This window comes from Hyla sarda, chromosome 2 (assembly GCF_029499605.1).
Source record: "Hyla sarda isolate aHylSar1 chromosome 2, aHylSar1.hap1, whole genome shotgun sequence".
Taxonomy (NCBI): domain Eukaryota; kingdom Metazoa; phylum Chordata; class Amphibia; order Anura; family Hylidae; genus Hyla; species Hyla sarda.
This window is the reverse complement of record NC_079190.1, coordinates 164,045,633-164,617,434: the sequence shown is the minus strand read 5'-3', so window position 1 is coordinate 164,617,434 and position 571,802 is coordinate 164,045,633. Positions and strand designations below refer to the sequence as shown.

General features: G+C 41.8%; 2 protein-coding genes and 2 long non-coding RNA genes across 4 annotated transcripts in view; 2 read left to right on the top strand and 2 right to left on the bottom strand.

The window, feature by feature from the left end:
* Positions 1-28,180, top strand: part of TM9SF2 (transmembrane 9 superfamily member 2) — a 70,327-nt gene extending 42,147 nt beyond the window's left edge. Inside the window, exons 8-17 of the mRNA XM_056555693.1 lie at positions 291-370; positions 7,909-8,017; positions 8,703-8,835; positions 14,385-14,504; positions 16,157-16,214; positions 16,462-16,621; positions 18,746-18,897; positions 22,099-22,210; positions 23,871-24,042; positions 27,563-28,180. Coding sequence (XP_056411668.1) covers positions 291-370; positions 7,909-8,017; positions 8,703-8,835; positions 14,385-14,504; positions 16,157-16,214; positions 16,462-16,621; positions 18,746-18,897; positions 22,099-22,210; positions 23,871-24,042; positions 27,563-27,630 — 1,164 coding nt within the window. The 3' untranslated portion in view covers positions 27,631-28,180. The remainder of the gene's footprint in view (positions 1-290; positions 371-7,908; positions 8,018-8,702; positions 8,836-14,384; positions 14,505-16,156; positions 16,215-16,461; positions 16,622-18,745; positions 18,898-22,098; positions 22,211-23,870; positions 24,043-27,562) is intronic.
* LOC130355498 (uncharacterized) overlaps positions 1-72,139 on the bottom strand; it is an 89,892-nt gene extending 17,753 nt beyond the window's left edge. Inside the window, exon 1 of the long non-coding RNA XR_008888555.1 lies at positions 72,013-72,139. This is a non-coding gene — a long non-coding RNA (uncharacterized LOC130355498). The remainder of the gene's footprint in view (positions 1-72,012) is intronic.
* Positions 72,140-117,824: 45,685 nt separating this feature from the next.
* Positions 117,825-195,424, bottom strand: LOC130355499 (uncharacterized). Its single transcript, XR_008888556.1, has 3 exons — positions 194,997-195,424; positions 190,702-190,843; positions 117,825-117,930 (listed from the first exon to the last, which is right to left on the bottom strand). It is a non-coding gene; the product is annotated as an uncharacterized LOC130355499 (long non-coding RNA).
* On the top strand, positions 185,238-563,913 carry CLYBL (citramalyl-CoA lyase). Its single transcript, XM_056555694.1, is given in 9 exon segments — positions 185,238-185,370; positions 319,174-319,378; positions 452,541-452,729; positions 465,193-465,294; positions 507,254-507,347; positions 513,463-513,630; positions 534,873-534,997; positions 563,510-563,599; positions 563,601-563,913. Coding segments are annotated over 9 exon segments (1,131 nt in total). The 5' UTR covers positions 185,238-185,299; the 3' UTR covers positions 563,688-563,913.
* Positions 563,914-571,802: the final 7,889 nt, after the last annotated feature.

The following is a 571,802-nucleotide window of genomic DNA, read 5'->3' as shown; positions in this document are numbered from 1 at the left end:
AATGGCCATTAAAGCACATGATTGATTTAGACCGCTGCTGCTACAGTCTGAGATTGGCAGAGCATTAATTTCCTGCAGAGGGTTCGACAAATAGTGGGGATTGAACAAGAAGGTTTGGTTTTGGTGTGTGTGTGTGTGTTGTTTTTAAATAGCACCACAACTCAATTATATAAATGTTACTTACTGGAATACCTGTTTAGGTTGTCTTGAAAATAATTTGCAGAAATATAATCCAAGACAATTGTCTTGGATTGTCCATTTTAAATAGAATTTTGTTTGTTACTTTTCAGGAACAAAAAGACATCCGATGGGCCTCCAGGTGGGATTACATCTTAGAATCTATGCCGCATACACACATCCAGTGGTTTAGGTAAGTACGTTTGTGCATGGTAAAGGGGTTCTCCAGTGGAAAACTTTTTTATTTTTATTTTTTTTTCCAAAATCCACTGATGCCAGAAAGTTAAACAGATTTATATAAAAAAATAAAAATAAATTGAATCCTTCCAGTACTTATCAGCTGTTCTATACTACAAAGGAAGTTCTTTTCTTTTTGGATTTCTTTTCTGTCACAACCACAGTGCTCTCTGCTGACACCTCTGTCTATGTCAGGAACTGTCTAGAGCAGGAGAAAATCCCCATAGCAAACATATGCTGCTCTGGACAGTTCTTGACATGGACAGAGGTGTCAGCAGAGAGCACTGTGGTTGGTACAGAAAATAAATCACAAAAGAAAAGAATTTCCTCTGTAGCATACAGCCGCTAATAAGTACTGGAAGGATTAAGAATTTTTAATACAAGTAATTTATTAATCTGTTTAACTTTCTGGCACCAGTTGAATAAACATTTAAAGGGGTACTCCAGTGGAAATTTTTATTTTTTTAAAGTTCATTATCAGGACAGTTGGAGAGACCTCTGCCCACATACAGCTGTCCTGATCGTGTTTCTTGGCTCATTGATCTGTGATAAAACTAAGTTAATTTTATAATGGTCTACATAAAAAAAAATTAACATCTTATCACTGCCTGGAGTTACAACTCAGAAGGCTGCAATTCGTCATATTTATGATAGCTGACATCTTTTACAGACTGATAGTTATTGGTACTATCAGTTTTGGAAATGTATAAGTGAAGAAGATCTGATTTGAATCTTTAACCCCTTAAGGACTGAGGGCGTACAGGTACGCCCGTGGGAAATCATTCAGCATGCATCCAGGCACATCGCCGAAGAGAGTCCTGAGACCATCCCCCCCCATGTCGGCAATCGCCGCAAATCGCCAGTCAATTCAGACCGGCGATCTGCGGCAATTCCGGGTCATACGGGTCTCCGGTGACCCAGAAAATAAGGGGGATCGTGGCTGTCCAACACACCTACAATCCCCCTGAAGGGATAGGAGGGAGGTGGAAGGGGTGCCACCCCTCTTATCCCTGCTATTGGTCGGTCAGAAGCGACCGACCAATAGCAGATTGGGGCGGGGAGGGGGGTGTTAAAGTTCGGTTCCCCTGTTCTGCACAGACACAGTAGTCCGGGCAGAACGGGGGAACTGTTTTGTGACCGGTGGTCACTTACCACCGGCGGCGATTGTCAGCAGCGGGCGGCGATGATGTGCGGCTGGCTCCCTGGTACAGACTACGGAAGCTGGTGAGTTGCCTAGCAACATCTGGAGGGCTACAGTTTGGAGAACACTATACAGCGGTCTCTAAACTGTAGCCCTCCAGATGTTGCAAAACTAAAACTCCCAGCATGACCAGGCAGCTGTTTACTCTTTTGAAATGCTGGGATTTGTAGTTTTACAACATCTGGAGGGCCACAGTTTGGAGATCACTGTGTGGTGGTTTCTAAACCGTGGCCCTCTAACAATTGCAAAACTACAACTCCCAGCATGCACGAACAGCAAAAGGCTGTCTCGCCATGCTGGGAGTTGTAGTTGTGTACCTCCAGCTGTTCTATAACTACATCTTCCAGCATGCCCTTCGGCGATCAGTACATGCTGGGAGTTGTAGTTTTGCAACAGCTGGAGGCACACTGGTTGGAAAATACTTAGGTAACATAACCTAACTGAGGGTTTTCCAACCAATGTGCCTCCAGCTGTTGCAAAAGTACAACACCCTGCATGCACGGTCTGTAGGTTTTGGAGGTTTGCAACAGCTGGAGGTTTGCCATCCCCCCCCATGTGAATGTACAGGGTACATTCACACGGCCGGGGTTTATAGTGAGTTTCCTGCTTCAAGTTTGAGCTATGGCATATTTTCTGCCGCAGCTCAAGCTCCTAGTGGAAAACTCACCGTAAACACCCACCCGTGTGAATGTACCCTAAAAACACTGCACTAACACATAACGAAGGGTGAAGCACTACATATACACCCCCTTACATGCCCCCCCCCCCCCCCACCAATAAAAATCGTATCGTACAGCATTGTTTCCAAAACGGAGCCTCCAGCTGTTGCAAAACAAATCCCAGCATTTCCGGACAGCCACTGACTGTCCAGGAATGCTGGAAGTTTAGCAACAGCTGGAGGCACCCTGTTTGGGAATCACTGGCGTAGAAAACCCCGATGTACACCCATATGCAATCCCTAATTTAGGCCTCAAATGCGCATGGTGCTCTCTCACTTCGAAGCCCTGACGTATTTCGAGGAAATAGTTTAGGGCCACATATGGGGTATTTCCGTATTCTGGAGAAATTGCCTAACAAATTTTGGGGGGCTTTTTCTCCTTTTACTACTTATGAAAAGGAAACGTTTGTGTCTACACCAGCTTTGTAGTGTAAAAAAATAAAATATTTTACACTAACATGCTGGTGTTGCCCCATACTCTTTATTTTCACAAGAGGTAAAAGGAAAAAAGATCCCTCAAAATTTGTAATGCAATTTCTCCTGAGTACGGAAATACCCCATATGTGGGCGTAAAATGCTCTTCGGACGCACAACAAGGCTCAGGAAGGAGAGTGCACCATGCACATTTGAGGCTTAAATTGGTGATATTTACAGGGGTGGCTGATTTTACAGTGGTTCTGACATAAACGCAAAAAAATACCCACGTGTGGCCTCATTTTGGAAGCTACACCTCTAACGTTACGTAACAAGGGGTATAGTGAGCCTTAACACGCCACAGGTGCTTGACAAATTTTCTTAAAGTTGGATGGGAAAATTAAGAAAACTTTTTTTTTTTTAACAAGGGAAAATAGGGGAAAAAGCCCCACAAAATTTGTAACCCCATTTCTTTTGAGTAAGAACATACCCATATGTGGATGTTAAGTGTTCTGCGGGCGCACTGCAATGTTCAGAAGAGAAGGAGGGCTTTTGGAAAGAAAATTTGTCCGGATTTGTAGCCCATATAGTGCCAGAACAATGGACCCCCCTCCCTACCCCCACATGTGACCCCATTTTGGAAACTACACCCCTCACAGAATGTAATTGGAGGTGCAATGAGCATTTATGCCCCACAGGTGTCTGACAGATTTTTGATTTGCACAGCCCATTGTTCCAAAGATCTGTCAAACGCCAGTGGGGTGTAAATGCTCACTGCACCCCTTATTTAATTCTGTGAGGGGTGTAGTTTCCAAAATGGGGTCACAGGGATTTTGTAAATGCTCATGGCCCCTGACTTCCATTCCAAACAAATTCTCTCTCCAAAAGCCCAATGGTGCTCTTTCTCTTCTGATCATTGTTGTGCGGCAGCAGAGCACTTGACATCCACACATGGTATATTTCCATACTCATAAGAAATGGGGTTACAAATTTTGGGGGGACATTTTCTCCTATTACCCCTTGTAAAAATTTGGAGGAAAAACAGCATTTTAGTGAAATTTTTTTTTTCATCTACACATCTGACTTTAACAAAAAGTCGTCAAACACCTGTGGGGTGTTGAGGCTCACTGTACCTCTTTTTACGTTCCTTGAGGGGTGTAGTTTCCAAAATAGTATGCATGTGTTTTTTGTTTTTTTTTGTTGTTTTTTTTTTTCTGTTCTGGCACCATAGGGGCTTCCTAAACGCAACATGCCCCCCAAAAACCATTGTCTCTCCTTCCCTTCTGAGCCCTCTAGTGCAACCACGGAACACTTTACATCCACATATGAGGTATACAAATTTTGGGGGGATTTCTCTCCATTTAACTCTCTTTTAAAAATGTAATTAAAATTAAAAAAAGATTTTGAATTTTCTTCTTCACTTTGCTGCTAGTCCTGTGATACACCCAAAGGGTTAACAAACTTTCTGAATATCATTTTGAATACTTTGAGGGGTGCAGTTTTTAAAATGGGGTAATTTATGGGGTATGTCTGACATGAAAGCCCCTCAAATCCCCTGAACTGGTCTGGGAAAAATTCCAATTTTTGAAATTTAAAGCGTACCTGTCATAGTGCAAAAAAAAGCAATGTTACTCAGGACCCAATCCTGATCATGTGCATATACTTTTTATGCGTCTCGGACCTATATATCCAGAGATATAAGCATTTATCTCCTGGTGAGTTACTTTTTCATTGTGCAGGCTGGAGGGGGCGTGTCAGTCTGTCTCCCTCACAGGAGCAAGCCTGTGCAGTCAGCCAATCAGTACTCTCTACTCTGTAACCCTTTCCTCTCTGGTTTTATGCTGTGTCAGTGAAAGATACTTGGATCTTGCCTGCAGTAATCAGAAGACATTATGGTGAATTCATAACAGAATAAAATTTATAAGAATAGATCTTTATAAAATTAGTGCAAGGATTTTTTAGATAAAAGTACAGCATTTTTATGAATACATGTTCTATCTGTTTTATCTTCTAGTAAATCTGGATGCTAATCAACATAGCTGTCACTATGTGTGTCATTCATCTTTCACAGACTTCTGAATGTCTGATCAACTTCTTTGTCATTCAGGAGTCCGAGAAAGCTTTGACTATTTCAGCATGCTGGGAGTTGTAGTTTAGTAACAACTGAAGCTGCAATGTTTGTAAATAACTGTGTTAGGCTGGGTTCACACTACGTTTTGTCCCATACGGGAGCGCATACGGCAGGGGGGAGCTAAAAGCTTGCGCTCCCGTATGTGACCGTATGCGCTCCCGTATGTCATTCACTTCAATGAGCCGACCGGAGTGAAACGTTCGGTCCGGTCGGCTCATTTTTGCGCCGTATGCGCTTTTACAACCGGACCTAAAACCGTGATTGACCACGGTTTTAGGTCCGGTTGTAAAAGCGCATACGGCGCAAAAATGAGCCGACCGGACCGAACGTTTCACTCCGGTCGGCTCATTGAAGTGAATGACATACGGGAGCACATACGGGAGCGCGAGCTTTTAGCTCCCCCCTGCCGTATGCGCTCCCGTATGGGACAAAACGTAGTGTGAACCCAGCCTTAGAGCAGTGTTGCCTCCAGCTGTTGTAAAACTACAGCTCCCAGCATGTCCACACATCCTTTATCTGTAGTTTTGCATACACAATAGAAATCTCCTATACTGGATATATGCTTTACGGTATGCTGTAAAATCTAGACTAGTCTGTCTGGCTAAAAGACAGACGACCCCTATTTTTGAGCTTGAATTTCAGGTGAAAATGTAAAAAAATTTTAACAGGTGTATATTGTGAAATGATTGAGTCCTGCAATATATGAAAAGTTTGTAACAATGACAGTGCCTCTTTGAGGGATAAATTGGAAAATTGCTGCTATACTCTGAAGCCCTCTAATGTCTTCCAAAAGTAAAAACATGTCAACTTTATGATGCCAACATAAAGTAGACCTATTGTATATGTGAATCAATATATAATTTATTTGTAATATCCATTTTCCTTATAAACAGAGAGTTTCAAAGTTAGAAAAATGCTACATTTTCATGACATTTGGGGATTTTTCACTAAGAAAGGATGCAAGTAAAACAATCTCAGAATCAGAATAAACGGTAAAAGCATCCCAGAGTTATTAATGCATAAAGTGACAGTGGTCAGAATTGCAAAAAAGGGCTCAGTCCTTAACCAATTGACAGGAAATGACCATTTCAGTAGACACCTAAAATAATAATAATCCTTATTTAGTGGCAACATATTCTGCAGCACTTAACATTATAGAGGGAACAAGTACAGACAAAAAATGGACAAAATATACACTGCTCAAAAAAAATAAAGGGAACACTTAAACACAATGTTACTCCAAGTCACACACTTCTTTGAAATCACACTGTCCACTCAGGAAGCAACACTGATTGACAATCAATGTCACATGCTGTTGCAATGGAACAGACAACAGGTGGAAATTATAGGCATTTAGCAAGACACCTCGAATTAAGGAGTGGTTCTGCAGGTGGTGACCACAGACTTCTTCTCATTTGCAATGCTTCCTGGCTGATGTTTTGGTCACTTTTGAATGCTGGCGGTGCTTTTACTCTAGTGGTAGCATGAGACGGAGTCTACAACCCACAAAAGTGGCTCGGGTAGTACAGCTCATCCAGGATGGCACATTAATGTGAGCCGTGGCAAGAAGGTTTACTGTGTCTGTCAGCGTAGTGTCCAGAGCATGGAGGCGCTACCAGAAGACAGGCCAGTACATCAGGAGACGTGGAGGAGGCCGTAGGAGGGCAACAACCCAGCAGTAGGATCGCTACCTCCGCCTTTGTGCAAGGAGGAGCAGGAGGAGCACTGCCAGAGCCCTGCAAAAAATACCTCCAGCAGGCCACAAATGTCCACTGTGTCCACTCAAACTGTCAGAAACAGACTCCATGAGGGTGGTATGAGGGCCCGACATCGACAGGTGGGGGTTGTGCTTACAGCCAAACACTGTGCAGGACGTTTGGCATTTGCCAGAAAACACAAAGATTGGCAAATTCACCACTGGCACCCTGTGCTCTTCGCAGATGAAAGCAGGTTCACACTGAGCACATGTGACAGATGTGACAGAGTCTGGAGACGCCGTGGAGATCGTTCTGCTGCCTGCAACATCCTCCAGCACGACTGGTTTGGCGGTGGGTCAGTAATGGTGTGGGGTAGCATATCTTTGGGGGGAGCGCACAGCCCTGCATGTGCTTGCCAGAGGTAGCCTGACTGCCATTAAGTACCGAGATGAGATCCTCAGACCCCTTGTGAGACCATATGCTTGTGCATTTGGCCCTGGGTTCCTCCTAATGCAAGACAATGCTAGACCTCATGTGGCTGGGGTGTGTCAGCAGTTCCTGCAAGAGGAAGGCATTGATGCTATGGACTGATGCTATGGACAGATCTGGGACATCATGTCTCGCTCCATCCACCAACACCACGTTGCACCACAGACTGTCCAGGAGTTGGCAGATGCTTTAGTCCTGGTCTGGGAGGACATCCCTCAGGAGACCATCCGCCACCTCATCAGGAGCATGCCCAGGCATTGTAGGGAGGTCATACGGTCACGTGGAGGCCACACACGCTACTGAGCCTAATTGTGACTTGTTTTAAGGAAATTACATCACAGTTGGATCAGCCTGTAGTGTGGTTTTCCACTTTGATTTTGAGTGTGATTCCATATCCAGACCTCCATGGGTTGATAAATTTGATTTCCATTGATAATTTTTGTGTGATTTTGTTGTCGGCACATTCAACTATGTAAAGACGAAAATATTTCATACGATTAGTTCATTCATTCAGATCTAGGATGTGTTAACTTGGTGTTCCCTTTATTTTTTATTTTTTTAACAGTGTAGTAATAAACTAATGAATTATTCAAACTAGAGGCTGATGTTTCTGCTGACAAGAGCTTACTAAATATGGAAATAGCAATGATTCAAGTGGTGTGAGACACCTGACCACAAGTGTTTACAATCTGATAGGGTTGATAGAGGAGAGCCCTGTGCTTACAATCTGAGAAAATTGAGATGCAGGTATAAAATGCAGTTCACTTGATGAATTGTTCCTTGTGCCAAATAGAGAATGCATAATATGATGTGCTGATCAATGTTTTTTTTTTTTTTTTAATAGCATAATGAATTCGTTAGTGATTGTTCTATTTTTGTCTGGCATGGTTGCCATGATTATGCTGCGAACACTACACAAAGATATTGCAAGATACAACCAGATTGATTCTACAGTAAGTATCTGCAAAGCCAAATAATTACAGGTAATGACTGTAGTAAAAATGTCTTTTTCCAAATGTTTAAAAAATCTGCAAAGATTCTTCTATAATAATGTAGTTGCACTTCTCTACACGGGCCCACTACTCACCCATCCTCGGTGCGCTTTGGCCCCCACCCTCAAAGACTAGATTCAATGATGGCCTGGTTAGCCCGCTGAGTGGGACCGTCTTTGAAGCTCTTTCCAGGGTGGGGGCCAGAGCAGGACCCCCTACAGGAGTTCATGGGGGGCCCCAGTACTGTGGATAGCGAATACGTTATATTTCCCAGGAGTACCCCTTTAACTTCTTGGTGCAGGGCTGCTTTTAGCTTCACTCAGTCAATACAAAGCTGGGAACACTGCTCAGTTACAGTGCCTACAGGTAGTCTGGATTTAACCGCCTGTCTTATGATTGATTCAGGCTCCTGCTTTTTCCCTCCCCCTGCAGCTCAGTTTGGCTGCTGGGTATAAACACTAGTGAAAAAGGAACAGGTATTTGTCACAAACAAACATTGAGCGATCTCAGAAAAGAACCTAAAAAATAGCTTCAACTGTTTTTTTTTTTTTGTGCTATTTGCCATCGTATGCACTGTTTTACAGAAGACATTGCATATCGTAGAACAAGGTAATTCTGTTTCACAAATTGTCTGTTTGTCATACAGGAAGATGCTCAGGAGGAGTTTGGTTGGAAGTTGGTGCACGGTGATATTTTCAGGCCTCCCAGAAAGGGCATGCTGCTATCTGTTTTCCTTGGCTCTGGGACTCAGATCTTAATAATGACATTCATCACTTTATGTAAGTATATTCTATTCAAAGTAAGGAATAGCAGCATAGTGTTTGAGAAGTTTTTGTACATTTCTTCCAGAAGTACACTCTTTATTGACTTTTACCTCTTCATAATGTTATCCTTAAAGGGGTACTCTGGTGGAAAACTTTTTTTTTTTTTTTTTTTTTATTGAACTGGTGCCAGAAAGTTTAACAGATTTGTTAATTTATTTCTATTAAAAAATCTTAATCCTTTCAGTACTTTTTAGCAGCTGTTTGCTACAGAGGAAGATCTTTATATTTTGAATATCTTTTTTTGTCTTGTCCACAGTGCTCTCTGCTGACACCTGATGCCCGTATCAGGAACTGTCCAGAGCAGGAGAAAATCCCCATAGCAAACCTGTGCTGCTCTGGACAGTTCCTGACACTGGTAGGTGTTAACGGAGAGCAATGTGGACAACACAAAAAATAAATTAAAAAAGTAAAGAATTTCCCCTATATCATACAGCTGCTAAAAAGTACTAAAAGGATAAAGATTTTTTAATAGAAGTTATTTACACATCTGTTTAACTTTCTGGCACCAGTTCATTTTAGCAAAAAAGTTTTCCACCAGAGTACCCCTTTAAGGACACATGGTGTAAATATACACTCTGCACTTGATAACTGTGTGCAAAGCATGTTCAGGAGCGAAGCGTGCTTAAAGGAGAACTCCCATTTACAAAAAACGTATCCCCTTTCATAAGGATAGGGGATAAGTATCAGATCGTGGGGGGCCCGACTGCTGGGACCTCCGAGATCTCCCGCACTGCACAAAAAACCTGAGTCGACCACAGCTCTATGGCCGAGCTCGAGAATGCAAAGTGCAGCGTTTCGGCTCTCCCATAGATCTTCTTGGAGAGGGTGTCTCATTCCCACCGGTCAGATTCCCTGCGTTCTGGCACGTATCCCCACTTATTTAAAAAAATAAAAAATAAATTGGGTTCTCCTTTAATACCCAGAGGGCCCCGGCTGCTGTCAGTTCCCTATAGAGAAAAAAAATTGTAAATCATAATATCCCAAAAATTAATGAATGTGTAGCCCTCCCCTAATAAAAGTTTCTAGTGACCGCATGTAATGGTCCCCTATGGGGACTAAAAAATAGTGTAAAAAATTGTTACTAAATGTGATTTAACCCCTGCGTAATAAATGTTTGAATCGCCTCACTTTTCCCATTAAAAATATATGTAAATAAAAATAAACATAAACATGTGGTATCGCAGAGTGCGTAAATGTCCAAACCAGTGGTTCTTAACCCGGTTTCGATCGAACCCCAGGGGTTCGGTGAGTCAGTCTCGGGGGTTCGGCGGGGAGGCCTGCCGGGTGTTTTTGCCTCGGCACATCCCTGTGTTCCGTAAGATGCTTTCGGAACACAGGGACGCCTCTGTTAAGTCCCTGCGGCCCCACGTTTACTTTAAAAACGCGGGGACCGCCAGGAGCTAGTGCACGCAGCGACGTCACTGACGTCCCATACGTGCGCCCATGGCAACGGAGCGTGGAGGAGTGGAGAAGCAAGGACGCCCGCTGGCAGTTAAGAGTTTACCTGCTATGGCTGGACCGGAGGAGCGGTGGTCAGAACACTGAAGTGGGGCATACTGTATGGCTGGAGGCTGTATATCTGTGGGGGAACATGATGCACCTAATGTGGGGGGAACTATACTGCCAACGTAATGTGGGGGACTATACTGCAAGCCTAATGTGGTGGACTATATTGCACCTAATGGGGGGGGAACATACTGCCGGCCTAATGTGGGGGACTATATATTGCATCTAATGTGGGGGAACATACTGCCAGCTTAATGTGGGGGACTATATTGCACCTAATGTGGGGGAACATGCTGCCAGCCTAATGTGGGGGACTATATTGCATCTAATGTGGGGGGACTATACTGCACTTAATGTGGGGGATCATACTGCCGGCCTAATGTGGGGGACTATATTGCACCTAATGTGGGGGAACATACTGCTAGCCTAATGTGGGGGACTATATTGCACCTAATGTGGGGGAACATACTGCCAGCCTAATGTGGGGGAACTACAACCTAATGTGGGGGGAACTATACTGCCAACCTAATGTGGGGGGAACTATACTGCCAACCTAATGTGGGGGGAACTATACTGCCAACCTAATGTGGGGGGAACTATACTGCCAACCTAATGTGGGGGAACTATACTGCCAACCTAATGTGGGGGAACTATACTGCCAACCTAATGTGGGGGAACTATACTGCCAACCTAATGTGGGGGAACTATACTGCCAACCTAATGTGGGGGAACTATACTGCCAACCTAATGTGGGGGAACTATACTGCCAACCTAATGTGGGGGAACTATACTGCCAACCTAATGTGGGGGAACTATACTGCCAACCTAATGTGGGGGAACTATACTGCCAACCTAATGTGGGGGGGAACTATACTGCCAACCTAATGTGGGGGGAACTATACTGCCAACCTAATGTGGGGGACTATATTGCACCTAATGTGGGGGAACATACTGCCAGCTTAATGTGGGGGACTACATTGCACCTAATGTGGGGGAACATACTGCCAGCCTAATGTAGGGACTATATTGCACCTAATGTGGGGGGACTATACTGCCGGCCTAATGTGGGGGACTATATTGCACCTAATGTGGGGGAACATACTGCCAGCCTAATGTGGGGGAACTACAACCTAATGGGGGGAGAACTATACTGCCAACCTAATGTGGGGGGGAACTATACTGCCAACCTAATGTGGGGGGAACTATACTGCCAACCTAATGTGGGGGGAACTATACTGCCAACCTAATGTGGGGGGAACTATACTGCCAACCTAATGTGGGGGGAACTATACTGCCAACTTAATGTGGGGGGAACTATACTGCCAACCTAATGTGGGGGACTATATTGCACCTAATGTGGGGGAACATACTGCCAGCCTAATGTGGGGGACTATATATTGCACCTAATGTGGGGGAACATACTGCCAGCCTAATGTGGGGGAACATATTGCACCTAATGTGGGGGAACATATTGCACCTAATGTGGGGGGACTATACTGCCGGCCTAATGTGGGGGACTATATTGCACCTAATGTGGGGGAACATACTGCCAGCCTAATGTGGGGGACTATATTGCACCTAATGTGGGGGAACATACTGCCAGCCTAATGGGGGGAACTATACTGCCAAACTAATGTGGGGGGAACTATACTGCCAACCTAATGTGGGGGGGGAACTATACTGCCAACCTAATGTGGGGGGGGAACTATACTGCCAACCTAATGTGGGGGGGGAACTATACTGCCAACCTAATGTGGGGGGGGGAACTATACTGCCAACCTAATGTGGGGGAACTACAACCTAATGTGGGGGATCTATACTGCCAACCTAATGTGGGGGAACTGTGCTGCTTTTTTTTTTTTTTTTCAAACTACAGTCCGGCCCTCCAATGGTCTGAGGGACCGTGAACTGGCCCCCTGTTTAAAAAGTTTGAGGACCCCTGCATTAGGGCCTGATGTGTGGGGGCACACTGCCTGTAAATATTCATTATGTTTTTGTGTGAAAATCATGTTTTCATGGTTTTGTTCTTAATGGTTTTGTTCATTTTGTGCACCTATGTATAAATATATACTTAAATATATACCTCCTATGTTTTGAATTTGAAAAAAATCATATTTTATTTTTCCAATTAAGAGGGGTTCGGTGAATGCGCATGTGAAACTGGTGGGTTTCAGTACCTCCAACAAGGTTAAGAACCATTGGTCCAAACTATAAAAATATAATAATTCCACTGCATGGTCAATGGCTTATGTGTTAAAAAATACTTAAGTCCAGAATTGCCAAACCTATATAAGTAGGGTATCGTTTTAACCGTATGGACCTACAGAATAACGATAAGGTTTCATTTTTACCGAAAAATGTACTGCGTAGAAACGGATGCCCTTAAGTTACAAAATGGCGTTTTTTCTTCAATTTTGTCGCACAATTATTTTTTTTTCCATTTCGTCGTAGATTTTTGAGTAAAATGACTGATGTCACTGCAAAGTAGAATTGGTGGCACAAAAAAAGCCATCATATGGATTTTTAGGTGCAAAATGTAAACGGTTATGATTTTTAAAATGTAAGGAGGAAAACGAACGAAAGTGCTAAAACTGAAAAACGCTTCAAGCGTTAAGATTTTTAGGTGTGGTGGAAAAACCTTGTGTCCTTAAGGGGTTAAAGGCTTTGTGGATGTAGCAGTATTCATCGTAATTTGTTTTTAAAGGTTCTGTTCGCACTGGCTTCCGCTTTTTACTTTAAAGGTGTACTCCACTGGAAAACATAATTTTTTATTTTTTTAATCAACTGGTGCCAGAAAGTTACAGATTTGTAAATTGCTTCTATTTAAAAATCTTAATCCTTCCAGTACTTATCAGCTGCTATATAGGAGCAAATGCCCCTAGCAAACCTATCCTGCTCTGGACAGTTCCTAAAATGGACAGAGGTGTCAGCAGAGAGCACTGTGGTCAGACAGAAAAGAACTTCCTGTGGAGCATACAGCAGTTAAGTACTGGAAGGGTTAAGATTTTTAAATAGAAGTAATTTACAAATCTATTTAACTTTCCTGCACCAGTTGATTTAAATAAATGTTTTCCAGTGGAGTACCCCTTTTAATAGGGTACATAGGCAGTGTGGTACTATTGACAGAATAGCACTTCATACTTTCTAATAAAATACCTTAAAGGAAATCTGTCATCAGAATCACCTGCACTAAACCTGTTACACAGGCTTGTAGTGCGGGGGATCCTGATTAAAACGCTTCTTACCTGGTTAAAAATGGTTCAGCGGTTCTTCAGATATCTTTATTTTTAGTTTTCTGTTATTCCCTGGCTTGGGACTCAGTGGGAGGTGTTATCATCTCGGACTCGGCTACACGTCATTCTAGTTGGGCGGAGCGGCCGCCCGGCTCATGAATATTCATGAACTTATCCTCGTAATCTAACTCCTTTTACTAGGTCTGGTGGGGAGGACCGCACATGCGCCGTGTTCCGTACACCCGGACGCGGCGTTCTTCCCCCGGCTTTTCACTCATGCAGCCCATCTTCTTACTTGTATTGGGCCGCAGCTCGAGTGAAGCCGGGGGGAGAACGCCGCTTCCGGGTGTACGGAACACGGCGCATGTGCGGTCCTCCCCACCAGACCTAGAAAAAGGAGTTTGACCATGAGGATAAGTTCATGAATATTCATGAGCCGGGCGGCCGCTCTGCCCAGCTAGAATGACGTGTGGCAGAGTCCCAGATGATAACTCAAGCCAGGGAATAACAGAAAACTAAAAATATAGATATCTGAAGAACCACTGAACCATTTTTAACCAGGTAAGAAGCGTTTTAATCAGGATCACCCGCACTACAAGCCTGTGTAACAGGTTTAGTGCGGGTGATTCTGATGACAGATTTCCTTTTAATGGCGAAATAAACCAATTCTCATGGAGACTCATAAGTGTGAACTTGGTAAATTTGTTTCATGCGAATGTTGCAAACCTGCTTGGATATAAGTAAGAATACATTTATTTCTTTCAGTTTTTGCGTGCCTGGGATTTTTGTCTCCAGCTAACAGAGGTGCATTGATGACATGTGCTGTTGTCCTATGGGTGTTGCTTGGTACTCCGGCCGGTTATGTAGCTTCCCGATTCTATAAATGTAAGTGTACAAATAAAAATAAAATAACTATTAGCTGTGTCCACCTCCTACATAGGGTGAATCCAAGGTTGAAATCTTAGGGGGTAGAGAAATAGCAGTATGCTACACTGTGAATTTTGCTTTATTCGGTCATTCCTCTTGCCACTTCCTTAAATGTATAACCCACACTATTTATAGATTAGATTCAGACCCCAGCCCAGACTCTTTTATATACATTCTTTGCTCCAACTGCCGCCACATTGGTACTGGAAGGGTCGGGCATTTGTGTGCTGGCCCTCAGCTGCCACCTTAACCTCTTGGCACTGACTGACTTTAGTAAGTGTATGGAGGGGCGCCATCCAGTTTCTAACCACCTATATTCCACAGCATTTAAGAAATGAAGTGGCTGGCATTGGAGTCCTCTCTGATCCCAGCTTCTGCTGGCGAGTGTCAGCTTTTAAAACACTGGCAGCTGGCAGGTATAGAGCAGGCTCACGAGCAACCTTCATGTAATCTTTCCAGGGGTATTACATACATGTAGGTCAAATGTTGGGAAGGTGCTAAGAATTCTTTTCACGTGTTTCTTATAACTGGTTTCTTTTTGTGGGAGGGGGGTGGAAAATAGCATTACAGTGCAACAATTTATTTATTTTAAAGGGGTACTCCCGTGGAAACCTTTTTTTTTTTTTTTTTAAATCATCTGGTGCAAGAAAGTTAAACAGATTTGTAAGTCACTTCTATTAAAAAATCTTAATCCTTCCAGTACTTTATAGGGGCTGTATACTAAAGAGAAATGCATTTCCTCTGATGTCATGACCACAGTGCTCTCTGCTGACCTCTGCTGTCCATTTTAGGAGCTGTCCAGGGCAGCATGTTTGCTATGGGGATTTCCTCCTGCTCTGGACAATTCCTGAAATGGACAGCAGAGGTCAGCAGAGAGCACTGTGGTCATGACGGCAGAGGAAATGCATTTCTTTTTTGGATTTCTCTTTAGTATACAGCCCCTAAAAAAGACTGGAATGATTACGATTTTTTAATAGAAGTGATTTACAAATCTGTAACTTTAAAAAATTTGTTACTAAGGTTCTGTTCACACCTGTGTTGCTTCTTTTTGCTTCAGAACAACAAAAAATGGTGGCCAAACAGTGCCCAAAGGAACCCACTTTATTGTGGTCTATCAGGTTTTCTTAATGGGGTCCTGTATATTTCTGGCCGAAATACTGCTGCATGTTCAGTATTGTCCTTTTTTATTTGAATGTATTTTTATAGAATCTATAACAGAGGGTCCCAATAGGATCTCTGATGCAGATGTGGACTTTGCTAAACTTTGTTTTTGCCTTCCATTGCTAAATCTAAAACGTGCAGAGCAGAAGTCTAGCCATGAAATTTGGCAGCATCTTATGTATAGGATGCTAGTTGGATATGTCACCCATAGGGTTAATGGGGAAATGTTTACTTGTACGATGCAGATCCTAGTGTCAATAGATTGCAAATAAGTCATTTATACAGGTTTATTTACTTGTCTTTGCATTCCTAAGTTCCTGAAGTAAGAACTTTGTAAAGAAATGTTTGATTCTAGAATCCTTTTGTACTCTGTATTCGGCATTTATAGTAAGTGGACTTATTATACATTGTGCTTCTCTAACAAGTCTGTCTCTGTCTTGTCAATTTAGCATTTGGTGGTGAAAAATGGAAAACAAACGTCTTGCTGACCTCCTTTCTCTGTCCTGGGTAAAGTATTGTTTGTAAAACTGTTGTAATCCAAATGATATAAAGTGATTTAGATGTCTTTAGCACATAAGTGCTGAGAATCACTCAGAACCATTTCTCCTCTGGCTAAAAAATGTCATTCCTTGCTGTTGTACTGTGTCATTTGGTGCCAACAAGCTGTTAAAGTTATCTAAATGTTTAGATGACAAAATGTCTACTTCAAAACTATGTATGATCTGAAGGAATTTATTTCCATTTACTTTTTTAGGATTGTATTTGCGGATTTCTTCCTGATGAACTTAATTCTCTGGGGAGAAGGATCTTCTGCAGCAATTCCGTTTGGCACCCTTGTAGCCATCCTGGCATTGTGGTTTTGCATTTCTGTTCCTCTTACTTTCATTGGGGCTTATTTCGGATTTAAAAAGAATGTAAGTATTCTGCCCTACCATTCATGTGACATAACTATCCAGCTACATAATTTTAAAAACTAGAAACCTTCCTAATAATAACCATATCTGCCACCCGGATTCCACACCACTGCCATTTTTAAGGCACCCGGTCTCTTCTTCTTGCTGATTTCTGTTGCATTTCCTTTGTGAAAGAATTGTCTGTTCAGCTAATTAGTTATGAAGTGTCACCTAAAGTCCCCAACTGCCAGCATCAGACTTCAGTCCAATCCCAGCAGTTTAACACCTCTACGTGCTGAGATCACTATTGATCATGGCATGCTATTGGGTCAATGTGGCAACCCTGCGATTGTCAGTTACCATGGCAGTTTTCAGAAGGCCTCCGTGACTTCCATGGCAGATCATCTTTTGCAGTGTGCTTCAGGCAGGCTGTACTAGATCACTGGTTTAACAGTTTACTACCATTGAGTAGTAGGATGATGTGTATGCCTAGTGACGTTGCCTTGACGACGACACACAGGGAAGTTCATGCGCGTCCCTGTGTTTTGTCGTCAAGGCAACGTCACTAGTCCGGGGCAGGCCCGGAGAAGAGGCCCCGCCCCCCCCCCCTGGTGAAAATGGACAGCCCGGAACGACTAACCCTCCCCACCGTACGGTCCCTGCAGCATAGATGGCCCGGACCAGCTCACCCTTCCTTCCCACCGAGGGGAGGTGAATAGAAAACTAAAGGGGGGGGTCTGGATGATGACGAAGACCGCAGTGGTCTTCAACCTGCGGACCTCCAGAGGTTTCAAAACTACAACTCCCAGCATGCCCGGACAGCCGATGGCTGTCCGGGCATGCTGGGAGTTGTAGTTTTGCAACATCTGGAGGTCCGCAGGTTGAAGACCACTGAGAAGGGATTGACAAGCGGAGAATTTACTCGAGTATAAGCCCAGGGGGCGTTTTCAGCACGAAAAATCGTGCTGAAAAACTCTGCTTATACTCATGTATATACGGTGTGTGTGTATATATATATATGTATATATATATATGTGTATATATATATATATATATATATATATATATATATATATATATATATATATATGTGTGTATATATATATATATATATATATATATATATATATATATATATTATTTTTTATTTTTTTATAGAAATGTTTGTTAAAATATAGAAATAAACCCAAAATAATAAAATTTAAATAGCATCCATTTTTTTTTTTTTATATATAATTTACATTCATGCAAACCAGAAACAATCAACTTGGTATTTTGTAAATTGTTGCATATTAGTGAAGTAAAATTGCCTATAGACCTGTGTTTGATGATCATATGTAACGCACATGGTAATTTTACAGATGCATATAATTTAATCTTTAGAAAATAAAACGACAAAGGCCTCGAGTAGGACAAGGCTTTAGCGATCTTCAGTTACCGCTCCAGATCCAAAGGCAGGGAATCTGTTTTCCATAATCAGGAAGGATGAGATATTGTGCCCTTGCTGACAGCAGGACGCCTCTGATTGTTGCTCCATCATGTAGAGCGCACAAATTACTGCATAATCGTCCCTGTTTCACTATCTGGACCAACAGATTGTATCACATGTAATCACAAACTGAAGCGCGTGTTCGTTTACAGTTGTTTTTCTAGATAAGTGTTGGAATTATCTTTGTAGTGTCCAAAGGAAGCAATGGCTAGCAACAATCAAATGTATTTATGGCTGTAAATGTGTATTACTAACCATTTCTTCCTCTTATAAACTCACTCTTAATGCTGCTAAAGGATGATTTTAATTTTTTTGGGGGGATTTTTTTTATTTTATTCTGTCACCTGCATATTCAGATGTAACACTTATTTAGCACATTGCAGCGATGGTTAATTTAATGCAGTCGATTGTAACCAGCATGTGAGTAAGGTCTGCCACCTTAGCACAGATAGATTTTTAACTACAGGCTTTGATGGATTCGGTTGTTCCTGGCCCTTTTCATTTTGGGATTGCTATTTGATGTCTACAGTAGTTATTTGCCACCATTAGAGTCAGCATGAACACCAGAGGAAAAAGCTTGCAAATAGGATGGCAGTGAAAAACTGAGATTTAAATGGCCTTGTAATAATGCATTTGCTTTCTCTTCTTTCTTTTAGGCCATTGAACACCCGGTCCGCACCAATCAGATCCCTCGTCAGATTCCTGAGCAGTCATTTTACACAAAGCCATTACCTGGTATCATTATGGGAGGAATTTTGCCCTTTGGGTGCATCTTCATACAACTTTTCTTCATTCTTAATAGTATTTGGTGAGCTGATTTTCTTTGTTTCACTGCTCTAGCAGTCTTCACAACCATCACAGGGCCTCTCTGCTCTCACATTGTGCACACTTCCATTTTACTCTGATATCGCAGAGAAGAGAACACTTGAGTGATTGAGCTTAGGCTATGAACTAGTTAAGATGGGGTAGGCTTGTCTTCCACAGAGAGCAAGTGAGAGACATTACTTTGGAACAATGAATTAAGCATTGCAAGGTCATTTAACTCCCAGCCCCCTGCAGTGAAATTGGTTTATGCTGTAATTTTCTTTTCAGGGTGATGGCAGATACTGGAGTTCCAATTTTTCTAAAAAGCCGGTAGCTTCTTTACTAATCTCGACTGCTCATACGTTTAGCAGCCAAGACATGATATAGCTGCAAATGTAGTATTCTTCCTATTAGTATGAGTGTGATGTGTACAATAATAGTGCTTCTTATGGTGCCCATACACATTAGGTAGATACTTTCTGAACCTGGTGATTATAGACTGGACTAGCCAGCTATCTAATGTGTATGGTGTCCTGACTGTTCTTGGCAAAGGATGGTCAGATATTGCCCGATATTTTTGTTCTCTGGGAGGATAAGCTGCCACTAGGGTTGTTTAGCAGAGGTTTATTCCCTTCAACATGTTGAGTACACATGCATGCTCTTCTAAGGCCCCTTTCACACTATAAAGTTGTTCTGTTAAAAGATCCGTTCTAAACAGCCGTTAGAAAAGCCTTAAAAATGGATGTTAAACGTCTGTTACAAAATCCCATTCAAGTCTGACATATAGCCTATATATCTAGCCCACCAGCGCATTTATAATATGCACCCTGCAGCCATTAATAAAGATATGACCCTTGCAGTGCATTTATAAATATATACCCCCTGCCGGCACATTTATAATATGCACCCCCCCCCCCCCCTGCATCGCATTAATAAAGATATGACACCCCCACCCCCCCCCCCCCCCGAGCGCATTTATAACGTGTCCCACGCAGTGCATTTGTCATATTATGTCACCGCAGCACTATATGTGAAAAGTATCTTATCAGCAGCCGGCCGACCCGATGATGCTTATACAATACTTTTCATACATAGCGCTGCAGGGGCATATGTATATAGAAGTGCTGGGGGGGCCAGACATATAGTGTTATATTCTCCCCCCCCCCCCCCCCCCCCCACAGCACTTATATATACATATGCGCCTCCAGGGGTATATATTAATGCGCTGCTGGGGGGCTAGATATATAGGCTATAGCCCCTGCAGCGCTATATATCTTGCCCCCCTGCCACTCACAATGTTCATTTTAAAACCCCTGTGGAGAGCCCTGAATGGCTCCTCAGTATCGGCCATTCAGGGCTCCCCGCAGGGGATTTAAAAATTAAAGTAAAAACACACCATACGTGGCAGGGTTGCGGAGCATGCCGCCTGCTCCCCTGCTTTAATAACTTCTGATCGGGTCTCAGTAGTGAGAGCCGATGCGATCCATCCCTCAGCCCCTGTACTGTGAGGGGGTAGTAGTACAAACACTAATGTAGCCTCCCCAGCTGTCTGCAGAGCCCGCAGCTGGGGAATTACTACTTCCATCATGGAAACAAATCCGGTCAATGATGGGAGTAGTAGTCCCGTCTGTGGGAGTCTGTAGGCAGAGGTGTTAAAACGGCTGTACATGAGGGATGTTATAACGGGCCTTAACGGATGGATATGCCCGTTTATTTTGATGAACATTATTCAGCCGTTAGCACCCGTTATTTCATCCGTTATTATACATCAGTTTTTACACAGAAAACGGATGTTTAATAACTGATGAATTCTCATAGTGTGAAAGGAGCATTAGGTGTATAAGCCAACTTCTGCCCAGTGGACAGGAAAACTACCTACCAAGAAACCTCAGATACCAAATAATAAATCAAGGATGTTTTTGCAATCAACATGTATAAAAACAAATGAAGTAGCTGGAATCCAGAAAAAATATACACTTGTAGGTATCAAGAGGCACAAAAATACCTTAGTCTAGTAAACCCTATATGGATAAATGGATTTCAGATAGGTCTCAAACAATTTTTAAAATTTTTTTTTTTAAATCAGAAATTTTAATTGAACATTTTACATTATACAAACAAACATACAAAACCATGGACCCCTATAGCCCCCCCCCCCCCCCCCCCAGGTCTCAAACTATTACAGTATCAGAGTTGTTGGCTGTAATAAATTGTATGCATAAACATGTAATATCTAAAGGACCCTATGAGTCTGAGAACTAATAAAAAAAATCCAGAGATGGACAAGAGAAGTGTAAATAAAAGCAAACAAACCCGTTTCTCTCCATAATTCAGACATAAAAGGACAATGATCAGACTTGGAGCAAACAAAAAATGCCCAACTATGATTATTTAAAAGGAATGAAAAGCATTAATAGCCAATCCAATAAAAGAGCACATTTCAATCGCTACCTATACCCACCAATGGCATGTAAACCCCCCACATTGTTTCGCTTCCTGATTTGTTAAAAACTCTGATGAAGCAGGCAGTGGATCGGTTTAAGGGTTTACACGCTGTTGGGGAGTATAGGTGGAGACCGAAATGTGCTCTATTATTGGATTGGGTATTAATGCTTTTCATTCCTTCTGATTCCTCATAGTTGGGCGTGTTTTTGTGGCCCTTGTTAACTCAAAATCTGATCTTTGTCTGTACTGTGGTGAGAGACATGGTTCTTTGCTCTTATTTACATTTCTCTTGTTCATCCCTGGATTTCTTATTAGTTCTCAGACTCTCATGGTCCTTTATAAATTACATTGTTATGGTGTATTTATACATGCACTTTTTGGAAGCTTACAGTTGTGATACTGTAATAGTTTGAGACCTGTCTGAGATCCATTTATCCATATAGGATTCATCAGACATTAGGGTACTTTTTCCTACTTTCTTCCAGTATCTATACCACACCTATCCTTAAATTGTGTGATGTTACAGCTGTACTACATTTACTTGGCTTGAGCTGCAATACCACTTCCAAACTGATAAGTGCTTCCTTCCAGAAATAGAAAGTAGAAAAGTGTAAAAAAAAAACTTAGAGCTGTTGTATTATATTGCCGTTTTAGTTTAAATGACGTGTATGTTACACATTGTTGTTGGGTTTTGTTTCATGACTTTGTCATATTTATCATTACGTCTCTTAAAAAAAAAAATGTTTTTATTTTTTTTTAGGTCCCATCAGATGTATTACATGTTCGGGTTCCTGTTTCTTGTATTTATTATTTTGGTTATTACATGCTCCGAAGCAACTATATTACTCTGCTATTTTCATCTGTGCGCAGAGGTAGGGTTTTACAGTTCACATCAGCATTAACTTTTATGCATGTTGTGGGGTTTTGTTACGTCATGAAATTACCTTCTAGGTTAGTACGGTCCAGTGATCAGCATGGGTTAATCTCCAGAACCTCCCGATGCTCAGATGTTACCATTGGATGCAAAATGTAGTAGCCAGTCATTTCCATGAAATGGGGAAGTAATAATAATAAATATTCATGGCTGGTCACTCTGTTAGTAACTCTCTACTCAGGCTTATGTATGGGGGAGGGGGCCTGATTAGTGTTCCTCCATCCCTATATCAAGTCCAAATGCTCTAATAAGACAGAGTGAAACAATCCTCTTAAACTAATGTCTGCAAGACCTTGTACTTGTCAACAGTACTATTGGATCTTAAAGGTTATTCTTCTATTCATAAATATAAGTGGGTTATACTAGTACACATTTAAATTATGTAAGATGAACAATAATAGAAATTACCATATATACTAGAGTATAAGCCGAGTTTTTCAGCACGATTTTTTGTGCTGAAAACGCCTCCCCCCCCCCCCCCCCCTCGGCTTATACTGGAGTGAACTCTCCACCTGTCAATCCCTTCTCAGTGGTCTTCAACCTGCGGACCTCCAGATGTTGCAAAACTACAACTCCCAGCATGCCCGGACAGCCATCGGCTGTCCGGGCATGCTGGGAGTTGTAGTTTTGAAACATCTGGAGGTCCGCAGGTTGAAGACCACTGCGGCCTTCATAATCATCCAGACCCCCCTTTTGTTATCTACTCCCCTCCCCTCAGTGGGAAGGAAGGGTGAGCTGTTCCGGGCCATCTATGCTGCAGGGACCGTCCGGTGGGGAGGGTTAGTCGTTCCGGGCTGTCCATTTTCACCTGGAGGCCCTCTTCTCCGCTCCGGCCTAGTGACGTTGCCTTGACGATGATGCACAGGGACGTCCTTGCGCAGCAGACATAACTGCGCCTGAACGTCCCTGTGCGGCGTCGGCGTCAAGGCAACGTCACTAGTCCGGGGCCAGCCCGGAGTGTAGAAGAGGGCCTCCCGGTGAAAATGGACAGCCCGGAACGACTAACCCTCCCCACCGGACGGTCCCTGCAGCATAGATGGCCCGGACCAGCTCACCCTTTCTTCCCACCGAGGGGAGGTGAGTAGAAAACTAATGGGGGTCTGGATGATGATGAAGGCCGCAGTGGTCTTCAACCTGCGGACCTCCAGATTTTTCAAAACTACAACTCCCAGCATGCCCGGACAGCTGATGGCTGTCCGGGCATGCTGGGACTTGTAGTTTTGAAACACTGATGAAGGGATTGACAGGCGGTGGGGATGATGACGAGGGTCTGTATGATGACGGGGGGATGATGTATTTCCCACCCTAGGCTTATAGTCGAGTCAATAACTTTTCCTGGGTTTTTGGGGTGAAATTGGGAGCCTCTGCTTATATTCGGGTCGGCTTATACTCGAGTATATACGGTAGTTATGTATTCAGGCATATTTTACCTGCTTTACAGTAGAAACAATCTTTATAAGCACAAACAGTAACTCTAGGGTAATTGTATAAGAGTTGGGCTCCTAGAAATCTATCCCCAGATAATAGGTGCTAGAGGATTTTTGATGGTTTTTGGCCATGAATGATATATTTACTGACGTGTTACCTCTTTTTCTTAGGACTACCATTGGCAGTGGCGATCATTCCTCACAAGTGGCTTTACAGCAGTTTATTTTCTCATATATGCAATTCATTACTTTTACTCCAAATTACAAATTACGGGGACAGCTAGTACCTTCTTGTATTTTGGCTACACTATGATTATGGTTTTGATCTTCTTCCTTTTTACTGGTAAGTTTTTTTGTTTTGTATGATTAGGTATACTGAGCTATTGTTTTCTCGCTTCAGCAAGGCTAGGTTCACATGACTGAATCTCCATGCGGATATTCTGCAAACTGTGGGTGCCAACATAAACATGACGGCGCTAGGACCGCACACAAATGCGCCATCTCCTTGATGGCTAAGCATTCAGTACAGACTCCTCACAAAGAATCCAATTGTTTACAATTGGATTCTACTGCACTTTTCACACGGCCGAATTTCCGTGCCAGATATTTCTGCAACGCAAATTCTGATTTTGGCGTCTGCATGAAAGGGCACATTTCTGAGCGGTTCTAGCGCACGCCAGATCGGGCAAATTTGTGGAATGTCTGAACATGTTTTCTGTGAGGACAGTCCGCACATTTTCCCAACATGGACTGGGCCTAACTTTATATATATCACCTTTGTTTAGTCTTGTTAGTCTCACGTTTAATGCAGTGATATATAAAATAAAGTGGTTTATTTGTAGTTGAGATAGAATTATCCAGTTAATTGTGGAAAGAGAACAGATGCAAAGAAGTCATTTTCTGTTGTTGCCAATGATTTTCCTTTTATAAAATTAAACTATCTTTATATATGGTATTGAGACCACTATATCTATATAATGCCAAGTCCTGTGTCTTCCGAAAGGGAATTGGTACAGTCATGTATAAGGTCTCTGTGCTGTATGGAAAGATTGTATTTAATTATAATATTTTAAATATATGGTTGCAAATATTGTAAAATGAAAGAAAAATAGTGATGCGGTGTCTTAATCCCTTAAGGACCAAGCCCATTTTGACCTTAAGGACCAGGTCAATTTTATTTTTGCGTTTTTCGTTTTTTCCTCCTCGCCTTCTAAAATCCATAACTTTTATATTTCCATCTACAGACCCATGTAAGGGCTTGTTTTTTGCGTGACCAATTTTACTTTGTAATGAATCCTTTCATTTTACCATAAAATGTACAGCGAACCCCAAAAAATACTTTTTTAGGGAGGAAATTTAAATAAAAACCACAATTTTGCACATTATGGAAGGTTTAGTTTTCACACTATACACTTTACGGTAGAAATGATGTGTTCTTTATTCTGTGGGTCTATAGGATTAAAATGATACCCATGGCTAGATACTTTTATATTTTTGTACCGCTTAAAAAAAAATCAAAAACTTTTTGTATAAAATCAGTAATCTAAAATCGCCCTATTTTGACCACCTATAACTTTTTTCATTTTTCCGTATGTAGGGCGGTATGGGGGCTCATTTATTGTGCCGTCATCTGTACTTTATATCGATATCACATTTGCATATATAAAACTTTTAGATCATTTTTTATTCATTTTTTTTTGGAATAAATTGTGACAAAAAAAGCTGCATTTTTGGACTTTTTTTTTATATTTACGCCGTTCACCTACGGGATCATTAACATTATTTTTGATAGTTCGGACATTTAGGAACGCAGTGATACCAAATATGTTTACAAAAAAAAAAATTAGGCTTTTTTGGGGTTAAATGGGAAAAACGGACAATTTTTATTGGGGAGGGTATTTTTTACTTATTTTTTTTTAATTTATTTTTTTATAACTTTTTATTTTTACAATCTAACATCTTAATGCGATCTAACATCTTATCCCCAATCCTTTAGATAGGGGATAAGATGTGTGCAGCAGAGTACACCTTTAAGGACATGCCTAGTTTAATTTTTAACGCAGTAATTTTGAGTATATTTTTTGGGGGGGCACTTCTCTGAGGGCTTGCTTTTTTAACCCCTTAACGAGGCAGAACGTATATTTATGTCCTCCGTCGGCTCCTGGGACCCGCGGATAATACAGGACATCACCGATCACAGTGATGCCCTGTATTAACCCTTCAGACGCGGCGATCAAAGTTGACCGCCGCTTCTGAAGTGAAAGTAACCCGGCTGCTCAGTTGGGCTGTTCGGGACCGCCACGGTGAAATCGCGGCGTCCTGAACAGCTTATAGGACACCGGGAGGGCCCTTACCTGCCTCCTCGGTGTCCGATCGTCGAATGACTGCTCCGTGCCTGAGATCCAGGCAGGAGCAGTCAAGCGCCAATAACACTGATCACAGGCGTGTTAATACACGCCAGTGATCAGCATAAGAGATCAGTGTGTGCAGTGTTATAGGTCCCTATGGGACCTATAACACTGCAAAAAAAAGTAAAAAAAAAAAAAAAGTTTTAATAAAGGTCATTTAACCCCTTCCCTAATAAAAGTTTGAATCACCCCCTTTTCCCATAAAAAAAAATAAGTGTAAATAAAAATAAACATATAGTATCGCCACGTGCGTAAATGTCCGAACTATAAAAATATATCGTTAAATAAACCGCACGGTCAATAGCGTACACGTAAAAAAAATTCCAAAGTCCAAAAAAGCTTATTTTTGGTCACTTTTTATACCATTAAAAAATGAATAAAAAGTGATCAAAAAGTCTGATCAAAACAAAAATGGTACCGATAAAAACTTCAGAGCCCTCATACCACCCTGTACGTGGAAAAATAAAAAAGTTATAGGGGTCAGAAGATGACATTTTTAAACGTATACATTTTCCTGCATGTAGTTATGATTTTTCCAGAAGTACGACAAAATCAAACGTATACAAGTAGGGGATCATTTTAATCGTATGGACCTACAGAATAATGATAAGGTGTCATTTTTACCGAAATATGCACTGCGTAAAAACGGAAGCCCCCAAAAGTTACAAAATGGTGTTTTTTTCTTCGATTTTGTCGCACAATGATTTATTTTTTTCCGTTTCACCGTGAATTTTTGGGTAAAATGACTAATGTCACTGCAAAGTAGAATTGGTGACGCAAAAAATAAGCCATAATATGGATTTTTAGGTGCAAAATTGAAAGGGTTATGATTTTTAAAAGATAAGGAGGAAAAAACGAAAGTGCAAAAACTGAAAAACCCTGAGTCCTTAAGGAGTTAAGGCAAATTGTATTTCCCAAAAAGCAAACTCATTACCTATCTGCAATATCCCCACTGATCACTGGCGTTGCAGTCAGACATGCATGCTGCTGCTATGGTCAGCTCTAGGGGAAGGAGTACATGTATAGTATCACTGACAACCACTTCATTTAACCAGAGGAACAAGGGACTCCTGCCACAGATCTACCGATCAGTGGGGATTCACGTGGTTGGACCACCATCAGTCACACTCATTTCTGTGATAGATGAGGCCTTTTTGGGAAAAACCTCTTAGCATGGCAATATTTTTTTAGTATGTGAATTATAAAAAAAAAAAAAAAAAGATTTCTTAAAATCTTTATTGAACTCCCAAGCTACCACAGGGGCAAATTGGCAACCCATAATGTCTATGCATGGTCACCAGAGAGGTAAAAGAGGGAGCCCATCCCTCTTCCTAATGACTTTGATGCATCATTCAGTGTTGACAGCAGTATCATAGGGGTTAAAATGTAGATGTATGGCTTTACATATTGCATTACTTGTTTGGTTCTCTTAGCATAAATGATTATTTCTTTTAGGAACAATCGGCTTCTTTGCCTGCTTCTGGTTTGTGACGAAGATATACAGCGTTGTTAAAGTGGACTGAAAGCCTTAGTAAAGAATTTACTGAAAATGTGATTTTTAGAGTGAAATGAAGACTTCTTTACTTTACAGTATTGTCACCTACTTGTAGGAAGGCAGAATACAAAATCCAGTCCAGTGAAGCATTATTTTCCAACTGAATCTTGTTTTTATTTTACTGAAACTTTACATTGCAATGTTCCAACTGAAGAACCAACTTATGTATGCTTATGTAAATATTAGTATGCTGTAACTGAGAATGACACTACTAGGAGCTGTATGTAATACACAAATACATAATAAAATATGTCTGTAAATACCATTATGCTTTTAGACTCCAGGTGAGATGAGATTTTCTTGAAAACAAACAGTGACAAGAAAATGTGAGATTTGTTTTCTATAATGTATTCCTTTTAATTCTGGTTGAATATTATTTTTTATACTGGGTGAATTGTCCTTACATTGGTTTCTTTCGATGTTTATTTTCCCTTTAGTGATTTGAAGACTTATAAACTATGTGCCTCCAAGTCTATGGATTTTTAAATTTATAATCTTAATAAACTTCAAAAACGGAAGTGTTTTTCCTTGTGGTAAATCTGTTGAGATGGCCGTGCAAGTATTTGATCCAAGCAACAAAGGCAAGAAATTTGCCCTCGGTTAATTATACCAATTTGTACCATAGTTGGTGCGTATTATACGGTGAATACACACCTATCGGGTCGGTCCCTGTGGCTAATGCAGGATATCACTGATCGCGGTGATGCCCTCTATTAACCATTCAGACGCGGCGATCAAAGCTGACCGCCGTGTCTAAAGCGAAAGTCGGGCTGTTCGGGACCGCCGTGGTGAAATCGCAGTGTCCCGAACAGCTTACAGGACACCGGGAGGGACCTTACCTGCCTCCTCTGTGTCTGCTCCAAGCCGGGATCCCCCCTCCTTTGACGTCTTCACGTCGTCGCGCACGCCGTCCTGTCATCCAATAGGAGCGGCGTGCGTAGCGATGTGATGACAGCGCTGGAGAGCGCGGATCCCGGGGAAGAAGACGTCCGGAGCGTCGGGGACGTGGCGACAGCGATGGAGCGACATCCAGGGCAGCGGTGACTGGTCCGGAGCGGCGGGGACACGTGAGTACTACCTCCTATCCAGTGGTCTTCAACCTGCGGACCTCCAGATGTTGCACAACTACAACTCCCAGCATGGCTGTCCGGGCATGCTGGGAGGGAGTTGTAGTTTTGCAACATCTGGAGGTCCGCAGGTTGAAGATCACTGTTGGGTGCGTCTTATATGCCCGTGCGTCCTATAGGGCGAAAAATACGGTAAGTCATGTGCACTCACCCATAATGTTAAGGCGTCTGTACGCCACCAACCCCTACGCCACCTGTACGCCACCAACTGGCCGTGCAAGTATTTGATCCAAGCAACAAAGGCAAGAAATTTGCCCTCGGTTAATTATACCAATTTGTACCATTGTAGTGACTATACTTTATCTTCAGTGCTAAAGTATTTTAACATATGCAGTATTACGGGGTTATTTTCCCCTAGAAATCATACAGAGAAGAATCTGGTGACTGGGAAAGTGCTATATGGCGGGGCATAGTGCCTATGGCTTTCTTATACGAAGATGTAAAGACTGTGCACTGCCTTTCAGGGACTTAAGGTAACAAAAAAAAGGTAAACTACCCGCCGGGAGTGAATCCCAGCACTCCAGATGTTACTCCATGAATTAAAACATAACCGCTTTATTAAAAGATGCATAAAAAAAAGGATTGGCTAAAACTTCATTCTGTAAACCAACTTGTATTGGACTAGATTCTTCTATGTTCCGGTTTCTTTAAATGTGGCTCTGCTATGTGCATGGACTCCTCGTGCCTCTGAAACATTGCATCAGCAGAAGCTCAGATCGGCTCAGTCCCCTTTTACATCAATGACCCAAACGTCACTTAGTAACTATATTTGGGGCATTTTCCAAGCATATTAGAAGCAAATCAAGAAAGTGGCAGCTTTTAAGATCTGCAAATAACCACATTTTTCAAACACATAGTTCTGATCTGTGATTCATGGGAGCGGCTTCAATGATACATACACCAGACCCAAACATGAAACCTCAGAAATCAGATCGTCAGTGCAGTATGATTGTGTAATGCCATCGATGTTCATCCATGGGCCAGTTTTCACCACTTGTTACAAACCCAAAGCAACAGAATTTTTAAACTAAGACATTGGTTTACCCCTCTTGCAGATTGCTGTGTGTGGAGGAAGAGGTCAGCACTTTTTAACACTGCATATGCCAGTGGTTAGCAGATCAATGAACTGGAATAATAGCAAGAGTTGCACAGAGGCAAATGGTCAGATCATTAGGTTGAAAGAATCCATTCTGTACTGAGAGTAAAATTGGACACTACTTGGGTAGTCAAACGGTATCTATCAACCAATAAGAAGGTGCTGGTACGACATTGGGCTATAAGCCATATGTCCAGCTACAGTTCCATTGACTTTGCATAAAGTATATCATGGTACAGAGCAAGATTACAATGGGGATCTCTGATCTTAAGCCAGAAGTCCTGCTTTTATTTCGGGCGCAATGATAGTCTTATGTTGGTCAGGAGACCATGTGAGTAATGTCGGTAGTCAGACCACTCTAGTCTTCCTTCCATGTATAACAGCTTGGCATTACATTAATTTGGTCATGGATTTTGTGGTATGGATATTTTACTGAAGTGTCCCAGGAGACTTTTTACCACATAAGTTAAAGGGGTACAAATTTTTTTTTTTCATTTCAACTGGCTTCAGAAAGTTAAACAGATTTGTAAATGACGTCTATAAAAAAAAAAAAATCTTAACCCTTCCAGTACTTATCAGCTGCTGTATGCTCCACAGGAAGTTGAGTTGTTCTTTTCTGTCTGACCATAAGTGCTCTCTGTATGTGTTAGGAACTGTCCAGAGTAGGAGCAAATCCCCATAGCAAACCTCTCGTGCTCCGGACAGTTCCAGAGGAACTTCCTGTGGAGCATAAAGCAGCTAAGTACTGGAAGAATTTTGTAATTTACAAATATGATTAACTTACACCAGTTGATGATAAAAATAAATAAATAAATAAAATTTCCATTGGAGTATCCCTTTAATAACATGCTACATTGTTGTACTGTGAGCAGTCTGCCTTGCCTAAACCTACTACCATGGCCTGCAGCATCTCGGCCTTGTCTCCCATCAAGCACATCTAGGACATGATTGATCAGCAATCACAAAGGGAGCTGATAGAGGTGGATCTGGATGACCCAAGTGCATTCAGTGTGGCAGAACATTCTTGGTGTCTTGCCTATACTTGATGCTGAATAAATCTAGATGTTTTGAAAATTGTGTGCCCACTTTATCTGCATATCATAAACATTTTGAGAAATAAACAATGAATGCGTTTAGAAATTTTTGGACCCTTTCACTTTTTTCACATTTTGTTATGTTGCAGCTTTGAACTAAAATAAGTGAAGCCATTTTCAGGTCCCTTCAGACAGGGTCAGACAGGGCGTGCTCTGGTGAGGCCTCTAAAGGACATTCAAAGAGTTGTCCCTAAGCCCCTTCTGTGTTCTCCTGCTGTGTGCTTGGGTGATTTAAGGATATTTATCCTGTACAAAGGGAAAAGTTGATCAGTTGCCCACTGCAACCAATCAGATTGCTTCTTTCGCTTTTAAAAAGTCCTCTGAAAACTAAACTGGTTGCTATGGGCAACTGCTTCACTTTTCCTTTGCACAGGTTTTGATCTCCTCCATTGTCACCATCATGCTACATTGTAGGGGATGAGCGGGCCTGGTTTCTTTCAGACATAATAGTGGAGATTTATTAAAACCTCTGTAGAGGAAAAGTTGTCCATAGCAACCAATCGGATCGCTTTTTTTAATTTTTATTATTTTTTTTCCCCCCAGAGGCCTTTTTCAAAATAAGTGATCTGATTAGTTGCTATGGGCAACTTTTCTCCTGCACGGGTTTTCATAAATCTCCCCCAATGTGTAGAAAGGCTAGAAAGTTCAATTTTGGTTTCTTTGGACTAGAGAATCCTGTTTTCTTAGTCTTTAACCCCTTCCCAACCCATGACATACATGTACGTCATGGGTCGGCTCCCATTCTATAAAGGGGGGGTCACTGTGTGACCCCACGTCATAGCGGGTCAGGCCCAGCCCCTAGCAACGACCGAAACCCGTGGCTAATAGCGTGCGGCACTGAGCGCTGTGCTGCACGCTACTGACCCCTTTTAGACGTGGCATTCAAAGTTGATCACCGCATCTAAAGTGAAAGTTAATAAATGCCGGTTAGCTCAGGGTGCATCGCGGCATCCCAAACAGCTGTAGGACAGGAGGAGGGTCACCTTACCTGCCTCCTGGTGTCCGATCGCCGAATGACTGCTCAGTGCCTGAGATCCAGGCATAAGCAGTCAAGCGGCAGAATCATTGAGCAATGTTATCCTATGGGATAACAATGCTCAATGTATAAGATCAATGGGGGACATGTATCATTATTTGCATATGGTAGAAGCATTTTACCCCTTTTCCCAAATTCTAAATTATGTGCAGAAGCGCTAAATTTATCAATCAAGTGCAATGAGCTTCATAAATTGCGGGTAAATATAGTAATCTCCTAAATCCACTCTTTGGAAAATAGAATCAATGATTTAGAGCATCTTGCTACGTTAAGTCCAAGATGGCTTATATTTGCGCAAAAAAAACAGCTCTTGCGGCAACATTTTTGGTGTAAAAAAAAAGTACGCAGTTAATAAATCCATGTGTATTATAGATGTCACTCCAAGGTACCCTGATTCAGCCACATCTGGAGGACATGCTCTACCAAAACGTGCGCAAAAAAAGGGCTTGTGCAAAATTTTGCGCAAAAAATTACACACAAAACAGGGGTAAAATCTTTCATACATGTCCCCCAATGTGTGCAGTGTTATAGGTCCCTATGGGAGCTATAACATTGCAGAAAAAAAGTGAAAAAAAAAGTTAATAAAGATCATTTAACCCCTTCCCTAATAAAAGTAAGAATCACCCCCCCCCTTTTCCCATAAAAAAAAAAAGTGTAAATAAAAATAAACATGTGATATCGCCGCATGCGGAAATGTCCGAATTATAAAAATATATCAATGAAACCGCACGGTTAATGGCGTACGTGCAAAAAAATTCCAAGTCCAAAATAGCATATTTTTGGTCAATTTTTATATCATGAAAAAATTAATAAAAAGCGATAAAGTCCAATACAAAAATGTTACTGCTAAAAACTTCAGCTTACGGTGCAAAAAATGAGTCTTCATACCGCCCATATGCGGAAAAATAAAGTTATAGGGGTCAGAAGATGACAATTTCAAACATATGCATTTTCCTGCATGTAGTTATGATTGTTTCCAGAAGTACAACAAAATCAAACCTATATAAGTAGGGTATCATTTTAATCGTATATTTACATTTACAGCACGTGTCCTTAAGGGGGTACTCCACTGGCCAGTGTTCCGGCAGTATTCGGAACATGTAGTTCCGAACGCTGTGCGTGCACTGCGGTGGTCAGCCTCGCCCCCTCGTGATGTCAGGACACACCCCTCAATGCAAGGCTATGGGGGTCGTGACGGCCGACATGCCCCCCTCCCCTAGACTTGCATCGAGGGGGCGTGGCTGATCCCCGCAGTGCGCGCACAGCGTTTGGACCTAAATATTCTGGACGCAGCCGGAACTCTGGCCAGTGGAGTACACCTTTAAGGGGTTTATTGGAGGAGTGCTGCACATATGGTTGACCTTCTGGAAGTTTCTCCCATCTGCACATAATCTTTAAAGGGGTAATCTGGCCCTAATGCATCTTAATGCATGATCGCGAGGGTCCCTATGCTGGAGACCCCTGCAATCTGTCATTCCGCACCCACCTTTGTGAACTCTCCGCAGCGCTGGAGGCTCTGAGTGTGAAGCCTGACAACCACAGGGCCGGAGTATCATGATGTCACGACTCTGCCCCCGTGTGAAGTCACGCCCTGCCCTCCTCAATGCAAGTCTATGGGAGGGGGGCCATCACGCCCCCTCCCATAGACTTGCATTGTGGGGGCGGGGGACGTCACACGGGGACGGAGTTGTGATGTCACAATACTCTGGCCCAGTGGTCGTCACGCTTCACACTTGGAGCCTCCAGCGCAGTGGAAATCTCACAAACGTCCCCCGCAATCATACATCTTATCCCCTATCTTTTGGAGCGGATTGGTTGCTATGGGCAACTTTTCCTCTAGAAAGGTTTTGATAAATCTCCCCCATTGAATGCAGGTTTATGGGGGGAAACTTATATATATATTTTTTTATTTAAGCACAAGGCAGCAACATAAATTGTGAAAAAAGTGAAGGGGTGTACAACTCCCTGAATGCATTGTATATAAAATGAACAGCTGGGTGTCACCTGGTTTACTTGAATACATTTAATAATTTTTCACAGAATAAAAACCTGATTAGTTTGCATTTTTCAAGGAAAGTATAACCTCTTAAGGTCCCAGGGCGTACCTGTACGTCCTTAGTCTCCTCCATAGCGGGTCGGGCCCGGCCGGGACCCATGGCTAATAGCGCGTGGCACTGATCACGGTGCCGTGCTATTAACCCTTTAGACGCAGCCTTCAAAGTTGAACGCCGAGTCTAAAGTGAAAGTAAACTACCCCGGCTAGCTCAGTGGGTTCAGGATGCCGCAAATTCACCGCTGCGATCCCTAACAGCTATAGGACAGCCGGAGGGTCCCTTACCTTGTCTCCTGGTGTCCGATCGCCGAATGACTGCTCAGTGCCTGAGATCCAGGCATGAACAGTCAAGCAGCATAATCATTGATCAATGGTTTCCTATGAGAAACCATTGATTTATGTAAAAGATCAGTGTGTGCAGTGTTATAGCCTCCTATGGGAGCTATAACATTGCAAAAAAAATAAAAAAAAAGTTAATAAAGATCATTTAACCCCTTCCCTAATAAAAGTTGAAATCATCCCCCTTTTCCCATTTAAAAAAACAAAAGTGTAAATAAAAATAAACATGTGGTATTGCCGCGTGCGAAAGTGTCCGAATGATAAAAATATATAGTTAATTAAACCGCACGGTCAATGGCGTATGCGGCCAAAAATTCCAAAATAGCATATTTTTGGTCACTTTTTATATTATGAAAAAATCGCCGCTAAAAACTTCAGATCACAGCGCAAAAAATGAGCCCTCATACTGCCCCATACGCAGAAAAATAAAAAAAAGCTATAGGGGTCAGAAGATGACAATTTTAAACGTATAAATTTTCCTGCATGTAGTTATGATTTTTTCCAGAAGTCCGACAAAATCAAACCTATATAAGTAGAGTATCATTTTAATTGTATGGACCTAGAGAATAAAGAGAAGGTGTCATTTTTACCAAAAAATGTACTGCGTAGAAACAGAAGCCCCAAAATTTACAAAATGTTTTTTTTTTTCCAATTTTGTCTCACAATGGGGTTTTTTTCCGTTTCACCGTACATTTTTGGGTAAAATGACTGATGTCATTACAAAGTAGAATTGGTGGTGCAAAAAATAAGCCATCATATAGATTTTTAGGTGCAAAATTGAAAGGGTTATGATTTTTTTAAAGTAAGGAGGAAAAACGAAAGTGCATAAACAGAAAAACCCTGCGTCCTTAAAGGGGTACTCCTCCCCTAGAGGAGTGCAGCGGAATCCCATTACCAGCATTAGAACTTTGCTATACTGGAATTAAAAACAGAATTCCGCTCGGAAATTCCAAAGTGTGAAGCAGGCTTTATCCCCTTAAAGGGGTACTCCGCCCCTAGCCATCTTATCCCCTATCCAAAGGATAGGGGATAAGATGTCAGATCGCCGCGGTCCCGCTGCTGGGGAGCCCTGGGATCCCCGCTGTGGAACCGCGCTCTCATTACAGCACAGATTTCGCTCTGCACGTAATGACGGGCAGTACAGGGGCTGGAGCATCGCTACGTCACGGCTCCGCCCCTTTCAATACAAGTCTATGGGAGGGGGCGTGGCGGTCACCACGCCCCCTGCCATAGACTTGCATTAGGGGGACGGGCTGTGATGTCACGAGGGGCGGAGCCATGACATCACGCTGCTCCATCCCCCGTATCGCCCGTCATTACGCACAGAGCGAACTCGCTCTGTGCTGTAATGAGAGCGCGGTGCCGCAGCGGGGATCCCAGGGCTCCCCAGCAGCGGGACCGCGGCGATCTGACATTTTATCCCCTATCCTTTGGATAGGGGATAAGATGGCTAGGGGCGGAGTACCCCTTTAAGGGGATAAAGCCTGCTTCACACTTTGGAATTTCCGAGCGGAATTCTGTTTTTAATTCCAGTATAGCAAAGTTCTAATGCTGGTAATGGGATTCCGCTGCACAGTGCACACTGTTTCAATTTCAAGGTGGACTTTCTGCCTAAAAATTCCCCTCAAAAAATTCCGCTAGAACATTGAACTTGTTCAATGTTCTGGCGGATCTCCGCTCCACAGGCATTGCCATCTATGGGGACAGTAATGTGTGTGCAGTCCTAATGCTTATTGATTCAGTGCTGCCCGCACTCGGAATTTCTTGCTTGATTTCTTCCAACCGAAGATTCCATAGTGTGAAGTCAACCTAATGCCTAGATCATCTCCCATGGTTGCTACCATCGGAGAAAAAAATTGCACTGAACTGCAAAACAAACACTGTCTGGTTTTGCTCATCGCAACCAGTCACAGCTCAGCTTTCATTTTACCAGAGGTTGATAAGATATGAAAGCTGACCAGTGCAAGCAGACAGTCTTTGTCTTTAGTTTTTATATTTATATTTGCTGATATATATTTATTAATCTTTTCCAGCTAATGTATGGGTACATCCTGGGAAGGGGTGATCTGCTTTGGAGCAGGACTGTAACGTCATCCCGTCCGGACCATTTGGCCCCTGGCTGGAATAGTTAGCCAGGGGCCACAGTAAATAGCCCTGCAATCAAAGTCATTTGCTGGACCTAAAGTAAGTTATTGTCTATGGGCGGTTGGCTTTGTAATCTGATCGAGACAAACGCAAGGTAATTGCAGGGTACTGATCAGCTTACATTATGGCTGGAGGGTCCCTACCTGCCTCCGTGCCATCTGATCTCACTTCTGCTGCTCCAGCCTGCTTTGGCAAATAAATAAATGTGAATAAATCCCCCGAATAAAAGTGTGGTGTATGAAGGGGTGTGTAATTAACCCAATCGTGACACAAGGGCGTGGTTGACCTATACACCACTAGAGGTAGGCCAGCTTCACCTGTGAAAGGCATGGGGCAAATACTCACTCCGACGCAAGGTTACGGTTAACTGGCTTGCTTTACTGAGGTTGGAAAGATGGTACAATCTGTTACAGCTCAGATCAGTGTGAAGGAGTTGCAGGGTGAAATTAGGGAAGCATATCGGCTTACTGGGACTTATAGTTGTTTGTGCTGTATATGTCTGATTAAGCCCATGCTATACTTAAGAGACTTGGACTTGACTAACTTGCTGACTTGACTTGTATAATATCCCCAAGACTGTAGGCTTACCGCAAGGCTTTGACTTTCACCTCGGTAGTGGGGCTGACTCGTAGTAGATGCGTGGTTGCTGGGCTTAGGCCTCAGGCCTCAGGCCTCCTTTCAAATCCAACTCACAGACTTCACTGTATCTCAGCAAAGACTGAACTCTAGTTACAGTATATAAGGGGACAATTTAGAGAGATCCCATTGGGTAGATAAGTCACCTGTTCACCACTGCATACTTTCCTTAACAACAAGGTCCTTAGCACCAATAGATTTCTTAAGGTTACAGTGCATAGAAAATACATTACATTAACCATTGCATAGCTGTGCATAATACTGTGAATGATAGAGAAATCTGAGGAGAGGGGACCCATGACGGACATTGAGCAGCATCTGCCACACAGGATAGGCAGAAGTACAGAAGAACACGTGATTCTGTACTGGGTCACCACAAAAGTTTAACACATTAACCCCTTCATGACCTGGGGTTTTCCGTTTTTGCACTTTCGTTTTTTCCTCCTTACCTTTAACCCCTTAAGGACCGGGGGGTTTTCCATTTTTGTTTTTTGCTCCTTGCCTTTAAAAAATCCTAAACTCTTTCAATTTTGCACCTAAAAATCCATATTATTGCTTTTTTTTGCACCACCAATTCTACTTTGTAATGACGTCAGTCATTTTGCCCAAAAATCTACTGTGAAACGGGAAAAAAAAATCATTGTGAGACAAAATTGAAAAAAAAATACGCAGTTTTGTAAATTTTGGGGGCTTCCGTTTCTACGTAGTAAACTTTTCGGTAAAAATTACACCTTATCTTTATTCTGTAGGTCCATACGATTAAAATGATACCCTACTTATATAGGTTTGATTTTGTCGTACTTCTGGAAAAAATCATAACTTCATGCAGGAAAATTAATACGTTTAAAATTGTCATTTCCGACCCCTATAACTTTTTTTTTTCTGCGTATGGGGCGGTATGAGGGCTCATTTTTTGCGCCATGATCTGAAGTTTTAACGGTACCATTTTTGTATTGATAGGACTTATTGATTGTCAAGATATAAAAAGTGACCAAAAATGCACTATTTTGGACTTTGGACTTTTTTTGCGCGTACGCCATTGACCGTGCGGTTTAATTAACGATTTATTTTTTTTATTCGGACATTTCTGCATGTGGCGATACCATATATGTTTATTTTTATTTACACTGTGTTTTTTTTAATGGGAAAAGGGGGGTGATTCAAACTTTTAATAGGGGAGGGGTTAAATGATCTTTATTCACTTTTTTTTCACTTTTTTTGCAGTGTTATAGCTCCCATAGGGACCTATAACACTGCACACACTGATCTTTATCATTGATCACTGGTTTCTCATAGGAAACCAGTGATCGATGATTCTGCCGCTTGACTGCTCATGCCTGGATCGGACAGGTAGGAGGCAGGTAGGGACCCTCCGGCTGTCCTGTAAGCTGTTCGGGATGCCGCGATTTCACCGCGGCTATCCCGAACAGCCCACTGAGCTAACCGGCATACTTTCACTTTCACTTTAGACTTCTGGAAAAAATCATAACTACATGCAGGAAAATGTATACGTTTAAAATTGTCATCTTCTGACCCCTATAACTTTTTTATTTTTCTGCGTACGGGGCGGTATGAGGGCTCATTTTTTGCGCCGTGATCTGAAGTTTTTAGTGGCGACATTTTTGTATTCATCGGACTTATTTTTTTAATTTTATTCATGATGGGACTTTTTGATCCCTTTTTATTCATTTTTTCATGATATAAAAAGTGACCAAAAATACGAGGTTGCTAGGTGCCGGGCCCGCCCTGCGTTATAGAATGGGAGCCGACCCATGACGTGCATGTATGTCATGGGTTGGGAAAAGGTTAGGGACCACAGGTTTTTTCATTTTTGTACTTTCCTTTTTTCCTCCTCACCTTCTAAAAATCATAACTCCTTCAATTTTTCACCTACAAACCCATATGATGGCTTGTTTTTTGCACCACCAATTTTACTTTGTACTGCCATTAATAATTTCACCACAAAACCTATAGCAAAACCAGAAAAAAAAGATTTCTGGGGAAACATTGGAAAAAAAACAACAACATTTTGTAACTTTTGGGGACTTCCGATTCACCCCACTTGACCACCAGGGACTGTTTAAAGGACATCTGCTGCCTAAATACACTTATCCCCTATCCACAGGATAGGGGTTAAGTGTTTGATCGCAGGGGGTCCAAACGCTGGGACCGCCCACGATCTCCTGCATGGGGCCACGGCTCTGCCACGTCTCTCCCGTGCAGGAGGCATGCTAGCCACAGCATGACGCCACGGCCGACACGCCTCCTCCATGTAGTTCTATGGGAGAAGCGGGGATGCAGCGTTCGTACCCCCTGCCTTTCCCATTGAGCTGTATGGTGAGGGGGCGTACCGTCGACCTCAGTGAGGTCGACGCTACGTGCCTTAGCCACAGGACATTGCGGCAATGCCAGGGTCCCATTCGGGAGATCGCGGGGAGTCCCAGTGTATTTAGGCTGCAAATGTCCTTTAAAGGTCCCTTTCGATGCAGCTGTCAGCTTTGGCAGTGGCGATCTAAAGGATTAATAGCCAGCCGCAGTGATCGCCACATGTCGGCTATTAAAGTCCATAGAAAGCAACCAGTTAAACCACTGACATTTTCCAATTTTTTTAAATAAAATAATGTAAAGAGGAATAAACACTAGTGGTATTTTAGTTTTTTGGATCTCTATACAGTACTATATAAGTGATTATATACAGGACCATATAGTGGTAGATACCAGCTGTACAGAGATCTGTATACAATATAAGTGATTATATACAGGACCATATAGCGGTAGATACCAGCTGTACACAGGATGTGTATACCATATAAGTGATTACCGTTACATCTAAGGGCTCACAATTACATCTTTTCTGATCGGCAGCGTCCTCTTTACTTTTCTTCTCCGTCCGGAACAGACCGCCATGTCGATCTCTTAACATCTGCAGGACAAACATGTTAGACAAACATTTTTCCAGTGCCACCCCTCCTCTACACAATCTTCCCATCTATAGGCCCACAAATTGTAATAATGCCCTCCTTGGAGTCCTGCACAGTAAAAGGGTAGGTAGGTAGCCAAGTAAATAGATAACTAGGTAGTTAGGCAGCCATGTATGAAGGCCAGGTATGTACATAGTTAGGTAGCAAGCTATATCGATAGGTAGTTAGGCAGCCAGGTATGTAGGTAGTTAGATAGCCAGGTATGTAGGTAAGTAGTTGGGCATCCAGGTATAAAATTAGGTTGCCAGGTAGTTAGTCAAGTAGGTAGCCAGCACCCCCCTCCACCCAGTGGCCGGTCCAGAGTCTAGTCTTGGAGGGGACAGAAAATAACGTGTTGCTTATGGAAGTTACAGGTAGGTAATGCCCCCTGGTAGGTAGTGGCCCCTAATAGATCATGTCCCCAGGTAATTTATGTCCCCCAGGTAGGTAGTCATGCCTCCTGTAGGTAAATCCCCCACATAGCTTCCCCCTGTATGAAAACCAGCAATATAGGTAGTAGGTAGCCCTCCTATTAGTTTGGTAGTTTGTCCCCATAATAGGTAGGTAGTACCACAGCAGGTGTAGTCAGCAGAGTTCCCCCACATTAGGTATAGGCAGCAGAGTCCCCCCACAATAGGTGAAGGCAGCAGAGTCCCCCCCAAATTAGGTATAGGCAGCAGAGTCCCCCCCAAATTAGGTATAGGCAGCAAAGTTTGCCCACATTAGGTATAGACAGCAAAGGTCGCCCACTTTAGGTATAGGCAGCAGAGTTCCCCCACATTAGGTATAGGCAGCAAAGTTCACCCACATTAGGTATAGGCAGAAGAGTTCACCCACATTAGGTAAAGGCAGCAGAGCCCTCACATTAGATATAGGCCGCAGAGTTTGCAGACTTTTAGTATAGGCAGCAGAGTCCCCATACATTAGGTATAGGCAGCAAAGTGCGCGAGTCCCCTCCTCCCGAGGATGAAAAAAAATGATGGTCACCTGATTATGTCCCACGCAGCGATCTCACCGAAGCCCAGCAGGGGACCGCTGTTTCCATCCTCCACAGTGCAGGTGCCGATGAGTGACGTCATGGGTGCCTGCACTGCGTGGGGACCGAGGTCACGTCTCCTCTCTGTGTAGGCCGCCAATGCTGCTCACACATAGAAGAGGCTTTCTGCTGTATGTGCCTGACCCGCACATACAGCAGAAATCAGCGCGATCTGCTTGGGGATCCGGGACCAGTGTCCTGGATCCCCAGTAGCAGCAGCAGGCTCTTTACCCGTCCAGGCCCTCGAATCACATCCGAATGGACCGACCGGTCAGTCAGCCCCTGATGGGGCTAGTACATTAACGTAGAAACAGGAGACATTAAAATGGGCTGTGTCCTTAACCTGTAAAGGACGAAGAGCGTATATGTGCGCCCCTGTCCCGCTCCCCTTCTATGACGCATGGATCATAGCAGGATGGTCCCGGCGGCTATCAGCCAATGGGACCTGTAGCTAATTCGGGACATCACCGGCATCTAAAATTTAAAAAACAAAAAAAACAATCCCGGCTGCTCAGTTGGGCTGATCGGGATAGCGAGAGAGCCCTTACCTGCCTGCTCCAGTCAGCCTTGGCAGGCCAGAGCAATTGAGCACCAATAACGCTGATCAATCCTGTGCTATGGCATAGCATTGTTCAGTATATGCTTGCATGATTGCATGTTTTAGTCCCCTATGGGGACTAAAAATTTGTGTAAAAAGTAAAAAAAAAAAAAAAAAACACCTTAAAAATGTTAATTAACCTTCCCTAATAAAAGTTTGGATCACCCGCCATATCACCCTAGCACTCAGCCGTGAGGGCGTGAAATATAAATGGGGGTTCCCCTTCTCCCTCATGTACCAGATTAAAGGCCGCTCTTACCAGGTTCGCACCCTACCGGAGGCCCAGGAGGCCCTGACTAAAGAGGGGATCAGCTGGGTAGCCCCCACATCTCTGCCATTGGACACTCTCCCCCAGAGGGGCCCCAGACCGACAGCGCAGATCCCGACGCCGTCTTGGCACTCCGGCTGACCCTTGATATATACGGGACCTGTCGGACCTAAGTACTCTTTGTTTGGACTCACCTTTCTTTTTTCTAGAGGCAGGTGAGACTGGACTGTTGAAGATGGTAGATACGTGCTGCTGTTGGGTGTCCTGTATGGTAAGCAAGTCTGCTTGCTCAATTCTTACGCTCCTACCCCTGCTCCTCTCCCCTTCTTTTTCTCACTCTGCTCCCTGCTACTGTCTAATTCCTACGATATTCTCCTGTGGGCCGGGGACTTTAACTTTGTGTATAATGGGGTGCTAGATAGATCTTCCCCTGCCCTGCTCACTAGGTCTCGAGCTCTGCAACGGCGTCTATCTGTTGCATTTCTTTCACTGCAGCTTGTGGATGCTTGGCGAGAACACAATGGACAGGCTCGGGGTTACACATATTACTCCCCCTCCCAGCGGCATTACTCCCATATTGATTGGCTGCTTTTGAATGCCCCCTCTTTACCCCATATGCTTTATACCAGACATGTGCCCTCGTCATGGTCCGACCATGACACTGTGTACTCTGTGATGGACTTTGTGGGCGGACCCATTTCTCCATTTAAGTGGCAACTCAATGAGTCTATGCTGACCAATCCCGTAGTCAAACAATCTGTGACGGAGGATTTGACAACATACTTCTCCATTAACACCTCCCCTAGCTCTGACCCGATCTGGGTGTGGTCCGCCCACAAGGCATTCATCAGGGGTCGTCTCATCTCCCTCGCCTCAAATATGAAGAGGGACCGCACTAGACACCAGACCACTTTACAAGATAAACTGGCACGTCTCACTTTGGCCCACCAACGTAATCTGTCCCTCTACCTTTATCAGGCCATTAAGGAGACCAGGTTGCGGCTGGACGTGGTGTTGTCACACGAGGTTGAGAAAGCCCTGCGATGGACTAAAGCCTCCTACTACCGGTATGCTAATAAGCCTGACAAGCTACTAGCTAGCATGCTACGGCAACGTCAGCGGCTTAATTATGTTCACGCGGTCCAGACGCATCCTGGTTCCAAGACATCGCACCCTGACCGCATTTATGAAGCATTTCACTCTTTTTACTCCAAACTCTATTCTGCTCCTACCCAGTCGCCTACTGTCTCCTCTCACCTGCTTTCCTATCTTCACTCGCTTCACCTCCCTTCCCTCACCGACACGGACAGAGACTCCCTGAATGCCCCAATCACCTACGAGGAAGGCAAAGCCCCTGGCCCCGATGGTCTATCGGCCATCTACTACAAAAAAATTTCTTTACTACTTATTCCCCATTTAGTTTCCCTGTTTAATAGATTGTTTCAGGCGTCTCACCTGCCCTCCGAATACCTTGACGCCCTGATCACGGTGATACCCAAGCCCCTCAAAGATCCCTTTGTTGTCTCGAATTACCACCCCATCTCCCTTATTAACCTCGACACTAAAATTCTAACCTCTATACTTGCCCACAGGGTTAATAGGTTCTTACCCCGCTTAATTCACGCCGACCAAGTCGGCTTCATCCCTGGTAGACAGGCGGCCAACAACATTCGTAAAGTGTTGGGCGTGCTCCACTGGGCTTCTTCTAACTCCTCCCCCTTAATGTTACTGGCATTGGACATTGAAAAAGCCTTCGATAGAACGTCTTCGGACCCTCCAGGTATTCTCATTCCTACTCCTATTCTACATTCCCCAACTGCACTGTCCCTATTCTCACCAGGTTTGAACGCCTTCTACTTTACACCCCGACCCGGAGGTTTGCTTTCCATTATCTATGGCATGTTGAACGCTCCCCCGCCTGACTCTAAATTGCCTTTCATGTTGAAGTGGGAGGCTGATTTCCGGATGGAGCTCTCTATAGCTGCCTGGCAAGCTTGCTGTGACACTTTGAGCAGGGGAAGCTGGCAGGTTTCCCTTACGGAGGTCTCATTGAAAATCCTTCACAGGGCCTACTATGTTCCGGCACGTCTACACGCCATATACCCCTCATCCTCACCTAACTGTTTTCGGGGATGTGACTCCCTGGGCGACATGCTACACACCTGGTGGACATGCAGGGTGGTTAAATCCTTTAGGTCTTCTGTCCTAGCTATCCTTCATTCTGTCCTTACCTTTCGCTGTCCTCTCCACCCCACCTTTTGTCTTCTAAGCAGGCGGCCAGTTCCGTTTGGCACAATTCATCTTACTAGCAGCTCGTGTCCACATAGCCTCGAGTTGGAAGACCCCGATGCTGTCTATAGATAGGGTTGTAGAGAGGGTCAACTCCATGATGGTTCTAGAGAAAATTAACGCTATGAGATCAGATACCGTCGACAGCTATAATCATGTGTGGTCCCCCTGGCAGTCCTCCTCATATTGCCCTGATGTGCGATACTCGTTGTCCTTTTCATAGCCGTGCTACCGTACTGTGCCTTTGACTTACTTGTCCTTATTGCTCTGCAGCTGGGAACTTAGACATTGCTTAATGACCCATGACTGTTCTAGTTTGTATGTATTTTACTTTTGATGTTCTTATTTGACCTTTACCTGCTTCGGGTTGCATCCCGAAAAGTTTTTTATGCTTTAAGCTCATGTGCTTCTTGCTTCCTTAATAAACTTGATATGTTTGACACTAAAAGTTTGAATCACCCCTTTTCCCATTTAACCCCTTAGGGACTCAGCCCATTTTCACCTTAAGGACTCAGCCCTTTTTTTTGCAATTCTGACCACTCTCACTTGTGCATTATTATGCATTAATAACTCGGAGATGCTTTTACCTTTTATTCTGATTCCGAGAATGTTTTTTTGTGACATATTCTACTTTAACATAGGGTAAATTTTCGTCGTTGTTTGCAACCTTTCTGGGTGAAAAATACCCAAATGTCATGAAAATTTAGAAAATTTAGCATTTTTCTAACTTTGAAACTTTCTGCTTGTAAGGAAAATGGACATTCCAAATAAATTATAGATTGATTCACAAATACAATATGTCTACTTTATGTTGGCATCATAAAGTTGACATGTTTTTACTTTTTGAAGACATTAGAGGGCTTCAGTCAGAATTTTTCAGGGACCAGTTAAGTTTGAAGTGGATTTGAGGGTCCTTTCTGTGAGAAATACCCCATTATAGAAACAACACGCCTCAAAGTGTTTAAAATGACATTCAGAAAGTTTGTTAAACCTTAAGGTGTTTCACAGGAATAGCAGCAAAGTGAAGGAGAAAATTCAAAATCTTTGTTTTTTACTCTTGCATGTTCTTGTTGAGCCATTTTTGGAATTTCAACAAGGGGTAAAATGAGACAAATCCCCCCAAAACTTGTAACCCAATTTCTCTTGAGTAAGGAAATACTTCACATGTGGATGTAAAGTGTTCTGTGGGCGCAGTAGAAGGCTCAGAAGGGAAGAAGCAACAATGGGATTTTGGAGAGTGAATTTTGATGAAATGGTTTTTGGGGAGCATGTTGCGTTTAGAAAGCCCCTATGGTGCCAGAACAGCAAAAAAATAAAAATAAACATGGCATACTATTTTGGAAACTACACCCCTCAAGGAACGTAACAAGGGTTACAGTGAGCCTTAACACCCCACTGGTGTTTGACGACTTTTCATTAAAATCGGATATGTAAATGAAAAAATTTTTTTCACTATAATGCAGTTTTCCCCCAAATTTTACATTTTTACAAGGAGTAATAGGAGAAAATGCCCCCCCCCCAAAAAAAAAATTTGTAACCCCATTTCTTCTGAGTATGGAAATACCCCATGTGTGGACGTCAAGTGCTCTGCTGGAGCACTACAATGCTCAGAAGAGAAGGAGTCACATTCGGCATTTGGAAAGCAAATTTTGCTGAAAGCCCCTATGGTGTCAGAAAAGAAAAAAAACCCACATGGCATACAATTTTGGAAACTACACCCCTCAAGGAACGTAACAAGGGGTACAGTGAGCCTTAACACCCCACAGGTGTTTGAAGACTTTTCGTTAAAGTCGGATGTGTAAATGAAAAAAATCTTTTTTTTTCACTAAAATGCTGGTTTACCCCAAATTTTACATTTTTACAAGGGGTAATAGGAGAAAATGCCCCCAAAATTTGTAACGCCATTTCTTCTGAGTATGGAAATACCCCATATGTGAATGTAAAGTGCTCTGGGGGCGAACTGCAATGCTCAGAAAAGAAGGAGCGCCATTGAGCTTTTGGAGAATTTGTTTGGAACGGAAGTAGGTGGCAATGTGCGTTTACAAACCCTGTGGTGCCAGAACAGTGGACCCCCGCCTCACAGAATTTAATAAGGGGTGCAATGAGTATTTACACCTCACTGGCGTTTGACATATCTTTGCAACAGTGGACTGTGCAAATAAAAATGTTATTTTCATTTTCACGGGCCACTGTTCCAAAAATCTGTCAGACACCCGTGGGGTGTAAATGCTCACTGTACCCATTATTACATTCCATGAGGGGTGTAGTTTTCAAAACGGGGTCATGTGGTGGTGGGGGGTCCATTGTTCTGCCACCATGGGGGCTTTGTAAACACAGGTGACCTTCAATTCCGGAAAAAAGCCCAATGGCGCTCCTTCTCTTCTGAGCAAAAAATGGGGTTACAAATTTTGGGGGGCTTTTTTTTCCTATTTTCCCTTGTTAAAATGAAAAATTTAGGGTAACACCAGCATTTTTGTGCAAATAATTTTTTTTTTCATTTTCCCATCCAACTTTAATAAAAATTTGTCAAACACCTGTGGGGTGTTAAGGCTCACTATACCCCTTGTTACATTCCGTGAGGGGTGTAGTTTCCATAATGGGGGTCACACGCGGGTATTTATTTTTTGCGTTCATGTCAGAACCACTGTAAAATCAGCCACCCCTGTGCAAATCACCAATTTAGGCCTCAAATGTACATATTGCGCTCTCACTCATGAGCTTTGTTGTGCATCCACAGAGCATGCGCATTTGAGGTCTAAATTAGGGATTTACATAGGGGTGGACTTGGATGCAACCGTTACAATTGCCTCTGCTACCAAAAAATTATACGCCAGTGATCCCCAAACAGTGTGCCTCCAGCTGTTGCTAAACTCCCAGAATGCCTGGACAGTCAGTGGCTGTCCGGAAATGCTGGGATTTGTTTTGCAACAGCTGGAGGCTCCGTTTTGGAAACACTGCCATACGAGACCTTTTTTAATTTTTATTGGGGGGGGGGGGGAGGGCAGTGTACATGTGTGTATATGTAGTGTTTTACCCTTTATTTTGTGTAGTGTAGTGTTTTTAGGGTACACGGGCTGGAGTTTACGGTGAGTTACCCTTTAGGAATTTGAGCTGAGGCGGAAAATTTGCCGCAGCTCAAACTTGAAGCAGGAAACTCACTGTAAACTCAACCGAGTGATTGTACACTGTACATTCACATTGGGGGGGAGGGGGAAACCTCCAGCTATTGTAAAACTGAGAGACTGTGCATGCTGGGAGTTGTAGTTTTGCAACAGCTGGAGGCACACTGGTTGGAAAACCTTGAGTTAGGCTCTGTTACCTAACTCAGTATTTTCTAACCAGGGTGCCTCCAGCTGTTGCAAAACTACAACTCACAGCATGTACTGATCGCCAAAGGGAATACTGGGAGATGTAGTTATGCAACAGCTGGAGGCACGCAACTACAACTCCCAGTACAGCCATTTGCTGTACATGCATGCTGGGAGTTGTAGTTTTGCATGATTTAAAGGGCCCGGTTTAGAGACCACCACACAGTGATCTCCAAACTGTGGCCCTCCAGATGTTGCAAAGCTATAAATCAAAGCATGCCCAGACAGCAAACTGCTGTGTGGGCATGCTGGGAGTTGTAGTTTTGCAAGATCTAGAGGGCCAAAGCTTAAAGGCCACTGTACAGTGATCTCCAAACTGTAGCCCTCCAAATCTTGCAAAACTACAAATCCCAGCATAACCAAACAGCTGTCTGGGCATGCTGGGAGTTGTAGTTTTGCAACATCTGGAGGGCTACAGTGTAGAGACCTCCGTATAGTGGTCTCCAAACTGGCCCTCCAGATGTTGCTAGGCAACATCGCTGCAGCTGCACCAGGAATCTCCCGCCGCTGATGGTAAGGGACCTCCACCGGTTTCAGGACAGTTCCTCCGCTCTGCGCGGACTACCATGGGTGGGCAGAACGGTGGAACCGAACTTTATCCCTCTGCCCCGATCTATTGGCCGGTCGCTTCTGACCGACCAATAGCAGGGATAGGAGGGGTGACCCGTACGATCCGGAAACACTGCAGATCGCCGGTCTGAATTGACTGGCGATTTGTGGCAATTGCCGATATGGGGGGTCTCAGGACCCCCCCAGGCGTTGTCACGAGATGCCTGCTGAATGATTTCAGCAGGCATCCCGGTCCGGTCCCCAGCGGTACACCCTAGGTCCTTAACCTCTTTGGGACGCAGGGCGTATGCATAGGCCCTGCATCCCCGATCCTCAAGGACTCAGGGCATACCTGTACACCCTGGTCCCGTTTACCGGGTTTAAACCTTTCTCACCAGCAGAGAACGGGTTAAACCCTGTGGGTCCCGGTTGCTACGGGCAGCCAGGACCCACGGCTAATGTCGGGCACGGCCGATCGGGCCGATGCCCGGCATTAACCCCTTAGACGACACAATCAAAGTTGATTGTGGCGTCTAAAACGAAAGTAAAATAATCCCAGCAGCTTAGCGGAGCTGATCGGGACTATCGCAACAAAATCGCGATGTCCCCATCAGTTTACCGGACGACGGGAGGGTCCTCACCTGCCTCTTCGTTGTTCGATCGGCGATCCACTGCTCCATGCCTCCATAGAGCAGCAGATCACCGGTTAAACTGATCAGTGCTTTGCAATGGCAATGCACTGATCAGTATATGCAATCAGATGATTGCATGTTTTAGCACCCTATGGGGGCTTTAAAAAAAAAAAAAAAAAAAAGTGTTACATTTTTTTTTTATAAAAGTTTATTAAACCCTTCCCTATTAAAAGTTTAAATCACCCCCGTTTTTTAAATAAATTAATGTAATAAAGAATAAAAATAATCATATGTGGTACCACCGCATGCGTAAATGTCCGAACTATTAAAATATTAGGTTAGCTAAACCACACGGTCGATGGCATACACGCAAAAAAATACCAAAGTCCAAAATTGAGCATTTTTGGTCACTTCATATACCATAAAAATATTAATAAAAAGCGACCAAAAAGTCCCATCAAAACAAAAATGGTACCTATAAAAACTACAGATGACAGCGCAAAAAATCAGCCCTCATAGTGCCCCGTACATGAAAAAATTAAAAAGTTATAGGGGTCAGAAGATGCCAATTTTAAACATACTAATTTTGGTGCATGTAGTTTATAATTTTTTTAGGTATTAAAATAAAATAAAACCTACATAAATTGGGTATCCTTATAACCGTATGGACCTACAGAATAAAGATGCCATTTTTACCAAATATTGTACTGAGTAGAAACGTGAGCTCCCAAAAGTTACAAAATTGTTTTTTTTTAATTTAACCCCACAAATATATTTTTTTGGTTTCGCCACAGGTTATAAGATAAGTGATGTTATTGCAAAGTACAATTGGTGACGCAAAAAAACCAAGCCCTTATATGGGTCTGTAGGTGCAAAATTGAAAGCGTTATGATTTTTAGAAAGGAAGGAGGAAAAAGCGAAAATGCAAAAACGAATATTTGCTGAGTCCTTAGGTGAAAACAGGCTGAGTCCCTAAGGGGTTAAGGATCGGGGATGCAGGGCATACCTGTACGCCCTGCATCCCCAAGTGGTTAAAAAAAATATGTATGTAAACAAAAATAAACATATGTATACATGTGTACATGAGTATACGTAAACAAATTGCATATTTTTGGTGACTTTGTATACCCTATAAAATTTATAAAAAGTTATAAAAAAAAAAAAGTCCCATCAAAACAAAAATGGTACCGGTTAAAACTACAGATCATGGTGCAAAAAATAAGCCCTCACATATCCCCATATACGGAAAAATTTAAAAGTTATAGGGGTCAGAAGATGACATTTTTAAACTTGCAAATTTTTGTACAAAAAGTTATCATTTTTATAAAAGAAGTAAAGTAAGAAGTAAAATAAAACAAAACCTTTATAAGTAGGGTATCATTTTACTCATATGGACCTACAGAATAAAGATAAGGTGTCATTTTACAGAAAAGTGAACTGTGTAGAAATAGAAGCCACCAAAAGTTACAATATGGCATTTTTTATTTTGCCCCTCAAATAATTTTTTTTGTTTGTTTCGCCATAAATTTGATGGTGAAATGATTGATGTCATTACAAAGTACAATTGGTGGTGCAAAAAACAAGTCCCCATATGGAAAAAAAAAAAGGAAAGTGCAAACATGAAAAATGGCTTAGTCCTCAAGGGGTTAAGGGGACCTTCACCCTCCAGATGTTTACAGTGTATAATGGATGATACTACAACTCCCAGGATACTTTGCTTCAGTTTAACAACAGATACGCGGGGCAGGCAGGGTGTTCCGCCACCTGTGACTCTAGTACAGGTCAGATACCGCGGAGAGGAGGCGGCCACCTCACACAGCTCACAGAAGATGGCGTTACCGCACAGACTGGCGCTGGTCGGCAAGGTGACTCTGTAAGTTCCATGGCGGGCAGCGGAAGTGACACAATGAAGTGACTGCTCGGCGGCTCTCCGCCCTGTCTATTGGTGTGTACAGTGTCATAGACGTGGCGGAAGCGCCTACAGTCCGGGGTTGCCATGTCTTCTATGTATATACTTACTCTGAGTGTCTTCATTTCTTATACCCGTGAAATATGCCGATACTAAGCACAGATATCTTATGCAGTTCATGTATTTGTGCGCTATTGTTCACCGCTGTCAGCCATAGGATTGTTCAGACTACAGTCACGTGACTTCCTTATATCTTGTGCTGCCTTAGTTAGAAGCTACACCAGTGTTTACAACCAGTGAGCGTCCAGCCGTTGCAAAACTACAACTCCCAGCATGCACAGACAGCCATTGGCTGGCCGGGCATGCTGGGAGTTGTAGTTTTACTAAGTTACAAGCTACACCCATGTTTCCCAACCAGTGTGCCTCCAGCTGTTGCAAAATTACAATTCCCAGCACGCCGGAACAAGGAGTTGTAGTTTTGTAACAGCTGGAGGCTCACTGGTTGGGAAACGCTAGTCTACACTGTGTAGACCAGTGTTCTTCAACCTGCGGACCTCCAGATGTTGCAAAACTACAACTCCCAGCACGCCGGGACAAGGAGTTGTAGTTTTGTAACAGCTGGAGGCTCACTGGTTGGGAAACGCTAGTCTACACTGTATAGACCAGTGTTCTTCAACCTGTGGACCTCCAGATGTTGCAAAACTACAACTCCCAGCATGCCCGGACAGCCAACGGCTGTCCGGGCATGCTGGGTGTTGTAGTTTTGCAACATCTGGAGGTCCACAGGTTGAAGAACACTGCTATAGACATACCTCTTGTGTCATTCAGGTGTAAAGAATCCAGCCCCTACCAATGTAGTTGCCTTTACCAACACAGAGAATGGGTCACTCTTCAGAGCTCACAGATTTTCAGGGTAGCACTGGTAAGGCTATGTTCACGGCGAAATTTATGAAAATTCCCAGGAATATTCTACTCAGAAGTTCTGCTGCAGCAGAGTCCTATTGATTTCAATGAGATTCTGCTGCACTGTGAACACGGTGGAATTCAGGAGTCCAAAGAAACATTGAATCGGTTCAATGTCTCTGTGGATTCCCCTCTATGAAGACTGCGCATGTCCGAGCGGTTCTAATGCTGCCAAAACAAGCAAAAGTGTGAAAGTTCTCACGTCTTTTCTGGGCGGATATTCTGCACATTTTCCACCGTGTGAGCAAAGCCTAAGGGTATATTCACACTGCAAAATGTCCACACATCCTCACCAATTCCACCTCCGCATTCATTTGGGTGGTTTCTAGCTTGTGCAGAATCTGCATGCGGAAATTCAGAAGTGTGAATGGGAGTGCGGAATCCCATAGAAGTCTATTGGGCTTTAACCTGTTAAGGACCCAGGGCGTACCTGTACGCCCTGAGTCCGCTTCCATTCTATAACGCGGGGTCATAGCAGGTCGGGCCCGTGGCTAATAGAGCTCGGCACTGATCTCTGTGCCGCGCGCTGTTAACCCTGTTCGCGGCATCCCGAACAGCTGTGGGACACGAGGAGGGCCTCCTACCTTGCCTCCTCGCTGTCCGATCGCCGAATGACTGCTCAGTGCCTGAGATCCAGGCATGAGCAGTCAAGCGGCAGAATCATCGATCAGTGGTTTCTTAAGAGAAACCACTGATCAATGTAATAGATCAGTGTGTGCAGTGTTATAGGTCCCTATGGGAGCTATAACACTGCAAAAAAAGTGAAAAAAAAAGTGAATAAAGATCATTTAACCCCTTCCCTATTAAAAGTTTGAATCACCCTCCTTTCCCCATAAAAAACAAAACAGTATAAATAAAAATAAACATATGTGGTATTGCCGCGTGCGGAAATGTCCGAATTATAAAAATATATAGTTAAACCGCACAGTCAATGGCATACGCGCTAAAAACTTCAGATCACAGCACAAAAAATGAGCCCTCATACCGCCCCATACACGGAAAAATAAAAGTTATAGGGGTCAGAAGATGACAATTTTAAACGTATTAATTTTCCTGCATGTAGTTATGATTTTTTCCAGAAGTACGACAAAATCAAACCTACAAAAGTAGGATATCATTTTTACCGTATGGATCTACAGAATAAAGATAAGGTGTCATTTTTTCCAAAAAATGTACTACGTAGAAACGGAAGCCCCCAAAATTTACAAAATGGCGTTTTTTTTTCAATTTTGTCTCACAATCAGTTTTTTTTCTGTTTTGCCGTAGATTTTTGAGTAAAATGACTGATGTCACTGCAAAGTAGAATTGGTGTCGCAAAAAATAAGCCATCATATGGATTTTTAGGTGCAAAATTGAAAGAGTTATGATTTTTTAAAGGTAAGGAGGAAAAAACAAAAAAGCAAAAACGGAAAAACCCGGGTCCTTAAGAGGTTAAAGGATAACTCCAGGATGTAACAACTTATCCCCTATCCTAAGGACAGGGGATACATGTTAGATCGCGGGGGGTCCGACCATTGGGGCCCTCCGCGATCTCCCGAACGGCGCCCCGGTTCTCAGCATGAATGGGGCGTATCGACCACCGCACGAAGCGGACGCCGTCACGCACCCTCCATGCAGCTCTATGGGAGAGCCGGAGCACTGCTTTCTGCAATCTCCGGCTCTGCTATAGAACTGCATGGAGGGGGCGTGTTAGCCACAGCTTCGTGCTGTGGTCGAAAATGCTCGTTTCATACAGGGTGCCCGAGCCCCGTTCGGGAAATCACGGGGGTCCCCAGCAGTCGGACCCCCCGCGATCTAAGACTTATCCACTTTCCTTAGGATAGGGGACAAGTTGTTACATTCCGGAGTTATCCTTTAATTAGAGATGGAATCCGCATGCAAAATCTATGCGGAATTCGGCATGCGAAAATTCGGCAGTGTGAATAGACCTTTAGACCCAATAGACTTCAATGGGATTCCGCACTCCCATTCACACTTCAGAATTTCAGCGGATTCCACGTGAAATCTGCCCTGATTCCGCACAAGCCAGTACCACCCAAATGAATGCCGTTCAATGCGTTGAATTGGTGCGGTGGAAATTCTGCCATGTAAATAGACCCTTAGGGCCCATTCACATGTGCATATTTTCTGCTGCAGATCTGCTGTAGATGATTTTTCTACCCATTGAATTCAGTGGGCAGCTAATTCTGCAGCAACAATATACACTTGTGAACGGACCATCAGGGTGCATTCACATGAGCAGTTTTTGCTGCAGATTTGATGCTGCAGGTTTTGCTGTCCATTGACTTCAATGGGCAGCAAAATCTGCTGATGCAGATATGCAGCAGTAAATATGCATGTGTGAACTCACCCTTAGGCCGCTTTCACACAACAGAATTTCTGCGCTGAATTCTGCATGAATTTTTAGCCAATACACTTCAGTGGAATTCAGCTGTCCCATACACACAGCAGAATTTCTGCTGTAGAAATTCCATTGAAGTGAATTGTCTAAATTCAATGCAGAAATTCTGCCGTGTGAAACCGGTCTTGGGGTATGTTCACATGAGCGGATCCCCAGCGCGTATTACGCTGCGGATCTGCCGCTGAAGGACCGCTGTATGCGGCCTTTACAGGTGCCTGCTTGGAGCGGCAATACGCTGCTACAAGCAGACACACTGAAGTGATGTGCGAGTCGCTGCGCATGCGCAGTATACTCGCACATCTCGGCAGTTCTCGGCCTAGCTCATAGAGCAGGGGGAGCATCCACGATGTGCGCGAGTAAACTGCGCATGCGCAGCGACTCGCACATCGCTTCAGTGTGTCTGCTTGTAGCAGCGTATTGCCGCTCCGAGCAGGCACCTGTAAAGGCAGCATACAGAGGGAGGTCCTTCAGCGGCGGATCCGCAGTGTAATACGCGCTGGGGATCCGCTCGTGTGAACATACCCTTAGGGTGCTATGCTGTGCTAGTGACCATGACTGGCGCTTAAAATTCACTAATTGCAGGCTGTCCCTGGTCATGCAGGTCAAGGTCCCGTCTTCAGCTCCCAACCTCGAGTGCTAGCAGCAGCCACTAGTGCCTTAATAGGAGCTACCATAGCTACGAGTCAGTAATATTTCTTCACTCTTTCATATGCCATTGTCAGTTGTGAGCCGTATTACTGAAGAGTGGAAGCATTTAAAACCGCAGCAACTCCCCCACAAAGTGGAGATCACATAAAGATACATAGTGGAAGCGCTAAGTGCTGGGGCATATAGGGTTTCCATTGCTCTCCTGACTGTTGGGATGTCTATGCATTTACAGTATAGGTTGCTCTAAGTTATAGGCATGGATTGTTTCTAACATGTTCACCGTATGTAAAGTGAGCAACGATGCATACAGTACGCATTGCTGGCCACCTAAATAGGGGTCTACTGTATAGTATATCACACCCACCCAGTGTAAGCCTATTGTGGTAACATGATATAGTGTCCGCCGAGTGCTAAAGAACACAGTTCACAAAAGTCGCCAAGGCTCTGCTGACTTAAAAGGCAGTCTGGCAAAAAAAACAACTTATCCCCTATCCACGGGGGTACGATCGCTGGGACCCCCCCCCCCATCTCCTGCACAGCACCCCAGCTCTCTGTGGGAGTCCTGAAGAGACCTGAGTGCTGTACTCGGACATCTCCATCTCTCCCATAGAAATGAATGGAGCGTGTGCTGTCTGTAGCATGACTCCTCTTAGAGAAATGCAGCTTACATCACTGCGCACAATATAAAGCATCAGTGGTGTAAAGCACATTACTACTGAACTCTGGAGCAGTGAAAACATCTCCTGCTGTGAATTGCTCATGTCTTACTGGCAGCCTGATGGACCAGTCTGGGTTTGGTGTATGGCAGAAAAATGTTACCTGCCTTATTGCATTGTGCGAGCTGTAAAGATTGATGCAGGATAATGCTATGTGCTTGTTTTTTGGGCCTCCTTGTTCCAGTAAAGGTAATTCTCAAAGGTATATACAGCCATGGCCGTAAATGTTGGCACCCCTGAAATTTTTCTAGAAAATGAAGTATTTCTCACAGAAAAGGATTGCAGTAACACGTGTTATCAAAACCTGTCAGGAGGAAAAGTCGACCAGTTGCCCATAGCAACCAGTTAGATTGCTTCTTTCATTTTTGAAAAGGCCTGTGAAAAATGAAAGAAGTAATCTGATTGGTTGCTATGGGCAACTCAGCAACTTTTCCTAAGGACAGGTTTTGATAAATCTCCCCCTTTGTGTGTATTGTAACTAAACCAAAAAGGGAGGAAAAAAAGCAACATAATGTCACACCAAACTCCAAAAATGGTCTGGATAAAATTATTGGCACCCTTTCAAAATTGTGGATAAATAAGATTGTTTCAAGCATTGATGCTCCTTTAAACTCACCTGCGGCAAGTAACAGAGAACTCTCTGAGGACTTGAGAATCTAAATTGTGGAATAATATCAACAATCTCAAGGTTACAAGTCCATCTCCAGAGATCTAGATTTGCCTTTGTCTACAGTACTCAACATTATCAAGAAGTTTGCAACCCATGGCACTGTAGCTAATCTCCCTGGGCATGGACGGAAGAGAAAAATTGACGAAAGGTGTCACTGCAGGATAGTCCGGATGGTGGATAAGCAGCCCCAAACAAGTTCCAAAGATATTCAAGCTGTCCTGCAGGCTCAGGGAGCATCAGTGTCAGTGCAAACTATCCGTCAACATTTAAATGAAATGAAACACTGTGGCAGGAGACCCAGGAGGACCCCACTGCTGACACAGAGACATAAAAAAGCAAGGCTACATTTTGACAAAATGAATTTGAGTAAGCCAAAATCCTTCTGGGAAAATGTCTTGTGAATAGATGAGACCAAGATAGAGCTTTTTGGAAAAGCACATCATTCTACTGTTTACCAAAAATGGAATGAGGCCTACAAAGAAAAGAACACAGTACCTACAGTGAAATATGGTGGAGGTTCAATGATATTTTGGGGTTGTTTTGCTGCCTCTAGCACTGGGTGCCTTGAATGTGTGCAAGGCATCATGAAATCTGAGGATTACCAATGGATTTTGGGTAGCACTGTACAGCCCAGTGTCAGAAAGCTGGGTTTGCGTCCAGGATCTTGGGTCAATGACCCCAAACATATGTCAAAAAGCACCCAGAAATGGATGGCAACAAAGCCCTGGAGAGTTCTGAAGTGGCCAGCAATGAGTCTAGATTAAAATCCCATTGAACCCCTGTGGAGAGATCTTAAAATTGCTGTTGGGAAAAGGCGCCATTCCAATAAGAGAGACCTGGAGCAGTTTGCAAAGGAAGAGTGGTACAACATTCTGGCTGAGAGGTATAAGAAGCTTATTGATGGTTATAGGAAGTGACTGATTTCAGTTATTTTTTCCAAAGGGTGTGCAACCAAATATTTAAAATAAAAGTTAAGGGTGCCAATAATTTTGTCCAGCCCATTTTTGGAGTTTGGTGTGACATTATTTGCAATTTGCTTTTTTTCCTCCCTTTTCTGGTTTAGTTCCAATACACACAAAGGGAATAAACACGTGTATAGCAAAACATGTGTTACTGCAATCCTTTTCTGTGAGAAAGACTTTTTCTTGAAAAATTTCAGGGGTGCCAAGATTTACGGCCATGACTGTATATAGAAACGTATAGAAAAGAAGGCAAACACCCACCGTTCCTGAAGACTTCTTTTATTCTTGTATCTTGTAACATCAAACGTGCATAACAGAGGTATGTGATGGGGGGTACAAACTTGATTTCAAGGGTATTCCAGGACAGCTGTTTTGTGCTGATGCACTTCCTTTAGCATAGTGTTTCCCAACCAGGATGCCTCCAGCTGTTGCAAAACTACAACTCCCAGTATGCCCGGACAGCCAAAGGCTGTCCGGGCATGCTGGGAGTTGTAGTTTTGCAACAGCTGGAGGCACACTGGGAAACACTGCTCTAGCCGATATACCTATCAGCTGTTTTCCAGTTGTGGCAGATGGCTCCATACATTTTGTACTGCAGCTCAGCACCCATTTACTTCCAAGGGATTTGAGGTGCGGTAACAGCATTTTTGCTGAAAAACTGCAAATAAAAAGGGTGGGGCATATGTACCAAGCTGTCTTATAGTAAGATTTTCTTTGTTGCCCATAGCAACCAATCTCGGCTCAACTTTCATTTTAGAGAATTGAAAACTGATATGTGATTGGTTGCTATGGGCAACAAAGAGATTCTTACTGTAAGGCTGGGTCCACACTACGTTTTGTCCCATACGGGAGCGCATACGGCAGGGGGGAGCTAAAAGCTCGCGCTCCCGTATGTGACCGTATGCGCTCCCGTATGTCATTCATTTCAATGAGCCGGCCGGAGTGAAACGTTCTGTCCGGTCGGCTCATTTTTGCGCCGTATGCGCTTTTACAACCGGACCTAAAACTGTGGTCAACCACGGTTTTAGGTCCGGTTGTAAAAGCGCATACGGCGCAAAAATGAGCCGACCGGACCGAACGTTTCACTCCGGTCGGCTCATTGAAATGAATGGCATACGGTCACATACGGGAGCGCGAGCTTTTAGCTCCCCCCTGCCGTATGCGCTCCCGTATGGGACAAAACGTAGTGTGGACCCAGCCTAAGACAGCTTTATTCTTTTCCCCAATATCGAGGGACATTTATCAATGTTTGCTTATGTAGTCTTTTTTGTTAGTAATTTTTTCCTTACTTTTGTTTTGCTTATGTGTGACTTATTTATCAACTGGTTTCAGCCTGTTGATAATTTTCTTTCACGTAAGCAATTTTTCCTTTTTTACTTTGATAGTAGCTTTTTCTGCTCCATGTTTGAGCTCGAGTAAATTTAGTCAATTTTTAACCCTGTTGCGACTTTTTTTGCGCAGTTGCGACTGTCGCAGTTAATAGATACCTGACTACCCGTAGTCCATTTTAAAATTATTACTACGTAGTTAATTTTTGGAAAACTTGCTTTTCTCGCTTTCCAGTCAAAATGTCGCACGGAAAATCGCGTAGTCGCAGTTGCGACAATTTTGCGACAATTATAGTAAAGAAAACCTGACTAAACCAGTTGATAAATGTTCATAATTGTGCCTACTAATTTGGGCTTTATTATCTAGTCACAGACAGACAGTTGCTTGACATACTGTTCCTTTAAGGCCTGTTTGATGGATTTTTGTGGTTTTTATACAATGGTTTAATAGGAATTCAGGGGAAAAGTATGATTTTGCTGAAAAATTGAAGTAGGATTGTTAAATAAGATAGCCATAACTAATTTTGAGTACAGTAGAATGTCTATTCCCAATTACATCAGAATGTTAGAAAAGGGCTTAAATAACTCCTTAAAGGGGTATTCCAGGAAAAAATTTTTTTATATATCAACTGGCTCCAGAAAATTAAACAGATTTGTAAATTATATCCACATAGAGAAAGGAACAGTTTCGGAGCACTCACCTCGGACACCAATTTAGCATGCAGAAGATTCTTTATTCGTGATTACAATAGCAGGTACATAGCAGGGAGGTGGTGAGATGGAACAGGAGCGGGTGGATTCAGCCAGTGGGCGACGGTCCGTTATCGCTTCGTAGAGGGGCCTGACGAAGCGCAAGAGCGCAATAACGGACCATCGCCCACCAGCTGAATCCACCCGCTCCTGTTCCATCTCACCACCTCCCTGCTATGTACCTGCTATTGTAATCACGAATAAAGAATCTTCTGCACGTTTAATCGGTGTCCAAGGTGAGTGCTCCGAAATTGTTCCTTTCTCTATGTGGATATGGTTTTGAAGGCTCTGCTGTATTCGAGAAGCACCATACTGAGGCACATATATAGATAAAGCTGCTAGCCACCTGTTTGCCAACAGGAGAGCACTCTGTAATTGAACATTATCGTGACAGTGCCAGGTCAAATACCTTGTATGAGACACATTTGTAAATTACTTCTATTAAAAAATCTTAATCCTTTCAGTACTTATGAGCTGCTGAAGTTGAGTTGTTCTTTTCTGTCTAAGTGCTCTCTGATGACATGTGTCTCGGGAGCTGTCCAGAGTAAAAGCAAATTCCCATAGCAAACCTCTTCTTCTCTGTGCAGTTCCTGAGACAAGCAGAGATGTCAGCAGAGAGCACTGTTGTCAGCCAGGGACCCGCCAGTAATGGCGGACATCAGCGATCGCACTGATGTCTGCCATTAATCCCTCAGGTGGCGTGATCACTACAGATCACAGCTTCTGTGGCAATGCAGCGTTCTGATGGATGATTGGATCACCTGCAGCACGTAAAAAAAATAGTTATAAAAAAATTTGAAAAATGCCGTCCCCCTATAAAAAATGTAAATCACCCCTTTTTCACATTTTACCCCCCCCCCAAAAAAATAAACATATTATCCAAACTCAGAATATAATGTAAATGATCACGTACTGTGAACAGCGTAAATGTAAAAAAAGAGTCAAAAATTGCTGTGTTTTGGTCACGTCACATAAAAAAAAAAAATTCATTATAAAATGTGATCAAATAGTTAGATATAAGCAAACAAGGTACCAACAAAAACTACAAATCATGGCGCAAAAAATAGCTCTCACGCATCCCTGTATACAGAAAAATGAGAAAGTTGTAGGTGGTCAAACTAGGGCAATTTTAAACACTGATTTTGTGAAAGTTTTTTCAAAAGCAGAACAATAATAGAAAAGCAGATAAAATGGGTATCATTTTAATCGTATTGACCCACAGAATAAAGAAAATATATACCGTATTTTTTGTCCTATAGGACGCACTGGCAATTTATAGGTGCAAAATCTAAAAAAAGAAAGATTTTTAACCCAATAGTGGTCTTCAATCTGCGGACCTCCAGATGTTGCAAAACTACAACTCCCAGCATGCCCGGACAGCCGTTGGCTGTCCGGGCATGCTGGGAGTTGTAGTTTTGCAACATCTGGAGGTCCGCAGATTGAAGATCACTGCATAGGAGGTAATACTCGCGTGTCCCCGCCGCTCCGGACCCGTCACCTCTGCCCTGGATGTCGCTCCATTGCTGTCGCCGTATCCCCGTCGCTCCGGAACGTCTCTGCTGCCGGCCGGGTATCCTCGCTCTCCGTCGCCGCCATCACGTCGTTACGCACGCCGACGCACGTACGCGACGACTGGATGACTAGGAAGGAGAGCGCCGGCCATACAGGGGATCCCTGAACGGAGAAGACACCGAGGAGGCAGGTAAGGTCCCTCCCGGTGTCCTGTAAGCACTAACCCGGCTATTCAGTCGGGCTGTTTGGGACCGCCGCGGTGAAATCGCGGCGGTCCCGAACAGCCCGACTGAACAGCCGGGTTAGTGTCACTTTCCCTTCAGACGCGGCGGTCAGCTTTGATCGCCGCGTCTGAAGGGTTAATACAGGGCATCACCGCGATCGGTGATGTCCTGTATTAGCCGCGGGTCCCGGCCATTGATGGCCACAGGGATCGCCGCGATAGGGGTGTATTCGCCGTATAAGACGCACCGACTTTTCCCCCCCAGTTTTGGGAAGGAAAAGTGCATCTTATACGGCAAAAAATACGGTAATTTTTACAGCATATAAACGAAACCCTCCAAAATTTGCAAAATTTCAAGTTATTTTTCAATTTCCTTTACACAAATAATATTTTTGGGGCGTTTGCCGTACATTTTATATTAAAATAAGTGATGTCATTACAAAGTACAATAGGTGACACAAAAAACAAGCCCTCATATGGGTCTGTGGGTGGAAATATAAGCGAGTTATGATTTTTAGAATGTGAGGAGGAAAAAAATGAAAACGGAAAAATAAAATTGCCATGGTTCTTATTATCTTAAGGGGTTTAAGATAAACCTGCATTGTTTATCCTGCAAACTTAATGCCAGACATTGGCGCGAATGTCGATGTCTGGCATTAGTCGTGGACACCTACTGCTGATAGCAGCTGGGACCCACCAGGTATGAAGCTTCATACAGTGTGAGCAGGACTAGGGCGTATATGTATGCTCAACTCAAGGGGTTAATCCTACAGTGCATTCAAAAAGTTTTCAGACCCTTTAACTTTTTTCACATTTTGTTATGTTGCGGACTTGTGTTTAAGATAAATAAAATAAAAAAATCAAGTTTTCTGTACTCAATACCCCATAATGAGTTTACCCCATTCATGGAAAAAGCAAAACTAAAAGTTTGCATGGCATATTCACACCCTTTACTCAGTACTTAGTTAAAGGGGTATTCCAGGCAAAAAACTTTTTTTTTTTTTATATATATATCAACTGGCTCCGGAAAATTAAACAGATTTGTAAATTACTTCTATTAAAAAATCTAAATCCTTCCAATAGTTATTAGCTTCTGAAGTTTTCTGTCTAACTGCTCAATGATGATGTCACGTCACGGGAGCTGTGCATGATGGGAAAATATCCCAATAGGAACTGCACAGCTCCCGGGACGTGAGTCATCAGAAAGCAGTTAGACAGAAAAAACAACTCAACTTCAGAAGCTAATAACTATTGCAAGGATTAAGATTTTTTAATTGAAGTAATTAACAAATCTGTTTAACTTTCCGGAGCCAGTTGATATATAAAAAAAAAAGTTTTGGCCTGGAATACCCCTTTAAAGCTTTTTAGACTGTGATTACAGCTTCGACTCTTCTTTGGTATCATGTTCACCTGTATTTGGGGATTTTTGCTCTTCTCTACAGACCCTCCTTAGCTCTGTCCGATATGATGGGGATTGTGGGTGGCCAGCCATGTATAGGTCTCTCCAAAGATGTTTGATTGGGTTGGAGTCAGGGCTCTGGCTGTTCACACTCATGCTTACACAATGGAATTTCCATGCAGAATTCCGCAGAAGAATTCTGTACAAACATTCCACTGCAGCAGAGTCCCATTGATTTCAGTGGGATTCTACTGCTCTGTTCACTTGTCTGGCATGGAAATTCAGATTCCGGCATCCGCAGAATCTATTCTTGTCTATTTCCACAAGGAAATGCATTGGTCTCCGAACACAGAATTCTGACGAAATTCAAGTCCCATTGATTTGAATGGGATTCCGCCATGGAATTCCGCAAAATATAAGACTGGTCTTATATTTTTGTGAAATGCGAAAGCAGAATTTCCTGCGGTGGAATCCCTCAGTGGAAGCTCTGCTGTCTGAATGGGACTGTGGAATCCTGGAATTCTGCATGGAAATGCCGCTGTGTGAACTTACACTAAGAGGGAGATTTATCATTTCTTTTTTTTGGTCTATGTTTAGGTGCAGTTCAGGCACACGCAGCATATTTACAGACTTATGCGCCTTTTGATATAGACAATTTCACTCTTTTTGCCTACCCGTAGAACTTTTTCTTTTTGCCCATGCAGTGGTCACGTATTTATCATTTGCGACTTTTGTCAAAAGTCGCTATTTTGTGCGCAAAGGTACTTTTTTAGGTGCAAAGCTACACCACCTACCAGTAGGTGTGAGAATAATTTCTACCTAACGCAATTCAACCTTTAACCTCTTGTGGACGACAGAGTCCCACTCCCCTTCTATGACGCGCTCAGGAGCTGAGCACGGGTTATAGCTGGGTGGTCCTGGCAGCTATCTACCACCAGGACCCATCTCTAATGCCAGACATCACCGATCACTGTGATGCCCGGCTTTAACCCCTTAGACACCGCAATCAAATTTGATTGTAGCGTCTAAAATGCAAGTAAAAATGTTCCGGCAGCTTTGTGAAAGTAAGTAAAAAGACCTAACCTGCCAAATTCAGGACCTGGGAAATTGTCTACTTCCCTCCCTCACAAGTGTCTAGAAAAAGTGTATGTGGCAGAGCTTTTCCCGCCACAGCAGAGCTGCGCAAAATTCATCATCCTGCTGCGCCTTCTTGATAAATAAGATGCGCGCTAGTCAAACCCACCACTCAAATAAACGTGGGAAAATAGCTCTACCGTAGACATTCTTTGAGAAATCTGGGCCTAAGAGTCTGTTTTGCAGACTCCAGGCCGGCTTTCTTGAGTCTTTTACTGAGAAGAGTTTATCTGGCTACTATTCCATAAAGCCCATATTGGTGGGGTGCTGCAGTGATGGTTGACCTTTTGGATGCTTCCCCCATCTGCACACAGGATTTTTCGAGCTCAGGCAGAAGTGACCATTGGGTTCTTGGTCGTGTCTCTTACCAAGGCCCTTCTCCAATTACTTAATATTGTGGTGTAGAGGGTATGCTCAAGGAAGATTATTATGAAGGCCTTGTGGCTCAACAAAATCATGTCTCTAAGCTCTACAGGCAGTTCTTTCCTTCTTCATGACTTGGATTTTGCTCTGATATCCATTGTCAGATGTGAGACCTTATATAGACAGGGCTGTGTCTTTCAAAATTATGTCCAATTAACTAAATTTACCACAGGTGACTAATTCACGGTGTAGATATATCCCAAAATGATATAGAGGGAAAGGGTCTGAATGGATATGTCTATGCAAAATTTCAGGTTTTACTTTCCCATGACGAAATGTGAAAAAAGTGAGAGAGTGTGAATGCTTTCCAAATGTATTACAGATATTCATTTATATATTGCAGAGCTCTCTAGACACTCTCTATTATAGTGCAAAAGAGACTGCAGTAGATAATGTCGGAAAACCTAGAAAATAACCAGGAGATGAAATACTTAATTTTGCAGCTCCGTCAATGTGCAGACATATAGCTTTACTATTTGTCGAGCCTCCCAGCGTGATGCGGATCAGCACTAAGCTGCCTAAATGCATCTACATGCCAGTAAGGTATCCAGTTGGAAGTCATAGGAGTTCCAGTAAATGGAAGATCTACCGTTGGGAATAAGGTAATAGTCCAAGATTATAGCTTATAATGGAGACTTAGAATTGTTCTGTACTGCCTTCCATTTGTTGTCATAATTGTGTGACCCTAAAGGTGAGGACAATTCACTACAAAGAGAAAATATTAGGCCAAGGGGAAACATATCAAGCTGTGAGGTAGTAGTCCATTCAATATCTTTTTTTACTTTTATCTATTATTTGTGTTATCTATATTTCCCCCCCCCTAGAAAATTGTTAAAATTGATTCTGCCAAAAACATTTATTTTACAACAAATGCTGCAAAGCATTTACATATGTAATGTACTTTTTGTCTGCAAGTATTCTTGCATGTATGTTTTAATAAATAGTTGTATTTTACAAGAAACATGATTGCTCAGGTATCTTCTACATATAACTGTTCATTTCAACTAAAATGTTATGAATAAATTGTCAACTGGGTGTTAACACAGTGTGAAAGGGCACAACCCTTTGATATGAGGAAAAGTAACACCCATTTGTCAATTTACTTATACATTTTCAGGAGCAATAACATAGAAGGAGATTTATCATTCTTTTCAAACGTATGGCTTTTATATGACAATTTTTTTACTTTTGTTTACGTGCGACCTATTTATCAAATAGGAGTAGAGAGATAGGTAGATCAGCTCACCGGCTGTGCGTCCTATCCACGACACAGCAGGTGCACGGCAACACCAAATCACAAGGAGAAAAAGAAGAAATATGCCAGCGTGGAGTATGCAGAAAGTCCCATTTATTTGATAAAATTAGAAACACAGGTCAGGGAAAGGACATGACGCGTTTCAGGTATAAACCGCCCTTAGTCATATATAGTCAAATAGTCACACAACCTTGATAAATAAATCACACAATCACACGTATGCAAAACCCGGGAAACCCGCTTACAAAATCATTTTTTAAAGCAGAAAAGTTTTTCCTTATGTTAATAGCTGAAGTTCTTTATCTACCCTTTATTACCAGTAGCGTTGCTAGAGAGTGACGTGGGGGGGGGGGGGGGGGGTTGTTGTTGTACCGGATCGGGTGACACCCTGACTGACCTGCCTGGCACTAAATAGCTGAACTCCAACTATCCCGCAACAACCCATCCACCCTCCTCAGAAGTTAAAAAATATTAAAAACATACTATGTCACACCATGAGTATCCGTACTCTGGAGGCTTTTTTGTTTAATTTTGAGCCTGCATTTTGTGACGTTGGTGGGCGGAGTCTTTTGTCGCTGCACTGAGGCCGGAGTTTACGTCAGAAAGGAAGACAGCGCAGCACCAACAGGCACATAAACAGTAGTGAGGCCACAAAAAAAAAAAAAAAAATGTGCATGAAGCTGTTTTGTGCCTTATTCTATTTTAACACAACATTAATTTAAAAAATGTTGTGGGTACACCAGCATGTACGTGTCCTAAAATTTACAAGGTGTGCAGTGTGTATTTTCAACCTTAAATTTAATAGTTATTAGTTATATATTAGTTATATAATAAATTAGTAAATTAGTTAATGTAGTAGCTTTGTTTCATGATGCAGAACAAGAACAGTTATTAAAGTGGGTGTTCATGTCCTTTTCTGCGGACATATGCACTTTCTGTAAGCCAGGTTGGACCTCGAATACATATGCCACTTTCAAATGGAGATGCAACTTTTTTTTCTTCTTCATAAATAGCGACTATCGCATTTGATAAATACATGACCACTGTAAAGTAAAAAAAAAATTCAAAAATTACTACGTGAGCAAATTTCAGAAATGTGCTTTGGAATAAGCAAAAATCAAAAAGTTGCAGCATGTATAGAAAAGCCGTACATGCAACTTTTTTATGCAAAAAAGTCTACTAAAGAGCTTGAGGTTTTAAGAAAAGATCCTCCAGAAGTATTCATAAACAATAAGAATTTACTAAAACAGATATGTCAGAAATCTGTATGCCCCTCTTGTTTTAAGGACATACTGCTGTCAGGCCCCATATATACGGTACTTTTACTGTGTTAGACATCAATTTTGCTAGGAAATCTCTCTCAGAAAGAAGTGTAAAGCTGGGGTTACACAAGTTATTTTGGCTATTTTATTTTATTTTTTTATCTAAAACTAGGAGTGGAACTGACACAAAAATCTATAATGGAATAATTTGCAACTGCATAGGTGTTTTGGACCCACTGCTAGTTTTTGCTAAAATTACTGAACAAAATATTAATGCATGATACCAACCTAAGTATAATTGACCTAACAGAGGGACTGTAATCAGGCTTTAGCTGTGCTGTATCTATAAGGGGATATTCACATCACAATTTGGCCCTCCAGATATGCCGACATATACCTGCACAGCGAGTCACGAGCCCCATTTACTTCGAAAATAGTTAGCTATTGACTACATTTTCCCACATGTACCCAACGTTTTACTTTTTATAAACTTATGTATGTGTGGGGACTAACCTAAACGTAGTCACTATGGGGGAGATTTATTAAAATCTGTGTAGAGAAAAAGTTGACCAGTTGCCCATAGCAACCAATCAGATAGCTTTTTTCCATTTTTAAAAGGACCTCTCAAAAATGACAGAAGCAAGTTGATTGGTTGCTATGGGCAAAGTAAGGAAATACCTCATATGTGGTCGTTAAGTGCTCTGCTGGCGCACTACAGGTCTCAGAAGAGAAGGAGCCCTATTGGGCTTTTGGAGAGAGACTTTGGCTGGAATTAAAGTCGGGCCATGTGTGTTTACAAAGCCCCCATTGTGCCAGAACAGCGGAACTCCCCCCCCCCCCCCCCACACACACACACATGTGACACCATTTTGGAAACTACACCTCCAAGGAACATAACAATGGTTAGAGTGATTTGATTCGTCACAAACTTCTCGGCTCGGCAGTTGATGACTTATCCTGCATACATTAGTTCAGCTTTCAGGTGCTCCCGTGGGCTGGAAAAGGTGGATACAGTCCTAGAAGACTCTTTCCTAGGACTGTATCCACCTTTTCCAGCCCACCGGAGCACCTGAAAGCTGAGCTAATTTATGCAGGCTAAAGTCAGCAACTGCCGAGCCGAGAAGTTTGTGACGCATCGAATCATTGTAACTTCGCTCATCTCTAGTGAGTACTTACACCTCACAGGTTTTATGAACAGTGGGCCGTAAAAATGAAAAATTAGATTTTTAACTCCAAAATGTTGGTATTACCCCAAATTTTTTATTTTCACATAGGGTAATAGGAGAAAAAGGCCCCCTAAATTTAAAGCCCAATTTCTCCCAAGTAAGGAAATACCCCATATGTGGTCGTTGAGTGCTCTGCTGGCGCACTACAGGTCTCAGAGGTGAAGGAGTGCCATTGAGCTTTTGGAGAGAGAATTTGGTTGGAATGGAAGTCAGGGGCCATGTGCATTTAGAAAGCCCCCATGGTGCCAGAACTGTGGACCTCCCCACATGGGACCCCATTTTGGAAACTACAACCCTCACGGGTAATAAGGGGTTCAGTGAGCATTTACACCCTACTGGCATTTGACAGATCTTTGGAACAGTGGGCTGTGCGAATGAAAAATTACATTTTTCATTTTTACGGACAACTGTTCAAAAAATCTGTTGGACACCTGTGGGGTGTAAATGCTCACTGCACCCCTTATTACATTCCGTGAGGGGTGTAGTTTCCAAAATGGGGTCACGTGTGTGTGTGTGGGGGGGGTCCACTGTTCTGGCAGCATGGGGGATGCACATGGCCTTCAATTCCAGCCAAATTCTCTCTCCAAAAAACAAATTTTGCTCCTCTCTGAGCAGTGTAGTTTGCCCGCAGAGCACTTAACATCCACCTATGAGGTATTTTCTTACTCAGAAGATATGTTGTGTCAAATTTTGAGGGACTTTTTCATCTTTTACCCCTCGTGAAAATGAAAAATTTGGTAACACCAGCATTTCAGTGAAAAAAATTACCGTACACTTTTCATTTTCCCTTCCAACTTTAACGAAAATTTGTGGGGTGTTAAGGCACTCTTTACGTTCCATGAGGGGTGTAGTTTCCAAAATGGGGTCATATGTGGGTGGTTTTCCTTTTTGCGTTTGTCAGAACCATCCCTGTGCAAATCAACAATTTAGGCCTCGAATGTACATGGTGCGCTCTCACTCCTGAGCCTTGTTGTGCGCCCGCAGAGCACTTTACGTCCACATATGGGGTATTTCCTTACTCAGGAGAAATTGCTTTACAAATTTTGGGGGTCTTTTTTTCCTTTTACCTCTAATGAAAAGTATGGGGCCGAAGGGCATGCTGGGAGTTTTAGTTATGCAACAACTGGAGGAGAACAGTTTGGAGACCACTGTGTAGTGGCCTCCAAACTGTGGACCTCCAGATGTTGCAAAGCTACAACTCCCAGCATGCCATTCGGCTGTCAGTGCATGCTGGAAGTTGAGAAACACTGAGTTAGAGTGTCATGCTGGGAGCTGTAGTTTTGCCACAGCTGGAGGCACACTGGTGGGAAGGCACTGAGTTAGTCAAAGTGCTGGGCGGTATACTGGCTCATACCGAATACCGATGTGTTTATCCTTCAGGATGATAGGTGCTGCCCCGATCACACTTATTTTCCAGGCAATCGGGCCACCAAGGACTCGATCAGCCCGGAAAAGCTGTTATTGAACGGTCAGAATTGACTGTCCAATCACAGCGATCTCCGTTATGGGGAGGTCTCAGGACCCCCCTTGGTGATGTCACGGGATGCCTGCTTAATGATTTAAGCAGGCATCCCGTTCCGATCACCGCCCAGCGAGCGGCGGTGACCGGAATTATTGAGTTCGTACAGGTACGCCCTCCGTCCATAAATACCGGGACGTGAGGGCGTACCTGTATGCCCTCCATCCTCAACAGGTTAAAGGTCAGTGACACAAGTGAATGAGCTTTAACGACGCAGGATGTATATTTTACGTCCTGCGCCGGTTCCCGCGATGTAACACAGGGTCACGTGGTGACCCCGCGTCAAATTGGGTCGGTCCCGGCGGCCATCAATGGCCGGGACCCGCGGGTAATACCGATCGCAGTGATGCCCGGTATGAACCCTTCAGACGCGGTGATCAAAGTTTACCGCCGCGTCTGGAGTGAAACTGAAAGCATCCCGGCAGCTTAGTCGGGCTGTTTGGGACCGAACAGCTTGCAGGACACCAGGAGGATCGCAACCTGCCTCCTGCATGTCCAATCGCCGAATGACTGCTCTGTGCCTTAGAACAAGGCAGGAGTAGTCAGGCGCCGATAACACTGATCAATGCCATGCTATTGCATGGCAGTGAACAGTATAAGAGATCAGTGTATGCAATGTTAAAGTCCCCTATGGGATAACAAAGATCAATGTAAAAGAACAGTGTGTGCAGTGTTATAGCTCCCTTTGGGGGCTATAACATTGCAAAATAAAAGTGGAAAAGGTGTTAATAAATGTGAATTAACCCCTTCCCTAATAAAAGTCAGAATCCCCCTCTTTTCCCATAAAAAAAACAATGTAAATAAAAATAAACATATGTGGTATCGCTGCATGCATAAATGTCTGAACTATAAAAATATATTGTGAATTCGGTTAGAAGAAAACAGACATGGTGCACATCTACAATCTTGTATAATGATCTGATTGCTTCTCAGCATAATATCAAAAACAGGTTATTAGTATACATTTTTGATCAAAAAGTACAAGCCCACTCTCCACGTCAAGGCCACCTATTTAGAGTGGGTCCCTAACGTCCCTAGCATAAAATGGCGTAGCACCGGGCGGCGACCACCACCGCCGCGACACCAGTGCCCACGGGGGGAACGACCCACTGGCAGAGCAGCCCCAATGCCACTCAAACCAGTCTATGGGTCGCACCTCCCCACAGACACGGCGCCACGGCAGCAACGGATGCCGCACAGCACCACACCAGTGTGAACAAGGTGTAATAGCTCACTTACCATGCTCTCTCAGTCAGACTGGGAGGCTGCTAGGAAAGAAATGGCCCATGTGTAGCTAAGTACTACTTATATAGGGTTGGGCTGAGGGGGTGGGGAAGAGTGCAGCACATGTTCAAAAAAATAAAAAGAGGGGATAGAAAACATAGTGTGAATTCGGTAAGAATATAAAAATATATTGTTCATTAAATTGCACGGTCAATGACGTACACGTAAACAAATTCCGAAATAGCGTATTTTTGGTCACTTTTCATACCATTAAAAAATTTATAAAAAGTGATCGAAAAGTCTGATCAAAACAAAAAGGGTACCGATTAAAACTTCAGATCAAGGCGCAAAAAATTTTAAACGTAAAAATTTTCCTGTATGTAGTTATGATTTTATCCAGAAGTACGACAAAATCAAACCTATATAAGTAGGGTATCATTTAAACCGTATGGACCTACAGAATAATGATAAGGTTTCATTTTTACTGAAAAATGTACTACGTAGAAACGGAAGCCCCCAAAAGTTATGAAATGGATTTTTTCTTCAATTTTGTCGCACAATTATTATTTTTTTTTCCGTTTCGCTGTGAATTTTTGGGTAAAATGACTGTCATTACTAAGTAGAATTGGTGGCGCAAAAATAAGTCATAATATGGATTTTTAGGTGGAAAATTGAAAGGGTTATGATTTTTAAAAGGTAAAGAGGAAAAAACAAAAATGCAAAAACTGAAAAACGCTGAGTCCTTAAGGGGTTAAAGGGCTCCAGCAGTGATTTTTATTTTTATTTATGTGGTGGTACTCTTTAAACTATAGGTAAATTTTTACATTGTGAAAGTGGTGAGGATGTCATCAGTTTGTGATTTATAACTCTACACATTTTTTAAATTTTTTATTGGAGGTTATATATATGTAGTCTTTGTAATATCTTTTTTCTAGAATTGGGCAATAGGGTTGATGTCTTACTATTTTTTCATCTGGTAGAAAAATGCAGAGAGCTGCCTTGTTTACTCAGTTTCTTTTGGGAATAAATGGTCTCAGCTCTTTGGTTTTATTAGATAAAATTTCCTTTTTTTCCTGAAAGTGATCTCTTAGGGAGGCTCCGGAGGGAAATGAAGCATAAAAAGGTAGCAGAATATAGACTTAGTTTTCTAGACATTGCATTTTTAACAGTTCCTGCATCTAATATTAGATAGCATTTAGATTAAGGCTTTTTTGCGACCTAATTTACCTTATACTGTACTTTGAGCTTGACACATCTGCACCTCATTTGTTTAAAGGACTTAATGGGAAACTTCAAACAGTTTACATGTCAATTACAAAGAAAGTAAGGTTTTTACAGTTCCAGTAATCTGCCCGCATTGCTGATCACAACATGATCCCAGGTGGGCATAACTCAAGACAGATGACATTCCAGGGGCACAATTACAAAGAGCTCATATATTTTTAACATTAACATGCATTCATGTTATTCTGTGCATTAATTTTGTATATATTATTCGTATAGGCACTTATTTGTGCCCTTTTGTATATTTCTTCTCTCTCACTCTTATGAGAATATACTATTGTGAAAGCAAATTTACTTTTAACTTTTAAATAATTACCATATGCCTTTTTACGCCACTCTGCAGCCATTGAATATAGGGCCGGCTCAGGAGCTTAGTCCGCTATATATATACACACTCTGGATGCTGGCCGTATCTTACAACTGACATCTAACTGCAACTGCCAGTATCTAACGTCATCCCAGTGTCGGCAGTTAAACCCTCTACATGCCATGGTCAATAGCAATCCCAGCATATAGAGGGTGATCTGACAAGTTCCGCACCGAATCAGAACCACCATTACACAATTGCAGGGTGCTAATAAAGGCCTTCAAGCCTGCCATGTACTTTATTAGCCAAGTCTGCCATTCGTTTTGCATTGATCAGTGAAGGGGGGGGGGGGGGGGGGAAGGAAACCTATTTGGTATCCCTGCATGCAGAAATGTTCAAACTAATAAAATATAATGTCATTTAAACTGCAAGGTTAAAGGGGTTATCCACCATAAGGTGATTTTAGTACATACCTTCCAGACAGTAATGGACATGCCTAGGAAGGATTGTGCTTGTCTTGGCTATGTTGTGAGATTACCATAACACTGTGGCTAGCTTTTTGTGAACTGGTATTTCCTGTTTGACTTTTCTTTTTTTGACTACAAATCCCACAATTCCATTTTCCTCCCTCCCACACATCAGCCACCCCACCCATTGAAACATAAATGAGCTGCATCCATTCAAAAGACCTGTGGTTTTTATGTAGTTAGCAGAAGTTCTAAGGTGTTCTGGAACTATGGAATCATAAGATCGGAGCATTGTTCCCTCCAAAAAGCCTCCTATAGGGAAAGAAGGAGGTTCTGAGACACCCAGAAAGGAAGCACTCAGAAGACCCTGGGGGAAACGGGGGTTACCCAGGATTGGTGTCTGGGGACCATCAGGGGCATAAAGGCTGGTTTTTGAGAGGTAACATTTAAAGAAGACCAACAGTTCACTAGTGACCCAAGGCAGTGGAAAGGTCCTATCTACAGGCAGCGTACTTACTGGTATTCACAGGGCAGTTACAATTTGCACACCTGACCCCTCTGTCTCGACAGCCACCCAACGTTTGGAGGTATGACCGTGGAGGAAATCCAAGAATCTGGTGAGCGTGGCTGCAATATAATAAGCTCTACAGTTGGGGACTGCCAGACCACCCGATTGTTTCCTCCTGGTGAGTGTCTTCTTGGAAATCCTCAATGGCCGCCCCACCCATATAAATAAATGAACTATGCCCTGCAACTTTTTAAAGAAAATCAGGGGGAGAGCAAGGGGAACTGTTTGGAAGAGGCAAAAGAGTCGGGGAAGAACATTCATTTTCAGTATGTTGGCCCTGCCCAACCATGAGAACGCGCCTTTACTCCATTTCGAGAGGTTCCTGGCAATCGTGGTGAGCATGGGCTGGAAGTTAAGGGAGTAGCTGTCCTGGGGATTCGAAGGGACCTGAATCCCTAAGTACTTGATGGATCCAGTGGACCATCTAAATGGATGAGCTCTTCTCACGGTAGCGACCAAATCTGCAGAGAGGGTTATGTTCATAGCTACACTCTTTGACATGTTGACCTTGTGGTTACTAAAATGAGAGTATAATTGTATCGTATTAGTGACCGCGGGCAGGGAAGGGACAGGGGACGAGAGAAATAAAAGGAGATCGTGGGCAAAGGCAGAACAGAGGTGATCACTCTCCCCCACCCGATCAGAACAGAGGTGATCACTCTCCCCCACAGAGGGATTATTGCGAAGAGCGATTAAATGGTGCTTCATACACAAGATGTAAAGGATGGGAGAGAGCGGGCACCCCTGCCTCGTACCGTTACGTATCGGGAAAGAGGAAGAAAGGGAACCATTGACTCTCACTTGCGCTCTCTGGTTCTGGTTAAGGGCTGAAATCCTTCCCAACATGTGTGGACCTAAACCAATTTATGACAAGGAGGCCGCCATGAATCCCCAACCCACCCGATCAAACGCTTTCTCAGTGAAAAGACCTGTGGTTTTCGATCAGGGTGCTTACAGCTGTTGCATTAGTTGCACACCAAGTGATCACTCCACCCATTGAAGCAGACAGGCTCCCTGTCATCAGCTGACTAGGGAGTCAGGTCTCGGCCACATTGCAAGCCGCTCCTAACTGGAGGGAGGGGGGAGGAATATTCATAAGCGGTGCTGACATCAGTGCAGAAGCCCCGCCGGTGCCCGTTACAGCAAGATATACACATAGAATAAAACTTCAATTGCGGGAGAACGGCCGGGCAGATCCGGGTAAGGTAGGGCTTGTTTTAATCAGCGTCTTAAATATCTGACAGTTTTCCTTTAATCATTTCCAGCGCTACGGCCGCATCTTATTCATTTAAATGCATGCGATCTGCATCTTAACCATTTATAGCGCATGCGGACGGCATTTTAACCATTTATAGCGCATGCGGCCGGCATCTTAACCATTTATAGCGCATGTGGCCGGCATATTAACCATTTATAGCGCATGTGGCTGGCATCTTAACCATTTATAGCGCATGCGGCCGGCATCTTAACCATTTATAGCGCATGCGGCTGGCATCTCAGAGCAGCACCAGAGTCACGCATGATTTGTTCCCCAGGGAGGAGGGGGGGTGGCGAAATACCGTTTAATAACGTGGAACCATCATAACTTACAAAAATACCGTGATATGCATTTTTTGGTCATACCGCCCAGCACTAGGGACTGCCATCTTGCCTGAGCTGTTTTTAACAGCATTTAGACATATGATTTACAGCATCGACATCGTGAACATCTCCAGACCCTATTCTTTGTATGAGGGAGGTTTGTACGCATGCTCTGTAACCGACCTGTGCTGCTATTGTCTTATCTATATACTGGCGTTACCTTTCACTTGTATTCATTATAGAACACTTACCAGCATCCTCTGCCTTATGAACACAGACAGAACAGAAAGTCTCAGCTTATAGTTTTAGAAACTTAAAGTTGAAGAGGTGCTTATTGGGCACTTGACAGACATGGCACCTGTCATTGGAACTCGAAAATGCTCTGATGGCTATTGATCATGGCATTTATGGGGCTAAATGACCAACATCAACGTGATTGCTAATGTTGGTCACTTACTGTGTGTCTGCTGCTGCAGCAAAGCACTGTACTGGAAATATGTGAATTCCACTTGATATATATACAGTATTTTTTTTAACTACAGATCTGCCCATGATCATCACCACCACAGGTTCCTCAGCCACATTGTATTCTATCCTGCACTGCTGAGCTCTTCCCCAATATCACAGGTCCGACACCTCCAGCACTTAGAAGATACAAAGCAGGTCCTAGTTGGGCAGTCACTGCTGTTGTGTTGTGTGTAAAAGATCTCTGCTCCTCAGGGACCGCCTGACCAGAAGCTGTTCAGATGCAGTAGATGTAGGAGTGGAGCTCAGCAGTGTAAGATAGAAGATAATTGGGGGTGGGGGTGGGGGATTTATCAAAGGATTTAGACTGTTTTCTCCCATCTAAAATTGTCGTACAGAAACAGAAAGTCGCAGTCTAAATACGTGTAACTTTTGCGTGACTTTTTCTTTAGAGGATTTTTAGTAAAAGATGCATTCGAGGCTATTTTAGATGGAAAAATACATTGGTGCTGAACGTATCGATTGCGACTTTTCGGCAAAAATTGGCATCAGGTGAAAATGCACTGAAATGTCAGACCATGCTGAAGCAGGCTTAAATACAGTCCCGAAGTCCATGCGCAGAAGAGCCGTGCTTTCAAGAGACTTGCAACTTTTGATAAATTAGGTGCACAATAGACCGGCCTAACCCTCTGTAGTTTGGTCTATATTGATGCAGGAAATGGACAGCTTTGATAAATCTCCCCCAATGTGGCTGAAGGACCTGTGCTCATGTGACGGGTGGGCGTAGCATGTCTATAGTTACATGTTCTCTGGAGCTCAGGTCCATGAATATTTATGAAGGGGATGTTGTAAGGGCCAATCCAGTCGGGCCGAGGAGTCTATTAACTCGCCCCTGGTGCACATAGCAGATTTGGATTTTTGGGTATATCCCGGGAATGGAGCCAAATAGAAAATAGTAAATACAGGTAAACAGCATTAGAATCAGGTTAATATCAAATATCCTTCCAATTTGACTAATCATAAATGATAAATCTGTTCTTCCAGCATCATTAATGTTTGTTGTATGTAAATATGCCAATCATAAGTCATGTCCTAAGAATCTTCTTTGAGCTTTGCCAAGAAAAAACTGCTCAGATAAGACTAGTTTCAACATAACAGTACTTTTACTGCAATGTACCATGACCGGTATTTTAACATTCAAATGCAGTTTAAAAGAAATGTTGAATTTACAGCATGTTCTTTATACCAAGATGAATACAAAGTGTAACAGCAATGAAAATCTATATTCACATCAGTGGTAAAGGAAACATTCACACATTAAACTGTAAATACACATATTCTTTATTGGGGGAACAACTTAACTGTTTTTATTGAGTATCATTCCTCAGTAGATGATAAAGTAGTGGATAATGTCTTTGTTCTAGTGTGGTAGAGGGTGTGATGCAGGGCAGATGGAATTACCCTAGGGCAAGATGGCATTAACACCTTGTATTCGTGACGCCAAAGCGTGGTTTATTCTCAATACCACCCAAAGGTACACCGCTGGATCCTGGGCTAGGCACGGGGGCAATAATGACTCCGACGCCAAGTTACGATCAATGGTAGCTTTACTGAGTGACAGATGGAACAGTCTATACAGTTCAGCCAGGCCCATGGAGGTGACCAGTGACTTCAGAGACCTTAAGGGCTTGCTGGGACTTGCAGTAGATTTGGATAATTTTGGTGCAGGCCACTCTGACTTGACAATAGATGACTGTGACTGACGACTTGAGACTAACGAAGCTGTGACTGTAACTTACTTGTAGACTTGAAGGCTTGTGGCTGCAGGACAGACTTGAGGTCTCCTATGGACTCCAGATACACTCTAGGACTTGATTGCACTGGACCTCAGCAAAGACTTAAAGGGGTACTCCGGCCCCAATACATCTTATCCCCTATCTATATTCTGTCATTCCGCAGCCATCTTTTGTGAGTTCTCCGCAGCGCTGGAGGCTCCGAGTGTGAAGCGTGACGACCACGGGGCCAGAGTATCGCGAAGTCACGACTCCACCCCAGTGTAACATCACGCCCCCGCCCCCTCAATGCAAGTCTATGGGAGGGGGTGTGAAAAAAAAAAATTTATGTTGTGTTAAAATAGAATAATGCACAAAATAATTGTGTAAGAATTTTTGCATACTACGTAAATAACCCATATATGGCACTAAAATCTTTCCTTAACCCCTTAACGACGCAGGACGTATATTTACGTCCTGCGCCGGCTCCCGCGATATGAAGCGGGATCGCGCTGCGATCCCGCATCATATCGCGTCGGTCCCGGCGCTCATCAACGGCCGGGACCCGCGGCTAATACCACACATTGCCGATCTAAAGCGAAAGTGAAAGTGACCCGGCTGCTCAGTCGGGCTGTTCGGGACCGCCGCGGAGAAATCGCGGCGTCCCGAATAGCTGACCGGACACCGGGAGGGCCCTTACCTGCCTCCTCGGTGTCCGATCGGCGAATGACTGCTCCATGCCTGAGATCCAAGCAGGAGCAGTCAAGCGCCGATAACACTGATCACAGGCGTGTTAATATACGCCTGTGATCTGTGTAAAAGATCAGTGTGTGCAGTGTTATAGGTCCCTATGGGACCTATAACACTGCAAAAAAAAATGTTAAAAAAAGTGTTAATAAAGGTCATTTAACCCCTTCCCTAATAAAAGTTTGAATCACCCCCCTTTTCCCATAAAAAAAATAAAAGTGTAAAAAAAAAATAAAAATAAACATGTGGTATCGCCGCGTGCGTAAATGTCCGAACTATAAAAATATATCATTAATTAAACCGCACGGTCAATGGCGTACGTGCAAAAGAATTCCAAAGTCCAAAAAAGCGTATTTTGGTCACTTTTTATACCATTAAAAAGTGATCAAAAAGTCCGATCAAAACAAAAATCATACCGATAAAAACTTCAGATCACGCCGCAAAAAATGAGCCCTCATACCGCCCTGTACATGGAAAAATAAAAAAGTTATAGGGGTCAAAAGATGACATTTTTAAACGTATACATTTTCCTGCATGTAGTTATGATTTTTTCCAGAAGTACGACAAAATCAAACCTATATAAGTAGGGTATCATTTTAACCGTATGGACCTACAGAATAATGATAAGGTGTCATTTTTACCGAAATATGCACTGCGTAGAAACGGAAGCCCCCAAAAGTTACATAATTGTGTTTTTTCTTCGATTTTGTCGCACAATGATTTTTTTTTCCGTTTCGTCGTGAATTTTTGGGTAAAATGACTGATGTCACTGCAAAGTAGAATTGGTGATGCAAAAAATAAGCCATAATATGGATTTTTAGGTGGAAAATTGAAAGGGTTATGATTTTTAAAAGGTAAGGAGGAAAAAACGAAAGTGCAAAAACGGAAAAACCCTGAGTCCTTAAGGGGTTAAAAAAAGAAACATCCATAGTAATACAGCTTCATGCACATTTTGGGGTGGGTTACGTACTGAGACGTGTTTTTTTTTTGGTGGCTTCACTATTGTTTATGTGCCTGTTGGTGCTACGCTGCCTTCTTTCCTGACGTAATTCATGGTGCGGCATAGTATGTTTTTAATATTTTTTTATTTCTTAGGAGGGTGGATGGGTTGTTGCGATATAGTTGGAGTTCAGCTATTTAGTGCCAGGCTGGCCAGTCAGGGTGTCACCCGATGCGGTACGCAATCCCCCCCCCGGTCACTCTTTAGCAACGCTGCTGGTAATAAAGGGTAGATAAAAAACTTTGGCTGTTAACATAAGGGAAAACGTTTCTGCTTTCGTGCAACTATATGATAAATAGGTCACTTGTAAGCAAAAGTAAGTTAAAAAAAAAATGTCATATAAAAGCCATAGGTTTGAAAAGAATAAGTCTCCTATATGTTTTGAGGAATTTCCCATGTTATAATAATCTGAAAACAAGTGTTGTAGCCTCTCTCTTTAGAATACTGCTTTTAGGCTAGGTTCACACTATGGGATTGTAATTCTGCTTGTACGGAGTATAATTCTGCTCAGAAATTACACTTGGAAATTCAGCTGCAGCATAATCCCATTGCTGTCAATAGGATTTTGCTGCACAGTGTACATTGCATAATTTCCACACCATTTGATCATTCTTCCAGTGAAATCCACCAGAAATACATTGCTGTCTATCCTTTCTATGGATATTATCTTGTATGATAAAAATGGAATGTCCTATGAGGGTCTTTGAGATGTTATTTCCCACATTATATGTCACTGCCTCCCAACAAGGCAGAAGTATCTAAAATGCTATAAGCTTTCTCCCTATTACTGGGGAAAACCATTTCACCAAGTTATTGGTAACATTTTCTGCTTTGATGTTTCATAAAGCCTGCATTACTATTCCCAGCTCATTTTTATTTCTAGCATCCTTTACTTTCCCAGCCTTAACATTTGAGACAATGGATCATTCTGGGTGTTTGAAAGGATGTGGATGTGCTTGTGTTCCAGTCTTACAGCTAAAGAAATTAGGAGGGCAGAACTGTCTAGTATGGCCTGACATGTAGCACATGGCTTAGTAAAGTTAAACATGACCTATAAAAGTCAATCCAATATACCCTGCTGCTCTGTGGTGATATTATTACTATTCTTTACAAAACCAGCCAGACAGTTCCTGCCATGAGACAATGATTAATTCACTTTATAAACCGCTGCTCATTAAAGTGCATGTAATTAAGTGACATGTTTATTAAATCTACAATAATGCAGCTAACCATATGCAGTTATTTTATTACTTTTAAAACCTATATGGGGTCTGCTGTATATATACACTTTACAGAATTGTAGTTAAGACTTCAATGCCCCTCGTATATAAAAGTACTAGGGCAGACAAAAACCAATCGGCTCCTAGCTTTCATTTTTCTCATGTGGACTAAAAAATATAAGAACAAAGCTAATTGGTTATTATAAGATACATCACCTCTTGTATCTGCAATCATTTTGTTCTTCGTTCCCGTTTATCAACTGTATGACATTGGTTTATACTTCTAAACTGATGATTCAGATTTTCACTGAAGATTAAATGGGCACTGTCAGATACAAAAACTTTTGATATGTTGTAAAGCATGTATAACCAATAGGTTTTGCAAATGCTTTCATTAGAACATTTTCAGTATTTCATACTGAAAAAGCCAGTCAAGCAACCGACCCCCCCCTGCCTGCTTGGACACATACTAGTCCTGCTGTGTCCATGCATCATGGACACACTTCCTTGATTGACAGCTGTGAGTGTAGGGAAAAATCCTCCCACTGTCAGCTTGTGTCCCACTACTGTCAGTGAGGACAAGCTGGGAGTTGTAGTTTTGCTAATGCTAGGGGAGATGTGAGCAGACAGCATGAGGGAGGGGGCGGATACCTGCACAGTGAGGCCACGCCCCCTCCCTTTGAGTGGAATTCAGACTAGTGAGCTAAATTAAAAGTGTAATAAAAAAAATTAATAAAGGTACTAGACACATAAAAAATAGATGTACATGGTCAGGATTAGGTACGGGGTGATCTATTATTTAAAAAAAAATATTTTGTTGGCTCTGACGGGATTTTCTTTAAAGGGAACCTGACACCAAGAAAATGCTATCTGTGGCTGGTTTCACACTGTTTTGAGACTACAGGACACGGCCCATGTCTCATTCATTTCAATGAGCCGACCGGAGTCATATAGTGACTAATTTTTGCCCCTTATCCAGTTTTCTGACCAGACCTAAAACCGTAGTATACCGTGGTTTTAGGTCTGGTCAAAAACCGGATACGGGGCAAAAAGGAGCCGACCTGAGTCACTATATTACTCCGGTCGGCTCATTCACATGAATGAGATCAGGGCCAGATCCCGTAGTCTCAAAACATGTTGTGAATGCACTCTAATTATGTTTTAGAGCAGGAGGAGCTGGACATATTAATATATATCTTTGTGATTAAGAATTCAGTATAACTTGTCATATAGCAAATGATCATGTTTGAAGCCCTATACTAAATGAAACTATAGACAAAAATAGGGTGGTAGACCGACACCAGTGGCCATAAAGAGATGTAGCAGTCTGCTTTTATTAAAGCTATGTTCCCACCCTACTTTGTTTCACCCTAAACCCGCAGCATGTTGGCAACCTGGCAAAAAAGGTTGGGGGGCATATACTGCATCACACTTCCTAGGGGCCTATAGACTTTAAATGATCACTCACATTAAAACAAATTTTTGCTATTGCACTCCTTATGGTAAATAAAATATATTTCTACTGTACTTTGTTTAAAAAAAGTTTTCTATGTTTTATTTGTGCTTAAAAAAAAATAAAAAAATAAAAAAAAAGTTCAAAAGCACATTTTCCCCCATCTCATACACAGACTTTGGACCGAAGCCCAAACACAGGAAGTGCAGCCTGGAGTGCTGAGGGGTGTGTGTACAACCAACAGCATATGGCAGTTCAGTGTGAGAGGAGTTATGATTGGATGAGGCTGGACACACCCCCCTCAACACTCCAAGCTGCACTTCCTGTGTTATGGCTTCGGTCCAAAGTCTGTGTATGAGATGGGGGAAAATGTGCTCCTAAGCTTTTTTAAATAATAAATAAAACATAGAAAACTTACATTTTTTTTTTTAAACAAAGTATATTAGAAATATTTTTTATTTACCATAAGGAGTGCAATAGCAAAAATTAGTTTTAATGAGCGTTACCATTTAAAGGAGAACTGTAGTGCAAAATAACTTATCCTTTGGCTAGGGGATAAGTTATAGATCGCAGGGGGTCCGACCGCTGGCATAGAGATATATACAGGGGGCGAGTCTACCGCGGCTTCCTGCTGGGGACGACGCAGCGCTTCCTGCAGACTGCCGCTGCCCCGTACAGGAAATTGCTGGGAGCCCCAGTGGTTGAATCCCCCGCAATCTATAGCTTATCTCCTATCCTTTAGATAGAGGATAAGTTATATTGCACTACAGTTCTCCTTTAACCCCTTAAGGATGCCGGGCGTATCCATGCGCTGGTGGGAATTCCAGTCCCCGCTGCTCGCCGGGCGGGGACCGGACTGGGGTGACGGCTCATATCTATCAGCAGGCACCCCGTGCAAACTCCTGGGGGGGTCCTGACTGGCGATTTGCGGCTATTCCGGGTCAATTGGGTCTTTGGTGACCCGGAAAAAAGGGTGATTGGGGCTGTCCGAGACAGCCCCATTCACCCTTATCCAGCAGGAGTGAGGTGGCACGGGTGCCGCCTCACGATCACATGATTGATTGGTCGGAACGACCGACCAATCACGACCCTGCTGGCGGGGGTCCCCACAGGATCAGTGGCGGCGACAGGAGCAGCAGGATCGATGGCGGGAGCGGCGGCGGTCCCGGCGGCAGGATACAGCAGGAGGGGAGGCCTGTTCACCTCCTGCTTTTGCTTAGCAACAACTCGCAGCATGCACAGCCAAAGGGCATGCTGGGAGCTGTAGATTTGCAACAGCTGGAGTTCCAACTACAACTCCCAGCATGCCCTTTGGTATGGTTTGTAGTTATGCAACGTACATTTCACGCTGCTGCGCTTCGTCAGGGTGCTTCCCTGACGAAGCACAGCAGCGCGAAACGTACGTTGGGGTAAGTGCAGGTGGCAGATGGCTCTACTCTGGTTTACTATGTCCTCTCTCTTGTGCATGTCTTCAGTCTCTATTATTGTTTACAGGGCTTGTATGTACCTATAACTATATACTTTTATATCTGAAGATACCATTTATTTGCACTTTATCTTTTTTCTCCAGTGTTTTTGCTTAACCTCCTGTATTTTATCAGTCCTGTGCACTGTGCTATTGTATTTTTATTGTTCATATCATATGTATATTCTCAATAAAGTTTTTGCATTTTTGTATATGCATGGTCCATTGCTGATATTTTCTAATTGGGTGTTCAAGCCCCCATAGTGCCAGAACAGTGGACCCCCCCCACATGTAACCCCATTTCGGAAACTACACCCCTCACGTATTGTAATAAGGGTTACAGTGAGAATTTACACCCCACAGGTGTCTTCCAGATTTTAGGAACAGTGGTCCATGAAAAATTAAATTTTTCATTTGCACAGCCTACTGTTCCAAAGATCTGTCAAACGCCAGTGGGGTGTAAATACTCACTGCACCCTTTATTAAATTCTGTGAGGGGTGTAGTTTCCAAAATGGGGACACGTTGGGGGGGGGGTCCACTGTTCTGGCACCACGGGGGGCTTTGTAAACGCACATGGCCTCCCACTTCTATTCCAACCAAATTCTCTCACCAAAAGCTCAATTGTGCTCCTTATCTTCTGAGCATTGTAGTTCGCAGAGCACTTTACATCCACATATGGGGTATTTCCATACTCAGAAGAAATGGGGTTACAAATTTTGGGAAGCTTTTCTCCAATTACCCCTTGTGAAAATGTAAAATTTGGGGGAAAACCAGCATTTTTGTGAAAAAAAAAAATTCATTTACACATCCAACTTTAATGAAAAGTCGTCAAACACCTGTGGGGTGTTAAGGCTCAGCGGACCCCCTGTTACGTTCCTTGAAGGGTGTAGTTTCCAAAATAGTATGCCATGTTGTTTTTTTTGCTGTTCTGGCACCATAGGGGCTTCCTAAATGGGACATGCCCCCCAAAAAGCAATTTCAGAAAAACTCACTCTCCAAAATCCCATTGTCGCTCCTTCCCTTCTGAGGCCTCTAGTGCACGCGCCGAACACTTCACATACACATATGAGGTATTTCCTTACTCGAGAGAAATTGGGTTACAAATTTTGGTGGGCTTTTTCTCCTTTTAAAATTTCAAAAACTGTGTCTACAAGAACATGCGAGTGTAAAAAAAATTAAGATTTAAAATTTTCTCCTTTATCTTGCTGCTATTCCTGTGAAACACCTAAAGAGTTAACACACTTTCTGAATGTAATTTTGAATACTTTGAGGGGGCAGTTTTTATAATTGGGTAATTTATGGGGTATTTCTAATATGAAGACCCCTCAAATCCACTTCTGCTGCTGAACTTTGAAGCCCTCTGATGTCTTCCAAAAGTAAAAACATGTCAACTTCTATTATGCAAATATAAAGTAGACAAATTGTATATGTGAATCAATCTATAATTTATTTGGAATATCCATTTTCCTTACAAGCAGAGAGTTTCAAAGTTCGAAAAATGCTAGAAAGGATGCAAGTAACAACGCAAATTTACAACTGTGTTAAAGTAGAATATGTCACGAAAAAACATTCTCTGAATCAGAATAATCTGTAAAAGCATCCCAGAGTTATTAATGCATAAAGTGACAGTGGTCAGAATTGCAAAAAAAGGGCTCAGTCTTTAAAGCGGTACTCCGGTCTGCTCCGCCCCTCAATGCAAGCCTACGGGAGGGGGCGTGATAGCTGTCTCCCGCGGACTCCCGTGGTCAGGCATCTTATCCCCTATCCTTTGGATAGGGGATAAGATGTCTAAGCACCGGAGTACCCCTTTAAGGTGAAAAGGGCTCAGTCCTTAAGGGTTTTTTGGACCGACAGTCACGTACGTTTGGTTCATTTTCTGAATGTGTTTGTTTTGTCGGACTTAATAGTGTGGTCTACTACGCTAATGAGTTTTACACAATTTATGTAAAATGGACCAAATGACTACGTTGGTGTATTAAAGTCTATGACTATAACAGCATTTTGCATTTTTGTTTATATCTAACCTATGTTTAGCCTGTGCATTTATAGCCCCTGCCATTGGTCCCCTGGTGAACCTTGCATAAGGATAAAACATTTTTGTTTTTGCTGGAAACATGTCCTTTTAAGGTTGGATGTTCAGTGTCATCTGTTATTGTGCTGTTTGACTTGAAGAACAAGCAGACTGCAACATCCCTTTATGGATATTGGCACCTCGCATCCCCAACATTTTTTTGGAGAGTGTGCTTATTTGCTTTCTGTTTTAACACAAATTGAATAAAAGTTATTTGAATTAAGTGATACAGTTTAAAGATACTGTTAACAGTTTTGATGTGGTTATCATGTGTACAGTGGGGATCAAAAGTTTCGGCACCCCAGGTAAAAATTTGTATTAATGTGGATAAAGAAGTAAAGGAAAGATGGAAAAATCTCCAAAAGGCATCAAATTACAGATTAGACATTCTTATAATATGTCAACAAAAGTTAGATTTTATTTCCATCATTTACACTTTCAAAATAACAGAAAACAAAAAATGGCGTCTGGAAAAGTTTGGGCACCCTTCTGAATTTATAGCATGCACTGCCCCCTTTGCAAAGCTGAGACCTGCCAGTGTCATGGATTGTTCTCAATCATCCTCTGGGAAGACCAGGTGATGTCAATCGCTTTTTGTAGCCAGCCAAGAGTCTTTCAATTCATGTTTGAGGTATCTTTGCCCATTCTTCCTTACAAAAGTCTTCCAGTTCTTTGAGATTTCTGGGCTGTCTGTCACGCACTGCTCTTTTAAGGTCTATCCATAGATTTTCAATTATGTTGAGGTCAGGAGATTGTGAAGGCCTTGGCAAAACCTTCAGTTTACGCCTCTTGATGTAATCCCCCGTGGATTTCGAGGTGTGTTTAGGATCATTATCCATTTGTAGAAGCCATCCTCTCTTTAACTTCAGCTTTTTCACAGATGGCATCAAGTTAGCATCCAAAATTTGCAGAAATTTTATTGAATCAATTTTTCCTTCTGCTCGTGAGATGTTCCCTGTGCCACTGGCTGCAATCCAACCCCAAAGCATGATTGATCCACCCCCATGCTTAAAGGGGTATTCCAGGATTTTTTTTTATTTGACTATGCTACAGGGGCTGTAAAGTTAGAAGTTAGTGTAGTTCATAATATAGTGTCTTTACCTGTGTGTGACTGTTTTCTCACAATTCTTATGTGATTTTCACCCCACTATTTATTTTTAACAGCATACAAAATGACTGCTGTCTCGGATTTTCCCCAGCTTGCAATGTGGTCTAGACCTGACTCACTAGTCAGCTGATGACAGGGAGCCTGTCTGTATCAATGGGTGGAGGGATCAATCTGCAACTAATGCAACAACTGTAGGCACCCTGATTGAAAACCACAGGTCTGCAGCTCATTTATGTTTCAATGGGGGGCGTAGCTGATGTGTGGGAAGGAGGAAAATGGTATCATGGGATTTGTAGGCAAACAAGAAAACTGAAAACAGGAAATACAAGTTCACAGAAAGCTAGCCACAGTGTTATGGTAATCTCACAGCATAGCCATTTAGCCCAAGACAAGCGCAGATCCTTCCTAACCATGTCCATTACTGTCTGCCAGGTATGTACTAAAATCACCTTATGCTGGATAACCCCTTTAACAGTTAGACAGAGGTTCTTTTCATTAAATTCTGTTCCCCCTTCTTCTCCATACGTACCTTTGCTCATTCCGGCCAAAAAGTTAAATTTTAACCTCATCGGTCCACAGAACTTGTTTCCAAAATGCATCAGGCTTGTCAATACGTTCATTTGCAAAGTTCAAACGCTGATTTTTGTGGTGAGGACGTAGAAGAGGTTTTCTTCTGATGACTCTTCCATGAAGACCATATTTGTACAAGTATCTCTTTATAGTGGAATAGTGTGCCACAACTCCATTGTCTGCCAGATCTTTCTGAAGGGATTGTGCAGTCATTGTGGCAATAATGTTCTTTATTAAAGCCAAATCACAACCCGTTTCGAGGCTTGTACAAGCCTCTTCCTCAGATACAAAAGGCTTACATACATACAAAGTAATGTAATGGGGGAGGTAGGGTTACTTAAAGTGTTCAGTGGGCATTGTATATTAAAATCTCCCTTAGCAGACACTTCCCAATAGGGGACACCTCCCAATAGTTTTTATCCCCCGGCAGAGTCCCATAAGACTTAATGTATTTGCACCCACTGAATAGGGGACACTCGCAATAGCGGATGCGGATACACCCAATAGTGGAAAAAAAACACTCCCAATAGGGGACAAAACACACCCAGTAAGGGACAAAACACTTCCAATAGGGGACAACCAGGCTTATGTGCCTGTCTTACCTTGTACACAGGGGGGTACCCCAGTAATGGGCCCCGACCCCCACTGCACCCACCTGCAGCTGTTTAAACTGTGGTCTCCTGCTTCTGTACATTTGCCCCCACCCTCTGACCCCCCCCCCGTGCCCCTTTATTCCCCCTTTGCCAAATCATCCTCACCCCCCCCTTATTACCCCCTGTGCCACATCATTTACCCTTGATTACCCCCCCGCCCGTGCTGTTTTATTCCCCCTTTAGTATCCTCTGTGCAAATTGATGTGTCACAAGAGGTGAGTAGGGATGATCTGGCACAGGGGGAAAAAGGGGAAATTAAATAACATGGTTGGGGGGGGGGTGACACAGGGGCTATAGAAGGGAATTGTAAAGAGGGGGTGATGAATTTGCATACAGGGTAATAAAGGGGGAATAAGATCGCACTGGGGGCTAATTTGGATCAGGGCACAGGTGGAATAAAGTGGCACAGACGGATAAAGGGGGAATGAAATGGCACAGGGGGTTTAAAGGGGAGGAATGAAGTGGCATTGGAGAGATCTAGAGGGGGAATAAAATGGCACACGGGGAGATGAAATGGTACAGGGGGGGGGGGATTAAACAGCACTGGGAAATTCTACTTTTATAGGTAATTACACTCTGGAGTGAGTTCAGTACAGTATTTGGTCAGTATTTAAGCCTTTTTTCCCAATAAGGGACATCTCTCGTTAGTGGGCAGTTTTTCCCCCATGAGTGTCCACTATTAGAAGAGTCTACTGTAGTTTAAAGGGATACTCCGGCGCTAAAACATCTTATCCCCTATCCAAAGGATAGGGGATAAGATGCCTGATTGCGGGGGTCCCACCGCTGGGGACCCCGTGATCTTCCACTCCGCACCCCTTTAGAATCAGCCCCCGGAGCATGCTTGCTCCGGGTCTGATTACTGGCGATCACGGGGACAGAGCATAGTGACGTCACGGATCCGTCCCGTGTGATGTCACGCTCCGCCCCCTCAATGCAAGCCTATGGGAGGGGGCGTGACAGCTGACAGGGGATAAGATGTCTTAGCGCCAGAGTACCCCTTTAAGGAGATCTTAGAAAGATCCAGTTTCTTAATTCTTTGGAAGGGTAACACTATTAACACATTCAGTACCATTTTTATCACTGCTCCTATTTCAGAAATAATGAATGGTCACTCATTTAAACATTTTTTTTAACTTTAGTAATTTAAGCTGTTAACGACCAAGGACGTGTATACACGTCCTTGTGCCATTAACAGTGTATGGCGCGGGCTCCCGACTCGAGCCCGCACCATACCAGCCAGCTCCCAGCTTATTCTTGTAGCTGGCGGCTGCCGTTAATAGCTGACATGCGGCAATAGCCATGGGTGGCTATTAACCCTTTAGATCGCCACTGTCAAAGCTGACGGACCTTTGAACACTCCCTGATGGTCAAGTGGGGTGGATTCACTAGCTTGAGGGCTTACCTCTCATCCTCTGCTGGTCCTGGCTCTGAGATTGATAAAGCCTGGCTGAACCAGGCTTTATCAATCGAGCGCAGAGCACACAGATCAATGTAGTTCTATGGAACTACATCGATCTGTATAAGGAATCTAAAGATTCCTCCTTAAAGCCCCCTAAGGGGACTTATAAAGTATAAAATTAAGTTTAATAAAAGTTTATTATAAAAACATATACTATAAAGTGTAGTATAAAAACACCCTTTAACCCCTTCCATATTAAAAGTTAAAATCACCCTACATTTCCCAAATTCCATATAAAAAATATAGAAACATAATAAAAATAAACAAATTTGGTATCGCCGCATGCGTGATTGTCCGAACTATAAAATTTTTATGTTTATTAAACCGCACGGTCAATTGCGTATACGTAAAAAATTCAAAAGTCTAAAATTGCTTATTTTTGGTCACTTTGTATACCCTTAAAAAATGTATAAAATGCGATCAAAAAGCCCCATCAAAACAAAAATGGTACCAATAAAAACTTCAGATTACGGCACAAAAATTAGCCCTCATGCCGTCCTGTATATGGAAAAATTTAAAAGTTATAGGGGTCAGAAGATGACAATTTTAAACATACAAATTTTGGTGCATGCGGTTATAATTTTTTTTATAAAGTAGTAAAATAAAACCTATATAAATAAGGTATCCTTGTATCCGTATGGACCTACTGAATAAAGATATGGTGTTATTTTTACCAAAAAGTGCAGTGCTCAGAATCGGAAGCCCCAAAAATTACAAATTGGTGTATTTTTTTTTCAATCTTGCCCCACAAATATTTTTATCTGGTTTCACTGTAAATTTTATGGTGAAATGATTGATGCCATTAGAAAGTATAAATAGTGGTGCAAAAAATAAGCCCTCATATGAGTCTGTAGGTTAAAAATTGAAAGCGTTCTGATTTTTAGAAGGTGAGGAGAAAAATACAAAAGTGCAAAAATGAAAAAACCTGTGGTCCATAAGGGGTTAAATGTACTTTACTTTTATAAAGAGATAATTTTTTTTTTTGTATTATGTGCATTGCTCGTATTGTTAATCATATCTTGGCATGGGAACTAAACATCTTGCATGATGTAAGTTATTGCCCCCTTCATGTAGCAAACCTTTTATATGAACCTGACGCTTGGGTAGGGAAATCATGTTGACACGTTTTATATTCTCTTCTAAGCCAAACTCAGTATGTTTCTTGTAATATAAAACAGATCAGAAAGAAGTGGGTCTTTATAGAAGGCTATGTCGATTTAGTAGGCTTGCAGTTAGATTTCTTTGAATGGAGCAAAACTGAACTCTATAAAGGACTTGCCTGTATTGCCTTCATGATTTCCTTGATTTCCTTCTGATGGAACAGGCGGAGTTGTATCTTGCCTTTACCCATTCCCAGCAAAGGGGTCTCTTAAGATATTCGGGGTCTGCATGTGCACATTAATGCTAGGTTCACACTATATGGTATTTCCATCTGGAATTCCACAGTATCCCATTGCAGGTAATGGGATTCTGCTGCACAGTGCACACTATGGAATTTTAACCGATATTCCGCCACCAAAAGAATTTGCTCACTCATTCTTTAAGCGGAATTTGCTTAGAAGACCTAGTGCCAACTGTTTCAGTTGTCAAGTGGCGCTGAAGCTTCCTCACTGTGAACCTTGCTGAATTTTTTTTCCCCACAAAACAAATCTGTTTAAAAAAAAAACAATGCCCAAAATGTTTTTTCTTTTTAGTTTTTTCACACTCATTGTAAAAGTATGTGCGAGGGTCTCCTTTAAGCCATTTGCATGCCTACATATGGCATAGTTTTGAGACATATTTTGGGCTGTAAAAAGCCAAATATATGTCCCAACTGAAAATAGGTTTTTAGCCTCCACTTTCGCTAGTGCCCAAAAAAGTTTTAAAATACTTCCCAAAAATGGCATTGTTGTACAGCTCCCAAAAAGTCCAAGAAACATGAAAGTTCCAGATATTATCTTCTGCTTGGAAAAAGAAATGGATATGTTTTGGGCTGTAGAATACAGCCCAAAACAGAAAGGTTTTTTTTCTGCCAAAAAAGCTAGTTGATTTATGGAGTGCTGTCACCTAGTACCCCCGCTGATCACCTGATCTGCGCAGCCATGGCACCAGAAAAACACAGTGTACGGGAGCTAGTGACTACATTTGGTCATCTTTACAGAATGTATTGGGGTTTTAAAGAAGTATACAGTCAGGAAATCAACTAAATGTAGTTACTAGTAGACAACGGGCCTCATTTTATCAAAACTATCTGAAAATCACTGCATAGCTTTAATTTCTTAAAATGTTCTTGTAAAAATAAAGCTGTGCTGTAATAGGCTGCTATTGGCAACAAAGACAGTCTTTAGTTTTTATAAAAGTGTTGATAAACTGTGATCTAGTTCCTCCAAACAGCATTGTATTATCCTGTTTATCAAAACCTGTCCTGAGGAAAAGTTTCCCATAGCAACCAATCAGATCGCTTCTTTCATTTTTAGCAAGGCCTCTGAAAAATGAAAGAAGCGATCTGATTGGTTGCTATGGGCAACTCAGCAACTTTTCCTTTGCACAGGTTTTGATAAATCTCCCCCATTGCTTTTATAGGAGGATATGTTGGAAATTGATCTTTTTTTTTTTTTATGGAACATGCCAAAAAAAAAAAAATCCCACTAAACCAAAAAGAGGCAGGGCATAAACTAATAGGTGGTGCAGACTCAGAGTAGACAGTGTGGGGGAGATTTCTGAAAGCATTTAGTATTTTTTTTATTTTTTACTTAAAATCAATTTTTTGTGCAACTTTTGCCCTAATCGGGAAAAAAAAAAAACTTGCTTACCAAAGCAAAAAGTGATTTTTGTCTTGCAGTGGTCAGAGATTTATCAAGTGCAAAAGTCATAAAGTCGCATTGCATGAAAAAACCTACTAAATTTATTGGAGTTACAGCTTTGTGCATGAGGCTAGCGTTCAAATATGTGTGGTGTATAGCACATCCTGGGGTGAACCTTGGCTAAGGTAGAAGCAAGTAAAGCGCCAACTGAGGTTTTACCAAATGCTTTGGCCGCAATTTTGGCATCAGGCAATTGAATAATGTATATTACAAGTATTAATGATGGTGATAATAATATATTAATAATACTGTGCTCATTGTTTCAGTCCTTAAAATAAATCCATTCATTGCAGTTATAAATCGCCATGTAGGACATATAAATCTAGGCACTCACTCTCGCTGTTTGTAAGCAGTTATTTATGTAACAAGTCTGGATAAAAACAGTTTTCAGATCCGTTTTTTATTTTTTTATGTTCAGGAAATTAGAGAAAGACATTTGCTCAGAAACAATCCATTTCATTCCATAATCTCTTAATTATATAGCGCGGGCTTCAATGCCCCCTTTAATGGAGAAACCAGCCGAGTTGATTTTCATAAAAGGTGTGGCTGGTTATATGGGTTTCTGAGATTGTATTTATATGGTTTTCATTGTTGTCACTGCTATCATAGTCTGTATGTGGGGGCAATAGATAAAAGGATCAATAGATGAAAGCGAAAAATGTCTCCAGTGGAAGGAAATAGAACACTTGAAGGATTTCTTTACTGAATCCAGAAGTGACACAGCCAAAGGACTTGTAATCTGTAACCTGTCATTGTTGGTCACATTTTAAACCTTATTGTTTCTACTTTATTACAAATAGATGTAGTTTGTGGACAGTGCTTTAGCCATACAAGTAGAACTCTCTGCGATAGAGATTTTACATTGTACACAAGTAAACGATATTTAATATTTAACGTAAGCCCAAAGGGAACCTGTCATGACTTTCATGCTGCCTGAGGCACAAGACCCCTGTCACATTCTCCCCCCCACTTGTCACATTCTCCCCCCTTGTCACATTCTCCCCCCCCCCTTGTCACATTCTCCCCCCCCCCCCTTGTCACATTCCCCCCCCCTTGTCACATTCTCCCCCCCCTGTCACATTCTCCCCCCCCCCCGTCACATTCTCCCCCCCCCTTGTCACATTCTTCCCCCCCCCTGTCACATTCTTCCCCCATATCACATCTCATCCTCCTGTCACATTTCCCCCCCATATCACATTCCCCACCCCATGTCACATTCCCCACCCCCGTCACATTCTCCCCCCTTGTCACATTCCGTGAGCAGAAGTTTATTTTTTATTTTTCTCCCTGCGCCCTTTTACTTAGCTCAGTGTTTTTCTTCTAGAGTGCCTTAAGCTGTTGTGAAACTACAACTACCAGCATGCCCGAACACCCTGGTTGGGAAACACTGACTTTTAGTATTTAAAATTTGTTTTTACCTGCTCTGTCCGGCCCCCGCCTGCAGCAGCACACTGGAGCCGGCCCGAGCAGATAATCGCAAGTTTTCCCGGCGGGCCATATCGCAAAAAAGCAAAAATTGCGATTCGATTGCTTTTGCGATATATCACGCAGCCCTAATATATATATTATATATGGGTGTATAAAAATCCGCAGTTGAAGGTTTTGCTGTGGATCTGCAGTAAAATCTTTAACACTACATATTTATTGCATATTTTGAAGTCAATGGGGAAAATGCTCAATTAATCCACAGCATCAGTACCATAGATTAATATGAGATACACAGGATATGCCATAAATGTCTGAAATGGGGGTCCCACACCTATCTCCAGAATAAGGGCTCCCTTTGGCGGTCTGGGCATGCTGGATACACACTGTTTGGAAAGCACTACCATAGACTTAGGCCCCTTTCACACTACAGTTATGCCACATCAAAAACTGCTGTTAAACTCTCTCTTTTTTTTGTTTGACAGCCATCATTTTGACAGGTCATAACTGGTCCCGATGGACCCCATTATAGTCAATGGGGTCCGTCAGGCGCCGCTATTTTCAGAGATAATAGCGAGAGAAAAAGACTGTGCAAGCACTATTTTTTCTCCCGCTATTCGCGATCCTAAAATAACAGGCTTCACACTGCCGGAGACAAACGGCAGTGTGAATGTAGCATTACATTGTAAGTTTGTATCACTTAGTGCACTCTTCTTCCAGTTAGTTCTAGCTATTGGTCACATGTCTCTACAACGTCAAAAGTTTTTAAAGGAAAAGGTGTCTGGCATGAAGGATGAAGGATTCAGTGAAAAAAAAAAGGAATACTTTATGGCATCAAAACCAACATATGAAGCATCAACACTGACGTGTTTCAGACCCAGCTGGATCCTTAGTCAAGCCATGCCATGACTAAGGATCCAGCCATATCCGACACACGTCGTGTTGATGCTCCATGTGTTGATTTTGTACAATATAGTATTTCCTGCATCCTTCGTGCCAAACATCTTCTTTACCTGTATTTTATTGTTGTGGCTGGAGAAGCTCATGGTCAAGTCTGTGCACGGCTGCAGTAAGTGGACATGGGAACTGTTCAGCTTGTTGTTAGAAAAGTGACAGTGCCCAAGTGTTTTTGCACAAATCGTCACTTGCGCAATTTTTTTTAAAGAAACTTCACCATAATAGCCATTTAAAAGCAATCAAACACTCACTTTAAAGGGGTCCTCCACTGGAAAACATTTTTTTAATCAACTGGTGCTAGAAACTTAAACAGATTTGTAAATTAGATCTATTGAAAAATCTTAATCCTTCCAGTACTTATCAGCTGCTGTATGCTCCACAGGAAGTTCTTTTCTTTTTTAATTTCCTTTCTGTCTGACCACAGCTCTCTGCTGACACCTCCGTCCATTTTAGGAACTGTCCAGAGTAGGAGCAAATCCCCATATCAAACTACCCAATCTGGACAGTTCCTGACACGGACAGAGGTGTCAGCAGAGAGCACTGTGATCAGACAGATAGGAAATTCAAAAAGAAAATAACTTCCTGTGGCGCATACAGCAACTGATAAGTACTGGAAGGATTAAGATTTTTTAATGTAAGTAATTTACAAATCTGATTAACTTTCTGGCACCAGTTGATTAAAATTATTTTTTTCCATGGGAGAACCCCTTTAAAGGTCTATTCACAGTATCCTATGTATGGTATCCTGAGCATATTTGATGTGCAGGATTTTAAGCTGTGTTCAGTCATTTAGTTTACATTAAAATCTGCACCATAAAATCCTGTGCATCAAATGTGTGTAGGATACTGTACATGCGAATAGATCCTAAAGGGAGCTGTGTGAACAGCATAAAACCACAAACTAAGCTGTCAACGTAACTCCTGGAGTAATGGAAACAGCATAGCTAAAGCTGTGAACAGTAAAACATTATGCAACTTTGGCTTTGTACAGTTTGCAGTATCCATGAAGAAATCTCCCAATGCATTTGGCAAACTGATCCATTGATCCCCTTAGACAATTTGGCAGTATATTGCACTTACACATCTGTCAAAATGAGATGCCGATGCATACATGCACGTACAGACCCAGCACCACTGACTTCAATGGCCTACCACAGTCAAATGGTAATGAAGTTTGGGTCGTTTCCTGTATGAAGGTTATATGGGACTCAAATGTGTACCACACCACGGTTTTAAGTGCCACAAAGTAAGGCCATGTACACACGACTTAGAATATTTGCAGAATGTCACCCCAGAAAACATGGGCTGACATTCCGGAAACAGCAGGCGCTAAACCCACTCAAAAATGCACCGTCTTCATAGATGGCAATGCATTTCTGAGCGGTTTCCTCTTAAAGAATAGACATATCAATTCTCTCAGCGGAGGCAGATTTTTGTGGCAAAAACGGAAATTCCACTGTGTGTATGGTACAGCAGAATCCCATTGAAAACAATGGGACTCAGCTGCAACTGAATTTCCAATCTGAATTTGTATGCCGTATTCCGCTTGAAAATTCTGTTGTGTGAACATGGCCTAAACCAGTGTTTCCCAACCAGGATGCCTCCAGCTGTTGCAAAACTACAACTCCCAGCATGCCAAAGTACAGGAGAAAGCCGCTGCATTTGGATGCACTATATAATGTACAGGCAGAGGAATAGACAAGAAATGCATGCGGCAGGTGCTGCAGCCTGACTAGTCTGCTGTAAAAATAGATGTTCTTTAAAGCCTTTGGGTGGAGAACTGACAGGAGTGTTGTGAGTGAGGACTATGCATGGTCATGGACTGTGATGAAGAACTGAGGAAAATCAATACATTTTAAGAATTGTAGTGCTGAGCAACTGCTCAAGCAGGAAGTACAGTACTAAAACCCCCAAACCAAATGGATATTTTTACCTGAAGTCTGAGTACCCCTTAAATGACACACACACATAGTACTCCACAAAGTAATGACACTTTCTTAGTCCTCCAAAAACTGTAAACATGTTGTTGGCAGCTTCTTTTATGTCACTACATTGTGCCACCCTGTGCCTGGGTTGCAGAAATTCATAGGCTGAAGGCGGCTGTAATAGTAGGTGTCAGGGCTCCCTTCTTTGGCATAGTATTCATCTTCTGAGCATGTAGATACATTTGAATGATGCAAGCGATGTCATTGCTCTGCTGCTGAGTAGAGGATATGGAGGCCCTTTCTGCCAAAACACTAGCAGCCACATCCTATACACAGGCTGCCCGGCCTGTCCTAATGCTGCTGTGCTGGTAGAAAGCCCTTCCTAACAGTAGTAATGGTTGGCAAGGGAGTACTTTCCTTGTACTAGGACAGACAGGGCAAAATAGTAGTGGAAAGGTTGCAAGGGGAGGTTTTAACCTTGCCCCCCCCCCTTCCCCTTCTTCGATTCCTGAGTCGAAGTGGAATGTGTTGATGGTTCACACGTCTGAAAACGCGGACTGTTTCATGCTCCCAACGCGATTGACTAATGAGCCAATTACAGCGCACACTTCTTTTCTGCATCCTGCATTTGTCTTCCTAGCTTGTTCAGCACTTTGAAGTAGAACTGTGATGAAGCAGGCAAACTGTTTCTAAGGCGGCTCTCCATTGTGCAGAGAATAATTGGTGAATTATGTTGATTATTCTCTTCAATGTGTGCATGCCTGGAAAAGTGTCAGAGCACAGACATTTACTATGACGTGGCTGTTTGCATTCTTTTTATTTGTGAAGATTGTCTAAAACCCCTCCATCTTCTTTCACAGTCTCAGCCAACATTTAGCAGCAGGGTGCAGTAACAGTAGTTGGCCATTTTGTGACATGGTAATATTTATCTGTAGTTTGAAGTGTACCTTTCAATCTGCCAGTAATGTAGATTAGCTTTGGCACTACTAACTCTTTAAATTCAAATATGGACATGAAGCGAAGGCGCAGGCAGTGGGACAGCTGCTTTAATTAAACAGGAAGTAGTTGAATAAATTACCATCTGTTCAGTTTTAGTTGGAAGGCCACTGTACTGCTTTATAGAGAAAAAAGACCCATAACACTAGATGACGGTAATCTGTGGCCAATTGTAAATGACCCAATTTGCAAAACTACACCTGCTCTTGTTTGATGCTTGCCATTGACTTGGGGCGTTGAATGCCTAATGCCAATTTTCTGATCTTATTTTCCAATAAGGCTAAATTGAAGGTGACTTACATATTTTCCTTGAAAATTGGATTTTGCCTTCATTCTGCTAACTAGGCGCTGTCTTGCAATTGACCACTAGATGGCACTCATACCTTAACTCATTTCGGGTCCTGATGAATACGAAAAGCAAAGTCCTTGAAAATGTTCTTGGCCCTTTCTCGCAAGCTTTGATGCTGTTTTATCTCTAATGATAATAGTGCACTGATTTTATTTTTAATAGCTCCAGGGCAGACTTACTCACAAAATAATGAAAGAATGAAACTGTATCTCTCGTTCCCCATGGGTTTTCACATATTTTACCCGTAGCCAGGGTAAACAGAGAAAATGTTTATTTTAGCAAATTCTGCATTTATCAAATAGTTGGCAGACTTGCATGAAAAACTAACATCAGATATCACACAGCAGACACATTTCTTATTGCTTAAGCAAACAACATTACAGAAAATACTCTGTGTGTATATGGTATGGGTGTAAACACTGTTTTAATTACCTTGGGTGTTTGTATCATGGCTATGTTCTTGGGGCATACAGCTTGTATATGAAAAGGGTGGTAATGCAGGTGCATACCAGCCTAAATGAACAATATCTAAAAGCTTCAGCAAGAATAGCAGTCAGCCAGCACAATGACAAATGTATTATTAATCCATTAAAGGTCCAGAATTCCATGTAAAAGGCAGCAGGAAAACAAAACAGACAGTGTATGTCAAAAAGGGTATGGAAAAGACCCCCCAAAGAAACAGCCTAAAAGCTATATACAAAATACCTAAAAGCTATATACAAAATGCAGCGCTTCGTAAGCCTGCTAAGTGCAAATGCTTTCAACTGAATATCATCCAGGGTTGGACCTGTTCTCGCTGGCACTTGACATTGGGCTCTTGGGTCAGGATTGTATTACAGGCAGTACATTTAGACATTTGGCTAATAGAATATGATTTTATACAAGCACACTACCACAGTTACTTCACTTGTCTTGTGTGGTTTATATTTTATATTCAGTAATTGGTTGTAATTAGATTTTTTGGGATCAAACTAACTTATTCACTTTGATAAAGCAAGGTGTTACTGGCAGATCGTGTGCCGATGTGTAAAGAAATGGCTGAAGTGAAGATTACACACGTCATAAAGTGACTGTGTATTCTAGTGATGTGTCATTATTTCTTATAGTTTGATTACCCTTAAAGGGATACTCCGCTGGCCAGCATTTGGAAGTACATTTTCCAAATGCTGTTTTCGCGCTGCGGGGATCGGCCACGCCCCTTGTGACATGGTCACGCCCCCTCAATGCAAGTCAATGGGAGGGGGCGTGACTGCTGCCACGCCCCCTCCCATTGAGTTATATTGAGGGGGTGTGACCATGATGTCACGAGGGGCATGGCCACCCCCGCAGAGCGAAAACAGCCAGCGGAGTATCCCTTTAAGGCTTTGTTCACTTAGTGTTTTGGCCTTCATTTCAGTCATTTTTTTTGTCAAAACATGGGCTGGGACAACACAGAAAAAAACTATTATGGAAAGGTCTGTACCTGTTTCTGTGTATTTGACCCACTCCTGGTTTTGGCTAAAAAATGCTGACCACATAAACTGGAGGAGAGAAATAAAACTGTCTGTGACAAAAATCTGGTGCTTTTGTTTGCACTTAAAGCCGGTCTTACGTGACTTACACCACATTTGCATGCATTGTAGACACTTTTTCACATAGAGAGGTGGAATTTATAATGGCTAAGTTGAAAGAAGTCGCCACTTAGATGCACCAGAAATGTGCCAAATAGTGCATGTTTTGCCATAAAACAAATTAATTAATGTGCAAAATTTGCCTAGTCTAATGCTGTAGGAGATTTAATAAAAATGGCCACTGTTATAAATCTGGCACATTTGTAGAATGTCTAGTCTAAGTTTATACTGAGGAAGCTGATGACAATGGCATGCACCAATTTTCCACAACATTTGTTGCAAAATTCACTCAAAAAATGAAATGTCTTTTCATTTCATTTTAAAATGGATTACTCTTACATTTTGCACAACCTTTTTTATTTACAAAGATGGTGCTTTTTATTCCACAGTACAAGTGGTGTAAACTGTGCTTACAACAGAGGCCCTGTGGCATGTACATTTTCTTTGTTAAAAACTTTCGTGGTTAATGATTTATTTAAGTATTTAATATAAAGTATTAATACTTAACTTAATTTTTTATTCTTTTTTTCTCCCCTCTCTACATTGGGAGTGGTTGCACTTATAGAAGGCTGACTAATATCAGGCACAGCCCCACTGCTCCCTTGCATGCTCGGACTCCTAAGGTGTTGCATAAAAAAGTTTTCAACCATCCCAGCCATGTGGGTTTGAGCGGATAGGTTAATTTCGGTCACTTTCCTCAATTAATCCATGTTGCTGCACGTCCAGGCTCTGTGACCTGCTTGGCACCAAACAAATGAAATGGCTAATTTTACAAATAATTTGGGAGCTGCTTGGTAATTGCACCTGATTTTTAAAGCAATATGCACCCCATATAAAAATGGTGTGCACTTTACTATCTTTAGCTTACACACTAAAAACAATTAAAATTCGACAGTTTCTACTTATCTCCCGGAGTTTGTAGTTATATCCATCTATGTGTTAGCATAGCCTAATATTTAAAATATTTTATCTCAAACATCTATGGCTTATCCACAGGATATGATATAAATGTCAGATAGATGTGGATGCCACCAAACTTGACAAGGACCACCTGGCCCCTTCTGGCCAGAAATGGCTGAGATTCTGAAAACTAATATACAGACTGTTTTGCACAGTTTACCTAACTAAGTCATTAATCCCTTAAAGGACATGTCCGGTGCTCACTTTTCTTATTGTATCCATTCCGGGCTGCAAAAAAAAAAAAAAAAATAAGCTTTCTCTTGCCTGCCTAGGCTCCCCCGGTGCTCCGGTACAGGCGTTCGGTCCCCGGGCTGTATTCTTCATACTTCCTGTTAGCCCGACACGTCACACGGAGCTTCAGCCTATCACTGGCCGAGGCGGGACATCGCTGCGGCCGGTGATAGGTTGAAGCTCCGTGTGACGTGCCGGGCTAACAGGAAGTAAGAAGAATACAGCCCGGGGACCGAACACCTGTACCGAAGCACCGGGGGAGCCTAGGCAGGTAAGAGAAAATTTGTTTTCTTTTCTTTTTCAGCCCGGAACGGATAAAACAAGAAAAGTGAGCACCGGACATCTCCTTTAAGCACACTGCCCATTTTGGCCTTGAGGACCCAGCTCATTTTCTTTATGTTTTAGTTTTTTCTTCTTTTCCTCTTCGCCTGTAATGAGACATAGCTCTTTTATTTCTCATTCTAAGGACCCATCTTGTTTTTTGCAGGGCCAATTGTCATTTGTAATGACGTTTTTAATTTTACCACAAATTGTATGTCAACAATTTTTTTTTGGGGGGGGGGGGGGGGGGGGCGGGTCGGTTGAAAATGAGAGCCTAAATTGAAAAAATGTATATAGTTTTTCTGGTTTAGGTTTATATATAATTTTTTTTTAACTAAATTTGTTTGCTTAACACTGCCCTATTTTTACTTTTTTTTTTTCCATGTACGGGGCTGTATGAGGGCAAATGTTTGCTCCTTGATCTGTAGTTTTTATCAGTACCATTTTAGTTTTAATGGGACTTTTTGATATCTGATGTGATCAAAAATTAGCATTAGCATTATTGGTATTTACTATTTTTTTTTTTTTACTTTTATGCTTTTCATTGTGTGGGATCATGAACATTATATTGTAATAGTATGGACAATTCCACACATGGCAATACCAAATAGGTTTTTTATATTCTTTTTTTTACAAAATAAGAAAAAGAGGGGGAGCGGCTTTTATGTAGTTTTAAAAACATTTTAAATTTTTTTTTATTTTACACTTTTTAAGTTTCCATAGCCTGGCTCTTTCAGCCTGCATCATTGGAGTGTCTATCCGGAAACCCTTCCCTAATAAAAATTTGAATCGCCCTCCTTTTCCCATTTTTTTTAATATAAAATAATGTAAACAAAAATATATTTAAACATGAGGTGTTGCCCCTTGCGTAAATGTCCGATCTATTAAAATATATTGTTAATTAAACCGCGCTGTCAATGGCGTACACCTTAAAATGTACTCCTGATAATAGTCCAGAATTGCATATTTTTGGTCACTTCATATATCATAAAAAATTTATAAAGGTCAAAAAAATAAGCCCTCAGGCTAGGATTTCTCTTGGTTTTTTGTGCAATTTCCTGAGTCTGGCGTTTTTTTTTCTGGCGTTTTTTTCATTTGTGTGGAAATTGCACCTTGGCGTTTTTTGTTTTTTTTTGGTTACCAAAATATGTTGGGTACCAAAAAAAAAAGGATGCAGCAGTGATGGAAAATTTGTATTAAACGAAATGTTTATATTTTATTAAGTGTATGTTTCACTTTTTTTCTCTATTTTTTAGGTAGTACTACTACTCCCAGCATGGAGCAGACTGTTCCATGATGGGAGTAGTAGTACCTGTACTATAGACATATCGCCCCGGGTGTCAGTCCTCACACCCGATGCAAATGTCTATAATATAGCAGAGATGCAGAGCGGCTCTATACAGCGCTCCCATCTCTGCTCTGTACTCCTCCGGCCAGTAATATGAATAGAAGATCACTCGTATTTTCCGTCCAGAGCTGTGATTGGCTGTATGGTTGCAGCCAATCACAGCTCTGAGGGAAATACGAATGAGTGAGTGGCCGGCCCGGAGTATAGCTCTACATCTCTGCTATAGACAGGATGATTGCAGCGGGTGTCAGTAGTGATACCCGCTGTGATCTTTCTTTAACTGCAAGTACTACTACTCCCAACATGGAGTACACTCTGCTCCATGCTGGGAGCTGTAGTACCTGCATTAATAGACAGATCGCAGCGAGTGTAACTTCTGACACCCACTGCGATCTGTCTATTAATGCAGATACTACAGCTCCCAGCATGGAGCAGAGTGTGCTCCATGTTAGGAGTAGTAGTACTTGTAGTTAACAGATCACAGCGGGTATCACTACTGACATCCGCTGTGATCCTCCTGTATAATGTATAGATGTGGCCGCTCTTCTATTGTCCCCTGCACGGCCGTATATATACACATATTCACATATCCCACAGAGAGCTGTGATTGGCTGGAATCATCTGGCCAATCACAGCTCTGCGGGAAATATGAATAGGTGTGTATATATATATATATATATATATATATATATATATATATATATACACGGCACTGCAGACTACCATGGAAGACCAGGTGATGCATCTATACGTTTTACAGGAGGATCGCAATCGGCGATCTGTCAATTAGTACAGGTACTACTACTCCCAGCATGGAACAGTATGTTCCATGCTGGGAGTAGTAGTACTACCTAAAAAATGTACAAAATAAAGAAAAAAAGTGAAAAACACACACACACACAGTACATTTTTATTATTGTTGGCTACATTTTTAGGTCCCCGCCCGCCACATAAATTGATCCCTGTTTTAAAAAGTAATAAAAATACATTTTTTTTTTTTATGGTACCCTATGAAATTTTATTAAAAAGGTATCTCCATCACTTTTTTTGGATCACTAAAGTCCAAAAAAGAATAAAAACCGCCTGCAAAAACGCCAAAGTTAAAACCCACATATCGTTTTTCTTGGTGTTTTTTCATTCCTATAGACTTCCCACGATTTTGACAAAAAAAAAAAATCGCCAGTGGCTCAACATGCTGCAATTACCAACAATCTGAAAAATGCTAAAAAAGAGTGAAAAAAATGCCAAAAGGATAAAAAAAATGCCAAAGTGAAAAACACCAATTGGAATAAGAATTTTGCGATTTCTCATTGATTTACAGCTAACCTCTGTCCGCAGCATTTTTTGGCTGAAAAAAACGCCATGCGGCAGAATTGGCTTTTTTTTCTTGGTGTTTTTCCCCCCAAAAAACAAGTGGAATTCCAGCCTCATACTTCCACATATACAATATACTATAAAATAAAGTTATAGGTGTCAGAAGAAGACAGTTATAATTTTTTTAAAAGTAGTAAAACAAAATAAAACTTATAAAAAATCAGGTATCTGAGTAATTGTATAGAGCTAAATAATAAAGATAATGGCCCTGATTTATTAAGAGTGGAGTGGAGTTTTCTTGTGTAGTTTTTTTCTATGGCATTTAGTAATTTTTCCCGACGTTTTGCACACCTTTTGCTGTTTTTACAACTGCGGTAAGCTGCCAGGTTTTCCACAGCTCAAATCCACCACATTTTATTTGGGAACATTGGTAAATATGTTGGGATTTTTTTAAATGTCGGGGCATGCCCCTTTTGGAGGCCACACTCCCTTTTTGGGTTTTCTGAGTAAAATGTAGAGTTGACTAGGTTGGTTTGGTCGCAAATTGGGGAACACAAAGCTTGCAACACAATTTGGCCGCTAAACCGGAGAGAAAACAGTCAGTACTACCCGCACTACAAGCCTGTATGACAGATTTCCTTCAAAGCGGGAGGCAGAAAAAACTAAAGTGCAAAACAGTCCTCAAGGGGTTATAGGGTTATGGCGGACCACTACCAGTCCTGATTGCTCTGAGCATGCATGTTATATAATGGAGACTAACAAACACTGCAAGTCTTTTATGAGACGGATTGGACAGTAAGTACTGTGCATCCTATTGGACACTTATGTGACTTGCCCCATAGATAGAGGTTCTTTGATAAAACTCTATTTTGCTGTATGGTTAGATAAGCCGTGATGACTGCTGAATGTTCTTTGATATTGATATACAGTTTGTGTCCCCTCTCCTTGTTACAAGATGACAATGCATAATGGTAGAGGAGTTTTCTGTGCTTCATTTCAATAACTGATGTGAATAAAAATGTGATAAACGTATCAAAGTATTCATTTGTAAGTCACTGTACCTAGTGGTCATGTCATCTGGCTACAAGTGTGTTGTATATTTATAAGATGGTGTATGAAAATGGGCAGCGGGAAATAAGTTGGACACAAGATGTCACAGTAGAAAAAATGTGATATCTGTAACTATGGTTACATGTGAGCAAGCTCCTGGGGTGTAATACCTTCAGTAATGTTATCAGGTTCTTTTTAACATTCAAGCAGTGAGCATATGTGTTAATTTTACAGATATGAAGAAAGATGCTTCCTTTACTATACAGAAAACACACATTTCTTGATCAAATCAAGAATGAATAGCTCACCTCCACCACGTATTCCAAAACATTAAGGCTAGTCCTCAAAATAGAGAGGGTAAAAATATATATTTTTTGCACCTTTTAAGTGGCATCTGTGCACCGGAACCAATAGTGTTTAGCACAGATGTTGGGGGGAATTTATCAAGGGTGGTGTAGAACAATTTTTATACACCTTTATTAAATGGTGCAGGGCATGTGATAAATATAGTGCTGATACTCAAGTACACCACTTTGTACGGTGCCTCCTTTGTGACTTTGTATTTCCCTCTAATTTTGAATCCACCTAATCCACTAATAACTCTAAGGCTAAGTTTCCACTTTTTGGATATCTACCACTGCAGTTTTTGAGCCAAAGGCAGAAGTGTACTCAAAAGGAATAGGACATATAAAGGAAGGACTTACACTTCTCCTCCCTTATGGATCCACTTCTGACTTTGGCTCAAATTCTGCAGTGGCAGTTTTCCAAAAACTGCCAGAAAAAAAACCAAGTGGAAACTTAGCCTCATGGCCTATAACAGATATATCGGGCGTGCACTAAAGCTGGTGTTATGAAGTACTGGTTCCTGGTTGACTGAGCATACCTGTGACGTCTTGTTTGCCGCATAGCAGGGATCGGAGCTCTGTAACACCAGCGGCAGGGACAACGGTACCCCTAAGGATCATCTGATTAACCCCTTAAGGACGCAGGGTTTTTCCGTTTTTGCATTTTAATTTTTTCCTCATAACCTTCTAAAAATCATAACGCTTTAAATTTTGCACCTAAAATTCCATATTATGGCTTATTTTTTGCACCACCAATTCTACTTTGCAGTGACATTAGTCATTTTACCAAAATATCCTCGGCGAAGCGGAAAACAATTACGGTAATTGTGCGAAGCAGAAAACAATTGTGCGACAAAATTGAAGAAAAAATTAATTTTGTAGCTTTTTGGGGCTTCCATTTCTACGCAGTGCATTTTTGGTAAAAATTACATCTTATCTTTACTCTGTAGATCAATACGGTTAAAATGAAACCCTACTTATATAGGTTTGATTTTGTGTTATTTAAAAAAAAAAAAATCATAACTACATGCAGGAAAATGTATACGTTTAAAATTGTCATCTTCTGACCCCCTATAACTTTTTTATTTTTCAACGTACGGGCTGGTATGAGGGCTCATTTTTTTCATTTTTAATCGGTACCATTTTTATTTTGATCTGACTTTTTGTTCGTTTTTTTATTCATTTTTTCATGATACAAAAAGTGAACAAAAATACGCTATTTTGGATTTTGGAATTCTTTTGCGCATACGCCATTGACCGTGCGGTTTAATGAACGATATATTTTAATAGTTCGGACATTTCTGCACGTGGCGATACTACATATGTTTATTTTCATGTTCAGTTTGTTTTTTTAAATGGGAAAAGGGGGTTGATTCTTACTTTTATCATGGAAGGGGTTAAATGATCTTTATTAACTTTTTTTTCACACTTTTTTTTTTGCAGTGTTATAGCCCCCCAGTGGCTATTACGCTGAACATAGCGATCTCATACACAGATCATTGCCGTACATTGACAGGGCAAAGATCAGTGTTATCGGCGGTCGATTGCTCAAGCCTGGATTTCAGGCTTGGGGCAATCAATCACCGATCGGACGCGTCGGAGGCAGGTAAGGGTACCCCCGCTCGCGTTCTAGCTGATCGGGACATCCTGATTTTACCGCAATGGTCCCGATCAGCCCGACTGAGCTGCCGGAAAGCTTTCACTTTCATTTTAGACGCGGTGATCAACTTTGAGCGCTAAAGGGTTAACAACGTGCGGCACAATGATCAGTGCCGCACGCTATTAGCTCAGGTTCCCGGCTGTCATTAGCCGCTGGGACCGAGCCGGCTGTAGCACATTTTGTATGAGTGTTGCAATTTAATCAAACTTACTTGAATGAGACAGAGCTGCAGATAGCTATAGTACCAGACACAGTCAATATACAATGTACAAAAGTCTTCCTGCTAAACAATGAAGAACTGATAGTTGGGTTGTCAAGGTAGGCTATCAGTATTAAAGACCTGGAATATTCCTTTTTAGGGTACGTTCCCACACGGCGTATTTTGCTGCGTATTTGCTGCGTATTTGCTGCGTATTTGGTGCTGCGTATTTTCCTACCCATTGACTTCAACAGAGAAAATAAAATACGCAGCAGCAAATACGCAGCAAATACGCCGTGTGGGAATGTACCCTAAAAGTGATATTTCAAGACAGTGATATTGATGGTATATCCTATAACATATGACCACATAACACCATAAGCCGACTGAAGTAGTAGCACCACATCCCCTACATAAATCACTAGGCACACTGTAATACGTTTGGTAGTTTCTGAATCTGCTAATCCAGCTGTCTGCACTTCGATCTTATTCAGGTGAATGGGACTGAGCTGCAATACCAAGTGCAACTGGTACCAAATGTACTGTTCTGTTCCTAGTAAACAATGAAGGGGACGCAACAATCATCAGATTGCTTCAACCACTTCCGTCAGCCTTTTAATGGGGAGGCAGGAATTAGCCCCCCCCCCCCCCCCCCATTGACACTGATAGCTTATGCTACAGTCCTTTAGCAGTTGTGTTGCAGAAACCATTACAGTATTTACAGGTTTGTTACTTTTAAGAACACAGGTTTTCTGAAACTATTCCTTTATGGAGGGGTGACTAAAGTAAACCAAATTCATCTTTTGTTCTTTGTCTCTAGTGTTGATAACCCTAGGTACTAGTACATAAGGGCAGCAGATGGAAGGCTGGTTTTTAGTGACTACAAAAATGTAACTTCCACAGGCAAAGAGTATGTTGTATTCCTGAATCTGATGCTTTGATCTGCAGTCACATCTGAAGGAAGGCTGCATCTTTTGGAGAAGACACATGGCTTTGCATCTGTGAAAACACAGCTGTATATAGAAAAACAAAAGTACAATGGGTTTGCTGTGTCAGTGTTGCGACCAGTCTTCACAAAATATTGTCTTTTGATAGATTTTCAGACTCTGTTTATACTTGTGTTTACTGAAGTTTTTTCTTATTTTTTGAACTTAACACAGGGAGAATGAAATCCATATGTGGCATGTTGCCCTGCTAACGTGTACTTTTTCTAATTCTTATCAAGACTTTTTCCTTTTAGAATATTGACTGGAAGAGATTTTATCATAAAACGATAATTGGTTTCTGGCGCTATAAATGGTTTACAGGCCTGTCACATAGATTGATATTACATCACAGTTCCTTGACCAAAACTGTAAGAGGAATAGTAAGAGGATTATCAGACATAGCACTTCTTTAGTTGAATTGGTTCTCTATATCGCCAGGTATGTTTTGTTTAATGTTGTTTTTGGCCTTCACAACTTGGAAGTTTTAGTTGCATCCTTTCACTTGTAGCAAAATGTTGTAAACAGAGCTTAAGGGTATGTTCACACTGCGGAATTGTGGCGGAATTCCGCACTGTGAACTTTCGCATTAGTGTGAATGGGTCTTCCGCGAGACCCGTTCACACTGCGGAATTTCAGTGGCGGACAATTCTGCCACTGAATTTGTTCCGCACAAAGAAAGAACTTGTTCATTCTTTGCACGGAAGTCTGCGAGCATTGCATAGCCGTCAATGGTGACGGCGCAGTGCCGTGCAGTCCTGCCGCCAGCTGCCAGTCTGAATCTCCGCTCGCTAAATTCCACGGGCGGAGATTCAGCTACATATCCATAGTGTGAAAATACCCTAAAGATGGAACTTTTTGAATTGCTGGTCTCTACTTCATATATAGTGGCTCTGATTTACTAAGAGTGGAGTGTAGTTTTCTTTGGGGGTTTTGATTCCCGACAAGTAATTTTCTGCTGCATTTATTAATGTTTCCCTATGTTTCCCACTTTTCCCTACATTTTTGCTTTTTTTTTTTTACACCTGCTCTGAGCTTTGGGGTTTTCCAGAGCTCAAATCCACCACATTTTCTATGGAAACCTTAGTAAATATGTTGGGATTTTTTTTAAATGTCAGGGACACCCCCCCTTTTCGTCAGCCATGCTCCCTTTCCCTGGCGGACATGCCCCTTTTTTTGTTTTTTAAGTAAAATGGAGAGTTGGCCGGGTTATGTGAATGTTTGGCACAAATTCTGGCGCAGACACAATTTGTGGCGCAATGCGACACATTTTGGCACACAATCTGACAAAACAGGTCGGGTTTACAATAGTAAATCAGGACCAGTGTGTTTTATTACTTGTATATGCCGAGTATTTTTTTCCATCTAACTCAAGCACTTGGATTTGAGCCAATCATTATTTAATAAATATTTACAACTAGCTTGGTACCCGGCATTGCCAGGTTTTTCCTTCCTAATCCTTGTTGGGGAGAAAAATCAACAAAGCTTTTGACTTTATATCCTATCCTCATATATTGTTTTCATATGCCGTCCCCATATCCCGTCCCCATATCCCATCCTCATATCTCGACCTCCTATCCCTGGTCTACACAGCTTAGCAGTTCCTACTCTCCTCTCAACGCATAGGAAATGACTGACCTGCCCCAACCAGTGATCGACTGAGCAGAAATTTTCTTTATATTAAGACAATAGCAGAAATCACTGAGCAGCAGGGACCTATGCTATAAGATAGGCACTTGCAGGCAGGGCTCAAGTCCTGCAGGAACGGATGGGAACTAAGTTCCTGCACTTTTTCCACAGCAGGTACATATTTCCCATTAGCAGGACCAGCCCATGAGTGAAAATCTTGGATGAGTTCCCACATTTTTTTTCCCCTACACTTGACCCCTGCTTGCAGGGTTCATCTCCTGTGAGTGAGCACTCTCTGGACAGTCCTTTTAAATAAATCAGTTGTTTTCGTTTAATTCCTTATTGCATTCCAGATTACATCATACATATACTTAGAAGAAATGTTAAAGAATCACTAACTGTATGGTTCTGATCACATATCACTGAGTCTTGCAAAGGATGTAAATATTGGGAGTATTCACCGTAATATAAATATGTGCCTAAATGTTAATGTAAAAAAAAAAAATTACCACATCCTGTACGATTTTTTTTTGCAATGGCCAGCTAAACAGAAAGAAAGAAATGGTGACATTAGCCGTCCCTATGGGAACCAAATGTGACACCATTTTGCTTCTGTCAGCTAAATAGAGCCCATACGTTTCATGTATACCCCAGAAGTTATACCAGTGCATACTAATGTGAACAACACCTAATGTAATAGAAATGTACAGAAGTTCTCAGCTCTTTTTTTTTGCACTTTATAATATGTGAAGACTGCTTAGTTATAAAAGTAGTAGTTTAACACTAGAAAATAGGCTGACCACATTTTTCTTTAATTGTAGCATTTAGCAAAACTCATTGGCCCAGATTTACCTGAATTCTTATTGTACCCAGAGTTCTGGTACATTTTGCTCCAAAAAAAAAGTGTGTTGGCTTATTTCACATTTATTAGGATTTATAGACACTTCCACTGACCAAAGAGGTGTGACCTTGGTAAAAAGAGGTGTAGTTATGGCTAAAAGGGTGCATATTCTAACGCTGAAAATTTGCCACAGTTTTGGCACACAATTCTGGTTTGAAGTAAGCCAATTAATACTTGGTCTAAATATAAACTAAACTGTCTTCAGATATGCCAAATTTTTCAAACGGCCTGATACCCTCAGATAAATCTGACACATTTGAAGTTTAAGTTTGCACTGCCTAAGAATTAGACAGTTTAGGAAATTCTCCATTGTATGTTAGAATGTGTTTATTTTAACACATACTCTGTAGCATTTTAGTGGGTATTATCCACAACATCTTTGAATTTTGGTGATTTTGATGCCTTTTTGGGGTCAGTGGCATCTCCCCCCCCCCCCCTATTTTCTCCATGAAATGTGTGCCATTCTTTTTGTAAATTCTTAAGAGAAGTGTGTAATCTGGAGTTCTAAAACTCTTAATATTTGGCAACCACCTTTTAGATTAGTCTATTTAAGTGGAATCAAAGAAAGAAAAACTTTGCCTTGTTTGAGCTCCACTAAGAAGTTCTATGCCTAGATAGTCATCTGATTTACATTTTATGGTAACATTCCAAATAAAAATGTTTTATAATCTTGTAAATGTAGTTTGCAGAGCGGTGGGCCATAAAAACAGCATTTTAAGAGAAAACTAAATGTATCAAGTTTTTTTTTTTTTTTTTTACTCTGTGGTGAATAGTCCATGTGAATATTTAAACATAAAGGGGTGCCGGGCTGGTGTAGCACAATGTCTCATTTCCTGTTTTTTTTCTGGTATGGCAAGGCTGCTGTTACATGCCTGTGAAGGGGATTGCAGCGCTAATTCAAGTGAATGGGACTGTTTGCAGTTTCCTTCATAGCCGAGTGGGCCAGAAACACTGTTTTTCAGGGAAAGGGAATACAGTGCCCCACTAGCACTGTGTCACCTTCATTGTCACCATTGGTGAGGATTCTAGCTGTTGGACCCCCATTGATCATAAAGTGACAGCATATTCTAGTGATATGCAGTCACTGTATGAGATGAGAAGACTACTTTAAAAGAGATGTAGAACCAAAATGTTTAATATTCTACCTAGTTTAAGTTTATTATTTTCCTATATAAATTGTGTACTTATAGGCACATCTTCCAGCTGTTTTTCTACCATTTCAGATTTAACACAACAGTCAAAGCGTGTATAAAAGTTTGTTCATAATATTATTACTAGTTATTATTATGACTATTATTGTTATTAATGATGATAATTATTCATTATAATAATAATTATTAGAATTATTATAAGATTTTTTATTGTATTTGGTTGTAAAACCGAACTCATTTTGTTGAATTTGCCATGCAGTTTACTGACTGGGCAGAGGGGGTCACTCTAATATTTATGTATGTGAATGTATTTTTGTATTTTTTTTTTTTTTTAAATACTTGTTGCAATATTTAAACAGGAAGATATTCAAAATTCAGCAACACTGATTTATACAATATACCATTTCTTAAACCAAATTTTTACTAATGTATTTCGTGTGATAAAAATGAATGTTATGTTCACAATATACTATGTTCACAATATACAACATACTATGTTGTTTAAAGATTCTTCATGATTCACATTGTATAATGTTTACCATTTTTAAAATGTTAACTTTTTCATAATTATAAAAATAATTTTAAACTTTAAATCAGCTATGGTAAAAAAACAAGTACCTTGTAAGAATTGTATTTTTGAGCTAAATATCTATTGACTTGTATATGTTTAATATAATATTTTATTTTATTAATCATGACCTTCATTTAGTTTTATTCGTGTTAATAATTTTTTTTTTTGCATAGACGTGAATCTTGAAACAAAAAATTGCTAATTTAAAATTAAAATGGATTGTGCCCAAGTTTATGGATGGAATTAGCTGCTTTATGGACAAAAACTGTTAGTTTGGCAGCACAACAGTATGCAAAACTGCATGTTTAGTGGAAAAAAAATCTCCTATCGAATTTTCAAGACCGTAAAAGCATCCACTATGTTTATTGATTATGTTTATACTGCATCTTTTCTATGCCAAAGTTTAAACTTAGAAAACAAATTTAAATATTTTAAACAATTTCTTTTAAAATGAATAATAGATTAAAGAAAACCTAATAATTGTGCACACATACAAATGCCAAATAAAGTAATTTCATCATGGTGCAATAGTTTGTTAAATATATAGAATACAGAATTCTGTGGATATTTTTTTTTTTTTTTTCAGCTAAATACTATATTATCAGTTAGACAGTTTATATTAGAACTAGTTTCCAGAGCAGTTAGTAAATTTGTTTGTGCTGACTACCTACACATTTTCACCTCTTCTCAGTGTGGTCGAATATCTACAGGGGTCCACAATCTGTATCACATACAATCCTGTATGAATGCTGGCCTGTCGCTTATATTACTGGCAGACCACGAAGTATAATTTAGTTCTGAAAATATTATTCATAGTCTTAACCTATTAGTCTACTTATTATTGCTATACCTGTAATACAGTGTCAAGCAATAAACTATAGTTTATATAATATATGACATTTCTGTTTCCCACATTGAACATTTACTTACTATGTTTTCCTATTGAACGCTAGAATTTGGGATTGGCATGTCATTCATATAGTTATTGGCAGGGAAGACTTGCATTTCATAGTTTACTTCTAATGTATACTTCAGTTTTTTCCTACTGTGGCACAGACTGAATTTTTTTTTTCTTTTATGTATCAGACATAAAAAAAAAAAAAACTATAAATATACATTTTGCAAATAGATTTTAAGTTTACGCAATGTGATATTTTATCTTTTTATAATTTTTAGAATTAGCAATTTAAACTTGTCAAAGCCTTGTTTGATTTATTTACAGATTATACATATAAAATTGTATACATTACTATGCTTTTTCTTATAAAATAATACAAACCAAGTTAAATTACAATACCTATAATAGTGTTCACATTTTTTTTATTTTATAGATTTTTCTCCTTTTTGCTTATCTTAACGTATAATTATGTTTGAAAAGTCTTTTTGGAAACAACCTTTAAGAACTGGCTTGACCAGGGAAGGTTTTGTGCTTGTATGCACTTGATTTACACTCCCTACTTAATCATCACTGGTGTTAACATTGTGTCATTGCACTTTCAAATGAAACTCACCCTTTTGAAAACCTCTCCTCGCAGCTTTGATGTCCATTGTGTTCAAGAATGTGTTCAAGTGTTTACCAAGGAAAGTTTAAAACATAATTATTTAAATTTTGAATGTATAAACAATTTCATATGCTTCAGATTGTTTAACAGTTATTTATAAAAACAATTCTAACCCTAGTCACAAAATGTATGTAATTGAACATGCCTAATGGTGGACTCCTTTAGATTTTACTATGCGTCAAATAAAATCTAGTTTCGTAAAATTACATAAATTGACAACCACTACTTTCACGTATATTTTTATATGACTTCAATAAAAATGTAGTAACCAATCACTTTAGTATCATACATATATCCGTAAGGGTTAACTAGTTTCTTTAATGGTTAAACCTTTAAAAAAATGATTAGTTCAGTATACATTTTATAAACATTTAAAATATTCTTGTAATGTTAATATAGAAACTTTCATTCTGTAATGCAGTAGCATTACTTATTTATTTTTAAGATATTATGGATTTATCCGTGTATCATAAAATGCTAAGATCAACTGTATTAAATGTTTGTCACAGAGCAGAAAATAATAGTTTTATCCACATAACTGTAACAACCTTTACAATATGCCAACTAAACGCATTAGAGGGTTATTTCTGTTTAAGCAAATACAGCCTGTTCATTGTATAATGAAAGATTATACTTTTTTTCTAAAATATGTTGTGTCAATTCTTCACAATTAAGAAGCATTCAGATTTTACATAATACATGATAACTTTAATTGTTTACTTTTAGAGGATGAAAATCTGCCCTGGTTGTATGATGGACACACAGAAGCACAGTACTGTTGTAACAGTGCTGATCATCACATGACAAGGACAGATTTTCATCATTTAAAAAAAATAAAAATAAATTTGAAATCTAGTGGGTGTCTTCAAGACCACATGAATTTGATTCACAAACAATAGTAGACAATTACCAAATAGAATATCAATTATTTTTAAATGATCATAGACACGCAGTTTAAGTGTTTATATTGTAGTTTCAGCAGGCAAGAAAGGCTTCTCACATTTGTGGTTTGTTGGTTAAAGGCTACATTGTGTTAAGATTTCTAGCAAACATTGAGCATAAACTTAACTACTAATCCTTTGATTAGAAAACTATCCTCGGCTCCCCTTATACAGGTACCTGTAAATGCGCAGACATGAATAAAGGTAAACTACTAGATACAGCCCATAGACAGGATTGGTGCTTGTTTGCATGGGAAAAAAGACCCAGTTTAATTCCCATATTACTCCTTTCATTTCCTTTATAACTGATTAATAGACAAAAAAAATAGACAAACCTTTGACAGGAGACATTAAATGCTAAACAACACACATGAACTATATTTATGTCAGGAGCGGAGCTCACTTTATTACCGATAAGTGTTGGATGCTATTAGAAGCTGGCACTTATAGTGATGACAGACATTAGCGATAACAGTGATTTAAAGGGGTACTCTGGTGGAAAACTTTTTTTTTTTTAATCAACTGGTGCCAGAAAGTTAAACAGATTTGTAAATTACTTATTAAAAAATCTTAATCCTTCCAGTACTTATTAGCTGCTGATTACTACAGAGGAAATTATTTTGTTTTTGGAACACAGAGCTCTCTGCTGACATCTTTGTCTATTTTAGGAACTGTCCAGAGCACCATATGTTTGCTATAGGGGTTTTCTCTTACTCTGGACAGTTCTTAAAATGGACAGAGATGTCAGCAGAGAGTACTGTGCTTGTGATGTCAACAGAGAGCACGGTGTTCAGAAAAGAATTTCCTCTGTAGTATTCAGCAGCTAATAAGTACTGGAAGGATTAAGATTTTTTAATAGATGTAATTTACAAATCTGTTTAACTTTCTGGTACCAGTTGATTAAAAAAAAAAAAAGTTTTCCACCGGAGTATCCCTTTAAATCTTTAGATGCCATTATCCATGCCGATGGCAAAATAATAGGTGGCAGTGGGTTTGGGCCTCCAATTGGGACCTTTGCAGTGGAATCACCTCATGGTGGTCACGATTAATAAACAGCGGCCAGGGGCTTTCTGATAACCTCTGACCATATTATTTCTGCTAATACAGTCTGCCTCAGGCAGACTGTGCTAACAGAGCACCAATTTCACTATGCTATGTAATTTGCATTGAACAGTGAAAGTAATCGGATAATTGCTTATAACCATCCGCTATGGGGACTTAAAAAGTGTAAAATAAAAATTTTTTTAAAACAAAACATACTGTATATGTGCCTCTTGCCTAATAAAAATTCAAATCAACTCCCATTTCCCATTAAAAAAAAATGTGTAAAGAAAAAACCTATAAACATACTTATATCGTATGTATAAATTTCCAAAATATTTAAATATTTTGTACCATACCATATTTATATTCTTAAAGTTTAGTACAGTAAACTATATGTTGTAATTGTATTGACCTACAGAATAAAGATAACATGTCATTTTTACTGTAAATTGTGTAAAATCCAAAAACCCAACGTTTGTAATATAGCATTTTTTTTCTATTTCATCCTACATATTATTTTGCTCTTGTTTGACCATATATTTTGTGGTCCCGCATAAAATGAGCCCTCTTATGGCTCTGTAAAAGGAAATTTGAAAGAGTTATGGCTTGTAGAATCAGAGGAGGAAAACTTGAAAATTCAAAAATAAAAATTGGCCTTGTCCTAAAGGGGTTAAATTAATATTTTTTTTTATCAATTAGATACAGATACTGAGACCTTCTATTCTCATAATTTGTTTCTATTTTCTGAATAAACACCAGGGCCATGCAAACATTGCCAGGAGCAGAGAAACTTCCATTCCTGGCAGATTAACCCATTACATGCTGTGGTCAAAACATGACAGCATAGCATGTAACAGAACTGTGAATGTCACTTACTTGATCGTTAGCCTGGAGACACAATTGCTGGGTGCTGAGATATTTCCATGGCAGCCAGGGTCCTTCCTTAAGATGGCCTAGGACTGCTATGGATGTGTAATCTATATAGCTGCAGGTCTAAAAAAAAAAATAGACCACCCAAAGCACCAAGTGCTTTATATCAGACGAAACCAGGATAAATACAGGTTCATATGAGCTCCCTGGAGTATAAATGAACATGCATATTACCCTCACAGAAGTAAATAAATACGCATTTTACCCTCACAGATGTTGGGTACTAAGGTAAAAACTATGGAGTGCTTCTTGGCCGAGGCAGATATTGGGCAGTCCCGATCCTCAATGAAGCATGTACAAGAAAGTATGTTAAAACCCTCTATAGGCTGTGTGTCTCCCACAGATTCACAAGGACATTAATATCAATAGTTAATATCTTTTAGAATCACCAATGGCGCTTTTTTTTTGGTTTACACCAAACATACAAACATTGGGTACATATACATAAATAAAGGCAATAATTGCGCCAAAACAACAAACAATGGGGGAGTGGTCAGAGTAAGTTTACCAAATATACCTAGTACTTCTGCACATATCGGAAAAGAACCATATAACATAAATAAATAATGGCTAGTCAAGCTGTAGAAAAAAATGTAACGTTCATAAAATTAACGACTTTTCCGGTAGGAAAATTACAAAACTGGCCACTGTCGCATCCCCGGCGGACCCGCACTGCATCTCATTCCTTTAACCCCTTAAGGACCAAGTTTTATTCTGTTTTTGCACTTTCATTTTTTCCTCCTTACCTTTTAAAAATCATAACCCTTTCAATTTTGCACCTAAAAAACCATATGAGGGCTTTTTTTGCACCACCAATTCTACTTTGTAACAACATCAGTCATTTTACCCAAAAATCTACAGCGAAACGGGAAAAAAATCATTGTACAACAAAATTTAAGAAAAAACGCCTTTTTGTAAATTTAGGGGGCTTCCATTTCTACGCAGTACTATTTTCGGTAAAAATTACACTTTATTCTGTAGCTCCATACGATTAAATTTATACCCTACTTATATAGGTTTGATTTTGTCATACTTCTGGAAAAAATCATAACTACATGCACGAAAATTTATACATTTAAAATTGTCCTCTTCTGACCCCTATAACTAACTTTTTAATTTTTTTGCTTACTTGATTGTTTTGATCGGACTCTTTTTGCGCATACGCCATTGACCATGCGGTTTAATTAACAATATATTTTTATAGTTCGGACATTTATGCACGCGGCGATACCACATATGTTTATTTTTATTATGTTTATTTTTATATATATTTTTATATGGAATTTGAGAAAAGGGGGGTGATTTAAACTTTTAATAAGGAAGGGGTTAATGTGTGTGTTTTTAAACTTTTAAAAAACTTTTAATAAATTTTTTTTTTTTTTTTACACTTTTAGTTCCCTTAGGGGACTTTTAGGAGGAATCATTTGATTCCTCATACAGATCAATGTGGTTCCATAAAACCACATTGATCTGTGTGCTCTGTGCTCGATTGATAAAGCCTGGTCCTTCCAGGGTTTATCATTCTCAGTGCAGGTGCCTGCATGAAAGGAGAGGTAAGCCCTCAAGCTACCTCAGCAGTTGATCGCCCCCACGTGATCATGCTGTGGGAGAGGGGGGTCATCCACCCCACTGGACCACTAGGGACGGGATAAAGGTACCTTTAGATGCTGCTGTCAGCTTTGACAGCGCCGATCTAAAGGGTTTAATAGCCTGCGGCGGCGATCGCCTCATGTCGGCTGGGGGCCGGCCAGTATGACGCGAGCCCGTGCCATACCCCGTTAATGGCACATGGACGAGAGTACACATCCATGGTCGTTAACAGGTTAACCCCTTAAATCGGCATTGTCAGATATAAAAACGTTTTACATGTTGTACATCTTGGCAAAACAATAGTTTTCCTTATATACTTCTTTAATACAATTTCACATTTTTTAAAAGAAAACTGCCGTTGAAAATCCCACCACTAGGGTTCCCCATACCTCCTGGGACACTGATGAGTCCCATAGCAGCATCAGCTTCATCCGGGCATGCTGGCAGTTGTAGTCTTGCAAAAGCTGTAGGCACACAGCTAAAGGCAACACTTCTGTAAAAAAGAGTTTTGCTATTTTTTAGTGAAATATGGGTGCTAGAGACATAAAAATGATATGTACATGATCAGGATTTAGGTACTGGGTAACATATAACAGTTTTGTTTTGTTGTTTTGTGGGATCTGACAGGTACACTTTAAGGGTTTTTTCATTTTTGCATTTTCATTTTTTTTTGTTCCTCGCCTTCTAAAAATCATACAATTTCAGTTTTCCACCTACATACCTATATGGGTACCCAGTGGATGTGCAACGTTTTAATCTTAAGATTTTTATTCAGCACGATCAGAAATGGAAAATAAAATGTAAGTTTAGATACTAATCAGTAGTCATGAGGTATAGATACACAGGCCTAGAAGTCAGTTGAATGTTACCGCGTCAAAACTGTGTACTGATATACAGAAAAAAAAAGAGCCACACTAGGAACAATGCAAAAGATAAATTAAGATACATGGTTGGAACTATGCATTTTTGTTCTTTGGGATGTAAGGATTTTTTTTATTTTTTTTGCATGATACCGTACTTGTATTTTCTTTCTGGTGTTTTTTCATGTATTCCTTCACTCCTTGATCCCAATATCTGGTGGTGCCCATTAACTACTTTGTATGGTGTTCTACTTTAAGAACACATCCATGCTCGGCCAAACTTGTCGGGTCATGTGTTATCTAATGTTGAGAAGGGCATAGGCCACTATGAGATGCTAATACTGTCCTGTGAGAACAAAGGATCAGGTCAGGTGATGGCTATCTTGCATCCTTCTTACATGATCTATACAATTATAGCTTTTGATAGATTTGATTTGGCCACAGCTACCTGTAATGTCACCAGTTCTAAACCTCTTAGACAGTAATTCTTACGTCAGACATAATGTAGATAGATTTTCATCTTAACCCCTTCCCGCAGAACGCCGTATATATACGGCAGAGGAAGCGATACCTTTGCGCATTCCGCCGTATATATACTGCATTCATTAAATATGCTCTCCTGCGGCACTGATCGGGTTAATCAGCTAAAGTCCCAGTGTGTCTGGCGGGAGACAACTTCCGCCTGACACCCCGGGACCCCATTTTATTAACTTGACCAGCGATCGGGTGTACAGGTGAGATGGGATTGGCAGGCGGGTGTGCAGCGTGAGGCTGGAGGACCAGTTGCGGCAGCGACAATGTGGGGGGGGTGCAGCGGGTGTGCGGCGGGAGCCCGGAGGTCTGGTGGTGGCGACGATGCGGGGGTAAGAGATCTCCCCCTTACAGTTTGCAAAACTATGACTCCCAGCATGCCCAGACAGTCTGGGCATGCTGAGTGTTGTAGCTTTGCAACATCTGGGGACCACAGTTTGGAGACCACCGTGTAGTGGTCTCTAAACTGCGGCCCTCCGTATGTTGGAAAACTACAACTTCCAGCATGCCCAGACAGCTAACCGCTGTGTGGGCATGCTGGGAGTTGTAGTTTTGCAACATCTGGAGGGCCACACCTTGGCGACCACTGGTCTGCTACATGCCCTAGCTTTTTATGGGGTGCAGGTTTTTTTTGTGTGCTTTTTTGAGGGTCATATGTGGTACCTGCATCCAGCGACTGTTCTGCGCTGTGTGGACGGACGGTACCCTGTCTGCAGACTGTGCTGATTGCTGATCAGTGAATTATTACTGATCACCATTTTTTTGGGGTACAGGTATTTTTTTTCCGCTCTTTTTTTTGGGGGGGGGGGGGGGGGGAGTCTGCTGGCCAGCCACACAGCGCAGAGCAGTCGCTGGTGGCACGGACCACAAACGCAAAGATAAATAAATAAAATGCGGAAAAAAACCTTGCAAAAAAAAAAGTGCTGATCAGTAATAATTCACTGATCAGCAATCAGGACAGTCTGCACAGAACAGTCTGTGGTGGCACTGACAGCAAATGCTCCCCAAAAAGTAAAAAAAAAAAAAAAAACCTGCACTGCAAAAAAGCCTACAGAAAAACGGGGAAAAGAAACAAACAATACACCTACACTATACATTGAAATATAAAGGGAAAACACAACATTTACACCCCCTCCCCCCATAAAATATAAATACCCCAAAAGCTTTTTGGTGGAGGAGGCATACGCCATGCGTTTGCCTCCGACACCGAGACCGCCAATGAAGGAAAGGAGAAAGAGCCCACATTTCTTTCTCCTTCCCCATTATCATCCAGTGATGATTACTCCCCCAGAAGGTGGCGCCACAGAGCAATGCCAGTAGAGGCACCCCCATACTAGAGACCCTGTCCCCAGAATTTCCATGGCAGATGTTTCTGCGTCGGAAATCCCAATTCCGGATTCTGCAGTAAGCATAGACATGTCTATTCTTTCTGCGGAGTCCACATAGAAATGCACTGCCGTTTATGAGACAGCGCACTTCCGTGCATTCATAGCGCCGGCATGTTCTGCCAGCGCTCTGTTGTCAGTGGAATGTCTGCACGTAAATTTTCCATGGGGACATTCCACCGTCCGAATATAGCCTGAACCGCCCTTATGCAAATCCCTAATTTAGGCTTCAAATGCACATGACTCTCTCTTACTCACATATGGGGTATTTCCGTACTTGGGAGAAATTGTGTTGCAAATAATTGGGGGCTTTTTCTCCTTTTACCACTTCTGAATATAAAAAAAAAAAAATGGTGCTACACCTCTTTTCACAAGAGGTAAAAGGAGAAAAAGCCCCAAAAATAAGTAACACAATTTCTCCTGAGTATGTAAATACCCCATATGTGGGCGTAAAGTGCCCTGCGGGCAGACAACATGGCTCAGGTGTGAGAGACACCCATGCACATTTGAGGTCTAAATTGGGGATTTGCACAGGGGTGGCTGGTAGTACCAAAGGTTTTGACATAAACGCTAAAAACAAAAAACCCACATGTAACCCCATTTTGGTAACTACACACCTCACGGAATGTAATAAGGGGTGCAGTGAGCATTTACACCCCACTGGTGTCTGAAAGATTTTTTGGAACAGTGGTCCACGAAAGTGAAAAAATTTTTTTTCATTTGCAAAGCCCACTGTTCCAAAAATCTGTGGGGTTTAACCTCTTAAGGACCCAGGACGTATGGGTACGTCCTGGGTCCTGGTCCTGCGATATAACGCGGGGTCACATGGAGACCCCGCATCATATCGGGCCGGGCCCAGTGTTATAGTGAAGCCGGGACCCGCCGCTAATAGCGCTCAAAGCTGAGCCACGCGGCTAAAAGCGAAAGTAAAAGTGCCCGGCTAGCTCAGGGAGCTGTTCGGGATCACCGCGGTATAATCACGGCATCCCGAACAGCTGTAGCACAGGAGGAGGTCTTTTTACCTTCTCCTGCGCTGTCCGATCGCCGAATGAATGCTTCAAGCCTGAGATCCAGGCTTGAGCATTCAATCGCCGAAAACACTGATTGATCCTATGGAGATGCATCAACCAGTGTAAAAGATCAGTTAATGCAATGTTATAGCCCCCTATAGGAGCTATAATATTGCATAAGTGTAAAAAAAATCATTAACCCTTTCAATTATTCCTTCCCCTAATAAAAGTTTGAATCACCAGGCATTTCCAAGAATAAAAAAAACAGTGTAAATAAAAATAAACATATGTGTCCAAATTATAAAAATATACCGCTTTTTAAACTATACGTTCAATGGCGTACGCGCAAAAAGATTCCAAAGTCCAAAATAGCGCATTTTTGATCACTTTTTATACCACAAAAAAGTGAATAAAAAGTGATCAAAAAGTCTGATCAGAACAAAAATGGTACCGCTAAAACCTTCAGATCACGGCGCAAAAAATGAGCCCTCATAGCGCCCTGAACACAAAAAAATAAAAAGTTATAGGGGTCAGAAGATGACCATTTTAAACGTATACATTTTCCTGCATGTATTCATGATTTTTTTCTGAAGTAATACAAAATCAAACCTATACAAGTAGGGTATCATTTTAATCGTATGGACCTACAGAATAAAGATAAGGTGTCATTTTTGCTGAAAAATTTACTGCGTAAAAACGGAAGCCCCAAAACTTACAAAATAGTGTTTTTTCATCAATTTTGTTGCACATTGATTTTTTTTTTCCCATTTCACCGTAGATTTTTGGGTAAAATGACTAATATCATTACAAAGTAGAATTAGTGACGCAAAAAATAAGCCATCATATAAAATTTTAGGTGAAAATTTGAAAAAGTTATGATTTTTTAAAGTTAAGGAGGAAAAATTGAAAATGAAAAAACGGAAAAAGCCCGGGTCCTTAAGGGGTTAAATGTTTACTGCACCCCTTGTTACAAACCGTGAGGAGTGTACTTTACAAAATGGGTTCACATGTGGGGGGTCCACTGTTCTAGCACTATGGGGGCTTTGTAAACACACATGGCCCCCGACTTCAATTCCAGCCAAATTCTCTCCTCTTATGAGCCCTGTAGTGTGCCCGCAGAGCACTTTAAATCCACATATGGGGTATTTCCATACTCAGAAGAAATAGGGTTATACATTTTGGTGGGCTTTTCCCCTATTACCCCTTGTAAAAATGAAAAATTTGGTGTAACACAAGCATTTTAGTGAAAAAAAATTAAATTTTTCATTTTCACGTCCAACTTTTAACGAAAATTTGTCAAACACATGTGGGGCGTTAAGGCCCACTGTACCCCTTGTTACATTCCTTGAGGGGTGTAGTTTCCCAAATAGTGTCCCATGTGGGGTGTTTTTTGCTGTTCTGTCACCATGGGGGCTTCCTTTATGCGACATGCCCCCCAAAAACCATTTCAGCAAAATTCTCTCTCCAAAAGCCAAATTTTGCTCCTTCTCTTCTGAGCCCTGTAGTTTGTTCGCAGAGTACTTTACAACCACATATGGGGCATTTGCATACTCGGAAGAAATGGAGTTGCAATTTTTCGGGGGCTTCTTCCCCTATTACCCCTTGTAAAAATGAAAAAGTTGGTAACAAAAATTCATCAAACACCTGTGGGGTGTTAAGGCCCACTGTACTTTTCCAAACAATGTGCCATGTGTTTTTTTTTTTTTTTTTTTGCTGTTCTGGCATCTTGGGGCTTCCCAAATGTGACATGCCCCCCAAAAACCCTTTACAAAAACCCTTTACATCCACATATGAGGTATTTACTTACTCAAGAGAAATTGGAGTACAATATTACAGTTTCTAAACCTAGGAACTCCAGATATCCCAGGAGGAAGAGGAGACAAAAACATGATTAAGAGGGGGAACAAACAAGATAGACAAACACAGAGATGAAGAAATAAAAGGGAGGAAAGGTGAAGATCCTACAACCATGGTGAGTCAGTACAAACTTAAGAGAGAAGCAACATCTAAGGAGAATTGCTTAAATATCCATGGCTGCAAGGTGGCATCAAAGGCCTACAAAGTTTCTCTTTTATGTAAATCTTTTTTTGTTTTCCAAAGATTAACACTTTTATAGAATATTTACTTAACAAATTTAAAAGGGTACTCCGCCCCTAGACATCTTATCCCCTATCCAAAGGATAGAGAATAAGATGTCTGACCGCCGCTGGGGACCCCCGTGATCTCTGCTGCGGCACCCCAGACATCTGGTGCACGGAGTGAACTTCGCTCCGTGCCAGATGACTGGCGATGCGGGGCGGAGGTTCATGACGTCACACCCCGCTCGTGATGTCACAGCCATGCCCCTTCAAGGCACGTCTATGGGAGGGGGCGTGACGGCCGTAACACCCCCTCCCATTGACTTACATTAAAGGGGCATGGCAGTTACGTCATGAGCGGGGTGTGGCCGTGACGTCACAAGCCTCCTCGCTGCACCCAACAATCTAAGCGAACGTTTGGTGCAGAAGGGAGATCGCAGGGGTCCCGCCGCTGGTGACCTTTGGATATGGGATAAGATGTCTAGATGTGGAGTAACCCTTTAAAGTCAGCTATAGAATAGCAGTGGAAAAGAGTAAAGTCTTGCAACTCACAATAAAGGAAAAAATGTGATGCTTTATTTAGGGACATAGTTAAAATGTTAGAGCACTGGCCCATGTCTGACCAGATTACCAACATTTTAACTATGTCTAAATAAAGCGTCAAGTTTTTAACTTGCTGGACCTCCCTCTTCTTCGTTGCTACGTGACCTTGAATTGTGACCTGCATTACCATACAGCGCAGGACTATTTGAAAAGTGATTACCTTTATATTGCTGATGGCCCGGAGGACAACTGGAAATGGTAAAGATGAAGATTATACCCTATATAAAGTGTGGCCACAAGTTATATAGTGTACAATCTGATGACAAGTTCACTTTAAGACAATTAGTCTGATGCAAATGTGGGCTTGTCTCATGAAGAACTCCCTGTCAAAATTTCCTCTTAGGACAGATGGATTTGATAGAGGGAAGTCTTCCACTTGACACTCCTCTCCCATGAACAGACAGCCACTTTTTACAAGCTGCTCCCAACTCTAGTGGACCTGAGCCATCCATGCATTACATGGCCATCAGTTCAACCTAGCCTCCACCATGTAATACTATACTTCTCCTGCAGCAGATGGTCTGACTGGTTGCCTGATGATTCTTTTCCCTGCAAAACCAGCTGTTTGCTGGGGATGCTGAGAAATGAATCCGCAGAGTTCAAATACTTGAAGCAGCACCCACATTCTAGAAGAGTTTGTTTCTGATAAGACAACCTATTAGAAGACCCACTCTGTATATGCAAAAGTGTTACAATCTTTAGTTGCATGTTATATTGGCAGAACATTTTTTAAAATGAACTGAGCACCATGTCCTGGGTTATGACATTATTGCAGGATTTATCTGAAAATCCTTTAAATAAGAAAAGATTTTTATAGGGATTCTTGCAGAATCAACTTTACATATGTTTTGGCTGCACTTTTTTTTTTGTTATTGAACTTCCAGAATCTCAGCATGATCATTAAGTCAGGCACGCGTTTAGCTTCCAAAAATAACAGAGCATTCTTACGCAATGTAATGACTCCAACATTTGTGAGAAAGCCAAGGCTAGGTCATATAATCCAAATATATCTGTTCACAGATTATGCTAATTGCTGTTTAGTAAATATCTTTTTCATTTTTTGTTAATTTAACTAAAGTGTTAGTAATAGAAGTGTATAAATGGAGAATGAAATGTTTTAATAACTTAAAACATGTTCTTCTTAAAATTTGCTCTGCTTTGATTACGCCTATTGAGTAGTTAACCACTTAAAGGGTACCTCTCATCAAATAAACTTTTGATATATTTTAGATTAATGAATGTTGAATAACTTTCCAATAGCATGTTAATGAAAAATATGCTTCTTTCTATTGTATTTTTCCCGATCAGTCCTGTCAGCAAGCATTTCTGACTCATGCTGGAGTCCTAAACACTCAGAGCTGCCAGCCTGCTTTGTTCACGGGCAGGGACCAGACCAGGGTGACTGCTGATATCTATCAGCAGGCACCCTGTGCAAATGCCCAGGGGGGTCAAATCGCCGGTGAATTCACACTGTCGATTTGCCCCGATTCCGGGTCATGCGGCTCTATGGTGACACGGAATATAAGGGGGATCACGGTTGTCTAAGACACCCACGATCCCCTTGAAGGGATAGGAGTGAGGCGGCAGGGGTGCCACCCCTCCTATCCCTGCTATTGGTCGTCAGAAGCGACGATCAATAACAGATCGGGGGCGGGGGGGATAACTTTTGGTTTCCCCGTTCTGCCCACCCACAATAGGCAGGGCAGAACAGGGAAACCGAAGAGGACCGACAGAAGATCCACTTACCCATCTGGAGGCTGCAGGCGATGGTGATCGGCAGGCGGCGATGTCTTGCGGCTGGATCGTACGGAAGCCGGTGAGTTGCCTAGCAACATCTGGAGGGCTACAGTCTGAGACCACTGTACAGTGATCTCTAAACTGTAGTTCTCCAGATGTTGCAAAACTACAACTTTCAGCATGCCCAGACAGCTGTTTGGGCATGCTGGGATTTGTCGTTTTGCAACAGCTGGAAGACTACAGTTTGAGACCACTATACAGTGGTCTCTAAACTGTAGCCCTCCAGATCTTGAAAAACTGCAAATCCCAACATGCCCAAACAGCGGACAGCTGTCTCTCTGTCCTGGGAGTTGTAGTTCCGTACCTCCAGCTGTTGCATAACTACATCTCCCAGCATGCCGTTCGGTGATCAGTACATGCTGGGAGTTGTAGTTTTGCAACAGCTGGAAGCACACTGGTTGGAAAATACTGAGTTAGGTAACAGAACCTAACTGAAGGTTTTCCACCCAGTGTGCCTCCAGCTGTTGCAAAAGTAAAACTCCCAGCATGCACGGTCTGTCAGTACATGCTGGGAGTTGTAGTTTTTAAACAGCTAAAGGTTTGCCCTCCCCCCCCCCCCCATATGAATGTACAGGGTACATTCACCTGGGCAGGTTTACAGTGAGTTTCTTGCTTCAAGTTTGAGCTGCGGTAAATTTTTCGCCGCAGCGCAAACTCCTAGCGGGAAACTCACCGTAACCCCCCAGTGCGAATGTACCCTAAAAATACTACACTAAACTAACACATAATAAGAGGTAAACACTACATATACACCCCCTTACACTGTCCCCCCCAATAAAAATGAAAAACGTATTGTACGGCAGTGTTTCCAAAACGGAGACTCCAGCTGTTGTGGCTCCATAGGGGCTTCCTAGAAGCGACATGCCCCCCAAAAACCATTTCAGCTAAATTTGCTTTTCAAAAGTCAAATGTGACTCCTTCTCTTCTGAGCATTCTAGTTCGCCCGCAGAGCATTTTACGTCCTAACAAGGGGTATTTCCATATTCAGAAGAGACGGGGTTACAAATTTTTGTTGGTCGTTTTCTCCCATTACACTTTATAAAAAATGGTAAATTTGGGGAAAAAACTGAACTTTAGTGAAAAAAAAAATGTTTTCTCATTTACACATCCGACTTTAACGAAAGGTCGTCAAACAGCTGTGGGGTGTTAAGGCTCACTGGACCCCTTGTTACGTGCCTTGAGGGGTGAAGTTTCCAAAATGGTATGTCATGTGACTTTTGGGGGCTTCCGTTTCTATGTAGTACATTTTTCGGTAAAAATGACACCTTATCTTTATTCTGTAGGTTGATCCGATTAAATTGATACCCTACTTTTATAGGTTTGATTTTGTCGTACTTCTGGAAAAAATCATAACTTCATGCAGGAAAATGAATACGTTTAAAATTGTCCTCTTTTATTTTTCCGCATATGGGGCGGTATGAGAGCTCATTTTTTGTGCCGTGATCTGAAGTTTTTAACGGTACCATTTTTGCATTGATAGGACTTATTGATCACTTTTTATTCATTTTTTCATGATATAAAAAGTGACCAAAAATGCACTATTTTGGACTTTGGAATTTTTTTTGCGCGTACTCCATTGACTGTGCGGTTTAATTAACAATATATTTTTATAATTCGGACATTTCCGCATGCAGCGATACCATATATGTTTATTTTTTTATTATTGTGTTTTTTTTTTTTGGGGAAAAGGCGGTGATTCAAACTTTTAATAGGGGAGGGGTTAAATGATCTTTATTCACTTTTTTTTTTTCACTTTTTTTTGCAGTGTTATAGCTCCCATAGGGACCTTTAACACTGCACACAATGATCTTTTACATTGATTACTGGTTTCTCATAGGAAACCAGTGATCGATGATTCTGCCGCTTGACTGCTCATGCCTGGATCTCAGGCACTGAGCAGTCATTCGGCGATCGGACAGCGAGGAGGCAGGTAGGGACCCTCCGGCTGTCCTGTTAGCTGTTCGGGATGCCGCGATTTCGCCGCGGCTATCCCGAACAGCCCACTGAGCTTTTTACTTTCACTTTTAGCCGCGTGGCTCAGCTTTGAGTGCGCAGCTAAAGGGTTAATAGCACTCGGCACCGCGATCAGTGCCGCGCGCTATTAGCGGCGGGTCCCGGCTTCACTATGACGCCGGGCCCGCCGTGATATGATGCGGGGTCACCGTGGGACCCCGCGTTATATCACGGTAGCGGGACCAAGGACGTACTCATACCTTGGTCCTTAAGAGGTTAAGGGGTATTACAAGTTTTTATTTTATTTGACAATACTACAGGTTTGTAAAGTTGGTATAGTGTCTGTACCTGTGTTTGATGGTGGTCTTGCAATTATGTGAGTAGAAAATATGGCAGAAAGCAGCGCTGTCTGCCTGGGGATCCAGGACGAGTGTCCTGGATCTTCAGTAGAAGCAGCAGGCCCCTTACCCGGGTCCGAACGGACCAGCCAGTCAGAAGCAATGGAGAAGCAATGGACAACACTTTTCGGGGGTAGATTTCACCCTCTTCAGATCAGCATACAGAGTGAGAGAAGATCAGAATATAAATAAGAGACAAGGGCGCCAATTATAGTAGAAGGGTCCCAAATCAGCATTACATAACATTAAAATAAATACAGAAATAATCTATAAAACAGCATCAAGGGCAAAGTGAGTACTATGATCCAAAATTGCTAAGACTGTGGGACTCCAGCAAAGCGTTATCCACAAATGGAGGAAACTTAAATGGGCATATAAAACTTTTATATGTTGTGCATTTTGGCAAAACATTAACCTTTCTAATATACTTTACAAGAAAAGTTATAAGATTTTTTATATAAATCATGGCTTATAAAATCATGGTTTTGTCTAAGCTGAAGCACAGGCATGGACATAGTCCAGTAAGTGAGGGTGGGCTAGCAGAAATCCTCATTAACTTTCCACTTTACTCAAAAACCTACAAATGGGTGTGGCCATCATGGGAAATAGGCGTGTCTCCTCATAAAATGTGGTGGATTTAAGGTCTGGAAAACCTGACAGTTCACAGCATGTATAAAGAGAGCAAAACGTAGGGAAAATCACCAAATACAAGATACAATAGTAAATACCATGGTCAGAAACAAAGACCCACAAAGTAAAATACACTACAACTTTGAACGCCGCTTCTAAAGGGTTAATAGCGTGTGGAACCGCGATCAGTGCCGTGCGCTATTAGCCACGAGTCCCGGCCTCTAACAAGGCTGTTAGAGGCCGGGCCTGAACCGCTATGACGCGGGGCCACCCTGAGTCCTTAATGGGTTAAACTTTTTTTTTTTTTTACACTTTATTAGTTCCCTTCCCACGTACATGGCGATATGAGGGCTCATTTTTTGCAATAAGTGTCGCACGCTATTAGCCACGGGTCCCGGCCGTTGTTAGAGGCCGTCCCGACCCGCTTATAGAAAGGGAGCGGACTCGGGACGTCCTTGGTCCTTAACAGGTTAACAAGTTAAAGACAGTTAATTTATTGATTATCTTAGTAGATTCCATAATAAACGAACGAGGCAGGGAGCATTAGAGGCCAGAAGAAGCGCTGTTCCGGTGTGAAATGGCTGTTGCATGTCCACACTCCCCACCTCCCTACATCACTAGGGACCATTTAAAGGGGTACTCCGGTGGAAAAAAAAATTCGAATCAACTGTTGCCAGAAAGTTAAATAGATTTGTAAATTACTTCTAAATAAATCTTAGTCCTTCCAGTACTTATCAACTCCTGTATGCTCCAGAGGAAGTTCTTTTTTCTTTTTGAATTTCTTTTTCCTTTTTGAATTTCTTTTCTGTCTGACCACAGTGCTTTCTGCTGACACCTCTGTCCATGTCAGGAACTGTCCAGAGCAGGAGAGGTTTGCTATGGGGGTTTTCTCCTGCTCTGGACAGTTCCTAACATGGACAAAGGTGTCAGCCGAGAGCACTGTGGTCAGACTGAAAATAACTTCCTTTGGAGCATACAGCAGCTGATAAGTACTGGAAGGATTAAGATTTTTAAATAGAAGTAATTTACAAATCTGTTTCACTTTCTGGCACTAGTTGATTAAAAAAAAATGTTTTCCAGTGGAGTACCCCTTTAATATGTCTTGAAAAAACTATTTTGGAATCGCTTGGATCAGTAGAAGCATTCCAAAGTTATTACCACGTAAAGAGACACATGTCACATTTGAAAAATGAGGCTCTGTTATTTAAAGCCAAAACAGGCGGTGTCCTTAAGAGGTTAACTGAGTCCTGTGAACTTGATTGTTATGACCGTAATGATAGTAAATAGTTTCCACCGGAGAATCCCTTTTAAATGTCCCTTTAGATGCCACTGTCAGCTTTAACAGAGACGATCTAAAGGGTTAATAGCCAGCCGAGGCAATAGCCACATGCCATCTATTAGCAGCAGCCATCAGCTACAGGAATCAGCTCAGAGCCACTTGGTATGGTGTGGGCTCGAGTCAGAAGCCTGCGCAATACTCCCTTAACAGCACAATGACATGTATAAAAGTCATTGGTCGTTAAAGGGGTACCCGAACGCTGCCACGCCCCCACCCATAGACTTTCATTGATGGCGCGAATGGTGAGGCAGTGACGTCATGACCCCGCCACCGGCACCCAGCATTCTAAACGAACACTGGGTGCTGCAAAGAGATCACTGGGGTCTCAGCGGCTGGACCCCTGCGATCAGACATCTTATCCCCGTATTTTTTTTTTTTTTTAAATCAACTAGTGCCAGAAAGTTAAACAGATTTGTAAATTACTTCCATTTAAAAATCTTAATCCTTCCAGTACTTATCCGCTGCTGTATGCTCTAGAGGAAGTTCTTTTCTTTTTTAATTTCTCTCTGCTGACACCTCTGTCCATGTCATGAACTGTCCAAAGTAGAAGCAAATCCCCATAGCAAACCTATCCTAAGATTGTTAAATAAAAGTAATTTACAAATCTGTTTAACTTTCTGGCACCAGTTGATTTGAAAAAACAAAATAAATAAAAATAATGTTTTCCACTGGAGTACCCCTTTAAAACACTTTTCCAGCAGTCGAACCAGGTGGTAGTATTATTATGGTCTAGGGCTGCTTTGCTTCTACAAGACAAGGGTGACTTATTAACTTTACTGAAACCATGAATTCTGCTGCTTATCAGAAATTCCTGAAGGAGAATGTTCATCTGCAATATTGTGATTTAAAGTTCATGCACAGTTGGGTTGTAAAGCATGACAAAAATTCCAAACACACAGGCAAGTTTACATAAGCTGTATAAATTGAGTATTGCTGTAATAGTCACATAATCATATTATTGTCTCCAAAAAAATGGAAATGAATTTGATCAAAAGGTAGCAAGTATGGCATGTACAAATAAAAAGTACAGCTTGTCTTGCATCAAATTATTCTTCACACAACTCGATTGGCCCAAAAGAAAAAAAAAATCAGAATATGGCAGCACAGAAAAAGCTAATTTTATTTTTTTGTTATTGTTGGTTTTTATCCCCTTCCTGCCTTATACCATATATTTACATTATGGGTGGGATGAGGTTTATGCAGTCGTATATTTACGTTGTGCATTGCTTACTACTAGAGATGAGTGAATTTTAGAAAAATTAAATTTGGCCGATTCGCTGAATCGCTATTAAAAAGGGCTATTTCCGGGCTACAGAGAGCCTCAATAGGGGTGTAAAACAATTTGCCTTGCCGTAACACGCATGGGGAGTGTGCTCTGTTAGTTAAAGGGGTATTCCAGGATTTTTATTTATTTGACTATGCTATGAACTACAATTAGTGTAGTTCATAATATATTGTCTGTACCTCTGTGTGATGGTTTTCTCCACAATTCTTATGTGATTTTCACCCCAATATTTATTTTTAACAGCATACAAAATGACTGTTGACTTGCAATGCAACTGAGAGCTGACTCACTAGTCAGCTGATGACAAGGGGCCTGTCTGCTTCAATGGGTGGAGCGATCGCTTGGTGGGAGAGAGATCAATCTGCAACTAATGCAACAGCTGTAGGCACCCTGATTGAAAACCACAGGTCTTTTGAATGGATGCAGCTCATTTATGTTTCCATGGGTGGGGTGGCTGTAGTATGGGAGGGAGGAAAATGGAATTATGAGATTTATAGTCAAAAAAAGAAAACTGAAACAGGAAATACCAGTTCACAAAAAGCTAGCCACAGTATTATGGTAATCTCACAACATAGCCATTTAGCCCCTAGACACGTGCAGATCCTTCCTAAGCATGTCCATTACTGTCTGCCTGGTACGTACTAAAATTACCCTATGGTGGATAACCCCTTTAAATAATACTGTTATTCAGTATGACATGCAGATTACAGGCGTCGCTATTAGAATCACTGCCACATAGCGGCACATTGACAGAGCCTGGTAATTGAAATGAGCAAACTTGAACCTCTTTAGGACATGCGCCGTAAATGTACGGCGCTGCATAGCACCTCTTAGCGCACAGCGCCGTAAATTTATGACGCTGCTGTGATACGAGCGCAGGAGATGCAATCGCTTCATTCCCGGCAGGTTCCGGCGGCTGTCAGCAACCGCGGACCCGCCGGTAATGGCGGGAATCAGCAATCTCGCTGATGTCTGCCATTAATCCCTCAGGTGCCGTGATCAATACAGATCATGGCATCTGCGGCAGTGCGGCACTTATAATGGCTGATCTGATCGCCCACGGCACTGCCGCGGGGATCAGATCAGGCAAGATGGTGGACAGAGGTCCCCCTCACCTGCCTCCATCCGTCTCCCGGGGTCTTCTACACTGATCTGCCTTCCAGCAGACCAGAGCGGAAGATCACGATAATACTGATCAGTGCCATGCCCTATGCATAGCACTGAACACTATTAGCAATCTAATGATTGCTATAAATAGTCCCCTATGGGGACTAAAAAAGTGTCAAATAAATGTAAAAAAAAAGTTACAAAAAATGTGAAAAATCCCCTCCCCCAATAAAGTTTTTAATCACCCTTTTTCCCTATATTAATACCTATAAGCGAAAAAAAGATAAATAATAAACATATTTGGTATCGTTGCATGCGTAAATGTCCAAACTATAAAAATATAATGTTAATGATCCCCTACAGCGAACGGCGTAAGCGTAAAAAAAAAAAAACGCTTTTTTGTCACATCAAACTGCAAATAAATGTAATAAAAAGCGATCAAAAAGTCACACATACGCAAATCTGGTACTAAAACAAACTACAGATCATGGTGCAAAAAATTAGCCATCACAAATCCCTGAATACAGAAAAATAAGAAAGTTAGAAGTGGTCAAAATAGGGCAATTTTAAACATACTGATTTTTTTTTTTTAAAGCAGTACAATAATAGAAATGTATGTAACCATGGGTATCATTTTAATAATATTGACCCAGAGAATAAAGAAAACATGTATTTTTTTACCCTAAAGTGTACAGCGCGAAAAAGAATCCCCCCCCCCCCCCCCCCACAAATTAGCAAAACTATGATTTTGGTTTTAATTTCCTTACACAAAAATTTTTCGGGGGGTTTACCATACATATTAGGGTAAAATGAATGATGTCATTACAAAGTACAACTGGTCACGCAAAAAACAAGCCCTCATATGGGTCTGAGAATGTAAATATAAAAGAGCTATAAATTTTAGAAGACGAGGAGGAAAAAACAAAAACGCAAAAATTTAATTGGCTGCGTCCTTAGGGTTAAAATGAGTCTTTAATGCTTTAAAGGGGTATTCCAGGAAAATCCTTTTTTTTTTATATATCAACTGGCTCCAGAAAGTTAAACAGATTTGTAAATGACTTTTATTAAAAAATCTTAATCCTTCCAATAATTAGCAGCTGCTGAAGTTGAGTTGTTCTTTTCTGTCTGGCAACAGTGCTCTCTGCTGACATCTCTGCTTGTCTCGGGAACTGCACAGCGTAGAAGAGGTTTGCTATGGGGATTTGATTCTACTCTGGACAGTTCCCGAGACAGTTGTCATCAGCGAGCACTTAGACAGAAAAGAACAACTCAACTTCAGCAGCTCATATGTACTGAAAGGATTAAGATTTTTTTTATAGAATTAATTTACAAATCTGTTTAACTTTCTAGAGCCAGTTGATATATAAAAAAAAGTTTATTGGATAGCCCCTTTAATGTGCCAGCAACATGAGGAGACCACATGGCGGCAGAAAGACAAAATATGGAAGTGGCTACAGCATGAGGAGACCAAATGGTGGCAGAATGACACAGCCTGTAGGTGGCGGATGCATGAGGAGACCAAATGGTGGCAGAATGACACAGCCTGGAGGTGGCAGCAGCATGAGGAGACAATATAGTGCCAGAATGACACAGACTGGCGGTGGTGGCAGCATGAGGAGACCAAATGGCGGCAGAAAGACAAAATATGGAAGTGGCGACAGCAAGAGGAGACCAAATGGCGGCAGAGTGACACAGTCTGAGGGTGGCGGATGCATGAGGAGACCAAATGGTGGCAGAATGACACAGCCTGAAGGTGGCGGATGCATGAGGAGACCAAATGACGGAGCCTGGAGGTGGCAGCAGCATGAGGAGACAATATAGTGGCAGAATGACACAGGCTGGAGATTGTGACAGCATGAGGAGACCATATGGTTACAAGATGACAGCCTGGAGGTGGCGGCAGCATGAGAAGACCACAATGTGGCAGAATGACACAGCCTGGAGGTGGCGACAGCATGAGGAGACCATAGTGCCTCACAATTGAAAAGATTAAAGATTTTTTATTTTATTTAAATTGAAGATTTTAAATACATTTAACTTTTAATGTTCAATTTCATCTAATGTGCCAGCAGCATGAGGAGACCACATGACGGCACAATGACGCAGCCTTAGGAAACCATATGGCGGCACAATGACAGAGCCTGGAGGTGGCAACATCAGCATGAGGAGACCATATGGAGGCACAATGAGAGAGTCTGGAAGTGGCAACATCAGCATGAGACCATATGTCGGCACAATGAGAGAGCCTGGAGGTGGCAGCATCAGCATGAGGAGACCATATGGAGGTACAATGACAGAGCCTTGGTGGCAGCAGCAGCATGAGGGCGATGCCAACTGAAGATTGAGTCTGAGGAACTCACCGACTGTTGACTGTGGGTGTCGGATGTCACTTGGCATGAAGTGGATGATCGAGTGAACCAATCAAACATGGTTGCTGGGTTGCTGGTCAAGACACAACCGCTAGCTGACACCGGAAGCTCAGACCTCTTGCTGCGACTCCTGCTGCCACGCACCCCTGCTCTGCTGCAACCTCTGCCTGCGCCTGATGAATTTAGGCCTCTGCCACTGCTCTATGCACGGCCTGGCACTTCTCTGCCTGACATAGTTGTACAACAGCTGAGTGCATATATATTACACTTAGGATAGGAAAATACGCCTCAGTACGGTTACACCTGAATGTAACGGAGCTGGATGTGGATACTCTACCTGTGTGGCTGATTACTCGGACCGTATTGGGGAGCGGAGTCTAAGGTGCCGCTGGTCTTCACCAGAGCCCGCCGCAAGGCTGGATGGGCTTGCTGCGGCAGGCGACACCCAGGTCGCTACCCCCAACACAGCTCGACCACATAGGTAACTGGGCAAGACGAGGTACTGAAGGACGGTGGTCGGGGACACTGCGCTCACGGCCGGTGCTTGCAGCCGGAGTGCAATGTGTAACACTGAAATAGGCGTTAAAAGCAGGTGTGTAGGTATTTATGGCCTTTTCCACTAACTGGCCCCTTGGAGTTTAACAGGATAAAAAACGTACAACAGCAGAGTGCGTATATATTACACTTATTATAGGAAAATACGCCCCAGTACGGTTACACCAGAATTAGGCGTTAAAAGCAGGTGTGTAGATTTGTATGGCCTTTAACAATAACTGGTCCCTATGAGTTTGACCATAAAAAATGTAAAAACGCTGAGTGCATATATATTACCCTTAGGATAGGAAAATACACCCCAGTGCGGTTACACCTGAATTAGGCGTTAAAAGCAGGTGTGTAGGTATTTCTGGCCCTTAAACTCATAGGGGCCAGTTATTTTGTTAAGGGCCAGAAATACCTACACACCTGCTTTTAACGCCTAATTCAGGTGTAACCGTACTCGGGTGTATTTTCCTATTCTTATGGTAATCTATGCGCATTCAGCCCTATTAGTTTCAGAGTAATACACCCCAGTATACTTGCAACATAAATTGTTCTCTCTCTCTCCCTCTCTACCCGCCTTCCCAGAGTTCCTTTCCCCATGTCCTCACACGTGTAGCTGCCATTTTAGATCCCCTAGAGCCTGGACTGCACTAAATGGAGTTTAATGAAGTGACTCATTTTATCGAATCACAGTGATATTCGGATTCGTTACGAATCAAATTTTTCAAGAAATTCATAACAAAGTTGGATTTGTCCAATTCTGTTCGCTCATCTCTACTTACTTCCTCACACTGACGCTTTTGTAATCGCTGGTGTTATTTGTTGCACCCAATCACAGTAAGGCTATGTTCACATGACAGAATTTCCATGCAAAATCCGGAGGGAAAATTCAGCTCGGAAATTCTGCTACTTGAAGTTAACATTGTGGTGAATAAAATTCTCACTGTCCCATTCACAAAGCAAAGTTTCCACCACAGAATTTCCGCTACAGAAATTCTGCATTACGGATTCTGCAAAAACACTGGGGGAGATTTATCATCCTGATCTATTTTCTGCAGTAGTTTAGACATTAAAGGTCACAGAGTTTTGATCTATCGTGCAACAGATTTATCAAAAGCTGTACATGGTTTCATAAATTTGGAGCACAAACTTCCCGACACCTATTTAGATTGTATTACCGCCTGGATTGGCTTGGTCTGTGATTTTGGCTTAGTTTGCGTTGATGCAACTTTTTTGCGACTTTTCAGGAAAAGTCACAGTTGATAAATGAATGACTTAATTTTGTGCTCTATTATAGACCACTATGCTTGTTGGGAAGAGAAAAGCTCTAGACCAAAAGTCGCATAAAAGTCTTGACTAAACTGACTGAGAGACAAATTTAGACTATCTCAAACAGTCTAAACCGTTATAAATCTCCCTCATTGACTCTGTCAATAGTTTTTGCAGAATTCCTCAGCAGGGTCCATTGAAGTCAATGGTACTCTGGAATCTGTGTGTTGAGTGCAAGAAATTCTCCATAAATTTTAGCACAATTTCCACACACATTCCATGTGGAATCCGCAAAATTGCAAAAAATCTATTGCCAGCTTGGCAGAACAGAATCTGATCATGAGCACAGAAATTCAGCCGTGTGAACATACCCTAACACTCCATGGGGACCAATCCCCAAGTGTTTCCACCGCAGTGATCGCTCTAACTGGTCAGTCAGTGCTGACTTGCCAATCCCAGCATTTGTGACATTGTGCAGCTCCATCTTCTGTAGCATCCTGCTCCCTGCCCTCTAATTAGGCCTCAGAATTGCTGTTGATCAGCAGTTTAACTGTAGACCAGCCAGTAAGTGAAGTATCCGAAAAAAGCAATATCCCAGTCTGTCCCAACCTTCCCCCTCCCCCCCCCTCCTGCTGTCAGCCAAAAATCCTAATTAACCACCCTGATATCGCCCTTCTAGTTAGGTAACCCACCCCTTCGAGTCTGCAAGGCTCAAAGAGCAGAACTTGAAGTTCTTTTATTTTTATATATACGGTATATATTTTTTGATGAGCTGCCAAGTATGCTTTTTTTTTGTTTGTTTGTATGTCTTTTTCATTTTACCTCAGGACCATTCCAGCACAATCCATGTTCCAGTAGGCCATGGACAGTTCTTTCCTTCTGTGCCCTGCCAGAAACCACATGACCAATCCTTGGGTGTATGTCTTTGGTGAATTTGGGTAATAAATATTGAATAGAATTTTTCTGTTAATACCTGCTAAGTTACAGAAAAAATGCAAAGATGCAGAAAAAATTGTAGACATTTTGTAGATATGAATTCATAACTAATTTATTTGGCGTGACTTTTTTTCTAAGGCTCCTTTCACACTATGTGCATTCATCTGTTATTAAACATCCGTCAAGACCCGTTGTAACATCCGTCATGTACAGCCGTTTTAACACCTCTGCCTACAGACTCCCATAGCCGGGACTACTACTACTCCCATCATGGAACAGACTTGTTTCCATGATGGGAGTAGTAATTCCCTGGCTGCGGGAGTCTGCAGACAGCTGGGGAGGCTACATTAATGTTTGTACTACTACCCCCATCATGGAACAGAGTCTGTTCCATGATGGGGGTTGTATTACAGGGGCTGAGGGATTGATCGCACCAGGTCTCACTTCTGAGACCCGATGCGATCAGAAGTTATTAAGCAGTGGAGCGGGTAGCATGGTCCGCAACCCTGCGATGTATTGTGAGTTTTAACTTTCATTTTTAAATCCCCTGCGGGGAGCCCTGAATGGCCAGTACCGAGGAGCCATTCAAGGCTCCAAGCGGGGTTTTTAAAATGAACATTGTGAGTGGCAGCAGAGGCCATATGTATATTAAAAGCACTGTGGTTGGCAAGATATATAGCGCTGCAGGGGTATAGACATATAGCCTATATATCTAGCCCCCCAGCGCATTTATAATATGCGCCCACAGCACATTAATAAAGATATGACCACCGCCAGCACATTTATTTCTATATATAGAGATATATATATATATATATATATATACATACATACATAAATTGGAATAAATCCGCAGCACACAAGTCCAAATAAAGTGAAAAAATGAAAACATTTATTCCATAAATAGGTGAATGTTACAGCGACGTTTCAACCAGCTCTCCTGGTCTTTCTCAAGCCTAGACAGACCAGGAGAGCTGGTTGAAACGTCGCTGTAACATTCACCTATTTATGGAATACATTTTTTCATTTTTTCACTTTATTTGGACTTGTGTGCTGCGGATTTATTCCAATTTATTGTCTACTATTGGACCCCTGACCAAGGACCGTGTCTGCGTGCACCGACTTCACTTTTTTTTCGGAGTGCTGCTTCCCTCTTCAATTTATATATATACATACATACATACACACACACACACCCCCGCCGGCACATTAGTAAATATATGACCCACGCCAGCGCGTATATATATATATATATATATATATATATATATATACCCCCGCAGCGCATTTGTCAAAATATTCCACCGCAGCGCTATATGTGAAAAGTATATCTATCAGCAGCCCGCCGACCCGATACTTTTCATTTATAGCGCTGCAGGGGTATATGTACATAGATGTGCTGGGAGGCAGACATATAGCGTTATCTGCCCCCCACAGTGCCTCTATATACATATGCCGCCGCAGTTCTATGTATGAAAAGTATTTTCAGCATCATTGGGCCGGCCGGCCGCTGCTGGCACTATGCGCTGCTGATAAGATATACTTTTCATTCATAGCGCTGCAGTGGCATATTATGACAAATGCTCTGGGGGTGGGGGGTTCACATTATAAATGCACTGCGGGGGGGGTATATATATATTTATATATATATATATCTATATATATCAATGCGCTGGCGGGGGGTCATGTCTTTATTAATGCGCCAGTGGGGGGGGTATATACATTATATATATATATATATATATATATATATATATATATATATATATATATTGTGACAGTGTGGCAAGGAAAGGGTGCATTTCCCACACTGATCCTGCAAAAATCTCCACCTGTGGACTAATCAATGAGGCAGCAGAAAGGGGAAGGGTCCTTAAAAGCAAGAGAAACAGAATAATCTGGGCTCTCCCCTAGACAGAAGTGGCTGTTAGAGGGGGGAGACACCGTGTCCAGTGCCAGGCGGGCACAGCAAGGGCTGCTGAGGACACAAGCGTGGACTACCGGAGTGAGAGACGTGGCTTCTGTAACATATAGCAGGTGGCTGTACGAATGGGACTTTATGTTCAAATGTGAACTGTGTCTTATAAGGCTGCAGGACTTATTGTGTTTAAACTGACAGGGAAAAGCCCATCAGTTATTAGTCAGGGCATGCTACATGTGTAGTGAGTGGCTAGACGGCCTAGGAGTTATTTTTATGTTTTGTTTATCCTGCATCCCGGTTAATAAACCTGGCGAGGAGCCAGAATTGTAGAAAGGACTCATTGTTTGCCGGTTTATTGTGGAAAAACGTGTCCTTTGGCGTGGTCCAGGACGATCCCCGAGCTAATCCCCAAGACGGATCGTTACAATATATATATGCACTGGCGGGGTCATGTCTTTATTAATGCGCCGCATGGGTATATATATAATGCGCTGGCGGGGGTCATATCTTTATTAATGCGCCGGTGGGGGATATATATATATATATATATATATATATATATATATAAATATACAAAAAATATAGGAGCTCAACGTAAAAAAGAGGGAAAACCTATACCAAGGATACTGCGTTGCACATACCCATGTGCCAAAAAAGAGTACTAATAGTATAAAAAGGGAGGTAGTCCTGCTAGGCTAGGTAAGAGTAAAAGATATATGGTCAAAAATTAGAAAGAAGAGAAAACGTGTCTAAAATAGCATAAAATAATGACATTTATTTAGAAAATGATGTGAGGTCTGCGGCAGGGCCCTTGTCGCAGACTGGTCACTAGATAAAATGTTTACAATGGTATAATACAATGGTTGCACTTCAACAATTGGACAATGAGACAATGAAAGTGGGGCAATAGGACATTGCAAACAGTATCTGTTTAGTTATACCGTAAAGTCATATTATAGGAGCCAAGATTAATCCAGATGAAAGTGCATGGCAAAAAAGTTAATAATCCAATAGGGCAATTTTCAGTAGCTCTGGAGCCTCCCAGATTGGGGCCCACTATAAACGTTTTTAGGTGCAGAGATGCCGGCGATGCCCCCTCTACCCCGACAGCATGGGGACTGAATGCAAGAGGGCAATCGCTATACAGTTCAGGCACTTTGTGCCTCTTACCGGCTACAGTGTGCACGGTCAGATGTGTGCGGCTGTGCTTGCGATCCGGATGCACGTCCCTCTGTCCCGGCGGCACGGGAGAAATGTAGGAGGGGTGATATGATCCGGTGCTGGGGGTCGGAGATGATGGCTGGGAAGCAGCGTGTGACAGCGCTGTGAAGCCTAGCGATCGTAGCAGCATATGGCAGCACTGGAGGTATCCTCTCTACCCTGACGGCACGGGGAGCAGGTGGGAGGGTAGGTGAGGACCGGCAATGCGGTAACAATTGTCTCAGATGATGTGCAGGGTTGTCTTAACACCGGACGCGTTTCGGGGAGCTGCGTCCCCTTTTTCAATGGTGGAGGTTCAGGAAGACTGTGATATATATATATATATATATATATATATATATATATATGCGCTGGCGGGGGTATATAGATATATATATATATATAATGCGCTGGCGGGGGTCATATCTTTATTAATGCGCTGCGGGGGGGGGGGGCATATTATAAATGCGCTGGGGGCTAGATATATGGGCTATATGTCTGCCCCCCCCCCTGCAGCGCTATATATCTTGCCCCCACCACGCTTCTAATATACATATGGCCCCCACTGCCACTCACAATGTTCATTTTAAAAACCCTGTGGAGATTTAAAAATGAAAGTTAAAACACACAACACATCGCAGGTTTTCGGCCCATGCCGCTTGCTCCCCTGCTTAATAACTTCTGATCGCATCGGGTCTCAGAAGTGAGACCCGGTGCGATCAATCCCTCAGCCCCTGTACTACAACGCCCATCATGGAACAGACTGTTCCATGATGGGGGTAGTAGTACAAACACTAATGTAGCCTCCCCAGCTGTCTGCAGACTCCTGCAGTCAGGGAATTACTACTCCCATACTCCCATCATGGAAACAAGTCTGTTCCATGATGAGAGTAGTAGTCCCTCAGCACTGCAGAAGTCTGCTGATGTCACCTCTTCTGAACATTCTCAGAAGTAATAACGAATATTATAAACCAGGTTTGCCATAGACTTCAATGTTAAAAATAACGGCTGTTAATTTACCTGTTTCTTGTGACGGAAGAAAAATTTGCGCATTTGCCGTTTTTTTTCTTTTCTTCTTCCGTCACAAATAATGTCTGTTATTCATGACTGGCTATAACAGGTCAATCATAAAATCAAAAAATCCCATAGACTTGAATGGGATTTTGTAACGGACGTTTAACATCCGTTATTAAGGCTTTTCTAACTGATGTTTATAACGGATCTTTTAACGGAACAACTTTATGGTGTGATAGGGGCCTCACAAGTAGAGAATTTCAAATCTAGAAAAATACTATAAAAAAAAAAAAAAAAATCACAAAAAATGCTAAATGTATAAACCAGACCTTAAAAGGGTACTCCCCTGGAATTTATTTATTTTTTTAATCACCTGGTCCCAGAAAGTAAAACAGATTTGTAAATTAAAAATCTTAACCTTTCAAGGACTTATCAGCTGCTGTATACTACAGAGGAAGTTCTTTTCTTTTTGAATTTCCTTTCTGTCTGACCACAGTGCTCTCTGCTGACACCGCTGTCCATGTCAGGAACTGTCCAGAGCAGGAGAGGTTTGTTATGGGGATTTGCTCCTACTCTGGACAGTTCCTGACATGGACAGAGGTGTCAGCAGAGAACACTGTGGTCAGACAGAAAGGAAATTCAAAAAGAAAAGAACTTCCTCTGTAGTATACAGCAGCTGATAAGTACTAGAAGGGTTAAGATTTTTAAATAGAAGAAATTTACAAATCTGTTTAACGTTTTGTCACTAGTTGATAAAAAAAAATTTTTTCCAGTGGAGTACTCCTTTATGTTTTGAAATAAATATTTTAGAATCGCGTGGATGAGTAGAAGCATTCCAAAGTTATTACCACGTAAAGAGTTTGAAAAATAGGGCTCAGTTATTTAAAGCCAAAACAGGCTGTGTCCTTAAGGGGTTAACAGAGTCCTGTGGACTTGATTGTTATGACCGTATTGATTATTATGTTTACAGTCAAGTACTCAGAATGCTGTTTGTAGTAAATAAGAAGTAGATGGTGTTTGTTAAGATAATTCAGTAAAGCCTCACTAAAGTAGATAATAAAGTAGGTGCAATATGCCTTTAGAAAATAATGAAGCATCATACTGGCTTTGAGACATATCTTCTAGTCTTCTTCTGTACTATACTGTCTTTTTGCTGACATGCTTCAAAACATGAAAAAATTGCTCAGTATGGAGAAGTTAAATGATGATTCATCTACCACCCTTTCCTCTAATATCCCCAGATTTTTCTTTTAAGTGTAAGTTGTGCTGTTGGGACTGGTTTCATAAAGCTGGGATGAGAGAAGAGTGCTTCAATTGTGCTGCAGTAATTGCATAAAACTGGCTGCACCTGCAGAGTCCACCGTGGGCCAGGAATCGGCAGGAGCCTTGGCTTTTTCCTTCTTTGCGGCAGTGTATTAATTCTAGTATTACTCATTTTCTTTTAACCCTTTAGTGATTTTTAAAGTTAGTCAGGGGAGCATGAGGAACAAAGCTATTTACTAAAATCACAGAAAAATACCCAGGTGAGAGAAAACAGCACTAGTGATTGCCAAGTTCCACCAGGCCTAGTGCAAGATTTTCTGCTGACTTTTAAAGACTTTATGCATAAATGATGATTGGTCCATCTGTGGAGCCCAGGGAAGCATATCACATGCCAGAATTAATTCATATTCTTCCTTCCTGCAGTTTTCCCATCACAGCTGTACCTTTCAATGTAAAGAATTCCATATTGTCAGAGTAATGCAATACACTAAACTCTTTAAAGCACAATATACATGTAGGTATCCTGTTGTTGTAGAAAAAAAGCATTGTTTTGATATTTGTCATTGTAAAGCTTAATAATCCCTTAAGGACAATGGACGTTAAAATACGTCCTGGTGCTTTGGTATTTAACGCACCAGGGCATACGTTTATGTTCTTTATGGCGGTCCAACTATGAAGCGAGCACAAGAGCTGTGATAGCTTCATAAACTGTAGGTGACAACTGCTAGCAGCAGCCATGCAATTACAGTCAATGATGGAGAATGGCAATCTTGTCATTCTCCATCATTACTCCTTAAGTCCTGTGATTAATAGCGGTAATGAAACTTAAGCTCCACAATAACTGTCCCTCAGCCAATCGGCACCCTCACAACATGCATTCAGGGGTCTGATTAGTTTGTTTGCTCACCGGTAGATTGACACTAACACTGCTCATCAGTAGATCAGTAGTAATGCTTTGCAATAGCACATGATTTCATGTAAAGGTCCCCTATAGGGACTTAAGTGTAAACAAAATAATAGGAGGCCCTCCCCTAATTAAGCCCTTAAAGGGGTACTCCGGTGGTCAACGTGTTTTTCCGTTTTTGACTTACCCTATTTGTTTTGCTTCATTTCTATTCTTGTTGTTTAGCCTACTCTATTTCCGTTCTTTGTTGTCTTTTTATCCCCCACTTTGTTTTCCTATCTTTGCTTCTATTTCCTGCTTCTTGCTGTGCTGAAAACTACAAATCCCAGCATGCCACATGCCTTGCTGGTTTGGGGCGGCTCCTTTTTTTTTTGTTTGTTCCGCCCTTTACCCATCCTACTATTTTCCCGGGTCAGCCCCCTTATACACAGCACACTACTATAATCAGCCTTGGTTGGGATATACTGTCATACACACACAAAAGGGACTACAACTCCCAGAATGTGTCATTCAGGAGTCTTCAGTCTGTGGTATAACACCAGCATGCTGCCTCTGTAGTCTCCTGGGGGTTGTAGTTCACCACACCTCTGTAGGGCATACACCAGTGTTTCCCAACCAGGGTGCCTCCCGGTGTTGCAAAACTACAACTGCCAGCATGCCCTCACAGCCTTTGGGCATGCTAGGAGTTGTAGTTTTGCAACAGCTGGAGGCACACTGGTTGGGAAACACTGGTGTAACATGATGTGTATGCTGAATAGGCTAGAACAGTGTTTCCCAACCAGTGTACCTCCAGCTGTTGCAAATCTACAACTCCCAGCATGCCCAAAGTCTGTCCAGGCATGCTGGGAGTTGTAGTTTTGAAACAGCTGGAGGCACACTGGTTTGTAAACACTAGCATACACACACAACAGGGACTACCACTCCCAGCATGTGTCATTCAGGAGTGTCCCCCCCCTCTCCCCCTTCTCATATAGGGGGAGCTTTATCAAAACCTGTGCAGAGGAAAACTTGCCCAGTTGCCCATAGCAACCAATCAGCTTGCTGCTTTCATTTTTATGAAGGCCTGTGAAAAATGAAAAAAACGATCCGATAGGTTGCTATGGGCAACTGGGCAAGTTTTCCTTTGCACAGGTTTTGATAAATCTCCCCCATAGAGATCATTCCCAGTATGAGATTTATTCCCCTGCAGTCCATACATCCCCAGATCGTGCACCTTCTCATCCTCCCCTTCAGATAACACTTATCTTCTCTGTGAGGCCCTTCTCCTGTGCAGACCTGTGTCCTTAGAATACAGAGCAGGGGGAGGTGAGGTGAGGAGCTGTGTACTCAGCTGGATGAGATGAGAGGGCGTGGCTTATTCCTCTCATGCAGACAGAGAAAAAAAAAAAAACTGTGACATCTTGTCCACAACAGACTCAGAACTGTGGACAACAGTAATAGAAAACCCTCTGAACTACAGAACTTCCTGCCCAACAAACAGGTAAGAAAAACACACACATGCAGCCAAAACATATAACACATGTATATTGCAAAAAAACAGAACTTACAAAGAAGATGCCATATAGTCAAAAAAATTAACCACCGGAGTACCCCTTGGGGACAGAGCCCATTATAACCCTAAGGACGGGAGCATTTTTTGGAAATCTGACCACTGTCACTTTAAGCATTAATAACTCTGGGATGCTTTTACTTATAAATTTGATTCCGAGATTATTTTCTCGTGACATATTCTACTTTATGTTAGTGGTAAATTTTTGTCGATACTTGCATCATTTCTTGGTGAAAAATGCTAAAATTTGCTGAAAAATTTGAAAATGTTGCATTTTTCTAACTTTGAAGCTTTCTGTTTGTAAGGAAAATAGACATTCCAAATAAATTATATATTGATTCACAAATACAATATGTCTACTTTATATTTGCATCATAAAGTTGACATGTTTTTACTTTTGGAAGACATCAGAGGGCTTCAAAGTTCAGCAGCAATTTTCGCAGCACAAAATGTTCAAAATCGGAATTTTTAAGTGACCAGTCCAGGTTTGAAGTGGATTTGAAGGGCCTTCGTATTAGAAATACCCCACAAATGACCCAATTATAAAAACTGCACCCCTCAAAGTATCCAAGATGACATTCAGTAAGTATGTTAACCCTTTAGGTGTTTTACAGAAATAGCAGCAAAGTGAAGGAGAAAATTCAAAATCTTCATTTTTTACACTCTCATGTTCTTGTAGACCCAGTTTTTGAATTTTTACAAGTGGTAATAGGAGAAAGAGCCTCCAAAAATTTGTAACCCAATTTCTCTTGAGTAAGGAAATACCTCGTATGTGTATGTCAAGTGTTCGGCGGGCGCAGTAGAGGGCTCAGAAGGGAAGGAGCAACAATGGGATTTTGGAGAGTGAATTTTGCTGAAATGGTTTTTTGGGGGCATGTCACATTTAGGAAGTCCCTATGGTGCCAGAACAGCAGAAAAACCCACATGGCATACCATTTTGGAAACTACACCCCTCAAGGCACGTAACAAGGGGTCCAGTGAGCCTTAACACCACGCAGGTGTTTGACGACTTTTCGTTAAAATTTCATGTGTAAATGAAAAAAAAAAATTTTTTACTAAAGTGCAGTTTCTTCCCCAAATTTACCATTTTTACAAAGGGTTATGGGAGAGAATGCCCCCCAAAATTTGTAACCCCATCTCTTCTGAGTATGGAAATACCCCATGTTAGGAAGTAAAATGCTCTGCGGGCGAAATACAGTGCTCAGAAGAGGAGGAGCGCCATTGAGTTTTTGGAAAGAGAATTTGTTTGGAATGGTAGTCAGGGGCCATGTGTGTTTACAAAGCCCCCTGTGGTGCCAGAACAGTGGACCCCCCACATGTAACCCCATTTTGGAAACTGCACCCCTCACAGAATTTAATAAGGGGTGCAGTGAGTATTTACACCCCACTGGCGTTTGACAGATCTTTGGAACAGTGGATTGTGCAAATGAAAAATAAAATTTTTCATTTTCACGGACCATTGTTCCAAAAATCTGTCAGACACATGTGGGGCTTAAATGCTCACTGTACCCCTTATTACATTACACGAGGGGTGTAGTTTCCAAAATGGGGTCACATGTGGGGGGAGGGTCCATTGTTCTGGCACTATGGGGGCTTTGTAAACACTCATGTGGCTTTCAATTCTGGACACATTTTCTCTTCAAAATCCCAATGGCGCTCCTTCTCTTCTGAGCATTGTAGTGCGCCCGCGGAGCACTTTACATCCACATATGGGGTATGTTCTTACTCAGAGGAAATGGGGTTACAAATTTTGGGGGGCTTTTTTCCTATTTTTCCCTTGTGAAAATGACAAATTTAGGGTAACTCCAGCATTTTTTTTTTTTCATTTTCCCATCCAAATTTAATGAAAACTCATCAAACACCTGTGGGGTGTTCAGGCTCACTATACCCCTTGTTACGTTCCGAGGGGGGGGGGGGGGTAGTTTCCAAAATGGGGTCACATGTGGGTATTTATGTTTCTGCGTTTATGTCAGAACCACTGTAAAATCAGCCACCCCTGTGCAAATCACCAATTTAGGCCTCAAATGTACATGGTGCGCTCTCACTCCTGAGCCTTGTTGTGCATCCGCAGAGCGTTTTACGCCCACATATGGGGTATTTCCGTACTCAGGAGAAATTGCGTTACTAATTTTGGGGGGCTTTTTTTCTTTTTACTGCTTGTGAAAATAAAAAGTGTGGGGCAACACCAGCACGTTAGTGTAAAAAGAAATAATAAAATTTACACTAACAGGCTGGTGTAACCCCCAACTTTTCCTTTTCATAAGGGGTAAAAGGAGAAAAAGCCCCCCAAAATTTGTAGTGCAATTTGTCCCAATTACGTAAATACCCCATATGTGGCCCTAAACTGTTTCCTTGAAATACGACAGGGCTCTGAAGTGAGAGAACGCCATGCTCATTTGAGGACTAAATTAGGAATTGCATAAGGGTGGACATAGGGGTATTCTATGCCAGTGATTCCCAAACAGGGTGCCTCCAGCTGTTGCTTAACTCCTAGCATGCCTTGGACTGTCAGTGGCTGTCCAGAAATGCTGGGAGTTGTTGTTTTGCAACAGCTGGATGCTCCATTATGGAAACACTGCTGTACAATACGTTTTTCATTTTTATTGGGGGGGGGACAGTGTAAGGGGGTGTATATGTAGTGTTTTACTCTTTATTATGTGTTAGTGTAGTGTAGTGTTTTTAGGGTACATTCGCACTGGCGTGTTACGGTGAGTTTCCCGCTAGGAGTTTGAGCTGCGGCGAAAAATTTGCCGCAGACCAAACTTGAAGCAGGAAACTTACTGTAAACCTGCCCGTGTGAATTAACCCTGTACGTTCACATGGGGGGACAAACCTCCAACCGTTTCAAAACTACAACTCCCAGCATGCACTGACAGTGCATGCTGGGAGTTGTACTTTTGCAACAGCTGGAGGCACACTGGTTGGAAAACCTTCAGTTAGGTTCTGTTACCTAACAGTATTTTCCAACCAGTGTGCCTCCAGCTGTTGCAAAACTACAATTCCCAGCATGTACTGACATACCGTGCATGCTGGGAGTTGTAGTTTTGCAACAGCTAGAGGCACACTGGTTGGAAAATACTGTTAGGTAACAAAACCTAACTGAAGGTTTTCCAAACAGTATTTTCCAACCAGTGTGCCTCCAGCTTTTGCAAAACTACAACTCCCAGCATGTACTGACATACCGTGCATGCTGGGAGTTGTACTTTTGCAACAGCTGGAGGCACACTGGTTGGAAAACCTTCAGTTAGGTTCTGTTACCTAACTCATAATTTTCCAACCAGTGTGTCTCCAGCTGTTGCAAAACTACAACTCCCAGCATGTACTAATCACCAAGGGCATGCTGGGAGATGTAGCTATGCAACACCTGGAGGTTACGGCACTACAACTCCCAGCGTGGTGAGACAGCTGTTTGCTGTTTGAGCATGCTGGGATTTGCAGTTTTGCAACATCTGGAGGGCTACAGTTTATAGACCACTGCACAGTGATTTCCAAACTGTGACCCTCCAGATGTTGCAAAACTACAAATCCCAGCATGCCCAGACAGCAAAGAGCTGTTTGAGCATGCTAGGAGTTGTAGTTTTGCAAGATCTGTAGGGATACAGTTTAGAGACCACTATATAGTGGTCTCAAACTGCAGCCCTCCAGCTGTTGCAAAACTACATATTCTAGCATGCCCAAACAGCTGTCTGGGCATGCTGGGAGTTGTAGTTTTGCAACATCTGGAGGGCTACAGTCTCAGACTGTAGCCCTCCAGATGTTGCTAGGCAACTTACCGGCTTCCGTAGGATCCAGGGAGCCCTCTTCTTCTGCCGCACGCCGCCTGCGCCGATCACCGTCGCCCGCAGCCTCCGGAGGGGTAAGTGGACCTTCGGCGTTCGGTCCCCATCGTTTCCCCGTCCTTCCCCCGCCTATTGTGGGTGGGCAGGATGGGGAAAACGAAAGTAAACCACCTGCCACCTCACTCCTATCGCTTCAGGGGTATCTTAGTTGTCTTAGACAACCGCGATCCCCCTTCTATTCCGGGTCACCATAGGAATCGGCGCAAATCGCAAGTGTGAATTCACTTGCAATTTGCGCCGATCGCCGACATGGGGGGGTCATCCCGGTCCGGTCCCCGGCCGGCGCGCGGCGGGGACCGAAATTCCCACGGACGTATGGATACGCCCTTCGTCCTTAAGTACCAGGACGCAAGGGCGTATGCATACGCCCTTCGTCCCCAACAGGTTAAGGATAAAAAAAATGTGCACTTTTGTTTTTTCCTCCTCCCTTTCTAAAAATCATAACACTTTCAATTTTGCACCTAGAGACTCATATGAGGGCTTGTTGTTTGCATCACCAATTGTACTTTGTAATGACATCAATCAATTAATAACAAAATCTATGGTAAAACCAAAAATATATTTGTGGGGTTAAAGAAAAACACAAAACAACCTTTATGGGGGCTTCTGTTTCTACGCAGTGAAATTTCGGTAAAAATTACACCTTCTCTTTCTTCTGTAAGTCCAAACGGTCACAAGGATACCCAAATTATGTAGGTTTTATTTTATTTTACTACTTTAGTAGTTATAACTATATGCACCAAAATTAGTATGTTTAAAATTGTCATCTTCTGGCCCCTATATCTTCTTTATTTTTCCACGTAGGGGCTATTTGAGGGCTAATTTTTTTGCACCGTGATCTGTAGTTTTTATTGGTACCATGTTTATTTTGATGGGACTTTCTGATCACTTTTTATTCGTTTTTTTTTATGCTATATGAAGTGATCGGGCATCGACACATGCCGGGCATTAACCGTGGGTCCCGGCTGCTCATAGCAACCGGGACCCACCGGGTTTGAAGTGTTCTCCGCTCGTGAGAACAGTTTCAACCTTGGTAACGGGACAAGGGCATACAGATACGCCCTCGGTTTTTAACCCCTTAAATAGGCACTGTCAGATATGAAAACTTTTGATATGTTGTAAATCATGCAAAACCAATAGGTTTTGCAATTGCTTTCATTAGAAATCCCAATATGCAAAGAAAGGAGGAATGGCACTCACCGCTTACTGTAATTTCTTTCTTTTATTCTCCATAAAGTGCAGGTGCTTTAAAAAGGCATTTCACCCAGCCGGGTGTGGACGCCAGTGCGCGTGCTACAGGTAACAATTGTTTCGCTCTGGCTTGAGCTTCAACAGACCTTCCCTTTCCCATGCTCCTTCATTCCTTATAACACGTCATGAAGGATCCACGGGGCGGGGATTACAAGCACAATAGGTTTAAAAAATAGTGTAAAGTGCAAAAAACACATACATTTAAAACCAAAAACTAAATAACTACAAAAATAATCCTAAGTCAATCCTGTCATTTAATCCTCCTAACTCTTGTGCACCAGTTTTCAAAATCCACTTTGCTTCGATCTCGCGGAGGATTTTTTCATTATCTTTACCTTGAGTACAAATTAACCTTTTAATGCCCATAAATTTCAGGACGCTTGCATCTCCATTGTGTGCCGAATTAATATGTTCTATTAATCTTGGGGAACCTTTTCCTGATTTTATTGACCAGGTGTGTTCCCGAAAACGTGTATTTAGTGCACGAATAGTGCTTCCTATATAAAATCTCCCGCAGGTGCAAATTAATGCATACACTGCAAAGGAAGTTTTACAACAAATAAATTCGGTAATATTTTTTGTTTGGCCACCAATGGAGATGCATTTTCCTGGTTGGAAATATGCGCACCAATTGCATCGTCCACACCTATGATTCCCGACTACTGCGTTTTTTTCTAACCATGTTTTGTTACTTTCCTTTTCTTTATATTTACTACGTACTAATTCGTCTTTTAGATTTTTTGTACGTTTAAAAGTAACTATTGGTTTATTTTTTCTAATATTCCCCATAAGCGGATCTCTCTCAATTAAATGCCAATTGGAAAAAATAGCACTTTTTATTATTTCTGCTACTGGACTATATTTAAAGGAGAAACAGAACCTGTCATTTTCGGGATTTTTAATTTTTCGTTTATTAGTTTTTTTATGGAGTAGAGTTTTTCTATCTAATTTTCTGGCTCTAATTAATGCTTCAGTTAACACGGTCTGAGGGTATCCCCTTAACAAAAAGCGCTTCGTTAGGGTCTCGGCTTGTTGCTCAAATGTTTCATCCGAGCTGTTAATCCTCCTTAATCGTAAATATTGGCTATATGGGATTGCGTTCCTGGTATGGGATGGGTGGTAGCTCTGGTAATGTAAATACGAATTTGACGCTGTTTCCTTTCTATAACCTTCTGTTTCCAGAATACCATTTTTTGCTATCACACGTACATCCAGGAACTCCAATTCCTCTTTACTCCATTTACATGTGAAGAACATGTTCATGTCATTGTTATTTAACAAGGACATGAACCCTTTGAAATCCTCCACAGACCCGTTCCAAAGTAGGAAAACATCATCTACAAAACGAAGATAACAACGTATAAATTTAAGAAATGGGTTTCTCAAACAAAAAACTTTCATTAGAAAATTTTCAGTATTTCATACTGAAAAAGCCAGTCAAAGAACTGTCCCCCCTACCTTCTGGAATGCATTCAGTGATTTTGTCTACACTGCTTCGTCCTGGACTCCAGGACGTTTTGGAGGGGGGAGGGACTGTACACACTGCAGACTCCTGTGAAGAGAAACGGAGGGGGAGGGGCAGGAAGACTGCTGCCGACTCTCACACAGCAGACATCAATGAGAGAGGCAGAAACATGCATTGCAGACGAAAAAGTAAGTAATATATAAAGCCTGTTCGTGTGTGTGTGTAATAAAGGGGGACTACAATCATATCCTCCAGCTGTTTCAGAACTAGAACTCCCAGCATACCTGCACAGCCAAATGATGTGTCGGCATGCTGGGAGCTGTAGTTTTGCAACAGCTGGAGGCACCCTGGTTGGGAAGCACTGGACTGAGGAGAGGGAGGGGACGGAGGGGGAGTGGTTATCACAGTGAGTACCCGCCCCCTGCTTCTGGTGGACAAAATTAAGGTATTTCAGAAATAAAGCTAATTCTGATAGAAATGTACAAAGTACATGTACATGATCAGGATGAGATACTGAGCAACATATAACAGTTTTGTTTTTTTGATTGATCTGACAGGTACACTTTAAGGACTGAGCCCTTTTTTGCAATTCTGACCACTGTCACTTTATGCATTAATAACTCTGGGATGCTTTTACCGTTTAGTCTGATTCCGAGATAGTTTTTCGTGACATTTTCTACTTTAGCATAGTGGTAAATTTTAGTTGTTACTTGCATCCTTTTTTGGTGAAAATTCACAATATTTCATGAAAATTTTGCATTTTTCTAACTTAGAAAATCTCTGCTTGTAAAGAAAATGCATATTCCAAATAAATTGTATATTGATTCACAAATACAATGGGGGATATTTATCAAAGTTGTCTATGTCCCGCATCAATATAGACCAAACTACAGAGGGTTAGTCTGATCTATTGTGCGCCTAATTTATCAAATGGCGCACAGCTCTTGATAAATTCTGTGCACAGACTGCATGATCTATGCTTTAATCTATATTTAAACCTGCTCCAACATGGTCTGACATTCCGGCGTACTTTCAGCCTATGCGACTTGTCGCTGAAAAGTCGCTTTTGATAAATTCAGCACCAATGCATTTTTCAATGCATTTCAGTCTAAAATAGACTTGCATGCATCATGTTCTAAAAATCCTCTAGAGCAAAAGTCGCAGAAAAATCGCACATATTTAGACTGCGACTTTCTGTGCGACAAATTTAGACAAGAAAAACCAGTCTAAATCCTTTGATAAATCTTCCCCAATATGTCTACTTTATGTTGGCATCAGAAAGTTGACGTTTTTACTTTTTGAAGACATTAGAGGGCTTCAAAGTATAGCAGCAATTTTCTAAATTTTCAGGAACATTTCAAAAGCTGAATTTTTCAGGGACCAGTTAAGTTTGAAGTGGATTTGAGGGGCCTTTCTGTTGGAAATTCCCCATAAATGACCCCATTATAGAAAGTACATCTCTCGAAGTATTCAAAATGACTTTAGGTGTTTTACAAGAATAGCAGCAAAGTGGAGGAGAAAAATCTAAATCTGCATTTTTTACACGAACATGTTCTTGTAGCCCCATTTTTTTTCAATTTTAAAAGTGGTATACATAGAAAAAGCCCCCCAAAATGTGTAGCCCAATTTCTCTAGAGTATGGAAATACCTCATATGTTGACATAAAGTGCCCTGCGGGCTCACAACATTGCATTTAGTTGCATTTAGGAAGCCCCCATGGTGCCAGAACAGTAAAATAACCCCCACATGGCATACTATTTTGGAAACTACACCCCTCAAGGAACGTAACAAGGGGTACAAGTTTGACGACTATGCACTGAAGTTGGACATGAAAATGGAAAATTCGATTTTTTAACACTAAAATGATTGTATTACCCCAAATCTTTCTTTTTCACAAGGGGTAATAGGTGAAAATGGACCCCAAAATTTGTAGCCTAATTTCTGGCGTTTGACAGATCTTTGGAACAGTGGGCTGTGCAAATGAAAAATTAAATTTTTCATTCTTACGGACCACTGTTTAAAAAATCTGTCAGACACCTGTGGGGTGTAAATGCTCACTGCACCCCTTATTACATCCTTGAGGGGTGTAGTTTCCAAAATGGGGTCACTGTTCTGGCACCACGGGGGGCTTTCACATGGCCTTCAATTCCAGACACATTCTCTCTCCAAAAGCCCAACGGCGCTCCTTCTCTTCTGAGCATTGTAGTTTGCCCGCAGAGCACTTTACATCCACATATGGGGCATTTCCATACAAATTTTGGGGGGCTTTTTTTTCCTATTAACCCATTTGGGATAACACCAGCATTTTAGTGAAAAAATACAAATTTTTCATTTTCACGTCCAACTTTAACGAAAATTCTTCAAACACCTGTGGGGTGTTAAGGCTCACTATACCCCTTGTTACGTTCCGTGAGGGGTGTAGTTTCCACAGTTTCCACATGTGGGTGTTTTTTTTTTTGTCAGAACCACTGTAACCATCAGCCACCCCTGTGCAAATCACCTCAAATGTACATGGTGCTCTCACTCCTGAGCCTTGTTGAGCACCCGCAGAGAATTACATCCACATGTGGGGTATTTCCATACTCAGAAGAAATTGCGCTACAAATTTCGCTTTTATTCCTCTTACTTCTTGTGAAAATTAAAAGTATGGTGCAACACTGGCATGTTAGTGTAAATTTTTTTATTATTTTTACAATAACATGCTGGAGTAGACCCCAACTTTACCTTTTCATAGGGGGTAAAAGGAGAAAAAGCCTCCCTTAAGTTGTTAGGCACGATCTCCTGAGTACAGAAATACCCCATATGTGGCCCTAAACTGTTGCCTTGAAATACGACAGGGCTCCGAATTGAGAGAGCACCATGCGCATTTGAGGCCTAAATAAGGGATTTGCATAGAGACAGACCCGGATGCAAGAATTACACATGCATCCGATACCAAAATTACCCTACGGCAGTGTTTCCAAAACAGGGCGCCTCCAGCTGTTGCAAAACTCCCAGCATGCCTGGACAGTCAATGGCTGTCCGGCAACACTGGGAGTTGTTGTTTTGCAACAGCTGGAGGCTCCGTTTTGGAAACCATACCATACCAGACGTCTCTCATTTTTATTGGGGGGGGGGGGTAACCGTGTAGGCGTATATGTAGTGATGTAGTGTTTTACTTTTTATTTTGTGTAGGTGTATCGTTTTTAGGGCACATTCACACAGGCGAGGGTTCACAGCGAGTTTCCCTCTGGGAGTTTGAACTGCAGCGGAAACATGAAGGGGGGGCAACTCCCAGCATGCCCTTTGGCTGTCCGTGCATGCTGGGGGTTGTAGTTATGAAACAGCTGGAGGCACACTGGTTGCAAAACACTGAGTTTGTTACTTAACTCAAAGTTTCGCAACCAGTGTGCCTCCAGCTGTTACAAAAGTACAACTCCCAGCATGTATGGACAGCCAGAGGGTTTGCTGGTAGTTGTAGTTTGCAACAGCTGGAGGGACACTGGTTGCGAAAGACTCCGGTAACAAAGAGCGAGTTTGCTCTGTGCAGTAATGAAAGCGGGGTGCTGCAGCGGAGATCCTGGGGGTCACCAGCGGTGGGACCCTGGCGATCTGACATCTTATCCCCTATCCTTTGGATAGGGGATAAGATGCTAGGGGCGGAGTAAACCTTTAAGGACTCTAAAACGGGGCGTATGGGTACGCCCTCAGTCCTTAAAGGGTTAAAGACCAAGAAGCAAGGGCATACCTGTACGCCCTTCATCCTGGACTGGTTAAAATTTAAAGGGGTTTTCCGGTGCTTACACATCTTTTCCCCTATCCAAAGGATAGGGAATAAGATGCGTGATCGCAGGAGTCCCGCCGCTGGGGACCCCCGGGATCATGCACGCGGCACCCCGTTTGCTACGGGACTGATTACAGGTGACCACCGGGCCGGCGGCGTGTGACATCACGCTCCGCCCCTCAATCCAAGCCTAGGATTGCATTGAGGGGCGGAGCATGACGTCACACGGGGGCAGAGGCGTGACGTCACACGCTGCCGGCCCGGTGGTCGCCTGTAATCAGTCCCGGAGCGAACACGCTCCGGGGACTGATTACAAACGGGGTGCCGGGTGCATGTTCCCGGGGGTCCCCAGCGGCGCGACTCCCATGATCAGGCATCCTATCCCCTATCCTTTGGATAGGGAAAAAGATGGGTAAGCACCGGAGAACCCCTTTAAATCTCCTTTTTTACATTTTTTAAATAATAAAAAAAAAAAAAACATAATTGGTATCCCTGTGTAGGGAACTGTCCAAACTAATAAAGCATAATGTTAATGATTCCACATGATGAATGGCGTAAATGGAAAAAAAATTTGTGCAAAATTGCTAATTTTTGGGTCGCATTCTAGAAAAATATAATTAGAGATTAAAAAAAAGTCATATATGTAAACGTGGTAACAATGAAAACTACAGATTATGGTGCAAAAAAGAGCCCTCATACAGCCCAGTATACGAAAAAATTTTAGTTATAGGGGTCAGAATGCAGCAATTTTAATGCCCTTGTCCCACTCCCCTTCTATGACACAGGCTCAGCAGCTGATCTGTGGCTAATACCGGACATCACCGATCGCGATGATGCCTGACACTTACCCTTTAGACGGCACAATCAAAGTTGATTGCGGTGTCTAAAATAAAAAAACAGTCCAGGCAGCTCAGTGGAAATGATCTGTAAAACCCGATAAGCTTAGAGGATGGTGGGAGGGCCCTTACCTGCCTCCTTGCCATCCGATCGTTGCTCCGAAGCTCCAGTCAGCCATGGCAGGCAGGAGCAGCAGAGCGCCGATAACACTGATCAATGCTATGCTATGGCATTGCATTGAATAGTGTATGCAATCAGAAGATTTCATATAATAGTCCTCTATGGGGACTAAAAAATAGTGTAAAAAAAAAAAGTTATTGGAAATTATCCCCTTCCCTAATAAAAGTTTGAATCACCCCCTTTTCCCGTAAAAAAAATTGTAAACAAAAATAAATCTAAACCTATGTGGTATTGCTGCGTGCGTAAATGTCCAAACTATAAAAATATGATGTTAATTAAACAGCAGGTGAATGGCATATATGTAAAAAAAAATACCAAAATCCAAAATTGCTTATTTTTGGTCCCTTTGTATACCTTAAAAAAATTTATAAAAAGGGATCAAAAAGTCCCATCAAAACAAAAATGTAACTGATAAAACTACAGATCATGGCACAAAAAATGCACTCACACATCTCTGTATATGGAAAAATAAAAAAGTTATAGTTGTCAGAATAGGACATTTTTAAACATACTAATTTTGGTGCAAAAAGTTATAATTTTTTACTGGATGAAAACCAAAATCCAACCTATATAAGTTGGGTGTCATTTTAATTATATGGACCTACAGCATAATGATAAGGTGTCATTGTTACCAAAAAGTTCTCTGCGTAGAATCGGAAGCCCTCAAAAGTTACAAAATGGCTTTCTTTTTTTTCTTTTCTTCAATTTTACAAATATTTTTTTTTTCTGGATTCACCCTAGATTGTGTGGTGAAATGATGATGTTAGTACATAGTAAAATTGGTTGGTCTGTAGGTGTAAGTGTTTTTGTGTATTTTTAGAAGGTGAGGAGGAAAAAAACGAAAATGCAAAAATTACAAAAACTTAGTCTCCAAGTGGTTAAACATACTTATTTTGGTCAAAAAGTTTGACTGTACCATAATAGAAAATCATGTAAACGTGGGTATCGTATTAAATTGTATTGACCCACAGAATAAAGATACTCTCAGGTTTACCTTAAAGTGCACTGTGTAAAAATAAACACACACACAAAAAAAAACTGCAAAATTGCAGTTTTCTTTTCATTTCTTAACAAATAATTATTATTTGGTGTCACCATTTATTTTATGGGTAAATTAAAGGTATCATTACAAAGTACAATTGGTTGTGCAAAAAAAAAAACAAGCCCTCATATGGCCCTTTAGATGAAAAACTAAAAGAATGATGTGTCTTAAAAGCCAACGAGAAAAAATGAAAAAGCAAAAAAGTGAAATTGGCTGTGCCCCCAAAAAGCACTGAAAAAAAAGAAGCGGCATGATAGTTTTTTGGGCAGATATGCTTAGAAGTTCACATTGAGGGTGTTCTGTTTTCTGAGTATGGCAGTACCCTATATGTGACCATAGACTGCTGTTGGGGCACACAACAGGGTTCGGAGGGAAAAAGGGCCATTTTTTGTTGGAATGATTTTTAAATCTAATGTGTACTGGCAGTTCCCCTGCGGTACCAATACAGTGAGAACTCCCCAGAAGTACCGTAATCCCTATTTTGAAGCTACACAACTCAAAGTATTAATCTAGGATTTTTGAGAGATTCATCAAAACATGTGCTGAGGAAAAGTTGCCCAGTTGCCCATAGCAACTAATCAGATTGCTTCTTTTATTTTTCAGAGGCCTTTTCAAGAATGAAAGAAGCAATCTGATTGGTTGCTATGGGCAACTGGTTGCCTTTTCATTCCAAAGGTTTTGATAAATCTCCCCCTTAGACTCTATAGGTGTTTGAGGATTTTTTTTATCATTTGGCTATGAAAAATAAAAAGGTTTTTGCTCTAATAATTTTGTCTGCTATGTTGAGATAACTGACTAGGTGCCAATGTGTATCTGATTATTGAAGCTTGCCTGTAAGTCACAACTGATAACTTTGGGAGTATTAAACCTAAAAAAGTAGATTACATCGCAAGACGTGCCAATGTCTCCTCAGAATGTTCTTGATTTCATTATGTTGTTTACAGTATGTAGTGATACATTTAGTTCTTGGTGATTTTGTAGTCTTCTTAGTTTTAGGCTATGTTGACACTTTTGTAATTTTCAGAGAATTTTCAATCGGAAATTCCGGACACTGCCGGGCGTCAGCATAATCTGCTGGCGCTAGGACTGCATGGGAATGCACCGTCTCATAAACAGTTATGCATTCCGTGCAGTCTCCACAAAAATAATTAACCTGTTCATTCTTTGTGCGGACACGGAAAATGGAATTTCTCTACCAGAAACATCTGGCACAGAAATTCAATTGTGGGTACAGCGCAGCAGAATCCCGTTGCAATGGGACTTTGCTGCAGCGGAATCTCCGTGCTGGATTCCAATGCTTAATTCAGCATGGATATTTTGCCATGTGAACATGGGCTTATCTTTCACTTCATTCTTCTTCCTGCAAGGTAGTCTTCCTGTGTCATATTTATAAACTGCTCCAAGCTTCTTGTATGAGAGCTTTGAGAAGTATTTTCTCTTGAAACCAAAATATTAGCTTGGGTCAAAAAATTGCATAAATCATTCCAATTTTCGATGAGGATTTGGATTCTAGTAGAAGATTGAACACAAACAGGACTTTTGGGATTCTGGGTGATTTCTGCTCCGTGCAGAAGATTGCAGATGCACTGAGGAAATTTACCGAGGAACATCCTTGTTTAATTTGCTTAGTGTGAACACACCCTAAAAGGTACATTGAGCTTTCACTTCTTGAATTATCTGCTTCGGAGATCCAGAAAACTATTTCATTTGACTTTAATTTTTTTTTAAAACAGAGGTCTGAGTCTGTTTCCATGGTATGCAATGAAAAGATCTAAGAATTCGATTTCATGATCGCATGTCTTGGCAGAGAGAGTGAAACCCAAGGTATTGGTGACTAAATTAATCTCAAAACTTTGGTTAATAAAGGTTTCTTATAATAACCTTCAAATAACTATATTAGGACATCTTTGTGTTAAATGCTCTCAATTGAAGACTGTGGCCTAATTGATTTCAAAACTTTCATAATTGCTGTATCGGCTTGTGGGCCACAATTATGTCTGCGCTAGAATTTGCACCAAGAGATTTATTAAAATCTGTGTAGAGAAAAAGTAGTGAAGTTTCCCATAGCAACCAATCAGATTGCTTCTTTCCTTTTTTCACATTCAAATGCTTTATTTAATTAGCAAGGAAAAACTGTGGGTACAGAAAGGAAGCTGGGAGGGGGGGCATAAAATTACATGTCAAGAGAAGAGGGGCCAACTAAATGTCCTCCATGAACAAGGTATACAAATACAGGGAGACATATTAGTCTGTCAAGTAAGAAAATATTTAAGCAGTGCATAAGTGGAGTAAAATACGACAAAGGCAAGAATGGTGTCAATTAGTGGCTGCTCTTGGTGGGTAACATAACACCATGCTCATGTCCGTACTAAGAATAAACATGTTACCCAAAGCTAAGACAATAGCAACAAAAAGAATCTGTAAGCAGAAAAGAGGTATGGAGAGAAGGAGTAAAAGACATGAAAGAGAAATGGTGCGCAGAGGAGAGAAATTCCAGGTGAGAAAATGGCGTCGGTTGCCTAGCAACTCTACGGCTGGAGAGAGGGAGCAGCGCGTCGCGATCACTGAAGATTGTCCCATCACAGCCCCAGTAGCAGCCCGACGCGGAGGACCACGTGACCGCCAAAGCACGTGACACATGCAGAGGACCCGTGGAGACATTCAGGAATCAATACGCCGGTTCCTAGTGCCACTCACAGAGGAGAAAGCAGGACGCCAGCATGTCATCAAGGCAGAGTCGCAAATATACATCCGCAGCATCACCAGGTGGGAAAACAAGAGCTGCAGCACAGAAAACATAAAGAGCAGGGGTCAAGGAGAGGATTTAGGACAAACATAAAATCTGGTAATAAAACTGAAAAGGGGAAAAGAAATAGTAACCAGGGGATAGAGGAGGAAAAAGTATGCGAACTAGAAGACAGTACCCTGGATCAAAAGGAGGAGGGGGGAGGTGCAAAAAGACGCTCTGCAGGTAAAGTTACTAAGCCCTGAAGGTAACCTAGATAAAAAAAGGGCATAATAGCAGGAATGCAGGAGTAGAAGGGGTACAAAGCACACCGCAGGAGGATACCAATAATAAGGGTCAATATCCATTACAGGAGCCGCAAGTAGATACGATCCCCCCCCCCCCCCCATACAATAGACCACCCCCAGGTTAAGCTAATAAAGCTATTCTTTGTTGTAGATTGATCCACATTTCTTTCTTTTTTTATTCTCATATACATTAATAAGGATACAGTGTTAGGCAGAGGTGTACTTATAACAATTTTATAGACAAATGATACTATTTACAGTCGCGCGGGGGGCGCAAAATTTTTTCTTCTTCCTAGTTGGGGGCATGGCAGAAAATAATTGAGAAGCACTGGTGTAGGGTGACACGTAAAGGATCCGCAGCATATTTTACACTGCGGATCTCCGATAAGCTGTTTTTCCTTTTCAGCGTCTAAAAGTCGTAAAGCTTACAATTTTCCACTTACCAGTCCCATATAAGGGCTTTGTTTTTGTGCTACCAACTGTACATTGTAGTGACCACTCATTTTATCACTAAATCTACTGCTAAAAGATAAAAAAAATTTTGTGGAAAAAAATGGAAAAATAAAAGAAGCAATTTAGCAAATTTTGCTGTCTTTAGTTTCCAGGCAGTGCACTTTTTTCGCATCGGGTGACAACCCATCCACCCTCCTCAGAAATATGAAAAAAATATTAAAAACCTACTATGCCGCACCATGAATATCCATACTCTGGAAGCTTTTTTGTTTAATTTTGAGCCCGCATTTTGTGACGTTGGTGGGCGGAGTCTTGCGTCGCTGCACTGAGGCCGGAGTTTACGTCAGGAAGGAAGGCAGCGCAGCACCAACAGGCACACAAACAATAGTGAGGCCACAAAAAACGGCTCGGTACGTTACCCACCCCAAAATGTGTATGTAGCTGTATTACTATGTATGTTTCTTTTTTGTTAAGGAAAAATGTTAGTGCTCCATATGGGTTATTTTCATAGTCTGTAAAAATTCTTAAACAATTATTTTGTGCCTTATTCTATTTTAACACAATATTCATTTTAAAATGTTGTGGGTACGCCAGCATGTACATGTCCTAAAATTAACAAGGTGTGCAGTGTGTATTTTCAACCTTAAAATTCATGTATTAGTTATATAATTATTTTTTTCTATAATTAACATTAACATTAAATAGGTATTCCCGTGGGAAAACCTTTTATTTTATTTATTTATTTTTTTAAATCAACTGGTGCCAGAAAGTTAAACAGATTTGTAAATCACTTCTATACAAAAATCTTTATCCTTCCAGTACTTTTATGTGGCTGTATACTAAAGAGAAATCCAAAAAAGAAATGCATTTCCTCTGATGTCATGACCACAGTGCTCTCTGCTGACATCTCTGTCCATGTTAGGAACTGTCCAGAGCAGCATATGTTTGCTATGGGGTTTTTCTCCTACTCTGGACAGTTCCTAAAATGGACAGCAGAGGTCAGCAGAGAGCACTGTGGTCATGACATCAGAGGAAATGCTTATTTTTAGGGGCTGTATACTAAAGAGAAATCCAAAAAAGTACTGGAAGGGTTAAGATTTACAAATAGTGATAGTGATTTACAAATCTGTTTAACTTTCTGGCACCAGTTGATTTAAAAAAGAAAAGTTTTCCATGGGAGTATGCCTTTAATATAGTAGCTTTGTTTCATGATGCAGAACAAGAACAGTTGTTAAAGTGGGTGTTAATGTCCTTATCTGCAGACGTATGCACTTTCTATAAGCCAGGTTGGATCTGGAATACATATGCCACTTTTAACCCCTTAACAACGCAGGACATATATTTACGTCCTGCATCGGCTCCCGCGATATGAAGCGGGGTCGTGATGCGACCCCGCATCACATCGCGTCGGTCCCAGCGCTCATCAACGGGCGGGACCCGCGGCTAATACCACACATCGCCGATTGCGGCAATGTGCGGTATTAATCCTTTAGAAGCGGCGGTCAAAGCTGACCGCCGCTTCTAAAGTGAAAGTGAAACTATCCCGGCTAGTCAGTCGGGCTGTTCGGGACCTCTGCGGTGAAATCGCGGCCTCCCGAACAGCTTACAGGACACCGGGAGGGCCCTTACCTGCCTCCTCGGTGTCCGATCGACGAATGACTGCTCCGTGCCTGAGATCCAGGCAGGAGCAGTCAAGCGCCGATAACACTGATCACAGGCGTGTTAATACACGCCAGTGATCAGCATGAGAGATCAGTGTGTGCAGTGTTATCGGTCCCTATGGGACCGATAACACTGCAAAAAAAAAAAGTGTTAAGGTCATTTAACCCCTACCCTAATAAAAGTTTGAATCACCCCCCTTTTCCCATAAAAGAAATAAAACGGTGTAAATAAAAAAATAAACATACATATATGGTATCGTCGCGTGCGTAAATGTCCAAACTATGAAAATATATAATTAATTAAACTACACGGTCAATGGCGTATGCGCAAAAAAATTCCAAAGTCCAAAAAAGCGTATTTTTGGTCACTTTTTATACCATTAAAAAATTTATAAAAAGTGATCAAAAAGTCAGATCAAAACATAAATCATACCGATAAAAACTTCAGATCACGGCGCAAAAAATTAGTCCTCAAACCGCCCTGTACGTGGAAAAATAAAAAAGTTATAGGGGTCAGAAGATGACATTTTTAAACGTATACATTTTCCTGCATGTAGTTATGATTTTTTCCAGAAGTACGACAAAATCAAATCTATATAAATAGGGTATCATTTTAACCATATGGACCTACAGAATAATGATATGGTGTCATTTTTACCGAAATATGCACTGAGTAGAAACAGAAGCCCCCAAAAGTTACAAAATGGCGTTTTTTCTTCGATTTTGTCGCACAATTATTTTTTTCCCGTTTCGCTGTGAATTTTGGGGTAAAATGACTAATGTCACTGCAAAGTAGAATTGGTGATGCAAAAAATAAGCCATAATAGGGATTTTTAGGTGTAAAATTGAAAGGGTTATGATTTTTAAAAGGTAAGGAGGAAAAAACGAAAGTGCAAAAACTGAAAAACCCTGAGTCCTTAAGGGGTTAAATAGAGATGCAACTTATTTTTCTTCATAATTAGCACCTATCGCATTTTATAAATACATGACCACTGCAAAGTAAAAAAGATAAAAATATTACTACGTGAGCAGATTTCAGAAATGTACTTTTGAATAAGCAAAAATCATAAAGTCGCAGCATGTATAGAAAAGTCGCATTTGCGCAAGTATGTGCAACTTTTTTACGCAAAAAAAAATCTACTACGGAACTTGATAAATCTCCATCAAGGTGAGTATATCAGGGTAATTATCTGCCCTCTGTCTGTGATACTCACACAGGGAGCACTTCTTTTATGTCTTGTGACTCTGTCAAAGCCTTTTTGATGGTATACAACAAAGTATAGTTTTTATGACAGTCAAGAGCAAATATAGTATGGACATATGCTACTGTGTTACAGTATAGTTGCCTATGTATGATTATACATTCAGCGGCAGAATTTTACACACTATACTCCAAACACAGAGTGAATTAAACCTAAGCTATAAATTCCCTGTAGAATCTTTTGCTCTAAACTGCTTTAATAAAGGAAACTACCTAAATGGCATAATTTTTTGTGATTTGCTTCAGTTCAAAGCCCATTAGAACATAATCTCATGTATGCGCTTCTAATGAGTGTTTAAATGGCTATTTGGCTGTAGATATTAAAACTCATGTATTTGAAGGTCTTTTTGGCGAGACTAAGTGTTCTTTTTTTCTTCTCGTTTTTTGGTAATGTGCCTGAAGTGTTTTGGGCCATCTACATCTGTATGTTTACTGTATGCCTTTCATTAAGGCATATTATTTAGTCTAATTGCATTTGATCATGATATGTTTGGCAAGTTTGCATATGGTTATTTATCACAGAGATATACTGCTACATTTTTACTTTGTAGCTGCTCCTGCTTATGTATCACATTTCATTCTGAACTCTTCAATTATCAGGAAGGTTTTTTAGGTCAGTAGAAGCAATATCAGAAAAAAACAGCTATTGTTTGCAAACACTTGTATTCGGTACAGAAAAGACTTATGTCATCCTACTTTATTTTATCTTTTATCTTTACTTTATTTTGTGTTTTCTTTGTAAATATATAATTGTTTATATCCAGAGGCTTTACCCCTTGAGGACCAGACTAGCCTTAACCCCTTAAGGACATGGCCCATTTTGGCCTTAAAGGGGTACTTCAGTGGAAAAAATATTTTTTTTTAATTAACTGGTACCAGAAAGGTAAACATATTTGTAAATTACTTTTATTTAAAAATCGTAATCCTTCCAGTACTTATCAGCTGCTGTATGCTTTACAGGAAGTTCTTTTCTTTTTGAATTTCCTTTGTCTGACCACAGTGTTCTCTGATGACACCTCTGTCCATGTCAGGAACTGTCCAGAGCAGGAGAGGTTTGCTATGGGGATTTGCTCCTACTCGGGACAGTTCCTAAAATGGACAGAGGTGTCAGCACAGAGGACTGTGGTCAGACAGAAAAGAAATTCAAAAAGAAAATAACTTTCTCTGGAGAATAATGCAGCTGATAAGTACTGGAAGGATTACATTTTTTTAATTGAAGTAATTTACAAATCTGTTTAAAGGACAAATGTAGTGGTACACTTTTCTATATGCCCGTGCCTCAAAAATAAACAAAATAAACTCATACATACCTTCCTACGAGCCCCCGTTGGTCCAGCACAAGCCTCACAGTCTGGCAGTGCTGACGTCATTCCACTTCCTGGGGACGGGGACGCCGCAGAGCCGTCGGCGTATCACCGGCCGTAGCGATGTCTTGCCCCGGCCTGTGATAGGCTGAGCCCGCTGTCATGTAAAAAGCCAGCCAGAGCTCCTTACATGACAGTGGGCACAGCCTATCACAGTACTACAGTTGTCCTTTAACTTTCTGGCACCAGTTGATTAAAAATAAATTTTTTCTAGCAGAGTACTGCGTTAATGCTTTAGTTACTGTAGTCTGCAAATTGATATTAAAAATATCCTAGATATGAACAAGCCTCAAAATTTACTGGGAGCTTGGTCTCTGTTTAAGTCAAGTAGCGTACTATGACCACATATGGGATATTTTTATTTATTTTAAACCTTTAGAATTAGGAGAATAAATATTGAGTTGCATTTATCTGTCAACACCTGCTGTGTTACAGATAAAATTATTAAAATGTAAAATATGCAAAAGTAAGAATAAGATGTATATTTATGGGAAATAAACTTCATAAATATAATTTTGTATACTTTGAGGGGTGTAATTTTTTTAATTGATTGATTTATGGGGTCAGCTACATATGAGACATTTCATAAGGAATAAATGCCTATCATTTCTCTGCACCTGAAACAAGTCCAGTAACCAAAATTTAAAAAGAAAAGACAGTGGGAAGGGGTTAAAGCAAAAAGGGGGACACCATAGACATTGGACATGAGAGAGAAAGAGAGAAGAACATAAGGGCAAGCAAGAAGGAAGTCAACGAGGAAGGTCCAGAGAAGAAGAGGGTGTAGACGGGGGAACCGCCACCAGTGTCATCTAGTGAGGGTGAGGGTGAGGGTGGCGGGAGGCGCTAGCGGGGATATTATCCGTACAGCATTGAGACAGAGACAGCAAATGGTATGTAGGAGAGTCAGTGAATTGTGACCAGGGTGCCCAACGGATTAGGGATTGCTGTAACACTCACGTTTCTGAAGACAGAAACCCCTGTGGATGTGGATCTGCTGGAACTGTGTTGCAGATAACTTGGACCATACCAGTAAGCGGAGTCTAAGGTGCCGCTGGTTTTCACCAGAGCCCGCCGCAAAGCGTAATGGACTTGCTGCTGCAGGTGACACCCAGGGTGCTACCCCTGGCACGGCTCGACCACACAGGCGGCTGAGGAGATGCGAGGCACAAGAGGTATATGGCAGCTCGTAGTCTGGATAGCAGAAGTTCAGGGCAGGCGGCACATAAGTGTAGTCTAGATGTAGCAGGAGGTCAGTAGGCAGGCAGCAGAGAAGCAAGGTCGAGTCACAAAGCAAGAGATCAGATACATGGCAAGGCCATAACAGGAATGCTTTCTCTCATGCTCAAGGCAACAAAGATCTAGCAGAAAACTGAGGAGGGTGGAGGAATTTATAAATGAGTCACAGGTCGATTACACTAATGAGCATACTGGCCCTTTAAATCTCAAAGCTCTGGCGCATGCGCGCCCTAGGGGACAGGGACACGCACGCTGGAGCAGAGGAGCGGAGGCAGGAGAAACACCAGAGAGTGACGGACTGGGGCTACAGCAGGTAAGGGTACCATGCGCTCACGGCCAGCGTGTCCGGCCGGAGTGCATAACGTAGAAGTACCCCCCCCTTTGGTCTCCCCCCTCCTTTTATGAGAGAGAAAACTCCTGAGAAGGTTACGGTCCCTCAGGACCCTCCCAGTCATCCCAAATTTTTTTTTACCTCTCACAGTTTTTGTAGCAATAATCTGTTTAACTTTGTAGATGTCAGAAGAGCCAGAGATAGGTGTGGGGACAAGATTCTTCTGAGAGAACCAGTTTATGATAAGAGGCTTGAGGAGAGAGACGTGGAAGGAATTGGGAATTGTTACGCCTAGCGCTCCGGGTCCCCTCTCCTCCCCGGAGCGCTCACGGCGTCTTTCTCCCTGCAGCGCCCCGGTCAGTCCCGCTGACCGGGAGCGCTGCACTGTCATGGCCATCGGGGATGCGATTCGCACAGCGGGACGCGCCCGCTCGCGAATCGCATCCCAGGTCACTTACCCGTCCCGGTCCCCTGCTGTCATGTGCTGGCGCGCGCGGCTCCGCTCTCTAGGGCGCGCGCGCGCCAGCTCTCTGAGACTTAAAGGGCCAGTGCACCAATGATTGGTGCCTGGCCCAATTAGCTTAATTGGCTTCCATCTGCTCCCTGGCTATATCTGATCTCCTCCCTTGCACTCCCTTGCCGGATCTTGTTGCCTTGTGCCAGTGAAAGCGTTTTGTGTGTCCAAAGCCTGTGTACCAGAACTTCTGCTATCCACCCTGACTACGAACCTTGCCGCCTGCCCCCAACCTTCTGCTACGTCCGACCTTGCTTCTGTCTACTCCCTTGTACCGCGCCTATCTTCAGCAGTCAGAGAGGTTGAGCCGTTGCTAGTGGATACGACCTGGTCACTACCGCCGCAGCAAGACCATCCCGCTTTGCGGCGGGCTCTGGTGAAAACCAGTAGTGACTTAGAACCGGTCCACTAGCACGGTCCTCGCCAACCCCTCTCTGGCACAGAGGATCCACCTCCTGCCAGCCGGCATCGTGACAGGAATATGTAACGTAGCAGGTAGATGGAATTTGTAGGAGACAGGATTGATCTTTTGTAGAATCTGGAAGATACCAAGGTAGCGGGGACCGAGCTTGTAACAGGGGATCTTGAAGCGGATGAACTTGGATGAAAGCCACACCATGTCACCAGGAGAGAAGGACGGAGGAGGTATTCTACTTTTATCAGCTTGTTCCTTCATGCGTGAAGAAGCTTGGAATAATGACTGTAGGGGGCTGTTGCCAGATGGTGGAGAAGTCATGGACCAGCTCATCAACAGCAGGCACACCGGAGGAGACTGGGAGAGGAAGAGGAGAACCGAGATGGAGTCCGTAGACAACAAAAAAGGGGGACGACCTCGTGGACACGAAATCCTTATGATTATAAGAGAATTCAGCCCAGGGAAGAAGGTCAACTCAATCATCTTGGCGAGCTTAAACGAAATGCTGAACATAAGTCTCAAGGATTTGATTAACCCTCTCCACCTGACCATTGGAGTGAGGGTGGTAGGCCGAGGAGAAGTCCAGATTGATGTCCAGACGGTTATAAAGGGCTCACCAGAACTTAGAGGCAAACTGCACACCTCGATCCGAAACGATATGCTGAGGAAGACCATGTAAATGAATGCAACCAAAAGTACTTTGCCAGCTGCGGGGCAGAAGGAAGACCTGGTAGAGGAATGAAATGAGCCATCTTGGAAAACCGATCTACAACGACCCAGATGACAGTGTTATTATGAGATGGTGGCAAATCGGTGATGAAATCCATGGCGATATGGGACCAGGGAGTCTCTGGAATGGGTAAAGGCTGTAAGAGTCCTGCAGGTCTCTGTCGAGGAGTTTTGTCACGGGCACATGTTTCACAGGATCAAACAAAATCAGAAACATCACATTCAAGATGGGGCCACCAGTAGTTTTGGGAAAGTAGAGTCTTGCGTATTCCATGATGTCCTGCTGTCAAGGAAGAATTACCCCATTTCAGGACCTTGCGTCTCAATCTAGCGGGCACAAAGGATTTTCCCAGAGGAACTTGCTGAATCTCGGCAGGAGCAGCAGGAATCGAACGTTCAGGAGGAATAATATTCCTAGGCGTGGAGTCCTAACCAATGACGTCAGAGGACCTGGAGAGAGCATCAGCCCTGATGTTCTTGTCGGCTGGATAAAAGAAAAGAACAGTGACCATCTTGCCTGGCGGGGTTCAAACGCTGAGCAGACTGAAGGGATAGTAGATTCTTATGGTCGGAGTAGATGCTGACCGGATGAGAAGAACCTTCCAATAAATGTTGCCATTCCTCCAAAGCTAGCTTGATAGCGACGAGTTCACGATCTCCAATGGAGTAATTCCTCTCAGCAGGAGAGAATGTCTTTGAGAAGAACCCACAAGTTACACTCTTGCCCGTTTTTCTGAGTGAGAACGGCACCCGCTCCAATAAATGAGGCATCAGCCTCCAAAGCAAATGGCCTCTCCGGATCAGGTCTTGTAAGCAAGGGGAGCAGAGGCAAACGCAGACTTTAAACGGGAGAATGCCTCTTTAGCCTCTTGAGGCCAAGATTTAGGATTAGATGCCTTCTTAGTGAGAGCCACAATAGGAGCAACCAAGGATGAAAAATGGGGGATAAACTGACGATAAAAGTTAGCGAATCCCAGAAAGCTTTGGATAGCACGTGGGCCCAAAGGGCGAGACCAATCCAATACTCCAGACAACTTATCTGGATCCATCTGCAGGCCCTGATGAGAGACATTGTAGCCAAGTAACAGAAGACTAGATTTCTCTAGTAGGCATTTCTCCAGTTTGGCATAGAGATGATTCTTCAGTAATCGCTGAAGAACAAGAGGAACATGAGTATGATGCTCCTCTAGGTTGGAAGAGAAGATCAGGATGTCATATAGGTATACGACAACACAGGTGTAGAGAAGATCACGGAAGATGTCATTGACAAACTCTTGAAAAACGGCTGGAGCATTGCAGAGACCAAAAGGCATTACAAGATGCGCAAAATTACCGTCACAAGTATTGAAGGCCGTTTTCCATTCATCTCCCTTGCGGATACGAAAGAGGTTTTAAGTCCAACTTAGAGAAGACCTTGGCACCACGTAGACGGTCAAAAAGTTCTGACATAAGAGGTAGAGGGTAATGTTCTTGACCTTGATTTTGTTAAGTCCCCTGTAGTAAATGCATGGACGGAGTGAGCCATCCTTCTTCCCTACAAAGAAGAAACCTGCTCCAGCAGGAGAAGAGGACTTACGGATAAATCCCTTTTGGACATTCTCCTGGATATACTCAGCCATGGCTTTGGTCTCAGGAACTGATAGAGGGTATATCCTTCCATGTGGAGGAGTGGTACCAGGCAGAAGATCAATAAGGGAGTCGTAAGGACGATCTGGAGGCAGCAGAGACAGCCTTGGTAAGGTGGTGGCAGGCCAGGTAAAGGAGGAAGACAAGAAACAACTTTACGCAGGTTGGAGGCAAAAATTTTGACAGGATTGTCCCCAGCGACTTATTTCTCCAGTTCTCCAATCCAGTTGCGGGGAATGGCGTTGCAGCCAAGGAAGACCAAGAAAAATCTCAGAAGTACAGTGTGGCAGAACATAGAATTCAATCTTTTCTTTATGCGATACTCCCACTTGCATGATGAGAGATTCAGTATGGAAGTGTACCTTACAGTCCTGATTTTGTCCATTAACAGAGGAGATGAACAAGGGCTTGGCAATCCGGGTAAGGGGAAGATGATACTTGTGGACTAAAGCAGCATCAATAAAGTCACCTGCTGATCCAGAATCCAAAAATGCTGTAGCGCTGAAGGAAGACTTGGCTGAAGCGAAGACTTGTACAGGAATATTTAAGCATGGAGAGGTAGTATTCACACCCAGGGACGCCTCTCCCACATACCCTAGGTGCGGGCAAACTGTACAGTCCTTGAGAAAGTGCTTCGGGCTAGCACAGTACAAACACAAATTCTCATTGCATTGTCGCAATCTCTTCTGTTGCGTAAGACAAGACCGATCTCCTTGTATAACCTCGTAGGCAAGCTGCAGGAAACTTAAGAGTTCGACGTTGAAACACGGGTGTCAGGCGTGCAGGTTCCCTCTCTAAGCGCAATTCCTCCTCTCTCAGCAAAATGCACATCAATGCATGTGGCCAAGTGGATAAGCTCTGTCAAAGAAGATGGAGGATCACGTGCTGCAAGGGCATCTTTAATACTGCTTGACAGTCCTTTTTTGAATGTGGCACACAAGACCTCATCATTCCAGGCAAGTTCAGAGGCTAGAATGCGGAATTGAACCGCGTAGTCACCAACAGTAGAATTCCCTTGATAGAGGTTCAGCAACGCTGTCTCAGCTGAAGAGGCACGTGCAGGTTCCTCAAAGACACTGCGAAATTGGAGTATATTGGATCACCACGGTACCAAAGGGGTGTAGCCCAAGCCAGGGCTTTTCCAGACAGTAGACTAATGACAAAGGCCACCTTACTATGTTCCATCAGAAACAGTTTAGACATGAGCTAGGGCTGGGCGGTATGACCAAATATGTGTATCATGGTATTTTTGTAACTTATGGCAGTTCCACGGTATATAACGGTATTTCTATCACCCCCAACCCCCCAAATCATGTTACCCGCCAGTGCTGTTCTGCTCCCCCCCCCCAAATTCATGTTACCCGCCAGCACTGTTCTGCTCCCCCCCACCAAATCATGTTACCCGCCAGCGGTGTTCTGCTCCCTCCCAATCAATTATCAGCCCAGTGGGGTACTATTCACATATGTCACCCGCAAGCACTGCCCTCCCCCTCTTTGCTGCGGGCCGCTGCAACTCTATACTGTACGTCAGCATACGGCTGTCCGGGCATGCTGGGAGTTGTATTTTTGCAACAGCTGGAGGTCCGCAGGTTGGAGACCACTGCTGTACGTTGTAGCCCTATGCCCGGACTGCAAAAGATAAACAAAATAAACTTTAACTTACCTACGTCGGTGAAGCAGAGAAGCGGAGGCAGGAGAAACACCCGGAGAGTGACGGACTGGGGCTACAGCAGGTAAGGGGACCATGCTCTCACGGCCAGTGTTTGCAGCCGGAGCGTATAATGTAACAATTGCTCAGTAGTACCAAACGATGCTGCCACACATTCCTCTATACTATGAATAAAGTGCACCTCTCTGAACCAGTCTGTGATCGTGGGGGGGGGGGGGGGGGGGAACACTGATTTCCAGCGTCTAGGTATGACTCTTCGGGCAGCCGCTAGTAGAATACAAATCAGACCCTTTATCAACGTCCTAATCGTACCTGGTAACATGGTGAGCAGAAAGGCCTGTGGGGTACGGGGCAGAGACCCCCGTGACCCTGAGCACGACATTGAGGACCCCTGTCCAAAAGGGAAGGAGAGCCGGGCAATCCAACCATACATGGTACATCGTCCCAGGAGCCTCGCCACACCTCCAACAAACCTCCGGCACCGTCGGGACAGGAGCTTGTAGTTTGTCTCCTGTATTTGGACAGACACTGATGTCTTGTGGCATAGGACAGCAGCCTTCTCCCAGTCCTGTTGCCCAAAGATGCAGCTCAGCTCCCGGGACCTTCACACCCTATAAGCCGGAGGGGATGAAGAAGCACTACTGAGGAGAAGAGAATAAATCTCCGAGATTAGGTGAGTAGGAGGCGCCGAGGCCACACAAAGGCTTTCGAAAGGGAGGGGTTCCCTATGAAGGATCAAGGGTTGTCTCCAGGTATGATAGAAGTGGGTTAGTTGGGTATATTGCCAAGAGTACGTTGGCAGTGGAGTCAAACCCTCCAGGATCTCCACGAGAGGCCTGAGGGAGGTAGCATGTAGGACCTGAGCAAAACAAAATGTCACCCCCTTAAGTCTCCCCAGGAAAGAGCCAGAGATACATCCCGGTGTAAAGTCGGGGTTATCACATATCGGAACTAAGGGCCCACCAGATCTTTCCAGTCCAGCCCAAATAAGGAAACGGTGGCACACTCTGAGCACTATTCGTGCACCCCAGAGAAGTTGCATGTCGCTGTCCAATGGGACTGCCTAGTCCAGGGAAGAGTTGTAAGAGGGATGGGGGATAGGAGATCCTTGAGACTGACCCACAGCTTCGATCGGGAGTTATGGAACCAATCCAAGATTCGGGAACATGCAGCAGCTAAATAGTAAAGATAGGGATCCGACAGTGCCAGTCAGCCATCTTTTTTAGTTCTAACAAGAGTCGAGCGTGCGAGCCTGTGTCCCGAGGAGCCCCAAACATTTCATAAAAAGTCGTGACAGAGATTGGAAGAAGGTCCAAGGTAGAAAGACAGGAAGAGTCTGATAAAGGTAGAGGAGATGGGGAAACAGGTTCATTATCCAGGAGAAGTCCCTACGGTCCCATTTATGGAGATCAGTGCGGAAAGTAGAAAGAAGGGGAACAAAGTTAAGGTCAAAAATACGTGTGAGGTCACTTGGTACCTGAACCCCCAAATACTTGAAGGAAGAAATGTCAACATAATTTAGACATATTGTAAATGAGAATTAAGAAACAATCTTTTGTGGCATGAAGATCTTACGTATAAGCTATATCAAAGTAGGAAAAGACTTCACTGAAATATAGTAGCACACCAATGAATCATCCAATCAAATTTTATTAACCCCTTAACCGCCGCTTCTAAAGTGAAACTGAAAGTATCCCGGCTGCTCAGTCGGGCTGTTCGGGACCGCCACGGTGAAATCGCGGCGTCCCGAACAGCTGATCGGACACCGGGAGGCCCCTTACCTGCCTCCTCGGTGTCCGATCGACGAATGACTGCTCCGTGCCTGAGATCCAGGCAGGAGCAGTCAAGCGCCGATAATGCTGATCACAGGCGTGTTAATACACGCCAGTGATCAGCATAGGAGATCAGTGTGTGCAGTGTTATAGGTCCCTATGGGACCTATAACACTGCAAAAAAAATGTAAAAAAAAAAGTGTTAATAAAGGTCATTTAACCCCTTCCCTAATAAAAGTTTGAATCACCCCCCTTTTCCCATAAAAAAATAAAACAGTGTAAAATAAATAAATAAATAAACATATGTGGTATCGCCGCGTGCGTAAATGTCCGAACTATAAAAATATATAATTAAGCCGTACGGTCAATGGCGTACGCGCAAAAAAATTCCAAAGTCCAAAAAAGCGTATTTTGGTCACTTTTTATATCATTAAAAAAAATGAATAAAAAGTGATCAAAAAGTCCGATCAAAACAAAAATCATACCGATAAAAACTTCAGATCACGGCGCAAAAAATGAGTCCTCATACCGCCCCGTACGTGGAAAAATAAAAAAGTTATAGGGGTCAGAAGATGACATTTTTAAACGTATAAATTTTCCTGCATGTAGTTATGATTTTTTCCAGAAGTACGACAAAATCAAACCTATATAAGTAGGGTATCATTTTAACCGTATGGACCTACAGAATAATGATAAGGTGTAATTTTTACCAAAATATGCACTGCGTAGAAACGGAAGCCCCCAAAAGTTACAAAATGGCGTTTTTTTTTTATTTTGTCGCACAATGATTTATTTTTCCGTTTCGCCGTGCATTTTTGGGTAAAATGACTGTCACTGCAAAGTAGAATTGGTGACGCAAAAAATAAGCCATAATATGGATTTTTAGGTGGAAAATTGAAAATTGATTTTTAAAAGGTAAGGAGGAAAAAACGAAAGTGCAAAAACGGAAAAACCCTGAGACAAAAAAAAAATCTATCAAAAAGGACCAATGACACACATAGTTTAGTAATTAGTGACAAAAAAAACACATTAAAAACATTTAAAATACTGGCTCACAGAAGCCAATTGCACAACCTAGGAGCGGGGCCATGAACCCCCTCACCTAAAACTGACTGTCCTCATGCACTATGAATAGAGTCAATAATAGATACACACTGACCTAAACTCCAATCTGTATGTGTATATGCAATACAGTACTTGAATATAAAATATAAATCGTAAAGTGCAAGATGGTTAACCTCTTCAGGACACAGGGCGTATGGATACGCCCTGCATTCCGAGTCCTTAAGGACCGAGGGCGTATCCATACGCCTGTGGGAAATCCGGTCCCCACCGCTAGCCGGTTGGGGACCGGAGCCGGATGCCTGCTGAAATCATTCAGCAGGCACCCTGGCACATCGCCCAGGGGGGTCCTGAGACCCCCCCATGTCGGCGATCGGAGAAAATCGCATGTCAATTCAGAAATGCGATTTTCTCCAATTCCGGGCTGATCGGGTCTCTGGTGACCCGATCACCCGGAAAATAGGGCTGATCGGAGCTGTCAGCAACAGCCCCGATCAGCCTAAAGCATAGGAGTGAGGTCGCAAAGCTGCGATCTCCTCCTATCCCCTGCCATTACTCAGAACGGAGTTCTGACCAATGGCAGCGCAGGACTGGGGGTTGCCATGGCAACCCCCCGTTCTGCCCACCCCTGGATGTCGAGGGGCTCTGGGAAGAAGATGGAGGCCGTACCTGCAGGAGAAGATGCCTGGGGACCTGGGATCTTCTCTGGAGCCTGCTGGATCTTTGCTCAGGTAGGGAATCAACAGTGGGGGGGGGGGATTGAAAGTGAAAGTAAATCGATCTTTACTGTGGCAACCACTAGGGGGGCCAAACTGCAATTCCCAGCATGCCCAGACAGCCAAAGGCTGTCTGGACATGCTGGGAGTTGTAGTTTTGCAACATCTGGAGGGTCACAGTTTGGAGACCACTGTTACAGTGGTGCCCAAACAGTAGCCCTCCAGATGTTGCCAAACTACAACTCTCAGCATGCCTCGACTGCCCAGGCATGCTGGGAGTTGTAGTTCTGTAACATCTGTCCCTTCAGATTTAGCAATTTTCATGACATTTTTGAAAATTGCTGCTCTACTTTTGAAGCGCTCTAATTTTTTCAAAAAGCCAAAGTATGTCCATTTTATGATGCAAACATAAAGTGGACATATTGTATTTGTGAAGAAAAATTAAATTTATTTTGAATATCCATTTTCCTTACAATTAGAGAGCTTCAAAGTTAGAAAAAATGCAACATTTTCTAAATTTTCATGAAATTTTGGTATTTTTCACCAAAAAAGGATGCAATTAACGCCGAAAATTTACCACCAAAATAAAGTAGAATATGTCACGAAAAAACAATCTCAGAATATTCGGTAAAAGCGTTTTTGCGTTATTAATTCGTAAAGTGACGGTGGTCATAATTGCGAAAAAGGGCTCAGTCCTTAAGGTGAAAAAGGGCTGCGTCCTTAAGGGGTTAAAGGAGTACTCTGGAGCAAAGTTATTTTATGGCATTGCACAGCTATCAAGAAGTTATATAAGAAAGTCAATTACCTCTGTAGTCTCACTGCACGCATCCCTGACTTTTGCGATATCCGGAAGTATAGCCTGTCTGCCAGAATTATGAATTTCGTTCAGCCGACTGCAGCCATCTTGTAACGAAACGTCACCGCTCTCATAGTCCTCCCCACTCTCAGCCAGCCCCTCTCGCCACGATCCGGTCTCTCCCATCCTTTGCATATTCATCTGGTCTTCGTTTGCACAGCCGTCATAGGATGGGCTGTGCAAACGCGTCAGAATACCCTGCGCCTATCAGTGCGATCGGGCCGCGCATGTGCACATACCATCTCCCCGGAATCGGACATGTGATTACTGTAGGCCAATGATATCCCTGATAGTTACTCTGGTGTAACTATCAGGGATATTCTACAAACTACTTAGTAACTTTTGTAGCGTAGCCTCAATTCAGAGCGCATGCGCTACTTGAATACAGTAAAAGTAATCCATTACAAACTTCTCAGGCACCACGGGAGATGTAGCTATGAGAGCAATGTGTGCCTGCATAGCTATATCTCCACTGGGTGCCGAGTGCAGCGGCGGAGCTCCCTTTCATTTGTGCGGGGGAATGGAGGGGGAGGGAGACAAAGATGATAGGGGAGGGTTTAGGGGCATGGGCGGCAACGGGGAGGGGCGTTTTTATAAAAATTATTAGGGAGGGGAGAGCAGGAGGGAGGGGAGGGGTTGAGGAGGAAGGAGGCACGGAGAGACCGGAAATTGTAGCAATGCAGCATGGGGGATGACTGATTTTTACGTCATCCTCCACACCACCATGACCAGGAAGTGGCAGAAAATACGGGGCCTCGCATCGGGAGAATGGCAGCACCGATTTCAGAAATAAGTACATGCGCAGAGAGGTACAGCCATGGGGAACATTTGGGGGAGTATAAAGTTCAAAATCAGAGTACTCCTTTAATACAATATACTATATAAAGTGACCAATGACTATGTAATACAAATAGACCTACTATAATAAGGAAATAAATCACAATAGTAGTTGCATACACCTAAGATTCATGTTCTAATACTGGCATATCAAGATTCCCATAGTCAGAAGCAAGCGTCTCAGACTGGAGTAATAATAATGCATCGGATAATGCACCAAATAAGGGAGGACGGGATCACCGAGAACCCCATGTGTTCTGTTGTCTTACTGGCAACTTCCTCTGGGGTGTCCTAGAAGCCGAGAATTTTAAATTTAGAAGTATGTAACTTGTTTTTCAACAAAATAAAGTTTAAAATAAATAAATGAATAAATAAATCCCTGTATTATAAAAAATACCGTATTTATCGGGGTATACCATGCACCGGCCTATAACACGCACCCTCATTTTACCAAGGATATTTGGGTAAAAAAAGTTTTTTACCAAAATATCCTTGGTAAAATGAGGGTGCGTGTGTGTGCATGCGTATACCCCGATACACCCCCAGGAAAGGCAGAGGGAGAGGGGCCGTCGCTGCCCGCTTCTCTCCCCCTGCCTTACCTGGGGTCTAGAGCCCTGCTGCCGGCCCTTCTCTCCCCCTGGCTATCGGTGCGGCGCCGCTGCCCCGTTGCCTCCCGCATCCCCGGTTGTATAATTACCTGTTGCCAGGGTCAGGTCCACACTGCTTCAGGCTTCCGGTGTGCGTCCCATGCGTCGTTGCTATGCACTGCACGGCGCGGCACAATGACGAGTGAAGTCATTGCGTCTCGCAGCACATAGCAACGACGCAGGGGACGCACACCATAGGGCTGAAGCAGCGCGGACCTGGCAACAGGTACTTATACAACCGGGGATGGGGGAGGCAACGGGGCAGCGGCACCGGCAATGGGTGCCGCTGCCCCTTCTCTCCCCCTGGCTATCGGCACCGCTGCCCCATTGCACCGATAGTCAGGGGGAGAGAACGGGCAGCGGCACCGATAGTCAGGGGGAGAGAAGGGCCGGCAGCAGGGCTCTAGACCCCAGGACAGGCAGGGGCAGAGAAGCCGGCAGCGGTGGCGGTCTCTGCACCTGCAAAGCCGCTGCAGTTCATTGATTTAAAGCGCCCGCTTTAAATCATTGAACTGCAGCGGCTTATCGGCGTATAACACGCAGGTAGACTATAGGCAAAAAATTTTAGCCTAAAAAGTGAGTGTTATACGTCGATAAATACGGTAATAAATGAAACCTATACATGATAGCTATTGCCACGTTCATAATGACTTGTCCTATAAACTATAGTGTTAACCCCTTGAGGACCAAGCCCATTTTGACCTTAACCAGTTGCCAACGAAGGACGAGCCGACTGGAGCTCGCGTCATACCGCGCGGCCCCCAGCTGATTCCTATAGCTGGGGGCCGGCATTAATAGCCGACATGCGATTGCCGTGGCCGGCTATTAACCCTCTAGATAGCCACTGTCAAAGTTGACAGCGGTGTCTAAAGGAACATTTAAACGCTCCCTGGTGGTCCAGTGGGGTGGATCGCCCCCCCCCCCCCCCCGCAGCGCGATCGCTGGGGGGCGATCCACTGTGGAGGTAGCCGGAGGGCTTACCTCTCCTGCTGCGGCGGATCCTGCGCTCTGAATGATAAAGCCTGGCAGGGCCAGGCTTTATCAATCGAGCGCAGAGCACACAGATCAATGTGGTTGTATGTAACCATATTGAACTGTATGAGGAATCTAATGATTCCTCCTAAAAGTCCCCTAAGGGGACGAAAAGTGTAAAAAATTAAAATAAAAAAAAAGTTTAAAAACACACACATTAACCCCTTCCTTATTAAAAGTTTAAATCGCCCCCCTTTTCCCAGAGTACATATAAAAATTATTCCATATAAAAAATATGTAACCAGAATAAAAATAAACATATGTGGTATCGCCAGCGTGCGTAAATGTCCGAACTATGAAAAAAATATATAGTTAATTAAACTGCACGGTCTATGGCGTACGCAAAAGAGAATTCCAAAGTCCAAAATAGCGTATTTTTGGTCACTTTTTAGATCATGAAAAAATGAATAAAAAGTGATCAAAAAGCCAGATCAATACAAAAATGGAACCACTAAAAACTTCAGACCATGGCACAGTTATAGGGGTCAGAAGATGACAATTTTAAATGTATATATTTTTCTGCAAGTAGTTATGATTTTTTCCAGAAGTGCGACAAAATCAAACCTATATCAGTAGGGTATCATTTTAATCGTATGGACTTACAGAATAAAGAGAAAGTGTCATTTTTACCGAAAAATGTACTGCGTAGAAACGGTAGGCCCCCAAACTTACAAAATGGTGTTCTTCTTCAATTTTGTCGCACAATGATTTTTTTTCCTGTTTCGCTGTCGATTTTTGGGTAAAATGATTGATGTCATTACAAAGTAGAATTGGTGGTGCAAAAAATAAGCCAACATATGGATTTTTAGTTGCAAAATTGAAAGGGTTATGATTTTTAAAAGGTAAGGAGGAAAAAACGAAAGTGCAAAAACGGAAAAACCCTGCGTCCTTAAGGGGTTAAGATCCAGGCCATTTTTCATTTTTGCATCTTTGTTTTTTCCTCCTCTCCTTTTAAAATCCATAACACTTTTTTTTATTTTTTTCCCCCTACAGACCCATATGAGGGCTTGTTTTTTGCACAAACAATTTTACTTTGTAATGACATCTTTTATTTTACCATAAAGTGTATAGTGCAACCAAAACAATATTATTTGCAGACATAAATTTATAAGAAAACTGCAAATTTGCAACTTTTGGGGGGTTTCGTTTTTAGACAGTGCACTTTATGATAAAATGATACCTTATTTTCTGTAGGTTAATACGATTAAAATGATACCCAATTTATATAGTTTTTTTTTATTATTGTACTGTGTTTAAAAAAAAAGTTAGCATTTTTTTTTTTAAGTTGGTATGCATAAAATTGTCATTTTCTGACCACTATAACTTTTTTATTTTTCCATATATGGGGATGTATGCTCCATGATCTTTAGTTTTTATCGGTACCATTGTTTTGATGTGAGCTTTTGGTCGCTTTTTAAAAAAAAAAATCCCAATATATGATGTAATAAAAAATCTGTATTTTTGGTGTTTGGTATTTTTTTACATTTACGGTGTGGGATTATAAACATTATATTTTAGTAGTTTGGACATTTACGCACGCGGCAATACCAAGTATGTAAATTTTTTTCTTTTGTAATATTAGAAAATAAGGGGATTTTATATAATTTTAGAAACTCTTATTTATTTTACACATTTTAAGTCCCCATAGGGGACTTTTATATGCAATCATTAGAATGCATGTACTGTGTAATTCTATTCCTATGGCATAGCATTATAAAGTGTGATTGGCGATCCACTGATATAGCCAGGCTACATAATTGAATCGGCGATCGGGAGGCAGGTAAGGGAACCCTCCTCCACTGTTTTAGCTCACAGAACCCCCGTGATGTGATCCACTGAGTTGCCGACATCTTTTAATTTCACTTTAGATGCTGTGATTGGCATTGATCATGGCCTCTAAAGGGTTAAAAATTGGTCCTGGCATCTAAAGGGATAAAAGCCACTGCCCTTCATAAGCAGTGAGTGTCGTCTACTGATAGTAGCCGACACTCACTGCTTTGACGCGGGCGTAGCTCCTGTGCTCACTTCAAAGTGGCTTAAGGATTCAGGGGGTACAGGTACACCCTTGGTCCTTAAGTACCAGGATGCAAGGGTGTACCTGTATGCCCTTGGTCCTCAACAAGTTAATCATCCCACATAGTAAATGTCATACAAGAAAAATAAAAAAAAACAACAAAGGGCAAAAATTGCTCATTTGGTCCAAAAAGTGGATGAAAAAGGTTCAGCAGGTAGCATTTATGACACAAATGGTACCTATACAAAGTAAAGCGAGTCCTGCAACAAAATAAGCCCTCACATAATGGCATCAGATAAAAAAGGCTGTCAGAACACGGGAAAAAACAAATTTATTGTGAAAAGGAAATCGAACATAAAAAGCTATATAAATTGGGTATCACAAATGTTGAACCAACCAACAGAATAAAGATAACATTTTTACCACACAGTGAATCCCATAAAAATAGTATTTTAAAACACCAGAAATTTTCACCTTTTGCACAATATTTTGGCCTTCTCAATAAAAAAAATGCATGTATGAACAAAAATGTAAAATATAGAAAGACTTTTTTTTTTACTTTTGTGGGTACATAATATGAGAAAGAAGAAAATTGACAACTTAAACCAAATACCTCAGAAATGTAAAAAATTGTATTTGTCCAGAATGACAAAAAAAATTATCTTAATGTCCTGTCCTAAAGGGGTTAACCTGCATTCATACTAGTCAATTACTGATAGCTTGGAAATGAAAATGATCATGATGATAATTTGCCATCATAAAGGCCATGACATATTCAGAATTTTGCAGTGAAATTTGTACAACATGGAGGAGATTTATGAAAACCTGTGTAGAGGAATAGCGGTGCAGTTACCCATAGCTACCACTCAGATTGCTTCTTTAATTTTTTATAGGCTTCTTCTAAAATGAAAGAAGCAATCTGATTGGTTGCTATGGGCAACTGCACCACTTTCCCTCTACACAGGTTTTAATAAATTACCCCCCTTCCTACCCCGTATGAACAATACTGAAAATCTCCGTGCATTCATTACATGTCGATTTAGCTGATTTTGCTGCATATTTGACCACTGATAGTACCAACTGCAGTTTTTGAATGTGTAAACCCAGTTTATTACCACTACTACATGCTCCATGTTGCTTTCAGTGTTTGGCTATGTTCACATGGCGGAATTTACTGCACATTAGGTTCAATGAATTTCCATTGTCCCATTCAGACAGCAGAATTTCCACCACAGAAATTCCACATTCCACAAAAATATGTCCATTGTTATAATTTTGCTGAATTTCAGGTGGAATCACATTGAACTCAATGGGGCTTGAATTTTGGCAGAATTATGTGTTTAAAGAATTTAGAATTCTGCCATAATTCTGCCATAATTCTGCCACAGTGCCATTCAGTAAGCTTTGAACAGAACGGAATTAATGCAAAATTCTGTCGAACATAGCTTTTGGCTAAAATTGCGCATGCTTCTTTTAAAGGATTTTTGCTGTAGTTTTATAAGAAACAGTTTAGGAGGAATGCAACTGGATAGAGGAAAAGTGTCTGATCGCGCGTGTGTGTATGTGGGGGGGGGGGGGGGTCTGGTGGGGGGGGGGTGTCTGGTGGGGGGATGGGGTCCTGGCTGCTAGGAGCCCCACGATCTCCTGCCTGGCACCCCGGTTATCTGCATTCACGGAGCGATCTCTGCTCTTTGCCGATTAATGGTAAACACAAACAAAAGCTTTGGATAGGGGATAAGCTGTCTTGTACCGGAGTACCCCTATTATTCTCTATACTTACATGATTGTTACATGTTTTGTGATTTATCTGTTGACTACTTCCTTGGATGTCTCTTACTGTATCCAACACTGCACATGCACAGTGAAAACTGATTACATCAAGCACATGTTTAGATACAAAAGACTATGCTGTCTGTATCTCTGCACAGTGGCGTAGCTATACAGGTCGCAACGGTCGCCATGGCGACCGGGCCCGTTAGCCAGGGGCCTGCAGGGCCCCCCTCGCCACAATCACATGACGGCACCATATGACAGCCGCTGCTACCGGACCTGTCCGTCCGGCAGCAGCGGAGTATGTGTAAGAACGAAGAAGAACCTGGTGACCACCGGCGTCATTATCCCACCCCTGCCTTTACGCCGCATTGTGAGTGGACTGTGGAGGAGTAGGGGCAGGGCATGTACGACGCCAACAGGAAGCCCTGCCTCTCTCCTTCCGGCTTCCGCAGTGAGTGACTGCCCGATCGTTCCGCTGTGACTGCCCGCTCGTTCCGCTGTGACTGCCCGCTCGTTCCGCAGTGACTGTGCTTGGCCGCCTGCAGGACCCTGTCCCTGAATCACAGCCTGGTAATCCTCCCGGCTCCCGCAGCGGCAGGACCGTTTGTCCGTCCTCTTCCCCTCTCTCCTTGTCCTCCGCTTTCCCTCCCTTATGGCAGCATGGCTATGAAGTTAGCGCAGGAACTCCTGGCTAACTTCATAGTAGTGCTGCTAGTAGTTGCGCATAGTGACATTATCCTCTGACATCAGATGCCAATGTTTTCCAACCAGGGTGCCTTCAGCTGTTTTAAAACTACAACTCTCAGCATACCTGGACAGCCAGAGGCTGTCTGGGCATGCTGGGAGTTGTAGTTTTGCAACAGCTGGAGGTGCCATGGTTGGAAAACACTGGCTTACAGTAAATGTCTTAAATAAGTTCTCCAGGATGCACAAATTGTCAGACTGCAGACAGTAAAATAATACATATACACACCTGCCTTCGCTCCCCTGGTGCTTCCAGTAACCCGCTCCAGCCTCCGCCGCGATTCTTTTCCTGGTTGCCGGTGGTCGATAAGTCATACTGCACTCAGCCAATCACTGGCAGCAGCGAAGTCCCGCCTCGGCCAGCGTTAGGCTGAGCGGCAGTGTGACTCACCGACCACCAGCAACCAGGAAAAGGATCGCGGCAGAGGCTGGAGCGGGTTACTGGAAGCACCAGGAGAGCGAAGGCAGGTATGTATATGAATTTTTTTACTCTCTGCAGTCTGACAATTTGTGCATCCTGGAGAACTTATTTAAGTTAGAGAAAAAAATATATATTGTGGAAACCTCACTCAATAGAGTGCCTCCTGCTGTTTTCCCCCCTGTGTGCTGCTCACAACAGCAATCTGACAGTAACAATCAGCCACACAGGGACCTGCGAGTCACCGTGGGCACATACTGTGTACTCTGAAACATCATGGAGTGGCTCGTAGCGGCAGATTGCTGCTGTAAACAGGACACGGGGAAAACAGCTGGAGGCACACTATAGGGTCAGGTCATTAACGGATCAGCAGAGTAACATACACTACTGATCTGTTACATGTGACCCTACCCTACTCAAATGTGCGTATTTTTGCTGCAGATTTGCTTCAGCAGATTTTGCTGCCCATTGACTTCAATGGGTAGCAAAATCTACCACAGCAAATCTGCAAATGTGCGATTTGTGGGCTGCACACGTTCAGCCATCCTGAATAATGGTATCTGCTTGTTCAGGAGGTGATCATAGAATTTGGGGTCCGGATGCAGCGTGTGTATGTATGGTGTGTGTGTATGTACTGTATGTATGATGTATGAATAATGTGTGTGTATGAATGATAGATGTGTGTAAACAAGATGTATGTATGATGTGTTGAGATGTATTATGTGGGGGGGATCTGGAGGCGGCGAGTGTATGTATGATATGTGTATGCATGATGTGTGTGTGTATGTATGTATTATGCATGTGTGAGGTGGGGGGCGGAGGCGGCGTGTCTGTGATGTGTGTGTATGTACTATATGTATGAATGGTGTGTGTGTATGTACTGTATGTGGCAGTATTATATTCAGGGGGTACATTGGGTGGCAGTATTATATTCAGGGGGTACATTGGGTGGCAGGATTATATTCAGGGGGTACATTGGGTGACAGGATTATATTCAGGGGGTACAGTAGGTGGCAGGATTATATTCAGGGGTACTGTAGGAGGCAGTATTATATTCAGGGGGTATAGTGGGTGGCAGTATTATATTTGGGAGGTACAGTGGGTGGTAGTATATGCAGGAGGTACAGTGGGTGGCAGTATTATATTCAGGGGGTATAGTAGGAGGCAGTATTATATTCAGGGGGTATAGTAGGTGGCAGTATTATATTCAGGGGGTATAGTAGGAGGCAGTATTATATTCAGGGGGTATAGTAGGTGGCAGTATTATATTCAGGGGTACAATATTTAGCAGAATAATAATGATTGTCTTCATACAGAGGTTGAGGATCTACTGACAAAGTGAGGAACCTATGATGTCCGGGCGTCAGACTCTGCAGAGAAGATGGAGCTGGAAGACGTCCTGGCGTCTGGACCAGATGAAGAAGAAAAGACAACAGAGAAGACGTCACTCAGGTCAGTGATATTATTGTGTATTCTCCTGAGTGTCCTATCAGCTGGAGTCACTTGTAAGTTCCACAGTGATGATAGGTGATGATGTACCCTAATCTGTGGCTCTCCAGGTGTTGCAAAACTTCAACTCCTATAATGCCGGAGGCTCTCCAGACACAGGGGTGTGGAAATAAAAAAAAAAACTACTTGTCCAAGGGACTAAAGCGGAACACAATCTACTTGTCCCTCAAGAAAATCCACTTGTCCTGGCAGATAAAATAATTTACACCAAAATAGTCTGACCCCCCCACTAGACCACCAGGGATGGATATAAGATCCTTTAGACACTGCTGACAGCGGTAATCTAATGGTTTAATAGGCGATCGCAGTATGTCAGGATATTAGCGGCCGGAGAGCTGTAGCTCCTCTTACACCCGAGCCCAGAAAAGTCTACATGTAACTTTTTGATCACCTTATAAAAAATTTCTCATATGAAGTGACCAAAAATGAGCAATTCTGGACTATTATTTACATTTACACTGTTCACCGTACGGTTTAATTAACATCATATTTTAATAGTCTGGACATTTCCACATGCAGCGATACCACTTATGTTTATTTTGTACATTATTTTTATTTAAAGAAAATTGTAAACTTTTATTAGGAAAGGGGCTTATTCACATGTATACGCACTTTTTAAAATATTTTAATCTTTTTTTTCAGTCTCAATAGGGACTTATGTGTTACCGGGGGGGGGGGGGGGGGTTCTGCTTCTTCAGTTTATGTGCTGCATTTTGTGCCAGAAAATGCTGGAAGTTGCATTTAGTTACTAGATAACTACAACTCCCAGCATGCCCTGATACAGCCTATGGTTGTGTGGGTGTTGCAGCATGTTGCACTGTATAGTACAGTTAAGGTTATTGTGTAACATGCTGGGAGTTCTAGTTTTGGTTTGTGTCAGCTGCAGAGCCATAGTCTGTGTCAAGGAATACTGGGAATTACAGTTAGTAACTACAATACCCAGCATACTCTGATGCAGCCTATAGCTCTGCAGCTGACCCGAACCAAAACTACAACTCCCAGCATGTTGCACTTTATAGTTCTACAGTTTAGGTTATGGTCCAACATGCTGGGAGTTGAAGTTTTGGTTCGGGCGTGTTTGTGTGCATCCGTGGGGCTCTTGGTCGGCGGGCGGGTATGATGGGGGCGGGATTCTGGTGGTGCGATTTAGTGCGGGTGCCACTAAAAATAAATAAAATTAGATGGCACAACTGCCCTAATGCCCTTCTGCTCCTATACAAAACATTTATGCATACACATATCATACATGCACCAGCCAATGCCCCCATATACATACACACACACACACCCGCCACTGCCCCCCTCACATCATACATTACATACACACATACACTCACACCATACATATACACCATACATATGCACACATCATACATACACCTGCCGCTGCCCACCCCACATCATACATTACATACACACATCACACTTAGACATTATACACACATCATACATTACATACACATCATACACACATCATACATTACATACACATCACACATAGACATTATACACGCATACACTCACACCATACATATCCACCAGTGTTTCCCAACCAGGGTGCCTCCAGCTGTTGCAAAACTACAACTCCCAGCATGCCCAGGGCATGCTGGGAGTTGTAGTTTTGCAACAGCTGGAGGCACCCTGGTTGGGAAACACTGATATACACCATATATATGCACACATCATACATACACCTGCCGCTGCCCCCCCCCCCCATCATACATTACATACACACATCACACATACACTCACACCATACATATACAACCACCTTTCCTGCCGCCTGCATTCTTGGTCTCCTCACCTGAGCCGCCATGAGTGGACATCAGAGCTGTAGTCACCGCCGGTGTGAGGTGAGATTTCCGTCCTCTCCCCGAGCCCCCCCCCCACCCCCGCTCTGTGTTTTCCCCGTGCAAACAAGCAACCTCCCCGTGGTGGATTAGGTCCTGTCTAGACAGAGCAGGGGAGGGGGAGGGATAGAGCTGTGTGTGGGGGATGGAGCTGTGCACGGAGCTGTCAACATCCTCTCTCTCACCCTGCTGTGTCTTCTGAGCTCCGTCCATCCTCCGGGAGGGGAGATAAGGGGACTCTGCAGTCAGCTGGAGGCCGCCGCCCCCTCCATACACTCCGAGCTGGTGTGAGGTACAGACTTCCATCGGCTCCTGCGCCTCACACCGACATTAAAGAAAAATAAGGGGGAAGTCGGTCTGTCCCTGCTCGCCCGATACAGGGCTAAATCTATAAACAATTCACCTGCCCGGCGCCCAAAACTACTTGTCCCGGCCGTCGGGCTATAGGATTTCCACATCCCTGAGACATGATGGGAGTTATAGCTTTATAACAGCTGGAGAGCAATTGGAACCAAGGTGGTTGGGTGATTGGTGGGGGTCCCAGCAGTTGGACCCCCACTAGAAAAATGGGCTGCTTATTCTTAAATGCCTGGGCCTATGTTTTGTCTGTCTGGCCCTGTCTGTTAGTCACTTATATAGTTGTGTATTCTCCTGACTGTGTCCCATAAGTGCTCTAGTCACTGATATGTTTGTGCGGCCGAGTAAGGGGTCGTCCGGGATTGGGGAAACAGGTCGTCAGGTGGTAGGGGGGCCCAAGGCAATTTTTCGCACCGGGGCCCTTGGGTTTCTAGCTACGCCCCTGTCTCTGCACATATGTTGCCTGTACATGACGTATAAATTATTTATAATATTGTTAAGCACAAATGATATATAAATGAATAAATAAAAAATTAACTTCACTGTATCGCCTATGGTCTATAATTCAGCTGGTAGCTGAGTACTTACATAATATTTCTTGTAATGTGCAAACCACCCCTTCCTGTGATATAATGTGTTTGTGTTTACAGAATCACCGGAAGCTGATAAGGTTGAATGGTTGCTGTTAGGCCCATGGCATATTCAAATTTAGGTACATCATATAGGTTACCTTAAAGTGCCCCTGTAATCTTAGGTGAATTTTCAAGATAAGGTTCCCTGTGTAAGTCCATTAGCAGCAGCACTATTTCTGGCCATTATGCAACTTGTATATGGCATTTTTAGCAGATTTCTGCTCTGTAGGCTTTATCTAAGATTTGCAGTTCTCCTGGAGCTGGTGGGTGGAGCCTTATATCTATGAAGTTTGTCATACTCTGTACACACAGAGGAGGGGATCCTGCACTTCAGTGTGTGTGTGCAGCCTAAACTGCAGCAGTCACAATAGGAGCAGTCTAAACTCTGTATAAAGACCCAGCATTAAATCTCTTACTTACAAAACTGTATGTGCTGTCTATCTCTGTCTCTTTGCAGCCTATATATGTTCACAGGCACTTCCCCTTCCACCTTATTTTTAGAATGGATAAGCAGCAGGAGGGCTCAGGGGATAACAGGAGAAAGAAGCACTTTTGTTTAATAAGATATATTACATTGTTTCTTATAGTCACTTGTACTATTGATCTATGCAAAGTTTGTTGAAATAACAACAGTGCTTATTAAAATGTAGCTTTTTCTTGGGCATTCAATTGCCATTGGCTGTATGGTTTTAATAGGAATATGTCTGATTGAGGTTATGGAATCATGACAATACACCTTACTCCTTCTTGCCAAATTTTTTATTTTTGCAAACTGTTCCTAAATATATTAGAAATCGATGAATAAACACTTATCACACAAGCTGTTCTTCATATTGCCCAAGCACCTATATTAGATTATACATTTTAAATATTGAGCACAATTTTAACCACTCATTTAGGAAGTTTAATTAACTGGAATCTTTGATATCCTGCTGGGGGAATTACTTTGGATTAAGAAAGACAACATAAAAGATTTGTTGTTCCGATTTAATTAAGGCTTATTAAAAGCTGGAAAAAGTGTTCAAAAAAGCAGTTAATTATAGATTGATTTCTCTCTTTGCTTACATTAAACCAAATAGGGCCATTTTATATTGCTTACCTTTTATTAGTTATCTCAACATCTATGCAGTTTGACAGTTGTATTTACAAAATGAATTACTATCTTATTTTATTTCTTGCCTAATAAATGCAGAATAATAACTTTGTATGGAATATTTTACCTTTTTCTTCTCTTTTTACTTATATCATTATATTTTTTCCTATAGAACATTTACCTGATGTATTACATTGATTTACTGTATATCTATCGATCTATATGGCATTGTTGTGTCAGCACTGTGCATCCTGTGTATTTGGCCTCAGTATGACAGTATTATATGGTCATTATGTGTTACTTGTTTTGTAAATATTATAATAAGCTGTCAGGATCCGGACTGGTATGCAGCGAGGACACTGGAGGTGGATCCTCTGTGTCAGTGAGGTGATGGGCCATACCAGGGGAACGGAATCTAAGGGGTTACTGGTTTTCACCAGAGCCCGCCGCAAAGCGGGATGGACTTGCAGCGGCAGGTAACCCCCAGGTCGTTCCACCCGATAGCAACTCAACCCCACTGACAGCTGAGACAGGCGCGGTACACAGGGACAAGGCAAGAGCAAGGTCGGACGTAGCAGAAGGTCAGGGCAGGCAGCAAGAGTCGTAGTCAAGGGCAACAGCAGAAGATCTGGGTACACAGGCTTGGGAACACACTAAACGCTTTCTCAGGGCACTAAGGCAACAAGATCCGGAAGGGACAGGAAGGGGAAGTGGGTTTTTATATCAATGGAAGTGATTGACACTGATTGGGCCAGGCACCAATTAGTGGTGCACTGGCCCTTTAAATCTCAGAGAGCCGGCGCGCGCGTGCCCTAGAGAGCGGGGCCGCGCGCGCCGGGACGTGACAGCCAGGGAACGGGACAGGTGAGTGCACTGGGATGCGACCCACGGACGGGCGCGTCCCGCTACGCGGATCGCATCCCCGCCGGCAGAGACATTGCAGCGCTCCCGGTCAGTGGGTCTGACCGGGCCGCTGCAGAGAGGAGAACGCCGCGAGCTCCCGGGGAGGAGCAGGGACCCGGAGCGCTCGGCGTAACATAAGCATTCTCATTATTACTTTTGTTCCAACAAATACGTTATCTCTCAAAGTACACGTGCCTTTTTGTGTATATATGCTTGGTTTTTATTTATAGAAAATGGTCAAAATAACAAAATAATTTGTTGTTTTCAGACCCAAAAATGTATATTCATTTTCAGCAACAACATAATGTTTTAAGTTAAGACATCAACATTTGGTGAAATAGGCATGATTCCACCATTCTGTAACATTGCTATTCGAGAACTTTATGCCTCTCCTGGCACAAAAAAAAAAGTTATTCGACTTAATTTGATGGCTTGTTACCTTTTATCTTCCTCTAGATCAAATTCCAGAGGTTTTCTATGGGGTTAAGGTCTGGAGATAAGGCTGGTCTTGACAGGGTTTTGATCTGTTGGTCCTCCATCCACACCTTGATTAACCTGTCTGTGTGACATGGAGCATTGCCCTGTTGGAATAAACAATTTTGAGTGTTTGGGAACATTGTCAAAGCAGAAGTAAGCATGTATTTATTCACAATAATCTTGTAATTGGCTTGATTCATGCGTCCTTCTCAAAGACAAATTTGCCTGATTTCAGCCTTGCTAAAGCATCTCCAGATCATCACAAGTGGGTAAGTAACTGGCTCAGTGATAGGAAACAGAGGGTGGTTATTAATGGTACTTATTCTGATTGGGTGACTGTTACTAGTGGGGTACAAAAGGGGTCAGTCTTGGGTCCTGTTCTATTTAATACATTTATTAATGACCTGGAGGAGTGGTTGAATAGTAAAGTAGCAATGTTTGCAGATGATACTAAACTCTAACATAGTAACAGTTCATAAGGTTGAAAAAGTACCAGAGTCCTTCAAGTTCAACCTATATCCCTAATGAGTCTCTACTGAATTGATCCAGAGGAAGGCAAAAAAAAAACTCATACTAGAGGTAAGAATTCCTTTCCGACTCCAAATATGGCATCAGAATAGATCCCTGGATCAAAGTTCTGTCCCTATAAATCTAGTATACATAACCAGCGATGTTATCACTTTCCAAAAATGCATCCAGACCCCTTTTGAACTATTTTACAGAGTTCACCATGAACCACCTACTCTGGCAGAGAGTTCCACAGTCTCACAGCTCTTACAGTAAATAACCCCATCTGTGCTGGTGTAGAAACCTTCTTTCCTCAAGACGTAGAGGATGCCCCCTTGTTATGAATACAGTCCTGGGTATAAATAGATCATGGGAGAGATCTCTGTGTAGTCCCTTGATATATTTTAAAATAGTTTTTAGGTCACCCCTAAGCCTTCTTTTTTCTAAACTAAATAACCCCAATTCCGATAATCTTTGTGGGTACTGTAGTCCTCCCATTCCCCGTATTACCCTGGTTTACCATCTTTGAACCCTCTCCAGCTCCACTATATCTTTCTTGTACACTGGTGCCCAGTACTGTACACAGTATTCTATGTGTGGTCTGACTAGTGATTTGTACAGTGGTAGAATTATTTCCTTGTTGTGGGCATTTATGCCCCTATTGATGCACCCCATGATTGTATGTGCCTTGGCAGCAGCTGCCTGACACTGGTCGCTACAGCTAAATTTACTGTTAACTAAGACTCCTAAGTCATTTTCCACGTCAGTCATCCCAAGTGTTCTCCCATTTAATACGTAATCCCAGCCCGGATTTTTCTTCCTCATGTGCATTACCTTACATTTATCAGTGTTGAACCTCATCTGCCACTTCCCAGCCCAAACCTCCAACCTATCCAGATCCATTTGTAACAGTGCAAAGTCCTCTATAGTGTTGACCACTTTACAGAGTTTAGTATCATCTGCAAAGATTGCAACTTTACTATTCAACTCCTCTACAAGGTCATTAATGAATATATTAAATAGAATAGGACCCAAGACTGACCCCTGTGGTACCCCACTAGTAACAGTCACCCAATCAGAATGAGCACCATTAATAACCACCCTCTGTTTCCTATCACTGAGCCAGTTACTTACCCACTTACACACATTCTCCCCCTGCCCAATCCTTCTCATTTTATGTAACAATCTTTTATGTGGCACCGTATCAAATGCTTTGGATAACTTAAATGTATGAAAAAATAAATAAAATAAATACATTTTTGTGAGTATAAACAAAAAAAATATATATACCGTATTTATCAGCGTATAACACGCACTTTTAAAACTTAAATTTAAGGCAATAAGTCTGCCTGCGTGTTATACGCCGATAAGTCTTCTGGTCACTGATTTAAAGGGGCTGCAGCAGCGGCTGATTGTTAAGTATTAGCAGCACGGCCGCGGCCACTTTAAATCAGTGACCAGCGGGATCTCCTCCCCGCACTGTCACTTGTTTTCTCCCGCACTATCAACAGGTACTGGTGTGGTGGATAGTGCGGGAGACACTGAGCCCTACCTTGTCCGGATCTGCCCTACCTTTTAATCATCGTCTCACGCACCATCCACCACACCAGTTCCTGTGGATAGTGCGGGAGAAAACAAATGAGTTTCACTTTTCATTCCCCCTTTTCCCTACCTCCCCCCTCCCTCATCATTCCCCCTTTTGCCTGCTTTTTATAGATTTGTTTATTTTCCTTACTTGTCTGCGCTTCGGCAGGTCAGGCGGGGGGGTCTTGCAGGCTGCGGTCAGTGAAGCTGATGAGTGACTTCCTCTGCCGGCTTCTCTGCACGGCATCACGGATCCCACTTTTCATTTCCTGTAGTCGCCGCCGAAAAGTGAGATCCATGATGGCGCGCAGAGAAGCCGGCAAGTCACTCATCAGCTTCACTGACCCTAGCCCGCAAGACCCCCCCCCCCGCCTGACCTGACCTGCCGAAGTGCAGACAGGTAAGGAAAGGGGAAGAGTGGTCTTCAACCCGCGGACCTCCAGATGTTGCAAAACTTCAACTCCCAGCATGCCCAGACAGCAGTTGGCTGTCCGGGCATGCTGGGAGTTGTAGTTTTGCAACATCTGGAGGTCCGCAGGTTGAAGACCACTGGGGGGATGATGCGACGGTAAATGATGAGGGGGGGGATGATGGGGGGATGAGACGGAGAAATGATGAGGGGGGGTGATGAGACAGGGTGGGGGATGATGAGGGGGAAATGATGGGGACATGATGAGACAGGGTGTGGGGGATAATGATGGGGGACATGATGAGACAGGGGGAAATGATGAGGGGGGGAATGATGGGGGACATGAGGAAACAGGGTGGGGGATGATGAGACAGGGGGAATGATGGGGGGGACATGATGAGACAGGGGAAATGATAAGGGGGGGGAATGATGGGGGATGATGAGACGGGGAAATGATGAGGGGGGATGATGGGGGACATGATGAGACAGGGGGAAATGATGGTGGGGGAGGCACTAAATGCTTAATGTCTGTATTGCTAGTGGTGGTTTATGACAGGGGGAAATGATGAGACATGGGGGGTGGCGATGAGAGGGGTAAATGTGGCACAGGGACTGATAAAAGGGAAGAAATGATGTGACACTGGAGGGGACGGGACCAAACTGAGGCGCAGAAGAAAACAAAGTTTGGGGGATGATGTGACATTTAGTCCAAGTCATTTATTTTATTATTTTTACTTAAATTTCCCTGTTAAAATGGGGGTGCGTGTTATACGCCAGTGCGTGTTATACGCCGATAAATGCGGTACCTAAAAAAGATATGACCATACATAACCATATTAGAAATGACAAAAAATGTAACAAAAAATATAATAGGAAAAACATTTAAAAAAATAGTGTAAAAGCATATTAGGCACTATATTAAATGTATGTATTAGGACATTTACCATGCAATGTATACCAACATCCATACATAGCATGTATTTATGCTCTATTTAATAAATGTAGGATAAATCGTGTCTGTAATTAAGTCCAGACGGGAAGAGAGTCTCAAGGCAGTCACCCCAATCACCCCCTCGACGGGGCGGATGTACTCTCCCGATGCCTATAACTTTAATTTTAGGGAGGATGCCAGAATGTTGTTCTACTACATGCTTGGTAAAACCTGACATAGATCGTGTACTGCCGGTAATAATGGGTAAATGCAAATGTTCGTGTAGGCGGATTTAGAATTTCCTCGTTGTACACCCTATGTACTGAATGTTGCATTCCTCACAAATAATTGTATAGATGACATGATGAGTTTGACAATTGATAAAACTTTTGATATTGTACTGTTTCCCTGAAGTGCAAGTTGTGAATGTATTAGTATTGTACATGTATTTGCATAGGCTGCATCTAGTATGATTGCATTTATAATTGCCTGTGCTCGAAAGCCATGTATGTTTAGACTCTGAGGTGCTATACTCACTAGGGGACAAATTTAATCGTGATCTGAAGGATTACACTACCAATACAATCTATGTATGGCAAAGGAATAAATATAAAAAACCCAGGTCTATTCTTAAATCTGCTCACCAGTCCAGCACAACCCCGAGAAAAAATTTAAGCTTCAGTTCATCAGATAATGAGGCTATGGATTGTGGGACTGATCGCACAGACAGCGAAATTAGTCATACAATATAACCTCTCGAACACCATACAGTCAGCCAAAAACCAACCACAACTCCGCACAGTGGTAAAAAAAAACGGGAATCCACCTTTGCTCGTTCTGTAGGGAACTGATCCACCATGAGTTCAATGTGCATGGAGCACTGAGTAACGAAACCACAACAGGACTTGGGATCCCCCTCATATTTCTCAGGAAGAGACAGACTGAGTCTTGATCGGGAGACGACTGCAGGAGCAGGAGGTACCACCAGAGCAGGAGGAGGTTGTGGTTGCTGTGCAGTTAGCAACTGCTGCATCATGGCGGATAACTGGCTCAACTGCTGTGCCTGCTGGGCCAACTGCTGTGACTGGAGCGCCACGAAGGAAGCGAGATCCGGACTATCAGGCAGAGGAATCCCAGTGGGATCCTTGGCTGGATCTTGCTGTAACGGAGCTGGATGTGGATCCTCTAACCTGTGTGGCTGATTACTCGGACCGTATCGGGGAGCGGAGTCTACGGTGCCGCTGGTCTTCATCAGAACCCGCCACAAGGCAGGATGGGCTTGCTGCGGCAGGCGACACACAGTTTGCTACCCCCGATAAGGCTCGACCACACAGGAAGCTGGGCAAGGTGAGGTACCGAAGGATAAGGCAGAAGCGTAGTCAAACGTAGCAGAAGGTCAAGGCAGGCGGCAAAGGTGCGTAGTCTAATAATGTAGCGGAAGGTCTAGAAACACGGGTAAGGCTAACAGGCTATAAGGGTCACTCAATCTCAGGCTAGGGGCACTGAAGATCCGGCAGGGAAATGTGGGTGCAACCAAAATGCCCTATAATCTCAATTATCAAAAATTAGCTCACTTATGGTTGTATTACATCATTTGAAAGTTCACATCCTTGGCTGACATGCAGTGGGGCCTAAAAATAATTTTAGGTAAGATCACTATACGTCCTAAAATCTACAAAATGCTGCTTCCCTTCTCAGTCCTACCATTTGGCCAAACAGCTGCTTATGACCACATATGGGGTATTTTCTCACTTAGAAAATATTGTGTTACAAAGTTTGGTAGTTTTTTTTCTCCTTTTACCCCTTTGAAATTGCTAAATTTGGGGTTACAACAGCATTTTAGTGTAAATAATCTAATTTTCCATATTTACGACCCACTGTTCCAATCGTGTGGGGTATGAAGACTCACTAAAGCTCTTGTTACGTTCCTTGAGGGGTTTCGTTTCCAAAATGGTGTCACATGTGGGGGGGGGGGGGGTTTCCTCTCTTCGGGTACCATGGGGGCTTGTTAAACACGACATGGTCCCCGTCTTTTATTCCAGCCAAATCCTCTCTTCAAAAGACCAATGTCACCCCTTCCTTTCTGAGGCCTGTAGTGCACCCTCAGAGCACTTTACATGCACATGTGGGGTATTTCCATACTCGGGAGAAATTGGGCTCAAAGTTTGGGGGGCCCTTTTCTCCTTTTACCCCCTTTGAAATTGCTAAATTTGGGGTTACAACAGCATCTAATTTTCCATATTTATGACCCACTGTACCAAACATCTGTGGGGTATAAAGGCTAACTGAAGCTCTTGTTATGTTCCTTGAGGGGTTTAGTTTACAAAATGGTGTCACATGTGGGGGGTTTCCACTGTTCTGGCACCATGGGGGCTTGTTAAACACAGCATGGCCCCGACTTTTCCAGCCAAATCCTCTCTCCAAAAGACCAATGTCGCTCCCTGCTTTCTGAGCCCTCTAGCGCAGTTTACATCCACATAGGAGATATTTTCACACTCGAGAGAAATTGGGATACAAATTTTGGGGGGCTTTTTCTACTTATAACACTTGTAAAAATAAAAAAAATGGGGCTACAAGAACAGGTTAGTGTAGAAAATGCAGGTTTAGATTTCTCTCCACCACTTTGCTGCTATTCCTGTGAAACACCTAAAGGGTTAACAAACTTTCTGAATGTGATTTTGAATACTTCGACGAGTGCAGTTTCTATATTGGGGTAATTTATGGGGGAATTCTTACATAAAGACCCCTCGAATCCACTTCAAACTGAATTTGGCTCTGAAGAATTCAGATTTTGAAGTTTTCCTGAAAATCTGAAAAATTACTGCTATACTTACCTCTAATTTCTTCAAAAAGTAAAAACATGTCAACATTATGATGCAAACATAAAGTAGACATATTGTTTATGTGAATCAATATATAATTTATTTGGCATGTCCATTTTCCTTACAAGCAGAAAGTTTCAAATTTAGAAATATGCAACATTTTTACATTTTTCATGAAATTTTGGCATTTTTCAGCAAGTAACAATGAAAATTTACCACTGTAAAATCCACGGCAAAACGGAAAAAAAATTGTGCGACAAAATTGAAGAAAAAATTTTCATTTTGTAACTTTTGGGGGCTTCGGTTTCTACGCAGTGCATATTTTGGTAAAAATGACACCTTTTCTTTATTCTGTAGGTCCATACGGTTAAAATTATACCCTACTTATATAGGTTTGATTCTATCGTACTTCTGAAAAAAATCATAACTACATGCAGGAAAATGTATATGTTTAAAATTGTCATCTTCTGACCCCGATAACTTTTTTATTTTTCTGCGTACGGGCCGGTATGAGGGCTCTTTTTTTGCGCCGTGTTCTGAAGTTTTTATTGGTTCCGTTTTTGCATTGATCGGACTTTTTTATAGCTTTTTATTCATTTTTTTATGTTATAAAAAGTGACCAAAAATACTCTATTTTGAACTTTGGAATTTTGACAGTGCGGTTTAATTAACAATATATTTTTATAGTTCGGACATTTTACGCACGCGGCGATACCACATATATTTTTATTTACACAGTTTTTTTTTTTAATGGCAATAGGGGGGTGATTCAAACTTTTATTAGGGAAGGGGTTAAATGAGTTTTATTAACTTTTTTTTTTCACTTTTTTTTTTGCAGTGTTATAGCTCCCATAGGGGGCTGTAACACTGCACACACTGATCTTTTACACTGATCCCTGCAAAGCCATAGCTTTGCATGGATCAGCGTAATAGGGGGTGATTGCTCAAGCCTGTAGCTCAGGCTTGGAGCAATCAAATGCTGATGCAACGGAGCAAGGTAAGGGGGCCTCCGCTCGCGTCCTAGCTAATCTGGACATGAGCTGCCGGGAAGCTTTTACTTTCATTTTCGATGTGGCGAACAACTTTGATCGCCGTGTCTGAAGGGTTAATAGCGCGCAGCACAACGATTTGTGCCGCGTGGTATTAGCCCAGGGTCCCGGCTATGAATAGCAGCCGGGACCAACCCGGTGTGATGCGGGGTCACGGCGTGACCCTGTTTTAAACACCGGGACCGGGCGCAGGGCGTACAGGTAAGCCCTGCGTCTTTAAGAGGTTTAGGCCAAAATGGGCTGTCTTTAAAGGGGTACACCAGTGGAAAACTTTTTTTTTTTTTTTAAATCAACTGGTGCCAGAAAGTTAAACAGATTTGTAAATTGCTTCTTTTAAAAAATCTTAATCTTTTCAGTACTTATTAGCTGCTGAATACTATAGAGGAAATTATTTTCTTTTTGGAACACAGTGCTTTCTGCTGACATCACGTGCACAGTGCTCTCTGCTGACATCTCTGTCCATTTTAGAAACTGTCCAGAGCAGCATATGTTTTCTATGGGGATTTTCTCCTACTCTGGACAGTTCCTAAAATGGACAGAGATGTAAGCAGAGAGCACTGTGCTCATGTTGTCAACCGAGAGCTCTGTGTTCCAAAAAGAAAATAATTTCCTCTGTAGTATTCAGCAGCTAATAAGTACTGGAAGGATTAAGATTTTTTTAATAGAAGTAATTTACAAATCTGTTTAACTTTCTGGCACCAGTTGATAAAAAAATTTTTTTCCACTGGAGTACCCCTTTAAATCATAGGCATCAGCTTGAATTAGACTACCACTTACCCCCATATTTGCAGTGAACAGACAGTGTAGTTATAGTACCTAATAATATAGCTATTATAACTTGATATATTGACTAGCTGGAAAGTCGCTTTAACCCCTTAAGGAGCGGTTTTTTTTTCCGTTTTTTGCATTTGTTTTTTGCTCCTTGCCTTTAAAAAATCATAACTCTTTCAATTTTGCACCTAAAAATCCATATGATTGCTTATTTTTTGCGCCACCAATTCTACTTTGTAATGACGTCAGTCATTTTGCCCAAAAATCTACGGTGAAACTGAAAAAAAAATCATTGTGAGACAAAATTGAAAAAAAACGCCGTTTTGTAACTTTTGGGGGCTTCCGTTTCTACGTAGTAAATTTTTCGGTAAAAATGACACCTTATCTTTATTCTGTAGGTCCATACAATTAAAATGATACCCTACTTATATAGGTTTGATTTTGTCGGACTTCTGGAAAAAATCCTAACTTCATGCAGGAGAATTAATACGTTTAAAATTATCATCTTCTGACCCCTATAACTTTTAAATTTTTCCGGGTATGGGGCGGAATGAGGGCTCATTTTTTGCGCCGTCATCTGAAGTTTTTAACGGTACCATTTTTGCATTGATAGGACTTATTGATCGCTTTTTATTCATTTTTTCATGCTATAAAAAGTGACCAAAAATGCACTATTTTGGACTTTGGAATTTTTTTGCGCGTACGACATTGACCGAGCGGTTTAATTAACAATATATTTTTATAATTCGGACATTTCAGCACACAGCAATACCATATATGTTTATTTTTATTTACACTGTGTTTTTTTTATGGGAAAAGGGGGGTGATTCAAACTTTTAATAGGGAAGAGGTTAAATGATCTTTATTCACTTTTTTTTCACTTTTTTTTTGCAGTGTTATAGCTCTCATAGGGACCTATAACACTGCACACACTGATCTTTTACATTGATCACTGGTTTCTCATAGGAAACCAGTGATCGATGATTCTGCCGCTTGACTGCTCATGCCTGGATCTCGTCATAGCTGGTTGGGCGCCGTGGCCCTGCGTTATAGATCGGGAGCGGACAAATGACGTTCCAGTATGTCATGTGTCCTTAAGAGGTTAAAGGGGTATTACAGGATTTTTTTTTATTTGACTATGCTACAGGGGCTGTAAAGTTAGTGTAGTTCATAATATAGTGTCTGTACCTGTATGTGACGGTTTTCTCACAATTCTTATGGGATTTTCACCCCAATATCTATTTTTAACAGAATGCAAAATGACTATTGTCTCAGATTTTCCCCAGGTTGCAATGCGGCCGTGACCTGACTCACTAGTCAGCTGATGACAGGGAGCCTGTCTGCTTCAATGGGTGGTGCGATATCTTGGTGGTAGAGAGATCAATCTGCAACTAATGCAACAGCTGTAGGCATCCTGATTGAAAACCACAGGTCTTTTGAATGGATGCAGCTCATTTATGTTTCAATGGGTGGGGTGGCTGATGTGTGGTAGGGAGGAAAATGGAATTATGCGATTTGTAGTCAAAAAAGAAAATTGAAACAGGAAAAAAACTGTTCATAAAAAGCTAGCCACAGTGTTACGGTAATTTCACAACATAGCCATTTAGCCCCAAGACAAGTGCAGATCTTCCTAAGCATGTCCATTACTGTCTGCCAGGTACATACTAAAATCACCTTGTGGTGGATAACCCCTTTAAGCCTATGAAATTATATATTTCATAGGGAAAAACATATATCTATAGATGGTATATATTAAATTGTCCTTTCAAAATTGTTGGGGATCTAGCTTCTTATATTGTTGATGGCAGGAAATCTAGACTTTCAACGGGCGTTCTACCACTAATACAAATCTTTTTTCTTTGCCATGCAATTTCCCTTGTAGCACTTTACTAATAGAATCATTATAGTGTTTTAATAGATGGTTTTCACCTTAGACATCATGGATAATTGTAATGGTTATTTAATTAAGAAACATTTAGACCATTGTTGGGAATTCATCAAATCTCTACTTTTTACTTGGCAGATCTTTTGTTTTGTTTTGCTAACATTTGTTTTAAATTGACAATGACTATATATTTAAAGTTGTAGTTTTCGCTTTATTTTAATGTTTCACTTCTCCATTCTAATGAACTTTACTACCAGACTATTTGATCATGACTAAGCTCATGAACAATGCAAATGGAATTGCCCCCTGATGGTAAGGAATGGGGACCAGATGGCCCTTAAAAGGTGATAATTAGGAAATATAGCATATTTGAGTAGCAAGAAAGAGAGAAACTTGTTAAAGACAGTCAATCTGTTGGAGGCAATGTTTCTTAATTATATCCGTTTCCATTTTGAGCTGCTATAAGGAAACGTTTTCGAGCTTATTGGGCTTGTAGCTAAAATGTACAAATAATTTAATCTGTACACATTGTAATTTAATATTTGCGGTTTCATGTGTTACATGTTCAGGCTTCTTGTAAAGTTTGTTATTTTAATAAACTTTATGTGGTTCAGTACTCTAAGTAATTCAGCTTTAGTTTCCCTTCAAAAGACTAATTCTGCTAAACAAATGACCTTTTTTTGTTGTTCTTTACTGTAGTAAAGAGAACTTAGTACTTACTATCCACTGCCTCATTAGGGCTAAAATTTTCATTTAAGTGGGAGGCACGTTCTCAAAATCACAGTACTACAGTAACAGAGAATTGTGTTATTTCTTACACAGGAAATGCAGTTACACACTAAAAACACAAATGTAGCTAATATTATACTAAAAAAAAAACTGGATTTTTAAATATTACCTAGCGGATCAGTATGAAGCACATGTATGTATATTACTAGATAAGTTCTTCCATTATTTCATGTTTACTGGAGTTCTGGGCTGGTCATATCATAGGTATATCAAAATGTTCAGTATTGTTTAGTTGGCACTGGCAAATTTGTAATTATCTTTGTATGTTTTATTTCCTCTAGAAATGCATTATATTTCTTTTTTTCACTGATTAAAACCTTGCTAATAATTTTGAATCTGCTACCAAGCATTAACAGCTGCTGTTCTTCACCACTTGGTCTACAACATGCTGCCAACTTTCTTATCTTGGTTCTGTGGCACAGGTCAGGATAGTCCAGCTGGTGGCACATAGGCTGAATTTGGCACAAAAAGCCTTTTGTTTGGTTTGTGACCTGCTCTATTGCTCCCTAACTTTCTATGACACTCCGCAAATATGTTAATATGCAGCCAATATGGTCTACTGTTAAGTGACAGTATTCTATTCGTGGAGCTTTCTAATAGAAATCATTTTAGCCAGGAGTTGCTTGGCTTTATTTCCTATATTAGGGTGCATTCACATCACAATTTTACCATCTTACTTTTTCTCACGATTTTTTTACCTTCAAATTGTACAAATTACAATGTACATGCCAAGTCGTATCCATTGACTTCCATTCAGTAATCATATGCAACACATGCATCAGTTTTGATCCGCATCCGAATTTGCACGATTTTAGATCGGGGGTAAAATTGGGGCTTCCCACGATTCTTAGCCCAGATTCAAAATCTGATCAAAATCTTTACCGATTTTTTATAATGGCCTATGTAAATCGTATTGAATCGTGTGACAGTGCGATTTCCTCAGATTTATTGCACACGATTTGTTTTTACACTTGCACAGTAGTGTCTTTAAATAATTTTTTTTTGCCCTTGACATACATATAAATTTCCAAACATGATCCGATTTTTTGTGAAAAATCAGATTACATTTTCAGCTGTACAATTTTTTTGATACGATTTTAAATCGCATACCAAACAATTTTTTTGATACGATTGTACACAATTTCAGGTAATCCGATTTTGTCCGATTTTACTGTATGTTATTCGGATGGTAAAATTGTGATGTGAACCAGGCCTTATTCTTTTCTCTGCCATGCACAGTGCTAACTTTTATTTTTTAACGGTTGTCTATTGAATTATAATCTGTTAATCTTCTCATACTCTGACATGTAAATTCCCCTTTTAGTTAGAAAAAAGTTCTCTCATTACTTAAATTGCTCTGGTAAAATAAAAGCTAATCTGTGATTGGTTACTATAAGACAGCAAATTTCCTCATTATGTTTCAAAGATGCACGATTTGTTAATTTTAACCCCTTAACGTATATGGATATATATGTTACATAGTTAGTACGGTCGAAAAAAGACATATGTCCATCAAGTTCAACCAGGGAATTGAAGGGTAGGGGTGTGGCGCGATATTGGGGAAGGGATGGGATTTTATATTTCTTCATAAGCATTAATGTTTTATATACTGTATATATTATTGTATATATAATGCTCAAAAAAAATAAAGGGAACACTTAAATCAACTGGTGCCAGAAAGTTAAACAGATTTGTAAATGACTTCTATAAAAAAAAAAATGAACCCTTCCAGTACTTTTTTATCAGCTGTATGCTATAGAGAAAATGCTTTTCTTTTTTAATTTCTTTTTTGTCTTGTCCACAGTGCTCTCTGGTGACACCTGATGCCCATAACAGGAAGTGTCCGGAGCAGGAGAAAATCCTCATTGCAAACCTATGCTGCTCTGGACAGTTCCTGACACGGACAGAGGTGTCAGCAGAGAGCAATGTAAACAAGACAAAAAAAGAAATTAAAAAAGAGAAGAATTTCCTCTGTAACATACAGCTTCTAAAAGGTACTGGAAGGGTAAAGATTTTTTAATAGAAGTCATTTACAAATCTGTTTAACTTTCTGGCACCAATTGATTTAAAAAAATATATTTTTAACTGGAGTACCCCTTTAAACAACACAATGTAACTCCAAGTCAATCACACTTCTGTGAAATCACACTGTCCACTCAGGAATCAACACTGATTGACAATCAATTTCACATGTTGTTGTGCAAATGGAACAGACAACAGGTGGAAATTATAGGAAATTAGCAAGACATCCTCAATAAAGGAGTGGTTCTGCAGGTGGTGACCACAGACCACTTCTCAGTTCCTATGCCTCCTGGCTGATGTTTTGGTCACTTTCGAATGTTGGCGGTGCTTTCACTATAGTGGTAGCATGAGATGGAGTGTAGCTCATCCAGGAAGGCACATCAGTGTGAGCTGTGGCAAGGTTTGCTGTGTCTATCAGCATAGTGTCCAGAGCATGGAGGCCCTACCAGGAGACATGCCTGTACATCAGGAGATGTGATGGAGGCCGTAGGAGGGCAACAACCCAGTAGCAGGACGGCTACCTCCGGCTTTGTGCAAGGAGGCCAGAGCCCTGCAAAATGACCTCTAGCAGGCCACAAATGTACATGTGTCCACTCAAACGGTCAGAAAAAGACTCCATGAGGGTGGTATGAAGGCCCCACATCCACTGGTGGGGGTTGTGTTTACAGCCCAACACCGTGCAGGACGTTTGGCATTTGCCAGAGAACACCAAGCTTGGCAAGTTCGCCACTGGCGCCCTGTGATCGTCACAGATGAAAGCAGGTCCACACTGAGCACATGTGACAGACGTTACAGAGTCGAGATGCCGTGGAGAACCTTCCTCCAGCATGACCGGTTTGGCAGTGGGTCAGTAATGGTGTGGGGTGGCATTTCTTTGGGGGGCCACACAGCCCTCCATGTGCTTGCTAGAGATAGCCTGACTGCCATTAGGTACTGAGATGAGATCCTCAGACCCCTTGTGAGACCATATGCTGGTGCGGTTGGCCCTGGGTTCATCCTAATGCAAGACAATGCTAAACCTCATGTGGCTGGAGTGTGTCAGCAGTTCCTGCAAGAGGAAGGCATTGATGCGATGTACTGGCCCGCCCATTCCCCAGACCTGAATCTGATTGAGCACATCTGGGACATCATGTCTTGCTCCATCCACCAACGCCACATTGCACCACAGACTGTCCAGGAGTTGGTGGATGCTTTAGTCCAGGTCTGGGAGGACATCCCTCAGGAGACCATCCGCCACCTCATCAGAAGCATGCCCAGGCGTTGTAGGGAGGTCATACGGGCACCTGGAGGCCACACACACTACTGAGTCTCACTTTGACTTGTTTTAAGGATATTACATCAAAGTTGGATCAGCCTGTAGTGTGGTTTTCCACTTTGATTTTGAGTGTGACTCCATAGCCAGATCTCCATGGGTTGATAAATTTAATTTCCATTGATAATTTTTGTGTGATTTTGTTGTCAGCACATTTTAACTATGTAAAGATGAAAGTATTTCATACAATTAGTTATTTCACTCAGATCTAGGATGTGTTATATTTATACATGTCCATTGATGTTCCTGGGGCCATAACTTTGCTGGCAGAGATCAGTGGTGGAAGCCAGCTGCCACATATTGCTGGACACATACCAGCAACTGTCAGGAAGGAAGCTGTAATCCTGACAATTAACCCTTTTAACAGCATCGGTATGACAGGGGGAGGGAGCTCCCTCTGTTCTCCATCGGGACCCTGTGATGTAATGGTGGGGTCCCTATGGTAGCCATGGCAACCAGAGACCTCTGAATGGCCACTGGTTACCTGGGTACGTAAGCCGATCTGGCTGTGCCTGAGGAAGATAGACATAATACATTGCAGTACAGATCTGTACTGCAATATATAATATGTCTTAAGTCCCCTAGAAAGACAGTAAAAAAAAGTGAGAATAAAGTAAAAATAAATAAATGTAAAAATAAGCAGTAAATACAAATGAAAATAAACATACACAATCCCTTTCTCCAAATATTACTATGCTTTTATTTAAAAATAAACAAACACATATTTGGTATAGTCGTGTTGATTAACAATCCAAGCAAAAGAAATTATCACATTAGTTAACCTGCAGGATAAACACCTTTAACCCTTTAAGGACTCAGGGTTTTTCCGTTTTTGCACTTTCGTTTTTTCCTCCTTACCTTTTAAAAATCAATTTTAATTTTTCCTCCTTACCTTTCAATTTTCCACCTAAAAATCCATATTATGGCTTATTTTTTGCGTCGCCAATTCTACTTTGCAGTGACATTAGTCATTTTACCCAAAAAGGCACAGCAAAACGGAAAAAAAATCATTGTGCGACAAAATCGAAGAAAAAATGCCATTTTGTAACTTTTGGGGGCTTCCGTTTCTACGCAGTGCATATTTCGGTAAAAATTACACCTTATCATTATTCTGTAGGTCCATACGGTTAAAATGATTCCCTACTTATATAGGTTTGATTTTGTCGCACTTCTGGAAAAAATCATAACTACATGCAGGAAAATTTATACGTTTAAAAATGTCATCTTCTGACCCCTATAACTTTTTTTTTTTATCGGTATGATTTTTGTTTTGATCGGACTTTTTGATCACTTTTTATTCATTTTTTAATGGTATAAAAAGTGACCAAAAATGCGCTTTTTTTGACTTTGGAATTTTTTTGCGCTTACGCCATTGACCGTACGGTTTAATTAATGATATATTTTTATAGTTCGGACATTTACGCACGCGGTGATACCACATATGTTTATTTATTTTATTTTTTTACACTGTTTTATTTTTTTTATGGGAAAAGGGGGGGGTGATTCAAACTTTTATTAGGGAAGGGGTTAAATGACCTTTATTAACACTTTTTTTTAAACATTTTTTTTGCAGTGTTATAGGTCCCATAGGGACCTATAACACTGCACACACTGATCTTTTACACAGATCACAGGCGTGTATTAACACGCCTGTGATCAGTGTTATCGGCGCTTGACTGCTCCTGCCTGGATCTCAGGCACGGAGCAGTCATTCGCCGATCGGACACCGAGGAGGCAGGTAAGGGCCCTCCCGGTGTCCTGCCAGCTGTTCGGGACGCCGCGATTTAACCGCGGCGGTCCCGAACAGCCTGACTGAGCAGCCGGGTCACTTTCGCTTTAGAAGCGGCGGTCAGCTTTGACCACCGCTTCTAAAGGGTTAATACCACACATCGCCGCGATCGGCGATGTGTGGTATTAGCCGCGGGTCCCGGCTGTTGATGAGCGCCGGGACCGTTGCGATATAATGCGGGATCACGGCGCGATCTCTCTTTATATCGCGGGAGCCGGCGCAGGACGTAAATATTCGTCCTGCGTCGTTAAGGGGTTAAAAAGATTTAAAAAAAAAAAAAATTCATTATTACCCATTTTGGCCTTAAAGGGGCTACTCCACCCTAGATATCTTATCGCCTATCCAAAGGATAGGGGATAAGATGTCTGATCGCGGGGGTCCTGCTGCTGGGGACCTCCGCAATCTCTCCTGCAGCCCCCCGAGTCATCACTGTGCAGAACTAAGTTTGCTTCCTGCGTGATGACTCACGATACAGGGGCCTGAATAACGCGATGTCACGCCCCCTCCCATAGACTTGCATTGAGGGGGCAGTGCGTGACTGCATGAGGGGGTGAAGCGGTGACGTCACGATACTCTGGCCCCTGTATCGTGTGTCATCACGCACGGAGCAAACTTAGCTCAGCACAGTGATGGCTCGGGGGCTGCAGGAGAGATTGCAGGAGTCCCCAGAAGCAGGACCCCCGAGATCAGACATCTTATCCCCTATCCTTTAGATAGGGGATAAGATGTCTAGGGCAGAGTACCCCTTTAAGGATGCAGCCAATTAGATTTTTGCATTTTCATTTTTCCTCCTCACCTTCTAAAAATTATAACTCTTTATATTTCCATCCACAGACTAGTATGAGGGCTTGTTTTTTGCGTGACCAGTTGTCCTTTGTAATGACATCACTCATCTGACCATAAAATGTATGGCAAAATTTAAAAAATACTATTTGTATGGGGAAATTGAAAAGAAAAACGCAATTTTGGAAATTTTGGAAGGTTTTGTTTTCACGCTGTACAACTTAGGGTAAAAATTACATGTTTTCTTTATTCTGTGGGTCAATACGATTAAAATGATACCCATACATTGATTACATACTTTTCTATTCTTGTACTGCTTTAAAAAAAATCTCAAACATTTTAACCAATTTAGTGCGTTTAAAATCCCTCTATTTTTATCACCTATAACTTTTTAATTTTTCTGTATAAGCTGCAATATGAGGGCTCATTTTTTGCACCATGATCCGTACTTTTTATTGATACCACATTTGCATTTATTAAACTTTTAATTCATTCTTTTTATATTGTAGAATGTTATGTGACAGAACTGGACAATTGTTATGTCCAGTTCTGGACTTTTTTTCCCGTTTACGCCATTCACTGTAAAGGATCAATAACATTATTTTTTGATAGTTCAGGCATTTACGCACGCGGCAATACCAAATATGTTTATACATTTGTTTTTTTTTGTGTTTTTTTACACTTTCTGGGGGTAAAATTGTGAAAAAGGGATGATTTACATTTTTTATTGGGGAGAGGGGATTTTTCTAATTTTTTTACTTTTTGCTTTTACTTTTTTTTTTTTTTAGGACTATTAATAGCAATCATTTAATTGCTAATACTGTTCAGTGCTATGCATAGGGCATAGCACTGATCAGTGTCATCAGTGATCTTCTGCTCGGGTCTGCTTGATCTCAGACCAGAGCAGAAGACCCCTGGAGATGGACGGAGGCAAGTGAGAGGACCTCCATGCCCCATTATGGATGATCCGATCACCATTTTACCGACCGCACTGCCGCAGATGCCGTGATCTGTATTGATCATGGCATCTGAGGGGTTAATTGCACACATCAGTGCGATTGCTGATGTCCGCCATTACCGGCAGGTCCCTGGCTGCTGATAGCAGCCGAGACCTGCCGTGCATTACACAAGCACTAAAACGAAAAGGGTACTCCGCCATTCACGGCCGCCTTCATTTCATAACCATGGCCGCCCACATCAAACGTTCAGAACGCCAGGTGCTGCACGGAGATCATGGGGGGTCCCAGAGGCCAGACCCCTGTGATCAGACATTTTATCCCCTATCCTTTGGAGTTGAGTACCCCTTTAAAAGTGTTAAAAATGTCACATGTACCCCAAAAGAGTACTACTAAATACATCAACTCCTCATCCCAAAAAAACTGCCCTCACACAACATTGTCGGTATAAAAATTTTAAAAATGTAAAGCTCTCAGCAGGCAATGCATGAACATGATTTGTTTTAATTAAAAATAGTTTTTATAGTGTAAATATAATAAATCATAAAATAAAGTACATAAATACCTTAATTGTATTGACCTGCAGAAGAAAATTACCATGTCATGTAGACTGCAAAGTGAACACAATTAAAAAAAAAAATAAACTTGACAAAATTACTGCTTTTTGGTTATCTTCCTCTGTACAAATGTAATACAGAGTGATCAAAATGTCAAATGTACCGTGAAAATAATTCCCTTTGAAAACCCAACCATATCCCACAAAAAACAAGCCCTCACACGGCTCCATTGGTATAAAAAGAAAAAAAAAGTTACAGGTCTCAAAATACGGTTGCACTCCAAAAAACCAAAAGCAAAAAAAAAAAGAAATAATAATGTCAATGTGATAAACCATAAAAACTGACCTGTTGTTTAAATCCATTTCTATGTCAGCCACATTTTATTTATTTTATTTTATTTATTTTTTTAGAATTTTTGGTGAGGTAAATTTTTAATTTTCCATTTTACTATCTATTTTATAATAATCTTAAAGCAGTTCCCATTCTGGCCACTAGGCCTTAAACTAAGCTGAGACTTCCTGTTCTGTACAGATCATTTCCCAATGATTCCATTCTTCTCATAACAAACAGAATTACTGTGAAAGTTGACACCAGTAAATAGATAAGACACCATTCACAATAGCTGTTGCTCTATGAAAAGGTCACAAAGAATGCCCAGTGCCGTCTTCAGCTCATCTGAATTGGACAGGCCTTGTCTATTGTCACCGAAGTCAAAGGTACTGCATTCACCAATGTAAAACATTATCTTCACTGTCAAATGTATACAATATGTGTGTGTGTTGTTATTGTGCTGATGAAAAAATGGCCAACCACAGTACCTCCCATTAATTACAGCCACATGGCACACTATGAGTTCTTGTCACAGTTGCCTTTATAAATGCCATTTATTTTAGCACCTACAAAGCCAACTGCACATGTACTAACCATAATGCTATAGCAGTCCTACTAGCCACTGTGCCTTCATGAAAGCCATGCTCATTTGCTCTAGGCTGCAATGATGTTTAGTACTTAAAAGCAAGATATTGGCCCTCATTTACTATTCTAAACCCGACCTCTTTTGTCGGTTTTTTTTGTCGCATCTTTGTCTGTGCCATGTCGCAGACATCGTGCGCCAGTCTGCGACACGATGCGACATTTTTTCCCGACGGACCCGATGTGGATTCTCCCAAACCCGAAAAAGGGGCGTTACCCGACATTTCTGAGCTTTCCCACGTATTTATTAAGGTTTCCAACCCGAATTTGTTTTATTGTTGTGGATTTTTTCCCGACAGCTCAGAGGAGTTGGAAACCAAAACCAACAAAACCCACGTGCGACAAACAGGATGCGACATAATAATAAATACCAGGGGAAAAAAGCAGTCGGGTAAGAAAGCAAGATAGACTTACAACCCGATTTTCTTAGTAAATGAGGGCCATTATATGTAAGAACTAACTACAAGGCCCATCAGCCCTGATCTCTTCACAAAAGAGGACAGGAATGCTGTTGAATGCATTGTAACAAAGAGCTTTATTTGTCTCTTTGCTGCTGCATTTGCTACATAACATATTAAATGAGAGTAAAATCACAGTATCAGTCACAATGGCTTAACTTGCTTTTACTGGAGAATTGAACGGTTCATATGGTTTTAACATAAGAGTCTCCACAGGGCATTATTCCACTCCTTTTTTGCTGTGGACAACAGCTAATGTTGAAATCCATGTAGATTTAGTTGTTTCCGGAAATTTCATGTCATTCTACCATTTAGTTGAATATACAAACATAAAAACTCTACATAGTGCAGAAATGTTTTCTATAAACCTTCAAAAAAATGTGTTATACTTACATGGGTGGGGGCATAAACTGCATATGTAAAACCAACCATGGGGTGGGGTATGTAAGTTGCTTTTGCCCATCTCAAGGTTTGTCAATATGTGCTTGTTTTGGGCCTTCTTCGTTCGCAATCACAATCATTGTATTATTATACCCCTCTTGTGTAATCATCAACTTCCCAATACCCTTTACATTGTAAACCCTCGGGAGCTGGGTCCTCTGTCCAAGTCTTTTATTGATCTTGTTTATGTTTATTGTACAAAAAAAAAAAAAGAATGTTACTCAGTACCTAATCCTGGACATTTACATCTAGTTTTATACCTCTTTCACCTATATTTATAATAAAAATACCTGTAGCATACAGCAGCTAATATGTACTGGAAGGATTGAGATTTTTACCTCATTAATATGTTACTCAGTACCTTTTTTCATTAGCTCACAGTGTTAGAAATCCTGTCAAGGGAAGGGGGTGTGTCCTCCCTTTGTGGTGGTGGAAGGTGATTGGTGTGTCTGCTCATGATGCAGCCTGAGTAATCTCTTGTCCATGACTCATGGACAAGCATGGTGCTGTTGCAGGACTGGTTAGTGTCCCAGTAGGCATGGAGACCCCTAGGGGTGGGTTTTTAGCGGCCATTTTCTTTATTAAATGTTCAAAGTTTATCTTTCATTTTAATCAGTAAAAACATATAAAAAGGTTTTGGATCGGACAGTGTTCATTTGAACCACCTTTTGCATATGTACAGTTATCCTGACAATTGAGACCAGTAGATAGTGAAAATTAGAAGAAGAATTGCAAGGATGAGTAATGTAAAGTACAGGTATAAGTACAGTATCTTACATACATGAGTCCACTCCTCACATTTTGTAAGTATTTTATATCTCGTCATGTGACAACACTGAATAAATAACACTCTGCTACACTGTAAAGTAGTTAGTGCACAGCCTGTATGAGGGGTGGATTTATTTTTGGATTTCCCGCTGCGTATTCGAACGGGGGCGGGCTCTTCTCAGCTGTCCACTGCAGATTTTCCGCCGCAGACCCTACTGACTTCAATGATCATCTGATGAAAGGTCACATGACCTGAAACGCGTCATGCCTGGTGCTTATTCCAAGGATTTTATCCATATGTCTTATTGAAGTCTCTCCATGTCTATGCTTTTAACATGAAAATAAAGGTGAAGTTTCTTATCTGCCGGCATCTACCTGCTTTCTTCTTCTAAATTTGGAGGATTATTTTGCCGTGCGGTGACCGGGTGAGCTGACAATCGTACTTTGCTAGATTTGTTAATTAGTTCTATTAAAAAATCTTAATCCTTCCAGTACTTATCAGCTGCTGTATACTACAGAGATAATTGTGCAGTTCTTTCAAGTCTGTCCATAGTGCTCTCTGTTGACACCTCTGTCCGTGTCAGGAACTGTCCAGATTAGAAGCAAATCCCCATAGAAAACCTCTCCTGCTCTGGACAGTTCCTGACTTAAGCAGAGAGCACTGTGGTCAGACTGAAAAGAACTTCACAAATTCCTCTGTAGTATACAGCAGCTAATAATTACTGAAAAGGTTAAGATTTTTAAAGAGAAGTAATTTACAAATATGAAAAAAGAGAAAAGAGTGCAGCTCACAATTATATAACCAACCGAGGACAGATGGGTAATGCACCTATACCTATGGTGCCAATATTGAAATAAATAAAAAAGACAAAAATACCCCTTCCTTGAGGTCTGGGTATTTTTGTCTTTTTTAATTTACAAATATGTTTACCTTTCTGGAGCCAGTTGATTTTAATTTTTTTAAATTTATTTTAATTTGTCTTAATCTTAGTAGTTGTCTGTGAGGTATAGCTTTTTTAATGTGTTCCGGGTGATAACTCTGGTAATGTAAGGGGTTTTCCTGATTTTATTGCCTGACACTGCACCATTCATGAATAAAATAAAGAAGATTTGTTGCTAAAAACCCGGTGAGTGCCGCCTTCCATTTCATTCCTGTTTTTTGAAGTTTGAATTCGCACTCTCACTAGGCTGAGCCTTCAGGGTCAGCTCAAATTTACCCACCGACGATAGATGCGACGCACGGACTGATAGCTGTGCTGAACGCTGTCTCTGTTTAATGCATAACTACAATTTAAGTTTTGTTGATGCATTCAGCAATTTTTTTATTCTACAAAATGTTTTGTAAAAAAAATTTCAGGCATTTTTAAAATAATTTTTATGACTGTGCAGTAAAAAATGATGTTATCTTTAGTCTGCGAGTCAGTACAATTATGATGATACCGAATTTATAAAGCTTTTTATGTTTTACCTTTTCACAGCAAAATCCTTTTTTTTTCTTTCCTGTGTTGACATGTTCTGACCGCAACTTTTTAATTTTTTGTCCAACCACATAGTACCATTTTTGCAGTACATGCTACCTTATGATCATTTTTTTTTCACGTTTTAGACCAAAATTAGCGTTTCTGGTGTTTTTTTTTTTTTCATGGCATTTACCGTTCAGGATGCATAACATTGTTTTATTGTACAAGTTATTCAGAATGTGGCAATACCTATAATGTTATTATGTATAGGTTTGCTTTTTTAGGCATTTATTTCTTTATTTTTACATTTTATTCGTTTATTGACAAATCACTTATTTTTATACTTTTTCCTTTTTACCTATTATACTATGCTGCGGTATTACACTGACATTTAGCCTGTGAGATGCAGCTCATGGCTGGACCTCATAAGCTTCCGTACTCACACGCTGGCCTCCTGCTGTCAAGGCAACCATCGGGTTCACAGATGGGGGACAGGGGAGCCCCCTTCCCCTGTCAATCCTTTAAAGGCTGTGGTCGGTATTGAATACTGCATCTATGGGGTTAACACTGCAGAAATCAGCCCAATCTTGTTCTTGGCAGCGATAGTGTGATGCTGCCTGTGATTTCCCTGTGGGCATATGACTCTGTCACTGTACAGACAGATTTATTAAGAAATTGCTAGACAAAAATCTCCAAGGAAAGTGGACTTCAGGCGCTGAAGGACCAGACAACGTAGAGACAGTAAAACATTTATTCCCAGTATGCAATGTGTTTCGCGCATGTGCGCTTCATCAGGCATGCCTGATGAAGCGCACATGCGCGAAACGCATTGCATACTGGGAATAAATGTTTTACTCTCTCTACGTTGTCTGGTCCTTCAGCGCCTGAAGTCCACTTTCCTTGGAGGTTTTTTGTCATGCAATTGCTACACCGGTGGTACGGCAGCAGTGGACCATTGTTATATACCTTCACCCAAATTGTGCTGGCTCATGCACAACTTGTTCTGGTAAGCGCTACACTCTTTTAGTGTCTTACTTTGTTTTGGCGATATTACACCATGGAGCGCTCCTTTTCAGTTTTTTTCTAGATTTATTAATGGGCCTGCACCCCTAATAAATCTGCTGAGATGTATGGGAGAAAAAGTTTACTTACAATTGGCATGGGATATGCTCATCTTAGTAAATTTCCCCCCTTGCCCTGCTGAAAGATAAACTCTTTCCCAGTTTCAAGGCTTTTGCAGCCGGCATCAGATTTTGTTCATGGTTCGTCCTGTATTTGGCTCTATTCATCTTTCCATCTATTCTGACCAGTGTCCCTGTACCAGCTGAAGAGACGCATTCCCACTGCATGATGTTACCACCATCATGTTTTACTCAGGGGATGGTGTGCTCAGGGTGATGGTCAGTGGTAGGTTTCTGCCACACATAGCATTTTGCACTGAGGACAAAAAGTTCAAATTTGGCCTCATCTCATCAAAGCATTTTCTTCCATATGTTTTCTGCGTCTCTCACATAGCTTGTGGCAAACTCCAAATTTCTTGTGCTTCACTTTTAACAATCTGTAGTATGGAGAGAAATTCGGAATCTTCCCCTCGCTGGTTCTGATCGCAGTTTGGCACCTCAAGGTAGCTGCCTGTCACAAACGCATGGAGAGGTATATCCACACGGATTTTATTGGTATATTAAGGGCATAAAAGGACAACGCTTTTTGCAGGGAACCCCTTGCGTCGTCAGGAAATCGCACAGGTGCAGAATACTGATGAACAACCACTACACGCCTACTATTCATGAGGGGGGTAGCTGTTTAGTATTATGGTTGCACACAGATAAGGCGTCCACAGGGTTCCAGTTACATGATAGTGTGTAGTGCACCATGCTGGCTTACTACCTATTAGCGACACCCATACTCAGGGCCGATGTTAAGGCGGGGCAAATGGGGCAATTTTCCAGGGCCCCCATCCCCTAGAGGGCCCCCTGCAGGCTGCTCAGTGTTAGATCCAGGGGAGGGGGGAGCAGTTGCACCCCCCCCCCAAATTAATTTCCCACCTCACATTCAGGATATCCATGTGTCCCGTAAAATCTTTTCGGGACACAAGGATGTTCTGGTTACCTTTCTGCTGCCCCGCGTTAACTGTAAAAACGCAGGGGCCGCCGGGAGGTAGCGCATGCAGAGACGTCACTGACTTCCCGTGTGTGCACCCATAGGATCGGAGCAGCGAGAAAAGTGCATGGTAAGTTACCAGCGGCACGTCATTTTCAGTGCTCCGACCACCGCTCCTCCGGTTCCTGGACCTACTGCTATGGCCTATAGGCCATAGCAGTAGATTGTGATCCCTGACCAGAAGAGCGGTGGTCGGAGCACTGAAGTTGGGCAGTACACAGACATACAGACTCCAGCCATACACTGCATATGGCTGAATGCTGTATGTCTGTGGGGGGAAGGCCCGTCGCTACAGGACAGGCAAACCAAGCAATTAGGGCCACGAGCTGGCCAGGGGCCCCGAGCAGAGCCGGTGCTTGCCCGTCCTGTAGCGACGGGGCAATTCCCCCCATCACTATTAAGGACATCCCTGTGTCCCGAAAGATGTTTTCGGGACACAAGGATGCCCCAGTTTACCCTGCGTTAAGTTTAAAAATGCAGGGGCTGCCGGGCGTCCCGTGCGTGTGCCCATAGCAGCGGAGGCGCAGAAGACCGGAGCATCGAGGAGGAGGTAGATGTCCGCTGGCCAGCTTGGTAAGTGACCAGCGGGACGTCACCTTCAGTGTTCCGACCACCGCTTCTCTGCTCCCGGGAACTAATGCTGTGGCCGGACCAGAGGAGCGGTGGTCGGAGCACTGAAGTGGGGCAGTAGACAGGCAGGCAACTTCCAGCCATACACTGTATATGGCTGGAGGCTGTATGTCTGTGGGGAACACTGCCTACCTAATGTAGGGGAACACGGCCAGCCTAATGTGGGGAACACTGCCAGCCTAATGTGGGGGAATACTGCCAGCCTAATGTGCGGGAACACTGCCAGCCTAATGTGTGAAGAACTATGCTGTACCTAATGTGGGGGAACACTGCCTGCCTAATGTGGGGAGAACTCTGCTGCACCTAATGTGGGGGGAACACTGCCTACCTAATGTGGGGAGAACTCTGCTGTACCTAATGTGGGGGGAACACTGCCTACCTAATGTGGGGAGAACTTTGCTGCACCTAATGTGGGGGGAATTGTGCTGCACCTAATGTGGGGGGAACTGTGCTGCACCTAATGGGGGGAACTGTGCTGCACCTAATGTGGGGGGAACTGTGCTGCACCTAATGTAGGGGGAACTGTGCTGCACCTAATGTGGGGGGAACTGTGCTGCACCCAATGTGGGGGGAACTGTGCTGCACCTAATGGGGGGAACTGTGCTGCACCTAATGTAGGGGCGTTCGCTCACGTATCGACGTTCGCTCACGTCACGCTCCCAGAATTCAAGGGCCGGCGTTACTATGTCCTGACGCCGGCCCTAGAGCATGACGTGCGTGAACATCAAGGGGGGGCCTCCATGTCCATTTTGCTTGGAGCCCCCAGATTCCTTCAAACGGCCCTGTGTGGGGGCCACTGCCTACCAAATGTAAGGGGAACTATACTGCCAACCTAATGTGGACGAACTATACTGTCTACCTAATGTGGGGGAACATACTGCCTACCTAATGTGGGGGAACTACAACCTAATGTGGGGGAACTATACTGCCAACCTATTGGGAGGGAACTACAACCTAATGTGTGGGAACTATACTGCCAACCTAATGTGGGGGAACTATACTGCCAACCTAATGTGGGGGAACTATACTGCCTGCCTAATGTAGGGGAACTATACTGTCACAGCACAGCTTCACATCACCGGCTATCTTGGACGTGTCAATTAGGTGTCAATTGACTCCTAAAGTTTATAATTAGCAAATATATATGGCATCACAAAAAAAAAAAAAAAAAAAAATATATATATATATATATATATATATATATATATATATATATATATATTTATATATATCTTAGTGTTTACAAAACAGTGTTTAGATAGATTTTGCTAAATTACAACTCCCAGCATGCCCGGACAGGATATGGATGTCTGGGAATGCTGGGAGTTGTAGTTTTGAAACAGCTGGCACACACTGTTTGGAAAACACAGAAAAAATATGTATGTATATATACTTTTCTTCATGTATTTTCCAGTGCGTAGCCTGCTGTTTCAAAACTACAACTCCCAGCATGCCCAGACATCCATATCCTGTCCGGGCATGCTGGGAGTTGTAATTTTGCACTGATATATATCTCAGTGTTTATCAAACAATGTGTTGCAAGCTTTTTGTAAAACTACAGCTCCCAGCATGCCCTGACAGTTTTGAGGCAGCTGGCGTCACACAGTTTGGAAAACACTGATAGATAATTATATATATAGATAGAGAGAGATACGTAGATTAGTGTTTACATACAAGTGTTTTAGAGAGTGTCTTTAGTTGTTTCAAAACTACAACTCCCATCATGACCGGACAGCAAAAGCCTGTCTGGACATACGGGGAGTTGTAGTTTTTCACAAGCTTTCAATAAAATGTTTGGAAAATACGATTATATATGTGTTTGTACATATATATAAATGTATATAGCGCTGTATAAATATTTATTAAATTATTATTACATCAACATGATTATACTCGTGTATCTCCAAACAAATAAAGATCTGTGTGTGTATAGTATAGTATACAATTTCTATAAAGGTATACTCTTGGATATAAATGCATATATGTCTCTGTGTGTCTGGGGACAGCGGAAGGATGATGGGAGTGTGGTTAGGCTTCGTTCACACTACCGTTAGCACACGGTGTTCCGTTGCTTGTTCCGTCTTTTTCTCCTGCTAATCCCATCTAAAACTAATGACGCCCGGCTAATAGTAAATGGGAGCTGCCAGGACCCATTGTTGCCCTTTGCTCCTCGTCACAAGAACCGTTAAATTCATTAGAAAAAAAAAAAAAGAGACTTTAATGGCTGTTCTTGATGGAACTCCATCACACCACCCTCACCACCTTAGGATCAGGCATGATGGTGGTGGTGCTCTATGCCACAAAGAGCAGTGGCTGCTTGTAGTGGTGATGGGTAGCAGGCATGCAGTGTCACACCACGCAATGGTTCAGAACCTCAGATCGCAAGGGTCCCAACACTGGGGACCCCCACGATCTCCGGGCCGGCAGCGGCGGCATCCGGAACATGGAAGCTTGCAGATTCCACACTTGTGAAGTCACGCCACGCCACCTCCATTCATGTTTATGGGAGGGGCATGATGGCTAGTACATATCCGTCACACCTCCTCCCATACACCTGAATGGAGGGGGCGGGGCAGCCAGCATCGCCAATCATTGGGCACGGAGCGGAATTCGCTCCTTGCACCGAATGACAAGGGTGCTGCAGCGGGGGTCCCCAGAGGTGGTACCCCCGCAATCTTACATCTTATCCTCTATCCTTTGGATAGGGGATAAGATGTTTTCAGTGGAGTACCCCTTTAAATCGGAAAGTTTTGAGGTTCACCTCTGAGATCTTACAACTAATCTGCAGAATAGGAGTTCCCTAACCCCTACTCTGCAATCCTAATAACTTTTCTCACAACAATTGATTTTAGTATAGCCCCCCATGGTTCTTAACCAGTGCAATCTGCATATATGCTAAACATCTATACATATTTGATTTAACTCCTTGGGGACGGAGTGTGTACCTATACGCCCTCAGCCCACTCCCTTTCTATAACGCGGGGGCCACGCCGTCATAGCGGGTCTGGCCCGACCTATGGCTAATAGCGCGCGGCACTAATCGCAGTGCCGTGCGCTATTAACCCTTTAGACGCGGCTTTCAAAGTTGAACGCTGCATCTAAAGTGAAAGTAAAGCACTGCCGGTTAGCTCAGGGGGCTGTTTGGGATCACTGCGATGAAATCGTGGCATCCTGAACAGCTGTAAAGACAGCAGACCATCCTCCATGCTGTCCGATCGTTGAATGACTGCTCAGTGTCTGAGATCTAGGCACCTGAGATCTAGGCATGAGCAGTCAAGCAGCAGAATCATTGATCAATGGTTTCCTATGAGAAACCATTGATCAATGTAAAAGATCAGTGTGTGCAGTGTTATAGCCCCCTATGGGAGCTATAACATTGCAAAAAAAATTGAATAAAGATCATTTAACCCCTTCCCTAATAAAAGTTTGAATCACCCCCCCTTTTCCCAATAAAAAAAAAAAAAAAAAGAAAAATTGTGTAAATAAAACTATAAACATATGTGGTATCGCCGTGTGCGGAAATGTCCGAATCATAAAAATATATCGTTAATTAAACCGCACGGTCAATGGCGTACGCGCAAAAAAAGTCCAAAGTCCAAAATAGTGTATTTTTGTTCACTTTTTATATCATGAAAAAATGAATAAAAAGTGATCAAAAAGTCTGATCAATATATAAATGGTACCACTAAAAATGTTATAGATAAAATTGTTTATATAAAATTAAAAAGTTATAGGGGTCAGAATATGACAATTTTAAACGTATACATTTTCCTGCATGTAGTTATGATTTTTTCCAGAAGTACGACAAAATCAAACCTATATAAGTAGGGTATCATTTTAATTGTATGGACCTATAGAATAAAGACTAGGTGTCATTTTTGCCACAAAATTTACTGCGTAGAAACGGAAGCCCCCAAAAGTTACAAAATGGCATTTTTTCTTCAATTTTGTTGCACAATGATTTTTTTCCGTTTTGCTGTCGATTTTTGGGTAAAATGACTAACGTCATTACAAAGTAGAATTGGTGGTGCAAAAAATAAGCCATCATATGGATTTTTTGCTGCAAAATTGAAAGGTTTATGATTTTTAAAAGGTAAGGAGGAAAAACGAAAGTGCAAAAACTGGAAAACCCTCCGTCCCCAAGGGGTTAAACTATGAATGATTAATGAGTATTATCTAAACCTGAAAAATTTATCATTTTGAAGACATTTAAAACTATTTTTTATAGTTCACACTGTTTATTATAGCAGCTTACTGCAAGACTTTAATATGTCCTGTACTATGGTGTAAATCTCCTGCAAGGCCAAGGACAGATTTGTGTATAGATAGACCCCATTAGAAGATTATATCAATCATTACAATATTGTAGATTTTTGTCAGCTCCTATGTATTTACTTTTTATGTTTTTTTTTCTTTCTAAACCTAGCATATAAATAAATCTTTCTATTCAGTTGTGACCAAATCTTTTATCTTTATTCCACTAAAACCATTCTGGTAAAATTGATGTACTGTACCCAAAATGTAGCCAAATACCTGACTTACCATCATTTGTCCCTGCTTTGTGTTTTTTTCTTCCAATGTTCTTGTGTTAATCAGTTTAGCAGTGTCATCAGCTTTAATAAGAAAATGAGCCAACAACCCCACCAGAGGCTGAACATGTGCGGCAGGTCCAACATGAGCACTGCTGCTAATTAGACAGGTAGGCATGCTGTGGAAGCACCACCATGAATACTGTGGATACTTTCCACTGAACACAGCCTCTTATGTCCGTCAACAGCTGCCTCTTGAGCAGGGACACTGAATGTATGCTTAGTTTGGCAAGAACATGAGTAAATATAGCAAGAGAGATGTCTTAAGAGACGTGTCCTTGTAATTCACATAGTATGGGTGGATTGTTCTTTTTTAACCTTTTGCAACGTTGATTTAGCAGACAAATCATTGTACTCTATGAGCATACTAATTTAAAGTAAAAAAAAAAATAGGTCAAGTCATTACTATGACTTTAGTTATTTTGTTGGTTACGGTACTCTAATCTATTGTGTTTTTATTTTTATTTATTTTTTACTATGTACAATTTTTTTAGGCATGTAGACAAATAAATAAATACCTTTGCTGAAATTAACAGGAAGAATTGAGGCATTGTGCTGTGCCTATTTTGTCTATGGTCTGAAGAAGACATTGCTGAGTTTTCTGGGAACTGCAGTGAGTTAATTTAAGTAAAAAAAGACTTGGTTTCCTTTAAGTGATAAAGATGTGGGAAGATAATAGACCCATTTAGCATCCTCACTTGATGTATGAAGGTGGATTGATGAGTAATCCCCATAACATTTTGCTGGTGGTTTAATACATAGCATCATTACCAAAAGAAAAGACCAAAAGAATTGCTAAGGACAAGGCACTAAGACAGTTTTCCCCATTTGCCTTTTAAGGAAGCATGTCTTTGATGAGATATAGCTGCAGGCTATCGTTTTACATTTTATGTCAGCTACCTTTGTACCAGACTCATTATTGATGCTGAGTTCTGTTTTAATTCACACTTCTCTGCTAATCAATTACAGCGTTTATCCATTAATCAGATATTTTGACAGGGTCAATAACTGCTTTTCACTTTTGTGATCTTCTTCCATGTTACCCCGTAAATAATAACAGTCAATAGACTTGATGGGAAGAGCAGCTTTTTCCCAGGCTTTGTAATATATGGACTAATAACAGCCTGTTTCAATGTGTGTGCAAGGCTGTTTTTACTCTGTGTTGAACAGTGTTCATTTAACATAAGCATCGTGATAGGTCCTGGCGTTAAAGGGATCCATAGACCCTTATTATCTGATGAAAGCCAAAAGTTAGTAATTTTGGCCTCCATCCGGTTCATATGCATCAGGGTTTACTAGATGGAATAGGACAGACTTTTCCGCTATTCCATTGAAAAGGACCAAGTAAAAAAGTGTCATTTATTTTAACATGGGACCCTAAGTATGACCACTGCCACTTAAGTATACTTTGGGGCGTAGCCCCCCTCCCATAGACATGATGAGGGGACGTGGTGTGACATCACAACCTCGGCCTCCCAAACCCAGCGTTCTGAACATAATGTTCAAAACGCAGGGTGTCTGCACTGAGACGGATAGGGGAGAAGATGTCTGATCACATGGGGTCTGGCTGCTGGGACCCCCACCAACTCCGACACCCCAGCACTCTGAACATTTGTGTTCAGAACGCCGTCTGTGTTAGGCTCCTGGGGGCCATGGTCATCACCCCCCCTCCATTAATGTCTATGGGAGATATATGTTGTGAGCATGACAGCTGTGTTTGCTGGTAATCCGGCATGGAGCGGAGTCCGCTCTGTACAAGCAGATTACTGGGGTGCCAGGCCAGGGATCGCGGAGGATCCCAGCGGCTGGACCCCCGCAATCAGACATCTATTCTCCTTTCCAAGGAATAAAGAGTAGAAGAGCGGAATTCCATTCAAATATATGTGATTTATTCACCTATTCATGTTGCAGAGTGCAACGTTTCAGCCTCACCATGAGGCCTTTCTCAAGCTTGCACTCTGTAACATGAATAGGTGTATACTTATTTCATACCTTTCATGCTTGTTTGGTTGTTTTCTTGTTACGTTTCTGACCTGTCCCCAACTATGTACTGTATTATTTGTTTACCTTTACGCCCATTGCACTTTAGCGCAGGAAGGGACCGGCTCCAAGTTGTCGATCCGCCGTTTAGGGCAGATGGGCAAGTAGGCAGGGAGAGTGTTTCTAGGGACAGCTTAGGGATCATTCTCCCTGTCCACCCCTCGGTCATGATACCTCTGATACCTCAGACAGGAAAGAGCAAAGAAGAGTGCTAGCCCACCCTCACTTACTGGACTTTGTCCAAGTCTGTGCTTCTGCTTGGACAAAGCCACGGTTTTATGAGCCATATTTTGTATAAAAAGGAAATAAAATTTACTTCTAAAGTATATTGGAAAGGTTAATGTTTTGCCAAGATGTGCAAAATATAAAAAGTTTCTGATTCTGACAGCGCCCATTTAAGGACTTTTTTTTTCTTTGTATCTTGTTTCCTCCTCCCCTTCTAAAAATCAAAACACTTTCAATTTGATGCCTACAGACCCATATGAGGACTTGTTTTTTGGGCCACCGATTGTACTTTGAAATTACATTACTAATTTTACCACAAAGTTCGCTCCGTGCAGCAGATGTATTGCAGGAGAGATTGTGGGGGTTTCCAGTGGCAGGACCCCTGTGATCAGACATCTTATCCACTATCCTTTGGTTAGAGGATAAGATGTCTAGGGGCAGTGTACCCGTTTAAGGACTGGGCCATTTTTCATTTTTGCACTTTCGTTTTTTCCTCCCCACCTTCTAAAATTCATTACACTTTTCCACCTACAGACCCATATGAGGGCTTGTTTTTTGTGGCACCAATTGTACTTTGTAATGACATCAATCATTTCATCGCAAAATCTATGGCAAAACAAGAAAAAAAATATTTGTGGGTCAAAATTGGAAAAAAAATGCCATTTTGTAAGTTTTGGGGGCTTCCGATTGTACACAGTGCACTTTTCGGTAAAAATTACACATTATCTTTATTCTGTAGGTCCATACGATTACAAGGATACCTAATTTTTATAGGTTTTATTATATTTTACTACTTTAAAAAAATTAACTGCATGCACCAAAATTAGTATGTTTAAAATTGTCATATTCTGACCTGTATAACTTTTTTTTTTTCCGTATACAGTGATGTATGAGGGCTCATTTTTTTTGTTTTGACGGGACTTTTTGATCACTTTTTATAAAAATTTTAAGGGTATACAAAGTAACCAAAAATACATAATTTTGGACTTTGGAATTTTTTTACGCATATGCCATTGACTGTGCGGTTTAATGAAAGTTTACATAAATTTTTTTTTTTAATAGGAAAAGGGGAGTGATTCAAACTTTTATTAACCCCTTAAGGACTCAGCCCATTTGAACCTTAAGGACTCAGACAATTTTATTTTTACGTTTTCGTTTTTTCCTCCTCCCCTTCAAAAAATCATAACTCTTTTATATTTTCATCCACAGACTAGTATGAGGGCTTATTTTTTGCATGACCAGTTGTCCGTTGTAATGCCATCACTCACTTTATCATAAAATGTATGGCGCAACAAAAAAAAATACTATTTGTGTGGAGAAATTAAAAAGAAAACCGCAATTTTGCTAGTTTTGGAATGTTTTGTTTTCACGCCGTACAATTTATGGTAAAAATGACATGTGTTTTTTATTCTCTGGGTCAATATGATTAAAATGATACCCATTATTATACACTTTTCTATTACTGTTGCGCTTAAATAAAATCGCAAACTTTTTAACCAAATTAGTATGTTTAAAATCCCCCTATTTTGAAGACCTATATCTTTTTCATTTTTCCGTATAAGTGGTGGTATGAGGGCTCATTTTTTGCGCCGTGATCTGTACTTTTTATTAATACCATATTTGCCTATACAAAACTTTTATTACATTTTTTATAAATTTTTTTGGGAATAAAATGTTATAAAAAAGCCGCTATTTTGGACTTTTTTTTTTTTTTTTTTTTTACGTTCACGCCGTTCACCGTACGGGATCATTTACATTTTATTTTAATAGTTCGGATATTTACACATGCGGCGATACCAAATATCTATATAACATAATTTTTTTACACTTTTTGGGGGTAAAATAGGGAAAATGGGACAATTTACGTTTTTATTGGGGGAGGGAGTTTTTCAATTTTTTTTTACTTTTTTGTTACTTTTTTTTACTTTTTTTTACTTTTATTTTTACACTTTAATAGTCCCCATAGGGGACTTTTTAAAGCAATCACTCTATTGCTGATCCTGTTCAGTGCTATGTATAGGACATAGCACTGATCAGCATTATCGGTCATCTTCTGCTCTGGTCTGCGGGAAGGCAGATCAGAGCACAAGAATCCCGGAAGGCAGCGGTGCCAGGTGAGGGGACCTCCGTCTGCCGTGCAGGATGATCGGATCACTGCGGCAGCGCTGCGGGCGATCCGATCATCCTGTTAAGTGACCGCGATGCTGCAGAAATCCGTGATCGGTATTGATCACGGCATCTGAGGGGTTAATGGCGGACATCCGCGGGATCGCGGGTGTCTGCCATTACCGGCGGGTCCCTGGCTGCGATCCACAGCCGTGACCTGCCGTGCATGATGCGGGCATCGCTCCGATGCCCGCTGTTATGCTCAGGACGTAAATGTACGTCCTGGTGCGTTAAGTACCACGTCACCAGGACGTACATTTACGTCCTGCATCGTTAAGGGGTTAAGGAAGGTGTTAAAGCACATTAATCAAAAATTTTATTTTTTTTGCCCTTTTTATTTTTTATTGCATACACAGTTCATTACTATGCCATAGCATAGCATTAATCAATGTTATCTGTTCTCAATTGCTCCAGCCTGCAGAGCCTGGCTAGAGCATCAAGGGACAGATCGGACGGCAAAGAGGCAGGTAAGGACAAGGGATCGACCGATTATCGGTTTGGCCGATATTATCGGCCGATATACACGATTTTCGACGTTATCTGTATCGGCAATTACCTTGCCGATAATCCGATAATGTCACGCCCCCCACCACACCGCGCACCACCCCCACCGCACCGCACACACCGCCCCCCACCGCACCGCACACCGCCCCCATTGCCTCCCCTATCCCCTGTTTTATAATTACCTGTTCCCGGGGTCTGGGGCCCGCGCTACTTCTGGCTCCTGCTGCGTCCTGCATTACACTGTGCGCTGCGCAGCGCAGTGACGTCCTCAACGTGACGTCACTGTCAGTGCGCTCAGTGACAGCTCAGGACGGGAACCAGAAGTAACGCGGACCTCGGAGCCCGGTAACAGGTAATTATTACACCGGGGATAGGGGAGGCAATGGGGCAGCGGCGGTGTGCGGGGGTAGGGGGGATAGCGGCTGTGTGCGGTGCGGGGGTAGGGGGGATGGCTGGGGGGCAGCGGGGGGAGGGGGGATGGCTGGGGGCAGCGGCGGGGTGCGGTGCGGGGGTAGGGGGGATGGTTGGGAGTACCCCCGGACAGGCAGGGGGAGAGAAGCGGGTGGCGGCGGTGGTCTCTGATTCAGCCAAAGCCGCTGCAGTTCATTGATTTAAAGTGCCCGCTTTAAATCAATGATCTGCAGCGGCTTCTTTGGGGGTGGAGAAATAGCCGATAACTTATACCGGATATCGGTATAAGTTATCGGCTATCGGCCTGAAAGGCCACAGATTATCGGTATCGGCCCTAAAAAAACTATATCAGTCGATCCCTAGTATGGACCCTCCCGCTATACTCTCAGCACTGAGCAACTTTGATCGCAGCATCTAAAGGGTTAATATCGGACATCAACCCAATTGGCAATGTCCAGTATTAACCAGGACCCACTGGGTGTGAAGCACGCTTAGCTCCTGAGCGCACTTCACATAACGGAAGTCGGAAATTCTGCAGTTGTACACAGTGTAGCAGAATCCCATTGAAGACAATGGGAGGCTGCAACAATGGAATCTCTGGGTGGGATTTCTGTAGTGTGCATATGCCCTTACAATTTTAATTTAAAACATAGATAACCCCATAAAGTTTGCAAAGATGCAGCTGATCAAACCACAAGACTTTAGAAACAATTGGGAAGATTTATCAAAACCTGTGCAGAGGAAGAGTGGTGCAGTTGCCCATAGCAACCAATCAGATCACTTCTTTCAATTCTCAGAGGCCTCTGTAAAAATGAAAGAAGCGATCTGATTGGTTGCTATGGGCAACTGCACCACTTTTCCTCTACACAGGTTTTGATAAATCTACCCAAATATGCTTTGGACAAAAAAGAGAAAAGTAGAGCTGTTTGGCCATATTGTGCAGTTTCATGGTTGGCAAAACCAAATAGAACATATTAAGCAGGAACACCTCATGCCAACTATCAAGCATGGTGGTGGTAGTGTGGTGATTTGGGATTGTTTTGCAGCCATATAACCTAGGTATCTTACAGTCATTGAATTGAACTTCATACCAAAGTGTAATATGTATTTCACATTCACAGGTTATCCCCCCCCCCCCCCATCCCCTTTACTGTAAAAACATGTTTTGTGAACATAACATATGGGGTTCAATTTTATTTTACTCATTGGCATATGTTCTGTTATAGGGCAGTATTTAACTGATGACAGGTCTACTCTAAGGGTAGGGTCACATGTAACGGATGTGTGCCGCAGAAGAAGCAGGCGGCACACTATAGGGTCAACGATCCTCAGATCCGCAGCATAAAATATGCTGCGGATCTGTTACATGTGACCCTACCCTAAAGGTGTTTCTAGCGAACAACTTTTTTTTTTTCATATTTTTGATCAGGCAGGTAAAACGTAAAAAGTGGCTTCACAGCCACTGACTGTCCCAGAGCCCTGATCTTGCCAAGTTTTCGGATCCAGGGTAAAATGGGTGGACTGAGTGGACAGTGGCTTGTGCTGTCCTAATCCTGGAAGTATGGTGCATCATGGAGCCCTATTTTGTGATAGATGCCGCAGTTGGGGAGCAGGTAAAGCAGGCAGAAGAAGGTAAACATAAATCTTTTTTTATTGTTATTATTCTGCCTGCCTTTACAAATATAAACAAAATAAAACAAAAACTAATTTCTCACTGGAAACTTCCTTTAAGTGCCTGCTAAATAATATTTTAGTCATTTTCATGTAAATATGTCTAGGTCTAATCCTTTTATAAATGGTAGATGGCATCATTAAAGGAATAGAAAACTAGTTCGGGTCACTGTGTGTACATTGGATGATGGTAACAGGTTTCAGTGATCTTTTTATGACAGCTGTACCAACATCTAATTGTTTCACATGAAGTGCGAGGAGAAAGGACACTTCTGTAGATTTTTCAATTCTTCTATGTGTCATTTAGCTGTCTACCCCATTGTCTTTGAGCCTTTCTCTTATCCCTTTTTCAGCAATGAGTTGTGTCATTCCCTCATGATCAGCACTTTTGTTGTCTTTGTTTTTGCTATACCTCAGAAGTCCATCTTTCCTTTCATCTCCTTCCCATTCATGCATGAGGGAACAGTTGTGCTCTGTTGTGGGGATGTTCCGCTGGATTTCAAACAGTAGGGTTTCTTTTTACACTCTTCTGAGTAGTACAATGGGGCTGAATGTCTGTTGCAGAATGCACAAACTAATATGCCAGGTTATTTTGTCTTGAAGAAGTCAATAAAACCTCTACATTTGGTCTACTTGGCTTGCTTTTTTATGTGTAGCCATAAATCTGTTTGTTTCAGTTTGTGAGGTATAATCCTAAGCATTAAATTCGGGCTCTCTGTTAACTTGTAGTTAGCACAGTTGAGCTGGCAGTTGACTATTTTCACACCAAAAGACTTGGCACTCTTTACCAGTCATGATAAGAGTGTGAAGTCTCAGCCAGATCTAATTAATGTGGAGTGTGTGTGTAGAAGGAAGGGGGGGAACGGTGGGTATCTGTGCTCTTGGATTTGTTTTGGCAAAACTTTTATTTAGCGCTGTCCAAGGGACACTGACTGTATTTAGTTTACACTTTTCATTCAAGTGTTTTAAGGTGCCAAGCTCATGATTGTTAGAAAATAGCCAAAGACAAGAGATGAAGGCCAAGGATATCTACTTTTGTGTCATGTGTAAGAACTTTCTTCAACGCCTTTCTTAATAAGGTAATAAAAGAAAAACAAAATGGAACAAGTGGTACTTGTATACCTCTTTTGGAGCTCTGTGCTCTTGTTTCATTCATCATTAAATTGAGCATTAGTAAAATGCATTAAGTAGAACTTTAGATAATTCTGTACATAAAATTAATATTCGGATATCTATTTTTCTTTATCATTTTAGTATCATTAAAATAACAGTATTAGTTTAGAATTACATCATTTATTTTTTTTATTTATTTGCTTATTCATTAATTGTTCATGCTTTGTTTGCTATGACTGATGTTTTTGATTTATTTGCTAAGAATGTTAATTGCTAATTATTTTTTGTTTTTTACTTTTGAAATGTGTGTTTAAAATGACCCTAATTCTACAATCTTTTATTAAATATTGCTTGACTAGTAGTAATAAGTGTCTCTAGTTCACCAGTGTGTTGTCAATTCTTGCAGTGTGTTGTCATGACCAGTTGTATCTTTATTTTGTTCTGACATTAGTATTTCATGCTCCTCAGATATTAGAAAATTATCTATAGTATTATTACAATATATAAACTGATCTTTAAAAGATAATTCTATGTTATGATCTTAAGTTAATGATATCAAGCTCCAATCTTACTTCCAATTAACTATAATCTAATCTTTATGAATTATTCCCTTTCGTAAGACCGTAGTTTTCATACTTTTCAATAATAGTTGTTGTCTTTAGAAATTAAGTTTCTATGGCAGGTGGTTTCCAAAAGGCAACCCAACTATATACTGTTGTATAATATGTCAGCTTTGAACATGCTAGCATTGTGTAATGACAACACAACGTCACTTTGTACTTTGTTCACCTTTCTTCTATTTCCCACATGTCACCAAGCATGTTTTTTTCCATTCTATATAATCACACCTTTATCTTTTCTGTACAGATAATCTGTCAAAGAATGATTTTCAACTCTCTGTGCATGTGTATTGAGCAGTTATAGGTTCCTGTTCCTCATATACATTCATAGCAGCACACTGAGAGATTGTAAAAGAAGTTGCATGGCTACACACAGCAGAAGCCTCTTCTGAGAGGGCACTGTTCATGAATAGAGAGGGCCAGGGGTATGGCAACATGGTGCATTTTGTCTAGACAGTTTTGCTTTTTTTTGAAGTTTATGGAAATTTGTATGTAGAGAAAGCCCTTAGACTTTGAAGACTTTGCCAACACCTGTATTTAGATGGCAGCACAGTCTTGAAGGATTGGGCCTGCACAGCTGGTGACATCACTGGACAGCATCTGCCTGCTCACTTGATTCTAAAGCAGAGGAATGGATGCTAGGTGAATATTATTATATTTTCCAACTTCTTTGTATGGCAGCCAGCAATATATATCAGTAAGCAACAGGTCTCCAGTGTTCTAAGTACCAGGGGCCTAACTATACGGGGTGTAGAGGTTGCAGTCGCACCAGGGCCCTGGTGTCTAAGGGGCCCCAAGGAACATCTGCCCCATTAGAGACCAGTATTATAATTCGCACGTGGGGCCCTGTTGCAGATCTTGGTTCGGGGCCCAGAAGCTACAAGTTAAGCCTCTGCTAAATACCAATTTCTAATCCCCTATTATTGGGGACAGCTTCTTATTTTTAATGACATTTCTAGTTTTACCATTTTTTGGGGCATAAAATGATAGTAATTTCCTGGACATTACTTACACAATGGTGAAGGGGGGCTGTGACGCTAGACATTATAAGCACTAAATGGACACGAGATGCAAATTTCTGGAAACTGTTTTGTACTACAGTATTTGTTTCTGTATGGGTATGGAATAATACTATGGGGAACTATAAAACTTTGCCCATAAAGTGCCATGGAATGCTCTCATGACGACTAAAAAGGCCATACTTTGTTCATTTACTGGGACACTGGCAGTATGTGGTCACTAGATGGCTCCATATGGGCACATTTGTGCACTTAGTGAGTGATGTTTGACATCATGTGGGCATTTTTTATGGGATGACTAGATGTGATGGCTCTGTATTGGAAAACATTGACTTGACACTAGGACTACTAGCAGATGTCAATCTCATGGGTTGCGATGGACTAAACTGATGAGCAATTGAAGGGGTCCCATGGTTTACACCCTTTAGCACTATACAGTGCTCTGAAATTTACTCTAGGACACCCCCAGGTTCCTATCCTCAGATTAATTTCCATTAGTAACCGTTGAATCCATAAACAGTACTAAAGGAGAAAACAAATAGCATAGTCAGACAGGAAGTTATCAGATCATACATAATTATCTCAATTCGCTGGCTGACCAGGAGGTTAGGACAGGCCAAAGGTAATCAGATAAAGAAACAAGCCAGGACAAAAACAGAGTAGATCGGATAGAAGAATACATTTGCACTTGGGGAAGGTGTGCTAGTAGAATGATCTTTAAATAGCCTAGAGTGATTGACTATTGGTTGAGGAAGAAGAACCTACTAGTCTGTATACATTACATAGTTGTTGGAAGATTTTAGATGGTACACTGCATAACATACTTTATACTTTAAACTTTGTATGTGTAACTGACTAATATGGATGCTGTATAACATTGTTTACTTAGCAATTTGTCAGTCTTTATATTCATAAATAGGATGGGCAGAAGTTTTCTACATTTGTGACATATATTATTTTCCCTCTTTCCCTAAAAGTTTGTGAAATATATTTAAAAAAAAAGAATTTAAATAGTATGATGACTAGTATGACTTGTATGTATATCTTAAAGGGGTACTCCACTGTAGACATCTTAACCATATCCTGCAATCTCTGGGCAGGCACCCTGGCGTTCTGAACATTTATATTGAGAATGCCTGGTTCGGGCGGCTGTGGTTGTGACGTCATCCCACGCCATGCCCGCTCCATTCAAACGACCCAAACGACCACAGCCCTCACACCCCCTTTCATAGACACGAATGAAGGGAGCATGGCATGATGTCACGGCCACCCGAACCTGGCATTCTGAACATGAATGCACACAACTCCGGAGTGCTGACCCAGAGATCGCGGAGGGCCCAAGTGACCAGACCCCCATGATCAGACATCTTATCCCCTATCTGCTGACAGGTTCAGGTGATAGTTGGCTTGGCAGGCATGGTAAATGAGCAAATGGGTTGTGAAGGTACCATATTCTCACCTAGAATAATGTCTGTATAATATAATACCTACTATATGTAATATATCATGCAATAGATCAAGCCATTATTTATTTATTTTTTTTTTTTTTTGGTTGAAATTATTTTTATTGGATTTTTTTTGATAAATTTACAACAAAGGAAAGATTGGCCAAAGAAAACAATGTGGCCAAGGAACAATACATAACAAATATAACACAGTTATATAAATATGACTAAAGCAATCACTCAGCTGTATGTAGAAATATTAATTTGTAGAATCATGTCTTTGGATGTTGCGGATATTATAGACATATCCGGTAGATCATTATAGGTCACCTTGAAAAGTAAAAACTTCACATAAGCAATTTTAAAGTATTTTATAGTCATACCTATAACTCTGCAGCGAAGAATAGGATTTTTCATGATTAGATCCCGTAGTCCTCCCCTCTCTCGTAATTATTTTGTTCTGTCACTGAGATCTGATCAACTTTTTATTGAGAATAGGGCTTATTTACACCTTTGACTTGAATTGGGGGGGTGTGACCATGATGTCCCGAGGGGCGTGGCCCATCCCAGCAGCACGAAAACAGCATTCGAAACATTTAGTTCCTAACGCTGTCCAGTGAGGTACCCATTTAATGTCCACTCTCAGCTTTGGAAAAAAATGTCCATGAAATAATAATCATGAATGTGACTGTCTTTATGTTTAACCCCTTAAGGACCAAGCCCGTTTTAACCTTAAGGACCAGGCCAATTTTATTTTTGCGTTTTTCGTTTTTTCCTCCTCGCCTATACAAGGGCTTGTTTTTTGCGTGACCAATTGTACTTTGTAATGAAACCTCTCATTTTACCATAAAATATATGGCGAACAAAAAAATATATTTTTTTGGGAGGACATTTAAATGAAAACCACCAATTTTGCACATTTTGGAGGGTTTTGTTTTCGTACTGTACACTTTACGGTAAAAATCACATGTGTTCTTTATTCTGTGGGTCAATACGATTAAAATGATACCCATGGCTAAATACTTTTATATTTTTGTACCGCTTGAAACAAATCTAAAACTTTATGTAGAAAATCAGTAATCTACAATCGCCCTATTTTGACCACCTATAACTTTTTCATTTTTCTGTATATAGGGCAGTATGGGGGCTCATTTTTTGCACCGTCATCTGTTCTTTTTATCGATACCACATTTACATATATAAAACTTTAGATAATTTTTTATAAATTTTTTGGGAATAAAATGTGACTAAAAAGCAGCATTTTAGCACTTTTTTTTTTTACGTTTACGATGTTCACCGTACAGGATCATTAACATAATATTTTGATAGTTTGGAAATTTATGCATGCGGCGATACCAAATATGTTTATTTTAAAAAAGTTTACGCTTTTTGGGGGTAAAATGGGTAAAATGGAAGATTTTTATTGGGGGAGGGGATTTTGCACCTTTTTTTTTACTTTTTATTTTTACATTTTTCAACTTTTTTTGTACACTTTTTATGTCCCCATAGAGGACTATCTATAGCAATCATTTGATTGCTAATACTGTTCAGTGCTATGCATAGGACATAGCACTGATCAGTATTATCGGTGATCTTCTGCTCTGGTCTGCTCGATCTCAGACCAGAGCAGGAGACACCGGGAGACGGACAGAGGCAGGTGAGGGGACCTCCGTCCGTATTACAGATGATCGGATCCGATCATCAATTTTAACATGCGCACTGCCGCAGTTGCCGTGATCTGTACTGATCACGGCATCGGAGGGGTTAATGGCGGACATCCACTCGATCACGGATGTCTGCCATTACCGGTGGGTCCCCGGCTACTGCTGCTGCTGTGTATGACGCGAGCACCGCTACGATGCTCGCAGACAGCGCACCAGGACGTACATTTGCATCCTGTGAATAAGTACCGTCGCACCAGGACATACATTTACATCCGTCGTCGTTAAAGGGTTAAATGTTGTCCAGTATGCTAATATTTTTTGTGTTAGATTACACTTACTACAGCTTTTCAGATTTGAAACAGTTTTCATTCATTTTAAATGTTGTTAGTTGTTTTCTAGTTCTTCGCTTTATCGTCTATCCTTTCACATGAGAATGACTAAATCCCTTAAATATAAATGTAAGGCATTTTATTAATGGCTTTTTAATGAATATGATGAGAGCTAGGAATAAAGCATAATGAAGTACTTACACAATGTGACACTGCTACTAATTTAAATGGTCAAATGGCTAATGACATGCAAAGAAGCTGCAGACCTTGAACTATGGAGCGCCTTCGTCAACTAATTACATTGCTCCATGTAAGAACAGACATTACCCAGTGATCACTGTACATTATGTAGCATGGTTGTTCATCTTGTATCTCTTAACTTGAAAAGTGCAGCAGACTGTTTTTCTGGTTCATATTTTTGTAGCATATTAAGCCTTCTTTACATTCACGACCTTCCTGAGTTACTTAAAAGCAAACTTGTTTCATGATGAAATGTGCGGAGATAGATGTTTGGGTGCAAGGGGTAACCACAACAATCCTCATTAGCTTGTTCCCAACTGTGAAAGCATTTTTCACTTTGTTGAAGATTCATGAAAAGTCAATTCATTACATTCCAGCTGTGAACCTGGGTTGAATTGGTGCAGAGGCACTCAAGGCACACTTAACCAAACAAATCTTTCTACAGACAATAAAACCCTCAATAACTTTCCCTAAACTCACTCACTTTACATGTTAGGAGATAGAAATCCTTCAAGACAGATACGTAAGGAGACTTTCAGGTATTTTTGCTGGTGTGTTCGTTATTTTTCCCACAATGGCTAGATGCATTTCTTCTTGCGTCTTCTGCATGTTTAGTTTTCTATAAATAAATATAAATAGTATGGATATTTCTCTGTGTTGTTTCGTAAAAATAATTCCTAAATATTTAATAAATTATTTATTAGGAGAGAATTGCACAGTACAAGCAGATAGGTCAAAAGAAGTGTCACAAGAACTTTCTCTCTGCTGTGGAAAATCCGCAGCAGACTCCTCCCATTGAGATCAATGTTTTCTGCTGCAGATTTTTTGCTGTGGAAAATTAGCTGCGAAAAACTCAGGGCAACATACTACCCTAAGAGTAGGGTCACACAAAGCATATACGGAACCTATTTCCTGCTGCTTGTATTCCACACTTCACAGTCACGTCAGCACATGGAGCCGCCTCAAATCCTCACGGCACACGCGGGTAGCTGTGTGTCTGCTCACAGGAGAATATACAGCATATCCAACTGTGTAGGGGATTTCTCGCAACATGAAATATGCTGCGTATATGCTATGTGTCGCAGCTATGCTATGTATCAGCTGCTGTTGTGATCCACAGGAATTTATTTTCTTTTTGAATTTCCTTTCTGTCTGACCACAGTGCTCTCTGCTGACACCTCTGTCCGTTTTAGGAGCTGTCCAGAGCAGGATAGGTTTTCTATGGGGATTTGCTCCTACTTCGGACAGCTCCTAAAATGGACAGAGGACACAGCAGATGGCACTGTGGTCAGACAGAAAGGAAATTCAAAAATAAAAGAACTTCCTGTGGAGCATACAGCAGCTCAAAAGTACTGGAAGAATTAAGATTTTTTTTAATAGAAGTGATTTACAAATCTGTTAAACTTTCTGGCACCAGTTGATAAAAAAAAAAAAAAAAAAAATTCCAGGGGAGTACCCCTTTAAAAGAGCCAGGGCAGATATGGAAATTAGTCAAAACATTTTTTACTTAAATAAACAAGTTATAAACTTAAGACGTGTCACACTGGAGTAGTAACTACAATTTTGATTTTCTACCGCTTTACAAATCACGCCACACTGCTCATGAAATGTTGTTCCAGATTTCTCAATCTCTCCAAAACAAATTCTGCATTGGTTTGCTAATAGTAACCACTTACACTTAACTTGTTCAAAGGTGGGAAACTAAAGTAATAAAGGAAATGAGTGGACTACTGTACCCAGAAAGGTAGACATTAGGGTTAGAAATTAGAGTTGTAAGATAACAAAAAAGATGGCTGACCTAATAAGTCTCTGAACTATAGCCCCCCACAGCAAAACAACAACTCCCAGCATTTCCGGACAGCCACTGACTGTCCAGGCATGCTGGGAGTTTAGCAACAGCTGCAGGCACCCTGTTTGGGAATCACTGGCGTAGAATACCCCTATGTCCACCCCTATGCAATCCCTAATTTAGTCCTCAAATGTGCATGGCGCTCTCTTACTTCGGAGCCCTGTCGTATTTCAAGGAAACAGTTTAGGGCCACATATGGGGTATCTCCGTACTCGGGAGAAATTACACTACACATTTTGGGGGGCTTTTTCTCCTTTTACCCCTTATGAAAAGGAAAATTTGGGGTCTACACCAGCCTGTTAGTGTAAAAAAAAAAAATTTAAAAAATTTTTTTTACACTAGCATGCTGGTGTTGCCCTTTACTTTTTATTTTCACAAGAGGTAAAAGGAAAAAAGACCCCCAAAATTTGTAACGCAATTTCTCGTGAGTACGGAAATACCCCAGATTTGGGCGTAAAATGATCTGCGGGCGCATAACAAGGCTCAAGAGTGAGAGCGCACATGTACATACATTTGAAGCCTAAATTGGTGATTTGCACAGGGGTGGCTAATTTTACAGCGGTTCTAACATAAACGAAAAAATAAATACCGACATATGACCCCATTTTGGAAACTAATCCCCTCACGGAATGTAACAAGGGGTATAGTGAGCCTTAACACCCCACAGGTGTTTGAACATTTTTTGTTAAAGTTGGATGGGAAAATGAAAAAAAAAATTTTTTTCACTAAAATGCTGGTGTTACCCTAAATTTTTCATTTTCACAAGGGAAAATAGGAAAAAAAGCCCCCCCCAAATTTGTAACCCCATATCTTCTGAGTAAGAAAATACCCCAAATGTGGATGCAAAGTGCTCGGCGGGCGAACTACAATGCTCAGAAGAGAGGGAGCGCCATTGGGATTTTGAAGAGAAAATGTGTCCGGAATTGAAGGCCACGTGTGTTTACAAAGCCCCCATAGTGCCAAAACAATGGACCACCCCCACATGTGACCCCATTTTGGAAACTACACCCCTCACGTAATGTAATAAGGGGTACAGTGAGCATTTATGCCCCACAGGTGTCTGACAGATTTTTGGAACAGTGGTCCGTGAAAATGAAAAATTTAATTTTTCATTTGCTCAGCCCACTGTTCCAAAGATCTGTCAAATGCCAGTGGGGTGTAAATACTCATTGCACCACTTATAAAATTTTGTGAGGGGTGTAGTTTCAAAATGAGGTCACATGTGGGGGCGTCCACTGTTCTGGCACCACGGGGGGCTTTGTAAACGCACATGACCCCTGACTACCATTCCAAACAAATTCACTCTTCAAAAGCTCAATGGCGCTCCTCCTCTTCTAAGCATTGTAGTTCAACTGCAGGGCACTTGACATCCACACCTGGGGTATTTCCATACTCAGAAGAAATGGGGCTACAAATTTTGGGGGGTATTTTCTGCTATTAACCCTAGCAAAATGTGAAATTTGGGGGGAAACACACATTTTAGTGAAAAAAACAATAGTTTTTTACATATGCAAAAGTCGTGAAACCTTTGTGGGGTATTAAGGCTCACTTTATTCCTTGTTAAGTTCCTCAAGGGGTCTAGTTTCCAAAATGGTATGCCATGTGTTTTTTTTCTCTTCTGAGCATTGTAGTTCGCCCGTAGTGCACTTCAGGTCAACTTATGGGGTACCTCCATACTCAGAAGAGATGGGGTTACAAATTTTGGGTGGTATTTTCTGCTATTAACCTTTGCAAAAATGTGAAATTTGGGGGTGAAACACATTTTAGTGAAATTTTTATTTTATTTTACATATGCAAAAGTCGTGAAACCCCTGTGGGGTATTAAGGCTCACTTTATTCCTTGTTATGTTCCTCAAGGGGTCTAGTTTCCAAAATGGTATGCCATGTTTTTTTTTTTTTTTTGCTGTTCTGGCACCATAGGGGCTTCCTTAATGCAACATGTCCCCAAAAAAACATTTCAGAAAAACGTACTCTCCAAAATCCCCTTGTCGTTCCTTCGCTTCTGAGCCCTCTACTGCGCCCGCTGAACAATTTACATAGACATATGAGGTATGTGCTTACTCGAGAGAAATTGGGCTACAAACACAAGTATACATTTTCTCCTTTTACCCCTTGTAAAAATTAAAAAATTGGGTCTACAAGAACATGCAGGTGTAAAAAATGAAGATTGTGAATTTTCTCCTTCACTTTGCTGCTATTCCTGTGAAACACCTAAAGGGTTAAAACGCTGACTGAATGTCATTTTGAATACTTTGGGGGTGCAGTTTTTATAATGGGGTCTTTTATAGGGTATTTCTAATACTAAGACTCTTCAAATCCACTTCAAACCTGAACTGGTCCCTGAAAAATAGTGAGTTTGAAACGGACCAGTTGTCCGTTGTAATGCCATCACTCACTTTACCATAAAATGTATGACACAACCAAAAAAATACTATTTGTGTGGGGAAATGAAAAAGAAAACCGCAATTTTGCAAATTTTGGAAGGTTTTGTTTTCACACCGTACAATTTATGGTAAAAATGATATGTGTTTTTTATTCTCTGGGTCAATACGATTAAAATGATACCCATGATTATACACTTTTCTATTACTGTTGCGCTTAAAAAAAATCGCAAACTTTTTAACCAAATTAGTACGTTTAAAATCCCCCTATTTTGAAGACCTATAACTTTTTCATTTTTCCGTATAAGCGGTGGTATGAGGGCTCATATTTTGCGCCGTGATCTGTACTTTTTTTTAATACTTATATTTGCTTATATAAAACTTTTATTAAATTTTTTATACATTTTTTGGGGAATGAAATGTTATAAAAAAGCTGCTATTTTGAACTTTTTTTTTTTACGTTCACGCTGTTCAACGTACGGGATCATTTACATTTTATTTTAATAGTACGGATATTTATGCACGCGGCGATACCAAGTATATAAAATAATTTTTTTTACACTTTTTGGGGGTAAAATAGGGAAAATGGGACAATTTACGTTTTTATTGGGGGAGGGGGTTTTTCAAATTTTTTTCACTTTTACTTTTTTTTACTTTTATTTTTACACTCTTATAGTCCCCATAGAGGACTATTGATAGCAACCATTCCATTGCTAATCCTGTTCAATGCTATGTATAGGACACAGCACTGATCAGGGTTATCGGTCATCTTCTGCTCTGGTCTGCGGGAAGGCAGATCAGAGCAGAAGACTCCCGGAAGACAGCAGAGGCAGGTGAGGGGACCTCCGTCTGCCGTGCAGGATGATCGGATTGCTGCGGCAGCGCTGCGGGCGATCCGATCATCCTGTTAAGTGATTGCGATGCTGCAGATGCCGTGATCTGTATTGATCACGGCATATGAGGGGTTAATGGCGGACATCCGCGGGATTGTGGGTGTCCGCCATTACCGGTGGGTCCCTGGCTGCGATCCACAACATATGTCCAGAACAGCATATGTTTGCTATGGGGATTTCCTTTTACCCTGGACAGTTCCTAAAAATGGACAGAGATGTCAGCAGAGAGCACTGTGCTCGTGATTCAGCAGACAGCTCTGTGTTTCAAACGGAAAATAATTTCCACTGTAGTATTCAGCAGCTAATAAGTACAGGAAGGATTAAGATTTTTTAATAGAAGTAATTAACAAATCTGTTTAACTTTCTGGCACCAGTTGATTTAAAAAATAAAAAAAAAGTTTTTTACTGGAGTACCCCTTTAAGTTTTCTTGTCGCTCTCAGTAGTTGAATTAAAGACAAGGACCGAATGCTTTTCTGGAGTGTAATAATTTTACAAGTTCTAGATTCTGGACATGAGTAATTGATCCAGGGATTTATTACAGATTTGGAGTCGGGAAGTTTTTTTTGCTAAAATGACAAAAAATTACTTCCATCTGATGGGAGAGTTTTGCCTTCTGGATTATCATTGCAGGATAATAAGCCAAATTGAATGGACTTGTATCTTATTTCAAGAAGCACTCCTGGAAATATTTTTTGTTTTGCTTATGTAGTGCAATGCTGCTTACATTTGCAGAAAGAGGGCTTGGTGTTTGATCATTGCATAAGGTGAACTTATTTAACTCATAAGCGGGTTGAGATCAGTTTACATTGTGTAGTTTTTATATTTTTCATTGAAAGTGCATTTTTTTGCAAAATATTGTCATACGTGAAAGTAATCTGACCTATAATTTCAATAGAGGTGTTTTATGAACTTTTTACAGCATTTTCACATTATTTCATACAGTAACGGTTAAATTGCATCTTTTTTTGCCACAATTTTGGAAAAGTCAAAACAAAAGCTGAAAAAATGCAGCAATAAATGCAATGTATCTTGATATCCTAATACCATAAAGATGGCAGGTATATAATTGAAGCTGAGGGGTCTATGAGCTAGCAGGTGCAATTTAATAGGTACGGTGGTGTGCGTGTAGCTCGAAGAAGTGTCAGATGGGCACGAAACCGCGCAGTCCTACCAGCACCCTCTGCCCTCCTTTGCCATGATGTGTGCTCAGCCTTAACTCTTTGAATAAAGAGAAACCGAGTATTTGCCGGAACGGTGAGTCACCGAGTCTTTCTTTCTTCATTGTGTGTACCTGGATTCAGCTTTACTCTGAGCACCGCCTGATTACTGCCATTGTGGACTCCGGCTAGCATCTGATTGAAGTAGCAGTACTCTCGCTCCATCTAAGCGCGGTTGTGCCGGCTACATTACAGTCTCCTTCTTTATCGCAATTTAATAGGTGACCATGTCATTCTGTAGTATACAGGAAGTCAGCTGACCAAGTACTGACTTCCTTACGACACATTAAAGGAGTACTCCGATGCAAATCTTTTCGGGGGCAAAAGAAGCATCAAGCAAAGTTATATAGCATTCTAATATACTTGTGCTTTCCATATGGCCACTTTCCCGGTCTTCTCCGGCATTTTTCCGCTGACCGGAAGCTGGGTCCTATACCTGCATTTGATGACGCTCGACCCCTTATTCCGAGCGCTCCGCTGGCAACTTAGCCCAGTGACTCATACCTCCCATGAGTCATTGCGGGCTCTGCCGGCCTCCCAGCCCGGAGTCGGCTACTCCCCCCTCACTAATATATTCATATATGCGCTGAGCTGAGCTGCCATAGGCTCAGCTCAGCAAACGTGGAGGCGGCGTGCTTTATTATAATTTCTGGAGGGGGCCGAGCAGGGAAGATACAAGCAGGAGCTGGCCGGATGTGACGAGCGGGCATGCTGGGAGATGTAGTTTTTACAGCGCGGGCCAGGCACATAACGCGAAAATGGCTGGGCCCTTCTACACGATTGAGGGCTCCATCAAAAGGTATTTTAATGGGCTACATTATGGCATAAATTTTTTTTTGGGGGGGGAGGGGCTGCATCGGAGTTTTCCTTTAAGCACTGTAAGGTTCAGAAGGTCCTAGTGGTGATCACATGACTAAATTAGAGTAATGAAATGCATAGATGCAGCTGTGCTGGAATAAAACAAATGGCGCTGTACAACTAGTAAGTGTGCATGATATGGTTTTTTAAATGGATTTATAAAAGAACTCATTTGCAGCTGGCCTTACCTTTTTGGGTCATATGCAAGAAGTTCATGTCCCTTCATCTCAGCAATCACATTGTTTATCGTGAAAAAACTATAGATAAAAATCTGTGCCACTATACTTTCTAAGCCAAGGTGCAGAGTTGTCACAAAACTTCAGTGGAATATCTTTGACCACCATCTAGGTGTATTTACAGCTTTACATTTGACCCACGGATTCCTCTTAACACGTAGAGTGTGTATTATTCTTTAGGATTACATTAGCATATTTTTTACATTAATGTTTCTGTGATAAACTATAACCTAGTCCGTTGTTATGCATAAACTGCATTTTTTGTGTATTAAAAAACCTTTTAAAATGTTTGTTGTTTTCTATAAATTTCTATCTCATTAAAAACATTGTAACTAAAATGTTTAAATGAATAAAACAATTTGTTTCCAATAACATTTGTAATAAGAATTAATAAACTATTAATTAATATGCGAACATAGTATGACAAAAAGAATACTTACCTCAAGTAGTAATAATTATGTTAGTTCTTACTTGCTTGTGCATAGGTATAAATGAAATAACACACCACTCTTACATACTTGCTTAAAGCGCTACTCCCAACATCAAAAGTTGTCTTCTACCCACAGTATAGGGGATAACAAGGTGATTGGTAGGGGTCTGACCACTGGGACCCCCATCAATCCTGATCAGGGAGAGAAATTGCCCCCCAACCCCTTCCTCCCTGCCTACCGCTTCAAAAGTGAGTGAAGCATAGTATACATTTATAGAGAACGGAGTTCTTGTCACCTGCATCTCAAAAACATTTCAAGAATCCGCCCGTTTCTCACTACTGAAACTGCTAAAACTCTCATTATTGCTTTGATTCACTTCCGCCTCGACTACTGTAACTCTTCACTAATAGGCCTTCCTTTCTCCAAACTCTCTCCTCTCCAGTCCATCCTTAATGCCGCAGCCAGACTCCTCTTCCTCTCCAGCCGCTACACCGACGCCTCCTCCCTGTGCCAGTCACTACACTGGTTACCAATTCAGTCTAGAATACAGTACAAAATCCTCAGTCTCACACACAAAGCTCTCCACAATGCTGCACCTTCCTACATCTCCTCTCTCATCTCTGTCTAACATCCTACACGTTCTCTCCGATCTGCTAATGATCTCACACTAACATCTTCTATAATCCAGAGAAAGGAAGGAAGGCGCCTCATGTGCGGGATCAGTAGATCTTGCAGGTGGGGGTAGGGGAAGGTAATTCCCAAGCCGCTTACCAAAGTTGGTTGTGCGCCCACACACAACAAGGTTAGGAGCAGAAGAGATATAAAGGCAGGTCCACTGCAGCCCTCCTGGATAGGTATGAAATCAAAGGCGAATGACCAGGGAGTCAGGAGTTTGTCTGGCGCAGAGAGGAACCATCAGACAGCCAGGTAAAATCAATGGATTTATTAAATGCAACGCGTTTCGCTGCGCATGCGCAGCTTCATCAGGCATGACAAAGGGAGGCTGGTAACAGGTATATATACCTCCAGGAATTAACCATTAGAGTGCTTTTTGAAAAGAATTGTTACATAGAGTTACATATCTATATGACAATATATAAAAAAGATACATAAATACATATAAACAGAAATCACAAAAGTAGTAATAAGACAGCAATATGAAAGCAAAATACAATCCTATAAATATATATATAAATATATATAACATGATTATAATTATCGCATGTGATGTGAATATGACACCAAAACGACTCAAGAAATCGCTCCGCTAAATCGCCGGTGCGACACTCAACAACACAAGTTGGATATTATTTCAAAAAATATATATATGGTATAAAGAGTCATGTAAATTGATTCAAAAGATAGAAAAATTATTATTTAATTGTATATCGCTACCTTATTAAAAAATAATAAAAAAAAAAAAAATAAGTGACCGTGCGATAAACCAAACCGCAACTGATCAGAGGGGAATGTATGAACACTACTTAGAGAATAAGATAAACTCTATTAAATAATGCGGCATTGAGTATAGCAACCAGCGAAAACGCAGGGTGTGAATATTCGTACAAGAATCCGGATTAACGAACAATAAAGGAATTAAAAATACAAAAATACAAAAATGTTTATATGTAAAAAAGAAAAGGAAATCAACAAAACTTAAATAATAAAACCTAAAAAATGAATAAATAAATACACCGTGGGGCGCTCCAGGGTGAACAATACAGAAGGAAAAAGACAAAATCAAGACGTTTTCAAAATTAACCCATATGGAACGAGGGGAAATTTTTAAATCCTAAATTATCAAATTATTTAACTGTATCAATACATTCATTAAAACCTTGAGGGTGCAAAGTATGTAGTTTGTGAATCCAAAAGGATTCGCGATTATTAAGTCTTTGTATTCTATTAGGTAAATGAATGGGGATAGTTTCTAAAATAATTAATTTTAGAGTTTCAGTGTTTTTTTGATGATAGAGAGTGAAATGACGGGAGAGACTATGCAACAAAAAACCATGTTTTATGTTCCATCTGTGTTTGTTCATCCTGGAGCGCACCGTTTGTGTGGTACGGCCAACATATTGGCGATCGCAACCACAGGTTAATAAATAAATAGCAAAAGTGGTGTCACAATTTAATGAATCCTTAATTTTGAATGTTTGTTGTGTAAAAAAGGAAGAAAAAGTATCAGTTTGAATAATCCATTCGCAACAGAGACAGCGACTTTTTTTGCAAGGAAAACAATATGGTTTAATAGAACAGGAATTTTGTGGTATACGATATTCGGAAAATCTGCTAGGGGCTAATAAATTGCTGAGATTTTTGGAACGTCTGTAGGTGACATTAGGGACTGGGGGAATTAGTTGGTTTTCAACGATTTTCAGTTATTTTTAGATTTAAACGATTTTATTCGTAGATTAACATTGAGCCGTCATTTCTTTATCCAGAATAGATCGGACCATCAAACTACTAATACCCCCCAAATTTCGAATTCGGGAGTTTGTAATTCCAATATTGATAATATTTCAATTCCTGTTAGCACACTAGTTGACATGACCCCAGCTCGTCATGTACCAGTAAAACCCAAATCTTCGTTTTATCCTCTACACAATCGTGGCAGCCATCTTGAGACTTTTTATCATATGGTCATGCAAGATTTTTCAAATTTATGTGATAAATCTGTTATTTTTAAGGAAAATGATAATTTAACTTCTGCTGAGAGAATTGCAATTAAATCCATACAGAACAATAAATCTATTATTGTTCGCCCTGCAGATAAAGGTGGGGGGGTTGCTGTTTTGAATAGGGCTGATTATAAAAATGAAGCCCTTAGAATTTTATCAGACCTTGAATATTATACTCCGCTTCCTTATGACCCTTCCCCTCATATTTTTTCACAATATTGTTTGCTTATAGGTGGAGCTACAGAAAAACAATTGTTGGATAAAAGGGAGCACACATTTCTCAATATTAAAAATTATAATTTACCTATTTTTTATTATTTACCCAAATTACATAAATGTCTAACCAACCCCCCTGGTAGACCTATTATTTCAGGTATTGGTTCGATTACTGCAAACCTTTCTCACTTTATAGATCTATTTCTTCAACCTTTTGTTTTACAATTACCATCTTATTTGAGAGATTCAGCTCAACTTATTTCGGAATTACATGCCCTATCCTTACCCCCCTATTATAGTTTTCTTACTCTGGATGTGTGCTCCCTTTATTCTAACATCTCCACTGATTTAGGTGTTCCGGCAATTAAACATTTTTTACAAGAAGACCCTTCACTTAACCCCAGCCAGTCAGAATTTTTACTGGAGTCCATTAGATTTATTCTTCTTAATAATGTTTTCGAATTCAATCATACCATTTATCGGCAGAGTAGGGGCTGTGCCATGGGGACTCGATTCGCCCCTAGTTACGCTAATTTGTTCATGGGGCGATTCGAGTCCCTTGTCATGGCACAGTCCCTGTTCTTTAAGTCCGTTTTTTTCTTTCGTCGTTATATAGACGACCTTTTTTTGATCTGGGTAGGTACCAAACATGAAGCTGACCTCTTTGTCCAAGAGTTGAATACTAACACATGGGGTATTAAATTTACTATGCATTATGCAGAAAATTCCATCCAATTTTTAGACCTTGACATCTATAAAACAGCCGATGGCACTATTTCGACGAAGACTTTTTTCAAATCTGTCGATATTAATAGTTTTTTACAGTTCGACAGTGCACATTATCCAAGCTGGCTAAGAGGGGTGCCTTTCGGCCAATATTTACGAATTCGTAGAAATTGCACCTCTGATTTAGATTTTATCTCTCAAGCTGAGGTTTTAAAACAACGCTTTATACAAAAGGGCTATCCCAAATCGCTTCTTACTAAGGCATATCTGAAGGTGAAAGATAAAAAACAATCTGATTTGGTTACACCTACTTCTAAAAAATCCGTCTCTAATCAGCTTCTTAACCCCTTTAGATACAATTTTGTTACGAATTTCAATATTGAGGCATCTAATATTAGAAAAATATTAACTAAAAATTGGCCCATTATTCAAAATGATAAAATTTTAAACCAACTAATTCCCCCAGTCCCTAATGTCACCTACAGACGTTCCAAAAATCTCAGCAATTTATTAGCCCCTAGCAGATTTTCCGAATATCGTATACCACAAAATTCCTGTTCTATTAAACCATATTGTTTTCCTTGCAAAAAAAGTCGCTGTCTCTGTTGCGAATGGATTATTCAAACTGATACTTTTTCTTCCTTTTTTACACAACAAACATTCAAAATTAAGGATTCATTAAATTGTGACACCACTTTTGCTATTTATTTATTAACCTGTGGTTGCGATCGCCAATATGTTGGCCGTACCACACAAACGGTGCGCTCCAGGATGAACAAACACAGATGGAACATAAAACATGGTTTTTTGTTGCATAGTCTCTCCCGTCATTTCACTCTCTATCATCAAAAAAACACTGAAACTCTAAAATTAATTATTTTAGAAACTATCCCCATTCATTTACCTAATAGAATACAAAGACTTAATAATCGCGAATCCTTTTGGATTCACAAACTACATACTTTGCACCCTCAAGGTTTTAATGAATGTATTGATACAGTTAAATAATTTGATAATTTAGGATTTAAAAATTTCCCCTCGTTCCATATGGGTTAATTTTGAAAACGTCTTGATTTTGTCTTTTTCCTTCTGTATTGTTCACCCTGGAGCGCCCCACGGTGTATTTATTTATTCATTTTTTAGGTTTTATTATTTAAGTTTTGTTGATTTCCCTTTCTTTTTTACATATAAACATTTTTGTATTTTTGTATTTTTAATTCCTTTATTGTTCGTTAATCCGGATTCTTGTACGAATATTCACACCCTGCGTTTTCGCTGGTTGCTATACTCAATACCGCATTATTTAATAGAGTTTATCTTATTCTCTAAGTAGTGTTCATACATTCCCCTCTGATCAGTTGCGGTTTGGTTTATCGCACGGTCACTTATTTTTTTATTTTTTTTTTTTATTATTTTTTAATAAGGTAGCGATATACAATTAAATAATAATTTTTCTATCTTTTGAATCAATTTACATGACTCTTTATACCATATATATATTTTTTGAAATAATATCCAACTTGTGTTGTTGAGTGTCGCACCGGCGATTTAGCGGAGCGATTTCTTGAGTCTTTTTGGTGTCATATTCACATCACATGCGATAATTATAATCATGTTATATATATTTATATATATATTTATAGGATTGTATTTTGCTTTCATATTGCTGTCTTATTACTACTTTTGTGATTTCTGTTTATATGTATTTATGTATCTTTTTTATATATTGTCATATAGATATGTAACTCTATGTAACAATTCTTTTCAAAAAGCACTCTAATGGTTAATTCCTGGAGGTATATATACCTGTTACCAGCCTCCCTTTGTCATGCCTGATGAAGCTGCGCATGCGCAGCGAAACGCGTTGCATTTAATAAATCCATTGATTTTACCTGGCTGTCTGATGGTTCCTCTCTGCGCCAGACAAACTCCTGACTCCCTGGTCATTCGCCTTTGATTTCATACCTATCCAGGAGGGCTGCAGTGGACCTGCCTTTATATCTCTTCTGCTCCTAACCTTGTTGTGTGTGGGCGCACAACCAACTTTGGTAAGCGGCTTGGGAATTACCTTCCCCTACCCCCACCTGCAAGATCTACTGATCCCGCACATGAGGCGCCTTCCTTCCTTTCTCTAGATTTCACTCACATCGGTTGACCGCGGTGTGGATTCCACAAGAATCATTCCTAGAAGTGCTGCTCTCACGGGATCCTCCTCACACCATTGTGGATACTGACCCTCTGCTGGGATCACCTATCGCTCTGGACTCTTCGATTAGTAGGATTTATTATTTTTGATTTGTATTTCTTATTGCATTATTTATTTTTTCCCTTTTTTGTTTTTGTTTTTGGTTTTGTTTTTGTTTTAGTTCATTTTATATTTTATTCTTTATTATTATTATTATTATTATCATTATTTTTATCTATTTTTGGTTATTTAATTTAATTTATCCTGTTATCTCATTTCATTTATTATTATTATTATTATTTCTATATATACACATTTTTTTCTACTGCTCTCCTTGCTCGGACATGGAGTATTTCCCTGATCGTGACCATGTCAGGAACTCCCTGATCAGCCAACTCTTAGGTGCGGTAAAAACTAACCCTGTACCACCTGGTGGCTTTGTTCCGGGAGCCCTCACAGAAGACGATCTAAGTAAACTGACGGCTCTTTTTAATGATTACGAAAGTTGTTGCAAGTCTGAATTGCAGCATAATTTAGATGTTTTATTTTTACAAAGATATCTTAATGATAGTTTTACCCCGAGGGGGCTGAGATTACCCTTTGAATCCTCCTTTCCTGATGATCTTCTTTTTACTAAAGAGTGGGATGAATTTACGGAAAATTGTTCTAGGGGACTTGTCACTCGTCTCCTGGACAAAAGAAATACATTAGTCCTTCATTATCGGGACAAAGCTAAGTCCATTAAAAATGCTCTGGCAACCTTTTCGGGTTATTCTGAATATCATAAACTTGAAGGACTTCTATCTAATAGATTACAAAAATTGGAGATAGAAACCATAAATAAAAAAGTACATAAGTTTAATCGTGACAAACAGGATTATATGTGTGGCCAAATACATAAATGGCCAAGATATAATCCTCAGAAACAAATGTCTAATAACACTTTATCCTCTAAAAAACAGGAAAACCCAATTAATTCTGTTTTTAAAACATCGTCTGTCACTCCCCTGGGTACTGACAAAAAATTCGAACATAGTAGAACTATAGTAAATTCAGCTCGTAACAATTCCCAATACTCTAATTCAAAAAATTCTAACAACAAGAAAAATCATATTACTTCTGAAACCAAACCACCAGCGAATAAATCTTTTATGCCTACTGCTAATACCAATATCAGTTGTAATCAAAAGATTATTACTAGCACATGTATTACCTCTACCAATTCTAACACTAATGTGTTTAATAACACTACCACTAATACTTTTTCATCACTAGACAGACCAGCACCTAATATGGTCTGTCCTTTGCTTCCTCCTCTCACCCTTTTGGATCCTTGTCATGGGTCGAACTCGGGTTCCGGGGCGGTGGGGGGTCTTTCTGTTGGGCAGCCTTGTAATTCTCTCGACTGCTCCATTGATCCCTTCCTTCTCACGGTGCACGAGGATTCTATGTCTGACATGAGTTCCACACTCATTGATAGCTCACAATATGACACGCTAGACACCCCAGGGAATTCTACTCCTGTTTCCACCTCCTCATCTTCTTTTTACAATTGCCCTCTCACTACAGATGCCACTCTAGCGTGCAATGCCAATTTGGATGTACGCTTACGCACGATCACCCAGTATTATCCCCTCATAAAGACATTAAATCGAACACAGTCTATAAAAAGAAAGGAAAACCCAGAGGTTGCAGAGGAGGTCAGAGAAAACGCCAACCCACCTCTACAATTATCCCAAAGACAAAAAAATTAATAACAAAAAAAGAAACTATAAAAATTTTTAATTTATCTAACTATATACTTTCCGAAAATGAAACGAATTTACTCGCGAAAGGACTGTCTTTTTGTCCTGCTGCACGTCCGAACGATTTTCAGTTATTTTTAGATTTAAACGATTTTATTTGTAGATTAACATTGAGCCGTCATTTCTTTATCCAGAATAGATCGGACCATCAAACTACTAATACCCCCCAAATTTCGAATTCGGGAGTTTGTAATTCCAATATTGATAATATTTCAATTCCTGTTAGCACACTAGTTGACATGACCCCAGCTCGTCATGTACCAGTAAAACCCAAATCTTCGTTTTATCCTCTACACAATCGTGGCAGCCATCTTGAGACTTTTTATCATATGGTCATGCAAGATTTTTCAAATTTATGTGATAAATCTGTTATTTTTAAGGAAAATGATAATTTAACTTCTGCTGAGAGAATTGCAATTAAATCCATACAGAACAATAAATCTATTATTGTTCGCCCTGCAGATAAAGGTGGGGGGGGGGTGGCTGTTTTGAATAGGGCTGATTATAAAAATGAAGCCCTTAGAATTTTATCAGACCTTGAATATTATACTCCGCTTCCTTATGACCCTTCCCCTCATATTTTTTCACAATATTGTTTGCTTATAGGTGGAGCTACAGAAAAACAATTGTTGGATAAAAGGGAGCACACATTTCTCAATATTAAAAATTATAATTTACCTATTTTTTATTATTTACCCAAATTACATAAATGTCTAACCAACCCCCCTGGTAGACCTATTATTTCAGGTATTGGTTCGATTACTGCAAACCTTTCTCACTTTATAGATCTATTTCTTCAACCTTTTGTTTTACAATTACCATCTTATTTGAGAGATTCAGCTCAACTTATTTCGGAATTACATGCCCTATCCTTACCCCCCTATTATAGTTTTCTTACTCTGGATGTGTGCTCCCTTTATTCTAACATCTCCACTGATTTAGGTGTTCCGGCAATTAAACATTTTTTACAAGAAGACCCTTCACTTAACCCCAGCCAGTCAGAATTTTTACTGGAGTCCATTAGATTTATTCTTCTTAATAATGTTTTCGAATTCAATCATACCATTTATCGGCAGAGTAGGGGCTGTGCCATGGGGACTCGATTCGCCCCTAGTTACGCTAATTTGTTCATGGGGCGATTCGAGTCCCTTGTCATGGCACAGTCCCTGTTCTTTAAGTCCGTTTTTTTCTTTCGTCGTTATATAGACGACCTTTTTTTGATCTGGGTAGGTACCAAACATGAAGCTGACCTCTTTGTCCAAGAGTTGAATACTAACACATGGGGTATTAAATTTACTATGCATTATGCAGAAAATTCCATCCAATTTTTAGACCTTGACATCTATAAAACAGCCGATGGCACTATTTCGACGAAGACTTTTTTCAAATCTGTCGATATTAATAGTTTTTTACAGTTCGACAGTGCACATTATCCAAGCTGGCTAAGAGGGGTGCCTTTCGGCCAATATTTACGAATTCGTAGAAATTGCACCTCTGATTTAGATTTTATCTCTCAAGCTGAGGTTTTAAAACAACGCTTTATACAAAAGGGCTATCCCAAATCGCTTCTTACTAAGGCATATCTGAAGGTGAAAGATAAAAAACAATCTGATTTGGTTACACCTACTTCTAAAAAATCCGTCTCTAATCAGCTTCTTAACCCCTTTAGATACAATTTTGTTACGAATTTCAATATTGAGGCATCTAATATTAGAAAAATATTAACTAAAAATTGGCCCATTATTCAAAATGATAAAATTTTAAACCAACTAATTCCCCCAGTCCCTAATGTCACCTACAGACGTTCCAAAAATCTCAGCAATTTATTAGCCCCTAGCAGATTTTCCGAATATCGTATACCACAAAATTCCTGTTCTATTAAACCATATTGTTTTCCTTGCAAAAAAAGTCGCTGTCTCTGTTGCGAATGGATTATTCAAACTGATACTTTTTCTTCCTTTTTTACACAACAAACATTCAAAATTAAGGATTCATTAAATTGTGACACCACTTTTGCTATTTATTTATTAACCTGTGGTTGCGATCGCCAATATGTTGGCCGTACCACACAAACGGTGCGCTCCAGGATGAACAAACACAGATGGAACATAAAACATGGTTTTTTGTTGCATAGTCTCTCCCGTCATTTCACTCTCTATCATCAAAAAAACACTGAAACTCTAAAATTAATTATTTTAGAAACTATCCCCATTCATTTACCTAATAGAATACAAAGACTTAATAATCGCGAATCCTTTTGGATTCACAAACTACATACTTTGCACCCTCAAGGTTTTAATGAATGTATTGATACAGTTAAATAATTTGATAATTTAGGATTTAAAAATTTCCCCTCGTTCCATATGGGTTAATTTTGAAAACGTCTTGATTTTGTCTTTTTCCTTCTGTATTGTTCACCCTGGAGCGCCCCACGGTGTATTTATTTATTCATTTTTTAGGTTTTATTATTTAAGTTTTGTTGATTTCCTTTTCTTTTTTACATATAAACATTTTTGTATTTTTGTATTTTTAATTCCTTTATTGTTCGTTAATCCGGATTCTTGTACGAATATTCACACCCTGCGTTTTCGCTGGTTGCTATACTCAATAGCGCATTATTTAATAGAGTTTATCTTATTCTCTAAGTAGTGTTCATACATTCCCCTCTGATCAGTTGCGGTTTGGTTTATCGCACGGTCACTTATTTTATTTTATTTTTTTTTTATTATTTTTTAATAAGGTAGCGATATACAATTAAATAATAATTTTTCTATCTTTTGAATCAATTTACATGACTCTTTATACCATATATATATTTTTTGAAATAATATCCAACTTGTGTTGTTGAGTGTCGCACCGGCGATTTAGCGGAGCGATTTCTTGAGTCTTTTTGGTGTCATATTCACATCACATGCGATAATTATAATCATGTTATATATATTTATATATATATTTATAGGATTGTATTTTGCTTTCATATTGCTGTCTTATTACTACTTTTGTGATTTCTGTTTATATGTATTTATGTATCTTTTTTATATATTGTCATATAGATATGTAACTCTATGTAACAATTCTTTTCAAAAAGCACTCTAATGGTTAATTCCTGGAGGTATATATACCTGTTACCAGCCTCCCTTTGTCATGCCTGATGAAGCTGCGCATGCGCAGCGAAACGCGTTGCATTTAATAAATCCATTGATTTTACCTGGCTGTCTGATGGTTCCTCTCTGCGCCAGACAAACTCCTGACTCCCTGGTCATTCGCCTTTGATTTCATCTTCTATAATCCGAACTTCTCACTCCCGTCTCCAAGACTTCACTCGTGCTGCACCGGTTCTCTGGAATGCTATCCCTCAATCCCTCAGACTCAACAACAACATCCATAGTTTCAAACGTGGCCTAAAAACACATCTCTTCAGACAGGCCTACAACAGTCTCTAATTGGCCTCAACATATCCTCAACATATCCCCAACATATCCCCAACATATCCTCAATATATCCCCACACCTCTTGTTTGAATAGTTATTGTGTAATTTTATGTCTGATACTTGTCTTTGTTTGTAAACCATAATTGTAAGCGCTGCGGAATCTGTAGGCGCTATATAAATAAATAAATAAATAAATTGAGTACCCAGCGCTGCCCGGTTTTTCCTATCTTATCCTTGTTGGGGAGGAAAAGCAACAAAGAAGAAAGCTTTTGTCCTCATATCTCATCCCTAAATCCTGACCCTATATCCCCTCCTCATATCATGACCCCAAATCCCCTCCTCATTCCGACCTAATATCCCGTCCCATATCCTGTTCTCATATCTCGACCCCATATCCTGACCTCATATTCTGACCCCATATCCCATCCCCATATCCTGTCCTCTTATCCTGTCCTCATAGCCCGACCTCATATCCTGTCCTAATATCCCGACCCCATATCCCGACTCCATATCCCGTCCCCATATCCCGTCTCCATATCCAATCCTCATATCCCGTCCCTATATCCCATCCTCATATCCCGTCCTCATAGCTAATCCTCATTTCTAATCCTCCTATCCCGTCCTTAGGTGTGGCTACGTTGTGGTAAAGATATTCTAAGATGAAAATAAAAGGGGTGTGGCTTAAAAGGTGGGTGTGTCTTTGTGAGATTGGACATGACATGCAGGGAGGGTGTGGCTTACCAGCCGGATTGACTCATTTACTAGGAGAAGCAGAGCGCAGCTTGTGGAGTAAGGCACCAGAAGTCCTATATACTTGCATGGGACTTGAAACAAAAACCCCATCCTTTACATATGAGGGCAGGTTTAGGGGTTAATTTAACTATTAAATATTTTTATTTGACATGTAAGTAACATGTGACCAAGTATTATTAAAATATCTCCAGCTGTTTGGAAGTTATGTAGTAACATATATTTCCTATAGACTTGTATGGGACTTTAAATAAAAACCGGGACTTTCGCAAATAGGGGTGGGTAAGGGTTAAATTTCCTATCCAATGTTTGTTGTTGACATGTAAGTAACATGTGTGCCAAGTTTCATGTTAATATCTTTAGCGGTTTGGAAGTGATGCTGGAACATGCACACACACATACATACACATACGTTGGGGGAGATTTATCAAAGAATTTAGACTGGTTTTTCCCATCTAAATTTTACACCACCTATGTCTCATGTTATTGTTGTGCTGAAGGCGTGTCAGTAACAACAATAATGCAATGTACCCTTTCTGCAACGTGGTGGGCTTAATGGATAAATACCGCCTGTGTGTAGTGTCAATGTCGTTCTGAAGACATGTCAGTAACAACGATATTGCAACGTACCCCGTCTGCAGCGTGAACGGTTTAATGGGTAAACACCGCCTGTGCGTCGTGTAATTGTCGTTCTGAAGACGTATCAGCAACAACAACTGCCATGTATCTCCCTGCCTATATACAGATGTGTACAGAATGACTATGTGCCAAACTGATGTAAAACAGCTATGCGTGGCTGTACCACCAACTTGATGAACCTATACTCGGGCCAACTATATGCGGGTATGCACCACCAGCAAACGCATATATGGCAAACCACAACCGATGACGAAAAATATGCAAGCATGTAGCAACTATTATGACCACATACCTGCGTACAGGGCCACAACCCATGCGCTGAATGAGCATGTGCGCTGCACAAACGCTGCGGGCGTGCGGGCTTCACAAATACCGCAAGCGCATGTACAGAACACATGCCACGAGCGCACGCGCAGCATGATTCCCACGAGCACACATGTAATATAACCCTACAAACCTGCACGATACAAGTCCTGCGACCGGGTGTGCAGCGCAATCCTTATGAGTGCATGTTCAGTATTAATCCTACGAGTGTGAGAATTGTGTAATGCTATGAACGTGCGTACAGTATATTCCCGGGGTCACCTTTTGACCCCTTTTTAAATATTGGCACCACATTTGCCATGCGCCAGTCCTGGGGAACAGTCCCTGTCACTATAGAGTCCCTGAATATTAAAAATAGGGGTCTTTCTATTACATTACTTAATTCCTGTAGAACACGAGGGTGAATGTCATCTGGGCCTGGTGATTTGTCTATTTTGATTTTTTGTAGGCGGCACTGTACTTCTTCCTGGGTTAGACAGGTGACCTGTACTGGGGAGTTTACCTTATCTTACTGTATTCACCTGGCATTTCATTTTCCTCGGTGAATACAGTGGAGAAGAATTTGTTTAATATATTTGCTTTTTCCTGATACCGTCTTAGATTTTTTCCTCATAATTTCTTAAAGGGCCTACACTTTCATTTTTGACCTTTTTGCTATTTATATAGTTAAAGAACATTTTGGGGTTAGTTTGACTCTCTTTGGCAATGAGTCTTTCTGTCTCTATTTTTGCTGCTTTTATCTGTTTTGTACATTATTTTACATTTCTTTTTACATTTTCTCTATAGCTTTTTAATGCTTCTTCACTGCCATCCTGTTTTAGTAGTTTAAATGCTTTATTTTTGTCATTTATTGCCCCTTAACATTTTTATTCATCCATATTGGTTTTCTTTTATTCCTGACCGGTATATTCCCATATGTTCCTCTTACAGGGAGAATTTAGTGTCAGTATTCTTGTTTTTGAGGACATTATCCCATTTTATATTAAGAGCATCTCTGAGTTGATCAAACTTTGCCTTCCTAAAGGTCATTGTTTTTGTGACCCCTCGCGCGAGGTTCCCTTATTGAAGAACAAGTTATAATGTATTATATTATGATCACTATGTCCCATCCTCATATCCTGTCCTCATATCCTGTCCTTATATCCCGCCCTCATGTCCCGCTCTCATGTCCCGCCCTCATGTCCCGCCCTCATGTCCCGTCCTCATATCCCATCCTCCTATCCCATCCTCCTATCCCATCCTCATATCCTGTCCTCAGGTGGGACTGATTTGTAATGAAGATATTGTAAACTGAAAATAGAAGGGGATGTTGGCTTTGTAGGACTGGGCGTGATTTGCAAACCAGATCGATGCACAAAAAGGGTAGATAATAAAAGCCGTGGGGCTTAAACAATGAGCATGTCTTTGTGAGATGGGGTGTGGCTTGCAAGCCGAACTGACACATTCACCAAGAGATGAAGAGAGGAGCTTGTGGAGTAAGGTACTGGAAGTTCCATATACTTGCAGGGACTTGAAACAAAAAAACATCTTTTATATAAGGGTATAGGTAAGGGTTAATTTAACGATCAGATATTTTTATTTGACATATAAGTAATATGTGTACCAGGTGTTATTGAAATATCTCCAGCCATACGGAGGGTATGTGGGAACATACATTTCCCATTGATTTGCATGGGACTTTAAACAAAAATCCTGACCCTCACAAATGGGGGAATTTAAGGGTTAAATTAACTATCCTATATTTTAAGTGGACATATAAATAACATGTGACCAAGTATTATCGAAATATCTCCAGCCGTTTGGAAGTTATGCAGTAACATTTATTTCCCATAGACTTGTATGGGACTTTAACCCCTTGCCGCAAATGGACATTCATTAACGTCCATCTGCGGCTCCTATGGTATGATGCGCGCTCAGTCGGTGAGTACGCATCATACCTCGTGGGTCCCGGTTTCTGTAAGCAACCAGGACCCACTGCAAATGCTGGACATCGCCGATCGGGCTGATGTCCGGCAATAACTCTTTAGACGCAGCAATCAAAGGTGATCGCTGTGAAACCGCATTGTCCCGATCAGCTAGGACGCAGCACAATGGGGCCTTACCTGCCTCCTGCACATCCGATCAGCGATTGATTACTCCAAGCCTGAAATCCAGGCTTTAGCAATGGACTGCCGATAACACTGATAAATGCAATGCAATTCAATGACATTGATAAGTGTATTGAATCAATGTACTGCATTTTATAGTCCCCTATGGGGGGGGCTATAACATTGCAAAAAAAAAAGTGTAAAAAAAAAAAGTTAATAAAGATCATTTAACCCCTCCCCTAAAAGTTTGAATAACCCCCTTTTTCCCATAAAAAAAAAAACTGTTTAAATAAAAATAAACATGTGGTATCGCTGCGTACGTAAATGTTCGAACTATAAAAATATATAGTTAATTAAACCGCGCGTCATTGGCGAATGCGCCAAAAAATGGCAAAGTCCAAAATAGCATATTTTTGGCCACTTTTTATATAATGAAAAAATGTATAAAAAAGTCCAATCAATACAAAATGGTACCGCTAAAAACTTCAGATCACGGCGCTAAAAACGAGCCCTCATACCGCTCCATATGTGAAAATAAAAAACGTTATAGGAGTCAGAAAATGACAATTTTAGGGTACGGTGCCAACTGGCGTATTCGCAGCGTATTTCACGCTGCACAAAGTCTGTCACTGCCGTATGCCGCCCGTATGTAATGTATTTCAATGAGCTGAACGGAGTGAACCAGTCGGCTCATTTTTGCCGTATGCGGTTTTCTACCGGACCTAAAACTGTGGTTGACTACGGTTTTAGGTCTGGTAGAAGACCACATACGGGCTCATTGAAATAAATTACATAAGGGCGGCATACGGCAGGGATATGGGAGCGCCCAGTTTTATCTCCCCCCAGCTGTATGCGGTCCCTTTATTGGGAAAAACGTGATGTTAACTCAGCCTTATAAAGGTGCTGTTATAAAGTAAATGTTTTAGTATTAAAATTGTATACACCTCAATGAAAGGATCTCAAGGGCTCAAAATGAGTTACTTTGGGAGGCATTAATATCCTTGTGTGTAAATTGCTGTCTCATATACAGTACAGTTAAAATAGAACAAGATTATACAATATCTATAGAATTTTATTAAGTTCTGCTACTGTATCTGCCATTGTCCAGAAGATGTATGATGGCATACACAATAACTTGGCACACAGCTGGTTTTGGCCTTGTGGACACAGACAATTTTCATTTTTGAGCTTTTGTTTAACCTCCTCGTCTAATAAGAGACAAACCTCTTTTTTAACTTTTTCATCCACAGACCCATATGAGGACTTGTTTTTTGTACGACTAATTGTACTTTGTAATGACACCTTTCATTGTACCATACATGGAATTGAAGAAAATCCACAATTTTGCCGATTTTGTTTTTACGGTGAAAGCGACAGGTTATCTTTACTCTGGGGGGTCATTATTGTCACGATCACACCCTATTGGTCCAGCTAAGACGCTAGAGAGAGTGTGATGGTGCAAGGGTTAAGGCCACCAGGCCTCTGGGTATCCACTACTAGTCCCAGCAAGTCACCAAATTAACCCTTAGATAAACATGTTTCACCAGAGCTGCCTTCAGAAAGGTGAGCTCATATATTTAGAGATCAAAGACCAGAGCTGATTAATTAAACATTTAATCTGATAAAAGGTATCACAGTGCTGACTATATAAAAATACAGAAACAAATGACATACAGGTATAAAAATATATAAAAGAGTTTTGCAAGGCAAGTTCAGAAAACAAAAGATGAAGTTCTTACAGCATGATGGTATAGCCGTCCTTGTGAGTGAGAGTCCAGCTCTTGTCAGCTTTGGGCACAGCCTTGAACACCCTGAGTCTAGCATTGTTAAATATTATATATCTTCCTTTTTGGAAGGAGACTCCATTCCCCCCTCCCCTCTGATCCCACCAGGGGGGCATCTCTGTTCCTGGCCCTCTTATCTGGTTGATTATATTATGGGACCAGAGTGCCCCTTACATCCTGCTGCTTCAAAGGGCCTCTGACTTCAAAGGAGATACAAACAAACAGCCAGACCCCCAATAAAATGCAATACACAAAAGGATACACCGTCTGAATGACCTCTCACCCATGTCTTGGATAATACATCACACACAGTTATAATTTATAATACACATATAGGATTTTAATAATCAGGCCTTGGGCCTGACAATTATGATTAAAATTATACCCATGTTTACATAACTTGTCTGTTATTTTACAATGTTTTAAAAAATTCAAACTTTTTTTTCATCAAAATAAGTTTATGCAATTATACCAAATATGTTTTTTTTGGGTGAATATTTTTTGGGGGATGGAGTAGTTAAATGTTAATTAGTGGAGGCACTGTTGGGTGTGTGTGTGTGTATGTATGTATATATACATATATATATATATATATATATATATATATATATATATATATATATATACAATGACATTTTTTTCATTTACTTATTTATTTTACACTTTTCAAGTCTCGTTAGGGGACTTTTATAAGCAAGTTTTCACTGTTCAATGCTGTGCAATGTTATTCAATGCTATCAGCATTGAACACCGCACCTAAAGGGTTAGTGGCAGACATTGGTGATCACGATGATGTCCCATTAACCCTTTAGATGCTGTGATCAATAGTCATTAGGGGTGAATCCTAACTGCTGAATACAGTCATCACTCACTGTCTATTAATCAAGCACTGCTCGTACCCTGCAGGACGTTCATGTACGTCCCAGTGGGCGATGTACTAGGCAGCAAGTTCGTACATGTATGCCTGATGTCGTCTGTGGGTTCAACGTTAGGAGTTTGGTTGTGTAAGATCACTAGCTAATAATGCAAACAGGGAGTCCAAACTTGATCCAGTTTTGTGTTTGTTACACAAACCCTATTCACATGCAGACCTATATTTTATTAATATTTATTAAAACTCTGAAAATTATGGTGCAGAGGATATTAGGATCTTGTGAGGATTATACACTCTTAACCCCTTAATGAGGAAATCCACCATTAGGTGATTTTAGTACGTACCTGCCAGACAGTAATGGACATGCTTAGGAAGGAACTGCGCTTGTCTTAGGGCTAAATGGCTATGTTGTGAGATTACCATAATACTGTGGCTAGCTTTTTGTGAACAAGTATTTCCTGTTTGACTTTTCTTTTTTTTTTTCTACAAATCCCACAATTACATTTTCCTCCCTCCCACACATCAGCCACCCCAACCATTGAAACATAAATGAGCTCCATCCATTCAAAGAGCTGGGGTTTTCAATCAGGGGGCCTACAGCTGTTGCATTAGTTGCAGATTGATCTCTCTCCCACCAAGCGATCCCTCCACCCATTGAAGCAGACAGGCTCCCTGTCATCAGCTGACTAGTGAGTCAGGTCTTGGCCACATTGCAACCTGAAAAAAATCAGAGACAACAGTCATTTTGTATGCTGGTAAAAATGTATATTGGGGTGAAAATCACAGAAGAATTGTGAGAAAACCGTCACAAACAGGTACATACAGTACCCCTTTAGCATAGTCAAATAAAAAAAAATCCTGGAATACCCCTTTAAGGACTCAGCCCATTTTCACCTTAAGGACTCAAAACAATTTTAGGTTTTTTCCTCCTCACCTTCTAAAAATCATAACGCGTTCAATTTTGCACCTACAGAACCATATAAGGGCTTGTTTTTTGCGTCATCAATTGTACTCTGTAATAACATTACTTACTTAATAACAAAATCTGCGGCGAAAAAAAAAATTATTTGTGGGGTGAAATGAAAAAACTTTTTAGGGCTTCCGTTTCTACACAGTGTACTTTTCTCTAAAAATGACACCTTGGCCCTCATTACTAAGAGTTTTGTGTACGTTTCTTTGTGGGTTTTAATTCCCTACAATTTATTTTTCACGGTATTTACTAAAGTTTCCCAAATGTTCCACTTTCTCTACATTTTGCTTTTTTTTACACATGCTCTGATCTGTCGGGTTTTTCTCAGCTCAAATCCACCACATTTTATGTGGAAACCTTAGTAAATATGTTGGGTTTTTGTGAAAATGTCAGGAACACGCCCCTTTTTGGAGACCACGCGCCCTTTTCCTGGTGGCCACGCCCCTTTTCCGGGTTTTCGTAGCAAAATGGAGAGTTAGTCGGGTTTTTTTTAAACTCTGGCGCAGACAGAATTTCTGGCGCAATAGTAAATGAGGGCCCTTATATTTATTCTTTAGGTCCATACAGTTACAGGGATATCCAATTTATGAAGGTTTTATTTATTTTACTACATCCACCAATATTAGTATGTGTTACGTTATGCACTCCGGCCACACACGCTGGCTGTGAGCGCATGGTCATGGCTGGACACGCCCGCATGCGAATCCCAGTTCGTCACTCACCAGGTGCTTCTCCTGCCCCCGCCTCTGCCTCTCTGCTCCGTTGCGTGCATCCTTTTCCCCTAGGCACGTGCCGGAGCTTTAAGATTTAAAGGGCCAGTCTGCCCATTAGTGAAGTACACCTGTGGCTCATTGATGAATTCCTCCTCCCACACTTCCCTGACGGATCTTTGTTGCCTTGTGCCTGAGAGAAAGCATACCTGAGAGTTGCCTTGCCGTGTATCTGATCCATTGCTCTGTAACCTGACCTTGCTCCTCTGCTGCCTGCCTACTGACCACCTGCTACATCCTGACTACGCTACTGTGCTGCCTGCCCTGACCTTCTGCTATCCTGACTACGAGCTGCCTTATCCCTCCTGTGCCACGCATCTCCCCAGCCGCCTGTGTGGTTGAGCCGTGCCAGGGGTAGCCACCTGGGTGCCGCCTGCCGCAGCAAGTCCATCCCACTTTGCGGTGGACTTTGGTGACTACCAGCGGCACCTTAGACTCCGCTCCCTCGTACGGTCTTAGTCATCTGCCAAACAGGTCCAGCGGATCCACTTCCACCGGTGTTCCTGTCTTCTGAAACATAAGTGTTACAGTATGTTAAAAATTGTCATCTTTTGACCCCTATAACTTTTTATTCTTCCGCGTACAGGGCGATTTTTTTGCGCAGTAGTCTGTAGTTTATATCTGTACCATTTTTGTTTTGATGGGACTTTTTAATCACTTTTTATTAATATTTTTATGGTATATGAAGTGACGAAAAATGCACAATTTTGGACTTTGTATTTTTTTTACATATACGCCATCGACCATGCGGTTTAGCTAACCTTATATTTTAATAGTTCCAACATTTACGCATGCGACAGTACCACTTTTATTTTTTTTTCTATTACGTTATTTTATTAGAAAAATAGAAAAAGGGGGGTGATTCAAACTTTTATTGGGGGGGAGCTTATTCATATTTATTCTCTTAATGATCGGGACATTTCGATTCTGTCCGCTGCTCCGCTGAGCTGCTGGGATAGTTTTACTTTCACTTTAGACAAAGTTGATTGCAGCATCTAGCGGGTTAATGCCGGGCATCGGCCTGATTGGCTTTGCCTGGCATTAACCCTGGGTCCTGGCTGCTGCTAGCAGTTGGGAGACCCGGGGTTTGAAGTGTTCTCCGGTCGTGAGAACACTTTAAACCCCGGGAACGGGACTCAGGACGTACAGGTATGCCTTGAGTCCTTAAAGGAGATCTGTAGTGCTTATAACTTATCCCCTATCCGAAGGAGCTGGGGCCCCCGCGATGTCCTGTATAGGGCCGCGGCAGTCTGCCGGAAGAACCATGTAGACCCCAGCAGAAAGCTGCGGCAGGCACGCCCCCTCCATGTATCTCTGAGGGATTCATGGAGGGAGCATGCCGGCTGCCTCTTCATGCAGGGACGGAATGCCCCTTTCCTGTACATTGCTGATGCTCCTTACAGGAGATCGCGGGGAGCCCCAGCGCTCAGACCCCCCGCTAGCTAACTTATCCCCTATCCTTTGGATAGGGGATAAGTTCTGAGCACTACAAATCTTCTTTAAGGACTCGGGAAGGGGGCGTACCTGTACACCCTTCATCCTTAACTGATTAATGGTTTGTGTATGGAAGCAAATGTGTTTAATACAGTAGGGTATACTCTATCCTCACCAGAACCGTCACTCTATTTATTAGTCTTTCTCTAATGTGCTGCAGCACCAAATTTTATGTTCTCAGACAGATAACATTCTTGGTCTCTGGATGGACATATGTTATGTACCTAGACTACCAAACTAAATCAACCCATACAGATAACATTGAATTAAAAGTACAACACTGTAAAGCTCCCTGATGTTTTTTTTGAATCACTGGCTTTGTCAAGATTGATGTTTACACAAATGAAAACATCATAATGGCTCCTAACAATTAATTTACACAGTGGCTCAGTGGTTTGCATTGATGCTTTGTGGTCCTAAATTCAGATCCAACCAGGGCACCATCTGCATGGTTTTTGTCTGTTCTTCCCATGTTTACATGGGCATCCTATGGACACTTAGGTTTCTTCTCACACTTCAAAATCATAGTGAGATTGGATTGTGAGCCCTCTGTGTGTATATATAGTTAAATAGGATATACAGTGAATGGGAGCTTTATTAGAGGCATTTAGTAATGAGTTTGACCTTCTGCAGCATAGATTCATTGAAATTGTTGACCCACATGGCCAGGATAGCTTTCTGCCATTACCACAAATTAGATGGAGGTACTGACATGCTCCTCATCCCAGAGATTGTCTATAGGATTTAGATCTGGGGACTATGGTAGCCAGTGAAGCAAGGCAAACTTGCTGTCTTGTTCCTGGAACCAATTTATGACTGTATGACCCTTGTGGAATAGTACAATGTCCTCCTGAAAGTGTTGTTCTGCTATAGGGGAAACAGCTGCCATGAAGGGATGAACTTAGTCACAATGCTTAGATAAGCCATACTGTCCAAATATCCATTCATCTGTATCAGATGACAGGCGGTTTACCATTAAAACATTCCCTTACACGCTTATGCCACCTCCACCAGCCTAAGCTGTTGACAATTGACAGAAAAAGTTCATCTATCATAACAGAAATCTGGATTCATCTGATTAGACAATGTTTTTCGACAGCACATTGATACAATGTTTGTGCTTCTTGCACATTGCCTTTCTGTTTCCCTTAGGCTACTTTCACACCATAGAAAGTTTCCACTACCGCCTGTCAGCAGCGGATCCGTTGGAAGATAGCGGGAGAAAAAATTGTGCGTGAGACATCTTTTTCTCCCGCTATTCTCCGGTGGAATAACGGGTGCAATAACGGATGTTAGAGAATCCCGTTCAAGTAAATGGAATCCTCTGTGCCCGTTATGCCTCCCGTTAGGCTTCGTTACAATACAGACGTTAATGGCAGAAGAAAAAAAAATAAATAAAAGAGAGCCTTAATGTTGATTTTATTGGTCTAGAAATATACATTTTCTCTCCATGCTTGCGGACCAGTGGTCTGTGTTCTCTGAACTAATCTGTAATCTTTGATGACCTTTCTTTAACTGCAGCTGCATCTCCCTACTACATACTTTTTAGTACTTATGTAGTTATTTAATTATTTATTGAATGGTTCATCGATAATTTGCTAACTAAGGCAAGGAGAGGGGCACAATGGCCTTCCACAAATAAAATATATTACAAAAGTTATTTATCTGTAAATATACTACTGATTTAAGAAAAAAAAATGAAATAATAGGTTAACTTTAATATAAAGCATAGCCTTATTTTTTACAAAAATATATTTAATATGGGAGTTACAAACAGGTATGCATTTCTGCACTTAAAGGGGTACTCCGGTGGAAAACATTTTTTTAAATCAACTGGTGCCAGAAAGTTAAACAGATTTGTAAATTAGAAAATCCAAGAAGGAGAGAGCACACCAGGTAGCAAACCAAATAGGGGGAACAAGCAAACATACGATCCCACGAGGTAACTGCTAGGAGTGTCCGGACTCACTTCTATATATAGGCAGCACCTGCGGGGTGCACACACAAGGTAAAGTATCGATATATGCAAAAACAAAGATAAGTATGCACTCACCGCCGGTAAGCTGCTACGGGCTCCGAGTCCGAGATCACCACGGCATAGATGTAGACGGTAAGGGGCGCTCAGAGGCTACGCCGGCTGTTTCGGACGTACTAACGTCCTTCTTCCGGAACTGTCCCGAGCAGGAGAGGTTTGCTATGGGGATTTGTTCCTGCTCTGGACAGTTCCTGATATGGACAGAGGTGTCAGCAGAGAGCACTGTGGACAGACAGAAAAGAAATTCAAAAAGAAAAAACTTCCTCTGTAGTATACAGCAGCTGATGAGTACTGGAAGGATTGAGATTTTTAAATAGAAATAATTTACAAATCTGTTTAACTTTCTGGCAACAGTTGATTAGAAAAAAAAAATGTTTTCTACAGGAGTACCCCTTTAACTGTAGATACCTGAAACTTGTTGGACAGCATTTCTGCAGTTATAAATTCCCATTTTTAATGATGGGGCTTATTTTACTTTTCACTTTAGGCACCTGTAGACTAGCCATTCTATTGAAAAGACTGTAGCTGTGTATCAATAGTAACTGACCTGCAGACATGAATTATCATAGTGCTACAGCGGATAGGAGATAAGCAGCATTTCTCAGGCTGTGAAAATTATTAGGATTTTTTTCTATATTGAAAAGTTTATTAAGCAAAGAAAAAGTAGAACAGAGGAACAGAAAGAAGAAAACAGGAGGAAGAGAAAACTTAAAATGAAATCGAAGCAATACAATTTAAATTGCAAATTATCTGCATGCCGATTTATCAAGGGTATTTCTCAGATTTCTAAGATAAAATAGAGTTGCTGTTTAGTCATGGGAACAGGTTATCAATAATCAGGGATGTGGAATTCCTATCGCCTGACGCCCGGGACATGCAGTTTCTAGCGCCGGGCAGGTGAATTTTTCCGGCCCTTAGCCCGGCTTCAGGCAAGCAGGGCCGGACCTGACAAGCGCTGCGGCGCTCTGCAGTCTGTATGGAGCGGGCTCCCGACTCCTGCCCGCTCCATACTCTGCAGCCCCCGGTTGTGGAAACTTGCCTCCTCCGAATGCAGAGCAGGGGGAGGGTAGATAAGCTGTGTACATCCTATCTCACCTGCTCCACATTCTCTCTCCCCGTGCAGACCTGCATCCTCTGCCTTCGCTCCACACAGCTCTAAGCTTCGGAGAGCTGAGGGGAGGAGCGGACACAAGTCTGCACGGGGTGCAAGTTTCCACCTCACACCGCCGCTAATAACCAGCATGCGGCGCTCAGCAGTCTGTATGGAGCGGGCTCCAGACTCGTGCCCGCTCCATACTCTGCAGTCCTGGTTGTTTTCAGTAGCCGGGGGCCGCCGCTACTAGCCAGCATACGGTGATCGCTGTGGCTGGCTATTAACCCTTTAGATCGCCGCTGTCAAAGCTGGCAGCGGCGTCTAAAGGGACATGTGAATGCTCCCTGGTGGGCTAGTGAGGTGGATCGCCCCCCTGCAGAGTGATAGCAGGGGGGCGATCCACTATAGAGGTAGCCGGAGGGCTTAGCTCTGTTCCCTGGGGTCCGTAGCTCTGTCATTGATAGATCCTGGCTGGACCAGGCTCTATCAATGTATCACAGAGCACACAGATCAATGAGTTCAATAGAACTCTATTGATCTGTATGAGGAATCTAATGATTCCTCCTAAAAGTCTAATAAAGTGTAGAAAAAAAAAGTTTTAATAAAAGTTTAAAAGACACACATTAACCCCTTTTTATGTTAAAAGTTCAAATCACCCCCTTTTCCTATATAAAAACATAACCAAAGATATGTGACCAAAGTAGCTTTTCAATTTGAAGTAAATTGCGTTTGGTGCGTAACACTTTAGTACAACCTCCTATCAAATAAATGCACCAGACGTAGAAATATAAATAAAATAACAAGCTTTATTAAACATATATAATAATTAAATAAAAGACATGAATAATGAGAATCAGCAATAGCCAGAAAAAATGTGCAATGATCAAACATGGAGAAGGCAAACATCTCACACATGGAGAAGTCAAACACAAAATAAATAATAATAATAAGAGAAGAGAGACAACGTGTGCAAGTGGTCTAATGGTGCACTGTGGGAGCTTGAAGAAACCTAGAGACAAAAGTGTATTGGTATGAGACCTGAAGAAATCAACAGGTACATCCATAGCAACATCACTGCACTAGAAAAGGTACACCAACCCACGGAAGGGAAGAGAAGATAAACAAGCTGCCACAGTGCATCCGGAGTCACCACGTTATACTCACAGAAGAGATCACACACAACCCCTACGCCGTTTCGCTACCCGCTTCGTCAGGGAGTCGAAGCAGGTAGCGAAACGGCGTAGGGGTTGTGTGTGATCTCTTCTGTGAGTCTTTTATTTAATTATTATATATGTTTAATAAAGCTTGTTATTTTATTTATATTTCTACGTCTGGTGCATTTATTTGATAGGAGGTTATATTAAAACATGCAAACATAATAAAAATAAACACATCGCTTCGTGTGTAAATGTACGACCTATTAAAATATAACATTATATATCACGTACGGTAAATGTAAAAAAAAAATACCAAACCACAGAATTGCAATTTTTATAATATCCCCAGAAAAAAAGTTAAAAAGCGATTAAAAAGTCAGATCAATACCAAAATGGTACCGATACGAAAAACAGATTATGGCGCAAAAAATGAGCCCTCATACAGCCTTGTATGCGGAAAAAAAATCTACAGGGGTCAAAAAATGGCAATTAAAAAAAAACTTGAAAAAGTTCAGAATTTTTTTAAAATTAGTAAAACATGACGTAAACTATAGAAATCTGGTATTGCTGTAATCAGGCGACCTAAAGTATCAAAATAACATGTTATCTCAATCATAATGTAAATGGCGTAGAAAAGAAAACCACCAAATCTGCAAAATTATCTTTTACTATTTCAATTTAACTTCACCTAAAATATATATATAATATATTTTTTGGTCCAGGAATATGTTATTGAAAAATTAGTATAATTATACTAGGTAGTTATGGCTATTATAGGGCGAGGAGGAAAAAATTAGAGCATAAAAGCGAAAATTGGCCCGGACAAGTGGATCGTCATGAGAGACAAGTAGATTTTGCTCCATTTTAGTCCCGTGGACAAGTAGTTTTTTTATAAATTTCCACACCCCAGAGTATCCAAAGAAAAGAGAAACAAAGACAAAAAAGCTAATATAGAAGCTGATGGGATTGGTATAACTGTTCTAGCAGTGGATAATGGCAAACAGATGAGGTCCTTTCTCAGATTCTTTACTTTGCCCAAAAGCAAAGATAACTGATAATAAGGTCAGTAACTTTACCCCAGAGTTCTTTTAATAGGTTTGCACCTCAAGCAAACATCTGGAACATTAGGATATAGTGTGTGTAATAAGGATGGGACTCCTTTTAAGTCACTTAATACAAAACTTTAGTGACAAGAAGATGTGCCTCTCCTTAAGATGTGGCAGAAACCTGTGTGATGAGTAAGATTAGGGTCAGTACTAGGGATGAGCGAATCGAATGACAAATCCGAATTCGTTACGAATTTCATGAAAAATTTGCTTCGCAACGAATGCGAATTTCACCGCATTTGATCGCACAAATCGCTTCATTAAACTCCATTTAGTGTGGTCCAGGCTCCAGGGCGTCTAAGATGGTGACTCCACATGTCAGGACATGGGGCAAGGAACTCTGGGAAGGCGGAAACACGGGTAGGCGGGATGACCCTGAATCACATGCAGCATGCAGCCTGTCAGCAGCCAGTCACCCCTGTGATGTCACAGCCATATGTAATTGGATGCCATCTTGCGGCCAGTCACATCAGTAACATCAGCATTCTATTGTAGAGAGAGGGACAGAGAGCAGTGTGTGTTGCACAAAAAAGCATTTTTACAGCAGCGATTCACCTCCCAGTCACTTCAGCGTTCTATTGCATAGAGAGAGGGACAGAGAACAGTGTATGTTGCACAGAAAAGCATTTTTACAGCAGTGATTCACCTCAAGGCCAAATCCAGCCTAGAAGCACTGGGAAGGGAGAGAGACAGAGAGAGAGAGAGAGCAATTTTGGGTGTACTACACTGAGACTGTGTGCTGCAGCACTGGTGTGTACAATAACTAAAAAACTAAAAGTAGCCAGCCAGTTAGGGTAAGCAGAGCACTAAAAGCCATAATCACCTGCTATTAATGTCTAATACAGGTTGCATAGCGGAGTGTATTGTCCTTAAGTTCAACCTGTGCGTACGTAGGTGATGTACAATTTTGTTCCTGTTAGTCTTAAGGGCCTACATACTGTAAAAGGCCAGCCAAAAGTACACACCTTCTGATGTTGTAGACAAATACTGTTTTAAGTGTAGTGTAGCGTATTGTACTCCTCTCATAAGTGCATACCACATATGTATATCTACGTGGTGTGCCATTTTCACAGGGACTGGGACATGCGGACCACCAGCTTGATTTTAAGATACAACTAGGTGCTTTGCCATAGTTTACACTGCAGCAATTATACATTATTGAAGCTGGAATTACCGTGGCTGCTGGCACCAGACTTCCCTTCCAATGGGTCCTCAAAAAAGGATTTAAAGTTTGCTCATTCCAATTACCAGGCTCTGTTATTGTGCCGCCACGTGATCTCTTCATGCTGCTGGCACATTAAAGGGGTACTCCGGTGAAAAAATTATTTCTTAAATCAACTGGTGTCAGAAAGTTAAAGATATTTGTAAATTACTTCTATTTAGAAATCTTAATCCTTCCAGTACTTATCAGCTGCTGTATACTACAGAGGAAATTGTATTTCTTTCTGGAGTTCTCTTTCCAGTATGACCACAGTGCTCTCTGCTGACAACTCTGTCCATATCAGGAACTGTCCAGAACAGGAACAATTCCCCATAGTAAACCTCTCCTGCTCTGGACAGTTCCTGACATGAACAGAGGTGTAAGCAGAGAGCACTGTGGTCAGACAGAAAATACATTTAAAAAGAAAGTACTTCCTCTGGAGTATACAGCAGATGATAAGTACTGGAAGGGTTAAGATTTTTTAATAGAAGTAATTTACAAATCTGTTTAACTTTCTGGCACCAGTTGATTTAGAAAACAAAGTTTTCCACTGGAGTACCCCTTTAACTTTCTGGAGCCAGTTGATAATAAAAAAATTGTTTTCCACCAGAGTACCCCTTTAAACTTGTGAATCTATTCAACATCTTCTATTTAAATGTGAAAAAAAATCTAGGTAACCTATGGTCTATGGTCGTCATCATATATTACCTCTGTAATTACCACAAGAATCCAATGAAACAGGTTGGAGTGATAACAATGAACCATAACTGATTAAGTGAAACAGGCGGGGGGGGGTCGCTGAGAGGCAGGGGCTGGAACAGGCGGTAGCTAGCCTTGCGGCGGACCGCCAGCTCACCAGAATGGGTCCTCATAAAGGGATTTTCAAAAATTTTAATAATTTCTAATTAAATAAAATAAAAATTACATTAGGGTCTATTCACATTTAGGGTGCGTTCACACGGAGTAAATGAAGAGTAATTAACGCAGAAAAATTTACGGGTTACGGGCGGAAAAAAAAATGTATTCGCCGGAAATTCGCGCGCAATTTGCACGGAATTGCGCGTGAATTTCCGGCGAATAAAATTTTTTTTTCCGCCCGTACATTTTTCGGCATTAATTACTCTTCATTTACTCCGTCTGAACGCACCCTAAATGGTGAATAGACCCTAATGTAATTTTTATTTTATTTAATTAGAAGTTATTAAAATTTTTGAAAATCCCCTTATGAGGACCCATTCTGGTGAGCTGGCGGTCTGCCGCAAGGCAAGCTACCACCTGTTCCAGCCTCTGCCTCTAAGGAATTGCGCGCGGACATGGGGGAGAAAGAAGTGAAGGGTTTTCAGCCATTTCCACGCAAATTGTGCGCAAATTCTGCGCAAATTGCGCACAAATTGCCCACCAATTCCACGCGAAAACGATGTTGGGCAGAATTTTTTTAACCATTTACTTCAATTGAATTCTGCTAGCGGATTCCACTTGAAGAATGAACATGTTCTTTCTTCAAGCGGAATGGAATTCAGCGTCGGAATTCTGCTAGCAGAATTTCCGCAGTGTGAACAGGCCAGCAGAAATAACATTAAAGTAAATGGGCAGAGGAGATGTGCATTAGTTTGTAGCGGAGAATTCAAGAGGAATTACTCAAGTAAATTCCTCTTGAATTACTCCGTGTGAACGCTCCCTTACAGTATTCTGTGCAGATTTGATGCGCAGGATTTTCTGCTGCAGATTTCAATGTAAACTGAATGACTTGAAATCCTGCGGATCAAATCTGCACAGAATACTGTAGGTGTGAATAGACCCTTAATCTCTTCAATTGTGACGCCATATGGTCTCCCTGCTGCCACATCCAGACACAGTGCGGCAGTGATTCTAATAGCGATGCCTGTAATCTGCATGTCATACTGGATAACAGTATTATTTCACTAACACAGCGCACTCCCTATGAGTGTTACAACAAGGCAAATTGTTCTACACCCCTATTGAGGCCCTCTGTAGCCCAAAAATAGCCGTTTTTAATAGTGATTCACCATGAATAAATTCGGAACAAATTTGTCCGAATCAAATTTTCAAAAATTTGCTTATCTCTAGTCAGTACAGTAATGATAGAGATAGAGAACATCAGAGCAGTTGGTTACAACATGCTGTACCGCATTGGAATTTTCAATGTGGTATATGCATGTTGTATTTTCAAATGCTGAATTTACAAATGCATTTTTACAAATTGAAGTACATCAATATAGGGTATGGGACATTGTTATGTAAATCTGATTTCCTATGGTGCCCATGTTATTACTTATGTATTGGAGAGACTATACATTGCTTGAACGTAAGAGTTAAAGAACCTATGAGCGCTATTAAAACAGCACAATTCAGATGCTAATACATTGAAGGAGATATATTGTCACGATGCCGGCTGGCAGGAGGTGGATCCTCTGTGCCAGAGAGGGATTGGCGTGGACCGTGCTAGTGGACCGGTTCTAAGTCACTACTGGTGTTCACCAGAGCCCGCCGCAAAGCGGGATGGTCTTGCTGCGGCGGTAGTAACCAGGTCGTATCCACTAGCAACGGCTCAACCTCTCTGACTGCTGAAGATAGGCGCGGCACAAGGGAGTAGACAAAAGCAAGGTCGGACGTAGCAGAAGGTCGGGGCAGGCAGCAGGGATCGTAGTCAGGGGCAACGGCAGGAGGTCTGGAACACAGGCTAGGAACACACAAGGGAACGCTTTCACTAGGCACAAGGGCAACAAGATCCGGCGAGGGAGTGCAGGGGAAGTGAGGTATACATAGGGAGTGCACAGGTGAACACACTAATTGGAACCACTGCGCCAATCAGTGGCGCAGTGGCCCTTTAAATCACAGAGACCCGGCGCGCGCGCGCCCTAGGGAGCGGGGCCGCGCGCCGGGACAGGACCGACGGAGAGCGAGTCAGGTACGGAAGCCGGGGTGCGCATCGCGAGCGGGCGCCACCCGCATCGCGAATCGCATCCCGGCTGGAGGCGGTATCGCAGCGCACCCGGTCAGTGGATCTGACCGGAGCGCTGCCGTAGCGAGAATGTTGCGAGCGCTCCGGGGAGGAGCGGGGACCCGGAGCGCTCGGCGTAACAGTACCCCCCCCCCCCCTTGGGTCTCCCCCTCTTCTTGGAGCCTGAGAACCTGAGGACCAGACTTTTATCTAGGATATTGTCCTCAGGTTCCCAGGATCTCTCTTCAGGACCACAGCCCTCCCAGTCAACCAAAAAAAAGGTTTTTCCTCTGACCTTTTTGGAGGCCAGTATCTCCTTTACGGGAAAGATGTCCGAAGAACCGGAGACAGGAGTGGGAGAAATAAGTTTAGGAGAGAAACGGTTGATGATGAGTGGTTTAAGAAGAGAGACATGGAAGGCATTAGGAATACGAAGAGAAGGAGGAAGAAGAAGTTTGTAAGAGACAGGATTAATTTGGCACAAGATTTTGAAAGGACCAAGATAGCGTGGTCCCAATTTGTAGCTGGGAACACGGAAGCGGACATATTTAGCGGAGAGCCATACCTTGTCTCCGGGAGAAAAAATGGGGGGAGCTCTTCTTTTCTTATCGGCAAACTTTTTCATGCGCGAAGAAGCCTGTAAGAGAGAATTTTGGGTCTCTTTCCATATGGTGGAAAGATCACGAGTTATTTCATCCACAGCGGGCAAACCAGAGGGCAAGGGAGTAGGGAGGGGGGGAAGAGGGTGACGGCCGTACACCACGAAAAATGGGGATTTGGAAGAAGATTCAGAGACTCTGAAGTTGTACGAGAATTCGGCCCATGGTAGAAGATCTGCCCAGTCATCCTGGCGGGAGGAAACAAAATGCCGTAAATAATCACCCAGGACCTGGTTAATTCTTTCTACTTGCCCATTGGATTGAGGATGATAAGCAGAAGAAAAGTTTAATTTAATCTTGAGTTGTTTACAGAGAGCCCTCCAGAATTTTGACACGAATTGGACGCCTCTATCCGAGACGATCTGCGTGGGCAACCCGTGAAGACGAAAAATGTGTACAAAAAATTGTTTTGCCAACTGAGGCGCTGAAGGAAGTCCAGGAAGAGGAATAAAATGTGCCATCTTAGAAAATCGATCAACGACCACCCAAACAACAGTGTTGCCACGGGATGGGGGTAAGTCTGTAATAAAGTCCATACCAATCAGAGACCAAGGCTGTTCGGGGACAGGCAGAGGATGAAGGAGACCAGCAGGCTTCTGGCGAGGAGTCTTATCCCGGGCACAGATAGTGCAGGCCCGCACAAAATCAACAACATCCGTCTCCAGAGTCGGCCACCAATAGAAACGAGAGATGAGTTGCAAGGATTTCTTGATGCCCGCATGGCCTGCGAGATGGGAGGAGTGACCCCATTTGAGGATTCCGAGGCGTTGGCGTGGAGAGACGAAGGTCTTCCCTGGAGGAGTTTGCCTGATGGAGGCTGGAGAGGTGGAGATCAGGCAGTCAGGAGGAATGATGTGTTGCGGAGAGAGCTCTACTTCCGAGGCATCCGAGGAACGAGAGAGAGCATCGGCCCTAATGTTCTTGTCGGCAGGGCGAAAGTGAATTTCAAAATTAAACCGGGCAAAGAACAGAGACCACCTGGCCTGGCGAGGGTTCAGCCGTTGGGCAGACTGGAGATAGGAGAGATTCTTGTGATCGGTGTAAATAATAACTGGAAATTTTGATCCCTCCAGCAGATGCCTCCATTCCTCAAGTGCTAATTTAATGGCCAGTAGCTCTCGATCCCCGATGGAGTAGTTCCTCTCCGCCGGAGAGAAGGTCCTAGAAAAAAAACCACAAGTAACAGCATGCCCAGAAGAATTTTTTTGTAGAAGAACCGCTCCAGCTCCCACTGAGGAGGCATCAACCTCCAATAGGAAGGGTTTAGATGGGTCAGGTCTGGAGAGCACGGGAGCAGAAGAAAAGGCAGACTTGAGCCGTTTAAAGGAGTCTTCCGCTTGAGGAGGCCATGACTTAGGATTGGCATTCTTCTTGGTTAAAGCCACGATAGGAGCCACAATGGTGGAAAAATGTGGAATAAATTGTCTGTAATAATTGGCGAACCCCAAAAAACGTTGGATAGCACGGAGTCCGGAGGGGCGTGGCCAATCTAAGACGGCAGAGAGTTTGTCTGGATCCATTTGTAGTCCCTGGCCAGAGACCAAGTATCCTAGGAAAGGAAGAGATTGACATTCAAACAGACATTTCTCCATTTTGGCATAAAGTTGATTGTCACGAAGTCTCTGAAGAACCATGCGGACATGCTGGCGGTGTTCTTCTAGGTTGGCAGAAAAAATCAGAATATCGTCCAGATACACAACAACACAGGAATATAAGAGATCACGAAAAATTTCATTAACAAAGTCTTGGAAGACGGCAGGGGCGTTGCACAGGCCAAAGGGCATAACCAAATACTCAAAGTGTCCATCTCTAGTGTTAAATGCCGTTTTCCATTCGTCCCCCTCCCTGATGCGGATGAGATTATAAGCACCTCTTAAGTCCAGTTTGGTAAAGATGTGGGCACCTTGGAGGCGATCAAAGAGTTCAGAGATAAGAGGTAGGGGGTAGCGGTTCTTTACCGTGATTTTATTAAGTCCGCGGTAGTCAATGCAAGGACGTAGGGAGCCATCTTTTTTGGACACAAAGAAGAATCCAGCTCCGGCAGGAGAGGAGGATTTGCGGATAAACCCCTTTTTTAAATTTTCCTGGATGTACTCAGACATAGCAAGAGTCTCAGGGGCGGACAGAGGATAAATTCTGCCCCGGGGTGGAGTAGTGCCCGGGAGGAGGTCAATAGGACAGTCATAAGGCCTGTGAGGAGGTAAAGTCTCAGCTTGTTTTTTGCAAAATACGTCAGCATAGTCCATGTAGGCCTTAGGGAGACCGGTTACAGGGGGAACCACAGGGTCACGGCAGGGAGTATTGGGAACCGGTTTAAGGCAGTCTTTGAAACAAGAGGTACCCCAGCTCTTGATCTCTCCTGTGGACCAATCAAGGGTTGGGGAATGGCGTTGAAGCCATGGTAGTCCAAGGAGAATTTCGGAAGTGCAATTGGAGAGGACCAAAAACTCAATTTTTTCGTGATGAGGTCCGATGCACATTAGGAGGGGTTCCGTGCGGTAACGCACGGCACAGTCCAATCTTTCATTGTTAACGCAATTGATGTAGAGGGGTCTGGCGAGACTGGTCACTGGGATGTTGAACCTGTTGATGAGAGAGGCCAAAATAAAGTTTCCTGCAGATCCGGAATCCAAGAAGGCCTTAGTGGAGAAGGAGAAGGTAGAGGCAGATATCCGCACAGGCACAGTAAGACGTGGAGAAGCAGAGTTGACATCAAGGACTGTTTCACCTTTGTGCGGAGTCAGCGTACGTCTTTCCAGGCGGGGAGGACGGATAGGACAATCCTTCAGGAAGTGTTCGGTACCGGCACAGTACAGGCAGAGATTCTCCATGCGGCGTCGTGTCCTCTCTTGAGGTGTCAGGCGAGACCGGTCAACTTGCATAGCCTCCACGGCGGGAGGCACAGGAACGGATTGCAGAGGACCAGAGGAGAGAGGAGCCGGGGAGAAAAAACGCCTCGTGCGAACAAAGTCCATATCCTGGCGGAGCTCCTGACGCCTTTCGGAAAAACGCATGTCAATGCGAGTGGCTAGATGAATGAGTTCATGTAGGTTAGCAGGAATTTCTCGTGCGGCCAGAACATCTTTAATGTTGCTGGATAGGCCTTTTTTAAAGGTCGCGCAGAGGGCCTCATCATTCCAGGACAATTCGGAAGCAAGAGTACGGAATTGTATGGCGTACTCGCCAACGGAAGAATTAACCTGGACAAGGTTCAGCAGGGCAGTCTCAGCAGAAGAGGCTCGGGCAGGTTCCTCAAAGACACTTCGAATTTCCGAGAAGAAGGAGTGTACAGAGGCAGTGACGGGGTCATTGCGGTCCCAGAGCGGTGTGGCCCATGACAGAGCTTTTCCAGACAGAAGGCTGACTACGAAAGCCACCTTAGACCTTTCAGTAGGAAACTGGTCCGACATCATCTCCAAGTGCAGGGAACATTGTGAAAGAAAGCCACGGCAAAATTTAGAGTCCCCATCAAATTTATCCGGCAAGGATAGTCGTAGGCTGGAAGCGGCCACTCGCTGCGGAGGAGGTGCAGGAGCTGGCGGAGGAGATGATTGCTGAAGCTGTGGTAGTAGCTGCTGAAGCATCACGGTTAGTTGAGACAGCTGATGGCCTTGTTGCGCTATCTGTTGTGACTGCTGGGCGACCACCGTGGTGAGGTCGGCGACAACTGGCAGAGGAACTTCAGCGGAATCCATGGCCGGATCTACTGTCACGATGACGGCTGGCAGGAGGTGGATCCTCTGTGCCAGAGAGGGATTGGCGTGGACCGTGCTAGTGGACCGGTTCTAAGTCACTACTGGTGTTCACCAGAGCCCGCCGCAAAGCGGGATGGTCTTGCTGCGGCGGTAGTAACCAGGTCGTATCCACTAGCAACGGCTCAACCTCTCTGACTGCTGAAGATAGGCGCGGTACAAGGGAGTAGACAAAAGCAAGGTCGGACGTAGCAGAAGGTCGGGGCAGGCAGCAGGGATCGTAGTCAGGGGCAACGGCAGGAGGTCTGGAACACAGGCTAGGAACACACAAGGGAACGCTTTCACTAGGCACAAGGGCAACAAGATCCGGCGAGGGAGTGCAGGGGAAGTGAGGTATACATAGGGAGTGCACAGGTGAACACACTAATTGGAACCACTGCGCCAATCAGTGGCGCAGTGGCCCTTTAAATCGCAGAGACCCAGCGCGCGCGCGCCCTAGGGAGCGGGGCCGCGCGCGCCGGGACAGGACCGACGGAGAGCGAGTCAGGTACGGAAGCCGGGGTGCGCATCGCGAGCGGGCGCCACCCGCATCGCGAATCGCATCCCGGCTGGAGGCGGTATCGCAGCGCACCCGGTCAGTGGATCTGACCGGAGCGCTGCCGTAGCGAGAATGTTGCGAGCGCTCCGGGGAGGAGCGGGGACCCGGAGCGCTCGGCGTAACATATATCATGGATAGGGGATAAGTCTTAGACCGTGGGGGTCTGAATGCAGGGACCCCTGCAATCTCCTGTACGAGGCCCTGGCTCTCTACAGGAGCAGTGTGTCACGACCCCCGCACCCCTCCATATATCTCTATGGGAGAGCCGTTCGAGATATATATGGGGTGCGTGGCGGGCCCCGTTTCGTGCAGGGGTCGTGACGTGCTGCTCCTGGGGAGAGCAGTACAGGAAACCATGGGCGGTTATCCGTTTAATGCTTTAGGACCATTGGATGTGACCACGCTCTTCCCTCCCTGCTCTTTCTATTGATTGATCGATCTGAACATTCAGACCTTGACCAATAAAAACTTTTGATATGTCAAAAACTTTGTGTAACAATAGGTACATTTTAAGAGATTCTGGCAAAAGTTAGTCTTACTGAATGAAAGCAGTTGCCGGTAAAGTATTGATGTGACTTTTCTCTTCTGTGGACTAAGCCCACATTTTTAGGCCCATTTTAAAGCTAAGCATAAGAACTAAAAACCTTAAAACAATCCAATTATTTGCAGAGCTTCCTAAACAGTGCAGCTAAAATAATGTGCTGCATTATTACATTAGACCATTAAAATTAAGACCGGGGCGTGGCCTGGATGTGCATGGCAGAGGACACCTAACCTGTGAGCTTCGCTTGTCTCCGGCTATTTAGCGGCACAAACCGGCACAACCACACTGATCCAGCTATACCCGATACCACTAGCTTTTCCTGCACCTGTTGTACTATGGCACGGATGAAGAAAAGCAAGAAGAGCCGCTTAAGCTCACACAGTTCTTCCCGGCAGCAGACTCTCAAGATTGTACCGGCGGCCTGCCAGCCGTGGGTGCAGGAATGTCTCGGGACGCGGGCTTTTCACCTACCTCTGTTGGCTCTGGCTCTCACCGTGGAGTGTCTTCCCCATGGCGCGGCCTCTGTCGGATCTCCTCACTACTCTCCCCCGGTCTCTCCTGTGGACACTTGCTCCCCAGCTCACCTCTTTGCCGTCTGGGAGGCCCCATGCCGGTTCTTTCCCAGCGCTTACCGAAGCTGCACCGATGGTGGTGGCACCGGATCTCACCTCCACTATACAGAAGGAGATTTGGGTGGCGGTTTCGAGCCTACAGCATGAGATCCACTCCCTTGGCCCCTACATTTCCCATGTGGAGAACAAAATGGGGGAGTTCACCTCGACCCACAACTCTGTGGTGGACAAGGTTACCGTTCTCGAAGACGAGTTGCAGCTCTCAAATCTAAGATGGCTGACATGGAGGATCATTGCCGGAGGAACAACCTCCCGTATTCGGGGGATTCCGGAGGATGTCAAAACAGAGGACTTAGCAAGATTCGTGATGGACTATTTTGCAGCGCTATTACCGTCCGCTTCCTCACATGATCTTCTCCCGGACCGGGTACACAGGCTCCCCAAACCGAAAATGGTGCCGCTGGCATCATCTAGAGATGTCATTATGCGGGTGCACTTTTTCCACGTTAAGGAGAAGATTATGATGGCGGCCTGGCAACCTCCTGGTCTACCGGATAGATTCTCGTCCCTCTCCATCTTTGCTGACCTCTCTGCGGCCACCATGGCCAGAAGACGGGAATTTGCCAAGGGCACTGATACCCTACGGGCTAACGGATTATCGCACATCCTCTAGTCTTAATTTTCCCTTATTACAGGTGCATGATGCTTTCTCATACTATTCTCTGGTTTTTAATTTGTTCCTGCCGAGCTGTCTGCCTTCCCCCCCCCCCCCCCCCCCCCATCATGGTGATACAAATTAACCTCATTCAATGTTAGGGGCCTCCGTATAAAAGGTCTATGGTTTGGACTGAGGCCAAACGTCTGCATGCGGACATACTCTGCTTGCAAGAAACACATTTGATGGAGGCGGACTCGGTCCGACTCAGACATAAAAATTTCCCCCATATTTTCTTTTCTCACGCGCATCACAAAAAAAGGGTGTTGCGCTGGCAGTCAGAGATACCATTGCCCTTTCGGAGGTGGCGGTGGAGGCGGATAATGGGGGCAGGCTCTTAGTTGCTAATTTCTCCCTCAATTCTGTGAAATACTCCATAGTAGTACTTTATGCTCCCAACTCATGGCAGCATGCTTTATAAATAAAGTTTGAAAATAGACCATTAAAATTATATGACATATTTGGATTCTGTTGTGCAGTTTGCAACAAATATAGATGTTTCTATCTCTTATCATTACTTATATCAGATTGTTAGTGGTTGTCAAACATAAGCTGTGTAAAGCATTCTGTGTTTTTCATTTTCTATTTTTAGACTTGTCTTGAACTGAAATTTTTCTTTCTAGAAGTTATCATTTCCAGTAAAATGAATCTGCCTTAAAAATTTAAAGGCCCCGTTTACAACTAATTTGGCTTTGTATCTAGTGTATTTTTCAGACAATGTAAGACTAGCGCTCCATCTTTTAACACACCATGTTCTTTTAATAATGCAAATTAAATTTGGAGTTGTTCCCAGGCAGCTTTTGGAGATTTCTGCAGTCATGAGCTTCATTCACAAGTAAAGCACTGCAAAGAATGCGGTTTGTGCTTTCTGCCATCCGGCCCCTGCCATGTTCATAGTGGCATAGCTATCAGCGTGTGCCAGTTTCCATGGTTGCCAGCTGTAAGATTGATAATAAAAAACATGGTCTGCATTCACTTTAGAATTTTGTGTATCTACTTAGATCCATAGATTTGAAGGGAATAGAGTAATGTCAAAATCCATAAATTCTCCAGATATTAAACTTTGGCATTGATAAACAGTGTAATAATACAGGTACAAAGGTATTATAAATCTTTTTTTTCTTCATTTTTTTCAAATTATATTCTCATATTTAAAATCACTAATATTTAAAAATTGATTTGATTGCATAGTTTTTAGGGGGGGGGGGGGGTTTGTGTGAGAAGAGAAAGAGAGAAATATATCTAGATTCATACAAGAGCTTTGCCTCTGCTAATATACAGCCAGCATGCATCGGAAGTCCCTGGGATTGGAGATAGGCCTAGTCCTGGTCAGTTAACTCCTTAGATGCCATGGTCAGTAGCAACTGAAACAACTAGGTGATTAGAAAGTGAGAAGGGACACCTTCTGTATGCCTTAAAGGGGTACTCTGCCGCTAGGCATCTTATTCCCCATCCAAACGGATCCCCACAATCTCAAAGCAGCACCTGGCGTTCTGAATGAATGCTGGGTTCCGGCGGGAGTGGTTGTGACTTAACGCCATGCCCCCTCCTTTCATGTCTATAACAGGCTTTATGCACACTCCCATAGACATGCATGGAGGGGGCATGGCATGACTGTCACGAGCGGATGTGCCATGACGTCACAACCACTGGCGCTGAACCCAGCATTGTTCAGAACACCGGGTGCTGTGCTGAGACCACGGGAGTCTAGTGGTAGAATACCCCTTTTAAATGCAAGCTCAGGGCATTGATGGTTACTATCAGGCCGGGACTGGCCATCCGGCACACCAGGCATTTGCTTGGTGTGCCAGGCTGCCCCCCCAGCCAGCCAGTGATGTCATGATGTCAGCTCTGCATCACTAACAGATCTCCTGCAGGGCCTCAGAAGAGTGACAGGGGCATCCATGCTGTTTATCTGCGCCAGAGCTGCAATAGTAGGTGAGTATGGTGGTGGTGGTGTTGTTTTTTTTAATTTTTTATCCTTGCAGGGGAACTGCTGTATAAAAGGAGGGGGTACTTACTGCCTACAGGAAACTACAGCTGTAAATGGCAGGGGGGCTGGGATTCTACTGTATACAAGGTGGGGGGAGCTGCTACTACCTACTGGAGAACTACTGTTTACAGGAGGTTGCTACTATACATAGGGGGGCTACCCACTCCCACAGAAGAGGCTACTGTATACAGAGAGGCTGCTACTGTCTACAGAGGGGCTGGCTACTATATAAAGAGGGCTACTTACTACCTAGAGGGGGCTGCTACTATCTACAGGAGGGGCTACTGTATACAAGGGGCTTCTACTACCTACAGGGTGCTTCTACCTACTAGAGAGATACTACCTACCTACCTACTCGAGGAAACCTAGGTAATAGGGGAAACTATGTGAAGGGACCTGTCTTAGGCTGCATTCACATCTCGTTTTTGCAATACGGTTTCCATATCCGGTTTCAGTGAAAAAAACGTATGGAACCATATTGCAAACCGTATGTATAGATATTTCATAGAAAACCATATGCCAACTGTAGCATCCGGTTGTGTACGTTTTGCATCACTTACGGTTTTATCCAGTTTTTTCCTGTACACAAAACCATAGTCTACTACCGTTTTATGTCCGGGTGAAAAATCGGATACAACCCATATATGTTTTTTTTTTTTTTTTTTATTGCGGTCTATGGGAACCGTACTGAGCCGTATGTGCGTACGGTTCCATCCGGTTTGCACAATACGGTTTAGCGGTTTGCACAATAGGGTTTTGCAGTTTGCACATGCGCAGTGCACGCCGAAAGTTCTTCCCACAAATAGAACAAGATAACTTTATTTAATTAGGGACAAACATAAAACCGTATCCGTTTTTTTTCTCCGTTCAAAAAACGTATTATACCGTATGCAACCAGACATCTGTTTTCAAACCATATACGGTTTAAAACTGTACAGAGGTCTATACAGTTGTACACATTTGTATACGGTTTGGTCCGGTTTTGAGACATACGTTTTTTTTTTACAAAAAATCTGATACGGGAACTGTATTGCAAAAACGAAAGGTCAATGCAGCCTTACATACTGTAGTTCCCTAACCACCCTTTTACCCACTCTACTGTGTGGAACACCAATGGGTTATTATAAATGCTGGAAAAGTGCAGAGCTTAAAATGTTTGTCTGGCAGGTTCTGTGGATTCAAGACACGGCTGGAAGAAATTGTCATGATGTTGGGTGGAGAAGGAAAAAGAACAATTCCAATTAGAGAGGATTCTTTCTTTTAATTACCAGTTGTAACTGTATATAATCACTTAGATGATCTGCAGAGCCCTTGTATAGCTAGAACAACCACTATATGGTCACTCTATTGGAGAGGGGGAAGTATTTCCTCCTTTTATAATGGTGTTATTGGTAATATTGAACTCAGGATAGAGGATTTGGTCAGTAACAGTATGATGGTAATATTTCCTCGTATCACGGTGTTATTTTTAGTTTTTTTAGTAACTATGAGGGGAATTCATCAATTGTTGTCTAGTATGTGTGCTATTTTAGAGCAGAAAAGTTGCACTTGATGTTACCTTCCTGCACCAAATCATCAAAAATCGCACGCCACTTGTTGAATTTACCAGCTCTTACACCCATGGTACACGTTAAGACTGCTTTACAGGGCTGAAGTAAATGGATTTGTGTCTAAAAGATGGCTGCTGCAACTTTTTTGCGACTTTCAGAGAAAAGTCGCACATAATGAATTAGTGCCCACTGCATAAAACTAGTCTAAAGCACTACAATTAGTGGTTCACTTTCAAATATGATCAAAAACAAAAGTCTCACAAAAGTTGCATGGAAAGACTTTTTGTGTGACAATTTTAGCCAAAAATAGGTTCTAACTAGCTTGATGAATTCCCCTTTATATGATTTATTAAGAGGTAAATGTTGTTATTATGGGAATAGACACACAGACACACACATACATATAGTATCTCACATAAGTACACCCCTCACATTTTTGTAAATATTTATTATATCTTTTCATGTAACAAAGCTGAAGAAATTAAACTCTGCTACAATGTAAAGTAGTGAGTGCACAGCCTGTATATCAGTGTTTAATGTTGTATCCCCTCAATTTACCTCAACATACTGATAATACAAGCGTGCCCTTGCATTATCACCTTTTCATTTTTATCTTAGGATAGATATGTGGTTATCCCAAACATGTTTAAAGGGGTGCTCCGGCCCTAAGAAATCTTATCCCCTATCCAAAGGGTAGGGGATAAGATGTCTTATTACGGGGGTCCCGCCACTGGAAACCCCTCATGCAGCACCCACCTGTCTCAGCTCAATGCAGCGCTGGAGGCTCTGAAGCCTCACGACCACGGGGCCGGAGTGACGGCCGTCACGCCCCCTCCCATAGGCTTGTATTGAGGGGTCGGGGTGTGATGTCACAAGGGGGCGGAGTCGTGGTGTCATGATACTCCGGCCCCGTGGTCGTGAGGCTTCAGACACGCAGCCTCCAGCGCTACATTGAGCTGAGACAGGTGGGTGCTGCATGAGAGATTGGTGGAGTTTCCAGTGGTGGGACCCCTGTAATCAGACATCTTATCCCCTACCCTTTGGATAGGGGATAAGATGTCTTAGGGCCAGAGTACCCCTTTAAATTCATTCACTGGCAATTCACTATCAATTTGCCAAACTCTTCTTCAATCATTAGTTAGCAGAAGTTATTGACGGTACTATATTTTAAGTGTAGAATAAAAGGCTACAAAATCTGCCAAAAGTTAACTCAGAAAGTCAGATTACAGGCCTATTTAGAAGCCCTCTATTAAAGGATGTGTGTCAGCTCTATTTGCTAAGAGCTGCAGACACCACTGAAGCTGATGGTGGTTGTCAAACTTAATGAATTTGCCTTTTTTATTTCTTAGCCAACTGTCTTGAAGACAGGGCTGATCTGCACGAGTGCCACAGCCTAGCACCTCTCCCGCTTACCTTTACCTCCCTCCGTGTGACATATAGAGCTTTGTACATCAATCAAGGAGAAGCTTGGAGCTGAGGGCTAGCAAGGAGGCTGTGGCAACTGAACAGCTCGGTCCTGCCTACTTGACACTCGTCTAAGACTTTAAAAGACTGTTTTATATCTTTGGCTATCACCTTCAGCTCGAGGAAGGGTACATTTTGCTGTTACACCCTAAAAGCTATACAACAGGGTCTGCCGTTCTTAATAGCAAATTAAGCTGTTATACTCCCTTTAAGTCAACAACCACTGCATTCTTGCCATCTGTAAACTACAGTGCCCAACTCGAACAATACCCACAGTGTCTTCAAATAACGAATGTATTATAGGTTTAGCGGCCTAGACAGATTCTGTAAATAGTGCCCCTCCCCCACTTCAATCAATTCAAAACTCCTTTAACACAATGATAAAAGGCATGTCCTTGCGCTTTCTTTCAGTCAGGTATAGGTGAAAAATACCAATATACAAACACACCAGAATAACCCATAACACGGACACATGGGGATCATATCATGGTCAGATGACCCGTTCTACACAGGTGCGCTGCAGACTGTATCATCACAGTGAATTCAATTTTAGACTGAGGTCTCATTAAAGTCCCAACAAACGTCTCTGTCACAGGGCTCGATCTGGGCTGTTGTAGCAGGAGATTGGCTTTGTACAGAAGGATTGTGCCCAGACCATGGAAGGGGAGTTAACCCATAATTTCTTGCATACCAATGTAGTTTGTCTCTACCCAGAGGAGGATGGAGACTTGATGGGGATCTGCAGACTTATAATGCTTCTGACCTTGATCCCCATAGCCAGACGTTTCTTCCTGTACCAGTGAATGCTTTTCTCTTCACTCGCACTCAAAGAAATACTTTTTGGTTGATGAGCCAGTCCTTCAGTCTGGAAGGCACTTATTGGACAGCAGAATAGGAAGTTTTTTCTAACAAAAAAAAATACATCCTTTCCCTGCTGCTGTCAGGTGACACCCTACCCTACCTACCACTCATTCCAGCCGATTGGAGTAAGTTTCTAAATTTTGATCTACACATGAATATCAAAGAGCAAACTGCTGTGTATCCATAACCAATGGAAGGTTTATATTTTACATATCCACTGTCATAATTCTGTATTGCTTAAACCAGAACTCAATAATTCGTTGTTCCTAGAAAATATAAAGCTTTATTATTGTGCAGTCATATTACATCTCGTTTTATATAGACTGTTGTAATAACCCTGATAGGCCAATAGAAACAGCACCTCAGAAAATAGGTAAAAAAGGATTCGGGGTGTACGCATATTCTGAACCTCGGCCCACTGGTTCCTCAATGCATAGAAAAAATGCAGGCAGCACACCACAGGTAGACTTCAAACAAAGGTAGGTTTATTCCATGATGTGAGAGACTACCTTTCTCCAGCCTCACTTGAGAATGCCAGCGTGAGGCTGGAGAAACGTAGTCTCTCTCACATCATGGAATAAACCCACCTTTGTTTGAAGTCTACCTGTGGTGTGCTGCCTGCATTTTATATATATATATATATATATATATATATATATATATATATATATATATATATATATGTGTGTGTATATATCTTAGGTTACACTTTACATATATTCATTTTTATTTAGATAATTCTAATATTTGACATAAGTGAAAAATATATATATATATATATATTTTTTTTTTATAAAACCAAAGAGGGTAAAATAAAAAATTATATAGATTCTTTGTCTACTGTAAATTATTAGCTAAAAATAAGAATCCAGTCAGCTTTTCAAAACTGGCACCAAAATGTGGCAAATGGCCAGCTCTCTCTTAGTTTCTGTTGGAAGGATCGCCATATTATCTGATAGCAAATGTTTTTTATTGTTGATCCATATGCTGCTATTATTTTTACAGAAATCATATTGCTTTGATTTTTGTTGAAGCTCTTCCATAATTTCCAGTGTAATGTTATTTGTACATGTAGTCATCCATCTGTCAGTGATATATTTTCTTGCAGCTAAAGAAATTGCTTTAAATGGAGTGGATATTACAAATGAGTAGAAATAAAACTGGAAAAGTGAAATTAGCTCTGCAAATGTTTAGTTCTGGATTTTTACTTAGATATCTACTAGCAAATGTCTGGGTTTCTAATTTCAGCCATACTTTACAGGGTTTAATAATGAAACTGGGTTTAGAAGTAGAGAAGTAGATCAGAAGTCTCCATTATTGACAAGTGGAAGAGGAGGTTCCGTTTTTGGAATGTTTTATGATGCAGACAAATTATTAATAACATTTACTACTTTTTGAAAGAAAATATGCATTTTGGTGGTCCAGATAAGATGATTTCCCCTTAGTCTTTGGTGTACAAGAAAGGATGTATTTCATGAGTACTAATCTGAATGCACGTTTTGGTTCTTTTTGACACTTCACCATGAGAGATTAAATGGTTACTAACTTTTCAGCAAACTTCAGCCTAAATCAATAGTACAGCTAATATTAATATGTCTTACTACAGACAAATGACTCTTTCTCCATTTATCAAGTTTCTTTCCTCTGACCCCTCTTAAGTCATCATTCACTCATAAACAGCTCAAGAGGTGGTTTACGATAGATCAGCTCAATGAGGAATCAGGTTACAGCTGCCTATAGAATTCTATGGAAAGTGGAGGGGAAGTAGATTAAAGGGGTACTCCAGTGGAAAGCAAATGCTTTCAACTCAACTGGTACCAGAAAGTTGTACAGATTTGTAAATTGCTTCTATTTCAAAATCTTAAGCATTATCATCTGCTGTATATTGCAAAGAAAGTTGTGAAGTTCTTTCCTGTTTGACCAGGGTACCCTCTGCTGACACCTCTTTCCATGTCAGGAACTGTCCAGAGTTGCAAACTTTCTTAGCTCTGGACAGTTCCTGACATGGAGAGAGGTGTCAGCAGAGAGCAATGTGGTCAGACTGGAGAGAACTATACAACTCTCTCTGTAGTATACAGCAGCTGATAAGTACTGTAAAGCTTAAGATTTTTAAATAGAAGTAAGTTGAAAATCTGTTTAACTTTCTGGCTTCAGTTGATTTGAAAACATTTTTCTTCCACCGGAGTACCCCTTTAAACCAGAGGCAGAGAGACACAGAGACAATCTCACATGTGCTAATTCTAAACATTGTATTGCTCAGTACTGCTCTATTATGTCTTTTCTGCTGCTGTGCGTTCAGTGTGTAGGTGACATCATAGGGGCTAGTATCAGATACTATTTCAGAGGCAACTAAAAATGTAGAGGGGAAAACTGTTGAACCATATACACATTATATAATGGCCAGAAATAGTGCTAGTCCTAATGTTCACACGGCAGCGAATTCTGAATTTTAGTTGATTGATAAGTGGTCATTTAAGCATTACACAGTATCAATTTAAATTAGATGGTTTCTGAAAAGATGAGAATGCCCCTTTGTTAACTCAGAATTCAATATATATATATATATATATATATATATATATATATATATATATATATATAGATATATATAGATTTGTTAAACTAGACATTTCCCTTAAGAAATATGTTTTTAAATTCCCTTTGAACTACTTTACATCCTTAAAGGGGTACTCCTCTGGAAAACATTTTTTTTTTAATCAACTGATGCCAGAAAGTTAAATAGAATTGTAAATGACTTCTATTTAAAAATCTTTATCTTTCCAGTGCTTATGAGCTGCTGTATACTACAGAGGAAGTACTTTTCTTCTTGAATTTCCTTTATGTTTGACCACAGTACTCTCTCCTGACACTTCTGTCAGGAAGTTTCCAGAGCAGGATAGGTTTGCTATGTTAATTTGCCCCTACTTTGGACAGTTCCTAAAATGGACAAAGGTACCAGCAGAGAGCACTGTGGTCAGACAGAAAAGACATTCAAAAAGAAGAAGAACTTCCTGTGTCATGAGCTGCCGGACTGGGGATTTCCCCTGAAGTGGGCTGGCTACTTTAGAGGGATGCCGGCGTGCGTACTGCGTGCCATCCCGGTACCTGGTGTCCTGCCACTGCATGACTGTAGGATAGGACTTTGGCATCCTGGCGGCATGTGAGTATCCTACTACAGGCATTGAGCATGCTCACTGAACAGGTATGTTTAGGAGATGTATGCTGAGTCAGCGCTTTACTGTTTTAGGTAACATTAATTCCTATGCAATAATGTGACAAACCGCACTGCTTATGTAATTAACAGAAATGGGCCCGGGTGGCTGTAAATCGTACTGCAGGAAACCGGTACCATAAAATATGTATTTCCTCTTCTGGTTTTTCTCCATAGGTCAGCAATTGCAGGAATGAACCTGTCATCTTGCATGTGGTATTTGCTATAATGGTTGATCACTAATCTACATATCTAACATATTGGACATATTGCATATTGTTGGTAGCATATTGCTTACTTAATATAACCATTTATATCAATTTGTATTTGGTTCCCCTGAGAACGTCCCGGTGTGCATGTACCAACACCTAGGGACAGAAACGTACCTTGGGAATGGTACGAGGTGATTCACCTGTACCTTTTGTGACACTCAGGCTTTATGATATGTGGATGCTATCTCTACCTTTTAACGGGGTATTCCAGGAATTTTCTTTATTTGACTATGCTACAGGGGCTGTAAAGTTAGTGTAGTTCATAATATACTGTCTGTACCTGTGTGTGACAGTTTTCTCACAATTCTTCTGTGATTTTCACCCCACTATTTATTTTTACCAGCATACAAAATGACTGTTGTCTCAGATTTTTCCCAGCTTGCAATGCAGCCGAGACCTGACTCACTAGTCAGCTGATGACAGGGAGCCTGTCTGCTTCAGTGGGTGGAGGGATCAATCTGCAACTAATGCAACAGCTGTAGACACCACAGGTTGAAAACCACAGGTCTTTTCTTTCAATGGGTGGGGTGGCTGATGTGTAAGAGGGAGGAAAATGGCATTGTGGGATTTGTAGTAAAAAAACATAAGTAAAACCGGAAATACAGGTTCACAAAAAGCTAGCCACAGTGTTATGGTAATCTCACAACATAGCTATTTAGCCAATAGACAAGCGCAGATCCTTCCTAAGCATGTCCATTACTGTCTGCCAGGTACGTACTAAAATCACCTTATGGTGGATAACCCCTTTAATCCATGATTGATTAAGTGGGGCTTACCTCAGTGGATGAATTTTGGTCGGTGATCATCATTCTTTTGAATAAATTGGTACTGCTGACGTCTATGTGGTTATAACCAATACGTGATATGTAATAATTTAATATGTTTTTATGTTGGTTGGGGTACACTTCCCTGATATTAAAATTAGCTGTGAATTGGATTTTTTATTTGGGTTGGCATAGGACCTGTACTAATGTACTAACCTATGTTTCTTGATTGGGATGGTGTGATGAAGGGCAGATGTTAGTACCCTAGGGTCAGATGGCATTAACCCCTTGTATTCGTGACTCCAGGGCGTGGTTATCCTCTACACCACCCGAGGTATGGCCGTTGGTTCGTGGGCTAGGCGCGGGCCAAATAATCACTCCGATGCAAAGTTACGGAACAACGCCAGCTTTACTGAGGCAGACAGATGGAATAGGAACTTAGGAGACTTACGGGCTTGCTTGAACTTGTAGTTGACTTGACTGAATTATGCAGACCCACACTGACTTTTTAGCCGATTTGAATGACTTTACTATGACTGATTAGGCTTCACCCCTGTGACTGTTTACCAGGCTTTGATGTTCACCTGAAAGGGCGCTCGGTTGGTGGAAGCGTGGCTGTGTGGTTAGGTCTTGGGTCTCTTCAGGACACCAGACACTCTCAGGTCTTGACTGTACTGTTCAATCAAGAAGAAAGAAGCGGAGCACACACCTGTAAAACTTACTGTGTGGATTTATTATGATCAAAAACCGATAGGCTTCAACATCCCGACACCCCTGGACCAAGCAGAGCTGGAGGGGCAGGAGCTTCACGGTGAAGCTCCTGCAGCACCACATTGGATTTTGTGTATTACTACATCCCACCCCTACTGCTATAGAGACATTCCATCCTTTGTATCCACTTTTCTGCATGCTAGCAGTGCCCGGTTTCTGCTCTTTTGGTCTATTCTTGACTGTACTGTACTCAGCTTAGACTCTAGACCAGAACTGACTAACTGATCCTCCCTAGGCTTATAAGGGAACAATTTGGAGTGGTCCCATAGGTCACCACACAAGTCACCTGGGAACTGACACCTTCCCTGGTTACATGACTTAACAACAGAACTTAAAGGCATATACATCAAAACCAAATACATTAGTTATCTTATTGTACATACAAATGGTTAGAGTCCTAAAGAGTGTGGGATCGGGGGACTAGGACAGAGTCCACTTGAAAAGGACCATAGATTGTACAGAAATACCAATTCTGTACTGGGCCACCTCAAACTCCCCCTCTTAAATAAAGCCGTCCTCGGCGAAATTTCCTTGAAGCAGGGTGAGGGACTAGGCTACTGACCCAAACAATAGTATACAGTTCCTGGGGCATTGCACCAATGTCCTTCACAGGGATGATAAACTTGGGAAGAGTCCATGTAGCAGTTTACACAATGTCCATACATGCTCGAACTTTAGGGTGTTGAAACTGGGTGAAAATGATCAACAATTTTGATGAAGTATTTTTGCCCTTTATCCTTTGTTTTTTTCTTTGTCCTTGTCCTTGGTTGTTTTGTCCTTTGTCCTTGTAACTGCTTTGTGGTAAGTGATTTTGGATCGTGCATCCTGAGGCTTTCTACCCGAATGCCTGTGCTAATGGGGCCTTTTGGCTTAAGCTACTTCTCCCCATAACAATTGACTAGCAGTTATATTTACCTTCTGACAACACATGACAATATTTCATATGTACACAATAGCTCTGCCACTTTTATGTGCTACTTATGATCTTCAGGAGATATCTGGCCACAAGAGAACCCTGTGCACAGTGGAGAAGAAATAATAGACATTAGACATTTGATGACTGGTATTGACTGAGGGGGACATTTATCAATGTTTGCTTTTGTCTTCCTTTTTTTAGTTATTGTTTTCTTACAATATTTTTTGCTTATGTGCGATTTATTTATCAACTGATTTCAGCCTGTTGATAAATTTCTTTCACGTAAGCATTTTTTTTTTTGCTTTCGTAGTGGCTTTTTCTGCTCCATGTCCGAGCTGGAGTAAATTTAGTAGGTTTATTCATGTGATGTGACTTTTTTTGCTACTTTCACACTTGATAAATCTCATACCACTGCAAGTCAAAAATCACTTTTTGCTTTGGTAAGCAAGTTTCTTTTTTTTTTTTTTGCTTAGGGCATTGCATTATCAAAAAGTGGCACAAAAAATAGAGTAGTCGCACATGCGACTTTTTTGCGACAATTTTAAGCAAAAATAAAAAACAGGACTGTAGCCATATTTCCTAACTGAAATTGGCATAAGACTATCACAAAATATACTATGTACATTACTGACTATGGTATATATTTTTACTGACTTTTGTACAAAGTCAGTAAAGATATATACCATATATAAAGATATTTACCATAGTCAGTAATGTGCATAGTATATTTTGTGATAGTCTTATGTCCAATTCAGTTAGGACTGTAGCCATATAGTCTGAATACATTGAGTCCATACCAGTCATCTAATGTCTAATGTCTATTATTTCCTGTCCACTGTGCACAGGGTTCTCTTGTGGCCAGAGAGATCTCCTGAAGGCTATAAGTAGCGCATAAAAGTGGCAGAGCTATTGTGTACATATGTAATATTGTCATGTGTTGTCAGAAGGTAAAAATAACTGCTAGTCAGTTGTACAAATTTGTACATTAAATTAGGTATTCTTTAATGACTATACACGACTAAATAGTAATAGCCTGTTTTGACTACTGACTTCTATATACATAAGTGTTTTGTTCACGGTATCTAGCGGGCAATTGGCCTTGAGTAGACCGCTGGGACCTGCACAGCACCACCTCTGGAGAAACAGGAACTGGTGGGACTTCTGGAAGCTCCGCAGGTACTTCTACAACAATCACTGGAACTTGCACTTGATCGAGGATCGGCTGGACAGGAACTGCCGGTGCATGCACTGGAAAGGTTCGAACTACTTCTGGAGCCCTGGGAGCAGGAACATACACCAGGGGTGATAGAACAGGAGCCGATGCACTGACTGAAGTTGGAAGGGCCAAACCCGGTGCTAGGGAAGTCCATGGATGGATGTATCCATCCCACCAAAATTAGTTTAAAATTGGCATCTTATGATCCCTATAACTTTTTTATTTTTCTGTGTATGGGACGGTATGAGGGCTCATTTTATGCGCCGTCATCTGTAGTTTTTATCGGTACCATTTTTGTTTTAATGGGACATTTTGATCGCTTTTTATTAATATTTTTATGGTACATTAAGTGACCAAAAATGCACAATTTTGGACTTTGGTATTTTTTTACGTGTACGCCATCAACCGTGTGGTTTAGCTAACCGAATATTTTAAAAGTTCGGACATTTACGCACACGGCAGTACCACATATGATTATTTTAATTCCTTATTACATTATTTTATTTTAAAAAATTTGAAAAGGGGATGATTTAAACTTATAATAGGGAAGGGGTTAATGAACTAAAATAAATTTTTTTTTTTTAGTCACCATAAAACATGCAATCTTCTGATTGCATACACTGATCAGTGTAACCTGCGATCTGCTGCTCTAGCCTGCTGCGCAGGCATGTAGCAGTAGATCGCTGATTGGATAACAGAGAGGCAGGTGAGGACCCTCCTGTCGTCTGGTAAGCTGATTGGGACATCGCAATTTTGTCCCGATCAGCTCCGCTGAGCTACCGGAATTCTTTTACTTTTGTTTTACATGCCGCAATCAACTTTGATCGCGACGTCTAAAGGGTTAATGCCGGGTATCCGATCCTCGGTGCCTGGCATTAGCCGGGGGTCCTGGCTGCCCGTAGCAACCACGACCCAACGGGTTTAACCTGGTGAGAATGGTTTAAACCCGTTATATCGGACCAGGGCGTACCTGTACGCCCTGAGTCCTTAAGGATAGTTGTGTCTCAAAGGCCGTTCCACGGTCAGTTAAGACAGACTCAGGACATTCAAGGGTTTGTACCTACTTAGAGTAGAACATCTGAGCTGCCGTCTTGGCTGTAAGATCCTTGACGGGGACAACAACCCACTTGGAGAAGTGATCCACCATGGGGAGAGCATAAGTATACCTGGACCGGGTAGGAGACAGTTTCACATGGTCTAGCGTGGCCAATTGGTTGGGTCTGTCACTCTGGATGGGGTGGAGGGGTGCTCTTGCATCCTTGCGCAAATTCTTGTTGATGTTACAGACAAAGCATTCACTGCACCATTTCTCAATGTCACTCCACATTCCAATCCAGTAGAATGTTTGCCAGACAGTGGCTTTGATCTTGTGGACTACAAAGTGTCCCGACTGATCATGATATGCATTGATAACCATCGCCGCGTCTCTTCGGGGAACTTGAATCTGATGAAGTCGATCACCAGAGACCGGGTCTAGAGAATATCGGTACAACAGTTCTTTGTGCACAAACAGTCGCTTCCTCTGTCACCACAGATGCTTCAACTCGTAATCACAATGGGCCTGGTGTAGACAGGTTGGTACTTTTTTTGCCAGAAGGTAGTCCAACAGATCCCCCCATGACTAGACTTTCATCTTGGAGAGTCTTCCAGGTGTACAGGTCTTCTTTAACCTTTTGGGACCTGGGTTCACAGTCCATGAGGGTGGTAACAACATTCTGGTACACAAACCGTTGGTAAAATGGGGGCATCTCCAAGTCTTCCCACTCGTCTTGGACAGGTGGCTCTTCGCCGGGGGTCATCTGAGATAGTACATCGGCATTGACATTCGACTTGCCGCTTCTGTACTTGATAGTAAAGCTGTACTTAACTAATCAGTTAACTAATCTGGAAGCCCATCGCTGTTCAAGGGCACCCAACTTGGCAGTGTTCAAGTGGGCTAAAGGATTATTATCCATGTAGACAGTAGATGGTGTGGCAGCCAAATAATCTTTGAACTTTTCTATCACGGCCCATACAGGGCGAGAAGTTCCAGTTTTAACAAATTGTAATTTGCATCGTTCTTCTCTGCCCCACACAGATTTTGACTGGCGTTGGCAATCACTCTCTCTTGTCCATCTTGAACATGGGACAGGACAGCTCCTAGACCATCAAAACTGTCATCAGTATATAGCCGGAATAGCTGACAGTAGTTTGGATATGCCAAGATGGGTGGCTGCTTGAGAGCTTGGAACGCTTTCTCTTGCTCTTTGGCCCAATCAGTAGGTAGTTTTTCCATTGTAATTCTCCTTTGCTGTTCCCTGTAGGAGAGCTGTAAGGGGTTCTGCTATCTGGGCGAAGTGTGGGTTGAAACGGCGGTAGTAGCCGGTGAATCCCAGGAAGCTCCTGACATCATTCACCGTGCACGGTTTAGGCCAGTTCTTGACAGCATCCACCTTTTCAGGATTTGGCTGAACTCCCTCTGCGCTGACAATGTGTCCAAGGTAGTGGGCTTGAGGTTTAAGCAAGTGACACTTTGATGGTTTGATCTTCAGCCCATGTTTAATCAGAACTTGAAAGACATCTGACAGATGACTGAGGTGTTCCTGGTAGGACTTGGAGTACACAATGACATCGTCCAGGTACAGTAAGACACTTTGGAAATTCAGATGTCCCAGGCACCTTTCCATCAGATGCTGGAACATAGCAGGGGCATTGCACAGCCCAAACGGCATACTTTTGAACTCGAACAACCCCATGGGTGTCAAAAAGGTGGTCTTCTCCCAATCCTCCAAGGCCATTGGCACCTGCCAGTACCTGCTGGTTAAGTCCAGGGTGGAGAAGTAAGCCGCAGACCTGTTGGCAGTAAATGACTCCTCAATTCTTGGGAGGGGATAAGCGTCCTTATGTGTGACATTGTTCAGTTTCCTGTAGTCAACACAGATAGTTCCATCTTTCTTTTTTAACTATGATGAGTGGCGCTGCCCAGGTACTCTGACTTTCTTGAATCACGTCCACCTCTTTCATGTCTGCCAACATCTTCTTTACAGTCTGATACATGCCAGCTATGATACATGCCAGCTATGTATAGGCCGGCTGTCGTGTGTGAGGATACGGTGCTGGATCATTGAAGCCTGTAGTGTGTTTACTGAAAGCTTCTTGGCGACATTGACGACCCCATTGACCTGGTCCCGTGGGGTAGAGCTGCGCCCACCAAGGCTCTGGGGAATTAGTACTGGATCCACCGGTGACGTGAGCCACATGCTGTCGGGCCACTAGACATTCAATCACGATGGGATTTTTCAACTCTAGGAGGTACAACTGAGCCACTGGAGTGTACTTGGGAAAACAGTAGCAGAATCAGACAGGTTCACTAACTGTACGGGGACTCTTCTGTTTGAGACGGTGATGAGACTTCTCGCAGCTCTGACTTATGGATGATCTTCTAGCTGCATGGGTTCCAGCAGGGTCTGATAATCGCCATTCTTTACTCCGGGGCATGCACGGCACCATATGATGGTTTCAGTGTAGGGTTGTAAGGTCACTGACCTGATATCTTGAACTCGTACTCTGCAGATCTTGCCTTGCTTGTTGGCAAACTTCTGTTCCGCTTGTAGGACTTTCAGGTGTTGCTGCACAGCCTGCTGGCCTGAAGGGGGTATATGGGGAAGAGAGGAATACAAGGCATCTATAATCTCAGTAAAACAATTCCTCATAATGTTCATCTATATTATGAATTCAGCAGACCCCTTATCTGTCACATTAGTTACAATCACTCCCTGCCCTGTAAGTATATGTTCCCCCAACTGAATGGTTGGCTCCCAGTATCCATGTCTGGGGACTGGTTGCCCATTACCTGCAACTACTCTGAAATTAACATCATCAGGCTCACGCAATAGACTAGCATCCCAATACTGATAGAAAACACGTTTAGATATGGTAGACACTTGTGACCTTGTATCTATTAACGCCTATAAAGGTACACCTTCTACGATAACCGTTACAAGGGGGCAGGAGGCAACATAAAGTGAGAGTCCTGATTTAGGTCGTTCGAGGGTTGGAGCTGATGACTGTTTTCTAGAGGGCCTGTCCTCGACCTCAAGGTGAATCTGTTTAAATCCCAGCACTGCATTTTCTAATGGCCGGGCTTGTTACAATAGGTGCAAAAAGGTCTCTGAGTCCCGGAATACCTATTAGGTGGAGGATTACGATAACTGGGATTGCGGGAAGCAGGAGCAGGGACTGGTTTTCTAAGTAAGGACAGTTCACAGTCAGGTGGAGCAGGCCGGGCGGCAAGCTCCTTAACAGCTTTAGTCAATTGTTCAATGTCCTGCCTAACACTCTGTAGATCCGAGACTGTGGTGACAGGCAGGGTAGGTTGCACTGGGGTGGGGACAGGGAACGGTGATGGTATAGGTCTGGCTGTCCCTAGTAATTCCTGAACAGGTGTAAGGGGAGTACAAACTTCCTCTAACTCAATCCCGGATTACTTGGATTGCCAGTCTTTTAACAGCAGGAAATTACATGTTCGAATTTTGGACTGCTAACATTCTCAATTGGGCCTTGTTTCACTTATTATGGGCTCCATCAATGAATCTGTCCATTAACACATTGTTGCCCTGCTCGGGAGTGAAACCATCTAGCTTCTGGCCAGTCCCTAGGACAATCTGTAGGGCTACAGCTTATGCTCTCAAGGTCTCACCTGGCTTCTGTCGCCTTTCATACAGAGAATGTGACTCAAATACCTGGTACAGTCCTTCAAAAATCTGCTCCACAGTCGCCTTCTCCGATGCTGGCCACGTGTGGACGTCCTCTAGTGCCGGTCCCTGGAGTTGTCCCTTGAGCAGTTTCACCTGTTTGTTAGGAGGGAAAGAGTAAAAGACAGGCAAGCTCTGGATCCTCTCTTTGAAATCCCTCAGGGTGAAGCGGTCTCCATTGTAGGTAGGAAGGACATGATTCCCCATGAATACCGGTACTGTCGCTGGAACACCAGGGTTTTTGATGCTTGCAGGAGTCAGGACACTAGCTTCTGGGCCAGATGGCGGGCTTGCCGCTGGAGATGGAGGGGCACTGATGCCTGGTTGATCTGTGGTGCTGGGTTCAGACATCTTGTGGAATTTAGAGTGTGCTGTCGCTTTAAGAAAGATGAGGTACATTTCCCTTTTAAGAAAGCTGATGAGGTGCTACAGCTGCTCTGGTTTGGATGATGGGGGTAACAACAGCAGAGACTCCTCCTCTATTTTGCAGGTACCCGGTGACAGGAGACTTAACCAGACTTGCGGGCAATACCGGGATACTGATAGCAGACTCAGGTACTGGAGACTCTATATTGATGATCGGTGATGCTTGCAGAGATTGCAGTGCAGTGCTGACTATGTGAGCAACAGCCTGAGATGAGTGCAGCAGCCAGACCTTCAGAGATGGCTGCACCCAGGGAACTTCCTGCTTGGGTCCAGTCAGGAAAATCTTCCCCTATGCAACAGAGGGCGGTCCTCTTGGTTCCTCCTCGCTGAATTGAAGAGGCATCACCACTGGGGACTGACGTGGGCGGAGCTGCGACCGCTCGCACGGGAATCGCTGGATCAGATTAACCCTTTCAGGTACAGACTTTACACAGAGCTGCACGACTCTTACATTGTTCAGAATGGCAGACAATAAACGTTTCTTCACCTCTCCCTCTATTTCACAAGTGCCTTTCAACATCTAAGTCTTGCTGACAAAGTCCTGTACACTTTCTGGCGCAATTTCTTTTTGCATCGGCGTGCAAATTTTCGCCAGTACAGACACAGTTCGGGGGACACACTGTATCCTGTTCGTAGGATGCCAAAAGTTGTGGTGAGGGTGTGATAAAGGACAGATGTTATTACCCTACGGGCAGATGGCATTAACCCCCTTGTATTAGTGATGCCAGGGCGTGGTTATCCTCTTCACCACCCGAGGTATTGCCGCTGGTTTCTGGGCTAGGCGCAGGCGAAATAATGGAACAATGGCAGCTTCACTGAGGCAGTAAGGAGATGACCAGTGACTTAGGAGACTTGCAGGCTTGCTGGGACTTGTTGTGGACTTGAATGAATTATGCAGACCCACACTGACTTTAGCAGATTTGACTGACTTGACTATGACTGACTAGGCTTCACCCCTGTGACTGCTTACCAGGTTGAGGTTCTGCTTTGACATTCACCTGAAGGGTCACTCTGTTGGTGGAAGCGTGGCAGTGTGGTTAGGCCTTGGGTCTCTTCAGGACACCAGAAACTCTCAGGTATTGACTGTACTGTACTCAGCTTAGACTCTAGACCAGGACTGACTAAGCTAGCTCCTCCCTAGTCTTATAAGGGAGCCATTTGGAGGGATCCAATAGGTTACCACACAAGTCACCTGGTCACTGACCCTTTCCCTGGTTACATGACTTAACAACAGAACTTAAAGGCATATAAATCAAAAGCAAATACATTAACCATTTGTATGTACAATAAGATACTTAGTCCTGAACAGTGTGGGACCAGGGGACTAGGACGGAGTCCACCTGAAAAGGACCATAGATTGTACAGAAGGGCCACTTCTGTACTGGGCCACCACAAATGTATGACTTTTTTTGATAGAGCAGCTTAGCTCAATTAACTTGAAGTTCCAGGTATAGTCACATGTATGGTCAAATTGCTGTGCCTGGTAAAACATTGAAGTACCATGGCATCTTCAATATGGTGTTGTGGCAGTCCCTCTATGATTGCTAAAGTGGTTGCTAAAATTAATAACTCAGGATTGATTAGTTTGTGCAATTCACTAAACATATGGCAACAGAATGTGGAGTAGTCAACATACGGAACTTAGGCTGGTTTCACACGGCAGTATTTGACTCCCTATTTTGTCATTAGCATTAGCATTTGTAAGCCAAAACCAGGAGTGGGTCCAAAACACAATACATGTACAGACCTTTTATTGTGTTTTTTCTTCTCTGTAGTTTCCACTCCTGGTTTTGGCTGAGAAATACTGATGCTACACTGAGCCAAACTCTCTGTGAAACCAGCTTAAAAAAGAAGGACATAAGAGAATATAAGCTTGGAATTTAGTTTTGCCTGCTGGATGAACTGAACATAATATTTTTATATGTAAAGTGTTCCAAAAAACGTTTTATATAATGTAGATAATACAATTGTGGGTGAAATTGTTGGTTTTTGCTTCCCTTGCAAACTTGAACAAGGGGTAACTGGCATGAACTATAGTGGAAATCTACACTAGCTCAGAAGTGCAGGTCTCCAGCACCAGCTGCAGAGGCAAATTTATTAGGCCGGGTTTACACCATGGAATCTGTGGCCAGATCTCTTGCCGGAGATCCAGAGGGCAGTGCTAGGACCATGCATACTGCATTTCAATCCTTATAGACTGTTTACATTTCTGAACGGATCCACTGAAAGACTGTTCATTCTTTGGCCAGAATTTCAGTTTTAGACAAGGACAGAGGTGTCAGCAGAGAGCACTGTGGTCAGACTAAAAATAACAACTCAACTTCCTCTGGAGCATAGAGCAGCTGATAAGTACTGGAAGGATTAATATTATTTTATGGAATAATTTACAAATCTGTTTAACTTTCTGCCACCAGTTGATTTGAAAATAGTTGTTTTCCTCCAGAGTATCCATTTAATGCTGCAACTGATCTCTGATAGGCTAGGTTTCCACACAGGTTTTTTTTCTGGCATTTTTTGGGGGGGAAAACTGCCACTGCTAAATCAAAGCCCAAAGTGTATTCAGAAGGAATGGAAAATGTAAAGGAAGGACTTATACTTCTCCTTATAACTTTGTCTCAAAAACTGCAGTGGCAGTTTACAAAAAATAAAAAAAAGGCCTGTGTGGAAACATTGCCGTATACTGTAAATCCTGGTGATCCATTGTTATAGTCAGTGTCCAATTTCTGGTGACCGAGTAGGCTACAATGTTAATTTTTGTAGCTCAAATGTCACTAGAAGCTGCTTTTAACTGAAGCAGCAAGCCACCACCCTCTCACACTCTGACATTCCTAGGGTATGTACTCATGGTGGAATTTACACAATTCTGCAAATATGTCGTTCAGCAAAGCTAAATTAGGTTGGAATTGCGGCAGAATTTGGGAGGAATTCTGTGTTACCTGTGTTCTTATATCAAAAAAGTTGCAATAATTGTTTTGTGTCTCAATGCCAGCCAAATTATGAACCTATAGGATGCAACATCACATGACCTCTCCCATTGTAAAGCTCCAGTTCTCATTTGACAATTCAGCCGGCTGATTTAAAAAGTGGAATTCCCACCCACAAATTGCATCTTTTAACTCTGCTGATGCAGGAATTAAACTGGTGCCAGCTTTCCTTTGGCAAGTGCTTGCTTGGTGTCAAGTGCAAGACTTGGAGCAGTATTGTCAACATATGGGTATAGATATATATTGACAGAATTAGGAATCCTAATAGTTCCTAGCCCTGTTAGAGCACTGCATATAAAACAGTGAAGAAATAAATTATAATGGGAGATCTCATAGACAGGAAAACAACAAATTATTGACATATTATAAATAACCTTATTTTACTTTGAGATATAGGAAACAATGGAACCCCGTGAAGAAAATGGAATAGTTGTTTTGCTGTAAAAACAATGCATGTTTGTGATTCTTAATTACTGTGTAACAAAAGAAATGAAAATACACATGACTTCTGAACACTTGTCTCTAGGGTAATGCATCCCACACTTCTCCTCGGTTTTCTTTTACTCTTTTGGTCATCAATAAGGGTGTTGTAATTTTTGTCATGAATCTGTCAGCTGATCCTCCTCTTTTCTTTCACTACACAATGCACACTAGGAGAGGATGTTTTTTTGCATATTCCTCCCCTTTTCTCTGTGAGATATTGTTGCTGACCAACTTTAAAACACTACAGTATTTAGGAACCCTGCCGTGTCATTTTAAGTACTTGGACCTGCAAAGTGCCCCAAGCAATAACTACCTGAATTGCTTTTAATTACACAATATAGCTGCATCATCTTACTTCAGATTCTTTTTGATTGATGCTGTAAGGCAATTGTAACCGCGGATGATGGGATTAAGTGCTCTTGAAGTGACTTTAGCTTCTTGTCTGAACAAAGGGAAAGAAGAGAACACTTGGTCTCTTTTTGAACAAGCTGCCTTTTTTCACGTGCTATATAAAGAAATACAATTAACAAACATTACCCGCAGAGGGAAATTGAAATGTACATTCAGACTAGAACTGCTCTTGACTGCAATTAGATATATATGATCCAAGCTATTTTGGCCACTCATTAGCGCTAATTGTTTGAGAAACAAGCCTACAGAAAAAAACATTAAAATTAAAACCATAACTGTGGTTATTAGCCTGTGTGATAAAATGCATGGTCTGCAGCTGGAGCCGCTCATCAGACGGTGGATTTTTAGTAGACACGCATCCTCTGTTGTGAGCGCTCAGTGTTTGCTCAAGACCTGCTGGTGTTTGTTATAAACAACTTGTATCCTTTTTCTTAATTAGATGACATTATTGTGCAAATCCTGGCATTGTAATTTCAGTTGCTATTCCCTTGCTGTGCTTTTCTTTGTTTTTGGGACATAGCATTGTCATGTATGAATTGCACAAATTGTGTGTGTATATATATATATATATATATATATATATATATATATATTTTTTTTATTTTTTATTTTTTTTTTTATTTTTTTTTTAAACAATGCAACTATAACCTTTTTGTCTCATAGGGAGATTGTATTAATCCAGCCTAGAGAACTAGGAAATGAGCTCAAGTCAAGCACAATTTTAACATAATATTATTGTGCATGTATAAAATATACCAGTCCAAATGTTTGTACAATAAAATGTCTTGGTTTTTCTTTCTGATTGAGTTTGATAAATTAATAATTTTACTTTAATTTCATTACAAAAATTATGCAACTTTTAAAGACCCATTACCACAGTCAACCGTATATGTTATTTATATCTTATGTAGACTTTTTAATGAAGCTCTAGTGCTATATAAAGGCTTCTTTCCACCTTATTTAATAGAGACATTTCCTCCCCATGTATGTATAGAATTCCTAGTACATGGTTCATGTTGCAAGAAAATGTCTTTTTTTCCCCTTTTTAAATGTATATAATTTCCTTCATTCAATAGGCGATGTGATTGGTGTCATACATATTGTTAAGGGACATCCTTGCAATTGCTGACTGGAAAATCTATTAGGAATGTTCCATAGAATTAATACAAGTCAATACACGTTCATAGTATTGTACCGATATATTTTGAATTTTGTTTCCTGATTTTATTCTAGTGAAGACATTGCTGCTTTTGGGTAGTAAAAGACTGACTGGAAGAACTCTTTTGTTAATTTACAAAACGTGTCTCACATTTTACTTTTACTACATTTCTCCAGTTAAATGGCACTTTTAATGTTTAGTATGTAATGATCAGCATGGTACATAGGGAGCTCATTTGTTCTTCACATGCTGTGAGATGTAGCTTCTGTCTGAAAAGGAAGCCTTTCACTAGGATAAACAGATTTTGTCCACTCCTTTTTTGTAACCCTATTTACTTTCATTGTACTAATACTTTGCTGTGGCTTGTTATTGCACACTTTACACCAAAGTTCTGCAATACATACATGTTGTGTAAACATGGTCTTATAGGATAAGCTTTCCTCCTCTGCCAAGTTCTTAAAAGTTCTATTTATCCATACACTGTTTTATATGTGCTTCATGGAAAATACGGTGACAGTAATATTATTACCACCATAACTCTCGAAGTTTTGCAAACTATTAAAGAAATTCAGGATGAATCAATGTTTATGTACATGGATTGTCACATAGCTTTCCCGAGATCCAGTCTAGGCTCTAAATGGAGGCCATATTGGTCATATAGGCTTTCCCAGAAATATTTACAACTTCACAAACCGCAAGCTAGGAATTTATAAATTGATATGTTGTATTCAGGAGGAGACAATCTGATCAGTTTAATCAAGTGTTTATGAACAGTATTTGACTGTATTTGGTGGATTACACTGTAACATTAGCAGTGCAGTTGTTGTACTAGAGCTTTATAATTAAGCGGCCATAAATCTGGACATGCTCCATGTTAGATGTTTCAAAATACAATTTTGCAGAATTACTAATTAAATATTCAATCGCTGATTTATATTTTGTAATTTCTATGTTTAATTGAAGAGCTGTGTAGTTTTTGCAATATATATCTTAGCTGTGCTTCGGAGTGCCATCGAACAGCATCTTTCAGTACATCAGGACATTGATTTATTCTGTAGCATTTGGACTCAACCTCAGCTTAGCAAGATATCATGTGCAAATGCTGACAAGTAATATGTCCCTTACCGTGTACTCTGCTTGACTCCAAATTTATCATGTTTCAGTGGCTTACTATAAGCATACTATTGGGTATTTTAATGGGTTTACAGGGAAGCGTGTTTTTGCAAGGCTGGGAACTTGGCTATTAGTCAACTTTATTTCAGGCTATATTTATCAAATTTGCAAAGTCTTGAATATTCAGTCTCCTGTTGACTTTCTTATTTGTGTTGTATGAATTTTATATCTAGGAGAAGCAACTGGGATATTTGGATAAAGCTACAAGACAAATTACCAGTAAATTTATCCACTGACATGATTACCAGTATTGATAGATTTGGCAAAATTTGTTGGTGAAAAAAATGGTATAGAATTTAAGAGCCACCTAGGTACTCCTAGGAAGTAACTTGCTGAGCTGTCCAATAATTGGAATACAAAAAAATTAAGGATTAGCTGTAAATTATGCATACATATTAATGCATAGTGCTTGTTATTTTTTATTATTATTGCACACCAAAACAATATGTAAATTGAAAATAATAAATCTATAAAAGAAGAAAATATTGAAGGCTCTTAAGAACATTTGTTAAGATAAGGAAGAAGCTTTTTATTAATTTTAATAACCAGTTTGACTCTAAATTCTGCTATGTCTCTAGACCTGACAGATGGTAGCTTTTGCATTTCACAGCACCAGGGAACTGCATCTTAACAGGAAATAGAATTGATCAATAATACTTAAAAAGAGTAGCTCCAGGTCTCCATGCTAAGAAAAGAAACAAGAAATACACAAGAAATGACTTATTTTGTCAGGGAATTTTAACTTGGGTTTTATTATCAAGATCACATTATGAACCTACAAACAGAGCCAAAACCACACAATAGAACCCACAGGGGTCAAAAAATAATACATAACCCACTAGCTGGGAAAGAAAAAATATGACCACAATTACAGCACATGATTGTACCCTTATTCCGATATTTAAAAAAAAAAGTGAAATGAGCTAAAACAGCTAAAAGAACATCCAAAATGATAGTGGAGTGTTGACACTCAAAAATGTATACAGTGCTGTATAGATCAAACCATACAGCAATACAGGATGAACTTTTCCAAGCAAGGATCAGAAGATCACAGCACATTATCGAAATGTATTACTCTATACTCTACACCATAACCCATGTTTCAAAAGTGTTTGTACAAAACAAAACATCACATAAGACCTCAAAAAACACCACCTAAGGCCTTTTCATCACAAGGCATTACCATTGGGTTACATGTCATATATTGTTTGGTATCATATTTTACCTCCTTGCTGATGTGAAATTTTTTTGTCTCTATAAATTCCCATGATTACTTAAAATAATATGGAGGTCTACTGTTACCTTGTGTTTTATTATACACAAGGATTCTGTAAATCAAACAAGATCACCCCTTAAAGGAGATATATCATGAACAAAAACGTATCACTTATCTGCAGGGTAGGGTTTTTGGAGTTTTAGACGCGGGGGGGTCTGAACACTGGCAAACCTGTATCTCTATGGGAGAGCCGTTCGGCTATCTTCGGCTCTCCCATAGAGATTCATGGAGGGTGTGTGTCAGTCGCTGCTTTGTGTGGGAGTTGACATGCTCTGTCCCCGTAGAGAGCCGGGGCCCCGTACAGGAGATTGCAGTGGGTCCCAGCGGTCGTACTCCCGCCATCTAAAACTCATTCCCTATCCTGTGGATAGGGGAAGATGTTTTGTTTATGATACTACTGTTTTAAAGGGGTTGTGCACTGCCCTGCAGTTCAGAGCTCTGCTCACAGCCTCCGGAAGTTCATTACTCCTAATGCTGTGTGCGGGCTTCCGTGTTTGCAGCCGCCGGGCGTGACGTCACGCCCGGCCCCTTCGTAACGTCTCGCCCGCCCCTTCGTAACGTCTCGCCCGCCCCCTCGTGACGTCTCGTCCGCCCCCTCAACGAAAGTCTATGGGATGGGGGCGCGACCGCTGTCACACCCCCTTCCCATAGACTTTGGTAGAGGGGGTGGGCGAGACGTCACAAAGGGGCCGGGCATTACGTCACGCCCGGCGGCTGCGAACACGGAAGCTTGCACACAGCGTTCGGAGTAATGAACTTCCGGACGCTGTGAGCGGAGCTCCGAACTGCAGGGCAGCGCACAACCCCTTTAACTAAAACTTTTTAACTGCATTTGTTCATACATCTTAATGCTATTAGTGCAAATGAATGAGACACATTTACAAAACTTAATTTATCAATGGAAACTATAACTCTTTGACATTGAAATAAATTCACAGTTGTTGACTGCTGCCACATTCAAACTCCTCATAGCCAAAGTCTTATGGCTGTAGAAACACTTGAGTGTAAGGAACCCTAGCAATTTAGTAATTATTAACTATGCAGTGGATAGGGGGATACACTCTTCTGGCAGGAAAACAGTTATAAAGTTATGTCCCATGTGTGACAATAAAGAAGAATCCAACTGCAGTCTGTTTCTATGAGAAACTGTAGGCATTTGGAAGACATTGGGGCAGATTTACTATTTCATATGTGCCAGAATACTGACTCTGTCTTGGCAAAAAAAATACCATTGTATATGCCTTGCAATACATGGATTATGAATTGAAGACACTGACTTGACAAAAGGTGTGACCTAGTGGTAAAGGGTGTGGTTTTACAGTACAACATATTTACTGTCTAGTCAAAGATTCCACTGCCTATATATTGGACAGTGTGAGTAAATGTGTATGAATGGAGAAAAAATGCTAAGTCAGTTAATATATGTGTCAGTTAAACTTAGTATTGTTGTAAAAAAAAAAAATAATGCTTTATATTTCAACCATATAGTGCCCTGCATTTCTGGCCTTTCAGACTACCTTATAGACTACCATCAATCTTGCCACTTTCCAGTACATTCCTTGTAAAATCTGGCACTTAACCAAATAGAAAAATGACCTATTACCTGTATCCTGACATATTTTGTGATCTTTCTATCATAGGAGGAAGACATAATAGTTATATACGCTATATAATTATAAAGGTTATATGTAGTGTAGACTTGGTGAATACAATGAAATCATCAAACAAAATTAAAACAAATATACTGCATACATTTGCTTATTTAGGTATATTTGTTGTTGTAGAGAATATATATATATATATATATATATATATATATATATATATATATATATACAGTTTTCTGCTTAGTATATAGAAAATAACAAGATTTGTGAGGTAAATGCAGTGTAGAGATTACAGGATTTGTCATTGCCCACAATACATTTAGATAATTTCTTTTACTCTTTCTACACATATAGCTGTTTTTTTTTTTTTTTTTTATTGAAGACATTCAGAAACCAGATTCTAAATCCATATGGAGAAAGGAGTTTGGGGTATAGAGTATCCTGCTGAGTTCTATCGCTCTGTATAAAAGAGTCATAGCTATGGATAAAATTGCCTCAGGGTGATCACAATATGAGAGTCTTCTAATACAGGCCATAGAATGTCTTTCTTTCTTCTCTCTCCTCTGTTTTCTCATTCTCTCCCTTGACAACTCTCCCGTGGTACACTTATTCGTTGTTTTTTCTAATGGTTATACGTCCTATGATCATTTGTGTTTATAAGGTTGTTTAAAAGCAAATAAATTGACTCTGTGGTTCTTCATTAAGAATGGGTGTATGCTGTGAGCGACTATAAGAGGCACCTGCTTTCTACCTGAGGCAGGAGCAAACAATAAAATATCCTTCCTGCTTTAGACTTTGTCTATTGATCCCTTTAGTTATGGTGTAAAGACTTGTTTAGATTAACCTTTTAAAGTGCCCGAGGATATTACTTATCTCAAAAAGTTTAACCTGTTAAGAACCCAGGGCGTACAGGTACGCCCTGACGTCCTGGGACTTAAGGACCCAGGGCGTACCTGTACGCCCGTGGGAATTCTGGTCCCCATCGGACCCTGTTGCAAACCCCTGGGGGAGGGTCAGTTCAGATAGGTGATTTGTGGCGATTCCGGGTCAATCGGGTCTCCGGTGACATGTAAAAAAAGGGTGATAGGTGCCGTCCGACACGGCACCTATCACCCTTTAGCAGCAGGTGTGAGGAGGCACTGGTGCCAACTCATGATCGTCCTGATTCATCCATCATGGCACCTGCTCCGCCCCTACTATGGAGGGCAAGAATGGGTGACGGGAGTATGTACCTGAAGTAGGGGCCTCCGATCCCCAGCATCGGCGGCGGGATCGGGGCCCCCGGAGTGGAGACAGCAGCTGCAGGAGGTAAGGCTGGCCTCCTGCTGTTGCTTAGCAACAACTCCCAGCATGCACAAAAGGATATGCTGGGAGTTATTTTTATGCAACAGCAGAAGGCACAACTATAACTCCCAGCATGCCCTTTGGTAGTGTGTGCATGCTGGGGGTTGTAGTTATGCAACAGCTGGAGGCACATTTTTTCTATGAAAAAGTGTGCCTCCAGCAATTGCATAACCACAACCCCCAGCATGCACAAACTACCAAAGGGCGTGCTGGGAGTTGCAGTAGTGGGCCTCCAGTTGCATAACTACAAGTCCCAGCATGCCCTTCGGCTGTAAGTGCATGCTGAGAGTTGTAGTTTTGCAACAGCTGAAGGCAGGTTACCAGCTCAGTGTTTTGCAACCGGTGTGCCTCCAGCTGTTGCAAGCTACAACTCCCAGCATGCACTGATAGACCGTACATGCTGGGAGTTTTAGTTTTGCAACAGCTGGAAGCACACTGGGAGTTTGTTACTTAACTAAGTGTGTTGCAATTAGTGTGCCTCCAGCTGTTGCAAAACTACAACTCCAAGCATGTACAGTTTGCAACAGCTGTAGGCACACCGGTTGCGAAACACTGAGTTAGGTAACAAACTCAGTGTTTTGCAACCAGTGTGCCTCCAGCTGTTGCATAACTACAACCCCCAGCATGCATGGGCAGCCAAAGGGCATGCCTGGAGTGTTAGTAGTATGCCTCTAGCTGTTGCATAACTACAAACCCCAGCATACAAACCCCAGCATACACAGACAGCCAAAGAGCATGCTGGGAGTTGTATTTTTGCAACAGCTGGAGGTTTGCCCCCCCCCATGTGAATGTACAGGGCACATTCACATAGGCGGGGGTTTACAGTGAGTTTCTCGCTGCAAGTTTGAGATGCAGCTAATTTTTAGCTGAAGCTCAAACACCCAGTGGGCAACTCGCTGTATACCCCCCCTCCCCCCATAGGCGTGTGCAGCCTATTGCATTAGGGTGTGCACCCTAAAGCACAAACTCACGCAGTGCGCGTGTATATATATATATATATATATATATATATATACACACACACACACACACACAAATACACTCTTGCTTGCATGCACACATACATAAACAGACCTACACTCATATAGGTGCAGTATAAGTCCTCACACATTAGGTTGGCAGTATAGTTCCCCCACATTAGGTTGGCAGTATAGTTCCCCCACATTAGGTTGACAGTATAGTTCCCCCACATAAAGTTGGCAGTATAGTTCCCCCACATTAGGTTGGCAGTATAGTTCCCCCCACATTAGGTGCAGTACAGTTCCCCCACATTAGGTGCAGTACAGTTCCCCCACATTAGTTGCAGTACAGTTCCCTCACATTAGTTCTGAATGTCATTTTGAATACTTTAAGGGGTGCAGTTTTTATAATGGGGGAATTTTTGGGGTATTTCTAATTTGCAGGCCCTTCAAATCCACTTCAAAACTCAACTGGTCCCTGAAAATTCAGATTTTTAAAATTTTGAGAAAAATTGGAAGATTGCTGTAGGAGATGTCCAGTCCTGAAAAACATATCCTTTATCCTAAGGATAGGTGAAAAGTTTCAGATCGCGGGAAGTCTGACTGCTGGGGCCCCCCACTATCTCCTGTATGGGGCCCCAGCAGCCCGCGGGAAGGGGGTGTGTTGCCCACCGCAAAAGCAGTGGCTGACACGCCCCCTCAATACAGCTCAATGGCAGAGCCAGAGATTGCCAAAGGCAGTGCTCCGGCTCAGCCATAGAGTTGTTTTGTTTTGAGCGACAGTGGTCAGATGTGCAAAAAATGCTCGGGTCTTTAAGGTGAAAATGGGCTGGGTCCTTAAAGGGTTAAAGACTCTAATATGTATAGCTTGATGTAAAGAGAGTTAAGTGGGATAGAAACTTCAAATCTACAGATCCATTAAGGTAGTTTGACAAAGTTGGCATGTTTAAGAGAAAGTGAAATGCTAGAAAAAAGGTCAGGCTTGTATCCTGCGGGGAAAAAGGCTACAACATCTGGGAAAGATAAGGCAACCCTGGTAATGAAATAGGCCCCAGTTTATAGATGTCTGTGTTTGAATGTAGACAGAAAATTGGCAGACTAATTGCTTTTTATCTACGTTGAGTGTGGAACTGCTGCTACAACTATGGCTTAGTGCTATTTGGGGTCCTGCTTCATTTAGGCTTTCCCATGATTACAAAATCCAATGAAATGTCCGAACATGATCAGAACAGAATAGTAAGGTATTTAATTGTGCCTGTAAAAATAATCCCAAACAGTTTGTTAGGAAGCCTACAATGCAACTTTTAGACATGTTACTAATGATTTCATTAGATGCCATTAACGCTGATTATATAGAATGCTAAAAAGTTTTTTCACACTCAAAGTAGGATACAGATAAAGTGTGCACTGATGACCGATGACTATTTTGGTTGAAAAAGGTCCCAACCTGATGAGCCTTTTTCGGACATTTTGCCTTCATCATAGGGAAGGTTCTCAACCGAAAAGGTGTTTAAATTAAAGACTAATAGCAAAAAAAATCTGCTGTAATGAACTGTATAACATCACCACATTGTAGCTTTTATATATACATTGGCCCAGATTTATCAAACTGTGTGAGAGAAAAAGTGGAGGGATTTTTCCACAGCAACCAATCACAGCTCAGATAATGAGCTCTGGTAAAGTGAAAGCTGAGCTGTGATTGGTTGCTGTTGGAAAATCTCTCACACAGTATGATAAAACTGGTCGTGATTTCCCTGTCCGCTTATGTTAGACTCGTTCCTACAACAATATGGTGGCCATCACTTGTATTTCTTTAACTCCTTAAGGACCGGGGTTTTTTCCATCTTTGCATTTTCGTTTTTTGCTCCTTGCCTTTAAAAAATCATAACTCTTTCAATTTTGCACCTAAAAATCCATATGATTGCTTATTTTTTGCGCCACCAATTCTACTTTGTAATGCCGTCAGTCATTTTGCCCAAAAATCTACGGTGAAACGGAAAAAAAAATCATTGTGAGACAAAATAGAAAAAAAAAATGCTGTTTTGTAACTTTTGGGGGCTTCCGTTTCTACGTAGTACATATTTCGGTAAAAATTACACCTTATCTTTATTCTGTAGGTTCATACGATTAAAATGATACCCTACTTATATAGCTTTGATTTTGTCATACTTCTGGAAAAAATCATAACTTCATGCAGGAAAATTTATACGTTTAAATTGTCATTTCTGACCCCTATAACTTTTAAATTTTTCAGTGGTATGAGGGCTCATTTTTTGCGCCGTGATCTAAGTCCATTTTTGCATTGATAGGACTTATTGATCGCTTTTTATTCATTTTTTCATGATATAAAAAGTGACCAAAAATGAACTATTTTGGACTTTGGAATTTTTTTGCGCGTACGCCATTGACCGTGCGGTTTAATTAACGATATATTTTTATAATTCGGACATTTCCACACGAGGCGATAACATTTATTTTTATTTACACTGTTTTTTTTATGGGAAAAGGGGGGTGATTCAAACTTTTAATAGGGGAGGGGTTAAATGATCTTTATTCACTTTTTTTTTCACTTTTTTTTTTGCAGTGTTATAGCTCCCATAGGGACCTATAACACTGCACACACTGATCTTTTACATTGATCATTGGTTTCTCATAAGAAACCACTGTTCGATGATTCTGCCGCTTGACTGCTCATGCCTGGATCTCAGGCACTGAGCAGTCATTCGGCGATCGGACAGCGAGGAGGCAGGTAGGGACCCTCCCACTGTCCTGTAAGCTGTTCGGGAAGCCGCAATTTCGCCACGGCTATCCCGAACAGCCCACTGAGCTAACCGGCATACTTTTACTTTCACTTTAGACGCGGCATTCAATTTTGAACGCCGCGTCTAAAGGGTTAATAGCGTGTGGCACCGCGATCAATGCCGCGCGCTATTAGCCACGCATTATAGATCGGGTGCGGACATGACGTTCCAGTATGTCATGTGTCCGTAAGAGGTTAAATTCAGATGAGTAAAGTACTTTCAGACCCTTCTGCAGCAAATCTGTGGAATTCTCCCTTAATCTGTTGCTATTTGCATGCCATTTTCTGACATGAACAAATCCAGATACATAAGAAACATATCCAGCAAGGGTGTAGTGGGCAGCACCGGAACCAATCCAATGTGAACGTGATAGTCCAGACAGCCAGTCTGGATATGTAAACAGAAAATAGCGCAGGCCACAGCACCAAACTGGAAAGGCCGGATCTTATACAAAAGAGCTAAAATTTATTGACTCTCAAAAGCAACTTTTCAGCTAGTTGTAAGCCTTTAGTAAGCATGCTTGATAAAGGCTAACACTTAGCCAAAAGTTTTCAGTTTGGTGCTGTAACCTTTGCTTTTTTTTAAGAAGCATATCCCATAGACATTGATAATATGGCAGGCTATGCAGGCATTTATTATTTTTACTAAGAACCTCTCCATATAGAATGAGTTTTTGAAACCGTAGACAGTCAGTGGTTGGTAGGGGCATCCTGTAAGGGTCTGTAGGTCATTTATACAAGTACACTCTGGCAAGGAACACTATTGCTCCCTAGTGATCGTTCTCATGAGAGCCTCAGGCTCGGTGGCAACACCTATTATAAATGTCACGACGAGCAATATTTGCAACAATTTTTTTTTTATGGGTACACGCACCTTTATCAGAAACTCTTTAGATTATTATCATGGGCTTTCCATGCTTAAAATCTGCAGGATTTGCAGTAGCAGCAAACTGGATGGAATTTAAACAAGCACTACATTTAAATCCAAAGGATGTGAAATATGGTTCCAGACATGCTGGTTTATTTTTGATTTTCCCCATTGATTTTACTTGGAAAGACAAAATCTACAAAAATCCCCACTTGATGCAGATTTTGCCATGGAAATTCTGTAATTCGGCAGCAACAGTCCTCAACAGAAGATTTTAAAATTCATAGATTATTTTTTTTTTTAAGATTCATATAATTCACTTCAAAATCCACAGTGGCAATCTGCTACAAATCAAAACAGAGTCCACTATGGATTTTTGAACGACATATGTTATTGCAAAAAAATTTTTAATAAATGACTGTATTTTAAATCTGTGAATGCGAGGTAGAAGGTAAAAGGAAAGGCAGATAAGTTGTGGCCTTGCTAGTAAGGCATTATGGATACATCATCACTTAAGGCTGGGTTCACATATGTCCTGCGTCCGGCTCAGCCTTAACTCGCTGCAGCTTATGCCATCACTGATGACTAAAGAGCATAAGTTGTCATCAGTTGTTTAGGGTCTGCATTCATTTATTCATTATTGTGCATGCCTGCCAGAGGAATGCAGCAAGATGCGGTCCTCTGTCCGGAACCCATTCAGGGTGTTCCAACGCCTGACATCCAACTTGAGACGCCGGATAAATGTAACCTGTCTCATTCAAATAAATAAGATCGGTACTACAATCAGTTTCCCTCCAATGCCATTTCAACAGTGTTTGAGGGAAATGCCACTGGTCTCCAGACATATGTGGAGGGGGCCTTAAAGGGGTACTCCACCCCAAGACATCTTATCCCCTATCCAAAGGATAAGGGGATATGATGTCAGATCGCTGCGGTGCCGCTGCTGGGGAGCCCCGGGATCCCCGCTGCGGCACTGCGCTATCATTACAGCACAGAGCGAGTTCGCTCTGTGCGTAATGACGGGCGATACAGGGGACGTCATGGCTCTACCCCTCGTGACATCACGGCCCGTCCCCTTAATGCAAGTCTATGGCAGGGGGCGTGACGACTGCCGCGCCCCCTCCCATAGACTTGTATTGAAAGGGGCGGACTGTGATGTCACGAGGGGCGGAGCCGTGATGTAACGATGTTCCGGCCCCTGTATTGCGCGTCATTACGTGCAGAGCGAACTCGCTCTGTGCTGTAATGATAGCGCAGTGCCGCAGCGGGGATTCCGGGGATCCCCAGCAGCGGCACCGCGGCGATCTGACATCTTATCCCCTATCCTTTGGATAGAGGATAAGATGTCTAGGGGCGGAGTACCCCTTTAAGTGGTCAGGATGTTGTCTTATTATAGTTCTGTTATAATCTTCAATAAACCTCTATGTGGAGCAGTAGGCCTCATTGGAAAGTAGGGGCAGTATTTCTTAAAGATTGTTACAATGTAAATGAACAATTTCTGCAAGCAACTACCGTATTATTTACACATTATGCAGTGAGCAATTATAACCAGTAATGACTTTAGTGTAAGATATATCCTACATAGAAATTCTGATTCTGTTTAACTGTAATTATTTTTTTCAATGCAAACTGTCTACTCTGTTGTGTTCATTTGCCCAGTTTCAGGTCTGGTGTACATACTGTAACAGACTTCCGGTTCTTGTGTACACTCTAGCTGAGAATTCAGCCAACTCTATTGCCCCCCATCCACTATGTGGGAAAAGTTATACTTAAAGGGGTATTCTGGCTTTAGACATTTTATCCCCTATACAAAAAAAGGGAGGAAAAAAGGCAAATTGGACATAATGTCACACCAAACTCCAAAAATGGGCTTGAAAAAATTATTGGCACCCTTAACTTAAAAATTTGGTTGTTCACCCTTTGGGAAAAAAAAACTGAAATCAGTCGCTTCCTATAACCATCAATAAGCTTCTTACACCTCTCAGCCTGAATGTTGGACCACTCTTCCTTTGCAAAGTGCTCCATGTCTCTCTAATTGGAAGGGCGCCTTTTCCCAACAGCAATTTTAAGATCTCTCCACAGGTGTTCAATAAGATTTAGATTTGGACTCATTGCTGTCCGCTTCAGAATTCTCCAGCGCTTTGTTGCCATCCATTTCTGGGTGCTTTTTGACGTATGTCTGGGGTCATTGTCCTGCTGGGAGACCCAAGACCTCGGACGCAAACCCAGCTTTCTGACACTGGGCTGTACAGTGCGACCCAAAATCCGTTGGTAATCCTCAAATTACATGATGCTTTGCACACATTCAAGGCACCCAGTGCCAGCGGCAGCAAAACAACCCCAAAACATCATTGAACCTCCACCATATTTCACTGTAGGTGCTGTGTTCTTTTCTTTATCGGCCTCATTCCGTTTTTCGGTAAACAGTAGAATGATGTGCTTTACCAAAATGCTCTCTCTTGGACTCATCTGTCAACAAGTCATTTTCCCAGAAGGATTTTGGCTTACTCAAGTTCATTTTGGCAAAATGTAGTCTTGCGTTGTTAAGTCTTTGTGTCAGCAGTGGTGTCCTCCTGGGTCTCCTGCCACAGCGTTTCATTTCATTTAAATGTAGACAGATAGTTCGCGCTGACACTGATGCTCCCTGAGCCTGCAGGACAGCTTGAATATCTTTGTAACTTGTTTGGGGCTGATTATGCATTGACACCTTTCATCAATTTTTCTCTTCTGTCCATGCCCAGGGAGATTAGCTACAGTGCCATGGGTTGCAAACTTCTTGATAATGTTGCGCACTGTGGACAAAGGCAAATCTAGATCTTTGGCGATGGAGTTGTAACCTTGAGAGTGTTGATATTTTTCTACAATTTTGGTTCTCAAGTCCTCAGACAGTTCTCTTCTCCTCTTTCTGTTGTCCATGCTTAGTGTAGCACACACAGACACACAATGCAAAGACTAAGTGAACTTCTCTCCTTTTTATCTGCTTTCAGGTGTGATTTTTATATGCCCACACCTATTACTTGCCCCAGGTGAGTTTAAAGGAGCATCACATGCTTGAAACAGTCTTATTTTTCTGCAATTTTGAAAGGGTGGCAATCATTTTGTCCAGCCCGTTTTTGAAGTTTGGTGTGACATTATATCCAATTTGCTTTTTTTCCTCCCTTTTTTTGGTTTAGTTCCAATACACACAAAGGGAATAAACGTGTATAGCAAAACGTGTTACTGAAATCCTTTTCTGTGAGAAATACTTCATTTTCTAGAAATATTTCAGGGATGCCAACATTTGCGGCCATGGCTGTATGTGCGGAGCTGCGTCTCCAAGCTCGGAAACCAGAAGTTTTCGGGACTGGAGACGTGACGTAACACCACACCCCCTTTGTAACGTCATGTAATGCCCCCTCCATTCATGTCTATGGGAGGGGGCATAAAGGCTGTTACTTCTTGTCTCCAGTCCCGAAAACATCCGGTTTCCAAGCCTGGAGACGCAGCTCCGCTCATAATGCGGGTGCTGCAGGGACATTGCGGGGTTCCCAGCGGCGGGCCCCCTGCAATCAGACATCTAATCCCCTATCCTTTGGATAGAGGATAAAATGTCTAAAGCCAGAATACCCCTTTAAGGTGGGAAAACACATTTTTTTTAAATCAACTGGTGCCAGAAATTTAAACAGATTTGTAAATTACTTCTATTTAACAATCTTAATCCTTCCAGTACTTGCTTCTGCTCCACAGTAAGTTCTTTTCTTTTTGAATTTATTTTCTGTCTGACCACAGTGCTCTCTGCTGACACCTCTGTCCATGTCAGGAACTGTCAAGAGTACATGCAAATCACCATAGCAAACCTCTCGTGCTCTGGTCAGTTCCTGATATGGACAGAAGCGTCAGAAGAAAGCACTTTGGTCAGACTGAATAGAACTCCAGAAAGAAATACAACTTCCTGTGGAGCATACAACAGCTAATAAGTACTGGAATGATTAAGATTTTTGAATAGAAGTCATTTACAAATTTGTTTATCTTTGTGGCACCAGTGGATTTAAAAATATTTGTTTTCCACTGGAGTACCCCTTTTAAAGGAGTACTACAAACAAAGACCACTTATTCCCCTCGCGATCTCCCATAAGGGGACACGGAACTGCCGCTGCTCTGCACAGCTGCACAGGTGTACATGGGTGACAGATGGTTGTAGAAGAGTGTACAAAGGTGACGGGAGTGTAGGGGGTGACAGAGGGGTGTACATGGGTGACAGAGGGGTGTTGGGGGTGTAGAGAAGTGTACATGGGTGACAGGGGTGTATATGTTTGACAGGGGCATAGGGGGTGAAAGGGGTGGACAGGAGTGACAAGGTGGTAACAGAGGGGTGGACAGGGGTGACAAAGGGGTGAATAGTGGGGTTTAGACATTGGTGACAGGGGGGTAGATTAGGGGGTGATCAGAGAGGGGTGGTGAACATGGGTGACCGGGGTGGACATGGATGACAGGAAAGTGGACAAGAGTGAAGGGGGTAACAAAGCGGTGACAAAGGGGGGTGGACAGGAGGGGGGAAGGTGCACTACCTTAATTAAGCTGAGCCGTCCTTCTGCGGGGAGTCGGGAAGAATCGGTGGTCCGAGAAGAATCATGCGCGTCGGGAACAATCCGGCGCACTATCCCCATTGCATTTATCGCCTTCCCGGCCTGCACGCCTGTGACTCACTTATGGTGCTGCAGGGGGAGGGGGATGCTGTGTGCGCAGTGCACATGTACATGCAGGCTTCCCTTCCCCCCTGTGCCACCGTGATTCACAGGCGCGCAGGCCAGGGTGAGAGATTTAAAAAAAAAAAAAAATTGCCTGCTGGAGCCCGCGGTACCCCCTGTCAGGGGTGGACTGACAACACTCTGGGCCCCCGGATCAAAAAAAGGCAAGGGCCCCTGCTAGGCTCTGCAGCTCGTCAGTCTTCTGCCACGCCCCTATTCCACCCAAATCCCACACACAATAAACTAAAATTTTATATATGTAAGAAACACTTTAACCTAGGTAAATTTCCATGAACAATAATACTGGTATACAAGGAGTAAATATATGCCACCACACAATAACTGGATAATACCGCCATATTGTACTGAATAAAACCACTATACACAGACCAGTATACTATACAGGATCTGTATACAATATAAGTGATTATATACAGGACCATATGGCGGTAGATATCAGCTGTACACAGGATGTGTATACCATATAAGCGATTACAGTTACATTTTGGGACTCAAAATTACGTATTTTCTGATCAGCAGCGTCCGCTTTCCTTTTCTTCTCCATCCGGATAAGACCGCCATGTGGATCTCTTAACATCTGCAGAACAAACATGTGAGACACTGCATTTTTCTAGTGTCCTCCCCTCCTCTACACAATCTTTCCATCTATAGGCCCACAAACTGTAATAAAGCCCTCCTTGGTGGCCTGCACAGTAAAAGGGCAGGCAGGTAGCTAGCCAAGTAAAAAGGTAACTAGGTAGGTAGATCAGGAAGCCAGATATGTAGGTAGGTGACAAGCCAGGTAGGTAGGGGATAGCTAGGTAGTTAGGCAGCCATGTATGAAGGCCAGGTATGTACATAGTTAGGTAGCTGGGTATGTAGGTAGGTAGTTAGCCTGGTATGTAGGTAAGTAGTTAGGCATCCAGGTATAAAGTTAGGTAGCCCCCCCCCTTCCCTGTAGGTATAGGCAGCAGAGTTAACCCCTCCCCTTCCCTGTAGGTATAGGCAGCAGAGTTAACCCCTCCTTCCCAATAGGTATAGGAGCAAAGTTAACCCGCCTTTCTCCTTTGGTATAGGCAGCAGTGTCCCCCCTTTCCCCGTAGATATAGGCAGAGTTAACCCCCTCCACTCCGTTCACCATAGGTATAGTCAGAGTTAAACCCCCTTTTCCCCATAGGTAAAGGCAGAGTTACCCCCCCCTTCCCCATTGGTATAGGCAGAGTTACCCCCCCCTTTCTCCATTGGTATAGGCAGAGTTGCCCCCCCCTTTCCTCCCCTTTCCCCATAGGTATAGGCAGAGTTACCCCCCTCTTTCCCATAGGTATATGCAGAGTTACACCCCTCCCCCTCTTTCCCATAGGTATATGCAGAGTTACACCCCCCCCTCTTTCCCATAGGTATATGCAGAGTTACACCCCCCCTTTCCCATAGGTATATGCAGAGTTACACCCCCCCTCTTTCCCATAGGTATATGCAGAGTTACACCCCCCTCTTTCCCATAGGTATATGCAGTTACACCCCCCTCTTTCCCATAGGTATATGCAGAGTTACACCCCCCTCCCTCTTTCCCATAGATATATGCAGAGTTACACCCCCCCCCTTCCCATAGGTCTAGGCAGAGTTACACTGCCCCCCCCCCCCTCTTCCCCATAGGTATATGAAGAGTTAGAAAAAAAAATGATGCTCACCTGATATCCCACGTAGCGATCTCCTCAGCAGCAGGGGCCCAAGTCTTCTCCCCTCCACAGTACAGGCGCTGATGAGTGACGTCATCGGCGCCTGTGCTGCCTGGGGTGGAGGTTGTGTCTCCTCTGTGTAAGCTGCAAATGCGGCTCACACAGAGGGGATGCCTTCTCCTGTATGTGCGTTTATCGTGCATACAGGAGAAGGCAGCGCTGTCTGCTGTTGATCTGGGACAAGTGTCCCAGATGCTCAGTAGAGGCGGCGGGCCCTTAACCCGGCCAGGCCCTTGGATGACGTCAGATCGGACTGGCCGGTCAGTCCGCCCCTGCCCCCGGTAGTTCTCGAAGGAACAGCAAGGTTCCAGGGAACCCCGGTTTGGAATCACTGGCCCAGAGTAATGATAAATGTCTACAAGAAGGTTTGTTAGAGAATGTGCAATAAGTTGAGCTAATGGAAACAACAAAGTAGACAGTTTGCATTAAAAGCATGACACACCAAAGAAAGGTAGTTTTGCTTATTTACCAATACATTTTAGTTTATTAGACAGTTGAGAATAGGTTGAGATTTGTCATATGCTGGTTCTTTGGACAGAAACAGAAATTGTATTTAAATAAACTTCTAAAAAAAAGAGGTTTATTTTGTGGAGGAATAAATAGAATTTTAATGTTATTTGTTTCCTGCCATAATTACCTATTTATTTTGCTTGATTTATTTTTCTAATTATTTGACTTTGAATTTAATGTATATTTTTTTCAGAACTTCCCTGCGTGCAAGTGGTTTCCCAAGGGTACCAAGAAACAACTATTTATATTCTCAGATTCGAGATGCTCATAAGTACATTCCTCGCAGAGCTGTATTATATATACCTGGAAACGATGAAAGAAAAATACAAAAAATGTCCACTCTCAATGTGGACTGTGCTGTGCTGGACTGTGAAGATGGAGTAGCCATCAATAAAAAGGTAAACAATAGTTTATTTTTTATTGTTGTATAATTTCTTGAGATTTGCTATAGCTTTACAATTTATGTTATAGCTTTATACTATATGGCAGTCATCAAAGCCATCCATCAATCATAGATAGAGATGAGTGAATTTACACTATGAATTGCTGAATTGTAATCTCAAGCTGCAGAAGTAGATCTGTTTTTGCCAGTGCTCCAATTGTGTGGAAAAGTCATATTAGACTTTTCCAGGGAATCAAAGCACTTGAAACTTGGAAGTACTTTTTCTAGACAAAACGAATAGCCTTAATTACATTATTCAATACATACATTTGGTTTTATTCCACTGTAAAAAGTCACTGGAATAATAAATTGCCCCGAAGAACATTTCTGATCATTGGAGTAAATATAAAAGAAAAGAAAAGGGAATTTTGCATAATGCATGTTGGACTGAAAATCCATCACCCAAAATCTTATCTGGATAATGGTGTCATCTTTTGATTGATGTATCTAGATATGTGTAGAGATAGATAGATATAAATATAGTGGCTTAACACCTTGCAGAAAAAAAGGGTTAGTCTAAGTCCAACATACTCTGAAGGTCTTATGGCCATTAGGGTCTTGGCAAACTATAAGACGCTATACCAGGACGTATTGATGTAAGAATAAACCATAGAGCCCATCAAAGTATCACAGAAATTATAGCTCCACTAAAACTTAAAGGGGTACTCTGGTGGAAAAGAGTTTTATTTTTATTTATTTATCATAAAATCAACTGGTGCTAGCAAGTTAAACAGATTTGTAGATTACTTCTGTAAAAAAAAACATAATCCTTCCAGTACTTATCAGCTGCTATATACTACAGAGGAAGTTCGGAAGTTCTTTTCAGTCTGACCACAGTGCTCTCTGCTGACACATCTGGCCATGTCAGGAACTCTACAGATTAGGTGCAAATCCCCTTAACAAACCTCTCCTGCTCTGGACAGTTCCTGCCACAGACAGAGGTGTCAGCAGAGAGTACTGTGGTCAGACTGAAAAGAACTTCACAACTTCTTGTGGAACATACAGCAGCTGATAAGGAAGGATTGGAAGGATTATGATTTTTTTTTTTTTTTAAAGAATTAATCTACAAATCTGTTTAACTTTCTAGCTCCAGTTGATTTAAAAAAGAAAAAAAAAAGTTTTCCACCGGAGTACCCCTCTAACATTCAATTATTATTATTATTATTTTTTTTTTAATTTTTTTTTTTTATTATGGTTCCTCCAGTTACTGAATAAATCAACATTTTAACAAAACTGTTTAAAGGAGTACTCCGGTGGAAAACAAATGTTTTTAAATCAACTGGTGACCGAAAGTTAAATTACTTCAATTTAAAAATGTTAACCCTTCCAGTACTTATCAGTTTCTGTATGCTCCAAGGGAAGTTGCATAATTCTTTTCAGTCTGCCACAGTGCTCTCTGCTGACACCTCTGTTTGTGTTAGGAACTGTCCAGAGCAGGAGCAAATCCCCATAGCAAGCCTCTCCTACTCTGGACAGTTCCTGACATGAACAGAGGTGTCAGCAGAGAGCACTGTGATCAGACTGGAAAGAACTACTCAACTTTCTCTGTAGTATATCTGTAGTATACAGCAGCTGATAAGTACTGGAAGGCTTAGGATTTGTATCTAGAAGTAATTTAGAAATGTGTCTAACTTTCTAGAACCAGTTAATTTAAAAACATTTGTTTTCCACAGGAGTACCCCTTTAACCGCTTAAAGACCAAGCGCGTACCTGTATGCCCGTGGGAATTCCGGTCCCCGAAGCTCGCTGGGTGGGGACTGGACCGGGATGCCTGCTGAAATCATTCAGCAGGCATCATGTAACAATGCCTGGGGTGGTTCTGAGAATTTACACCGGCGATCTGCGAAGATTCCGGTCATACGGGTCACGTCTGGGGGGAGGTGGCGATCAAGTCACCTCCCCAGATGAGCTTCTATTGGTCGGACGATCAATAGCAGCTGGCAGAGGAGGGGGTTAATGTTCCCTTTTCTCAGCTCTGCTAGCCCACAAAGTTCAGTCAGCGGGCAGAGCTGAGAGAAGGAGCCAGGGACCCCCCTCTGACCAGATCTGTGCCCTTCGGGGGAGAAGTGGCCTCCTGTAGCTCACTGTGAGTTTGTGTGGAGGGACAGGTAGGAGTTGGGAAAAAAGTTTTAAAAAAATTACCCCCCCCCCCCTCTAATAGGTCCTCAATGGTCCACTGCACATTTAGCAGCGTGACCCGGGCCCTATTATGGCTTCAGAACGCTGCAATTGGCCACCTTTTTTTTTGGGGGGGGGGGGGGGGGGGCACAGCTTTTTTTTTTTTTTTAATAACTAGGTGTTATATTTTATCATACGCCGTTATATAGAGTTTGCAACAAGCACACATACACACACACTTCCACACATAGTCAGATACACCACCCAGATTCGCTTTTGGCTAGGCCCAATGAATGGTATGCCATCAATGCAACCAAAATGAGGACATTTTGGGGCCTCGTGCTGGATAAATGCCTAGTCAAAAACCCAGTGTCAGGCAGTACCGGATTGGAGACACCCTCTACCAGACCCCACTGGCCATGACACGGAGGTGGTTCGAGGCCATACGGAAATGCCTGCATTTCACTGATGATGCGGCATGTCCCCCCCCCCCCCCCCAAAGTGATCCTGCCTATGACTGGCTTTACAAAGTGAGGCCGGTGATAGATCACTTTGGGGCCAAATTTTGGGACGCCTACGTACCCCTAAGGGAGCTCTCTGTAGATGAGTCTCTTATCAGTTTTAAGGGTAGACTCCTCTTCCGCCAGTACATTCCCTCGAAGCGGGCGAGGCATTGTATGAAACTCTACAAACTTTGTGAGAGTACCTCAGGGTACACTTCCAAATTTAGAGTATATGAGGGACGAGATTCCCGTATTGAACCTCCAGAATGTCTCCCCGCTCTGGGTGTTAGCAGGAAAATCGTTTGGGACCTTGTGCACCCATTGCAGGATAAGGGTTACCACCTATGTGGATAACTTTTATACCAGCATCCATCTGTTCACATCCCTCACCGCCAGATCCACGTCCGCTTGTCGGACTGTGTGGAAGAACCAGAGAGACCTCCCTCTAAATTTTCTCCAGACACCTATGCCCAAGGTTGAGTCCCTTGTCCTTACCCATGCAAACCTTATGGTGGTCAGGTCTAAGGATAAGAGGAATGTCCTTATGCTGTCCACAATTCATGGAAACGGGAGCTCACCTGTCCCTGTGCGAGGTACCACAAAAACGGTCCTCAAGCCTGATTGTATTCTGGGCTACAATCATTAAATGGAGGGAGTTGATTCAAGTCCTCAAGCCATATAATACCACACGGAAAACATGGATATGGTACAAAGAAGTTGAGGTCTACTTGATACAGGTTGCCATGTACAACTCTTTTGTACTGTCCCAGTACACTGGCAACACAGGGACATTCCTCCAGTCCTAAGGGCCCTGATCTTTGGTGACCAGGAAACAGCAGGCCAGAGTTCCCAAGGAACTGGAAATATAGGTGCCAGGATTGTCCCAGGCCAGCACTTTACAGGTGAGGTCCCCCACACCTGAAAGAAGGAACGATCCCAGAAAAAATGCAGAGTGTGTTACAAGAGGGGGAATTCGGAAGGACTCCACCACTCAATGTGACACTTGCCCCAATCATCTGGGCCTCTGCATTAAAAACTGCTTCAGGGAGTATCACATGTCCATGGAGTATTACATTTTCCCTTTTCATTTTAATTTCCCATAATTTGACCCCAATGTACCAAGTCCAGAGTACCTTCCAAATTTTAACCCCATAAACCACTAAATTGCTAAAAAAACAAAAACAAAAAAAAAAAACAAATGATAAGACCTCTGGGGGTATTTTTTTCCAAAAATGGGTCATGGGTCACTGAGTCACTAGCATCGGGGTCTTTTTTATGTTGCCTCAAATGCGCAGTGCTCTCTCTTCAGTGGGGTGCGCATTTGAGGCAACAGGTTAGGGACAGCCACACACATCACATTGCCAGAATGATGATTCAGAGCATAGGGTTTGGGGCAGGCATATTTTTTGCTTTTGGCTATACTCTGGGTCATCATTCTTGGAACATAATTGCCGTATCAGTAGTCAAATTGCCCCCACCCCTCCCCATAGTACATAGTTACATAGTTAGTATGGTTGAAAAAAGACATACGTCCATCAAGTCCAACCAGGGAATTGAAGTGAAGGGTGTAAGGGGATAAGGGAAAGGGATGTAGTTTTATAATTCTGCATAAGCATTAATGTTATTTTGTTCCAGGAATGTATCTAACCCTGTTTTAAAGCTGTTAATTGTTCCTGCTGTGACCAGTTCCTGAGGTAGACCGTTCCATAAATTCCATTTAGACTAAACCTTTTCTTCTCCAGACGGAGGGAGTGCCCCCTCGTCCTTTGGGGGGGTTTAACCTGGAACAGTTTTTCTCCATATTTTTAGTATGGGCCATTTATATACTTATATACGTATATCATATCCCCCCTTAAACGTCTCTTCTCAAGACTAAATTGCTCCTCATAGCTAAGATGTTCCATGCCCCATATTAGTTTAGTCGCGCGTCTCTGCACCCTTTCCAACTCCGCAGTGTCCCTATTATGAACAGGCGACCAAAACTGAACAGCATATTCCAGGTGAGGCCGTACCAATGCTTTATAAAGGGGGAGTATTATGTCCCTGTCCCTTGAGTCCATGCCTCTTTTTATACATGACAATATCCTGCCGGCTTTGGAAGCAGCAGCCTGACATTGCATGCTATTCTGTAGTCTGTGATCTACAAGTACACCCAGATCCTTCTCTACCAGTGACTCTGACAGTTTAATCCCCCCTAAGACATACGATGCATGCAGGTTATTAGTACCCAGATGCATAACTTTACATTTATCCACATTGAACCTCATTTGCCAAGTGGATGCCCAGACACTTAGTCTATCCAAGTCATCTTGTAACTTACGCACATCCTCTATAGACTGTACCGTGCTACAAAGCTTGGTGTCATCTGCAAAGATGGAAACAGAGCTGTTAATACCATCCTCTATATCATTGATAAATAAATTAAACAACAGCGGGCCCAGTACTGAACCTTGGGGTACACCACTAATTACCGGGGACCAATCAGAGAATCATTGACCACCACTCTCTGGGTACGATCCATGAGCCAGTGTTCAATCCAGTTACAAACTAAAGTTTCCAACCCCAAGGACCTTAACTTACCTGTCAGACGTCTGTGAGGGACAGTATCAAACGCTTTGGCAAAATCCAGAAACACTATATCCACAGCCATTCCTCTGTCAAGGCTTCTACTCACCTCTTCATAAAAGCAAATTAGATTGGTTTGACAACTTCTATCCTTAGTAAACCCATGCTGGCTAGCACTTATAATACTATTACCCCCTATGTATTCCTGTATGTAATCCCTTATAAGTCCTTCAAACAATTTACCCACAATGCATGTTAGACTTACCGGTCTATAGTTGCCTGGCGAAGACCTAGAGCCCTTCTTGAAGATTGGTACCACATTAGCCTTGCGCCAGTCCCTTGGCACAATACCAGACACCAGAGAATCTCTAAATATCATGAACAAGGGTACAGATATTACTGAACTTACCTCTCTAAGAACTCTTGGGTGTAGTCCATCTGGCCCTGGAGATTTGCTTACATTTACTTTACTTAACTTACCTTGTACCATCTCTACATTAAGCCAGTTCAGTACATTACATGATGTGTTACCAGCACTGACCTGGCCAATGTCAGCTCCTTTTTCCATAGTGTATACAGAACTAAAGAACCCATTCAGTAGCTCCGCCTTCTCTTGATCGCCCGTGACAACTTCCCCATTATCATTATTAAGGGGTCCTACATGCTCTGTCCTTGTTTTTTTTGTATTTATATATCTAAAAAAATATTTAGGATTAGTTTTGCTTTCTTTGGCCACCTGTCTCTCATTTTGAATTTTTGCTGTTTTTATTACATTTTTACAGATTTTATTAAGCTCCTTGTACTGTTTAAATGTTATAGCTGACCCATCAGATTTTAATTTTTTGAAGGCTATTTTTTTGTTGTTTATTGCTCTTTTAACATCATTTGTCAGCCATGTAGGATTTAGTTTTAATTGTTTATATTTGTTCCCATTTGGTATATATTTAGCTGTATAGTTATTTAGAGTCGATTTAAAGATGTCCCATTTACCTTCTGTATCAGTATTTGAGAACACCTCCCCCCAGTCTATGTCCTGTAGTGCAGCTCTCAGACCAGGGAAATTTGCCTTTTAAAAGTTATATGTTTTTGCCTTCCCCGTCTGTCTTTGTTTTCTACATTTTAAGTCAAAAGTACCGTATTTATCGGGGTATACCACGCACCGGCCTATAACACGCACCCTCATTTTACCAAGGATATTTGGGTTAAAAAAGTTTTTTACCCAAATATCCATGGTAAAATGAGGGTGCGTGTGTGCGCGTGTATACCCCGATATACCCCCAGGAAAGGCAGGGGGAGAGAGGCCATCGCTGCCCGCTTCTCTCCCCCTGCCTTTCCTGGGGTCTAGAGCGCTGCTGTCGGCCCTTCTCACCCCCCTGGTTATCGGCGCCGCTGCCCGTTCTGTCCCCCTGACTATCGGTGCCGGCGTCGATAGCCAGGGGGAGAGAAGCAGCGCCGACAGCCAGGGGGAGAGAAGGGGCAGCGGCACCCATTGCCGGCGCCGCTGCCCCGTTGCCTCCCCCCATCCCCGGTGGCATAATTACCTGAGTCCGGTCCGCGCTGCTCCAGGCCTCGGCTTTTTTGAAGGAAATTTTGCTCTGGGGGCATGCCGCATTTAGGAAGCCCCTATGGGGCCAGGACAGCAAAAAACCCCACATGGCATACCATTTTGGAAACTAGACCCCTTGGGGAACGTAACAAGGGGTAAAGTGAACCTTAATACCCCACAGGGGTTTCACAACTTTTGCATATGTAAAAAAAATAAAATAAAATTTACCTAAAATGCTTGGTTTCCCAAAAAATTTACATTTTTACAAAGGGTGAAAGCAGAAAATACCCCCAAAAATTTGAAGCCCAATTTCTCCCGATTCAGAAAACGCCCCATATGGGGGTGAAAAGTGCTCTGCTGGCGCACTACAGGTCTCAGAAGAGAAGGAGTCACATTTGGCTTTTTGAAAGCAAATTTTGCTCTGGGGGGCATTCCGCATTTAGGAAGCCCCTATGGTGCCAGGACAGCAAAAAAAGAAACACATGGCATACCATTTTAGAAACTAGGCCCCTCGGGGAACGTAACAAGGGGTTAAGTGAACCTTAATACCCCACAGGTGTTTCACGACTTTTACATATGTAAAAAAAATTTTTTTTTTTTACCTAAAATGCCTCTTTTCCCAAAAAATTTACATTTTTAAAAAGGGTAAAAGCAGAAAATACCCCCCAAAATTTGTAACACAATTTCTCCCGAGTACGGCGATACCCCATATGTGACCCTAAACTGTTGCCTTGAAATACGACAGGGCTCCAAAGTGAGAGCGCCATGCGCATTTGAGGCCTAAATTAGGGACTTGCATAGGGGTGGATATAGGGGTATTCTACGCCAGTGATTCCCAAACAGGGTGCCTCCAGCTGTTGTAAAACTCCCAGCATGCCTAGACAGTCAGTGGCTATCTGGCAATACTGGGAGTAGTTGTTTTGCAACAGCTGGAGGCTCCGTTTTGGAAACAGTGGCGTACCAGACGTTTTTCATTTTTATTGGGGAGGGGGGCTGTGTAGGGGTATGTGTATATGTAGTGTTTTTTACTTTTTATTTTATTGTGTGTTAGTGTAATGTAGTGTTTTTAGGGTACAGTCACACGGGCGGGGGTTCACAGTAGTTTCACGCTGGCAGTTTGAGCCGCAGCTCAAACTTGCAGCCGGATACTTACTGTAATCCTCCGCCCATGTGAGTGTACCCTGTACGTTCACATTGGGGGGGGGGGGGACATCCAGCTGTTGCAAAACTACAACTCCCAGCATGTACGGTCTATCAGTGCATGCTGGGAGTTGTAGTTTTGCAACCGCTGGAGGCTCCGTTTTGGAAACAGTGGCGTACCAGACATTTTTCATTTTTATTGGGGAGGGGAGGGGGTTGTATAGGGGTATGTGTATACGTAGTGTTTTTTACTTTTTATTGTGTGTTAGTGTAGTGTTTTTAGGGTACAGTCGCACGGGCGGGGGGTTCACAGTAGTTTCTCGCTGGCAGTTTGAGCTGCGGCAGAAAATTTGCCGCAGCTCAAACTTGCAGCCGGATACTTACTGTAATCCTCCGCCCATGTGAGTGTACCCTGTACGTTCACATTGGGGGGGGGGGGGGGACATCCAGCTGTTGCAAAACTACAACTCCCAGCATGTACGGTCTATCAGTGCATGCTGGGAGTTGTAGTTTTGCAACAGCTCGAGGCACACTGGTTGTGAAACACAGTTTGGTAACAAACTCAGTGTTTTGCAACCAGTGTGCCTTCAGCTGTTGCAAAAGCTACAACCCCCAGCAAGGAAGGGACAGCGGAAGGGCATGCTGGGTGTTGTAGTTATGCAACAGCTGGAGGCATACTACTTTGGCTGGGGATGCTGGGGACTGTAGTTATGCAACAGCTGGAGACACACTGGTTTGCTACATAACTCAGTGTGCCTTCAGCTGTTGCAAAACTACAACTCCCAGCAGTCACCGACAGCCAACGGGCATGCTGGGAGTTGTAGTTATGCAACCAGCAGATGTACTACTACAACTCCCAGCATGCACTTTAGCTGTTGGTGCAAGCTGGGAGTTGTAGTTACACAACAGCTGAAGGTACACTTTTCCATAGAAAAAATGTGCCTCCAGCTGTTGCAAAACTACAAGTCCCAGCATGCCCATAAGGGCATGCTGGGAGTTGTGGTGGTCTGCCTCCTGCTGTTGCATAACTACAGCTCCCAGCATGCCCTTTTTGCATGCTGGGAGCTGTTGCTAAGCAACAGCAGGAGGCTGTCACTCACCTCCAACGATCCAGCCGTATGAGGTCAGTCCCTCGTCGTCGCCGCCGCGGCCGTCGCTCCTGGGGCCCCGATTCCAACATTGACGCCGGGGATCGGGGTCCCCAGCACCCAGGGTCTTCTGCCCGCACCCGCTCAAGTCCTCCGGAAGAGGGGCGGAGCGGGTTGCGGGAGTGACGCCCGCAGCAGGCGCCCTGATTGGTCGGCCGGTAATCCGGCCGACCCTTCCAGCATTCTCTCCCCCCACACTTCATCCATTCCTGGAAAATACATTTAGGGAACACCCGCCTGTTCCAAATGTCCAGTTCCCCCTATACACCTTCCCCAGGGAGTGTACTGTCTGTAATAGGGTCACATGTGGGTGTTCCTTTCTTTTATTCTACGCTGAATGTATATAACCGTCAGCTACTTATATGCCATAGGCCTCAAATGCAAACGTAGCTCTATGACTCTTGAGCCCTGTAGTGCGTCCACACAGCATGTTAAGTCCACATATGGGGTATTTCTATACTCAGAAGCAATGGGGTTACAAAATTTGGGGGGCATTTTCTCCTATTACCCCTTGTGCAATTGAAAAATTTGGTGTAACACCAGCATTTTTGTGAAAAAACACCTGTGAGGTGTAAATACTCACTGTACCCCTTGTTATGTTCCATGAGGGGTGTAGTTTCCAAAATGATGGCACTTTAGGGGGGGGGGGGGGGGGTCCCACTGTTCTGGCTCAATGGTAGCTCTTAAACACTCAAGGCACCTGACAAAATTCTCCAAAAGCTGAATGGCGCTTTGGCTCTTCTGAGACCTGGTGTGCACCCGCAGAGCAATTTAAGTCAAATATGAGGTATGTCCTTACTTTATTGTATTTACAAATTCACGGGGAAATGTTCTCCTATTGCAAAAAATAGAAAAGACATAAGAAGGCTGCACTCACCCATGGATATGTTGACGAAGATCAATCTTTATTGCAGTGTCTTTCAGCAGAGGCAAGCAAAAGCTGAATGTGCGGGGAGCGTTTGCTTGCCTCTGCTGAAAGACATCATCGGAGAGTGCAGTCTTCTTAATGTCTTTTCTATTTTTCTTATGTTGGATCAATATCCTTCATGAATGCTGGCACCCCCTCACTAATTTTGGAGTACAGAGACTGTACTATATCTAGCTAACATAGGTGTTGTATATGCCACAGGTGCAATGCCTGATTGCAGTAGTTCCTTTTGCTTATTTTCTCCTATTACCACTTGGGAAAATTAAAAATTCAGGGTAACACCAGTATTTTAGTGTAGAAATCAAATTTTTCCTTTTCACATCCCACTTTAACCCCTTAAGGGCCAAGGACGTACCGGTACGTTCTTGGTCCTGCTCCCGTGATATAACGTGGGGTTAAACCCTGCATCATATCACGGCAGGCCCGGCGTCATAGTGAAGCCGGGACCCGCCGCTAATAGCGTGCGGCGCCGCTCAGAGCTGAGCCACGCGGCTAAAAGTGAAAGTAAAAACTGCCGGTTAGCTCAGTGGGCTGTTCGTGATTGCCACGGCAAAATCGCGGCATCCCGAACAGCTTACAGGACAGCGGGAGGGTCCCTACCTGCCTCCTCGCTGTCCGATCGCCGAATGACTGCTCAGTGCCTGAGATCCAGGCATGAGCAGTCAAGCGGCAGAATCATCGATCACTGGTTTCCTATGAGAAACCAGTGATCAATGATGAAGATCAGTGTGTGCAGTGTTATAGGTCCCTATGGGAGCTATAACACTGCAAAAAAAAGTGAAAAAAAAGTGAATAAAGATCATTTAACCCCTTCCCTATTAAAAGTTTGAATCACCCCCCTTTTCCCAAAAAAAAAAAAAAAACACAGTGTAAATAAAAATTAAAATAAACATATATGGTATCACCGTGTGCGGAAATGTCCGAATTATAAAAATATATCGTTAATTAAACCGCACGGTCAATGGCGTACGCGCAAAAAAATTCAAAAGTCCAAAATAGTGCATTTTTTGTCACTTTTTATATCATTTAAAAATGAATCAATAACGATCAATAAGTCCTATCAATGCAAAAAAATGGTACCGTTAAAAACTTCAGATCATGGCACAAAAAATGAGCCCTCATACTGCCTCATACACGGAAAAATAAAAAAGTTATAGGGGTCAGAAGATGACAATTTTAAACATATTAATTTTCCTGCATGTAGTTATGATTTTTTCCAGCAGTACGACAAAATCAAACCTATATAAGTAGGGTATCATTTTAATCATATGGACCTACAGAATAAAGATAAGGTGTCATTTTTACCGAAAAATGTACTACGTAGAAACGGAAGCCCCCAAAAGTTACAAAACGACGTTTTTTTTTTTCAATTTTGTCGCACAATGATTTTTTTTTCCGTTTCACCATCGATTTTTGGGCAAAATGACTAACGTAATTACAAAGTAGAATTGGTGGCGCAAAATATAAGCAATCATGTGGATTTTTAGGTGCAAAATTGTAAGAGTTATGATTTTTTAAAGGCAAGGAGCAAAAAACGAAAATGCTAAAACGGAAAAAACCCCGATCCTTAAGGGGTTAATGAACATTTAGCAAACACCTGTGGGGTGTTAAGGCTCACTGTACCCCTTGTTACGTTCCTTGAGGGGTGTAATTTCCAAAAGAGTATGCCATGTGTTTTTTTTTTTTTTTTTGCTGCTCTGGCACCATAGGGGCTTCCTAAATGTGACCTGCTACCCAAAAACCATTTCAGCAAAATGTGCTTTCTAAAAGCCAAATGTGACTCCTCTTTTGAGCATTGTAGTTCGTCCGCAGTGCACTTGATGTCCACACATGGGGTATTTCCATACTCAGGAGAGATGGGGTTACAAATTTTGGGGGGGGCATTTTCTCCTATTACCCCTTGTAAAAATGTAAAATTTGGGGATTAACCAGCATTTTAGTGAAAAAAAAATTTAATTTACACATCCAACTTTAACGAAAAGTTGTCAAACACCTGTCGGATGTTAAGGCTCACTGTACCCCTTGTTATGTTCCATGAGGGGTGTAGTTTCCATGTTTCCAAAATAGTATGCCATGTGGTTTTTGTTTTTGTTTTTTGCTGTTCTGGCACCATAGGGGCTTCCTAAATGTGACATGCCCCCCAAAAACAATTTCAGAAAAACTCGCTCTCCAAAATCTCATTGTCGCTCCTTCACTTTTTTTCTTCAAGTGTGATTTTCATTAAGACATTTTTGTTTTTGTTCGAACAAGTAAAGTACAAGAACAGTATTGCATATGACTGAAAATGTGAGACAATACAGAGCGGGATAACCCGGAATATAAATGCTCAGGATTACAATAGACAATAGTAGGCCATAAAGAAAAATTAAGGCATCATGATCACTAACATAACATGTAGGGGCATATACAAATAATACGAGACAGCACAGGAAACAGCACAACACAAAACAAATCCAGACAAGCAACAAAGAGACGAAAGAGAAGGAAAGGCAGTACATAATAACAACGGGAACAAAGGGAGGCGCTCAGGGAGGTTGACGATCAGTAAATCGATCCCAGGGATCCCAAACAGACAGAAACAGCGGAACAGTATTATGGAGAGAGGCAGTCAAAGACTCCTGGGATCAGATCTCTCAGACACTGGTCAATAAATCACTCTTGGAAGGGGGAAGCGTACGCTTCCAAAATTTGGCAATCAATGTTTTGGCCGCCAAAACTATATGCAGAAACAACCTAAGTGGCTTCTTGGGACAAGGGTAAGAGATATAAACAAGGGTCAAGGAGGACATGAACCTCCAGAACTGAGCTAACTAAACGGGCTCCTACCCTCCAAAAACCCTTTAAGAGTGGACAGGACCAAAAGATATGATATGTGGACCCAATTCCCACACCACAGCACCAGCACTGTGGAGGAATAGAAGGATTCAGTCTGTTGAGGAGTTCAGGAGTGTGATACCATCCCATAAGCATCTTAAACTGGGTTTCCTTGTAGGCCGTGCATATGGAGGCCTTAGAGGCCCTTTCCCAAATCACCCTCCACTGAGTGACAGGGGGAGTTAAGGATAGAATAAATGACTGAGAGTAGGCCTTTCCCTTGCGGTACCTGACGTCACCACAGTTCAAAGCTTGTGAGCAAAGAGACCACAGGGGAGCTCAAGGAAGAGGACATATAATGACTAAGTTGGAGGTAATGAAATTGTTCAGAGGAGGGAAGACCATTTTGGGACATCAGCTGATCAAAGGGTAAAAGGGTACATGAACGAAAGTGCACGACATCAGCCCAGCAAAAAAAGCCCTCTAGTACCCCCTTCCCTCACCATAACAAAGGTTATGCCCGTCTGGAAGCTGGGATGGTATAGAAACGACCTGATAGGGGAAGCTAAAGAGGCTAATTTAAACTTAACAGAACAGTAATTCCTAACATACCGAGAGAAGGCCATCGGACCTAAAAGAGGGTCCAAGGAGGGAGAAGAAAGAGGGAGAGTCCAAAGAAGAGAATTAGGATGAAAGGGCGCCAACCATAGCTTCTCTAACTCCATCCATCTGCTGTAGACATGATAGGAGGACCACGCCACCAGGTTGCGCAAATGGGCCCCACAGTAGTTCTTGGTCACTTGGGAGGGCATGGGAGGGGGAAGATTCAGAGGCATAGCCTCAGATTTAGAGAGGTTAACTTTATATACCGAGACAAGCCCATAGGAATGCAAGGTCTGGGTGAGAAAGTAGAGGGCGGGTAAGAGACAGAAGAACATTGTCCACAAACAGGCAGATCTTATAGTCCCTTATCATGTAGGTGGACCCCTGAGATGTCCAGGTCACCCCGTGTCAGGGCAGCAAGAGGCTCTATACAAAGCGCAAAGACCAGTGGCGACAGCGGACATCCCTGCCTAGTCCCATTGTATAGGGGGAAACACGGAAAAGTAACATGAGGAAGTTTGATTGAGGCAGTGGGAGAAGAGTAGAGGCCCCGTAAGGCAGTCAGAAATCCCGAATCTTTGTAGTGTAGCAAAAAGGAAGGGCCAGCTTAGCCTATCGAAGGCCTTTTCAGCATCAAGACTAAGGACCAAGGCATGTTCTGAGTGCCAATTCATTAAGTCTACCAGATCCACAACCCTCCTAGTATTATCCCCACCCTGGTTGAAAGGAATAAAGCCTACCTGGTCTTTATGGATAAGGGAGGGAAGAAAACAGAGGCGGGCCGCCAAAACTTTAGTAATCAACTTCAGGTCGGAGTTAAGAAGGGCTATGGGTCTGTAATTAGCACAATCATGGGGGTCCTTACCTGGCTTAGGGATAAGAGTCACCAGAGAATGAAGAAAAGTCTGCGGGATCCCCTCCCCCAAAAAAAGGAATTGAACAGAGAGACCAGTCTAGATAGCAGAATAGGAGCAAAAGTTTTATAGTAAAGGTAAGTGAAGCCGTCTGGACCAGGGAAGCGCCCCGCAGGAAGATACTTAACCCCTTAAGGACTTAGGACGTATGAGTACGTCCTAAGTCCGGTCCCTGTCTATAAAGCGGGGTCCCGGCAAGGCAACAATCTGTGTATGCAGTCTGCTATTGCAAGCTCATAGGTCCCTATAGGAGCTATGAGCTCGCAAAAAAAAAAAAAAAAGTTAACCCTTTCAGGTATTCCCTTCTGAATTAAAAGTTTAAATCACCCGGCATTTCCTAGTAACAAAATAAAACAGTGTAAATAAAAATAAACATATGTGGTATCACCGCGTGCGGAAATGTCCGAATTATAAAAATATATTGCTTTTAAAACCGCACGTTCAATGGCGTACGCGCAAATAAATTCCAAAGTCCAAAATAGCGCATTTTTGATAACTTTTTATACCACTAAAAAGTGATCAAAAAGTCTGATCAGAACAAAAATGGTACTGCTAAAAACATCAGAAAAATTAGCCCTCATAGCGCCCTGAACACAGAAAAATAAAAAAAGTTATAGGAAAATGACAATTTTAAACGTATAAATTTTCCTGCATGTATTTATGATTTTTTTCTGAAGTAATACAAAATCAAACCTATACAAGTAGGGTATTATTTTAACCGTATGGACCTACAGAATAAAGATAAGGTATCATTTTTACCGAAAAATGTACTGCGTAGAAACGGAAGCCCCCAAAATGTACAAAAATTGCATTTTTTCTTCAAGTTTGTCGCACAATGATTTTTTTTTCCGTTTCACCGTGGATTTTTCGGATTTTTACTGTAAAGGAGAATAGGTGGCGCAAAAAATAAGCCATAATACAGATTTTTAGGTGCAAAATTGAAAGGGTTATGATTTTTTAAAGGCAAGGAGGAAAAAACAAAAATGCAAAAACGTGAAATCGCTCAGTCCTTAAGGGGTTAAGGACCTCCGTTAACTCCTTGGGAGTGAGCGAAGCGTTCAGGATCGCTCGGTCAGAGGCTGAGAGACGGCAAATGGCATTGCGATAAAAAGGAGTTCAAAGCAGCATCACACTTCCCCTGATCAGACGGTAGCTGAGAAAGGAGGGAGTAAAGGCTAGATTAATAGTCCAAGAAGAGGCGAGAAATAGCTTCAGGGTGTAGTGAAGAGTACCTGTAGGATCCCTCAAGGCTGACGGACACTGAGATGTGGCCTGATCCCGCAGGGATCTAGCTAACATAGTATGGGCTTTATTGCCTTTTTTCATAAAAATGCTTAGCGAACAGAAGGAGGCGTTCCACCTTATGTAAGGCCACGTCACCCAGACGTGCATGGGAAGTCGCCAAACGCCGCAGCACCGAGAAGGACGGGGAAAGCATAAGAAAAGCCTCCAGACGAGAAATCTCAGCCTGTAGTTCCCGGGAACAAGCCAGGACATCCTTCTTCAATCAAGTTCCCAGGGCAATACAATGCTCCCTGACTACCGACTTTTTCGCTTCCCACAGAATAGCCTGTGAAGAAACAGCCATCATTGGAAGCAAAGTAGTCGGAAATGCATGCCTGAATTGAGTCCGGGAGGGAGGAGAAGTAAGCATAGAATCATGAGGTGACACCGACTGGGAGGGGTAGACTCAGGAGAAAAAGCAAGCAAGATTGGACTATGGTCCGAACCAAGAAATCGGCTCCAGGGACTCATCGTTAATCATGCGCAACATGGGGAGATTACCAAAAAAATAATCAATACGGGTATGCAGCCGATGAGGGTGTGAAGAGAAGCAAAAGGACCGATCCGTCAGATGATTTATCCGCCAGAGATCGTATAAAGAGTAGGAGTGGATAACCCGCTGAAAAACCGATGCCAGGCGCAATTGAGCAGGGATGGGTGGGGAACCCATCAGGGAATGCCGGTCCATAGAAGGGGAAAAGAGCTAATTAAAGTCACCGCCTAACAGCCATGCAGATGGAGGATATTTATTAATCTTAGCAAGGACCCTGCATAGGAAAGGGATCTTGAAAAATGTAGGAGCATAAATGTTGCAAAGCAGTAAGGGCCAACCACCCAGAGTACCCTCCACAATGACATAATGCCCCCCAGGATCTACAGTAGAGGAGGTCACCTGAACAGGACAGGGCCAGGACCTTCCTACCAGAGGTAGCAGGAAAAGCTTGGGGATAAAGATGGTGCAAAAACTGAAAGTAGCCAGTATGGTCAAAGTGCGTCTGCTGAAGAAATGCAATATCCGCCTTCAGCATCACTAACTCCCGCTGTAGTAGGCGTCTCTTAGGGGGTGATTTGAGACCCCTGACTTTCAAGGAGACACACTTGACCATGGTGGACACCAAGGACTGAGAAGCACTAGTAGATAAGTGCACTCACCATTGTCCATAGAGTTAGAAAAAACATCTGAGAAGCCAGAGAACCCACCGCAGCCTTCAGGAGAGTAAAGTCTGAGTCCCAGGAGCCTAGAAAAGAAAATGGAAGGGGGAGAAGAAAAACAAATACCAAAGGGGATACCAGACGACAGGAGGGGGAAAACAGGACAAGACCACAAAAAAACAAAAAAGACAAAACAAAAAACACATCCAAGAAAAATTTGACCAATGACTGAAAGATCACAGAAGAGACCAAACAGAATCAACACTAACAACCCGTCAGTCTGATTGACACCACCTCAGAGGGCAAGTGAGAGAACGACTACCAAAAGGAGACCGAGAAGTAAGCGCCTCCACCCCCTAAGGCCATGTCAAGCCAAGTACCAAAGGGCAAAAAAGTTACCGTAGCATTAAATAACATAACTATAATAAAAATAAAAAATAAACTCAAACAACAGGAAAAACACAGCAATTAGAAAGCAATAATGGTGCAATACAGGGGAGAACCAAGCACCACCCAGTCCAGCAACACAGGAAGAAGATGAACAGTAGAATTCCATCAAACCCACATAGCATAACATCTTCAGATGGGATCAGCTGGTAAATTCCACTGAGCAGGAGAGGCCGCCTTCTGACCAGAGTCCTACCGCCGACTGCGGACCAGCTGCCATACTGGAGGTAAAGGGGGGGGAGGACTAAGACCTCAGTCCACTACTGAGGGGACAGGGACATCCAGAGTAGTGCAGAAAGTAGAAAGATCAGCAAAGGACCGGATAACAACAGAGCGTCCTTCTCGGCGAGCATGCAGAGCAAAAGTAAAAAAAAGCCCCATCTGTAAGGCACGTGATGGCTCCTCAGGATGGCCAGGAGAGGTTGAAGCATTCGCCATCTTCTCAGGGTGATCCAATAGAGGTCTTGAAACAGCTGGACGGGAGCCCCGTCAAAGTTCCGAACGGTGCTCGCCTTTGCCATAATAGCCTCCTTAAGTTGAAAGTCATTGACACAGCAGATCACATCCCTGGGGGAACTCGAGGAAGATTTAGGCCAGAGGGCACGGTGAGCTCTGTCCAATTTTATTTTATGGGAGGAAGGTTCGCCCAGAATGAGATTAAAGATGGCCTCCAACATAGCATGCAAATCCTCCATACGAGTCGCCTCATGCAAGCCCCTGACCCGAATATTGTTGCGGCGGCCTCTGTTATCAAGATCCTCCACATGGTCATGAAGGTCACCCAGAAAATCAGACTGGGAAGCAATAGTGGACTGTAAGCGGGCAACATATGTACTGGTAGAATCATGGGCTTCCTCCAATTCCTCAACCCTAGCAGAGACATGTTGCAAATCCTGCCGGAGGGCAGAGATCTCAGCCCGGCTTGTGTCCTTAAACCCTTAAGGACCATGACGTGTATATACGTCCAGGCTGGATGCACGTTCCGCCATTAGGACGTGTATACTCGTCCATGGTTCTCGTGGGTGCTGCCCAGTGCACCCATGAGATCGCAGCAGGGACTCGGCTGTAACACAGAGCTGGGACCCTGCCGCACTGCTGGGACCGAAGTAAACTTCGGTCCCGGCAGTTTAACCCTTACAGCTGCGGTCGGAAGTGACCGCGAGCTGTAAGGAGTTTTGACAGAGGGAGGGGGCTCCCTCTGTCTCTCTCCTGTAGCACACCACAACGATCGCAGGGTGCTGCTGGCTACCTGGGCAGCCAGAGGCACGTCCTGATATGCTGCCTGCTAGTGTAAAACTAGCAGGCAGCATATATCTGCAATGCTTTGGAATACTAAGTATTCCAAAGTATAAAAAAAAGGTGAAAAACAATATAAAATAAATAAGTGTATAAAAACAATAAGTATAAAAAAAGTGTAAAAAAAAAATTAAAATACATTTATTAAATAAATATAATGAAAAATAAAAATGTATAATGTATAGGATCACACGGCGCACATCCGCAGCATATTACATGCTGTGGATGCCCGCCAACAGTCACAATAATGAGCTCCCTGCTGTGGCTTGGTAGCTTTGTGTGTCCACTCATAGCGGCGGATTTCCCACTTGCAGTCATGAGCGGACACACTGAGCTACCCAGCCACTGCAGTGATCTTGCCCTTGTGACTGCTGGGGGGCATCTGCGGTGTGAAATATGCTGCGGATGCACTCTATGTGACCCCACACTGCGTCCTGTTCATGCTGCCTTTCCGCAGTGTTAGAGATATCCGTCAGCATCAGGTAAAAAAGAGTGATGCTGACGCATACTGTAGCAGCTCCATTAATTTCTGAATGAGACTTCTACATTATACATTGGCATCCCTTTTTTGGCATGACAATGGACACCTATACTGCAGAAATGCAGAATGAATGGGGACTACCAGGCGGTCAGACAACCAGATATGGCCTAAGTAGGGGTACTGCCCAGCCCGGGACGAACAGGGTGATAAAATATGGGTCGTATTTCCTCCATTTCAAAAGCTACTTGCCAAAATGATGTCCCACAAATAAAGAATTTGTGGGGAAAAAAAAGCTAATTGCTATTTTTTCCACTGACTTTGAAATAATTCTAGCCACACAATAAGGGCTCTACGTACTTACTTTTGCCCTAGGTGAATAATTTTGGGGGCATAGTTTCAAAAATGGGGTCACATCTGGGGGTGCGGTATTGTTCTGACAGCTAGAATGCTTTGCAAGATGAAGTGCGGCCTATAATTTGTAAAATGATATCCTAAAAGCCAAATGGGGCTCCTCTCTTTTTGGGTCCCACCATGTGGCCATGCAACAAAATATGGCCTAAGCGGGGGTATTACCGAACACAGGACGAACAGCGTAATAAAATATGGGGCGTAATTTCAACTTTTCACATGCAAAAAAAATATGTCCCACAAATAATGCATTTGTGAAAAAAAAAGAGAATGAAAATTTTTCCTCTGACTTTGTATCCATTCCAGCCACACAAAAAGGACTCAAAGTACCGTATTTATCGGCGTATAACACGCACTTTTTAGGCTAAAATTTTTAGCCTTAAGTCTGTGTGCGTGTTATACGCCGATACACCCCCAGGAAAGGCAGGGGGAGAGAGGCCGTCGCTGCCCGCTTCTCTCCCCCTGCCTTTCCTGGGGTCTAGAGCGCTGCTGTCGGCCCTTCTCACCCCCTGGTTATCGGCGCCGCTGCCCGTTCTGTCCCCCTGACTATCGGTGCCGGCGCCGATAGCCAGGGAGAGAGAAGCGGCGCCGACAGCCAGAGGGAGAGAAGGGGCAGCGGCACCCATTGCCGGCGCCGCTGCCCCGTTGCCTCCCCCCATCCCCGGTGGCATAATTACCTGAGTCCGGTCCGCGCTGCTCCAGGCCTCCGTCGTGCGTCCCCGGCGTCATTGCTATGCGCTGAACGGCGCGGCGCATGACGTCAGAGCGCCGCGCCGTGCATAGCAACGACGCTGGGGACGCACGACGGAGGCCTAGAGCAGCGCGGACCGGACTCAGGTAATTATGCCACCGGGGATGGGGGGAGGCAACGGGGCAGCGGCGCCGGCAATGGGTGCCGCTGCCCCTTCTCTCTCCCTGGCTATCGGCGCCGGCACCGATAGTCAGGGGGACAGAACGGGCAGCGGCGCCGATAACCAGGGGGTGAAAAGGGCCGACAGCAGCGCTCTAGACCCCAGGAAAGGCAGGGGGAGAGAAGCGGGCAGCGACGGCCTCTCTCTCCCTGCCTTTCCTGGGGGTATATCGGGGTATACACGCGCACACACGCACCCTCATTTTATCATGGATATTTGGGTAAAAAACTTTTTTTACCCAAATATCCTTGGTAAAATGAGGGTGCGTGTTATAGGCCGGTGCGTGGTATACCCCGATAAATACGGTACTCACTTTTGGTCTAGATGAATACTTAAGGGGGTGTATTTTCCAAAATGGGGTCACTTGTGGGGGTTCTGTATGGTTCTGGCAGCTAAAACCCTTTGCAGGCATGAAGTGCGGCCTATAATCCATTCGGCCTAAAATGATGCCCTGAAACCCAAATGGTGCTCCTCTCCTTCTGAGTCCTACCACGCGGCCAAGCAAACTAATATGGCCTAAGCGGGGTTATTTCCAAACACGGGCTGAGCAGCTTAATAAAATATAGGGTGCATTTCTTGCAATATCAGAAGTGATGTACAAAAAATATGCCCCACAAATGATGCATTTGTGAAAAAATGCAAATTCTGAATTTTTAACACTGACTTTGTAATAATTCCTGCCAAAAAACTATGGTGTTAAAATACTCACTGCACCCCCTAGCGAATACATTGAGGGGTCTAGTTTTTTAAATGGGGTCATTTGGGGGGGGGGGGGGGTTCCTATGTTCTACCACCTTCAAATTTCTGCATACCTTGCATAGCACATAAAAAAAGTATGTACTTTTCAAATTTTCTAAATTTCAAGTTACGGTAAATTGTTAGGCTTCTAATTAATTTAAAATGTTAATTTATAAAAATGCTGTCAAAATAAAGTAGACATCTGAAAGTATAAGTTTCATAAATGTAAGTATAAGTAAGTATAAATATATGCAACCTATTTGTGTTAAAATAGCAAGAACTCATAATTAAAAAAAAATTATGATTTTTTGCATGGTAAAAAAAAAATATACAAATGATATCGGCTTACTTTTACTATGTACATGAAGGACAACTTGTGACAAAAAACAATGTCAGAATTATCCTGATTGGCAAAACGTTACCAGAGTTATTCTCTAATAAAGACAGGCATCCCCGATGTGAAAAATCAGTCCTGGTGCATACAGGTTTACTTATTCTGGTTCTTAAAGGGGTAGTCCAGTGGTGAAAAACTTATCCCCTATCCTAAGGATAGGGGATAAGTTTGAGATCGCGGGGGGTCCGACCGCTGGGGCCCCCTGCGATCTCTCTGTACGGGGCCCCGGCTCTCCGCCGAGATAGCGGGTGTCGACCCCCGCACGAGGCGGCGGCCGACACGCCCCCTCAATACATCTCTATGGCAGAGCCGGAGATTGCCGAAGGCAGCGCTTCGGCTCTGCCATAGAGTTGTATTGAGGGGGCGTGTCGGCCGCCGCCTCGTGCGGAGGTCGACACGCCCCCTTCCAGCGGGCTGTCGGGGCTCCGTACAGGAGATCGCGGGGGGCCCCAGGGGTCGGACCCCCCGCGATCTGCAACTTATCCCCTATCCTTAGGATAGGGGATAAGTTGCTCACCACTGAATCACCACTGGACTACTCCTTTAAGGGGTTAACCTCAGAAATCATGGATTTGAACTCCTCCTTAGTCTGGATTTGAGAAAACAGTTGGCTCCATGCAGAAGGGACAGGGGAGGCCACAGGCTGGCCTGAACAGTCCAAATAAGCATCATACATAGCATCCCAGGTAGTCCCAGTCGCCAAGGGCAGCAGAGCATCAGCCACCCCAGGGGAGGGGGGGATCCCGCTTGGAGGTGAAGCGGGGGACCCCAGCATTAAGCTTACTGGAGGGGTGCATCCTCAAAGGTGCAGGCAAATCGCTGGAGACTCCAGGGGATGGGGGACAGGGCATATGAAGCTTGTGTGCAGAGGAGACCCCCAGGGAGGGACCAGGTGAAGAGGGTGCACCAGCAGGTTGATCAAGCAATACAGGGGGGGCTGCCACAACAGTGTCCCTAATGGAGGCAGGCAGGGGAGACCCATCAGCGGAAGAGGTGAAAGAAGCACCCGCCACTAGGGAAGCCTAAGATGGCGGCTTCAGGGTACTAGGTCGGGGGACCACAATGTCCAGGGCAGCAGGGGGGAGCCGAGCAGAAACGGGACTCAGCACACTTACATCAAGCTCAGGGAGGCAGAGAGGCACTGTAGGCAGCGGAGCACTCCAGAAGTCCCAGTCTCATGCAGAGGCGGTGGGGTCCAGGGAGGAAGCCAGGGACTGCAGGGATGGCGGCAGCAGAATCACAGAGGCAGCGGAGGAAGTGTGCTGCAGACCAGCAGTGCGCACTGGAGCTGAAGAGTGCGACCGCACAGCAGGAAGAGACAAAGCCCGGAGCGGAGCAGCGCCCACAGAGCGGGATCTGAGTCCAGAGGCTGGCCCTGTAATGGCAGACGAGGGGCCTTCTGAATTGCCGGAGGGCCTCAGGTAGTGGGTGATGCTGCAAGAAGATGGGGACCGAGGCCGGAGAGAGGAGGACACCTTCCTGGACCGGCTGGAGGTTCTCCCCATCAGGCAAGTGCCAGCACCTGCATAATGGAGCTAATTATAGGCCTCAGGGAGCAGGAGCTCACTATCTATGCGGCCATCCTGTTTGCGCGCCTCGCCACGCCCCATTGTCGCTCCTTTACTTCTGAGCCCTCTACTGCGCCCACAGAACACTTTACATACACATATGAGGTATTTTCTTACTCGAGAGAAATTGGGTTACAAATTTGGGGGGATTTCTCTCCTTTTACCCCTTGTAAAAATGAAAAAACTGGGCCTACAAGGACATGCGAGTGTAATAAATGAAGATTTTGAATTTTCTCCTTCAATTTGCTGCTATTCCTGTGAAACACCTATAGGGTTAACACACTTACTGAATGTCATTTTTAATACGTTGAGGGGTGCAGTTTTTATAATGGGGTAATTTATAGGATATTTCTAATATGAATGCCCTTCAAATCCACTTCAAAACTGAACTGGTCCATGAAAAATCCAGATTTTATAATTTTGTGAAAAATTGGGAAATTGCTGCTGAACTTTGAAACCCTCTGATGTCTTCGAAAAGTAAAAACATGTCAACTTAATGATGCAAACATAAAGTAGACATATTGGATATGTGGATTAATATATAATTATTTTGGTTAGGTCTATTTCCCTTACAAGCAGAGAGCTTCAAAGTAAAAAAAAAAAAAAAAAAAAGCTAAATTTTCATGAAATGTGGGAATTTTTCACCAATAAATTATATAAGTATCGACAAAAATTTACCACTATGTTAAAGAAGAATATGTCACGAAAAAATCTTTCTCGGAATCAAATTCATAAGTAAAAGCATCCCAGACTTATTAATGCTTAAAGTGACAGTGGTCAGATGTGCAAAAAATCTGGGGACCCCCGCAATTTTGCATTCGACACCCACCTCTTTGAGCTGCATGCCGCGCTGCCAGTTCACAAACTGCCGGTTGCCGACCATGGGGCCAGAGTATCATGACGTCACAACTCTCGTCAGAATGGGACTTGCATAGTGGGGGCGGGGTGTGACGTCACAATACTCCGGCCCCGTGCAAGATTGCGGGCGTCCCCAGCGGCGGGACCCCCACGGTCAGACATCTTATCCCCTATCCTTTGGATAGAGGATAAGATGTCTTAGGGCCGGAGTACCCCTTTAAGGTGAAAATGGGCTTGGTCCTTAAGGGGTTAAAAATTGTGTTTTAGTGGAGCTATAACTTTTGTCCTAAGATATAGAGCATCAACATGTTGCTTGCTGTCAGACACTTTTACACTGTCTTTGTAAAACTTTAGTTCCGAAACACCAATTGAACAGTATGAGCTAATGAAACTATATGCAGTGATTAAGGCCTAAAGATTTTAAGTCCAGTGCTTATGTCAAACTGGTCTTTACCTGCTATCAATATTTATACTTTGCTTTGTCTTTGCTATTTATGGAGGAGATTTATCAAAACCTGTGCAAAGGAAGATTGATGCAGTTGCCCGCAGCAACCAATCGGATTGCTTCTTTAATTTTTCAGAGGCCTCTTTAAAAATGAAAGAAGCGTTCTGATTGGTTGCTATGGGCAACTGCACCACTCTTCCTCTACACAGGTTTTAATAAATCACCCCCCAATACATTTGAGTATATGCCTTTTTTTAAATTCTTTATTACTGTTAACATCATTATCCAATGTGAAAAAACAGGATTACAGCAGTGGCAAAGAAAAAAAGGATCATGATAAAGTTAGAGGGGTTATCCAGGAATAGAAAAACTGAGCATGTTTGTTTCAAAAACTCCCTGTCTGTCTCCAGGATGGTTGTGGTTCTGCAGCTCCGTTCTATTAAAGTAAATGGAGCCAAGTTGTAATACCACACACAACCTGAGGACAAACGTGGAGCTGTTTTTCAGAAACAATAGCTCTGTTTTTCTATTTCTGGATAACCCATTTAAAGCAAATGGTCTCCTTTATTTACCAGTAATGATGAACTCTTTAAATTGGGATTAATACATGCAAACAAGGCTTAATCTGTTTAAACTTTCAGTTTAATCAGCTAATGTAAACATTTGTGATGCCTTAGAGATGGAAATTGATTGGACTCCTGAGACACTTCTTATCCTGTTCAACATTTTCATTTTACAACTTCAAAGGGAAATTTATATATTTATTGAGGGTGTTAAGTATAGCTAGACAGAATTTGTTTCTTGGCTATTTAGTTAAAACCAACAGGGATTACATTAGAGTTTATAGCTTTTGGTAAAAAATGTGTGTGTTTTCCTTTAGTGCCAAATAAGATTTTTAGATCATTGAAAACTTAATCCTATTACCATGTTGATAGAGGAAATGACATTACATTGCACATACTTTTGTGGATTAACTGCGAATGTATTAATAATGACTGTTTTCTATTAGCCCTTCAGAACTGACAGTAATTGACATACTCTAAACTACATGGATACTCTTAAGTCTGCAACAGACAGAAATAATGCATTTTTTGTCCACCTGACAGCCCTAAACCCAGGGGACATCATATTGGTTAATAATTATGGAAATTAAGGATATATAGAGACCAACAAGACTTCTAAAGGCTGCTGTGCTCGAGTGAATCAGAAACAGGAAAATAAAAAAGATGAGCTCCTCATTTACGAGAGTATTCTATTTTATTGTCATCCTGGAAATAGTTGAAAGTTCTTTCTTTAGTTATATAAATAATTATAGTTTAACAATTGTAGTGTCAAGTCTGGGGAGTTTGATGCAATGAAAGTGAAAGCTACAGACAAGGCAAAGATTGGGGGAGGGGAAAATAATATCATGTTTTGCTAACCATTTAACATTTTAAGAAATATATGTTATATAAGGCAAAGAAATAAATTTATAAAAAACAAAACAAAAAAAAGTTCCCTTTATTCTGTGATAGCTATCTTTACATGCTTTTCTATTATTGTACTGCTTTAAAAAAAAAAAACATTAAAACTTTTTTAGCAAACTTAGTATGTTTAAAATTGTTCTGACCCCTATACCTTTTTAATTTTTCCTTATACAGGGCTGTATAAGGGATAATTTTTTTGTGCCGCGATCTGTAATTTTCATTGGTACCACTTTTGCATATATGTGACTTTTTGATCACTTTTTATTTTTCTCGGATGTGATGTCACCTCAAATCAGCAACTTTGGACTTTGGTATTTTTTGTTGTTTACACCGATCACCTTACAGGATCATTACCATAATATTTTTATAGATCGGACATTTCCACACACGGTGATAACGAATATGAATATTTATTACATTTTTTTACTTTTTTTTTTTAAATAGGAAAAGAGAGGAACTTTATTTTTATTGGGGAGGGGCTTATTCACTTTTATTAAAAAATTTTTACACTTTTTTTACTCCCCACAGGGGACTATTTTTTGCAATCCTTAGATTGCAGACACTGAACAGTGTTATCTGTGATCTACTTCTCTGGTGTGCCCGATGTCAGACCAGAGAAGAAGACCGCATTATGACGGCAGGAGGCAGGTAAGAAAACCTCCAGCTGCCATGGAATTTGCATTCAAGTGAACAAAGTGGGGTTGCAATAGAAGAAATATTTCTTCAACCAATTATCAAATGTACTAGAAATACAAATTACATTTATATAAATTCTTGAAACTAAAAATGTTGTTACCCATACCTACGAAGCTGATGCTTTCAGTTTCAAAACATACTCTGGGAAAGGGAGTTAGTACTAACTGGTTTTCAGACACATTGTAAGGCCGGTTTCACACATCACCTGTTTGTGTCCATATTACGACCACAATCCAGAGCATGATCATGGATATGATGACCTAAACTGTCAGTCCAGGTCATTAGACCCTTGATCAGGCCAGGACTTGTATACACCTGCAAAAACTTCAACATTGTACGCCAAACATATCCATTCACCATATAGAGGTCATGAGACTGTCCCTTCATATATATATCTGGATAGGAAAAGTATAGTAATGTACACTCCACAGAGTAATATACAGTAAGAAAATACCATCTACTATACATTTTTGTTGTATATGGTAGATGGTAGTCTATCTGTGACATAACACGCTATTTGTGTTTACATGAGATACATCACAGTTAGAGATGAGCAAACTTTCGAAAAAATTTGTTTTGATCCAAATTTATTTGCGGCAAATCTATATTAAAAACAGCTATTTCTGGCCTACAGAGAGCCTCAATAGGGGTGTGGAACACTTTGCTGTGTTCTAACACGCATATGGAGTGTGCTGGTGTAGTGAAATAATACTGTTATTCAGAATGACATGCAGATTACCGGCATCGCTTTTAGAATCACTGCCGCAAAACGGCACAATGACAGAGCCTGGGGTTGCATCAGTATGAGGAGACCATTCAGTGGCTGAATGACACAGTGTGGAGGTGTTGGCAACAGGAGGAGACCATATAGTGGCTGAATGACACAGCGTGGAGATGTTGGCAGCATGAGGAGACCATATAGTGGCTGAATGACACAGCGTGGAGGTGTTGGCAGCATGAGGAGACCATATAGTGGCTGAATGACACAGCTTTGATGAGGCTGAAGCATGAGGAGACCATATAGTGGCTGAATGACACAGCGTGGAGGTGTTGGCAACATGAGGAGACCAAATAGTGGCTTAATTAAACAATGTGGAGGTGTTTGTAACATGAGGAGACCATATAGTGGCTGAATGGCGCAGCCAGGAGTTGGCAGCTGCATGAGTAGACACTAGGCCTTCACAATCCCTAAGATTATAAAATGAATTGTGAAATTTGCACTGAAGATTTTGGGTAGCTAGTGCTACCATAACAACATTTTTATTCCCAGATCCAGCAACATCAGTAAACCATATATTGCCTGAATGACACAGCCTGGAGTTGGCTGAAACATGAGGTGACCCCAGGGCTTCACAATCCCTAAGGAAAAAAGACAAAGTTTGAAATTTAAATTGAAGATTTTGGGTAGCTAGTACTACCATAACAAAAGTTTTTATTCCCAGACCCAGGGTCAGCAGCATCAGTAAAACCATATATTGCCTGAATGACACAGCCTGGAGTTGCCTGAAGCATGAGGAAACCATATAGTGTCTGAATGGCACAGCCGGGAGTTGGCAGAAGCATTAGGAGACCATTGCAATTTAAGCATTTTAAATAGAAATTTAAGATTTTTAAATTGAAATTGAGGGTTTTGAAATTGAACTTTTCACTCCAAAGTTTTAGTGTCCTGGGCCCCGGCGTGTGGGTACAAAGGACCAAATCTAACAATGAGTCACATGGCAGCACAATGACAGAGCCTGGAGGTGGCATGAGTAGGAGGAGACCATATAGTGGCTGAATGACACAGCCTGGAGTTGCCTGAAGCATGAGGAGACCATATAGTGTCTGAATGGCACAGCCTGGAGTTGGCGGCAGATGAGGAGACAATAGGGCCTCACAATCTCTAAGAATAAAAGATGAATTTTGAAATTTCCATTGAAGATGTATGGTACCTATTGCTACCATAAACATATATAAGTAATGTCCTAGGCCCAGCAGCATCACTAAAATGTAGTTGCTGAATGACACAGACAGGAGCAGGCAGCAGCATGAGTTCACAACCACTAACATTAAAAGGTGAATGTTGAAATCTCTATTGAAGATGCATGTTAACTAGTGCTACCATCCAAAAATGTAAGGCCCAAGCCCACCAGCATCACTAAACCATGTAGTTGCAGAATGACACAGACTGGAGCAGTCAGCAGCAGGAGTATACAAGAGGGTTTCATAACCCCTTACATTGAAAGATCACTGTTGAAATCTCAATTAAGCATGTATGTAAGTTGGGGCGAACATCCAAAAATGTAAGGCCCAAGCCCAGCAGCATCAGTAAGCCAAGTAGTTCCTGAAAGATACAGTCAGGAGCAGGCAGCAGCAGTACTCAAGAGGGTTTTATAACTCAAAGATTGAAAGATCAATGTTGAAATCTCTATTGAAGAGGTATGTGCTATCATCAAAGAATTTAAGGCCCAAGCACAGTAGTTCCTGAAACACACAGCCTGGAGCAGGAATCAGCATAAGTTTACAAGAGGGCTTCACAACCCCTAACATTATAATGTTAATGTTGAAATCTGTATAGAAGATGTAGGTTAGCTAGTGCTAACATCAAAAAATTTTAGGCACAGGCCCAGCAGCATCACTAAACCATATAGTTGCTCTAACACACAGCCTGAATCAGGCAGCAACAGAAGTACACAAGAGGGCTTAATAACCCCTAACATAAAAAAGGAAAATATTGAAATCTGTATTGAAGATGTATGTTAGCTAGTGCTAACATCAAAAAAATTTAGGCACAGGCCCAGCAGCATCAGTAAGCCAAGTAGTTCCCGAAACACACAGCCCGGATCAGGCAGCAGGATGCGTACATAAGAGTGCTTCACAACCCCTAACATTAAAAGGTCAATGTTGAAATCTCTATTGAGCATGTATGTTTGCTAGTGCTACCATAAAAAAGTGTAGGTAATATCCAAGACAGTCCCAGCAGCATCAGAAAACAATATATTGGCTGAATGACAAGCCTGGAGGTGGGGAAAGCAAAAGGAGCCCATTTAGTGTCTGAATAGTACAGCCTGGAGGTGGCCGAAGCAGGAGGAGACTAAATAGTGGCTGAATGGCACAGCCTGGAGTTGGCAGAGGCATAAGGAGACAAAATAGTGGCTGAATGAAACAGCCTGGAGGTGGCAGCAGCAGCATCAGGAGTCCTGAAAGTGACCTGGTGACAGAGTGGTGCGGTGGGTGGCAATACTAGTACCCGGTGATGAAGGTAGCTGGAATGTTTGTAAATGGGGAGCAGTGCCTTAAATCTGTTATGCACTAAGCATATTTGTGAAGTGTTGGTGTAGCACCTACTGTGATTCATCTGGCATTGGTGGGTGGAAATCCTGGCTGATCCATGCCTGATTCATCTTCACAAAGGTCAGTCTCTCCACATTTTTTGTGGACAGACGAGTTTTCCCTGGTGTGACTATGGCCCCTTCTGCACTAAACACCCGCTCTGATGGCACACTACTGGTTAGGCAGGACAGCTTTTCCAGGGCAAACTCTGCTAGTTGCGGCCATAAATCAAGTTTGGCTGCCTAGAAGTCCAGCGGATCTTTAAGGTTTTTTGGCATGGCCATGTCAAGGTGTGCCACCACCTGCTGGTTCAGGTCCTTCTCCATGTCTACCTGCTGCTGATGATTTGCTTCACTATGCGAGTGAAGAAAGGTACTCATCAGCGACTGTAGACTCAGGCTGCTGCTGATGGAGCTGGTACTGCTCCTGCCACCCCACCCCTCCCCAGCAGCCATGGCAGTTGAAGGTGAGCGCAGAGGGCCCCCCGAGTAAGACCTGCGAGTGGATGGACGATGGCGCCGATAGGCATCGGCCTACAGACTACGTAGGATCTCTCTGTAGTAGGTCAGTTTGTCCTCCCTCTCAGTGGCCCCCATTTTGTGCCGTAGCGAGGGTCCAATAAAGTGGAGAGCCAGAAGTCCTCTCACTGCCGAATGTTGACAATTTGACAGTCACTACGCAAGCAACTGAGCATGCATAGTGCCATTTGTGCAAGTGACTCGGAGGGACTCCCTGCCTCCATCTCCACTCCATACTGGCACGGTGTGTCTGGGTCCTCTGTTTCACCTTCCACATAACCCTCTAGCTCCTCTAGTTGACCATGCTCCTCCTCTCCTGTCAGATGACTAGAAGCACCACCCAGCTCATGAAACCTAATCTGTGCTCCACTGTGCCCCTTATCCTCCTCCTCCAGTTCAGCCCCCACAGGGCTCATGTGGCTGTGAGATATAGGCGCAACGTCTCCATTGCCCAATGTCTCCATTACGTGTAATGTGGCTTCCTCAAAGGGCCTGAGCAAACGGCAGGTGTCACGTATGAGCTGCCACTGGTTCACATTTAAGTTACCCAGGAGAGTACCGCTATTCGCTTGGATCATCAAGAAATCGGTGATAGCTTTTCTCTGTTCGTACAGTCGGTCTAACATATGGAGGGTTGAATTCCAGAGTCTGGCAACGTCACAAATCAGGCTATGTTGGGGGAAACCAATCTGATGCTGCAGCTCAAGGAGGTTGTGCTTTGCGGTGTACGAGTGGCTGAAGTGCATGCAAAGTTTCCTTTACATTGTTAGGATGTCTTGCAAATGGGGGAAACACTTCAGGAACTGCTTGACAACCAGATTTAACACGTGTGCCATGCAGGGCGCATGGCTCACCCTTCCTTGTCGTAGCACGGCCAAGATGTTCTTCCCGTTGTCGGTCACCATGGTTCCAATTTCCAGTTTTTGTGGAGTAAGCCATGCACCGATTTCTTTACGAATGACTTTTACTAGTTCCTCACCTGTGTGACTCTTTTCGTTAAGGCAAACCATGTGAAGAACAGCGTGACACCGCCGTGCCCTGCACACATGGTATGCTGAAGGGCCACTGAGACTTGTCTGGGCAGAGGAGGCTGAGGACACTGTGGAGCATGAGGAGGTGGAGTCGCACACTGTCACAGCGCGGAGGAGTAAGCGGCGTGACCTGTCCAAGTTGCGGTTGTGACTGTGCAGGAACCACATTCACCCAGTGAGCCGTAAAGGACATGTATTGTCCCTAACCGATGTTACAGCTCCAGATGTTGGCGCTGCCGTGCACTTTGGTACACACCGACAGGCTCAAGAACTGGACCACCTTCTCTTCCACAAAATTGTTTATGGCTGGTACTCCCTTGTTTGCAAAGAAATGATGGCTTGGCACTCTCCACCTCGGCTCGGCACAAGCCATCAGTTCTCTGAAAGGTGCACTGGAGTCCACCACTTGAAAAGGGAGGGACTTCAGCACCAGCAACTTAGACAGGAGCACATTCAGCTTCTAAAAAGGGCTGGAGATTCTCCACATACATATCCTGTGTGTTTATATATATATCCTTTTTATATCCTTTTTGTAACCAGGTATTTATATGTAATAGGTGGATTATATGTCTGGATCCATGCCGCTTTTTATGTCTATCCTGATTCTCTGTGTGTGTTAATGATCATGTGACTAGATATCTGTGTATATAAGTCCATTATTACACCATGTTTTTATGCCATGACTGAGGGCTCAACAGCCCGAAACGCGTAGGCTATTGTCTCCTGTACTATATGCTATTTTGCATGTTGAATAAAGCACCGGATTTTACCTGCTATCATTGTGCCGGACCTCTTCTATTGTTTGTTTGCTGCACGTGGAGAGGAACGCCACCTCTCTGGTCGGAGCACTGGAGCAGCGGTAAGGGGGATCGAGCGGTGGACTTTACATATCACATTCAGCTTCTGCGCCATTGGATAAGTGGGCGCATAATGTTGTCTCTTGGACATGGCTTCGAGGAGCAGGAGCATCTCAAGCGACAGAAGGAGGGTACAGCTCCCTTCTGCTGAGGTGGTGGAGCTTTGGCTGGCTGAAAGAGGGAGCGGCGTACCAATGTGTGATGCAGCAGACTGGACCACTACATCAGAGCCATGGTTCTCCCAGGCCGCTTTATGGTGGTGAAGCATATGTTGACGCAGGGCCGTGGTGCCAACATTGGGACACTGGACACGTTTCACCTTCTGCCGACATATCTTGCATGTGGCTATGTGAACATTCTCCATATGCTTCATGAAAAACTGCCACACCACCGAGTAGCTGATTTTCCCACCAACAGTCAGCACTAATTGACTGCCGCTGTCTCCAGGGACCCCTGTTCTGCCGCTGTCTCCAGGGACCCCTGTTCCACTACCTCCCGGGAAGGTAGGCCTCCGCGAAGCAGGTGGTCTCCTCCGGGCACGTTTGGCTCCAGAATTTCCACTTCTGCCACCACGCTGACTGCCAACCATGCTACCACCTTACTGGCTCAGCTTCTGCCTCACAGGCAACCTGCAACCCTCTCTGATGATGATGAAGCCCCTTCTGCACCCGGCTCCCAATTGCGATGGGCTTCATCATCATCAACATGTGTCTGCACGTCAATGATATCCTCCTTAGGTTCTTCAACAATGTCTGCTTCAGGACACTGAACCCTGGCATCACCGCCTCCTACGTCACTCTCCTCATCACTACTTGCCCGCCTAGCAGAGGAAGTGGCGGATGTCTCCTCCACTTCTTGGCTGGGCAGTAGCTGCTGACTGTCCTCTATTAGATCGTCCTCAATGAATAGTGGAGCTGAACCCACAGCATAAGATACTTCTGTAGGAGAGGGAACAGCATAGGACAGAGGAAATGGGAGGACTGGGACTGCTCCCGGGCCATGCCAACTGAGGGTTGTGTCTGAGGAACCCACCGACTGTTGACTGGGGGTGTCAGATGTCACTTGTGATGAAGTGGATGACCGTGTTAACCAATTGACGACGGCAGATGGGTTGCTGGTCGAGACACAACCGCTAGCTGATAACGGGAGCTCAGGGCTCTCGCTGCGACTCCTGCTTTCACTCGCCCCTAGTCTGCTGTGACCTCTGCCTGAAGGATTTAGGCCTTTGCCACTCCTCTGTGCACGTCCTGTCACTTCTCTGCCTGACATACTTAGTGCATATATGAGGGGAGTACAATACGCTTCACTACGCTTAAAACAGTATTTGTCTAGAACAGCAGCAGGTGTGCACTTTTGGCTGGCCTTTCACAGTATCTAGGCCCTTGACAGATTAACAGGAACAAAATGGTACACTACTTAGATGTAGGTATGTGGTATGCACTGATGAGGACAGAAAAAATGCTCTACAGTACACTGTATCTGAGTACAACACCAGCCGATGAGTACTTTTGCCTGGACTTTCACAGTATGTAGGCCCTTGACAGGTTTACAGGTAAAAAATAGTACACTACTTAGATGTATGTATGCGGTATGCACTTATGAGGGCAGAAAAATGCACTACAATGAGCCTAAAAACTCTGTAATTTTTTTAAAACACCAGCTGATGATTACTTTTGGCTGTCCTTTCACAATATGTAGGCTCTTGACAGATTAACAGGTACAAAATAGTACACTACTTAGATGTACGTATGCGGTATGCACTGATGAAGGCAGAAAAATGCGCTACAGTACCCTTAAAAAAATATATATTTTTGTAAAATACCAGCAGCACACAACAGTGCTGCAGCCAAAAAAGCTGTGTACTAAACACAAAATTGCACTCTGTCACAGACTATTAGGAATGGACTGCTGGTTATTATACCATCTGCAGACTAGTATAACCAGTAGATGATTTTTTGTGGAACAAAGACACTGAATTGCGCTGAAAAATTATTCCTGCCTCCTCTACTAAGGTTTATGAAGATGAGGCAACACACAGCTATATGCCCCTCTCTGTAATACTATGCTAAAGAAAGTGACTGGGAGGTTAATGTCTCCAGCTGCAGTAAAAATCCTTTTTAGTGAAAAAAACAATATTCTCCGTCCACGAGAATGCTGATGTGACTAGGAGGATGTTAAACGCTGCTGGAATGCGCTTTTCTCTGCTGTAACACACACACACAGGTTGTCCATCCTATCTCTCTGCAGTGTTATGAATGAAGTGGCTGGCCGCAATATGGCTGCCGATTTTATAGGGACATCACAGGGGTGACTGGCTGCTGATAGACTGCATCCTGCATGTGATTCAGGGTCATACCTCCTACTTCCCTTCCCGCCTTCCCAGCTTCCCTTGCCCATGTACTGACATGTGGATCCGCCATTTTAGATGCCCTGGAGCCTGGAACGCTGTAAAATGGAGTTTAATTAAGCGATTTGCGCAATAGAATCGCGACGATATTAGCATTCATTGCGAATTCCGGTTCATCAGCTTTGATTCGCTCATCTCTAATCACAGTCACTGAGCCAAACAGAGCCACAAAATGTGGAGTGAACAGAAAATATCTGGTGGTGCCCAGGTAGACTAGATAGTATAAATCTAGTAAGTATCCACAAGTTAAACCTTTATAGGCAGCTTTTACATACCAATGTTTTCCCAAAGGCTCTTTAATAGGAAAGTATTTCAGGCAACAAACTAGTAAAAAAAAAATGGATGTCCTGTTTTTTAATGGATTTATTTTATAAGGAACTATGGATTTGTTTTTGGGTCCTGCACTTCACCAACTGTAGCACTTTGTACAAAACTATTTTAGTTTTTGTGTGGTTTGCTTTTTTATGTAAAGTCAGGCAGATTTAGAATTGCATATATTATTCATGGCTTTTCTTTGAATTATGTCTTTTGTTTAACATTTTTATAGTTAAATAATATTTTATTGATTTTATTTTTAGATTAATAAATATTAGAAACAAGTTAAACATGTTTTAACCCCTTGTTCATTAACATCCATCTGCGGCTCCTGAGTTATGAAGCGCGCTCAGCATGTGAGAGCGCATCATGCCTGGTGGGTCCCGGTTGCTATAGGCAACCAGGACCCACGGCTAATGCCGAACATCGCCGTTCGGGCTGATGTCCAACATTAACCCAGCAATGTTTACTTTCGTTTTAGACGCGGTGATCAATTTTGATCGCCACGTCCAAAACAAAAGTAAACATTGCCGATTTGCTCAGTGGTGCTGTTCGGGACCACAGCGGTGAAATTGCGGCATTCCGAACAGCTTGCAGGACAGGAGAAGGATCCCTGCCTGCCTCCTCGCTGTCCAATCGCCGAATGACTGCTCTGTGCATGAGATCCAGGCAGGAGCATTCGAGCTGCGATAACACTGATCAATGCCATGCTATTGCATGGCAGTGATCAGTGTAGGAAATCAGTGCGTGCAATGTTATAGTCCCCTATGGGGGCTATAACATTGCAAAAAAGAGTGAATATAAAGTTTTAATAAATGTGACTTAACCCCTTCCCTAATAAAAGTTTGAATCACCCCCCTTTTCCCATTTAACCGCTTAAGGACCAGGGGTTTTTCCGTTTTTGCACTTTCGTTTTTTCCTCCTTACTTTAAAAAATCATAACTCTTTCAATTTTGCACCTAAAAATCCATATGATGGCTTATTTTTTGCGCCACCAATTCTACTTTGTAATAACATCAGTCATTTTACCCAAAAATCTACGGCGCAACGGAAAAAAAATCATTGCGAGACAAAATTGAAAAAAAAAACCCCACCATTTTGTAACTTTGTGGGGGCTTCTGTTTCTACACCGTACAATTTTCTGTAAAAATGACAACTTCTCTTTATTCTGTAGGTCCATACGATTAAAATGATACCCTACTTTTATAGGTTTGATTTTGTCGTACTTCTGAAAAAAATCATAACTACATGCAGGAAAATGTATACGTTTAAAATTGTCATATTCTGACCCCTATAACTTTTTTATTTTTCCGCATATGGGGTGCTATGAGGGCAAATTTTTTGCGCCGTGATCTGAAGTTTTTAGCGGTACCATTTTTGTATTGATTGGACTTTTTGATCGCTTTTTATTCATTTTTTCATTATATAAAAAGTCACCAAAAATACGCTATCTAAGACTTTGGAAGTTTTTTGCGTGTACGGCATTGACCGTGCGGGTTAATTAACAATATATTTTTATAATTCGGACATTTCCGCTCGCGGCGATACCGCATATGTTTATTTTTATTTACACTTTTTTTTTAAATGGGAAAAGGGGGGGGTCTAACTTTTATTAGGAAAGGGGTTAAATGATCTTTATTCACTTTTTTTTTTGCAATTTTATAGCTCTCATAGGGGGCTATAACACTGCACACACTGATTTTTTTTCATTGTTCAATGTTTTTCATAGGAAATCATTGATCAATGATTCTTCCGCTTGACTGCTCATGCCTGGATCTCAAATTTTGGAAGGTTTTGTTTTCACGGTGTACACTTTATGGTAAATATGACATTTTCTTTATTCTGTGGGTTAATATTATTAAGATGATACCCATGATATATGCTTTTCTATAATTGTAACGCTTAAAAAAATATCTCAAACTATTTTAACAAAATTAGTATGTTTGAAATTATATTTTGACCACCTATAACTTTCTCATTTTTCCGTATATGGGGCAAATTTTTTGCGCCGTGAACTTTAGTTATTAACGGTTCCACTTTTGCTTAGGTTTTACTTTTTATACATTTTTTTTATAATTTTTTTTATTTTTATAAAATGTGACAAAATGCAGCAATTTTGGACTTTTTACATTTTTTACGTTTACGCCGTTCACCGTACGGGATAATTAATATATTTTGATGCACGCGGCGAAACCAAATAGGTTTATTAAAAAAATGTTAAGCTTTTTTGGGGGTCAAATGGGAAAAACGGATGATTTACGTTTTTATTGGGTGAGGGGATTTTTAAAAGTTTTTAACTTTTTTTTTACACTTTAATAGTCCCCAAAGGGGGCTATTTATAGCAATCATTTGATACTGTTCAGTGCTATGCATAGGACATAGCACTGATCAGTGTTATTGGTGATCTTCTGCTCTCGTCTGCTCGATCTCAGACCAGAGCAGAAGACCCCTGGAGACGGATGGAGGCAGGTGAGGGCGATCCGATCATCCATTTAAAGTACTGCACTGCTGCAGATGCCGTGATCTTTATTGATCAAGGCATCTGAGGGGTTAATGGTGGACATCCTTTACCATGTCCGCCGGATGTCCGCCATTACCAACAGGTCTCTGGCTGCTGATAGCAGCTGGGACCTGCCGCGCATGACGCAAAAACACCGGTCCGGTGCTCGTGGTCATGGCTGAGCGTAAATGTACGTCATGGTGCGTTAAGTACCATGGCACCATGACGTACATTTAGATCCATTGTCGTTAAGGGATTAATGACTTCTCCAACACTGATCTGAAATCTCTAGGAATTTACAATGTAAAATATCTGGGGTTTTATATAACAATAATAATGTTTGTTTATATAGCGCCAACAGATTCTGCAGCACTTATCGGTGTACAAATAAAGACAAGTATCAGACATTTCTATATTAAACACTAAATATTAAAACAAGAGGAGGGAGGGCCCTGTTTGCGAGAGCTTATAGTCTTTAGGGAATGAGATTGGGACAAAAGGTAGAAAGTACTTTATTAATATAATGGTTCAGCCATGTTTTATAACTAGGGTAGGATCTTATAGTTTGTTTCTTGCAATCTACAAGACAAAGAGATTTTGTGAATGACAATGCAAGAATGAATCCATTTTAGTGTCAGGAAAGTCTTCTCTAGTTCCTTTTCCCAATCTTTGATACACCTGAGACTCAATTAGGTAGTCCCATGTAGGAAGAAAAAGGTATCCTCTATCCAAAGGATAGGGTATAATTGTCTGATTGGGGTGTGCTCGTGTATTGCTGGCTCTCTCAAAGAGATGCCTGGAGGGAACGTGTCGACCCCCCACTCCATGCACTAGAAGAGCCAGAGCTCTCTACAGTCATACACTTTCCCCTATCCTGTTGATAGGGAATGCGTTTTCCTACATAGGACTACTCCTTTAATGTAAAATTCTCTGTTTCCTGTAGCAATCAATATAGTTAAAAAATTGGATGAGGGGGAAGAGTTTCTAACATCCAGATAGATTCAAATTGTGTTAAAGATGACCAATGTCCTGTAGGCTAACCTATTGAGGCTATAACATTTTGTAAGCATAGTTTTAAACCTATGAAGTGGCTTTGACTATGCATTTGTTAGATGTATCCAAGTTGAAGGTGTGCAGTGGCTTTAATATTTAAAATAGATGTTTGAGTAAGACATGTAGTAAATCATGGGTTCTTTACGAGAGGTTAGATGGGCTGTTTGAAAGGTGGATGGTATAAAGGGAGTATTAAAGTCCAATAGGATGCTATATGAAGGAGATATCTTTAGGTTAGATCTTTAGGTTTATAACATGACTAGCTGAGTACCCGGCATTGCCCGTTTTTTTCCTTCCTAATCCTTGTTGGGGAGGAAAATAAACAAAGAAGGAAGCTTTTGACTTCATATCCTGTCCTCATATATTGTTGTCATATCCCAACCCCATATCCCGACCTCCTATCCCGACCTCCTATCCTGTCCTATCCCAACCTCCTATCCTGACCTCCTATCCCATCCTCCTATCTCGACCTCCTATCTTGACCTCCTATCTCAACCTATCCCGTCCTCCTATCTCGACCACCTATGCCGACCTCCTATCCCTTCCTCCTATTTCGACCTCCTATCTCGACCTCCTATCCCGTCCTCATATCTCAACCTCCTATCTCGCCCTTCTATTCCGACCTCCTTTCCTGACCTCCTTTCCCGACCTCCTATCCCGTCCTCCTATCCCGTCCTCCTATCCCGTCCTCCTATCCCGTCCTCCTATCCCGTCCTCCTATCTCGACCTCCTATCTCGACCTCCTATCCAGACCTATAATATGTGTACCAGATATTGAAATATCTCCAGCCGTACTGAAGTTATGTGGGAACATACATTTCCCATTGATATGCATGGGACTTTAAACAAAAACCCTGACCCTCTAAAATGGAGGTAGTTAAGGGTTACATGAACTATCCTATATTTTAAGTGGACATATAAGTAACATGTGACCAAGTATTATCGAAATATCTCCAGCCTTTTGGAAGTTATGCAGTAACATATATTTCCCATAGACTTGTATGGGACTTTAAACATAAACCCCGCCCCTGGCAAATGGGGGTGAGTAAGGGTTAAATTACCTATCCTATGTTTGTTGTTGACATATAAGTAACATGTGTGCCAAGTTTCATGTTAATATCTTTAGCCGTTTCGACATGATGCTGGAACATACGCACATACATACATACACACACACACACGTTGAGTTTTAAATATATAGATAAGTTAACATTATGAAAAGATATCTTTTATCATCATTCTGTGCTAGTCCATTGATTGTAAGCTGTTATCTACTGTTCAGTGGTTGCTTGTGGAGGTAACCAGGGTTTCAATTTGGGAGATTTTTTTTTCTTTTCCTTTTCTTTTTTTCAAAGCTGCTAAATTTATTTTGTCTTTTACTCATACAACCCAAGGACAATTAGTAGTAAAAAGAACAGTTCATTAGAGATAAAAAATTTTTTTTTTCTTTTTCAGTGCAAAATACTCATCTGAAAACAACTGTGCGACGTTACTAAAGGCACATAGTTTAAGATTATATTGTATGAAAATATATATACAGAAAACAAAGTGCAGTAAAATGTTATAATGGCACACAATGCAGTTCTGTATCTGATACCATGCTGTTATGATACACTTTTGGCAGGAAGCATGCTAAAGATTAAACATAGAAGGGTTTTTCTAAAAGCAAAGGTATTGATACACAATAGACTGGCTTTATTACTGTGCTTGTATAGTAGCTAATAGCTAACACCTGTCATTAATTCAGTATAACGTATGTCAATTCAAAGCCTAATTTTATAGTTTAGCTTGTGTAGTGTTTTATCACTGTTTCTAATGTATTGCACTGACTATATAGAAGATTAAGAGAAAAAAAGCTATCCTTTGTGGTCAGATTCAGTCATTGTGGGAGCTTGTAGCCACATATGGTATTGACGGAGATGTTGTGGTGCTTTATGAATTTCCGAGGCAAGAAGATGCATCTGGAAAAGCTTAAATTGTGCGTATTTAATAAATATTTGCCTATTAATATTTAGTTGTCTTTTATTGTAGAAGGCCTTCCGTACTCCATATATCTCATTATCTGCCTGTCATTATTTGTCATTATCAATTTTTGAAATTTATTTTTTTTCTTTACCATTACTCCAAAGCTCAGGGTAATAGGTAAAGCTTTTTGCCTACTGAAATAGTGAAAATTAAAGTTTTGTTGGGCAATAATTAACCCTGTTTGATGGAGAAGTTATCTTAATGCAGAAATCAGATAGACAATCTGATAGATTACTACTGCTTGAGTCCTGTTTCTTAAACTCTTGCAACATATACTGCTGTGTGAGGATGAAATCATTTGTAGCTTCTTGAATCCACAGAAAAAAATTGTTAACCAATAAGTATTAGTGTCTTGTGTTCTGAGCTTCTCTCTAAATGCTGCTGTCCATCACTTCTAAACCTCTAAACAGCAGAACTTAATTTTAGCCTCCAGGACTGCATAAAATCCAATTCCAGATTGTATTTGTCCGATATCACTTCCAATCTGCTTTTCCACTGAGAAGCTATTTGCAGTCTTTGTGCTTCATGACATTAAAACCAATAGGAAATGGTCATAGGGTGATAGTTGTTTGTGGCACTTTGAAGTTGTTTATTATTTTTGTTTCATGTTTTAAGCCATAGAGCCTTAGGAAGAAATTTAAGACAAGGCTTTCAGTAAAGTAGTTTTATTTATTTTGCTTTTTTTTTTTTATCTTTCATAATCTGCTTCTTTGAGATTGCTTATTATCAAAACAACCTTTTTATGATAGGATGCTTTATTCAATTAAATGTGTTCTGTACTATGAAATAAGGAACATGTTCTCTTAAACATAATAAAATGCTCAAAGACTTTAAATTTACATAAATTTGCATACCCCTGACTACGCTTCTTTAAGCACAATCTCCCATCTTCACTAAGTCAAACTTAAGGTACCATGGAAGTATTTATGGCAGCTGTTATGGGACCAGATAGCCAAGTTTAATTGCAGTATTGACCACTATAGAATATGAAAGAAAGAAAGTGAAAGGGGCAGGTGAAGATAATAAATGCAGATTGCTAAGTGACGTGAGGAAAGGACACAATGGTTACTCATGATTTTATGTCCTGAACTTGCTGCTAAATGTGGTCAGTTTTATTTGAAGGCAGTCCACAAGGACTTGGGTAAATATTAGTTCATAAACTAAAAAAAGACCATTTACATTGTGCCAAATGACCCTTAATGACTCTTTGAATAAATTAAGAGATGTCCTCCAGTATGTGTTCCTTTAATACAGATTACAATACCTTGTTGTCTTGGTGTCTGTGTCACTCTTTGTATTCCAGAATAAACAATTCAACACTCACATGAGGATTAGGATGCCACCCCTGCATGATGTTAAGCAGGGAAACTACATTAGTATATCTCTATATTATACTGGAGAACATCGAGCTCATACACTACTTTGTGTTAAAATAAAAAAATTTATTTATCCATAATTATAAAAACATAATCAAATATTGTACATATCATCTGATACCACAAACCAAATACCAAAAAGTGCACAGAGGGGAGAATAACAATGGCTGGTAAATATATAATTATTGTACTGCATAAACTGTGTGCAAATATATGTTGTAAAAATATATATGAGGTGGAAATGCTGCTGGGGGACGATTAATCTATTAACCGGTTGCCGTCTAAGGACGAGCCGGCTGGTCCTGAGACGGGAACCGTTGTATGGCGTGTCATACCGGCCGGCCCCCAGCTGATTCCTGTAGCTGGGGGTCGGCGTTAATAGCCGACATGCGGCGATTGCAGCGGGCGGCTATTAACCCTTTAGAGCTTTCAGTGGCGTCTAAAGGGACATTTAAACCATCCCTGGTGGTTCAGTGAGGTGGATTGCCCCCCCCCCCCCCCCCGCAGCACGATTGCGGGAGGGTTATCCACTGCTGAGGTAGCTGGAGGTCTTGCCTCTTCTTCCGTGCTGGCTGCTGCACTGAGAATGATAAAGTCCAAAATAGCGTATTTTTGGTCACTTTTTAGATAATGAAAAAATGTATAAAAAGCGATCAAAAAGTCAGATCAATACATAAATGGTACCACTAACAAATGAGCCCTCATACCACCCCGTACACGGAAAAATAAAAAGTTGTAGGGGTCAGAAGATGACCATTTTAAATGTATTAATTTTCCTGCATGTAGTTATGATTTTTTTCCAGAAGTACGACAAAATCAAACTGTACTGCGTAGGAAAGGAGGCCCCCAAAAACTACAAAAGGTTTTTTTTTCCTCAATTTTGTCACACAATTATTTTTTATTTTTTGGTTTCGCTGTAGATTTTTGGGTAAAATGACTGATGTCCTTACAAAGTCGAATTAATGGCGCAAAAATAAGCCATCATATGGATTTTTAGGTGCAAAATTGAAAGGGTTATGATTTTTAGATTTTTTTAAGGAGGAAAAAACGAATGTGGAAAAACACTCGGTCCTTAAAGAGTTAATATCTCACTAATGTCTGGAGTAGCCGCTGGAAATGCTTGTTGCTATCCCTCCCTGGGGTCCCAACTAGCTACCACATCAAAATAATATATAACATATCAATCACCATCCACCATTCATAAAGTGTACACAACTGCTTATCCATTTTAAGAGCCAGCCACAGAAGCTTCCTGACCTCGACGCACGTTTCGGAAGTTTTTTTTCAAGAGGCGGCATTTATGGAATTCCCCATGATCTTATATATCCCTGCTAATGGTCAGCTTCTGATGGCGTTCTCTTAGCGGCGGAAGTCCTGCAATTGCGCACCAAATGCCATGCATCGGAATGGAACATTTTTCATTCTGAGGGTTGACCAATCATATGATAAAACAAATGGGGAGTCCTGCTGCTCATTTGTTCTAGCAATAGGCCCCACCAATAAAAAAAAAAAAATTGACTTGTCATATCAACAATGTTGTTGATTCAACATATCAGAAGTTTTGAACAGATAGGTACCCTTTATTATAAACAGTAAAACATAACAAAACTTTATGAGCTTGGTACCACTGTAAATTTACTGATCCTCAGAAAAAAATTGACAAGAAATTGAAAGTCCCCGTATAATGTTTTATTTTAAATATTTTAAAATATTTTGTAATGTTTATAATGATCATCTGAAGGGAAAAGTGGGAAAGTTTATAGCAAAGATAAATTAGTCTATATTCTTCAGTACAGACCAGGCACTGTCATCCATTGCTTCCTTATTCTATTTGTTATATATGGCTCATTTTGTTAAGCTACTTCATTATTATGGCTGGGATTGTGATCTTCAAAGAAACCTAATCCATTGGACTCCCCTAGTACTATTTATCTCAAGGAGAAACACAGAGTCATGTTAAAATCCAGTATGGCAGATTTAATATTAATGGATACAACCAGACAGTCCACTGACATTTTTTAAGAAGTAGCTATTATGTCAGAAGACACAGTTGTAGCTAAAGGTTGCCATACACATTGGGAGTAGGTTGACAGTTGTAGGTTAGAGTTTATGTATAAGCATACTGTAAGCCACGCAATTTTGGAGTTACCTAAAAATTCATGTGGTCCATTATTTATAAAAACGCATCCTTGTTTGGAAATTCAAAACTATTCTTGGTCTCGAGTGAGGGTTAAATATAAGGTGCAGATGATTGTTACATCGATGTTTAGGTTTGCTCATACAATACTCTAAGTATTACCGTTCCTTAAAATTTTGTGTATACATTGTGTAGTAAATAAAGATATTTATAGTGTGCAATCAAAAAAAGCCTGTCTAGAGAAACGCTTAATCCACAGGAAAGAAGTCAAACATACAAACGAACACGCCTGCTCGTCCCTTTTCATGTTCCATGTGAGCTCTTTGGATTATCCTGTTTGAGTCAGGAAAGCCATTGACAATGTTGATGGTCAGAACAAATGATTACCAAACACAAAAGTGTTAAGAAGGATTATGTGTTTGGTTTGTCATTTTGTGATACAGCTGTGGGACACAGTCAAACTCTTGTCTATCTAGAATTGTTACACGCTAGAAATAGTACAATAGATGTCTCTATATAAACACTACCTATTGAGGATCCTTTTTTAAAAGAGAAATGTGATGAGATCAACCTTTTGTAAATAGCTTTCTGGCACATTCATTGCTGTAAGACGTAGTCAATGCCGGCAGGTCACTTTTTCCACCTTTATGCCACCTTTCTATTTCAATTTGCCTAGCTCCTTTGTAAGTCATCTCATGTTTTATATTGATTTGTCTGACTATATTACATTTATTTAATCAGTATGCCAAAGAAGACTATCTGTAACAGGATTTTTTACTTATCTCTGGGGTATGTTACCACACTTTGTAGTCATATTCAGTCATATGTAATTGCATTTTGCTTTTGTTCTTCTTTCAGTCCAAAGAGACCAAATCATTTCCAGTATGATTTGCTTTTGTCATGGTTATTTGTGTTTTATTCTTATTTGTACTTTATCGTTGTAGAGTTTTCTACTCATGTTCATTGATCTTATGTGCAAACAGTAAGCTTACTCTCTCCTTATTCACTTACATACTAATACTAAGTTATACTAAGAGGTTAAAAAGACATTTAATTGACGCATAAGGATTTTAATAAAAATATGATCTCAGAAGTACATAAGTCATCTGCTTGTCTGCTGGATAACAATTGCTCAGCTTAAAAAATATTACATTTTCAAGCACAGTATACCTTTAGGACAGAGGACTGAAATAGCCTGGGGAAGAAGAAAGCACGTTTTAATCTGGAACTTTTCCTATTCTTGGCATGTTTTTTGGTTTTTTTTATTTTAAAAAGATAGCATGATAGCCTTCTATGAGTTTGCACCAAATGTACTTTCAGAGTGTGAGAAACAAGATTCTCTAGTCTGATGGAACCAAGATTGACCTTTTTGGCCTCAATTCTAAGCATTATGTTTGGAGGAAACCAGGAACCGCTAATTACCTGCCTAATACATCTATAGAGTGAAGCATGGTGGTGGCAACAACTTGCTGTGGCACTGTTTTTCAGTGCCTGGGACAGGGAGACTGGTCAGGGTTGAGGGAAAGCTGGATGGAGCAAAGTACAGAGATATCCTTAATAAAAAAAAGCTGGACCACAGACTGGGCTGAAAGTACCCTCTAACAAGACAATGACCCTAAGCACACAGCCAAGACAACACATAAATGGCTTAGAGACAACTGTGAATGTCCTTGAGTGGCCAAGCTAGAGCCCTGACTTGGACCCAATGGAATATTTCTGCAGCGACCTGATGAGAGTTGGTACCGTGTTAGCCTTAGGAATATAGAAAAAAAGAAAAGTAACGATGATACCTTTTATTGGCTAACTGAAAAGATATAAATTTCAAGCTTTGAAGACCTCTTAGGTCCCTACATCAGGCATGTTGCAAAATAAATGTGAAAAGCATCTCTCTTCAATACAATTCCAACTGGTATAATTATAAATGGGAAACAGATATGATCCACCCAAGGTAGGACCACTCTTTGATCAATCAGAGGTGATCACACTTTGCTGGTTCACCAAGTGGTAATGTGACTGTCAAGGACCGACCAGCAGACAGGGAGAGTGAGCCCTAAACTGACTCTAAAACCGTTCTCTGCCTACTTGCCCATCCACCCTAAACAGTGGATCGATAACTGGGCGCCGGTCCCTCCCTGAGCTAAAGTACAGTGGGCTTAAAAACACATACTAATAAACAGTCGGTCACAAGCCAGAAACATAACAGGAACATAGAACTCTATGACATTAAGTTCAGAGGACACAGATCCGTGAGCAGCACAGGGGACACTATAGACCAATGGTAAAACACTATCTAAGTGATCATGTACTCTATGATCAGTGCATGTACAAAAACTCCAAAGATCTGAATAATGAACTGATAAAAAAATAGAGTTAAAAACACCAGACAGGAAAACAGATGAGTCTAAACAGACTCCAGGAACAGACAGGAATATAGCATATTCCCCCAGAACCTCCAGTAGACACAAAGTAACAGTAACAGGGATCTATCACTAAACAGAAATAATCGCAATCCCTCATAAAACACTGTTCACACTGAACACAAGACAGGAATCGCAATCCCTCAGAAAACCTCCAGTAGACACGGGGTCCCCATGGACAGGTAACAGGGATGCCTAGTTACAACTCAGAAAACAGATACAATGGGATATAATTATAGAACACTGTTCACACTGAACACAAGACAGGAAACACAATCCCTCATAAAACCTCCAGTAGACACGGAGTCTCCATGGACAGGTAACAGGGATATCTAGATCAGATCCTTCAGTACACACAGGAAGGTCCCCATGGAGCGATAACACAGAAAATGGATACAAGAGAAAACACAGTGTGAACAGATACTTAACAGACTAAACAAACACAGCAAAAAACTGACTAAATAAACACAGCAAAAAATCTACTTAGAGCATGCCACATAACCATGGCTAAAACCAGAACCTACAAGGTGCATGCTAATACAGAGATAGTAGATAGTAGTATAAAAGCACAGATAATGAGTGTTTCACCAAGAGCTCCATAGCAGCATGTCAGGATCTCAGGAAATCAAAATGTAATGACTTCAATCACCAGCCCAGAAGCTGGGCTGAGCTCACCTTATGTAGAACAATTAAACAAGAGCCCAGAGTGGGGAAGGAGTACTAATAGAATTAACAACACCAAACCCCAGTCACCAAGGTGACGGGGTATAAAACCACTATTTACTTAAATTCCCCCTCCTATAAAGTTTTAGGTATATTAAAACATCACTTTTATTAATTGTCCATTAAAAGGTCCAAACAGTGTATTAAAAGAACCAGCACAGTCCCTATAGTAACAATATAGCTCTCCTAAAGGAGTAGCATTTATGTGTCCACGTCTGCAGCACGTGTTATTTGGGACCATATGCTGTTATTAAAACCAAAGAATACTATGTCTCCCCTACATGTTTTGTGGTACCAACCACGTCCTCAGGGGCTATGAGACATACTTGGTGACTGGGGTTTGGTGTTGTTAATTCCCCTTATGTAGACACACCCTGGAAGCTGTTGGATGGAATGCCAAAGGCTTTAACTATTCCCTGGCCAGGAAACATAAAACTGTTCACACACAACACAATACAATAGCTGTGTGTGAACACAGACATGACATAAATTCTCTGTTAAGGCTTGCACTTAAATAATTGAATTAAAACATTAGTTTGCTCTCCCATATTTTTTCTTGCCATCTGAGTTGGAAATAGTCCCATTAATACAGTGAGTCTGATGTCTCTGACGCTGTGTCCACTCTGGTAAAAATGTTCTCCAAATGATTACTTTATCCTCCTATTGTTGATGTTGTATCTGTGTGAATTAAACCTTTTGTGCAATGGTTGACCTGTTTCACCCACATACAGACCAGTCGAGCATTTTACACACATGAGATATACCACATTATATGATTTGCAGGACAAGATGCCATCGATGCTATGATGTGATTCAAAGTTTGGTATAGGCACTCTCTCTGCAAAGTGGATGTGTGTGCATGTTTTACACCATTTTTGGAGGCAGGGTAAGGTGCCATTTTGTACATTTTTGTTCAAGGCAGGCCGTCATCAGTGTGAAGTGTTGTTTAAAGTTCCTTTGATGTTTTACGCAGAACCTCAACTTGGGGGTGTTAAGTTACTGTCAGTGGTACATGGTTCCCTGTTCCTTATACCTTAGCAGTTTTTTTCTGGGAATATTGGTGGCCCTTCTGCTCCATGGGAGGTTTCTGTCCTCCCTCTAGCCCTGGTTTATAAAGTATTTCCTTAGCTTCTGGAGGTATATGTCACAGTCAGTCTTATAAGAACAGATGCGTTTGTATCTTTTGGCCTGATGGTATATGATGGATTCCTTAGAATGTGTAGGGTGGACGTTTTGTGTAGGGTGGAGGGTTTGCGATACAGGGATGTTTGGATGGAGTTGTTTCTAATGAGGATAGTGGTGTCCAGGAAGTTAATTTATGTGAGGGGAATAGCTGATGGTGAGATTGATGCTGTGGGGGAAATGCATTTAAATTCTCATCGAAGGTTGATAAGTTGTTCTTTACTGGCAGTCCAGATGATATCATCTTAGGGGGTTTGTTTGGGAGGTGGATAGGAAGTCCTCTTCCATTTTTAAGTTGTGTTGTTGGTTCCGTGTCCATGTTATTTTGTGTTAATTATTCCTGCTATGCTATCTCTATGCGAAATGTTAGTGAATAGGGCCTCGACATCTATGGTAGCAAGTAGAGTGTTCTCTGGGCTTAGGTCAGCCAGTTTATTTAGGAGAACTGTGGTATCTTAGAGGAAGCTAGGTGTTTGTTTCACAAGTGGTTTCAGAGTCTTTTTTTTCCAGCCAGAAATATTTTGTGGCATTTCCTCAAATGATGGGACTTCCTGTGTCACCCTCCTTGTGTATTTTGGGTAGCATGTAGAAAGAGCTCTATTTAGAATCTTTTGGTATCAGGGGTTTGACCTGGTCTCTATCGGGTGGAGCGCAGTTTCTGTGTAATTCTGTTACGCTGTTTAAAAAATGTATTTGTGGGATCCTCCATTTGTTTAACATACTGCCTTACTTCAGACAGTTGTCTGTTGGCCTCTAGCACATAGTCTGTTGTGTTTATAATGACAACAGCACCTCCTTATCAGCCAGATTTATGATAAAATCCTAGTTGTTATTTAGTAATAGAATGGCTCTGTGTTCTTTGTTAATTAGGAGTGTTCTCCGATATCTCTGCAGTGACTCTAATCCTCAAATGGGCTATGTACCTGTCCAGTGTGGCATTGATTCCTGTCTTAGGGGTCCAGGGATATCTTTTTTTGTGAGCATTTGTACCACAATGTTGCTTTGTGTTGTTGGTGTTCTCATTGTCCACTTCCACTCTGTCATGGAAGAATTCCCTGAGTCTGAGTACTCCTCTACGGCGCTGCAGAGTGGGACAGATTAACAGCCCACTGGATAGTACAAATAGTTCATCTGTGCTTGTTTTGTGTGTTGAGACCTGAAAATGACTGTTCACCAACTGTCCCCATCCAATATGACAGAGCGTAAGAGCATATGAAGAGAACAATGGCAGTAAATCACCAAATCTAGGTGTGCAAACCTTGTGCCATCATACACACAAAAACATGAAGCCGCAATCGCAGCCATAGGGACTTCAACAAAGTACTGAGTAAAGGATCTGAATATTTTACTTTATTAGGTAAACCTAATTGTAGCAACTCAATGTATGTGTAAAGATAACTTGCGAATTGGGAAGAAGAGTTTCAAAGGGTTCCCGCCCCTAATGACAAGTCTATGGGAGGGTTGCCACGCACCCTCCCATAGACTTGCATTGAGGAGGTAGGCCGTGATGTCACAATACTCTGGTCCCTGTATTGCCCGTCATCAGGCACGGAGCGAAGTTAGCTCCCTGCAGCAGATGACACAGGGAGAAATTGTGAGAAACTTACTGTTTAGAATGCCGGGTGCTGCACAGAGATCGCTAGGGGTCACAGCGGTTGTGTCTCCAGTGGAGAAAGAAAGTTTGTCCAGCACTTGCTCTGTATGAGTATGCTGATTGTCCCACTGGAGAAGGAAAGATTTCTTCAGTGGGACAAACAACATGCTCATACATAGCGAGGGCTACACACATCAACTCTTGAAGCAGATAGGCTAAAGCAGTAAAATACCACATCAGCTACCACTCCTGTCAGCTTAGAAAGGGTAACTGAGGCTAAAAGGCTCACCCAAATTGGACTATGAACCGTTGCCTTATCTGATAAGTCTCGATTCCAGCTGCAACATTCAGATGGCCGGGTCAGAATTTGTGCTATGGCCAGTATATACAATTGAAAGAGTACATGTAATAGTAACCTATGGTGACTAAAAAGAAATAGTGAATTCAATCTAAAAAAAAAATTCATAAATGTAAATAAGACCCTTCCTAATAGAAGTTTTGAATCCCCCCCCTTTCCCATTTCAAATATAATTATAAAAATAGACATATGTGGTATTGCCGTGTGCAGAAAAGTCTGAACTTAAAGAAAATGTTAGTTAAACCGCATGTTTAATGGTTTAAATGTAAAAGAAACCCAAAGTCCAGAATTGGGGATTTTTTTGTCACTTGATATACCCAAAAGAATTAATAAAAAGGATCAAAAAATCCCATCAAAAAGGTACCAATAAAAGCTACAGATCATGACCCAAAAAATTTACATCATACTTAATTACATCATACATTTTTCCTTTTACATCCCGTAAAAGGAAAAATAAACTTAAATAATATTAAAGAGGTCAGAAGAGGACAGTTTTAAGCATTTTCGTTCAAAAAGTTATAACATAGTAGTAAAATAAAACAAAACTTTTAAATTGGGTATCATCATTATTGTATGGATCTACAGTATAAATACAGCATGTCATTTTTACAAAAAGTGCACTGGGTACAAACGGAAGCAAATGGGAGTTTTTTTGTTGTTTTTTGTTATCCAATTTCGCACCACCGATAACTTTTTTTTGTTTTACCATAGATTTTGTTAGAAATTATGCCATTGAAGTACAATTGGTGGCACAATAAAAAAAAGCCCTCATATTAATCTGTAGGTGGAAAACTGTAGGTGGATTTTTTATTAAAAAATCTTAATCCTTTCAGTACTTATGAGCTTCTGAAGTTAAGGTTGTTTTTTTCTGTCTAAGTGCTCTTTGATGACACGTGTTTTGGGAAACACCCAGTTTAGAAGAGGTTTCCTATGGGGATTTGCTTCTAAACTGGGCGAGACACGTGTCATCAGAGAGCATTTAGACAGAAAAGAACAACCTTAACTTCAGAAGCTCATAAGTACTGAAAGGATTAAGATTTTTTAATAGAAGTAATTTATAAATCTACAATGTAAAGAGGTAGCGTGCACTCACCGCGGGTAAACAGCTGTAGGCCCGAGGTCCGGGATCACCACAACATAGACGGAGACGGTAAGGGGCGCTCAGAGGCTACGCCGGCTGTTTTGGACGTAGGAAGAAGGACGTTCCTACGTCCGAAACAGCCGGCGTAGCCTCTGAGCGCCCCTTACCGTCTCCGTCTATGTCGTGGTGATCCCGGACCTCGGGCCTGCAGCTGTTTACCCGCGGTGAGTGTACGCTACCTCTTTACATTGTATTGTTTGATACTTTATCTAGTGTGTGCACCCCCAGGTGCTGCGTTGTTACTTATCGGGTCCGGAGGCTGCCAGTATACACCAGCGTTATCGTATATCTGCATGTTTAGGTGCACGGTGTGCTCTCTCCCTTTCTAGTGGCTTAATTTATAAATCTGTTTAACTTTCTGGAGCCAGTTGATATATAAAAAAAACTTTTTTCCTGGATAACCCCTTTAATGTGAAGCCATCATGTCCATATGGGCCAATATCTCTGGGAATTTTCAGCTTGTATACAGTATGCCATAAAGAATGAAGGCAGTTCTTGAGGCCAAAAGGAGGTTCTACCCAGTATTAGCAAAGTGTGCTTAAAAAATGTGTCAGTGAGATATTTTAGTTTTTCTTTTATAACCCTATAAGGACACAGGGATTTTTTTTATTTTTGCACTTTTGCTTTCTCCTCCTCACCTTCTATTAATACTTTCAGTTTTCCACCTAAAGGCCCATATGGGGGATTTTTTTGTGGCATCAATTGTACTTTCTAATGCAACCACTTAGTTTACCACAAAATCTATGGTGAATCTAAAAAATATATATTTGTGAAGCGAAATAAAAAATAAATTTTTGTTTTATTTTCCTATTTTAAAAAATTATAACTGTATGAAAACACTTAAAATTGTCCTCTTCTGACCCTTATAACACTTTTATTTTTCTGTATACTCGGTTATATAAGTATTTTTTACACAGTGATCTGTAGTTTTTATCAATTTAGATGGGTCTTTTTGATCACTGTATATTTTTTTTTCTGTTATGTGCAGTAATAAAAATCAGCCATTCTGGATTTTGCCATTTCTTTTTTTTTACGTTTACACCATTGACTGTGTGGTTTCATTAACATTATATTTTTGGGCATTTACGCATGTGACATTATATGCAATCTTTTGTTTGCATACACTGAACTGAATACTTGCCATAATATACCTTTAAGAGTCTTTTTTTAAAGAAACACATCTAAAGGATATGGATAAAATGTGCAGCAGAGGATTCATTCTTGATCAAGCACTAAGCCGACGAGTTTGGACCAAGTGTTGATCAAGGCGATTATTCTCCTGTGTACGATCACACTGCGGTCATGCATACAGTTTTTTCCTCCAGGCTATGGCATATTTGAGTGCTGTACATATAACAGATACATTTGGGATTTTCACTCTGGCGATTATTGCCATAATAAAATGATACAACTTTTCCCTTGCCAGTAGGATGTTTTCAATTCTTGATGTATTGCTTAAATTAAAGGACTGAAACAATTATGCTAGATGTCTCTTTCTAAAATAAAATGAAGCTACAGGCCTCATTTGAGCTATTTACTTTAACCCTTTGTGTAGAACCAGAATACCACTATATGCCTAGTGTAGATGAGGCAGCGCCCGACACACGTTTTTTTTTTTTTGTGTTCCTTAAAACTCTGTGACAGTTTTTTAAAGGGAATATTTTACTTAAATAAGAATAAGATAGCTGTCACTAAATGAAAAGAGGAGTCATTTCTTATAGTTTGAAATGTATTTATTTATTTATTTTTTTTTTGTGCCAGATGATAAATAACAGGGTATACCTAGAAAAATACAATTGCTTTTTCATAGCATTCTAAGTGACATTGTCATACAGATCTGTAATGTGTTTTCACATATGTGACAATGAGACACGAGACAATAGCACATTCCAAGGGCAGACACAGACAGCAGAGGGGCCCTGTGCAAAGAATGTGCCTGCCCCCCCCCCCCCCCCCCAAAGAAAAAAAAAAGTACTATGCCATAAAATTGCCTTGCAACTGAAATTATTCTGCAGCATTAGGTAGGCAGCAGTTCCCCCACATTAGGTAGCATAGATTCCCCACTTTAGATAGCATAGATTCCCCACATTAGGTAGCATTGATTCCCCACATTAGGTAGCATAGATTCCCCACATTAGGAAGCATAGATTTCCCACATTAGGAAGCATAGATTCCGCACATTAGGTAGCATAGATTCCCCACATTAGGTAGCAATTTCCCCACATTGGGTAGAATAGATTCCCCACATTAGGTTGCATAGTTTCCCCAAATTAGGTAGCATAGCCCCCCCTCACACACACACATGGACAAACACAGACAGACACACACACAGAGACACACTTACCTGGCCTGCACAGCGATTCTCCTCTCCGCCAGACCCAGGTCGGCTGGCTGCAGACTCACTGTCTAAAGTGCCCACTGTGCTATTATGCACCGCGTTAGAACAATGAGCAGCAGTGTCAACGCAGCAAAGGGCGACGGGCCCCCTCACATGCTGGGCCCTTGTGATATAAAAAAGTTCATAGTGAAGAGATTAAAAGGATTATCCAGGATTAGAAAAACATAGCTGCTTTCTTCCAGACACAGTGCCTCTTTTGCCCCCAGTTAGTGAATGGTATTGCAGCTAAATTCTATTAAAGTCAAAGGACCAGAGCTGTAATATCACATATGTCTTTCTCATCCTGAATAACCCCTTTAAAGGAGTACTCCATCCACAGACATCTTATCCACCATCCAAAGTAGGGGACAAGATGTCTGATTGCGGGGGTCCCATCATTGGGACCCCCCGCGATCACTGTGCAGCACCCGTGCGGCAAAGTAACTTTAGAGCGCTGGGCTTCCGCAGCCGGAGATGTGACATCATGCCACACCTATGCCCCCTCCATTCATGGAGGGGGCGTGGCAGGATGTCACATCTCCGGCCGCGGAAGCCCAGCGTTCTAAACTCACTGTTTAGAATGCCGGGTGCAGCACAGGTGCTGCTCCGAGATTCCAGGGGTCCCAGCAGCTGTACCCCCATGATCAGACATCTTATCCCCTATCCATTGGATAGGGGATAATATGTCTGTGGGCGGAGTACCCCTTTAAGACAAGTCCTTATAAGTATCCACCTGGTGTGCTGCTCTGTTCAATTCTTTTGTGGCTGAAGTAAAAAATTACTCCCAATATATTTTTCTTTGGCAATAAAGAAATCTAAACAACTATTTGACTTTAGGAGCTCTACAGAAATCTATTTATCTAGATTGTATCTATTGTGGCCCTTGGATCACATCTGTTTGTTGTGAAAGGAAAATTCTCAATAGTGTTCAAAAAGCAGGCAGTTTGTCTTAAGCAGTCGATTAAGGGCCTTTCTTTGGCCCACCATCTGGACTGTTTTTTTTTTGTAATTTTAGCATTTTATGCCCATGTTTGTTTCAAGAGTGCCGTGCCAGGTATTTATCTTTTGTCTTAAATATCATAGTTATAATATGTTACAATACAGTAGTTATGAGATATTTTAAGGCATAGGACTACATTTCTTTTTTGGGCATACTATCAGTACCTTTTACCCTTTTTACTTTAAATATTTTAATTATTTTCTCATAATAATAACAGAGAGGGAAAAAACAACATGTACAATGTAAGAAAAATTTCAATAATAACATAACATAATTGACATTGTCCAAACAATTGTTCAAAACCCATCTCCACACTACCCATCCTCCCTGTTTATCAGAAGCAGACAGGAACAGGAAATAAAAAACACAACAATAATACCACACTTCCCAAAGTTTACAAAAAAAAGCTTTTTTTTTTTTTTTTTTTTTTTTTAAAGGTAGGATCACACATGCCGAAATTTTGCAGCATATTTTGCAGCTGCTTATTTTCCTACCCATTGAAGTGAATGGGTAGCAAAATCAGCTGAATACAGCAAAAATAGCTGACACAGCAAAATACGACATACTAAAAAAGCCATACTTTAATTTTTTAAATGTTTTTTTTCCAGCTTTCTATAGCTAGCAAAGTAGGAGCAAGCTTATTACAAACTACCAGGATGAAATAGAACAAGCATCTAGTCATTAATAGATTAATAAAATAAAAAAATGGATAGAAATTAAAGTCGAGTTAATTAAAGACCACATTCCAAAATTATTCTATTTTACTATAGAACAATATAACATGTATAAAGTTTACTTTTACCAGAGACATTCTGAGATGTCTTTTATTTTATTTTTTAAAAAGAAACAACAGAAAATAATAGCTTCTATGAAGAGTTCTAGATTGGGCAATTCTATGCTGTAAGTTTACAAACACAGCATCCACATTCCCAGACAATCTACAGTCTCCTTCCCATCTGGCATAACAATTATTGGTAAGGTTCTCTTATTTAATACTATTAATGTTCTTGTAAAGAAAAGACAAATCTCTTCTTATCCTGTGGTTCACAGGAATTTAAGCAAAGTGGAGATAAAATATAGTTTTAATGCCAATTCTTTATTTGAATAATTTTTTTTTGTAACATAGCAGGTATTAAAAATTGAATGTAATATTAATTACCCCAATTCTGAAGTTTTTTAAAATATCCGATATGTGGCCCTAGTGTGCAGCGGCTGCTTAACTTGCACACACCTCAGAAATAAAGGTTTACCGCATGGATTTTGGAACCTTCTAATTGGGCTGTTTTTCAGGCACCATAATTTGTTTGAAAAGGAGTGGAGGTGGCAAAACATAAGTAACACCACCCAAAAGACCATGTTTTGAAAACTACACTTCTAAGGGAATTTATCTTGAGTGTAGTGTACTTTTAAGGCCTATATATGTTTAAAAAATGTATTAGACTAAGTCCCTAAAAATGAAAATAAATAAATAAAACTACTTCTAATCCATTCACAAAGGGGCACTCAGAATCTTCATTTATGTGATCGGTCTGGATCATTTATCATCTGTCTTTTGTATACGCCATGAATTGCAATCTTGGGAGTTGTGTGAGGGCTTGTTTTCTTGCTTGTTTCTTTTATTTTAATTTTTTTTATACCATTTCATTGTTCCTAAGATATTTTGATCATTTTTTTAAATAACTTTTTTGTGGAGGTGAGGTAAACAAATTTAATTCTTTAGTTGTTTTCTTTTTAAATTAGTTTTGTACAGCATAAATATGTTATCTTTATTTTGTAGATTGGTAAAACAAAAAAAAATTTTTGTCACCATATTTTGGTTTTGGGGTCTAAGTCCTATACTTACTGATCATACTTATTGGTTGAACAGTTTCTCAGTACTACCTTTCCTCAGCTTTTCATCACAGTCTTCTCAGCCCGCCTACTCCCCTCCCACAGCAATCCTCTGTTTCCCACCAGAGCGGTTGCTGAAAACTTTATTTCACAGCAGACTATCGTACATACAGTGAGGTTACAGCACCTGCAATTCATCCTCTGCTCTTTTGTCTTTGGCACTGCTAAGCACAAGGCAGCTTGCTGTAAACATAGCTTATTCTTTGCTTAGGGTCCCATTAAAGATCTATATGTATACAACTGTGAGATAGTAATGTAGGCTATAGTAGATGGTCAGAAGTACTGACATCATTCAGGGATCAGGGCTGGATCTCAGAAAAAAATCAGATGATTATGCCTTGTCTTGGGAGAGGGAAGCCGGGGAGCTGAAGACAGTACCACCCTGCAGTGGCATCTCCAGCATTCATATTTAGGGGGGGCACATGGGGGGCCAGTGACAAAAGTGGGGGGGGGCAATTTTAAAACGTGTGTGTATGTGTATATATATATATATATCATTTTTTTTTCTTTTTTATATATCATAAATAAATACATATATATATATATATATATATACACACACACACTGTGCAGAACATGTTTAATTAAAAAAAAATTAAATATTTTTATTAAAAATCTTCATACATTCTTGTTGCACAATTATAATTTTTTTCCGTTTTTGCTGTAGATTTTTGGGTAAAATGACTGATGTCATTACAAAGTAGAATTGGTGGCGCAAAAAATAAGCCATCATATGGATTTTTAGGTGCAAAATTGAAAGGGTTATGATTTTTAAAAGGTGAGGAGGAAAAAACAAAAGTGCAAAAACAGAAAAACGCTGAGTCCTTAAGGCATTAAAACTAATAAATCTAGCTAATGATTTATGCAACACAGTGGGAGAAGGCACTGTGCGTACACATATGCCTTGTGTCCTTAGGTCTCATTTACACGGACGGATCCTCAGCATATTTTACACTGCGGATCCCCCGACAATGGACCCTACAGTGCTGCCTCTATCTGTGCCTGCTCATAACGGCAATCCTCCGCTACGAGCAGACACGCTTTCATGTGCATACTCGCAAATATCGCGGCTGCTCTTGGCCTAGCTCAGAGAGCAGGAGGATACACATCAAAGTATACACATCAAAGCGTGTCTGCTCATAGCAGAAGATTGCCGTTATGATCAGGCACAGATAGAGGCAGCACTGTAGGGTCCATTGTCGGTGGATCTGCAGCATAAAATACACTGTGGATCCACCTCTGAATGAGCCCTTAGGGTACGTTCACACGTACAGGATCTGCTGTATATTTTCTGCAGCTGATTTTGCTACCTATTGAAGCTAATGGGTTGCAAAATCAGCTGCATAAAATATGCAGCAAAAATATGCAGCAGATCCTGTACATGTGATTTAATGGGGTTAATGATAAACAAGCAGTGTGTTCACATGTTGTCCTTCCAGAGGGGTCACTTTCCCTCCTTCAGTGTCCACAGGTCACCAACAGGTCACATTACCAGAACAATTTATGGAAAAATCGTGGCAAAAATTGCGCGGCTTTACGAAAAATCACGGTTAAAAAAACGCGCGATTTTTCCCAAAAATTGTTCTGATAATGTGACCTGTTGGTGACCTTTGGACACTGAAGGAGGGAAAGTGACCCCACTGGACTGCTACTATACACATGATCCAGCCCCAGGATATACTGCTGATCAGGGGGGAGAGAGGGAGGACACGGGACATCACTCACCTCACATGAAGCAGCTCTGTGTTCCGGAGGCCTGTCAGCTCTCGCCCTGTCCTCTCCAGTGCTGGGGGCGGAGCCATCATCAGGACCTTCATCCCTGCTCTGCCTGTCTCTGCTAATGATACGCAGACCAGGAGCAGCGCAGGGATATCCTCAGCAGCTGCAGCGGGCTCTTTACCCAGCCGGTCAGTCCGCCCCTGGCCCCATACTAGTATCAGGACAGCCCTATTTATTTTAAATAGAGGTTGCACGGCCTGATCTAGGGCCCCCCCCCCCCTAGCGACGCCACTGCCACCCTGACAATTAAAAAACTACACTAAACTTCCTTTAGGGAAGAATCATGCAAAAGAATACCGATGCCTATCCAATTTTTGATAACATTATTTTAGTAAATCATATGTATTGGGGGGATTTTCTGATGCTAAAATACCTGTTGAAGGCCAACAACAGGAGTTGTCTGGGAAAATAAAAATTTTCAGATGTTCACTGGCAAACCTCAGATGGCCATGCACATGTTCTTTCTTGAGCAGGGAGACCTTGCAGGCACTGTAGGATTTCGGTCTTTCAGGGCATAGTATGTTACCAATTGTTTTCTTGGTGCCTATGCTCACAGCTGCCTTAAGATCATTGACTAGATCATTTCATGTAATTCTGCACTTCCTCACCGTTTTCATGATCATTGAAACTCCACGAGGCGACATCTTGCATGCAGCCCCCAACCGAGTGCAAATAATTGCACCAACTGTTGTAAACTCCTCACCAAGCTGCTTGGCGATGGTCTTGTAACCCATTCCAGCCTTGTGTAGGTCAACAATCTTCTCCTGACCTCCTTGGGCAGCTTTTCAGTCTTTGCCATGCTGTAGAGTTTGGAATCTGATTGATTGCTTCTGTAAAGTGCGAGTCACAGTGTATCCACACATCCCGGCCGCTCCCCCGGCTCCTTGAGCTTCACAGAGAGCGGCCGCGATGTGTGCGAGTACACTGCAGGGTAACTCGCACTTCACAGTGTGTCTGCTGGTAGCAGCGGATTGCCGCTATTAGCAGGCACAAAGAGGGCAGCACTTTAGGGGCCTTTGTCAGCAGATCTGCAGCTGCGGATCCGCTGACAAATACGCCCGTGTGAATGCACCCTAAGAGTGCGTTCACATATGCATATTTTTGCTGCAGATTTGCTGCTGAAGATTCTTCTGCCCATTGACTTTAATGGGTAGCAAGATCTGTTAAAGCAAATCTGCAACAGAAAATACGCATGTGTGAACGCACCCTTCACACGAGCGGACCTACAGCAGGCACCTGTAAAGGGAGCATACAGCGGTCCTTCAGCGGCAGATCCACAGCATAATACGCGCTGGGGATCTGCTCCTGTGAACGTACCCTTAAAGGGGTACTCCACCCCTAGACATCTTATGCAGCGTAAAATACGCTAAGATGTCTGATCGCGGGGGTCCCGCCGTGTTACTGCTCCGAAAGCGCTGGAGGGTCTGGCTCCCGACCACGGGAACGGAAACAGCTGTCACGCCCCCTCCCATAGACTTGCATTGAGGGGTGGGGTGTGACGTCACACTGGGGCGGAGTCGTGATGTCACGATCTTCCATTCCCGTGGTCGGGAGCCAGACCCTCCAGCGCTTCCGGAGCAGTAACAGGTGGGTGCCGCATGCTATATTGTGGGGGTCCCCAGTGGCGGAACCCCCGCGATCAGACATCTTATCCCCTATCCTTTGGATATGGGATAAGATGTCTAGGGGGAAGTACCCCTTCAAGGTGCAGATCTGCTGCAGAATTTGCTGGCCATGAAGTCAAAGGGCAAGTCAATCGTAGGTTCACACGTGCGTATTTTTGCTGCAGATTTTGCTGCCCATTGATTTCAATGGGCAGAAAAATCTGCTGCCTCAAATCTGCAGCAGAAAATATGCACGTGTGAACCCTAAGGGCTTGTTCACACAAGCGGATTTTGCTACGTATTTTAGTGCACACACATATATATATATATACACATATATATTTATTTATATATATATATATATATATACATACATACATACATTACATGGATCCGCCAATGATGGACCCCTACATTGTGCCTCCAGCTGTGCTTGTTCATAGCAGCAATCTGCAGCTACGAGCAGACACACTGCGATGGGTGACCACACTGGGGTGACCACGGTTTAGGCCCGGTGGAAAACAGCATATGGGGCAAAAATGAGCCGACCGGAGTCAGCGTTTCACTCCGGTCGGCTCATTGAAATTAATTACATACGGGCGGCATACGGCAGCAATACGGGAGCACCCGGTTTTAGATCCCCCCTACACACGTGCATATTTTTGCTGCAGATCTGCAGATTTTCTGCTGCAGATTATGCTGCCAATTGAGGATTTTTTTTGCAAAAGCGCCAATTTTCCCGCACTGCGTTTTTCAGCAAAAATAAAAAAAAGCTTCTTTCAAACTGTTCCATGATGGGAGTAGTAGTACCTGTACTAATTGACAAGATCGCCCGTTGCGACCCTCCTGTATAATGTATAGATGCGGGAGGCCGCTCTTCTATGGTCCCCTGCACTGCCGTATATAGACACCTATTCATATTTCCCGCAGAGAGCTGTGATTGGCCAGATGGTTCCAGCCAATCACAACTCTCTGTGGGAAATATGAATAGGTGTACATATACGGCAGGGCAGGGGACGATAGAAGAGCGGCTGCGATCTGTCTATTAATGCAGGTACTACAACTCCCAGCATAGAGCAGAGTGTGCTCCATGTTGGGAGTAGTAGTACCTGCAGTTAAAGGACAGATCACAGCGGGTATCACTCCTGATACTCGCTGTGATCACCCTTTCTATTGCAGAGATGCAGAGCGGCTTTCTCCTGCACTCTGCATCTCTGCACTATACTCTGGCCAGTGTGAGCTGGAAATTTGTGCGCCGTGCAGACTTGCCTCCGCTCCTCCCCTCAGCTCTCCGAAATTAGAGCTGGGGGAGGGCAGAGCGAAGGCAGAGCAGGGGGAAAGAGGAGGTACATACCCCCCTCATCTCCCCTCTCCCTGCTCTGCCTTTGGAGGATGCAGGTCTGCATGGGAGAAAGAAGACAGAGCAGAGGAGAGAGGATGTACACGTCTCCCTCCTCTCCCCTCCCCCTGCTCTGCCTGTGTTCACTGAACAGAACAGGAGGATGACAAAGTGCACAGGCTGGGGATGTATAGACTGCAGGGGCTGGGAGATAAATCTCAGTGATATGAATAGAACATCACTCATTCATATTTCCCTCTGAGAGCGGTGATTGGCTGCAACCATCTGGCCAATCCCCACTCTGGGCGGAAAATCTGAGTGATGTTCTATTCACATCACTGGCCAGAGTATAGTGCAGGGATCTGAGCACTGTATAGAGCCACTCCACATCTCTGCTATATTATGGACGATTGTATCTGGTGTCACGAGTGACACCCGGGGTGATATGTCTATTAGTACAGGTACTACTACTCCCATCATGGAACAGTCTGATCTGTAGTTCTACCTAAAAAATGTTAAATGTAGAGAAAAAAATTTAAACACACTTTATTAAAAAGTATTTAAAATTTCGTTATAAAAAATAAAAATTTAGTTAAATACATTTTTTTCCATCCCTATTGCATCCTTTTTTTTATTGAAATTTTTTTTTTGTACCCAACAAATTTTGAAAAAAAATGCCAAAGGGGCCAAAAAAAAGGCAAATTCCACACAAAGGTAAAAACGCCAGAAAAAAAATGCAGGGCAAAAAAACCTCAGTGATTTTGCTGCCCATTGACTTTAAAAGGGTTCTCCCTTGTTTATACTGTTTTTGTTATTATGTTTGTGTGTTATGTGTGTATAAGTATGTGTTTTTTTATGTGTGTTGTGATTATGTATATATGTATTTTCTTACCTTTTGTGAAGATCCGGAAGCTGGCCCCTTTTTCTTCCAGCGGCTTGCTGTGTAACCCCGGCCTCCGCCATGTTGTGTTCGGTAAGTGGGATGTCGGGGGGTGTGTTTCTGACGTCCGAGGCAAATCTTCTCTTCCTGTTTCTTCCGTGGCTCAGGGACGAATCTGCGGCCTCTTCCAGTGCATGCGCAGGTACTTTTTTTTTTTTTTTACCAATAAAGTTTTTTTTGTCTAATTGACAAACTGTCTGCGCTTGCGTGAAGCTACGCTATTAGCGTTGACCTAATGTACGCTACGCTGTTAGCGTAGCACTTGCGTACTCGCGCATGCGCAGACAGTTTGTCAATTAGACCCAAAAAACTTTATTGGTAAAAAAAAAGAAAAAAAAACTACCTGCGCATGCGCCGGAAGAGGACGCAGATTCGTCGCTGAGCCACGGAAGAAACAGGAAGAAAAGATTCGCCTCGGACTTCAGAAGATAGGAAGGACAGAAGCAAGAACACACCCCCCGACATCCCACTTACCGAACACAACATGGCGGAGGCTGAGGTTACACAGCAAGCCGCTGGAAGAAAAAGGGGCCAGCTTCCGGATCTTCACAAAAGGTAAGAAAATACATATATACATAATCACAACCCACATAAAAAAAACACATACTTATACACACATAACACACAAACATAATAACAAAAAACAAGATAAACAAGGGAGAACCCCTTTAATGGGCAGCAAAATCTGCAGAAACAAATCTGCAGCAGATCTGCAGCAAAAATATGCACGTGTGAACGCACCCTCAAGGTGCAGATCTACATCAGATTTTGCTGGCCATGAAGTCAATGGGCACCAAAATCTGCTGAAGCAGATCTTCAGCAGAAGACACACATGTGTGAATGCACCCTAAGGGTGCGTTCACGCGTGCATATTTTTGCTGCAGATTTGCAGCTGCAGATTTTGCTGCCCATTGATTTAAATGGGCAGAAAAATCTGCTGACTCAATTCTGCAGTAGAAAATATGTACGTGTTAACACCCTAAGGGCTTGTTCACACGAGTGGATTTTGCAGATTTTGCTGTGGATTTCCAGCTGCTTATTTTCAGCTACTTATTTTCTACAGCTTTTTTTTTTTTTTTGCTGGTATGCCAATGATAAAATAAGCAGCAGAAAATAAAAAGCAGCAGATCAGCGCCGGAAAATCCTCACAAAAATCTGCTTGTGTAAACGAGCTTTACACATGTGTATTTTCTGCTGGAGATCTGCTGCAGCTGATTTTTCTACCCACTGAAGTCAATGATCACCAAATTCTGCAGCAGATCTGCAGCAGAAATACTGAACGCACCCTTAGGGTGCATTCACACGGGCGTATTTGTCAGCGGATCCGCAGCTGCGGATCTGCTGAGAAAGGCCCCTAAAGTGCTGCCCTCTTTGTGCCAGCTAATAGCGGCAATCCGCCGCTACCAGCAGACACACTGCGATGTGCGAGTTACCCTGCAGTGTACTCGCACACATCGCGGCCGCTCTCTGTGTAGCTCAGGGAGCCGGGGGAGCGGCCGCGATTTGCGGGATGTGCGGATACACTGCGACTCGCACTTCACAGTGTGTCTGCTGGTGGCGGCGGATTGCCGCTATTAGCAGGCACAAAGAGGGCAGCACCTTAGGGGCCTTAGGGTGCGTTCACATGTGCGTATTTTTGCTGCAGATCTGCAGCAGATTTGCTGCTGTAGATGTTTCTGCCCATTGACTTCAATGGGTAGCAAGATCTGTTAAAGCAAATCTGCAGCAGAAAATACGCACGTGTGAACGCACCCTTAGGACGGAACGGAAATATGCTCCGAGCAGGCACATGTAAAGCCACCATGAAGGGGTCCTTCAGCAACAGATCTGAAGCGTAAAATACGCTGTGGGTCCGCTCGTGTGAATGTACCCTTAGGGTGTGTTCACACGTGCATATTTTTTCTGCAGATTTGCTGCTGCAGATTTTGTTTCCCCAATGGATATGTATGGAACATACGGACATTCTGATTTGTGTGGATTATTTTTAGTATCTATATTTATACCAGCTATTTTTTTTAATTTTATGTCATTCATTTATTTATTTTATTGTTGCCGTTGAGTCTGTGCAAGGGCCCTGCGCTCAGGGCCGGCCTTTGGGGTGTGCGAGCTGTGCGGCCGCACAGGGCGCCATAGCAGCAGGGGCCCCGGGTGGCCGACGCAGCTCACAGTGTAACAGGCCGGTGTGAGGTGGAATTTTGCGCCCCCGTTAAAACTTCCGCCCACTCCTCCCCCAGCTCTCCGAAGATTTCCGAAGCTAGAGCTGGGGGAGGGCAGAGCAAGAGGAGAGAGGAGGTACACGCTCCCTCATCTCCCCTCCCTGAGTTCGGGAGGACGCAGGTCTGCACGGGGAGAGAGTACATGCCCCCTCCCTCATCTCCCCTCCCTGAGCTCGGGAGGACGCAGGTCTTTACATTTTTGCATTTATCTATAATAAATTGTTTTAACGCTATTTGGACATATCACTTTCTTTCCACTACTTTTTCTATGTACCTTTGAGGACTGCTTTTTAATATAATTCCAATTATACACCATAATTCGAATTGTTCCATGGCCTAGCTGGGGTTTTAGGCAACACCAGTAACCTTGGGCACATACTAAGCTATAGTGAGCTACAATATTCTCTTTTACCTGGGTAGCAAAATCTGCTGAAGAAAATTGGCAGCAGATCTGTAGCAGAAAATATGCACGTGTGAACTGACCCTCGGGGTACGTTCACACTGACGGATCCACAGCGTATTTTACGCTGCGGATAATATTGATTTTATCAGTGACCTAGTAAATATCTAACTGCAGACCAAATTCGTTATTTTCTTTATCAGATTAAGTGCATGCACAGTAAGTAATTCACACAGACACACATGGCCAGTGATAACATACTTCTAAAGTTTATTGGCATTCATCCAGCTTATATAACCATTGCAATTAACATAAGTTCCCACCCTCACTAAGGAGCTGAGTACAGCTTTGGCATACCATATAAGGTATTTTTTCTCTGTTATTTTTTTTGGAAGCTTCTAGGAGTTAGCCAGGACAGGAAATCTTCTTACACTGTGGGAGGAGGGAGAGCAAGGAGCAGAGTAGTGCGGGGGATGGGCTTTGTCAAATAGTCTTTTTATAATGCATACATATATATATATATATATATATATATATATATATATATATACATACATACATACCCATACATACATCCATTACAGGGATCCGCCAACGATGGACCCCTACATTGTGCCTCCAGCTGTGCCTGTTGGTAGCAGCAATCTGCAGCTATGAGCAGACACGCAGTATACTCGCACACATCGCGGCTGCTCTCGGCTTAGCTCAGGTAGTTTGGGAGTGGCTGCGATGTGTGTGAGTACACTTTTCATGAGCGTGGCGAATCGCACATCGCAGCATTTCTGTTTGTAGTGGCGGATTGCCGCTATGAGCAGGCACAGATGGAGGCACACTGTAGGGGTCTATTGTCGGCAGATCCGCAGCAAAAAATACGCTGCAGATCCATCCATGTGAGCATACCCTTAAGGTGCGTTCACACATGTGTATTTTTGCTGCATGCCTATTTTTGACTTCAATGGGAAGCAAAATCTGTTACATCAAATCTGCTGAAGCAAATCTGCAGCAAAAATACTCATGTGTGAAATTCTGTCCAGAGATTCCACAGTGTCAACCCAGCCTAATACACTTCTTCAGGGTACATTCACACGTGCATATTTTCTGCTGTAGTACAATTTGCTACTCATTGAAGTCAATGGGCAGCAAAATCTGCAGCAGCAAATTTGCAGCAAAAATATGCAGATGTGAATGTACCCTTAGGGTGCGTTCACACATGAGTATTTTTGCTGCAGATTTGCTTCAGCAAATTTTGCTGCCCATTGAAGTCAAAAATATACAAATCTGCTGCAGATCTGCAGCAAAAATATGCATGTGTAAACGCACTCATAGAATGTTTATTTTTACTTTCCAGTGGAATGCACAGCTTAGATAAAACACTGGCCACATATCATCTCCTTAGTAAGTTAAAGGGGTACTCCGGTGGAAAACTTTTTTTTTTTTTTTTAAATCAACTGGTGCCAGAAAGTTAAACAGATTTGTAAATTACTTCTATTAAAAAATCTTAATCCTTCCAGTACTTATTAGCTGCTTAATACTACAGATGAAATGATTTTCTTTTTGGAACACAGAGCTCTCTGCTGACATCACGAGCACAGTGCTCTCTGCTGACATCTCTGTCCATTTTAGGAACTGTCCAGAGTAGGAGAAAATCCCCATAGAAAACATATGCTGCTTTGGACAGTTCCTAAAATGGATCGTACTCCTAACACAACTCTTCAAATCTTCTTAGCTCTCCTTGACTAAATACTTGCTCTACGTATACTATCCCTTTTCTTAACCATAATCCATAGTGCTCAATTTTCACTATCTCTTTTAAATTATTATGAATTTTACACTACCCGAAATATCAAACAGTTTTTTTTTAAACTTTTCTCCACACCCACCCCACCTGTGACCCAATTGTCTCATACTTATAAAATTTTATGTTACTTTCCAACACTTCAAAAATGTGCTTCCTATTCACCTTATACTTAAATTTTAAGAGGTCATTCAATAACTGACCTTGCCTACTTGTGAGCTGTGATAATTGTGCTGCCCAATAATACAACCTAAAATTCGGTACCCCCAATCCACCCCTATCTCTGGGCAGAGTAAGCATATCTAATACAATCCTAACTTTTTTCCTCCCCCAAATTAAAGTATTCACAAAACTATAATTTTTTTTTAAACCATATCTCAACTATAACTATAAGAGTTGCTGTTAAGTAATAAAGAAGTTGGGGTAGAACCACCATTTTTGTTAAGGCTATTCGTTCCGGCATTCCCAGAGGTAATCTCAACCATATATATGTATTTTCTTCTTGAATTTTTCCAGCAAGGGAGTGAAGTTAAACTTAATATAGTAGTTGGGATTGCTACTTATACCAAATCCCAGATATTCCATTCTGTCTGGATGTTTTATCACTTTCAGCTCTCCATAACCTTCTTCCCCTGAACCCTCCAGGATCATCAACAAGGACTTTTTCCAATTTGTAGAGAGACCCGAGATATGCCCAAATGCTTGAATATTCTGTATTATTTTCCTGTGTTATTCTACTTTAACATAGTGGTAAATTTTCGTCACTACTTGCGTCCTTTCTTGGTGAAAAATCCCAAAATGTCATTAAATTTTTTCTAACTTTGCATTTTTCTAACTTTGAAACTCTCTGCTTGTAAGGAAAATGGATATTCCAAATAAATTATATATTTATTCACGTATACAATATGTCTACTATATGTTTGCATCCTAAATTTGACGTTTTTACTTTTTGAAGACATAGCAGCAATTTTCAAAATTTTTATGAAAAATTCAAAATCTGAATTTTTCAGGGACCAGTTAAGTTTGAAGTGAATTTGAGGGGCCTTTCTGTGAGAAATACCCTATAAATGAATCAACAACAGAGGAAAAGAACATCTGCATTCACCGCTCAGTATCGGCCGTCGCGTCCGGAGATCCGGGATTACAGGCGCTGCATGTAGCAGGAAGCACTCAGAGACTATACCGGTATTTCGCACAACAGTGTGCTTTGTCCGGTGACCGGACGAAACACACTGTTGTGCGAAATAACGGTATAGTCTCTGAGCGCTTCCTGCTACATACAGCGCCTGTAATCCCGGATCTCTGGACGCGACGGCGTTTATGTCAGAACTGCTGTAAAATCAGCCACCCCTGTTCAAATCACCAATTTAGGCCTCAAATAGTATGCTCTCACTCCTGAGCCATGTTGTGGGCCCGCAGAGCATTTTACGTCCACATATGGGGTATTTCCCTACTCAGGAGAAATTGTGTTACAAATTTTGGGGGTCTTTTTTTTCCTTTTACCTCTTGTGAAAATATGAGGCAACACCAGCATGTTAGTGTAAAAAATTAATTTTTTTCACTAACAGGCTGGTGTAGACCCCAACTTTTCCTCTTCATACAGGGTAAAAGGAGAAAAAGCCCCCCAAAATTTGTAACACAATTGCTCCCGAGTACGGAAATACCCCATATGTGGCCCTAAACAGTTTCCTTGAAATATAACAGGGCTCCGAAGTGTGAGAGCACCATGCGCTTTTGAGGCCTAAATTTGGGATTTGCATAGGGGTGGACCCGGATGCAAGCTTTAGGCAGGATTCCTCCTCAAATTAAAGCTTAAGGCTAGGCTCACACTATGGAATCTCTGGGCAGAAATTCTGCCAGAGATCGAGCCGGCAGCACTAGGACCACGTGGACTGCATTGACATCCCCATAGACTGCAATGCCTTTCTGGGTGGATCTTTTGGGAGATCTGCTCAGAAATGCATTGACATCTATGTGAACAGTCCTCGCAGTCCTAGTGCTGCCAGCTTGATCTCCAGTAGAAATTCTGTCCAGAGATTCCACAGTGTGAACCCAACCTAATACACTTCTATGGGAGTCTACACTCCCATTCACAGTTCTGCAGAATTTCTGTTTGGATTCCCCACCAGTTCAGCACAAAATCCGCAAAAGAGGAATTGGGATGGATGAGTGGAAATTCTGCCGTGAGAATAGGGCTTTACAATTGCCTCCGCTACCTAAAATATTCTACGCCAGTAATTCCCAGCCTCCAGCTGTTGCTAAACTCCCAGCATGCCTGGACAGTCCGTGGCTGTTCGGCAATGCTGGGAGTTGTTGTTTTGTAACAGCTGTATGCTCCGTTTTGGAAACACTGCTGTTCAAGATGTTTTTCATTTTTATTGGGGGGGGGGAGGAGGGGGTGTATATGTAGTGTTTTACCCTTTATTTTGTGCAGTGTTTTAGGGTACATTTAGGGTACTGGCGGGGGTTTACAGTGAGTTTATCACTAGGAGTTTGAGCTGCGGCGGAAAATTGCATCACACTGGTTAGAAAACCTTGAGTTGGGTTCTGCTACCTAACTTAGTATTTTCCAACCAGTTTGCCCCCAGCTGTTGCAAAACTACAACTTCCAGCATGTACTGATCATCAAAGGGCACCCTGGGAGTTATAGTTATACAACAGCTAGAGGCACGCAACTACAACTCCCAGCATGCCGAGACAGCCCTTTGCTGTTTGTGCATGCTGGGAGTTGTAGTTTTGCAAAGTGATCTCCAAACTGTGGCCCTCCAGATGTTGCAAAACTGCAAATCCCAGCATGCCCAGACAGGAAACTGCTGTGTGGGCATGCTGGTAGTTGTATTTTTGTAAGATCTAGAGGGCTACAGTTTAGAGACCACACCAAAAAAAAAGTTTTTTTACTACTTTTGCTGTGTTGTCATGGTTACTATTATTGTTTTGGGGGACTGACCTGTACTAACCATGCTGGATTCGGTGTCTGTGGTGAGACTGACCTCTGTCTATATGTCATCCATATTTCTGCATGTACATGTATTGTCTTGGGGTTTTTAGCTCTTCTACAGGGGTGGCTGGGGTACTGAGCATGTTGTACAGATATTATTTGTTGCCGCTGGTCCATGTGCTTCAAATGAGTTCACTAGGGTAGGGGAGCGGGGTGGTTGGAGGGTATTTTTTGTCTCCCATATGGAAAAAGGTGAAGTCCGCAAAGCGGTGAGAGCCTCCTATGAGGTGGTAGTTCTCCTGCTTCTTAGCTCTATGTTACCTTCCCTTCGGGACAATGGGGGAGGTTATGTTTTTTCACTACTTGCTGTCATTAGGGGGGGGGGGGAGGGGTTGTATTTGATGTCTACTGATTGGTTTACATCCCACTTGTTTTGGTCTCCTGAACTACTGATTGACCTTGTTGTGTTACAATTACAATTAACATACTTATCATTATCTCAATAACTTGCATATAATATCGTGGAACGTAAAAGGTCTGAAGTTGCCACACAAGCGGAGCATGGTATTGCGCCATTTAAAAAGGTTGTCTCCGGAAGTAGCATTGCTGCAAGAAACCCACCTTACAATTTCTGATTTTTCTAGAATGCAAAAGGGGTGGGTGGGTAAAGTATTGGGGTCTCCTGCAATTGATGATAAGGCGGGGGTTTTAATTTTATTCCACAAATCTTTTACTTATGAGTTGTTGTCCACTTGTCATGATGAGGATGGTAGGATGTGTAATGCCCATATTAAGACCCCGTCGGGTGATGTTGATATATTTAATATTTATGGTCCTAATGAAAGGTCATCTTCTTTCTTTAATAGGATTGCTTCAACCGTACAGCGCAGCGCGACTCGTGATAAAATAGTGGCGGGTGACTTCAATGCGGTGATGCACCCCGGGGAGGATAGGAAACGTGACCCTTGCCGAACGGCGGAGAGGGTGGGGGTGGTTGAAAGTTGGCGCCTACTACACCCTGACTCCAGGGACTTTACGCATTATTCACATGCTAGAAACTCTTGGTCACAAATTGACTATATTTTTTACGTCACCTTCGCTTACTCCCAGGGTGTTGCACCACCGCATTGAGGATTTGGTGATATCGGATCACTCCCCAGTCTCCTTGAAGTGGGTGGATTTGGTACCTAAGGGCACGGACTATTTGTGGAGATTCCCCCAGGGCCTAGCGCGGGAGGAACAATTTAGGGAGCTGTTAAAGGGGTGGTGGACTGAATATGTGCAGCATAATAATACTCCTGACATCTCCGTACAGACACTGTGGGAGACAGCGAAGGTAGTCTTGAGGGGCCGCATTATGTCGTATGTGGCATCCTTTAGAAAGAGGGTGGCACGACAACTGCAAGACTTAGGGGATACCCTACGTGCTGCTTATACTGCCTTTCTCCATGAGCCCACTGATCACTTAAAAACACGTTGGCAAGCAGCACGCACAGCTTATGAGGACTGCATGGAAAGGAGGGATAGTCTAAATAGGTCCTACTTTGAGGCGGAGCTATTTAAGTTTGGGAATAAGCCTGGAAAACTACTGGCCAGGTTTGCTTGTGGACCGTACACGCCCTTATATATAGTATCCCTGAAAGACAAGAACGACATCGCACAATCGAATCCTAAACTAGTGGTAGATATATTGGCGGAATACTTCCAACAGCTTTATTCTGATGAGAGGCCTGTCACGATACCACAACGAGATTGGCTTGCGGAGGCTAGGCTCCCGAAATTGACGGGGGATGACCTGCTTAAGCTAAATGCTCCAATTTCGGGGGAGGAGGTGTGTGCGACAATTAAGACAATGTCATCGAGAAAGGCGCCAGGAACAGACGGCTTCTCGGTGGATTTCTATAAACTACTGTCACCTGAATTGTCTCCTACCCTGTTGGACCTATATAACGCGTATCTTGCAGTGTCACCTATTTCTCAGGAAATGAATATACCCATATAAAATATTTGGGGATTCTTATAGGTAGACAGCCTAGCTCATTGTATACTCTAAATTACACCCCCCTGTTTCATAAAATAGAGGCGGAACTAAAACGATGGCATTCTCTCCCTCTTCCCTTCTTGGCAAGATGTCACCTTCTGAAGATGATGAATTTTTCGAAACTCCTCTACCCAATGCCTGGTAAGGACTTATCTACACAGGATGGGTTTCGCCCAATCTCACTCATTAACGTTGACTTAAAGATACTGTCTAAGATAATGGCGGACCGTCTGGCCTCGGTGCTTCCGCGATTAATTGCTCCTTCTCAAGTTGGCTTTGTTCAGGGGAGGGCGGTAGTTACCAATATTAGAAAGGTCATTGCACTGTTAAATGATGTACATTTGCACCCTGACAAATACCTATCGCCAGCTATTCTATCATTGGATGCCGCCAAGGCTTTTGATAGTGTGCGATGGGAATGGGGTTATATAAGGTAATGCGATGTATGGGATTTGAGGTTTTTTTTTTGACGTATCTTTTCTCTTTATACACTTCTCCTATTGCGAGGGTGTCGACCATAGGTTTTCTTTCTGCCAACATAGACCTACAGCGGGTCACGAGACAGGGGTGTCCTTTGTCACCCATGTTGTTTAATATAGCCTTGGAGCCCCTAGCTAGGGTTCTGGAATCCTCGGCGGTCTCGAGGGGTGTAGCGGTGGGTTTGTCTATACTTAAATCTGCTCTTTTTGCGGATGACATTTTGCTTTTCCTATCAAGGCCACTGGAGGATGTTGAGAGACTTTTTGTAGCTATTCAGGACTTTGGTGGGGAATCTGGTTTTCACATGAATGGATCCAAGAGTGTTCTCTTGGATATAAAAGGAGCGATCCGTGGGGGTGAGGGTGGTCGTCTGTGTCTTCCGGTATCGGTTTATCATACCCATATAAAATATTTGGGGATTCTTATAGGTAGACAGCCTAGCTCATTGTATACTCTAAATTACACCCCCCTGTTTCATAAAATAGAGGAGGAACTAAAACGATGGCATTCTCTCCCTCTTCCCTTCTTGGCAAGATGTCACCTTCTGAAGATGGTGAATTTTTCGAAACTCCTCTACCCAATGCAGACGATCCCAGTGTTACTGAAGCACTCGGATGTGTCCCTTGTGACCACGTTTACACATTTCATCGGGGCAGGCAGATGACCCAGAATATCACTCAGGAAGCTCATGTTGCCAGGGGAGGGCTAAATTTTCCTGATATAAGGCACTATAATCTGGCCTGTTAACTCAGGCACGGTATAGACTGGGTTAAGGGAGCGTCGTCTTTTACTGTGTTGCCGTTGGAAGAGGGTATGGTGTCGCCCTGGTCGCTCTCGGCGTTACTCCATACGAGATATGCATTGTTACCAAAATCGGTGAAGAATAGTCTCTTACTGCGTGACACTATTGCAGCGTGGAAAGCATGCAGAGGGGCCATGGGTCTACCTTTTCTTATTAGTAAAGAGATGCCTCTGTGGTCGTACCCGGAATTTCGGATGGGATTGCAGAACCAATTGATTCAAAGGTGGTCGCGACACGGAATAATGAGAGATAAAAATGTATTACACCCGACTGATAGGAGATATTACACGTTAGAGGAACTGGGGGACTGCTACTCCATTGGTAGAGACCACTTTTTACAGTTCTCGCAGGTGATGGTGTTTTTAAGACAAACAGTTGCACGATATCTCTGCTATAGCAGGAGTCACCTCATATGATAGTTTTTTGTCTGCAGGGGATACGGTTCATTCTTTGTCTTACCTGTATTGGAAAATTCAGACTCAGTCTCAACCAAGATGTTTACTTATTGGGAACATAAATTGGCGGTGCCGGACCTCGCTACATCTATTTTAGAGGGTTGGGCCAAGGTACGTAAGGCAGTAGTGAGTGAGCTATGGAGAGAAACACACTATAAGATCATGCACCATGCATTGTATGGCTTTAATTTCCCTAGGACTGTGGATAGACCGGAACGTTTGACAGCGTGCCCTAATTGTGGTGCACAGAGTACTGACCTGCTGCATGGTTTAGTGACTTGTCCTAAAACGCCACTGTTCTGGGGTTCCTTATTCACCTATTTAGCTGATAGTGAAAATACTACTGCCCATCGACCCTTTACTAATACTGTTCAATATACCCAACGATGACACAGTTGTCACCTTGCTTTTACAAATTTTTTTGCTAGTAGGTAAAAGAAGTCTGTTGGCACGTTGGTTGGTGGCAGATATGCCTACGACTCAGGATGTCTTGCTTCAGGTCAAGATGTACCTCTTGCGAGATAAATTGATTTGCGGTCGTACTGCTAACAAGTCAGCTAAGGGTTTTATTAAAAAGTGGTCCACGTTCATGATCCACTTTCTGTCTGAATCGGACATTCACCTAATTGTGCTACCATTCAAAGATACGGAATGGTATCTGCGAAAGGCCATAGCGGGACGCTAGGTAAATTACAAATTACATGATTACTATTTGTGCTAGATGCTGATGCTCGGATACTGTGTGGCGGCTTCAAGGCTTACAGAGGTTGTTTATTATTCTTACTTATGCTGGAGACCGGGATGTGGAACTACGGCTGACGGTTCTTGACTTGAGTGGGATGTTTTTTGTACAGCTGTAATTCTGATGTACTTCTATGTGATGTTCTATTGCATTGTGTGACTTTTTCCTATCAGGAGACAAGTCTCCTGTCCATGTTGTATAACCAAAATTTATTTTGAAAACTAATAAAAAGGATACTTAAAAAAAAACAAAAGCAGAATTTTTGTACTTTTTTTTTATTTTTTACGTTTACGCCATTCACCGTACAGGATAATTATATTTTGATAGTACGGACATTTACGCACGTGGCGATACCAAATATGTTTATAAAAAAAATAATTTATGCTTTTTGCGGGTAAAATGGGCCGGCAGGAGACCAAACTCAGGAAGTGTGTGGGGGGCATGGAAAGGCACAGCTCTTGCAGGCTTCAGTGATGTCACGCCTGCGGGGAATGCCCACTTTCTCCTGCTGGGAGCTCACACAATGTGAGCAAGGGGAAAGTTATAATACAGAGTAGATAGGGAATATAATCTGAGTTAGTTTAGAAAATATACTAGGCTGAGAGAAACAGGGCAGGCACCATTGCTGTTAATAAATGCAGAAAAAAATGCCGGGAGGACACAATGTGAACACAACCCACGGAGAGGTAACAAATCAGGGGTGGTGCATAAACTTGCGATATATCAGTGTGCCAAAATAGCAAACAATGGAGAAAAATATAAGTTTGCACTTACCCGTGCTGAATAAAACTTCAAACATTATTGAGGTCCATTAAAACAGTTGCCCCGGGAGGGACTGGCCGGAGGCTAACTTTTCACGGTTTGCCCGCTTTCTCAAAGCCTGCCCGGCATCACTACTCGGCGCAGTTAATTCAGGCGCCACTCAGTGATGTCAGTGGAATTCTCCGGAAAAGATGAACAGGTAGGTTAAAAAACATGTAATGTGAAGAATTAAAAACAAAAAAGTTGTATAACCCAGATAGATCCTACGTAGTGCATTAACTCTATCATGTCCGAATTCCATTCTCTCCAAGCCTACACATTTTAGAGCGGCTGGATTGTTGTCATGCACTGTTCTGATGTGTTCTATCATCCTGGTGGCACCTATCCTAGTCTGTAGCGATCTCAGATGTTCTCGTAATCTTATGAACAGGCATCTAATTGTAGAGTCTATGTAAAAAGCGGCCACACTCACAATACATGCATTTTTTGGGCCGTTAGTGCACATTGCTGTAACAGAAATAATGGAGGTACAAATGGAAAGAGCCAGTGGCAGAGAGGAGAATATTACAGCCCTAAGTACGGGACGAGAGAATGTGGACAAGTTCTTTGCACAGTGTAACATCAAAGAAGATTTACAATTAATCAGTACCAGACATTTGGAATATAGAATCCACCAGTTGGCAGAAAAAAGAAATACAAGTCTTCTGCACTGTGAAATCGTTGAACTCATATAGCCGTAGCAATAGAGTACCTAGAGGCTTGAGACAATTTAAGGAAGCCTCTCAATTCCAAGATGATGCCACATTCCAGGCGGAATGGCGAGAGATCAAGCTAAAAAAAACTCTTTCCAGATAATGCAATTAGTCCTGAAAAGAAATGAACAGGAATACGAAATCACCACCAGGGAATTTTGTGAAGCCAAATCGGAATTGAAGAAATGTATGACGGAAGACCAATTTCAGCTGTTCTCACAGAAATAAAAAAAAGAAGTTAATTCTAGTGCAGGCGGAAATAATAGAACGTAAAAAAGACAAATTTATAAGAAACTGTTACCACTACAAAAATGACAAGGTGTTCACATGGAATAAAGACAGATAGAAGCCACAATCCGGAAAAAATAAAAGGATGCCAAAAATTTAAATAAGGACTATTGGACTAAAGTCACTGATTCAAGCTCAAATGAAGAAAAAAACTGAGGACAAGATTAAAGAAAAGTCTCATACATCTAGAGCAGTCCCTTTAGGAAACGAACAAGAAGATGAGGCAGAAAGAAGAAGGAAAGGACCAACAAGAACCTATGCAAAATGCAAACAAGTCACCTGGGATTAGCGCCCCCTGCAGGGGACACTTTCTCAGTTATCAACCTGTCAGATTTCACACTCACTAATGATTCCATATGCCCGTTGTCCAGAGTATTAAACTAGTGTGTTCCAGAAAAATATAATCCAGTACAATTCAAGGTGGACCTTTTTAAAGAAATAAGGAAAATCAACTTAAAAAAATTAATTAGTAAAAAAAAAAAACAACTAACAAAACATCCACGAAAATGGAAGGTGAAATTTCCACCATTATAGGTCCTCTGGGATTTTTCGCTGACACTACATTGTCTGAAACAGCCGTGAATGCCATTTCTCTCTTAGCAGGGTTGGAGGAATCGGAGGTTGACTCGCCTAACGAAAACAAACAACGTTGTGTAGAAGAGTTTGATGTAAAAAAGGAATTTACTGGAGGTCTCAAATCCCAGTTCACACCACCAGTTCAACCAGGCAACTGTCTAGATACTTTCACTAAATTAGTGCAGAAGGACATGAAGGCCCTTGTATACCCATTGGCTCCCTCGAATTTGAAGGAATGGGAACTAAGAGCATTGAAATGGCTTAAGTTCAGGAAGGACTTTAAAGGGGTACTCCGGTGGAAAACATTTTTTTTTTTAAATCAACTGGTGCCAGAAAGTTAATTAGATTTGTAAATTACTTCTATTAAAAAATCTTTATCCTTCCAGTACTTATTAGCAGCTGAATGCTACAGAGGAAATTCTTTGATTTTTGAATTTCTTTTATGTCTTGTCCACAGTGCTCTCTGCTGACACCTCTATCCGTGTCAGGAACTGTCCAGAGCAGCATAGGTTTGCTATGATGATTTTCTCCTGCTCTGGACAGTACCTGATATGGGCATCAGGTTTCAGCCACCAGGACTTTAGACAAGACAAAAAAGAAATTCAAAAAGAAAAGAATTTCTTCTGTAGCATACAGCTGCTAAAAAGTCCTGGAAGGATAAAGTTTTTTTAATGGAAGTAATTTACAAATCTGTTTAACTTTCTGGCACCAGTTGATTAAAAAAATGTTTTCCATCGGAGTACCCCTATAATCATTAAAAAAGCCGACAAAGGCAGCGACGTGGTCGTAATGTCAAGGGCATATTATCTAACTAAAGCTGAGAGACAACTTAAAGACACCACTGCTAATTAAAAATGATCCAACTCCTAAAATACAATCCAAGTTACAATCTTTTCTGCACAAATGCGTTGATATAAAAATGCTTTCCAAAAAGCGAGCAGAAAAATTTCTCCCATCAAATCCGAAATGTCCAAGATGGTATTTTTTACTGAAAACCCACAAGTCCACTGTGGGATCTCCAGGGAGACCTATCGTGGCTGGTATTGGGACTGCAATGGAGCCCCTATCCCAGTATTTAGACTAGTTGTTGCGCCCAATGCTAGCCACATTTCCCTCTTACTTAAAGGACACAGATTCCTTTCTACAATTAATTGAGAGTCACTCATGGGAAGATGATATAGCTTCCGTGACAGTGGACGTAGAAAGCTTTTACACTAGGATCCCGCAAGACCTAGGAGTCAATGCTTTAAAAAAATTCCTGATCACAGCAGAAAAATCTGAGAAATATATCAACTTTGTATGTGAAGCCTTGGAGTTGGCTTTGAATAATAACAGCTTTTCTTTCAACAACAATTGGTACAATCAATGCTCTGGCACAACCGTGGGCATGCCAGTTGCAGGCACGTTTGCAAATATCTACTTAGCTGCACTGGAACAAAAAAAAAATTTTTAGGAAAAAAATCCCTTTGCTAATAACATCAAACTATTTGCAAGATATGTGGATGGTATCTTTATAGCCTGGTCTGGTCCCCAACAGAAATTTGAGGAATTTGTACTATATTTAAATAACAACAACCATATGAACATGATGTTCACATTTAAGTTCAGTATCTCTAGAATAGTGTTCCACGATGTGGAGCTAATAAACCATCAAGAAGGCAATGTCACAAAAAGTTATTCCAAACCTACAGCATCAAATATGCTCCTCCATTTTAACAGCTATCACCACATCCATGTCAAAAAGGAAATTTCATATGGACAACTGATAAGACTCTGGAAAATCGACAGCTCAGATTCATCATTCGAGGAAAAAGCACTCCAGTTGACAACACAATTAGAACAACGAGGCTACCCAAAAAAACTACTAAGGGATAGCCTAGATCGAGTAAGAAAAATCCCCAGAAATACATTGTTACAACAAAACTATAAAAAAAAAAAAGTCAAGAGGATAGATTTCTCTTTTCTTTCGTTTATAGACCCCTTGATAATCACATTAAAAATACTATCAATAAATACTGGGACATTATAGCTGGTGATTCTGACTTTGGTCCTTTGGCAAGACAAAAGCCTCTAATTGCCTTTAAACACAGTTAAAGGGGTTCTCCGGTGTTAGACATCTTATCCCCTATCCAAAAGTAGCCCCCTCCCGTAGACTTGCATTGAGGGGCGGAGCGTGACATCACACGGGGGCAAACACGCTTCGGGGACTGATTACAAACGGGGTGCCGCGTGCAAGATCCCGGGGGTCCCCAGCGGCGGGACTCCCGCGATCAGGCATCTTATCCCCTATCCTTTGGATAGGGGATAAGATGTCTAAGCACCGGAGTACCCCTTTAAAGCTTGAGGAATCTGTTGATCAGTAGTCAATTCACTTCACAAACTAAAAAATATGATTGGCTAGGTAATAGTAGGTAATGTTCCATGTGGACACTGTGCATATTGTAAATACACTAAGAATACATACTTTGAAAATATAGCAGGCCATGAAATTCCCATAAAACAATTTATTTCCTGTCGGTCTAAATTTGTAGTATATTGCCTGTATTGTGAGTGTGGCTGCTTTTACATAGGCTCTACAATTAGATGCTTGTTCACACGATTCCTAGAACATCTGAGATCCCTACAGACCGGGATAGGTGCCACCAGGATGATGGAACACATCAGAACAGTGCATGACAACAATCCAGCCACTCTAAAATTTGTAGGCTTGGAAAGAGTGGAATTCGGACATGATAGAATTAATGCACTACATAGGAAAGAAGCTGCGCCGTTCTCCCGCACTGCTGCATTAGGAAATCTGGGTCTAAATGACTGTGACAAATGAAATGCCTTACTCTAAAGATACAGACGATACTCCGTTCAGTATAACTATCTGGACTCTGGTTGCACTGCTTTTTTGTTTATAATTCTTCACATTATATGGTTTTTTAACTTACCTGTTTATCTTTTCCGGAGAACTCCGCTGACATCACTGAGCGGCGCCAGATTTAACTGCGCCAAGTAGTGATGCCGGGCAGGTTTTGAGAATGCGGGCAAACCACGAAACATCAGCCTGCGTCCAGTATGTCAGCTTTCCGCTTACCACCGACTCCCATCCCTCCAGGGCAACTGTTTTAATGGACCTCAATAAAGTTTGACGTGTCATTCAGCACGGGTGAGTGCAAACTTATATTTTTCTCCATTGTTTGCTCTGTGCTACATTTTGGCACAGGTACTCTTTAAAAATGTGCCAAAATGTAGAACTAAGCTTGGCGTTAAGTGCAGGAATATCCCCTTTAGACACAAAGAAATGGCCAATGTATGCTTTTAAAGGGGTACTCTGGTGGAAAACTTTTTTTTTTTTTTATCAACTGGTGCCAGAAAGTTAAACAGATTTGTAAATTACTTCTATATAAAAATCTTAATCCTTCCAGTACTTATTAGCGGCTGTATACTACAGAGGAAATTATTTTCTTTTGGGATTTCAGTGCTCTCTGCTGACAACTCTGTCCCTTTTAGGAACTGTCGAGGGCAGCATATGTTTGCTATTGGGATTTTCTCCTGCTCTGGGCAGTTCCTGACATGGACAGAGATGTCAACAGAGAGCACTGTGGTCATGACAAAAAAGAAACCCCAAAAGAAAAGAATTTCCTCTGTAGTCTACAGCCGGTAATAAGTACTGGAAGGATTAAGATTTTTTAATAGAAGTAATTTACAAATCTATTTAACTTTCTGGCATCAGTTGATTAAAAAAAATAAATAAATAAAAATTTCCACTAGGGTACCCCTTTAAATTTTACCAGGCTCTTGGCTCTAGGTGCATAGAACCTGCCAACTGTTATGCATTGGATTCGTTAATAACACAGTATGCAGTAAGCTACAACAAGCATGTTGTCTTTCAAATCTGTGTCTACACAGGGGGTTTGTAGCTTGCTATCTGAAAAAAAAAATTGAATAGAAAGATATAGTAAGAAATAGTTGCCTCTAAAAACATTATGTAAAAGCAGGTTATCCAGGAATAAAAAAAAGAGACCTTTTTTTTTCTTCAAAGACCACTCCCTGTCTGTCTCCACTTTGGGTGTGGTATTATAACCTGGCTCCATTCACTTTGATGGAACTGAGCTGCAGAACCACACCCAACCTGGAGAGAGACAGAGAGCAGTCTTTGAAAGAAATGATCTCTGTTTTTTTTTTATTCCTGGATAACCCATTTAAGAGGTTAAACTGAAACATTTTAGGAATTGCAGTATGACATTGCAGTGGTACCTACCTAACATGTGGAACACTGTAGCTACTAGCATGGTCAAACATTTGTAGCATACAAGCTTTTAGAAATGTATGTCTAATTCAGTGAGCTTGGTAGAATATATTGGGAAGTGTGGAAAAAGAAACTGGTAAGACTGTGAAAAGGTGAAACGTACTGGGAGTTTCTTATCCTGATATATAAGTAGATGGTGTGGTATCTACGGACCAGTGTAATTAATCAGCTCCCAAAAATTAAATTGGAAAAAATGGGGGGAGTGTGCATAAAATATAACTTTTAATAACCACCTCTAAAATATTATATCATAAGTGATGAATAATAATCAGCCATTTGACCCGGATAGGGGCCTCTTAGCAATAGTACGCCAAAGCTATGCTGCTAAAATATAGACCAGGGGACAAATTCCCAAGTATATATAACAAGATATCACATCCAGGATACAATCTGCCCAGAGGGACTAGATGTATCCCATGACACAACAGCCCTACGCGTTTCGGCACAAAGTAGCATGTGTCCTCCTCAGGGGCTCAACAAATGGATGCCATATAACAAAACAAAAAAAAAAAAAATCATTTATCCACAGTGATTTATTGGATAATGGTCTATAGCCAAGATGTGGCTCGAAGTATCGGAAACGCTTCCTTCACCCTTCCCAGATTCAACGGTCCTGTCGGGACTCGCCGTGAAACGGTTCTGGCGTAAGAGGTAAGTATGAAGCGCTCCGGACAATGTGTGTAAACCCGCAGTGGCGGGGAGCCGAGCTGTATGCATGAATGTGTGTGAGAAGCCGGCATACAGCTCGGCTCCCCGCCACTGCGGGTTTACACACATTGTCCGGAGCGCTTCATACTTACCTCTTACGCCAGAACCGTTTCACGTCGAGTCCCGACAGGACCGTTGAATCTGGGAAGGGTGAAGGAAGCGTTTCCGATACTTCGAGCCACATCTTGGCTATAGACCATTATCCAATAAATCACTGTGGATAAATGATTTTTTTTTTGTTTTGTTATATGGCATCCATTTGTTGAGCCCCTGAGGAGGACACATGCTACTTTGTGCCGAAACGCGTAGGGCTGTTGTGTCATGGGATACATCTAGTCCCTCTGGGCAGATTGTATCCTGGATGTGATATCTTGTTATATATACTTGGGAATTTGTCCCCTGGTCTATATTTTAGCAGCATAGCTTTGGCGTACTATTGCTAAGAGGCCCCTATCCGGGTCAAATGGCTGATTATTATTCATCACTTATGATATAATATTTTAGAGGTGGTTATTAAAAGTTATATTTTATGCACACTCCCCCCATTTTTTCCGAGTTTCTTATCCTGCTGTATTTTATCTGGCATTTAATTTTCCTCTGTGAATATAGGGGGACATATGTCAAGGGGTTTAGAGCTCTTTTTTGCTTACAAAAGTCACATTAGCACCTAAGCTAATTTTTGTGCGACTTTTGGTAAGCAAGAAGCTACAAAAGAGCTTATGAAAGTAAATTTTATTCTTCACTTTGCTGTAGTCAGTGATTTATCCAGTGCGAAAGTCCCACAAAAAGTCTCAAGCCCTCCAAAATAGCGTAAATGTAAGCCAGCTTGGAGCTAGCTTACAAAACGGCTTTGGAGAGAAAAATGTTATATTTCCCGCTGGCAGCCTTGATCACAGCTCCAGGGGGAAATAGGATATTACAACTGTACAAAGAAGCCCGGGCTGGCCTCACTATGCAGCCATACGGGCTCCGTCTGATTCTAACCCCACTACCCTAACTTAATGACGTGGACACTGCTTTACATCTCCCCACTTGTCTCTCACCCGCCCGCGCAGCACATTTCCCATCTGTCTGCTACCTGTTGCAAGACTACTACCCCATCATGCCCATACAGTGAGGGCATGCTGAGAGTTGTAAACTTGTAGCAGGTAGTGGGTGGGAGATATGCGGTGCGGGCGGGTGGGAGAAAAGGGGGAATGTAAAGCAGTGTCCCCGTCATTATATTAGGGTAGCGGGGTTAGAATCAGACGGAGCCCGGGCGCCTGCAGAGTGATGTCAGCCCAGGCTCCTTTTAACATACCTCTGCGCCATGGAGTTTCTATATCCCCTACTGTAATTTCATATATCCTGCTGTCTCCAGTGATAGGCCTGGACCGAGCAGCCAACCACGAGACCCGGTGGGAAATTTGATCTTACAGTAGGGACTAAAAACTCTGCGGCTCCATTATATGTTAAAAGGAGCCTGGGCTGGCATCACTCTGCAGCCACCGGGCTCCGTCACATATTATCTCTGCGGCGCCGTGGTACGGAGCCCGGGCTGGCCTCACTGCAGCCGCCCGGGATTCTATCATATATTAATCCTGCGGCGCCATGGTAAGGAGCACGGCTGGCATAACGTTGAGAGATGGCAGGGATGGCTCCTGCACATCTCCCAGCCCGGCTGCGGGAGTCCCGGGCTGCTGCAGTGTTATGTCAGCCCTGGCTCCTTACCACTTTACAGACTTTACTGTAATTTCAAATTTCCTGCCGAGTACCGTGTCATGGGACCCGGCGGTAAATATGAAATTACAGTTATTTTCTTATCACCCCGGCTAGGGAGCGGAGACCATTACCGCTCGCTTCCCTGGCTTGCACGACCACAACTCCCAGCATGCCCTTACAGTAAGGGCATGCTGGGAGTTTTAGTTGTAGGTCGGGTGACAAGCTTGTCACCTGCCCCCTGCCGCACTACTACAACTCCCAGCTGGCCCTTACAGTAAGGACATGCTGGGAATTGTAGTTATGCGGCGGGGGCGGGTGACGAGCTTGTCACCTGCCGCACAACTACAACTCCCAGCAGGCCCTTACTGTAAGGGCATGCTAGGAGTTTAGTCGTGCGGCACAGGAGATGCGCAGGCAGGTGACAATAAATGTATTCACCTTTTTTTTTCTCATTTCAGATCCGTGTATCCTGTGGACTACTTCGGATTCGGTGGACTGCGTCGATGACCAGCATTTTTCTCTCTCTGTTTAATGCTAATACAATGGTTAACGAGGTCTTATGGGGGAATATTTTTTTGGAATACATTTTTTTTTAAACGTGTTGTTTTTTTTTAAAGTTTACTTCAAAGACTTTGTAGTGGAAGCTGTCTAATAGACGGAGTCCATTATTAAGCCGGGACTTAGCGTTAGCCCCAAAAACTGCTAGGTATTACCCCCAGGTACCCAAATTTCCCGGTACCCAACACCACAGGGGTGCTGGGAAGAGCCCACCCTGGTAATGTCAGGCTGTTGCTAATTGATTGGTATTTGGCTGAAAATAAAAATAGGGGTAACCCTATGCGTTTTTTATATTTAATTATTTATGCAAAAAAAAAGCATAAGGATCCCCCTATTTTTATTCTCAGCCAAATATCAACCAAGCAGCAACAGCCTGACGTTACCAGGGTGGGCGAGGACCATTGTTACTGGCCCTCCCCAGCCTAAATAACACCAGCCTGTTACTGCCTAGGCCCAGGAGCGCCATTTTTGACGCTCCGGGTCTGTTGGTATCGGCCCTTCCCGGAACCCCTGTGGTGGTGAGTACAGGGGTAATAATTGGGGGATAACGCTAGCTGTTTTTGTGGCTAACGCTAAGCCTGGCTTAGTAATGGACTTCGTCTAAAAGAAGGCTTCCACTACTAAGCCTGTCAAGTAAATTAAAAGAAAAACACAACACGTTTAAAGAAAATTTATTCCCCCCAAAAAAACTCCCCCCACAAGCCCTTTTTAATCATTTTATTAACATTAAACCAAAAAAAAGCTGGTCACTGTACTCCTCCAAATCTAAAGTAATCCACAGGATACATGGATCTGAAATGAGAAGTAAAAAACTAAAAATTAGTTAGTACATTTTGAGGAAAAAAAAGTGGTAAAATTTTTTTTGTAAACACACATATATATCAAAAATTTTTTCAAAGCTGCAAATTGGTGTTCTGAAGTAATCTATTAGTTTTTGCTTATGTGTGCCATAAAAATGGTATTCAAAAGTGATTTATTGGTTTCCCACATTTCCCACATTTTTTTTACAGGACCCACACTTTCATGTTTAACCTTTTTACTATTTATATGGAGAGAGAACATTTGAGATTAGCTTTTACTCTTTTTGGCAATGTGAGGAGAAAGGGTGAAAAGAAGCCGGTACAGTGGAGGCGCTGCTCGAGTGGTGAAATTACTGAGAAACTCAGGCGGTGCAGGATAACGATTTTTATTGAGATTAATTGGGACAACACGTTTCGGCATCTGCTGATGCCTTCCTCAGGTCCCCTTAACAATTCTAAAATAATAAAAGAAGGTATATCTGTATATCTCAAACTGATTGTATACATACATCTTGATCAAAAAACATATGGACGGTGTTAGGTCTGGTACAGAAGATATGTATAATGTAAAAAGAAACATAAAAATAGTATAAAAAGAAAAACATTTTCTTAGGAACAGTGAATCCGTAATTCTCTATGCATGTCTAGGAAATCGCCAACAAGTTCACACACAGAGAAGAGCAGGGGGCGAATGAAATACAGATAAAGAAATAAATAAATAAATACATCCATGTAAATAGATCGGCAGTGTCCCAATGGATGGTCTATGGGCTGACAGATGAGTAGGTAAGTATTTGAATGGAATGACATGCATAAAACATAGATGGTAAGAAGAGTTTTTCCATGTAATAAAAACAATTAAAAGCATGGTCTTATATATATATATATATATATATATATATATATATATATATATATATTTTATATTATTTGGGAAGTTCCAGGGGGAGAAGGGTTGGAGAAATAAAATGTTGGGATGGTGTCAGAGAGGACTTACCCCATATTCCTATGTTCAATGTGGGAGAGCTGGAGAAGGGAGGCAGAAAGTGGAGAGTTAAGGGTAGGTCTGGGTGGGTGATTGATATGGTGGGGTAGGGAGGCAAAGCATTGCTCGTCTCTGGGGGGGGGGGGGGGAACAGATACCTGGAAAATGATCCTGTCTGGCGTCTGCACCGCTGCTGGTCTGTGCAGTGTGCTGGGAGCGCGCGCTTATGTGCGCTGATACCGGCGCGTCACTTCCGGTGGGTTGTCTCGGCAACCACAGACGCCGGACTGGAGCGATGTGCGGGAGGATCGCAGTGGTGTGTTTCGGGCCGAAGGCGGGTGTCCGCTGTTGGGGTGAACGGCGGACACAGGGGCCGGTGCCTGGATAGTTGGAGCAATGCACTCCTGTCAGCTATTAAGCTGTCAGGAGGATCAAGGGTGTGTGTTGCGGACCGCTGGCGGTATCCACTGGGTTTGCGAGCGGTGAGCATGGAGGACCGTTATGTGGATCACTGGGGCGATGCACTATTGTTAGTGGGTGGGCTGTGATGTGGAGCATGTGATTGGGAGAGGTGTGGGTGACAGGGGTGGGGATGGGTGTGTGATGTGACAGTGTGCTGGGGGCGCTGGGGGGGAGGGGGGTTGAAAGGAGGGAGGGGAGGAGGGGGGGATGTATGGAGCTGGTGGGGGTGGAGCTGTTGGGGTTGTCTGGTGGTGGTAGGGGGGGGATGGGGATATGAAGGCATGTGTATTGAATGGGTTTAGGGATGAATCCATATGGATACATATGGATGAATCCATATGGATACATATGGGATTGATTGGCTGTGGGTGTGAATAGTTTGGTAGGGTGGGCAGAATGAGCGAGAGATGCTGATGTGTGATTATGATATGTTGTACTGTCATATGGTGTCAAGGGGATTCATCTGGCTTTTTAAAGTTCACTGCACTCATTTAGTCCATCTGGCTGGAGGCAGTGCATTTTGTAGATCCAAAATGCCTCTCTTTTGTTCAGTGTAGCTGTCCTATTTTCTGTGACGGGTGAAATTTGTTCAATCGGAGTGATCCTGATTAGGTTGAAATCTTTGTTGTGTTTTTCGGCCAGATGGCGGGAAACGCTGGGCTTTTGGAACCCAATGGAACAGTTGTACCGGTGACCGTTGAGCCTTTTCCGCAGGGCTTGAGTGGTCCTCCCTATATATTGGAGGCCACAGTTACATTCCTTCTCCCCCTGGAACTTCCCAAATAATATAAAATATATATATATAAGACCATGCTTTTAATTGTTTTTATTACATGGAAAAACTCTTCTTACCATCTATGTTTTATGCATGTCATTCCATTCAAATACTTACCTACTCATCTGTCAGCCCATAGACCATCCATTGGGACACTGCAGATCTATTTACATGAATGTATTTATTTCTTTATTTCTTTATCTGTATTTCATTCGCCCCCTGTTCTTCTCTGTGTGTGAACTTGTTGGCGATTTCCTAGACATGCATAGAGAATTACGGATTCACTGTTCCTAAGAAAATGTTTTTCTTTTTATACTATTTTTATATGTTTCTTTTTACATTATACATATCTTCTGTACCAGACCTAACACCGTCCATATGTTTTTTGATCAAGATGTATGTATACAATCAGTTTGAGATATACAGATATACCTTCTTTTATTATTTTAGAATTGTTAAGTGGACCTGAGGAAGGCATCAACAGATGCCGAAACGCGTTGTCCCAATTAATCTCAATAAAAATCGTTATCCTGCACCGCCTGAGTTTCTCAGTAATTTCACCACTCGAGCAGCGCCTCCACTGTACCGGCTTCTTTTCACCCTTTCTCCTCACATTGCATATCGGCTCCTTATTTAGGAGCTCGATGCCGGTGGGAGAGCAGCAGCTCATCCAACACTAGGGCTGCACAGGTCCCAGTGCGGCCCCCCCAAGGTCAGTATATCACTGTTGGTGTGGTGGGGGGTGCACATCAGTGAATACATTTCTCTCAGGGAGCGCCCCCTACACCTTTTTCTCCCCTCTCGTCTCTTTTTGGCAATGAGTTTTGCTATTTCCTTTTTTCCTGTTTTTCTGGGTTTTTTTTTACACATATTTACATTTTTTTCCACTGCCTTCCTGTTTTACTAGCTTAAAGGGGTATTCCGGTGGTCAACGTGTTTTTCCGTTTTTGACTTACCCTATTTGTTTTGTTTCATTTCTATTCTTGTTGTTTAGCCTACTCTATTTCCGTTCTTTGTTGTCGTTTTATCCCCCACTTTGTTTTCCTATCTTTATTTCTATTTCCTGTATCTTGCTGTGCTGAAAACTACAAATCCCAGCATGCCACATGCCTTGCTGGTTTGGGGCGGCTCCTTTTTTTGTTTGTTTGTTCTGCCCTTTACCAATCCTACTATATTCCCAGGTCGGCCCCCTTATACACAGCACACTAATATAATCAGCCTTGGTTGGGATACACTGTCATACACACACAAAAGGGACTACAACTCCCAGCATGTGTCATTCAGGAGTCTTCAGTCTGTGGTATAACACCAGCATGCTGGGCATGCTGTAGGGCTTACACCAGTGTTTCCCAACCAGGGTGCCTCCAGGTGTTGCAAAACTACAACTCCCAGCATGCCCTGACAGCCTTTGGGCATGCTTGGAGTTGTAGTTTTGCAACAGCTGGAGGCACACTTGTTGGGAAACACTGGTGTAACATGATGTGTATGCTGGATAGGCTAGAACATTGTTTCCCAACCAGTGTACCTCCAGCTGTTGCAAATCTACAACTCCCAGCATGCCCAAAGTCTGTCAGGGCATGCTGGGAGTTGTAGTTTTGCAACAGCTGGAGGCACACTGGTTTGTAAACATTAGCATACACACACACACACACACACACACAACAGGGACTACAACTCCCAGCATGTGTCATTCAGGAATCCCCCGCCCCCTTCACATATAGGTGGAGATTTATCAAAACCTGTGCAGAGAAAAACTTGCCCAGTTGCCCACAGCAACCAATCAGCTTGCTGCTTTCATTTTTATGAAGGCCTGTGAAAAATGAAATAAGCAATCTGATTGGTTGCTATGGGCAACTGGGCAAGTTTTCCTCTGCACAGGTTTTGATAAATCTCCCCCATAGAGATCGTTCCCAGTATGAGATTTATTCCCCTGCAGTCCATACATCCCCAGCCCGTGCACCTTCTCATCCTCGCCTTCAGATAACACTTATCTTCTCTGTGTTTCTTCTCCTGTGCAGACCTGCATCCTTAGAATACAGAGCAGGGGGAGGTGAGGTGAGGAGCTGTATACTCAGCTGGATGAGATGAGGGGGCGTGGCTTATTCCTCTCATGCAGACAGAGAAAAAAAAATGCTATGACATCTTGTCCACAACAGACTTAGAACTGTGGACAACAGTAATAGAAAACCCTCTGAACTACAGAACTTTCTGCCCAACAAACAGGTAAGAAAAACACACACATGCAGCCAAAACATATAACACATGTATATTGCAAAAAAAACAGAACTTACAAAGAAGATGCCATATAGTCAAAAAAAATGTACCACCGGAGTACCCCTTTAAGTGCTATTCAGTGATTACATTTGATGGAAGAGTTCAAAACAGTCCTGCCGAATGCATGTCTCTGGCTAGGTTTCCACTTGGAATTTTTTTTTTTTTTTTTTTTAAATATGCAGTCTTTGAGCCAAATACAGAAGTGGATCCATCATGAAGAAGTATAAGTCGATCACTAATTCAGTGTGCACATATGCATTCATTTAAATTGGTGATGGGCAAGACTACATTTCTCCATTAGTGGCCATTGCAGGGGAAATGTGCAGCCACCTTCAGCTTCCTCCAGTGATAGCAACTGATAATGTACGAGTTCTGTGATAGCCGGTTTATGTAGCAGCCCTTTTAAGGCTCATGTTGCTTTGTTTTTTGTGTTTTTAATGCATTACTTAGTTACTACCCATGTACTAGGGCCCATTTATTTGCTGACATTATTTAATTTCACTAGGTTATTATTCTTTTCGCTCTTCTATCTAGTTTTTTACTCTATTGTGCTATATGGATAGCAACTGAGATTCATGTAATGTTTGTACTCAAGAATAAAGAATTCATAATTCAACAGCACAACATTTTCTTTATCCACAGGTGGAACTTATGAACACCATTGTACCAGATTGTAGAACCGCAGTATCTGGAGCTAAACCACACTGCTCAAAAAAATAAAGGGAACACTAAGATAACACACCCTAGATCTGAATGAATTAATCGTATGAAATATTTTCGTCTTTACATAGTTGAATGTGCTGACAACAAAATCTAATTTATCAACCCATGGAGGTCTGGATATGGAGTCACACTCAAAATCAGAGTGGAAAACCACACTACAGGCTGATCCAACTTTGATGTAATGTCCTTAAAACAAGTCAAAATGAGGCTCAGTAGTGTGTGTGGCCTCCACGTCACGTCACGCTCCGCCCCTCAATGCAAGCCTAGGGGATAAGATGTGTAAGCACCGGAGAACCCCTTTAAGTGTTCCCTTTATTTTTCTGAGCAATGTATATAGAAAGTAGCAGTGTTACCAAGAAGCATTCTGAATGAAAGAGTCTTCTTTCCTTTTTGTTATCACAAGACAATAATTTGGGTTTCTTGGATCCAAAGGCATGTGAATAGTCTATGGAGTTACTTCTCCATATTTTCATTTCTTTGAAGCAAGTCACTGATGTGAAATCGCATTGTTAGACGTTCTGTCTGACAAAGACAAAATAGGTGGCAATTACCCTGTACTAGTATCAGTAAAGGCAACAACTGCTGTAGAGTAACCATGAGTAACTTGGTTTTCCTGCGCTGCAGGGTTACTGTTATGTCTCTCCTTCTGGGATCATTCAAAGTTATTTTCTTTTAACCATACATATATATATATATATATATATATATATATATATATATATATAGCATATTGATAGGATATGCCATAAATACCTGATGGATGTTGATCCAGCTGTTGAGACCATTCAATAACTCTTGAGTGCTCCTTAGTGGCCCTCGTCTTTTTGTTGGTCATACGACAATCCCATTGTGGGTGGAACAGTTCCAGAGTCCCTTAGTTTTAGCAATAGGCAAGGCCAGACCTCAGGGTTCAGAAATGTAGTTGATGTAAATCTTTGGCAATCTATGATAAACTGGCTACTGAAGATCTGTGGCAGCTACACATAACGTACAGTTACAAAGGAAGACTACCTTATTCGGTAACTGCAGTGTGTAGGAGCACCTTTGCCTGACACGAATGCATTTTACATGGGCATCAGATGTTCAGAACCTAATGCATTAATTTCACACAGAATGTATGTAATTTCTGTTTTATCTTCATAAGGAGATAAGAGAAAATGTTTTTGATATCCTCTCTGTATGCAAACTCATACAGACATGCTGTCAATCTGTATCTCCATCTGTGTCTAACAGTATATTACATATTAAAATCAGTTAAAATAGTCAAATAAAAGAAAACTATATATTCCTATCATGAAAAAGTCTTGAAACTTCAAGATTTATCAATGGAAAATCTGTAGCATGCCCTCAACTTTTTTTTTTAAGTAGTACTTGTCCATTCATAAGGGTAATGCACACCACGTTTTTGCTATACAGTTCCCGTATACGGTTTCAAGTTAAAAACTGTACAGAACCGTATAGAAAACCGTATGCATTGACTTAACATTGTAAACCGTATGTCAAACACATCATCCAGTTTAGTCCGTTTTGCCTCTTATACGGTTTTGTCTGTTTTTTTTTTTACCCGTACCCAAGACCGTAGTTTTTTGGTCCAAGTGAAAAACTGTATTAAGCACTATATACATTTTTTTTTAACACGGGAGTCAATGGGAACCGTACAGAACTGTATGCGTACGGTTCCATCCAGTTTTCACCATACGGTTTTTGACTTTGCACAGTTTTTTTTTCTTGGAATTTCAATCAAACAAGTGAAACTTTATTCAAAATGGAGTGAAAAGTTAAACGTATATGTTTTTCTTAAAAAAACGGATGCAACTGGACATCATTTTTCAATCCGTATACGGTTTTTAACTGTATACGGGTTGTAATATGTACACACGTTTTGATACAGTTTAGTCAGGTTTTGAGGAATCCGTTTTTTCATCAAAAACCTGACACGGGAACTGTATTGCAAAAACATGGTGTGAATGCACCCTAAGAGGGACTTTTGGGCCTCTTCAGTTACAGAGCCCAATGTGGCTCAAAATTGTTTATATATTTGATCATAAAAAGTACATTTTCTGGAAAAATTATAGGTATATTAGGATGCAAAAAGCGTTCAAACCGATGTAACACATTTTGAGACTACTAGTTGCCCATATTGAGATAGCTCTGAAGCAAAGTGCTGATCTTATAAGACCCTATGTCCATTGTAATGCTCTAGAGGAAAGTGGGAAAATTCTATGTAGCTTCAGCCATCCTCAAAAATGTTTGTTCTTTTGATTTCTGTTTCTTTATTAGTAGCTAGCTATATGAATGATCTGCTTTGAGCTCAGTGCATAACAAGAAGTGCAGAGATGTATCCATTCCTTGTAGATCTACAGGTATTCAGCTGTGCTGATGACTTTGGTAAGCTCCAGATTTAGTTGGTAGTGCTAGCCAACACAAATGCTGTCTGTATTGTTAGAAAGTTTTGTGGACATCAGGATTCATTTCTGTTTTCAAACTGATTGCAATAAATTTAAGAAATGTAATTATGTTTCTCAACATGTTCGCTAGGTAATGACACTGATATAGATTTTGTATTGTATAGTAGTCCACTAGTTTCTGCTGCTGTCATGTATTATGCAGTGTTGTTGGATCCCCAATAAGATCTTTTTAATTATTTTGAATTGCCTATATCAACAAAGACCCATTTTTGGAATCCTGTGTTCCAGTGACTTATGTATAAAGCTAATCCTAAATTATCATGTTCAAGGGATAATTTATCAGTAGAAAAACCCCTGTAAATTATGGCAGCATAACTATAATAAATTCTATGTAAATTAATTAAACATTCCTTCTTGAGTATTTGGAGAATCAGCACGTGTGGTATTGATAACAGTTTCAAACAGGCCACAAAGAAAGTGCTTATTTCGAAACTCCTCCATCTATTGTTCTGAGAAAGGTTATTGCATATCACAAATTGTTAAAGGGGTTATCAACCATAAGGGGATTTTAGTACGTACCTGCCAGAAAGTGATGGACATGCTTAGGAAGGATCTGCGCTTGTCTTGGGGCTAAATGGCTGTGTTGTGAGATTACCATAACACTGTGGCTAGCTTTTTGTGAACTGGTATTTCCTTTTTGAGTTTTCTTTTTTGCCTACAAATCCCATAATTCTAATTTCCTCCCTCCCACACATCAGCCACCTCACCCATTGAAACATAAATGAGCTGCATCCATTCAAAATACCTGTGGTTTTCAATCAGGGTGCCTACAGCTGTTGCATTAGTTGCAGATTGATCTCTCCCCCACCAAGTGATCCCTCCACCCATTGAAGCAGACAGGCTCCCTGTCATCAGCTGACTAGTGAGTCAGGACTCGGCCGCATTGCAAGCTGGTAAAAATCTGAGACAACAGTTATTTTGCTGTTAAAAATAAATATTGGGGTGAAAATCACAGAAGAATTGTGAGAAAACCATCACACACAGGTACAGATACTATATTTTGAACTACACTAACTTTACAGCCCCTGGCTGTAAATAAATCCTGGAATACCCCTTTAAAGCCATGTTGTAAAGATATATATTAAAAGGAAAAAAGTAAGAGGCCTTGGTAGAATAAATACAACAATCTAGTTTAAAGAGAAAGTCAAGAACTGCTCCCCTGCTTATTTTGCACAGATCAGTGTGGAGAGATGCAGTTGACACTGGGCAGTACAGTTGCTGAGTTAATTGTACAATGTCAGCAAATTCCATGCACATGCCCTTTTCTGATATTTATAATTCGAAAACCATTCTTAATCAAATTTTGCAGTATTCTTGGGTGGATCTACCTAGAAAGGAGCCAATTACATTTTGGATTACATCAGAATCTTGTGCCAAGATTTTGTAAGCTGGCATTGCCACTGCCAGCTTACGTTTATCCCATAATGCATCCCAGTGCTATCTGTATCCCAGGGTAATGAACGCACACTGGACCATCCTCCTGAAGTAAAATAAATTGTAATCCAGTAGACCATGCAACCTTTATTCAATTGTTAAATGGTCCAGTTGCAATGTTCACATGCCAGTTGTAGATGCGTTCAGTGTAGGGCATTCTCATTGGTCTGCAGCAATTGCAATACTTTCTTTGCTCTACAGAATATCAGGTAGTAGATTTTAATGTTCTAGCTAATTGGTGTATAAAATATATATTGCAAGATTTTTAAATATTTAAATTCAAGTGAATATACTATGTGATATATGATAAAAGAGTTTAATTCGTTTTTCTAGGATCTTGTAAGAAAGACGCATCTTTTCAATAAACAGTATGATTTATTTTCCTAACACAATGGGAGGCCAATTTTCTGTGTTTGTAAGCACTGTATGGTTTGCAATGTATAGACGGTTAAGCCTTTAATTAAGCTTGTGGCCCTGTCTCTTAGTTATCATGTCTCTTCTAGAGTTTCTTCTTCTGTTCTCTCCCAACCAACAGCCAACCTAATGCCATTGTAATCCCTGGAAGTTTAGAACTAATGAAGAAACTGCTGAGCTGCCGCCACGGAGCCTGGTCCTACACTATACTGTACTTCACACTCGATTTAATCTCCAGATGGTGAGACCATGCAGCCCTGCCGTGAGGGACCACCTCTTCCAGTCGAGTGTGAAAGTGGACGGATGTTGTTTTCCTTGCAGATCTGATCATTCAGAGCTCGGATCTTCTGAGGATGATTAGCTGTTAGTTAGAATGAGTGCCAACTAAACAAAATGCAAACAGATTTTCTTTACTAATTTCAGTGCCAGGACAGGTCTCTGGTTTAGATATGGGGGAAGGATGCTCTTTGTGAACTTGTACGTCATGCTAGCTATTGTGTTCCCCAGGTGGTGGTAGCTCATAGTAACCAGTCACAATAATAAGCTTTTGTTTCTCATCTGATTAAGGCATATTCATTATAGAAAATGCAGTAACATTTTAAAGTGAGATCTGTGTTTAGTAAACAAAGAAAGATCACTACCATGTATGCATTTTAAAGTGCTTTTATTTGTTTATATTCGGATTTCATTGCAGAGAATATTGGCAGCACTTGACATTTAATAAGAACTTTTATTTATTAATTATATTTTACAGAATCAAACTAAATAAAACAAGTTTCCTTTTTTACGATATAAATAGCTTTATGATAATTATTTTTTACATTATATTAATAATTCATTTTTATCGTTTTTCCATAGAAGATGGTATGGTTAACTAGTCAGTTTCTTTGTTTTTCCATTTTCAAGGCTGCCAGAGTGTGTGTAAATCAGACTTAATATCAGACTGTTGTTTTGTTAATTTTTATTTTAAAGTCTCCAAATGCATTAAAAGAACTAACTGTTATGTCACTTTCTGTACCCACACTGAACCCCCTTTAGGCCTCTGGTTATTGCTCCGGTGTTACTTCAGCAGCAGACGTCACATGACAGTGTACCTCTCATCAAGGGTACCTCTCATCAAAAAAAACTTTTGATATATTATAGATTAATGTATGCAGAATAACTTTACAATTGCATGTTATTAAAAAATATGCTTCTTTCTATTTAATTTTCCACTTTGAAGAAATGACCACTAGGAGTCTCCCTACCAGTCCTGTCAGCAAGCATTTCAGACTCATGCTGGAGTCCTAAACACTACGAGCTGCCAGTCTGCTTTGTTCACAAAGGAGAACACTCAGAGCTGCCAGCCTGCTTTGTTCACAGCCTGTTTGGCTGTGAACAAAGCAGGCTGGCAGCTCTGAGTGTTTAGGACTCCAGCATTGTCAAAAATGCTTGCTGACAGGACTGATCGGGAAAAATACAATAGAAAGAAGCATATTTTTCATTAACATGCTATTGGAAAGTTATTGAACATTCATTAATCTAAAATATATCAAAAGTTTATTTGATGAGAGGTACCCTTTAAGCCAATCAGCGGCCTCGGCAGTCATATTCCTGGTATTATGGCTTTAGTTACTTAGCGGTGATGTGGGAAGTACGGAGTGTGACCGCGGAGGCCAGTGATTGGCTAAGGCTGTTGTGAAACATCCATTGCTGACGTAACACCAAAGGCCATGGAATTTGCTTGCCATGAAGGCCTATACTAATTTTTTCAATACAGTGGAGCATTGCAGAGAACATCACACTGCTTTTGGTAGCTTCCCTCCTTCCCATAGTGCATCCTGAGCCATCTCTCCCCCACATAAGTGAGTCACACACACCTAGCCATTCATGTAAAACAACATAAGCTGGTACAAGATGTTGGAAAGAGTGGTTACATAAGGGCACATACACATGGTGAACAGGCTTTGGGTGGCTCAGATAGGCTGCCAGCAGAGAGAATTGTTTGATCCGCTGACAAGCATGAGCAATTCACATTGTTTCCTTCTTCACCATCCAATCAAAGATAGCACCTTCAGTACACACCCTACTCTCTGCCCAGACAATTTCCAGGCACTTATTGGAAGAAAATATTGTGTCATGGCACCATTATTTGTCCTGTCTATGACATCTAGGCAAGGTTGCTTTTATTCGAAGTGGTGTTATGAATGAGAAACCTGGACTGCTACAGACTTGAGCTGTATAATCTTTTTTTTTTTTTTTTTATAAATCTAGGCTCTGTTTGGGATGTAACAATGGTCAGCTTTGAATATTAAGGCCATGTGGGGAGTACTTCAATCTTGCCTTTTCTGTGGAGTAACACACTGCCCCAACTGCTGGTGTGATGAGCTGGTAACCGTTGTTTATGACAGTTGGGCACCCTTATTAGTCATATGATGTACACTAACAGACAGTAATGTGTGGCAACTGTGAAAGCCTACAAATGTGCAGGATCTAGGGGCCCAGCTCACCAACTGCATCTCATCACCCAACTGGGTGCTAGTGACTCATTTTAGTTTCAACGTTTTCCTAATTAACATATCCTTTCACTCTAATGTTGTAATCACTTACATATATCATCAATATATTCAAACATATAAATTCATACAGTTCCAACAACTCCTCCTTGGTGCATTTTTTTGTCAATGATAGTATTTGGACAGTAACACACTTTTCTTATTTTAGTTTCTGTACACACCACACGTGTGCCAGTGCTGCAGCCTCTTCACTTCCTACCAGTCACCGCTCCCTACACTGGCTAGTGGTTGTACGTGGTATTGCAGCTCATCTTATTGAAGCTGCTACCTAATGAACTGAGCTGTGCCTTGTAGAAGGAAATTTGGTATCATGGTGCCCATTATTTTTCCTGCCTTTGACAGCTACCATGCAACCCTGCAATGAACTTATTTACCTTAGAAAGAAAGATTGGGCATGTTGGAACTCAATAATATCTTCCAGTGACATCTGTTGTTGGTGGAGAATTGGGAAATCCTCATACGCATTAGATAATTGAATGGTTGTGGAGGTTTGGAAGACATTTGACTAGTGTATATGGTTCCCTTATGCCTTTATTCCATTCAGGGTTCTACTGACTTTTTTCTGTATTTTTTGATATAGAGAAGCCTACAATGCTATTACTTCTTCTGGTCATCTCTGTTAGATCATGTTATTTTGTCCTCCCATTGAAATCAATGAGAATCTTAAAAATAATGTTTCTTTTGATATTTAAGCATTTTTTGTGCAAAAACATTTAATAAAATCATGTTTCTCAGTCATTATCTCAGTATTACAAAAACACCACTGTCTTCACCCGTTAATAATGCAGCAAATGTTTTAGTTTTTAATTTTCCATCTACAGGGCCCTATAAGGACTTGTTGTATGCAGGACCAATTGAACTTTGTAACATCATCATTTTGCTACGGCCAAACAAAACATGAAATTAGATGTGGGGTGAAATTGAAACAACACAACACCTCCCTCACGCAAGTTTTGTTTCTACGTGGTGTACTTTACGGTTAAAACAGCAATGTTATCTTTATTCTGTAGGCCAGTACAGTGACAACAATACGCATTTTATTATTTTACTACTTTAAAAAAAAAAAAAACTAGAAATGAGGATAAGTTAGAAAATGAGTATGCTTAAAATTTTTGACTCCTTTTTTATATATATATATATATATATATATATATATATATATATATATAGCTCTATGAGGGATAATTTTTGCGCTGTGATCGGTAGGTTTTTCGGTAAATTATGTAGATGGAACTTTTTGTTAATTTTTTATTTCATTTTTTTTTTAGATGTGATGTGACCCCAACCCCCCCCCCCCCCCCCCAAAAAAAATAAAAAAAATTCTTGCATTTGTATATCTCTACTGCACTGATTAATTTCAACTCCGCTCTACTGGTAGTGTCTGCCACAGACAGGCTCTGTCAATAGGAGCAGATCTCAATAGGAGAGAGGCCAAGGTAAGCCCTCCGAATGCCAGGACAGTGAATCACAGAAGTAAGTGTGAGGTGTGAAAAAGGCTCATGCATATGTGTTGAACAGATAATGAATTGAATTTGTGTTTTTTGCTAAAAGAGAAATAATTCAATAGTGACAGCATTGAACTACACAATATAATACAAAAGAGTAAAATGTTTATTTGTTGTGCAAGATTTCCACAAAACACTGAGCATACTTACCCTGTAGTCATTGTACAAGAGTATCCGTCAGTAGTTACAGTGACATAAGGTTACCCTGGTGTGAACTGTGGTGAATCTATATCTTTAGATGCTCCCCCTCTGATCTTAATGAACAATTCAGCCTTGGTAACTTTTTATGTTACCACATATTGACTTTGCTGCATGCTTTGACTCTATTGTTATTACCAAATGCACTTTATGTGAAAGCTGTGTCATATACTGCATGCAGAGAATTTGGTGTTCTCTCATAAACACTTGTTCCGAGTGAGTTGTTATCGGTTTCTTGTTATTGCAGTTAAATTCCAATTAATGCCTTAAATGGAATGCACACCCTGACAGATTTGGTTGATTTCGTTTTTTATTAAAATCAAATTAAACTTTTTTGTTTTTTTGATATTCGTGTTACTAAAATACAGGTAGTCAAAACACAAAGCAAAAGTCATGTTACTGTGATTATTTTTCAGCAATCTCTGCATTTGCATTTAGACTTTACATATATTTTAACAGGGTGTGGTTAACCCCTTAAGGACCGAGGTTTTTTCCATTTTTGCATTTTCGTTTTTTGCTCCTTGCCTTTAAAAAATCATTACTCTTTCAATTTTGCACCTAAAAATCCATATGATGGCTTATTTTTTGCACCACCAATTCTGCTTTGTAATTACGTCAGTCATTTTGCCCAAAAATCTACGGTGAAACAGAAAAAAAAATGATTGTGCTACAAAATTGAAAAAAAAAAGCCGTTTTGTAACTTTTGGGGGCTTCCGTTTCTACGTAGTACATTTTTCAGTAAAAATGACACCTTATCTTTATTCTGTAGGTCCATACGATTAAAATGATAACCTACTTATATAGGTTTGATTTTGTTGTACTTCTGGAAAAAATCATAACTACATGCAGGAAAATTAATACGTTTAAAATTGTCATCTTCTGACCCCTATAACTTTTTGATTTTTCCGTGTATGGGGCGGTATGATGCCGTGAACTGAAGTTTTTAACGGTACCATTAATGCATTGATAGGACTTATTGATCGCTTTTTATTCATTTTTAAATGATATAAAAAGTGACCAAAAATGCACTATTTTGGACTTTGTAATTTTTTTGCGCACACGCCATTGACCGAGCGGTTTAATTAATGATATATTTTTATAATTCGGACATTTCCGCACGCGGTGATACCACATATGTTTATTTTTATTTTTATTTACACTGTGTTTTTTTTTTTATCGGAAAAGGGGGGTGATTCAAACTTTTAATAGGGGAGGGGTTAAATGATATTCATTCACTTTTTTTTTTCACTTTTTTTTGCAGTGTTATAGCTCCCATAGGGACCTATAACACTGCACACACTGATCTTCATCATTGATCACTGGTTTCTCATAGGAAACCAGTGATCGACGATTCTGCCGCATGACTGCTCATGCCTGGATCTCAGGCACTGAGCAGTCATTTGGCGATCGGACAGCGAGGAGGCAGGTAGGGTCCCTCCCGCTGTCCTGTAAGCTGTTTGGGATGCCGCGATTTCGCCGCGGCTATCCCGAACAGCCCACTGAGTTAACCGGCAGCTTTCACTTTCGGTTTTAGCCGCGCGGCTCAGCTCTGAGCACGCGGCTAAAGGGTTAATAGCGCTCGGCGCTGCGCGCTATTAGCGGCAGGTCCTGGCTTCACTATGACGCCGGGCCCGCCGTGATATGATGCGGGGTTACCGTGTAACCCCGCGTTATATCAGGGGAGCAGGACCAAGGACGTACCAGTACGTCCTTGGTCCTTAAGGGCTTAAACCTCAGTGTCTAGCATACATCCAGAGGTTATCGTTTTATCATTGAGGTTTTTGTTTTTTAAATATTCCTAGACAAATTCAAATTTGGCAAAATATAATGATACTTTGCTACTTTCATTTTATTTATTCTCAAAAGGCACCAAATTGCACTTCAGTGACTGTAGTTATGTTTCTTTTCAGGATTAAGTGGTTGTATGAAACTGAACTATGGGTTTGCTTTTCTCTAGAAACCGCACTACACATGTCCATAGGCTGTATCTGGTATTTCAGTCCATTGCATTTTCTTGACTGATGCTGATCTGCAATACCAGACACAAGCCCTGAGACAAAAATCTACTATACTTTTTGTGTCCTAAAAGCAAAACATATTCATTTATAAAACTCAACAAATGTAGTCAATAGCAGATGATGTTTGGCATTTTAAGGGTAAGTTCACACGTACGCAGATTTGATGCACAAGATTTTCTGCTGCAGATTTCAATGTAAACTAAATGATTGGGCACAGCTTCTAATATACAGTTACAAATCCTGTGCATCAAATCTGTGCAGGAACCTGTACATGTGAACGTACCCTAAGGGTGTATTTTGGGCTTCCAGGGTGTAGGGATTAGGAGGGACGATAAAAAAAAAAAAGTAAATATATATATATATATATATATATATATATATATATATATATATATATAAATATATAGACACAGCTCCAAAAAATAAAGGGAACACTAAGATAACACATCCTAGATCTGAATGAATGAAATAATTGTATGAAATACTTTCGGCTTTACATAGTTGAATGAGCTGACAACAAAATCACACAAAAATTATCAATGGAAATCAAATTTATCAACCCATGGAGGTCCGGATATGGAGTCACACTCAAAATCAAAGTGGAAAACCACACTACAGGCTGATCCAACTTTGATGTAATGTCCTTAAAACAAGTCAAATGAGACTCAGTAGTGTGTGTGGCCTCCACGTGCTCGTATGACCTCCCTACAACACCTGGGTATGCTCCTGATGAGGTGGTGGATGTTCTCCTGAGGGTTGTCCTCCCAGACCTGGGCTAAAGCATCTACCAACTCATGGACAGTCTGTGGTGCAATGTGACGTTGGTGGATGGAGCGAGACATGATGTCCCAGATGTACTCAATGAGATTCAGGTCTGGGGAACGGGCTGGCCAGTCCATAGCATCAATGCCTTCCTCTTGCAGGAACTGCTCACTGTCACGGATGGGGTAGTGGATCCGCTGTACCACTGTGGACGATGATGAAAGCCGCACCAGGGAGCGGAGTCTAAGAAGCTGCTGGTTTTCATCAGAGCATGCCACAAAGCGGGATGGAGTTCCTGCGGCAGGGGAACTCCCAGGTCGCTACCCCTGGTGTGACTTGCCCACAGTGGCGGCCGAGATGTGGCGAGGTACAGATTTGTAAGGCTAGCTCAGAGTCGGGGACGGCAGGTAGGTCAGGGCAGGTGGCAAGGTTCAGTGGTCAGGAACCGTAGCAAAAAAGTACTGGTGCACGGTAAGACAGACACAACTGGGAACGCTTTCTCTAAGGCTGGGAGGCACAAAGATCCGGCAGGGGTCAAGGGGAAGTGAGAATTAGGGTCAGTGCCCAATTATTGCTGCACTTTCCCTTTAAACCTAGGAAGGAGCTAGGAAGCAGGTTCGCGCGTGCCGGCAGTGAGAGAGCGTAGTAGAAGCGGGAACGCAGCGGGGAACGTGTGCACCGGTCTAGAGGCTGTGGGCAGAGCCCGGTAAGGTGACAGCAGTGCCGCCCGTACCAGAGACAGTACAGGGCGGCGGGGTAGAAGCATGTCTGACCACGGAGCCACTTGTAACAGTACCCCCCCTTAGGTCTCCCCCTCTTCTTAAGCCGCAGGAACCTATGTACCAGATACTGGTCCAGGGTATTCACTTCTGGTTCCCAGGACCTCTCCTCAGGTCCGAACCCCTTCCAGTCCACCAAAAAGGCACAAAAGACTTCCCCGATTGGCACAGCCTAAATCAAACGCTCAGGAGGTACAGTATGCCGAGGGGAGGAGTCCAGGCCCACGACATCGGAGGCCCTAGAGAGAGCATCAACTTTGACATTCTTTCCACTGGTGAAAATTTTATCTGGAAAAGAAAAGAGACCATCTGGCCTGCCGGGGATTCAATCGCTGTGCGTACTGTAAATACAAGAGATTTTTATGGTCCGTGTAAATATTGACAGGATGAAGAGACCCTTCCAGTAGGTGACGCCCTTCTTCCAGGGCAACCTTAATGGCCAAGAGTTCCCGATCTCCAATGGAATAGTTCCTTTGGGCGGGTGAAAACGGGTGAAATTTTGGAGAAGAAGCCACAAGTCACCGTTTTGCCCCTGGGGGTCTTTTGGAGCAGGACCACACAGCCCCTACAGAAGAGGTGTCCAACTCGAAGAACGGTTTTCCAGGGTCGGGTCTTGTCAGAACTGGTGCGGAAGCAAAGGCCGATTTCAATCGCGAGAAGGCTTCTTCAGGCTCAAAAGGCCAGAATTTGGGGTTACTGTTCTTCTTGGTTAGTGCCACATTCGGTGCAACCAACATGGAAAAGTGCGGTATGAACTGTCAATAATAATTAGCAAATCCAAGAAAACATTGTATAGCCCGCAGGCCAGTAGGTCGTGGCCAGTTTAAAACAGAAGACAGCTTGTCTGGGGCCATCTGGAGGTCTTGGTTGGAGACAATATAACCAAGGAATGGCAGAGCCGTCTTCTCGAAGAGGCATTTCTCGAGTTTAGCGTAGAGTTGGTTTCTCCTGTGGAGTCACAGAACCTGGCGCACATGAGTGCGATGGACTTCCAAGTTAGGCGAAAAGATCAGGATGTTGTCCAAATACACCACGACACAAGAATAGAGTAGGTCCCGGAAGATATCATTGACTAATTCCTGGGAGATGTCTGGGGCGTTACAGAGACCAAAAGGCATCACTAAGTGCATAAAATGTCTATAAAATTAGATTGTATGCTCCTCGCAGATCCAACTTGGAGAAGACTTTGGCATTCCGCAGGCAATCAAAAAGATCTGAAATCAGCGGTAGGGGGTATCGGTTCCTGATGGTGATTTTATTGAGCCCCCAATAATCAATAAAGGGGTGGAGAGACCCGTCTTTCTTCTCCACAAAGAAGAACCTATCACCGGCAGGAGGACTTTCGGATGAATCCCTTCTGGAGATTATTCTTGACATATAGGGCCATGGCTTGCGTTTCGGTAGCTGACAAGGGATAGAGTCTTCCCCGAGGAGGTGTAGTTCCAGGTTGAAAGTCGATCGGACGATCATAGGGCCTATGCGGAGGAAGGCTCTCCGCTTGTTTCTCACAGAACACATCTGCAAAGTCCTAGTAAAGAGGAGGCAGGCCCGCCAAGGAAGGAGGAGGTATGGAACACTTTGGTTTTGGTGTTGCCAGACCGTGATTCAGGCCAGCGAGAAACTTCACCGGTTTGCCAGTCGAGAACAGGGCGTGAAGTTGCAGCCAAGGTAGACCAAGAAGAACGTACAAGAAGTACAGTGGGGAAGCACATAGAACTGTATCATCTCCTTGTGTAATACTCCCACTTGCAACATTAGTGGTTCAGTGAGAAATTGCACTGCATGACTCAGGCATTCCCCATTGACAGATTAGTTGAATAAAGGCTTGAGGAGTTGCATGACTGGGAGATGGTACTTATGGACAAGAGAGGCATTAATGAAGTTCCCAGCAGAACCCGGAGTCTACAAAGTCAGTAGCGTGGAAGGGAACTCCGGTAGAGGTGGAAAGTGGAACCGGCATGGTCAACCGAGGAGAGGGAGTGTTCACACCTAGAGACGCCTCTCCCACGTGCCCTAGGTGCATGCTTTTCCCGGACATTAATGGCGAAGAAGGCAATTATTGAGGAAATGCTCCGGACTGTCACAATAAAGGCACATTTTCTTCACGGCAGCGAGATGTCTACTGTTGGGTCAAATGGGCTCGATCCACCTGCATAGGTGCCACTGGTGACAAAGGAGGTTGAAATGGCCGCTGGAACAACGGAGCCAGTCGGGGAAGACGGCGCGTCCGGGCTGGTTCGCGTTTCTGGCGAAATTCTTCTTGCCTCTCGGTAAAACTTACATCAATGTAGGTGGCCAAAAGAATAAGCTCGCTAAGGGAGGACAGAGGATCTTGTGCGGCCAGTGCATACTTCACTCTGCTGGAAAGGCCCTTTTTATATATTTTTTTTTAAACTAAATTTTTATTAGAGGTTTAACATAGTAATATCAACATGCAATCAAAGTAGGGGAGAAGATCCCCAGATATAGGGAGCATTCAAAAAAAATGATAACATATGACAACCTGAGTAAACAAGTCTGTAAAACAATATAAAGCAATTCAAAAGGTCAATGGAAGTAATCCGAGGTCGAGCAATAAAAAGAGGGGGGGGGGGGAGACAAACAATGACAATGGAACATCAGGGAGTAGGGGGGGGGGGGTGAGAGGAAACACACAAAGGCAGAGAAGAAAACAAAGCCAGAAGAAGAGAGACGGTCAAAGAGAGACGAATAAGTCAAGGAGGTCGTCTATCTGTGTAACGAATCACGGTTCCCATATAGAGAGAAAGCGTGGAATAGTGTTGTTCAGGGAGGCAGTGAGAGATTCCAGGGAGCGGATATCCCTGATCCTGGCCACGAGGTCTCCCTCAGGAGGGGGGCTATTTGTTTCCAACACTTAGGGAAAGGCCCTTTTTAAAAGTGGCACACAGGGCCGAGTCGTTCCAGTCCAACTCAGTGGCTAAAGTGCGGAATTGAACCACTGAATCACCAACTGTAGAATCCCCCTGGAGAAGGTTCAGAAGTGCGGTTTTGGCCGAGGAGGCCCGTGCTGGCTCTTCGAAGACACTGCGGAACTCCGAGAGGAAGGTTTGCAAATTGGTAGTCACAGGATCACTTTTGTCCCAAAGAGGTGTTGCCCAAGCCAGGGCCTTGCCGGAGAGGAGACTGACCACGAAAGCCATCTTGGCACACTCAGTGAAGAACTGATCGGCCATGAGTTCCACGTGCATGGAACACTGGATCACGAACCTCCTGCACAATTTTGGGTCCCCTTCATATTTCGTCATCAGGGATAAGTATAGCTTGGGACCGATGGATGCCACAGGAGCTGCAGGCACCGGAGGAGGCATAGGGTCAGGTTGCGGCTGCTGCTGCATGACTGATAGAAGCTGCTGCATCATAGCAGATAGTTGGTTCATAGTTGTTGCGCCTTATGCGCTATCTGCTGCGATTTGTTGAGCCACGATGATGGTGAGATCAGCAACGCTAGGTAATGGCACCTTGGCGGGATCCATGGCCGGATCTTACTGTCACGGATGGGGTAGTGGATCCGCTGTACCACTGTGGACGATGATGAAAGCCGCACCAGGGAGCGGAGTCTGCGGCAGGCAAACTCCCAGGTTGCTACCCTGGCGCGACTTGCCCACAGTGGTGGCCGAAATGTGGCGAGGTACAGATTCCTAAGGCAAGCTCAGAGTCGGGGACTGACAGGTAGGCCAGGACAGGCGGCAAGGTTCAGTGGTCAGGAAACGTAGCAAAAAAGTACTGGTGCACGGTGAGACAGACACAACTGGGAATGCTTTCTCTAAGGCTGGGAGGCACAAAGATCCGGCAGGGGTCAAGGGGAAGTGAGAATTACTTATAGGGTCAGCGCCAAATTATTGGTGCACTGGCATTAAATCTCAGAGAGCCAGCGGGTACCCACTTTCTAGGGCACGCGCGCACCGGCAGTGAGAGAGCGTAGTGTAGCCAGGAACCCAGCGGGGAGCATGTCCGCCGGCTGGGAGGCTGCGGGCAGAGCTCGGTAAGATGACAGCAGTGCTGCCCGTGCTGGACACAGCACGGGGCGGCGGGGTAGAAGTGCGCCCTTGGCCAGCATGTCTGGCCGCCGAGCCACTTGTAACACTGACACAGTCTAGCATTGTCTTGAATTAAGCGGAACCCAGGGCCAACCGTACCAGCATATGGTCTCACAAGGGGTCGGAGGATCTCATCTCGATACCTAATAGCAGTCATGCTACCTCTGGCAAGCACATGGAGGGCTATTGGGCCCCCCCCCCCCCCTAAAGAAATGCCACCTCACACCATTACTGACCCACCACCAAACTGGTCATGCTGGAGGATGTTGCAGGCAGCAGAACGTTCTCCACGGCGTCTCCAGACTCTGTCACGTCTGTCACGTGCTCAGTGTGAACCTGCATTCGTCAGTGAAGAACTCAGGGCGCCAGTGGCAAATTTGCCAATCTTGGTGTTCTCTGGCAAATGCCAAATGTCCTGCACGGTGTTGGGCTGCAAGCACAACCCCCTACCTGTGGATGTTGGGCCCTAATACCACCTTCATGGAATCTGTTACTGACCATTTGAGTGGACACATGCACATTTGTGTCCGGCTGAAGGTCATTTTGCAGGGCTCTGGCAGTGCTCCTCCTGCTCCCCCTTGCACAAAGGCGGAGGTAGTTGTCCTGCTGCTGGGTTGTTGCCCTCCTACAGCCTCCTCCACATCTACTGATGTACTGGCCTGTTTCCTGTTGGCGCCTCCGTGCTCTGGACACTATGCCACAGACACATCAAACCTTCTTGCCACAGCTCGCATTGATGTGCCATCCTGGATGAGCTACACTACCTGAACCACTTGTGTGGGCTGTAGACTCCGTCTCATGTCACCACTAGAGTGAAAGCACCGCCAGCATTCAAAAGTGACCAAAACATCAGCCAGGAAGCATAGGAACTATGAAGTGGTCTGTGGTCACCACCTGCAGAACCACTCCTTTATTGGGGGTGTCTTGCTAATTGCCTATAATTTCCACCTGTTGTATGTTCCATTTATACAACAGCATGCCAATTTGATTGTCAATCAGTGTTGCTTCCTGAGTGGACAGTGCGATTTCACAGTAGTGTGATTGGCTTGGAGTTACATTTTGTTGTTTAAGTGTTATATATATATAAATATATATATATATATATATATATATATATATATATATATAGTAAATTATCTAGATTTGCAAATCTAGATTTGCTTTGGACTTGATAAAGGGAGGAATCCCGAAAGTTTGTCTCTACAAAATGCTGTTACATAGTTACATAGATAGTACGGTCGAAAAAAGACATATGTCCATCAAGTTCAACCAGGGAATTAAGGGGTAGGGGTGTGGCGCGATATTGGGGAAGGGATGGGATTTTATATTTCTTCATAAGCATTAATGTTATTTTGTTCCAGGAATGTATCTAATCCTGTTTTAAAGCTGTTAATTGTTCCTGCTGTGACCAGTTCCTGAGGTAGACCGTTCCATAAATTCACAGTCCTCACGGTAAAGAAGGCGTGTCGCCCCTTGAGACTAAAATTTTTCTTCTCCAGACGGAGGGAGTGCCCCCTCGTCCTTTGGGGGGGTTTACCCTGGAACAGTTTTTCTCCATATTTTTTGTATGGGCCATTAATATACTTATATATGTTTATCATATCCCCCCTTAAACGTCTCTTCTCAAGACTAAACAATTGTAACTCCTTTAATCGCTCCTCATAGCTAAGATGATCCATGCCCCATATTAGTTTAGTCGCGTGTCTCTGCACCCTTTCCAACTCCGCAGTGTCCCTTTTATGGACAGGTGCCCAAAACTGAACAGCATATTCCAGGTGAGGCCGTACCAATGCTTTATAAAGGGGGAGTATTATGTCCCTGTCCCTTGAGTCCATGCCTTTTTTGATACATGACAATATCCTGCCGGCTTTAGAAGCAGCAGCCTGACATTGCATGCTATTCTGTAGTCTGTGATCTACAAGTACACCCAGATCCTTCTCTACCAGTGACTCTGACAGTTTAATCCCCCCTAAGACATACGATGCATGCAGGTTATTAGTACCCAGATGCATAACTTTACATTTATCCACATTGAACCTCATTTGCCAAGTGGATGCCCAGACACTTAGTCTATCCAAGTCATCTTGTAACTTATGCACATCCTCTATAGACTGTACTGTGCTACAAAGCTTGGTGTCATCTGCAAAGATAGAAACAGAGCTGTTAATACCATCCTCTATATCATTGATAAATAAATTAAACAGCAGCGGGCCCAGTACTGAACCTTGGGGTACACCACTAATAACCGGGGACCAATCAGAGTACGAATCATTGACCACCACTCTCTGGGTACGATCCATGAGCCAAAGACCTTAACTTACCTGTCAGACGTCTATGAGGGACAGTATCAAATGCTTTAGCAAAATCCAGAAACACTATATCCACAGCCATTCCTCTGTCAAGGCTTCTACTCACCTCTTCATAAAAGCAAATTAGATTGGTTTGACAACTTCTATCCTTAGTAAACCCATGGTGGCTATCACTTATAATACAATTATCTCCTATGTATTCCTGTATGTAATCCCTTATAAGTCCTTCAAACAATTTACCCACAATGCACGTTAAACTTACCGATCTATAGTTTCCTGGGGAAGACCTAGAGCCCTTTTTGAAGATTGGCACCACATTCGCCTTGCGCCAGTCCCTTGGCACAATACCAGACACCAGAGAATCTCTAAATATCATGAACAGGGGTACAGATATTACTGAACTTACCTCTCTAAGAACTCTTGGGTGCAATCCATCTGGTCCTGGAGATTTGCATACATTTAAATTGCTTAACCTTGTACCATCTCTACATTAAGCCAGTTCAGTACATTACATGATGTGTTACCAGCACTGACCTGGCCAATGTCAGCTCCTTTTTCCATAGTGTATACAGAACTAAAGAACCCATTCAGTAGCTCCGCCTTCTCTTTATCGCCTGTGACAACCTCCCCATTATCATTATTAAGGGGTCCTACATACTCTGTCCTTGTATTTTTTGCATTTATATATCTAAAAAATATTTAGGATTAGTTTTGCTTTCTTTGGCCACCTGTCTCTCGTTTTGAATTTTTGCTGTTTTTATTACATTTTTACAGATTTTATTAAGCTCTTTGTACTGTTTAAATGTTATCGCTGACCCATCAGATTTGTATTTTTTGAAGGCTATTTTTTTGTTGTTTATTGCTCTTTTAACATCATTTGTCAGCCATGTAGGATTTACCGTATTTATCGGCGTATAACACGCACTTTTTAGGCTAAAATTTTTAGCCCCCAGGAAAGGCAGGGGGAGAGAGGCCGTCGCTTCCCGCTTCTCTCCCCCTGCCTTTCCTGGGGTCTAGAGCGCTGCTGTCGGCCCTTCTCACCCCCTGGTTATCGGCGCCGCTGCCCGTTCTGTCCCCCTGACTATCGGTGCCGCTGCCGCTGCCCCGTTGCCTCCCCCCATCCCCGGTGGCATAATTACCTGAGTCGGGTCCGCGCTGCTCCAGGCCTCCGGCGTGCGTCCCCGGCGTTGTTGCTATGCGCTGAACGGCGCGGCGCATGACGTCAGTGCGCCGCGCCGTGCATAGCAACGACGCTGGGGACGCACGACGGAGGCCTGGAGCAGCGCGGACCCGACTCAGGTAATTATGCCACCGGGGATGGGGGGAGGCAACGGGGCAGCGGCGCCGGCAATGGGTGCCGCTGCCCCTTCTCTCCCCCTGGCTGTCGGCGCCGCTTCTCTCCCCCTGGCTCTCGGCGCCGACACCGATAGTCAGGGGGACAGAACGGGCAGCGGCGCCGATAACCAGTGGGTGAGAAGGGCCGACAGCAGCGCTCTAGACCCCAGGAAAGGCAGGGGGAGAGAAGCGGGCAGCGACGGCCTCTCTCCCCCTGCCTTTCCTGGGGGTGTATCGGGGTATACACGCGCACACACGCACCCTCATTTTACCATGGATATTTGGGTAAAAAACTTTTTTTACCCAAATATCCTTGGTAAAATGAGGGTGCATGTTATAGGCCGGTGCGTGGTATACCCCGATAAATACGGTAGTTTTAATCGTTTATATTTGTTCCCCTTTGGTATATATTTAGCTGTATAGTTATTTAGAGTTGTATAGTTATTTAGAGTTGATTTAAAGATGTCCCATTTACCTTCTGTATCAGTATTTGACAACACCTCCCCCCAGTCTATGTCCTGTAGTGCAGCCCACAGCCCAGGGAAGTTTGCCTTTTTAAAGTTATATGTTTTTGCCTTCCCCGACTGTCTTTGTTTTCTACATTTTAAGTCAAAAGTAACTATATTGTGGTCGCTATTACCAAGGTTTTCCCGCACAGTTACATTACCAACCAGTACAATAAAAAAGGTATTACAAAATACTGCAACATTTTATGATTTGCATCTATATATATATATATATATATATATATATATATATATATATATAGTAACAGTGTGGCAAGGAAAGGGTGTATTTCCCTAGCTAACCCTGGAAAAACCTGTGGCCTAATTAATGAGGTAGCAGAAAGGGGAAGTCTGTTTAAAAGGAAGTCAAACAGAATAATCTGGTAGACATCAAGGTGGCTCTAGGGGGGAGTCAGGGGTCCTGGTGAGGAACACACAGCCTGAGCTATGAGTGGCCCCAATGGTGAAGTGTGGATGAGACACACAGCAAGAGGTTGAAAACGCTGTGTGTGAACAGTGAGTAGAAGGTTGCAGGAGGCATAAGTTTAACTGGCCGGGAAAAGCCCACCAGTGGATAGTCAGGGCATGCTGGATTGTGTTGTTAGTGACTAGACGATCTAGGGTTTTGTTTGTTCCTATGTTATGTTTTTATTTATCCTGCAACCTATCTAATAAAGCTGGCAAAGGGCCAGACTTGCACAAAGTACTGTTGTTTGCCTGCTGATTGAAGTGGAAACGTGTCCTGTGGCAGTGTCAAGGACAATCCCAGAGCTATCCCCAGGGAGAAATCCTTACAATATATATGTATATGTGTATATATATATATATTTTTTTTATGTGTATATATATATATATATATATGTGTGTGTATATATATATATATATATATATATATATATATATATATATATTATTTTTTAGAACTCCAGAAAAGCAGCACAGATGTCAATTAACGCCCAGAAGTAATAAGGTGCACGCAGTTACAGGAGACTTGGTTAGAGACTCCAACTTTGATACAAGTAGAAAAAAAACGCAGCACTCAAAGTTAGTGTTGCTCACGAATATTCGCAATTCGAATATTATTCGCGAATATCGCATATTCGCGAATTCGCGAATTTTGCGAATATAGCGCTATATATTCGTAATTACGAATATTCTTTTTTTTTTTTTTTTTTTTTTTCACAGTACACATCACAGTGATCACCCCTCTCTGCTTCCAGCTTGTGTGGTGTAAAGAAGGCTCTAATACTACTGTGTGAGACTGGCGCGCGAAAATTTGCATTTGCGAACATTCGCACATGCGAAAATTAGCATATACTAATTTTCGCATATGCGAATGTTCGCATATGCGAAAATAAAACGAATATGCGAATATTCGCGAATATATGACGAATATTCGTCCATATATTCGCGAATATTCGCGAATTCGAATATGGCCTATGCTGCTCAACACTACTCAAAGTGTCTTCTGTGCAAAAAAATACATCACATCTCACATCACCATCTTCAGGCATAGTACAATAAACAAACACTGGCTCTTAAATAGCCACAATGACATCACTTAATTGGTACATCACTCAATTAATAAAGTAATAATTGACATAAATTCATATAGTTAGAGTACTCGGTTTGCTGTGAGTTAGAGTACTCGGTTTGTCTTAATTTAGCCACACTTAAAACTGCTAGGTTCCAAGTGTGACAGACTGAGTCACTGAGTCAAGTGTAGAAGGCTCACAGGCAAACCTGTTAAAACTGCACAATGCATGACATATTTATATTTTATATAATTGTGCCACATCATGTAAACTATATCATGGTATGGCCACCTACACAGTGAATCTATTTCCGCAGTTTACAGTCCCAATCATTAGAAAAAAACAAATATAAATAAACTATAATAAGTTATATAAAAAACATTGATTGGCGTTGTGTTCCTTCCCCATTCTTTCTTTTCCAGATCTGTTAAAACAAAGAAGAAACATTTAATGTTAATATATTTCATATGTATATCAGAATATATATGTGTGTGTGTGTGTATATATATATATATATACACTAATGTACAATCATACATCTATATATATAACCACATCAAAGATTGAAAAAGATATTTTAAAGTTTTTTAAGAAAATGGCTGTTTGTTCACAAATTCCTAGCCTTACAAGAAGTACACAATTGGGGGCTATATCAGGACAATTCACCTCGTATACATTTTATTATTAGTCTTGAAATTGAGTCCCCCAGGTTTTAGAGAACCCAACTTAAATATCCAATAGCGCTCACGTTTTTTTAAAAATTGCAACCCTATCTCCCCCTCGCTTCAATGGGGGAACATGGTCTATTATCATCACTTTTAAATCTCGCTCTTGATGGTTTAATTCTACAAAGTGTTTTGATACAGGGAAATACAACCTTTTCTTACGAATGCTATATCTGTGTTGATTAAGTTGTGTTTTTAGATCATTCGTAGTCTCCCCCACATAAATTAAATTACATTGACACCACAAGATGTAGACAATAAAATTAGAATTGCAAGACAAATAGTAGTTAATCTCATTTGAAATACCACTCTGTGGATGAGTAAAGTTGCTTATGTATCTTAGGCAATAAATAAAGCATTGGAGTCACAGGGTTATCGATAATCAAGAAATTTTTTGTATCCTCATCTATGAGGCCTTCATTGCATGCAGATTCTACAATCGTACTGATTTTTTTGGCAATGTCCCTTCTAGGGTCCTTACTTAGCCGATAGTACACATTAGTGTCATTTAGTTGTTTTTGTGCTTCATGCACATACTTGTTCCTGTCCATGACCACGACCGCTCCACCTTTGTCAGCAGGTTTAATGACTAGGTCGTGGTCATGGACAAGTTCCTGCAGCGCATCAATTTCTAGCTTAGTCAAGTTAGGATGTTGTAAATCAACATTTTTCAATTTATCAAAATCTCCTTACACACTCTGAAAATGTTTGTATTAAGTGTGAGTCCTCAAGTGGCTAAAATTCACTTTTATACCTTAATCCTAATTCCAAGAGCCCTAAAATCACAGGTTTGACCAGAGGGATTTTACTGCCCCGATGATGTCGACGGCCTCCTCTGCGGTATCTTTTTTGCTGAGCTAAGGGCCTAAAAAAAAGAGATGTTATCACATTAATCAATATTATTGTCCTGTTCTGAGCTATAGGGACCCTTACTTTGAACACTACCAAAATACAATGTCTCTTTAGGTTTCCTGACAAAATTACGTTGCAGATTAATTTTAGACCAATTGTATATTTTCCCCAAAGTATAGTCATTTTATGCGAAAATGTTTATGGCCTTCTTGGAGGAGTGTCCCACCACTTTAGGCAAGTCCTGGGGTGGTGGAGACACATAGAGGACATCTTCCTCTTGTGGTCGGGCACAGAGGAGGAACTGAAGTCATTTCATGTTAAGGATAGACTAGTAAAGATGGATGTGTCTACTAAATTGAGTAACAAACAGAGATTCTTAATGACACAGAAAAAGGGTTGCTTCCCATGCTGTGTGTTCGTAAATTGTAGGTAAATTGTAGCCTACATCTTGTGGTGTCCATGTAATTTAATTTATGTGGAGGAGACTACGAGTGATCTAAAACACGACTTAATCAACACAGATATAGTATTCGGAAGAAAAGGTTGGATCTCCCTGTATCAAAACACTTAGAATTAAACCATCAAGAGCGAGATTTAAAAGTGATGATAATAGACCATGTTCCCCCATTGAAGCAAGGGGGAGATAGTTGCAATTTAAAAAAAAAAAACTTTTGGATATTGGATATTTAAGTTGGGTTCTCTAAAACCTGGGGGACTCAATGTTGAATTCAAGACTAATAATAAAATGTATACAAGGTGAATTGTCCTGATACAGCCCCCAATTGTGTACTTCTTGTAGGGCTAGGAATTTGTGAACAAACAGCCATTTTCTTTAAAAAATTGAAATTTTTTTTCAATCTTTGATGTGGTTTATATATATATATATATATATATATATATATATATATATATACATATACACAGTGGTCCCTCAACATACGATGGTAATTTGTTCCAAATGAACAATCGTTAGTTGAAACCATCGTATGTTGAGGGATCTGTGCAATGAAAAGTATAGGACAGTGGTCTCCAACCTGCGGACCTCCAGATGTTGCAAAACTACAACTCCCAGCATGCCTTCACAACCAACGGCTGGTATAGGAGGTTGTAAAGTATTCACCTGTCCCCGTCGCTCACCGCTGCCCTGGATGTCGCCCTCCATCGCTGTCGCCGCGTCCCCGGACCGTCTCTGCTGCGTCTCTTCATCACCGCCATCACGTCGCTGCGCATGCCTCTCCTATTGGATGATGGGACGGCGTGCGCGGTGACGTGATGACGACAATGGAGAGCGCCGGCGATGCAGGGGACAGTGCCGGTACAGGTGAGTGACAGCCACCGGACCACACTGGGCACTTTAAATGGCTATCCAGCAGCAGCTGAAGCAGTCTGCGCTGCCGAATAGCCGTTCATGCGATGGCCCCGACATAAAAAAGCATTGTATGTTGATGCTGCCTTCAACATGCGATGGCCTCTGAGAGGCCATCGAATGTTGAAATTATCGTATGTCGGGGCCATCATAGGTCGGGGGGGGGGGGTCACTGTATATAGATGTATGATTGTACATTAGAATATACATATATATATATATACACATATATATTCTGATATACATATGAAATATATTATCATTAAATGTTTCTTCTTTGTTTTAACAGATCTGGAAAAGAAAGAATGGGGAAGGAACAAAACACCAATCAACGTTTTTTGATTTAACTTATTATAGTTTATATATATTTTTTCTATTGATTGGGACTGTAACCTGCAGAAATAGATTCACTGTGTAGGTGACCATACCATGATATAGTTTACATGATCTGACAAAAAAATATAAATATGTCATGCATTGTGCAGTTTTAACAGGTTTGCCTGTGAGCCTTCTACACTTGGTATGCCGGACCAGCGCTGCAGTGATCCAGGGACTCAGTCTGTGACACTTGGAACCTAGCGGTTTCAAGTGTGGCAAAATTTAGACAAACCGAGTACTCTAACTCACAGCCAATGTACTTTGCCCTTTCCATGATAGTTATGTACATGCAAATCAGCTTGCGATCTCTATGGTAACAGAATGCCACATTGTGATTTGCCGATTACATCCATGTGACCTATGACGCAGATCCGGTCTTTCCGCCGCACAGCCCCATGCTGTTTTACAGTCAATATAGTTGAATGTTCCGCCCCCAAATATTTAACCAGATCGGAATTTTAATTGCACATGCACTTTATAATTGATGAATACTATTAGGGAGTACAGCAAGACTTAATTTTTGCACAGATTATATAGGATTTGTAATATTTGAACACTTTTAAGTATACGGTATATTGCTTTTCTGATGATATGTATGCACTTATAGCTATATGATATGGTGAAGATGGTGATGTGAGATTACCGAAACGTTGAACTTTTTTCTTGCTGAGGATGGAATAAAACATCAAATTTTTTTGCACTGAAGACACTTTGTCTTTGTGTGCTGCGTTTTTTCTACTTGTATGTATGTATATGTATGTGTGTGTATATATATATATATATATATATATATATATCAGTCTAGATTAGACTGCATGTATAATGTTACAGGTTCCCTTTAACAAAGCATAATAAAGGGGTATTCCAGGCAAAAACATCTTATCCCCTATCCAAAGGATAGGGGATAAGATGTATGATCTTGGGGGGGCGCCGCTGGAACCCCCGCGATCTTCCTGCAGCATGCATGTCCATGGGAGGGTGCATGATGGCCGTTACACCCCCTCCCATAGACATGAATGGAGGGGGCATGGTGTGACGTCACGATGGGGGCGTTATGTCATGTCTCCAGTCCCAGAAACCTGGAGGTTTCCGTCCGAAACTGGAGACGCAGCCCCGCATAGAATGCAGGGTGCTGCAGGGAGATCGTGGGGGTCCCAGCCCCCCCCCCCCCTTACGACCAGACATCTGATCCCCTATCCTTTGGATAGGGGATAAGATGTTTTTGCCCGGAATACCCTTTTAAATCATAAGCATCCATCAATCTATTCACTCCCTATTTTAAGGACTCCATGTTTTTTAAGAGTTTTGTGGGGAGATTAATCTAAAACTGTGCAGAGGGAATGTTTACCAGATTGTTTCTTCTATTTTTAAATGGCCTTTAAAAAATAAGAGAGGCAATCTGATTGCTTGCTATGTGCAACTGCTCCATTTCTCTTCTGTACAGGTTTTGATATATCTAATCCTTGGTTTATAGAATTACTAACACGTTTGATTCAAAAAGTGTTATTCATCCTCCAATTAATACAACATGTCAGTGTTTCCACATTGTACATGGAGAATATTGCAACATCATCATCAAGTCGTGGTTATGATTCTTCATTTCCACACTTTGTTTTAACAAGCATATGTAAGGATACTGTCAAATAGACATGCTGACGTATCTGCTTGGATCTACACAGGCTCCATTCAATTCAATGGCCTAAGAGCAGTCAGCAAGTGACTGAGTATGCGAGTTTTGGCTCTTATGGTGAACCATGGTTTACTGCACTTTTCAGTCTTAGACAAAATTCTGATACAGTTGAAAAATGAGACAAAAATAGTCACTAGCTGAATATGCTAGAGCCAGTGAAATGAACAGGGTCCATGCCTGCTCAATGTCTGCATGTCATTTTGATAGTTTCCCAATGTATCTGTAACATTTTTGTAATTGAATTAATACAGCTAATTGAATCTTTACTAGTACAATATTGGCAAAATTCATGCTTTTTCTTCTGCCAGTCAAGAAAGTCATTTTAGAAGATATTGGCCCATTTATTGGCTTTTGTGTTTATGTCTGGCAGAATTCTTGCAAATGTATCAATAATTCGTCTACCTGCTGGGGTGCTACAATGTCAAAAATATGAATTACTAAATAAAGTGTAACTATATTTATTCAAAATATGGACAGTGCATCATAGCTCCACTAAAGCGTCTAAGGTTTTGTTTTCAGATTATAATAGCTGATCTTTGTTCTGAAAGATTACCCTGGGAGTTTAATGTCTGAAAACTGCATTTAATGCCCGAATCTTCGATCCACAATCTATAAATGTTCTAGACAGTTAACTTTGTTCTTGTAAAAAATCATATAGAATATTACATAAATCAGAGAAAAATGCAGCATGTCAGGGATCTACATATCTAGTATTAATCATTTATATTTAGATTTTACGCTCTTGACAATTAGACTTAAAGATCATTTCAAGCATATTTCTCAATGCATTGTAAGGGCTTGCAGGTCAAGCCTTGTTAATCGCTGCCCTGCAGGCTGTTATGTTCTGTGATCCTGATCTTGGATAGTTCTTGTGATTCAGCCTGACAACTCTAAGCTACTGTTTCCTCACTCTTCATAACTTGGACAACATTATAAAACTATTCCTGGCCAGTTTTATGATCATCTGTTTCACATCTGCTGTCATGTGTTGTCTTGATGATTAGTATGGTAGTTGAATTTTATTTCCCTTGCCCTTTTTGCACTTAGAATTACCAAGTAACCTACTTGTCGGTGAAGTCAAGAGTTCTGATATTCCCAGTGCACCACCCACTGTGCGTTTCTGTTTAAATTTATACATTTCTTTCAACGATAACTTAGCATTTTAATGTTTGCACTTACAGGAATTTTGAAGGCTGCATTCAGAGCTTTGTTGGTAGTTCCATCAGATTTGACGACACTTAAAGGGTTACTCCGGTGGAAAACTTTTTTTTTTTTTTTAATGAACTGGTGCCAGAAAGTTAAACAGATTTGTAAATTACTTCTATTAAAAAAATATTAATACTTTCAGTACTTTTTAGCAGCTGTTTGCTACAGAGGAAAATCTTTATTTTTTGAATTTCCTTTTTGTGTTGCCCACAGTGCTCTCTGCTGACACCTGATGCCCGTATCAGGAACTGTCCAAAGCAGGAGAAAATCCTCATTGCAAACCTTTGCTACTCTGGACAGTTCCTGACATGGACAGAGGTGTCAGCAGAGAGCACTGTGGACAACACAAAAAAGAAATTAAAAAAGTAAAGAATTTCCTCTGTAGCATACAGCTGCTAAAAAGTACTAAAAGGATTAAGATTGTTTAATAGAAGTAATTTACAAATCTGTTTAACTTTCTGGCACCAGTTCATTAAAAAAAAAAAAAAGTTTACCACCGGAGTACCCCTTTAAAGTGCTGCATATAGTTCTGTTCCTGCCATCTAAATGACATAAGCCTTGATGGAAACCTATTATAAGTCAGGGACCATAATGTTGAATTGGTATTTGGCATACAATGAAATTGGTACACTAAGGCTCTCTAGTCATATATCCTGTGTCTTCTGTCACAAGGCAATCTTATATGGTAAGATTTCTTTAATAACATGTCTCTGATCTCTGAGCGAACACAGCTTTTAACTGTGTATATGACTTTAAGATGCACCCACTGTTGGACTGCACCACTGAACAGGGGCGGTTGGGCCTTTTGGTTCAGGCAGAAAGTCGGAGAAGAAGAAAGGACTGTGGGGGAATGAAGTAGAGGACACAGAGGAGTTGTGTGGGAGAGGTGTGGTGAATAATGTTTTTTTTTTTTTTTCATTTTGCCACCTATGGCGACAGTGTGGGGTTATATGTGATAAGGTGTGTCTTTTTGCTGACAACACATTGATTTGCAACAGGGTTGATGTTCCTGGAGGGATATGCCAAAAATGTAAACTAGAAAATGGTCAGAACTCTGGTAACAGACATTTAATATGGAAATAATATAGCACCTTGGGCCAAAAAATCCAAGGGAAGAATAAAGAATATTTGACCTAACCTCACTATCTGGGGAAAGGGATTTAGGAGTCATTATTTCAGAAGACCTAAAGGGATACTCCAATTAAAAAAACATTTTTTTTTTCCATATCACCTGGCTCCAGAAAGTTAAACAGATTTGTAAATTACTTCTATTAAAAAAAATCTGAATCCTTCCAGTATGCTTCACAGGAAGTCGAGTTGTTCTTTTCTGTCTGACCACAGTACTCTCTGCTGACACCTATCCATGTAAGGAACTGTCCAGATTAGGAGCAAATCTCTCCTGCTCTGGACAGTTCTTGACATAGACAGAGGTGTCAGCAGAGAGCACTGTGGTCAGACAGAAAAGAACAAGTACACTTCCTCTGTAGTATACAACAGCTGATAAGTACTGAAAGGATAAACAAAAAGCTTAAAAGAAGCTGTTTAACTTTCTGTTTAACTGTTTAACCAGTTGATTTGAAAAAAAAATGTTTCCACCGGAGTACACCTTGGGGACAGAGGGTTTTCCCGTTTTTGCACTTTCGTTTTTCCTCCTTATTTTTGAAAAATCATAACCCTTTAAATTTTGCACCAAAAAATCCATATGATGGCTTATTTTTTGCGCCACCAATTCTACTTTGCAGTGACATTAGTAATTTTACCCAAAAATCTACGGCGAAACGGGAAAAAAATCATTGTGCGACAAAATTAAAGAAAAAATGCAATTTTGGGGGCTTCAGTTTCTACGCAGTAAATATTTTGGTAAAAATGACATCTTATCTTTATTCTGTAAGTCCATACGATTAAAATGGTACCCTACTTATATAGGTTTGATTTTGTCGTACTTCTGGAAAAAATCATAACTACATGCAGGAAAATTTATACATTTAAAATTGTCATCTTCTGACCCCTATAACTTTTTTATTTTTCCACATTTGCGGTGGTGTGAGGGCAATTTTTTTGCACCGTGATCTGAAGTGTTTAGCGGTACCATTTATGTATTGATCGGACTTTTTGATCGCTTTTTATTCATTTTTTCATGATATAAAAAAGATACCAAAAATACGCTATTTTGGACTTTGGAATTTTTTTGTGCGTACGCCATTGACCGTGCGGTTTAATTAATGATATATTTTTATGATTCGGACATTTCCACACGCGGCCATAATGGGTTAATAGCACGTGGCAGCCACGGGTCCCGGCCATTGTTAGAGACAGCGTGGCCCTGCATTATAGAAAGGGAGTGGATGAAGGGTTATAAGTACGCCCTCCGTCCCCAACAGGTTAAAGGTAGGCAGACAATGTAATAGAGAAGCAGGAAATGCTGGCGGAATGCTTGGATGTATAGGGAGAGGTATTAGCAGTAGAAAGAGGGAAATTCCCATGCCGGGAGAGTATTGGAGACCATATCTCCAAAAGCATATACATATGTTGGAAGGGAGTTTAGAGAACGACTACCAAACTAGTACATAGATTGCAGGATAAAACGTACCAGGAAAGGTTAAAGAAAGATGAGATGAGACAAGAGGGGATATGATAGAAACTCTTAAATACATGAAGGGAATCAACACAGTAAAGGAAGAGAGTATATTTAAAATCATAAAAAAATGTCACAAGAGGAAATGATTTTAAGTTAAAGGGGCCAAGGTTAAGAAGCAATATCAGGAAGTATTACTTTACTCAAAGAGTGTTGGATGCATGGAATAGCCTTCCAGTAGAAGTGGTACCTGCTTAAACAGAAAAGAAATTTTAGCATGCATGGGATATGCATAAGACCATCCTTCATATAAGATAGGGCCAGGAACTATTGATAGTATTTAGAATATTGGGCAGACTAGAAGAACAGGCTGTTCTTATCTGCCAGCACATTCTTTGTTTCTAGGTCCCACCATTGATGTAAACTAACTACTCCTCATCATATTAGATTGGAGTATATGTTAAAATATAACTGTAAATGATTTCAATTAAAATTGTGTACCCAAAGGTTCAGACACATGATACGGCCTAATTCAGCATATGGTTGTAGCAAGGAACTATGTGGTGCTGATGGAGGATTCAGTAAGGGCTGATACTAATTCACCCTTTTAGATGTCCATGTTACACGCTGAAACTTGATCCTATCACACCTTAGATACCCTGACCTCCCAGGATGTGATAGGGTCAGGTTCCAGTGTGGAGTTGGCCTTCAAAAAGGCAATAAGTGACCATACACCTCCAATAGCTGTCAGACAAAGTTCATTCAGCTGGCAGCAGTGTTCTGATTGGAGGTAGAATGGGTAAGCCGCTGCCAGACAGCTCTGGTTGCAGCTTATCTATCTCTCTGTGAGCAAAAGGATTGGACAGTCGAAATTCAACATGCCTGACCCTGCTCTTCATCCTCTGTGAGGGGAGAGTTGAGAGGCCACCATTCACTCTAGGCAACCAAAGTCAGAGGGTTTGGCCAAATTTTGAATAACGCTTATGGGACCTTATGTGTATGGTATTTTGTAGGAATCAGGAAACCTTGGATCATTGTGTATATGTGCATGGATCAACTGGCTTGAACCTTTTCAAGTAGGTGGTATTCGATCTGCATGTAGAAAAACAAGTTTTTTCCATAGGTATCCCATAACCTGTAATTTTACATACTCTAGTGTTCAAATATTTGAAATCACTCAACAAAAATATTAAACATTTTGAAAACCCACCCACCTATCATACAGGTGATACTCGAAAAATTTGAATATCGTGCAAAATTTATTTCAGTAATGCAACTTAAAAGGTGAAACTAGGACTTCCGGTTCCGGCGCCATGCTGTGAGGACGTGCAGGGAGCCCGCTCCTCTACCTTCTCCTACTATACCCGCAAATTTCACCTGCCTCATTCTAACGCTGAACACCAGTGTCCGCCCGGGGTATATGGACAGATACTTGATCCCGATGGGCAACCATAAAGACAAGAAACAGTCCAAAAATAAAGGTGAGCCGCGCTCGGGGAGTCGGTGCGGAAGATCAAGCATGGCCTCCTCCCCTGCATCCAGCAGAGCGCCCTCTCCCTCGCTCTCCACGTGTAGTGGGCTTAATGGGGATGATCGGGTAGAGCTTGCAGGGATCGACTATGAGACCCTGGCTGCTGCGGTGGCCGAGAAGATAGTGCCCAAGGTTAAGGAATCGATAGTGGCCGCAATACAGACTACCCTCTTAGACCTGCAAACTACTGTGTCGCAACATGGCGCACGTATGGCGGCGGTAGAAGACCGTGTGCAGGCATTCGAGACCACTGAGGCTGCCTCTCACACACGACTCTCTTCGTTGGAAGCTGAATGCAAGCGTCTGGGGGATAAGGTGGAAGACTTAGAAAACAGATCCCGCAGAAATAACTTGCGAATAGTGGGGATACCTGAATCAGTACCGGCAGTAGATCTCATCCATGTGTGCGAATTCATGTTACCAAAATTACTGGGCCTGCCCCGACCATGCAAGGTTGAGCGGGCGCACCGCTTGGGCCCGGATCTCAGAGAGGGCCGGGACTCTGGACGGCACCTGGGGTCGCAACAGCGTATTAGACCGCGCCAGGTCATCACTAGGTATCTGGATTTCCAGGACAAGACCGCAGTTCTTCGGGCGTTTAAGAGAAGAAACACTGACTTGACCCTGGACGGAGCAAAGCTTCTAATATTTGGCGACTTCTCTGCAGACGTTAGCCGCAAGCGGAAATTATATTCCCCTCTTTGCTCGTCCCTGCATCGGCGGGGTATCAGATTCACTCTTCAATACCCGGCTATCCTACGAGTTTTCTTTCCCGACGGCCATTCTGCGATCTACAGCTCACCGGAGGAAGCTTCTGCGCAGTTGAAGGTTCTTCTCCGCAACGACACCGGCGGCTCTCCTTCTCATCAGCGGAGGCAGCGGGAGGGGGTTGGAATCGCTCCCCCTCTGGATCGTCGCCCGGATCCCACAGTGGTTTCTTCTCCCCAGCAGGGTTCACCTTCACAAGAGCGCCCCCCTCTAGACAGGAGGGACAGATGGAACTCCGAGAACCCATCGTGAACATTGTATAGACTTGAGCTGCATCCTCAGGTACCTCTTTTCCTGTCTATATGTTATCCCTGTTTACTACATGTGTCCACCTGGCAAATCGACATAACACTCGAAGGTGCCCCGGTAATCTTGGAGTCTTTCTCCTCCTGCTGAATCGGACTCTGTGGACTTGGCGCCATTCTAGGCCGTGAAACCAGAAAATCCCTATGGACTTTCTCTTATTTTGATTCCATCAGAGACTCTGTGCATCACTGACTGTGCACCAGATATATGATCTAGTCATGGCCCTAGACAGGACTTTTGTTGTTCATGTTTTATTATTATTTTTCAGTATCCACCATGTCCTGACATCATGATATGTGGGGTTCACTTGAATATGTTGGAGGTTCTGTTTTTAATATACGGGGTAGATTAAGGAGACTACCGGCCCTACAGGGTGGGGAAGTTGGAGACTCGGGAGGGGAGGAGGGTGGGGGGCTGGGAACAGGATCTTTGTATTGGAGGGGGGGTGGGAAAGTAGGGATCCTCTAGCACCTCTTCAAGTTCTCTTTTTCTGGGCTATGAGAGGGTGGGGGCCTGGAGAATTCCGGCAGTTAGGGAAGTAGTGGGGAAGATTGCTTTTCGGAGGGGGGGTAAATATGGGGAGGGAACGAAAGGGGAAGGGAAAGGGTGGGGGAGGGAGGGGGGGAAATAAACAAATACGGTAGTTCAGTACTGTTGAGGTTCTTCCTTAGGTTAGAAGGGGAATACTTAGGAAGGGGGGGTGGATTGGTCATAGTATACCCATCTTTCCCAGTTACCGGGTTTTTAGCCCTGCTACTAAGACACGGTCTCGAGTCTCCTCAGATACCTCACTCTTCGGTTAGCTGATTATTGGTTCACCTTTGGGCATTGGGATACTTGTATGACTTGTTATTTTCACTCGAGAGTCCCCGGGCTCTTTACTATAATCTTGGCGGACATACTCACATTTCTATCTAATCACTCAGGGGGAGGAGGGGGGGGGGCTCCCTTGTTGGCTTGGCATATCCTTAGGTAGTGGTAAAGGGAAGTCCCTAGAGCAGTGGATAAGTGGTCCCCTAGGTAGGGATATCCAGCTCGGAGTAGGGGTGGGATTGTGTTTCATTCCTAAAGAGTATTTGGAAGTTCCTCTTTAGTCCCAACTAGAGGTATACACGACTCATATCCTTGGTTTATTTCTTAGCAAGTCCTTTCTATGAGGTTGGTGTCGTGGAATGTGAAAGGGTTGAGATCCCCTCGCAAGAGAAGCCTAGTTTTGAGACATCTTAAAAAACTTTCACCTGATATAGCATTACTCCAAGAAACTCACCTTGATTTAGCCGATTTCTCTCGCATGAAAAAATGGTGGGTAGGGAGGGTAGAGGGTTCGGCGGCTGTAGCGAGAAAAGCCGGAGTCTTAATACTATTTAATAGGAACTTTACCTGTGACATTCTTAATGTAGTTTCTGATGACAGAGGACGTTTTTGCGCAGTTCACGTAAAGACGGCCTCTGACGAATTCTCCTTGGTTAATATTTATGGTCCCAATGACGGACAGGACCAGTTCTTGACTGACGTAACAGGGCGACTAGCTCCTCTTTCTCCTTCTCAACGAGTGATAATGGGCGACTTCAACATGGTAATGAATGGGACGGAAGACAGACGTTCCAATAGGACCTTGGGACCGGTTCCTAGGCGAGCAGACGGCCTCCTGGGCCCGTGGACCTTGAGTTTAGGACTGACGGACATTTGGAGAGCGAGAAATCCCGATGGACGAGACTATTCCCATTACTCTCATTCTCATGACTCTTGGTCGAGAATCGATTACTGTTTCTTATCGGACTCTCTTGTACTAAAGACCGAGGACATTTCACTGACTGACATGGTGATCTCTGACCACTCTCCCTTATTATTGCAGCTACAGGACTCGGTCCCTCGTGGATCTGACTTCCTGTGGCGCTTTCCTTCCAGCTTGGCGAGAGATGAGCATTTTCATTCACTCCTGAAAAGTTGGTGGGGGGAATACGCTGCGGATAACGCGGCACATGTAACCAATCCCCAACTGTTTTGGGATGCTGCTAAGGCAGTATTACGAGGGAGAATCCTGGCATACACGACCTCCCTAAAACGTAAAATAGCTACACAGCTTAAATCTCTCGGCTCTGCTCTTCAGAGGGCCTATACCGACTTTGTTGCCGGGCCGACTGAGACCACGAAAAAACTCTGGATGTCAGCCAAGGCATCTTATGATGGCTGGTTAGAGCGGCGAGACGACCTCAAAAGATCCAATTTTGAAGCTTCTCTCTTTCGGTTCGGCAACAAACCGGGTCGTCTATTGGCACGCTTTGCTAAGGGTGCCCTCCCGGTGAGTAACATATCTGCCCTGAAGGATACTAGAGGTGTTACCCACAGGGATCCCAAAATAATTAATGGTATCTTAGCTAGCTATTTCGCAGACATTTACTCAGCGCCAACTGTCCCCATGGCAGACCCCACACAATGGCTCTCACACTCATCTCTTCCCTCATTGACATCGGAGGAAAGGGAAATGTTAGGGGCAGAGATCTCCTCGGAGGAGCTAGATCGGGCCCTTAAACATCTCAAACTTAATAAAGCCCCTGGTCCGGATGGCTTCTCCGGGGATTTCTTCAAAATCTTGGCAAATGAGGTAGCTCCCTCCCTGCTGGCCCTGTACAACTCTTACCTTTCTGGTGACCCGATCCCGCCGTCCTCTAATGTGGCGCACATCAGGGTCTTGCCTAAGCCAGGGAAGGATCCTTTATTACCAGGGAGTTATAGACCTATCTCTTTAATCAATGTAGATTTAAAGTTAGTCTCCAAAATTTTGTCTGACAGACTGGCAACTGTATTACCAAGATTAATATCTCCGGCCCAGGTGGGCTTTATCAAGGGACGCTCCTCGGTTTCTCATATTAGAGCGGTGCTCTCGGTATTGGATGAGGTAAATCTACGGCCCCACAGACATCCCACAGCGGCATTGTTATCGATTGATGCCGAAAAGGCCTTTGACTGTGTTCGCTGGGAATGGCTGTGGGAAGTACTGTCGGCAATGGGGTTCGGAGGGCCCTTTCTCGGTTACTTACGCTCCCTTTATGCCTCACCTAGAGCACGTCTCCACACTATGGGCTTCTTATCTGAACTCTTCACTCCTGAGAGGGGGACTAGGCAGGGTTGTCCCCTATCCCCTCTTCTTTTCGATCTGGCCATTGAACCATTATCTCTCCTCATTGAGAGGGAAAGGGGATCATTAGGTATACAGATGGGTTCCCAAAGAATTTCTCATACTTTATTTGCGGATGACATCCTTTTTTTCTTATCTGATCCGGTAAGGACTGTACCGAGGGTGTTTACCATCCTATCTGATTTTGGGGAGGTATCGGGGTTCCGAGTTAATGTAGAAAAAAGCGTCCTACTGGACATTTCTCCTATTCCCCTGTCTCACAGTTCTGCATCAATGCCATTCCCGATCCTAGTTACCAGATCCTCCTTTAAGTACTTGGGAATATTGGTGGGGAGGTCCCACTCTTCAATCTACTCTCTTAACTTTACTCCGTTGTTCCGCAAAATAATAGGAGAGTTGCAGAGGTGGATGTCTCTACCGCTTTCCCTGCTAGCCAGATGCCACCTACTAAAGATGCTTAGCTTTTCGAAGATGCTTTACCCCATTCAAATGATTCCACTCCTCCTTAAGAGGGTTGATATCCAGGCACTTCAGTCAGCATTTACTAAATTTATTTGGGCCAATAAGAGACCCCGTATTGCCTTATCAAAGTTGATGCTTCCTAAAGAGAAAGGGGGGGTGGGGTTCCCGGATGTGAGGCACTATAATGTGGCATGTATATATAGACATTGCATAGACTGGCTTAGGGGTGAATCGACATACTCTAACATTGCACTGGAGTCAGCCATGGTCGCACCGTGGTCCTTGGCTGGAATTCTTCACTCCAAACTCCAGAACTTGCCAACACATATAAAAAATAGCATTATTATTAGGGACACAATTGCCACGTGGAAAATTGGCAGGGACCTTATGCACCTGCCCTTTTCCCTGTCTAAGTACATGCCCCTATGGTCCCACCCTGAATTCCCACAAGGTTCGGAGAACAGTTTATTTGCCCTGTGGAGATCAGCTGGCCTTCAATCTGTTGGCCAACTACTGCACCCTACCGAACGTAGATATCTCTCGTTTGCCGAAGTGAGTGCCCAATATGGTCTTGGTCCAGGTCAGCATCTGTCATACCGACAGGTTCTGTCCTTTCTAACACCAAGATTGGCTGACCTTTCTCGAATAAGCACAACTACCTCTTTTGATAGTCTGGTGACCTCAGCCAATCCATCTCACTCTCTCTCTACACTATACCGACATCTGACCAGAAAGGGGAGTGGGATTGCTTCTGCCTCTCTATTCAGATACTGGGAAACCACACTCGGGATCTCTGACTCCTCTGTGCCAATACTGGAGGGATGGGCTAAGGTACGCAAGGCTGTAATTAACGAAAATTGGAGGGAAACGCAATTTAAAATATTACACCACGCTACCTACGGATTCACCATACCCCGGACACCTGACAGACCTGACAGACTGACTGAATGCCCTAACTGTAATGCCCCCTTTACTGATTTATTGCACGGCTTAGTTACCTGCCCTAAGACTCAGGATTTCTGGACTGCTCTCTTCACGCTGATAGATAGGAAACTAAAAGTCGCTTTACCTTTGACCCCTTTACTTATAGTCCTACACATACCGCCGGAGGATGTCTCTCTGACATTATTGCACCACACGATTCTACTGGGAGCCAAGCGGTGTCTCCTAACTCATTGGTTGTCGGCTTACATGCCCTCGCCTATGGAAGTTATAGCGCAAGTGAAAAAATATCTGATGCTAGATCGCCTTGAAATTTTAAGAACAAGAGAGAAATCGGCTAAATGGTTTTTTAAGAAATGGAAAACGTTCATGCTGGCCTTTTATTCGAATGAGGAATTGATTTCTTTGATGCAACCATTTACAGACACGACCTGGTATCTTACTAGATCCATTTCCGGCTCGTTGGGCCGGCTTCGAGTTCCTGTTTGACATTGATTCGTATTTCTTTATTGGTTTCTGGGTATCCGATGCGAGGGGATCTCACCTATAGTTTCATGATACTCTCCTGAATGACTTACGCCGGTTGGCGTTCTGATTACTGATTAGGATGGGGTGGGGGAGGGGTACGGGATACTAGATTGATTTGATAATGCTGTATCGTAATATGTCTTGTTGTTATAGCTAATATTTCTATACTACACATTATTTCACAGGAATGCCCTGTGTACAAGTTTATAAAATTTGGAAAATTTTGAATAAAAATATGTTTAAAAAAAAAAAAAGGTGAAACTAATATATGAGACTTCAGGTAGAAGAAACAGACATGGTCACACATCTACAATCTTGTATAATGATCTGATTGCTTCTCAGCATAATATCAAAAACTAACAGGTTGTTAGTATACATTTTTGATCAAAAAGTACAAGCCCACTCGCCACGTCAAGGCCACCTATTAAGAGTGGGTCCCTAACGTCCCTAGCATAAAATGGCGTAGCACTGGGCGGTGACCACCACCGCCGCGACACCAGTGCCCACAGGGGGAATGACCCACTGGCAGAGCGGCCCCAATGCCACTCAAAACAGTCTATGGGTCGCACCTCCCCACAGACACAGTGCCACGGCAGCAACGGACGCCGCCCAGCACCACACCAGTGTGAAAAAGGTGTAACAGCACACTTACCAAGCTCTCCCAGTCAGACTGGGAGGCTGCTAGGAAAGAAATGGCCCTTGTGTAGCTAACTACTACTTATATAGGGTTGGGCTGAGGGGGTGGGGAAGAATGCAGACACATGTTCAAACAAAAAAAGGGAGACTCATTACATGCAAAGCAAGATAGTTCAAGCTGTGATTTGTCAGAATTGTGATGATTATGGCTTACAGCTAATGAAAAGCAAATCCACAATCTCAGAAAATGGGAATATTGCATGCAATCAAGAAAACAAGGTGTGTACATAGAACAATATCAGACCTCTGAAAAGTATAAGCATGCATATGTACTCAGTACTTGGTTTGGGCCCCTTTTGCAGCAATTACTGCCTCAATGCGGCATGGCATGGAAGCTTTCAGCCTGTGGTACTGCTGAGGTGTTATGGAAACCAGGATTTATTTATTTATTTATATAGTGCCTACAGATTCCTTCAGGATGCTTCAATAGCGGCCTTCAGCTCTTCTGCATTGTTTGGTCTCATGTCTCTCATCTTTCTCTTGGCAATGCCCCATAGATTCTCTATGGGGTTCAGGTCAGGCGAGTTTACTGGCCAATCAAGCACAGTAATCCCATGGTAATTGAACCAGGTTTTGGTGCTTTTGGCAGTGTGGGCAGGTGCCAAGTCCTGCTGGAAAATTAAGTCAGCATCCCCATAAAGCTTGTCTGTGGAAGGAAGCATGAAGTGCTCCAAAATCTCTTGGTAGACGGATGTGTTGACCCTGGACTTAATGAAGCACAGTGGACCAACACCAGCAGATGACGTGGCTCCCCAAATAACCACAGACTGTGGGAACTTCACACTGGACTTCAAGCATCTTGTAGTGTGTGCCTCTTCAATCTTCCACCACAATCTGGGTCCTTGGTTTCCAAATGAGATGCAAAATATGTTCTCATCAGAAAAGAGGACATTAGACCACTGAGCAACAGACCAGTTCTGTTTTTCTTTAGCCCAAGTAAAACGCTACTGACGTTGTTTGTTGTTCAGGAGCGGTTTCACAATAGGAATACAACATTTGAAGCCCATGTCCAGGATCCATCTGTGTGTGGTTGCTCTTGATGCACTGACTCCAGCCTCAGTCTACTCCTTGTGAAAGTCCCCAACACTTTTGAATGGCCTTTTCCTGACAATCCTCTCCAGGCTGTGGTCATCCATGCTGTTTGTGTACCTTTTTTCCCCCACACTTTTCCCTTCCACATAACTTTCTATTAATGTGCTTTGATACAGCATTTTCGGAACATCCTATTTAGTTTGCAATTACCTTTTGAGGCTTTCCCTCCTTATGGAGGGTGGCAATGATGGTTTTGTGCACAACTGTCAGGTCAGCAGTCTTTCTTATGATTGTAATAAATGTAGTAGATATAGATGGGTATGTCTAGCACTGCACTCAAGGTTTATGTAGCCGAATGATGCAGTTCAGGTGCGATACCTGGATCATAACACAGAAGCTAAGAGGGGGGCGGTGCTCACTCCAATATTGCACACAGAGCTTAAATCCAAAAACAAGTAAGTAGATGAAAGGATAGCACTCACCAACTCTTTAGAGCATGATTCCTCTTTATTTTTCAAGCTTGATAATTAAGAGTGCAATGAACAGCATTTTCCTTAGCAGGTATGGACGCTGGAGCGATCTCAAAACTGGTGTGACAGCTGTTTCGTAGGTTGTTACCTACTTCTTTAGACCACCGTCTGAAGAAGTAGGTAACAACCTACAAAACAGCTGTCACACCAGTTTTGAGATCGCTCCAGCATCCATGCCCGCTGCTGAAAATGCTGTTCATTGCACTCTGTCACTTTATCAAGCTTGAAAAAAAAGAGGAATCACGCTCTAAAGAGGTGGTGAGTGCTATCCTTTCATCTACTTACTTGTATTTCTTATGATTGTGATTGCTACTGAACCAGACCCATTGCTACTGAAGAGACCATTTAAAGGCTCAGGAACCCTTTGCAGGGGTTATGGCTTAATTAGATGCTTAGAGTGGGACACTTTCAGCCTGGAATATTGCACCTTTTCACACTATTCAAATTTTCCGAGATTGTGGATTTGGGGTTTTCATGAGCTGTAAGCCATAATCATCACAATTATGACAAATCACGGCTTGAACTATCTTGCTTTGCATATAATGAGTCTCTCTCATATATTAGTTTCACCTTTTAAGTTGCATTACTGAAATAAATGAACTTTTGCACAATATTCAAATTTTTCGAGTATCACCTATACTTCCATATATACTTGCATTAAAGATAAAATTGATTTCAAAGAGGCATTGTTCTGAAAGTATGATGTGACCTTACTTAATGAAATGATAACCTAGGTAAGGGCATATTGTGATCAAATTGTGGTGGCTTATCTGTCCAGGCAATGTAAACTAATGTAAAACAAACTATACACTAAAAAGACACCAAAATGGTAACAGAGCAGTCCGGCTAGGTTCTGCTTTTATTAAAAACAGTCTTAAAGGGGTATTCTGGTAAAAACTTTTTTTTCTTCAAATCAACCGGTGCCATTAAGTTAAACAGATTTGTAAATTACTTCTTTTTAAAAATCGTAATCCTTCCAGTACTTATCAGCTGCTGTATACTACACAGGAAGTTGAGTTGTTCTTTTCTGTCTGACCACAGTGCTCTCTGCTGACACCCATGTCAGTAACTGTCCAAAGCAGGAGAGGTTTGCTATGGGGATTTGCTTCTACTCAGGACAGTTCCAGACACAGGCAGAGGTGTCAGCAGAGAGCACTGTGGTCAGACAGAAAAAAACTTCCATTTAAATATGCTTCATTTTTGTGCTTCTTTATTTTTGCATTGCAGCCAACACTGTATGCACCTCTCAATTTTGTTTGTTTGAATGTGCTGAGTAAAGATGGCCACACCTTTAGTACCTATTGGCTGATCATTTGTTTGGCTGACAGTAATCTCTCCTGACCTTACCCATACACATGAAGATTTGGTGCAGCCAAATGTTTGTTGCCTGTATGGGGAGGGGAGAGATAAACTGAAGCTAGACAGCTGGGGCGGCAGCTTATCTCTCCTAGGATAATAGGGTTGGACAGTAAAAATCCAACACGCCCGACCTTTCTCTCCACTGACATCATCTGCCAGTAGAGGGTCGGGAGGCTGCCATATACTTTAGGCAATTGACCGAACCTGCCAAAGTCATCAGGTTAAGCCAACATAAATCTAAAATAAATCAAAGGTGTAGTTAGCTTTGTATATCTGGGGTTGTGGTTGCCTCTATTGCTATTTGCAATGACAAGATTCCCCTGTAGTGATGTAAAGCACGTTTCCACTGTACTCTGCATTATTAAGTCATGAATCACGTTATCCTATTTGATTCTCTGACCGTGAATCGAGGTTTGGCAGATATCTGGAGAATGCTACCTACAAGAATACATACACCCTATTGCAAAATGTGTTAGAGAAGGGGTGGTGTTATGGAACTGTCTTAAGGTTTGAGCTAGGTCTCTAATTTCTAGTGAAGTGTTAAGGTAATGATACAGTATACATTTTCGACAATTGTATGCTTTTAGTTTTGTGGAAAGTTTGGGAAAGGTCCATTCTTGTTCCAGCTTGACTTACCCTTTGTACAGAAAATGAGGTTCATAAAGACACTGTTTGACAAAACTGGTTTGGAGGAACTTGAGTGACCTGCAAAGAGCCCTGACATCAATCCCATCAAAACTTCAGAGATGAATTGGAATGACTTTTGCGGCCAGAGCTTTTTTTTCAATATTAATGCCTGACTTTACAAATGCCCTTTTTAGTGAATGGGCATAAATTCCCAAAGAATCAATCTAAAATCTTGTAGTTGTCCTTCCTAGAACTTCAGAGGATGCTAATGCCAAACTCTTTATTAATGCACATGGTTTTAGGATAAGATGTCTGACAAGCTCGTATACAGGTGTTGTGATGATTGGGTGTCCACCTACTTTTATCTACATAGTGTATTTAGAGTTACTTTCCATGGATTTGTTTTTATCATAAATAAAATGTAACTTTATAAATACTCAAAAAAACAAACAATGAAATATACTTGTTCTATTTTGTTATCCTGTTAAAGATTCATATGTGCAACAAAAAGTGAACCCAGATTAAGTTCAAGGGGATTACAATATAGGTTATATGAATACTGCAGTTTATTGATAGGTGCTGTTTAAAACTTCAAAGAACTGCATGATTTCTTTGATGATTTCTATACTAAATATATGTATTCATGATTTGCTATGCATTATACTTTGGGGAACATAAATCTCTCTGTTTTGTGATTGTTAGGTTCAAGCCAGGGAGACAATTGTTAAAGCACTTGAAAAGTATGACCTTGGCAAAACTGAAAAGTGTGTTCGGATTAATTCTGTGTCCAGTGGCCTTGCAGAAGAAGATCTGGTAGTCATCCTGCAGTCCAAAGTCTTGCCTTCCTGTATCATGCTGCCTAAGGTTGAAACCTCTGAAGAAGTGAAATGGGTGAGTCTTTTAAGCATTTTTACAAAGGACACAATAAGCCAGGAATTCAATTTGTTTCCTCTTTTTTATGTGAAGCTTGGCTTAATTTCAAACTTTAATCCAACAATAGGTAAAACTTCAATGCCATGCCATTTTTGTTCATGTGAATGTGTAACAGAAAAAGGGTTGTGCAAAGGGAACCACATTACTTATTCCCTAACCTTTGTTGAAAAAAAAAATTAAAAACCTTCTTTCCCTCTTAAGAAAATAGTTTAAATATAAAAAAAATAAAATAAAATAAATAAATTAGTTCTTTATACCCCAATTTAGCTAATCAGGACTGTATCAGCCATGAGGCACGATGAGTATCTCTCCTCAGGTGGCGGATCCAAGAGTCCCTAAGGGTGGCATGTTCCATGAAGTATCCATAATCATACTGACTAGCATCTTCTTCTACACATTGTTCAGTCCTAGAATCACTCCTGGTGCTAATGAAAACTACTGCTTGTTTCAGAAACAAAAAAGTTCTCATACAGGAATATAAAATGTTGAGGCTCTTGGTATTTGGTGATATGTGTCCTGAATTTGCTGAAAGAATTAGTCCCTGAAGGGTTAAGCTACATGCATCGTATCCACTATAATACAATCTAGTCAGTAGCAATGCATTGAAATTTTGTAACAAAAAAAATAATTGGACCAAAAATGGTTCTAACAGCATTTTGCAAAAGGAAAATACACCCCTGAAAATCAGAGTGGGCGTGGCTTGTGCATGAATGGACTCCAGTTCTCTACAACCTGCCCTTGCCCTTCCTGCATTCACCCCTTGCTCCCCCTTATCTAATGATATATCTTGGCTGCAAAAATTCATAATTCGGAGTCTACACCCCCTGTTCCCCCCTCGCTGTAAGAGAGAGCCAGGGTGGATGTGTGCTGACAGAGAAAGGAACAACACAATCCCCTCCATGGGGAAATAAAACTACAGCTCCCAGCATGCTTTCCAGCCACAGGTGGCTTCTGATTGGTTGGAAAACAGCTTCTAATTTGACTGTGCATGTAAGGGAGATGTAGGCTGGTTCTGCTTGGATACAATTAGAGATGAGCGAATTTACAGTAATTTGATTCGTCACGAACTTCTCAGCTCGGCAGTTGATGGCTTTAGCCTGCATAAATTAGTTCAGCTTTTATGTGCTCCAGTGTGCTGAAAAAGGTGGATACAGTCCTAGGAGAGTCTCCACCTTTTCCAGCCGACCGGAGCACCTGAAAACTGAACTAATTTATGCAGGCTAAAGTCATCAACCGCCGAGAAGTTGGAGAATCGAATCACTGTAAATTCGCTCATTTCTAGATACAATGTATTTTAGACTGTCTCCTTTTAATTGCATGTAGGTATATCTCACAATGTGTCTATGTATCGAATATATTTGTATCTCATCTTCTGACAGTCTATTAAAGGGTCTTTCCTATCACAAACATTGATGACCCATCGCTAGAACATGCTATTGATGTCAGATCGGTGTCCATCCATTTATAGCTATAGCAAAAGATTAAAAACCAGGTGCAGTGTGGAACAGTGTTCACCACTCTTCAGCTGTTTAAAAAAAAACTACAACTTGTATGCATGGTATGTCATGGCTGCAATCAGCAGCCAGGGACCCGCCGGTAATGGCCATAACACCCTCAGATGTAGTGATCAATACAGATCACAGTATATGCAGCAATACGGCACTTGTGATGGCTGATCTGATCACTTGGGGCATGGCCACTGGGATCAGATCAGCTAAGATGACAGACGGAGGTCCCCTTACCTGCCTCTATCCGTTCTACCGGTGTCTCCTGAACAGTATTAGCAATCTAATGATTGCTATAAGTAGTCCCCTATGGGGACATAAACCGCGCAAAATAAATCTGTGCATGCGTAAATGTCCGAACTATCAAAATATAATGTTAATGATTAGGGATGTCCCGATACCGATACTAGTATCGGTATCGGGGCCGATACCCGGTATTTGCATGGTATCGGGGACTCGTCTAATGTCCCCGATACCAAAGCCGATACCTGGTGGAGTGCTCCACTGCTTCTCTGATCTGCGTCATTGCGCAGCCCTGTTCTGCCATTCCGATTACTGCTGCTGCTCCGTTCTGCCGTCTGCATCCTGTGGTCTTATGGAGGAGCATGTGACACCCACGTCACTCCACGTCCTCCCCTGCGCCCAGCGTAACACTACGGAGGAAGCAGAGTGACGTGTGTGTCACATGCTCCTCCATAAGACCACAGGATGCAGATGGCAGAACGGAGCAGCAGCAGTAAAGGGAGCGGCAGAATGGGACAGCGGAGCGGCGACAGGCAAGTAAGCAGCTACAAGGGGGGGTCCTTCTGGCTAAAAGTCGGGTCCTGCTGGCTAAAAGGGTGGTCCTACTGGCTAAAAGGGAGGTCCTGCTAACTAAAAGTCGGGTCCTTCTGGCTAAAAGGATGGTCCTGCTGGGTAAAAGGGAGGTCCTGCTCACTAAAAGGGCGGTCCTGCTGGCTAAAAGGGGGGTCCTGCTGGCTAAAAGGGAGGCCCTGCTGGCTAAAAGGGGGGCCCTGCTGGCTATATGGGTGGCCCTGCTGGCTAAAAGGGTGGTCCTGCTGGCTAAAAGGGTGGCCTGGCTGGCTAAAAGGGGGGCCCTGCTGGTTAAAAGGGGGGGTCCTGCTGGCTAAAAGGGGGGTCCTGCTGGCTACAGGAGGGCTGATACAAATGTCTACAGGGTGGGCTGCTGTCTAATGTCTTCAACTATCTATACTACTTACAAGGGGATACTACCTACTATTAAAGGTAATCTTACAGCAGAGTCACCTGCACTAACTTGAATTTATAGGTAGATAGTTCAGGGGACCCGGTTTCTACCATGTAATCATCAGTCATCGTTCTCGCCGCCAATACAAATTCCCTGTTCTGTCCAATGGAGAAGAGAGAAATCTTGGCTCATACTACAGCAGCCGCCTCCATTGTACACAACAAGGACCCACATATCAGCACGGTAAGCAGCGCCAGAAACCGGGTCACCGTGGTGTCAGATTCCCTTTAAAATAAAAGTACTCGTACTTGGTATCGGCGAGTACTAGAATTAAAGTTTCAGCACCTATTAATGATCCTGTACGGTGAACGGCGTAATTGTAAAATAAAAAAAAATGCTGCTTTTGGGCCACATCACATCGCAGAAAAATTTAAAAAAGTGATCAAAAAGTCACATATACGCAAAAGTGGTACTGATAAAAACTATGGGAAGAACAAAGAAAAGTCCAGCATGGTTTTTTTCAAGCAATGCAGATGGATTTATTCAGCAATCAGCCAACATAGATGACAGGTGACGCGTTTCGACCGCCACGTACAGCCTTAGTCATACAAAGAACAGACATGTGTGGATGGTATTTATAGAGGAAGAGGTGGGGTCTCCACCCGGGAATATCACCAGTTAGTTAACCCCATCATTTCCTGCTTTACAACAAAGATAACAATAAAAAGGCAGGTAAAAAAATACATAGCCCACAATGTGAACATACTATTACAAAAAAAAAAGGAAAAATTTATATATAAAATCTCATTTTCACAATTAGAGAACGTATTCTTATATTATCTTTATTTCTTCTGATGTTACTAGATCTGGAGACTGTATATAAATTCTTTCTTCATTGTTGGAGAAAATGTTGGTATAGACAACATATATGTGTTCTAGAACGATGTATATCTAAATGATCAAATTCTAAATATTGAATAACCATTCTATCATAACTCCCAAAATAGGGAGGAACATCGTTCTGCAAAACACCATATGATCAACATATTCATAAACAATCATTAACATGGCAATAAAATAAGGTAGAAAATATTTGTTTAATCAGACCAAATCATATACGACCCTTTTTAAAATAATTGTCATGTATAAAAAAAAGGGAAAGAAGAGAAATTTTCATAGTGAGCAGCTATATTATTACTAATAAGAGAATATTAACTATTCTGCTTATATTTTTTCTAATAATATGATATAAATTGTAATATTAGTTTCTATAAAAAATGTACTGTTCTTACATAAATATTTATCTTATAAATTTGGCGTGTGAAATTCCCCCCCCCCCACGTATTTAATATAGATTATTATTATTTAAGCGTATATGTATGACAATGTCTGCATGTGTATTAATGGTCACACGCAATCCAAGACTACATAATAAATACTACGGTAATAGTGAAGGATTACGTCTTGTCTTTGATTTAGTCCATTTGGATATCTGGTTTGGAGTTGAATTATCCAATATACTTCCCTGTCTAACAGTTTCTGTTTCGTACTTCCTATTAGGAATAATAATTTTTTCAATGCCCTGGAGAGTCATGGAGGAAAAATCTCCTCTGTTTCTCCACGCAATGTCTAGTAGCCATGACGCATGTCTGGATGTGAAGTGTGGAATGTCCGACAAGTGTTTTCTAATGCGGACCTTCAGAGCATTAGATGTACATCCTATATATTGGACTTGGCACGTTTCGCATGTTAAGAGATATATTACATTGGCGGTATTACAATTAATAAAATGCTTAATGTTATATTGTTGTTTTGTTACTGAAGAAGTAAACATTTTACCGTTTTTCATAATACCGCAACAGATACATTTAGTATGACCACATTTGTAGCTCCCACTGACATCAAGCCTATTGGCTACATTTTTAGATCTATAGAGACTTGGTGAGATTGATTGTCCTATGGTTTTAGCCCTTCTAGCAACACATTTGTATCCATTCTCAAATGCCTTTAAATATTGGCTATAGATGACGGTACAAAAAATGAGCCCTGATACAGCCCCATATATGGAAAAATTAGAGCGTTAGAGGGGTCAGAATACGGGGATGTAAAACATATTAATTTTGTTTTAAAAGTTTGATATTTGTTTTTTAGTAGTACAATAAAAGTAAAGCGTCTAAACATGGGTAAAAACTAAACGTTTCAAAATTGCATTTTACTTTTCAATTTTCCCACAAAATATTGTGTTGGTTATGTCGTACATTTTATGGGAAAATAAAAGGTGTCATTACAAAGTACAATTGGTCACGCAATAAAAACAAGCCCTCATATGGATCTGTGGATGGAAAAATAAAAAAGTTATGGATTTTAGAAGGCGAGGGGGGAAAATCAAAAACACCAAATTGGGCTGTATCCTTAAGGGGTAATTTTCTTCATTGTTTCTTTCTTACTTCATTTCCTGTATAAAACATGTCATTGCAAATTTCTAATTTAATATCTACAGTTTCTATCTGTTCAATTTTATTTCTGAACATAAATACACAAGGAGCCGATTTGCTCCGGATTTTCTATGCAGATTTGTGAGTGGTAAATTATTTGCAGATTAGAGCATCAGACAGGTGGATAAGATTTAAACAAATCTCCTGCACACTGCTGAAATATTCAGCACAGGAATCGACCTGCAGTGCAGATCATTACATTTGCAGCATATCAAATTCTGCTGTGGAAAGGGTTGGGATTTGTTGCAGATTTTCATTGGGCGAAGTCAAAATCTACAAATAGAGCCTAGCGCCATAGATTGTGCTATTTATTTAAAGCAAAAAAAATGCAAGATTGCTAAAAAAAAAATGTAAATAACTTTCCAATGCTTTACTGAGCTTCTGGCTAGTTCCTAGGTCTCTATTTACTTGCCTCCAGCAATGACATGTCATGTTGACACGTGACCACTGAAGCCAGAGGAACAGAGACCGATGGGGATCAAAGAAGCTTTGTTATTGGAGCATCAGGGTATTAGTAAGGTGAATACTATTTATTTATTTAGTATTGTATTTATTAATTAAAATTTTCACAATTTAGTGCAGATTTGTCTTGTGGAATTACCTTTAGATTTTAGTTGGAAACTCTGTGATTTTTTTGCATAAAATAAACCTTCTGTCAAAACATTTACTGTGCACTACGTAATGCATGGTCATTTTTGTTACAGATGCATTTTGTGAATGGCTCACAAGCAGCTTCAAGGGAATCTGTCAGCTGTGTTTGCTGCTAGGAACTGCAGACGCCATTGGTTAGCTGGTAAAGAAAACTTTCCTGGAGCTGATGATGCCTGTCAAATGTATAAAACTGCCTTTTTGTTTCTCAGCCAAATGTCAACGAGGTGTGGTTCAGCTGTTCAAGTGCCACAGCCTGGCATGCCTCCTTGCTCACCCTCACCTCCCAGCCCCACCTTGACTAACATGCAGAACTCATGCACATCAGTCAAGGAAAGGTTTAGAAAGTGAGGGTGAGTAAGGAGGTGTGCCAGACTGGGAGTGCTTGAGCAGCTCAACTTCAGCTCCTTGACACTTAACTAAAAAATGTAACTGAGATTTTTTAAGTTTGGCAACCACCATCAGTTCCAGAAAAGGTACAGTTTGATTTAATACCTTAAGGTAAAGTTTACACAGTGTAAATATCATTAGTGGCGCATTTGTAGCCACAATTTTTAAGGTTTACAAAGGAAAATTTGTGTAAAATGCATGTAAAATAAATATGTCACTAAATGTTACAATGTGCAAAAATAGGCTAACAGATATCCAATGGTGTCTGCAGCTCTTAGCAACAAACGCTGACAGATTCCTTTGAAGCTGCTTATGAGCCGTTGACAAAATGCATCTGTAACAAGAATTACTGTGTATTCAGTAGTGCACAGTAGCTTTCCTGTAACTCATCAATAGATCTGTTTTGACAGAAACTAATATTTTAATATTTTTCAGATAATGAGGGTAGTTCCCTCTTGAGGACAATGACCTAACAGGCAATGCCCTTGCATCTCCCAGTGCAGCTTATGCTCTACGATTTGGTGTGTGTGCCAGAATCTGATGACAGACAACACTGCACTTCAGTTTTTTTTCTCTTCCCTCCTAGTATGTTGTAGAGGACTGTTTCTCAGTCCGAGACTTAGCAGCACTCAGGTGCATGTGCTTCCTTAGCTGCTAAAAAAGTACAATTAAAATCGATATAAACAGACCGTAACCTTGAATTGAAAAAACTGCAGCTTCTGATCATTGCAAAATAGTGCAACTTTTTCAGTTTTTTTCTTAGCAATTTTGATGTGGCTATGTTTAGCACCGCAATGAATAATTAAAACTTGAACTAATATTACATAGCTATTATCTTAGGCTACAGAAGAGCTCCAATATTAATAGGAAAACATTGACCAAGTTTTAAATAGAATTGACAGATATTGTCAGTATTAAATTGCAGTACTTATGACTATATAATACTGATATTAATACACTGTAATACGCTAATCACACAGGGCAGCGAGCTTAGCATCAATGACCATAAAGAAAGACGAAATAAAGGAATAAGGTCAATTCTCAGGGCACCTGAGAGAACAAACAGGAAGCGTCTAACTAGTGTTTTTAATTAGCGTAGATATTATTTCCTGAGCTGCTCTCTATTTCTTCTTTTTTTAATTGCTGACAGGTGTGTTTGTGTTTCATGCCTGTGTTTTCAGCCAATAAAATCCTGGAAATGTTAAGTGGCACGTCAGATGTCTTTACCAAGCCTGTAAATAAGCTAATTGTATAAAATACATGATAGAATAGTAAACTAATAGCAGCAAGACTATGATGCTATGTAAGGAATGTAGCGCACTCTTGCATAACCTGGTTACACAGTGCTATTGCAGTAATGTTCTCTGTAGCCAAAGGGACCATACAGTTTCAACTTCGTAAGCTGAAAATAATAAGCTCATCATATTACAAAATACTGATAAAATACTGACTATGTATGTCAGGTTGACATAAATGAGCTTACTCAGTTATGCCTTTACCAAGAAGAATCCTCTTTTGGGCATTACTATTTAGGTGGTTTATCACAATGATGGTAACTGCAAGTTAGAAGCTTTACTGCTCACCTTGTATTACCTGCCTTTAGCCATCATCAATACTCAGGTCAATTCAAGTGGCCTTATAAAAAAACTCCAACAAAAGAAGTAGAATTATTTATTAAGGTCTCCCTAAATTATATTTATGCAGTATGTGTTATTTGTACTAGCAGCCCAAACATAATAGGGCCCTTGCTTTAAAAAAAAAGGCTCCAAAGGGAGTGGTTGGTACATCATGGAATCTACACTCCTGTAGAGTTCTGGATGTGTCTCTTCCTGTATGACTGAATGGCTGGTAATGCATGCCACCTGCACTTCCGGACCCTGTGGACAATGGGTAAAATGGTGGCCTCCTTTGCAATGAAGAGTGAATTGCGAGGTGTGTAGTTATTTTTCTTTTCTTTATTTTTATACTAGATGTGTCTTGAAAAATTGAGGTCTATTCTCAGTATTATGACCATTTCTTGTCCCCTAGAAAAAAGATTTGTTTTTCAACCCAATTGCAAAGTATAGAATATTAGGAATTTGTCAGCACAGTAGTGTATTTTATTGACATGTGATTTATACCTTATCTATAGCTCAACTCTGTGCTACATTAAACTAGAGACTAAAGCACTCCTATGTCTTATATTGCTTTGTAGCCGATACTGTGCAGACTTGATTAGAAAATAGAATGTTGGGCTCAATTCTCTTTTCCTACATAGAAGAATGTTTGTTAGGTCAGATGATATAACATACCATGTGATAGATGACATAGATCATCACAAAATAATGGAGAGATACTGTATGCTCAAATTTCATGTTAACAATGTTATCTTACCTGGTGATATTCCTGTTGTGAAATGATACATTAATAATAGATGTGGGTTGATAAAACTGGGGTCACAACGATCCTACATGTCTTTGTATTATAACATAAGCATTAGTATATAACGTATACTGTAAATTTATTTCCCATAACTGTGCAAAAAAATTACATGCAAAGAAACAGGCAAGGATCACCTGTATAGAAAGTGATTTTGTTGTTTTTCTCTTAGTGCCCAAAATTAATAAAATGAAGCTTTTTAAATTGTCATCAATGAAGACTTTCTGTCTAAAAAGTCATTGGCTTTATTGGTTACTATAGTGCAATACAGTAAAAAAAAAAAAAAGGTTCAAAAATATATTATTAAGCAGTTAATATATCTAATGAATGTTAGACATAATGAAGCAGAGGGAAGAATGCGTTTTATTGGAAATGCTTTTTTACAGTCAATTTAAATAAATAGATTGTTAAGCTGTTAACAAAAATTTCAAGGTAAAATTAAAAACACTTTTTTTTATAATCATAACCAACATTTGTTGACTACCTTATACATTCCTCTCCTCTAAAAACGATATCTGCTCCATCATAACTCTATTTATATGCTAGATGACATATTAAAGAGTGAATTAAAATGTTTTCCTCATTTACTACATTGTCACAATTTAGCCATTTACCATCTAAAGTCACCTTCAGGGATTATTTCCCTTGGGCCAGGTGTATCTACTACACATGTTGTGACTGGTGCACCCATTGCAGACCTTAAAAGCTGGACCCCTCCTCCCCTAAAATAACAGTAGTGCTCTACTACATTTATAAACCTCTGCTTTTGTACTGTGTCTATCAATCGATACAGAAGAAGTGGTATTGTATTATTTAGTTTATAACCTCACGGATATATACCGTTTTTCTTTCAAGGCCTTTAAGTTCTCAAAATCAGCGGCATCTAACAGCTATACAAAAGTGAAGGAGAAGCATTATACATGGAAGAATATTATACATTTTATATTAACTAAGACAGCATTATAATCCTATGTCATTATTGGAGTGTTTGCAGATCACATGACCTTATCAAAGTTATTCTGTTGTTATTTCTCTAAACCAAAACATAAACAAAGAAATGTATCTTGCAAGATTTTTCTAATAAACCAACTTTTATATTTTATCATATTCTATGGTTATTACTCTAATTCTAAAGTGATAACTTATGTAGGTAATAATGCAATGCAAAATGAATAGCATACAGTTCTACAGACTCCTGCTCACTGGAGACTTCACGCTATAAGTCTTCTGCTTTTGACAGAGCCATTATATCAATAATACAAGTCAACCTATGGGGGTACATACTGCTTCCAGACTACTTTGCTTCGATTTTTTACCTTTAACAGAGTTTTATCATGGTTACTCGTGCACCAGAGCTATATTCTCCCACCGCCTCTCACCATCAGTGTGCCTTGCTATGGTTATCCTCCTTTTCTTGTGGTTAGGGGGTTAAGAAATTAATTTAACATCTAAAAATCTGCCACCCCTTCTAAGCTTTATACCTACCCTTTCTAGACAGACAAACATGTTCTCCTCCTTTCCCGGCATTGCGCTTTATTTCCAAGATAATTTTAGTGAAAGTAAAAAAAAATACAAAATCAGCTTTTGGGCGCCTGCCTCCTCCTCTCCACGCTCTTGCCTTTCTCTTTCCGCCACTCATTTCAGTGAAAAGCCTTTCATCTAAAGAATGTGTTACACATTTTAACACCTTTTTTAAACTAATTCTTTTTTTATTGAACTGAAGAGATTTTTTTTTGTACTACACCAGACATCCTATGTTTTTTTTTTTTTTTATTCCTTCTCATTTTTATTTATGCAAAGCATAAAACCTGGAAGCTGATGCACAACTGAAAGATGGGCTTACTTGTTTTCTTTTGTGCTACAATCCCTTGCTTTCCTTTTGTCCTAAGTATGGGTACTTGTTTGACTGGCATGGCTTATTGGAGAATAACAAGCGTAACTCTGCCTCCTTTGTCATGGGACAATTCTCCCACAAATCCCGAACAGTGGGCATTCTTCCTCACACACTATTGGGTGTGCACTGGAATTGAAAGAAGTGCTGAGGGCTGCTACCTCATCCCCTCCCCAATCTCTTTGGATTTTTTTCTCCCCTAAGCCCCCCTCCCCAACACCTCCTCACTTTGCTTGGCCGGAAACATTTAATTGTCCCCTTTTGCAGGGGAAAAAAAATATATATTAATTGAAAGTTGCCTGTAAGCTCACCTTTTAAGTTTTCTCACTAAGTCAATATTATGTGACAGAGAAGCAGGAGTTAAATTACTCATAAGGTAGAAAGATTTTGGTGGAAAGGCTAATGTAACATTTTAGATGTTCCCTCCTGTAAGCCGCTCTTGTATTTCCAGGTGGTATGATAATGTATGTTGTACAGGCTTAAAAAACAGCAGGGAGGAGACCATTTTGTTCTTTCTAAGGCCTTCTACCACGAAACAAAAGTGTGTAGCACCAAAACAACATGTGCTGCATTTATCAGTTTTTATGTTCATAAGCAAGATATCAAATGCACAGTTTAAAAGTAAATGCTTTTTTTCCTATTTGCATGAATATTCGTTTCATGTAATATGTTCTAATTATATGTGATTTTTTTCAGTACATTTCTTATGTTTAAATCGGGACATTGTTTTGTGTATCGCATTTATAGTTACATTGTGTTTGCTTTTATTAGATTATTTATATAAGGGGATGGACATATCTGACATACCTTAAAGATGTGATATTTTGATTTGGTGAAGGAGGGGTGGGTTCCAGTGATGAAGGGGGGGGGGGGGGGTAGAAGCTAAAAGGGGAAGAACTAACACCTCTAATCCAGCTTCTGGTAAATAGGCTGCCAGCTTTCAGAATGAGTTTCCTTTCTATTAGTCAGAATATTATGCTAAGCCTTAAGCATTAGTTTTTTATGTTGCCATAGCAGCCCTGTTCCTGCAGGGTTGTGACCTGTGATGATTACAGTACAAAGCTTATAGGGTCTTGAAACCCCCTTTGAAGATGAAAAGTCTTTGATGGTTTATATTTATGCAAATCTCTTAGATATGATTTACCCAACTGAGATTGAATAGAGAGATGATTAAAATTCCCAGTTCCTTTGATATCCATCAATGACAGAATATTTCTTAAAAAATGAATTGGACAAACCTGTTATTTTGGCTTGTGTTTTTCCCTCTCTATATTTAATAGCATTGTCTTACCTGTGAGACATTTTCATTATCTTGTTGAAATGCATGTGGCTGTACCCTATTTACTTGTTTCCTCATTATTCTTTATTATACATAATGCTAAATTGCCACTTTGTGTTCTTAGATGATATAACTTAGAATTTGAACTGCAGCTTAAGGCTTCCTCTGACATCTGTCCTCTTCAAAGTTTGTAACTTTGTTCATAAGCCTTTTATAGGTATGGAAAAAAAGTACCACTACTTTGTTGAATGTGATAGACTAGGTCACTATGTCTGGGTGTCATAGATGAACAAGTGGAACGCACACTGAGCTACAGGAATATGTATTCTGCTTCTCATTCATGTTTTCTATTAGACTGCTAATTTGCATTTAAGCCTGTGCATATCCTTAGAGAATATGCATGTAACAGAAGTATTTCATAAGTTCTTAGTATGACATGCAAAAAAAAAATTTTATGCAATATAGCTAAACCCAGTATAAATTGTGTATATTTTTACATATGCAGATATTTCTTATACATATGTTTTCTCAAATATTTGGATAAATGCTTGATTTTATTTTTTATTCATGGGTTCCTTTTCATTTTAGTTTGCAGATAAATTTCTATACCACTTAAAAGGCAGGGAACTGGCCCAGCCAATATACCTGGTAACATTTGTGGAAACTGCCATAGGCCTCCTTAACTTCAAGGTAAGAAAATATATATGCATTTTTTGGGCTGCTGCACACTTAACTGTTTTACACAAAGAGATCTAGTGTAGGAAAATCTGTTGAATTTCTACTGTATTGACTATTCAAGGCTATGTTTACACTACTGTATTTATCAAAGTTTCTGTACTTTGCCCCTGCTGTCTTGGACCTAATGACCAAGGGTGTACATTAGGGATCGACCGATATTGTTTTTTTAGGGCCGATACCGATAATCGGTGGAGGTTAGGGCCGATAGCCGATAACTTATACCGATATTCCGGTATAAGTTATCGGCTATATATCCCCCCCGCGACACCGCTGCAGATCTTTGATTTAAAGCGGGCGCTTTAAATCAAAGAACTGCAGTGGCTTTTGCGGTGCCATAGGCCGCCGCCGCCACCCGCTTCTCTCCCCCTGCCTGTTCAGGGGTCTTGAGTCATACCACCGCCACCGCTCAGTGCGGGGGGCGGGGCATTATCGGCAAGGTAATTGCCGATACCGATAATGCCCAAAATCTTGATTATCGGCCAATAATATCGGCCAAACCGATAATCGGTCGATCCCTAATGTACATGTATGCCCTGGAGCATTAAGTATCAATAAAGCGAGCACAAGAGCTGCGCTTGCTTCACAGGTGGTGAGTGACGGCTACTATCAGTAGTCAGGCACTCACCGTTAATGACAGACAGCGGTAATCCCACCTTTGCCTGTCATTTACCCTTTCAATGCTGATCATAGCGTCTAAAGGAATAAATGACAGATACCGGTTAGATCAGTGGTCTCATCAGACCCCACAATGCGATCAGATAAGTTAAAATGGCAACAAAGGACCCCTTACAAACCTCCTGCTGCTGGATTGTCATACCGGTGATGAAGCCTGACAGAGTTTGTTTGTGCAATGTTATGTAATAATGTTAAATAAACAATAAACATTTTCTAAAAATTATATAAAAGGCCCTCCCCTTAATAGAAAAAAACCTTCCTCCACCATATGCGGAATTGTCTGACCTATTAAAATATAATATTTATATAATGCTGATTTTTGTCACATCATATATCAGAAAAAAAATATACAAGTGATCAAAAAGTCATATCAAAAGCAAATTTTTTTGTTCTTTTTAAAATAGTACAGTAAAAGAAAATCTATATAAATTGTATTGTTTCAACCGTACTGACTTACAGAATAAAGAGAACATGTCGTTTTACCACAAAGTGCACGGTGTGAAAACATCCCAAAAGTTGCAAAATTATGTTTTCTTTTAAATCCCCCCTTCCCCCACAATAATGGTGGTTTTCTAGACATTGGTACCCATGGCACGTAAGAGTCCTTGAGTAACATATGCAATAATATGGTATATAGTTTCATTCATTTGGACAGGAGATTTTTTTCTGGTGTATACATCTAATTTAAAACCATGGGGAAAAAAAGGGAACAAAGCCACTAATAATTACTTCAGTAGCTAAATACGGTCACTTTTACATGGCAATATATAGGTCAGTATTTTACATACATATAATGTACCCAACTGAGCATCAGGACCCCTTCACTTATTTTAATCCTAACTGACCTCTAAGAGATTACTTTATAATGTGCAGATAAAGCAAACAACTGTGTTTTATTATATGACTAGTTGAGTACCCGGCGGTGCCCGTTTTTTCCTTCCTAATCCTTGTTGTGGAGGAAAATCAACAGAGGAAGCTTTTGACTTCATATCCCATCCTCATATATTGTTGTCATATCCCAACCCCATATCCCGTCCTCCTATCCTGACCTCCTATCCCGATCTCCTATCCCGACCTCCTATTCCGTCCTCCTATCCTGACCTCCTATCCCGTCCTCCTACCCTGTCCTCCTATCCAGTCCTCCTATCCCATCCTCCAATCCCGACCTCCTATCCTGACCTCCTATCCCGTCCTCCTATCCTGTCCTCATATCTCGATCTCCTATCCCGTCCTCCTATCCCGTCCTCCTATCCCGACCTCCTATCCCGACCTCCTATCCCGACCTCCTATCCCGACCTCCTATCCCGACCTCCTATCCCGTCCTCCTATCCCGTCCTCATATCTCGATCTCCTATCCCGTTGTTACGCCGAGCGCTCCGGGTCCCCGCTCCTCCCCGGAGCGCTCGCTTCACTCTCCCCGCGGCAGCGCTCCGGTCGCGTCCTCTGACCCGGGGCGCTGCGATTCCGCTGCCAGCCGGGATGCGATTCGCGATGCGGGTAGCGCCCGCTCGCGATGCGCACCCCGGCTCCCCTACCTGACTCGCTCTCCGTCTGTTCTGTCCCGGCGCGCGCGGCCCCGCTCCCTAGGGCGCGCGCGCGCCGGGTCTCTGCGATTTAAGGGGCCACTGCGCCGCTGATTGGCGCAGTGGTTCCAATCAGTGTGTTCACCTGTGCACTTCCCTATATCACCTCACTTCCCCTGCACTCCCTTGCCGGATCCTGTTGCCTTAGTGCCAGTGAAAGCGTTCCTTGTGTGTTCCTTGCCTGTGTTTCCAGACCTTCTGCCGTTGCCCCTGACTACGATCCTTGCTGCCTGCCCCGACCTTCTGCTACGTCCGACCTTGCTTTTGCCTACTCCCTTGTACCGCGCCTATCTTCAGCAGCCAGAGAGGTGAGCCGTTGCTAGTGGATACGACCTGGTCACTACCGCCGCAGCAAGACCAACCCGCTTTGCGGCGGGCTCTGGTGAAAACCAGTAGTGGCTTAGAACCGGTCCACTAGCACGGTCCACGCCAATCCCTCTCTGGCACAGAGGATCCACTACCTGCCAGCCGGCATCGTGACAGTAGATCCGGCCATGGATCCCGCTGAAGTTCCTCTGCCAGTTGTCGCTGACCTCACCACGGTGGTCGCCCAGCAGTCACAACAGATAGCGCAACAAGGCCAACAGCTGTCTCAACTGACCGTTATGCTACAACAGTTACTACCACAGCTTCAGCAGTCATCTCCTCCGCCAGCTCCTGCACCTCCTCCGCAGCGAGTGGCCGCTCCTGGGATACGCTTATCCTTGCCGGATAAATTTGATGGGGACTCTAAGTTTTGCCGTGGCTTTCTTTCCCAATGTTCCCTGCATCTGGAGATGATGTCGGACCTGTTTCCCACTGAAAGGTCTAAGGTGGCTTTCGTAGTCAGCCTTCTGTCCGGAAAAGCCCTGTCATGGGCCACACCGCTCTGGGACCGCAATGACCCCGTCACTGCCTCTGTACACTCCTTCTTCTCGGAAATCCGAAGTGTCTTTGAGGAACCTGCCCGAGCCTCTTCTGCTGAGACTGCCCTGTTGAACCTGGTCCAGGGTAATTCTTCCGTTGGCGAGTATGCCGTACAATTCCGTACTCTTGCTTCAGAATTGTCCTGGAATAATGAGGCCCTCTGCGCGACCTTCAAAAAAGGCCTATCCAGCAACATTAAAGATGTTCTGGCCGCACGAGAAATTCCTGCTAATCTACATGAACTTATTCACCTAGCCACTCGCATTGACATGCGTTTTTCCGAAAGGCGTCAGGAACTCCGCCAAGATATGGACTCTGTTCGCACGAGGCGTTTCTCCTCCTCGGCTCCTCTCTCCTCTGGTCCCCTGCAATCTGTTCCTGTGCCTCCCGCCGTGGAGGCTATGCAGGTCGACCGGTCTCGCCTGACACCTCAAGAGAGGACACGACGCCGTATGGAGAACCTCTGCCTGTACTGTGCTAGTACCGAACACTTCCTGAGAGATTGTCCTATCCGTCCTCCCCGCCTGGAAAGACGTACGCTGACTCCGCACAAAGATGAGACAGTCCTTGATGTCTACTCTGCTTCTCCACGTCTTACTGTGCCTGTGCGGATGTCTGCCTCTGCCTTCTCCTTCTCTACAGTGGCCTTCTTGGACTCTGGATCTGCAGGAAATTTTATTTTGGCCTCTCTCGTCAACAGGTTCAACATCCCGGTGACCAGTCTCGCCAGACCCCTCTACATCAATTGTGTAAATAATGAAAGATTGGACTGTACCATACGTTTCCGCACGGAGCCCCTTCTTATGAGCATCGGATCTCATCATGAGAGGATTGAACTTTTGGTCCTCCCCAATTGCACCTCGGAAATTCTCCTTGGACTTCCCTGGCTTCAACTTCATTCCCCTACCCTGGATTGGTCCACTGGGGAGATCAAGAGTTGGGGGTCCTCTTGTTCCAAGAACTGTCTAAAACCGGTTCCCAGTAACCCTTGCCGTAACTCTGTGGTTCCTCCAGTAACCGGTCTCCCTAAGGCCTATATGGACTTCGCGGATGTTTTCTGCAAAAAACAAGCTGAGACTCTACCTCCTCACAGGCCTTATGATTGCCCTATCGACCTCCTCCCGGGCACTACTCCACCCCGGGGCAGAATTTATCCTCTCTCTGCCCCAGAGACTCTTGCCATGTCCGAATACGTCCAGGAGAATCTAAAAAAGGGCTTTATCCGTAAATCCTCCTCTCCTGCCGGAGCCGGATTTTTCTTTGTGTCCAAAAAAGATGGCTCCCTACGTCCATGCATTGACTACCGCGGTCTTAATAAAATCACGGTTAAGAACCGCTACCCCTTACCCCTCATCTCTGAACTCTTTGATCGCCTCCAAGGTGCCCACATCTTCACTAAATTGGACTTAAGAGGCGCCTATAACCTCATCCGCATCAGAGAGGGGGACGAGTGGAAAACGGCATTTAACACCAGAGATGGACACTTTGAGTATCTGGTCATGCCCTTTGGACTGTGCAACGCCCCTGCCGTCTTCCAAGACTTTGTCAATGAAATTTTTCGTGATCTGTTATACTCCTGTGTTGTTGTATATCTGGACGATATCCTAATTTTTTCTGCCAATCTAGAAGAACACCGCCAGCATGTCCGTATGGTTCTTCAGAGACTTCGTGACAACCAACTCTATGCCAAAATTGAGAAATGTCTGTTTGAATGCCAATCTCTTCCTTTTCTAGGATATTTGGTCTCTGGCCAGGGACTACAGATGGATCCAGACAAACTCTCTGCCGTCTTAGATTGGCCACGCCCCTCCGGACTCCGTGCTATCCAACGCTTTTTGGGGTTCGCCAATTATTACAGGCAATTTATTCCACATTTTTCTACCATTGTGGCTCCTATCGTGGCTTTAACCAAAAAAAATGCTGATCCCAAGTCCTGGCCCCCTCAAGCAGTAGACGCCTTTAAACGACTCAAGTCTGCCTTTTCTTCGGCTCCCGTCCTCTCCAGACCTGACCCTTCCAAACCCTTCCTATTGGAGGTTGATGCCTCCTCAGTGGGAGCTGGAGCTGTTCTTCTACAAAAAAATTCTTCCGGGCATGCTGTCACTTGTGGTTTTTTCTCTAGGACCTTCTCTCCAGCGGAGAGGAACTACTCCATCGGGGATCGAGAGCTTCTAGCCATTAAATTAGCACTTGAGGAATGGAGGCATCTGCTGGAGGGATCAAGTTCTCCTGTTATTATCTACACCGACCACAAGAACCTCTCCTACCTCCAGTCTGCCCAACGGCTGAATCCTCGCCAGGCCCGGTGGTCTCTGTTCTTTGCCCGATTTAATTTTGAGATTCACTTTCGTCCTGCCGATAAGAACATTAGGGCCGATGCTCTCTCTCGTTCCTCGGATGCCTCAGAAGTTGAACTCTCTCCGCAACACATCATTCCACCTGACTGCCTGATCTCCACTTCTCCTGCCTCCATCAGGCAGACTCCTCCAGGAAAGACCTTTGTTTCTCCTCGCCAACGCCTCGGAATCCTCAAATGGGGTCACTCCTCCCATCTCGCAGGTCATGCGGGTATCAAGAAATCTGTGCAACTCATCTCCCGCTTCTATTGGTGGCCGACTCTGGAGACGGATGTTGTGGACTTTGTGCGAGCCTGCACTATCTGTGCCCGGGATAAGACTCCTCGCCAGAAGCCCGCTGGTTTTCTTCATCCTCTGCCTGTCCCCGAACAGCCTTGGTCTCTGATTGGTATGGATTTTATTACTGATTTACCCCCTTCCCGTGGCAACACTGTTATTTGGGTGGTCGTTGATCGATTCTCCAAAATGGCACATTTCATCCCTCTTCCTGGTCTTCCTTCTGCGCCTCAGTTGGCTAAACAATTTTTTGTACACATTTTTCGTCTTCACGGGTTGCCTACACAGATTGTCTCGGATAGAGGCGTCCAATTCGTGTCTAAATTCTGGAGGGCTCTCTGTAAACAACTCAAGATTAAATTAAATTTTTCTTCTGCATATCATCCCCAGTCCAATGGACAAGTAGAAAGGATTAACCAGATCTTGGGTGATTATTTGCGACATTTTGTTTCCTCCCGCCAGGATGACTGGGCAGATCTCCTCCCATGGGCCGAATTCTCGTATAACTTCAGGGTCTCTGAGTCTTCCTCCAAATCCCCATTTTTCGTGGTGTACGGCCGTCACCCTCTTCCCCCCCTCCCTACTCCCTTGCCCTCTGGTCTGCCCGCTGTGGATGAAATTTCTCGTGACCTTTCCATCATATGGAGAGAGACCCAAAATTCTCTCTTACAGGCTTCATCACGCATGAAGAAGTTCGCGGATAAGAAAAGAAGAGCTCCCCCCGTTTTTTCCCCTGGAGACAAGGTATGGCTCTCCGCTAAATATGTCCGCTTCCGTGTCCCTAGCTACAAGTTGGGACCACGCTATCTTGGTCCTTTCAAAATTTTGTGTCAAATTAATCCTGTCTCTTATAAACTTCTTCTTCCTCCCTCTCTTCGTATCCCTAATGCCTTTCACGTCTCTCTTCTCAAACCACTCATCCTCAACCGTTTTTCTCCCAAATCTGTTCCTCCCACTCCTGTTTCCGGCTCCTCGGACATCTTCTCGGTCAAAGAAATTTTAGCTGCCAAAAAGGTCAGAGGAAAAAATTTTTTTTTAGTGGACTGGGAGGGTTGTGGTCCTGAAGAGAGATCCTGGGAACCTGAGGACAACATCCTAGACAAAAGTCTGCTCCTCAGGTTCTCAGGCTCTAAGAAGAGGGGGAGACCCAAGGGGGGGGGTACTGTTACGCCGAGCGCTCCGGGTCCCCGCTCCTCCCCGGAGCGCTCGCTTCACTCTCCCCGTGGCAGCGCTCCGGTCGCGTCCTCTGACCCGGGGCGCTGCGATTCCGCTGCCAGCCGGGATGCGATTCGCGATGCGGGTAGCGCCCGCTCGCGATGCGCACCCCGGCTCCCCTACCTGACTCGCTCTCCGTCTGTTCTGTCCCGGCGCGCGCGGCCCCGCTCCCTAGGGCGCGCGCGCGCCGGGTCTCTGCGATTTAAGGGGCCACTGCGCCGCTGATTGGCGCAGTGGTTCCAATCAGTGTGTTCACCTGTGCACTTCCCTATATCACCTCACTTCCCCTGCACTCCCTTGCCGGATCCTGTTGCCTTAGTGCCAGTGAAAGCGTTCCTTGTGTGTTCCTTGCCTGTGTTTCCAGACCTTCTGCCGTTGCCCCTGACTACGATCCTTGCTGCCTGCCCCGACCTTCTGCTACGTCCGACCTTGCTTTTGCCTACTCCCTTGTACCGCGCCTATCTTCAGCAGCCAGAGAGGTGAGCCGTTGCTAGTGGATACGACCTGGTCACTACCGCCGCAGCAAGACCATCCCGCTTTGCGGCGGGCTCTGGTGAAAACCAGTAGTGGCTTAGAACCGGTCCACTAGCACGGTCCACGCCAATCCCTCTCTGGCACAGAGGATCCACTACCTGCCAGCCGGCATCGTGACACCCGTCCTCCTATCTCGACCTTCTATACCGACCTCATATCCCGAACTGTAATATGTGTACCAGGTATTGAAATATCTCCAGCCGTACGGAAGTTATGTGGGAACATACATTTCCCATTGATTTGCATGGGACTTTAATCAAAAACCCTGACCCTCACAAATGGGGGTAGTTAAGGGTTAAATTAACTATCCTATATTTTAAGTGGACATATAAGTAACATTTGACCAAGTATTATCAAAATATCTCCAGCCATTTAGAAGTTATGCAGTAACATATATTTCCCATTGACTTGTATGAGACTTTAAACGAAAAACCCGACCCTGGCAAATGGGGGTGAGTAAGGGTTAAATTACCTATCCTATGTTTGTTGTTGACATATAAGCAACATGTGTGCCACGTTTCATGTTAATATCTTTAGCCGTTTGGACATGATTGTGGAACATACATACACACACACACATTGGGGGAGATTTATCATTAGTTGTCTATTGTAGACACAAATCTACCCCTTTTCACTCTTGTCTAATTTACACTCTTGCTCAAGATTTACTAAAGTTGTGAACTCCTTTGATAAATTTTGTGCAAATATAGAAAATCCTCTACTGTGCACTCTTTTTCTACCTCACACATCACAGAGCTGGGGCATTTTCCCGCTGTACACTGCTTACATAGCTAGAAGTGCTGGAGCAGCAGTGTGTGCCAAACAAAACTCTGCACAATAGTAAAATAAAGTACACAGAGGGGGAGATTCTCAAAGAATTTTATACCAAAAAAAAAAAAATTTGGCGCGAAAAGTATTGACCACATTTTCAAAGAGATTTGTGCCACGGTTTTCACTGTTCACGTCAGTTTAGTAAAATTGGGCATGTCCACGGATATTGTCTGCTTTACATGATATTTTCAAAGGGGTGAGAGTCCAGTTTACATCAAAAATTTTACACCAGCTTTTTGATGTAGTGTAGAAATCACAGAAATGGTTGTAGTTTTATTGTTTTTGTTTTCTTCTCATTTTAGATACGTGAATGCGGAGGAGGACTACGTCAGATTCGGCGGATTGCGATGATGAACAGCGTTATTTTAAAAGTCAATAAAAGGATTAACTAGGGCTGTGGGGGAGTGTTTTTTTTTAAATACATTTTTTTTTCAATGTGTTGTGTTTTTTTATAATTCAATTTTCAAGCTTAGTAGTGGAAGCCGTCTTTTAGACAGAATCCATTACTAAGCCAGGGCCCAAAATCAGCTAACGCTAACCCCCAATTATTGCTACCCAGTACCCACTGCCACAGGGGTGCCAGGAAGAGCCGGTACCAACAGGACCGGAGCGTCAAAAAATGGTGCTCCTGGGCCTTGTCGTTAACAACAGGCTGGCATTATTCAGGCTGGGGAGGGCCAGTAACAATGGTCCTCGCACACCCTGGTAATCTTAGGCTGTTGCTGCTTGGTTGGTATCTGGCTGATAATGAAAAAATGGGGGAACCACACTTTTTTTTTTTAGTTTAGTTTTGTTTTTTTAAAACTCCAAAAAAAAAACGCATAGGGTTCCCCCTATTTTCAGTATCAACCAGATACCAACCAAGCAGCAACAGCCTGATGTTACAAGGGTGGGCGAGGACCATTGTTACTGGCCCTCCCCAGCATAAATAACGCCAGCCTGTTACCGCCTAGGCCCAGGAGCACCATTTTTGACGCTCCGGGCCTGTTGGTACCAGCTCTTCCCGGCACCACTGCGGCGGTGGGTACCGGGGTAATAATTGGAGCTTAGCGTTAGCTGATTTTGGGGCTAATGCTAAGCCCTAGCATATTAATGGATTTAGTCTATAAGACGGCTTCCACTACTAAGCTTGAACATTCAATTATAAAAAACATAACACATTGAAAAAAAAATTTATTTAAAAAAAACACTCCCCCACAGCCCTCATTAACCCTTTCATTGAAAAAAAAAACAACGCTGGTCATCATTGCAATCCACCGAATCTGATGTAGGTTAGTGATGATGTCTCATGCGTTTTGTTCTCATGCGTTTTGCATAATGGATCACAGCAGGTCATTCTCCGCTATGATCCGCATTTATTAACTTTACAAGCCGGTGGCACATGCGGCTCCACTGCGCTGCCCAAAGGCTCCAGGCTACTGTATAAAAAATTTTATCGGCGTATAACACACACCCTCATTTTCACAAATTTGAGGAAAAAAAATGTATGTCAAATAAATTACTTGGAAGTTCTGAACTATATCCCTCATCATCCCCCCAACTTTGATTCCCCCTGCACCTCAGTTTGCCCCCCCCTTCCCCGTGCCACATCATTTTTCCCCTTTTATCAGCCCCTGTGCCACATTTACCCCCCCCCCCCTCTGATCCCCTGTGTTCCTCCTTTCCCCTGTGATTCCCCTTACTCATCATTCCCCCCCTTGCGCATCATTCCCCCCCCCCTGCTCATCATTCACCCCCCCCCCCCTCTGACTCATCATTCCCCCTGATCATCCTCCCCCTGGTCATTATTTCCCCCCTAGCTCATCTTTTCCCCCTTGCTCATTGTTCCCTCCCTCTCCCTCTACTTTTTCTATTTTTCATATTTTCTTACCTGGCCGCAGGGTCTTGTGGACTGTGTGGATAGTATGACGAGTGACATTTCCTGCCATCTCCTCTGCGTGGCGTCAGGGACATCACTCCTAATTCTATGCAGCCGCCGCTGGTCAGAGTGGCCTCAGTGCCGGCTGCTTGTTTAAGTTTAACAGCCAGACCGCAGATACTTTATAACAGTCACCCTCGGCGGCTGCAGTAAATGAGGAGTGGAGTGACGTCCCTGATGCCGTGAATAGGAAATGGCAGGAGACATCACTCGTCATACTATCCACACAGCCCACAAGACCTGCCGCATTACCTGAGCCTGCTGGAGCACGGCCAGGCAAGGAAATATAAAAAATATTAAAATCAGGAGGAGAAGTGTCCGGGCCCGCAAGAGTCGCCGCTGGTCACTGTCTTAAAGTGGCCGCAGGCGGGCTGCTGATCTTTAACAAGCAGCCGGCGCTGTGGCCACTTTAAATCAGTGACCAGAACATCCCCACCACCTGGAGACAGGAGCTCTGATTGGTGAATAGCTATGCACCAATCAGAGCTCCCGTCTCCCGGTGGTGGCGATTATGAATTATGACAGCTGTATACAGGAGCCTGGAGCCGGCGGGCAGCGCAGTGTAGCCGTATGTGCCACCAGCTTGTTAACTTAATAAATGCGGATCGCAGCGGGTCTCTGGAGAATGACCTGCTGCGATCTGCACCTCAGCCCCTGAACTATAACTCCCATCATGGACGGAGTCTGTCCATGATGGGAGTAGTAGTCCTAAAAGTCCCGCAGCCGGGGGTTGTCAAAGTGCCATCCCTCAGCGCTGTGGTACTACAACTACTCCCATCATGGGACAGACTCTGTCCATGATGGGAGTTATGGTCCAGGGCCTGAGGTGCAGATCGCACTGGGTCATTCTCCAGACACCCGCTGTGATCTGCATTTATTAACTGTAAAAGCCGGCGGCACATGCGCAGTGTGGGCAGCGCAGTGTAGCCGCATGTGCTGTCGGCTTTTACAGTTAATAAATGTGGATTGCAGTGGGTCTCTGGAGATTGACCCAGTGCGATCTGCACCTCAGACCCTGGACGACTACTCCCATCATGGGCAGAGTCTGTCCATGATGGGAGTAGCAGTCCTAACTGTCCAAAAATAGTTAATACAATTCTCTAATGCTTTAGAACACTTTGGTACGTGTCCTCCGAGGTGGTGTATATTTGCGCAAGAAAAGTGCATTTGTGCACGCAGTTAATAAATTTGATTCTACAGTAGAAAGTGCTCTATGGTATACTTAACCATAGACATGGCTATGAAGAATTCTATCAGATTTTGTACAAAAAACTCAAGAACAAATTTTTGCGTTAAAAAATATACAAACAAAAGCTATATATACAATGATAAATTCCCCCCATTTAGATATATAGATTATACTGTATAAATATCTAAACATATCATTGCATTATGTAATAGTAATATGAACTCTGCAGTTTCAATAGGGGTTCATCCAGTTAGTCACAGTAATACCATGTAAAATGATCTGATTGGAGAATTTGCATATAGGTAACCAAGCAACAACACAACTCTAGAAAAAAAGTACATTGTAATGAGTTCAAACACAACAGAAAAAGTCATTTTAATTTTTTGGGGTACATTGTATCGCTGCAAATTGTGCTACCTTACTTACTTTTCTAGAAAGAATACTAAAGCTTCAACTGCATATCGACCAAAATCCAGCAGCATATGGAGCTTGCAGTTCTCTGCGTGCAGTAGCTTTTTATATGCTCTGTAAACCCCCTAAACATAAGGGGTCTCATTATTTATTTACCTTATACATACTGGAAGAAGTGTAACATTACGCTCTATGCCCTCTGTGCAAAAATTATACCATATAAAATCTATGCAAAATCTACACAACCATAAAGTGCCATTTATAGAGAGATGAGACTTTAGATCATGTATAGTATCATGGTGGAGTGAAGTAGGTGCAGTCGCAACCTGCGTATTCCTTATATCTTCTATATCTTCTACACTGGGTATATTGATGTGCCCTGCACTACTTAGCTTCTACACCGGATATATTGCTGTGCCTGCACTACACTGCTTTTTTACACTAGTTTAAGTCAATAAGTGTGTCACTTGAATGAGCAAATTGTTTAGCTCAGCCTCAGAGTATTTATTTTCCGAAATGTGAAATATTATGGGGACATATTGCAAAAAAATAAACATATTTAGTAGTTTATTATTTATAATAATAACTGACTAGTGTATATGCAAGAAAAAGGTCAATGACCAATGAAAAAGCTTTGGTTTATTGCTAATATCGATTGATCATACCACCATAAAAATCATTGCTATTGGTGACATGATCTGTAGATGTAAATGCCACTTGTGTTTACAATAGACCTTATCATCTAGTGCGTTGCTCTTGCAAGAACTGTCACTAAGCAACAATGACGCTCCCTTCCCAGCCGAGAGAAAATTTCTCCCCACCGGCTGTGAGGATCGTTAGGATGAAAATTGTTCCATGTAAACGGGTCTTAATCTGGTGGATATAGCATGAAAGATTTTATCACAAGCAGGGAAGAGGGGATGACATAAGGGCTACATGTGAAGGTGGTGTGAGAGTTGCTTACAGCTTCAATCCATGAAAAGGAAGAAACCAACTAAATTCTATGCATACACAAATAAATATCCAATTTTAAGTGAAACACAACATAGTTAACATACACTGCTCAAAAAAAATAAAGGGAACACTTAAACAGCACAATGTAACTCCAGTCAATCACATTTCTTTGAATTCACACTGTCCATTCAGGAAGCAACCCTGATTTACAATCTATTTCACATGCTGTTGTGCAAATGGAACAGACAACAGGTGGAAATTATAGGCAATTAGCAAGACACCCCCAATAAAGGAGTGCAGGTGGTGACCACAGACCACTTCTCAGTTCCTATGCTTCCTGGATGATGTTTTGGTCACTTTTGAATGCTGGTGGTGCTTTCACTCTAGTGGTAGCATGAGACGGAGTCTACAACCCACACAAGTGGCTCAAGTAGTGAAGCTCATCCAGGATGGCACATCAATGCGAGCTGTGGCAAAAAGGTTTGCTGTGTCTGTCAGCGTAGTGTCCAGAGCATGGAGGAGCTAACAGGAGACAGGCCAGTACATCAGAAGATGTGAAGGAGGCCGTAGGAGGGCAACAACCCAGCAGTAGGATCGCTACCTCCGCCTTTGTGCAAGGAGGAGCAGGAGGAGCACTGCCAGAGCCCTGCAAAAAATACCTCCAGCAGGCTACAAATGTCCACTGTGTCCACTCAAACTGTCAGAAACAGACTCCATGAGGGTGGTATGAGGGCCTGACGTCCACAGGTGGGGGTCGTGCTTACAGTCCAACACCGTGCAGGACATTTGGCATTTGCCAGAGAACACCAAGATTGGCAAATTTGTCACTGGCGCCCTGTGCTCTTCACAGATGAAATCAGGTTCACACTGAGCACATGTGACAGACGTGACAGAGTCTGGAGACGCTGTGGAGAACATTCTGCTGCCTGCAACATCCTCCAGCATGACTGGTTTGGCGGTGGTCAGTAATGGTGTGGGGTGACATTTCTTTGGGAGCCGCACAGCCCTCCATGTGCTTGCCAGAGTAGTCTGTAGTAGTCTGAGTAGTCTGACTGCCATTAGGTACCGAGATGAGATCCTCAGACCCCTTGTGAGATCATATGCTGGTGCGGTTGGCCCTGGGTTCCTCCTAATGCTAAAGACAATACTAGACCTCACGTGGCTGGAGTGTGTCAGTAGTTCCTTCAAGAGGAAGGCATTGATGCTATGGACTGGCCCGTTCCCCAGACCTGGGGAATCTAATTGAGCTAACTGAGCACATCTGGGACTTCATGTCTCGCTCCATCCACCAATGCCACATTGCACCACAGACTGTCCAGGAGTTGGTGGATGCCTTAGCCCAGGTCTGGGAGGGCATTCCTCAGGAGATCCATCTGCCACCTCAGCAGGCATTGTAGGGAGGTCATACGGGCACGTGGAGGCCACACACACTACTGAGCCTCATTTGACATGTTTTAAGGACATTACATCAAAGTTGAATCAGCCTTTAGTGTGGTTTTCCACTTTGATTTCGAGTGTAACTCCATATCCAGACCTCCATAGGTTGATAAATTTGATTTCCATTGATCATTTTTGTGTGATTTTGTTGTCAGCACATTCATGTAAAGACGAAAGTATTTCATATGATTAGTTCATTCATTCAGATCTAGGATGTGTTATCTTAGTGTTCCCTTTATTTTTTTGTGCAATGTAAAAAAAAAACAACTCTCAAATAATTACTAGAAAAAAATTCCTAGGTGTATTTTCACAATACAGGAAAACTCACAGGAGGACAAAGTGGGCAATAAATATGTCCAACACACAGCTTAGTAGCAAAGGATTGGGATACAAAAGTGATACCAGGCCACTGTGCTCTAGCAGCATGCAATGTTATGCTTTCCTTTAAACATCATAGGATCAGATATGAGATATGAGGCCAGCTTTGTTCTACAAGGCAGTGTACTATAGTGAATCTTTTTTCCCTTCACTAATAATTATGGTAAGAAGGCTTGGACATGTTATTGCATGCTGGCTGTCATCAACTTAGGTTTCCTTTTGCCAAACACCTGCGTTGAAGCCCATTGACTTTGGTCTCTTTTAGAGGGGCTGACTGCTCCATGATCGGCTCTTGTTTAAACAGCCTTTACACGGCTCTGTCATCACGTAGGCATGGCTGTACATATGATCATTGGATTGTTTGGCAACCCTTTACTTCCATCATCAGTCAACCTCACATCTCCTATTATAGGCCAATGAACAAGGATATTTTTACCTGCTACAATGAAGCGGTCAGCTAATGAATGACTGTTTGCCTGATCACTGATCCTATTATCCCGGGCAATATCGCCTATTTGGCCAATAATCTCCCAATGTAATAGGGCTATATTCATACCAAAAGTAGATGTGCCATAAATACTTTATGTATGCATGACTTTATGAATGGCTTGACATATGGCGCAGAGTGCCCTCTCACTTTGATTTATCAGGGCAAAGTATAGTTATTTCCTGCACAGGCTTGATCTTTTTAAGAAAATTATGCACCAAGGAATAAATCATGTGAACAAGTCAAGGAACATGTTGAAACACTGCCTCTGTTGTCAGCAATGACAAATTCTTGACATTTTACTACATTGTAAAAGATTTTTTTAAACATGTGAGTTTTTTGGTATACAGAAGCTGCAAATCTTTGGTCCATTTTGTGCAAAGATATTTTGTGACAGTTTTGCACTGCTCAAATCATTTTCCAAAAAGTAAGTATGGCTTGGCAATAGGGGTGTGGTCTTTAGTGGCTTAAAATAAATACTAAAGTTCTCACTAGTAAAAGCATAAATTATTGCAAAAATCTCCTAGATGGCATAGATTTTGTCTCACAGGCAAGCAAAGATGCACTAACTTTATGAAGGGGCCTGAGCCTCTTAATAAATTTAGACTGGGTCTCTCAATAAATTTGAAGCATATTACTCCAGCATGATTTCACCAATATTCAGTCTTTGATATACAAGTTAGCATTACACTATGTAGTATTCCTGTTACTGAACTGTTCTATGCTGAAGAAAAGTTACAGCTGAGTTACTTAAACTAGCCAAAGCTCTCCATCCAGTGACTATAAATATCCTATTTTCTTGTGCCTGGCAATTTTCACGTGTTCACATATCAATAGTTTAATGGGTTGATTGTCTCCTACTTAAGAAGACACTAATGGTGGAGTGCACAAAGTCCGGTGTCATATGCTGATCAAGACTCCTTCTCATTTCCACTGGATGCAAAGCATATTAGTTCATTGCCAATCTTGATTTTAAACATGCATATATGTTGTTCTTTGTAAATATAATGCCCCCTGTGTCAGAACCTGTAGGGTTAATCTGCCCTGGTTTTTGTTTGTCTTGGTTGCTGGGACTGCGCCTCTTGGGTTTTTGTTTGTCCCTGGTTGCTGGGACTATGCCTTCGCTGGGGCTATGCTAAGCGTGCTTCCACTAGCCGACACCACCGGTGTCGGCTAGTGGAAGCACGCTTAGCGTGCAAAACAGTACTGTCCGGTTACCACCTCTGCCTCTGGCTTATCACTGCCTGCTGCGCACGTACTGTAACATGCCTACAGGATTCAAGTAAAATTAAGATCACTGAACGGTGAGTGCAGTCTCCTTTTCATCCTTACGTGACAATCCTGTGTTTGATTAGTCCTCAGGGGAACTCATCGGCAGGCATTTATCATTGTAGGTGTAAGTGAAGCATTTCCCTACACATTTTTTTTGTGTGCTGGTAATGTGTAGGAGCACCACATTTATTAAAAGGTCACAGAAGATTTGATAAATTTTGTGCAGGTAAATATTTTCAGAAATTTCTCTCTTCACATACACCAAAAAGCTAAGCTAAGTCTGGGCTGGTGTAGTTTTAGAGACTTTTCATTGGCTTTGCGCCTTTTTTGCACCTTTTCACAAAAAGGCGCAGTTCATAAAACCCTTCTATAACATGTGTATTGCCAAAATCGGTGATTGCAACTCAAAATCAGCAGAAATGTGTAAACCAAAAGGCGCAAAAAAGGCGCAATTAAACCCTGCTTGGGTGAATTTATAATTTGTCTGGTCCAGAAAGGGGGAGCTATGAAGGATTATATACAATCAAGTTTTCAAAAAGGTTACATTTGTCCATCAGTGTCTCCTATGGGAGCAGGCAGGGCTGCCATCAGAGATTTTGGGGCCCCTTACACAGCTCAAGGCTGGGCCCCCTCCCCCCCCCCCCCCCCCAATCCCATGGCTTACTCCCAAGTATGCTCACAGAACCCGTCCGCTATCTTACCCATCGTCTATGTAAAAAACACTCAACACAGACCAAGATCCCCCATACAAATGCCATACAGTGGGGATCCCGGGGAAGATTTATCAAAACCTGTCTAGAGGAAAAGTTGCTGAGTTGCCCATAGCAACCAATCAGATCTCTTCTTTCATTTCTGAAAAAGCCTCTGAATAATGAAAGAAGTGATCTGATTGGTTGCTATGGGCAACTCAGCAACTTTTCCTCTTGACTGGTTTCCTCTTGACTGGTTTTGATAAATTTGCCCCACCGTCTCTACACAGGCACTGTAGACGGTATAAGTCATTACAGTGCAGTTAAATGTAGTGACTCACAGGAGGCATCTTCTTAGAGTCATTCTCTTTCCTTTTCTTCTCTGTCTTGCTCAGACCAGTAAAGTCTTCTTCCAGTCATGACTCATCTTCACAGAAATTGCCAGACAACAAACATATTATGCAAGACACTTTTTCAGCACAATCCCCACTTGTTTCCTACGCTAAATGCCCCAAATATTGCCCCCTTGGTGCCCTGCATAGTATGAGGGAGTAGATAAGTGTGTTGGAGGAAAGCGTAGGGGGATTGGACTGTGGAAGGTGGACAATTTCTCCTCCTCTATTAGGTAATGCTTCCAGTAGGTAGGTAAGGAATCCCTCTATAAAATAGAATCCCCATGTATGTTGGTAATGCCCCTAGTATGTACAAAGCAAATAATTCCCCCAAAAATGCTCCCAGGTAGGTAATGCCCCAAGTAGGTAAGCATTAGTTAATGCCCCAGTAAGTAAGAAGTAGGTAAGATAAAGTAGGTTGAAGGCGGTGCCCCCAGTAAGTAATGCCCCCCGGTAGGTCATAGGTAGTGCCCCCAGGTAAGTAATGCCCCCAGTAGATAGTGCCTCAAGTAGATTGTTCCACCAGGTGGGTAATGCCCCAGTAGGTAGTGGATACATCTGGCAGCCACTCTGCTGAGTTTATAGGGCCCCCAGCCAGTCCCGTCATTTAAATGAGTTGGGGCACCGGGAAAGGGGAGTAAACTTGGAGTTAGGGGCTGGCTGCAGGTCCTCTTTTCATCCCGGCACAACGTCCTAATAGGTTGGCAGCGGAGGGCCCCACTCTGGCTGTGCACAGGTGCCTGACCTGTCAGTCTGCCCCTGGATATAACATAGATATATATGAGATGTGAGAGAGAGATAGATACATATGAGATAGAGACATAGATATGAGATAAATAGATAGATATGAGATAGACAGATAGATAAGTATGAGATAGATAGATAATAGGGAGAGATGGAGCAGCACAACCAGATTAGGAAGTAATGGTGGGTGCCAGCAGGTCGTTGTCCAAGGTTACGGGTCAAAATCCAATAGTAAAGAATTCTGCAGCATTCCAAGATACGTTAAGTAATGGTGAAATGTATTAGCCTGACGGCATAGCGACATTTCGGCTGCCCACTTGCAGCCTTTCTCAAGCTTAACATCAGTGATACTAGTAAAGTACTTATACATGTGGTATACATTAAACAATTAATTCACATAATGGATAAATAGTGCGATAAACATCATAAAATTTCATAAATCTCAAAGTGCATAATTTATCAGAAAGTGCTTGACCTATATGTCAGGAGGTTACTGGTGCATAAAGTACTTTAGGTGTTTGACATCCTGACAATAGGTGCATATTTTTAAGTATAATAACCATAATTGTGTACAGAATTGATAAGGAAGAAGGCGGAGCATACATACATGAATTGCCGTGCTTAACAGTTTAGAATGCTGCTTCGGATCATCGGTGTTCCACATCGTCCTGTGTGTCAGTGCGCACGCTCGCCTGTGACTCATTAAGTTAAGGGACCAATCACTAGCTGGCATCACTAGCACCATAGTAACTGCTCTCCTAATGTCCATGCGCATGCACAGATGCGAATATGAGTCATGAGATCACCATGATATGTGCTGGCAGGCTACACAATATGAATATGCATCTGCCAATAGGGGGCAGGTCAGGTCGGCACCTGAATCTTCACTCTGTGCAAATCGCACACAGGTAAGACCCACTTCTGACCACTGTGGGGTCCAGATTAACGGAAGCCCGCAAGTAGATCAGAATCATGCCAGCCAGACCCAGCCCACTAGTAACAACATTACATTATGTACATAAGTATATGACTGCTGCTTGTCCCAGTTTATGCAAATTTTGTATGCCGCCTCCTCAAGTGAATGTGTCTATAAAAACACGATATGTCAATTTAAAATCAGCATGTAAAAATATACCTATATATATCACTAGATGTTACAAACTGGTAATAAGAATCTAGAAAAATCTCAGCCAGATACATTTTAGATATTGGGGGTGACAACAAATGCCACATTAAGCCCATGTGGGCGGAGGGAGTTAAGTGTATATATCCAGCATAATTCTCGCTTCTTTAGTATACTTGTGCGATCTCCCCCGTATTTTAGAGGAGGATATGGTCTATGAGTATAAACTTTAGGTCTTTTTCAGAATGACCCGCCTCTAAAAAATGTTTAGAGACCGGAAGGTCTACACGTTTTTTCCCTTATAGAATATCTGTGCTGGTTTATGCGGTTTTTGAACATAGGGGTAGTTTCGCCCACGTAAACTAAATTACAAGGACAGGTTAACACATAGATGACATAATCCATGGTGCAGGTCAAGTAAAATTTTATGTCCTATTCAAGGCCTGTAATTGGATGTTTAAAGGTAGGTCCCTTAATCATATAAGAACAATTTATACAATTTCTACATGGAAATGAGCCCTTACTTTGTACTGTAAGTAAAGATCGTCATGTGGATATATTTGGAGCAACATCTGCCTTCACTAATTTGTTGTGTAAACATGGAGGTCTCCAATAGGACATCAAGGGTTGTGTCTGAAATTCTTCAATGTCTGGGTAGCTGTTCGTAATAATGTGCCAATTTTTCCATATTACATCCGCAAGTTTATTTGAACTATGATTGTATGTAGTGACAAAAGGTATACATGTCATTGGTCTTGTGGATCTGTAGGTTGAGAGAAGTGATTCCCTGTCCATGTTTAAAACCTTTTTGTTTACTCTGTTCTACAAGGTTAGATGGATATCCTCTTGTTCTATAATTCTTGGCCATACTATCCAAGGCTGGCACAACATTGGTTTCCCTGCTGACAATACGCCGGGCCCGCATCATTTGGCTAGTCGGCAGGGAACGAACAATGTGCCTTCGATGATGGCTGTTGAACTGTAGAACAGAGTTACAATCAGTGTTTTTTGTATATATATCCGTGTGTAGGATTTTCTCAACAATAGGGACCGTAGTATCTAAAAAGTGAACTGAATGATGTGAGTACTCTAATGTGAAATTAATACATGGATTTATAGAGTTAAGGAATGCATGAAAGGCACACAAAACATTAGTGGACCCTCCCGGTAGACCTATCGTCTCCGGGAGGGATTCAATCACTAGTCTTATTGAAAAAAAATTTGGCCCAGGTACTGTGCAATAACAGCAAAATCATACATACGTGACACCACAGACTTTTTGTTACAATTGCAGCAGATGTCCCTCAATGAAACAGTGATTCTTGCAACACTAGATATTTCTAGTTTATATACCTCTATACCACATTAACAAGGGATTCAAGCCGTACATGATGCTATAATAGAAGATTTCTCTGTTCAAAAGTCCACCTTCTTGATCAAATTATTAACACTTGTACTTGAAAACAACTATTTCTCCTTCAATTATCAACTGTATGCCCAAATAGCGGGCACAGCAATGGGCTTGAATGTGATGCCCACATATGCAAACATCTTTGTGGGCGCCATGGAGGGGACATCTATCTATGTATCACCCCACTTCAAACGTGTGTTGAAGTGGTGGCGGTACATAGATGATGTCTTCCTCATCTGGAAGGGAAGTAAACTGGAATTGCATGCCTTTCATTCATTCCTTAACTCTATTAATTCATGTATTAATTTCACATTAGAGTACTCACATCATTTAGTTAACTTTTTAGATACTACGGTCTCTATTATTGACAACATCCTACACACGGATATAGATACAAAAAGCACTGATTGTAACTCTGTTCTACAGTTCAACAGCCATCATCCAAGGCACATTGTTCGTTCCCCGCTGACTAGCCAAATGATACGGGCCCGTCATATTGTCAGCAGGGAAACCAATGTTTTGCCAGCCTGGGATAGTATGGCCGAGAATTTTAGAACAAGAGGTTATCCATCTAACCTTCTAGAACAGAGCAAACAAAAGGTTTTAAACATGGACAGGGAATTCCTTCTCTCAACCTCCAGATCCACAAGACCATTGACATGTATACCTTTTGTCACTACATACAGTCATAGTTCAAATAAACTTGCGGATGTAATAAGGAAACATTGGCACATTATTAAGAACGGCTACCCAGACATTGAAGAATTTCAGACACAACCCTTGATGTCCTATCGGAGACCTCCATGTTTACACAACAGATTAGTGAAGGCAGATGTTTCTCCAAATATATCCACAGGACAATCTTTGCTTACAGCACAAAGTAAGGGCTCATTTCCATGTATAAATTGTATAAATTGTTTTTATTTGATTAAGGGACCTACCTTTAAACATCCAATTACGGGCCGGGAATTTGACATTAAATTTTACTTGGCCTGCACCATGGATTATGTCATCCATGTGTTAACCTGTCCTTGTAATTTAATTTACGTGGGCAAAACTACCCTTATGTTCAAAAACCGCATAAACCAACACAGATATGCTATAAGGAATAAACGTGTAGACCTTCCGGTCTCTAAACATTTTTTAGAGGCGGGTCATACGGAAAAAGACCTAAAGTTTATACTCATAGACCATATCCTCCTCTAAAATACGGGGGGAATCGCACAAGTATACTAAACAAGCAAGACTTGCACTGGATATATACACTTAACTCCCTCCGCCCACATGGGCTTAATGTGGAATTCTTTGTCACCCCAAATATCTTAAATGTATCTGGCTGAGGTTTTTCTAGATTCTTATTACCAGTTTGTAACATCTCGTGATATTGAGATATATATATATATATATATATATATATATATATATATATATGTATTTATGTGTATTTTTACAAGCTGACACATCTTGTTTTTATAGACACATTCACTTGAGGAGCAATACAAAATTTGCATAAACCGGGACAAGCAGCAGTCAAGAAAGAAACATAAATTATTATTATAATTATATTATAAATTATGAACTTTGAGATTTATGAAATTTTATGTTTATCGCACTATGTATCCATTATGTGAATTAATTGTTTAATGTATACCACATGTATAAATACTTTGCTAGTATCACTGATGTTAAGCTTGAGAAAAGCTGCAATTGGGCAGCCAAAACGTCGCTATGCCATCAGGCTAATAAATTCCACCGTTACTTTATGTATCTTGGAGTGCTGCAGAATTATTTACTATTAGATAGATAGGTATGAGATAGATAGATATGAGATAGATAGATAGGAACATCAGTGAGGATGACATCAGTGACGTGCAGACACTTGTTGATGATGATGTAGCCGATCGCACTTGGGAGCTTGGTGCAAAAGGGGCTTCATCATCATCATCATCATCAGGAGAAGAGGGTTGCAGGTTGCCCGTGAGGCAGCAGCTGAGCCAACAAGGTGGTAGCATGGTGGCAAAAGTGGAAAGTCTGGAGCCAAACATGCCCGGGGTAGACTACTTGCTTCACAGCAGCCTACCTTCCCGGGAGGTAGTGAAACAGGGGTTCCTGGAGTCGGCGGCAGTAGCAGTCAATCAGTGCAGACTGTTGGTAGAAAAATCAGCTACTCGGTGGTGTGGCAGTTTTTCATCAAGCATCCGGAGGAGGTTAACATGGCCACATGAAAGATGTGTCGGCAGAAGGCGAAGCGTGGCCAGGGTACCAATGTTGGCAACATGGCAATGCGTCAACATAAGAGCGTCACCATAAAGCGGCCTAGGAGAACCATGGCTCCGATATGGTGGTCCTGCCTGCTGCATCACCCAGTGGTATGCCGCTCCCTGTTTCAGCCAGCCAAGGCTCCACCACCTCAGCCGAAGGGAGTTGTGTGTCAAAACCATCTTCTGTCACTCTAGATGCTCCTACTTCTCCTACTTCGAGTCAATCATTCCGCCAGCAATCCATTGGCGAAGCCATGTCCAAGACACAACAGAATGCACCCATTCATCCAACGGCACAGAAGCTGAATGTGCTCCTCCAAGTTGCTGGTACTGCAGTCCCTCCCTTTTCAAGTGGTGGACTCTGCACCTTTCAGAGAACTGATGGCTTGTACCGAGCCGAGGTGGAGAGTCCCAAGCTGTCATTTCTTTGCGAAGAAGGCATTACCAGCCCTGCACCATTTTGTGGAACAGAAGGTGGGCCAGTCCTTGAGCCTGTCGGTGTGTACCAAAGTGCACGGCAGCGCCGACGTGTGGAGCTATAACTACGGTCAGGGACAATACATGTCCTTTACGGCTCACTGTATGAATGTGGTTCCTGCACAGCCACAACAGCAACTTGGACAGGTCATGCCGCTTCCGCCTCCACACTCTCAGGCCATTGGTCCTGTGACAGTGTGCAACTCCGCCTCCTCATCCTCCACTGTGTCCTCAGCCTCCACTGCACGGACAAGTCTCAATGCCCCTCCAGCATACCATGTGTGCAGGGCACGGCGGTGTCACGCTGTTCTTCACATGGTTTGCCTTGGCGAATGGAGTCACACAGGGGAGGAACTGCAAAAAGTCATTCATGAAGAAATCGAATCATGACTTACTCCACGAAAAATGGAAATGCCAACCATGGCGACCAACAATGGGAAGAATATCTTGTCGGCGCTGCGACAAGAAAGCCTGAGACATGCGCCCTGCAAGGCACACGTGTTCAATCTGGTTGTCAAGCGGTTCCTGATGTGTTCACCTGGTCTGCATGACATCCTAACAATGGAAAGCACACCCTCCTTGTGCTGCAGTGTCAGAACTGCATCCCCCAACATAGTCTGATTTGCGACGTTTCCACATGTTGGAATTTCACCCTCCATATGTTTGATCGACTATACGAACAGAGAAAAGCCATCACCGATTTCTTGATGATCCAAGTAGATAGGGGGACTCTCCTGTGTAACTTCAATGTCAACCAGTGGCAGCTCATACGTGACACCTGTCGTTTGCTCAGGTCCTTTGAGGAAGCCACATTATTAGGGGACTGAACTGAAGGAGGGGGGGAGGGGCACAGTGGAGCACAGTTTAAGTTTTGCGAGATGGGCGTTTTTTTAGTCATCTGACAGGAGAGGAGGAGCAGGAGCAGCTAAAGGAGCTAGAGGGTTATGAGGAAGGCGAGACAGAGTACCCAGACATACCGTGGAAATATTCAGTGGAGATGGAGGCAGGGAGTTTGCCCTTGAAAAGCTGTCCTGCCCGGCCAGTAGAGTGCCATCAGAGTGGGTGTTTAGTGCGGTGGGGGCCATAGTCACCCCAAGGAGAACTCGTTTGTCCATGAAAAATGTGGAGAGAGACTGACCTTTGTGAAGATGAATCAGACATGGATCAGCCAGGATTTCCACCCACCAATGCCTGATGCATCAGAGTAGATTGACCATGGTGCCACACCAACACTTCACAAATATGGATAGTGCTAAACATATTTAAGGCGCTGCTCCCCAGTTACAGACATTCCTCCACATCAGACCACAATTAATTATTGAGGATATGCATTACGTAAAACTACCGTATATACTCGAGTATAAGCCGACCCGAATATAAGCCGAGGTCCCTAATTTCACCCCAAAAACCCAGGAAAAGTTATTGACTCGAGTATAAGCCTAGGGTGGGAAATACATCATCCCCCATGTCATCATCCAGACCCCCGTCATTAACTCCCTCATCATCATCACCTGTCATCATCCCCCCTTCATCATTACCCTGTCATCATCTCCCCCCTTCATCATTACCCTGTCATCATCCCCCCTTCATCATTACCCTGTCATCATCCCCCCCTTCATCATTACCCTGTCATCATCCCCCCTTCATCATTACCCTGTCATCATCCCCCCTTCATCATTACCCTGTCATCATCCCCCCTTCATCATTACCCTGTCATCATCCCCCCTTCATCATTATCCTGTCATCATCCCCCCCTTCATCATTACCCTGTCATCATCCCCCCTTCATCATTACCCTGTCATCATCCCCCCCTTCATCATTACCCTGTCATCATCGCCCCCTTCATCATTACCCTGTCATCATCCCCCCTTCATCATCCCCCCTTCATCATTACCCTGTCATCATCCCCCCCTTCATCATCCCCCCTTCATCATTACCCTGTCATCATCCCCCCGTCATCATCCCCCCCGTCATCATCCCCCCCGTCATCATCCCCCCCGTCATCATCCCCCCCGTCATCATCCCCCCCGTCATCATCCCCCCCGTCATCATCCCCCCCTTCATCATCCCCCCCTTCATCATTACCCTGTCATCATCCCCTCTTCATCATACCCCCCTTCATCATTACCCTGTCATCATCCCACACCACCCCCTCATCATCACCGCTTGTCAATGTCTGATTTAACAGTGGTCTTCAACCTGCGGACATCCAGATGTTCCAAAACTACAACTCCCAGCATGCCTGGACAGCCATCGGCTGTCTGGGCATGCTGGGAGTTGTAGTTTTGAAACATCTGGAGGTCCGCAGGTTGAAGACCACTGCCTGGGCCTTTGTCATCATCCAGCCCCCCCCTCCCCCCTTTAGTTTTGTACTCATCTCCGCTCGGCGGGACGTTCGGGTGAGCTGGTACGGGCCATCTGTGCTGCAGGACTGTCCGGTGGGGAGGGATAGTCATTCCAGACTGTCCATCTTCACCGGATGGGCCTCTTCTCCGCCCTTCTCGCTCGGCCCCGGAATAATGATGTTGCCTTGATGACGACGCACAGGGACATTGCTCATGAACGTCCCTGTGCGTCGTCGTCAAGGCAACCTCATTATTCCGGGGCCGAGCGCGAAGCGCGGAGAAGAGGCCCACCCAGTGAAGGTGGACAGCCGGGAACGACTATCCCTCCCCACCGGACGGTCCTGCAGCACAGATGGCCCGGACCAGCTCACCCGAACGTCCCGCCAGGCGGAGGGGAGTACAAAACTAAAGGGGGGAGGGGGGGGGCTGGATGATGACGAAGGCCCGGGCAGTGGTCTTCAACCTGCGGACCTCCAGATGTTTCAACCTGCGGACCTCCAGATGTATCAAAACTACAACTCCCAGCATGCCTGGACAGCCGATGGCGGTCCGGGCTTGCTGGGAGTTGCAGTTTTGAAACATCTGGAGGTCCGCAGGTTGAAGACCACTGAGGGGGGAGAGTTAACGAAAAATCGTGCTGAAAAACTCGGCTTATACTCGAGTATATACGGTAAATTTTTAATAATATGCTTATGATAAAATATATGGACCCCAAATTTATTTTTTTTTTATTAAAAAAAAAAAAAAAAAGGAAAGCTGTGCAAAAAACACACCACCAAGTATTGATGTGATGCAATCACAAAAAAAAGGTGGTAGGGAACAACATATGATCTATTGTAACTGGGGGGGGTAAAAACATCCCGTTTAAGGCCCTACTCTCGCATTATTAATTCCCTTCTTGGCAAGTATCACTCACCCTAAAAAGGGTGGCCCCATACAGGAACCTCTCCCTATTTCCCCCTACAAACACTGCCATTTCACAAGGTTTTTAGGAGGTAATCGAGCGTTTCCTGTGTGGGGCAACCCTTTTTAGGGTGAGTAACGATTGCCAAGAATTGAATTAATAGTGCAAGAGCAGGGCCTTACAGGGGAAGTTTTTACTCCCACCTGTTACAATGGACAATACATTGTTCCCTTCCACCTTTTCGAGGAAAGTGTTACACATCTTAAAAAGTGCGGCCCCACACAGGAACCAATCCCTATTTCCACCTAAAAACCCTGGGAAATGGCAGTGTTTGTAGGTGGAAATAGGGAGAGGTTCCTGTGTGGGGCTGCCCTTTTTAGGGCTAGTAACACTTGCCAAGAAGGGAATTAATAATGCGAGAGTAGGGCCTTACAGGGGAAGTTTTTACCCCTATTAGTTACAATGGAACATACGTTGTTCCCTTCCACCTTTTAGAGGGCTTTGCATCACATCAATACTTGATGGTGTAGGTGGCACATAGTGTTTTTTGCACACCTTTCCTTTTGTTTGATTTAAAAAAAAAAATTTGGGTCCATATATTTTATCCTAAGCATATTATTAAAAGTTAAGTTTTACTTAATGCATATCCTCAATACTTACCTGTGCACACTAACACTTTTACAAAGCCTACCTGCCTCAGCTGCTGTTCTGATCCATGCCACACATCTGATGCCAAGTTCTCCTTTTTTTCACCCACCTTCGTCACTGGGTACTGGTATTGCCACCCACTGCACCACTTTCAGGACTCCCGATGCTGCCACCTCCAGACTGTCTCATTCTGCCACCATATGTTCTCCTCATGCTGATGCCAGCTCCAGGCTGTTTCATTCTGCCACCATATGTTCTCCTCATGCTGATGCCAGCTCCAAACTGTCTCTTAATGCCACCATATGTTCTCCTCAAGCTGCGGCCACCTCCAGCTTGTGTCATTCAGCCTCTATATGGTCTCCTCATGCTGCTGCCAACTCCAGCCTGTGTCATTCAGCCACTAGATGATCTCCTCATACTGCAGCCAACTCCAGGCTTTGTCATTAACCCCTTAAGGACACATGACGTTCTCATACGTCTCCATTTCCGAGTCCTTAAGGACACATGACGTATGAGAACGTCATGTGTTTTACCGCCCCCCCGCAACCATCTGGAGCGGAGCCGGTGCCCGGTGCCTGCTGAAATTGTTCAGCAGGCATCGGGGCATATCGCCCAGGGGGGTCATTATGACCCCCCATGTTGGCGATGGCCGCAGATCGCTGGACAATTCAGTGACCCGGTGACCCGGAATTATTGGCTGAGACGGCCCCGAACAGCCAGAGCCAGCAGGGGTGCCACCTCACGATCGCCCTGATTCGTCGGCCGGATTACCGGCCGACCAATCAGGGCGCCTGCTGCGGGTGTCACTCCCGCAACCCGCTCCGCCCCTCTTCCGGAGGACGTGAGCGGGTGCGGGACGTGCACCCCGGGTGCTGGGGACCCCGATCCCCGGCGTCCCTGTTGGGATCGGGGCCCCAGGAGCAGCGGCGGCGACGAGGGACTGACCTGTGCGGCGAGGATCGTTGGAGGTGAGTGACAGCCTCCTGCTGTTGCTTAGCAACAGCTCCCAGCATGCAAAAAGGGCATGCTGGGAGCTGTAGTTATGCAACAGCAGGAGGCAGACCACCACAACTCCCAGCATTCCCTTATGGGCATGCTGGGACTTGTAGTTTTGCAACAGCTGGAGGCACATTCTTTCTATGGAAAAGTGTACCTTCAGCTGTTGTATAACTACAACTCCCAGCTTGCACAATCAGCTAAAGTGCATGCTGGGAGTTGTAGTGGTGCATCTGGTGGTTGCATAACTACAACTCCCAGCATGCCCGTTGGCTGTCGGTGACTGCTGAGAGTTGTAGTTTTGCAACAGCTGAAGGCACACTGAGTTAAGTAGCAAACCAGTGTGTCTCCAGCTGTTGCATAACTACAATCCCCAGCATCCCCAGCCAAAGTAGTATGCCTCCAGCTGTTGCATAACTACAACACCCAGCATGCCCTTCCGCTGTCCGTACATGCTGGGGGTTGTAGCTTTTGCAACAGCTGAAGGCACACTGGTTGCAAAACACTGAGTTTGTTACCAAACTCTGTGTTTCACAACCAGTGTGCCTCCAGCTGTTGCAAAACTACAACTCCCAGCATGCACTGATAGACCGTACATGCTGGGAGTTGTAGTTTTCAACAGCTGGATGTTCCCCCCCCCCCCCAATGTGAATGTACAGGGTACACTCACATGGGCGGAGAATTACAGTAAGTATCCGGCTGCAAGTTTGAGGTGCGGCAAAATTTCTGCCGCAGCTCAAACTGCCAGCGAGAAACTACTGTGAACCCCCACTCGTGTGACTGTACCCTAAAAACACTACACTACACTAACACAAAATAAAATAAAAAGTAAAAAACACTACATATACACATACCCCTATACAACCCCCCTCCCCTCCCCAATAAAAATGAAAAACGTCTGGTACGCCACTGTTTCCAAAAGGGAGCCTCCAGCTGTTGCAAAACAACTACTCCCAGTATTGCCAGATAGCCGTTGACTGTCTATGCATGCTGGGAGTTTTACAACAGCTGGAGGCACCCTGTTTGGGAATCACTGGCGTAGAATACCCCTATGTCCACCCCTATGCAAGTCCCTAATTTAGGCCTCAAATGCGCATGGCGCTCTCACTTTGGAGCCCTGTCGTATTTCAAGGCAACAGTTTAGGGCCACATATGGGGTATCACCGTACTCGGGAGAAATTGCCTAACAAATTTTGGGGGGTATTTTCTGCTATTACCCTTTAAAAAAATGTAAAATTTTTGGGAAAACAAGAATTTTAGGTAAAAAATATATATATTTTTTTACATATGCAAAAGTCGTGAAAAACCTGTAGGGTATTAAGGTTCAAATTACCCCTTGTTACGTTCCCCAAGGGGTCTAGTTTCCAAAATGGTATGCCATGTGTTTTTTTTTTGCTGTCCTGGCACCATAGGGGCTTCCTAAATGCGGCATGCCCCCAGAGCAAAATTTGCTTTCAAAAAGCCAAATGTGACTCCTTCTCTTCTGAGACCTGTAGTGCGCCAGCAGAGCACTTTTCACCCCCATATGGGGTGTTTTCTGAATCCGGAGAAATTGGGCTTCAAATTTTGGGGGGTATTTTCTGCTATTACCCTTTTTAAAATTGTTAAAATTTTGGGAAACCAAGCATTTTAGGTAAAAAAAATATATATTTTTTTACATATGCAAAAGTCGTGAAACACCTGTAGGGTATTAAGGTTCACATTACCCCTTGTTACTTCCCTCGAGGGGTCTAGTTTCCAAAATGGTATGCCATGTGTTTTTTTTTTTTTGCTGTTCTGGCACCATAGGGGCTTCCTAAATGCGGCATGCCCCCAGAGCAAAATTTGCTTTCAAAAAGCCAAATGTTACTCCTTCTCTTCTGAGACCTGTAGTGCGCCAGCAGAGCACTTTTCACCCCCATATGGGGTGTTTTCTGAATTGGGAGAAATTGGGCTTCAAATTTTGGGGGGGATTTTCCGCTATTACCCTTTTTAAAAATGTAAACATTTTGGGAAAACAAGCATTTTAGGTAAAAAATTTTTTATTTTTTACATATGCAAAAGTCGTGAAACACCTGTAGGGCATTAAGGTTCACGTTACCCCTTGTTACGTTCCCCGTGGGGTCTAGTTTCCAAAATGGTATGCCATGTGGTTTTTTTTTTTTGCTGTTCTGGCACCATAGGGGCTTCCTAAATGCGGTACACCCCCAGAGCAAAATTTGCTTTCAAAAAGCCAAATGTGACTCCTTCTCTTCTGAGACCTGTAGTGCGCCAGCAGAGCACTTTTCACCCCCATGCGAGGTGTTTTCTGTATCGGGAGAAATTGGGCTTCAAATTTTGGGGGGTATTTTCTGCTATTACCCTTCTTAAAAATGTAAAATTTTTGGGAAACCAAGCATTTTAGGTAAAAAATATATATATTTTTTTTACATATGCAAAAGTCGTGAATCACCTGTGGGGTATTAAGGTTCACTTTACCCCTTGTTACGTTCCCTGAGGGGTCTAGTTTCCAAAATGGTATGCCATGTGTTTTTTTTTGCTGTCCTGGCACCATAGGGGCTTCCTAAATGCGGCATGCCCCCCAAAAACCATTTGCCGCTCCTTCCTTTCTGAGCCCTCTACTGCGCCCGCCGAACAATTAACATAGACATATGAGGTATGTGCTTACTCGAGAGAAATTGGGTTTCAATTTGAATTTTCTCCTTCACTTTGCTGCTATTCCTGTGAAACACCTAAAGGGTTAATACACTTACTGAATGTCATTTTGAATACTTTGGAGGGTGTCGTTTTTATAATGGGGTCTTTTATGGGGTATTTCTAATATGAAGACCCTTCAAATCCACTTCAAAACTGAACTGGTCCCTGAAAAATAGTGAGTTTGAAAATTTTGTGAAAAATTTCAAAATTGCTGCTGAACTTTGAAGCCCTCTGGTGTCTTCCAAAAGTAAAAACTCATAAATTTTATGATGCAAACATAAAGTAGACATATTGTATATGTGAACCCAAAAAATATATATTTTGAATATCCATTTTCCTTACAAGCAGAGAGCTTCATAGTTAGAAAAATGCAAAATTTTAATTTTTTTCATCAAATTTTGGGATTTTTCACCAAGAAAGGATGCAAGTTACCATAAAATGTTACCACTAAGTTAAAGTAGAATATGTCACGAAAAAACAATCTCGGAATCAGAATGATAACTAAAAGCATTCCAGAGTTATTAATGTTTAAAGTGACAGTGGTCAGAATTGCAAAAAACGCTCCGGTCCTTAAGGTGTAAAATGGCCTGGTCCTTAAGGGGTTAAGCCACTATATGGTCTCCTCATGCTGCCGCCACCTCCATGCTGTGTCATTCAGCCACTGTATGATCTCCTCATGCTGCCGCCAACTCCAGGCTGTTTCATTCAGCCACTATATGGTCTCCTCATGCTTCCGCCACCTCAAGGCTGTGTCATTCAGCCACTATATATGTTCTCCTCATGCTGCCGCCACCTCCCTGCCATTCAGCCACTATATGGTCTCCTCATGCTTCCGCCATCTCCAAGCTGTGTCATTCAGCCACTATATGTTCTCCTCATGCTGCCGCACACTCCAGGCTGTGTCATTAAGCCACTACATGATCTCCTCATGCTGCCGCCAACTGCAGGCTATGTCATTCAGCCACTATATGTTCTCCTCATGCTGATGCCACCTCCAGGATATGTCATTGTGCCGCTCTGCAACAGTGATTCTAATAGCAACGCCTCTGATCTGCATGTCATACTGAATAACAGTATTATTTCACTAACCCAGCACACACCGTTTTTAATAGAGATTCGCCGCAAATAAATAAAATTCGGCGAATCTGCCGAATCGAGTTTTTCTAAAATTCGCTCATCTCTAAAGATGGATGGAGGGTTAAAGGGGTCCTCCACTGGAAAACATTTTCTTTTAAATCAACTGGTGCCAGAAAGTTAAACAGATTTGTAAATTACTTTTATTAAAAAAATCTTAATCCTTTCAGTACATATCAGCTGCTTTATGCTCCACAGGAAGTTCTTTTCTTTTTGAATCTCCTTTCTGTGTGACCACAGTGCTCTCTGCTGACACATCTGTCTATTTTAGGAACTGTCCAGAGCAAATTCTCATAGCAAACCTCTCCTGCTCTGGACAGTTCCTAACATGGACAGATGTGTCAGCAGAGAGCACTGTGGTCAGACAGGAAGGAAAATCAAAAAGAAAATAAATTATTGTGGATCATACAGCTGCTGATAAGTACTGGAAAGATTAGGTTTTTTAAAGGAAGTAATTTACAAATCTGTTTAACTTTCTGGCACCAGTTGATTCAACCTCTTAAGGACGCAGGGCGTACCTGTATGGCGTGCGCCCGGTCCTGGTATTTAAAACGGTGTCACGCTGTGACCCCGCGTCATACCAGCGTGGTCCCGGTGGCTTATGATAGCCGGGACCCTGGGCTAATAGCGTGCGGCACAGATAGTTGTGCTGCGCACTATTAAACCTTCAGACGCAGCGATCAAAGTTGATCGCCGCGTCTAAAAGAAAAAAAAGTAAAAGCTTCCCGGCAGCTCTGTCGGGCTGATCCGTACTATTGCGATAAAATCGTGATGTCCCGATCAGCTAGAAGTTGAGCGGAGGTCCCCTTACCTTGCTCCATCATGTCCGATCGGCATTTAATTGTTCCAAGCCTGAGCTACAGGCTTGAGCAATCAACCCCCTATTACGCTGATCCATGCAAAGCTATGGCTTTGCAGGGATCAGGGTAAAAGATCAGTGTGTGCAATGTTATAGCCCCCTATGGGAGCTATAACACTGCAAAAAAAAAAGTGAAAAAAATAAGTTAATAAAGGTCATTTAACCCCTTCCCTAATAAAAGTTTGAATCACCCCCTTTTCCCAAAACAAAAAAAACTGTGTAAATAAAAATAAACATATGTGGTATCACTGCGTGCGGAAATGTCCGAACTATAAAAATATACGCTGTGACCCCGCGTCATACCGGGTCGGTCCCGGCGGCTTATGATAGCCGGGACCCTGGGCTAATAGCGTGCGGCACAGATCGTTGTGCCGCGCACTATTAACCCTTCAGACGTGGCGATCAAAGTTGATAGCCGCGTCTAAAAGGAAAGTAAAAGCTTCCCAGCAGCTCAGTCGGGCTGATCCGGACTATTGCGATAAAATCGTGATGTCCCGATCAGATATGATGTGAGCGGAGGTCCCCTTACCTTGCTCCATCACGTCCGATCGGCATTTCATTGTTCCAAGCCTGAGCTACAGGCTTGAGCAATCAACCCCCTATTACGCTGATCCATGCAAAGCTATGGCTTTGCAGGGATCAGGGTAAAAGATCAGTGTGTGCAGTGTTATAGCCCCCTATGGGAGCTATAACACTGCAAAAAAAAAGTGGAAAAAAAAAAGTTAATAAAGGTCATTTAACCCCTTCCCTAATAAAAGTTTGAACCACCCCCTTTCCACAAAAAAAAAACAAAAAACTGTGTAAATAAAAATAAACATATGTGGTATCGCCGGGTGCAGAAATGTCCGAACTATAAAAATATATTGTTAATTAAAACGCACGGTCAATGGCGTACGCGCAAAATAATTCCAAAGTCCAAAATAACTTATTTTTGGTCACTTTTTATATAATGAAAAAAGGAATAAAAACCGATCAAAAAGTCAGATAAGTATTTTTTTCAGAAGTACGACAAAATCAAACCTATATAAGTAGGGTATCATTTTAACTGTATGGACCTATAGAATAAAGATAAGGTGTCATTTATACCGGAAAATGCACTGCGTAGAAACGGAAGCCCCCAAAAGTTACAAAATGACATTTTTTCTTCAATTTTGTCGCACAATTAATTTATTTTTTCGTTTCGCTGTAAATTTTTGGTAAAATGACTAATGTCACTACAAAGTATAATTGGTGGCACAAAAAATAAGCCATCATATGGAATTTTATGTGCAAAGGGGTTAATAAAAATGTTTTTCCATTGGAGTACCCCTTTAAGGCCTTGTATTGATTATCGGGGTCTGAACGAGATTACTGTTAAAAATCAGTATCCTTAGCCTTATTCCAGATTTGCTTAATCAAATACAGGGGGCATGTTGTTTTACTAAACTTGACCTTCGAGGGGCCTATAACCTAATCAGAATCAAAGAGGGTGATGAATGGAAAACTGCATTTAACACTCCCGAAGGACATTTTAAATACATGGTAATGCCCTTTGGTTTAAGTAATGAATTGGCTATTTTCCAGAACCTGGTCAATTATATATTTTTTTGAGATTTTTGGGAAAATTCCTAGTGGTTTATCTTGACTATATTTTAATTTTCTCTCAGGACTGGTCATCTCATGTTCTTCATGTGCTGCAGGTACTTTGTGAAAACAAATTATTTGTCAAACTAGAGAAATGTGTCTTTGGTGTAAAAGAGGTACAGTTCTTGGGGTATATTTTGACTCCAGGACATTTCAAAATGGATCCTGATAAGGTTAAGGCTGTTACTGATTGGGTATAGCCTTCTTCCTTAAAGGCCTTAAAGCAGTTTTTGGGCTTTACGAATTATTACAGAAAATGTATTAAAAAAATTCTATCATCGCAAAACCATTAACTGATTTGACTTGCAAAGGGGAAGATTTGGTCAATTAGTCTACGGAGGCGGTGGCAGCTTTTGAACATCTTAAAGGGTGTTTTACCTCCGCTCCAATCTTAGTCCAACCAGATCAAACCAAGCCTTTTATTGTAGAGGTTGATGCCTCAGGTTGATGATGGATAAGTATTTCAGTATTGTCTCAGAGAACTGCTTCTCTTACTCTTTTACGTCCTTGTGCTTTTTTTCTCGTAAATTTTCTGCAGCAGAACTAAATTATGACATAGGTATTCTGGAACATTTTGCTATTAAGTGGGCTTTTGAGCAATGGAGACATTTTCTGGAAGGGGCAGTACATCAGGTTACTGTTAACACAGATCCCAAAAATGTAACCTTCCTAGAATCTGCTAAATGTCTCAATCCCAGTCAAGCTCATTGGACCTTGTTCTTTACTCATCTTAAAGGGGTACTCCGCCCCTAGACATCTTATCCCCTATCCAAAGGTTAGGGGATAAGATGTCAGATCGCCGCTGTGCCGCTGCTGGGGAGCCCCGGGATCCCCGGTGCGGCACTGCGCTATCATTACAGCACAGAGCAATTCGCTCTGTGCGTATTGACGGGCGATACAGGGGACGGAGCCGCGTGACGTCATGGCTCCGCCCCTCGTGACATCGCGGCCCGTCCCCTTAATGCAAGTCTATGGCAGGGGGCGTGACGACCGCCGTGCCCCCTCCCATAGACTTGTATTGAAAGGGCCGGGCCATGACGTCACGAGGGGCGGAGTCATGACGTGACGATGCTCCGGCCCCTGTATTGCACGTCGTTACGTGCAGAGCGAACTCACCAGCAGCGGCACCGTGGTGATCTGACATCTTATCCCCTATCCTTTGGATAGTGGATAAGATGTCTAGGGGCGGAGTACCCCTTTAATTTTGTGATAACATATTGTCCGGGTACCAAGAATGTTAAAGGGGTACTCCGACGAAAAACTTTTTTTTTTTTTAAATCAACTGGTGTCAGAAAGTTACACAGATTTGTAAATTACTTCTATTAAAAATCTTAATCCTTCCTGTACTTATTAGCTGCTGAATACTACAGTGGAAATTATTTTCCGTTTGAAACACAGAGCTGTCTGCTGACATCATGAGCACAGTGCTCTCTGTTGACATCTCTGTCCATTTTAGGAACTGTGCAGAGTAAAAGGAAATCCCCATAGCAAACATATGCTGTTCTAGACAGTTCCTAAAATGGACAGAGATGTCAGCAGAGAGCACTGTGCTCATGATGTCAGCAGACAGTTCTGTGTTTCAAAAAGAAAATAATTTTCGCTGTAGTATTCAGCAGCTAATAAGTACAGGAAGGATTAAGATTTTTTTAATAGAAGTAATTTACAAATCTGTTTAATTTTCTCGGCACCAGTTGATTTAAAAAAAAAAAAAGTTTTTCACCGGAGTACCCCTTTAAGGCTGATGCCTTATCTCAGAGTTTCAATGCTTCTCAGCCTATTGGCTCTGATCCTGAGACTATTCTCCTGGAAGGTGTGGTTATTTCAGCAGTGTCCTCAGATTTAACTTCTGAGAGTTTTAATAATCAAGGTTTGGTTCCTCCAGAGACTCCTAGAGACAAGATCATTGTTCCCCGTTGGCAGGTCATCCTGGAAATTGCTTTGGAGGAAAAATTCTGGTGGCCAACTCTCAACAGGGATGTGGAGGCTTTTGTTGTTGCATGTGAAGTTTGTGCCCGAGCAAAGACTCGTCGGACACATCCCGCAGGAGTGTTGTGTCCTCTATCTATTCCTAAGAGTCCGTGGACTCATATTTCAATGGATTTTATCACTGATCTGCCTCCGTCTGAGGGAAAAATGGTTCTATTGGTGGTGGTGGACAGGTTCAGTAAACAGTGTCATCTCGTTCCTTTGAAGCAACTCCCTTCAGCCAAAACTCTAGCCAATTTGTTTATAAGACATATGGTTAGGTACAGTGGGGTACCAAAGAATATTGTTTCTGATTGCGGTGTACAATGTCTCAAGATTTTGGCAAGCTTTCTGTAAACAATTGGGAGTTGAATTGTCATTTTCTTCTGCTTTTCATCCACAATCTAACAGTCAGACAGAAAGAATGAATCAGAATGTTGAACAGTACCTTAGGTGTTACGTAGAATTGACAAGATGAATGGGTCTCTTTTTTTATCTCTTGCTGAGTTTGCCTTGAACAATCGAGAAAATACCTCTATCGGCATGTCACCATTCTTTTGTGTGTATGGGTTTCAAACTCTGTTCTCTTCATGTACTGATGCTATTTGTGATAATCCTGAGGTTGAAACAACTATGAATAAACTGTGCAGGAGAACCTGAGAAAAGCCCAAGAGGTACAAAGTAAATTTTCCAACAAGAGGCGCACTTGTGGCACTCTATTTAAAGTAGGTGAAAAGGTATGGCTTTCTACAAAAAATTTACGTCTCAAGGTTCTGTCTGGTAAATTGGCTCTGCGCTTTATTGGGCCTTATGAGGTATCGGATGTCATCAACCAGTGTGTTATAAGTTGAAATTACCAAGTTCTTTTAAGGTCCATAATGCTTTTCATCATTCTTATATGTTCATATAGTTATATGTTTCTTCTCAAACTCCTGTTTCTGATCCCCCTCCTGCAGTAGAGATTGATGGTGAACTGGAGTATGAGGTTTCCAAAGTATTGGATAGTCATAGAGTTCAAAACTTTGTCCAATATTTGGTATATTGGAAGGGGTACGGTCCAGAGGAAAGGTTGTGGGATCCAGTGTCTTCCATTCATGCTCCCTCTTTGGTTAAAAGATTCCACATCTCTTATCCGGACAAACCCAGACCCAAATTTAAGGGTCCAGTGGCCCCTCCTAAAAGGGCGGGGGGTGCTGTCAGAACCTTTAGGGTTAATCTGCCCTGATAATTTTTGTTTGTCTTGGTTGCTGGGACTTCGCTGTGTTTGGATGTGGTTCAGTGGCAGCCTATTGGAGTCTTCCTGCTGGATACACAGGGATATTTAAGGAAGCCTTTCCATTCATGCTTCGTCTGTGAAAGAGCTTGTCTCAGAGTAACTAGAATTATTTTCCTGTGTTTCATGTTATTGATATTTATCTCGGCTTGGCTTTCTGACACCTCTTCTGTATTAGTGAATTTGTTCCACGACATATCCTGTTGCTGACTTGGCTAGTCTTTTACCCTAACTTTATTGTGTGTTTGTTTAGTTTGATTTCTGTTAGTTTCGTGTGCCTCCAGATTTTCCCAACCTTTGTCTGTTTTTTGTAGTTTATTGTTTTGACTACTGATTGCCATCACTTATTTAGGAAGGGACCGGCACCGAGGTTGTGGACCCGCTGCCTAGGGCAGGTACTCAAGTAGGCAGGGACAGATGGAGTGGGTAGTTCAGGGCTGCACTCTATCCCTGCCCAAACCTGACACCATCTTTTTTTAGCTAACATCCGTTTGCCATCCTGAAGAAGATCTGTGTGTGTACATGAAGAGCAGCACTATTTTTGGCCATGTTAAATGGCATTTATCACCAGACTTCTGCTCTTAAGGCTTTTTTTTTTGTGCTAATATTTAGTTGTCCCTGCATTAGTCGGTGGAGTCTAACCTCTATGATGGCTCTATAACACTGCACACACACAAAAGATGGGATTATGCTAGTTTTGTCTTTATAGTACAGCCTAAGAAGCAGCAGCATTGAGGGCATTATAGAGCAGCAATGGATTGCCTAAGCTGTGACTCGAACACTGGGTTGATATTTAATACTTACAGTTAGATTGTATGCTCAATTTCAGGTCAATTTCTCTGTTTCTCTCTGCCTCTGCTTACTGAAATCACTGGCCCTTCTATCTCACTCCTTACTCCTTTCTTCTCCACTCTTCATAGACTTGTATTGGCAGCATGTACCCTGATCTTTCAGTGAGCTGCTTGTCTATGTTATTAACACAGGATGAAATTGAGCTGTTTTTTCAGAGTGAACAAAAGTTTAGTGGGTAGGAGAGGAACTAAGCTTGATAAAAGTAGAAACAAGCGCTTTTCACTCATAAGATATAGTACAACATTTGTTTAAACAATGGTGACCATTTAACCAAACACTACTAAAGTAGTGTGGTTCTACTTTGTCTCTGCCGTTTTGTTGTGTTAATGTATTAATAAAATGACAGCTGGGTGTTACCATTTTCCTTTTCAGTTGAGCATGTCCTTGCCCAGTCCGATACTGTCAGCACTGATAGGACAGTAATAAAGTGTGTGTAAATAGCACAATGCAGAGCTCTGAGAAAAGTTGCTTTAAAAAAGTAATTTCTGGGTAAAACAAGTATTTACTAAAACAGACCTGTCAGGATAGCCTTTAGGTACATTATGTTTTGTTTAAGATAAAACCTCTCTCTCAGTAGGATGTGATTAACACTATTATAATTTATAGCCTCAAGCTGTCTAGCTCTGTTGTGTTCTACTGTTAGTTTTTGTAACATTTAAATGTTTTCCCTTTTTCTAGTTAAAATAATTTTGCTTTACTTTCCATTTATATGAAAAGAAATTATAGGTCCCTGGGGCCTTGCTGTTCACTGCTTCCTGAGAACATTTTGAAATGCAGGATATGCCGTGAGCCTGAATCACTGGATGAGGGAGGTCCCCACAACAACCAATATTTGGCTGTGTGGGCATTTCCTCGGTGTTGAGACATCACCAGGAATTGCCTAGGAAATAGGCACTGACAGAACAGTGGCAACAAGTCGACAGACAGATGAATATTCATTATCTTTTATTTCCAATGTATACAGTCCCTGCTGAGCAAGACTTCCTACATTAATTTCAACATTCAGGAAACACCCACTCAGCCAATCACATGCTTCCTTGCTGTCCTATCGGTGGTCTGATGCTCCCATCCAGCCATGGCAGGCTGGAGCAGCAGAGCACCGAATACACTGCTCAAAAGCTCAGCATTCAACAGTGTTTGCAATCACAAGATTGCATGGCATAGCCCCCTATGGGGGCTAAAAAACTAAAAGTTTATAAATGTGGATAAGCCCCTCCCCTAATAAAAGTTTGAATCACCCCACTTTTCCAATTTTGAAATAAAATAGTGTAATCAAAAATTTACATAAACATATGTGGTATTTCCGCATGCATAAATGTCCGAACTATTAAAATATAAGGTTAGTTAAACCACACGGTCAATGGCATACACGTTAAAAAAGTCCAAAATTTTTGGTCACTTCATATGCCATAAACAATTTATAAAAAGTGCTCAAAAAGTCCCGTCAAAATGAAAATGGTACTGAAAAAAAATACAGACCACAGCACAAAAAATTTGCCCTGATATAGCCCCGTATGAAAAATAAAAAAGTTATAGGGGTCAGAAGGTGATAATTTTAAACATACCGATTTTGGTCCATGTAGTTATAATTTTTTTAACGTAGTAAAATAAAATAAAACCTACATAAATTTGGTATCCTTGTAACTGTATAGACCTGCAGAATGAGGATAAGGTGTATTTTTTTTACCATAAAGTACACTTTGCAGAAATGGAAGCAAAAATTACAAAATGCTTTTTTTTTTATTTCACCCCACAAATACGTTTTATTTTTTTGTTTCGCTGCAGATTATGTTACAAAATAAGTGATGTCATTACAAAGTACGATTGGTGATGCAAAAAACAAGCCCTTATATGGATCTGTAGGTGAAAAATTTTAAGTGTTATGATTTTTAGAATGGGAGGAGGAAAAAACTAAAGTGCAAAAACCTAAATTTGCAAGGTCCTTAAAGGGGCTCTGGTTTGGAACAAAATGTTCTGAACGCTTAGGTCCAGCGCCGGCGCCTGGGGCTCGTGACGTCCCTTCCCATAGACTTGCATTGAGGGGGCAGGCGTGACGTCAAGAGGGGGTGGGTCCGTGACGTCAAGAGCCCCAGCACCGACTCTAAGCGGTCAGAACATTTTGTTCAGAAATGCTGAGCAGCGGAATACCCCTTTAAAGGGGTATTCCAGTGGAAAACAATTTTTTTTAAATCAACTGGTGCCAGCAAGTTAAACAGTTTTGTAAATTACTTCTATTTAAAAATCTTAATCCTTCCAGTACTTTTTGAGTGACAATCCCCAGATGATGTTAGTAAAAATAGGTTGAAATGCATTGGGCATGTTGTTGTGACGTTGCTCATATTGTGAGAATTACTCTAATAATTATTCACAGATATCCATGCAACAAGAATATCTGTGGGTGATAAGCAATATTTTGCTAAAATATTAATATTTCTTATGAGTTGGTGTTGGTCTAATTTAGCACTGGATTTATTTTGGTGAGTTTTTATCTGGTGAAAAAAGTCACGTTTTAGGCACCTCTCTTTTTTTGTTATAAGTTCTAGAAGGATTAAGATTTTTAAAAGGAGGTAATTTACAAATCTGTTTAACTTTCTGGCACCAGCTGATTTTAAAAATTTTTTTTTACACTGGAGTACGGCTTTAAGGCCAAAATGGGCTGAGTCCTTAAGGGGTTAAAAAAACAAAAACCTTCCAGGCATGATTTATATTCACAAAACATTCATTTGAAGCAGTTTGTTTACTTAGTTTGTTTTTAGCCATGTGATGTTGTTATCATCTTCATTCTGCGGTGGGGGTGCCTGTATTTTTCTTCTTGCAACAGTGCAGAGCCAGTTTGCTTTGCATACTGCTCCACTGTAGCTGTTCCTTTCTCCCACCATCATGGAGATGGAAATACAAATATGAATTTCTTTCAGGAAGTATTTTTGTTTATTTTTCTTAATATTTTTTTTAATAAATTCTCAATTATTTTAACCATAATTTAAATAAGCATTATATATATATTTAATGAAAACCACCCTCTCACTGGACTGTTGGTAAATATCAACTTGCAATTATGTAAAACATATGTGATATATTAAAAATTGTACAAAAATTAAATATTGTTTCACCCACAGGATGTTTGTGAAGAAGTTTTACAGAGAGGGCCCAAGGTTGGTCTTCACTTGGATGGAGTTGTCTTTGGAGCAGAGGATTTTAGAGCAAGCATAGGTTTGAATTGTTATACAATAATGTAAAATAGATGTTGAAATAGTTTTCTTAAAATTATATATGTCTTAAAATGCTACTTGCTTATTATTTTGTTCAATATTTGTTGCTAGGTTGAACTTTACATTGCTTTGTTTTATACTGCAGGTCTGTGCAATGAAGAATGATTACCATTATAGGAAATATAGAATTATAATAAACTCAAGTGAGCCTTAAAAAGAGGAATTCTGTAGATCCAATTCAGAGTCTTAACCCCTTAAGGACCCATGACATATGCAAATGTCTCCGCACCCTGGGCTTTAAGGACCCATGACGTAGGAGTACGTCATGGCGTTTTCCGGTCCCTGCCGCGTGCCAGGCAGAGATCGGAAGCAAATGCCTGCTGAAATGCTTCAGCAGGCATCCAGGGCAAATGCCGAGGGGGGCCATGTAGGAAATCGCCCCTGCGATCTGTGGTGATACCGGGCTGATCGGGTCTCTGGGACCCGACCACCCGGTAATTTTGTATGATCCCCGTTGTCACAGACAGCCAGGACCATGCTGAAGTATAGGAGCGAGGTGGCAAGCCTGCCACCTCCTCCTATCCCCTGCGATTCTTCGGTTAGCTAACCGACCAATCGCAGGGGGGGGGTGGTTACTTCCTCCCGCCCTGCCCGGCCCCTGGAAGTCCGGAGAGAACGGGAGGAAGACCAGAGGATGCGGCGGGGGACGGGGGAGTGCTGGGGACCGGCCCTGGGACTTACCTCGTCGATGAAGACCCGGATCCCGGTGAGTGGATCTTCGGCGGCGACACGGGACCTTTGCAGCAGTCCAGACCGCCGTAAAGCGATCTGGACTGCTCCATCTGGTCCCCTTACACTACAAGTCCCAGCATGCCCAGACAGCCCTTGGCGTCCGGGCATGCTGGGAGTTGCAGTTTTGCAACATCTGGAGGTCCGCAGTTTTGGGACCACTCCCCTTCCAGATGTTGCAAAACTACACATCCTCAGCATGCCCTTACTGTGGGAGTTGTAGTTCTGTAACATCTGGCCCTTCAGGTCCACCCCCCCCCCCCCCCTGTGAATGTACAGGGTACACTCACATGGGCAGGGGGCTTACAGTGAGTATCAGGCTGCAAGTTTGCGATGCAGCAAATTTTGCGCGTCAGCTCAAACTTGCAGCGGGAAACTCTCTGTAATCCCCTACACTACACTAACACAAAATAAAATAAAAAGTAAAAAACACTACATATACACATACCCCTACACAGCCCCCCTCCCCAATAAAAATGGTACGCCACTGTTTTCAAAATGGAGCCTCCAGCTGTTGCAAAACAACATCTCCCAGTATTGCCGGACAGCCGTTGACTGTCCAAGCATGCTGGGAGTTTTGCAACAGCTGGAGGCACCCTGTTTGGGAATCACTGGTGTAGAATACCCCTATGTCCACCCCTATGCAAATCCCTAATTCAGGCCGCAAATGCACATGGCGCTCTCACTTCGGAGCCCTGTTGTATTTCAAGGCAACAGTTTAGGGTCACATATGGGGTATCGCCGTACTCGGGAGAAATTGCCTAACAAATTTTGGGGGGCTTTTTCTCCTTTCACCCCTCATGAAAAGGTGAAGTTGGGGTCTACACCAGCATGTTAGTGTAAAAAAATAAATTTTTTACACTAACATGCTGGTGTTGCCCTATACTTTTCATTTTGGCAAGAGGTAAAAGGGAAAAAAGCCCCCCAAAATTTGTAATGCAATTTATCCCGACTACGGAGATACCCCATATGTGGGCGCAAAGTGCTCTGGGGGCGCACAACAAGGCCCAGAAGGGGGAGTGGAGCATGTACATTTGAGGTGATTTGCACAGGGGTGGCTGATTGTTAAAGCGGTTTTGACAAACGCAAAAAAAAAAAAAAACACGTTACCCCATTTCGTAAACTACACCCCTCACGGAATGTAATAAGGGGTGCAGTGAGAATTTACCCCCACTGGTGTCTGACAGATCTTTGGAAGAGTGGGCTGTGCAAATTAAAAATTTTGTACAGCCCACTTTTCCAAAGATCTGAAAGACACCAGTGGGGGGTAAATGCTCACTGTACCCCTTGTTACGTTCCTCAAGGGGTCTAGTTTCCAAAATGGTATGCCATGTGGGGGTTATTTTGCTGTCCTGGCACCATAGGGGCTTCCTAAATGCGACATGCCCCCCGAGCAAAATTTGCTCTCAAAAAGCCAAATATGACTCCTATTCTTCTGAGCATTGTAGTTTGCCCGTAGTGCACTTCAGGTCAACTTATGGGGTACCTCCATACTCAGAAGAGATGGGGATACAAATTTTGGGGGGTATTTTCTGCTATTAACCCTTGCAAAAATGTGAAATTTGGGGGGGAAACACACATTTTAGTGAAGATTATTTTAAATTTTTTTACATATGCAAAAGTCGTGAAACCCCTGTGGGGTATTAAGGCTCACTTTATTCCTTGTTACGTTCCTCAAGGGGTCTAGTTTCCAAAATGGTATGCCATGTTTTTTTTTTTTTTTTTTTTGCTGTTCTGGTACCATAGGGGCTTCCTAAATGCAACATGCCCCCCAAAAACCATTCCAGAAAAACGTACTCTCCAAAATCCCCTTATCGTTCCTTCGCTTCTGAGCCCTCTTCTGCGCCCGCAGAACACTTTACATAGACATATGAGGTATGTGCTTACTCGAGAGAAATTGGGCTACAAATATAAGTATAAATGTTCTCCTTTTACCCCTTGTAAAACTTAAAAAATTGGGTCTACAAGAACATGCAAGTGTAAAAAATGAAGATTGTGAATTTTCTCCTTCACTTTGCTGCTATTCCTGTGAAACACCTAAAGGGTTAAAACGCTGACTGAATGTCATTTTGAATGCTTTGGGGGGGGGGGGGTGCAGTTTTTATAATGGGATCATTTGTGGGGTATTTCTAATATGAAGGCCCTTCAAATCCACTTCAAACCTGAACTGGTCCCTGAAAAATTGTGAGTTTGGAAATTTTGTGAAAAATTGCAAAATTGCTGCTGAACTTTGAAGCCCTCTGGTGTCTTCCAAAAGTAAAAACATGTCAATTTTATGATGCAAACATAAATTAGACATATTGTATATGTGAATTAAAAAAAAAATATTTGGAATATCCATTTTCCTTACAAGCAAAAAGCTTCAAAGTTAGAAAAATGCAAAATTTTCACATTTTTCATCAAATTTTGGGATTTTTCACCAAGAAAGGATGCAAGTTACCACAAAATTCTACCACTATGTTAAAGTAGAATATGTCAGGAAAAAACAATCTCGGAATCAGAATGATAACTAAAAGCATCCCAGAGTTATTAATGTTTAAAGTGACAGTGGTCAGATGTGCAAAAAATGGCCGGGACCTAAGGTGTAAAATGGCTGGGTCCTTAAGGGGTTAAAGAAAGTGTTGTAATCCTATAGGTGACAAAGCTAATATCATAATCACATATATTGTCATGGTGATAATCTTATACAGTATATTCGATCCCTGTAAACTGTGAAAGTATCTGCAGTATTTTTAAAAGGAGAACTATATTGTGAAATAAATACTGGTGCAGATAAAATAGGACTTACTGTATTTATTATTTTAAAAAAGGTGGAAGAATAAGTAAGGTGTCCATCTCTCCATGGAGATTATACTGGATGCAAAGGCACACGAATATACAGTTTTTTGGACTGAAAGCCAGGAAAACCCAAGACACGTTTATTGGCCGATTATTCGCATAAGCACCTTACTTATTCTTCCACCTTTTTTTAAAATAATAAATACTGTAAGTCCTATTTTATCTTCTGCACCAGTATTTATTTTATAATATTTTTATCTACACCTTGTTGGGTATCAGGGACCCACAATATACCAAAGGGCAGGATAGGCATATAATCTTCCGGGGAGTGCCAGTGTCACCACATATATACACTGCTCAAAAAAATAAAGGGAACACTTAAACAACACAATGTAACTCCAAGTCAATCACACTTCTGTGAAATCACACTGTCCACTCAGGAAGCAACATTGATTGACAATCAATTTCACATGCTGTTGTGCAAATGGAGCAGACAACAGGTGGAAATTATAGGCAATTAGCAAGACACCTCCAATAAAGGAGTGGTTCTGCAGGTGGTGACCACAGACCACTTCTCAGTTCCTATGCTTCCTGGCTGTTGTTTTGGTCACTTTTGAATGCAGGCGGTGCTTTCACTCTAGTGGTAGCATGAGACGGAGTCGCCGTGGAGATCGTTCTGCTGCCATCAACATCCTCCAGCATGACCGGTTTGGCGGTGGGTCAGTAATGGTGTGGGGTGACGTTTCTTTGGGGGGCCGCACAGCCCTCCATGTGCTTGCGAGAGGTAGTCTGACTGCCATTAAGTACCGAGATGAGATCCTCAGACCCCTTGTGAGACCATATGCTGGTGCAGTTGGCTTTGGGTTCCTACTAATGCAAGACAATGTTAGACCTCATGCGGCTGGAGTGTGTCAGCAGTTCCTGCAAGAGGAAGGCATTGATGCTATGGACCAGCCCGCCCATTCCCCAGACCTGAATCTGATTGAGCACATCTAGTACGTCAGGTCTCGCTCCATCCACCAATGCCACGTTGCACCACAGACTGTCCAGGAGTTGGTGGATGCTTTAGTCCAGGTCTGAGAGGACATCCCTCAGGAGGCAATCCGCCTCCTCATCAGGAGCATGCCCAGGCATTGTAGGGAGGTCATACGGGTACGCGGAGGCCACACACACTACTGAGCCTCCTTTTGACTTGTTTTAAGGACATTACATCAAAGTAGGATCAACCTGTAGTGTTGTTTTCCACTTTGATTTTGAGTGGGACTCCAAATACAGACCACCATGGGTTGGTAAATTTGATTTCCATTGATAATTTTTGTGTGATTTTGTTGTCAGCACATTCAGCTATGTAAAGACGAAAGTATTTCATACAATTAGTTCATTCATTCAGATCTAGGATGTGTTATCTAAGTGTTCCCTTTATTTTTTTGAGCAGTGTATATTGTGTCTCTGCTGAGCTCCTTCCAGCATTTCCAGTATGAAGTCCTTTTTTTTAAATTCTTAATTCCATGTGCCAGTCACACTCACAGGTTGCGCTGTTTAAAACTATCTTCTGACATGTCAGGAGATGCTATCACTAGGAGTTTGTGAACTCCGACATCTGCCAAATTACTTTAAAGGGGTATTCAATGATTATTTTTTTCTTCAGCCTTTGAGCCTTTGATGTCAAGCTATCATACTGTGTAATATGCTTTTATTACCTCTGTGTGCTAATTTAATGAACACTAATATTAGAAAAAAAATAGCTGTTTGGTTTTTTGCATCTACTTTAAATGCAGATGCTGAAAATCCTGTCCTTGTGCTTGATCGGATGTCATGATGAAATAAATATAAAATAAAGAAAGAACCCTCCCCCATCAAGGCCAATGAACGCTGTAATGCAAAATGTTTATCAAACAATTTATATACAACTGTGGGTGGTGTAAAGATAAAAAAAAAAACAAGTGATACTCACTTTCCTCAATCTCCCACAGCTGCCATTCCAACACTTATTTCTAGTTCCTTGCAAGAACTGTCACACTGAGTCAATCATTGGCTGCAGTGGTGTTCTGCCCCAGTCATGACACCACTTTGGAAACCAATAGCTATTGAAGTGATAGCTGTGTGAAATCTGGGTAGGTGAGTATCACTTCTTTTTAATTATTACATTATCCACAGCTAGAAATATATATATATATATATATTAAACATAGAGCTGAAGATGAATGGATTTCTTTTGCTGTTGCATTCACCACAAAGTGTATATATTTATCAATAGTGTGCTCCATTATCTATGACCTACATATAGCATGTAAATGTCTTACTTTTGTAGTCACATCCACCAAAAACTGGAATTTGTTGAACTTGAATTATAAATTTTACCTCTCTCTATTACCACGTTAACTGAAGACTGTAAAAATTACATTAACTATCCTTCATATCATGGCTAACATTGTTGACTTGTCTAGTACTATAATGATCATTGCTATCTAATTATAATATATGTGTATGCATTTTTGTATAGATGAATGTAATGACTAATAACTATGTGATATGTCTAAACAATAAAGGTGCTACAAGCAGCAAAGAAACTCATGATGTCCTGTATGCCAGACAGAAGATCATCGTTGTAGCCAAAGCATTTGGACTGCAAGCAATTGATCTTGTTTACATAGACTACAAAGATGCAGATGGGCTGCAGAGACAAGCAAAAGAAGGAGCCCTGATGGGATTCTCCGGTATGTACTCCTAATTATATATAAAGAGCCATTTCTACTGTTTAATGAGTGACAGTTATACAGTAATGAAGGGAAATAGCAAAACACAACATAACATAGCCCACTGTGATTCCTGCAAACATGTTCCGGGTTATTACATTGTGTACAACGAAAATAACCCAAGTTGCCATCATGCTTGTTTTATGTCCTTATTTCAATGTTGTATAATTTTTTCACATTTATGTAATTGTAGTAATTAAATGAAGTGTGGTTTTCCACTGCCAGCTTTTAAATGGGTAAACTAAGGAAATTTTTTTTATTTAAACTATTGTTTAAATAAACTGTTATTTGAAAAGCAGAAAATTTAAAGACTGTATTATAGTCTAGGGACAGTACTTAATTGATTTATATTACACAAATATAGCTATAGAACAAACTACTGTGTAAATTAATGTTTGATAGAAATCTACAAAGAGTAAAGTCTTCAACTTTAAAATAAAATAACAAAACATGAAAAAGTTGTCAAATTACCACCTTAAGGACCAAGGATGTACCGGTACGTCCTTAGTCTTAGGTGCTTAAGGACCGAGGGCGTACCTATATGTCCTGGTCCCATTACCAGTGTTTGAAGCGTGCTCACGAGCTGAGTACGCATTAAACCCAGTGAGTCCCAACTGCTATCAGCAGCCTGGAGCCGCGGTTAATGCCGAGCATCACCGATCGGGCCAATGTCCGGCACTAACCCTTTTGATGCTGCAATCAAAGTTGATCACAGCATCTAAAATAAAAGTGAAACGATCCCAGCAGCTCAGCGGAGCTGATCGGGACCATTGCGGTAAAATCTTGATGTCCCGATCCACTGAGTGGATGGCGGGAGGGCCCTTACCTGCCTACTCGCCGTCCAATCGGTCCTCTGCTGCTCCAGGAAGCTTCAGCAGGCTTTAGCAGCAGAGCATCGATAACACTGATCAGTGCTATGCTATGGCATATCATTGATTAGTGTATGCAATCTAAAGATTGCATGGTATAGCCCCCTATGGAGCCAAAAAAAATTAAAGTGTAAAAAAAAAAAAGTTAATAAAAGGGAATTAACCCCTTCCTTAATAAAAGTTTGAATTACCTCCCTTTTGCCATTTTTTAAATAAAATAATATAATTAAAAAAAAAATCATTTGTGGTACCGCCGCATGCGTAAATGTCCAAACTATTAAAATATAATGTTAGTTAAATGGCATGGTAGATAGCGTACACATAAAAAAAAAAAACAAAGTCCAAAATTGTGTATTTTTGGTTACTTCATATACCATAAAATAATTTATAAAAAATGATCAAAAAGTCCCATCAAAATAAAAATGGTATCTATAAAAACGACAGATCATGGCGCAAAAAAATGAGCCCTCATATAGCCCTGTATGCTGAAAAGTAAAAAACTTGGGGGTAAGAAGGTTACAATTTTAAACATACAAATTTTGGTGCATGTAGTTATAATTTTTTTTAAATAGTAAAATAAAATCAAAACTACATAAATTGGGTATCCCTGTAACCGTATGGACCTACAGAATAAAGATAAGGCATCATTTTTACCGAAGAGTGCACTGAGTAGAAATGAAAGCCCCAAAAGTTACAAAATGGCAGAGTTTTTTCAATTTCACCCCACAAATATATATTTTTTTGGTTTTGCCGTAGATTTTGTTATTAAATGATTGATGTCATTACAAAGTACAATTGGTGACCTAAAAAAACAAGCCCGCATATGGGCCTGTAGGTGCAAAATTTGAAGCATTATGATTTTTAGAAGGGGAGGAAAAAACTAAAGTGCATTTAAGGTCAAAATGAGCTTTGTCCTTGAGGGGTTAAAATACTCAAAAGATTGCTTTGATGCAGATCATGAAAGATACCTTATTGATAGATCATGACAGTAGTAGTGATAGTTTCAGGGATTTAAGCAGATAATCATGAAAATAAATTAGGTATAAAAAAAAATGCACATTTCAGCATTTGGGCCGGCATTTATCATTGTAGGTGTAAGTGAAGAATTTTCTACACCTTGTTTTGTGTGCTGGTAATGTGTAGGAGCACCAAATTTATTATATGGTCACCGAGCATTTGATACATTTTGTGCAGGTCACATTTTCTGATATTTCTCTCTTCACATACACCAAAAAGCTAAGCTAAGTCTGGGCTGATGTAGCTTTAGAGACTTTTCAGTGGATTTGCGCCTTTTTTGCGCCTTTTCAGAAAAAGGCGCAGTTCATAAATCCCTTCTATATCATGTGTATTGCCAAAATCAGTGGATTGCAACTCAAAATCAGCAGGAATGTGTAAACAAAAAGACACAAAAAACTGTCTAAAGATAAATTGATAAATGTCAGCCTTGGTCTCTGGCCTTCTTTGTTTTGTTTGAGTAGCCAATACAATGAAAACTCAATTTTCCATCTAATATTTTATTATACAGAGAAAGACAATCATCACATGACAGTATGTTGCTCAGTATTTGTAGGCAGGGATGCCATCAGGGGGGTACAGCCAGTATCCCAGTAAGGGGCCCCTGCTGCACCCCCTGCAGCAGCCCAGCAAAGAATCTATACGTAATGTACATACAGTATATAGCAGTCTCTGGATTCTGTACATACATTATGCAAATAGTGTACATAATGTACGTACAGGATCGTCCCTCTGCAGGCGACATGATGACGTCATTTCATCACGCAGCCTGCCATAGAAATCCTGCGCCGCTCTGGAGGCTGTAGAAAGCCCAGCCTCAGCACAGGATCAGTGAAAAGGTGAGTTTTATTTATTTATTTTTTTATTAGAGGATCTACCTGGGGGTCACTACCTAATGTGGGGATACTATATACCTGGGGGCAGACCTACCTGGGGGCACTACCTACATTGGGGCAATACTTACCTGAGGGCATGACCTACTAGGGCCACTACCAACATGGGGGCATTACCTAATGTGGGGGCACTACCTACCTGGGAACAGATCTACCTGTGGCCACAACCAACATGGAGGCTCTACCTAAGTGGGGGCATTACCTAATGTTGGGACACTACCTAACTGGGGCCACTACCTACTGGGGGCACTGCCCACCTAGAGGGAATTACCTAATGTGTGGGCACTACCTATCTGGGGGACATGACCTACCTGAGGCCACTTCCTACTGTGGGCATTACCCACTTGGGGGGCATTACCTAATTTGGGGGCACTACCCACCTTGGAGCATGACCTATCCGAGGGCAGGCTCAAGCATTGATCTGTGTAAGGGGCCCCAACATTTCTGATGGCAGCCCTGCATACATACAAATGCTTATTCGGCCGACAGCCTTCTCACACAAACAGCTTAAGCATATACATGAATACTCAGCTCAACCAAGAGTGTATGTGTTTTAGATAGGGAAAGAGGGATGTGGGGGTAAATGTGTTGTGAAATGTCAGAATATTCTCTTCTATGAGAACAAGGGGATCTGAAATGATAGGAGTGCTTCTGTCTAATTCTCCTCTTCCCCAACATCATGTGTCTACATAGTAAGATCTCCAAGCTAGTGCCTCCAGTATTAAGTAAGAATCCCCTAAGAGAAAATCTGAATGGGTTTTCTATACCAGAAAAAGCCTTTAATGGGGCGTCAACCAGAGGGTTTACAGGACATCATGTGTTCTTTATTACCATAAGAGATGTAGCATACTGTGGGCCTCACATATGAAAACTAGAACTAAAGATGTGGCCAAAGCCAGTCTAGAAATGTCTTGTTCTTGTCTGCGCCAGTTTTCATACTAGGGGGAGATTAATCAAAACCTGTCAGAAGAAAAAGTGAAGAGTTGCCCATAGCAACCAATCAGATTGTTTCTTAAAAATGTAAATAGGCTTCTGCAAAATGAATGTAGCAATCTGGTTGCTATGGGCAACTGGTCAACTTTTCCTCTGCACAGGTTTTGATAAATCTCCACCTGTGACATACTGACCACACAGCTTTGGCTAGGAGAAGTCACCATTGCTCTGGCTTACAGAAAATCAAACATAAGGGGAGATTTATCAAAACCTGCCCAGAGTAAAGGTGGACTAGTTGCCCATAGCAATCAATAAGATCGCTTCTCTTGATTGGTTGCTATGGGCAACTGGTACATTTTCCAGTGTCCCAATACAATGGGGAAGATTTATCAAAACCTGTCCAGAGGAAAATTTGCTGAGTTGCCCATAGCAACAAACCAGATTGCTGCTTTCATTTTTCAGAGGCCTTTTCAAAAATTAAAGAAGCAATCTGGTTGCTATGGGCAATCTCCCGCAATGTTATTATGGGTCTGTCTCTGCATTATATATATTTATGGAGACTCCTCCCGGCTGCTGGAAAAAGCTCCACACATGTTCGCCATATATCGGGGGAGTAGACTGTTCTTCTGGCAGGTGACTGATCGAAGTAACTACATTTCTGCATAGAGGAGGTGGGCAGTCAAAGGGTCCCAGCCCTCACCTGTCCCTCCTCAGGAAAATACTTGTTCTGTCCAAACACAACTCGCTACCAGCCTCAGAGTAAGAAAGTTCAAGGAGCATAGATTCAGTAACTTCACCTGAAAGTTGGAACAGAACATCCTACAGAGAGTTGGCTTTACTACATCTTTAATTACAGGAAGTTTTGGAAACAAGAGAGGACAGAACTAAACGCACCTATAGAGAACATGATGATAATGAGGTCAAATCTGTCATTTTATGGCTCATGATCTCCTAATATGAAGGCGTCTTTGAGACAATACAAGCATAATGTGCACAAGAATGGACACAAATTATGGTAGAGCCTCTGAGAGGGATAAGACACATCTCAGATAAGTTCCGAGCGATGACGGCTGCACCAAATATTGAATGGACATGGATCAGACCTCAGGATACAGTCACCACAACTCCACATAAAAAGCGGAAGAGATGACTGAAGTCCAAGGTTCTACTGAATTGATGCATCATATTGCTGAAGGATTGACAATCTCAGACATTTTTTCTACAAAGAGGAAGAATAAAAGCAAAAAAAAGCTTTAGCTGAACCAATTTTTCCAGAACATACTATAAAGAGAAACTTTGTTTACTGACTGTAAGCAGCTGTGTCCTCTGTATATAGAGTCCAGTACACATATGGGGGAGATCTATCAAAACATGTGCAAAGGAAAGGTTGCCCAGTTGCCCATAGCAACCAATCAGTGCGCTTCTTTCATTTTTAATAAAATAAACAATTTGGTTGCTATGGGCACTTTTCCTCTCCACAGGCTTTGATAAATCTCCTACATAGTTACCATCCCATTACATTACATAATTACATTGTATGGATATGGAAAGAAGCGCCATAACAAGACATAGGATGGTATCATATAGGATGTATTTATTGGTGCATTTTAGCTTTTATATTAATTATCAACCCGAGGCGGCACAGGGTCTTTACCATCGTTGCCTTCATCTGCATCTTCAAGGTGCACTTGTATACAGTAATTGATCAGAGAGCTGTCAGCGTTCTGCTCCACCATCCACTCACAGAAGCTGCAGGTACTTCAGGTCTGTACGCCATGAGCCGCCGCAATAGGATCCCTCCAAAGGCGAAGACAGTAATATGCTATTATTACCAGTGCTTAGGGATCCAGTGTGGTGTCTCACAGGCTGCAGACCTAAAGATATACAGAGTAACTGTGCGGAAATGGGGATACCAGTGTATTTATTTATTTTATTTGGCCACAATGCATGAGGGGAAACTATGGGGGGCATTATTATATAATAAGGTCAATTACGATGAGGAAGCAATAAGTGGTCACCATAACCAAGGGGGCATCATTACTAAGTGTGGGGTACTAATGAACATTATTTCTGAGTAGGGGCCCTATTGACCACCAGTACTAAGTAGAGGTGGGCATCATTTCTGAGTACACCATTACTATGTATAGGCGCTAGGGAGCACCATTACTGAGCAGGGTGCATTAAAAAGCAATAGCTCTGAATGAGGCAATAAAGGGCAGGCATTATTACTTAGAAGGGGCATTAGGGGCACTATTGCTAAATGGAAGTAACTCCCGAGGGGAGGGAACCAGCACTCCAGATTCCAGTCAGGCTATGGTAAAAAAAAAAAAATGCAAGCTTTATATACCATACGAAATACCAATGCATTTCGGGAGGACCCTTTATCAACGTATACAAAACAGTAATGATACCCCGAATAAATAGACATACAATGTAAAGAGAACTCCCCCTTTCATTAAGGAAGTTAAACAGCAGCTGTTCAAAAGCTCTGAGAGGGAAATTAACCCTTTGTAACAATGTGGTGTCACAGACCAGATATACAGTATATGTATATGAAAATGCATATGAAATATATACAAATATGAAAATATACAAAAATACACCAATACATAATGAAAATATTGATGTGCATAATAAGTATAAGATGAAGACTGCAATATGAGGCTCACTGTAATGTAATGGCAAGATAAATATATACACATGCAAACACTCAATATATGTAAAATATAATGTTGTTGTGTACCGATAAATATGTATTTAAACCTATAGTATATGTCATGACAAATCTATGAGATAATAAGTATGTGATCAGATATATATGAGATATGATATGATATTTCTTGCTACTTACCTTTATGCATGGGCGTTTTCCTAATGGGGTGGATTTTCTACCAAGTGAGGGCTTTTACCTCATATGGAGGATTCCCCTTCCTACCCAGGGCTTCTCCCTAATAGAGGGATTTCCTGCCTACCCCCCTATGGGCTTCTACCTAAAAGGGTGGATACCCTACCTACCTACCGAGGGCTTTTATCTAATAGGGCAGGATAAGTTACCTACCTACCTAATGGTGGGAATTACAAAAATAGAACAACCTATTACCCCTACCATTCGCCCCAACACACTTACCTACTCCATCATACTATGCAGGAAACTAAGGGAGGTATTATTTTGGGCACTGAGGGTAGGGAAAAGGTGGGGAATTGTGTGGCAATATTATTCTCCCTTGTTCAGTAACAATATGATGGTTTTATGTACGGTCAAAATATTACTCCTTCTTCATTAAACTTTTCTTTTCCTGTGTTTTAAAATATTTTTTTCCTAGATGATGCGGAAAATAGCTAGGGCATGTATGGAAAGTAAAGTTTAGTTAGTGAAGGGTCCCGCTCAAAAGAGTCATCAATGTCATGGTGGCAGGCTTCATATGCTCTGGCCAAAAAATAAATGCTTACTGAAAGCACCGATTATGGTCTGACTGACTTTTACTGTAGTTATTAGTATGTATTGCTAAAATAAATTAGAAAATAAGATTGGAGGCGCGCCTTTGGGGTCGGCGGCCCCAGGCTTTGAACTGTGTAAGGAGCCCTAAAATTTTTGATCACAGCCCTGTTTGCATCAGTGTTTTTCATCTCCTTTTCTCATCTTCGTTACAGAAATGAGCAACGGAGATGAAAAAAGAAAGTATTCTGTTATTGTCTGTTGCGTTGAATTAGCTTTATTTTTGAGCAGAGAAAACGTGCATGCAGGATTTTTTTTCCATCATAAATAACGGATGTTATAATGGATGTAGTAATTTTACATTGAAGTCTATGATGACGTAAGTAAATTTGTTATACTCCGTTATTTTTATCCGTTATTTCATCCATTTTTGCTACTGAGTATGGCACTGTAATGTGTAAATAGTAAGGGCCACATATAAGCCAAGAAATAATTAGTGTTGAGCAGCATAGGCCATATTCGAATTCACGATATTTCGCGAATATATGGACGAATATTCATCATATATTCGCTACATTCGCATATTCGTAATATTCTCGCATATGTGAAAATTTGCATATGCTAAAATTAGTATAAACGAAAATGTGCATGTGCGAAATTTAGCATATGCGAAAATTTGCATAAGCGAAATTCGCATATGCGCAAATTAGCATATGCTAATTTTCCCATATGCAAAAATCCAGACGCCAGTCTCAAACAGTAGTATTAGAGCCTTCTTTAGACCACACAAGCTGGAAGCAGAGAGGGGTGATCACTGTGATGTGTACTGTGGATAAAAAAATTAAACAATATTCGTAATTATGAATATTTAGTGCTATATTCGCAAATATTCGCGAATATGCGATATTCGCGAATAAAATTCGCATTGCGAATATTCGCGAGCAACACTAGAAATAATATCCCATGGAAATGTAGAAAAACAAATAGCAAAAACTAAAGGGTGCCGAATAAAAATGACAATTTATTTTGATCTAGATTAAAAGCCACTTGATGAAATAGTTCATTTACCCAAGAAAAGGGAGACAGAATGGGTTCCCAGAAAATTGGCCTAAGTATTTCTTAGTCTATGAAACACAGTTGTCCTTAAACCACAGACAACCACACCAATGGACCTGGTAACCAAGTATTATATGCAGGTTATTATTATTATATACACTACATGCGTTTCTGTCTGCATAAAATAACACTGAGCATGGGGACGTCTTCAGAGGACCCACGTGTCACCAGATCAACTAAGATGCTACTAAGTATGCTCAACCAAAAAACTAGTGAAAAAATAACAAACATTGTTCGGAGATAAACAAATGTTTCAAGGGCTAATAACAAATTTTAAAGGCCCGTTATTTTATATGCAAGTTCTACAAAAAATCTTTTACCTTTTTAGGTAAAAGGCAATGCTGATATAAACAAAGCCTTAGAGATACCATTATACCCTTTCCCTGCCTATGCTTAACTCCTGGTTTGCAAAATGGTGACCAAAATACTGGCATGTGAGAGTACACTAAAACTGCACACAGGTATCTGTAGTGGAACTTTTATTATTTCCTATTATGATAAGCTAAAATTGCATAGCAAGTTTTATAGACAGATAGTAAGTAGAAGGACTGCTGGCAGGTCACCACGAAGCTTTACTAGGAACAGTAAGACATAATGACTGTTTAGAGTAAATTATAGAATCATTCTCAGGAAAAGTATAGGCATCTAAGCTGATTTTTTTTTTTTTGCTGAGATAAGTACAGATTTCACCATCTGATTTGTGTTTCTTTTTTTAGATAAGAGTGTACACTCATAGACTGGTACAGACAGAAACACCAAGCAACCCCATTCTACACTACTGTCAATCACGCCAATAGAAAGATGTAGTTTACCAAAACAATCATCTCCTATTCAGTTGTACTGTTTTTGAACAGAGAGGTGATTTGATGTGGTTGATAAAGGTAGCAAGGGTTAAAACCTCATTGCCAAAAAGTGTAAGATACTTTCCATAGACACACATTGCATGCATATAAAATCTTTAATTCAAAAAATAAAACAAAAATCCTGATAAATCAGCAGATTTGGTTGATTCCTGGGGAATTTGGAAATCAAGCCAGCATAATAAACTCATAGGGGAGATTTATTTAAAACCTGTCCAGTGGAAAAGTTGCTGAATTGCCCATAGCAACCAATCAGATTGCTTCTTTCATTTCTGAAAAAGCCTCTGAAAAATGAAAGAAGCGATCTGATTGGTTGCTATGGGCAACTGGGCAACTTTTCCTCTGGACAGGTTTTGATAAATCCCCCCCAATGTTCCTCAAATCATTCCTGAACAATGTTTGTGGCAGGGAGCATTTTCCTCCTAAAGGAAACCACTACAATTAAGGGAAACTGGTGCCATTCTTGGTTTGCAGTAATGTTCATGTAGGTAAAGTAAAATCCACATGCCAAAACCTAAGGTTTCCCACCAGAATATTGCCCAAAGTATCCTACTGCCTCTGCCAACTTGCCTTCTTCCTATATTGCATCCTGATGCCATCTGTTTCCCAGTTTAGCAACATGCACTCAACAGGATGGTCACATAATTAACAAAATCAAAACATTACGTATCAGACCAGGGCCTCTACTTCCATTACTCCAGGACCCAGTTCTGATGCTTATGTGCCCATTTGTAGATGCTTGTAGTGGTGGACAGAAACATAGGAACATAGAATGTGTCGGCAGATAAGAACCATTTGGCCCATCTAGTCTGCCCAATAATCTGAATACTATGAATAGTCCCGGGCCCTATCTTATATGAAGGATAGCCTTATGCTTATCCCATGCATGTTTAAACTCCTTCACTGTGTTTGCAGCAACCACTTTTGCAGGAAGGCTATTCCATGCATCCACTACTCTCTCTGTAAAGTAATACTTCCTGATATTACTTTTAAACCTTTGCCCCTCTAATTTAAAACTATGTCCTCTTGTGGTGGTTTTTCTACTTTTAAATATGCTCTCCTCCTTTACCGTGTTGATTCCCTTTATGGATTTAAAAGTCTCTATCATATCCCCTCTGTCTCTTCTTTCTTCCAAGCTATACATGTTAAGGTCCTTTAACCTTTCCTGGTAAGTTTTATCCTGCAATCCATGTACTAGTTTAGTAGCTCTTCTTTTAATTCTCTCTAGAGTATCTATATCCTTCTGGAGATACGGACTCCAGTACTGCGCACAATACTCCAAATGAGGTCTCACCAGTGTTCTGTACAGCGGCATGAGCACTTCTCTCTTTCTACTGCTTATACTTCTCCCTATACATCCAAGCATTCTTCTAGCATTTCCTGCTGCTCTATTACATTGTCTTCCTACCTTTAAGTCTTCTGAAATTATTACTCCTAAATCGCTCTCCTCAGATACTGAGGTCAGGGCTGTGTAAAATAATCTATATTCTGCCCGAGGGTTTTTACGCCCCAGGTGCATTATCTTGCACTTATCCACATTCAATTTCAGTTGCCAGAGTTCTGTCCATTCTTCTAGTTTGCCTAAATCCTTTTCCATTTGGTGGATCCTTCCAGGAACATCAACCCCGTTACATATCTTTGTGTCATCAGAAAAAAGACATACCTTACCATCAAGACCTTGTGTAATATCACTAATTAAGATATTAAACAATATTGGTCCCAGTACAGATCCCTGAGGTATCCCACTGGTGATAAGACCTTGCTTTGAATATTCTCCATTGACTACAACCCTCTGTTGTCTGTTACTCAGCCACTGTCTAATCCACTCAACAATATTGGAGTCCAAGCTCAATGACTGTAGTTTATTGATAAGTCTTCTATGTGGGACAGTGTCAAAAGCCTTACTAAAATCTAGATATGCGATGTCTACTGCCCCTCCGCCATCTATTATTTTAGTCACCCAGTCAAAAAAGTCAATAAGATTTGTTTGACATGATCTCCCTGAAGTAAACCATTGTTGTTTTTCATCTTGCGATCCATGGGATTTTAGATGTTCCACAATCCTATCCTTTAGTAGGGTTTCCATTAATTTCCCCACTATTGATGCCAGACTTACTGGCCTATAGTTGCTTGATTCCTCCCTACTACCTTTCTTGTGAATGGGCACAACATTTGCTAATTTCCAATCTTCCGGGACGACTCCTCTTACCATTGATTGGTTAAATAAATCTGTTAACGGTTATGCTAGCTCACCACTAAGCTCTTTTAATTTGGGTGTATCCTATCAGGCCCCTGTGATTTATTTGTCTTCATTTTAGAAATCAAACGTAGAACCTCTTCCTCTGTAAAGACACATGCATCAAATGATTCCTTAGTTTTCCTCTCAAATGGAGTTCCTTTTCCTTCTTTTTCTTCTGTAAAAACTGAACAGAAGTATTCATTAAGGCAGTCGGCTAGCCCCTTATTCTCTTCTACATACCTTCCTTCCTTCCTTTGTTTTTAATTTAGTTATTCCTTGTTTTAATTTCCTTTTTTCATTTATATATCTGAAGAATGTCTTATCCCTTTTTTCACAAATATCAGAACAGCAAGAAATGGTGCAGTAGCTGCAAACTGCCAGGTCAAAAGACACCCAAGGTAGCGGACGGCCAGTCCAAAATCATGTATTCAATTCTAAAGGAATAACCACCCTTAAGGCATGATACTAAAACATAACTTTTAATAACTCAAAGTTAAAAAAGGTACCAAAACACAAAAATTGCAATGGAAGTGTATGTACAAAATTCATATGGTCTGGATTGGAGACTGATCAAGATACAAGAATGGATAGATATAGAACAAAATAAGGTTATTGTTTGTGATTATTGATGTACGTATGTAAATTGATGGATTGGACGGATAATATTGTTAGGACAATAATGAGCAGGAATAGGTAATCGTGCCCACCCTAATTGCTATATCCCCCCAAATTGTCTTTCCTTGCCTTTCGAGGGAGCCATCTCCTTAACAGGATGTCCTCGACCACGGTACCGTTCCCTTCCTGTAAACTATGTGCACAGGATAAAATAACAAACAGATGCAGACAGGGAATAGAGAGATAACAAGGCAGTGAGGGACTATAAATGTTTGTATAATCTCAGATCGTCTCGAATCCAGGCCAAAGTGTATATGTGAACCTACGTGAATAAAATCCAAAAATCACATAGAATGTCCACTAGGTATTTGGACCATCCTAGTTAAGGTAAACTCGTTCCCTAAAACAACAAGGTGACAATCCCCATGTATTTTACTGACGCGTTTCCCCCACTCCACACAGAGGGGTTCATCAGGGATAGGGACTAGGGTACATCACTTGGGCAGCAATCACCCTGGTACCACAAATTCAAAGTAAGCTAGACCAGAAGTGACACATAGCATCAAAGCCACATAAAATACAATATTAAGGTAATGATAACCCAAACAGGGGCTGCACAGAGCATAAAGAGATCACTTTACATACTGTAATATGCATATAGAGCACAAGACAGATGATACTTAGCTCAATGCCCCCATTGAAGGATAACAAGTTCGAGGTTTTTCAGCCCGATCAACTGAAGTGCCCAGTCCTGCAGCCAAAGATGTCCAGACTGCGGAGTGGAAACTCGGTTATGTCAGGGAGGATGCCAAAAAATGGATACAGCGATATTGATCTGCATCTGTTTGTTATTTTATCCTGTGCACATAGTTTACAGGAAGGGAATGTCACCGTGGTCGAGGCCATCCTGTTAAGGAGATGGGTCCCTCGAAAGGCAGGGAAAGACAATTTGGGGGGATATAGCAATTAGGGTGGGCACGATTACCTATTCCTGCTCATTATTGTCCCAACAATATTATCTATCCAATCCATCAATTTACATACCTACATCAATAATCACAACCAATAACCTTATTTTGTTCTATATCTATCCATTCTTGTATCTTGATCAGTCTCCAATCCAGGCCATATGAATTTTGTACATACACTTTCATTGCAATTTTTGTGTTTTGGTACCTTTTTTAACTTTGAGTTATTAAGTTATGTTTTAGTATCATGCCTTAAGGGTGGTTATTCCTTTAGAATTGACCCCTTTTTTCACAGACTGAGATAGTTTTTCTTCTGCCTGTGCTTTAGAAGTTTTTATAACTTGCTTGGCCTCTTTCTGCCTAGTCTTGTAGATTTCCCTATCTTCATTGCTCTGGGTTGTTTTATAATTACTAAATGCTAGTTTTTTGTTTTTTATGATTTTGGCCACTTGCTGAGTACCACAGTGGTCTCTTCCTTTTTCAGCTTTTACTGACAAGTCTAGTGCAATTTTCTGTTGCCTTCAATAAAGCGTCTTTTAAGTAGTCCCATTTCTCCTGAACTCCATGTAATTTGTTCCAGTCTGATAGGGACTCATTTATGACTAATCTCATTTTTGAAAAGTCTGTTTTTCTAAAATCTAAAACTTTTGTTTTTGTGTGGTGTGATTCCTTCACTGTTCTTATATTAAACCACACTGATTGGTGATCACTAGATGCCAAGCTTTCGCCAACAATAACATCATATACCAAATCCCCATTTGTCAATACCAAATCCAAAATGGCCTCCTTCCGCGTTGGCTCCTCAACCACTTGTTGTAGAGATAATCCCAGTAGGGAATTTAGAATATCTGTACTCGTGGCAGAACTAGCTATTTTGGATTTCCAGTTTATATGCGGAAGATTGAAGTCTCCCATAACTATAACTTCTCCTTTAATTTTCATTTTAGATATTTCTTCAACTAGTAGATAATCTACTTCTTTAACTTGGCCAGGTGGTCTATATATCAAACCTACACAAGTTACTGTCTGATAACCAAACTGCAACGTAACCCAAACTGATTCTATGTTGGCCTCACTAAGTTGTATTAGGTTAGATTTTATGCTATCTTTCACATATAGGGCAACTCCTCCTCCTTTCTTGCTTTCTCTGTCTTTCCTGTATAAAGAGTACCCTGGTATGGATATGTCCCACTCATTCCTTTCATTAAACCATATCTCAGTAACAGCCACTAAATCTACATTCTCAGATGCCATTATTGACCCAAGTTCATTGATTTTATTACCTAGACTTTGGGCATTTTTAGACAGGACTCTGAGCTTGTCATTTCTTAAAGGGGTATTCCAGGAAAAAACTTTTTTATTTATATCAGCTGGCTCCAGAAAGTTAAACAGATTTGTAAATTAAAAAATCGTAATCCTTTCAGTACTTATGAGCTTCTGAAGTTAAGGTTGTTCTTTTCTGTCTACATCCTCTCTGATGACACCTATCTCGGGAAACGCCCAGTTTAGAAGAGGTTTGCTATGGGGATTTGCTTCTAAACTGGGCGTTTCCCGAGACAGGTGTCATCAGAGAGGATTTACACAGAAAAGAACAACCTTAACTTCAAAAGATCTTAAGTACTGAAAGGATTAAGATTTTTTAATAGAAGTAATTTACAAATCTGTTTAACTTTATGGAGCCAGTTGATATATATAAAAAAGTTTTTTCCTGCAATACCCCTTTAACCTCTGGGCTACTGACATGTTCTGGCATTGTTTCGGGGGGAAATTGGACTCATGGATCTGAGCAGTCAGTCTGACTAGTCTGTGGCTATACAGCAAGCTGTAATGCACTGCAGGATTTGACGCCTTTCTAGCTTAGCCAGTATTACAACAATTTTTGCTAAAATAGCTTTTCTATAAGAATGGTCCTCATGGGCTAGCCTATGCTCCCCACACTTCCATGAGCCTTAAACACTCATGACCATGTCACTAGTTCAATGGTTGTTCTCCAAATTTTGGTAGGAACTAACCACTGCATACACACAACAAGACCTGCTATTTTCCAAATGCTCTGGCTATGACCAAATTCTGATGGCTTGGTCAGTGTGGCTCAGATCCCTAAGCTTACCTGCTCCTTTGTTTCTAATGCATTAACTTCAAGAATGGAGCAAGCAATGTTATTCACATCATCTGTCAATTGTTTTTTATGTTATGGTGTTTTAATATTATAAATACAGTATCTCACATAAAAGAGTACAACCCTCACATTTTGTAAATATTTAATTTTATCTTTTCATATGACAACACTGAAAAATTACACTCTACTACAATATAAAGCAGTGATTGCACAACCTTTATTACAGAGTTTTATGCACCTACCTTATTTTTCAGGACTGCCTTGAGCCTCTTGGGCGTGGAGTTTACTAGAGCTTCACAGGTTGCCACTGGGGTCCTCTTCCACTCTTCCATGATGACATTATGGAGAAGGTGGGTGTTAGAAACCTTGCACTCCCCATCTTCATGATGATCAATAGGTTTTAGTTTTGGAGACCTGCTTGGCCAGTCCATTACTTTTACCTTCGGCTTCTTTAGCAAGGCAGTGATCACCTTGGAGGTATGTATGGGGTCGTCATCATGTTGGAATACTGCCCTGTGGCCCAATCTTTGGCATTCATGGTTCCCTTACCAACTGTACGAATTCATGGTTCTCTCAATGAACTGTAGATCAGCAGTGCCAGCAGCACACATGCAGCCCCAGACCATGACACTTTCACCAACATGCTTGACTGAAGGCAAGACACACTTGCTTTGTACTGGTTGCCACCACACACACTTGACACCATCTAAACCAAATAAGTTAATCTTGGTCTCATTGGACCACAGGACATGGTTCTAGTAATCCATATTCTTAGTCTGCTTGTCTTCAGCCAACTGTTTTTAGGCTGTCTTGTGCTTCATCATAGAAGAGGTTTCCTTCTGGGGTGACAGCTATGCACACCAATTTGATGCAGTGTTTGGCTTATGGTCAGAGCACTGAGAGGCTGACCACCACCCCTACAACTTCTGCAGCAATGCTGGCAGCACTCGTAAGTCTTTTTGCCAAAGAAAACCTTTGGATATAAGGCTGAGCACATGCACTTAACTCTTTGGTTGACAATGGCAAGGCTTGTTTTTAGTGGAACTTGTCCTGCTCACTGTGCTGCAGCTTAGTTTCAGGGTCTTGGCAATCTTCTTATAGCCTGGGCCATTTTTATGTAGAGCAACAATTTTTTTTTTTCAGATCTTCAGACAGATCTTTGCCATGAGGTGCCATGTTGAACTTCCAGTGTCGAGTATTTTATAAGACAAGTTTGAGTCACTTGAGTCACATGACATTGGCAAAGGAAATGGTTAATTGGGCCCAATTTGAACATTTCCACTTAGGGCTGTACTCACTTTTGTTGCCAAGGTGTAGACATTATTGACTGTGTGTTGTTATTTTTAGGGGACACAACATTAAGCACTGTTATACATGCTGTGCACTTACATGTTGTCACATGAAAAGATATAATAAAATATTTACAAAATTAGGTGTACTCACTTGTTTGAGATACTATAATTGAATGTATTTCTGTATTTAAATTTCATGCAAATCTCCTGCATTTTTATTCTAAATATATTATATGTATATTGATAAAATAATAAATAGCAGAATCATGGGCATTGCTAGGTCTCCAAAAGACTGGGGGCTACAGCCCATAGCTCAAGCCACACCCCTAGACACACCCCAGTCACACCCCTAACCACACCCTCAATCATGCCCAATCGCGCACAGCCTCCTTTTTCAATATACTCCCTACTACCAGCAGGCAACTGTACAGTGTGATTTCAGCAATCATATTACTACCACCATCATACTGTGACTGACCAAATCCTGTATACTGAGACCAATAATACCAGTATACAAGGAGGAATATTACCACCATAAATATTACCATTATACTGTTGCTGACTAAATCCTGTATACTGAGACTAATATTACCAATAATTCCAGTATACAAGGAGGAATATTATCACCATACATATTACTGCCGTACTGTTACTGACCATATCTAACCAAAACTAAGACCAGTATTACCAGTAATACCAGTACAAAAAAAATGGTCAGCATCTCCAAACAAAATGAAACATGTGGACAGGAGCTCACTGCTAGTTTTGTGTGTTACCAGCAGGGACAAATAATACCACCATACAATGACCACCACCTCCATTACCACTGACTAGTAGTAACACTATACCTGGAAAGCCTGTAGTTTTGCAACATCTGGAGGTGCATTGGTGGTGGAACACTGCCTTGAAAGTTACAGACGGAGAAAAGATGGCAGTGAGGAGGTACAGGTACATTCTGGTGCATTAAGTCCCAGATGGCTTTACTATAGAGGGGGTGATCCTTCTAAGGCAGACCACGATTTTCAGTCGGTGTGAAAAATCTGACATGCTGAGAAAATGACCAGATCGTAGTCATTAGCAGACTACGATCGGGTCCACAGCCCCATAATAGTTAATGGGCCCGTACATGTCCGTGCATGTCCGAGCTTCTGAAATCGTATCTGTGCAGCGGACACTCAAATCGTGGTAGGAATGCAGCCTAAGGTAGTGTTCCCCAACTAATGTACCTTAAGCTGTTACAAAACTACAACTCTCAGAATGCCCAAACAGCCTTTGTCATGCTGGGAGTTGTAGTTTTGAAACATCTGGAGACACACTGATTGTGGAACACTGCCTTGCCAAGGCAAGCCAAAGGCTGTCTGGGCATGCTGAGAGATGTAGTTCTGCAACAGCCATGGTGCTACAGAATAAGGAAAAATGGTAATGAAGGAGGTGGGGTGTGAGGTTGTGGTGTGGGGTACCTGTGTATGCCGCGGCTGGTGTTCCTTCTGGGCGGTGCTAAACAAAGCGTGACGTCACTGGGACAGCTCGGCATCCTCCGGCGTGCCTGCATACAGCGCGGCACACCACTTCCCAGAAGCGGTGGCTTTAATCCCTTAAGGACCACTTTTGTTTTTCCTCCTTGTCTTTTAATAGCCATAATGCTTTCATTTTTCCACCTACAGAGCCATATGAGGGCTTGTTTATTGCGCCACAAATTATACTTTGTAAGATATCACTTATTTACTACCAAATTAACAGCGAAACAAAAAAATATATATTTGTGGGGCAAAATTGAAATAAGAAAAAAGCAATTTTTAAACTTTTGGGGGCTTCCGATTCTACACAGTGCCCTTATTGGTAAAAATGACACATTATCTCTATATCTCCATATGATTAAAACAATGCCCTATTTTTATAGGTTTTGCTTCATTTTACTACTTTAAAAAAATTACAACTTTTTGTACAAAAATTTGTATGCATAAAATTGTCATCTTCTGACCCTAGAACTTTTTTATTTTTTTGTACACCAAGCTGTAGTTTTTTTCAGTACCATTCTGGTGTTGATCTGACTTTTCGATCACTTTTTACTTGTTTTTTTTCTGGGATGTGACGTGAGCAAAAAACACAATTGTGGGGTTTAGTATTTTTTTAGGTTTATGTTATTTACCATAAGGGATAAATAATGTTATATTATGATAGTTCGAACAATTACACATGTGGCGTTACGTAATATGTTCATTTTTATTTTGCTTACGTGTTTTTTATATGGAAAATGAGAAAAGGGGGTGATTCAAATGCAGAGCCGGGACCTGGACCACCAGGGACAGATTAAAGGTCCCTTTAGACACTGCTGTCAGCTTTGACAGTGGTGATCTAAAGGGTTAATAGCCGGCCGAGGCAATTGCTGCATGTCGGCTATTAGTGGCGGCCCCCAGCTACTGAAATCAGCTGGGGGCCCCCAGGTATGGAGCGGGATGATTCAGGAGCCCACTCCATACACCTTGAGCGACTCCATGACGGACCAGGACCGTCATGTGTCGCATAGAGGATAATTAATAAAAAAATTACTGGCAGCAGACCCGAGGCTATTAAATGGACACCCAGGGCTATAGCCCTGTTAGTCCCCCGGCGACAACCCTAAGCAGAATGAATATGTCACATGGAAAATGATGTAATGATGACAGTTCTAATTGTCCATAGCTATATACATATATCTGCATGCATAGCCGCCCCAGTCAAGTCGAAGGCTATGTTCACATGGACTTAAACCACAATAAACATTCTACATCAAAATCAGCAGATTCTGGTGCTCTGAGTAGCTGAAAGAGAAACTGCGCGTAAGATGTGGCATGTCCCTTCTTTTACTGAACCCCCAAAAAATGATGTGTTTTTATACAGAAATTGTCACAGTAAACTCTAAATAGAAACGTTATTGTTAATGCAATATGATTCATCCTCACCTACTGTGTTCTGCCATATTTAATAAATTAAGAGCTCAGAACATTCCATAAACACCAGTGTATGGCAGTGATAAAAGAGCCGAGATTTTCCCCAGTGTGCCTTGCTGTATAGCTATAACTCAGGTGGTCTGCTACTACTGCTTAAGTTAATGGGTCAGTTGATGCACATCCCAGTCCAACAATAGGAAGCTTAGTTCACTGGCATCTGTTAGGAGAACTGTGATAGGAGTTTGTCAAGGTACATTAAAATGCGCAAAGTTGGACTTAAAATTGAGGATGTTTAATCCTCTTAAGTAAAAGGACAATGCTCTTTCCGGTGAACTTTATTAATAGTTTGTTATGATTATCCATGTTACAATCCCAACCTTGCTGTTCTTTAAAAAAAAAAATTTGACAAAAAAGAAAAAAAAATCATTGAAGTTTTATTTACAGAATGCCACTAAATACTCCAGCTGCTTCCGGCCATTATGTGGAGGGAGACGCTGAGCCACATACAGGCACACCTTGCTTTGTTATAGTTAAAGGCCCTCACATGAAGAGTTTGCATTATGCTCCATAATCCCTTCATAGCTGACAAATTGACCTAGAATGATATGTCAAGTGGTGTTCGATACCTGAGCAGACAATGTAGTGTTTCAGTTTAAACAGATTACGCTCCCTCTGTCAAGTGTCACATTTCTTTTAGCTTCTTTACATGCGCTGGTTCCTGTAGTGAAATCTGGGTGAAGGTTGCTTACAAAATTCTAGTACATTTTGTGAATCGCTGCTCTGGTTTTTCCCACCTTTTAAACTTTCTTTTAAATGTGTGAATATGTATAGTCAGGTATGTTTTAGAATACCAAGATGCAAAATATTATCCATATTCTAAGTTTTTAGTATTTTAAAATATGATATGTAGCAAACAAGTTCTAGTATAATCCATTACTATATATGACGTCTTTTAATAGCCTTCTATTTTCTGTATAACCAGTTTAAAATATTAGATGTTTTTGTTCTACTAATAAAAATAAATATAAGCAATTGAAATTCACGGCGGAAAAATGATAATAAAATTCATAATCTTAGCAATAACGATAAGTGTCCTTTGCAACTTCGTTGCTTGGCCACCTAATAAAAATAGAGGTTGCCTTCAGCTAGATAGCTACAAGAACCCTTTAACCAACAGCACAGCTATTCTAATAAAATATCATGTGTATTTTATAATACCCCAGTATTTTTAGTAATGCTGACAGATATTGAATGATGAAAGATTTACACATTCACTCAGTTCTGTATATTATGCTTATAAAGTAGTACTTGAAAAAAAATCATAGCCGACAAGTTGAAGCTGTATACTTTCTGCTTTATAAGCTGCAATGTAAGGCATGCTGTACTTTTATCACGATCATGAGAAGCACAGTGATTATGTGTGAACAGCACACAAAAGAGACCCCTGGATCATTTGTCTGCATGATGGGTTTTCATTAGTTTGTGTTCTTTTCTAAATAAAACCAAATGATGTATTTTTTCACGAGCAGCCTTCACATTTAACCTGTTTAATAGCTCAGGGTCCTCCTGCTTCTGCCGGGTTTATTCCAGCTATCGGCCCCTTTTTGCTAGCTAGACAAAGTGAAAAAAAATGGGGCTCCTTTTTTGTTTGCTTTAAAACAGAACTGATTATTTGTATTCTTTTAAAGCGCTCTGAATTGAGTCAAGGCTGCATTTATCCTTCCATGCCGCCTGAGCACAAGGAAAGGATTCATGCTGCTCTGGAGTGCCAGGGATAAAAAAAGAACGCTATTACAGTAATTATTTGTTATTATTTAATGTCTAGTCCGGGAGGCATTCTCCATCTTTGAATGTTTGACACATTTTGCGTGAACATCTGTTGTTGATTCATGTTTCTGGTGTTATTAATCTTCTTGTAGGTAAGCAGGTGATTCACCCAAGCCAGATTCCTATTGTCCAGGAGCAGTTTACTCCAAGTGCTGACAAAATAAAATGGGCCTACGAATTGATTTCTGCTTTTCAAGAACACCAAAGATTAGGAAAGGTAAAAAATTACACTCACATATATATATATACATACAGATGGATAGATACATAATAGTGAAAGCCATGTGCGACACAGACAAATACATGATTATTTATTATTATTAAAAATATTTATTTTAAAATGTTAATGCAATTGGAATTTAAATGAATTGTACCTCAGTGCTTTTATATCCCATTTTTTTTCTTTGCTTTTATGTCTGAATGTGGCTTTTTTATCTTTATTTTGGCTAGTGTCTTTTTTTATCCTTTTCATATGGCACTTGTTATTTCTCCTTTATTTTTTCCACTGCTTTGCCATCTTGGAAACTTTCCACACATCTTTAGTAAATGGTACAAAATGTAAATTTGTATTTACGACTCAAGCACTCTGCTTAAGTAAAATTATTAGTGGACTCTACTTGCAAAATTGAAATCAACTCAGACTGAAAAAAAAAGAACATTTGGGACTGGTAGATACATAAATCCTGTGTTATGCCAGGTCAGGATTTGATGGCCGTGTAATTCTTTTTAATTGTGATGATTAAGAAGTAACTCTTAGCAGAATAGCGATTTCACGTCAGAGATTTAGATATATGCAACAAAGTAAATTAACACCGGAAAATGGTTGTTGCTAATTTAGTGCATCATTGAGCCTCACGTTTTCTGCACTGTGGGTTTTTGCTATGTAAATATTGCAATGTTGAAGCACAATCTGTCCCCACTTTGTGCCAGTAATACTTAAATTAGGAGTCGCCTGAAGGAAGGTTTTATGCCAGTTTTAGCATCGTCTGCTAATTATCTCTTAGTTTATTTGAAATAATCCAGTTTACTTCCCTTTATGAAAAACTAGGAGCTTGCCATGTTTTAATGCACTGTCTTCATCATAGTGTATCTTACTTCATACCTTAAATCGTTAAACAGAAATTGCTAGTAAATGTGGATCATCATGCTGGGTATAGTAATTAGTTGCATATGGGGTCTGATTTCAAAGGAGAATGTACTCAAAAGACGATCCACTTGTACCAGATAACAATTTAGGTGTTCAAAAAGATTAAATGTACTTTTTTTATTTTACAATTTTCTATCATTTCAGAAAAATCACAATTTGTACCACATCGGTAATTTCCTTTTGCACAATACAACAACTCTATGCATCCACAGTAGTGGCTTTCTTTCTTTACAAATAGGAATACATTGCTATATGCACTCCAGCTAGGCTGCCTGAGCTCTTACATGAGACTGGCAAAATACGTCGATCAAGGCAACGTATTTGCGGTTGATGGGGAACTGTCATGGAAGAAGTGCTCTTGGAGGCAACGGGGGCTACTGTTAAGAGATACCTGCTATTTACATAGTGTGATGCAATGTAATATCAAAAATTCCATGAAAAATATCATATTTATATGAACATACAAACCTGGATAGTTTTCTTTGCTCCTGAGATGCCTTTGATCTAGGTAAATTGTCTCTGCAGTATTTGGCATATATAACCTGGTGATCACAGGGATGAGGCAGACTTGAAGATGTTTTTTCCTATCAATCTCTGTGTTGTGTTTATGGTCAAGATAAGACATTACAATGTTTTCAAAATGTATTTTTCTCCAAGGGACCACCAGTTCTCACAGAGTAATACAAAGGCATTGTTCTATGTGAAAAATTGAGAAACATGTGGGTTTTTTTAGGATAGTAAAACAAAGACTCAAATTGAAGCATCATATGAATAATCTTGTTTATGTACACACACACTCACTCAAATATTAAAGGGGTACGCCAGTGGAATTTTTTTTTTTTTAAATCAACTGGTGCCAGAAAGTTAATTAGATTTGTAAATTACTTCTATTTGAAAATCGTAACCCTTCCAGTACTCGTCAGATGATGTATGCTCCACAGGAAGTTCTTTTGTTTTTGAATTTCATTTCTGTGTGACCACAGTGCTCTCTGGTGTCTCAGGAACTGTCCAGATCAGGAGAGGTTTTCTATGGGGATTTGCTCCTGCCCTGGACAGTTCCTAAAATGGACAGAGTTGTCAACAGAGAGCACTGTGTTCAGACAGAAAGGAAATTCAATAAGAAAAGAACTTCCTGTGGAGCATACAGCATCTGATAAGTACTGGAAGGGTTAAGATTTTTAAATAGAAGTAATTTACAAATCTGTTTAATGTTCTGGCACCAGTTGATTTAAATAAAAAAAAAAATCACCGGAGTACCCCTTTAAGTTATTTAAAGGCTGTGTCTATTTTTTTTAACTAGTTCTTGTTCCAGTGCATCCAAAATAAAATTAAAAATCCAACTTTGCAAATTGTCCCAAATTAAACAAAATGTTACTGTTTTGTGTACACAGGTCCTTTGCAGGCACTTGTTTCTACAATAAACAGACTGTGTGTCTTCACAGACTAGGTTAGTAAAAAGATGGACAGCTGAAAGAGAAAAACACATGATTTCTATATTCATGTCCATACACACAGGTCTAAAATATTGAATTATTTCAAGACTACGTCCAACACTGCAACAATTTTATATTGCTCCAGTACATCTAAAAAAAAAAAAATTAAGCAACTTTTTAAATTGTCATTTTAGGTAAAGCTTTGTTTCTACTTTACCGCTGCCATTTTCCATATGTTCAGACATGTGTTTCTTCATTCCTTCTGACCCTTCTCTCTATTGAGAGGAAGTTAGCAAGAAGATGGGCAGATGGAAGAGCGTACACATGGTTTTATTATTTTGGTTATTCAACTTAAAGATATGGGGTGGGGGGGGAGTTGGTTAAGGGAGGGGGTGGTAACCTATTGATGACATAGACAGGGAGCAGGGAGCTGTCAGCAGCTCTTACCCAACAGCTGTTACGGTTCCTCCTGCTCCCTATGTAGTAATAGATGACTGCTACCAGTTCCCTGGAATGTTTTTGGTGCTGCACCTTCGGTCCTCCTCCAGCTCGCTATACTGGTATTATAGGTAATATTGGTTTCAGGATTTGGTCAGTAACAGTATGATGGTAATATGGTGATGATATTCCTCCTTGTATTGTGATATTATTGGTAATTTTGGTCTCAGTACACAGGATTTGGTCAGTAACAGTATAATAGTAATATGTATGGTGAAAATATTTCCTCCTTCCTTTCTCATTGAACTAAAGGGCTCTTGTTTTTCTTGTCCTGTGTTTATAATATTTTTTTCAAAGATGATAGGGAATATAGCGGGTGTTCTTTGGCGGAAGCCAAGGGCGGATGAGGGGTGGGGGTGGGAAGTGTTAGGGTTCCAGGCCTGATCTCATATCTATCTATCTATCTATCTATCTATCTAATAGCAAACGATTCAGAAGCACTTCCAATAGAATGTTAAAAAAAACTGTGGCTTTTATTCAGCACATAAAGTTTACTGCAAACTGTGCTGTAAACTTTATGTCCTGAATTAAAACCACAGTTTTTCACATGCCGCCATTGAAAGTGCTGCTAAATCTTTTGCTATTGTCTACATGGAAAATCCATGACCTGGAATTCATCAGCCTGCACCCCTTAAATCCTGGTTGTGCTTCTCTCCTGGAGTTTTTTTTATCTATCTTATCTATCTATCTTATATCTATCTATCCATCCATCTCTCATATCTATTTATCTATGGACTAATAAATCGCCAGAGATATGCTAGTACAGCACGCATGTACCTTGGCTCTCCCATAGAGAATTCATGGAGCTGACACGCCTCTCTTCATGCATAGTGAGAAAAGGGGTCCCATTCTGGAGATTAGGAGTGGGGGGGGGTCTTAGCAATCAGACTCCTGTAGAACATTTTTACAGCGCTGGAGTACCCCATTAAAGTTATGGCCTCTCGTAAAAATTTGTGCAGAAGCCAATGTAGAGAAAAATGTAGAATAGTTTTATCGACTCCTTCCCGACATTTCATGTACTACTAAGTCATGAAGTCTGTATGTAACTTTATATACCTGACAAATATAATTAAGAATCAAAGTAATGTATAAACCAAGCCATTATTTTTTTTTAACTTTTTTTTTATATGATCAAATAAAAGTGGTGATTTTATTAGAGAAGATGTGACAAACTACAAGGCTGGATATTACTATGTTACTGCTGCCCCAAGTATTACAACTGGGATTAGGGTTAAAGGGGTAATCCAGGAAAAAAAAACTTTTTTTTTTTTTATATATCAACTGGCTCCAGATAGTTAAACAGATTTGTAAATGACTTCTATAAAAAAATAGTAATCCTTTCAGTACTTATGAGCTGCTGAAGTTGAGTTGTTCTTTTCTGTCTAAGTGCTCTTTGATGACACCTGTCTCAGGAACTGTCCAGAGTAGAAGCAAATCCCTATAGCAAACATCTTCTACTCTGTGCAGTCCCCGAGACAAGCAGAGATGTCGGCAGAGAGCACTGTTGCCAGACAGAAAAGAACAACTCAACTTCAGCAGCTGATAATTATTGGAAGGATTAAGATTGTTTAATAGAAGTAATTAACAAATCTGTTTAACTTTCTGGAGCCAGTTGATATAAAAAAAAAAAAAAAAAAGTTTTTTCCTGGAATACCCCTTTAACTCTAATCCCATCTTTTCAACCCCTAGAGGCCTTAGTCAATAGTTCCTGTGGCATCTAGGTGCTTGACGTAGATGATCTCCTTTAACCTCTAATTACCCTTTGATGCCATCATGGCGTGCCGAGAGGTTAAGATGGAAACTAGGGGCCTAGCGAAGGCCCCTAAGCCTGCTATATTAGTACTTCTAGTACACCCTGTTGGTCTGAATCCAATACATTACAATATAGTAGAATTACAGTATGTTGTACTAGTGCTTTAGGCTGAGTATTTAAAGAAAGAAAAAAAGAAAAAAGTGATAAAAAAAATGTAATATTACAAACACCCTATTTTACCTTTTTTTTTTAAATAAATATTTGGAAATGTCTGACTTACCAACCTAGTTCCAGCCTGTGATCATCTTCCTGTGTATTTCCGCCTCTAGTGATGTCATCACTAATGGCCGGGCTACAGAAGAACAAGGTGGGTAAGTGTGATCTTAAGTATACAGTATACAGCCAAGGCTGTGTAGTAAGTACCCCCCTCCCCCGCCCCAAAGAGTAAACTAGACTAGCATAGGGCATAGCACTCAGCCCAGCAAGGGCTTAAAGCATGAGCTGTACCTGCAGCGGTCTAGCTGCAGGCACAGCTCAGATCTGACATTGCCAGGTTCGTGCAAAGCGAACCTGACAATGTTCAAAGGTTCAGCAAGCCACGGTTCCCCTGAAATTTATGTTGAATCCGCGTTCAGGAGGCTTGGCTCACTCAACTCTAATCACAAAGTCTCAGGATGACGATTGTCATTTCTAATGGCAGCTCTTTATCACCATGATTGCGAATACCAGTTCAATAATGATAGAAACAAGCATAATATAAGGGTATAACAGGCAATGCCAAGAATAACGTAGGACGATTAGCATGTGACACGTTTTAATACCTTCCCTTCATCTGGAAAAAAAAATGGCACAAAGCAGTATAAACAAATAATATATTGCTATGCTTTTTTTCCATGCCTGATGAAGAGGCCAATAAGGCACAGACCCACATTACATGTTAAATTATTTAATACCTTGGATAGTATAGATAGCAAGAAAAGAAGTAGTAAAAACATAAAACTATATGAACATTGTATCACTGTAATTATATTGATCTGCAAAATAAAGTTAAAATTATAGTAGAATTGCATTTTTTTTCTTTATTTCCCACCACTATTTTGGGGGAATCGTGCAATTTGTTATATAGTAACATGAAGGGTACCATTCCAAAGTATTACTTATCTCCTATCAATGTAATAATGAAGCGCCAAAACATTGCTGCAACAGGAAAGGGTTAAGGCAAAGTTGTTTGTTACCTAGTTTCAGAGGTATTTATTCAATAAAAATGCTTCCACGTTCATAGGGCCACACCACGATTTCTTCATACAGGGAAAGTGACTCCGGTTGGCTCATTTTTGCCCTGTATCCGGTTTTGTTGCCGGACTGAAAATCATGGTTTGCCACAGCAATAAAACTGATGCAGTACAAAAATGACTGACTCTGGCTGGCTCATTTAAATGAATGAGATGCAACGCTGGTCTCGGGGGGATACTGCAGCGGACAATTTTGAAATTTCCCCGCCGGATCCGGCAGTCGTATGAAGAAATCTAGGTGTGAATGCACCTTTACATTTCCTTTCTACTTGGACTCTACGTGGCTACTTTTAGGAATACAATAGCAGCATCTCTAGCAGTACAAATCCAGATAAAACATCTTTTTTATTGTAAGACTTTTAAAACATAATCAACACAACACGGAACAGTGCGCATCAGGCCTGGTGCATTTCAGTTTTGACCTTAATCATAGACACTATTCACCTGTGTCAAGAGCTCACTTATATCTGGCAAATCAGTCACATGACTTGTGATGGGGGTGCTGCTCATAGACACAGGTGGAGCACCCAAATGAACACTGATCACTAGAACTCTAGGTACATGTTCACACTAAATGCATCTTATCACAACATACATATATAAGGGAAAATTAAAGCTGTTTTGTTTTCTATATTTGGCACAGTTTAGGCGCAGTGGGGGGGGGGGGAGTTGCGCCTTTTTTTCTGACTTTTCAAATTCACATTCTTCACAATGTCTTCTTGCAGTATACCATTTATCTTTTTTATCACATATTTATCAATTGCAATTTTAGTAAAAAGACGCACATTTTTAGGCAAAGAGGTGCAAATCTACACCATCTAAAAGGAAATGTACTAAGGAAATGTACAAAGTACTGATAACACATCAAATTTATCATTGTCCAGGATTTTTGATAAATTTGTTGTGCATACGTCAAAACCACTGTCAAAAAAAAAAAGGTGGAGAAAAACAAATACAGCAGACATACTTTGATAAATGTCAGCTTATATGCAAGACAATAAAACTATTGTCCATACAACTATTACATGGCTATTTTGGCCATACAAAATTGAGGCTCAATCAGGTCACGCATCCAAAATGTTTCCATGATTATTTTAGGTCTGCAATTTGGCTGTAAAAAAGAAACAAAATTGCAGACAGGTCACAAGCAAATAGAATTAACATCCGCCTTGCAGTGTAGTCTGCGAAAACAAATTCACAGGCGACCTGTGACTGAAAATCCAGCACGTTTAGATTTTTGGTGACAGTTATGTTGTGGTCACATGTGCAATCAACAAAAAAAGAGAACATGAACATAATACTGCGCTTCCGAAAATATAATATATGAATTGTCCAAAAAAAACTGTAGTGTCAGTAAATTGCCATTGTCATATCTTACAAAAATTGTTATATGTTACTTAGTACCTAATCCTGATCATATACATTGTCATGTGCCTAGCAACTATATTTCTCTCACATATACCTTCTGTCTGTTACTCACTTGGTTTGTCAATCTGTACTTTGGAGGGGGTGTGTCCCTCACTCTGCATGGCTCCTCTTCCTCCGTAATTCTTGGGGGTCTTTTCATCCAATCACTGCAGGCTGTTATGTAACCCCCAACCCCCCCCCCCCCCCCCCCCGCCTCACTTACTGGACACTTCAGCTTGGACAAAGATGATGCTGCAGCTAGACAGGATTATGTTCTGGATGGCATGGGGACCCTTAGTGGTGATTGCTATAAGCCATGATTTCTATAAAAAGGAAATTAAATTTTCTTATGAAGTATAATAGAAAGGTTAAATGGGCACTGTCAGATACAAAAACTTCTGATATGCTGTTAAGCATGCAAAACCAATACAATGGCTTTCATTAGAAAATTTTCAGTATTTCATACTGAAAAAGCCAGTCAAACAACTGCCCCCCCCCCCCCCCTGCCTGCTTGGACACATACTAGTCCTGCTGTGTCCATGTGTCATCACCTATGTCATGGACACACTTCCTTGATTGACAGCTGTGAGCGCAGGGCTCACAGCTGGAGGAAAAATCCTCCCTTTGTCAGCTTGTGTCCCGCTACTGTCAGTAAGGACATGCTGGGAGTTGTAGTTTTGCTAATGCTAGGGGAGATGTGAGGAGGCGGCATACTGAGGGAGGGGGCGGAGACCTGCACAGTGAGGCCATGCCCCCTCCCTTTGAGAGGAATTCAGACTAGTGAGCTAAATTAAAAGTGTAATAAAAAAATAAATAAAAGTGCTAGACACATAAAAATTAGATGTACACGATCAGAATTAGGAACTAAGTGATATATTTATTTTTTTTAAAACAATTTTGTTGGATCTGACGGGTATGCTTTAATGTTTTGCCAAGATGTACAACATCTAAAAAGTTTTCAATCTGTCAGTGCCCATTTCAATGATATATTGCAGTCCGACATTATGATCTTCATGTCATGTGTCTATTTTTTGTGATACACACAGAGATTTATCTGCATGTCACTTTTATATTAGTAATCTTAGTTCTTTAAAAGGAAGTGTAATTAATTTGGAAATGGGTGGCACAAAATTATTATATATATATATATATATATATATATATATATATATATATATGTATATATATGCATTTGGAAAGTTTTCAGACCCTTTCACATTTTTTTTTAAATGTTGAGGCTGATTTTTTATTTTCCCCCCTGTCATTCTGCACTCAATACCTTAGAATGAGAAACTTTAAATTTTACTCTAGGGGCCTCCCATGACAAGCCATGAGGGGGAAAAACTTTCTGTAGAGCTTAGAGAAAGGATTGCGTGGAGGCACAGATCTGGGAAAAGGAACAAAAAAATTTCTGCTGCACTGAAAATTCTCAAGAGCAAAGTGGTTTCCGTAATTCCTAAATGGGAGAAGTTTGGTACAAACTGAACTCTTTAGCTGGCCGCCCCAACAAGTAATCACAAGAGTAGGACTTTGGTAAGAGAAATGACCAAGAACCCAGTGGTAACTCTGTCTGGTTGCAAAGATCTTGTGTGCATATGATAGAAACTTCCAGAAGGTCGGCTAACACTGAAGCACTCCACCAATCAGACCTGTATAGCAGAGTGGCCAAAAAAAATAAAAACCTAAGCTCAACGGCTTTTGGAGAAGCAGGCATGATAATACACAGTCTCTGCCTTCTCTTTGTAGATACTAGCTCTCTCTGGCAGCTGTCTTCTCTCCCATACAGCTGCACAATTTCCATGCAGCTGCATGCTTTTCAAGGATACTCAGGAACATCCTTTCAGAATCATTTGCAGAGTTGAAGTCCACAATGCTTAAAGGGGTACACTCCACTGGCCAGCGTTCGGAACCTTTTGTTCCGAACGCTGTGTGCGCGCTTTGGAGATCGGCCACGCCCCCTTGTGATTTCAGACCATTTCACGCCCTCTCAATGCAAGTATATGGTAGGGGCATGGTGGTCTTCAGGCCACCTCCCATATACTTACATTGAGGGGGAGTGGTCTGATGTCACAAGGGGGCATGGCCGACCCTCTCAACGTGACCGACCCCCTCAACGCTGGCCAGTGAAATACCCCTTTAAATGTTTTTTTTTCTTGTTATTGGCTTGCATAGTGTAAATTCTCAATTTGGTTAATATAAAATTAATTAAAATATGGCATTTTATTACATTTAAATACATAGTATTCATAGTCTATTGAAATAGGCATAAACAGTAATATTATATGACCAATTTTCCTTTTATGGACACATGTACATTTTGTTTACATCCACTGCTTTTTCTTACTTGACATACTTCTGTATTACTGTACACCATTTTGTAGTACTGCACATTGCATGTGTATTGGTTTTGTTATATTTTTGATAATATTTTCAATCAAATGCTTTGAATCATAAACAGTAATATTGTAAACTTGAAAATTCAATCGACTTAGCTTGGACCTTGTCAAAGTAGTACATGATTGGTGGTCTCTGCTAACAGATGTCCGTATGTCACACATTTTGGCATTGTATGCCTTACTCCTAACGTTATTATCTTTATTATTAGTACTAAGTGCCAAGTTGATTTGGCAACCATATGAATAATTTTCTTGAAAAATCCCTTAGTGGCTGCCTGGTCTTCAGGACTCTCCAGCTGTACTTGGAGCAATCCTTAGCTCTTCCTTATTGTATGTAAAGTGCCTTTTGACCTAGGAGGTCCTTGTTCTGGCACAATAGCTGCATTAATTTTGTGTAATTTTTTTATCAGTAGTTTCTTTTCTGATGATTACACAGCAGAATTTTTAAAGTTAATATTTAAAGTTAATGTTTAAAGTTAATATTTGGGCAGCAATGGAAGAAAATATCTGTAATGACGACTGCTTTCTCAGATGATCATTTATTGAAATTATTTTTTAGAATTTTGAACAAAATGATCTAGCCAGATACCTGCTGTAACAAAAACAAATGTGAGAGCAAAGTGTGTAGAGAAAACACTACACAGAGCTGGTCAATGATATTTATATACTCTGTTTCCATTCAATATGATTGTTATGCAGTAAGGACAGGAAAAGGAGGCGCACACGCTGCTATTCCCATATCCGATGTAAAGGAAGGCTTCCTCCCCTGTTTTTTTTCACAAGGGGCACTATTAAGGGATGGAGGGGGATAGACTGCCTATAGATCTATTATGGGGTTCTGCGGGTCTGCATATATACATTTTGGGGGTCTGCATATACAGCAGAATCTCCCAATAGTGCACACTCATGGGGGAATAAAAGTGCCTGCTATTGAGAGATGTCCCCTATTGGGAAAAAGGCCTAAAAAAATCTTTCTAAATCACAGAATACTGAACTGGTCTCACTCCAGAGTGTAATTTCCTATAAAACACAATAAAAAGCGATATTACAGTAGAATCTCCCAGTGCTGTTTAATCACCCCTTATTACCACCCTGTACCATTTCATCCCCCCCCCCGTGCCATTTTATTCACCTATTGATCCCCCCCAATGCCACTTTATTCCTCCCCCTTAAACCCCCTGTGCCACTTTATTCCCCCTTTGCCCTGTTTCAAATCATCCCCTCCTTACCCCCTGTGCCATTTCATTCCCTCTCTGTTCAAATTCATCACCTCCTCTTTACTAACCTCTGTACCATTTCTTCCACCCGTGTGACATTTCATTTCCCCTTTATACCCCTGTACCCTGTGCCAAATCATCCCCCTCTCACCCGTTGTGCCACATCACTTCTCCCCTTCCCTCCTCCCCCTGTTGTACTTCTTACCTCAGTTGCAGCAGCTTTCAGCAGGTTTGACATTCTTCTGACATCCACTGCACTTACTATGGACCTATTTGGAGGATCTGCCTACTTACCTAATAGGGGAAAGGGGGTAATTTGTAATTCTAATGAGGAGGTGTGCTTTTTTACCTAATGGCCATCTAATGAGGGGAAGTCAACCTATCTACCTAATTGGGTGTGAGTTTGCTGCCAAAGGGGGGACCTACCTACCTAAGATAGGAGAAAATAGTGCAAAAGGGATACTACTAAGAATAGGGAGGACCTACCTAATAGGGGAAGGGTTATTAGGACAAGGGGGAAATAATATGGGCTTTACCTACCTGGCTCCCTAATGGAAAGTCTACATGCTACATGGGACATCTACCTACCTACTGTATGGAGGCACAGGGGGAAATAACTTCTATGTAGCACAATAGACAAAGAGAGGAACTATAAGTGTGGAGGGACTAAGGGGGTGCATTACCATTTGGTGCCCAATAAATGGGAAGTTTGTATAGAGACTCTGAAATGGTTGACGGGGCCATGATGCTCATACAAGTGCTGAAGAGCCTTCAGTCCTTACATCTGCTTATCCTTGCAATTGCTGTACTATTAATAGTGATGGTGCAGGGTACTGCAGCATTGCTTTGTTCCACTTTGAAAGTTGCAGCATTGAGGTACCTTGCAACATCACTGTTAATAATACAGAGATCTTAAGAATGCACATTTGTAAATATTAAAACAGTCTGCACTTGCACTACCACTGTGGCGCCTGTCAACAGCTGATTGATGCCATTCCAAATCCAAACAACTACTAATCAGCTGTTTGATTGGTGGGGGTGTCAGGATTCCGACCCCCACTGAATAAGCATTTATATGGAATGTTCCATACATTTAATTTTCATTTGACTAAACTCTTAAAGGAGTTGTCCAGTGAACAATGGTTCCAGACTGCCTGATAACACAAAAAAAAAAGCTTATGCATACCTCCCTTGCTTCCTCGTAGCCTCCTGTATTGGTGCCTGGTTTCCGGCCAACATCATCTTTACCAAGCTGCAGACATAATCTTGCAGCTCCGCTCAGCCAATCACTGACTAACGCTGGATTTAGCTGAAACTAGTGGTTGGCTTAGCGGCGCTGCTATGTCATGTCGGCAGCTCCTTTAGGGGAAGTTCAGTGAGGATTGGGGACTGATACCACAGGCTTTGAGGAAGCACGGTAGGTATGCATAAGCTTTTTTGTGTTATGGGCCAACCGGTAAAAAATTGGGCCTTCAGGGCAGAGCAAGTTGTTTCATCATTGTGTTTAAAAAAAAAATTTTTCACGTAAATGTAGCTGTATACTAGATATGTTTTGTATGGTATCATTTTGGGATACCGTACATATATTATATTTATCAAGTTTTATTATTTTGGTAAAGGGATAGGGAAAACCCTTCACTAAATCAATAATATACGATGATGATAATAACAAGTCCTGTTGTTGTTGTCAAAATAATTATTATTTAATTATATATTGTAATAAATTAAAATATATATCAATTGCTGTGATTGTTTTTATTGGAATACGTAGCAAAGCATCTAAGAGTTGCTTGCTAATAAAAGCATATTACAGTATGTATTAATAGCAGAACTAGGGGGTCTTCAGTAAACTGACTGCTATGGCAACCTATCGGCAACACTTGATCATGTCAAACTAGGTTCTGCAGTTACTATGAACTGTTAAACACCCAGGGGGTGATTTATTAAAACCTGTCCAGAGGAAAAGTTGCCCACAACAACCAATCAGCTTGCTTTTTTCATTTTTAACAAGCAAACACCTTTGCAAAATGAAAGGAGCAATCTGATTGGTTGCTATGGGCAACTGGGCATCTTTTCCTTTGCACAGGTTTTGATAAATCTCCCCCTCTTTTGTGTGTCAGTTCGGTAGCTTTTTTGCTCCTAAAATACAGTCTACATTATTGAAGTTCTTTTGCATTTACTGTGACCTGGACAAAAGGATGCGATCTTCAACACAGCAGGCTACTCAGTTTCTTAAGTTTACCTCAACTGAGTCAGATCGGGCATCCACAGCTATCCACAGAATAAATGGGCCCTCAACCAGTCATTAGACTTAGGAACCCCTGTCCATGGTTATTCCCCATAAAAACAGCAAGGTAGGAAGTGTGTGCAGCAGTGACCTGGCATAAATGTGACCCACTTCATGCAAATCTACAAGAGACGTAACTATCTCCTCCTTAGACTTGTATATAGCAGGCCACACACATCTTGGATGTCATTCCAAACAGCTCAAGTCCTTAAAAGCTGCCATTAACAGATGGCTCTGCAATAAAGTTTTTATAAAGTATAATGTAAAATTAATGTATTGTATAGAATATTTAGAATTTTGGGGAAAAATATAACAAAATGCTATTTCATTCTGACCTTACATAATTTCCTTAGTTTTTTTATTACCATATATACTCGAGTATAAGCTGAGTTTTTCAGCACGATTTTTCGGCTTATACTCGAGTGAACTCTCCGCACTCAGTGGTCTTCAACCTGCGGACCTCCAGATGTTTTATAACTACAACTCCCAGCAAGCCTGTCCGAGCATGCTGGGAGTTGTAGTTTTGAAACATCTGGAGGTCCGCAGGTTGAAGTCCACTGCCCGGGCCTTTGTCATCATCCAGCCCCCCCTCCCCCCTTTAGTTTTGTACTCCCCTCCACTCGGCGGGACATTCGGGTGAGCTGGTCCGGGCCATCTGTGCTGCAGGACCGTCCGGTGGGGAGGGATAGTTGTTCTGGGCTGTCCATCTTCACCAGGTGGACCTCTTCTCCGTGCTTCGCGCCCAGCCCCGGAATAATGATGTTGCGAGAAAGTAATATGTGTGGGTATTAGGGGAAGTTTTTCCATTTTTGGGAGTTTGTGTGTCCATTTTTTGAGCCATGAAACTATAGCTTTTGGCTCAAAAAATTATAAGCTGCTTACGTTGCATGATTTTAGCCTTTCATTTAGTACGGTTCAGGTTAAGAAATATGTACAGATTATTTTATGCATTGCCTTCAAGTTTAAGTCATTCTATAGAATACCTACTCATTGCATACTATATCTTAATTTCTGGTAACAGACATTTTCTCTTTTGGTTAGATATAGCTTTGTACATTTTACACAGGCCAGTTACCAGTGTGATCAAGTTGTGCCAACAGTAAACATGCCTTTACACTTCCTGCTTTTCATACACGTCCATTGGGGGGAATTTATCATTGTTTGTGTGTGTGAAACAATTTTGTCCACCTTTATTTTGTGTGGTGCTAATGTGTATACCAAATTTAGTAAAAGTTCACAAGGCATTTCATACATTTTTGAGCAGAAACACATTTGCAAAATTTTGAGCACAGACACATGCCTAGCAGCTAAGGCTTCTTTCACACTGGGAAAGTTGCTCCGTTACAAACGGACGTTAAGGGGTCTTTTAAATTTTTTTTTCACTTTGACCTCCCTTAACGTCCGTTATTATAACAGAGCATAACTGAAGTCATAACGGGCAAAGAGGATCCCGTTCACTTGAATGGGATTCCTCTAACATCCGTTATAACTACTGTTATTGTGACCGAAGATAGCGGGAGAAAAAGACGTGTCATGCACAAATTTTTCTCCCGCTATCTTCCTAATGGTCGTCCCCTACCAGTTGAAAACACTAGTGTGAAAGAAGCCTAAGCCATGTTTGGACTGGTGTATATTTGAAAATGTATAAAGGTGATTGCAAAAAAAAAAGGGTTTAGTTAATAAACCCCGACCACTGCAAAAAGCTAACCATACCACACTAGACTCAAGTTGTTTTCTTGAATGAGTCTAAATGCATAATGCACAAATCACCAACTTTTTGACATATTGTGCAAAAATTAGTGATTTTTTTTAACCACAAAAGAAGCTGTGTAAAACCAACGATAAATTCCCTCCAATTTGTAACATAGAACTATTGGACCACCAGCACACAAGGATGTGGCCATATTTTATTTGCTTGTGCTTATGTCTTTGACTCCTTTTTGTGTATTAAGGAGTATGTAGGTAAAACATAATAAATACATGATTTATAATACAGTTTTCTTTTTTGTTTTAGTGTATTTAAAATACTTATTTTTTCCTTTGCTGTAGTTGCAAGTCATCAAATCTATACTGCTCAGAATGTATCTAGGTCAACGTTTGATTCTTTTCTGGCTAAATTTTAGAGTGAATAGTTTTTCTAGCCAAAATATGTATTAGCTACTGTGCACACCTGCGTTCTCCCAGTAGGATGCTTGTGGCTTGCTGGAAGAGAATTTGGGAGATGGGGCTTTATAATACAGAATGCTGTGCACATTCTCTTCTAGGATAATTGCATTTGATTCAAGTTTAATTTTTAGTATTCCCTAAATATCTTTAGAGCAAAATAGCTATTTCTTTTGAATGCACATACAAACTGAAGTCAGATAAACTACTATATTAGTGATAAATACTTTCTCCTAGTTGTTCACCAATACACATCCATTAAACTGATCTGAATTGATCAATTCCAGAGTTTAGTGAAAGGACAAATGGACAATTTTGACGTTCCCTTGGAGGGCCAAATATACCGAAATACAGCTGTTCGTCTCTCTCTGATTTTCTGATCAAGCTCATTTCTGCAGGCTTGAGTGCCGCCTGTTTCTGTGGATGGAGGATGATATCATAAATACTGCAATAGAATCTAGGTCATGTTTTACCTAAGCTTTGTATCCTGCCCAGTAATACCTGTGTGTCTCACCTGTTTTATCAGCCAGAATGGAAAGCTGATACAAACAGTAAATTATTCTAAAGTGCAGTAAAGAAGGAGAAACAACAATATTTTTTATTGTACAAGTTTTTATTGTACAGCAATTTTAATTTGTTTATACAGTAACTACCTATACCCAATATTCCCTTCATGTTTTGAAGTGCCATGTCAAGCAAGCCCTGTACAGGCCCTGCTCACTCTGCTTGCTTGACATGGCACTTCAAAACATGAAAAAGTATTAACTCCTCCCCCCCTCAAAAAAATATTGGGCAGCATGAAAGACTGTCAGGCACCCTTATTACAGTGATACATGATTGACTCTAAACACCTGTGTAGTTTCAAAGTAACCATAGCAATCAATATGTACAGCCAGGAATGGGCTTTCAATTATTTGGGCAGTCCCTGGCCCTGACTGACAGATGTCTGCCTATGGGCGTGTATGGAGAGAAGGAGAGATCTGTTAATCAGGGCCAGGGACTGCTCTGATGACTCAAAGCCCCATTCCTGGTTGAATGTACAGCTATGATTACTCATACACATTACACATCATGTATCACTGTAATTAGGGTGCCTGACTGTCTTTCATGCTGCCTAAGGTTCAGGCAGAGTTGATAGATTCCACTAGGTCCCAAAAGGGGTACTCTGCCCCTAGACATCTTATCCCCTATCCAAAGGATAGAAAATAAGGTGTCTGATCGCGGGGATCCAGGCGCTGGGGACCCCCTGCGATCTCCCCGCTGCATCTGGCGTTCGTTTAGAGTGCTGGGTGCAGCGCCGGAGGCTCTTGACGTCACGGGCATGCCCCGCTCATGATGTCACGGCCACGCCCCCCTCAATGCAAGTTTATGGGAGGGGGCATGACGAACGCATGCCCCCTCCCACAGACTTACATTGAGGGGGCATGTCTGTGATGTCATGAGGAGGCGTGCCCGTAACATCACGAGCCTCCGCACCGCCAGTAATCCGGCACAGAGCTAAGTTGGGGTGCCGCAGCCGAGATTGCGGGGTCCCTAGTGGCGGGACTCCCGCAATCAGACATCTTATCCCCTATACTTTGGATAGGGGATAAGATGTCTAGAGTAACGCCTGCCTGATCAGATTTATGCTCTTGGCTGCAAGGTCAGTAATTCTGAGACAGTGGAAATCCGCCTCTCCCCCTTCCTTCTCCTCATGGGTTCAGGAACTCTCGCATATACACAGAATGGAGGAACTAATTGCTGACTCCAGACAACATTTAATGAAACGTCACATGATCTGGGGATCTTGGACCAACTTTCTCTCCTCAGATGACTACAGATCCCTATATTTAGTGCCTTGATACCCTCCTTACTTCCCTCTTACCTTTCTCGTGCTTGTTGCCCAACTCATATTGCCAGACTGCCCGCCTCTAGGGGTCCCAACCGTGCTTGCTATCCTCCGAGGTACGTACCCTTCTCGACTCTTCTCCTCGGTCCCTCTCTTCTCCCCTGCTCCCTCTCCCTCCTAATTTCTCCCCTGTCTTTTCTACGCACTCCCCGTTTTTTTCTCTTTCTTTTTATACCTTTATTATTGGCTGCACATAAGCACCCTCTACTTCCATTTTTGACCTCCATTATCCATACGTGTTTTTTTCTCCCAGTTAGGTTTGCTGTGATAATGTACTCCTGTTACTATACTTACATGCTACCTGCCTATCTGCCATGATGTTATGCTGAATGACCACATCTTATATGGGTGCTTCATACCATTACTATGAGCGGTCTTGTTCTGCCTATTTGTTGTCAGTAACCCTCGTGACTATGAGTGCATTTGTCTTACTGTTGCATTTGTCTTATGTTTTCATGAAAACTTTAATAAATATATACTACTAGCTGGGTACCCGACATTGCCCGTTTTTTCCTTCTTAATCCTTGTTGGGGAGGAAAATCAACAAAGGAGGAAGCTTTTGACTTCATATCCCATCCTCATATATTGTTTTCATATCCCAACCCCATATCCTATCCTCATATCTCGACCTCATATCCCAACCTCCTATCCCGTCCTCATATCCCGACCTCCTATCTCGACCTCATATTCCGTCCTCATATCCTGTCCTCATATCCCGACCACATATCCCATCCTCATATCCCGACTTCCTATCCTGTCCTTCAATCTTGACCTCATATCCCATCCTAATATCCCGTACCCATATCCCATCATCATATCCCGTATCCATATATCCCGTACCCATATATCCCGTCCTCCTATCTCGACCTCCTATCCCGTCCTCATATTCCGACCTCTTATCTCTTATATGCTGTCCTCATTTCCATACATTTCCCATAGATTTGCATGGGAGTTTAAACAAAAACCCCGACCCTCACAAATGGGGGTAATTAAGAGTTAATTTACGTATCCTATATTTTGTGTGGACATATAAGTAACATGTGACCAAGTATTATCGAAATATCTCCAGCCGTTTTGAAGTTATGCAGTTACATATATTTCCCATAGACTTGTATGGGACTTTAAACAAAAACCCTGACCCTGGCAAATGGGGGTGAGTAAGGGTTAAATTACCTATCCTATGTTTGTTGTTGACATATAAGTAACATGTGAGACAAGTTTCATGTTTATATCTTTAGCCGTTTGGACGTGATACTGGAAAATACACACACACACACACACACACACATTGGGGAATCTGTCAGCTCTATATCATGCTCATGGCTGGAGACATGAGCAGATAACTGATAAAACTAATGGCTGATGACTGTTTTCAAAGTTAGAAAATTGTGTTATCCTATAAAGTTAAAGTGTCATAAATGTGGTGCTGAGCTGCAGCATGCATACCTCTGCCCTCCCCCATCCCTCTCTACTTGACTCCCAGCGCTAAGCCCTGTACATCAATCAATTAAGTTAGGGAGGGCAGTCCCTTTAATACAACAGGCAGCCAAATAAACTTACAGTTTAAAATGATCAGTAGTTCACAGTCCTTTATCTTCTGCACAACCCAAGACCAGAAAAATGCATATTGTTTTACCTTTGTACTTGTACACATTAATACTGATGAGATGGCAAAAATTTTTTGCTTCTGCTAAAAAATAATAAAAAGACAGAGAACCTTTTTTTGTGTAAGTGGACATTGATTCGTTACTTACAGAAACCTCTGTAGCACAGGAGTGTGGTTTATATAAGTGTAGCCCTCTGGCCTTCTTTTGGTTGGGCAGTCACAGTGTCTGTTTGACAGTGACAGTCACCATGTCTCATAAGGTATGTTCACACAGGCAAAAATCTGAAATGTGACAGGTCACTTTCTTTTCAGTGCCGGGTTTTCGTTGCTATTTTTTTTTTTTTTTTAAACCACATGCTTTTAAACATTCATAATAAAGTCAATGGGAGCTGGAAATGTTTTTGGTACACCTTTTTTAAGCATTTGGTTTTTTTTTATCTAAGGGTAAATTCGCACACACATTTGTTGATTTTTTTTATTTTTTTTTTACTGTCCCAGTCATCTGGATTGGGTTTGCAGAAAACCAAATCCTTGCAACCAAAACAACCCTATTCACCTGAATCGAACTGACCACAGAAATCTTTTCTACAAATCTGTTGCACGTGAGTTTCACGCAAGGTGAAGTCCACACAAGGCTGATTTGCTGCAGATTTTACAAGTGGATTTGGGCAAGTAAAAACTACAGAAGATTATGGTACCAGACACGTGGATATGAATTTCCAATACAGAATCACAAACTGCATGACATTTTTAACATGGAAATTTACCTGATATTCAGATTTTTACCCCTTTCTGACATTTTATTATGTTATATTGTCAGAAAGCGTGGTGCTGGATCAGTAAAGTTAAGTTAAGCCTACTTCATACAGCTGTAAACTGTCAGAGGATCAGAAATAACTCTTATTCCAGCCATTTAACACTCAGATGAGGTTGAAATGATCATTATCAGGTCCCTTAGTGGGGCTAAAAGAATAAATCTATAAAAGTAAAAAGAAAAAGCTATATAAACACAATAAAACACACATAATACATATTTAACACACACACTCTTTTTTCAACTTGTCATATGAAAAAAAATGATTCTATTGTTACCTCCACACACTGCTGTTTTTTGTCATTTTGCCTCACAAACTACATGCTTTAAAATGGTATCAAAAGGGACATCTATCCCAGAACAGTATCAATAAAAAATACAGCGCGCTATGCAAAAAAAAACTCTCACAAAGCTTTGTGTGAAAAAAGAAAAAAAAAAGTTATGAATGAGAATATTACCATTCAGAACAATTGTGTTCTAATAAAAGTCTGTAACTCAAACAATGAAGGTGTTTTTTGCCATTTCACCTGACAAATAATATTTTTCAATATATTGTCAAATCTAAGATATAATTAAAAAGTACAACTTGTTCTGCAAAAATTAAAATAGTATTTTATGCCTCTCCAAAGGCGAGAAATTAAAAACAAAAATATCATGACTAAAATCACTGTGACAGTGTTGTGGATTTTCACAGATGATTCCACTTTATTCATTGTAGAGGATTGACATTCATGGTGAATATGCATATAAAATTGACATATAACCCATGCAAATGGTTTACTTTAGATTTTTGGTAATTGAAATCCCAGAGTAGTTCAATAGTACTTTGAGCTCTCGATTAACCTTTCATTGTGGTGCAGAATCACATGTTTTCTCATGTATCTATTACATTTCACATAAACTGATGTGACTGTATTTCCTTTTGAGTCACTAAAATGCTACCAGCAGCTTGTATACTTTTGTTTATACAATGAATATATAATCTACACAGACATGGTTCATTAAAAATTAATGTATGGCACGCATATTAAGCTATCACTTTGTTGTCCTAAACAATCTATAAATAATGTTTTTAATGATATCGGTTCAACAATACCCAACTTTGCATATGTACACAAATTGTTGCAAATATAAATCCATCCAAAACTGATATAAAAATCAATTTATCAGTTGCTAGTTTGATTCCGAAATATCACTAGTAGATGACATGATGAACAAATTAGTTCCATATGTCTGTTTTTATAGAGCAGTGGTTCTTAACCTGGGGTACAAGTACCCCCAGGGATACTTAGCAGTTCTCCAGGGGGTACTTAAAAAAAATTAGTAATGGCAGCCACTGGTTACTGGTCTGGACCACTTTGAAAGAAATTGTAGGCTGACATTACTGCACCAAGGAGCAGAACAGGAGGACAGCAAAGGGGAAGTGCGGGCACTGGGCTGCTGTGGACAGTTACTACCATCAGCTTTGTTGCTCCTCTGCCTCTGTAGACTGGGGACCTACTGCTATGAGCCATAGCAATAGGTCCCCAAACCAGAGGAGCAGTGGAGCTCCAAAGCGGGAGAGTAGGGTAGCCTACAACTATATATGGTGCAGTTTGGGGGTCTACAGCTATACTTGGGGGCACAGAGGGGGCCTAACAACTTTATGGGGACGCAAAGCGGTTACTATTACTGTGTGTGACAATAAACATGGGGAGTTTGTAAATAGATTGGTATTGTACTGCAAATAGGAGCCTAAAATGTTTGTTTGGCTGGTTCTGTGGGAGAAATCTTAATGGCGTTCTAGGCCAGATAAAGAAAAAAAGAAAAGTAAACAACTCCCTTTAGAGAAGACGTCACCTGTAAATCGGGGGAGATAGGGAGAGGAACAGGGGGCCTGTTATAGAGGAAAGTAAAGCATATAAATTATACTATAATCATTATAAAATGTCTCTAATATGGGGGTACAATTTTTTGGGGAATGGGCTGATAAACCTCAGGCAAAAAAGGTTGAGAACCACTGCTATAGAGAACTGAAGCTGAAGTAATAAAGTTATATCCTGTCCTATAGGAATAGTAAGACTGTTCTAACCAAGTCTGGGGTGTTTTCAGTTGTTGCTTGCGTACAATATGAGCGGCTGTATGTACTTTTTTTTAGGTTCTCTGCATTTAGTCATTAGTGTAAATAAATACATTTCCTTTATGGTTGCCTTGGGTATGTCCAGGGACGATACCGTTACTATGGACATTCCCTAACTCAACAGCCCTACTAGTTTACACATGATCAAAAGGACTTTTAAATGGCTTCTGCTTTCATGCTTTAATATTTACCATCTATATTATATATACTATTTTTATTTTTGCTTATATTTTTATATGTCTCTTGGTATTGCTCTTGCTTAAATTTTATATGTTTCTTGGCGTTGCTTCTACAGAGTTATAATATTCACATTATATATCAGCTGTAAAACTCACATAAATATGCTCTCAGACTTTGCCTATGGTTCATGCTTACATTTAGACCCATATGTAAGTATTATGTTTCCATTTGGGGGGTGATTTTACAGTCCATTTGTAGTTGTTTATGCATGTAGTTGTTTATGCATGAAGACAACCATTTGTAGTCCATTTGTAGTTGTTTATGCATGTATTTGTTTATACATGAAGACAACCTCTTGTCTTGAATAGAAGACAGCCGGTAGAAGAATCTGGCTTCTGTAAGCCCTGAATCCACACATGCTCGTCCACACAGGCGTCTGTGCCTGATACCGCAGCTTGTCCCATTCAAGTAAATATATTTAGTACCAGGTACAGCCGCTTGTACAGACAAACCACTTTGCTGTTGTATACATTGAAAGGAACATAAGGGGGGGGGGGGGGAGATTTATCAAAACCTGTCCAGAGGAAAAGTTTCTGATTTGCCCATAGTGAGGAGGAACACAGCCTGTTTATTGGGGCTCAAACACCAATCAAGACTTGATGGCCTATCCTAAATCCTTAATAACCTCTCTAAATATAGAAGCTAGTGTTACATTTTTCATGTGTCATTATGATGTTTTGGGTTTTAAAAATACTTTTCTTTGACATACACTATGAATAATCCCTTTGCGAATACATATTTATGATTCTGCAAATATGATGCAGAAAGTCGCAGGGCACTTATCCATTTGGCATATTCCTAACATGCTTAAATGATATTCTACAAATGATGCCAGCCTCTATGTGGCAGTCACTTATTACCATGATTCACCAGGCTACAGCTTAAATCTGATAACGGATTTGCACCAGGTCAACTACTTGCAGGCTAGAATTTAGGTGGTTATCATATGCAGCAATGTTACTTTGTTATTGTATGTTATGAATGGTTTGAGATGCCAACATAATCTTCTTCTTTTAAGTGTACTTAAAAGTCTGGGGATTTTACTACCTTATGTCTCTTTTCTCCTAAAATGTATTTGTCTATGTATTTAGAAAGATGCTAGAAGACATCGATTTGTAGCCTCTCTTTAGGTGGGTGTTTATATTATGTATTTTCAGTGTCTTCTCAGGAGCTTCCTGCCTCTGGCAGTGAAGACGTTAAATGCTCAGAATGATTTTTGTTCCCCTTTTCTCATAGATTCAGTTTAGTGTCAGCTCTGGACTGCTGCCAGCTCATTTTTAGTGGTCGTCCCTGACAACTAGTTGCTGGATGTAGATGTTTTTTCTCTTTTGTCAAATACTTCTGACCTGAAAATTCATGAACTTATTGAATTATTGGAGATCACTTGGCCCCATTTTTTTTTTTTTAAACTCCCAACTGACACCAGTTGCTTTTAGATATATTCATTAAGTAGGCACTTTGAAAAGAAATACGATGCAGCCTCCATTGTATCAAGAATATGGGTATATCTTCTACAATGACAGTTAAAGAGATTTTAGAATGCTTTAAGCCTGTTCACTAGCTGGCTTTATGTAATGGCAATGAAAAAAATACAGAAAGACGGATCAGAGGCGGTTATCACAAGAAAACATATGCTCCCCTGCATCTTCATCCCAAAACCTTACTAGGCTTCTAGTGCTTAAATATTGTTTGCCATAGATTTTCTGGGACTAAGCCATACACATACATTAGGCGAATAGCAAGAATATTATTGGGAATATGTAACTAATCCTGGCAGTCCCTTTAATTGTCATGGTACATATATAGTTACATGCGTATAGTCTGCATACATATTTACATGGTTTTGTCGTCAAAATGTCAATTCTGATGAATGTCTATATTCTAACCGGATTTTTTTCTAATATATATATATCAAATTAATAATTGTATATAGCAGTGTTTCCCAACCAGTGTGACTCCAGCTGGTTTGAAATTAATGGTATACAGTGTACAGTCTTCTCTATTAAGACTACTTTACTAAAAGATAGAAATGCTGCCAAATGTAGGCGTTGATATCTGCAGTGGCCAAACAGCATCAAATCAAGCAGGTATTGGTATGGATTTGGTGCAGTTTTCCCTTGCACATGTGCAGAAAATATGCAACTTTTTATTTATTTATTCCTTAAATCAATGTATTTAAAATACTCAGGACTTTGCTGCAACCACAGCTTTTCTGCAAGAAAACCTGCAACAGCTACATCTTTTTTGTGGATTTTTACTACCCTATAGAAATACATGGGGAAAATCAGGGCACAGATGTTATGCAGATTTTTTCACATTTTGTAGATGAGATTTTGGAAGTTTACTTAGCTGCTTCTGTAAATGCTGCAAATTTTCCATACAAAAATATGTTGTGTAAAATCTGCAGCAAATATATCACATGTGGACCCAGCCTAAAAGTGTCGGAACTAGCAACACCCAATATACTGTGCATGTATATAATGTCCTATGTTCCATTTGACAAATTGATGTTTTGTGAGGAGATGCACACAGTATCTTACCTTCGTGAGTGCAACTTTTTTTTATTTTGCTGTCCTCTCAAAATCCCATAACACACAGCCATTAATATCTAAACCTTAGCAACAAAACTGAAAATGTCCAGATTGTGTAAATATTTTGTGTGGCCACCATGATGAGCTTCACATGTTGCCACTGGAGTCGTCTTCCACTCTTCCATGACAACATCAAAGAGCTAGAGGATGTTAGAGGCCTTGCGTTCTGTTTGAGGTTGCCCCACAGATGCTCACTAGAATTTAGGTCTGGAGACATGCTTGGCCAGTCCATCACCTGTTTCCTCCTCTTCCTTAGCAAGACAGTAGTCGTCTTAGAGGTGGGTTTGGGGTTATCATGTTAGAATACTGCCCTACAGCCCAGTCTCTGAAGGGAGGTGATCATGCTCTGCTTCAGTATGTCACTGTACATGTTGGCATTCATGAATCCCTCAATTAACTATATCTCCCCAGTGCCAGCAGCACTCATGCTGCCCCAGACCATGACACTTCCACTGCCATGCGTGACACACTTGTCTTTCTACTCCTCGCCTGGTTGCTGGGAAACCACCAGCTTGACACCATCTGAACCAAATAAGTTTTTTTTCTTGGTCTCCACAGACCATGGACATGGTTACAATAATCTACCTCCTCAGTCTGCTTGTCTTCAGCAAACAGCTTGTAGGCTTTCTTGGGCTTCCTTCTGGTACCACAGGCATGCAGACCAATTTGATGCATTGTGCAGCATATGGTCTGAGCACTGGCAGGCTAAACCCCCCCCCCCCCCAGCCCTTCAACCTCTGCAGCAATGCTGGCAGCACTTCCCAAAGACACCCTCTGGATATGACACTAAGTATGTGCACTCAGCTTCTTTGACTGACACTGTCAAAGCCTGTTCTGAGTGGAACCTGTTCTGTGAAGTCTTTTTATAGCCTATGTTATCTCTATGTAGATAAATAATTCTTTTTTTTCAGCTCCTCAGAGATTTCTTTGCCATGAGGTGCCATGTTGAATTTCCAGTGACTAGAATTAGAGAGTGTGAGAGTAATAACACCAAATTTAAGTTATCTGCTCCCCATTTACGTCTGAGACCTTGTAACACTAATGAGTCACATGGCAAAGTGACTAATTGGGCCCAATTTGGACATTTCTACTTAGGGTTGTCCTCACTTTTGTTTGCAATGTTTAGACATTAATGGCTGTGTGTTATTTTGAGGGGACAGCAAAATAAAACACTATTACACAGTCTGTGCATTTACTACTTTACATTGTAGCAGAGTGTCTTTTCTTTTTTCATATGAAAAAAAATTCTGACGTCAGAGTCATTTTAGTATTGTCATATGAAAAAAATATTATAAAATATTTACAAAAGTGTGAGGGGTGTACTTAATTATGTAAGATTCTCCATATATGGGATGATATACATATTGTTACAGCAGTTCCACTGTAGGGTGAAGGACCTTTCCAGCACCAGGCGACCAAGGAAGACAGTAGCTGGCTAAAGTGGGAACTGTAATGCTTGCACTCATTTAAAGCCATGGTCACGTTGCAATGCATGATGTTGATACATTATCACTTTACAATAACAATGGAAAGTTGCAGGGACCCAGGCCCAGGAATAGTAAAGAAGTTAAAAGGTAGGCATATTCCTAATTCCTTTGTTTATAATTTTTTTAGCAATTTGAATATGGTGTTTTACATTGTGGTTTTCCCTTGGGTTTGTTTTTGGGGGTAAAAGGGGTGGGGGTATTTATTTTTTATGTGGAAGAAAAATCTGTTACAACGAGGGTTATCCACTGCATGAAGAAGGGACTTTTCCAGAAATGTGTTGCCTGTGCCCCCTGGGCCTCTCTTGGGTTCCATTGCCTTTTCCAAATATGTATGGAACTATTGTGCTTCCAGGTTTGGATTGTCTTTTCGTTTCTCTCCTATGCTTTCCTTTCTTCTTAATCCTGAACTCCATACTAGCTTATCCCTGGGGATGGTTAATACTTGGTCTGCTTGAGGCCTGTTTTGATTTGTGGTTGTGGTTAACGCATTTCGAAGGGAGCTATTTTCTGAGTATCTAGTTGAAAAGTATCACTTCCCCTTTTCTGGGCTTTTTTACTGTATGCAACCGCGTCATACCACCTAAATTTGGCACCTTATTGGTTTGAATTGCTCTAAGAATCTTCAACTCAGGGCCTTTTATCTGCTATCGTCTCCCTGCTTAATACTCCCATTGGTGGTGCTGGTGTTACACATAAATATGTCACTTGTTGGGAAAGTGTGTTAGGTACCTGGATCTTATTGGATAAATGGGGGATGAGAGAGGGCCTTTTTAAGGCTTCTATTCGCACCTCATATAAGGAAACTTGATACAAGTTTTAAATGGGAAGGTATCACACATCTGAACCTTTATACAAACATAATGCTGCTTTAACACAACCCTGGTTTTCTGTTCCTTTTTAGTCATGCCGGGTTATTGGGTGGTTTTGGGTAGAAGCTGGACAGTTATGTATGAATGTTCTGGGGGGGGGGGGACTGTCCCTCTTGACAAAGTGGTGTATCTTTTCAATTTTACAACCATGTAAGAAGAGCACAAAACTTCTTGAACATATGCTCTTGGCTGGAAGTTCTGGAGGAAGAAGCAGGCTTTGCCTTTGCTTTCCAATCTTCTAGCCAAAATCTTTAAAATTAGATCCCTTAAATATCTCACTGCTTCTCTTAATAATAAGGTTGATGCATTTGTTTTCATACGGGAACTCAGGGATGTAAATAGTGCCTGGGTTTAACTCTGACTCCTCTCTCCTATCTTGTCCTTTTGTGTTGCCTTCATCTTTACCAGTGCTATTGTTATCTGCTGGACTTGCTGTTAGTTTGCTGTTGAGCTGTATGTTATATTAGTCCTTGTGGGCGATTCCTTTTTTTTAGCTTTTAAATGCTTTTGGCACCTTTTCATTGCTGCATTACATTTAAAAAATACTTATACTTTCTTGTATTTTCATTCTAAGTGGACAATTTTAATGTAACCAACAACAAAAATAACGAGCCTCAGTAAGCATAAATCCACCGTGCTAATACTAACATCTCAGTGAGCCAATAATGTTTATATACAATAGTAGCAAAGCCTAATTTGTAATTTAACAGATTTAGCTTTATTGTGATGTTTCAGATATTAAGGCTATGTGCACACTATGTTGTTTGCCCATTTTATGATCCATAAAACATACATTATACAGCTAAATAACCATAAAATTGAGTGCCAGGGCTTTTTTCGGTCATTTACATGGTAAATAACATCCTATTTTGTCAAATAAGTTGGGATGTGTTTTGGGCTGAAACGCACCATGATTTCCAGTAAAAAAATAAAAAATAAAAAAAAAGCTGTTTTGGAGCAATAGCTTTTACACCAGTCTAAAAAGGGCTTAGAAAAACAAAGGAAAAACAGGGTGGCGGCAGTATTAATAAAAAGGCAAAAAAGGACCAAATGCAAAAAATAAAAATGTAAAGAAGGCCTAAAATGTTCTGGTGTTTATTTATTTTTTTTAACTAGTTTATTTTTTATTTTTTTAAACAAACAATTTTTTGAGCCATAAAATGTGGCTCAAAAATATTGTGTACACATACCCTTAGAGCATACGTACTGACCGTGTGAAGGCTTTGTATATCAGTATATTTCTGTGGCTTTTTATTTTGCGGTTAGCAAGGTATGCTGGGACTGGTTGTGACATAACCGCTCAAGGTCGTATTATTGTAAGACATGTCTGCTCCTGCTGATCTGTGGGTACAGTATCGCTGACCTAGCTTCCATGTACCTGATGTTATGTGTTTGCAATGACTGTGAGATGTGTGTAGTGGTAGCTGGATGTGGTGATCACCTGATGGCTGCTGCTGTTGTTTATATAGAAAGAGACATATTAAGGCCTGATTTGTGGTCTTGTTCCTTTGATGTGTTGCAGGGGGCATTCACTTTCCATGGGAGTATGATAGACATGCCCTTGCTTAAGCAGGCACAGAACATTGTTACGCTTGCCACAGCCATCAAGAACGAATCATCTGTTAAATGAAGCTCTCGCCAGGAGTCCACTCCATACAGCACTTGTCTTAGAGGACGGAGGGAGACTTGAGAAATGTTAAGAAGAACAGTGGAAGCCATTGATACAGAATGATCGTGATACATTTCTTTTCTGTATATGTATGTCATTAATTACAATAAATGTCACCTCCAATAGCTTTTAGCCCTGACTTTCTTCTGGGCACCGCCATTTATCCTGTTTCCTATAAAAATGTAAGTGAGGATGACAAGGGCTGAACTGCCATAAACTTGTGCAGGATGGCCCTGTGCAGCCACATTTACATGACACTGGAGATACCACCACAGGTCATATGCTCCGTCTTGTTAACTGGCTTAGCCAAGCTGTTTTGGAGAGGTTAACCCAGCTTGTAGTGAGGGTAAATAAACATAACAAGCAGCCATTGTCCCCTATTCAGTGTGTACTCTTATATTCAGGGCCAGGGGTATTGAAGCTGCACCGGATCAGCTTGTGCTGCCAGAGGCCTCGAATGAAGCTTCAAATGGCAACAATCAGACATTTTGTTTCTGTTCCTCATTAAATCATGAGGCTTTGTGGCCCAGGCACCCAGGACTGTTCTTAAAGAAAGGAGCAGAATAGAAAGTTCTACTCCACGCACCAACCTCTCTATGAGCTGCCCTTACACACTCACCCCAGGAATTCTGCTCTGTTTATTTAAATGGGTAAATAGAAAACACCATTCATCTTCCCACTAGATAGGTGCTGATGCTCTCTGCCCACTTACTAAGTAGTGTTCTGCAGAGATCATGGTGCAGGAAAGGTGCAATGTATAAAAAAAAAGAATGATGATCTGGAGGAGGACATGGGAAGGACGATGCAAGGTGTCTGTATTGAGGATTTCACTAGGAGAGCTCAGATAAATGCTCTCCGGGTCTGATTAAACCATCAGCTTTGTGACCCCATCATCAAGGATAGGGGATTCATTCAGGTCAGGGGTGATGGATCTGAAGCTTTAAAAAACCACAGCATAAAAAAGCAATATGGAGAAAGTGCTCGTCACTGTTCATAAAGAGATGATGTGTCTATGAAAATGTGTATAGTTAGGAGTGTTCCCCTTACATTCTTCTGTCTTAGTATCTATGAAAATCTTCACATACAAACTGACATATATCAACATCACAGATACTTTCTACTAGTGCATCAAAACTATTTCTGAAAGTTTATGTTGTTCTGAAAAACATTTTAGAATGTGTTGGTCATTATTGAACATATTTAACATCTGACTTTCTCTCTACAATACCAGAAAAGTATGATTTTTTTTTCTTTCTTAAAATTCAAAAAAATATATTTTCCAGCGATTTTTACTATACAACAAAGGTAAAAGGCAACAAAGTGCCAACATAAACTAAGGCCAAGATCACACAAAGGTTTCCTTTCTGGTTTGTTTAAATCAGCAAACACATTTCTAAAAAGGTAAGTTTTTTTGTGTCATTTTAAGTGTTTTTTAAATAATCACAAAAATTCAGCATTCCAGACCAATGTTAAAAAAAAAAACTGTTCTATAAAAATTTCATAATACTAAATATCCATTGCTATCAAAACCAATAACACATTTGACACTATTGTTCCTTACTCATATCATGTGCTGTGTGTAATAGTTGTGTAGTTGAATAGTTGTCATATGTGTTGGTATGCTCGACCTACTTCTTATTTACCATGACATATTTCTACACATAGATTGGATAACTGAGACATTTGGGGAATATACTATTGTTTGATGAGTGTCCGATATGCTTATGAGTTGTGTGTGGTGTATATTTTTGTTTACTTTTTTGCTATATGCTTGTTTATAAATGTAGGCCTCTTGTCATGTATTACCCTGTCTAAATGTAAAATACTAAGGAATTTGCACCTCTAATATTTTTTGGAGCTCACACCAGAAATTGCTCCATAAATGTGCATTTTTTAACTTCTAAATTAGTTAGGAGAATGTAAATCCCTCTAGCCATACCCCCCTTTTGGGAGTGAAAGCTTCATGTATAAAAAGTTTTGACCGAGTAGTATAGAATATTAGTAAATAAGATGTAACTTGTGTGCGTCGAACTTTTAAAAAATGTGGTGCATGCAAAATAGTAAATTTCCTCCATTATCTCAGACAAAAAAAAAAAATGCTGAAAACATAATCCTTATCCATGCTTCCTACTGTCGGTGAGCATTATTCTCAGAGCTTAATAAATGTATGAAAAAAATGTATGTACACAAAATTTTTAAAAGTGCCACTAAAACACCCAAAAAATGCATGTTACATTTAAAAAATGAAGCGATTTTTATGCATTTTAGTACGCCAGAAAAGAAAATGGTGTGGAGGTGCCTTAAGGGTGAATTACCATACAGCTGATATTTTGCAGATATTTGTGTGACTGTCTCACTCATCTGAACATAACTTGCAGAAATACATGTGCTTGATTCTAAAATAACCCCATTTAAATGAATGGACCTCATTTTCAGGTATAGCAATGTCTGCAACTAATCTGCTATGTGTGAATATGACCTAAGTAGGGAGGAATGTAGCGTATATACTCGAGTATAAACCGAGTTTTTCAGCAAGATTTTTCATGCTTAAAACATTCCATCGGTTTATACTCAAGTGAAAAAAAAAACTTCAGGCATACCTGTGGGGGGTGGGCCGGGCCAAGCCGTCCATCTTTGTCCCATCTACACTGCAGGGACAGTCTTGGTGGGGAGGGTGAGCCGGTCCATCTTCACCGGGAGGCCCGCTTCTCCGCTCTGGGCCGGCCCGTGACTAGTGACGCTGAATTGACAACAACGCGCAGGGACGTCTGTGACGTCAGGGGCGTCCCTGCGCACGGACGTCTGCTGCGCACGAACATGCCTGCGCTCCAGCCGGCGTCACTAGTCTGGGGCCGGCCCGGAGGGAAGAAGAGAGCCTCCCGGTGAAGATGGACAGCCCAAACCCGCTCACCCTCCCCACTGATATGCGGACGGTCCCTGTAGCACCTAGGAAACCAGACCAAGAGAGCAACAACTGGGGAGGTAAGTAGACTTCAATGGGACTATGATGATATTGATAAAAATAGCAAATGTCAGTAACCTCCTAGATTAACATTGTGTCTGTGTTAAGGACCATAAAAGAAAGATGTAATACAGATCCTAAGTATGTCCCTATAAAAGTGTTTGGTATTCTGCAATGAGCTGTTTGTTTAAAGTCTATAGTAAAATATTGAAAAGTCTTCACAAACAGTAATATGGTTTGTGATATATTTGTAGTGTACTTGGAGTCAGTGGCATAGTGTTTTTTTGGAACATTTTTCACATAGGATTCATATAACTTAAAAATTCGGAAACAATGTGGCACAAAAATGCATCAAAAGAACACAAAGAATTATAAATCAAACCATAAGCTCAATGATAGGTCATATAGAAAGGTATAGAACAACACCATAAATCATCAGACCTCGCATAGAAACAGAAAATTTAGCAATACAAGAAAAGTTAAATAAATCAAAGTCCACATAAATACGGTGACATAAGGACAGATCAAAACCAATGCTGCTTACAATTGGAACTTTACCAAAAAAGGGACATGTCTTTTTTAGGAGAAAAGGGAAAACATGTTTTTTATGTGTCTCCAATTGATATCAATGGGAGGTGATTTTCAAGCAACAACACTGTGGTTTTTGAGGTGAAAAACACATGTTTTATAGGTCTACATGCCCTATGGGTGGTTTTAGACAAGGTGATTTTCAGAAAAAAAATCCATTAAAAATGCTGTGGATGATGTTTGTCACTTTTTGTGAAATAATGCCACATCCGAATTGTTAGCTGGGAGTCAACAGGGAAATATGAAAAATGCTTTTTTATTGTGGAGTTTTTAACTTCCTTGAGTGGTTCTAATACATACTATTTTAGGAAAAAACACAGAAAAAAATGCATTATGGAAGGACAGTACTTTCCGGCCTCCAATTTTTATTTATTTTTTTGTAACCTGCAGTTAATCCACAGTTCTGTGGATTTTGCTGTAGAAATGCTACATATACATTTAAGGGAATTTATAATTGGTAGTGTTGAGCACGAATATTTGTAATGCAAATTTTTATTGCGAATATCGGCACATTGCGATTCTGCGAATATTTAGAATACAGTGCTATATATTTGTAATGATGAATGGTCGTGTTTTTTTTCACATGCAAATTTTATGCGATTTTTTAATGCAAATTTTCATGTTTTTTTTCACATGCAAATTTTTATGCAAATTTCAATGCACATTTTTCATGCGAATTTTCGCATGGAAAAAAAGGAAATAAACATAGTGAATTTCACGAACATAGGACGAATAATCCTCACTATATCCGCAAAATATCGCGAAATTCGAATATGGACCCTGCTGCTCATCACTAATCATTGGTTTTACACTGTTTTTTTGTGGCAAAAAGTCACTACAATTTACACTTTGGTCAAAAAGTAAAAAAAAAAGAAAACATTTTAATGTGGTGTGTCATGGCTTTTTGCTTTCTGTGACTTTTTAAAAACTATCGCACATTTTTGCACCAACACCTCCAAAAAGTTGCAAATATACACCAGCCCAGACATAGGTCAGCTTTTTAGTTTTTGTAGAAAATCCTCAAATCTTTGCTCCACAGAGAGATTTAAAATTTTGCGCTACAAACGAACCATGGAAAATGGCGTACTAAAGTAAAATTTCAGGAAATACGTACCTGCGCAGAATTTATCAAATGCCCTCCAATCATTTCATAAACTTGGTGCATGTACACATTAGCACCACACAAACTAAAGGGGGGCAACAATTGTTTGCCTATGCCAGTGGTCTACAAACTGTGGCCCTACAGCTGTGGTAAAACTACAACCCTCAACATGGCCGGACAGCCAAAGGCCTACACCAACAATGATAAATTACCCCCATAGACTTTTTTTATTTATTTATTTATTTATGTTACATCTGCTGCAAAAAAAACACATGGGGTCATGACTTGGTGTGGATTTTCTGCTGCAAATTTTCTGTTTTTCCAAACTAAGATGATTGTATAAATGATGATTTTTGTGTATATAAAGAATTGTATTAACCATAAATAATAAGCTAGTAAATCTTTCTGTTATAAACACTACACTTGTGAGTCTCAGCCAGTCTGCCCCTTGCTGTTGAAATACTACAACTCCCAGCATGCCGGGAGTTGTAGTTGTGCAACAGCTGGGGGCATACTGGTTGGAAAACACTGCACTATACAGTAAGTACAAGGTGTAAATTGGCCTCATTGTACAAGATCATTTCATCATCCTTCACTGACTATTCTAATCCAAATATGATTGTATGTAAAAAAAAATAATTAGCTAGTAAGTCTTTGTGTAATAAACACTACATCAGTGTTTCCCAACCAGTGTGCCCCCAGCTGTTGCAAAACTACAACTCCCAGCATGCCCGGACAGCCTTCGGCTGTCCGGGCATGCTGGGAGTTGTAGTTTTGCAACAGCTGGGGGCACATTGGTTGGGAAACACAGCTCTATACAGTCAGTACATGCCTTGTTGCACAAGATCATTCCAACATCCTTCACTGAATATCCTAATGCAATTATGATTCTACCGGCAATGTAGTTTACTATCCTTACTTTATAGACAGTGGTGAGTCCTGCTTGCACTATTGTAAGCCAGAACTTTAGTGTAAGGGTGGGTTCACATCACGATTTTGCTATACAGTTTCGGCATACGGTTTCATAAAAAAAAAAAAAAAAAAAAACGTATGCAACCGTACAGCAAACCTTGCCCATAGACTTCCCATTCAAAACTGTATGCACCATATTGTATACGGTTGTCTCCGTTTTTCAAACCATACGTTTTTTTGCTTTTCTTTTTTTTTTCCGGACAGAAAACCGTGGCCTGCCACGGTTTTTGGTCCGGGTGAAAAACCGTATTAAATCGTATAATTTTTTTTTTTTAACATGGGAGTCAATGGGAACCATACACAACCGTATGTGCGTTCGGTTCCATTTGGTTTTCACCATATGGTTTTTGACTTGGATTAGCTTGTGCTTAGCTTAGCTTATGTTTTTTTTTTTCTTGGAATTTCAATCAAACAAGTGAATCTTTATTCATAATGGAGTGAAAAGTTAAAAACGTATACGGTATTTTCTTCAACCGGACATCATTTTTCAAACCGTATACGGTTTTCAACCGTATACAGCTAAAAATTTGTACACACGTTTTGATACAGTTTAGTCAGGTTTTGAGGAATCCGGGTTTTTTTTTATCAAAAAACTGATATGGGAACTGTATTGCAAAAACGTGGCGTGAACCCAGCCTAAGGGTGCATGCACACCACGTTTTTGCTATACAGTTCCTGTATCAGGTTCTTGATGAAAAACGGATTCCTCAAAACCTGACTAAACTGTATCAAAACGTGTGTACAAATTTTAACTCCTATATGGTTTGAAAAATGATGCCCGGTTGCATCAGTCTTTTAAGAAAAAACGTATACGTTTTTAACTTTTTACTCCATTTTGAATAAAGTTTCACTTGTTTGATTGAAATTCCAAGAAAAAAAACTGTGCAAAGTCAAAAACCTTATGATGAAAACCGGATGGAACCGTACGCACATACAGTTCTGTACGTTTCCCATTGACTCCCATGTTATAAAAAAAAATGTATACGGTGTAATACAGTTTTTCACCGGGACCAAAAAACGTGGTTGACTACGGTTTTGATTACGGGTAAAAAAAAACCCACAAAACCGTATAACATGCATAACGGACTAAACCGGATGATGCGTTTGACATACGGTTTACAATGTTAAGTCAATACATACGGTTTTCTATACGGTTCCATACGGTTTTTCACCGTATACGGGAACTGTATAGCAAAAAGGTGGTGTGAACCCAGCCTGACTGGTCATTGTCAGTCTGTACTTGTCTATTACATCGGATTGAATAGATTACAGTCCTGTCACTTGGGATAAATACATAGAAAATCTGCTTGGAATAATCTGAAATTGACTTTTTGAATATAATCCTCTCTTGTCAGAGGGTGAATGGAGCTCCAGTCCTTATGTAAGCGATTGTCACTTTATCCTCCCAGCCAGAGAATGGAGGAGCCGAGAGACAATTAACAATGTATGTGCCATGTCAGTGCTGAACATCTAGGAGCCTATCTACACCAGTATATTGCATGCGGCACTATATAATCTGCTACCTGCTGCACAGCCTTGTGTCTCCTCTGCCGGCTGAATACATTAGGGGCTGCACTATTAAAACATTATGGCGAATAATGAGAAACAATTACTTAGGAAATGAGCTGAGACATGATGGAGTGGACACAGTGGAGGCGCCTTGTAAAGCACTGCCATAAATCAGAAGAGAACGCACAGTCTGCACGGATGTCTGCATGGGATAATCCCAATACACACACACACACACATATATATATATATATATATATATATATATATATATATATATATACATATATATATATATATATATAGCTAGATAGCTAGATAGACTGCTACACAGACATGAACACATTTTATACATCTGTCTCTATACTGTATATATATATATATATATATGCTTATCTATCTGTCTATATATATATACTTATCTATCTGTCTCTATATATATATATATATGCTTATCTATCTGTCTCTATATATATATATATATATGCTTATCTATCTGTCTATATATATATATATATACTTATCTATCTGTCTCTATATATATATATATGTATATGCTTATCTATCTGTCTCTATATATATATATATATATGCTTATCTATCTGTCTATATATATATATATACTTATCTATCTGTCTCTATATATATATATATATATATATGCATATGCTTATCTATCTGTCTCTCTATATATATATATATATATATATATATATGCTTATCTATCTGTCTCTCTCTATATATATATATTTGCTTATCTATCTGTCTCTATATATATATATATATATATATATATATATATATATATATATATATATGCTTATCTATCTGTCTCTCTCTATATATATATATATATGCTTATCTATCTGTCTCTCTCTCTATATATATATATATATATATATATGCTTATCTATCTGTCTCTCTCTCTATATATATATATATATATATGCTTATCTATCTGTCTCTCTCTCTCTCTATATATATATCTATATATATATATATATATTATATAT